Raw genomic sequence first — 576,716 nt, forward strand, 5'->3', positions numbered from 1 at the left:
TTTTAAACATACATATAACAAATTTAAACATATATGTTTAAACACTTAACAAAGGAGCACCCAGATATATAAAGCAAATGTTATTAGAGCTAAAGAGAGAGCTAGGCCCCAATACAATAGTAGTAGGAGACATCAACACTCCACTTTCAGCATTAGACAGATCTTCCAGATAGAAAATCAACAAAGAAACATGAGACTTAATCCGCACTACAGACAAAATAGATCTAACAGGTATTTACAGAACATTTCATCCAAGAGCTGCAGAATCCACATTCTTTTCCTTAGCACATGGGTCATTCTCAAGGACAGACCATATGTTAGGTCACAAAACAAGTCTTAAAACATTTTTAAAAATTGGAATAATATCAAGCATCTTCTCTGAGCACAATGGAATAAAACTAAAAATTAATAATGAGAAATTTTGGAAACTATACAAATATATGGAAATTAAACAATATGTTTCTGAATAACCACTGGTTCAAAAAGAAATTAAGAAGAAAATTTTAAAATTTCTACAGGATCTAGAAAACGATAATGGAAATATAACTTACCAAAACCTATGGGATACAGCAAAAGCAGCACTCAGAGGGAAGTCTAGAGCTATAAGTGCCTACATTTAAAAAGAGGAAAAACTTCAAATAAACAATCTAACAATGCATCTTAAAGAACTAGAAAAGCAAAGCAAACCAAACCCAAAATTAGTAGAAAAAAATAAATAATAAAGATCAGAGCATAAATAAATAACATTAGAGTGTGAAAAATTACAAAGGATCAATAAAACAAAAAGTTAGTGTTTTCTAATGTAAACAAAATTGACAAACCTTTAGCCAGACGAAGAAAAAAGAGAGAAGATCCAAATAAATAAAATGAGAAATGAAAAAAGAGACATTACAACTGATATTGCAGCAATTTGAAGGACCATTAGTGGCTACCATGAGCAACTATATGCCAATAAATTGGAAAATCTAGAAGAAATTGACAAATTTCTAGATATATAAAACCTACCAAGATTGAACCAGGAAGAAATCCAAAACCCAAACAAATCGATAACAAGTAATGAGATCAAAGCTGTAATAAAAAAGTCTCTCGGTAGAGAAAAGCCTGCAAACTGATGGCTTCACTGCTGAATTCTAGCAAACATTTAAAGAATGACTTACACCAATCCTACTCAAACTATTCCAGGAAATAGAGGAAGAAGGAACACTTCCAAACTCTTTCTATGAAGCCAGTATTACCTTGACACAAAAACCAGAAAAAGACACAGAAAAAGAAAATGACAGGCCAATATCTGTGATGAATATTGATGCAAAAATCCGTAACAAAATACTAGCAAACCAATTCAGCAATACATTAGAAAGATCATTCATTATAACTAAGTGGGATTTATCACCCATGGATGGTCCAACATATGCAAATCAATCAGTGTGATACATCATATCAATAGAATAAAGAATAAAAAACATATGATAATTTCAATTGATGCTGAAAAAGTATTTGATAAAATTTAACATCCCTTTATGATAAAACTGAGGCTAGAAGGAACATACCTCAAAGTAATAAAAGTCATATACAACAGACCCACAGCTAGTATCATATTGAATGGGGGAAAAACTTGGAAAGCCTTTCCTCTAAGATCTGGAACATGATGAGGGTGCCCACTGTCACCATTGTTATTCGCCATAGTACTAAAAGTTCTAGCTAGAGCAATCAGACAAGAGAAAGATATAAAGGGCATCCAAATTGAAAAGGAAGAAGTCAAATTATCCTTGTTTAAGGATGATATGATCTTACATTTAGAAAAAACTAAAGACTCCACAAGAAAATTAGTAGAACTGATAAACAAATTCAGCAAAGTTGCAGGATACAAAATCAACATACAAAAATCAGTAGCATTTCAATATGTCAACAGTGAACAATGTGAAAAAAATTAAAGTAATCCTATTTACAATAGCCACATATTAAGCTCTCTATAATGAAAACTATAAAACACTGATGAAAGAAATTGAAAAGGACACCGAACAATGAAAAATATTCCATATTCATGGATTGGAAGACTCAATGTCATTAAAATATCCACACTACCCAAAGCAATCTACAGATTCGATGCAATCCCTATCAAAATACCAATGACATTCTTCACAGAAACAGAAAAAATAATCCTAAAATTTATATGGAACCACAAAAGACCCAGAGTAGCCAAAGCTATCCTAAGCAAAAAGAACAAACCCGGAGGAATCACATTACCTGACTTCAAATTATATTACAGAGCTATAGTAACCAAAACAGCATGGTACTGGCATGAAAACAGACACACAGATCAATGGAACACAATAGAAAATGCAGAAACAAATCCACACACCTACAGTGAACTCATTTTCAACAAAAGTGCCAAGAACATATGCTAAGGAAAAGACAGTCTCTTCAATAAGCAGTACTGGGAAAACTGGGTATCTATATACAAGATAAAGAAAATAGACCCCTACCTCTCGCCATATACAAAAATCAAATTAAAATGAATTAAAGACTTAAATCTAAGATGTTAAGCTATAAAATGACTACAAGAAAATATTGGAAATTTCCAGGACATTGGTCTAGGCAAAAATTTTTTGAGAAATATCCGCAAGCACAGGCAACCAAAGCAAAAACAGACAAATGGGATCACATCAAGTTAAAAGGCTTCTGCACAGCAAAGGAAACAATGAACAAAGTGAAGAGACAACACACAGAATGGGAGAAAATATTTGCAAACGACCCCTCTGACAAGCGATTAGTAACCAGAATATATAAGGAACTCAAACAACTCCATAGAAAAAAATCTAATAATCTTATCAAAAAATGGGCAACAGATTTTAATAGACATTTCTCAAAAGAAGACATACAAATGGAAAACAGGCATATGAAAAGGTGCTCAACATCATTGATCATCAGAGAAATGCAAATCAAAACTACAATGAGATATCATCTCACCCCAGTTAAAATGGCTTTTATCCAAAAGACAGACAAAATCAAATGCTGATGAGGATGTGGAGAAAAGGGAACCATTGTACACTGTTGGTGGGAATATAAATTAGCATAACTACTATGGAGAACTGTTTGGAAGTGCCTCAAAAAACTAAAAATTGAGCTATCATATGATCCAGCAATACCACTTCTAGGTATATACCCAAAAGAAAGGAAATCATTATATCAAAGAGATCTCTGCACTCCTATGTGTGTTGCAGCACTGCTTACCTTAGCTAAGATTTGGAAGCAACCTAAGTGTCTATCAATAGATGAATGGATAAAGAAAATGTGGTACATATACACAATGGAGTACTATTCAGCCATAAAAAGAATGAGATTGTCATTTACAACAACATGGATGGAACTGGAGATCATTAGGTTAAGTGAAATAAGCCAGGCACAGAAAAACAAACGTTGCATGTTCTCACTTATCTGTGGGATCTAAAAATCAAAACAATTGAATTCATGGATATAGAGAGTAGGATAGTTACATAGGCTGGGAAGTGTAGTGGGAGACTGGGAGTAGGGAGGTGAAGATGGCTAATTAATACAAAAAAAATAGAAAGAATGAATAAGACCTACTATGTGATAGCACAACAGGATGACTATAGTCAATAATAACTTAATTGTATATTTTAAAATAAAGAGTGTAATTGGATTGTTTGTAAGTCAATGGGTAAGTCAAAGGATAAATGCTTGAGGAAATGGATACTCCATTCTCCATGATGTGCTTATTTCACATTGCATGCCTATATCAAAACATCTCATGTACTCCATACATATATGCACCTACTGTGTACCCACGCAAATTAAATAATAAAGAAATTAAAAAAGGAAGAGGATTTAAATTCAATATTAACCAAGAAATAATACGTGCTTTTTGTTTTTTTTAAAGGGAAAGCATCAGCTAAATGAATGTGCTAATGGATTACACTTAATGTAATTAAGCTTACTTAATTAAATTAATAATTACTCTGAGCCTCAGTTTTTTCATGTGCGAAATGAACTTGATTTAATCCCAGTCCATTATCAAATTTGCTTATCAAATATTTTCATTTAAGAACTTTAAGGAGCAAAGGAAAATGAGTATTTCCTGGGACAACCAGAAGTACTGTGCATCCAACCTATTTTCTTCTTTTGGGAGGGGGGTACATATGATAATTTAGTACATTCATATAATTTATAAAGAACAAATCAGTGTACCTGGGATATCTAACACCTTAAATATTTGTCTTTTCTTTGTGCTAGAAACATTCCCAACCTATTTTCTGAAATTGCTTGTATTTCACTTCCCACAATTTTCGGGATCTCATAATTCTAGTCCATAAAATGTCAGTGTTTACCTTAAAGGAATAAAACAAAACAAATGTAAACTCCTGGATTTGTTTTAGAACAAAGATACCATCAAATCCTAAAGGGCAGCTAAATTCTATTCTTTGGCAAGTGAATTTTAACAGCTATACAGCATGTCAATCCCTTCTAAAACAAGGATACCTTAAAAACAAACCAAGGTCTAAGGATAGAATTAGGAGATTCAGAACTCCCAAGAAAACAAAAATGTCTTGGGCTCACTAAGGGCATAGAAATGGTAACTTACCCTTTCATCATTACACATCAGCCCCCAACCAGATTCCCAGTGCCTGTCCAGAAAATAAAGGACCCCCAACCTTGGGGAAAAGCTCAGAGTTGGGGACCAAGGGAACCAGGGACCAAGTGTTCTCCTCTGCACTCTTCCCTCACATTGCAAAGCTTCAGACAATTTCATTTGCCAAACATAGCCTCTCATTTGCCTTCCCCACGTAGCTCCCCCACCCACCACCACCACCACCACCACTACCACCGCTCCCCTCCCACCACCCACCACCACAACCAGTTCAGAAGGCTTATTTTTAAACTTGCAATAGCAATGCCAAATGCAAGGAACTCATTACATTTGATTTTCTTTCAAGTCACCTCACAAATATGCTCTTTAAAGCATAAGGAAAACACTCAGAGACATAAATTGCTGCCTAAAACTGTCCGTGATAGCTTTCTATTTTGCCGCAAACACATGGAAAGGATGTCAGAGTGCTGAGTGCTTTTACTCAATAGTCATCGTATGAATTTCAATTGTAAAAGAAGTTCACCAAGTGTTTAAAAATGTGTTTTAATTATATTTTCATGAATTCCAGGAAGAACATCATTGCAATTAATGTTACAAAAAAAAAACAAAGAGGGACATCTGAACATGCAATAAAAAAGTGAATTCACAGTGAAAATAACGCATGTCAGTACTAAAATAGAGTTGCTTGGTTCCCTGAAGGAAAAGGGTTTCTTCTAATTATCTGTTCACTTGGATTTTATTATGAGAAAATATTCTGTGAAAGCTTTGGGGAAGTTTTCAATTTGGGCTACTATTATCATTAGAGTCTGATGGAAGTCCCTCATTCTGAAAGCCGTTGTTCGCAGTCTGTAATTCAATCAGAAAATTCAAAAGTACAACAAGTAGTTTGGCAACTCGCTTCTTGTTACATACAAAGCCATTAGCAAAAATATGTAACAAAATGTATGTAAAACAAACAATTTTGTCCTTATGTACAAAAGACAGCCTTCTTCCTCACACCCTCACGGCCTATTCCAAAAAGTGGGAAGGGCATGGGGAGCAGCTATCCATCCCCTTTCAACTCTCATTATGGGTGGGATAAGAACATCCTAAAAGGCAAGGTAACTGTTTTAAAGTTTTTAAAACTGAGTTATAAAAATGCATCTGGGCTTCTCAACAAAGAGGGAAACATAGGAAAAATAATAACAGATTAAAGTAAGGAATTCATCCCTTTGTCGTTTGCAAAGTCTCTTAATCAACTCAACAGTTAGAGAGTAAAAATGACTACATTTGTGACTGCAATCTGAGGACACAGTAAAGGACATCTTGGTGAAACACACACACATTATAACCCGAGCTGCTGAGGAGTTTCACATCTAGGGCATGCACATATTTCATACTGATACAGTTTACAACAACTCAAGGGAGAAAGATCATAATAGGTACATGGGAAATGTCACCAAATCTATATACAAACGCATTAACAGGGAGAACACATGAAGTCAAAGGGAGACCCAAATACAAGTTTAAAAATACATTTGAAAATCATTCCAAAGCCAAGGAACTTATTTACTGAAAACTCTGACATTCTACAGAATACCTTGAAAACCTTAAGAATGCAGTTTTAAATAATTCACAGTCTCAAAAGAAAATAAATTTCTGGTTTATCATCACTGCTTGGCTCAGTCTGCAAAACAGAATTATCTGAACAAAACTGGTCAACGTGGCCATAGTGAAGAGCCGTGCATGCCCCCTCCGGGATGCCCCGGCCTTCAAGGCCACCCCCTTTCGTGTTCTTCAGGTAGCCTGCGATGTAGGAGCCGGTGGAGTGGCGATTCACTGCAGGGGTGGGTGCTGAGGGTTTGTTTCTAAGAACCACTCCTGCCCCATTGCTGGGGTTTGGAACTTTCTGCTTGTTGGCTTCCTGTTTCTCCTTGGCACGACTAGCAATATTGCGCACTCTGCTCTGACTTCTGGATGACAACTTCCTGACCAGTGCCCGGGGGAGCTGATTGGCATCCTGCTTTGAATATAGCACTTGGCAGTTGTCTTCCTGGTCAAAGGACACAAGCTTCCGCAGCTGCTCAGTCAGGGCATCTATAGGCTCTAATGACTTTGTCTTCACAGTCACGCCCTTCTTGTCTCTAATGCCAGTTGTAACAAAACTCTTACTAATACACTGGTACTTGCTCTCAAAATTGCAGGCAATGTCCTCTGATGTTAAGTCCCCCAGACTTTTGGATTTGCAAGGACTAGGCAGTTTCAGAGCAGGCAAAGGAAGATGTGCCAACTGCTTGGGTACAGGGACATGCATATCTTGAGCACTAGACTGCTGGGGCACACAGGTCTGGAACATTTTTGCATCTGAATCTGAGAAATGATTATGCACAAAGCCAGCACCCTGATAGGCTAGATAAGAAATACTTTGAGTTTTGACATCTTGAATATTGTTGAATATTTCAGGGACATAAGGGCGGAGGGTCTCTTTACAGTAGCCGTTTCTCAAACCTCTTTGAAAGTGTTCTACCACACCCTGACTGTACTTGAGTTTTAAAGGAGAAGCAAGTTGACTTGTGCCCTCTCTCCTATATTCACAGGTTGTTAGAGAAAGATTTTCTGATTCTCCATCAATTTCCACAAGGCTGCTCTCCCCAGAATTGAAACAGAGAGTGGGATCAGCTATTACATCCTCCAGGGTCAAATCAGGGGAAGAGGCAGGGCTGCAGCTCTTCAGTGTTTCCCAGTCTTCTCCCTTGGTAGGACTTTTTGGTAACCAGCCATGAGAAGTATTAGGGGATCCAGGCAGGTTGCTTTCTAAGGCCCCTGTCTTGGCCTTACTAGAAAGGTCATCATCTGGTTTGGTTTTAGAGATGGGAGTGCAGGTAGTTTCATAAGCTGTGTTCGTTGCATGTTTGGTGGTCTCAGAACTCGAGAGTGCTATCGGCTCCGGAGATGAGCACAGGAAGGAAGACTTGGATTTTCCCTTGCAAAAACCATGCTTGATGGGCATTTTTAGGCCCAGGCTAGGCAAGGGACAATGGCCTGACATCACACTGGTATTATGAAGATGAGAAACAACTGTGAGAGCCTGATTGTTGGTCTCATCAAACTGGCCAATCAGGGCTGAGATGGAACTGCCCGGCTCATTCTCATTTGTTAAAGTGACATTGTCAATAAGATGGGAAATTTCACTCTCCTGCAGAATTGCAGTTGAATGTAGGTCAGGCATGTCAGAACAGAGCATGGAGACGTCTGACAAAGAAAAGGATGTTGCAGCTCGGCCCTTACCCCTATTACCTTCCAGGTTCTTAATTTCTAGGTTGCTATGAGAAAGGATGCTTCCTGACAAGATCCTTTTCCCTTCCACAAAGTCCTCAGCATTCCCCTTTTCCTTGATTTTCACACCATGCAGATCTTGTGTGGGGTTAACTACAGGATCGGGAGCCAAATGCTGCTTTGGGGAGAGAGACTTGCTGGGACAGGGGTTTTCCTGGCAATTGCTTGTGGCATTTGATGTGGTTCTCCCACCCCTAGGACTTGACATGCCCAGCTGTTCTCCTGTGACTGACATGTGGGCAGTAGATACAATGGCGTCCCCTTGGCTGGTATCTTTGTGGAGCAGAGCACTGGAGGAGGATGATAACTTTTTGTTGAAATTTAGAAAATGTGGATCTTTTATATTTGCTTTCCCTTTTCTTCTGCCATCTTTATCTTCTGCTGAAGGAGACAAACAATATTTTAGGTGACATCTATCACTTTATGTAGGACCTGCAAACACTCATGTTGTCTTCGGACAGACAAATGGAGAATGTAAATCTGTTACACTGTGACAGAATATAATTATGGATTGCATAGGTTTGCAACAAAGTGTCTGTGTGATGAATAAATGGTAAAATATATTTATAGGAATTTCACTGGAGCTTCCCTTTGAATATCTATTACATCTGCTAAGGATGTAATATTCATTGTCAAAAAAATGTCAATGAGTTACCATACTTTTACAGTGAGGATTACCTTAAGTTGTTTCCTATTCAGATTTGTACTACACAGAAGCATGGCAATAGAAACAGAACAAGACAGCTCTGTTAAACAAAGCATTCTGGTACCTGTAAGCAAGATACTATAAGCTTTCAAAGTTATACATGTATTAGTTAAAACAAAAAAAGAAGAAAAGAAGAAAAACATAATAATATCATTTTCAAAACATTTTGGGAGCATATTTAATTTAATCAATTAATTTCTAAAATAATTGGAAGGTGCAATAAATGCATTAAAATATCAATATCTGTTGAGTTAAAATGTAAAGATAAAAATTGGTCATCAATTCCATGTCATTGCTAATATCTAATTTTTTGTTAATCATATATTTCTTTTTAATACACAAATTTCATATTGCATCCTTCCCTAAAAGTGGCAGTAAGTTGTCAGGCACAGTAAAGGAAAACCATAAAACACAATTCACAGTAATTTGGGATAGCCCATCATGGTTAGTATACTGCTAGGAGAGTATGAGGTATTCAATTCTTCATCAGATTATTTTAATAATTTAATGCTTTCAGTCATGATATATAAGAAAAAGAACTTGTTCAACTTGTTATTAAATAGTTTCCAAACTAAAAATATTCATCATAAAAATTTTGAAAACCTCAAAAAATTATAAAGAAAAAATTAAATACCATATGATGTTACCACTGAGACAGCCACTGTAAGATTTTGCAGAGGAACAGAATAACATATAGAATTTTGTAGTCTGCTTTTTCTGTACTTAATGCAACATAACTATGTATTGTTTTATATTTACCGAAACTTTAATACACATGACTAATTTATATAACTGTTTTTTAAAAGTAGAAAAGAAACATTACCTCAAAATTGCTTTCTAACTCACCTCAATGGTATTAACATCTTAACTGTGGCATTAACAGATAGAACCAATTTCTACTGAATATAGCTTTATTTTTCCCAAAGATGGGGTTTTAAAATACATTTTAAGGCACATATTTTATCTCTTCTCTGACACTGCTCTTAGCAAAATTTCAAGCTTTTAAATGTTCTTTTTCTCCTTCAAATAAACCACTGAAGAATATCTTATAACAAAAATCAATACAAGTAAAATGGTGTTTGTGGGAAAAGAGAGCACTGAAATTAGACCATTTGATAAAAGAATAATTTTGCTAAAGGAAATCAGTACCACATTTTACTTGTCTGATATGATTCTGATTTAATTAAAACATATTTGTTGCAGAGATATCAAATGCACACAGTTTTGGCCCTTAAATTCACCCCCAGATAGGATGGGATGGGAGTCACCAACATCAGTCAAAAGCTCTCTGGCACACTGCAAAGTGGTCTTCACTCTTTATTGAGCTCCTGATATGAGTCAATGATACACTCAAATTAAGGAAAAAGACAGGCAGCACCTGGTCCCTATGCTTGTGGAGCCCACAACCGTGCTGAAGCTGCAGGCACACCTCTATCTCTGTCAGCATCCAAGGATCAGGGAAGTGAGGCCACAGGAAAACACTGCCTGAGCCACATCTTGAGAAAAAAGATTTGCCTGTTTTTGAAAAAGGTGGCTTGTTTTTAACATCTGGCTTTCTTTCTCCATAAACATTTGCAATCATGGAAATGTGTTATATGGTAAGAAAAGTAATACAACTATATTCACCCTCAAAACAAATCAGTAAATATGGCACTCATTTGGAAAATCAATATTTCAAATCCTATTTTGCAAGTTTCATCTTCCTCTCTGTGCCATCACACCTAATGGCTCCCCTATCCCTCACTGTCAATTTCAGATGTTGCTATTATAAAGCTCTTGGTGAGGAGGAAATGGATCTACCTGGCCCCCAAAGTTTAAAATCTTCTGGTCTGGAAGATCACATTACAAAGTATTTATTTTTCGTATATTTTACTTTGACTACAGAATGTCAGCCACTTCATAATGGTAAACAGGGACTGACATGCAGCCTAGAAGGGTTTATTCTCAGAGAAACTTAAAGCATCTTACCTAGAGAGTTTTCTTTTCCTTCAATGTCTTTTGCTGTTTCAGATACAGGCAGCGACAAAGCTCCCAGAAGGTTTCTGTCAACAGGCATAGAGACAGGGCGTGCTTGCAAACTGCGTGTGGTCCTCCTCAGCACGCCATCTTGATCTCTTGTGGCCTCGGACACAGAATCCTTTATCTCCACCATTTCTTGGAAGCCCATTTTGCTCTTTTTCCTGCCTTTGGCTGGGGCGCTAGCTGTGCGTCGCAGAATTCTATCTCCAATGGATCGCTTCCGTACATAATGGGAATTGTTTTCTGAAGAACTGTGCCTAGGATTCTTATTGAACAGTCCCTTCAGACCCTGGAGTTGTCTGTTCTGAAGACACAAAAGAACCAACCACAAGTTAAGCAAATGCCATCACGTCAACAACTTGCCTTGAAAATGACAGCTCCATGAAAAATGAATATAAACCAAAATCGTACAGCCATTGAAATATATTCAAACCAAGAAAGCAGCAGCTCACAGCATGTTTGCACAACTTCATGCACATCTTATCAACCTTACTTTCCAAGGACTTCAGCCTTCCATTCTTACATCAAGCTTTCCCAGAAGTTTCCTACCCAGAGATGACAAAGTGGTAGGAAAAGTCTCCACAGCTCATAGACTGCTATGAACTTCAGGCGCCTTAAAGCAACAGATGCATGTTTCAAAGTGGTAAGCAGGAAAATGGAGTGATATGAAAAAGCATGCTACCATAACCACTTAAAAAGAAATATGCCAGCCAGAACAAAGCACCATGCTGAGAAACTACCTTTGTAGCTCCTAGAAAGTGCAATATAGTATAACTGGGGTTGAGTATTAAAGGGCTCCACTGTAAAGGAAAAAAAACAAAACACAACAAAACACAATTGGGGCTCATTGAAGAGGGTGTCACAAGTAAACACAAAAGAAAAAATGCATACATGTCTATAAACCCTTTCTCTTAGTTTTGGGGATTTTTAGTTTTATGCTCATTTATTGTTCAACCAATATCCACTACACTGTGATGTGTGGATCCCAACCCGAACACATCTTGAAAGGAATAAAGAGTATGACTCATAAATGGACATTTATTTAGCAGAGAAGATGGAGGTGATATAGAACACTTTCAGATTTTAATTTATTTCTGGCTCAAGTTTTAAACAAATTCAGAATGTAATTGTTTCCCTCAATGTGATAAATGCTAGAGATAATCTGTAGTTAACCTGGGATTCCTAGAATTCAAGAATCATTTTTGAATTATTTACATTTGTGTCTACTTAGATGAGAGGCAAGACCCCAACAAGCAGCACAAACAGAAATCCAGGACTAAACACAGGAAGTTATGGTATAAAACTTCACCAGTCTTAGAAATTAGGATCCTTACCCCCACCTCCACGCCCTTGCTGACGGATATGAAAATAAACATTACACTCCCTAATTCATGCTGAAATGGTCCATTCCTTATTAGTTGGGTTGTAGTCATAATAACATTAATATTAGCCAACATTTCTGAGCATTTACTATGTACCAGGCAGCTTTCTAAGGATAAGATATTTATTTATTTATGAGATAGGTATTATTTTTATCCCACATTCACAGATGAGGAAGCTTCCAGCTATACAGATTTTCTGGCAAAGAGCACGGGACATTTCTAGGCCCCATTCAATGCTTTAATAGTCCCTCCAAATCCCGTGTGGTCCTGAAAATTCATACTGGTAACCAAGTCCCCAATTACCTGACATGACCAGAGGACAACCTATTGATTTGTAAACCTCAAATGAGTTCTATAACCAAGACAACAGCATCAGGAAAGAACTAGAATGCATTTACATGGTCGCGTTTTCAGTCCTATAGGTAGCTTTAAAATCCATTCACAATTTTTAGATTTTCAGTTAAAAACATTGGTACCAAATGAATGTAGCCTTCCTAGAAGTGGCTGGGATCACAGCCCAGTTAGTACAGGTAACTCATCAACCATCTGAGACACTGCATTTCCCACTGAGGCCAGTTGAGTCTTTTTAAGGATTAAAATAAAACTCAACATTTAACTATATCTTCATTGTTTTAGCCCAACAGATTACTGCCTGAGAGAATAATAGTTTTCTCAATTCTATTAAGCCCAGAGAGGGCCCCTGTATAGAAGAAATGAGTACACACCTTAAACAGTGAAAAGAGTATAGGTGGATCAGGACATGACTGGAATAGCAGACTGGGCTTGCTGGGCCTCCTTAGAGTTTTTGGTTCAAGAACAGTTTGTCAAAATTTACATTCCTATTATGCAATTAATCAGTAGCATTGTTAAGGACCATATTAATGTATATGACTTTAAATCCTATGATCTTTCTCACCTTTCCATAGATTTCATTGATGGTTATGTGTACAAATATGGATGCTTCTGTCAGTCCTTCCAAATAGACATGCCGGTAGCCTGATAAAAGGAAAGAGAGTCGTTTCTTTTTAGTTGAACTTGCATTTGGCTTTCTCATGGGTGCAACAAAATTAAGTATCTGACTTCACTGTAGTTCTTTTTTTTTTTTTTTTTTTGAGACAGAGTGTTGCTCTGTTGCCCAGGCTGGAATGCAGTGGCATGATCTTGGCTCACTGCAAACCCCGCCTCCTGGGTTCAAGCAATTCTCCTGCCTCAGCTTCCCGAATAGCTGGGATTACAGGCATGCACCACCACACCCAGCTAATTTTTTATTTTTAGTAGGGACGGGGTTTCTCCATGTTGGTCAGGCTGGTCTCGAACTCCTGACCTTAGGTGATCCTCCCGCCTCGGCCTCCCAGAGTGCTGGGATTACAGGTGTGAGCCACTGCACCCAGCCCAACTATACTCCTTTACATTTTACAAAGTTTGTTAAAAGTCACATTTATTACATGACACATATTTTATTTATCACGTATGCTATTATGTAAGTAACATATCATGTATTACATCTTCCAAATAAAAAGGAATGGTCAGTCTAGAGAGAAAAGGCCAGCTCATACCTACCAGGCACTAAGCTGCTGAAGGTCACAGTTCTTTGTCCAACAAAGTCTCGTCCAATGGGATCGTGATCCCACACAAGGAACCGAACCAAAGCTATTTCTGGCATGTGTACTGTAAATGTCAGTGTTTCTTCCCACACAGGGTTAAATCCTCAGAGAAATAGGAAAAGAAAAATCAGAAAAGCAAAGGACTTGGCTGAAAATGAGTTGGCAGCAACATCTGCAAAGCAGACGGTGAAAATTGCTTGCAATGGTTATTAAACTCATGAAGACAACTAAGCCACACTCCAGGATGCCTTACTGGAATAAAGCCTCGAAATTTACCCCCTTGCTAGAAAATAATTGGTAAGAAAATTGCCTGTAAATTATCACATCAAATCTATTAATCTTTGATGCCTAACTGTATTGTAGAGAAGCTCTTTAGTATTCAGAATGCTTCAAAAAGTTAAAAAATTATCTATAGTAGTGATCTAAGAATAATGTTTTAGACAAAACAATAAAGAATGATATCCTCTCCCAACAGAATTATGCTTCTCATGCACCAAAGATCCTGCTGCTGTAATAACTACCAACAACCATTTTATAAGGTGCATTTGCAGGTTCCAACTCCTATTGTACATACATCCTCTTATTTCTTATAGCAATTCTCTAAGTTTTTTTTAGAGGATGTTTAGAGTTTTTAGAGTAGAGCAGGGTTTTGGTTTTTGTTTCTTTCTAATTAAAAAATATATATTACTGACTTTCAAAAATACATTACTTTCAAAAACTATACAAGTAACACTCATCTTTTAAAGTAGGGAATATCAGTATTTATAAGACATTTTGTAGTTGAGAAAATTGATGTTCATAGACAATAATGTGCCCAAGGCCACACAAGGCCTTATAGTTAGTGACAGGGTCAAATTAGACCATGCACTATTGATTCCCAGTAGCTTCTCACGAAGCAAGACCTTACTGCATGAATGATGGCATATTTTCACAGCTACTAAAAAATAAGTTAATAAGGTATATAATTCAACTCAAATACTAAAATGCAAAAATACATTTACTTGGTAAATTCTCTCCAATAAAATAACTATAAAAGTTGTTAAAAATTCAAGTACTCCATAAGTTTCTGTTTTTCTTCCTTTCTAAAAATGAAAATAAGTGTTTAAAAATGTATGCATTTCGGAGGTATCAACCACTTAACCCTATCAAAAAGCCTCGAGCTAATGGAATAATTATGAGCTGAAAAATCACTGAGATACCTCTCTTGAATCAGAGAAGATCTTTTTGTTGACTTAGTGATGACCTCTTAATTATTTCTGAGACTAAAAAAAGAAAGAAGAATCTATTGAACATCGGTGGGAAAACGCAATTTGAGAAGGTTTCTTTCTGTGTACATGTTTTCCCTAAGTTATAGGTTTGCCCTACTCTGAAACTGTAGTGTTCCTTCAGGGACTCCTTGTGAACCCTTAATTTCTCAAATTAATGATTGTGCTTCAAATGTATTTTACAGTATTAATCACAAGAGATTGAGGAAAAATAGGTATACAATAATGTTTGTGAAATGTATGAACAAACAAATTTTAAAAGATTACAAATAAAAAGACATGAGGCTTGGGTAAAGAAAAATTTCTTTATATTATGGCGAAAATATAAGAAGAATGCTGCCCCTCCAATCGTATGTAAATATTCACGAAGTAAACTCGCCAGACTATATTGTGCTTGCCTTTAGAGTTTTACATGCTCCAGAAAAAGTGAGAAATTATCAAGACACATAGGCTTCACAAATGAGAGCTTTGAGAAAACGCATGTCATAAAAATACAATATAAACATATAATGGAGGCATTTCCTCAGTGAATTTTTAACCCAATTCTTTAAAATATCATTTACTCTTTTTACTAGAAAAAAAATTTCCTTTAAAAGCAAAAGTCTAGAGAGCCTAGATTACAATACCATCAAAATAAGCCATGCATCAATTCCACAGTTACTTAGTTTTATGTGTTGAAAAGCTTTTAACATAAACTCAGATGGGAGTTACAGATTTTAGAGATTTCTTGCTCTTCTACATAGACACTTTTTTTAGTGTAAATTCTATTTCTAGACCATCTTCATTAAGAAGTGAACACAGATTACCATCTTACCATTGTCATCTACCACACGGGTTTGATCTTTACAACAATCTACTGGCAATCCAATAATTTCAACTTCAACAAAAGGGTCAATGATCTATTAAGTAAAGAGAAAGTACTATTACAAATAACATATTTCTATACATATGTTAATTAATCTGAGAATATTGGCCAAAATGTCTACATTTCGACAGCGACTGATTTTACAAGGTGCTTAGTAAGAAAAAGAAATGGTACTAGGTGTGGTGGATTCAGATATATGAGACAAGTATAAAAAATATTAAATTACTGTTTGCTAGTATTTATTAATGCCAACAACTTTACCCACTGAAGCTACAACTTTAGTTCAGGGCAAATACCCAACAGAACTGAGATGTTTTGCCCATGCACAAATGCTGAGAGCAGCTGTATCTATAATAGTCAAACACTGGAAACAACCTAAATTTCTATCATGAGTAGGATGGATAATTGTGGAATATACGTTTTTTGTTTTTTGTTATCTTGTTTTTCGAGATAGGGTCTTACTCTGTAGCTCAGGTCGGAGGGCAGTGGCATGATCTTCGCTCACGGCAGCCTCCACCTCCCAGGTTTAAACCATCCTCCCACCTCAGCCTCCCGAGTAGCTGGGACTATAGGATTGTGCACCACACCTGGCTAATTTTGGTATTTTTTGTAGAGATGCAGTTTTGCCATGTTGTCCAGGCTGGTCTCAAACTCCTGAGCTCAGGCAATCTGCCCACCTCAGTCTCTCAAAGTGCTGGGATTATAAATGTGAGCCACCGTGCCTGGTCAGAAGTATGTGTTCAATGAATACTCTCAACAATGAGAAAAGAATAAAGTTCTCCTATATAACATAATGTTGAGCAAGCCAGACATAAAAGAGTACCTACTCTAAGAGTCCATTTATATAAAGTTTAGGAATAGACAAAATTTGTCTGTTGTGATAGGGGTTGGTGTTTGCTATGAGAGGCAGTGGGGAGGGTAGATATTGACTGGGAAGGTGGACAGGAGCCTTCTAGGGATTCTGGATATACTCTGTCTTGATCTGGGTGGCATAATAATTAATCAAGCTATGCATGTTTGATTCTTATACTTTAATTCCCATCCTCTCCTCTAGGGGGAATATCTTGTATTGTTGGTCATCTGTAGACTCTCCTTTCTGGTACCAGTTCTGGGCGATGAACAATGAAGGAATAAAACCCAAAGAATCTAGAAAGAGCTGAGCTAAGAAAGTCTAAAGCAGAGAAAGTAGACTTCTTAAAGCATTTATGGCGGTGCCAAATTGTAGAGCTCTGTGATTTCCTTCCTTAAGATCCAAAAATGATGGTTTAACAGGCAGGAGTGACAAAGAACCTGAAGTAATGGATCAGCTCTGAGAGGAAGGGCATGAGCATAGGAGAAGCTGCTATGTAGGGAGAAAACAGAAGCCAAGAAGGTATAATGGAAACAATGGGCTAAGAGCTCTGGAAAGAAAAAAGACTGTGGCCACAGATGAAGACATTTTAAAATCACGCGACACAGGTACAGCAGATGATAAGAAGAATCAGCACATGGCCAAGGAGCAGGTGGCTGATGTGCAGCAGGGAGGAGCATTGCAGGAGGAGAGGAATGTGAGGTTATATTATTAATGGAACATTGCCTTTCTAGGTTAAGATATACTCTTAGGCAATGTTCTGTTAATAATATAATTGTCTTTGCACTCCAATTTTAGCAATGCTAGTGTCAACCTTAAATTGTGAATTCAATTGTGTGCACTCATGCCTTCAAAATAGATGATGGACAGCAGTACAGCAAGAACTGTGTGACTTACCAATAAATCAGTTAATGTCTGATAAGCTGAGGTCAGTGCTCAGTTATGAACACACATACATCTCTGAAGAATTTCGGATAAAATGTAAATGCACTAAGATAATCACATAATTAACCACTTAGACACGTAGTCATAGGCAACTTACCTCGCCTCGATCTCCAAACATGGAGTCTGGAGGTTTGGGGAGTTGCTGTCCACTGATAACTTTTAGGATGAGCTGCTTTTTGGGGTTGGCAGGAAGAGGGTCACCAGAGAAAGGGTTGAAAGTACCTAGGCCAAGTAAAGTATAAGTTGGTAACATAAGAAGAAATACACACGCATGCACAGCTTAAGCTTGTAAACAAACAAACAAACAAAAACAAATGCTGAATTACATGATCACATAACTATCAGTGTGGCATAGCTGTGGTTTTCATTAGAAACCATGTTGCCAAAGGCCAGTGGAGTGGGCCAACTTAAAGCAAGTGTTTGCAATGCAATGATCAACTGTGGAATGGAGGAAGAGAAGCATTTTATTTGAACACCAACAGTGTAAAAAGAAGAACAATTATGTCAGATTCAAATAATTTTCCAACCTAAACTATCTCAGGTATGAGTGAATATAACAAACAGAAAGAAGACCTGAAATTAAGTAAACAGCAGAGCAAGAAAATGTGCAAAGTGTAAAATCTTGAAGATAATCCTGTCAACAACTTTTTTATCTGAATTGTTATATATGTAATTTGGAAATTTTAAAAATAATTTTAATGAGCAGAACCAAAAGAAAGTGTTGTTTGATCTAACACATTATCCTTTTTTTGCTTTGTTTTGTTTCTTTTGAGATGGAGTCTCACTCTGTCACCCAGGCTGGAGTGCAGTGGTGTGATCTTGGCTCACGGCAACCTCTGCCTCCTGGGTTCCGGCGATTCTCCTACCTCAACTTCCCAAGTAGCTGGGACTACAGGCACGCACCACTATGCCCAGCTAATTCTGATTTTCAGTAGAGACGGCGTTTTACCACGTTGGCCAGGCTGGTCTCAAACTCCTGACCTCAGGTGATCCGCCCACCTTGACCTCACAAAGTGCTGGAATTACAGGTGTCAGCCCCCATGCCGAGCCTATCCTTTCTCTTTTGTTAGCACTGTTTTGTAATTGGACTACACTGAGTAAAAGGGCTTGATAAAATTGTTTCAGGTGGAATTGAAGCTTCCCAGCAGGTCACAGACTCACATTACTTAAGATAGTTTCTGAAAGATTGGGCTCAGACCTTAAAAAGCAGTCCAGCTTATATGGGGCACTGGATTTCAAGTGATAACCCAATGCTATCCATGTCCCTCTTTCACACACGACCTCTCAAGATAACATTCTAAACATCACGGCTAACCAAATATTAAGTAGTGGTGACAAGAATTCTAATTCACATTCAAACACCTTAACCTATCTTTTTGAAAAAAAAATGTTGAAAAACTCTGGGGTATCACACTTTCTAAACAGCTTCCTTAATAAAGGCTGCCTGCATTTAGACTATGAAATTAACACACATCTGCATTTATGACTATGAAATTAATACACACCTTTGCACATTTGCTGGGGTTTGAGGACATAGCCACAACTGCCATTTGCCTTGAATTTGGCTCGGTTTAACTGCATCATTCGTCCTTCAGATTGATAATTCAGTGCCACTGTGCAAGTTGAAAGTTGGAGAGAATTAGGCAAGATGGCGGCATACTGAGAATATACAGAGAACCACTCCTTCCCAAGGAATACACACCTAGCTGGCAGCCTGCGTTCCAGTAGGGGAGAGGGTTGAAGTTACTGGAATCAATGCGGTAGGCAGAGGGGTAAATCCTCGTGAGTTGCTTTTGATTATAAATCATGAACTGCTCTGATTTTTGCTGAACAACCTGATGTGCTCTTGTTTCACTGAATGATAACACATTTCCTGTGGTTCCTGACAGTTTTTAATCGAGAAAAAAAGGAAGTGAGAACTACAGCAAAGAAAACACCACGCATAGAAGACTTTATAATAATGTCAGATTATACCAATAGCAAAAAGCAGAGCACTAGAGAGTGGATTCAACCAGAATAGAGGCAGCTCCTCAACAGAAAAGACCCATAACATTCCATTCATAGGGTTCTTTTGCCATTTTGAGGCCAAATCAGAGCTGTGTGTCTTGCTCAAGTAGCTGTCTATTTCTGGGTCGCCTGTTCTCCCTAAGAATTCAATCATCCCGCTAATTTATGCCTATCTGGCTAGCATGAAAAGAACAGGTAGAAAAAATAACTTAAACAGAATATATTTGCCAAATATATAGACAACCATGGATAAATAAAACTAGATAGCTTCTTCCTGATAACAGGAAGACATTCATTGAAGGCACTCATCTAAAAGGCACACAAGTAAAACATGTGTTAATAGTAACATCCAGGATCCAAGAAAATAAAGGAAAATGAACAATTATAAAAATAAAAAGTTGAGTTTTAAAGTTGCTTTGAATAGAACTATGGAACAAGTCAAAACCTGTTTGGGAGAAAGGAATAATAATGGAGAAAAAGAGGTCAAAAGCATTATAAAGGAATAAAAGTTTTAAGAACAAGGACAGACATTCACCTAGCCACGCATATAAACTATGGAACAAAGTAAAGGGAGGTAAAAGTACATGAAGCCTGTACTAAAGTTTCTGCCAGCACAATCATCAGGAGGGGTCAATCTAGACTCACAGAAGCTGCAAATTTGGGGGTCATAATGGAGTAAAGCTCCAAACATTTAATATTCCACTGTTGTCTCCAATCCCACCTTTGGTACCATATCTACAAAGCCCCCGCTATTTCCACTCCTTCACCAAGAACCCATACCCTATACCCAAAATGGCCACCCATATGTCATTTGAACATGCTGGAAAAGACCAGCCCAGATAAAAAGACCCAAAGTTACCCAGAATCTCATTCTTATTCAGCCCTAATAAGCTGAGTGTGTCTGAGCCCAGACAGAGAGACGTGGTCCATGAAACCAAAGAGTTGAACTATATATGGTCTTGCTTTGCCAGCTGGGCCTGAGTCATATCTAGACTCTGCATGTTTATTAACACACAGTTTCCCAGGGCCCCTGTGGTCCTCAGGGTTGTACACCCTTAGATGTTAGATGCTGCCCAACTGACAATGATACTCCCGAGTTAGAAGAGTCAGGAATACAAATTGTGGCAAAGAAATGAGAGGATTACAGTTTTTAATGTGATGATGTTTCTAGTTTAGACCCTTTCCTTAAAGATACATGTTCATATATTTTTTATTGGCATAACCTATTAACACAGTTTACATATCTCAAGCATACTAATATTGAACTTAATTGCAGATTTTGATGAGGGATGTTTTAAACATTATGGGAGAAAATATCTTTTTGACAAGCCTAATTCAGATAGAATAGGACTATAATCACTACTACTGTTTTGTCTGTCTCTCTACATAAATATGCACATCACAATATCATTGATACGACCTTGCTAATTAGGCACATATCAATTAGTATATTAATAGAGTTGAGTTGTATCACATTAGGATAAGCCATGCATTCATTATCTAGTTTTCATTTTGTGGCTGGCAAAAAAATTAAAAAGACAAAAACAGCTGAAGTTCCAGAGCTAAATAGTACTCAAGATTAATTTCCATTAAGTTAATAGGATTATGTTTTCCAAGCCATTTATTGGAAATTTTTATTCCCTAAACCAAATATACCTTTAACTTAATGCAATCATTCCCTGAGTTTATTTTTGAGCTAAGGGCAATTGTTGTAAGAGTGTGTTGCTCAGTTGCTGAGAATCCTACAGGTTCTCATGCTCTCACATGTGAAATTCATTTATATCTTGTATAATTGTTACCATTTGAAGAAGGAATCAAGGCCAAAGGGAAGAAATCTTTCTGCAAATAGAAAAAGATACATTTGTGGAGGGGGGGCTGGGCAGGGGGAGATGGGAGGGAAGAATCCTGGAGGTTTGTGAGGACACAATGTTGTTTTCCCTTCACTAAAACTTGTTGAGAAATTTGGAGGTCCTGATTTACATTTCGGTTCCACTAAAATTAAAATTAGATGAAAAGCCACATGACAGTAGGTTTTTTTCTGTAAGCATTCAGTAACTAAATGAAATAGAAGATAAAGGAGACAAGAGTAACTAGCAGGAAAGCCAAGGATATGAATAGATGTGACTAGAATTTCTCAGCTCCGTGTGGCAACTGATAGGTAAAAAACAGTGACGGAGAGAATGCTACTGAGATTTCTGCTCTTTTTGTTAAAACTTCAATCTGGATTAAGCTATTTTCACCCAAGTCAAAACTCTCATTGAGAAAATATAGGGCTTTTTGAGGTGTGATTTTAGCCAATTAATTTCTTCTTTTGGTCATTCGCATTTGGAATGGCCATCTGTCACCCGGTCCTCAAGCCGGGCCTGGACTTCACAGTTCAAGTGTTGCAGGAAGATCTTGCCCTGAGGCACTTGTCTTTGTATAGTAATAAAGTCCTCTTCGGCCCTGTGGGAACCTTCTCTGGCCTCTGGTCAATCAGGCAACCACAGTAATCAGTAGAACCCTCCATGTGAACTCAACACTATAGCAGCAGTGAGTCTCCTGACACTCAAATTGGTTTCCACATAGTCCCAAAAATGTGTGTTGATAATGGGATTAACAAAAATTCATTAACAATTGAAAAAGAAAGGTCAAGAATGTTCATTCAGAGCAGAATGAGAAAACTCTCCATCCTTACCGTCATCCACAATGTCCTGAGCGGCCACGGAGTTTGTGTACACAACCAAATCAGAGAGTTCTCGGCAGAGCTTCATGGTTTTCCTTCGGCGACCCAATCTGTGAAGTACCCACATAGGACGCATGACATTTTGGAGTTGAAAGAGGTTTGGGTTCTTGGTTATCCCACTTTCCTTATTTAAGACAATGATTTAATAGGGAATACCTGCCCCAGGTCCTAAGGGAGCCAGGATTGGCACCCAAGTGTGCTTCCTAGTTCAGTGCTCTTTCCACCACAAAATCCTACTACAGTAGTCCCCCCTTATCCTCACTTTCCCTTTCCAGAGTTTCATTTGCCCATAGTCAACCATGATCTAAAAATATTAAGTGGAAATTTCAGAAATAAACAATTCGTGAGATTTTTTTTCTTTTTTTGAGACAGAGTCTCTCTCTGTTGCCCAAGCTGCAGTGCAGTGGCGCATTCTTGGTTCACTGCAACCTCTGCCTCCCAGGTTCAAGTGATTCTCCTGCCTCAGCCTCCCGAGTAGCTTGGACTACAGGTGCGCACCACCACACCAGCTAATTTTTTGTAATTTTAGCAGTGACAGGGTTTCACCATGTTGGCCAGGCTGGTCTCGAATTCCTGACCTCAAGTGATCCACCCGCACTGGCCTCCCAAAATGCTAGGATTACAGACGCAAGCCACAGCACCTGGCCATGAGTTTTAAATTGTGTGCCATTCTTAGTAGCATGATGAAATCTTGTGAGGTCCTGCTCCGTCCCACTCTGGACATGAGTCATCCCTTTGTCCAGCATATCCATGATGTATGTGTCATCTGGCAGACATCTTCTTATGTGACTGACTGTGGAGTGGAGGTTTTGCAGTGCTTATGTTCAAGTAACTCTATTTTACTTAATAATGGCCCTAAAGTGCAGGAGTAGTAATGCTGGCAATTCAGATATGCCAAAGAGATGCTGCAAAGCGCTTCCTTTAAGTGAAAAGGTGAAAATGCTTGACTTAATAAGGAAAGAGAAAAACAACATATATATAGGGTTCACTACCATCTGTGGTTTCAGGCGTCCACTGGAGTCATTTCTCATGATGACGTGGGGACTATTGTAATGTGGTTTTATTCACTGCTCTGCCAGGAATCACAGCCTCTTCTCATGCATTTGTGAGTTCTGCTGTGAAAGGCTGGATTCCCACTGTGACCCAGTTAGGGAGTAACACCAGAGTTCATCAGGGAATTACATGGCCTTTGCAGGGAGAAGACCAGGGCTAAAATGGAACAGAAACACTGCATAGTGGGTAGTGGGCCACAAGAATTATATACCTAAAGGGAAATATGCCAAATTTCCATAGTGATTATTGGAGAGATGTAATTACAAAGGATGTTTACTTTCTTCTTTATACTTTTTCTATATTCTCTAGCTTTCTTAAAACAAACATTCATTACTTTATCTAGTGCTGTTTTTATCTTAGATATTTTAATAGTTTTCTCTCTCCTACAAACCACTCCTAGGATCTCCTCTGCAACCTTACAAATTGTACCACCACTCTCTTCTGCAGTCAAGTCCTCCACAGACCATCACATTCCCCTCACACACACACTCTTCTCTTATGGGAAACAACTACCAAAAACAAACCTAAACTTTAGTGTTCAATTAAACTTTATACTTAAGCTCCAACAGAATATCTATACATAAAATAGTAACTAATTAGGAAGGGCAGGGAGATGTATGTGGTCCGTACTCTAGGGAACAGAAATAACATGTGTTATTGTCTGCCTTTTTGGTTATAAGTATCCTAGTGGGTGTGAAGAGGTATTTCACTGTAGTTTAGATTTATATCTCCCTAATGTCTAACAATGTTGAGCACATTTTCATGTGTTTATTGGCCATTTGTATATCTTCTTTTGTGAGGTTTCTTTTCGATAGTTAGATGTTCCCCTATAGGAGAAAAGTGGGTAAGTGAGGGGAATGTGATGGTCTGCTGAGAACTTTACTGTGGTAAAAATCAATAGAAAAAAGAACGCATGCTCCTTCTTTACCATATAATTAGGAAATTCTATAGCCACTGGTGAAAATCTGATTTTTTGAAGGCTAATGATTATAAATCGGTGTGAAGTCATGCCTAGAAATTATAAGTAAAACTCTAAGACATTCCGTGATATGGAGAAATTCTACAGAAAATTAACTCTTTTTATTCCTCATCCTAGAGATGCATTAGGTTACTGAAGTCCCAAAAGGACATCATCATAGATGCTCAGGCCCTGATATCTATTATGGGAAAATCTATAGTTGACACTAAGCAGCATGCAAAATGATTTCATGTGATAACTGTATTGATGTCTCCTTTGCACACATTAAGATTATTGTAGCTTTCCTCAAACACTGCCTTTTCCCTGGCTATATGTGTCAGAGTTAAGCCTTTCTCAAACTTACATATGACAACAGTCACAGCAGAAGTCTCCCAGAAGGTGATCCTATTATTTTCTCTTTATCCTTTACTGTAACTATATATTCAATTTTCTGTTCCCTACAGTAGGGACCACATACATCTCCTCTGCCCTTCTAATTAGTTACTATTTTATGTATACATATTCTGTTGGAGTTCAAATATAAAGTTTAATTGAATACTAAAGTTTTATTCCTACAGGGCTTCTATGCTTCTAATTTCATATAATTTCATTTTTCAATAAAGGCAAAAGTGTGTATATGTATCCATATCTATCTAATATATATAATTTATATTTCTTTGTGAAAGTTATGGTATAAATAAACTGCCAGGAACTCCTGTAATGAATCATGTGTCACGATTTGGATTCTGAAAATATGGTCATGTTACTCATCATAAATACTACTGGCAATAAAGCAAACAAACAAACAAAAAAGAACTTTTTTTGAATACTTATTTAATTGGGCCAGGGCTTACGGGGCTAATTAGTTTAATTCCTTTAATCCTTACAATGACTCTAAGAGACAGATACAATGAGGAGCCAAACTTGTCCCATGTTAAAGTTGGTAACTGGAGGAACAAGAATTTGAAATCTGGCTGATTTCAGATTCCTGGCTCCTAACATGGGCTTAGCATCCATCTTCTTTAGTCTCTTGTGACGGTCTTTGTATTAGTTCATGTGCTCCCTCCCTCTTCTCTGAAGATACCTTTTACTTGACAACTGCTGCAGCTAACATTTATAAAGAGCTCATTATGTGCCAGGCACAGAGCTGAGTTCCCTACATAAATTATCATTTCATATCCAGCTGTTCTTCACATGTTCGACAGCACAGAATACTTTCCTTGTGATCCAATTCTCTAGACATGTACAAGAAAAATGACTAAGCTGACAAGGATGGAGGGGCCTCAGGAGTGTGAGTAGGAAACATGGAGATGCTTTCTTACCTGTACAGCTGGCCACCCTCCTTGCCAGTATTCTGCTGTGTGTCTTCCTCATCATCAGTACTGTAAGATTTAGACCGTGATTTTGTAGTTTTCTGCCAGAAAAATCAAAACAAACTTAACAAACTCATTGTATCAAGTATATTTACAACATGCAGAGAATGAGCTGGGCTTTAAAATGCACATGTGCACAAACATAACTTGAAGGGAAAAAATGACCAAATATTGCAGCTTGCTTCAGCATTAATAACAAGCCTATCTAAGGCCATAATTATATTAAAATATTAATACAAAACTGAGAGTTTCATGCTCAGAAACTGACTTCGGAGACACATAAAGTTGATGTATTAGAAAGACTTTATTAGTCATGCATTTTGAAGGTTTCTACTAGGGGTAGAGTCAAAGTTGCAGTATCTATGTAAATGATTATAAGGGACAAAATGCCCTTTTGTATAGGAAGCTCACTATTAATAAACTGTAAAAGGCACATTTGGTTTTTTAAGAAAGGACATGTAGTAACTTTTAAAAAAATAAATAACTACCATTTCTGCTTTTGATCAGTATGCACTCAAATGATCATCTAAATCAAACTTCCCTTTTGAGATTTTGACCCATTTTCATTTCTAGCAGCAGGAAAAAAAATTGCTACCCACAGAATACAGGCTGAAAGGCTCCAGGTCTAATCTGGTGTCTTTTGGACAGATTAGCTGTTTCACAATAAAACTTTTTTGGGATGGTATGATTTCATCCCCACCAATTTGGAGATAGCCCCAGTATTTAGGCAACACAGACCTCAACAAAACAAATGATGGGCTGGGCGTGGTGGCTTGCGCCTGTAATCCCAGCACTTTGGGGGGCTGAGGTGGGTGGATCACCTGAGGTCACAAGTTCAAGACCAGCCTGGCCAAAAAATGGTGAAACCTCATCTCTACTAAAAATACAAAAATTAGCTGGGCGTGGTGGCAGGTGCCTATAATCCCAGCTACTTGGGAGGTGGAGGCAGAAGAATCGCTTGAACCCAGGAGGTGGAGGTTGCAGCGAGCCGAGATCCCACCATTGTACTCCAGCCTGGACAACAAGAGCAAAACTCCATCTCTAAATAAATAAATAAACAATACAAATGATGGGGAAGGACCACCCCAATAATTGCCGAAAACCTTGCCATCGAAAATGCAGTGTCTACAAACAAAGGTAAGATGTTTAGACAGAGAACCCTGGACATCAGGAATGTGGCTTAGAAAGGGAAAGGGTCTCCATCCCCAAATTACCATAGGACCATGCCACCTTCTAGATTTTCTCATGCTTCTCCTAAACCCCCCCAAAAATCAAACAAGCTACACTGTTGGCATAAACACACTCAACTTCTCTCTATTTCACTGACAGTAAGGTGCCAGTTTGGTTTGGAAACTTCTCCGGCATTATTTATGCCTTGAGTACCTCAGCTTGCAGGTATGGAAGCCCCACCATTTGATGATCTCATGTTCCGTCTTTCACCAGGCTGGTAAACTAGCTAACCTCACTAGCTTCCTATTGGATCTTTAGAAAGAGTGTGGCAAGAACATCTATTTCAAAGGATTATTGTTGTGATGGTTAAATAAATGGCACAGAAAGTCATTCTGTAATCTATATAACATTACCTTTCCATTTAAAATACTGTCAATATTTATTAAAATAATCTATAAATAGTCTAATGGACAACAATTTATTCTTATAACTTGAGGTATGATAAATTTTAATTAGGTGAAGTACTCCCTAAAACATCTACTTCGAAAGACTATTTTAATTGTAATGACAAGTTGCAATCCAGAAATGAAATATTCTCTAATTCCACATAGTTAGTCATTTGAGTTATACAGTAATAAATGTCTTTTTAAGAATCATTTTTACTATAAAATGCAAAAATTAGAAATAAGAAATGAATCACCAATGACAGATAACATTCAGAGAATGATATATTTTCTGGACATACAGTTTTGACACATCTTTTCATGGTTATCATACCATAGAATCTACTTCTCATCTTACTTTTTCATTTAATGTTTCACAGGTCAAGCTCTTCCGAGGGATCATCTTTTAATGGCTGCATAATTGTCCATTATGTGAATGATTCACGGATTACTTACACAGTCTTTGGAGGTGAACATTTTGGTTGTTTTCAATATTTTGTGATAATGACTAATCTGACTAGCCTACTAAAAAATTATCTCACTGACGGGCAGGAAATTCTAAATATGACATTCCTTAAAGTAGAAGAAATGGCCTTACAGAAACCTCATGTATAATGTAAAGTTCTCCATCTAATAATTGAATTCTTATGTAAGTTTTACTGACAAACAGCTAATCTGTCCAGAAGACACCAGATTAGTGTAACATCTTTTTTCACTATTTTATTGAAGTGTAACATACAGTTGGGACAGTACACTGGTCATAAGTGTGCAGGTTGATGTCTTTCACAAATCAAAACCACACATACGACGAAATAGAATATTATCTGTCTCCCAAAAGCCTTCTGATCCTCCAATTCTGTCATTCCTTTCTCTGTGAAGGTAATAACTATTCTGATGTCTACTCTATAGGGTTTCTTTTGCCTGGTTTTGAATTTAATATCGATGGAATAAAACTGTATGTACTCTCTTGGGTCTGGTTTATTTTGCTCAACATCATGTTTATAAAGATCATATTATTGCATATAGTTGTAATTTTGTCATTTTCTTAGTTGTTAACTATTCTCTTATATGAATACACCACAATTTTTACTCATTCTATTATCAATGGACATTTGTACTTTTTCCTCTTTGTACTATTACCCATCTCAATATAAATATTGTTATTTCTGTCTTTTTTTTTTTTCTGTAGATGGAGTTTCACTCTTGTTGCCCAGGCTGGAGTGCAGTGGTGCAATCTCGCCTCACTGCAACCTCTGCCTCCTGGGTTCAAGCAGTTCTCATGCCTTAGCCTCCTGAGTAGCTGGGATTACAGGCACACACCACCACACCTGGCTAATTTTTGTATTTTTAGTAGAGACAGTGTTTGGCCATGTTGGCCAGGCTGGTTTTGAACACCTGACCTCAGGTGATCCACCCACCAAGGCCTCCCAAAGTGCTGGGATTACAGGTGTGAGCCACCACGCCTGGCCTATTTCTGTCTTTTGACATATACCTAACAATAGAACTGCTAAGTCATAGTACATAGTGCAGCTTTAGCAGATACTGTGAAATAGTGGGCCAAAGTACTTGCACAAATGTGCACAACCATAAGTAGTGTTTGAGAATTCAAGTGCTTCATCCTCACTAACATTTGGTTCTTGCCATCTTTTAATGTTACCTGTTGTGGCGGGCGTATATGGAATCACATAGTCATTTAAAATTGTGTTTCCCAGATGACTGACGGGTGAATCCCTTTTCTTTATTAGCAATTTGGATATCTTCTTTTGTGAACTGCCCGTTTAAGTGTTTTGCCCATCTTTTAGAAATTAAATTGCCTATCTTTTTATTGATTTATAGAAGCTATTTATGTATTCAGGATAGAATATATAATACACATACCAGTTTTAATAACACATACCCATTATGTATTGGATATGTATATTTAAGATGTTAAATACAGTTTTTTGGATATATTATTGGATATATGTATTCAAAATATTCTTTCCCAGTATGCAACTTGCTTTTTGATACTGTTTATGCGTAGAAGTTCTTAACTTTTAAAGTAGTTTAAATATCAATCTTTTCCTTTGCTGACGTGCTGGTTAAGAAATCTTCAGTTATTCCAAGGTCATGATGATATTCTCCTGTTACCTTCCAGAATCTTTAAATTAACTGAAGTATGCATAGTTATTACTCTTAATTCATACCTTATGTTTTCCAAAGTTGGTCATGAGGGATCGTCCATGTGATTTCTTTCCACTTTCCTTTACATCTGGACTCTGAATAAATAAAGGCATAATATAACTATTTATCTTCTTTGCTTTTGTCTTTTTCCTTAGTTCTGGTGGAATAGCAAGGGGGCCCTCTTTTCTCTTCTGTTTGCCTCTAGGTGAGAAACAAGCAGACTCCACTCATTTCCTCCTGCTCCACACTCCACTACCACAAAGGTGGCTCTGCCTGCCTTGGAAAGGGAAATATTGGCATGGAGAGATGGATGCCAGCCAGGACGCAGCAGCTGCCTGCACCTTCCCAAAGCTGAGGTCAAAGGCTCTCAGCAGTGTGCAGGTGTGCTGGCCCTCATGGTGTCTGTTCACCAGACTCTCCACAGCACAGGATGTGTTCTTTTAAATGTTCTGAGTGGGGTTAAGTCATTTTCAGTTAAGTAGGGATTCAGTTTTGGAAAATGACCAAAAGTCATTAGCAGCCAATTCTATTGAATAAAGAAAGTGGATCACATTGACTAAACAGTGCTATGTGGGATTTTAAAACATTATAAATAAATAAAATCCAAGGATATCTATGAGATAATAGATTGTTTTTGTTTGTTTAAAGTAAACCAAGCAAAGTTTATGTGTTCGTTGAAATAATTCCTTTTGTGATGAGCACTGGAAAGAGGTATTGTAGCCTCTGAATTTTTCCTCACATAGGTTAATTTTCCAGTTAGAGATACTGGGCCAACTCTCTTTCCTGGAGCCTGTCTCATTAGGTAACAGAAAGGCCACCTGCTAAGAGAGTTTAAACTCTTATTCATTTGTCATCCTTAAAAATATGTTAGGTGGTTCATTACTAATAACATGGTATAAGGAGAGACCAGTAGGCCCTACCTGACCAAGACTCCAGCTAAACAGAGAAGAAGCAGGTAACCACATAAATGGAATAAATGTGGGTGAGCAAAAACAGTTAAAGCCAAAAGGTTGGGAAGGGGATCTGTATATGCCCATAGATGCTAATCAAAGATGCAAGTAGGGGTAGGAAGAGATTGGGTGGAGTCCAAGAACTGGTTGGGGAAAGAGCAGTTCAAAAAATGCTGGAGGAGTAATGGTGAGGGGTTTACAAGGTGATTGATGTTAGGTAACTGTTAACTGATTCATACATGTTTATTGTTTTTGGAGATCTATTAATGCGGATCATTAACTGTTCAAAAACTGTGGAATTAAGAAGGCAGCTGGATGTGGTCATAGACGTAGCACTGCTCTCCAAGTCAGAAGACCCAGTTCTGCCACCAAGTAGCTACATTTCCTTTAGCAAGCCTCTTCTCTTGGTCCGTTTTTTTTTTTTTTTAATCTGTGAAATGGACCAATTAATCTGTGAGTTCCTCTCTATTTCTAGTAGGGACTATGCCATTTATTATCCAAAACAGGACCTTTTAAGAATAAAATGGGATACTTTTAATAATTATGCTGGGACAACAGGTATAAAGCACGGCTGTCACAGGCAAATTGAGGTATATGGTCACCCTATTTAGTAGGAACCTATTATACCCTAAGGATAATGCTAATTGCATTACATATATTCTCATTTACTATGCATAACCAACCCTGGGAATAAGTATAATTAAATTCCAATTTTACAGAAAAGGAAAGCAGAAATACAGAAAGTTAGATTATATGCCCAAAGTTACAAAGCTTGTTGGTGATAAAACAGGATTCTGTCTAGCTACAAGTCCTCTCTCTGGCTTCCTTCCACTTCTCCAACATTTTCTATCCCATTCTCACTCTCTTTATGTAGGAAATAGATATCTACAAATACCTATCACCAACTTTGACCTCTCCCTGAGCATCGGCACATCTTTCACTGAATTATTGAGTAAGACATTGTCCTAGGAACTTGGCATATACATAACGACAAGAGCAAACAAGAGAGATGCGGACTCTCTCCCTACTGGGCTTGCAGTCTAATCGTAGACACAAAAGATTACAACACACTGTCATAAGACTATAATGGGGAAAGCTTAGGGCACTGTGGGATGGCACAGGGAGACCATCTACCTGGATTTGAGGATTAAGAACTTCCAAGGGGACATGACACAAAAGCTGAAGCCTAAAGGTGAGTACAAGTTATCTATGTGAAATGGGGAAGAGGAAGTGTACTATGACCAAGAAAACAGCCAATATGAAAGCCATGTGGTAAGAGCATGGTACCAGGAAATGAAGAAAGTGGAGGTGTGCACGTGTGGACTCCTACACATGCACACTCTGTGGGTGTCACCGCTAGGAGCCAGAACAGAAAGGAAGGATCTTATGGGCTATTATCTCTGAATTTGAGCTTTATCCTCCAAACTATGAGGAGCCCTGAGATGGTTGAAGACAGGAGAGTGACATGACCAGATGCACATTTCTGAACTATCACTATGGCAGTGGTGTGAATGAGACATTAAGCAGGGCAGCTGAGAGCTTAGGAACTTGTTAAGGTTATTCAGGCAGCAGCAGTTCAGATATAAAGAAAGCAGCAGATTCCAGAACTCTTAAGAACCATTTCCTGTGACTACTAAGTTCTTCCAGCCTGAAGGCAAATTTCATTTTTACTTTTCTTCAGAGCTCCGCAGGAAAAAGACAGGACAAGTAGAAACCAGTCCTGCACTGTTGATTGATGGTCCAGAAAAGTAGAAGCTGGAGTGACGTGCTGCCCAGAGCCATACTCAGCACATTCTCAGCTTTGGATTTAAACCGACATATGTATCTGGCACAGAGGGACTCGTCTCAACAGTAACTTGCCTTTGCTTGCCCAGTGAACCAAAACCATATTTTTAAAACATAGCAGTGTTAAAAACCTCAAAAATAAGTAAAAAGGAGATGAGTTTTGCTACACTACCTCTCAAAAATTTTCGGTTCTCTTACCACTTTACCTGATGGAGAAATTGTCATTAGGATCTCTTCAGTGAAAGCAAAAGATAGAAGGGCTTAATTTGTTTCTTCCAAAATATCCAAGCCTTATGGTTGCATTTCCAATGAGAATAATCTAGGATGGGGCAAAGACTTCTCCAAACGCATAAGGGAAGTAACTGGCCCAGATAAGCCAATGAGAGTTCACCAAGGACAAGAAGCAGAATCAAGATGGGCTAAACAAGTCTGATCTTACAGGCACTTGTGGTGTTGAAAATAAATGGCTGGAGGCGAGGAGGGTGAAAAGATTGTTACTATTCATAGAAATTATTAAGAAAATCCAGAATTACATGGTAAACTATAAGGGCAGTAATGCTGTGATTGACCTTTTGGTTGTCTCCCCAGTATTCCATCTGCCCCTCTAACATGCAGTTTGAGAGGAGCTAACCTTGACAAGAGCTTCAGAGGTAAGTTCTCACTGGCATTAGCAAGCCAATATTATCCTATACTCTGGCCAAGTACTGTTTCAGGAAGGACACTTACCCATGGCCACTATGATTAGCTTGGGGGTAGGCACATGAACTAGGTTAACAAAACTCTCGTTTGTTAGTTGGGGCAAATATGCTGTCTCAATCTCTCTGGATATGGACCAAGAAACATGTAACTCATGGGGCTGTTGGCAGTTATCTCGCAACCATCATGGACAGGAGAACCAGACTTGAGATGACACTGATGGCATGATAGGTAGAGCAAAAAAATAGAGCTACAATGACACCACTGAGCCTTGGGATTAAATCCACCCCATAGGCCATTCTGCAAATAAATTTGCCGCTTACCAACATCTTCTTCATCATTGAAGCCATTTTGTATTAGGATTTCTAAGTTTAGAAACTAAATGGGCCTGAGGAACAGCCTGGCAGTTGGATGGCTAGACTTGTATAGGGTCCAGAGGGCAACCATCAATGCAGAGTGATCACTTAGGATCCAAGGGCGGTCACCCCCATATGATCTTCCTTCTGCCTGAGGAGCCCTCAGCCCTGAAAAACAGGTGGTAAGTAGCAGGGAAGGCAGACATCTAATGAATGTGGAGAGGTGGGAGTGTAAGGGACACAGTGGGCTGAAACTTCTTCCCTCACCTGAGCATGCATTAGGAAGATGAGTCTGGAAACACTGGGCTTCGTCCTGAGGGTCCAAGTGGAGCAGTATTTGAGTCATTTCTACCTCCACCCAATCCACTTTTAACTATTTCTCATATCATTTTGCAATAGGAGATTTTCATTTCTCAAGCAAAATGAGGACAGAAATAGAAGAAGTTGGAGGAGCATTTCACAAATGATTAGAAACAAAGTATGAGATGCTTTTTTTTTTCCCGTTGAAGGATAAGTACAAGAGGGAATCAGATACCTGCTTCAGGTGTGCATTTAAGCCTTCATGCGTGGCCTTCAATAGTGCCCGCACTGTGAAACTATCAGGATCTTCTTTATCTCGAATTTGAGATTCTTTTAACAGTGACTCCAGTTTTTTCCTTATGAAAGATTCCACCTGATGCTCAGTGGTCCCATTACTCTGCAAAAAATTAAGTAATACAAATGACTTCCTTAAGAAACACACCGAATTAGAATATACCCTTTGATCAAGCCACAATTGCTTCTATAATTTCACTTCTCTCAATTACTTGTAAGAAATTAAGCTCAAGTTCATTGTACCATCTCAGTCTTCCCTCCTCCACAAATCCTTTAATAATAAGGATTACTATTTATTAAGAACTAATTCTCTGCCAGCTACTCTTCATATGACTGCATTCAGTCCTCAGGAACCTTATAAGTATTATTATCATTTCCATTTCAGTGATATAGAATCTGATGCTTAGAGAGAAATCAAGTAAGTTGTTCCTGGTTACATAGCTAGCAAATAACTGAAGCAGGATTCAAACTCAGGACTCCAAAGCCCTTCCCCCTATGCTTATGCTATTTGATGCTTTTAACAGATAAAAGGCCAGGGAAAGTTTTTGGAAACTAAGTTTTCTAAACCTACATAAATAAATTAGAACAAAAATATGCTATTAAAATAAAACTACTTTTTTCACTGAGGAGAAAAGAATGCTATGGAAATTTCAGGAGTTGAGGATTATTGTGAGATATATTTCCTTACTATTTCCAATCCCATTGTATAGTTAGGGGGAACCCCAATTATTATCTCAGCCATGATTTGTCATTACAATTACTTTAAGATCACAACAAATTTCAAGGGGTTTGGATATCAGAGCTATGACCTGTCCAGATGATGACTCACAGAATTTTGAGGTGATCATGGGATATAGATTCTCTCAAAGTCCTGCTTAGCACAGCTTTTCGGCCATTTGTTCTGCTTGAAACCAATGGCCCCAGCCTCCATTCATAGCTCTTCTGCTCTTCCAGTGCACCTACCTCTCCCTGTTTCCAATACCTTTCCATAAATTCTTCAACCACTTGCTAAAGACCAACCCACCCAAAGGGAGGAAAGGGATACTCCTTCACAAGAGCAATTCCCACATTCTTCACGAAAAGTTTAAGGCTGTTCTTCCATTTGCAAATCTATTTCTAAGAGGTCATTATATGTGGACTCTGCATAATGGGTAGCTTTCCAATAATGCATTCGTTTTCACAAAATCCTGTAAGAGCAAAGCAATTATAAATGCCCTAAGGAAAAATTTCAAAAATCTATACCAGGATAGGTTATTGAATTTCCCTGTATCACTATCACATGCATTAATATCTTTAACATGCCCAATTAATGAGGCACTCCACTTCCCTGGAGACCTCCAGGTCCAGAAGGAGATGCAAGGATGAAAAAAGAGTTGGCTCTTAACATCAGAAGGGAACACCCTCCTGTCATGCTAGAAAAGGCATGTCCCCAAATATTCTACCCTGGTCATCAGAGATGCCCACAAAAGCACAGACAACCAATACAACAGAGTTTCTGATAAGGAACACGGCATTACTACCTGAGTGACTGAGAAGGCCCCACAAAAGAGGTGGGAAGTGATTGGGGCTCTCATTGTAACTGAGATTTCAACAGTGATGGAAAGAAGGGCTTTCCTGCCAACCACAGTTCTAGCAAAGGATTTACATGAATTAAGAACGTTCTGTAAATGCAAAGAACACATGAGTTTTCCTAGAGTTCATGGAGTAGGGTAGTGGCAGATAAAGAACTTTGGAGGGTGGAGGGACTTGAAAGCAAGAGGTATGGAGCTGCTAAGAGAGTCTTTGAGTGAACAAGTCCTTGGGTAGCAACTCTAGAAACAATATTAATCTGGCAGCGTATGCCAAAAGAGGAAGTGTGTCTGCAGATGAAACATCAGGCACACTGGGCCCCAGTGCAGGTACTAAGTGCCTAGGCTAATGTGCTGGGGGTAGTTAATAAAGTTGAGAGATAGTTTGGGAACAAAACTCATTTTGTATTAAAAAAAAAAAAAACCATGTATTGTGTTTCTGCTGTGCCAGGTGAGAAGTATTAAAGAGGAATACTCCCCACTGTCACAGAGCCCTCAGTGTCATTGAGAAGGCCAACACATCCCTGGATAATTACACAAGCAGGAACAAGTAGAGTGACAGGTGTGAGGGGTAGCATATGCACACAGAGGAGGCGCAACTTGTCCAGCCTTGGGGAATCAGGGGACAATTCCAGGAGCATAAGAAACCTGAGTCAAGCCTTAAAAGATAAGTATATTAGTTTCCTGTGACTTGGCCAGGTGCCATGGCTCATGTCTGTAATCCCAGCACTTTGGGAGGCCAAACTGGGAGGATCGCTTGAGTCCAGGAGTTTGATATCAGCCTGGGCAACATAATGAGACCCTGTCTCTACAAAAATTTACAAAATTAGCTGGGCATGGTGGCACGCACCTGTAGCCCTAGCTACTTGGGAGGCTGAGGTGGAAGAATCCCGTGAGCCCAAGAGTTTGAGGCTGCAGTGAGCTATGATCATGCCACATCACTCCAGCCTGAGCCACAGAGCAAAGCCCTGTCTCTAAAAAATAATAATAAAATAAAGTTTCCTGTGACCAATATAACAAATTGCTACAAACCTGATATCTTAAAACAATAGAAATGTACTTATTTTCTCACACGTCTGGAGGCCAAAAGTATGAAGTCTAGGTGTTGGCAGGGCTACACTCCCTCTGAAAGCTCTAGGGGAGGATCCTTCCTTGCCTCTTCCAGCTTATGGTGGCCCCATGTATTCCTTGGCTTGTGGCAGCATCACTCCAATTTCTGTCTCTGTCTTTATATGGTCTTCTCATGCATGTCTCACCCATCTGTTTGTGTCTTCTCTTCTTATGAGGACACTTGTCATTGGATTTAGGGACCACGTGGTTAACCCAGGATTATATTATCTTGAAGTCCTTAACTTAATTACATCCGCAAAGACCCTTTTTCCAAATAAGCTCACATACATAAGTACCACAGATTAAGACTTGAACCTATCTTTCAGTGGCCACAAATGAACCCACTGTAATGACTAACAGCTGATCATCTGGCATAGGGGGACAGCATTTCAATGTGAGGAAAAGCATGGAGAAAACAAAAAGTATCAAAAGAACCAGTAATCCTATGAGCAAGGAGAAATGAGCCACAGGGAAATACAGAAAAAGCAACTAAGATTGTACACAGTAGTCCCCCTTTATGCATGGGAGATACATCAAAAAATCCTCATTGGATGCTGAAAACCATGGATAGTCCTGACCCCTATGTATGCTGTGTTTTTTCCCATATAGTAATGGGTGGATACACTGGACAAAGGGATGATTCACATCCCACGTGGGGTGGAGTAGACAGTGCAAGATTTCATCACACTTCTCAGAATGGTGCACAATTCACAACTTACAAATTGTTTATTATAGAATTTTTCAATCAATATTTTGGGCCATGATTGACTGCAGGAAGCAAACCCACAAATAAGGGGGAGACTGTATTGTACTAAGGCTCCCAAAGCACTGTCATGTAAAGATACTTCATTTGAGCTGCTGAACCCTGTTTAAGGCAAACACTAGGGCTAGCAATTTTTTCTCATAATGACACAGGCAGAAAGGTTCAGCCACTCAACCAAACACACATGCCTATGAAAATGGCTGAATTGCAGCTTGAACCTCTTAAGACTTCCCATTCAAGACTGTGGCTATTTTTCCATACAATGCAGCAGCCATCCCTCTTATATTGTTACAGAAAAAGAGAAAAGAGAAATTCTTGAGTCAAAGTAACCATGCACAGGTTCATATTTTAAAAAGCCATTATTTCTATCATGGAACCAGGGAAATACATCATCACAATCCCTCTGGGAAAAACAATTTCACTTAAGGTCAGAAGCAAATCCAAGAAAAGAACTCCACGTCTCTAACCCCCAACGCATTTGATCAAGACCCAGGGCCCAATGGAGTGTGCATTTGCTGAGAGGACAAAAAAAAGAAAGCATTTAAGAGCACCTAGGGTATCCAGTGTCACACAGAATGCTCCAAATGAGCATCCATTTCCTTCCCTCACTCAGGGCCTCATAAAGAGGCAGAGACTTCAAGTAAGGAGAAGATCTGTGGCCATGACACCAAGTCACTTTCACTGTCAGCAAGGAAAGGCTCAAAATAGAAAGCCAGAGCCGACCCAGAGCTGGTAAAATAATGAATGCTTAACACAAAAGCTATAATTATTCACTTCACATCCTCCAAATACTGGGAGCTGCTAAAGGAATGATATCTCTGCCTGTTGATCTTTTTCTGCTCTGTGATTTACTGCACAAGAAAATTGGCAGCTGTGAAGAACAAATAAATGTGTGGCTGAGGTTTCATTAATATATTATCATTCAGCCCTGGAATCCAATAGCACTACTGAAAGGAAGCTAAGACAGACACTTGACCTCGAGACCTATCAGGCACCATGCACCTGCAGCAGGGACCACAGCTGAAAGCCATATGTATCTTGCTCTTTTGTTCTCTGGGCCAATGGGTGAGAAAGGACGCTGCAGCTGGAGGCTGGGGGAGAGCAGTCATTTCATATGGTGGGTAGTTTCCACCAGAGAAGTAATCAGGGTTCTCAATTCCCTTTTTTGAAAGGTAAATCTGATCTAGGAATCCCTCTACCACAAGTAAATAAATTAAACATATTCTCATTTTGTCTCCAGCATGAAGCTAAATCATCGCTGAATATGCAGAAGGATGCCCCAAACCACAACCATCATTCCAGACTGGGAAGATCCAGGAAAGGGGAGAAATTGGGTGCTGCTCCTTGAAAGGGACCTTCCAAACAGTGGGCTCTACCTGCACTACACATTGCAATCACCAGCAGAGTGCTCAGAAATCCCAGGCCATGCCCCAGACCCATGTATCAGAATCTCTGGGCCAAGACCCAGACACTGTGGTTTTTGAAAGCTACCCATCATTCCAATATGTGGCCAGAGTTGAGGAACTTTGCATTAAAAAAAAAAAGGCAAAAAAGTTGAGGACCTTTGCTTTAAAAAAAAAAAAAAAAAAAGGCAAAAAACTAAAAACTGAAGTATTTCAACATCCCCCCAATTTTTTTTTCCTTTGACTAAAGTCCAAAGATAGGAAGAATAATATATTGCTGCCCTTTCTGAGTGCCTTACTGCTTTCCAAGCTGTAAGACCTGAAGGTCTTGGCTGAAGAACAGCTGCTTCTCAGCCATTCGAGCCTGTGTGTTTACTCCTGTCCTCTACCATCTCCTGCCTGCTCCTTTAGCTCACTTAACAACATATTCTTCTATTCAAGGACCAGTCATATCCATGTATTAGAAACAACTAGAATCTTCCAGGGAGATTCCAAGTCACCTTTATCATTCTCTACCCCTTGTCGCCAGGATGTACTAGCATGCCCAGCACCTGGGCTTTTTGACTCAATGAATGCTTTCAATAGCAAGACCTTGTAACCTCAAGAGGTAACTCATGCTGTCTTTGAGTGCTGGTATGTTTTAAATGAACAAGATTCAAAATCCTTTTTAGGATAGCTCAAAGCATAAAAGGAATGATAAGAAAAAAGATGAGGGAGGAAAATTATTAAAGTGTTTAGTGAGAGATATACACATGCAGACTGGATAATGGTTTTAGAATATAAGACAAAAATTGCTACATGTCACTGCACCAGGACTCCTTTAGAACTTGCTGGAAGGCTTGGTGTTTATGGGATCAGCTTTGTGTAGGAGATACAGAGCTAATGTTTATGCCCAAGAAGCTGGCAAAACGGATTTAGAGAGCACAAGATAAAAGACACTGCATAACTCAGCAGAAGCAGAAAAAAATTAATGAAGTTAAAATACAGAGGTGGAAAGTGTGTAGAGCACACTGACATTAGAAGACCCATAAAGATGAATAATGGCGACTTCGCCTCACAGAATCAAATCTGTTAGATTACTACTCTGTGGTTGAAAGGAACTTGTCCTCTGTGTCTCTGAGTTGTATGATTCTTGGGTCACTGAACACACTGGCTTTACCTTGTGGCTTACCCATTGTGAGCCAGATTTTCTCTATGGCTGGAGCCACAAAATAATATGTGGTAGAAGCTTAAAAGATTCAGTTAATTCAACAACAGAAGCATTTATTACATAAGAAAAAAACTTAACAGTATGGCTTAAACCGCTTGCTTAAAAGTAACAGGAGTCTTGTCCTCCTGCTCTGCATCTAACTCCAGGGTGGTGCCGGGAGAGCCTCAAATCCCGCTTCTGGCCTTTGCGCTTGGGGTTCTTTCTGCCTGGAACATTCCTCCTCAGGTATCAGCATGGCTAACTCTTCACTTCTTTCAGGCCTTTGTTCAAATGCATCTTCCCTGTGAGGCCTTTCGTTGACATCCCATCTAAAATTTCAATAGATCCCTTACATATACACATGCATAAGTGTGCACACATGCACACAGACACACACACCCTTTTTTCCTTTAGCACTGATCACTGTCTAGTACACTATATATTTTACTTATTTGTCTTATTTCTTGTCTATCCTCCTCTTCTCCCATTGATGTGTAAACTTCACAAAGGCAATGATTTTTGTCTATTTTGTTACTGATATATCCTCCAATACCTACAACAATGATGAGCACATGTCCAACAGGAGGTGTTTAATAAAAGTTTATTGAATGTACAAATGAATCTTACATGACCTCATGAGAGTTGGTGTTCCAGTGTAAATGAATGCAAAGTTAAAATGTGTATTTATTGCAATAATTCAGATATAAATCTAACCACATTCTCTCAACTTAAAACTGAGGTTAAGAGCTTCCTCTAAGATAATTATTGGTTCATATAAACTGTCCAAAGTACACCCTCTTTTGCAGAAATATGATCAGATATTCAGTTTCTCAGGGAATTTATTATGAATTCACCAGTCAGGGCATTTGAGCCCTCTGCCAACAATAGGACTATAAATGGTCTGATTACAAGATAATACTTTGCCTTTCTAAACACGGCATTGCCTTTTCTCAGAAAAGTTCAAAAATAGCAAAAAACAATTTGAAATATTTCTCCAATATTTCTCCAATGTTGATTTACTTCTTTTCTCTTCCAAAATATAACAAAGAGATGCCTATAAACATTTACAGTTAAGGCGCTCTACTTTCACTTAGGGCCAAACCAAAGAATCCAAATGAAAGATCATATCTAACTCCATGGAATCATGTTCTAAACCATCTCCTGATGTGAGTTTCCAGAAATCAGCTACTCTTAGTAAAGAAAAGAGGAATCCAGTTGGATACTCCAATTTGTTCCCATAAGACTACAGCTTACTATTTTTTGCATAACTACATATATTTAACTTAGGAAGTTGGAGAGCTCACTGGCATCAGAAGAAAAATGAAATAGCTGAGTGAATAATGATAGATCTACACTATGGCTGGCAACCAAGAGATCTAGAAAACAAGATGCAAAATGATAAAAAATCAGAGACAAAAATCTGGTTTATAAAGTAATGCTAAAAAAAAGCTAAATTATCCATAATCATAATTAATTATAAAAAATAAATACCTAGAGGAGAAAAAAGCAACTATTTAAAATATTAACTGTATAATGACACCTCAAGCATAGTTTTCAATCATGTAACTCTATTTAGATTTTCTGTAACCATAGCCCTATTAATTAATGGTATTTAATTTTGCTAACATAAACTATTAAAAGGCAAGAGAAGAATACAGATAGTAACTTTTCCTTTTCACTTCAAGCTGAATCTTCTCCATTTGGCCCATTTAAAGGGCATTAAAGCCAAGAAAGAAGTGTCTACTGAGACGTCAGCTCTCATTAAGCTCTTGTCCCCTTTGAAAATAATGCCAGCTCATTTTCACAACTACAGGAAAGCCAACACAGAATTATCTGAGAGTGGACTGTTGTTAACAATGTAATAACTGAATTCAGGGCAATGGTGTAAATTACAAGAATTTATACAAAATTTCTCTCTCTTTTTTTTTTTTTAGAGGGTAGAATCATAGTCCTGATGTCTAGAGGACTAACCTTTTCTGTAGAAATAAAATTCTATACCAAACTATCATCCCTGTGTGCTCCTCTCAGGTTGCTGTGTTACTCTAGCAATCACATGAGTTATAGAGTTACAGAAAGAAGCGATGAGGCATCTTTTTAAGTCTTATATTTCCCTCAGGTTTGTATTTCCCTTGGATCACCTGGCTAAATGATGCTTTTCTTTTTTTGCGGGGGGGGGGGGGTGTGGGGTTGGGGGTGGGGACGGAGTCTCACTCTGTCGCTCACTGCAAGCTCCGCCTCCCAGGTTCACGCCATTTTCCCGCCTCAGCCTCCGGAGTAGCTGGGACTACAGGCGCCCACCACCGCGCCTGGCTAATTTTTTTTGTATTTTTAGTAGAGACGGGGTTTCACCATGTTAGCCAGGATGGTCTCGATCTCCTGACCTCGTGATCTGCCCGCCTCGGCCTCCCAAAGTGCTGGGATTACAGGCGTGAGCCACCGCGCCAGGCCTAAATGATGCTTTTCTACAAAGGAGGCTCCTTCATCTAGAAAAGGGGGCTGACACACCAAGTGAGTAACAAACTATTCCATGCCACTTTATTGAAGACTTGACAAATTAAAGATTTAGCCAAGAGGTCCATGTCTGGAAGGGCTTGGAAATCCCTCTGGTCCAGGGTACATTTTCTTAAAGAGGGCATGGGCATCCCAGAGAAGCAGGTCCACGTGCAGGTGGGGTTCCTCCACCCAGCCTTGACAGGGAGCATGGGGGGTTGCTAGCATGAGGTAGGGAAGGCAATGCTAAAGTAAAGCCAGCTTTTATTATCAAAGACAGTAACATTTCCAACTACAATTTGATTTTTGAATTTGTAATAGGAAATTTATCCCTGGAGAGAGGGTTGAATGAATTAATCACTAAAATTCCTTCCAACACTCAGACACAAGAATCCTTGACTCATTCATTCAACAAACATTTGAATGTCTATGTGCCAGCAAATAAAGTAATTTTCAATGAATATCCTTTCTACACCACAGCCACCGTAATTGTGAGGCCTCCAACACAGTAGCAACTTGGAACTCCATTTTAATACAGCATATCAAGGATAAAAAATATGGTCATGCCTGCAACTTACATAATGGAGCTTGAATTTGCACTCGTCTTCAATTTCATCTGCACTGTCCTCATCGGAAACTTCCCCTTCCTCTGCATCATCCCCAAGGTGATAAGGCAACTTCTTACCCTGAAATGGAACAAAACATCCCATTTAAAAATGAGAATAAATTCACAATAGCCAAAAGGTGGAAGTAACCCAAGCATCCATTGACGGATGAAAGGATAAACAAAACGTGTATGTACATACAATGGAATCTTAGCCTTTAAGAAGAAGGAAATTCTGATACATATTACAAAATGAAGGAACCTTGAAGGTATTATGCTGATTGAAATAAGCTAGACATAAAAGAAAGTGTATTGTATGATTCCATTTATATCAAATTCATAGAGACAGAAAGTAAAATGGTGATGGCAAAGGGCTGAAGGTAGGAGGGTATCGGGAGTTGTTGCTGAATGGATATAGAGTTTCAGTTTTACAAGATGAAGAGTTTTGGAGATTGGCTGCACACAATGGGAATGTATTTAATACTACTGAACACACTTTAAAAAGGGTTTATTGTATACATTTAAAAATAGTTAAGATGTTAGGTAGATTTTAGGTCACATGTATTTTACTACAATTAAAAATCATGTTTGAAAAGTAAAAACTGAAAATAAAATGTTGTATCATTAAGCTAATCATTACTTCAGACTGACTAGAAAGCAGACAGTCTGAATTAGGGGCAAAATAAGGGGGAGTGGAGACTTTCAAAAAAGGGAAGTCTTATTACTTTCAATTAAGTAGAATTAATTAGAGATACTATAGTTTAAAAAATCAAACCAGGCTTCTATTCAAAAATAGATGACTTGGAACCTGGAGCCAGGCCCAGTGGCTCACACCTGTAATCCCAGCACTTTGGGAGGCTGAGATGGGAAGATCACTTGACCCTAGGATTTCAAGACCAGCCTAGGCAACAAAATAAGCCTCTGTCTCTACAAAAAATAAAAAAATTTGCTAGGCATGGTAGCATGTGCCTATGATCCCAGCTACACAGGGGGTTGAGGCAGGAGGATGACTTGAGTCCAGGAGGTTGAGGCTGCAGTGAGTCATGTTTGTACCACTGCACTCCAGCCTGGGTGACAAAGTGAGAATCCCCCTCCACCAAAAAACAAGATGACTTGGCTGGGCATGAAAGCTCATCCCTGTAATCCCAACACTCCAGGAGGCCAAGGCAGGAGGATTGCTTGAGGCTAAGAGTTTGAGAACAGCCTGGGCAACATAGTAAGACCCCATTTCTATTTTTATTAAAAAGTGAAAGAATAGATGACTCTTCACAACAAACTACCATTCCATCCCATTATGTACAACTGCTATGGTGTGAATGCTGGTGTCCCCCAAAATCCATGTATTAGAACCTAATACCTCACCCATATGATAGTATTAAGAGGTGAGGCATTTGGGAAGTGATTAAGTCATGAGGGCTCCAACGAGCTCCCTTGCCCCTTCTGTCATGTGAGGACAAATAGTAGGTACTATCTATGAGAAACAGGCCCTCACCAGACGCCAAATCTGCCATCACCTTAATCTTGGACTTCCCAGCATCTAGATCCACGAGCAATGAATTCTGTTGTTTACAAGTTGCCCAGTCCAAGGTGGTTTTGTTATAGCAGCTCAAAGGAACTAAGACAACAACAAGCATGCTAATATCCCTCAGAGCAGCTTATTCACCTAAGCAGGTTACATGTGTCCTTAACACTTATGCCTCACTTTGCATTTAGCAAGCCCCTCTTTCACGGACAATGCAGTGAGACTCCTGCCCAGCTTGAGCACCTCCTCCAGGACCAGGCCACTCTTTTTTTTTTTTTTTTTTTTTTTTTTGAGACGGAGTCTCGCTCTGTCGCCCAGGCTGGAGTGCAGTGGCGCGATCTCGGCTCACTGCAAGCTCCGCCTCCCGGGTTCACGCCATTTTCCTGCCTCAGCCTCCCGAGTAGCTGGGACTACAGGCGCCCGCTACCACGCCCGGCTAATTTTTTGTATTTTTAGTAGAGACGGGGTTTCACCGTGTTAGCCAGGATGGTCTCGATCTCCTGACCTCGTGATCCGCCCGCCTCGGCCTCCCAAAGTGCTGGGATTACAGGCGTGAGCCACCGCGCCCGGCCGGCCACTCTTGACTTACCTAACAACACACTTTAAAAATGAGGGGCTTTTTGACAGGGAACATTCTTATAAGATATTAAGATAGTTAAGTTATAGAATTATATATATAATATTATCTCAGTGATTAAAAAACAGCAAAAAAGTCTAAAAATAAATATGGTCAATTGTTAAGGGTAATTATCTCTTTATAACAGTACTATGAGGGAAATTTACATTCTCCTTTCCTGCATTTCCCAAATTATATTCAAAAACAGTAAATGTAAACTAAAAAGGACAGCAGGGGGTAAGGCCCAGGGGTCTGAGAAAGGCTTCGAGGGCAGCTATCTGTATTAGCAAGGCTTTTTACTACAAGCAGAAAGGAATATTTATTACCAAAATATTGAATTGCTTCCAGAATCAGAGGGTGGGAGGTGGAACAAAACCAGGCTCTGAGGCTAAGAGGCCAAGGCAACTGCAGTAGGCAGCCTCTAAATAATAGTACCAATGTCTCCTGTCTCAGTATTCACGCCCTTCTGCAATCCCCTCCCTTTGAGCGTGGCCTGGACCTAGTGCCCGACATCTAATGAACTGAGTACAGCAAAAGTGATGGGAGGTCACTTATCAGATCAGGTTATAGAAACACTATACCTTCTTGCTTGCTTGCTTCTCCAAACTTATCTCCTTTCCTGGAGCTCTCTCTCTCTCTCTCTCTCTCCTTTCTCTCTCTCTCCTTTCTCTCTCTCTCTCTTTCTCTCTCTCTCTCTTTCTCTCTCTCTCTTCTCTCTCTCTCTTCTTTCTCTCTCTCTCTCTCTCACACACACACACACACACACACTGGTGTCGTGAGCTGTGCTATGGAGAGACCCACATGGCAGGGAGGTGAGAGAGGCCTCAGTAGCCAACAGCCTGAAAGGAACTGAAATGTGCCAACAACAACCACTAAAGGAATCTTGGAAACAGAGCTTCCCTCAGTTCAGCTGTGAGATGACTGCAGCCCCAGAGGACACCTTAATTACAGCCTCAAGAGAGACCCTGAGCAGAGGACCCAGCTAAGCCACACCCAGGTTCCTGACCTATAGGGACTGTGAGATATTCAATGTTTGTTTTAAGCTGTCAAATGTTGGGGTAATTTGCTATGCAGCAATAGATACCTAACGTAAGCACCAACCAAAATCATGGGGCAGAACAAATCCACTGAAGATACCATTTCCAACACAACTAAGCACAGAGATAGTGGCTTTCACTCCATCATCCACGCAATGGACATCAGGAACTACTGCCAGAAGTGCTGCCATGGGCCCTAAAGGTAGCTGCCAGCATGTCCACCCTACTCCCTCCACCCACCAGGACGGGTTCAACTTGGTCCCACTTTCCTACTGTAGTTTCTGCTTCAATGTCTGGGACAGGTTCACTTGATTGGTGGCTTCTAGATGGCGGGCCCACATCCCAGCTCTAAGAAAGGCTGCAAAAGCAAACTTTGAGCTCCTCTAAGGGGATCTCTTAAAACATAGGGACGGAGACTTCCTTAAACATGGAAGGATGTTCACAAGCCTGACAGCCAAAATAATGATAAATTTCTAAATATCATCCCAGGCTGATCTCTAAACTCAAGCTTCAATGACTTTAAGTATTCCTGCTCTGCACAGCACTATTACCCCTTTCAGAATTCTGGATCCCCCCTTACCCCCTTCCTCCCTCCATAGGGCTACCAGCTTAGTCAGATGTTCGGAGAAATGTCTTTCTCAGTTTTCCTACACCTTCCTTGATACCCAAAGCTCTTGACCTTGAGTCCTTATCACTAGTGACAATTTCAAAGCTGGGTAAATCATTTATATAATGAAAGCATAATCTACATTAAGAATCTAAACAATTGGGATTTAGGCAAATATTTTCTTCAACTTACAGAAGGGAATTTGTAAGATTAAAAAGTTGGGGCCAGCTGGGCATGGTGGCTCACACCTGTAACCCCAGCCCTTTGGGAGGCCGAGGGAGATTGGTGGATCACCTGAGGTCACGAGTTCAAGGCCAGCCTGGGCAACATGGTGAAACCCCGTCTCTACTAAAAATACAAAAATTAGCCAGGCGTGGTGGTAAGCACTTGTAATCCCAGCTACTCGGGAGGCTGAGGCAGGAGAATCGCTTGAACCTGGGAGGCAGAAGTTGCAGTGAGCCAAGATCGTCCCACTGCACTCCAGCCTGGGTGACAGAGTGACATTCCGTTTCAAAAAAAAAAAAAAAAAAGTTGGGGCCAGGCACAGTGGCTCCTGCCTGTAATCCCAGAACTTTGGGAGGCCAAGGAGGACAGATCACCTGACATCAGGAGTTCAAGACCAGTCTGGGCAACATGGTGAAACCTCATCTGTACTAAAAATACAAAAATTAGCCAGGCATGGTGGCAGGCACCTGTAATCCCAGCTATTCAGGAGGCTGAGGCAGGAGAATTGCTTGAACCCAGGAGGCGGAGGTTGCAGTGAGTCGAGGTTGCACCGTTGTACTCCAGCCTGGGTGACAGAGCGAGACTCCGTCTCCCCACCAAAAAAAAAAAAAAGAAAAAAAGTTGGGATCTAATTTGTGTATCATTAATAACAAGGCAGCTCAGAATCAAAGCATTTATTTCTGTATATTATTTTAGGTCCTATTGATATAGAAAGCTCCTAAAAATCAGTTTTTCTATTTTTCTTTATTTTAGGAACATTTGTAGAGTAGTTATAATATGGCAGCACCAGAAATAAGGTACTCAATTAAGAGGTGATCAGACGTACTCAGAAACAAGCTATCAAGATATCAACTTTCTTCACTTATTCAGAATCTGCTTTGTTTTAGGTACCATGGCAGACAGCAAGATGAAACTGTACACAAGACATTTAAAATGTAGTGATAGCAATTCCCTCTTTTGAAACAGCATAAAATAGCATAAAAACCAACATATGTTTTTCAATGTTCTACAGAATAGAAATAAATATGAAAAATAACATCACCAAGAAAAGAATAATAATAATCCTCAACTGATATGCATCACTGATACCACTGACTAGAAAGGAAAGTGTAACTGTGATGAGCAGGTGGTGCTGAGCAAGTAAGGACACAGAACTAAGCTTCAATTCCCCTTCATCTGAGGGTGGCATGAGGTGAGGGAACAAAAAGAAGAAGCTGCCTCTCAGAGTATTCATAAGACAGGTTAATTTTCAGTCCTTTAAAAATCTAATTAAAAGACCTGGCATTATCAGAGCCCTATTTTTGGTCAGCTTTTTCCAGGCTGGCAAATATTTTATACAGGCAGATAGGGAGAAAAACAATGCAAATGAACACTGTTTTTCAAGGCCTCTTTTCTATGGTGTTACTCCAAAGGAAAATTATAAAATAAATTTAGATAGCACTTTATATGGCTTAACTAATTTAACTGTGGTCCAATGTTGATGTAAATGAAGAATGATCCAGGTGTCTTCCAGAGATCCCTTTCTGATCTACATATATTTCATGCAGAAGTTACACTCTAGAATTAATTTGTCTATGGTATATGGAAATATTGCTAAAGACTGGACTGGAAGCATGGTCACTTCTCAGCTTCAAGATATCTGGCTGCACAGCCCCAGGAGAATGCAAACAACTCCGCGATTCACATCTGTAAAAGCAGGAACCTTGGACCACACAGCTAAAGTTATTTCAGCAAAAAGAGTCTATCGAAAATTACTATTTTTTTTCATAAGCAATGTTTTATTTACAGGCATACCTTAGAATTATTATGAGTGTGGTTTCAGATCACTGCAATAAAATGAATATCACAATAAAGAGAGGCACATGGATTTTTTGGTCTCCCAGTGAATATAAAAGTTACAATTGTGCTATACTGTAGCCTATTAAGTGTGCAATAGTATTACATCTAAAAAAAGTACATACGTTAATTTAAAATATTTAATGCTATAAAAAGCTAATGATCATCTGAACCTTTGGCAAATTGTAATCATTTTGCTGGCGGAGGGTCTTGTTTCAATGTGGATAGCTGCTGACTGATCAGGGTGGTGGTTGCTGAAGGTTAGGTGACTGTGGCAATTTGCTTCTTTTTTGTTTTGTTTTGTTTTGTTTTGAGATGCAGTTTTGCTCTTGTTGCCCAGGCTGGAGTGCAATGGCACGACCTCGGCTCACTGCAACCTCCGCCCCCCGGGTTCAAGCGATTCTCCTGCCTCAGCCTCCCAAGTAGCTGGGATTACAGGCATGCACCACCATGCCCAGCTAATTTTGTATTTTTTAGTAGAGATGGGGTTTTACCATGTTGGTCAGGCTGGTCTTGAACTCCTGACCTCAAGTGATCCACCCACCTTGGCCTCCCAAGGCATGAGCCACCACACCTGGCCAGCAATTTCTTAAATAGGACAAAAACTAAGTTTGCTCCATTGATTCACTCTTCCTTTCACAAAAGATTTCTCTGCAGCATGTGATGCCGTTTAACAGCATTTTACCTACAGTAGAACTTCTGGCAAAATTGGAGTAAATGCTCTCAATCCTTCCTAATGCTTTATCAACTAAGGTTTTGTACACCTCAAGAACCCACTTGCTTTGCTTATTCATATAAGTAATTCCTCATCTATTTAAGTTTAATCATGAGATTGCAGCAATCTTCAGGCTCCACTTCTTTTTTTTTTTTTTTTTTTTTTGAGATGGAGTCTCGCTCTGTCGCCCAGGCTGGAGTGCAGTGGTGTGATCTGCAAGCTCCGCCTCCCGGGTTCACACCATTCTCCTGCCTCTGCCTCCTGAGTAGCTGGGACTACAGGTGCCTGCCACCACACCTGGCTAATTTTTTTGTATTTTTAGTAGAGACGGGGTTTCACTGTGTTAGCCAGGCTGGTCTCCATCTCCTGACCTCATGATCTGCCCACCTCAGTCTCCCACAGGCTCCACTTCTAATTCTAGTTCTCTTGTTATTTCTAACACATCTACAGTGACTTTCTCCACTGAAGTCTTGAACCCCTCAAAGTCATCCATCAGGATTGGAATCATCTCCTTCTAAACTCCTGCTAATAATCTGTTGACCTCCTCAAAAAAAATCGCAAATGTTCTTAATGGCATTTAGAATGGTGAATCCTTTCTAGAAGGTTTTCAATTTAGTTTACCCAGACTTATCAAAGGAATCACTATTTATGGCAGTTATAGGCTTACAAAGTATATTTCTTAAATAATAAGACTTGAAAGTCAAAATTATACATAGAACAACGAGCTACAGAATAGATGTTGTGTAGCAGGCATGAAAACAACATTAATCTACTTATACATCTCATTAGAGTTCTTGGGTGACCAGGTGCATTGTCAATGAGCAGTAATATTTTGAAAGGAATCTTTTTTCCTGAGGAGTAGGTCTCAATAGTGGGCTTAAAATATTCAGTAAACCACGCTGTAAAAATATGTGCTGTCATCCAGGCTTTGTTATTCCATTTACACAGTGCAGGCAGAGTAGATTTAGCATAATTCTTAAGAGCCTAGGGGATGAAAAATGAGCACTGGCTTCAACTTAAAGTCATTAGCTGCATTAGTCTCTAACAAGAGACTCAGCCTGTTCTTGACGCTTTGAAGGCAGGCAATGACTCCTCTCCAGCTATTAAAGTCCCAGATGGCATCATCTCCCAATATAAGGCTGTTTTGTTTACACTGAAAATCTGTTGTTTAGGCTGGGCACAGTGGCTCACGCCTGTAATCCCAGCACTTTGGGAGGCCAAGGCAGGCAAATCACCTGAGGCCAGGAGTTCGAGACCAGCCTGGCCAACATGATGAAACCCCATGTCTACTAAAAATACAAAAATTAGCTGGGCGTGGTGGCATGTGCCTGTAATCCCAGCTACTTGGGAAGCTGAGGCAGGAGAATCACTTGAACCCAGGAGGTAGAAGTTGTAGTGACCCAAGATGGCGCCACTGCACTCCAACCTGGGTGACAGAGTGATACTCCATCTCCAAAACCAAAAAGAAATCTGTTGTTTAGTGTAGCCACCTTCATCAATTATCTTAGCTAAACCTTCTAGATCCCTTGCTGCAGCTTCTCCACCAGCACTTGCTGCTTCACCTTGCACTTTTATGTTATGGAGATGGATTCTTGCCTTAAACTTCATATACCAAACTCTGCTAGCTCCAAACTTTTCTTCTGCAGCTTCCTCACCTCTCTCAGCCTTCAGAAAATTGAAGAGAGTTGCTGTGGATTGGGCTTTGGCTTAACGGAATGTTGTAGCTGGTTTGATCATTTATCCAGACCACTCAAACTTTCTCTCTATCAGCAATAAGTTAAGGCTATTTTGCTTTCCTATCATTGTGTGTTTACTGAAGTAGCACTTTTAATTTTCTTCAAGAACTTTTCTTTTGCATTCACAAAATGGCTAACTCTTGGGCACAAGAAGCCCAGCTTTCAGCCTGTCTTGTCTTTTAACACATCTTCCTCACTAAGCTTAATCATTTGTAGTTTTTGATTGAAAGTGAGAGACATGTGGAGATGCCAGAGGAAAATGGCAGCCAGGAGGCAGGACTAACTTGCAGCTCCCACTCGGACAATGGAAGAGCATGTGAAGACTCGCATCGTGAACTTGTGTTACAAGAACTACTGCAGGAACATACCAGGAAAACCAAAAGAATTCACAGACCCTTTGAAGGAAGCAGACTGCTGTTCCAAGCTCTGTGAGACAGCTGAAAAACTGTGAGTGGCCAAAGTGTGAGGAGGGAAGATCCACCCTCGAAAACACATCCTCACTGGGGAACCTGAAAATCTAGATCACAGGTGATATGGTTTGGCTGTGTCCCCACCCAAATTTCATCTTGAACTGTAATCCCCATAATACCCACGTGACTAGGGAGAAATCTGGGGGGAGGTGATTGGACTATGGGGGCAGATACCCCATGCTGTTTATGTGATAGTGAATGAGTTCTCACAGGATCTGATGACTTTATAAAGGGCTCTTCCCACTTCACACTCACTCTTCTCTCTCCTGTCATCTTCTGAAGAAGGTGACCATTTCCTCTTCACCTTCTGCCATGATTGTAAGTTTCATGAAGCCTCCTAGCCATGCTTCCTGCTAAGCCTGAGAAACAGTGAGTCAATTAAACCTCTTTCCTCTATAATTACCCAGTCTCAGGTATTTCTTTATAGCAGTGTGAAAACTGACTAATACAGTAGATTGGTACTGCAGAGAGTCGGGTACTGCTATACAGATACTTGAAATTGTGGAATTGACTTTGGAACTAGGTAACAGACAGAGGTTGGAACAGTTTGGAGGGCTCAGAAGAAGAAAGGAAGATATGGGAAGGTTTGGGGCTTCCTAGAACTTGTTGAATGGTTTTGACCAAAATGCTGATGGTGATGTGAACAAAGAAGTCCAGGTTGAGGTGGTCTCAGATGGAGATGAGGAACTTTTTGGGAACTGGAGCAAAGATCAGTCTTGCTATGCTTTAGCAAAGAGACTGGTGGCGTTTTGCCCCTGCCCTAGAGATCTGTGCAACTTTCAACTTGAGAGAGATGATCTGAAATTGGAACTTATGTTTAAAAGGGAAGCAGAGCATAAAAGTTTGGAAAATTTGCAGCCTGATGATGTGATAGAAAAGAAAAATCCAGCTGGGCATGGTGGCTCATGCCTGTAATCCCAGCACTTTGGGAGGCCAAGGCAGGTGGGTCACCTGGGGTCAGGAGTTTGAGACCAGCCTGACCAGCATGGTGAAACCCCGTCTCTACTAAAAGTACAAAATTAGCCAGGTATGGTGGCACATGCCTGTAATCCCAGCTACTTGGGAGGCTGAGGCAGGAGAATTGCTTGAACTCAGGAGGCGGAGGTTGCAGTAAGCTGAGATCATGCCACTGCATTCCAGCCTGGGCAACAAGAGTGAAACTCCATCTCAAAATAAAAAAGAAAGAAAAGAAAAACCCATTTTCTGGGGAGAAATTCAAGCTAGCTGCAGAAATTTGCATAAGTAAAAAGGAGCTGAATGTTAGTCACCAAGACAATGGGGAAAATGTCTACAGGACATGTCAGTAACCTTCATGGCAGCCCCTCCCATCACAGACCCAGAGGCCTAGGTAGAAAAAATGCTTTCATGGGCCAAGCCCAGGGCCCTGCTACTGCTCTGTGCAGCCTTGGGACTTGGTACCCTACAACCTAGCCATGGCTAAAAGGGGCCAACATTCAGCTCAGGCCATTGCTTCAGAGGGTGTAAGCTCCAAGCCTTGGAAGTTTCCACATGGTGTTGAGCCTGCAGGTGCACAGAAGTCAAGAACTGAGGTTTGGGAACCTCTGCCTAGATTTCAAAGGATGTATGGAAACACCTGGATGCCTAGGCAGAAGTATGCTACAGGGGTGGAGCCCTCAAGGCAGTATGGAAGAGAAATGTGGAGTTGGAGCCCCCACACAAAATCCCCACTGGACCACTGTGTAGTAAAGCTGTGAAAAGAGGGCCACTGTCCTCCAGACCCCAGAATGATAGATCCACTGACAGCTTGCACTGTGTGCCTGGAAAGGATGAAGACACTCAATGCCAGCCTGTGAGAGCAGCTGGGAGGGGTGTTGTACCCTGCAAAGCCACAGGAGTGGAGCCACCCAAGACCATAGGAGCTCACCTCTTGCATCAGCATGACCTGGATCTGAGACATAGAATCAAAGGAGATTATATTGGAGCTTTAAGATTTAATGAGTGCCCTGTTGGATTTTGGACTTGCATGGAGCCTGTAGCTCCTTTGTTTTGGCCGATGTCACCTTTTTGGAATGGGAGCATTTATCCAATGCCTGTACCCCCATTGTATCTTTGAAGTAACAAACTTGCTTTTGATTTTACAGGCTCCTGGGCAGAAGGGACTTCCTTTGTCTCAGATGAGACTTTGGACTTGGACTTTTGGGTTAAGCCTGGAAAGAGTTAAGACTTTGGGGGACTGTTGGAAAGACATGATTGTGTTTTGAAATGTGAGGACATGAGATGTGGGAGCAGCCAGGAGCAGAATGATATGGTTTGGCTGTGTTCCCACCCAAATATCATCTTGAATCATAATCCTCATAATACCCACATTTCTTGGGAGAGACCTGGTGGGAGGTAATTGGATCATGGGGGCAGTTTCCCCATGCTGTTCTCATGATAGTGAGTTCTTATGAGATCTGATGGTTTTATAACAGGCTCTTCTCCCTTCACTGTTCACCCTTCTCTCTCCTGCCACCTTGTGAAGAAGGTGCCTGCTTCCTCTTTGCCCTCTGCCATGATTGTAAGTTTCATGAGGCCTCCTAGACATGCTTCCTGTTAAGCCTGTGGAACTGTGAGTCAATTAAACCTCTTTTTATAATTTCTCTGTGTCAGGTATTTCTTTATAGCAGTATGACAACAGACTAATAAAATGAGAGAAGGATTTGGCCTTACCAAGAGCTGAAACAAATTTAGAGAGCTGAGCAAAATATAAAGGTAGAAGAAACAGCAGGAAGAGCCCTGTGGGCACACCCAGTACCCAGGGAAACCACTTCTGACTGTCTCACAGGGGCCTTTGGGGAGGCTACCAGTAGAACTGGGGAAAGAATACAGGGAGAAGGAAACTTTGAGATGAACTTTGTAATAATTACAACCAAGCATAAACATTTATGGGCAGAATCTGGGGGCAGTGACGGGAGCAAACAGGAAGTGCAGATAGGAGCACAGAGGCCATGGCAGGTGGGGAGAGGTGGGGCCTGAAAGGCCAGCTTGCTTTCTCAGTGGGGAGGCTTGTAGCCTGGGGCAAGATCTCAGCCCTACTCATGAGCTGCCTGGATATAAACTCGGTGCTGGTGGTGGGAATGAGACTGGCCTTGCTGGCTGAGTGGGAACTAGGTGAGGCCTGTCACTGCCAGCTTTCCCCACTTCCCTGGTGACCTGTATGATGCAGCAGAGGCAGCCATAATCCCCCTGGGAACATAACTCCATTGGACTGAGAACCACACTCCCAGCCCCTACAGCAGCGACAGCAAACCCTGCTCAAGAAGAGTCTGAGCTTAGACACGCCTGACCCTGCATCCAACTGATGGTCTTTCTCTACCCACCGTGGTAGCTGAAGACAAAAGACATAATCTCTTGGGAGCTCTATGGCCCTGCCCATTGGCTGAGAAACTCAAATATGTATCCAGGTGACCTTAGGGCAAGCTTGTATCAGCTGATGATCTCTTAAAAGTGCTACCTTCTGGCTGGAGGATAACCAACAACTAGCACAACCAGCATTCGAGAAAACCAGCACACTAAACAAAACAACCAAGGACCCTCACAGAGTCTACTTCACTCCCCTGCTACCTCCACCAGAACAGGTCTCCATGGCTGAGAGACCTGAAGACAGATCACTTAACAGGACTCTTTGCAGATATTCCTGAGTACCAGGCTGGAGCCTGGTAGCTCCGCTGGGTGGCTAGACCCAGACAAGCAATAACAATCACTACAGTCCAGCTATCAGGAAGTCCCATGCCTAGAGGAAGTGGGAGGGCACCACATTAGAAGACCACCCTGTGGGACAAAAGAATCTGAACAGCAGCCTTTGAATACCAGATCTTCCCTCTGACGTAGTCTACCCAAATGAAAAGGAACCAGAAAAACAATTCTGGCAATATGAAAAAGCAAGGTTCTTTAACACCCTCAAAAGATCACAATATCTCACCAAGAAAGGATCCAAACCAAGAAGAAATCCCTGACTTGCCAGCAAAAGCATTCAGAAGGTTGATAATTAAGCTACTCAAGGATGCACCAGAGACAGGTGAAAAACAATTTAAAGAAATTCAAAAGTAATGCAGACTATGGATGAAAAAATATCCAGAGAAATAGACGGCATCAATACAAAACAATCACAACTTCTAAAAATAAAAGATACTCTTAGAGAAATGCAAAATACACTGGAAAGTTTCAACAAAAGAATCAAACAAGTAGAAGAAAGAACTTCAGAGCTTGAAGACAAGGCTTTTGAATTAACCCAATCTGACAAAGACAAAGAAAAAAGAATAAAAAAAAGAACAAAGCCTGGAAGAAGTTTGGGATTATGTTAAATGAACAAACCTAAGAATACTTGGTGTTCCCCAGGAAGAAGAGAAATCTCACAGTGTGGAAAACCTATTTGAGGGAATAATTGAGGAAAATTTCCCTGGCTTTGCTGGAGATCTATACATCCAAATACAAGAAGCTCAAAGAACACCTAGAAAATTCATCACGAAAAGATCATCACCTAGACACATAGTCATCAGGTTATCTAAAGTCAAGATGAAGGAAGAATCTTAACAGCTGTGAGGCAAAAGCATTAGGTAATCTATAAAGAAAAACCTATAAGATTAAAAGCAGATTTCTCAGCCAAAATCCTACAAGCTAGAAAGGAATGGGATCCTATCTTCAGCCTCCTTAAAATAATTATCAGCCAAGAAATCTTGTGTCCAGCAAAACTAGGCTTGATAAATAAGGGAAAGATAAAGTCCTTTTCAGACACACGCAATAATCCAATTTCAGATCATAGGCAACAAAAATGCTGAGAGAATTCGCCACTACCAAGCCAGCACTACAAAAAAAAAAAAAAAAAAAAAAAAACCTAAAAGGAAAGAAACCTAAAAGGAAAAAAAAACCTAAATCTTGAAAGAAAACCTCAAAATACACCGAAATAAAACCTCCATAAAGCATAAGTCCCACAGGGCCTATAAAACAATACAATGAAGAAAAAAAAAGGTATTCAGGCAAAAAAAACTAGCAAAATGAATCTAATAGTACCTTATCTCTCAAAACAAATTTTGAATGTAGATGGTCTAAATGCTCCACTTAAAAGGCACAGAATGGCAGAATGAATAAGAATTCACCAACCAAATATCTGCTGTCTTCAAAAAACTCACATAAGATATAAGGACTCATAAACTTAAAGTAAAGGGGTAGAAGAAGATATTTCATGCAAATGGACAAAAAAAGTGGGCAGGAGCAGCTATCCTTATATCAGACAAAACAAACTTTAAAGCAACAGCAGTTAAAAAAGACAAAGAGGGACACTATACCATGATAAAAGAACTAGTCCAGCAGGAAAATATCACAATCCTAAATATATATTCACCTAACACTGGAGCTCCCAAATTTATAAAACAGTTACTACTAGACCTAAGAAATAATGTAGACAGCAACACAATAATAGTGAGAGAATTCAATACTCCACTAACAGCACTAGACAGGTCATCAAGACAGAAAGTCAACAAAGAAACAATGGACTTAAACTATACCCTAGAACAAATAGACTTAGCAGATATTTACAGAATATTCTACCCAACAACTGCAGAATATACATTCTATTAATTAGGACAGGAAACATTCTCTAAGACAGACCATATGACAGGCCACAAAACAAGTCTCAACGAATTTAAGAAAATCATAATTATAGCAAGTACTCTCTAGGACAACGTGGAATAAAATTGGAAATGGACTCCAAAAGGAACCCCAGAAAATGTGCAAATACATATAAATTAAATAATCTGCTCCTGAATAATTGTTGCGTCAACAATGAAATCAAGACGGAAACTTAAAAATTCCTTGAACTGAACGATAATAGTGACACAACCTTTCAAAATCTCTGGGATACAGCAAAGTGATGCTAAGAGGAAAGTTCATAGCATTAAATGCCTATATCAAAAGTCTGAAAGAGGACAAACAGATAATCTTAGGTCACACCTCAAGGAACTAGAGAAACAAAAACAAGCCAAACCCAAATTCAGCAGAAGAAAAGAAATAACAAAGATCAGAGCAGAACTAAATGAAATTGAAACAACAACAAAAAATACAAAAGATAAATGAAACAAAAACCTGGTTCTTTTAAAAGATAAACAAAATTGATAGACCATTTGCAAGATTAACCAACAAAAGAAGAGAGAAGATCCAAATAAGCTCAATTAGAAACAAAATGAGAGATATTACAACTGATATCACAGAAATACAAAAGTTCATTCAAGGATACTATGAACACCTTTACATGCACAAACTAGAAAACCTAGAGGAGATGGGTAAGTTCCTGGAAATATACAATCCTCGGAGGTTAAACCAGGAAGAAACAGAAACTCTGAACAAACCAACAACAAGCAGTCCGACTGAAATGCTAATAAAAAAAATTGCCAACAACAACAAAAAATGTCCAGGACCAGATGGATTCACGGCTTAATTCTATCAGACATGCAAAGAACTGGTACCAAATCTATTGAAACTATTCCAAAAGACGAGAAAGAAAGAATCCCCCCTAAATCATGCTATGAAGCCAGTATCACCCTAACACCAAAACCAGAAAAGGACATAACAAAAAAAAAGAAAATTACAGACCAATATCGCTAATGAACATAGATGCAAAAATCCTCAACAAAATACTAGCTAACTGAATCCAACAGCATATCAAAAAGATAATCCACCGTGATTGAGTGGGTTTCATACCAAGGATGCAGGGATTGTTTCACATGTACAAGTCAATAAATGTGATATACCACATAAACAGAATCAAAAACAAAAATCACATGATCATCTCAATAGATGCAGAAAAAGCATTTAACAAAATCCAGCATCTCTTTATGATTAAAACCCTCAGCAAAATCAGCATAGAAGGGACATACCTTAAGGTAATAAAAGCCATCTATGACAAACCCACAGCCAACATTATACTGAACAGGGAAAAGCTGAAAGCATTCCCCCTGAGAACTAGAACAAGACAAGGATGCCCACTTTCACCACTTCTGTTCAACATAGTACTGGAAATCCCAGCCAAGGCAATCAGACAAGCGAAAGAAATAAAGGGCTTCCAAATGTGTAAAGGGGAAGTCAAATTGTTGCTGTTCGCTGATGATATGGTTGTATACCTAGAAAACCCTAAAGGCTCATCCAAAAAGCTCCTAGATCTGATAAATGAATTCAGTAAAGTTTCAGGATACAAGATCAACATACACAAATCAATAGCACTGCTATATACCAACAACAACCAAGCTCAACCCCTTTTACAATAGCTGCAAAAAATAAAACAAAATACTTAGGAAGATACCTAAACAAAGAGGTGAAAGATATCTACAAGGAAAACTACAAAACACTGCTGAAAGAAATCATAGATGACACAAACAAATGGAAACACATTCCATGCTCAAGGATGGGTAGAATCAATATTGTGAAAATAACCATACTGCCAAAAGCAATCTATAAATTCTATGTAATCCCTATCAAAATACCATCATCATTCCTCACAAAACTGGAAACAAAATCCTAAAATTCATATGGAACTAAAAGAGGGCCCGCATACCCAAAGCAAGACTAAGCAAAAAGAACAAATTTGGACGCATAACATTACCTGACTTCAAAGTATAATATAAGACCATAGTCACCAAAACAGCATGGTACTGGTATAAAAATAGGCACATAGACCAATGGAACAGAATAGAGAACCCAGAAAGAAAGCCAAATACTTACAGTGAACTGATCTTTGACAAAGCAAACAAAAACATAAAGTGGGGAAAGGACACCATATTCAACAAATAGTACTGGAATATTGGCAAAGCACATGTAGAAGAATGAAACTGGATCCTCATCTCTCACCTTCTACAAAAATCAACTCAAGATGGATCTAAGACTTAAATATAACACCTGAAACCATATACATTCTAAAAGTTAACACTGGAAAAACCCCTTCTAGACATTGGCTGAGGCAAAGACTTCATGACTAAGAACCCAAGAGTGAATGTAACAAAAACAAAGATAAAGAGATGGGACTTAATTAAACTAAAAAGCTTCTGCATAGCAAAAGAAATAATCAGTGGAGTAAACAGACAACTCACAGAGTGGGAGAGAATCTTCACAAACTATGTGTCTGACAAAGGACTAATATCTACAATCTACAAGGAACTCAAACAAATCAGGAAGAAAAAGACAAATAATACCATCAAAAAGTAGGCTAAGGACATGAATAGACAATTCTCAAAAAAAGATATACAAATGGTCAACAAACATATGAAAAAATGCTCAACATCACTAATAATCAGGGAAATGCAAATCAAAACCACAATGCAATACCAACTTACTCCTGCAAGAATGGCCATAAGCAAAAAATTAAAAAATAACAGATGTTGGCATAGATGTGGTGAAAACAGAACACTTTTACACTGCTGGAGGGAATGGAAACTACTACAACCATTATGGAAAACAGTGGAGATTCCTTAAAGAACTAAAAGTAAATATTTTCCTCTTGGTAGATACCACTCCTGCATCTCTACCAAGAGGCAAAGAAGTCATTATATGAGAAAGACACTTGTACACATATTTTTAGCAGCACAAGTCACAATTGCAAAGATATGGAAACAGCCCAAATGCCCATCAATCAACGAGTGGATAAAGAAAATGTGGTATACATATATACACCATGGAATACTACTCAGCCATAAAAAGAATGAAATATGGCATTTGCAGCAACCTAGATGGAGCTGGAGATCATTATTCTAAGTGAAGTAACTCAGGAATGGAAAACAAAACATATGTTCTCACTTATAAGTGGGAGCTAAGCTATGAGGGCACAAAGGCACAAGAATGATATAATAGAATTTGGGGACTCGGGGGAAAGTGTGGGAGGGGGCAAGGGATAAAAGACTGCTCACTGGGTACAGTGTACATTGCTGAGGTGACAGGTGCACCAAAATCTCAGAAATCACCACTAAAAAACTTATGCATGTAACCAAACACTACCTGTTCCCACAAAACCTACTGAAATTAATAAATATTTTTTAAAAAGTAAGAGACATGTGAGTTGCCTTTCACTTGGACACTTGGAGGCCATTGTAGGGTTATCAACTGGCTTAATTTCCATACTGTTATGTCTTAGGAAACAGGGAGAACTGAGGAGTGGGAGAGAGATGGGGAATCAGGTGGTTCATGGAGCAGTTAGTACACACACAACACTTATCAATTAAGTTTGCCATCTTATATAGGCAGGGATTATGGCTCCCCAGAACAATTGCAATAGTAGCATTAAAGATCACCGATCACAGATCACCACAACAGATATAATAATAATGAAAAAGTTTTAAATAGAGCAAGAATTACCAAAATGTGACACAGAGACACAAAGTGAGCCCATACTTTTGGAAAAACAGTGCCGAAAGACTTGCTTGACATAGAGTTGCCACAAACCTTCAATTTGTCACACACACACACAAAATGCAGTGTCTGTGAAATGCAATAAAGTAAAATACAATAAAATGAACTTTGCTGGTGGGGGAGCCAAGATGGCTGAATAGGAACAGCTCTGGGTCTACAGCTCCCAGCATGAGCAACGCAGAAGATGGGTGATTTCTGCACTTCCATCTGAGGTACCGGGTTCATCTCACTAGGGAGTGCCAGACAGTGGGCGCAGGACAGTGGGTGCAGTGCACCATGCGCGAGCCGAAGCAGGGCAAGGCATTGCCTCAATCGGGAAGCGCAAGGGATCAGGGAGTTCCCTTTCCCAGTCAAAGAAAGGGGTGACACACGGCACCTGGATAATCGGGTCACTCCCACCCCAATACTGCGCTTTTCCGACGGGCTTAAAAAACGGCGCACCAGGAGATTATATCCCGCACATGGCTCGGAGGGTCCTACGCCCACGGAGTCTCGCCGATTGCTAGCACAGCAGTCTGAGATCAAACTGCAAGGCAGCAGCGAGGCTGGGGGAGGGGAGCCCGTCATTGCCCAGGCTTGCTTAGGTAAACAAAGCAGCCGGGAAGCTCGAACTGGGTGGAGCCCACCACAGCTTAAGAAGGCCTGCCTGCCTCTGTAGGCTCCACCTCTGGGGGCAGGGCACAGACAAACAAAAAGACAGCAGTAACCTCTGCAGACTTAAATGTCCCTGTCTGACAGCTTTGAAGAGAGCAGTGGTTCTCCCAGCACGCAGCTGGAGATCTGAGAACAGGCAGACTGTCTCCTCAAGTGGGTCCCTGACCCCTGACCCCCAAGCAGCCTAACTGGGAGGCACCCCCCAGTAGGGGCAGACTGACACCTCACACAGCCAGGTACTCCTCTGAGACAAAACTTCCAGAGAAACAACCAGACAGCAGCATTTGTGGTTCACGAAAATCTGCTGTTCTGCAGCCACTGCTGCTGGTACCCAGGCAAAGAGGGTCTGGAGTGGACCTCTAGCAAACTCCAACAGACCTGCAGCTGAGGGTCTTGTCTGTTAGAAGGAAAACTAACAAACAGAAAGGACATCCACACCAAAAACCCATCTGTACATCACCATCATCAAAGACCAAAAGTAGATAAAACCACAAAGATGGGGAAAAAAAAGAGCAGAAAAACTGGAAACTCTAAAAAGCAGAGCACCTCTCCTCCTCCAAAGGAACGCAGCTCCTCACCAGCAACGGAACAAAGCTGGATGGACAATGACTTTGCCGAGTTGAGAGAACAAGGCTTCAGATGATCAAACTACTCCGAGCTACAGGAGGAAATTCAAACCAAAGGCAAAGAAGTTAAAAACTTTGAAAAAAATTTAGACGAATGTATAACTAGAAGAACCAATACAGAGAAGTACTTAAAGGAGCCGATGGAGCTGAAAGCCAAGGCTCAAGAACTACATGAAGAATGCAGAAGCCTCAGGAGCCAATGCAATCAATTGGAAGAAAGGGTATCAGTGACAGAAGATGAAATGAATGAAATGAAGCGAGAAGGGAAGTTTAGAGGAAAAGGAATAAAAAGAAATGAGCAAAGCCTCCAAGAAATATGGGACTATGTGAAAAGACCAAATCTACGTCTGATTGGTGTACCTGAAAGTGACGGGGAGAATGGAACCAAGTTGGAAAACACTCTGCAGGATATTATCCAGGAGAACTTCCCTAGTCTAGCAAGGCAGGCCAACATTCAGATTCAGGAAATACAGAGAACACCATAAAGATACTCCTCGAGAAAAGCAACTCCAAGACACATAATTGTCAGATTCACCAAAGTTGAAATGAAGGAAAATATGTTAAGGGCAGCCAGAGAGAAAGGTCGGGTTACCCACAAAGGGAAGCCCATCAGACTAACAGCAGATCTCTCGGCAGAAACTCTACAAGCCAGAAGAGAGTGGGGGCCAATATTCAACATTCTTAAAGAAAAGAATTTTCAACTCAGAATTTCATATCCAGCCAAACTAAGCTTCATAAGTGAAGGAGAAATAAAATACTTTACAGACAAGCAAATGCTGAGAGATTTTGTCACCACCAGGCCTGCCCTAAAAGAGCTCCTGAAGGAAGCGCTAAACATGGAAAGGAACAACCAGTACCAGCCACTGCAAAATCATGCCAAATTGTAAAGACCATCGAGGCTAGGAAGAAACTGCATCAACTAACGAGCAAATAACCAGCTAACATCATAATGACAGGATCAAATTCACACATAACAATATTAACTTTAAATGTAAATGGACTAAATGCTCCAATTAAAAGACACAGACTGGCAAGGTGGATAAAGAGTCAAGACCCATCAGTGTGCTGTATTCAGGAAACCCATCTCACGTGCAGAGACACACATAGGCTCAAAATAAAAGGATGGAGGAAGATCTACCAAGCAAATGGAAAACAAAAAAAGGCAGAGGTTGCAATCCTAGTGTCTGATAAAACAGATTTTAAACCAACAAAGATCAAAAGAGACAAAGAAGGCCATTACATAATGGTAAAGGGATCAATTCAACAAGAAGAGCTAACTATCCTAAATATATATGCACCCAATACAGGAGCACCCAGATTCATAAAGCAAGTCCTGAGTGACCTACAAAGAGACTTAGACTCCCACACATTAACAATGGGAGACTTTAACACCCCACTGTCAACATTAGACAGATCAACGAGACAGAAAGTTAACAAGGATATCCAGGAATTGAATTCAGCTGTGCACCAAGTGGACCTAATAGACATCTACAGAACTCTCCACCTCAAATCAACAGAATATACATTTTTTTCAGTACCACACCACACCTATTCCAAAATTGACCACATACTTGGAAGTAAAGCTCTCCTCAGCAAATGTAAAAGATCAGAAATTATAACAAACTGTTTCTCAGACCACAGTGCAATCAAACTAGAACTCAGGATTAAGAAACTCACTCAAAACCACTCAACTACATGGAAACTGAACAACCTGCTCCTGAATGACTGCTGGGTACATAACGAAATGAAGGCAGAAATAAAGATGTTCTTTGAAACCAACGAGAATAAAGACACAACATACCAGAATCTCTGGGACACATTCAAAGCAGTGTGTAGAGGGAAATTTATAGCACTAAATGCCCACAAGAGAAAGCAGGAAAGATCCAAAATTGACACCCTAACATCACAATTGAAAGAACTAGAAAAGCAAGAGCAAACACATTCAAAAGCTAGCAGAAGGCAAGAAATAACTAAAATCAGAGCAGAACTGAAGGAAATAGAGACACAAAAAGCCCTTCAAAAAATTAATGAATCCAGGAGCTGGTTTTTTGAAAGGATCAACAAAATTGATAGACCGCTAGCAAGACTAATAAAGAAGAAAAGAGAGAAGAATCACATAGACGCAATAAAAAACGATAAAGGGGATATCACCACTGATCCCACAGAAATACAAACTACCATCAGAGAATACTACAAACACCTCTACGCAAATAAACTAGAAAATCTAGAAGAAATGGATGAATTCCTCGACACATACACCCTCCCAAGACTAAACCAGGAAGAAGTTGACTCTCTGAATAGACCAATAACAGGCTCTGAAATTGTGTCAATAATCAATAGCTTACCAACCAAAAAGAGCCCAGGACCAGATGGATTCACAGCCGAATTCTACCAGAGGTACAAGGAGGAACTGGTACCATTCCTTCTGAAACTATTCCAATCAATAGAAAAAGAGGGAATCCTCCCTAACTCATTTTATGAGGCCAGCATCATCTTGATACCAAAGCTGGGCAGAGACAAAACCAAAAAAGAGAATTTTAGACCAATATCCTTGATGAACATCGATGCAAAAATTCTCAATAAAATACTGGCAAACCGAATCCAGCAGCATATCAAAAAGCTTATCCACCATGATCAAGTGGGCTTCATCCCTGGAATGCAAGGCTGGTTCAATATATGCAAATCAATAAATGTAATCCAGCATATAAACAGAACCAAAGACAAAAACCACATGATTATCTCAATAGATGCAGAAAAGGCCTTTGACAAAATTCAACAAGCTTCATGCTAAAAACTCTCAATAAATTAGGTATTGATGGGACGTATCTCAAAATAATAACAGCTATCTATGACAAACCCACAGCCAATATCATACTGAATGGGCAAAAACTGGAAGCATTCCCTTTGAAAACTGGCACAAGACAGGGATGCCCTCTCTCATCACTCCTATTCGACATAGTGTTGGAAGTTCTGGCCAGGGCAATTAGGCAGAAGAAGGAAATAAAGGGTATTCAATTAGGAAAAGAGGAAGTCAAATGGTCCCTGTTTGCAGATGACATGTTTGTATATCTAGAAAACCCCATCGTCTCAGCCCAAAATCTCCTTAAGCTGATAAGCAACTTCAGCAAAGTCTCAGGATACAAAATCAATGTACAAAAATCACAAGCATTCTTATACACCAATAACAGACAAACAGAGAGCCAAATCATGAGTGACCACCCATTCACGATTGCTTCAAAGAGAATAAAATACCTAGGAATCCAACTTACAAGGGACATGAAAGACCTCTTCAAGGAGAACTACAAACCACTGCTCAAGGAAATTAAAGAGGATACAAACAAATGGAAGAACATTCCATGCTCATGGGTAGGAAGAATCAATTTCATAAAAATGGCCACACTGCCCAAGGTAATTTATAGATTCAATGCCATCCCCATCAAGCTACCAATGACTTTCTTCACAGAATTGGAAAAAACTACTTTAAAGTTCATATGGAACCAAAAAAGAGCCCGCAACGCCAAGTCAATCCTAAGCCAAAAGAACAACGCTGGAGGCATCACGCTGCCTGACTTCAAACTATACTACAAGGCTACAGTAACCAAAACAGCATGGTACTGGTACCAAAACAGAGATATAGATCAATGGAACAGAACAGAGCCCTCAGAAGTAACGCCGCATGTCTACAACTATCTGATCTTTGACAAACCTGAGAAAAACAAGCAATGGGGAAAGGATTCCCCATTTAATAAATGGTGCTGGGAAAACTGGCTAGCCATATGTAGAAAGCTGAAACTGGATCCCTACCTTACACCTTATACAAAAATTAATTCAAGATGGATTAAAGGCTTAAACGTTAGACCTAAAACCATAAAAACCCTAGAAGAAAACCTAGGCATTACCATTCAGGACATAGGCATGGGCAAGGACTTCATGTCTAAAACACCAAAAGCAGTGGCAACAAAAGCCAAAATTGACAAATGGGATCTAATTAAACTAAAGAGCTTCTGCACAGCAAAAGAAACTACCATCAGAGTGAACAGGCAACCTACAACATGGGAGAAAAGTTTTGCAACCTACTCATCTGACAAAGGGCTAATATCCAGAATCTACAATGAACTCAAACAAATTTACAAGAAAAAAACAAACAACCCCATCAAAAAGTGGGCGAAGGACATGAACAGACACTTCTCAAAAGAAGACATTTATGCAGCCAAAAAGCACATGAAAAAATGCTCACCATCACTAGCCATCAGAGAAATGCAAATCAAAACCACAATGAGATACCATCTCACACCAGTTAGAATGGCAATCATTAAAAAGTCAGGAAACAACAGGTGCTGGAGAGGATGTGGAGAAATAGGAACACTTTTACACTGTTGGTGGGACTGTAAACTAGTTCAACCATTGTGGAAGTCAGTGTGGCGATTCCTCAGGGATCTAGAACTAGAAATACCATTTGACCCAGCAATCCCATTACTGGGTATATGCCCAAAGGACTATAAATCATGCTGCTATAAAGACACATGCACACGTATGTTTATTGTGGCATTATTCACAATAGCAAAGACTTAGAACCAACCCAAATGTCCAACAATAATAGACTGGATTAAGAAAATGTGGCACATATACAACATAGAATACTATGCAGCCATAAAAAATGATGAGTTCATGTCCTTTGTAGGGACATGGATGAAATTGGAAATCATCATTCTCAGTAAACTATCGCAAGAACAAAAAACCAAACACCACATATTCTCACTCATAGGTGGGAATTGAACAACGAGAACACATGGACACAGGAAGGGGACATCACACTCTGGGGACTGTTGTGGGGTGGGGGGAGGGGGGAGGGATAGCTTTAGGAGATATACCTAATGCTAAATGACGAGTTAATGGGTGCAGCACACCAGCATGGCACATGTATACATATGTAACTAACCTGCACATTGTGGACATGTACCCTAAAACTTAAAGTATAATAATAATAAAATAAAAATAAATTTAAAAAATGAACTTTGCCTGTATTTTATCAGAAAATTTACACATATATAAATGTGTATGCATGCATGATTGGAACATATGTGTGTAACAGTTGTAATAATAAACAACTTGTCAATCTCCAAAGTGGTAAGTAGCCATAGACATCCTGCCTTTTCAATCAGAGATTGCTCTGATAGTAAAGGAACACAAGAAATCAGTTGCCTTGTTTTTACTTTAAATGGGGTTGCGCTGGTCCGCAGATCCAGGCAGCTCCTTAATGTCTAAACAACATTACTACTAGCAAATGGATCTCAGATGCTCTTGAAATACTTGCAGTTCACATTGTTGCCACCCTTTCCCATGAGTGCCTCAGACTTTCTGCCTCTGATTCATCCTGATGCCATAAGCCCTGGGATATTCTGTGTCAAATAACTCAAAGCCCAGTTATGCAAAGGAGACTCAATTAGTCCACATTAAATATCCACTGTGAGTTCCACTGTCCAAAGGAGAAAGATTTCAATCAAATGAATTTATTCTGCATTTAACATCCTGACTGCTGACTAAAGAATATTTAGGAAGTAGAAACATTTACAAGGTTATAAAGATGACATTTCATTTTCTAACCCACAAATCAATTTTTACTATAAAAGTTTGCTTTAGCAAGACTTGGGCAAATTGGCCTTCATGTTATCTCTTGCATTATGTGGAGCTTTTATTCAAAATACCTTTATGCATATAAATGCCTAGCAACACCTTTTTGATGTATTCAGAATCTATAATTTTATTTAATTGGTAGAAAACAGGTTTTGACCAATTCTAAGAATGAATACGTTCCATCTTTTCCATGTGCTGCTCTCCCTTAAAGCCCCAGTTGAAGTCCTGCCATGAAATTACATTGCCTCCTTGACTTTCCTGCTCCTCCTATATATTTGTTTTTTCATACACACCTCTTTTAAGTAAAATATAACCCAGTTTGAATTTTAATACCCTATTGCTTTCCTTTACATTTTTAATCACAAAATGATGTGGCCACCCAAGGTGGTTTTAGTACAAACACACAAAATTCACTGGAAATAAGTAAAACCACAAAGTCAGTGATCTGAAAACTGAAAGAACTGTCTTTCTGGCTATTCTTTGCATGAATAATATTTATTGTAGTAAGCTTCCTCTCTCAGAAAATCTGTTTATGAAATGTCATTCTGTTCACCTACTGCTCTTTCACACGTACATGAGTCCTGTGGGGCATTATTATGTCTGTGCCTGTGTTCCTCTTTGAAGTGAGCTCTTCTCACTTGCATAACCAAGACTGATCAACCATGAAGCTTTTTGGTTTTTTTGGTTTTTTTGACAGACAGTTATTGGAGCTTGAAATGGGAGAAAAAGTCTGAAAGAACTGCTTTCAGATATGGATACAAGGAGCCTTCTCCTTTCCTGAACCTCACGCTCCTACACACACATTTCTCTCTGGTGTGAACTATTACAGACTAAAATATCAAACATTTGGCTTACAGTATTGATGTTTCCACTTCATAAGTACAAATCTCAGAATATGTGCTCACTCAACAATAAGCTTCTTCTGAAGACACGACTATTAAAAAATTGGAATAAGGCGCATACATAGATCTAGACAATCCTTCATATAGTGATTCTAATTATTATTCTCCCTTGAAACCCATTTTTATTCTTTAAGGCAGGGCAGGCTTAGCTGATAATGAATGTCTTTTATTGCATTACTTGAAGTAATTACCTTCACTAGAATTTTGCCTTTCAAACTTTGAGGGCTTGGAAGCTGCTTGCACTCCCCTGTATCAACAGATGACAGGTCCAGTTTGTCTCCGAATATTCCTTTCAGGTACTGAGCAATCTTCCTTTGCTGCTGGATACTGCAGTGATTCTCGATAGACAATATAACAGGAAACCTGAGAAAAGAGCAACATAGTCCAGAGGCGTCAGGTGCAGGCAACTCACAGGGACTTTTGAAAATGATTCAGTATTCACTGTGTTGTTACAATCCTAGTGACAGTATTTGCGATACTGATGATGGTTAAAATGCTTCTAAAATGAGAAAGATTAGAAATGCATTTTAAAAATTCCTCTGAGCAAATATACTTTGCTAAGCATAATGGATGAACAAAATACCAATCCACATGGGATGGCTTTTCTAATATTTTGCATCAGGAAACAATGGTAGATATATTATGTTTCTTTTAAAAGAAGAGAAAATTTTAAAAGAGATGAGAAGTCTAAAGAAAGTAAACTCATATAATGTAATTTTGTCTTATTTATTCAAAAGTCTAAAAGCTTCTAAGAGACCATTGAATGTCATTAAATGAAGCTATTGACTCTAAAATATATAATTAACCCCCACCTTGAAAATTATGATTGAGGATAAAATAACATAAGGGAATTCTGTGTTTTATAGCATCCTACATCGCACATTTCAAAATCACTTTGATAGAATTATATACTAGTCTTTGTCAAAAAATAAAAATAAAAACCAGCCAAGCATTCATTCTACACCAGCACTCAGGTTTCTGCACAGAAAACATGAGATCCATGTAAATAATTACCTAAAGGAGTTGGTGGCTAAGGCAGAAAGGAGATCAGGGCTGATTACATGATTTTACTCCTCTCTCAACCTTATTTTTTCCTCAGAATAAGAAATTATTTCAAATTCAGGTTCATTGACTTTTTTCTAGTTTTCCGTTACATGTCTTCAGACATAATAGGCAATATATTTAAATCACCTAATATATCAACATATACCAATATTTAAATCACCTAATATATCAATGTGCAGAAAAACTTTTTCCAGGCTTTCGTGACAAGCACAAGTTCCACAATACGGGCTATGACCGCCAGACCTACCTTCTCTCCTCATTAGTAAAACCTGATGCTGTGGGCCATCTTACAGATGAGCCTTTGTGGCTGAGGTAGGTTTCCTTACTCGACTACAATCTGTTTGCTATTCATTTCTTCACATAGGTTTTACCCTAAAGTGCTAGAAGAGGGAAAAGCAACAGCAACAACAAACTGACAACCCTGAGTTGTCCTGCAGTCACATCAGGGAGTTTTAACAAGGAATTTTCACATTGTCAATTCATTTACAAAAAATCTATTAGTGGCAGGGAGTGGTGGCTCATGCCTGTAATCCCAGCACTTTGGGAGGCCGAAGCAGGCAGATCACTTGAGGCCAGGAGTTCGAGACCAGCCTGGGCAATATAGTGAAACACTGTCTCTACTAAAAATACAAAAATGAGCCAGGCATTGTGGCACGTGCCGGTAATCCCAGATACTCAGAGGGCTGAGGCAAGAGAATCGCTTGAACCCGGGAGGCGGAGGTTGCAGTGAGCTGAGATCATGCCACTGCACTCCAGCATGGGCGACAGAGCAAGGCTGCCTCAGAAAAAAAAAAAAGCCTAATTAGTGCTTGATGATGTTTAGTGTAAAGCTGTGCTTCTCAACAGGGAACGAGGCAATTATTCCCCCCAGTACAGGAGACGCTTGTCAATATCTGAAGACATTTTTGGTGGTCACACTTCAGGGGTGCTATTGGCACATAATGAATAGAAGCTGAGGATGTTGCTTTCCACCCTACGCTGCACAGGACAGCTCTCTACCAAAAAAAAAAAAAAAAAAAAAAAAATTATCAGTACACAATGTCAATAGTGCCAAGGTTGAGAAACCCTGATATAAAGATGCAACCAAAGTTAAGAAAGGAGAGGAAAAGGCTGAACTTTTAAAATGTACTAAACAAGTTTATTAACTCTTTTAATTCGAAGTGCTTTTCTTCTAAGAGTTCCCAAACTTGAAGTAAATTGTCAAATCACCAGAGGATCTTCCAAGATACATAGGTGGCAGGCCTTCTCAACACCCTACTTCATACATTGGGAAATAAAGGCAAAATTACTTCACCCATTTGGCTAGGACCTGTAGAAATCAGGGTTGTGAAGACCCATTAGAATGCAGTGTTCAAGATTCTTCCACATGGGAGGCATCATAAACTAAATCTGCTATACAGCAAGTGTGTCTTATTAGAAAAGCATTTTTAACCTCATGTTTAATTAATGAGAAGACCAAATATTGGAAATTTTAAAGGTTACTAACTTCTAAAAAATTAATTTTACACAATTGTAATTTTAATTTGTTTCCTTTAATTCAAAAATCCTTTCTTGAATAGCTGGTATACTGAAGGTACCTGCTAGGCAACAAAGATGAATACAAAATAATAAGAGATTGCTCATATTTTCAGTGAGTTCACAGTCTTACAGATGTAAAAGAAGGCAAGTAACCAACCAATTGCAAGAGGGTGCTATATGATATGACAGAAATATGTGCAGGGTGCTAAATACAGAGAAAATATGGAGAAAAAGAAGATTTAAATCAGCTGGTGGTATTAGTAACTTGTTGGAGGGACAATACTTAAACGGCCTTGTAGAATAAGCAAGAATTAATCAGATAGACTAACGGGGAAGGGTGTTCCAGGCAGAGAGAACAGCATACGTAAGAGTGGGGAGTTGAGAAAGAGCCAGGCTCAATGGGGAAGCTGAAAGACAGTCATTGAAGGCAGAATCCTAAATCTCTGTGGAATAATGGTGGAAGATGATAGTGGAAGACAAGGGAGATGCCAGACCTTAAGGGATATGAAGACATGCCTGTGTATTGAGAGAGCTTCTGACAGGCTTTAAGACAAGAATTGAATCACCATGCTCATATTTCAGAAAGAAAATTATAGCACCAGTGTTGAGGATGAACCAAAGGGGAAATAAAAATGAACAGGAGGCAATGGAATCAAAAGATAACTTGGGAAGTAGAATTGCCAAGAATTGGTTGAGTCTAGAATGACTCCCAGTTTCTGGCTGAGGCCAGTGCTGCCCCTAACTATTAATAAGAGGAAATGGAGCGAGAAGCAAGAGGAAGTTTGGCAGAATGAGATGCTGAGTTCCCCTTGGGGAGTAAGCTCCTTAATGGCAGGATTCTTATCTTCTGCTCACTGTTGTGGCTCCCCACACCTATGGGATACTCAGATGAATATTCACTGAGGATTTTTATTTTTATTTTTATTTTTCTGAGATGGAGTCTCACTCTGTCACCCAGCCTGGAGTGCAGTGGTGCAATCTCAGCTCACTACAACCTCCACCTTCTGGGTTCAAGCAAATCTCATGCCTCAGCCTCCCAAGTAGCTGGGATTACAGATGTGTACCACTACATCCACCTAATACTTGTATTTTTTTAGTAGAGACAGGGCTTCGCCATGTTGACCAGGCTGGTCTCAAACTCCTGGCCTCACGTGATCCACCCTCCTCAGCCTCCCAAAGTGCTACAGGAGCCACCGTGCCCGGCCTCACTGAGTATGTTTCAACATGGGCCTAGAACTTGAGGGGAAAGTTCTGGACATAGAATTTGATAAATATCCAGAAAGTGATCTAGGGCAAAACCTTAGAAAACAGTCAACCATTAGAGGAATGAGGAAATAGATTAACAGAAGACTGCAGTACAAAAAAAAGAGATTGAGAAGCAACGAGAGCAATGGAGGGGAGAATGATATAATGGAAACCAAAAAAGGCAAGTAGTGGGGAGGAAATATTCAACACTGTCAAATGACAAGGAGAGGATCAAGTAACATAAGGACTCCAGACACCTCAGTGTATAGATAAGACATCCATCATGATCAGAACCCACTAATTATGTACACAGTAACCTATGTTTCCAGATTTTATGGACACTCTACACCCTGGATTTAGAAATTTAGAGGTCACTATGGACACTCTACACCCTGGATTTAGAAATTTAGAGGTCACTATTTGCAAGAATGTCTTTAAGGAGGCATATTGAGAAAGAATGGGACAAGGAATAAATGCAGCATGAGAAAGTACAAACGGGAAGGCCACATTATTTGTTCACAATGTTTTGCTGAGAAGGAGGGAGAAAACTAGTCTAGCAAAGAGGGCAGTGTAGAGTCCAAGGAAGAGGATGGGGTTTTGTAGCTACGTTACATCAGGCAATGCTCCATGCGGGAGGCTACCGCTTAGCTCACAGGTGCTGCTTTACTTACTCATTCTTCACAAAGGCATGCTTGTTGATGGTCTCCACAACATCTCTGAAGAGAATTTTTGAAGTGAGAGTGTAACCATGATGTACTACTGGCTCTCCATCCGGGCCATCCCAACAGTCAACTGCCAAAAACAGAACTTTATATCAACAACCCAAAGTCTCTGGTGTTTATTAATATTTCTGGAAATACCAGACACATATTAAGTCCATTATCTGAAATTATACCCATTTCAATCCTGACAAAGACGTGACACAGACACAGAAATCGGTGTTCTGGCATATTTATCAGAACAAAGAATTAAAGAATTGCTTTTCCTCAAGACACAATGATTTGGTTTTGAGTGTGGTTAAAAAGATGTCATATTCTTAAACAGCTCAGAATTCACCAAAAACTCATTAGAACTTATGTAAATCCAGTCAAGTGTGCCCAAGGGTAGGGAGATTTCTTGAAAGGTCATTTACCCAATTTCACTTCTTCTTCTTCTTCTTCAGGTTATGAAGGTCTTTTAGAAAGTCACAGTGTCCTTCCCAAATCAATAATATAGTTTTCATTATTGTTCACTTAAGCTCACAATGTTTTCATTAGATTGATTTTCATTTCATTAATACTACAGTAGTTATAAAATAATATCAACTTCCTAAGTTCAAATCCTCGAGCGCTGCCAAGATTTATGTGAATTTGGGCAAATAACTTAATCATTTGAAGACTTGTTTTCCCCATCTAGAAAAGGAGAGTAATAGCACTTACATCATAAATTTGAGTGACAGTTAAATATATGTAAAGTAGCTTGTAACACTGCATGGCATATAGTAACTATGATTGTTATTGATACTATTAATATTGCTCTCTACCCACACAATCTCATTAGCTCTCAGCTGGAGAAAGACAGTAGGTTTTTCACCATCCCCCTCTGACTAAGAATTTGCTTTCTCTTGTTTTTATATTTTGCCCCCAGGCTAATTCCTCAAAACACTACTTTCACCTCATTGCTCCTTTGCTCAAAAGCCTACTTGGTGCATAGCACAGCATCCAACACAGAGAAGTAAGTAGTCTGTAAATATATGCTAAATGGATTAATAAATATCTTACCTCATACAATAGCTCTTGCGTGCTTACCTCCAACGCCCCCGTTTCTTGTGCTAGAGCCTGGCTAATCATTCACTAACCCTGTTTCTTCTTTTATCGAGGGAACACAGCTGGACTCTATTTCCTAGCCTTCCTTTGCAGGAGGATGTGGCCAGTGAAATGTGAGCAGAAAGTATGTGCACCACTTCCAGGTATGGTTGACAGAAACCTGCTGCCTTACATAATCATTCGTCTTCTTTCCTCTTCTGCTGTGACTTTAGAAGTGGTGAAGATGGCACAGCCACAAGATGGAAAAAGACAAAACTGCTTGAGAGATTCACCCACTAGGAACACCTATTTTGAACTTGACATAATCAAGAAATAAACTTCAGTTGTTTTAAGGCACAGGAAATTTGAAGTTACATTGTTAAAAGGACAGTGTTGCCTTAATTACCATGCTAGCTCCTGTCTGACAATTCAATCTTACTTTCTCCTACACCCAAGCTCACAGGCTTGTTCTGGTTAGGCAAATTTTCTCACACACATTCCCACCTCCATGTGTCTTTTCTTCTTCTTTAAAGTCAACTGACATATCCCCTTCTCATTTTGCTTACCTAAATCCTAATCAAGGCAAAACTAGGATCCCCCACAGAACCTCGCTAGCCCACAGGATCTCTCTTTTCCTTATGGCAAGAGGTCATCATCTCAAACACCACCAAAAGCCTAGCAGTTAATATAAATAAGTGCAGCGGCTCAATGGGAAATGTGTGCCTGAATGAGATAACTACTTACTGTTAATCATTACTAAGTAGGAATGAGAACCTTGGTTGCCAGAACTTCTGAGGAAACTAAAATGTCTAGATTTTATTGCTGTGAATTTTCACAATTTTTAAATACTGGCAATTAATCCATTTTTAAAACTACAATATGGGTCAAACATAAACATTTCTGCAAGCTGAATTTGCATAATGGAATGCTGATTGAAAGTCTGCCTTTAGAGTTCGAGACCAGCCTGGCCAACATGGTGAAACCCCTTCTCCGCTAAAAATACAAAAATTAGCTGTGTGTGGTGGCGGATGCCTGTAATCCCAGCTACTCAGGAGGCTGAGGCAGGAGAATCGCTTGAACCCGGGAGGTGGAGGATGCAGTGAGTCGAGCTCGTGACATTGCACTCCAGCCTGGGCAACAAGAGTGAAACTCCGTCTCAAAATAAAAGAAACTCTGCCTTTAATTAGGACCACACAGTTGTGAACCACATATGTTCTCTATTTTAGTAGCACCTTCCCCTATATGTGTGTTTTGTGTATTACCCCAGGAGATATCTCTGTTTTTCTTTTAAAATATTCAAAATGCTCACCATAATTACAATGTGATTGTAATGGTTAATTTTTCACGTCAATGAGGCTTGGCTATGATGTTCAGTTATTTGGTCAAACACCAGTCTATATGTTCTGTGAAGATATTTTAAAAATAGGATTAACATTTAAATCAGTAGGCTTTGGGTAAAGCCAATTATGCTCCACAATGTGAGTGGGCCTCGCCCAGTCAGCTGAGAGCCTTAAGAGCAAAGACTGAGGTTACCCTTCAAGGATAAATTCTCAACACTGCAACACAGAAACTGCCTGAATTCCAGCCTGCTGGCCAGCTCTACAGATTTCAGATTTGCCAACACCCACAAGCATGAGAGTCAATTCCTTAAAAATCAGACAATGAATCTCAATCTCTTGCTTTCTCTACATATCTTATTGGTTCTGTTTCTCTGCAGAACCCCGACTAATACAGCTATCTATATTAATCCACTAAACATTGGCTGTTCAAATATCCCTATGGGAAAAAAATAGAAAAAATAAAAGAAGAAAAAACATTCACAGTTGATACCACAGGTTTGCTAAAAACAATGTTTAAGGATAAGATGCTGTTAAGAAAACCAAAGGTTCTGAGATACTATCAGAGAGTGTCTACTATTCCTTGGGGCCTGCAAATGAGGTCATATGTATCAACAACATCTTCTCACAAGAGAAGCGTCATCCATATTTTTCCATGTACTTGACAGTCTTTAATTTGTCTCTGGAAATAATTATGGAAAAAAACTTAACAGGTGTTTCAAATAATATATAATTTTAAAAATTTTTACCCTGTTTTGTGGTCCCTTCTTGGAGAAGAAAGAGCATAACAGGATTCTTCATAAAGGAACTAATAGCTTTTCCAAAAGAATGCAAAGGTGACAAAGCAATACCTTGCCCGACTTGCTTATGGTGTCTACATCAAAAATTAAAACTACACGAGTCATGAAAGAAGGCACTCTTTGGCTAGTATTTACAACATAGGCAGAATATTCATAACTGAGGATAGGAGGTTCTCCTAATGTTCAATTTTTATATCTAATTCCATCACTTGTCTGTGAGATGAAGATAACAACATTCCCAAATGGTACTGGCATCTTAATATGTGGCATTCGTGGCCAGGTTCAAATGGCAGTGAAGTTTCCTGTAAGTGCTAATGCTGTAAATGGGAATGTTGGCAAGGTAGAAATCCTCTGTCCAATTCCCCTGCTCATAAAAGAGCCGGGGCCCATTTTTCAATCAGGTTACACACTATGGAACCCCAAAAGCAAAGCAACTCCAACAAAGATTTGGCCATTCTGAAGGCCAAATAGCTAACACGACAGCTTTTCATAATGGAGCTTAAAGACGTTCCACCCTGATAGCACTCCCAGAGATAACTGGAGAAGTCATAAACCGATTACAACAGCAATGCAACATCAGTCCCATAATGAGAATGAAAATCCCCTGGACAGAACATCCATATTTATTAAGCAACTCAGGCTGAAAATCAAGCGAATAAAAGGCCATGTAAAAATGTTATCCATTTGATTTGCTGACAAGCCCACCTCACCAAAAAGACTTATTGCTCTTCCTCAAGACACTGTGTACATATCCTGACTAAGGACATTATTGCAGCTGAACTAATGGATATGGAAAACATAAGATTACCAAAATAGAAGCTTGAAAGTAGAGAGAACCTCCAGGTCACAGTAGTGTGAAAATACTGTAGAATCATTCTTCTCCATCTCTCAAGTGCTACACTTAGCAAAAGCTGCTTCAGAAAACAGCTGTGGGACCTGAAATTTTCAACCCATGACCGGCTACATTCTATAAATTGTGTTCTTTAAATTCTAACTGCAGCTGTTTAAGAATAAAAATACCTTCATCTGGCCACATGGCAGATAAAATGCCACTGGGTATACAGCAGTACCCCTTTATCCTCGGGAGATAAATTCTAAGGCTCCCGGTAGATGCCTGAAACTGCAAAGTACTGAACCTTATACATACACCCTTGTTTTTTTCCTACATATACATACCTATAATAAAGTTTAGTTTATAGATTAGGTCAGTAAGATATTCACAATAACTAATAGTAAAACAGAACAATTATACTGCAATAAAAGTTATGTGAATGTGGTTTCTCTCTCAAGATATTTTACTGTATCACCTTTCCTCTTGTGGTTAAGAAGGGACAGAGTAGGACGGTGTGAGATTTCATCACACTACTTAGAATGGTACACAACTTAAAACTTATATGTTGTTTCTCTCTGGAATTTCTATTTAATATTTTCGGGGTGCAGCTGACCATGGCTAACTGAAACCACGGAAAATGAAACCGCAGATAAGAGGAGACTACTATACACACACTGGTGTCTCTGTGCCCAAGCTTCAAATGTGGACTAAGGTCTTCAAATCACAGGACTGACAGATATTGCTAGGAGGACCACAGAGATCATGTCACCAAATGCTAAGCCTTCAGGAACATCTAAATATTTAGGTGGTAGGCCTAATCACAAATGAAGCAAATTCCTCCTTTTAATGCCAACCTCCCCTCTATGTTGTGCTCCTCACTTTCTCTGGCCATCCTTATATGACCTGACAGCCTCATTCAATTCCTTAGGGCTGGTCATGTCATTCAATGCTTGCTCCTCCAAAAACACACAGACTTTCTGGAGAACAGTGCAATTCAAGAGTCAGACCAACCTGAGTTCAAATCCCAGCTTCCAAGCTTCCTAACCTCGGGAACTTAAGCCATTTATTTAACTATGAGTTGAATCTCTTAAGAAGAGATTATTCCCTCTTTCTTGGTGGTGTTATAAGAATTAAATGAGAATGCACGGAAAACACTTAGCCAGGACCTGGTCCACTAAAGTTGCTAAAATCATAGTAGGTCCTCTTTTCCTTCCTACAATACATTCAAATCCAAGGTGACAACCACTATTTCCAATAAGAAATAGGTCAAACACACAAAAACAAAACGAACAAACAAATAGAAAGAAATAGGTCAAATGCAAAGCTGGCCAAGTCTCTGAGATAAATATAATTATTCTCCTCAAGAAAAACATTCCAGAAATAGTAGTTCAACTTCTATTGTCCAGTTATAGATTATTCTAATAATAAGAACTTTAAGCCAAATACTAGGGAAAGAATTTACTGATGCAAGCTGGTGAGGAAGATATTTGGGAGCATATAAAAAATTGCATATCCTTTAAAATTATACCATAGCTGTGCATAGCCTCGTTTGTACAAGTATCTGGAGAAGGTAATCTTTTGGACATACAGAGCCAAGTAGCTTCTTTATATTACAGCAGCGATTGGAAAACAGGAAGTAAGAAGGTACAAGAGAAGGCTCTTGTTCAATGTCATCTACTGCACACAATTTCCAAAAGCTCCCATTTTAGAATTAAAAGACTACTGGAAAAGCAACAACTAAAAATCATGTGTACTTTATCATGAATTATCTTAATCAGATAACTTTCCTTCTTAATACCTCAAACAAAGCTGGAGGTTTAGAAGTTTTGAGTCGGTATAAGGAATTAATGACAGAAACATGGTTAGGCTTGGGTAGGATACTGATTTTGGACAGGTAAACCAAAAAGAGAAGCCTAGGTATCTGAAAGAACTGAAAAGCAAAAGAAATAGAGCAGAAGAGACAGAATTAACAAAGTTGTAAAATTGTCTAGAGTTGACTGTCACTTCATGGAGTCACTAAAAGTCATTTTCTGTACTTGAACCTCCAAGAAAATGTCACTATTTACAATGATAGGCAACCATCAGTGTGAATCCAATGAGGCTGTGTGCTCAGGGCATCTCTATGCATGCCAGACATGAAAACTTGTTGAGTGCTAAGCAAACGAAGGGCTGAATAATGGCTGAGAGCAGAATGTCACCTTGAGACCTCTTACTGCTTGAAAGGATTTTCTTCCTCTTAATATTTTATAGCATCTTCATTATTCAGTTGTTTAAGATACTCAATTGTTAATCACTATTGCTGGTATGTACTCTCTGCAACTATTGCAAAAATACTATTGAACGACTAAATTTACAGAGCATTCAATTTGTAGTCATCCTAATGTTTCTGTATGCAGGTAGTTTTTAATACCTGCCCATTTTTTAAGCATGTTGATTTACCTTAATAACATTACTGTCACTTTTGTAGCAGAAAATTCAAGCTAGAAACTATCTGACAAAGAAAGGCCCTTCCAGTTAAGCAGTCTTATCTCATTGTCCTACTGCTTTATTCATTGCCCTGCACTTTCCACCATGCCTAGGAAAACCAGTCATCCCACTGCTGACTCCCAGCACATTCCCCACCAAAATCAAAAGACAATTCCCTGTGACTCATGGCATCTCCATTCAATCATAAACCAACTCCCTTTTATCTTCAGACTCCCTTTGGAATTCTCCCCAACCTCCTTACCCTGGCTAAGCACCAGCTTACCTTCGAGGGCACTACTTCCTTTCTCCAAGGATGCTCTTTTGTATAAATCACAGAAGATTTAGATATAAACCAAAAGGCATTATCTATGCCTTTACTGCTACTTTTAAATGATTGTTCTTCTACACTCATTAAAAAATCTCTCCTCTTTTGAAGCTTATTCTATCCAGCTATACCTTTCTGGCATCTTCCAATCACCTTCTCTTTTTTTTTTAATTATTATTTTTTATTATTATTATACTTTAAGTTTTAGGGTACATGTGCACATTGTGCAGGTTAGTTACATATGTATACATGTGCCATGCTGGTGCGCTGCACCCACTAACTCATCATCTAGCATTAGGTATATCTCCCAGTGCTATCCCTCCCCCGCTCCCCCCACCCCACAACAGTCCCCAGAGTGTGATGTTCCCCTTCCTGTGTCCATGTGCTCTCATTGTTCAATTCCCACCTATGAGTGAGAATATGCGGAGTTTGGTTTTTTGTTCTTGCGATAGTTTACTGAGAATGATGATTTCCAATTTCATCCATGTCCCTACAAAGGACATGAACTCATCATTTTTTATGGCTGCATAGTATTCCATGGTGTATATGTGCCACATTTTCTTAATCCAGTCTATCATTATTGGACATTTGGGTTGCTTCCAAGTCTTTGCTATTGTGAATAATGCCGCAATAAACATACGTGTGCATGTGTCTTTATAGCAGCATGATTTATAGTCCTTTGGGCATATACCCAGTAATGGGATGGCTGGGTCAAATAGTATTTCTAGTTCTAGATCCCTGAGGAATCGCCACACTGACTTCCACAATGGTTGAACTAGTTTACAGTCCCACCAACAGTGTAAAAATGTTCCTATTTCTCCACATCCTCTCCAGTACTTTTTTTTTGATGGAATCTCATTCTGTTGCCCAGGCTGGAGTGCAAAGGCATGATCTCGGCTCACTGCAACCTCTGCCTCCTGGGTTCAAGTGATTCTCCTGCCTCAGCCTCCTGAGCAGCTGGGACTACAGGTGCATGCCACCATGCCCGGATAATTCTTGCAGTTTTAGTAGAGATGGGGTTTCACCATGTTGGCCAGGCTGGTCTCAAACTCCTGACCTCAAGCCTCAGCCTGTCTCAGCCTCCTAAAGTGCTGGGATTACAGGCATGAGCCACTGCGCCTGGCCACATTGTTTTTATACTTAAGTGTCTGGTTTATAGTTTTAATCTCCAATCTGCTTCTGTCTGCATACTTTGTAAATTAAAACACCACGTAGCCATCTATTTAATCCCTTAGCACTGACCTCCTCCAGGCCAATAGTCCCTTGCTTCACTCTGTTTCCATGATGCTCACCCATGACACAATCTGGAAATTGTCACCTGTGACTAAATCCCATTGCAATGACAGCTCTGTTCTCATTTTCTTAAAGTGTGATGACAACTTTCCACATTTTTCTATTTATTTGAGTCTTCTAGTCTCTTAATCTTATTTTATGGCCCCCATCCACTTTGCTTCCTTTCCTAGAACCATGGAGCCCCTGTCAGTTACTTATAAGAGCTCTCACCAATACCTTGAAGATATTTAATATGATCTAGAAATCCCGAGACTTGGATCAATTCCATAATCTGTCTTCACTACTTCTCTAAGCAGATGAGTACTGCTGGGGATGGGATCAAAGGGAGTCTAAGCATCCAGATTTTGAATCAGTAAAGACTGTTTTTGAAATCAGCTTGGGCTTCCCTGACTTACCTTGTCAATTCCTTTCCCATTCTCTGATGACTTCTTTAACAATTTGCTGATTTTAAGCCCTGTGGCCAATCTCCACTCACTTTATACTGAGTGGATGATGTTCTCTCCTACTTCTCTGAGAAAACAGGCATGCGCCCTTTAAAAAATCTCTTGTCCCCTTTATTCCACCTGAAAACAAACCTATATTATTTCCCCCACTTCCAAGTCTCAAAGTTGCCCCCCAGCCTATATCATCAAACATTTGGATGCAGAAAAATGCCCAGTCACCAATCGACAGCAGGTAACCAACTGCCCACTAACATATCACCAACCTACATAGCAAAGGCCACCAACAATTCCCTGCTGTCAAATACAACTAAATTGGATACTTAGTTTTATTTTATTTTTCTGTTCCCTGTGGCATTTCTGGCTATTCCTTTCTAACCCTTTCATCCTTTAGATCCAAGTACTCCTGTTCTCTGCACTGGCCTTGCTGGCTCCCCTTGTGCTCCCTACTCCTAATCGTTGTATCGCTGAAGTCCTCAGGCCTCTTTCTCTTTTCCCCTTCTCTCTGTAAGTGATCTTGTACACTTCCATGATTTTAACTACCACATACCAAGTTCAGCATTTTGGAATCCTTATCTTGCCCAGATTCTTCATTAAGTTCAGACATTGTTATCCAAATGACTGATAAAGATGTCCACATACATGTTACAAAATCAATCTAAATTCAGCAGATGGAAAATTGGACTCATTTAGACTCTTGTTCTCAGATTCCCTATAGTATGGAGTGGCACCATCCACCTTCTAGCTCTCCCCTTCATTCCTTTTATTCTTTTCTCTCACCAGTTTCCACTAAGTTTACCTCTTCAGTACTGCATCCTTAACATCATCTCTTTCTCACTTAGTCCAAGATTTTGGAATCCTCCCTTGGATTCACTGTGATAGCCCTCCCACCAACTTCCTGCTTCCAGTTTCACCTCCCTTCTCCCTCCACAAACACACATGTCAAAAAAAAAAAAACTTTTAAAATTATCCTTTCACACTGTTGCCCAAATAATCTTTCTAAACTGCAAATCTGATCATATCACTATAGATATTAAAACCTTTCACTGGCCCCTCATTACCAAAAACTAAAATGAAATTCCTCACCATAGCACTCAAAACCCTTTACAGCTGACCCTCAGCTCCCTTCCTAGCCTAACTGATTTCTCATCACATTTTACCTCGCACTTCATTCTCTATACCACCACTTCTATACCATTGTATATCAACCAACCGGTGAAATTTTCACATTGTTTCTCTCTCTCTGTCTCTCTCTCTCTCTCACAGGTGGGGTCTCACTGTGTTGCTCAAACTGGAATGCAATAGCTATTCACAGGCACAATCACAGCACACTGCAGCTTTGAACTCCTGGTCCCAAGCAATCCTCCCACCTCAGCCTCCCAGGTAGCTAAAACTATAGGTGTACAATACCATGCCTGGTTTATATTATTTTTTTTAAAAAATGTTCATCCCTTCTACTAGACTGTGAACTCCCTGAAGACAGAATTCATATTTTACTTACTTCTGTATACTCACCACCTGGAACCCACTAGAAGTTTAATAAATGTTGACTAATTGATAGACCATGAAGTATCTTAAAAACAAAGAGCTTGGCCAGGCGCGGTGGCTCACACCTGTAATCCCAGCACTTCGGGAGGCTGAGGTGGGTGGATCATGAGGTCAGAGATCGAGGCCATCCTGGCCAACATGGTGAAACCCCATCTCTACTAAAAATACAAAAAAAATTAGCTGGGTGTGGTGGTGTGCACCTGTAATCCCAGCTACTTGGGAGGCTGAGGCAGGAGAATCGCTTGAACCTGGGAGATGGAGATTGCACTGAGCCTAGATCGTGCCACTGCACTCCATCCTGGTGACAGAGCGAGACTCCATCTCAAAAAAAATAAAAAATTAAAAAATTAAAAAATAAAAACAAAGAGCTCTCCTGAACTATTTTTGCAATTGTATAATTAAAAATATCTTTCTAGGAAGACTTTAATTTTCATCATAATTTCTCAGCAACTAACGGTATGCTTCACAACTGCTAACACAGATCTCTTTCTCCCAATTGAACAATAAGGAGCCAGAGAGAATTATGAGTTAAGATTGACTTTACAATGAGCAGAAAAGTAGTACTAATTAGTGTGAGAGTGTGTTTTAGGTCTCCATTCTTTATACTAGACTCGACAGACTGATTAAAGGACAGGGTCACCCATACACATCGGAGCTCAGAAAAAGTGCACGTACCTTCCACACAGCGACAGCCCTCTTGCAGCACCCGTGCATACATATCCACTTTGGACTGAGAAAGGAGCTGGTCTCCAGTCAAGTATGTATTGTGAGAGGAAGCAATGTAGTAGTTGCAGAGGGGCTGATCCATGTCTTGGTACACTTCATGGTGCAATGGGTTAAATATGTCACAGGCAGGACTACGCATGAAGTTCGTGAAGCCTTTGGAAGAAAGAGAGAGTGACTTACTACAGCTTTCAAAGCATATATACTTAATGGCTCTAAGAGGGGCAAAAGGGGTCAAAAAATGTTCATAATGATTATCTTATTTACCCTCAGGATGGCCTTTGTGGGGAAAACTGGAGCAATGAGAGATTTGCTTGAGGTCAACGGTATGGTTTAGATATTTGTTCCACCCAAATCTCATGTTGAAATATAATCCCCTATGTTGGAGGTGGGCCCTGGTGGGAGGTGTATGGATCATAGGGGTGGATCCCTCAAGGCTTGGTACTGTCTTTGCAGTAGCGCATGAGTTCTCCTGAGATCTGTTTGTTTAAAAGTATATGGCTGTCTCCACTCCACTCTCTCTCCTGCTCCAGCTCAAGCCACGTGACCTGTTTCCTCCCACTTCACCTTCTACCATGAGTAAAAGCTCCCTCCAGCCTCCCTAGAGAAGCCAAGCAGATGCTGGCACCATGCTTCTGGTACAACCTGTAGAATGTGAGCCAATTAAAACTCTTCTTTATAAATTACCTAGCCTTGGGTATTTCTTTCTTTCTTTCTTTCTTTTTTTTTTTTTTTTTTTTTTTTGAGATGGAGTCTTGCTTTGTCGCCCAGGATGGAGTGCAATGGCACGATCTTGGCTCACTGCAACCTCCGCCTCCCAGGTTCAAGAGATTCTCCAGCCTCAGCCTTCCGAGTAGCTGGGACTACAGGCATGCGCCACTGCGTGTAGCTAATTTTTTTGCATTTTTAGTAGAGATGGGGTTTCACCATGTTGGCCAGGCTGGTCTCGAACTCCTGACCTCAGGTGATCTGCCCGCCTCGGCTTCCCAAAGCGCTGAGATTACAGGCGTGAGCCACTGTGCCCGGCCAGGTATTTCCTAATGGCAACACAAGAACAGCCTAATACAGTCAAATAGACAGTGTCAAAAAATGAAATGTGACTTTTAGGAATAGCCTTTTAAATATAACCTAATATATATATATACATATATATATGTGTATATATGTAGATATATATATACACACATATATATGTGTGTGTGTATATATATATATATATATGTTGACTTTTTAAGAATTTTGACTAGGTAGAGGAGGGGCCAAGCTGTTTAGTGATGACTGAACTCAAGCTATGCTTATGCAGTGTGACTGATGCCATGTTAAAACCATAGTGATACCAAGAGGTACCCTGAACAACCAGCAATTGATAGGTTATTACGTTCATCTGAAAAACAGTAAAGTCAGTGCCATAGTTAAGGTAGTAAGCCAAAAGTTAAACACTGTCTAAATTCAGGGTGTGATTGACAACCAAATTGGTTTGAAAAAATGCTGCTAATGGCTGGCACATTTTATAACTTTGAAATAGTCCTTTAAGATTATTTAGAAAACCCTATCAGTTTTTTTACAATCTTTCAAAATATAATGCCTGGGTCAAAGAGGTTTTCACTAATATAACAAATAAATACATGGATGACTCACAAGTACCTAAGTAGAATAATTATTAGGGTAAATTATTTCAAGTTTTCAAAAATCATTTGGTATAATTATATTTGTAAATATCCTTAGAGACTTAATTTCTTCATGCCAACTTTTATGTCCATAACTTAGGAAACCATGTTTAATTCCATCTTTTCAGGCCTCACCAAAGAAAAGATTCATTTCTTAGCACAGAAAAGGCCCAAGTTAGTTTATCATCTCTGGTTGTTTTTAAAACAGTTTTTAATGATATAAGATTTTATTTTATTTTATTTTATTTTATTTTATTTTATTTTATTTTATTATTTTATTTTTTGAGACAGAGTCTCACTCTGTCACCCAGGTTGGAATGCAGTGGCATGGTCTCGGCTCACTGCAACCTCCACCTCCCAGGCTCAAGGGACTCTCGTGCCTCAGTTTCCTGAGTAGCTGGGATTACAGGCATGCGCCACCATGTCCAGCTAATTTTTGTATTTTTAGTAGAGATGGGGTTTCACCATGTTGGCCAGGCTGGTCTCAAACTCCTGGCCTCAAGTGATCCCCCTCCCTCAGCCTCCCAAACTGCTGGGATTACAGGTGTGAGCCACTACACCCAGCTAATGATCTAAGATTTTAAATTATTCCTCTTGACTTTAATTACCTACCACCACAGGAAGTAAATAGATGGTATTAAACCCCCCTTGTTCACACTGATCTGGGAGCAGAAGAAATGAGGGAGCCAACGGTCAAAATTGGTGAGATAAACCATGGCTTTGCATGCTCTTATAGGCAGCTGGTCTTTCATTAAAGATCATCTGCTCTGCCTGAAAGATCCTCCTCTTGGGTGGCAGCCTACATAGTATTTCTTTACATATTTTAAATACATATACATACATGTAGCTATATTTCTGCCATATTATTTATGTCTAACATTCCAGGAGCTAGATTCTGGGTATATAACTGTGGGCAAATTATTTAGCTTATTTGAGCCTCACTTCCTCAACTAAAAAATGAAGTCATTGTATTAATGAGATTTGTAGTTCCAACAGCTTCTGCAAAGCTACCAATTAGGAAAAACAGTCAGTTGCTACCATTTTAAAGGAAACATGGCAAGTCACTAGTCTCAGAGATAACTTATTTTAGGACTGAATTTCCCTTCATGAAATTATCAGGCTAATTTCCAAAAATTAGCCAGTTGAGAAAAGCCCAAATATGTCATGGCATCCATCACACGTGGTGGTACCAGGTAGACTTGCTTGAAGTGGAAAATGCTTATGGGCATTGCAAAAGTAAGAGAAATAGCAACATCATGGTCTTTGCTTTGCAGGAAAATATATGTGTGTTGTAGATTTTGTTTGAATTATTTATTAATATAATCCCATGGATATGTCCTGATTTCTTTTCCTAAAAATTTTTGCTGGAATTTAACTTAACAGGCTGAATCAAGAAATGAGAAATAAAGAATATTGGTTATTTTACCTTCTATGCCAAGAACATTTTTCACCTTATTTTCTTCTGAAACTTCAAACTTCTTTATGATGTCAAGACAATAGTCCGTTGTCACATTATTCATCTAAGAAAAACAGAATACTAGTAGAGTACCTGCAATTTCATAAACTATGTTCCTCCACAGTAGAAAGACATTTACTGATTTTGCATTCTTCACACCGTACAAAGTACCTAAATGAGCATTGTTTGGGGTTATTAGTGTCACAGCTATTTTATCTTTGGAGAATGACCATGATCTCAATCTTCCTATGCATTTTTTAGATTGAATCAGTGAAAATAGCCCTTCAACTATTAGACAAATGTTCTCTGTGAAGAAATGAAATAAAATCAGTTATCAATGTGAATCCATTGCCAAAAATACACTCACTATAAGCTAGCAGCTATCTGCAAAAATTAACGTTTCCTACACAAGCACTAAAGTTTGCTGATCATAAATATATGTAGAAAAAGAATGATTCCCTACCAAAACAGAATGTTTCTAAGTAAATGTACCTCTGCGTGTGTGTGTGTGTGTGTGTGTGTGTGTGTGTGTGTGTATCCATAGAACCATCCACTGAGCAGAGCAGTCTGCCATGGTAATTCAGGAACACAAAGGTTAGCAAGAGGAAATAAAAATGAAAAGCTAGGTGAGGTAGCTAGCATAACAACTCTGGAGCTAGACTGCTTGCGTTCAAATCACCTAGTTTATATTATTAATAGTGTGACATTGAAGAGGTTACTTACCTTTTCTGTGGCTACCTGATAGTGGAGTGATAAGGATTAAATGAATCGATATTTGCAAAAACATTGTGTGGCACCAAAAAGGCAGTATATGCTATTTATTAATATTAATATTATTGAGTCAGTCTCAAATTTGCTACATGAACAATATATGCTGAGTGTCACTGGGAAAGGTAAACTCTTCAGAAATAATTTCTTTAATTAAACAGCAACATTAAGAATGTGATATTTTGATCAAAAATCCATTTAGTCCCACAATCTAACATTGACATTTTAAAATATTAATGAATAATTATAGAGGAAGCTAATTTTGTGAGCTAGTATTTCATATTTTAATTATATTTTCTCAAATATTCCATTTTTGTTTAGGTTTAATACTTACATTTTAATAAAATCTAGTTTTTCTAAACAGTCTATTTAAACTGGGGGTGAAGCACTGCTGTATGGCTGTTTTTTGTCAGTTCAAAAGAACACACAATGCTTTCTTTCTTTTCAAACTAGCATGGTGGCTGATGCATCCTTTGAGTAAATTTTATAATTCTTATTCTATTTAGGGGCCCATATTACCAGAAACCACCTGAAAGTATTATAAATAAATGAAACTGCAATACCTCCAAGGAACTCTACTGACCCAGGCAGGCTTTGAGCAGCTCATTAATTTGTCTGCTGTGAGCTAGAGAGATTTGGCACATGCAGTCTAAAGATAAATAATTTTTCACAAAATAAAATGAACCAAATTGATAACAATTTTACATGCCGTGTGAAGACTAAGTTCACTTTGCAATTATTTTGTTTATAAGCCCATTTGTTCAGAAATGTAGAGGTCTTAAACTGGACTCAGGTAGACTACCAGAAGCCCATGAATCTTAACAAAAACAATGAAGAAACAACAAAACAACTAATTCACTGAGATGATGGAGCTAACTGCAGGTGAGCAGTGAATATGTTACTAATTCAGGATACAGTGAAGACTTTTATAACCAAAAACATCATATTTGAAAATATTCATTGAATTAGCAAAAATATTAGTAAGCATTCTGTGAAGTTCACAAATTTCTGGCCACTGTAGAAGGATTAATGGGAAAAAATAATCTACTTTCTACCAAAATTGAGGTATTAAGGATTGACTCTTTGCAAAATACAGTAAAACCCCATAATAATGAGAATTGAAATGTAAGAGTCAATCGACTCCCAATCTTCCCCATCCCCTGATCTCATTTAATTAATCTCCCAACAGCAAAATCCTGCATTTTACGTAATTGAGTTTTTTAAGACTTCATTTAAGTTATAAGTTTATTGTATGACTGAAGGTTCAACATAGGTTAATGCTCTTTACTGTCCTTCTTCACCCTGTTTTGCTTCCTATTTGACAGAGCTGATAGAGAGAAATAGGAATTTCTCCCTACTCTAACCCTGTTTCCTATGGAGTTCACTTGAAAGTTTTGTTTGTCATTGAACATCTGAGTCACTTGCTGTCTCCAATACTGAATATTGTTCTTTCTACAGGCAACTGGTGCTAAAAGAAGAACTTAAGATAAAATGCGATTATTTTAATAATGACTCTACATTTATATAATGCTGTCAATGTGCAGTAAAGAGCTTTTACACACACAATCTTAAATAATTCTTACAATAGTCTTGTAAATTTAGTGTTTTTATCCCTGCCTTATAGATAGAAAAATTAATGTTGAGAGAGGTTAATTAAACATCACCATCAAAGTCACAAAACTGTAAGAGGCAGAACCAAAGATCAAATTTGGACCTTCTTGACTTCAAGTCCAAAGCACTTTCTTGTATAACTATTCTCTGGGCATTTTTCTTTATTTCTATTGAAAAATTAAAATGCTTACTTTTAAAACTGATAGGTGTTTTTAATTGCAATATAACTGAAACTCCTAAATCATTTCTTTACTTCAAATCAATTATTACAATTTAACTTATTTTATTATTCAAGATTAGACTCCATTCTCTTTTCCTTTATTTACTGTAATTCTTTAGTCTCATCCAGAAGAGAAAAGACTCACTGGTCCTCACATTAAAGGACAACTAATTTCAGATAAACAAGTTGTAGAAACTAGTCGTAGATCTATAAAATACCCATATTCTGACACTACCTATTTATCCTCAGACTTCCTGTAAGTTTTTTAGCAAAACTTTCCCTGTGAATGAAAATTTAAAACAAAGTCAGAAGGGGTAAACAATTATATTTCTTATGGCTATGATTCTCAACAACACCAAGTGCAAAATCAATGTATCATTTGCAAAAATTCTAATATTGCTAAACCTTACTAGCTTATTTTTATCAAAGGGTTATATTTGTAACTAAATAAGTCAAAACTAAGATCTTTATAACTAAAACCAGAAGTCCCCCGCCTATACCCAGAATCACTCCCCAAAGTCAATAATGCCAATATTTCTAGATATTTCTTTTGAAATCGGTCTTTATATATATATTTGGAGATGGAGTCTTGCCCTGTCACCCAGGCTGGGGAGCAGGGACCTCACTGCAACCTCTGCTTGCCGCGTTCAAGCAATTCTCCTGCCTCAGCCTCCCATGTAGCTGGGATTACGGGCACACGCCACCATGCCCTGCTAATTTTGTATTTCAGTAGAAACAGGGTTTCACCATGTTGGCCAGGTTGGTCTCGAACTCCTGACCTCAGGTGATATGCCCGCCTCGGCCTCCCAAAGTACTGGGATTACAGGTGTGAGCCACCGCACCCGGCCATCTTTCTATTCCTAATTATTGTATTTATAATGCTATATTGTACACTTTAAAAATTATTGACTTCTTACTGTATTAGATATTGTTAGATCTTTAACATAATAATAAGATCTTCTGGATCTGCAGATCTGCCTCTCTGCCTGTCCTCTCAGTATAATTATATCATCCAGTTTTTATGAAATATATGGTGTTTAAATTATTCCAAGTATGCGAATGTTGAACAATGCTGAATCCGTTGTACACTGTGATTGTGTTTCCTTTCTCACAGAACATTTTTTATAATTACTTGCTGACATTCCTACTCATTTGGTTAACTTTTAATGTACCTATCACAAATTCTTCCCAATGACTCTAATGGTCTCTCAAGTTCCACATAATCAAAGGCAACAGATAATCCATGAATTGTGCTTTTTTTCTCCCTACAAAAGTTCTCCTTCTTTCCTTCTGGTTGGGTTCTGGAACTGTATTCAGCTTTTGCTCTGACTTTACTCTGTCACTCTTGTGAAAGAGCTCTCAGGAAGTAAATTATTTATTTCCCTCATGTGTTTTTGTGTGTGCTCTGGTGTATTTGTCTTTTATTCCACACACACATTTGTTTGACAGTTTTTGGCAGAAAATTCTAGGTTGAATCATTGCTCTCACGATTTTTGGCTTCCAGAACTGCTGTTGAGAAATCTGATGCCATTCTGATTCCAATCCTTTTCACAGGACCAGTTGTTGTTTGCTAATTAGTTTAGTTTAGTTTTCTCTTTTTACAAGCACTCAGGGTTCCACTTTATCCTTGGCACTGTGAAATTTCACTCTGATTTGCCTCTTTGTGGATCTTTATACTGAGGTTGGCCCTCGTTTGGGTTTGTCAGTCTAGAGAATCTTACCTTTCCATGCTAATAAATTTTTTGTATTATTTATTTGATAAGTTTCTCCCTTCTATTTTCTCTTATTTTTTTCTATTTCTTTTTTGTTTGTTCTTCTCATGCTTTTAATTTCCAAGAGATTTTTTTTTCTCTGAATCTTCTTTTCTTGTGGCATCCTTTTATTTCTTAAGAGACAGGTCCTCATTCTGTCACCCAGACTGGAGTGCAGTGGCACAGTCATGGCGCACTGCAGCCTCCAAATCCTGGAATCAAGTGATCCTCCTTCCTCAGCATCCCACGTAGTGGGGACTACAGCCACACACCACTGCACCTGGCTGATTTTTTTATTTTTACTTTTATTCTTATTTTTATTTTGTAGAGACAGGGTGTAGCTATGTTGCCCAGGCTGGTCTCGAACTCCTGGCCTCAAGCAATCTTCCCACCTTGGCCTCCCAATGTGCTGGAATTTTAAGCAAGAGCCACTGTGCCCAATCTGTCATAGCATCTTGCTCTTGCTTTATGGCAACAATATTTGAATCATTCTGATAACATTAACAATAATTTTTAAAGTTTCCTCCTCCTTGCATTACCTCTGTTTCCTCCAAGTTTATTGTCTCTATTTATTTGCTTTAGTAGTCTCTGTTCTTTATAGCAGAGGATTTCCTCAAACATTGGTAAGCCTTGGTTATTTAAAACCAATAACCTGGGAACTGAGTATTGGAAGAGGGCTATGGTTTTCACATCTCAATGCATAGATGGTCACTAACCCTTGCATTCATTCTCTACTTCTGTGAAACAAACCACCCCATAACCTAGAAACTTAAAACAACGACGGTTTATTTGATAACAATTGTGTAGGGTGGCAAGTCAGACTGGGTTCAGTTGGATGGTTATTCTGCTGTTCTCATTTAGAGTTCTTCATGTGACTACAGGCATCTGGTTACTTGCCAGATGGTACAAGATGGCCTCACCCACATGTCTGTGGTTGGTGCTGGCTGTTGGCTGGGCCTCTTTCTCTATGTAGTCTCTCATCCCCAAGGAAACTCACCTGGTTTCCTCACATGATAGTCCCACAGTTCCAACAGGGTGAGGATGAAATCTTCAAGACTCCCTGAGGCCTAGGCTCCAGAACCTGTACATCAGTCCTACCACAATTTATTAATCAAAGCAAGTCATTAAACTGGCACAGATTGAAGACGCAGGAAAATAGAATTCAATTATTGGTGGAAGGAGTGGCAAAGGTGCATTGCAAAGACACATATGTACAGGAATATGGCTGTTATTATAGCCATCTTCATAATCCCCATGTTTTCCATATAGTACCCACACTCAGCCTTGTGTGGCATCACTTAGTCAAATCCTCTTACCTCTTTTTTTTTAGATAGAGTCTCACTCTGTTGCCCAGGCTGGAGTGCAGTGGCACAATCTCAGCCAAATGCAACCTCCACCTCCAGGGTTCAAGCGATTCTCCTGCCTCAGCCTCCCGAGTAGCTGGGACTACAAGCATGCGTCACCACGCCCAGATAATTTTTTGCATTTTTAGTGGAGATGGGGTTTCACCATATTGGCCAGGCTGGTCTCAAACTCCTGACCTCAAGTGATCTGCCTGCCTCGGCCTCCCAAAGTACTGGGATTACAGGAGTAAGCCACCATACCCAGCCCCCCTTACCTCTTACATACAGTTTTATGCCAGGGTAGAGAAGGGACAGTTGCCCTGCTACAAGGTTTGGAGGAGAAGAGCTGAAGCCCTAACCATATCTTAAACAGACTTTCAACCAATGCTTGTTTTCAACCCCTCTTTTCCTCTTTTCAGGAATATCATGTAACTAACATCAATTTTTGAGCTTATCAGGGGCTTCCCCTGGGCAAAAGGAGTTGCTTCGAGGCTTCTCACTCTATGAGATTGAATTTCAGTGCTCTGGGGTCTCCTTTAAATCAGACAAGTTTTAAAATTTCGTTGCTCCTCTCCTGTTCTCTTTGTATCTGTGGTTTTACAGAGGGGGATTGTCTTTACTGTATTTTGGGGTAATTTCAAGAGGGAGTGAAGAAACACCTCTAAATGAATGGTCAGTTCATATTCAACTGAATAAGACAACCACGGTAACTATTAACCTCCTCAAACTAGCTACCTCTAATTCATCCTAAAACGAAACCGCATATTTCACAGCATTTGAATAGACGATTTCACAGAAAACGTTATCTGGGAAATATAGTCAATGCAGCAAAAATATTGCAAGATATAATTACTCTGAGTGATCTCTCAACTGCTTTAATTGTGAATAATTAAGAAAAATCAGCCAGGCATGGTGGCTCATGCCTGTATTCCCAGCACTTTGGGAGGCCAAGGTGGGCGGATCACTTGAGGCCAGGAGTTCGAGGCCAGCCTTGCCAACCTGGTGAAACCCCATCTCTACTAAAAACACAAAAATCAGCCAGGTATGGTGGCGGGCACCTACAATCCCAGCTTCTTGGGAGGCTGAGGCAGGAGAATCGCTTGAACCCAGCAGTCAGAGGTTGCAGTGAGCCAAGACAGCACCACTGCACTCCAGCCTGTGTGACAGAGCAAGACCCCATCTAAAAAAATAAATAAATAAATAAATAAAAAGAAAAATGATACAGAAATTCAGGAAAACACCTCAAAGGAATGCTTTTATATGAGGAAGGTGCAAAAAAGATAAAGATACATTATCACCAGAATGGGATAGTTACAAGCAAAGGAGACTATAATTATTTCTCATGAGAGAGAAGATTAGAATGATTAGAATGACCATAACTCTTACCAAACCATTCTGGATTCAATGAAGGGTAAGGAAGGGAGAGGGCACAGATGATTCCTATAATTGGATCAGAATGATCAAAGAAACATTTTACCAGAAAGAATAAAGGGGCTAAAGGTGCAATTTTCAGAGCTACTACACGGGTAATGTATAGATCTATATCAGATTACAATAAGGAGATGGCCCTGTAGCAGGCAAACAGGAAATCTCTGAAAATCCTCTTGGAATTAACTATCCACATGCATATTTCAGATGAAACATTTATATAAACAGAAACCTACTTTTGACTTACAATAAAGGTAGCCTTTGCTCTTAGATAACAGCTAGCAGAAAATTTTAAATTTTTAAAATTATTTCATTTTAGAGACAGAGTCTTGCTCTGTGGCCCAGGCACAATCATAGCTCACTGCAGCCTGGAACTCCCAGGCTCAAGCAGTCCTCCCACCTCCACCCCGCAAGTAGCTGGGACTAAGGGCAAGCACCACCACACCCAACTAATTTTTGTTTAAGAGAAGGGGTCTCACTATATTGTTCAGACTGATCTTGAACTCCAGGGCTCAAGTGATCCTCCTGCCTGCCCCCGTAGCTGGGATTACAGGGGCAAACCACTGGGCCTGGCTAGGAGGATTTTCCAACTATATAAAGGCGCTTCAATGTTCCTGCCTTCTCTTCCTTCTTCCTCAATCCATAAGAAACAAAAAAATATAAAGAACATAGGGGCTTGCTAAGAAAGGTTGCCAAGGGGATGGGAAAATGAAATCAAATTGTCACTCCAGAACCAAAACACTAAAAAGGATGGAACAAAAAAAACACTCAGCTCCAGTGCCAAGAAATGGATAGGAACTCTGGAGGAGATGTAGGTGGTTGTTTGGCAAATATGAGGTTGGGGTAGGTGGGGAATGAAACAAAGCAAAACAAAACAAAACAAAAACTCTCAATCAACTCTAGTAAATACTTTGGAACACAGATTAGTGGATATCTGTGATCCTTTATCTGTAGATGAAAGGAAGAGAAGAAAGAGAAATCTCAGCCAGGTAATTTCTGGCTATACTGGCACTTCCTCATGGTTATAAAAGATAGTGAGAATTCCCTTGGCACAGCCGTGTTTTAAGAATGAAAGTCCTAATCAAGCAGCAATTGGACCTGTCAAAGGCATAAATTCAATCTTCTGAGAGCTTCAGTAAAATAAAAATCTGACCCACAGGCCAATATTTGATTTCATAAAACCCTTGACAGCATATGTGGCCAGCAGTGATATTTCACTTCACAACTGAGTAAACCTATAAAAGTTGAATATCCTGGTGTCTGCACCAATCTTATGTTATCAGAAGCTAATGAATTACTGTCACACACATCATCAAATTGCCTCAAATTTGTGCCATTGTGAAAATCCAGTTTTGAAACTCAAAACCCCACAAAACTATTGACTAACGACTCTTTCTACACAGTTAGATTGTGTCCAATCTAATAAAATAAATCTCAACACTATTTTAAAGAATGTTGAAATGCACAATTTTATAACAATTTTTAAATACAGAGCTATTTTCTTAGGATGAATTATTAAAGTAAAATGGTTTGGCCAAAGTTTTATAAATTATATTAAATGTTATAGACTGTAAAACTACTCCAGTATCATTCTATAATTTCACCAGAAATAGAAGAGATGGACACTACGTTTGGTGGCATATTTTTTAATCTTTACTAATACGATGGGAAAAAAATAGTCTCCTAGCCTAGATAGCATGGTGAGACCCTGTCTCTAAAACAGATTATTAAAAATTAGCTGGGTGTGATGATACACACCTGTAGTCCCAACTACTCAGGAGGCTGAGGCAGGAAGATTGCTTGAGCTCAGGAGTTGGAGGTTACATGATCCATGATCGCACCCACTGCACTCCAGCCTGGGTGACAGAGACCCTGTCTCTAAGAAATAAATAACTTGGTTTTATTTCAGATTTTTGAATTACTAATAAAGGGTATACATTTTCATAGGTTTATTGACTTTGCATGATTTTGTATAGGTTTCAAGTGTTTTACTCATTTTTCCATTGTTTTTTTTTCCTCAGTGGTCTAGGAAAGTACTTGCCACATTAAGGAAATTCACTATTTCTTTCTTTTGTATGTTACAAATATTTTCCTACTCTGTCCTTTAATTTTGTGGTGCTTAATAAAGTGGACCACATATAAACAAAGTTTCAGTACATTAAAATTTTCCTTTGTGATTTTTACCTCTTGATGTATGATCACTTTTTTTATAATTTTATAGATTTCTTTTGAGTCATGCTCATATGTAAGTAGCTTCAAGCTAATTTAGAAAATTAAACTATATACAGTTAATCATCTGCCAGGAACAAATGTCACAGAATTCTGGCTTCTGTTTTCCCTAACTAAAATTTACTGGCAGAATGTCAACAAAACTAAAAGGAGAGAAGAAACGCATGCCCCTTAGCAAGTGACATCCAGTATTGCTATTCAAATGAACTGGGGTAATTCCACTAGCCTGAATGAATTTGAAGTCAGTAGTTTATACCTTTTAACTTTAATTCCTCACATTGCCACACTTCTGAATATCTTGGGCAAAGGACTTTCCTGTTCATCATTGCAATGTTCAATTTGACACTGTGAGATAGGAAAGGCAGGTATCATTTCCCTCTGCATGGATCAGGAAACCCAGGCTCAGAAACAATCATGACTGATTCTCCAACCACTAAAGCTTGCAGTGTGTGGAATGCAGGTGTTTTGGACTCCTGGTCTAATGTTCTTTCCAGTATACTATGAGAGTTCTGCAAGTAAGGATGGAGAAGTAGTTATATAACAGACTCCACAGAGGAGTAAAGATGTAGAAAGGATGTATCCTCTAAGGGAAAATATAGACATTTCTATTACCCAATTCCCTTTTTCTACCTGTCTTACAGCTAACATTGTTAATAAAGAATCTCTGCCTTTGCCAAACTATCAAACTACTTAAAATAACTAATTTTGACAAAGCATTTTGCTAATAACACTATCTGTTTAATTCTTAAGAAAGCAACAACAAAATTCATAAAAGTGAATCTGTTATTTCTAAAACGTATGTGATTATGATACTAAGGTAAAGTAAAATATTAAGTAGGTATTAGAAAGTTATCTAATCACATGGTTGGTTTTGCTGGCTACCAGCCCCTATCCTGAAACTATCCAGGGGCCCAACAATAGTTACCTCATTAGCATGAACTCAGATATGATGAAAAGGGGTTCATTATAAATAATCAAAGATACTTCTCAGGAAATTCTAAGAGTTTAGGAGCTCTGTGCCAGGAACTGGAACAAAGACCAAATGTATGTTTTATTATATCACACTATGACAGACTTGGAGTGGGAGGGTATAAGAGAAGTAATTTGGAAGAAAATTCTAACCATGTACAGATTTGATGCAGTTTAGTACACGGTACCCTAAAATATTGCACCCTAGCATTTGTGGAAAACAGCAGAAAAGGAAAGGTATCTCTGGCCTTCCCCCCAGCCCTTCCACCCATAAAACCTAGGAAGAATTTTCTGAGCTTCCCCTGAAGCAGACCATATGACCCTCGTTAAAGTGACCGTCAGCACCTTCCCAATACCCAGAGGAAAGGAGCAAAAGACACAGAGGTGCCAAGAAAAGTCTGAACAAACATGCCTTACTAAATTCCCCATTTACTGCCATTAGATCATAACCTTGTCCTCTAAACATATTTCTCCATGACTGTCCACTCTTCATCAAACTAGCATAAGAAATACACAGGTTTGCCTAACTCTCTGGGTCTTCAGTGCCTTATAAAGGCTCCTCTGTGTTATTAAAAACTTATTAGATAAATTTGTATGTTTTTCTCTTGTTAATCGGTCTTTTGTTATAAGTGCCTCTGCCATGCCCTAGCGATGGGTGTGGAAAAGACACTTCCCCTCACCTGTGGAATTTTACAGTCAAGTATATGTGCGGATGCTTGCCCACTAGGAATCTCACATTGCTCCTTGGAAATGGCTAGATCTGTGCAGCTAATAAACTAGGCAATGCACTAGGAAGTTACATCCACATCTCATTTAATTCTCACTCTACTCTTGCAAGGGCAATATTACTACCAAAACCATTTTATAAGTCACAAAGGATGAAAAGTTAATGTGATCAAGTTGCAAGGTAAGCAAGGCTGTGTATCCAGTCCTGCTCACTCCTATTCCACCACACAGTCTAGTAATTTTTAAAACTTCCATGCCAAATGAAGTGTTAATCTGCTTGAAAAGAGGTGATTAGCATTACTGATGAAGACGATAAGAGAAACACATTATCAGAAAACATGTTTAATGCATTTAACTTTGGGAGTTTGAAAGAGACATCAAGAAAGGCATTAAAACTGGTTCCTACTTGGGTATTGCCTGCCACCTCTCAAATAAAAGCTAATAGTGTGGTGCTAGTGGTTGGTTCTTTAGTGGCATTTAAATAGAATAGATATCCACCTGGAATTACTGAGGGAAAACCAGTCTGTCTGCCTGTCAGTCTCTGTCTCTGTCTGTCTGTCTCTGTCTCTGTCTGTCTGTCTCTCTTTCTCTCTCTCTCTCTCTCTCTCTCACACACACACACACAGACACATACACACACATGCAGAGGCAATAAACAACAGAAAAACAGGACAGAATTCATACAGATTTTTCTGTATTTTAAAGAGCCTTTCAAAGTTCAAAAAATACAATTCAAAAACAAACATGGAAAAACATTCATCCCTGCTATCAAAAAATGTTAATCAAACCAACATTAACTTATCATTCTATAGCTACCATATTAGCACTAAAAGTGATCCATTTAATAACTAATCATTTGTTCACTGCTTTGTTAATTATAAACTGAAACAAATCTTTTATATAGCATTATGGAGATATGTTTCAAAAGCCATTAAAATATTTTATCCAATGGCTCAATAATAAGTAAATAATTCAGAAAAAACATATACATGGATTTTGTTCACCAAATACTTTGTACTTTTTTCATTCTTGCTAAAGCAAAACATTGAAGACTCTGATCACCAAATTAATCTCACATTTAAAAAATTCAAATATGGCATTTAAATGCTATAAAATGTTAATATAAATAAGGGTAGATTGTGAATCAGTGAGACTTTTTGCCATTTATGAATCTATAAGCAGCATTTACTAGCTCAAATTATGAATGTCAAATAGTTTTTAGACTACACCAAGAGTAACATAATTTTCCAGGTTATGTAGGAGAAAATTAAAGAAAGTTAAAAGAATTGACTCTCAAATGAAAATCACTTCACAAATTCAATTTTATTCAAATTAGCACTAAAACTAAGTGAGCATGAATTCATGTATATTAACAATGTATTACTAATTAATATTTTTAGTATCTTTACAAAGGTACTTCTTCTAAAGAAGTAACATTTCCAGGAAAAAAAATACGGCACGATAATTGTAATAAATTTTATTCTACCTCAAAAAGGAAAAATCCAGCAAACTTTAAAAAGCATGTTGTTTTACTTCTTCGCATTCTCTTTCCTTTTATCATAGACTCTCAAAATCATAAAGTATCAAAAAAAGGTCTTTATTTTGAGCTTTCTGAGGGTAGGTTTTGTCCACTACCAAAACTTAGCACAATACCTAGGAAATATAGTATCTATTCATACGAGGAAATGAATTAATCTGAAATGTTACTAATCCAAGCACCCACCCATATTTCAATCTCATTAATAGCGTCTCAAATCCTTGTTAACACCTTCAAGGAAGAAAACACAATTGTCAAAGTCATCCAGCACATCTTTGGTCAGCTATACTTCTTAAGAGCTAGTGGAAATTTATCTCTCTGATATTCAGATATTAATCCAATGTTTAATTCACTGGGGTTCTGTGGTAGAAGTTTATCCTGGTTCACATAAAGTCCTTGCAATATCCAGATCCAGACTGAAAGAAGGGATCAAACTAGGTGACCCAACTTTTCCACTCAGATATATATTCAACAGACTTGACAACGTATGTCCACACAAAAACTTGTACATGAATGTTCACAGCAGCGTTATTCGTAATAGCCCCCAAAAAGCAAATGACCCAAATTTCCATCAACTGATGAATATATAAACAAAATGTGGTATAGTCATACAACGATATATTATTTGGCAATAAGAAGAAATGAAACACTGATAATGCTACAACACGAATGAATCTTGAAAACATTACGCCAAATGAAAGAAGCCAGTCACAAAGGTCACATATATGATTCCCTTTATATGAAATGTCCAGAACAGATAAACAGACAAATCAATAGAGACAGAAATATTAGTTGCCACAGCATGTTGGGAAGAGAGAAATGGAGAATAATTGCTAATAGGTTTGGGGTTTCTTCTTGGGGTGCCGAAAATGTTCTGAAATTAGATAGTGGTTATAGTTGCACAACTCTTTTTTCCTTTGTTTTTTTTTTTTTTTTTTTGAGACGGAGTTTCACTTTTGTCGCACAGGCTGCAGTGCAATGACGCTATCTCGGCTCACCACAACCTCCGCCTCTTGGGTTCGTTCAAGCCATTCTCCCGTCTCAGCCTCCCGAATAGCTGGGATTATAGGCATGTGCCACCACACCTGGCTAATTTTGTATTTTCAGTAGAGACCGGGTTTCTCCATGTTGGTCAGGCTGGTCAGAACTCCCGACCACAGGTGATCTGCCCGCCTCAGTCTCCCAAAGTGCTAGGATTACAGGTGTAAGCCACCGTGCCCAGCCCTTTTTTTTTTCTTTTTCTTTTCTTTTTTTTTTTTTTTTTTTTTTTTTGAGATGGAGTCTCGCTCTGCCGCCCAGGCTGGAGTGCAGGGGCTCAATCTCAGCTCACTACAACCTCCATCTCCTGGGTTCAAGCAATTCTCCCTGCCTCAGACTCCCAAGTAGCTGAGATTACAGGGTTCGCCACCACAGCCAGCTAATTTTTGTATTTTTAGTAGAGACTGGGTTTCGCCATGTTGGCTAGGCTTGTCTCAAACTCCTGACCTCAGGTGATCCACCCGCCTCAGCCTCCCAAAGTGCTGGGATTACAAGCATGAGACACTGTGCCTGGCCAATAGTTGCACAACTCTGTTGATACACTAAAAAACACTTAAATGTATACTTTAAAAAGGGTGAATTTTATGGCATGTGAATAATATCTCAATAAAGCTTTTATTAAAAAATTGGAAAGTGTTCAAGCACAAGCTGGCTGATTATTTGTGTGAGTACTGTAGAAAGAATTATTTCTACTGATTATTGTACTATATAGTCCAAATATTTGATGATTTTTTACAATTTCAACAGAGCTAAATGCCGCGGACTTAAAATGAACAAAGGAGTTAAGCAGCTCTTTATATTAAGACAATTGGTCCATTAAGAGAATTAAAAGTAAACCTCATCAACTGCACAAAACCAAAGCCTCCTCTCAAGAAGTCTAATACAAAAGGTTAAAAAATTTGAATAAAACATTCATTTATTCCTCTACTTTAGTGAGAAACAGACTTTGAGGAGATACTTAAAAAGCAGACTGAGAAGTTAGCTTTGCTGACCATAATTCAGCCTATATAATATTAAGATTAAAACATCTTATTTTAAACATATTTAGAGATTCTCTTTGCTAATCAGGACCTAATTTACTCAGCCTTTTCACATGATCAAATGCCAATTTACTATCAGAATTACCAATGACCTACCAGAATAGTAGTTAAGAATTGTGCCATAGTTAAATATCTAGCTATTTTATTAGTATAAATATAAATTTATATTTAAAATAAATAAATTTGACTAAATTTATACCAATATGAATTTATACTAATATATAGTATAAATTTAAACTAATATTATTAATACATCATAGTATTAGTATAAAGAAAGCATTACCATTGTATTAAAATATTAACATTCATTTCTTTGTGGGAAAATAGGCATATCTGTACTCAATACATTTAAGATTAAGAATTATATAACCCAGTGTTCAAGTTATCACTTCCTGTCTTAAAAGCTGCTAGAAACTGTTTTAAATGACTCATAGATAAGATTTTTGTGAACTAGTGATATTTACCACCTTTGAAAAATTCAAAGTATACCTATATTTAACCCCAAAAGAAAGACATATCTTTCATGAGTACTTTTAAGTAAACTTTCATTTTAACAGTCTAATGATACCTTTTGCTCCACCTTCAAAAACTGAGCCAGTTCTTCCACAGTTAGGTGATCTTTCTTGTCACTGTAGCTCAAAAGTAACAAATAAAGGTCTCGTCTCAAAGACATCATTTTGTAAAAAACACAGAACTCTTCAAATGTCAGAGTTCCCTGATTCTCATCTGTGTCGGCTTCCTGAAAAGGGCATAGAGAAAATAAAGTAATATGAAAGTTAGAAATAGGAAATTCAGTACTGGGAAATAATATTTACTATAAAAGAGCTAGTACACAAATCCCAAGAGGTGAGCACACACTCTCTTCGAGCACACATTCTCTTCAAGCACACATGGAACATTATAAAGCAACCACATATTTGGCCAGAAAGTTTCAACAAATTATAAGGAATCAACCTCACACAAACCAATTGTTCTGACCACTGTAAATTTATAAATCAACAAAGAAACCTTAAAAAAAAAAAAAACCTGTGGAAACAATACAATTCTAAATAGGAAATAAAACATATGGAAGTGAAAAATACACTACATATTAAAACTTATAAAATAACATTAGAAACTTGAAGTCTTAAATTACTAGAGAGCAAAGATTTTAAAAAGAAGTTAATAATTCAACTCAAAAGATGTGAAACAAAATTAAGCGAGGAAAATAAATTATAAACAAAAGCAAAAAGTAATAAAATAGAAAACAAACAGCTGTAACATACACATGAGAAAGAAAACCAAAGCCTGATTTCTAAAGAACCAATAAAAATGAGAAATCTTGAAAAAGACTAATCAAGAACAAAAGAAAGAAGATATATTTAACACATGAGAAAAATAACAGTCTCTCATTGGTTTCTGAACTGTAATCCAATCAAATGTAATTTTTACCTATGAGAGAATCTCTCTTAATTCTCCAAAGATAGAGTTGATGCTCTTAAAGCCATGGGCATCCTTGGTAACTCCCTGCTTTCCCTCCGTAGAAAAGTCTCAACAATCCATCTGGATTGATTTCTTGTTAAAATTGTTTCTAGTAATTATTGAGCATGAAGCTTTCATCATATGCCTTACTTATAGGTTGGCTGAATTATTCACAAAACCATAAAACTATTGGGGATAAATAATAAGCAACTGACCCACTTATGTGCTCTTCTTCATTCTAAGTGAACACAATTCTAAGTAAACAAAAACAGACAGGGAATGAATGGCATTTTGAAATGCATAGAATTTGTGAAGTACACTCAACTGTTACATGGTATTAAACAAAGCTTTGAAAGTCAAAGTGGTCATTAAAATCTTTTTAAAATTTTGCTAACCTTGGGTCAATTATGAACAAATGCTTCCAAATTTTACTTTCAATAATTACCCAAGAAATCATGATTTGTATAGGTACAGACTTTGCCCTCCCCTTTAGGATTGGCCTCTTACATTGAATCAGCAGCTACCTCTTCAATGCTGTGATCAGCTCCTGTGCAAATGAACAGACAGGAGATGGGGCTCACAGCAGGGCAAAAGTGAGATGACACGGAATACCAGAAACATGGCAAACCTTCCCGTATGTTTAAAGATAATTCATTTGCCCTCCAAAGTCCCTCACTCCATCTCTCAGGTTCCCTATACAGCAAATCTCATTCCTTCCTCCTCTTCCCATTCTCTCATGCTGTTCTCCAGTGCAATGGGACTCAGTTTCCCACAATGCAAACCATCTCCAACCAAGAACAGGGCCACCCTTAAAGGGTCACAGAACAGAGCCAGCCTCTGTCTTCCATTTATTGTTGCAACACATACCCCATGTTGTCTCTGCTCTTACCACCTCTAAGAACAAGTACAAACATTAAACATCATATTGCCCTCCTATGCTTATTTTTACATGTACAAAGTATCACCTAGAAAATCATTGCAAAACATGGATTATGCACGCAATTATCTTCAAATAATAGCCTGTCACAAATTAATACTCTAGTAATTTCTAATAGCCTAACATTGTCTTTGCCCTGACTTAAACTTAAGAGAGCTCACTTCTGTACTCAGGTAAGGATTAAATGCAGTCTTAGCTGGATGCCACAGAATAAGTCTGGGCCCAAGAATTTTTCTCAATGACTTATCAACAGGGAAAGAGCCTTTCATCTAACCAACAAGGAGTTGAATGAAATTCTGGAGAGCTCCCTAAATGGCAGGAGTGAATTGCCCTCCTAATCCTCATGGATACTAAATCCTGAACTGCTCAGAAACAAAATACAGAGCTCTTGAGGTTTTAGACAAGTGCTATTTTTTGTCATGTTACTTAGTCTTTATTCTGATCCTCACAAGAGCCCTGCGAAGTAGGCAAATGAGGTATTACTGTCCTCTCAAAGGGACTGGAGCAAGTTTCCTCCATTATTTGTCAGGAAAACAGCAACGATAACAAAAAAGCATTTTAGGAAGTGAAATTTTGGACGAATGTTAAATTTATAAAGTCTTTTTACTTGAAACAAAATCATTTCTTCATCAAAGAAAAATAAAACAGTACAGAGCACATATATTAGCTTCCAACAAAACACAATAGCTTTTTAATATACCTAAGTATGTTAATAACCTCTGTGTATTTTATTTAAGGCCAGTGAAATTGTGAAAACTTACCTGAAACATTTGTCTGACTTTTCTTCGGGGCAGATTGACATTCAGTTTATGCATCAGCTGATGTATCTCTTCAATATTCAGCAAGCCGTCACCATTCTTATCAGCTTCCTCAAAGGTCTGCTTCACCCATGTGCAGAAAGGTCAAAGAAAACACCTGTGTTCTCATCAAAATTAAAAACTGCTCTCTCACAGAATACTCGCAAGGACATTTATCAGTAACACAGAACTTGAGAAGAAATTCTTTTGAGGAGCCCCTGCAATCCATAGGCTCTGATGAGCTACTAATAATGATGACAATAACAATGACAACAACAAACCAGGAATGGAAGGGGAACACATAAAGGGGGTAAGGGGGTTCCCGGCTGGGTGCAGTGGCTCATGCCTATAATCTCAACAGTCTGTGAGGGTGAGGCAGGTGGATCACCTGAGGTCAGGAGTTTGAGACCAGCCTGGCCAACATGCTGAAACCCTGTCTCTACTAAAAATACAAAAATTAGCTAGGCATGGTGGCAGGCGCCTGTAATCCCAGCAATTTGTGAAGCTGAGGCAGGAGAATCGCTTGAACCCGGGAGGTGGAGGTTGCAGTGAGCCAAGATTGCTCTCCAGCCTGGGTGACAAGAATGAAACTCCGTCTCAAAAGAAAAAAAGGGGCGGGGGGTGGTTCCCTCCATTGCGAAATGAGAGTTAAACCAAATTATTTTGAGCATCTTTAATTCAAACATTCTTATTCAATCTTATCCAAATTAAATATCAAATCTATTATTGCAAAACACTATATCACTATCCTAAATGGAAGGAGTGAATTACCCTCCTAATCCTCATGGATACTAAAACCTCATGGATACTAAAAGGTACGTTACTGGTTCTAATTTCACTCTAGCAAGAAAATGACACCTTAATTTACACCTCCAATAGCAAACTCCATAAACATAAATATTTCTATATGACTTTAAACGTTATCCCTTTTTGCTTTTCATTTTCTGACCAGTTTTTCTCAGTTATGCTGCCATGTTCATAACACAAATCTTGTGTCCCTATTAGTTCTCATTCACAAGGTTAGAGTTCTCCGTTTATGAGGCATACAGATGGCATGTAGCAGGAATGGCCCAGTATTACATCTCTCTGACACTTTCTGTTTAAGAATCTCTTTATGATGAAACCCCAAATATCATAAATATAGGGCTTATCTTCTCCTATGCCCTTTTACCTACTATCTTTTTACCTTCGCAATACCCCATGGTACACGATATTTTCAATTCTCTTTTCTCTGTCCCACTCAGACATTTAGCAAATGAGACCATCTAATTCAATCTCATCATTGTTCAGATAAGGACATAAAATGAGAGGAGAGAGAGAAACCTGATAAAAATTAGTATGAGAACCAGGTCTCAACCCAGGTCTTTTGTACCTGATTTAGCACACTCTTCTACACATAAGGTCTGTCTCTACACCACGCTTCTCTTCCTATTACTGGCTTTGATGGTTCTCACTTAATTGGCCCAAATTTCTAAATCACGGACAGGTAATGTGAAGTACAAACATAATGTGCTAGGAGGTGCCCTCAAAGCTCAGGTATGAGATTAAGTGACTGAGAATAAGAAGATGAGTTTAGAGGGAGGAGCCAAGATGGCCGAATAGGAACAGCTCCGGTCTACAGCTCCCAGCGTGAGCGACGCAGAAGACGGTGATTTCTGCATTTCCATCTGAGGTACCGGGTTCATCTCACTAGGGAGTGCCAGACAGTGGGCGCAGGACAGTGGGTGCGCATACCGTGCGCGAGCCGAAGCAGGGCGAGGCATTGCCTCACCTGGGAAGCGCAAGGGGTCAGGGAGTTCCCTTTCCGAGTCAAAGAAAAGGGTGACGGACGCACCTGGAAAACTCGGGTCACTCCCACCCGAATATTGCGCGTTTCAGACCGGCTTAAAAAACGGCGCACCACGAGACTATATCCCACACCTGGCTCGGAGGGTCCTACGCCCTCGGAATCTCGCTGATTGCTAGCACAGCAGTCTGAGATCAAACTGCAAGGCGGCAGCGAGGCTGGGGGAGGGGCGCCCGCCATTGCCCAGGCTTGCTTAGGTAAACAAAACAGCCGGGAAGCTCGAACTGGGTGGAGCCCACCACAGCTCAAGGAGGCCTGCCTGCCTCTGTAGGCTCCACCTCTGGGGGCAGGGCACAGACAAACAAAAAGACAGCAGTAACCTCTGCAGACTTAAATGTCCCTGTCTGACAGCTTTGAAGAGAGCAGTGGTTCTCCCAGCACGCAGCTGGAGATCTGAGAACGGGCAGACTGCCTCCTCAAGTGGGTCCCTAACCCCTGACCCCCGAGCAGCCTAACTGGGAGGCACCCCCCAGCAGGGGCACACTGACACCTCACACGGCAGGGTATTCCAACAGACCTGCAGCTGAGGGTCCTGTCTGTTAGAAGGAAAACTAACAAACAGAAAGGACATCCACACCGAAAACCCATCTGTACATCACCATCATCAAAGACCAAAAGTAGATAAAACCACAAAGATGGGGAGAAAACAGAACAGAAAAACAGGAAACTCTAAAATGCAGAGCGCCTCTCCTCCTCCAAAGGAACACAGTTCCTCACCAGCAACGGAGCAAAGCTGGATGGAGAATGATTTTGATGAGCTGAGAGAAGAAGGCTTCAGACGATCAAATTACTCTGAGCTATGAGAGGACATTCAAACCAAAGGCAAAGAAGTTGAAAACTTTGAAAAAAATTTAGAAGAATGTATAACTAGAATAACCAATACAGAGAAGTGCTTAAAGGAGCTGATGGAGCTGAAAACCAAGGCTCGAGAACTACGTGAAGAATGCAGAAGCCTCAGGAGCCGATGCGATCAACTGGAAGAAAGGGTATCAGCAATGGAAGATGAAATGAATGAAACGAAGCGAGAAGGGAAGTCTAGAGAAAAAAGAATAAAAAGAAATGAGCAAAGCCTCCAAGAAATATGGGACTATGTGAAAAGACCAAATCTACGTCTGATTGGTGTACCTGAAAGTGATGCGGAGAATGAAACCAAGTTGGAAAACACTCTGCAGGATATTATCCAGGAGAACTTCCCCAATCTAGCAAGGCAGGCCAACGTTCAGATTCAGGAAATACAGAGAACACCACAAAGATACTCCTCGAGAAGAGCAACTCCAAGACACATAATTGTCAGATTCACCAAAGTTGAAATGAAGGAAAAAATGTTAAGGGCAGCCAGACAGAAAGGTCGGGTTACCCTCAAAGGGAAGCCCATCAGACTAACAGCGGATCTCTCGGCAGAAACCCTACAAGCCAGAAGAGAGTGGGGGCCGATATTCAACATTCTTAAAGAAAAGAATTTTCAACCCAGAATTTCATATCCAGCCAAACTAAGCTTCATAAGTGAAGGAGAAATAAAATACTTTACAGACAAGCAAATGCTGACCGATTTTGTCACCACCAGGCCTGCCCTAAAAGAGCTCCTGAAGGAAGCGCTAAATATGGAAAGGAACAACCGGTACCAGCCGCTGCAAAATCATGCCAAAATGTAAAGACCATCAAGACTAGGAAGAAACTGCATCAACTAATGAGCAAAATCACCAGCTAACATCATAATGACAGGATCAAATTCACACATAACAATATTAACTTTAAATGTAAATGGACTAAATGCTCCAATTAAAAGACACAGACTGGCAAGGTGGATAAAGAGTCAAGACCCATCAGTGTGCTGTATTCAGGAAACCCATCTCACGTGCAGAGACACACATAGGCTCAAAATAAAAGGATGGAGGAAGATCTACCAAGCAAATGGAAAACAAAAAAAGGCAGGGGTTGCAATCCTAGTCTCTGATAAAACAGACTTTAAACCAACAAAGATCAAAAGAGACAAAGAAGGCCATTACATAATGGTAAAGGGATCAATTCAACAAGAGGAGCTAACTATCCTAAATATTTATGCACCCAATACAGGAGCACCCAGATTCATAAAGCAAGTCCTGAGTGACCTACAAAGAGACTTAGACTCCCACACATTAATAATGGGAGACTTTAACACCCCACTGTCAACATTAGACAGATCAACGAGACAGAAAGTCAACAAGGATACCCAGGAATTGAACTCAGCTCTGCACCAAGCGGACCTAATAGACATCTACAGAACTCTCCACCCCAAATCAACAGAATATACATTTTTTTCAGCACCACACCACACCTATTCCAAAATTGACCACATACTTGGAAGTAAAGCTCTCCTCAGCAAATGTAAAAGAACAGAAATTATAACAAACTATCTCTCAGACCACAGTGCAATCAAACTAGAACTCAGGATTAAGAATCTCACTCAAAGCCGCTCAACTACATGGAAACTCAGCAACCTGCTCCTGAATGACTGCTGGGTACATAACGAAATGAAGGCAGAAATAAAGATGTTCTTTGAAACCAATGAGAACAAAGACACAACATACCAGAATCTCTGGGACGCATTCAAAGCAGTGTGCAGAGGGAAATTTATAGCACTAAATGCCCACAAGAGAAAGCAGGAAAGATCCAAAATTGACACCCTAACATCACAATTAAAAGAACTAGAAAAGCAAGAGCAAACACATTCAAAAGCTAGCAGAAGGCAAGAAATAACTAAAATCAGAGCAGAACTGAAGGAAATAGAGACACAAAAAACCCTTCAAAAAATTAATGAATCCAGGAGCTGGTTTTTTGAAAGGATCAACAAAATTGATAGACCGCTAGCAAGACTAATAAAGAAAAAAAGAGAGAAGAATCAAATAGACACAATAAAAAATGATAAAGGGGATATCACCACCGATCCCACAGAAATACAAACTACCATCAGAGAATACTACAAACACCTCTACGCAAATAAACTAGAAAATCTAGAAGAAATGGATACATTCCTCGACACATACACTCTCCCAAGACTAAACCAGGAAGAAGTTGAATCTCTGAATAGACCAATAACAGGAGCTGAAATTGTGGCAATAATCAATAGTTTACCAACCAAAAAGAGTCCAGGACCAGATGGATTCACAGCCGAATTCTACCAGAGGTACAAGGAGGAACTGGTACCATTCCTTCTGAAACTATTCCAATCAATAGAAAAAGAGGGAATCCTCCCTAACTCATTTTATGAGGCCAGCATCATTCTGATACCAAAGCCTGGCAGAGACACAACCAAAAAAGAGAATTTTAGACCAATATCCTTGATGAACATTGATGCAAAAATCCTCAATAAAATACTGGCAAACCGAATCCAGCAGCACATCAAAAAGCTTATCCACCATGATCAAGTGGGCTTCATCCCTGGGATGCAAGGCGGGTTCAACATACGCAAATCAATAAATGTAATCCAGCATATAAACAGAGCCAAAGACAAAAACCACATGATTATCTCAATAGATGCAGAAAAAGCCTTTGACAAAATTCAACAACCCTTCATGCTAAAAACTCTCAATAAATTAGGTATTGATGGGACATATTTCAAAATAATAAGAGCTATCTATGACAAACCCACAGCCAATATCATACTGAATGGGCAAAAACTGGAAGCATTCCCTTTGAAAACTGGCACAAGACAGGGATGCCCTCTCTCACCGCTCCTATTCAACATAGTGTTGGAAGTTCTGGCCAGGGCAATCAGGCAGGAGAAGGAAATAAAGGGTATTCAATTAGGAAAAGAGGAAGTCAAATTGTCCCTGTTTGCAGACGACATGATTGTTTATCTAGAAAACCCCATCGTCTCAGCCCAAAATCTCCTTAAGCTGATAAGCAACTTCAGCAAAGTCTCAGGATACAAAATCAATGTACAAAAATCACAAGCATTCTTATACACCAACAACAGACAAACAGAGAGCCAAATCATGAGTGAACTCCCATTCACAATTGCTTCAAAGAGAATAAAATACCTAGGAATCCAACTTACAAGGGATGTGAAGCACCTCTTCAAGGAGAACTACAAACCACTGCTCAAGGAAATAAAAGAGGATACAAACAAATGGAAGAACATTCCTTGCTCGTGGGAAGGAAGAATCAATATCGTGAAAATGGCCATACTGCCCAAGGTAATTTACAGATTCAATGCCATCCCCATCAAGCTACCAATGACTTTCTTCACAGAATTGGAAAAAACTACTTCAAAGTTCATATGGAACCAAAAGAGAGCCCGCATCGCCAAGTCAATCCTAAGCCAAAAGAACAAAGCTGGAGGCATCACACTACCTGACTTCAAACTATACTACAAGGCTACAGTAACCAAAACAGCATGGTACTGGTACCAAAACAGAAATATAGATCAATGGAACAGAACAGAGCCCTCAGAAATAACGCCACTTACCTACAACTATCTGATCTTTGACAAACCTGAGAAAAACAAGCAATGGGGAAAGGATTCCCTATTTAATAAATGGTGCTGGGAAAACTGGCTAGCCATATGTAGAAAGCTGAAACTGGATCCCTTCCTTACACCTTATACAAAAATCAATTCAAGATGGATTAAAGATTTAAACGTTAGACCTAAAACCATAAAAACCCTAGAAGAAAACCTAGGCATTACCATTCAGGACATAGGCGTGGGCAAGGACTTCATGTCCAAAACACCAAAAGCAATGGCAACAAAAGCCAAAATTGACAAATGGGATCTAATTAAACTAAAGAGCTTCTGCACAGCAAAAGAAACTACCATCAGAGTGAATAGGCAACCTACAACATGGGAGAAAATTTTTGCAACCTACTCATCTGACAAAGGGCTAATATCCAGAATCTACAGTGAACTCAAACAAATTTACAAGAAAAAAACAAACAACCCCATCAAAAAGTGGGCGAAGGACATGAACAGGCACTTCTCAAAAGAAGACATTTATGCAGCCAAAAAACACATGAAAAAATGCTCATCATCACTGGCCATCAGAGAAATGCAAATCAAAACCACTATGAGATATCATCTCACACCAGTTAGAATGGCAATCATTAAAAAGTCAGGAAACAACAGGTGCTGGAGAGGATGTGGAGAAATAGGAACACTTTTACACTGTTGGTGGGACTGTAAACTAGTTCAACCATTGTGGAAGTCAGTGTGGCGATTCCTCAGGGATCTAGAACTAGAAATACCATTTGACCCAGCCATCCCATTACTGGGTATATACCCAAATGACTATAAATCATGCTGCTATAAAGACACATGCACACGTATGTTTATTGTGACATTATTCACAATAGCAAAGACTTGGAACCAACCCAAATGTCCAACAATGATAGACTGGATTAAGAAAATGTGGCACATATACACCATGGAATACTATGCAGCCATAAAAAATGATGAGTTCATATCCTTTGTAGGGACATGGATGAAGTTGGAAACCATCATTCTCAGTAAACTATCGCAAGAACAAAAAACCAAACACCGCATATTCTCACTCATAGGTGGGAATTGAACAATGAGATCACATGGACACAGGAAGGGGAATATCATACTCTGGGGACTGTGGTGGGGAGGGGGGAAGGGGGAGGGATAGCATTGGGAGATATACCTAATGCTAGATGACGAGTTAGTGGGTGCAGCGCACCAGCATGGCACATGTATACATATGTAACTAACCTGCACAATGTGCACATGTACCCTAAAACTTAAAGTATAATAAAAAAAAAAAAAGAAGAAGATGAGTGTAGATACAAAAGGTTTACATCATGTGAACTGAAATTTTAAAAGATCCTCAGTGGGAGGAGCCTTGGGTTGCTTTACATAGTGAGAATGCAGATGAAATGGTAACACAGGAATTGAAAATTCCCAGTTAACTTTTAGCAAAGGATTTTTTCAAATGGATGATTCATAGTTGTTGAGGGATAGGTTACAAAAGGCAAGTACTGCGTGCATATTTAGAAAACCAATTAAACTTCAATATTGAAGGGTAATGGAGAGGAAAAGAATAAGGTGATAGATAGAAAGAAACCAGAGAATCAAAGTAAGCTAAAGGTATAGTTTTAAAAACCAAGAAATGGGAGAATGAATGTATTTCAGAGGAGAGGGTACAGCATATTTCCATTTCTATGTGATTCAAATTATGACTGTAGAAGATTATACCTCAGAAAGTAAAAACAACTAGAAAGGTAAGGTATTATGTCTTCTAAAATTAAGTAGAGGATATTTTCAGATCGCTTTACTTCATATTTTGTAAATACCTTATTTCATATTTTTTCCCTTTAAAACTTTTAAAATAACTAGCCCAGCTCTTTCTAGTTCAATTTTTCCTTACAGACTTGTCAGGACCTCATTTTATATGACCCCTGGAAGTTAAGGGAGGTCCAGATCTGGGGGGAAAATAACCGAAGAACCAAAAGGGTGAAACATTTGGCCCAATCACTAATAAGTGCCTGAGTCTCATTTTCTTCTGTTTTCAAGGCACGCAGCACGCACTTCGGGCTTTCAACTATGGACACTACTCTATGCCCCACAAAGTACATGGCTGGAGTTCAAAGAAGTGACAAAAGGAGTCTGACGGCAGTAATATTTTTATCCTTTTACTCTATAATTCTTTATCAAATATAATTCTTTATGGAAGCCTCTCAAAGTCTTCTCCAGAGAAGAGGCAGGGACAGCCAAACCCTAAGCATGTGTGTATTCCACAGATACAAACATTTAGGATAAGCCTGTGTCTGTCTGCAAAGCCTTTAGCACCAACACGGAAATCGGCCTTGATTATTGGTTTAGGGAACTGGTAAAGTAAAAACAGAGGCAGAATCAAACCAAGAAATGTATAGTAGTCCTAATTCTACTGCTTACTTGGCCTTGTGACAGTGGGTTACTCATATCACCTCCTGGAGCCTCCATTTCTTCACCTACAATATCAAGGAGCACAACTTTTAACCTTGAAATCCCTTCCAACTCTAAGATTCCATAAATGAAAAAACCATTCTTTCCAGTAACGGTCCACATAGTATACAACTCCAGGTAAAAATGTCCTGATATCTTAAAGATGTTCTTCATAATTAAGATATGAGTGTCCAATAAAGCCCTGAATTAATAATTTATAGCCACACTATAATAATTTTAAAAAGAGAAACAGTCATTCCTCAGAGAAAATCTGGGTGAGACTGAATGCGAAGTAATGATCTAGGATTTTCTATCAAGAGACTGTAGGAGCATGCAAAGCATTGAATGATCCTATCTAGTACAGGGGAGGGCAAACTTTTCTGTAAAGGGCCTGATAGTGAATATTTTAAGTTTTGCAGGACATTTGCTCTCAGCTGCAACTATTCCACTCTGTCACTGTTATGAGAAAGCAGCCATACAGATATAAATGAATGAACATGGTTGTGTTCCAATAAACCTTTATTGGAATTTCAGAAATTCCAATAAAACCTTTATTAAAATTTCAGAACCCTGAAATTCTAATTTCAAGTAATTTTCACAGGTCACAAAATGTTTTTCTTTTGATTTTTTTTAACCATTTAAAACCCATTCTTAGCTCAGGAGTCCACGCAAAAATCCTCCTGGATTGGGAGTGGGCCAGATTTGCCCAGTAGTTTGAGGGGGGAAGAATAAGGTCTGGATTTATAACATACATAACAGGTGGCCTAAAGCCTTCTGGAAGTAATAATTTCCCTCATGGGGTCAAGAGATAAGGTGGGGAAAACATGAAGGAGAATGGTCTGATAGAGAAAAATGCTGAGCCTAAGTGCCAGAACCATCATCTTTGCATACAGATCTGCTGAGTATTCAGACTTTCATTTATCTGAATAGGAAAGCTAAAGATTTGCCACTCTTTACCTCTTTTTAGCAATGACAGCAGTACCTATTACTTGTAAAGTGCTTATTAAGTGCTAGGCAGTGTTCTAAGGACTATATATAATCAATTGATCTTAACACACCTCTATATGGCAGACACTATCATTATCATCATCACCATGTTGCAGATAAAAGACTTGAAGGCAAAAGAACATAAGTAATTCATCCAAATTTGCATAGCACAGGCAGAGTGGGGGCTGGACCGCAGGCAGTGCAGCACCAGGGTCTGATCCCTAATGACACTGGATTTCTTCTAGTAAGTATGAGTACTGCATCATGGCCATCACTCAGCATGGCCATACTGCAGAAATAAGTTACGCTCTAGACTGGATGGATTTTCTCATGCAGCCATTTAATTTCATTATTCTCATTTTTCATTCACAGTTGAAATTTTCAGTCCTAAGTGAAAACTAATAATGAACGTCCCAAATCTGTTCTCTTCATTAATGTAGTTAAATGTTTATCAAATTAAGGATGTAATCCCATTATTAAGATACTATCTAGGCCAGGCGCGGTGGCTCACGCCTGTAATCCCAACACTTTGGGAGGCCGAGGCGGGAGGATCACGAGGTCAGGAGATGGAGACCATCCTGGCTAACACGGTGAAACCCCGTCCCTACTAAAAATACAAAAAATTAGCCGGGCGTGGTGGCGGGCGCCTGTAGTCCCAGCTACTCGGGAGCCAGAGGCAGGAGAATGGCGTGAACAGATGAGGGGGAGCTTGCAGTGAGCCGAGATCCTGCCACTGCACTCCAGCCTGGACGACAGAGCCAGACTCCATCTCAAAAAAAAAAAAAAATACAAAAAATACAAAAAATTAGCCGGGCGTGGTGGCGGGCACCTGTAGTCCCAGCTACTCAGGAGCCTGAGGCAGGAGAATGGCGTGAACCCAGGAGGCGGAGCTTGCAGTGAGCCAAGATCACACCACTGCACTCCAGCCTGGGTGACAGAGCGAGACTCCGCCTCAAACAAACAAACAAACAAAAAAATACTATCTAAAACCCTATTAAATTCTGACAAATATGTATGAAAATGATTCCCTGACTCAAAATAACCTTTCTCATTTTTCACTTCAGCTTTCTCTTTACTATTCATCAATTTATTTCCCTTTTATTCCATCACTGACACAAAAATCAACTGCTTCTATATTTCTTATAAAATTGTTTCTCTGTGTAGTGCCACAGTACACCTGCTTTCCGGACAGTATATTTTCAGAATACGGATCCCATAGACTATGAAAACTTTCAAGTGCCAGTAAACGTGGACAATCAGGTTCAAAAAACTTTTAACCAACAAAGCAAAAAGATGATTTATGCCCATCTCTAACTCATCTCTTTCAAGGATTATGAGAGAGACTTCTATAAGTGACTTGCAGCTATGGAATGCTGTGAACTTGTCCTAGTTAACTGGATGAGGCTAGAAGCTTCTGGATTTGGTTGCTTCCCCATGGCCACTGTTCTTCCTTCTTCTTGCTACACAACCTTGATTTTGTTCAGGTACCCAAAAGCCATGTACTTTAATGATGAGTGGGAACTGGATGGGGGCGGGGGTGTAAATCTTGGTTTGATACAACTGTCCTCAAAGTATAGTCCTGGAGGTCCCCATAAACATGAGGTTCCCCCCTTTTCCAACTACATGTCTGTGTGAGGCCAGATTTTCTTCGTGTACTTCAATCAAAACAACGTATCGCAACAGACTGAATGCAGAAGCAGATAAGAGAACCCATGTGTTCTATTGCCAGACATTAAAGAGATTTGTAAAACGGTGAAGCAATACTGTTTTTCTAACATGTTTTGCTTTGAAAAAATACTTGTTATAAAAATATTAACATGCAACAGAGTTTATTATTATAAATAAACACATTTTTATGTCTCACATTTAATCTCTAATATGACAAGTATCAATAAATAGGTCCCACATAAACAAAAGCTCTTTAGAATCTTCAGGGTTTTTTTGTTAGTTTTTTGTTTTTGAGACAGGGTCTTGGTAGCTCACCGCTGCCTCCAACTCCTGGGCTTAGGCAATCTTCCCACCTCAGCCTCCTGAGTAGCCGGCACTACAGGCATGTGTCACCACACCTGGCTAAACTTTTTAGTTGTTTGTAAAGATGGGGTCTCACTATTTTGCCTAGACTGGTCTCAAACTCCTGGCCTCAAGTGATCCTTCCCCCTCAGCCTCCTAAAGTGCTGTGATTCCAGCCAGGAGCCATGCACCCAGCCTAAGTCTTCAGTTTTTAAGAGTGAAAAAAAGACAGAGATCAAAGTTTAATTATGTCAGTTAATTTCTCCTGCAAGAGATTGGTTTAGGAATGAGGCAGCAATAGTAATTTTGGGAAATGATGAGAAGTTGTCTTTTGGGGGATTTCTGGGAAGTTTTTCTTTTCTCTTTTAAAAAAAAAAAAAAGATTCGTGGCCAAGCCTGGTGGCTTAAGCCTGAAATCCCAGCACTTTGGGAGGCCGAGGTGAGCAGATCACGAGGTCAGGAGATCAAGACCATCCTGGCTAACAGGGTGAAATGCTGCTCTACTAAAAATACAAAAAAAAAAAAAAAAATTAGCGGGGCATGGTGGCAGGCACCTGTAATCCCAGCTACTCAGGAGGCTGAGGCAGGAGAATTGCTTGAACCCAGGAGGCAGAGGTTGCAGTGAGCCGAGATTGTGCCACTGCACTCCAGCCTGGACGACAGAGCAAGACTCCATCTCCAAAAAAAAAAAAAAAATTGTGAGAAGAAACTCTACTACCTCTATTTAGGGCTGTGTTTAGAGATACTGCCTAAAGCTGCAGCAGTTCTCTCTGACCAAAGGGCAGTCGGCTGCAAGACGAAGCCAACACGGTGAGAATGGCAGGACCTGGGTCTCTGATGACTTCACTGAACCAGTGAATAGCTGACCCTGGAACTGCCCCATCTCAGGTCTCTTGTTTATGAGAAAATGAATATTCTTTATTGTTTAAGGCACTGTTAGTACGGTTTCTGATACTTGTACCAGAAAACATTCAGTATTTTTGGTTGGTTGTTTTTTACCAAATGTTAAAGAGTTAGAAATCAAACCAACAGATTTAAGCACAGAAAGTTAAATCCTGTTTGTGTTTTGTTCATTTCTAAATCCCAGTTGCCTTTATCTGCATGCTGTGAATATTGATGAAAACATCATGGCTCATCAACTCAGACTTTTCACACTGTCAAGATCCTTTCATAAGCTGAATTATTTCCATTCTTTTCCAGCAATACTCTGGGTGAAGGATTATAGCTAGAGCATCACAAATATATCACCAGCCCCTGGGAAAAAAATTAGGGCACACATTCTAATGATGGCAAGGGAGTAGCACTACTCCCTACCAGGACAGAGACACCTGTATTTTAAGGCCATTCAAAAGGTGAAGAAGGGAATCAAAGGAGTCAACTAGCCTTATACCCTCACTTTACAGATAAGGAAACTGAGGCCAGAAAGGCCTTGCTATATGCCCAGTCAATCCCAGCAAGAAGGATGCCTGCAGACCAACTCCATTAATCATTTATCTTGTCAGCACTGCAGGACCACAAGCATGGGTTTAATCAAGAATGAGACTTAGATTCCAGTTTCTCAAGCAATTAAGAGAGGGTAAATATTAGTAAGTAAAAAATAACTTCCCCTTTGGTATCAATCAGTTCAATTTCCAAACTGTAAGTTAGAAAGAGAAAAAGCAGGAAGGAGCTCAGTGCCCAGTATCTAATCGCAACTCACAAAGTATTTGTCAAACTAAACTGACTTTATAACAAAGTAGGATTTTCTCTAATCCAAATCAGTGTTTTCCCAGTTACAGTTAATGAATACGCCTATGATTTAAAAGAGGCAATGATACTTAATGGGCACTTTCCCTCTCTTAGGAAACTTGAGGCTGTATTTGGAGACCTCTGATTGTGGAGCTAGATTCGGTCTCTTCAAAGAATTTTGCTCCTGAGTTCATACAAGCTTAAGTGTCCATACATTTCATGCATTCATTTATTTGGAGTGAGAGTCAGGAGGGGAGAAGATGGTGTGAGGGGTAAAGAAAGAGAAAGGAAAATTATGGGAAAAATTAAAACATAGTCTAATCCTTACTTCACAAATGCACACACGCATACACAGAGAGCAAGAGAGAGCTGAAAATAAAGTTCTAGAAAGGATATTGGTCATGGGTCCTCTGCCTTTTGGCAAGGGAGTCTTCATCACCGATGCCAGCCATCAGGTACTTGAGGCCTGTGATCCAGGTGCGGGCCTCCTCGGGGTTGGAGGTGATGAGGTCCAGGGACTCCATGTGGTTGCCATGGTAGATGGTGAAGCAGCAGCTGGGGTCGAAGTTCCCCTCAGCTTGTCTGTGGAATATTTCAGACTGCCGGCCCTCAGTCACTTTGTAAATGGAATCAATAAGTACTGTGAGGAAAATGAGATACACACAGTTATACAGCAGGCAAAGATACTTCTTTACATGCACTAAGAAACAAGAAAAGCAAAATCATTTTAAATATAAAAAATAAGTATGAGGCTGGGTGCTCACACTTGTAATCCTAGCAGTTTGGGAGATCAAGGTGGACAGATTGCCTGAGCTCAGGAGTTCGAGACCAGCCTGGGCAACATGGTGAAACCCCGTCTCTGCTAAAATACAAAAAAAATTGGCCGGGCACGGTGGCGGGTGCCTGTAGTCCTAGCTACTCAGGAGGCTGAGGCAGGAGAATTGCTCGAACCTGGGAGGCGGAGGTTGCAGTGAGCCAAGATCGTGCCACTGCACTACAGCCTGGGTGACAGAGCAAGATTCCATCTCCAAAAAAAATAAATAAGTAAGTATGAAAAAATTCATTGCCTGCAAGTTGTGGTTTCAGGTTAAATGTGAAACCCAGGCCCTGTTTTTTCCCACTAGAAACCTTCTCTACATAACACTTGTGCTGCCTGAGCTGTCTTGACAACATTCTCCTAAGGCAATAATTCAGGACGTGTTGAAATTTGTAGTAAAAAAAAAAAATAGATATGTCAATTGAAGCAAAAAGACTGGTAGAAAAGGTGGCAATGACTATGTCAAATTTGTAGTTTACATATTTGTAGAAAATATGCAAAGACCTAGAGTGTACTTTGGTGTTTTGCAACATGCATAAGAAGATAGTTAGAAAACTGAAAGGAAAAAGAATTTCTGACAATCAAATAGCTGAGCTACATGGAACTGGCATTCCTAGAGAAAATGCCATAGGGCTAAGATGGTGAAGGCAGAGCAGAGCTTGGAGAAGTGGAGAGGAACAAGATGACACCTGAGGAGAGGCAGAAACAGATATAGAAAGATAAGGCCCATTCCAGGGATGCTGAGCAGGCCGCTTATGGTGGACTGGAAAGCTCAACAGGGAGAATAATGGGAGATAAAACTGGAAAGGTAGACAATGGCTAGATTGTGGAGTGGCTGGAATCACAGAGATCAGCATTATTTAGTTAGCAGAGCAAATATGAAGGTTTGGATCACTGAAGCACAGGGCAAGAAGGATAATTTCAGACTAATAAATTGTTTTTGGTCTGTGTGCTTGTTTATTTTTCAGTAGGAATCAGAAGTTTGTATAACCTATTGATTATTTATATACACCATCTACCCCTCACTTCTGCCTTAATGGCAGAGTCCCAATTTTCTTCTGGTATCAACTCATTTCCCACATGACTCACAGGGAAATGAGCCTATGCTCAGCCCAAGGTTCTGCCACCTTTGTACTCTGGGACTTGCATCAGTGGCCCCAGGTTCTCAGGCCTTCAACCTTGGACTTGGAATTATACCATCATCTCCCCTGCTTCTCAGGCCTTTGGACTCAAACTGAGCTACACCACCAGCTTCCCTGGTTCTCCAGCTTGCAGATGGCCTATCATGTGACTTCTTGGCCTTCATAACCACATGAGCCAATTCTACTAAGTCCTCCCTCATACATCTATGTATCTATCTATCTATCTATCTATCTATCCTATTGATTGTGTTTCTCTAGGGAAAGCTGACTAACATAGTGTGGGGGAAAGAAGGTCTAAGTAGGAGTCACATCAAAACGACTTTACTTGATAAATTTAAATGGTGTTGTTAATTCATTAATCACTTAATAGTGTTCAGAATATGACAATACATTTTAAAGCCCATTAGCTTTATAATGTCCCTCACCTTTTATAGGAATGTAAAACATCTCAGGCTGTAAAACCATATATTCCAACTAAATATATATATATATATTATATATATATATATCATGTCTCCAACACAGGGGAAGTATTAGCATTTACAGCATTCATGGACAAGAAAACTTTTATGGATTTAAATTCCCCAAAGATGGTCATTATTCTGCCTCTCAATATCCAAAATCAACTATCTCCAAACTTACAAAAGTATAAAACTTCCACAGATCTGAAGCTTCAAGAGCCCACTCAGTATAACCCGTGTGTTACTATGTCCAGCCAAGCAAAGAATTCAAAGATTTGTTTTACTTTTCGCCTTCTCGCTCTTCCTAGAGGGTCGCCATCGGAGGCGTGTCCGGTGCTCATCCAGGTAAAAGAGGCGGACAAGCCCTTTGGTTCCACGTTTCAGCTTGATCATCTGTGTCCCGGACTGCATCACACTCATGCATCTTTCAACTGCAAAAGAAATTAGAGTGTATCCAGCTATCACACAATGCACAGGCATACTGGTGTCCAGGTTTTAGAGTCAAATAAAACCTCTGATTCACCTGCAAAGACTCCAAGGACCAGAACAAATTTGGTAGAGGTAATCTGAAAAGTGAGTTGTTAAGGAATTGATTCAACAGGCTTAAGTCAGTAAAAAGCCTTACTAACAGAAAAAAAAAAAAAAATCTACTTCCAGGTAAATAACGCAATACTTCATAGGGCTATCTTCTGTTCTGTTTTTTGGTATGAGACTTAAGACCATTTGATACTTGGATTTATGTTCTTAAAGTAAGTTCTCAGACATGATAAGTCTTGCGAGTTTTTATAGAACCAATTATAAAAGTATCTTATAATAATTCTTTAAATGCAATAAACAGAAACAAGATTGGCAAAATGCTGACGGTTGTTGAAATGGGATAATGATTACATACGAATTCATGTTACATATTTGTGATGTTTGAAAATAGCTAAATAAATTTTTGTAAATGTAATCAGAAAAAAATCAAGTTTTCACAGTTGAACATAAAACACTTGCTGATGCATTAAACTGCAAAGATAACCCTTCTAGAAGAATAACTTGTTGAATGAATCCAGGTAATATCCAAATCACTTATAGTCCAAGTTAAAGCTATCATTTAAATCCACTCTGCTTTGAGACAAATCTTGCTGGATATAGGAATCTGTTATTTTTGCCTGTTTCCCCTTGTTTGGTAATGGTGCCCCAACTTTTCCTTTAGAAACATTCCTCTACCATTTTGTGTGCCTTTGATGGCCTGCCAATCACCCCAGTGAAAGAGTAGACACACCTGACTTAAGCTTGGAGCAAATCTGACTCCCTCCCAAGAACATAAATCCTGAGCAGATCATTGCTTGAAAACAGAACTGAACCATTCAACAACTGAGATACTCCTAGTTGGCTACTCTAAGATGTGACAGTTGTCACAATTCTTATTCTTCCTAAGACTGACAAATGATCCCATTTTCCCCTTGATTCTGCAAGTTATCCAGTACCCTTCCAAATATTTTTTTATTATATCAACAAGAAATAGCTTTTATTTCACAGATTACCAACTAATATACAGACTTATGTATAAACCATTAGAGCACTCAAAATACCTAGTTCTGAGTACCTACCTTATCAAGCAGTATGCTGTTAGAAACAACAGATAAAAGAAACACAATAAACAAACCTCAGCAACATTAGACTTCTGCTTTTTTGGCTAAATATTTTATCTTTACTAGGAAAGATAATCTCATCCAACACCTTAACATTGTATGCATAGGGTGCCTATTAAAGGTCACTTCAACATAACAAATCTTCACAATTTACTCCATGAAGTCTTTCCTTCCCTCAAAGAAATCAAGGAGGAACTGCAAAAAAATAAGTATAGTTTCAGGATTCAATACTACAAAGAAGATGAAGTATAGGTTGCGTTTACTCATTTTATCTGACATATCAAATTCCCAAATAATAAAATGTTACTTAAGAAGGCCGGGCGCGGTGGCTCATGACTGTAATCCCAGCACTTTGGGAGGCCGAGGCGGGTGGATCACCTGAGGTCAGGAGCTCGAGACCAGCCTGGCCAACATGGTGAAACCCCATCTCTACTAAAAATACAAAAATTAGCCAGGCGTGGTGGCAGGCACCTGTAATCTCAGGTATTTGGGAGGTTAAGGCAGGAGAATTGCTTGAACCCGGGAGAAGGAGGTTGCAGTGAGGTGAGATCATGCCATTGCACTCCAGCCTGGGTGACAGGAGCAAAACTTTGCCTCAAAAAAACAAAAATTACTTAAAATAAACACACAAACTTGAAATGCTCACTTTAAAGCACAGAACAAAAGTTGAGATTGAGTTTGACATAAGTTAATATATTCGGCCACCACTGAGTATCACTCTTTTAGGCAATGAAAGCTACATAGTTGAATTCTTGACAGCCACCTTAACCATCTCACACGAGGAAATAAAGGTTCAAGACAAAACCACCAAATCAAACCAACCAAGCCAAAATTCCCAGAAAAGCCTATTAGAACTTCACTGACCACTGACAATAGATCACATCAATAAACAGATGTTTATAGACAAACTCCCTGTTCCAGGCACAAGACTATTTCATAAGGTGAAGCAAATAACAAGGAGACTTTGTCTTTGACCTTAAAGAGTGTAAATTTTAAGAGAACAAAACATCTATGCAGGATACTTATTAATGGCAATTCAGAGCTGTGGTGAAGAATACAGTCTGTTTCCAGCTTGGGGTAGAATTCCAGATCTGCCACTTACTAACTGTATGACTACATACAGCTAGTAACTCATTACCTTATCTATAAAATGGGAATAATTATCTACTTCCTGAATTGAAGTAAGGATTGAATGAGTTAATTCATGTAAAGTACTGAAAACAGTAGCTGGCACATCCTAAACACCAAAAATGGTAGCTATTTGTAACAGACTGAATGTGTATTGTCCCCAAAGCCCTAACCCTCAGTGTGATAGTATTTGGAGATGGGTCTTTTGAGTGGTAATTAGAAACAGATGAGGTCATGCAAGTGGGGACCCATGATCTCTCTCTCTCTCTCTCTTTCCTTCTCTTTCTCTCTCCAACCTCCCCCCTCCCCATATGAAGATACAGCAAGAAGGTAGCCATCTACCTTTCTCAAGCCAGGAAAAGAGTCCTCACCAGGAAGTGAATCTGTTGGGACTCTGATCTTAGACTTTTCAGCATCCAGCATTGTGAGTAATAAATGTCTGTTGTTTAAGCTACCCAGTCTATAGTATTTTGTTACAGTAATTCAAGCTAAGACACTGCTATAGTTTTATTGTTATTGAAATAGTTAAAAATAAATGCCCAGTCAGAAGTAAATACAGAAATACTATGGGAGGCCAAAGACAAAGAGAATAGAGTAGGCTGGAATGGGGAGAAATGTAGTAATAAGACACCATCAATGAAGACTTGGGTATAGGAAAGGGTATGAGTTAAGAATGATCAGAAGAAAAGAGAAAAGATGAGCCTCTATCTTTGGAAGAGCGACTCAAAAGGGAATTGACAGAATGTATGATTCCATGAGCTAGATAAAACTAGGTTGTGGGGGGACTGGGGATGCTGGTTAAGACTTTGATCCACCAGCAATGAAAGGCTCACTAGATATATCTGTTCAAAGGATTGGCTGGCTAAAAAATATAATTTAGGAAGATGTTTCCTTGGGAAGAGAGAATAAAACAAATTGTTTAAGCCAGAGTGGAAAACTGAGTTAACTATATTATCAGAGATCTAACAGCAAGGACTGCCTATGTATCTGACACAGGAAAACAAATTGTTTAAGCCAGAGTGGAAAACTGAGTTAACTATATTATCAGATATCTAACAGCAAGGACTGCCTATGTATCTGACACAGGGTCCTCTGTTTTGTTCACAATCCCTTGCTTTCCTTTCTCAGCTCCTTTTCCTTTCCCTGAAATGGAACTGCCATGGCTATAACAGCTCAACATTTTAACAGGAACGGTATATCTGCACATTGTTTTAGCATAAAATCATATAAATCATATAATATGATTTCTATGAGACCCTGAGTCTGAAACAATAGGCTTCTTAAATTGTTTATGTAGCTGCTTTATGCTTTCTACCTGATTGCTCCCTATCACACAGAAAAGCCATTTGGATAGAGGTAAATTGAAAAATCAAGTCCACTGAAATCTTGAGAGTCATCTAACTTACTTTTCCCTTTCCCAAACAAGATAGTTGACAATGCCTTGTAATTACAAAGCTAACCAGAGATAACTGGTTAGCACCCTCAATAACTCTTTGCAACTCATTCCAGTGGGCAAAAGTCACCAACAATACATACAAAATATTCTTCCAGTCTCATCTAGATCATTTACGTGTCAGCACAAGCCACTTTCTTCCTATTCTGCCTCCAACAGAAATGATTAACAGCAGTTACCACCCCTAAAAATCATTGTCCACCCATGCTCTATTGGTAGATTCCATAAAAGAGAATAAGAATGGCTTTGCCACAAGTAAACAAGGGAAGAGTTCTAGTGGCTTAGAATGATTTAACTTCATCACATACATTTCCAGTATTGAAGGTTCTCTGAGAAAAGTCTGCAAATGCAGGTTACAAATTCTGGCAGCTGCCAATATGTTCACCATCCCTTTAATTCTACATTCTCCTTTATGGTACGCTTAAGATAGCTAAAAAAAAAAAAAAAAAAAAAACAAGTTTATTTGGATACAATGCAGCAACATCTACCAGCCCATCACATAGCACAAATATTGTTTGTATCTGTTATGCTCTAGACCTTCACACTTGTATAAAAATGTGTTGCACTGGTTGAAATTGTGATATTTAAGCCATTTGGCACTCTGCTTTTTTCATTTGTATTATAACAGCTTTCCATGTTTCTACAGAGTCTTAATAATTATCATTTTAATGGCTGCCTGACAGAGTAGCATAAATATTTAAAGAGCAGAACAGATGAGTCGAAGACTATATTCCTAACTTTATTACATAGCTAGAGTTTTAAAACTCTTAATAGAGTCCCATCGATAAAAGAAAAGGCATAATAATGTGGTCTACAAGGTCTTTTTTTTTAGACGGAGTCTCGCTCTGTAGCCCAGGCTGGAGTGCAGTGGCGTGATCTCGGCTCACTGCAAGCTCCGCCTCCCGGGTTCACGCCAATCTCCTGCCTCAGCCTCCCGAGTAGCTGGGACTACAGGCACACGCCACCACGCCCGGCCAATTTTTTTTGTATTTTTTAGTAGAGACAGGGTTTCACCGTGTTAGCCAGTATGGTCTCGATCTCCTGACCTCGTGATCCACCCGCCTTGGCCTCCCAAAGTGCTGGGATTACAGGCGTGAGCCACCGCACCCGGCCTACAGGGTATTAAAGAATTCAATTTTTTAAAATAATTAAAATCAATCCTTTCTGCCACAAGCAGTTTAATATAAGTAAATTTCCTTAGGGGCTATAAGGTCACTAAATCCCTCAAGCAGAAAATGCTGTAAAAAATACATACTTTGGATTTGAAGTAACATATTAATATCATTTATGTTATATATGTGTATATCGCTTGGCAATATACATATATAATACATATATACATATATATGATTAGTATATGTCATTTGGATATATATACACATATATGATTACTATATATCATTTGGAGGAAGGTTCCCAAGATTTCAACCAAGTATGTATGACATCTAAGAAGGTTTAATTCTTCCAATTATGTTTGAATCAGAAATAATCACATTCTGTTAGGAATGTCATACATGCCACCTGATGCTGATTTTTTTTTACAGTTTTACTGAGGTGTCATTGATATGCAATAAAATTCAACTGTTTTAAATGTACAGTTCACTGACTTCAGTTTATTTACAGAGTTGTGTGACAGTCTAATCATACAACATTTCCATTATCCCTCATGCCCATTTGCAGTCACTCCCCATTTTTACCACAGTCCTGGACAACCACTGACCTACTTTCTATCTCAATAAATGGGCCCTTCCTGGATAGTTCATGTAAATAAAATCATATAATATGCAGTCTTTTGTGCTTGGCCTTTCACTAAGCATAATGTTTTTGAGTTTTCTATGATGACTGTGTTGTTTCTTATCTTTTCCTTCCTCCAGCCCCGCCACATCATGCTAAACTCTTCCACTGGCACTTCGGGTAAAAATTACCCTGAATAGGAGACAGGTTGAGTAAAATAAACAATGGAGTACTATGTAAGTGTAAAAGATAATGAGGAAGATCTCTATGAACTGATATGGAGTAACTTCCAGGAGGTTTCAATAAGACAAAGTATGAATAGGTAAAGATAGTATGATATCTTTTGTGTAAGAAAAGAATGGGAAATGTTTTAAATATACAAATACCTGCTTATCATTACAAAAACGAACCCAAGAAGGATAAATCAGATAACAATGGCCCCGTTACCTATAAGAATGACAGAAAATCGAGTAGAAAGGATAAGAAAGGGAATGACACCACTCTTAGTATCCCACATACTTAAATCAGTAAGAGTAGGAAGGGGAACAAAACAGAAAGTAACATAGTCCTGCACCTCTTAAGGGTGAGGATACATTCTGAGAAATGTGTCATTAGGGGAGTTTGTCATTGTGTGAACATCATAGAGTGTATTTACACAGACCTAGATTGCATAGCCTATTGCACATCTAGGCTGTATGGTATAACCTACTGCTCCTAGGCTACAAACCTGTACAACATGCTACTGTACTGAATACTATAGGCAATTGTAACATAATGGTAAATATTTGTGTATCTAAACACAGAAAAGGTACAATAAAAATATGGTATTATAATCTCACAGGAACCACTGTCATATATGTGGTCCATTATTTACTGAAATGTCAGTATGTGGCACATGACTATAAATATATAAACAGAAAGTAATCTACACACACACACATATATACATATTTGTGCATGTATATTTGCATGTTTGTGTATATGTGTATCTTTTTATATACCTGCATATATTTCCTTGTTCTAGCCTTTGAAAGGACCAACAGGCAAAATCACTTCTAGCAGTAATATGCACACTTGGTGCTCTGATCACTCTTTGCTACAAAAGACACCTTGAGACGGATTTTCACATACAGAATCATGACCATACGCCGAGATTAGGGTCATACAAGAATATCACTTGCACTCTTTTGTGAACACATCTATTCTGGGACACTGATCATTGAACTGTGAATTAGCAGGCACAAAAACAACAACAACAACAAAAAAAGTCCAGGTCCTTTGCAAGACAATCTTTTTAGTAAAAAGGTACATAAAAAATGTGAACTGATTTCCTGCCAGCTTCCACAGATTAGAGTAAATCTGAGTAATTGAAAGAGATTAGCTTCTGAAAACAATTTCATTTCTATGTGGAAAAAGTGCAAAATGATGCAGGTAATGTTTGTCAAAAAGTAAGGAAAGGGAGATTTCCTAAAACCATCAGGGCAGAAGTAAAGGGTATGTTTGTTTAATTCTCAGCACAAACCCAACACCTATTTTGGGACTTGGTACATAGCAGGTGCTGAGAGATCTAGTTTATGGCATGGCAGCTTGATAACAGCATCTGCCCACAGTTTTGTGGGCACAAAGAAGGGAGCAAACAGAGTTCTGGTCTGGGCTCTGTCACTGGCTGTGTGAACTTCAGAAGGTAACTGAATATCCTACTTTCCTCAACCTAAAAAGGCATTTTTCTCTATGTTCTGTGAGTTTATAAAACAGCTGATCTAGCTTTCATAAATGTTATTTTATCTTTCAATGAGAAAAAATTCCAGTTCTTCTGAAAGCTTTTTAGAATAATTTTAAAGAAGGAAACTGATTAACATCTGGGTGTCTTACTACAGACATGATTTTTTTTTAATGATCTCTATATAAAACATAACTGCTTGGCTGGGTGTGGTGGCTGACACCTGTAATCCCAGCACTTTAGAAGGCCAAGGTGAGAGGATCACTTGTGCCCACAAGTTCGAGACCAGCCAGGACCACATAGGGAGACCTGGTCTCTACAAAAAATTTAAAAAATTAACCAGGTCTCGTGGCACAAACCTAGAGTCCCAGCTACTCAGGAGGCTAAGACGAGAGGCTCTCTTGAGCCCAGGAGGTTGAGGCTGCGGTGAGCTGTGATTGCACCATTGCACCCCAGCCTGGGAGATAGAGCAAGACCCTGGACTCAATCAATCAATCAATAAAATATTAAGTGAAGCCATTATCTGTGAAGAGCAGTGTATATAAATAAATATATATAAATATAAACTAATTATTATAGTTTATTCATATAAAACTGCTCTTCACAGCAAATGGCTTCACTTAAAAAGCTATTCCTTGCCAGTAGTAAAGCCTTAAAGTCAAATAATACAAGCTTATGAATAAATGTGCTTACAAACAACCATGGAGTGATTCACTCTTATTAAGTCATGATTCTTCCCAGTAAAGAACAAACAATGTAGAGTTTGTTAATTTTTTTTCATTGCCTAAATCATTCCTGTGGAGAAGACAAGATTATTTAAAAGGCTTTTAAAAACTAATTGGTTAACAGTTTGAAAATTGTTTGCGAACGTTGCATGTACATAGTCAATATGTTTATAAACTTGATAAATACAAATGAGGAGAATTCGGTCAAAGAAAGGGTGAAAGAAATTCATCAGTAATTTGTTAAATGTCAGACCTTTTTCTATTTGTATTAAACCCTTCCACATAACACTTTCTTTTTTAATGATGTCTATTTTATGTGTAACAATTGTGTCTGTTCCATGTTTTCCATACTCATGGAAAACAAAAGGAAATACTAAAAATTCATAACAATATAGTGGCAAGTAGGGTCACCAGAGCCACTCAGAGAAAGGAGACCCTAAACTCTGGCCAGCGAAAGGTAAGAATTTCCTGCTAGCCGGGCTTCTGGCCATTCTCTGTGCAAACTGGTTAAGAGAATGATAAAAATCACTGTTTGCCTCCTCTGCAAGGTTTTAATTAATGAGAAAAAGGATTAGTGTGACAAGTCTTAGATTGTAGCGAATCTGGTGTACTTTGTGCTCTGAATTTGTCTCTCTTTGCCATTCTGTCATGGACGGCATTCCACTGGATAAAACGCAGGTCTAGGTCTCCCGCCATTCAAGCTGGCCCAGCAGACTGGTCAGTTATAAACTTTGCTTTGGGTCCCTGAAACAAAAACTGAATGAGGTTTTCCTCTTGTTTTATGTCCTGGGGAGCATGACCCTGTGACCCTGTAGAGGTACTCTCTCTTTGTCTCCACCACGTGAAGGGTGGGAATTTTCAGGTTCACATCGGTGGCTAGTCTGAAAGGAGTCAGCACACTCTTAGTCCAAATGTGTCAAGCCCTTGGGTGAGTTTTGTCTTAAAAGGTCTCATGCTACCTTAAGCCCATTTCTGAGAGTAAATTCTTGGGGATCATGGAAATGCCTACTCTACCCCCTTTCTAGAAATATTTCTTGCTTGTACGATTTTAAAAAATAAAAAAATAAAAATCTGAAAAATTACCATTTGACTTTAAAGAACTTTTGGATTGAGTTGCTATTAGAACTAAGTACACTATTAAAACAAAAATGACTTTAGCAATCTCTTATTCTCAATAATTTTTTAAAGGCTTAAATTAAAAGAAGGATGCATTATAATGTCATCGTTATATAATGTCATCATTAGCCTTAAAAATCATCTTAAGCAGTTAAAATCCTTTTCAAGCCCGAAAATGCCTGCTCTAGGCTCCTTCTGGGAAAAATAATGGCAATTGCCCCGTGCTACAGCTCGGTAGCGAAGGCTTTGCCCTTTGGCAGTGGCAGCCCGAGTTCAACTGCTGGCTTAGAGAATGAGTTCTTTCTGGTCTGTTGTTTGTGTGACCTTTGCCATTTATTGATTTTTTTTCTCTCCATAAACAACTTCTAACTTCCTGTGTTGAATTTTCCCTTCTCTGAGCTACCTTTGGGGTGATTCCAGATCTTGTAAAAACAACTCGCCCTCCCTTTGGAGATACCTCATGTATCTGTGGCTAAGTCATAACCTAAGTTAAGGCTTACTGGTTTCACTTGGGAAAATATCTTCGTGGGGGGAAAAAAAAAAAGAAGGCTTAAAAGCCAAGGGTGTCAGCTATTTGTCCCAGCTCTAGCTGGTAAAAAGAGATTTTAAAGAATTTTTTTTTAAGAAAAAAGAGCTCTAGAATTAAAAGTCAGCTTAATTAAAAACAGATATCAAAGCTATACATATATTCAAAAGGGCTTTATGCTTTTTTTTCTTCTTGAATCTTGTTTTTTGAGGAAAAAAGTTTTCTTCTCAGTCCATTGAATTGTTTCTCCATTTACTTCTTCTTGCTACCCTTGATGCCCACAAGTGAGGACCTAAGGTAATTTCTGACAGCCTGGGACTCCTTAGGAAAAACAGAGGAGGAGACCCCGTTTTAGGAAAAAACTCTGTTTTCCTCATGGAACCCCAAGAACTGTAAATGGACAGATCTGCTCAAAATCTAAGACTTCGCTCTGTTTTGCATTGCATCACTTGATCTTTTTTACTTTGGGAAACATCAAAAATAACTCTGCATTATGAGGAAACTTTCAGCCTTGGTGTGTAATAGCTAGGTAAGAAATATACTTTTAGAGATATAGTTTATACTTGGTATATAATTAGCTACGTAGGAAATATACTTTTACTATTGCTCTGTAGTAGTAACCATTCACTCTAAGTGGCAGTTGCTTATAGTGAATGGTTATTACCACAGGAAAATACTCCTTTCTTTGCACATTTAGATAAGAAAAGCATGCTCTTGGGCATGAAGAAGGTATTGAATGGGGGAATAGGCTGATAATAGAGTCAGCTGATTGCCATTGGGTTGCCCACCAGCCTTGGAAAAATGCCTTTGCAACAAGATACCCTGTGGAAGCACTGTAATGCCTCATCCCATTGAGTTCCCAACTTTTGGAGAACCTAGGATTCAATATATAAATGGGATCTTTAATCCCTGGTGATCTGTTTTACCTTCCAGTTGTGCCTGCTTATTATGCCCTGGAAACTGACTTCTTCCTCACCCTGTTCCTTAAAAGGCTTCACCCTAAAGCCAATAATACAATTTAAAAATTTACATCTTTAAAGAAATCTCCATGTGTAACAGTGTCTGCTTTTCCTGGCCAAAATGGTGTGAACTTTAAGTCACACCATTTTTTCTTGGTTTAAATAAAATGTAAATCCTCTATCTTGTTTGATCTAAGAGTTGCCCTCTTAAAAATGCAAATTTAGAGTTGCCCAGCTGACCACTGTTTAGGGCAGGAAGCAAGTAATCAAGAGATTGATGGTCTAAAATGCGAAAGAGAAACTTAAAAACTGGCAAATAAAAAATGTATTACTCTAACAGATCTACTTCTGTTTGTCTGTGTATTTATATGCGTTGCCTGTATGATATTTATATAAAAGAGCCCTAATAAATTGGCTTAAAGAAAAATAAGTACTTAAATAATATATTTTGTCAAAAAAATAAAAAAACATGAATGCATTTTAGTTTTTTTATTGTAGTAATCTTTGGTAAATAAATACAATGTTTATTTGTTTTTTTTCTTTTGAGACAGCTTGTCACCCAGGCTGGAGTGCACTGGTTTGATCACGGCTCACTGCAGCCCCAACCTCCCTGGGCTCAGGTGATCCTTCCACCTTAGCCTTCTGAGTGCTGGGAGTAGAGGTGCATGCCACCACACCTGGCTAATTTTTGTATTTTTTCATAAAAACAGGGTTTCACCATGTTGGCCAGGCTGGTCTCAAACTCCTGGGCTCAAGCGATCTGGGAGCCTCAGCCTCCCAGAGTTCTAGGATTACAGGCATAAGCCTCTGTTTTATTTAAAGATTATTAATAAAAAATATCTTCAAAATATAGGCATTTGGGAAGAAAAATGGCAGAGAGAAGTCAGGACTAAGATGCAGCTACCATTTGGATGGACAGGACAGAGTATGGAGACTCACACTGTGAAATTCTGCTCCAAGAACCACTGCAGGAATGTGCCAGGAAGAGAAAGAGTTCACAGATCCTGTGGAAGAAACAGCTCACTCTGCAAATTCCACGAGACAGCAAAAAAACTGAGTTCCCAAAGTATAAGAGGAGAAAACCTTCCTTTGAACTTGAAAACTTTCAGGTTCCCCTGGGGAACCTGAAAATCCAGATTATAGGAGAAGGAATTAACCTTACCTAGAGCTGAAATGGATTTAGGGAGCCAAGCGAAATATTAAAGTAGAAGAAGCAGCAGGAACAGCCCTGTAGGCACTCCCAGTCACCAGCTTCAGACTAGGGAAGCCATTCTTGACTTTATCTAACAGGGGTCCTTGGGGAAGGGATCCCACAGGACTAGGGAGGAGGTCACAAGGTGAAAGAAGCTTCTAGTTGAACTTTGTAATAATTTTGACTGAGCATGAACTTTCTTGAGCAGAATCTGGAGGGACAAACAGAAATTGCTGCAGGAGCCATGGCTGACAGTGTGAGCAGGCAGGGAGGGGTGAGGCCTGAAAGCTGTGCTTGCCTTCTCAACAAGGAGGCTTGAAGCCTGGGGCAAGGTCTGAGCCTGGTGCATAGACTGCCTGCATATAAACTGCATGAAGCTGCATGGGAGCTGAGTGAGGCCTGTCACTGCTAGTTTCCCCCCACTTCCCTAGAAACCAGCTCACTAGCTTCATGGAAGCTGTGTGAGGCCTGTCACTGCCAGCTTTCCCCCACTTCTCTGGAAATCTGTATGCACAGTGAGGCAGCCGTAATTACTCTTGGAACATAATTCCATCGGCCATCCCACACAGCAGCCTCAGCAACTCCCACCCAAGGAGAGTCTGAGCTCAGACCCGCCTGATCCTGCCCCCATCGGATGGTATTTCTGTGCCTGCCCAGGTAGCTGAACACAAAAGACATAAAGTCTTGGAAACTTTATGGCCCTGCCCATCGCCTGAGAAACCAGAATATTTATCCTGGCCAACTTAGAGCAAGCTTATATCCTCTTTCTACTACAGCAGCTCGTGCTCTCTTGAAAGTGCCACCTCCTGACTGGAGGTCAACCAACTCAAGCAATTACAGCAACTCAAGACAGAATAACCCTGCTCCCAGGAAAGGGAAAACAATAGCAAATTCCATCGCATGCAACATACTGGCTAACCAGAGGTCCTGAGTATGTCCACATGACAATTTCACTGCCACCAAAACCAGCATTCAAGAAAATCAGTGCACTAAACAAAACTACAAGCAACAAATCTCACAGAGTCTACTTCATTCCCTTGCCACCTCCACCAAAGCAGGGCTGGTATCCACAGCTAGGAGACATGAAGATGCCTGACATCACAGGACTCTTCGCAGACTTTCCCCAGCACCAGCCCAGAGCCTGATGCCCCACTGGGTGGCTAGACCCAGAAGAGCAATAAGAATCTCTGCAGTCCAACTCTCAGGAAGCCCCATCCCTAGAGGAAGCAGGAGAACACCACATCAAGCAATCGCCCCATGGGAAAAAAGAATCTGGACAGCAGCCCTTGAATTGCAGATCTTTCCAATGAAATAGTCTACCCAAAGGAGAAAGAACCAAAAAAGTAATTCTGGTACTATGACAAAAAAAGGTTCTATAGTACCCTCAAAAGATCACACTAGTTCCCAGCAATGGATCCAAACCAAGAACAAATCTGTGAATTGCCAGAAAAAAATAATTCATAAGGTAGGTCTATTATTAAGCTACTCAAGAAGATACCAGAGAAAGGTGAAAAACAAAGAAATTAAGAAAATAATAAAGGACATGAATGAAAAATTTGCCAGACAAATATATATAATAAAGTAAAAACAATCACAACTTCTGGAAATGAAAGACACTTAGAGAAATACAAAATACACCAGAAAGTTTCAACAATAGACTAGAACAAGTAGAAGAAAAAACTTCAGAGCTCAAAGACAAGGGTTTTAAATTAACACAATCTGACAAAGATAAGGAAAAAAGAATTTTAAAAAAGAACAAAGCTTCCAAGTAATTTGGAATTGTGTTAAATGACTAACCCTAAGAATAATTGGTATTCCTGAGCAAGAAGATAAATCTAAAAGTTTGAAAAACATATTTGAGGGAACAATCATGGAAAACTTCTCTGGCCTCACTAGAGAGCTAGACATCCAAACATAAGAAGCTCAAAGAACACCCAGGAAATTAACTGCAAAAAGACCATCACCACTGGGTGCGGTGGATCACAGCTGTAATCCCAGCACTTTAGGAGGCCAAGGCGGGCGGATCACCTGAGGTCAGGAGATCGAGACCATCCTGGCTAACATGGTGAAACCCCATTTCTAATAAAAATACAAAAAATTGGTCGGGCATGGTTGCACATGCCTATAATCCCAGCTACTCAGGAGACTGAGGCAGGAGAATCACTTGAACCTGGGAGGCAGAGGTTGCGGTGAGCCAAGATTGTGCCATTGCACTCCAGCCTGGGCAACAAGAGCAAAACTGCGTCTGGAAAAAAAAAAAAAAAAAAAACCATCACCTAGGCACATTGTCAACAGATTATCTAAAGCAAAGGTGAAGAAAAGAATCTTAAGAGCTGTGAGGAAAAACCATCAGGTAACCTGCAAAGGAAAACCTATCAGATTAACAGAAGATTTCTCAGCAGAAACCCTATAAGCTAGTAGAAACTAGGACCCTATCTTTGGCCTCCTCAAACAAGATAATTATCAGCCAAGAATATTGTAATCCAGCAAAACTAAGATCCATAAATGAAGGGGAAATAGTCTTTTTCAAACAAATGCTGACAGAATTCACCACTACCACACCAGCACTACAAGAACTGCTAAAAGGAGCTCTAAAACTTGAAACAAAACCTCAAAATACACCAAAACAGAAGCTCCTTAAAGCATAACTCTCACAGGGCCTACAAAAAAAACAACACAATTAAAAAAAAACACAAGGAATTCAGAAAACTAGCATGATGAATATAACAATACATCACTTTCAATACTAATGTTGAATATAAATGGCCTAAATGCTCCACTTGAAAGATACAGGATGGCAGAATGAATAAAAATCCACCAACCAAGTATCTGCTGGTTTTAAGAGACTTACTTAACACATAAGGACACATGTAAACTTAAGGTAGAGGGGTGGAAAAAGGTATGCCATGCAAATGAACACCAAAAGCATGCAGAAGTAGCCATTCTTATATCAGACAAAACAAACTTTAAAGCAAAAACAGTTTAAAAAGACAAAGAGGGCCAGGCACGGCTCACACCTGTAATCCCAGCACTTTGGGAGGCAGATCACCTGAGGTCAGGAGTTCAAGACTAGCCTGGCTAACATGGCAAACCCCCTCTCTATTAAAAATACAAAAATTAGCCAGGCATGGTGGCGGAGTTCTGTAATCCCAGCTACTCAGGAGGCTGAGGCAGGGAGAATTGCTTGAAACTGGGAGGCGGAGGTTGCAGTGAGCCGAGATCAGGCCACTGCACTCCAGCCTGGGTGACAGAGCAAGACTCCATCTCAAAAAAATAAATAAATACAAATAAAAAAACAAAAAGGAATATTAAATAATAATAAAAGGATTAGTCCAACAGAAAAATATCACAATCCTAAATATATATCTTCCTAAAACTGTAGCTCTCAAATTTATTAAACAATTACTACTAGACTTAAGAAACTGATGAACAACAACACAATAATACTGTGGGACTTCAATCCTCCACTGACAGCACTAGACAGGTCATCAAGACAGAAAGTCAACAAAAAAACAATGGACTTAAACTACACCCTAGAACAAATGGAAAAGATATTTACCCAACAACTGCAAAATATGCATTTTTTTCTTCAGCACATGGAACATTCTCCAAGACAGATTATATGATAGGTCATGAAAAAAGTCTCAACAAATTTAACAAAATAAAAATTATACCATGTATCCTTTAAACCATAATGGAATAAAATTGGAAATTAACTCCAAAAGAAACGCTCAAAACTATACAAATACACAGAAATTAAATAATCTGCTCCAGAATGAATTTTGAGTCAACAATAAAATCCAGGTGGAAATTTAAAAATTATTTGAACTGAACAATAGGACTGACACAACCTATCAAAACTGCTGAGATACAGTAAAAGCAGTGTTCAGAGGAAACTTTGGCCAGGCATGGTGGCTCATGCCTGTAATCCCAGTACTTTGGGATGCTGAGGCAGGCAGATCACCTGAGGTCAAGAGTTCATGAACAGCCTGGCCAATGTGGTGAAACTTCGTCTCTACTAAAAAATAAAATAAAATAAAATAAATTAGCCAGGCATAGTGGCAGGTGCCTGTAATCCCAGCCACTCGGGAGGCTGAGGCAAAAGAATCACTTAAACCTGGGAGGTGGAAGTTGCAGTGAGCCAAGATCTTGCCATTGCATTCCAGCCTAGGCAACAAGAGTGAAACTCTGTCTCAAAAAAAAAAAAAAGAAGAAGAGGAAACTTCATAGCATTAAATGCCTACATCAAAAAGTCTGAAAGAGGACAAAAAGACAATCTAAGGTCACACCTCAAGGAACTTGAGAAACAAGAACAAACTAAACCCAAACCCAGCAGAAGAAAAGAAAAAGAAATAACCAAGATCAGAGCAGAACTAAATGAAACTAAAACTAACAAACAACAAAAAAAAAGATAAATGAACAAAAAGCTGGTTTTTGAAATGATAAACAAAATTGATAGACCATTATCAAGATTAACCAAGAAAAAAAGAGAGGGCTGGGCTTGGTGGCTCATGTCTATAATCCCAGTACTTCGGGAGGCCGAGGCAGGCAGATCACCTGAGGTCGGGAGTTCGAGATCAGTGACTAACATGGAGCAAACCCGTATCTACTAAAAATACAAAATTAGCCGGGCGTGGTGGTGCATGCCTGTAATCCCAGCTACTTGGAGGGCTGAGACAGGAGAATCGCTTGAACCTGGGAGGCAGAGGTTGCAGTGAGCCAAGATTGTGCCATTGCACTCTGGCCTGGGCAACAAGAGTGAAATTCTGTATTTAAAAAAAAAAAAAAAAAAAAAGATCCAAATAAGCTCAATTAGAAACAAAACAAGAGATATTACAATCAATAATACAGAAATACAAAAGATCATTCAAGGTTCCCATGAACAACTTAACACACACAAGCTAGAAAACCCAGAGGAGATGGATAAGTTTCTAGAAATATACAACCCTCCTAGATTAAACCAGAAAGAAATGGAAACTCTGAACAGACCAATAACAAGCAGTGAGACTGAAACAGTAATTTAAAAATTGCCAGCAAAAAAATGTCCAGGACCAGATGGATTCACAGCTGAATTCTATCAGACATTCAAAGAAGAACTGGTACCAATCCTATTGACACTATTCCAAAAGACAGAGAAAGAGGGAATCCTCCCTAAATCATGCTATGAAGCCAGTATCACCCAATACCAAAACAAGGAAAGGACATAACAACAACAACAAAAAAAAAACAGACCAATATCTCTGAAGAATATAGATGCAAAAATCCTCACCAAAATACTAGCTAATCGAATCCAACAGCATATCAAAAAGATAATCCACCATGAACAAGTGGGTTTCATACCAGGAATGCAAGGATACTTTAACACACACAAGTCAATAAATATGTTACACCACATGAACAGAACTAAAAACAAAAATCATATGATCATCTCAACAGACACAGAAAAAGTGTTTGACAAAATCCAGCATCCTTTATGATTAAAACCCTCAGCAAAACTGCCGTAGAAGGGACATACCTCAAGGGAATAAAACCTATCTATGACAAATGCACAGACAACGTATACTGAATAAGGAAAACTTGAAAGCATTCTTCCTGAAAACTGGAACGAGACAAGGATGACCACTCCCACCACTTCTGTTCAACATAGTACTACTGAAGTCCTAGCCAGAGCAATCAAACAAGAGAAAAAAATAAAGGGCATCCAAATCCGTAAAGAGGAAGTTGAACTGTCATTGTTCACCAACGATATTTTATCCCTAGAAAACCCTAAAGACACACCCAAAATGCTCCTAGATCTGATAAGTTAATTCGGTAAAGTTTCAGAATACAAAATCAATGTACACAAATCAGTAGCACTGCTATACACCAACAACAACCAAGCTGAGAATCAAATCAATAACTCAACCCCTTTTACAATAGCTGAAAATAAATAGAATACTTAAAAATATACCTAACCAAGGAGGTGAAAGATCTCTACAAGAAAAACTACAAAACACTGCTGAAAGAAATCATAGATGACACAAACAAATGGAAACACATTCCATGCTCATGGACAGGTAGAATCAATATTGTGAAAATGACCATGCTGCCAAAAGCAATCTACAAGTTCAATGCAATGCCCATCAAAATACCATCATTTTTTTCATAGAACTAGAAAAAAAATATCCTAAAACTCATATGGAACCAAAAAAGAGCCCACATAACAAAAGCAAGACTAAGTAGAAAGAACAAATCTGGAGGCATCACATTACCCAACTTCAAACTATACTACAAGGAGATAGTTACCAAAACAGCATAGTACTGATATAAAAACAGGCACACAGGCCAATAGAACAGAATAGAGAACTAAGACTAAGTAAAAAGAACAAATCTGGAGGCATCACATTACCCAACTTCAAACTATACTACAAGACTATAGTTACCAAAACAGCATAGTACTGGCATAAAAATAGGCACATAGACCAATGGAACAGAATAGAGAACCCAGAAAGAAAGCCAAATATTTACAGCCAACTGACCTTCAACTAAGCAAACAAAACCATAAAGTGGAGAAAGGCCACCCTAGTCAACAAATAGTGCTGGGATAATTGGCAAGCCACATGTAGAAGAATGAAACTGGATCCTCATTTCTCATCTTATACAAAAATCAACTCAAGATGGATCTAAGACTTAAATCTAAGACCTGAAACCATAAATATTCTAGAAGATAACATCAGAAAAACCCTTCCAGTCATTGGCTTAAGCAAAGACTTCATGACCAGGAACCCAAAAGCAAATGCAATGAAAACAAAGATAAATAGATGGGACCTAATTAAACTAAAAACAGCAGAAGAAATAGTCAGCAGAGTAAATGGAAAATCCAAAAAGTGGGAGAAAATCTTCACAAACTATGAATCCAACGAAGGACTAATATCCAGAATCTACAAGGAATTCAAACAAATCAGCAAGAAAAAAACAAATAATCCTATCAAAAAGTGGGTAAGGACATGCAAAGGCAATCCTCAAAAGAAGATATACAAATGGACAACAAACATATGAAGAAGTGCTCAACATGACTAATCATCAGAGAAATGCAAATCAAAACCACAATGCGATACCACCTTACTCCTGCAAGAATTGCCATAATCAAAAAATCAAAAAATACTAAGTGTTGGCATGGATGTTGTGAACAGGGAACAGTTCTACCCTGCTGGTTGGAATGTAAACTAGTACAACCACTACAGAAAACAGTGTGGAGATTCCTTAAAGAACAAAAAGTAGATCTACCAGTTGATCCAGCAATCCCACTACTGGATGTCTACCCAGAGAAATAGAAGTCATTATATGAAAAAGACACATGCATACACATGTTTACAGCAGTACAATTCACAATTGCAAAAATATGGAACCAGCCCAAATGCCCATCAAAGAACAAGTGGATAAAGAAAATGTAATACTGCCCAGTCATAAAAGGAAATGAAATAATGGCATTCACAGCAACCTGAATGGAGCTGGAGACCATTATTCTAAGTGAAGTAACTCAGAAATGAAAAACCAAACATTATATGTTCTCACTTACAAGTGGGAGCTAAACTATGAGGACACAAAGGCATAAGAATGATATAATGGACCTTGGGGACTCAGGGGGAGGGTTGGGATGGGGGTGAAGGATAAAAGACTACACATTGGGTACAGTGTATACTGCTTGGGTGACAGACGCACCAAAATCTCAGCAATCACCACTAAAGAACTTACACATGTAACCAAAAACCACCTGTTCCCTAAATATTATTAAAATTTTAAAAATTAGACATTTGGTCTAAATTAGACAGGTAAGATACTACTGTCCTTACTAGATGCTTTAAAGTCATAAACTGCTTCTATGGCTTTTGATAATTGTTCAACTTGTTTGCTTTAGAGCCATTGGATTCTAGGTAAGGCCTAGAGACATTTGGAGTTAGCCATGTCCCCTAGCTATGCTAGAAAGAGTCCGACATTATCTGTGGTTCTGTCCTGTATCCTACACTCTACACCTGATACATAATTAAAATCGCTTACACTAAAAATAAAAATCATGCATTTTTAGTAGAAAGGTATGGAAATTATAGTTTCTTCTAAGAGAAAGTAATTCTGTCTAATTTAGAGGGTTTAAGCATTGTTTTAAGATAGAAAAGAATAAAACTGAAAGATTAAGCAAGGTGTAGGAGGTTTGTAAAAGATTAATCTTACAAAGAAAATTTTGTGTGTGAGCAAGATGACTAAAATTAAAATGGCATTATTTAGTTTTTCCATAAATTAAACATTAGCACTGATGCAGGGCCAGAACCTGAGCCCATGTGTCAGAATAACAGAGTTCTCTTGGAGCACTGATCTGCTCTTTAACAGAAAATTGTAAAAGGTTATAAAAGGTTTATTAAAGTCTTCTTTTATGATTAAACTTGTTAAAATTAGATTTACATATAAAATTTTATTAAAATTAGCTTTAGCATTACTATATTACTGCAAAGAAAAAAGTTTGGTTTACCTTTGATCAAGATTTCTGCTTGCCTACAGGAAAAGGGGAAAGAGAAGAGACAGATTCAGCTGGCCTCAAACTGTCTTTATTGGGTCTTGTTATTTGGAAAGCTGTCTCCTCTCTATAAAATAATAAAGGATTTTTGCTTTTTTGAAATCTTTGAGTTAATCACTTTGGCTAAATAAATAAACTGTGGTCTTAATTTTGTGATATCAAGTGTTTTAAACCTTTGATATGTGACAAACTTTCCAAAATCAAATTCTAAATTAGCTTTTTTTTAACCTGATTAACCCTGTTAGATATTAGTTCCCCTAGAATCCAAAAGAAACATATTCAGTTTAATATAATTAATTTAATTTAAATCACATGGAAAACATTGTCAAGTATAAAATAGTGCTTAATTTTATTTGGGTTATATTCATATAAATGTGTTATTAATATAGTTTCCAAAATTGTAATTCTGTCAATATATTATCAGTAATAATTATTATCACTATGTGCCACTGGCATAACCAAATTTACTTGTCAATTGTGTCTTTAACTGTGGCTGTCCTAAGACTTTTGTCATCCACAGACAATTGTCCTGTTTGATCCTTTTCGGAGGATGGTTTATAATTAGCTATAGGACTCTGACAGGTACTCTTGAATGCAGGCCTCTGATAACTTTGGTGACTGGGCCATTAGAATAGAGAAAAAACCTTCCAAGATTCTCTTGGAGAGCTACTATGTTCAAAAATATCAAGCAGAAAAGGAGTTAATTGCATGGACTGAACCAATACAACATTAAAATAATCCTTCTATGACTTTTTGCTTGAAACATTGCTGATCCTTTGGTTTTTCAGAGTCAAGAAAACTTGTTTTTTCTTTTGAGCTATTTACAGCTTTTAACAATGAAATATACTCCTGTGAGCAAAATTTGGAGAATGTTTCTTTCTCTCTACCTGGTTTCTCCAGAATTTGGAAACTATTTGTGAGTATTCTTAAATTATGGCAATATAGTCATTTGCATAAGTACAATAAGAATCTGTTTTATAGGAGCACAATTGGAGACGCTGGTTACTTTACCAAGGCTTTGACTGAAATGGCATTCTTTTAAATAGAAACAGACTGCTTTAAGGAATCAGAGGTGATTTACAGAGCCAATAAAATCCCTTGAAAAAACTGGTCCTCACATACCTTCTCTACCCAGTCCCTGTACAGGATTCCTAACCTGTGGTAAGTAAAGAATGCCACTTTCTAACAAGCTCAGGAGCCCCAAGTTAACTTTGGACCTCCATAGGAGAGGAATTCATCCAATTCATACAGGTATTTGCAGGCACAAATAAATCCATGGATGGGTTCAAGGCTTTAGAAGGTCTAATCTGAGACTCCTTATGGAAAAAGTTCTAACAATGCCAATTTGAAAGAGAGCTTATATGACAAATAATTATTCTTGTTGCATTTTATATAACTAATCAGGCCAAATATAAGACTAAAACTTATTTTTGCAAACAAATTGGTTCTACCATGATTTGTCTTGGATAAAAATGAGAGAATGGAGAAAGATTATAATACACCTATTGTTAGATTCTAGTCTTGTCTCTTGTTTTTGAGGGTTTTTTTAATATGTATTATTTTCTACAATTTGGACTGAATCTTAAATCTTTTCTGGATTACAAGTCTTCAAACTAACATTTTCAAAATATCACCCATTTTTCTGACTAAAGCTCAATAGAATTGCTACTACCTTTTTCCTGAGGCCCTATAGGCTAAAACGTATTTCTTATGATACAGGCAAGAAGAAAATGTCAAACAGCCACCATCCTCCTCTTCTGTAACTAAGACATTTTGAGTTTAACGTCTGGATAGACTGTTAAAGAATGGAGCTCTCCATTCTTTAACAATGAAATTTCTACCATTAACATTTGTTTTTCTTGTTTCCATAGAAATGCCTCTTACTAAAAGTCTGTTTGCCTTACATTTCAGACAACAGGAGATTCATTTTCCAGCCTATTTACTTAAATTCCAAATGGTATCTGATCTTCTTTTTATTTTTAGACAGGGCTCTGGCTCTGTTGCCCAGGCTAGAGGGCAGTGGCACCATAGGGCTCACTGCAGCCTTTACCTCCTGGGCTCAGGTGATCCTCCCACCTCAGCTTCCTGAGGAGCTTCCTGAGGGGAAGAAGTGCTGAACAATTGCTTTACAGCCTTTTTGCCACAGGCCAGACCACCAAGTGGCCCATTACCCAAGATAACCATTGCAACCAGATAATGCTGACCTGCACACCCTGTCCCTCTTTGATTTGCCCAACTCAGCCTGCATACCCTGCCCCTGATATCAATTCCCATACTTTGCCCAAGAAAAAAGCCCTATTGGCTCTTTTTGGAGAGTCAGTCAGGGAATTTTTTCTCTCTCTTTCTCATGCTGCCTCCCTTATATTTGGGCAAAAGCTCCAATGAAGGCTTGTCTGGGAAAACTCTTTTAGCCTCATGTCAATTTCTACTACACTGAGAGCCCCCAGAACTTATAGTTGGTAACACCTCTATAGGATACTTACACAGTACATTACACATTCTAAACACAGAGTAAGTATTTGTTAAGGTTGTTATTGTCTAATTCATTTCTTAAAGTCACTGTACACTTTATACTCTATAGTGTACAGTACAGGAGTAGTGTACAGGGCAGTGTACAGTACAGGAGTCCATCTACCTCCTTTGTTTAACTGCATTGTAAAAGGGAGTGCCTATTCCATACTCCAACAAATTCATATACCCCCAGTAGCTCCCAGTTCTTATACTTGAGCCATTATTTCCTTCACCAACATACAGCTGATTCTTTTTCAAAACAAAAACAGAAAAAGTAAAAAAAAAAAAAGAAAGAAAGAAAGAAAAAGAAAGCTAATTGATTTCATGCAAATTGTCCTAATTTTATCCAGAGAGTTCCAAATCCCCTGTTGCTTTAAGGTTTTCTAAGGGGCAAGAGTCAAAACAGAAAATGGAAGAAGAGATCACATTTTCCCTGAAAAACAAAGCCATACTCCCTACCCCCATTCAAAGCCTTTGTTGCCCTCAGGCCTAAAGAATCCAAGGGACTAAAAGCTTCAGAGACCACCTGCTATGCTGAAGCAGGCCTGACAACTTCCAACCACAGACAGTTGGAAATCAAGTTGTGTGGCATTTAAAGTAAGCACCTTATTTCTATGGCAGATGTTTTTGTCAAAAAAAAAAAAATCCATCCTATAAACAAAAATAGAACTCTGTGTGGTAAGGAAAATGCCTGGGAGAATCCCCTCAGGTTTACTTTTCAAAAATCATTTGTCCTCATCCAAACCTTTGTCCTAATATCATAAGCTTCCTTTAAAAAAATTAAATAACATAAACATTGCTGAGTAACTAAGTGTTCATCACAGCCTATTTATGGCATTTTGATTGGAGTTGTTATCCCAAATCAGTGTACTACAGATTTCAAAATCGTTTTTAAAAAATAGTAGAAAAATCTAAATATGGAAGATGAAAAACACTGAAAACTTCTTATAATCAAAGTATGCATAGATAATAAGAGCAGATGTGTTACAACATTTTCTAAATAGTCAATCCCAAAAAAGAAAAAAAGGCCAGCATTAAACTATAACCCTCTGCATAAAAGATTTATTAAGTCTGAATTCAGAAATAGTTACACATACTAACGTAGGCACGTACATCTGCCACACACTTCCTGAGCAGCACCAGGTAGACCATACAACAAGAATAAGCAAGGCTGAGATTACCCCATGATTGGTGTGGTTTTTCAAGTAAAGCATGGGAAGTGTACAATAATTGACAAGGAACAGGAAAAAATGTCATGGAGAACAGGGTAGTGTCAGGGATGGATTGAAAGAGAAGAGTAAAAATTGTATCACACAATGGTGGCAGGACATGAAGACACAACTGAAAGCAAAACTTTTGAGGGTAAAGAAGACAGCCATCAAGAAAGAACCAAAGTAAGAAAGAGCTACAACCGTGGGGAAAGTGGGAGTTGTATAAGAAAGATGATGACCCACCGCAGCTCAGCAAGGCCACTGCGGCCAGACTGCCTCTCCAGATTCCTCCTCTCTGGGCAGGCCATCTCTGAAAAAAAGGCAGTAGCCCCAGTCAGGGACTTACAGATAAAAGCCCCATCTCCCTGGGACAGAGCACCTGGGGGAAGGGGCAGCTGTGGGCGCAGCTTCAGCAGACTTAAACGTCCCTGCCTGACAGCCCTGAAGAGAGCAGCAGATCTCCCAGCACAGTGTTTGAACTCTGATAAGGGACAGACTGCCTCCTCAAGTGGGTCCCTGACCCCCATGTATCCTGACTGGAAGACACCTCCCAGTAGGGGCTGACAGACAACTCATACAGGATAGCCCTGGCTCGCATCTGGCGGGTGCCCCTCTGGGACAAAGCTTCCAGAGGAAGGAACAGGCTGCAATCTTTGCTGTTCTGCAGCCTCCACTGGTGATACCCAGGCAAACAGGGTCTGGAGTGGACCTCCAGCAAACTCCAGCAGACCTGCAGCAGAAGGGCCTGACTGTTAGAAGGAAAACTAACAAACAGAAAGGAATAGTATGAACATCAACAAAAAGGACATCCACTCAGAGACCCCATCCGAAGGTCACTAACATCAAAGACTAAAGGTAGATAAATACATGAACAGGGGGAGAAACCAGCGCAAAACGACTGAAAATTCCAAAAACCAAAATGCCTCTTCTCCAAAGGATCACAACTCCTCACCAGCAAGGGAACAAAACTGGATGGAGAATGAGTTTGACGAATTGACAGAAGTAGGCTTCAGAAGGTGAGTAATAACAAACCCCTCCAAGCTAAAGGAGCATGTTCTAAATCAATGCAAGGAAGCTAAGAACCTTGAAAAAAGGTTAGACGAATTGCTAACTAGAATAATCAGTTTAAAGAAGAACACAAATTACCTGACTGAGCTGAAAAACACAGCACAAGAACTTCGTGAAGCATATACAGGTATCAATAGCCGAATCGATAAAGCAGAAGAAAGGATATCAGAGATTGAAGATCAACTCAATGAAATAAAGCAAGAAGACAAGATTAGAGAAAAAAGAGTGAAAAGAAACAAACAAAGCCTCCAAGAAATACGGGACTATGTAAAAAGATCAAATCTATGTTTGATTGGTGTATCTGAAAGTGACGGGGAGAATGGAACCAAGTTGGAAAACAATCCTCAGGATATTATCCAGGAGAACCTCCCCAAACTAGCAAGACAGGCTAGCATTCAAATTCAGGAAATACAGAGAACACCACAAAGATAATCCTCAAGAAGAACAACCCCAAGACACATAATCGTCAGATTCACCAAGGTTGAAATGAAGCAAAAAATGTTAAGGGCAGCCAGAGAGAAAGGTCAGGTTACCCACAAAGGGAAGCCCATCAGACTAACAGCAGATCTCTCTGCAGAAACCCTACAAGACAGAACAGAGTGGGGGCCAATATTCAACATTCCTAAAAAAAGAATTTTCAATCCAGAATTTCCAATCCAGCCAAACTAAGCTTCATAAGCAAAAGAGAAATAAAATCCTTTACAGACAAGCAAATGCTGAGGGATTTTGTCACCACCAGGCCTGTCTTACAAGAGCTCCTGAAGGAAACACTAAACATGGAAAAGAACAACCAGTACCAGCCACTGCAAAAACATACCACATGGTAAACACCATCAACACTATTAAGAAACTGCATCAACTAACGGGCAAAATAAACAGCTAGCATTATGATGACAGGATCAAATTCACACATAACAATATTAACCTTAAATGTAAATGGGCTAAATGCCCCCAGTTAAAGACACAGACTGGCAAATTGGATACTGAGTCAAGACCCATTGGTGTGCTGTATTCAGGAGACCCATCTCACATGCAAAGACACACATAGGCTCAAAATAAAGAAATGGAGGAATATTTTCCAAGCAAATGGAAAGCAAAAAAAAAAAAAAGCAGGGGTTGCAATCCTAGTCTTCAATAAAACAGACTTTAAACCAACAAAGATCAAAGGAGACAAAGAAGGGCATTACATAATGGTAAAGGGATCAATGCAACAAGAAGAGCTATCTATCCTAAATATATATGCACTCAATACAGGAGCACTCAGATTCATAAAGCAAGTTCTTATAGACCTACAAAGAGACTTACACTCCCACAGAATAACAGTGGGAGACTTTAACACCTCACTGTCAATATTAGACAGATCAATGAGACAGAAAATAAACAAGTATATCCAGGGCGTGAACTCAGCTCTGGAACCAGCAGACCTAATAGACATCTACAGAACTCTCCACCCCAAATCAACAGAATATACATTCTTCTCAGGAACACATCGCACTTATTCTAAAATTGACCATATAATTGGAAGTAAAACACTCTTCAGCAAATGCAAAAGAACAGAAATCAAAACAAACAGTCTCTCAGACCACAGTGCAATCAAATTAGAACTCAGGATTAAGAAACTCCCTCAAAACCACACAACTACATGGAAACTGAATCCTGAATGACTACTGGGTAAATAACAACATTAAGGGAAAAATAAATATGTTCTTTGAAACCAATGAGAACAAAGACAAAACATACCAGAATCTCTGGGACACATTTAAAGCAGTGTGTAGAGGGAAATTTACAGCATGAAATGCCTACAAGAGAAAGCAAGAAAGATCTAAAATCGATACCCTAACATCACAATTAAAAGAACTAGAGAAGCAAGAGCAAACAAATTCAAAAGCTAGCAGAAGACAAGAAATAACTAAGATTAGAGCAGAACTGAAGGAGATAGAGACATGAAAAACCCTTCAAAAAAAACCAATGAATCCAGGAGCTGGTTTTTTGAAAAGATGAACACAATAGATAGACCACTAGCCAGACTAATAAAGAAGAAAGAAGAATCAAATAGATGTAATAAAAAATGATAAAGGGGAGATCACCAACAATCCCACAGAAATACAAACTACATCAGAGAATACTATGAACACCTCTATGCAAATAAACTAGAAAATCTAGAAGAAATGGATAAATTCCAGGACACATGCACACCCTCACAAGACTAAACCAGGAAGAAGGCGATTCCCTGAATAGACCACTAACAAGTTCTGAAATTGAGGCAGTAATTAATAGCCTAAAAATATCCGAGGACCAGACAGATTCACAGTCGAATTCTACCAGAGGTACAAAGAGGAGCTGGTACTATTCCTTCTGAAACTATTCCAAACAATAGAAAAAGAGCGAATCCTCCCTAACTCATTTTACGAGGCCAGCATTATCCTGATACCAAAACCTGGCAGAGACACAACAAAAAAAGAAAATTTCAGGCCCATATCCCTGATGAACATTGATGCGAACACCTTCAATAAAATACTGGCAAACCGAATCCAACAGCACATCAAAAAGCTTATCCACTACAATCAAGTCAGCTTCATCCCTGGGATGCAAGGCTGGTTCAACATACGCAAATCAATAAATGTAATCCATCACATAAACAGAACCAATGACAAAAACGACATGATTATCTCAACAGATGCAGAAAAGGCCTTTGACAAAATTCAACAGCACTTCATGCTAAAAACTCTCAATAAACTAGGTATTGATGGGACGTATCTCAAAATAATAAGAGCTACTTATGACAAACCCACAGCTAATATCATACTGAATGGGCAAAAACTGGAAGCATTCCCTTTGAAAACCAGCAAAAGACAAGGATGCCCTCTCTCACCACTCCTATTCAACATAGTATTGGAAGTTCTGGCCAGGGCAATCAGGCAGGAGAAAGAAATAAAGGGTATCAATTAGGAAAAGAGGGAGTCAAATTGTCTCTGTTTGCAGATGACATGATTATATATCTAGAAAACCCCATTGTCTCAAAATCTCCTTAAGCTGATAAACAACTTCAGCAAAGTCTCAGGATAAAAAATCAATGTGCAAAAATCACAAGCATTCCTATACACGAATAACAGACAAACAGAGAGCCAAACCATGAGTGAACTCCCATTCACAATTGCTACAAGGAGAATAAAATACCTAGAAATACAACTTACAAGGGATGTGAAGGACCTCTTCAAGGAGAACTACAAACCACCGCTCAAGGAAATAAGACAGGATACAAACAAATGGAAAAACATTCCATGCTCACAGATAGGAAGAATCAATATCGTGAAAATGGCCATACTGCCCAAAGTAATTTATAGATTCAATGCTATCCCCATCAAGCTACCACTGACTTTCTTCACGGAATTGGAAAAAAACTACCTTAAATTTCATATGGAACAACAAAAGAGCCTGCATAGCTAAGACAATCCTAAAAAAAAGAACAAAGCTGGAGGCATATGGTACCTGACTTCAAACTATACTGCAATCCTACAGTAACCAAAACAGCATGGTACTGGTACCAAAACAGATATATAGACCAATGGAACAGAATAGAGGCCTCAGAAATAACACCGCATATCTACAACCATCTGATCTTTGACAAACCTGACAAAAACAAACAATGGGGAAAGGATTCCCTATTTAATAAATGGTGTTGGGAAAATTGGCTAGCCATATGCAGAAAGCTGAAATTGGATCCCTACCTTACATTTTATACAAAAATTAACTCAAGATGGATTAAAGACTTAAATGTAAGACCTAAAACCATAAAAACGCTAGAAAAAAACCTAGGCAATAACATCCAGGACATAGGCATGGGCAAAGACTTCATGACTAAAACACCAAAAGCAATGACAACAAAAGCCAAAATTGACAAATGAGATCTAATTAAACAAAAGAGCTTCTACAAAGCAAAAGAAACTATCATCAGAATGAACAAGCAACCTAAAGAATGAGAGAAAATTTTTGCAACCTATCCATCTGACAAAGAATCTACAAAGAATTTAAACAAATTTACAAGAAAAAAACAACCCCATCAAAAAGTGGGCAAAGGATATTAACAGACACTTCTCAAAAGAAGACATTTATGCAGCCAAAAAGCATGAAAAAAAGCTCATCATCACTGGTCATTAGAGAAATGCAAATCAAGACCACAATGGGATACCATCTCATGCTAGTTAGAATGGTGATCATTAAAAAACAGATCAGGAAACAACAGATGCTGGAGAGGATGTGGAGAAATAGGAATGCTTTTACACTGTTGGTGGGAGTGTAAATTAGTTCAACCATTGTGGAAGACAGTGTGGTGATTCCTCAAGGATCTAGAACTAGAAATACCATTTGACCCAGCAATTCCATTACTGGGTATATACCCAAAGGATTATAAATCATTCTACTATAGACACATGAACATGTATGTTTACTGCAGCACTTTTCACAATAGCAAAGACTTGGAACCAACCCAAATGCCCATCAGTGATAGACTGGATAAAGAAAATGTGGCACATATACAGCATGGAATACTATGCAGCCATAAAAAGGATGAGTTCATGTTGTTTGCAGGGACATGGATGAAGCTGGAAACCATCATTCTCAGCAAACTAACACAGGAACAGAAAACCAAACACTGCATGTTCTCATTCATAAGTGGGAGCTGAACAATGAGAACACATGGACACAGTGGGGTGGGGGCATCACAAAAAAAAAAAAGAAAGATGATTAATATCTGACAGCCACCTCAGAAGCCCCCAATGTCAGAAACACAGGACACTGGAAGGGTGTCTCATTGACACTGGTAGGTCAATGAAATAAGACATATATTTCAATTTCACTCACTATAGTCTATACAATTTTAAACACATAAGTACTGCCATATAACTAACTCGGTCCTCCTAGAAGCCATTCCAGAGTAGAATTTCACACTTCCTCTAATGTGGGAAAAGACAGAAATCCTAACGGAAAAAGATGGTAAGTGGCTGGGCGCTGTGGCTCATGCCTGTAACCCCAGCCCTTTGGGAGGCCAAGGCTGGTGGTTCACGAGGTCAGGAGATCGAGACCATCCTGGCTAAAACGGTGAGACCCCATCTCTACTAAAAATACAAAAAATTAGCCGGGCATGGTGGTGGGCGCCTGTAGTCCCAGCTACTCAGGAGGCTGAAGCAGGAGAATGGCATGAACCCGGGAGGCAGAGCTTGCAGTGAGCCAAGATCATGCCACTGCACTCCAGCCTGGGCCACAGAGCGAGACTCAGTCTCAAAAAAAAAAAAAAGGAAAAAGATGATAAGTGTAACTACTTGCAAAAATATCTATATAAACCATTCAAAACAATAGGCTAGGAGAACATATCTACAAGAATATGTAATAAATAAAGGTTTAATATCCCATTACATAAAGGGTTCCTGCAAGTCAATAAAAAAGACAATCCAATTAAAAAACAGCCAAAAGGAAATGAAAAGACAATTCACAGAAGTAACCAATAAAAACGAGGAAGAAAATACCCTTACTCATGGTTAAAAACGTAAAAGTCAAAGTAAATAATGTCACATGATATGCAAAATTTTTCATATTAAAAAGCCATTGTGGATGAAGTTAGGAGGCTAATACCAAGATTATGAATTAGCGACGTTATTTGAATCAACTTGGCAATATCTATCTAAATTTAAAACAAACATGCATTTTGACCTTGCAAGCATAATACCAAGGATTTGTCCTGCAGAGATACTGACATAATGAAGCAAAGATATCCACACAGTTAATTACAGATACATAGCTGTTCACTGCCACCCTGTTTGTAATGGTTTAAAAACAAATTGAAGTAGGCCAGGTGTGGTGGCTCATGCCTGTAATCCCAGCATTTTGGGAGGCCGAGGCAGGCCGATCACGAGGTTAGGAGATCGAGACCATCCTGGCTAACATGGTGAAACCCCGTCTCTACTAAAAATACAAAAAAAATTAGCCCGGCGTGGTGGCGGGTGCCTGTAGTACCAAGTACTTGGGAGGCTGAGGTGGGAGAATGGCATGAATCCAGGAGGCAGAGCTTGCAGTGAGCCGAGATTGTGCCACTGCACTTCAGATTGGACGACAGAGCGAGACTCCGTCTCAAAAAAAAAAATAACAAATTGAAAAAAACTAAATGTCCATGGGGCTCAATTAAATAAATGGTGGGTTAACCATATATTATGATGTGATTAAAAAGAATATCATAAATCTAATTTTGCCAAAAAAAGTTATCGGAGATTTTTTTTTTTTTTGAGACAGAATCTCACTCCATCACCCAGGCTGGAGTGCAATGGCACAATCTTGGCTCACTGCAACCTCCACCTCCTGAGTTCAAGTGATTCTCTTGCCTCAGCCTCCAGAGTAGCTGGGATTACAGGCACCCACCACCACGCCTGGCTAATTTTGTAATTTTAGCAGAGGCAGGGTTTCGCCATGTTGGCCAGGTTGGTCTCGAACTCCTGACCTCAAGTGATCCACCCCCTTCGGGCTCCCAAAATGCTGGGATTACAGGTGTGAGCCACCACTCCCGGGCTTAAGACACATTTTTATGTGAACAAAAAAGTTACAAAACTACAGATAGAACATGATTCTATTTTGAGTTATTTCATGTATATACATAAATATACACTATATAAAAAGGGGTTCAGGCATACACTACCCCAAAGTATGGCACATTGACCTTTGAGGAAATATCAGAAGCAGGAATGACTCTCTGACCTCTCCCACCCTTCTCCCCTGAAGCAGGCCATAAAAGAATTACCTGACCTTCCTGTAACATAGGATGTAAGACTTTCATTCCAAAAGTGCCTTCCCTATGCCCAGGGGAAAAAAAAAAAAAAATCCTTATCCTCGAAGACACAGAGACACCAAGAGGAATCTGAGCAAACAAGCCTTGCTAAGTTCCCCTCAGCTTACCAATATTTGATCATATCCTTCTGCCATCCCATCATTCTTCTGCCCAACTGTACATAAAAATACACAGGTTTCCCCATGCTTTGGATCTTCATCTCTTTTTTTTTTTTTTTTCCGAGTTGGGGGAGGGGCTTCTTCATTCTGAAGCCTCCTGTGTCACATAAAACTTACATTAAATAAATTTGTATGCTTTTCTCTTGTTAATTTGTATTTTATTATAGGAGTCTCAGCTATGAACTTAGTGGTGGGTAAGGAAAGATATCTTTTCTCTTCTACAATAGGCTTGGAAATTTCTAGAATTTGTGGAAAGGAAATGGTATTTAAAGAGAAAGGGATGAGAGTAAATCCCACCTTAAAACCTTGTTGAGGCGTTTTCTTGTCTTTGCCATGAGCAAATATTGTTTTGAAAGTTTTAAAACATATATATGGGAGATGTTATATTCACTTTAAAATTCCATATAATTTGCAAGAGCTATCAAAATAAAATAATTGTCATTGCAACTCTGCCAACTGCAAGCCCAATAAAGCAAAAGAACACTGAACAACCTGGATTTAAATCCTGGAGTCACTTCTCAGTCACATTACCTTCTTTTCTACTTACTTAGTTAACTCTGAGCCAGTTTCTTCACATTTTAAGAGAATCGTGGTGAAGATTAAATGAAATAACATGTAAAGAGTGTCTTGCTCAATTTTGCATACACATTAGGCTTTCAACAAATACTAATTTCTTTCCATTTTTTCTGAATGACATCAGAGCTCAGAAAATGCAGCGGCTCAAAGTAGTGGCAGATTCTCAGTTATCCGAAATTCTACAGCAGGACAATAAAACTGTTTCCAAATGTTGAAGGAATTTGCGTTTCTACACCATCCTAAGCAATGTGGCCTAATCCCATGGCATTAATTCCAATCCACACACAGATAACTCCAAATGTAAATCTCAAGCCCCATCCTTTGCCTTCAGTTCCAGACTCGCTCGTATAACTGCTGAAGATGACAAGCATTAATAAGATCTTAAACATCACTTAAATCTTAAACCTGCTTTTCTTCAGCCTCTCCATCTCAGTAAATGGTTCCAGCATCCCCTAATTATTTAAAATCCAAACCAAAGATTCATGATTGTTTCCTTACTCCATCCTTCACAGTCTTGACTCTCCATTTGCAATAATCCACATCTGCCATTTGTCTCCATCAATCTGGTGACCCCCTTTCTCAATGTCACAGCCAATATGGTATTTTTAAATGGTCAATTAGACGTCTCAAATACTCCAGCAACCTCCCACTGGGAGTGTAATTAATCCCAAACTCCTCGCCAGGGGCCTGCATGGTCTCTTTCCAGCCTCTCCCTCCTGCCCTTCTTTCCAAAGATCACTAGACTCTGCACAGTTCCCCAGCACACTTTGCACTCGCTGTACTCGCTGTTTCTTTTCCCTGAAATACTTGCTTCTCAGCTATGTGTATGCCTTACTCCTTTTTTATATTCAGGTGAAGATTAAGTAATTTAAAGGGGCAAGTCCTGTCCACCCAATCTAAAGCAGCCTCCTAGTTAACTACTATTAACAGTCATTTTCTTCATTTCCTGTCACTGTTCACTAAAATGTAAGCTCCGTAAGGACAGAAATATTTTATCATCCCATGATTTTCTGTGCCTAGACGAATGCCTGCCACACAGCAGTAACTACATACATTTTTGTTCACTGGACTAATGAATTGGTGGTTCAACAAACAGATCTAAAGGAGATCCCCAACTCTTGTTGGTTGCCTTTTAAAAAATTAAAGAGTATTTTAAGAATAAAAGCAGAGACTGATTTGTGGTTATCTCAGAGCCAGTGAATTTTAGCATTTAAAGCTAAGATCTGATGAAGAGCCAACACAAATGGTAAAAAATGATAATGGTTAGCTTAGATTTTAATCGATTTGTGTTACTTGTGCTAATACCAAAGAACTTGATTTGAAAGTGTTTTATTAGATCAATCAGAGTATAGTGGAGTCACCCAGCTGGCTGCAAACTTATCCAGTCAAAATATCTTCCAGAACTTCAAGTTTCAAAATAGATAAACTTCCTAAATCAGGTCTTTGGGCTGCCTGCAAGAGTCTGCCATATTTTAGGCTCCTCTAGTTTTCTGAGAATTAACCCTTCCTTTGGCATATACCATCTACATTTTCTTCTTTCTGACTCCGGCACTGTAGTTAATCACACAAAGGTGAGGCTCTTAACACTAAATCTGTATATTTGTTTATATTACGAGAAACAGAGAAAAGACTTTATACAAAAATGGTGGCAACTATGATTGTTTCTGGCTTAGAGGGTTAAGGATAATTCATATTCTTCTTTATTCTCTTCCCTGTTTTCCAATAAACAAGTAACATTTTACAAATAAATACAGTTTTTAAAAACTTCTTAAACTAGTACCTAATATCCTATGTACCCAAAAGGAATAAGAACTAAAAAGGAGACTTGAAAATTAAAAGACAGACACTAAACTGCTTTCATATGATTGAAGAAATTTTTGGAATTTAAGATATTCTTTTATGGCTCACCACAGAAACTACTTCTAATTTTTAATTTTTAGGGAAAAAAATATTATTCTTAAAAGTTGTTTATCTAACCCTAAAATTCTGATCCAAATTTATTATTAAAAATCAAACTGGTCCACATTTAAGTCACCTTTGCCTGACTTACAGCCACAGCAATGCATTAAGGGAACAAAATTCTCGGTATTTTGGTAATTTCACAGGACCACAGCAGTAGACTCAGAGTAGATGCTTGACAAATAATAAAATACAAGCCTTAAATATGAGATGGCACTCTTGCATATTACTGATTATATTATTAATGCTAACATCACTAGGATCCTAGTGTAATGCTAGGATCATTGCCAAGTTTAAGTACACTGTGTTTAAATATGATGCATGCACTTGAAGCAGTAGAACCTCAATTCAACAAAAAGCACTGAGGCAGCATACTTGTCAACATCCGGGAGATGTAGGAGCTTTGCCTGGACTCCGGCTCTCCCAGACGTGGGTCACTACAACATTCAGTACAGGAATGAACAATGTATCGAACTGTTATCCTGTAAGGCTGCTTCCCTGAAGGATTGTTCACAGAGGAAAATTATGTCGCAATCTGCATGCTATTTTGAATTTTCATAACTGATTCAGCATTCCAATTGCTGATAAGTACCGTAATCAGAAATCTTTTTCCTTCCACAGAACAAGAACAATTCAAACATCAGAATTTATCCCCACAATCCAGATCTGAAAAATGAAAAAGCAACAACTAGACCTACATCTTCTTTAAATCTCAAAGAAACATTTGCTCTGTGCAAGACAGTGCTATTCTAATGATAGAGGAAACTTCTGATGAATAATGCAGAAGCACCTGTGGACATTTAGGCACTAGTGGCCATTTAAATGCTCTTTCCCTACGTGAACAAGTGACCACAAGAACTCCTTTTTTTTTTTTTTTTGTCTTGAAGCACTTGACTCAGAAACATAAAAATAGTCAAGATTGGTTTAACTGAAATCACACTTCTGACCTGTATGCATCCTTTCTTTTGTTCCAGAAATGTGAGGATCCAAGGTTTTAAACCTAAGCCAGTCTGGCCAGCTTGACTCATCCAGGACATCTTTCAGTAGTTTCACAGTGGCCATCAGCTCTGCCAGACACCGGACATGGCTTGAAAGGGCCATGTCAGCAAGTGATCATTATTGTGTCTGAAAAGAGCTGTGCTTGATGGCTGAAATATTACAACTACCAAAAAGCTACAAGTGGAAACTCCATAGAATCAGCTCATTTGTAGTCACAGAATACTCTATTCCTACCCACTTTCACACACACTACTCCCTATATCTCCATATCAAGAAAAAAGTCCTGTCTTCTTTAAGTCAATTACCATGCTTTAATCCAGAATTTGGAATTATTCAGGGAAACCAAATCAAGTATCTATTACCTTCTAGAGCCATCATCATATCCATGAACAAATCAGCCGTAAAGCGGTTTATCTTTGGGGATTAAATACTTTCCAGTCCAAAATGCAGTTTTTAAAATGCAATTTTTGCCTTCTCTTCTGTATTGAGATGACTAGGCCTATGTCAATTTAACTGAGTCTCTATAAAGTCATGCAAATGTAGGCACTTTAAAATGACTGCTCACAAAAAAATTGTTAAGAGCTCTGCTTAAAAATCTTGCAAATAAAAAAAACAGTTCCTCATACAATTTTTCTAAATGGTGGTGAGGGAGTGTTCTTAAAGTTATATCCTGATTTATGGAAATCTTCTATTAGTAAACTAAAGAGGATGGTCTGCATATGATCTGTAATATTATTATTATGAATGCTCATGGCAATTACATTAGAGAAGTAATCCTCATTTGAATTTCTGATATTAATAAAAAGCTCATTTCCAACTTGCCAAATTCCTAGGCTATGCTGATCTCCAAAGCCTATCCCACTTAGACACACACACACACACACATCAAAATTCTTTTCTGAAAAAGAAAAATCACTTTCCCTCCTACTACTAACATTGCCAATGAGGTCAGTGGTCGACCATAACTTATTTCCAGATTTTTCCCTTCCCTGAGTGTGAAGAACTCAAGTTTTTCTCTTTTTACCATGATAAATCCTATTGCAGGGGCTGGAGGGGAGACAGTCAGGAGATGTTTTAGATCATGAGAAGGGTCACCCTGGAGGGGAGAAAGGGGGCTACAGCTCCCATTGCTGAGGGCACCAAGATCTACCTACTTGTTAGATCCCCACCTTCTCAAATGTATCATAGTCCAAGCATGGAGATGCTCTAAGAGGCTATGCAGTTTCGAGGTCATAATCTTATTTTGATTATTGTATATCTGCTTCTGCACTGGTAATATGCTCCTTGAAACAGTTTAGTTTTCTTCAAAAAAAAAAAACCTACTCTTTCCTGTTTCCTTCACTGTTTTTTTCAGCACTTATTATATAACATCACACACACACACACAAACATAAACACACCTACTTGCATTATTATTTCCGTCTCTCCTGCTGGAATGTAAGTTCCATGAGGGTAAGAATTTTTATATGCTTTTATTACTGCTATATCTCCCATACCTGCCAGTGTTTGGCAAGAGGTAAATGCTAAGTAGTTGATGAATAAATCAAAAGATAAATTATAGCAGAAACTCCATGGTGGGCCAGGTGTGCTGGCCCACGCCTATAATGCCAACACTTTGGGAGGTTGAGAGGGGGCAGATCACTTGAGGCCGGGAGTTCGAGATCAGCCTGGCCAACATGGCCAACCCCATCTCTACTAAACTACAAAAATTAGCCGGGTATGGTGGTGCATGCCTGTAATCCCAGCTACTCAGGAGGCTGAGGCACGAGAACCACTTGAAGCCAGTAGGCAGAGTTTGCAATGAGCTGCACCACTGCACTCCTCCCTCAGCAACAGAGCGAGACTCTGTCTAAAAAAACAAACAAACAAAACAACTCCATGGTGAAGCATTCCTGACTCCATCTTTTTTTTTTAACTTAAAGGTATTATAGGCTGCAATCCACGTCTCCTCCAAATTCCTTTGAGTTGTTCTAACAGCATCAATAACTAAGCCTAAAGCAGACTCCCTACTGCTTACCATCCACGGGTGCCAAGAAAACTTGCATTTCAATATCAAGTTAATTTAACTGTGAAAATAATTTCATGTATCCTTCCAAAATAATCACCCTAATTTCTTCAAGTCAAAACAACTCAGAAAATAAGATGTTTGTGACCAAAAGAGGGCTGTAAGAGCCTGGCCTTCATAGCCCCTCCAACCAAGAAACAGCAGTGTGTTGCTCTGTTACACCTGTGCCCTTAGAAAAGGTTCAGACTGTGCTTAACTGCGCCGCCTACTGGTAACCATCAAATGAGGAATAAGCATTGCGCAGGGTAGTTTTGGGGGAAAAGCCTCTTTTCCCCCAAATCAATAGCATTACCCTTCCCATTTTCCCAGAGGCCTCACTGTGGTGAGTGGGACTGAAACCATGGGGCTTCAGGTCACCATGACCAACAGAGGGCAATGGAGCTGGTTGCTGAGCACTTACAGGACAGTGAGGACTAAATGAAGACTGAAGGATCCACCCATAAGGGGGCCAGAGGTTCCCTCACTGTCTAGAACGACTGGCTGAAGCCTGGCTCTGGGCTCCAGAGGCTGGAGAAAACTGCTTCTCTCAGAACTGCTGCTTAAGTAAGCAGGGCCCAGGAGGCATGAGAAAGTAAACCCAGCCCCTCTACCAAAAGCCAAACCAAGCCTCATGCCACAAAGCTCACAGAAAGAAAGGGAGAACTGGGGGCAGAGAAAGGTGTTCAGGGACCAGCTATGTTTTTAAAGTTGTATTTCTTTAAATGACAGAGTGGAGGACTGGATACCCGGGTGATTCCTATACTATTCTTTGACTTGTCTATACAGTTGAAATGTTCCATATGGCAAGAGTGGTTCATGGGTAAAAGCGTGAACTATGAAGGCTGTGGGTCTTGGAAAAGATAGTTAACTTCCCTGGACTGGACTCACTTCCTTCATCTGTAACTGGGCATGATAATGTTGTCTGTTTGATGGGACTGTGGTGAGGATTCAATGAATTAATGTAAGAAAAGTGCTGAGGACAATCTCTAACACATAATAATGGCAGACTCAACGTGTCATTCATTTCTTAATTTTAAAAAAAAAAAAAACTAAAATCTCTCGGCTCTATTGCCAGCTACACTCACTCATATGACCTCATTCAGCCCCCATCTCTTTTTCCTTTCCATCTACTTGTCACAAACTCCAGCACCCAAAATGCCTAGTCATAGTTCTTTTTATACTCATAGGTACTTCTCAAGCCCTGCCGCTTGCATCTCCTCCATCTGGACATTTCAGTAAACTTTCAAGGCTGAAAGCAGAGCACTGAGGAATTAAAAAAGACTGTGCAACCCCTCAGTCACAGCCTCCAATGGTTACTGATGATCCATAACCTACAGCCTGCTCTGAGAGGACTATGCACATTGTGCACTTGCCTCAACACTCAAAACAAGATTCAGACTTGATTTAACCTACCCCTGCTGAAGGTTAGAAATATCCCATATCTCAAAACAAAGGCAGTCTTTACAGCTGCAGTACACCTTATTTTTGTGACATATGCTTCTTCTTAAACATTTGGCTCACTGAGCAAATCCTACAGAGATCAGTTCATTCCTTCTAGTAGTCTTTTTGCTTGCAAGTCTAAGAGCTGCCACCTGATGAAAAGCCATGCCTTGCGGTAGAGCATTGCATGGGAAATTGATTCTTAAACATCTAATTAATTACTGATTTTCCTTAAAAATTGAACTCCTTATTAAAATATCATATATGCTTTGAATGATTGCAAATTACTGTTTAGATGCTTTTGGCTGCAAATAAGAGAACGACAAATTGCTTAAAAGATAAAGAATTTTTAAATCCCATATAAGAAATTTGGAAGGCAGTAAAATTAGTTTATTTAGCAATTGAATAATTCATTGAAAATCCAAGTTTCTTCCATGTTTCTACTCTAATCATCATAAACGCATAGGTTGACAGATGGCTGTAGCAGCTCCAGGCATCATAGCCTCAAATCATTTCATTGTATCTTTTTTAAGAGGAAAGAAAACTTTTTCAAAAGTGCCCCAACTTCCCCAACTTCCCTCACATCTCATTGGCCAGCATTGTGTCACTTGTTCCTACCTACTCCAATCATTCAGCAGGAAACTGGAATAACCAATGTGATCAAGATTCACCCAGGACTAGGCAGATAACCTAGACTTCCCTGGAATAGGATTAACCTGTTGAGGCGCTGTTTAAAAAAAAGGGAAAATGTAGTCAATGTTTTGTTGTTGTTGCTGTTGTTGTTGTTTTTATTGTTGCTATTAGGGAAAAAAGTGAATATAGCAAATTTAAATCAAGATATCATTTTGGGAAATTTTTTAAAGGGAAGCTTCTAGGTGCTATTTAACTTTTTCAACTACAACTAAGTAGTTAGATTTTGTAGGCCAGGCGCGGTGGCTCTCGCCTGTAATCCCAGCACTTTGGGAGGCTGAGGCAGGTGGATTACCTGAGGTCAAGAGTTCAAGACCAGCTGGCTAACATGGAGAAACCCCGTTTCTACTAAAAATACAAAAAAATAGCTGGGTGTGGTGGCTCACACCTGTAATCCCAGCTACTCAGGAGGCTGAGGCAGGAGAATCACTTGAACCCGGAGTGGAGGTTGCAGTGAACCGAGATCACGCCATTGCACCCCAGCTTGGGCAACAAGAGTGAAACTCCATCTCAAAAAAAAAAAAAATTAGATTTTGTGTCTCAGCGTGATTCCATGCCAATCTGCAAACTATTTGTGATGAGTACAAAATGAGATAAGTATGCTTATCTCACATAAGTGTAGATATATTGAAAAAAATTAGAAAACTTTTATAACAATTAGATAGTCTAATTTTATATTTGTTAAATCTAATAAAACTTTGGAGCTTATATTTTTTATGTCTCGGTTTTTTACTTTTAGTAATTGATTTTTACTGTAGTCCACAAAATTATCAGTCTGTAATGGACTGGAAATTGGAACAACAACAAAACAGTCATTCACTAGAGATAGATCACCCTATCCAACTTCTCTAATTTTTGTGTAAATTATATACTTTTAGAACAGCTTAAAGCTCAGCAGCTTTTCCCCCCAAACTGATTGGACCGTAAGCCTTTGACAGCTAAAGATACAGTCTGAACATTGTAAACTATACCTGGATGCAGAAATTATATTAAAAAATAAAACTGACTAGGATAAATTAATGAGCCCTCAGTCAGAGGTCCATTTCCCCGTGGACTACTCAGCGCCAGAAGAGGCTAAACCCTTAACTTTGGCCAGCCCCTGGGCACAACATCAAGTAAAAAGGAATTCGAAAGTTCTATATGACTTTGGCCAGGCCAGCATTATTAGAAAAACATGGTAGGTCCTGTCCTAATAAAAGATGAGAAAAGTCCTAAGGATGAGCAAAATAAAATTCCATGTAGATAAGGATCCATATCTGTAGATAAGGAATCGATTCAAAGTTCATATTATTTTTTCCTCGAAGTGGGAAAATATTACCTACGTTCAATTAGCACTTTTGCCCTTTTGCTATGGAAAATGCGTTTTGTGAGTAGTCCCTTATCATTTTTATTTCCTCAGACAGCAAATTAATTCTTATACTTCTCTATAGAGGACAGGACAAACTTGTAGTTAATATTGAAGATTAGGAAATGACCTTAGCCACAATTATCATACATCAATAACACTTTCCAAAAACCCAAGAAAGAACCTCTCACCTACTTTAGTATGTTTACTCAGTGGATTTAAAGTAACCTTTCAAATCACCAACTGCAAAGACAACATTCCACCTCAAAATGTATTCAAAGTGGGCTCTTGAATTGTGCTTTTATGGAATTAACCTACCATCTTCTTATGAAAAAGTCACCTGACATCCCTGGGTGCACTAGCCAGTGCACAAAGGAAGCAAGGGGTTCAACAGTTAGGAAGACAGTTTGCACACGATCTGCACATGTTTATCGTCAAATCAAAGCTTGATGATAAACATCACTCAGCTTTGGCACATCTACTGATGGCATTTGTTGGTGGATTATGCTTTCTTCCCCTTATTTATTTCACAATGGTTATCATGGCACAGCTTTCCAAATGATGTTTTTAAGTGTTCAGTTGTAAGAATGCAAGTTCAAGTATGCTTTCTTCCTCACTACAAGAGAATATGATTTCAAATATTCAACAAATTGGTTTACCTAATGGTCTCTTTGGAGGGGTCTCCCACTATTCTACTACCCACTATCACCCCAATAAATACTCTAGTGATATAACCCCTTCAACAGTTATCATCATTGAACTTTAAAAACATAACACCATATACCTTTAACCATGTACATGTTCCCCACCAGTTTCCACAAAGAGCTAAATTTAAGCCTGCTATAAGAGAGAATCGAAATTTGGTTTGCTTTCTTTTAGACTCTGCTACATAGACTTTAAACATGCAGAAGAGCTGACTTTGCCAACAAAGCTCATCCTTCTTTTTTCTAAAGCAGCCAGCTGTGACTTCATTTTGGATTTAGGCTATGATTTTTCTGATTTTTCTCTTTGCATGTGAATGTTTATTTGTGAAGTCTTGAACTTCAAGCTACTTCCAACTCTAGAAATGATTTGGGCAAGCTGCCATGTTTATAATCTTAGAGCCTCCAGCTTCCCAGATAATACAAACTCTCTTGTTATTTAATTAATGTCAAACTCATAATGTCATGCAACATTGCTGTTAGATTTCTATTTTTCCAACATGTCTATTCTCCTAGTTACTCCTAACTAGAATGAGTAAACCTTCTGAATAAATCAGAGACATCTTTACAGGCAAATGATTAAAGGGTTTGACTGCCTGCCATAATATTGGAACAAGATCTGGGGGAAAATATTAATGAATAAAGGATTATAACCCTAGACAAGCAAGCAAATGCAGCTTAAATATATAACAGTTTCCCCCAAAAAGTAAACTGGACTTTATACTATATATAATTATATTATATTCCATGAATCTCTATATTACAGCACCTTAAACAGTGTAGATAACTAGTAAATATCGGTTAAATAAATGAGTAAATGAAAAAAATTGACAAGATATACCACCTTGTTGGAAAGATAGGTTCTTGGCTGCCTTAAGCTTCCCATAAATAAACCAGGGGCCAGGGGTGGTGCTCACACCTGTAATGTCAGCACTTTGGGAGGCCAACGCGGGAAGATCACTTGAGCCCAGGAGTTCAAGACCAGCCTGGGCAAAATGGTGAAACCTTGTCTCCACAAAAGATAAAAAATACTTAGCCTGGAGTGGTGGTGCAAGCCTATGGTCCCAGCTGCAGAGGAGGCTTAGGCAGGAGGATCACTTGAGCCCAGGAGGTTAAGGCTGCAGTGGGGCACGTTCATGTAACTGCATTCCAGGCTGGGCTACAGAGCAAAACCCTGTCTCAAAAAATAAATAAATAAGCAATGTATATGGCAATCACAGTCCTCGGTACCAAAGACCAAACTCCAAGCCTATATGAAGACATCTGATGTTATAGTCATTGGAAAATGAAAAGGGAAGGAGGGGGCTAAGGGGAGCAACAAAAGGTTGACTGTGTTTTCTTCTGGCAGTCTGCTTTCACAGCCAGTACTATGCCTGTGGCCATCTCCCAGGCTCAGGAGAGCCTATCTTACTCTAGCCCATCAGATTCACTTCCCCGGGAACTGGAAATAGAACCTTGATATGGTTTGCATTTGTGTCCCTGACTAAATCTCATGTCAAATTATAATCCCTAGTGTTGGAGGAGGGGCCTGGTGGGAGGTGACTGAGTCATGGGGGTGGATATCCCCCCCTGCTGTTCTCAGGATAGTGAGTGAGTTCTCACGAGATCTGGTTGTTTAAATATGTGTGGTACCCCCCACTTCTCTTTCTTCCTCCTGCTCCAGCCATGTAAGACATGCTTCCTTCTTCTTTGCCTTCTGTCGTGATTGTAAGTTTTCTGAGGCCTCCTCAGCCATGCTTTCTGTACAGCCTGCAGAACTGTGAGTCTTTATAAATTACCCATTCTCAGGTACTCCTTTATAGCAATGTGAGAACGGACTTATACAAACCTCTATCTCTGCTGATCACTTGCGGGAAAGACATCTAAACAAGGGAGCTACAGGTTGGCCATTTCCAAGCATGCCAAAGCAGAGAAAGTCCACAGAGAAAGAGAATGAGGCAGATGGCAGGGAGAGCCACGGAGGTCAGAGCTGGGCAGGAAGGCCTGCCTGTGCTCCCAGTTCACCTCTTGTGAACCCTGGTCATCCTTGAATTCCTTGAGATGACTCAATATCCAAGATGTCTGGGTGATAAAATGGCAGGGTGGAAGAAAAACTAAAATGAGAGTGAGTGAATGTAATAATTGTTCAGACTTCCTTTGAGGGCTCTGTGAGCCACTGAACGTTTTAAGCAGAGTGACCCACGATGGGATACTCATCTTTACAATCAGCACCCTGGCTGAAAGTAGAGAATGGGTTAGAATGGAGGAAGATTGCAATTAGGAGGCTTTTGTGGTCCTTTAACAGCCTATTGTCCCAGGGAAGTATCTGTTGCTCATGTGTAATGCTGCCTACTAGCATAATTTAAACACATAGGCTATTTCTCTTCAAAAGGGCATATTTTATGTAACATCTCTAAGCATTACATGAAAACTCATTCTTTGTCACCAGCATCAGTTAATTATTGGATTATTGGCCCAAAACCTCCATGATTATATAATATATATTAGGACTAGAAGTTAAGTCACCAGAGAGTTTCCAATATTTAATAGTGCCATATTTCAGAATTGCCCAGGGAGAATATCAGTCCACTACTCCGCTAGCATGGTATCCAACATCTCTTCCTTAATGTTGTAGATCCTTTCCTAAGCCTGTCAAAGTAAATTTCAACAAACGAATTCATAACATAACATTTGTGGTAGCAGATATTTTGCTAATTTCACAAAATCTTTCTAAATCCTTTAAGGTTTGCGACTCACTACACTTCTGATTATAAATGAATATTAAGCTAGCTAAAAAGAAGTAGAGTGCAAATTAGGTACTGAAATGGAGACTATCATGGCTCTGCAATAAGAAAGAATTTAGCTTTCTACAATTACTTGAGCCCTATAGCCTCCGTGTCACCTGGAATACATGTTTAATACTGACTTTCAACGTTAAAAAAAAAAGTCACAAAAACAAACTCCTTTTAACACTGTTTCACTGGCCCTAGTATTTACAATTTTTTTAAATTAAAAATCTTGATAATTCAAGTTTTCCTATAACCTGTCTTTATAGATTTTTTTCTTAGATTTAAATGGTCAGAAGTGTTATACTACCTCATATTTCTCTCTGTATGATAAGCCCAAATATTCCTTAACTGTGTTTGATCTACTTTGTGGTCAAAATTTGGGGAATAGGAGAGAGGTCCTCATCAAAACTCAAGATCAGCAAAAGCTGAGGAATTTTATCAACACCAGACCTGTCATATAAGAAATATTAAAGGGAGTTCTTCAATCTGCAAAAAAAGGATGTTAACAAGCAAGAAGAAATCATCTGAAAATGAGTAGAATTGGAATGTTCCTAACACAAAGAATGACAAATGTTTAAGGTGACAAATATCCAAGTACCCTGATTTGATCATTACACATTGTATGCCTGTATCAAAATATTATATGTACCCCATAAATATGTACAACTGTTATGTATCCAAACAAATAAAAAATTTTTAATTTTTTTTAAACTTTTTAAAATCTCAAGTTTAGGGCACCTGGATCCTATCAATTGAAAACTTATACTAAAACCTCAAAAAAAACCCAAAGGCTTTCCTGGCAGAGAAGTTATTAAACACTAGTCAGAAATTAATCCTGTTTAATCAGTCAAAAACCTAAATAAGACCACTAATGCTAAGATTCACCAGCTGCAGAAGGTTGGCATACTAAAAAATGGATCAAGAGAAATTGTTCCCAGTTGTAAGAAATAGTGAATGCATTAATATAATAATAAAAAAAGAACAGCTAAATCTGCCTAGCATTTAATAGGTACTCACAATGCAGTATTCACAGTGCTTTGCATGCTTGGAGTCATTTAATAATCTAAACAACCCTATGAGGTATGTGCTATTATTATCCCTATTTTACAACAGAAGCTACCAAGGCATAAATAAGCTAAGTAACTTCCCCACGGTCACACAGCCTATAAGTGGTGGAGTAAGATTTCAGCATCCACATTCTGAACTACTTCCCAAGGCCTAGATGTTATTTTAAATTAAAAATCACTACATTCTTTAGTATAATGAAAGTAGAAAGCAAAAACCACTCAGGATAAATTGCAGACTCTCCCACACTGTCTCCACCATCACCTTCATTGAAAGAAGTTTAAGGGGCTCCACTTGTGATTGTTAATTTTATGGGTCAACTTGACTGGGCCACAGGATGCCAAGATATCTGATTAAACATAATTTGTGGGTGTGTCTGTGAGGGTAGTTCCAAAAGAGATTAGCATTTGAATTGGTAGATAGAGTAAAGCAGATTGCGCTCTCCAATGTGTATGGGCATCATCCAATCTGTGGAGGGCCCAAATAGAACAAAAAGGCAGAGGAAGGTTGAACTGGCTCTCTCTGCCTAAATGCTTGAGCCTAAACATCGGCATTCTCCCGCCCTTGGACTGGGATTTACACCATTGATGTGCCTGGTTTTCCAGCCTTTGGGCTTGGACTGGAATTTACCACCAGCTTTCCTGGGGCTCCAGCTTGCAGATGGCAAAGGATGGGACTTTTCAGCCTCCATAATTGTGTGAGCCAATTCTTTAAATCTCTCTCTCTCTCTCTCTCTCTCTCTCTATATATATATATATATATATATATACACACACACACACACACAGTCGTCCCACAGTAACCATGGATGATTGTTTCCAAGACCTCCTGAGGATAATCTTTGAGGATTCTCAAGGCCCTGATATAAAATATTATATAGGATATATAGTATTTACATATAACCTATGTACCAGCCTCCCATATATTTTAAATTATCTCAAGGTCACTTATAAAACCTAATGTAAATAGTTGTTGTACTGTACTGTTTAGGGAATAATGACAAGAAAAAAAATCTGTATATGTATAATACATATGCAATTGTTTAAAGTATTTTCAACCCACAGTTGGTTGAATCCATGGATGTGGAACCCATGGACACAGAGGATTGGCTATATATAAATCTAATTTTTATCTCATATGTATATATACAGATTATACACACACACATACATATGCACACACACAGTCATACATCACTTAACAACAAGGATATATCCTGAGGAATGTAGTGTTATGTGATTTCATCCTTGTATGAACATCATAGAGTGTATGTACACAAACCTAGATGGTATAGCCTGCTCCACACCTAGGCTATATGTATACAAACCAGTACAGCATGTTACTGAACTAAATACTATAGACAACTGTAACACAATGGCATTTGTATACCTAAATATACAAAAGGTACATTAAAAATGCAGTAAAAAAGATTTAAAAAATGTATCTTAAAGTTTTACATATCTTTAAATATGTAAAAAAGATAAAAAATATGTAAAAAATGTATGGGGCACATGCATGAATGCTGCTTGCAGGACTGGAAGTTTCTCTGGGTGAGTCAGTGAGTGAGTGATGAGTGAATGTGAAGGCTTGGAACATTACTGTACACTATGATGGACTTTATAAACACTGTATATTTAGGCTATACTAAACTTTTTTTTTTTTTTTGAGACTGAGTCTCACTCTGTCATCTAGGCTGGAGTGCAAAGGCGCAATTTTGGCTCACTGCAACCTCCGCCTCCAGGGTTCAAGCAATTCTCCTGCCTCAGCCTCCTGAGTAGCTGGGATTACAGGCATGCACAACCACAACCGGCTAATTTTTGTATTTTTGGTAAAGATGGGGTTTCACCATGTTGGTCAGGCTGGTCTCGAACTCCTGACCTTGTGATCCACCCACCTCAGCCTCCCAAAATGCTGGGATTACAGGCGTGAGCGACCACGCTCGGCTACACTACATGTATTTAGAAATATTTTTCTTTCTTCACTACATTAACTTTAGCTTAATGTAACTTTTTACTTCATAAATTTTAAATTTTTTAATTCAACTCTTGTAATAACAAGTTTAAAATATACATTGTACAGCTGCTCAAAAATATTTTATATTTTTGCTCAAAGATATCTTTACATCTTTGTCCTATAAGCTTGTTTCCATTAAAAAAATTTTTAAACATTTTTGTTAAAAACTAAGACATAAACACACATATTATCCTAGGCCTACACAGTGTCAGGATCATCAATATCACTGTTATCCACCTCCACATCTTGTCCTGCTGGAAGGTCTTCCGGGGCAGTAACATGAATGGAGCTGTCATCCCCTGTGATAACAATGCCTTCTTCTGAATACCTGCTGAAGGATCTGCCTGAGGCTGTTTTACAGTTACCAGTTGGTTTGTTTTTTTTAATAAATAGAAGGAGTATAGTCTAAAATAACAATAAGAAGTAGAGTAAATATTAGGCCATTGGAATTTTTCAGCTCTATTAAAATCTTATGGGACCATATATGCAATCCATCACTGACTGAAACATTGTTATGTAGAGTATGACTGCGTGTGTATATGTGTGTAAGAAATTTATTGTAAAGAAATGGCTGTATATCTCCAATTGGTTCTGTTTCTCTGGAGGACCCTGAATAATACATCGTTCTTGTATTAGTCTCTAAACTCTCTCCTGGGAGCCAATTTAAAAAGAGACAAATGTAAAAATAAATGGCATCCTCAAGCTTTCTATGTCAAATGACATTCAACAGAAAGTCAAATGACACAGAGGTCAAGTGCATTTCCCAATTAAGGATCACAAGAACCCACAGAAGTCAGGACAGACTATCAATGCATTAGGAGGCAGAGCAACAGCAGCACCCAGCAATCTCCTGGGTGAGGTACAACCCAGGCTCCTCCAGGAATACTTACCTATTTAACGCTATCATACATGCCAATGACAATTACATGGCAGACAACTGGCCAAAATATTAACAGCAATCAGACAAGTAGGATCTGCTATTTGAGTTTTCCGTAATAATAGTGTTGGCTTCCTTTGTCAACTGTCTATATTCAAGTGGAAACAGATAGCAAAAGTTTAAGAAAAATGCATGAGAGTATCCATCTCCTAACATCAGTTTTTATACAATTTGTGATGTGGAGATTCAGGGAACCTCCATTAATCAAAGTTTAACTATCTAACATTACTTTAGCTCACAGAAGTTCATTTTATGGGATTATGGTTTGAGAATCACCGATCTAATGCTCTCTTTATTCCCCTAAACAAAATGGGTCTCACGAGATCCTAGAAATCATCTCATCAGGGAAATATTCATTCTAGTTTTATTTCATTGTATGTTTTCCTAGAAATAATGGGCACACTATAAAAAGGAATGAAACAATGGCATTCATGGCAACCTGGATAAAATTGGAGACTATTATTCTAAGTGAAGTAACTCAGGAATGGAAAAACCAAACATCATTTGTTCTCACTCATAAGTGGGAGCTAAGCTATGAGGACACAAAGGCATAAGAATAATACGATGGACTTTGGGGACTCCGGGGAAAGGTGGGAGGAGGGTGAGGGATAAAAGACTACACATTGGTACAGTGTAAAATGCTTGGGTGACAGGTGCACCAAAATCTCAGAAATCACCACCAAAGAACTTATTCATGCAACCAAATAGCATCTGTTCCCCCTAAAACCTATTGAAATAAAAAATAACTTTTTAAAAAACGTTTCATTTATTTATTTTTTTTTGAGACAGTCTCGCTCTGTCGTCCCAGAGTGCAGTGGCATGATCTCAGCTCACTGCAACCTCCACCCCCTGGGTTCAAGCAATTCTCCTGCCTCAGCCTCCCTATATAGCTGGGATTACAGGTGTGCACTACCACACCTGGATAATTTTTGTATTTTTAGTAGAGAGGAGGTTTCGTCATGTTGGCCAGGCTGGTCTCGAACTCCTGACCTCAAGAGGCCCTCCCGCCTTGGCCTCCCAAAGTGCTGGGATTACAGGCGTGAGCCACCGTGCCCAACCAAAAAAGAATTTTTTTAAATAAAAAATAAAATTAATTAATTAAAAAAATTAATTGGCCAGGCATGGTGGCTCACGTCTGTAATCCCAGCACTTTGGGAGGCTGAGGCGGGCGGATCACAGGGTCAGGAGATCGAGACCATCCTGGCTAACACGGTGAAACCCTATCTCTACTAAAAATACAAAAACAAAATTAGCCGGGCGTGGTGGCGGGCACCTGTAGTCCCAGCTACTGGGAAGGGAGAATGGCGTGAACCCGGGAGGTGGAGAATGGCGTGAATTCGGGAGGTGGAGCTTGCAGTGAGCCGAGATCACGCCACTGCACTCCAGCCTGGGCAACAGAGCGAGAGTATGTCTCAAAAAAATAAAAATAAAAATAAATAAATAAATAAATCACACACTTTAAATGAGAAATAACTATTTTCTGAAACAAAATAGAGAAGAGTGAAAAAATTTAAAAATATACATAAATATAAATAATGGGCATGCAATCAGAAACTGACATTTGCAGGTGTTGCGTGTTATTGATAAGAAAGGTAGGCTTAGTAGTCCACAATCGATCTACATGAGAAGCAAAAGAACATGAGGTTTTATTTTTACCCAAGACAGACAATGCTCCTTACACCTAGAAAACATGGAGCACGTGTGCCCAGCTTAAAAACACTTCCCACATCCTTTGCATGAGTCATGTGATTCAACTTTGGTTAATGTGAAATAAGTACAAGTTCATAAGTGGGTTTCTGTGAAAGCTATTTCAAAAGGGGGCTGATTCAGTTAAAAGGTGATCTTTTGTCCTCGCCCCTTCCTGTTATCCAAACGTAGATTTGACAGCTGGAGCTGAAGCAACCATCTCATCATCACAAGACTTCCTCGAAAAAGGAAGCTAGTCCTTCCCTTAAGCCACACATCCTTCTGCCTTATGTTACACAGCTTAATAATTACCAGAGTCCTAATAATGGTAGTCCAGAATGATAAATGGAACCCAAAACCTGGAAGGGCACAGAGCTACCATGCTAGTTTTGGACTGCCTACCTCAGGATTATTACATGTAGGAAAATGAGTCTTATCTTGTTTAGGGCACTGTTATCTGGAGTTTCTGTCATATATACTTGAACTTAATCTTGACACAATGCCTGTGGTAGCCAACCTCCAAGAGAGTCGTCCATCTGGCCAGACAATTGAGAAAGCCTTGCTTCCTGATATCCATGTCTTTGGGTAGTGTCCTCCTACATTGAATTAGACAGTCTATGTAACCAATGGAGTATGACAAAAGTGACAGCAGGACTTCCAAAGCTAGGTCATAATGGGCCTTGCAGCTTCCAACTTGTTTTTTGGTTGGTTTTTTGTTTGTTTATTTGTTTTTTGGAAAGGGAGTCTCACTTTGTCACCAGGCTGGAGTGTAGTGGCATGATCTTGGCTCACTGCAACCTCCGCCTCCTGAGTTCAAGCAATTTTCCTGCCTCAGCCTGCTGAGTAGCTGGGATTACAGGCACCTGCCACCATGCCCAACTAATTTTTTTATTTTTAGTAGAGGCGGGGTTTCACCATGTTGGCCAGGCTGGTCTCGAACTCCTGACCTCAAGTGGTCCACCCACCTCGGCCTTCCAAAGTGCTGGGATTACAGACATAAGCCACCAAACCTGGCCCCAACTTGGTTACTTAGATCACTATGCTCTGGGGTTGGCCAGTCACCATGTTGTGTGGACACTCAAGCAGCCCTGTGGAGACATTCACATGAAGAAGAACTGAAGCCTCCTGCCAGCATCAACTTGAAAGTAAGCAGATGGTGCAGTCTCAGCTGATCTGACTATATACTCATGACATACCCTGAGATAGAATCACCTAACCCAAGCATTCTGAATTCCTGACTCACAGAAACTATAAGTGATAACAACCAGTTATTAATTTTAGGGTAATTTGTTGTCAGAAATAGGTAATAAAATTGTCTGTGTGTCTGCTGGCATTGGCATTAACTTTTCAGAGTGCCTTGATATCGTAACATAGTTCCCCTGAAATTCACCTTTAACTGTTCAAAATCATTCCATTAGTTATATTCCACATTTCCATTTCATTGGACCTGCCAGTGTGATGCCTCAGCATGTACGCTCCATGAGAGCAGGGATCATGTCTGGTGTTGCCCATCATTGTATTTCCCAGTGTATCCAACAGTACCTGGCACATGTTCAGTAAATATTTGCTGAATAAATAAACAAATAAACGTATGATTGGAGAATAAAGAATGAGTGGCAACCAAGTGCTTCGGTCTACTTCATTGAGTAATTTTTCTTCTCTTCTTTCTTTCTTAGTCAATCCCATCCAACCAGTGGCATGTTCTACTCCAGAGATCCTGCCCAGTCCCTGATTGTTATGATATGGTGAAATGCAGGCCCAGAAAAGAAAAGCAACTTGAGGTCACATCCTGAATTAATTTCTGTGGCTGGATCACACACTGGAAAAAACAGTCACTGGAATGAAGAGAGCCAATAATATCAACAGACAGGTACACATACAGAGGCAGTACCTTGTAGTGCAGAAAAGGAAAAACCATTACATGGGAAAAATGAAGGAATATGAAGGGTGGTGTTACATTCTCCAACACCCCAGAACCACAGCTCCAACCTCTTTTTGTTTGTAGTCTCTGGAGCTCAGAGCTATTTAATCTCCAATTTGAGAAATTATTGAAGTGAGTATAAGAAGTTTAAAAGTACTGATTCCAGAGGCCGAGTGTGGTGATTCATGCCTGTAATCCCAGAACTTAGGGAGGCCAAGGCAGGCAGATCACTTGAGGTCAGGAGTTCAAGACCAGCCTGGCCTACATGGCGAAACCCCCTCGCTACTAAAAATACAAAAATTAGCCAGGCATAGTGGCAGGTGCCTGTAGTCCCAACTACTCGGGAGGCTAAGGCAGGAGAATCACTTGAACCTGGGAGGCGGAAGTTGCAAAGAGCTGAGGTCGCTTCACTGCACTCCAGCCTAGGCAACAGAACAAGACTCCACCTCAAAAATAAAATAAAATCAATAAAATAAAAATAAAAGTACTAATTCCAAAAAGCATGCAGTTAAACAATTTTTTGAAGGAGAAGGATAAGAATTTCCAAGAAAGGAAATTCAAATATTGATTTTATGCTGTCATGTTTATACTTATAATTACTGTCTCTGAATCCGAACAAGTGAAAAATATTAACATCCTGATATTCTCCTCTTCTGTTGATAAGAACAGGCTCCTTTTTTAAAAATCAAATCTGAGCCACTGTGGCGGCAGTGACATTCAGCCAGTAGAACTCCTGTAAATGTTTGTGTCTGAATAAAGATGGGCATCAAGGGGTTACAGCAAAATTTCTTTTTTACTTATTCTTGGTGAGATATAGCTACTTCATTTACACGGTACTTCCTAATTTTCAAAGCCCCTTCTCATACATGATCTCAACTCACACAATCCTACGAGACAGAATAGAGAGGGAATATTGAGGTATTTCCCCAAAGCCCAAAATCCTGATGTCCAATTGCCCCTAGATATCTCCAGCCAAATATCCCAGTACCCCCAAGATACTCTGAACTCAGTATGTCTAAAACCAAATTCTCCATGACCCTCACCTTTTTTGTTTTTAAAGAAATGGAGTTTTACTATGTTGCCCAGGCTACAGCACTGTGGCTATTCACAGGCACAATCACGGCACACTGCAGTCTCAAACTCCCAGTCTCAATCAATCCTCCTGCCTTAGCCTCCTAAGTAGCTGGGAATACAGGCGTGCACCGCTGATCCTGGCATAGCCTCACCTTTTTATAGGTACCTGGGATTTGTTTTACTCCTAGTATAAGACACATAGTCACAGAAATCACTAGTCATGAAGGAAGGAGTTATTTGTTGTTGCTTTTTGGTTTTTGTTTGGGACAGGGTCTTGCTCTGTTGCCTAGGCTAGAATGCAGTGGCACGATCACAGCTTACTGCAGCCTCAACCTCCCAGGCTCAAGCGATTGATTCTTCCACCTCAGCCTCCCAAATAGCTAGGACTACAGGCACATGCCACCATGCCCAGCTTTTTTCTTTTTTTTCAGTAGTGACCAGGTCTTACTATGTTGTCCAGGCTTGAACTCCAGTCCTCCTGCCTCAGCCTCCCAAAGTGCTGGGAGAAGTTTTTTAAACTCACAGTTCCCTAGAAACAGGAGGGATGGCAAGACAATATGGAGAGCAGGTGGCCACACAGAGAACCACCAAGGCCAGTCAGGAGGTAAAGGGAATGGGATAAGGGCAAAATGCAGGCAAATGTTTTCATTGTTTTCCAAAGCAAACGAGTGAGGCAGGTTAAGCAGACTTGGGATTGACTAGTTTGAATAATTTTAGCAGGATCTGGGGGGAAAGGTGCTATACTTAGATGTCTGGTATCTGGCCCTGGAGTGATTAGGCAGGTGGATGGTGGCCCAGGTTTGAGAGACTGATAAAGGACATGGTGAGGGTATGGACTATAGATTTGTTGGTTTGCATGTGAAAGGTGTGTTTCTGGAGAGCTGTTTACGATCTCTAGAAATCAGCTAACCCTGAGAGAGGCAGTTCCTCCAGGATCAACAAGGCCCCAGATGTGAAAGCATTAGGATACAAAAAAATAAAAAGAAATGGTTATACACCCACCTACATATGAAACCCTCTTGGCTTCAGGCTCATGCCTGGATGACATCACCAACCACCCACTGGCCGAAGCCTCCCCTTCTCCTTCCTGAACATCGCCCCCTCTGTCCTCACTGTTCAGTCCTTCAGCACTCACCTTAGCTGTCACCATAACTTCTGAAATGACATCCGGAACAGCGACCAGCTAGTGTCACAGTTCTGTCTCACCCCACCCTTTCTCAGCACTGCCGACCATAATGTGCAACTCCAGCCTCCTCATTCCCACACTCAAATCCTTTGCAGACTCTTGTTTTATCTTTAAAAAGTATGTGAAATTACACATTCAACTCCATAATGAGAGTTCCCTAAAGTCCTTGAGTAAAACTGCCCTTCTAGGAATAACCTTCTTTTTATCCTGATACTACTCTAAATGACTTAGAGGGTAAAGTCACCACCATTTGGAAAACACAGGCCTAAAGCAGAGAACTGAAACTCCTTTGCCTGGTCTATGAAGCCCTCCTTGAACCTCCTCCCTAACGAGTCAGCTTATTTCCCACACAACCTGCCTCCTGCCCCAAGCTCACGCTCTCTATACTCTGAAAAGATAAACCCATAAACATATCATGCTGGGTTTGGATAAAATAGCTAAATAAAGCAATGAAGCACAAGGAACATTACAATACATACCTGTGGTTGTTTTAAAATATATTCACAAATTCTTGGACACTCCTTTCACTGGGAGATGAAGTCCAGTTCCCCACCCCATGGACACAGCTAGCCTTTGTGACTCCTATCTAACAAATAGAATGCATCAGCAGAACAAACACTGATAGAGAACCTAGACTTGTTGCAGCTGCACAAAATTAACCACCACCTTCCTTTTTGATTTCCAACTCTCTTCTCAGAGAGTGAAACAATTTTGTGTCAATGTCGTATCATGCAGGGCCAACCCACTTGCTTTTCCTATTCAGTAAGCTGAGGATACAAAAGCATAGCTAATGAAAAATGCATGTATTCTTAACCTGAGAGTCAATAAGGAAAGTGAATGTGGTCTTCTACCATAAAAACAAGCATTTGTCCTCTTAACATTTTAAAGAATTCCCTACACACACTTTAATATTCCCAGGATGAAAGACGCTTGACTGCCTCATTCAATAGTAATTTAATAAGAATGTTTCTGGGGACAGCACTATCAAGCAGAAGACACACTTCCTCAACCTCTTTCTCCTAAACTTGCAGAATCTGTTGCACCAAAAGACACAATGAACAGGAAATTGCATTTTCTTTGCAGATCAACAAAGCAGCCAAGTTAGATCAGACAGAAAAAAGATCCACAAAGAGCATTAGGAAAAAATACAGAGTCTGAAGACCCCTGGCAAAGCAATGCCCAGATGACTTTTGATATGAAAAAGGTTTTAACTTATGACTGGAAAATACTTAATTCTGTCCTTCACCCTCACTCTAAAACTTAACAAGACTTTTTCAAAAGTCTTTAAAAATAATAAAATTAATTTTTTTAAACTTCTGAAACAAAAAGAAATGATTGTACAATGGTAAGACAAAGTAAATATCATTCCTTTTATTCACTCAAGTAGCTGTAAGCATCAATAGAATATTCATGCAGCACTCCCTAAGAATTTCTGATCCTAATGCATAGCTAGATTCTTAAATCCTGTGCACTTTACCTGCTTTCTTCCCTTTCCCTGGTATTTACTGCCCCCACTATACGCAGTAGAGGAATTCTGGTAGAGGTCCTGAAAGAAGCAATTTGTGTTTTAACCTGCTGTATTTATCCAAAGGCAATAAAACTGAATTTGTACAAGTTTTCCAATTGAAAACTCAGAAGACTTGAAAATTTAACTTTTGGATCAAACAGGGGAGAAAAGCATAATGTAACTGTAATATAGTCATCTTAAAATCCCCCAGCTCTAGGGGTAGCCAGACTATGCCCACAAGGTCATAGCTCAGGAATTTAAATTCTTCACAGTCCCCAGGGAACAATAGTAGTGTATTGGAGATTTCCTGATGTCCAGCTTCAATCCTCTTACATTCATCAAATCAGGTTGAAGACAAAGAAACAAATAAAAACAGGCAGAAGAACCATCACCACAAGATGTTAGGGCCTTGGGAAGGAAAAGAAGTCCTAAAAGGGCAACTTTACGGACAGATGGGACCATTTATAGCCTCAGTATGTTTACGAGCTTCTGGTCTTGACGTCCTCCCTGGAAAAAAGACTCTTCCCCTTTACAAAGGCCTACTCCCCTGGTGAACATGCAACTTCCATCAAGGAGAAAGGCCGGGTCACATTTAAATTTCCCTACATGCCACAGTTATTCATATGTTCTCTCTTTCAGCAAATAAATCGTGAGCATCTACTGTGTATGAGAAGTATTTCTAGGTACTAAGAATACAATAATGAGTGTGACAGACAGAATGCCTGTCTTCATTAAGCAGGGGTGATGGACATGAAATAACAAATTAGACAACAAAGCATTTCATAATATTTGCCCTAAGTACCATGGTAAGGCACAGCAGGATATAAAGAGAAAGCAAATGACAGAGGACCTGGCACAGGCTTGGCTGTCAGAGAAGGCTTCTCAGTGGAGGTGGCTGATAATCTGAGCTCTGAGGCTGAGCAACCATCAGCCAGGGAAAAGCAGGGGCAGAGCCGGCCATAAGGCAGGACCAGCATTGCCAGAGTGCTGTGACAATGCCCAGGGAGGGGAGGCAGGGCCAACGACATAGGCCTCTCAGGCCATGTTAGCGATCTTGGTTTCCATCCTGAGAGCAACAAAAATCCACTGAAGGCTTTTAAGCAAGGAGGTAACCTGATGAGGCTGGCCTTTTCTAAAGGTTAGCCTGGCTGTGGCTTGGGGGACAGTCTGGAGGGCAAGAGGGGGGCTCAGAGGGCAATTCGAGAAACCCAGGCACACAAGGAGTGACTGAGACCAGGGCAGTACTGAGATATGTAGGCTCATAATTTGGGCCCTGCTCAACCAGTAACCATTAAATAGCTCCTCAACATTGATTTAGACATGCCTGAAGCTGCTAGAGGAACGTGAGGCAAGGAAGCCCTTGAGCATCAACTCCAGACTCGCCTCCACTAACCTATATAATTCTGTTTCGGCCCTAAAATAATAACCTGATCAACGAAACAAACCATGCTACTCAGCAGACCTTGTTCCCTTAGAAGGAGGTCTAGGGACCATCTGACAGGCATGTACCCTTCAGGCAGGGTGTGCACACCCCAAGTAGCACCATGCACAACCTATGCTACACCTCAGAGCAGCCCTGCCATTGCAAGGGAGGGGTCTCACTTCTCCATCTTATATTTCTAGTCATTTCAGTTCCCCCCCATATCACACAGCACCCTGGGACAGGCAGCTGACCCATCTTTAATCTGACTCTGATTTGGACTGTGATGATGGTAGTGGGAATTGGGAAAAAGAGAACCATTCAAAGCCCATTAAGAAGTAGAATTAATGGCCGGGCGCGGTGGCTCACACCTGTAATCCCAGCACTTTGGGAGGCCGAGGTGGGTGGATCATGAGGTCAGAAGATTGAGACCATCCTGGTTAACACTGTGAAACTCTGTCTCTACTAAAAATACAAAAAATTAGCCAGGCGCGGTGATGGGCGCCTGCAGTCCCAGCTGCTGGGGAGGCTGAGGCAGGAGAATGGCATGAACCCGGGAGGCGGAGCTTGCAGTGAGCCGAGATAGCGCCACTGCACTCCAGCCTGGGCGACAGAGTGAGACTCCTTCTCAAAAAAAAAAAGAAGTAGAATTAACAAGACTCGGGGAGTGAGTGCTACAGGCACAGGGAGGCGTGAGGGAGGAGAGGGTCACACTTCTGCAACTTCCAGTGGTCTTCCACAAACAGCCCCCCAAACCCCCAAATAAAACAGTCATGAAACTAATAAAAATGTGTACAGCTTTATAGCTTATGCTATTTTACTCTCATTATATCATGTGACTGTCACAACAGTCCTATGAGATGTGACAGGTATAATCCTTGTTTCAGAAGTAAAATTTCCAGCAATGACACAATTAGTATACACAGGAAAATACCCAAACGAAGAACTTCCAAATCCAAATCCATGCCCTTGCTACTAAAATGCATTATCTGTATATGATACAATAATCTAATAGTGTCATAAACAAGCACCAGCAACTTGTATTACCCCTGAGAACATGCCAGGAGAGATCATTACTGGCAGATCTAGTGGGAATCGCTATGACAAGGGGGCCAGAGGCCTCTCAAAGAAAATGTTACTTGGGAGTCTAGAATTAGCCTCAAGTCACTGAACTGGAATAAGCCTTAAGTCACCTTTAAACCACAGAGAAAATGACAAAACATACCATGAATGAAGTAGGAAATTAAGAGAAAGTAGTTGAATACATTCATAACATATGTGACACACATTATACCTACCTCATATTCAATGAGCTATTATGAATCAAGAAAAAGATAAATCAGTATTAAAATGATTACAGGATATAGACTATGTGTAGAAGAAGAAATTACCAATAAACATGAAAAGATGCTCAACAATGCTAGTGTTTAAAGAAATGTAGATTTATGGGAGGCCGAGGCGGGTGGATTACCTGAGGTCAGGAGTTCGAGACTAGCCTGGCCAACATGGCAAAACCCCATCTCTACTAAAAATATAAAAATTAGCCATGCATGGTGGCAGGTGCCTGCAGTCCCAGCTACTAGGGAGGGTCAGGCAGGAGAATCGCTTGAATCTGGAAGGCGGAGGTTGCAGTGAGTCAAGATCACATCATTGTACTCCAGCCTGGGCGACAGAGCGAGACTCCGTCTCAAAAAAAAAAAAAATGCAGATTTAAACAATAATATTCAACTGTTGGCTGGATTTAAAAGGCTGACATTACCCAGTGTTGGCTAGAGTAAACAGGCTTCCTCATAGACTAGGGGGGAAAATGTAGCACCATTTATCAAAATTTCAAATGTTCTTACTCTGAAAGTCTGCAACTTCAGCTCTTGAAGTTTACACACTGCACAAGGATTCAAAGGCATATGTAAATGAATGCCTGTTATAGCATTATTTGTAGAGCAAAAAACTTAAATGTCCATCAGAACTAATTACTTAAATCATGGTACAGTCATGGTATTATATTAAAAACTATGCAGTTGTTTAAGAGTAAGGCAGATATAAGTTAGGAAAGAAATACACCAAACTGTCAAACTGTCAATTGTAATATCTACAGAGGGGAATAGCAAGTTGGGGGGTTGGAGGGGGTGGCGTGGAGGAGTATGACTCAAAAGAGAACTTTTATATTTTATTTCACATACTTCTATAATATTAAATTTTCCCAAGGTTGGGCATAGATTAATATTACAATTTTTAAAAACTAGTAAGAATGTTGTATTATGAAAAACATAAAACTCTGGAGCTTAATGTTCCTGAGCAAATGAACTGCAATGTAAACATGCTCTACTCTTATTTACTTTGTTTCCAGATAGCTTTCTGTTTCAATATGAAGTTACTTACCACTACCTGATCTCTCATGAAACGTTAATATAGGGGATCCCTAATTCCTTCTTTCAATTTTATTGATAGGCAAATTAGATGTTCCAATTATTTTCTCTGAAGTACTATTTCTAAAATCAGTCCTCAGAGACAGTAAATTCTTACCTAGGATAAACTAAAAGAAAACCTAAATATCAATCAGCTTCCATTTTTCAAGTCCTAACTTCCTAGGCTTTCTTCCATCCAGGAATCTGTAAAACTATGTAAGTTCTGCCTCAGAGTCTTTGGACCCATGCCGTTAGCTATGCAAAGCAAGCTTATTAATTTGACTTTCTTGGCAAATACACTGTTCGAATCATCTGAAATGAGCAAGAGGACACAGCAAAGCCTTTGGCAAAGATTTTAGCATTTATTTGACTTTACACCTAACACTACCTCTCATTTTTCCAAGTATTCCTGGAGAGTTTTGACAGTGGGAAGCCCGTTAACTTTAATCACTCATGCTACTGGACCCCTCAAACAGCTGTTCACATTTTTTTGAGCACCATGTTAAATTCCTAGATCTGATCATTTTGTAGCTTGCACTGTATTTGCACAGTATCATTTATCTAATGGACACGAAGAAGCCAGCATCACATAGACAGCCAGACTAAGATTATTATCCACCAGAGTTCTCTAGAGTCAGTAGGACAAATCTGACTCAATCTGACATCCAGTCACAATAGGTTAGAATCCCCGTTTAGGTTAGCAAAGGAAGAGCTTTCTGTTTTGTTTTTCTGCGTGTGTGTGGGACCTTGTTGAACACATTCGCATTTTATGAGCCCACTTTGAACATAGCACTACATTTTCAAGATCATTTATTCATCAAACACTTAGTACTAGGTTTCATCTACCATTTATAGAATGCTTATTACATGCAGGAAGAGTTTTAAATGCCTCATCTCATTTACTTGTTCTCCTCACTGCTGCTTTCAGACCACTGATTCCTCCTCACACCTATGAACAAAGCACAAGCCATTGGCTCTGACACCTGCTACCTCGCCTCAAAGGAGTCATAACCCACCCTCTCAGGCACTCACCCTCATCCGCTGATGATTTCTGCACCAAGCCCCACTTCTATTCTGCCATCATCCCTGGCAACATGAACTTGAAATTGGCTGATACACTACACTTTGGCAGTTTTATTCCTGGACCACTTCACTTGCAATAATCTGTCCTCCACCTACCTCAGCCTCCCACTTTAATAGTCCCACCCAAGACCTCTAATTATACAATGCCACTAATTGCATAATTCCCAAAATCTCCACTTCCAGATTTCCACTAGACTACAAGACTACTGCCACCTGGGTGGGTGGGTAATTTACATACATTGCTGGAAGATATATAGATACAGATACAGATATAGATATAGATAGATATAGATACATATAGATATAGATATAGATATAGATATAGATATAGATATATAGATATAGATGATGCAGTCTCACTGTGTTGCCCAGGCTGGTCTCAAACTCCTGGCCTCAAGCAATTTTCCAGCCTTGGCCTCCCATGGGCTGGGATTACATGCATTGGCTACTACACCTGACTTGACTACCTAGTTTTTGTTTTGTTTTGTTTTCTTCCCTTCCTCCGGTGTCCCAATTATTTCACCTTATTGGGAGGTCCAAATCATTGGCTTTATTTGAACTGTCCAAATGCCTTCCTTATGGCCCTCTTTACCCAGTGTTGGTTCCACAGTCTCACACATGCACTCAATTCCTTCACCCCGCATTCCCTTACCCATGTTAGTTCCTATTCTCCACATCCTTTATGCCTGCACAAAACAAGGGAACAAAGCTCATTTTAAATATATACCCTCACTTTTCAAATAGGCCCTCATTTCCCTTGTCAGTTCATTTCATCACATCCAAAATGACTTCTACACAACTTTTCTCTTCAAATCTCCAATATCCTTCCCACTCTTCACTGATAACTTTGCTTCTAATTTCACCAATAGAAGAAATAGGTAGAAAAATTCCTCATTCCAACTACCATCTTCACCTATGCCTGTACACTCCACTTCTTCACTCTCTTACATCATCAATTTATTTTTTCTCTGCTGGATTATTCATAAGAATCTTCAAATATGCTGTCAAAACTGCCTTAAAAAATTATGTTCCCTGATCCTATATCCCTCCCTAGTGACCACTCCATGTCTGCATATATCTTTAAGGAAAAACTCAAAAAAAATTGTCTGTCTCCATTTCTTCCCCTTCCTCTCTCTTTTGAATCAATTCCAACCAGGCTTTTGTCTCCACCTCTCCACTGAAACCAGGCTGATCTAGCATGCCCATGACCTCCATGTTGCCAAATCCAATGGTCATTTCTCAGTGCTCATTTTACTCAACTCCGCAGCAGCATTTCACCCAGCTGAACATACCCTTCTCCTTGAAACTCTTCCCTCCCATGGCTCCTGGGACATCATATTCCCTGGTGTTTCTCATGTCATATTGGGCAATCCTCCTTGGTTTACTTTGTTGGATAATCCTCCTTTCCTGAGATAAATCTGGAGGAGCCCAGGACTCAGCCTATGACCTTCTTCTTTCTCTCACTCTTTAGTGATCCTAGCAAGTACCATGATTTTAAATACGTGATGATTCCCTAATGTATATCTACAAAGCTACAACCTCTCTCCTGAGGTCAAGAATTGAATATTCAAACTTCCTGTCAACGTCTCTACCTGTACATCTAATCGATATCTCACTCTTAACATATCAAAAGAAGAACTCTTGTCCCCCACTCATACACACATAAACCATTTTCTTCCTCTCTCGGGCCTCTCCATCTCAGAAATGTTGCCACCATCACCATTTATCCTGCAAGAATCTCTTTCACACTCCACATCTGACCAATCAGGAAGTCACATCAAGTCAACTCTCAAAACATATTCTAAGTCTGACCACTTCTCGTAACTTCCCCAGCTTCTGCTCCAGTCCAGACCACCATCATTTCATGTAATAATATCATGACTGGTCTCCCTGTCTCCTCTCATCTCATAGTAAGTCCATCCTCCATGGTGCAGTCTAAGAGGTCCCTTAAAGAGAATCCTACCATTGCCCCACTTAATATTTTGCAATGGCTTCCAATTACCCTTAGGAAAAACTCTAAATCCCATGGTCTGACCACTGGCTGCTTCTCTGACTCATCTTCTACCATTCCATTCTTTGTATCATCGACTTTGCTTCCACTGCCCTGGCCTCCTTGCTATTACTTAAATACACCATTCCTGACCCTGTCACAGGGCCTTTGCACTTGCTCTGTTCTCTTCCTGAACACTCTGCCTTGAGATGTTATATGGTTCACTCCCTCACTTTATCCAGGCTTCTACTCAAATATCACCTCTTATAAAGGTCTTCTTGGATTCTTCTACCTAAAATATTCCCCAGCTAGGTGTGGTGGCTCATGCCTGTAATCTCAGCACTCTGGGAGGCCAAGTCAGGAGGATCAATTGAGCCTGGGAGTTCAAGACCAGCCTGAGCAATATGGCAAAGCCCCATCTCTACCAAAAATTTAAAAATTAGCCGAGCATGGTGGCACATGCCTGTAGTCCCAGTTACTCGGGAGGTTAGAACGATCATTCAAGCCCAGGAGGTCGAGGCTGCATGATTGCCATGATTGCCCACTGCACTCTGCCCTGGGTAACAGAGCAAGAAACTTGTGAAAAAAAAAAAAAGAAGAAGAAGAAGAGAAAATATTCCCCTTTAGTCGCTATTTGTGTTTCACATCTTTATTTTATTGGATCAGTCTTACACTTTCAGAATTCTCGCAGATAACAGCAGCTGCCTGAATCCAAATCTCTCCATACATTCACCATGGAAGCCCAAATAAAGCCTTCCATCCATAACTAGGGGGTCAGACAATACTACAAACTTCCATGTACATATAAGTGATAAAATAAACAGCATAACCCAGCATAGCCAACCCTAGCATCGGACATCACCTGCATGGAAAAGAGAAGGGGGTAGTGGGGACTTAGGAGTGGTAGAAAACAAAAATCTCTTCCAAAAAGAAAGGGTCCCACCCAAAAAGCTAGTAAACCAAAGAAAGCATTCAGAAAAGAATTAAAGATGAAATTTTAAAAGAAATAAAATTACTAAATACATTTTAAAATGCAAATTCTTTGGAGAAAAATCAATAAAACAGATTACAAAATACTAGCAAAACTACCCAAGGAAGAAAAGAGTGAGAAAGCACAAATAAATAAGAAACTTCAAAAGAGAAAGAACCATTGAAACAGCAGATATGTTTAAAAGATAATCTTCTACTGACTCAACCAAATAAATTTGAAAATCTAAATAAAAGGGATAATTTCCTAAAAAGATAGACTTTCCTCCTACTTCACCCCAAAACAGATAGTAATAGTTCAATTTTCATAGAAGGAATAGAGAAAATTACCCCCCCCCCCAAATAAAAACTACCACCACAAAGAAGCACCAGACCAATGTGATTTAATGGGTGAAATTCTACCAAAGCTTCAAAGGATAGATCATCCTTATGCTGCTTATATTGTTCCAGAGCATAGAAAAAGAAGCATAAACTGCTAAATTATTTTCATGAAGCAGATATAATACTGATATCTAAACTTTATTTCATAAAAGATTATACTCAAAACCATATACAACCCTCACTTATGAATATTTACATACATATAAAACTAACAGCAAATAAAATATTATTTCATTAACCAGTGAAATTTTTTCAGGAATAAGAAAATGTTTCCTTCTTAGACAATTCATTAATGTAATTCACCATTTCACCAGATATAAGAAGAAAAATCATATGATTATCTTCAGAAATACTAAAAGGGCTTTCAAATTCCATGCCACTCCTAACTTCCAAAAGCATTCAATAAAATAGAAATTAGCGGTTATTTCCTTGTGAGTATGTGTGTGCCTGTGTGAATTCCTCAGACACAAAGTCAGCATCTTAATAGAAAAACACCAGAGGCATTCAACTAAGGTCAGGAATAAGGCAAGGATGCCCGCTGTCTCCATCTAACATTGTATTAGAAGAGGCATTAGACAATGTAATCAGATAAGAAAAAAACAATCAAAGGCATGAGAATTGAAAGGGAAATAAAATTATAACTATTTTTAGGTTATGTAACCATATAACCTATAAAACCCAAGATAATCAAAGATAAAAATTTAAAAAATTTAGTAAGGTAGAAAGTTATAAAATTCACATACTAAAATAAATAGCCTGCATGCAATAACACAGTAACCAGCTAGAAAATATAATGGGAGAGAAGATTCTCATATATGAGTAACAACAAGGACAAGTTTAAAAAAAAAAAAGTTTCTGCAGCTAAATAAGCTGATTCTTAAGTTAAAAAAAAATGTAAGAATAGGTCAGAAAAGAGACTTCTGCTTCCAACCAAGATGAGTAACCCACATGAAACAAACAGAATATATGAACAACAGTTTTCAAGGCTTTGGAGTCAAGCAATGAAGAACAGTGATCTCTGAGAGACAGGAACCAAATGAAGTAGGCCTATGGTTGCCTCAGCTTACCGCCTGGAGAGATTTTCCAGACTATAAAACAGAAAAGGGGAACCTAGGAAGAGATCAGTGGTCTCTGTCAGTTGAGAAGACAAGGCTGGGAGTCTAGGGAGGCCAAGACAACTACAGTTCACAGGACAGGTTACTGGAGAGGAAACAGCTGCCTAGAGAAGAGCTCCGGAGATAGACGCGGACTCTAGCATTCGGCTGAGTACTAATTAGTGCATATATGTGAGAAAACCACCCACAGCGAGATTGGGACCACCATAAGGAGGAAACACTAGTCAGAGGTCACAGTTTAACTTTATAATAATAATCTATTATTTCCAAAATATTTATTGAATCAGAAAATCTGAAACTACGCTTATTGAGAAAGAGCTAAGATATTCCCAAACATTCCGCATTATTTACGCTTTAAACTTTACCAATAAAATACAAAGGGATTCATATAGTAAAGAATACCTTGCTTTCTTATCTTGCAAGATGGCAGGTGAAAACTTTAAAAGGCTGGATACTAAGAAGAGACTGGAAGCCAAGAAAGCTGATACTAGTGGCAAAGTGAAAAAGGGTAAGTCAAGGTGAAAAAGGCTAAGTCAAGGCGAAAAAGTCCAAGAAGAGGAAACCCCAGTGCAGCCGAAATCCTGTCCTGATCAGAGGAACTGGCAGATATTCCCTGTCTACTGTGTATTCCAGAAAGGCCAGATACAAGAGGAGGTACTCGCCACTAAATTCAAGATTGAAAAGGAAAAGGAAAAGGTTCATGCAACTGTTACAAAACCGGTTGGTGGTGACAAGGATGGTGGTACCCAGGTGGTTAAACTCTGCAAAATGCATAGATATTATCCTACCGAAGATGTGCCTCGAAAGCTGTTGAGCCACAGCAAAAAACCCTCAGTCAGCACAGAGGAAACTGCGAGGCAACATCACTCCTGGGACCATTCTGATCATCCTCCCTGGGCACCACACAGGCAAGAGGGTGGCTTTCCTGAAGCAGCTGGGCAGTGGCTTGTTACTTGTGACTGGATCTCTAGTTCTCAATCAAGTTCCTCTGTGAGGAGCACACCAGAAATTTGTCATCACCACCTCCACAAAAATTGATATCAGCAATGTGAGAATCCCAAAACATCTCACTGATACCAACCTCAAGAAGCAGCAGCTGCGGAAGCCCAGACACGGGAAGGTGAGATCTCCAACACAGAAAAAGAGAAATACAAGATTACAGAACGGTGCAAGTTTGATTAGAAAGATGTGGACTTGCACATCTTACTAAAATAATCAAAGCTGATCCATGTTTGCCCTGACGAATAGAGTTTATCCCCACAAATTGGTGCTCTAAATTTCTTACCAAAAACCTAATTAAATAACTGATTTTAAAAAAAAAGAATATTCCTTAAAAAATAAAATTTACTTTTAAAAAAGTTTATTTCTCTAGTCAATCTCTATTCACTTTTGATGCAACTACTTCAGTAACTGAAATAGTTGATGACAAGTTAACTCAATGGTCAAATATTCCTACCGACAAGCATGCCTTTCACATTTGGAAAGAAGTAGTCACACATATAATTGTACTCTTTGTCCCTGGCTGCCTGCCAAAAGCAATCACAGTTCAATATTACAGCTTCTCCTTCACAAGTAATTAAGAAGTTAATCTTACTTAGAAAACGTAATTATCCAGCAGACCATAGCACCAACTTAACTGCTTGACATGAGTGAAATCTCAAAGACAAAGGAGCCATACCACATTCAAAGACAAAATCAAAACTGTCTTATTAGCTGCCACATCATCACTGTTTGGAGATGTGTGAAGCCCATCACAACCCATCAGTAACGGGGAACCAAGACATCTCAGCTTCTTTAAAACACCAAGAAGCAATGGGGCTGAAGGACACTGGGCACAGTTAAATTCCTAGTTCGTCAGGACAAGAGATGATGTCTTAATAACTAAGGAGACTTCCCAAGCTCAAAACTTCAGAATATTCTTTCACTGCTCTGACCACAGGCCAGGCGTGAGATGTCTATTCACTTCTTTTTTTTTTTTTTGGGGGGGGGGGTTTCACTCTGTCACCCAGGCTGGAGCACAGTGGCATGATCACGGCTCACTGCCTGAACCTCCTGCATTCAAGCAATCCTCCCTGTTCAGCCTCCAGAGCAGCTCAGAGTACAGACTAATGCCATCAGGTCTGGCTCATTTTTGTTTTTGGTTTTGGTTTTTTGTTTTGAGATAGACTCTCTGTTGCCCAGGCTGGAGTGCAGTAGCATGATCTCGGCTCACTGCAACTCCACCTCCCAGGTTCAAGCGATTCTCCTGCCTCAGCCTCCCAAGTAGCTGGGATGACAGGCGCCCACCACCATGCCCAGCTAATTTTTGTATTTTTAGTAGAGATGGGGTTTCACCATGTTGGCCAGGCTGGTCTTGAACTCCTGACCTCAGGTGATCCAGCCACCTCGGCCTCCCAAAGGACTGGGATTACAAGTGTGAGCCACTGCGCTCAGCTAATTTTTGTAATTTTTTTAGAGATGGAGTCTCACTATGTTGGCCAGGATAGACTCGAACTCCTGGGCTCAAGCAATCCACCACCTTCAGCCTCCAAAAGCGTTGGGATTACAAGCATAAGCCACCACGCCCAGCTGTCTATTCACTTCTAATAATTTCCTAACATCAGTCGATCATTAGAAAAAGAGAAGTTCTGCTTAATTTGACACTGGCATATCAAGTGCCTGCTATGTTATATGTTAACTTGGAAAGAATCATTACCTATATTCATGAGTGGGGGAGCCAGATGTCTTCTAGAATGGATGGATCTCCTGACAAGGCACCCATACCTGAATTATGAACGTGGCTGCCCACTCTCTGTGGCAGTCCTCCGTGCCTAACAGGCTGAACACAATTGAAAGTCGGACTTTTCCTAATACAGCAGAGCCACGGCCTGCCTGGATATAACATCTTTTGGGAAACTATATTCTTTTCAAAAGTCAACAGCCACTTTTACCAACCTATTCTCTCTCCAAGATGGCTCTCAGAGCAAATTCTGAAATTCTTAAGAATACTGCATACACTGAAGGCATTTGAAATTGAGATGGAAGCAGCAGGCCAACTCCAAGGCTATTTCCAGTCAACCCCTGTAGGTCTTACACAATAAAGACTTTTTGGTGGTTAGTATACCTTAGAAACTTGCTGTGTGCACAGTTCCATTCTGGAGAATACAGAGATTGACAAAGGCAGACAGCACCATTTTTGCCCCTGAAAAACATATACTTCATCCTAATATCCTAATTTTAAAGTGATCTAACTACAGCTGCTCCTGAACTTTAGCTGAATAATTTCAATCACTACAGGAGTTGGGGGTAGGGGGTTTGCCCTAAAATAACTTTTCTATCCATCTACCCATATAAGTCTCTAGAGTTTTGCCTCATCTTCTGTGCATTTGGATTTTACATTATCAAAAGAAAATCAACATGCCCCTTTTTTAAAAAAGAAAAATCCCTTGTTGAAAAAGAAATTGACAATTTTCCTTTTCCTATGTATCTCAGGATGAGTGACTCCCCTAGAGTGACTTCATAGGTAATTGAATTTCATATGAAATTTACCAAATAACAAAGGTCTGATATACTCTACAGATCATTCCATATAGCTGAAATACCTATCTGCCTGCCTGAGGCTTTTAAACAAAATGCCACATGAAGAAGTGACATATTTAGAATAGGGAAGTATTGTCCTCTGCCAAATTTGTCAGCATTGCCCATAGCAGAGGTGGACAGGAAACATTTCAAATACCATATATGATACCTTCCCTGGTGGTCTAGTGGTTAGGATTTGGCACTCTCATATACCATATAAGAGGCAAACAATCAACTTTTTCAACAACTTTGTAGTTCACATAGCACAATCTTATTGATTTTTGGCTAAGGCAATGAAGGGGCTCTGTGCTCAGACCAGAGAGATAGAGAGCAGGGAGACAGAGAGAGGTTGAACAGAGCATTGAGTCCAGGGTTACTTACACTGGGTCACAGAGCAACCCTAGCTGGAGGGTAACAAGGCATATTTTGATTAGCCCATCTATAAGCCAGGTTCTGAAGACACACTGAACCCAGGAGGGAGTCTCAAAGGCTACTGGCTCTTTATCAAAGCCAACTCATAGCTCAGATTCTGAGCCTTGGTTCTAATTGCTAGCATCCCATCCCCCCATACCTGAACCTTTCACTTGCCTTACCAAATCCTTCAGTGCCTTCATTTCCTTCTGTCACTCATAAAAAGAACAAGCTTTGAAGCAGAAATGTTTGGGGGAAAAACAGCAACCTGTACCAGCTATAAAATAAACACATCTCCAGACCTCTGAATAAAGAAGGGGGAAAAAAGTGTCTGGCAGGGTCTCTCCCCCTTTCCTCTCTGATACTAGATTTTTATTTCCCACCTCATTCATATAAAAAAGATAACCCACAGAGTTATGCACCAAACTGTGAGCAAAAATGAATACATTTAGGGTTGTGGTCTGCTCTCTGTTCATTTGGTAATTTCCATAAGCAAGCTCAGAGCACTCAGGTAGTTAGTTTTCTTTTCTAAAGCTAAGGAGCTAATCTTAAGCAAATAGGCACTTCCTACTTCTTCAAGCATTTGACTCAACTAGAGACAGTACATAAACACAGTGTTTGGTAATGTTGTAATGGTATCTGATAACACTCTAGAAACACCTCTTAATGAATCAGCAGAATCTACCTGAGTTAGGGCTGTCACCTTCCATATTCTGGTTAGGGGCCCATCACCCACATAGTTCAATGAAAGGCCTTGAAGGTATTGCTTTAACAAGCTCATGATGAGGACACTCACTAGAACTAGAGAAGCTATTGCCATGATCTGAAAACTGTATATGAGCTAGGCACGGTGGCTCTTGCCTATAATCCAACACTTTGGGAGGCCAAGGTGGGAGAATCCTTTGAGGCCAAGAGTTCAAGATCAGCCTTGGCACCAGAGTGAGACCCTGTCTGCACACACACAAAAAAAAATTTAATTAAAAAATTAGCTAGTCATAGTGGTGCACACCCGTAGTTCCAGCTACTTGGGTGGCTGAAGTAGGAGAATAGTTTGAGCCCAGGAGTTGGAGGTGGCAGTGAGCTATAATCGCACCACTGCACTCCAGCCTAGGTGACAGAGTGACACCGTCTCTAAAAAAAAATTAAAAATAAAAATAAAAACTATATATGTATATATACAAGTTTTTTTTTTTAATCTTAAGCCTAAAATAAGAGACTAAAATAAGAGGCCAAAGAGAATGGAGACACATTGCAACCAAATACCCCCAGCCCCAGTGGGATCTCTAAATTTTTCTTAGATTATTATGCCTTTCAGGTTTATGTATTTCTTGTTTTGTTTTGTTTTTTTAGACGGAGTCTCACTCTGTCATCCTGACTGGAGTGCAGTGGCGCAATCTCAACTCACTGCAACCTCCACCTCCCAGGTTCAAGTGATTCTCATCCCTCAGCCTCCAAGTAGCTGGGATTACAGGCGACAACCACCACGCCCGGCTACTTTTTGTATTTTTAGTAGAGATGGGGTTTCGCCATGTTGGCCAGGCTGGTCTTGAACTCCTGACCTCAGGTAATCCGCCCACCTTGGCCTCCCAAAATTCTGGGATTACAGACTGGAGCCACCACGCCCAGTTCAGGTTTATGTATTTCTTACCTTTCTTCTTTTTTGGCTATAATTTAAAAAGGTATTAAATCTTTGCTTCTGATTGAAAAATCTCCAATGTTTTATAAATAAACAATCATGGTGTGCCAGCTCCATCGTAGGACACTAGTGCAGATTATAAGGATGCCAAGTGGAATGAGACACTGTCCCTGTTATGTAAATCTCCTAGGAGAAACACACTCTGATATTTTCAATAGTTAAATTCTAGAAAGGTTTTCTGGCTAAGTTCATATCTTGTGTTTTCTACATCCTCTTAAAATCTTACTATTTAAAATATAAAGACAAAAGAGCAATCTACAAAAATCTATGTATATCTCTTTTGTAACCTGTGATTTAATCAATTTAGACAACTGCCTTTGGTTAGATTTGGGTAACTAAGAATATGCATGGAGAAGCAAATCCTGACCTAATTCTATCACTAACTAACTGCTGAAACCTTTTGCTCTCTTTCCTCCTTTGCTCCTTTCTCCCACTTTCCATAAGCCAGTCAAAGTATTCAAGCTCCACATTATTCTAGCTGTAGAGACTTCTGCTCCAGATATTAATGTCTATAAAAATATTATCTCCCAGCAAAACCTTCCCTGTCTCTCAAAAGTAGGAAGCATTTACCCATTCCTTTTGTATCTTCTCCCACTTAGTTGTGTGTGCCTCACGCAGGGGCTATGGCTTATTTACCCAGCTATCCTTTGCACACAGTATAATGCATGATGCATAACAGCTACTAAGCAGTCAATAAACGTTAGCTCCATGAACTTCCCCTCCAACATTTAGCTTCATATCTCTACATGCTAAATGCTGAATTTGTACTGATTGGCTGATATAAACTCTTAATTTGCCAATCATTAGAGGAAAAGCATTACTATCAAGTTTGCACCACTATTGTTTAGGCTATTATGTCTTCAAACTATTATAGCAAAATTCAGGCTATGCAACAAGCAGAAGCAAACATTAATGAGACAGTGCACTTGTGATACCAAAGCATTCCTCAGCCAACTGTCTTTTACTCTGCCTTTTACTCCCTGCTATAATCATTCAGTTAATATTTGCTAACCAATGAGTTGAATAGTGATGCATCATAAACAGTCTGATGACTGTACCAATTATAAAGATAAGAAAGGACCATGTGTTTATGTTCAGAAAAGAAACTGGCAAAGGCAGCATAGTAGAGGGGATTCAGCTGGGACTGAACTCAGGGTGCCTGATTATCTTGGCTAGTTCGCTATTCCACAAGTGTAAAGAAACCTATGGTGCTCATCCACCCTAGTGGAAAAGCATCTTTCCTACTGAAATTACCTTCCAGCTGCATAATGTCTGAACTATAGGGCTCTAAAAAGAGATTTCAACCCTTCGGTAAAGACTCCCTGAGCACCTGCTGTAACTCAGGTTCTATAATAAACAACAAAAGAATAAGATCTCAGACACTCACAGTCTAGTCTAAATGCTGGCAAACATTTTTTGTATAAAGCCAGATAGTAAATGTTTTAGGCTGTGTGGTCCATACAGCCTCTGTGGCAATCACTTTTGCATGCAGAGCAAAAGCAGCGTTAGAAAATATGTACACTATTAAATATGGCTATGTTTGGGTTGTAGTCTGCTTTATATACAAAATCAGGCAACTGACTGAATTTGGCCAACAGGGCGTAGTTTGCCAACTCTTGGTATTCAGGTACATTTTTTTAAATTGCAAAACAGTGAGCTGTATGTTGATGAAAGCTTCCCCTTGCATTTGCATAACATTTCATAATTTATGAAGCTATTTCATATATATTAGCTCAAAATTTAATCCCTCATACCAACCCTTTAAAATAGGTAGGTCTTATTATCTTCATTTTATAAATAAGAAAACTAAGGCTCAAATAAATTAATTTCCTTAAGTCATCATATAGGTAGAGATGGAGCTAAGATTTGAGCTTCCGCCTTACAGGCGTAGATTACTAAATGCTCACCAAAACTTACTTCCTCTTCCTCCAGTGCACACAGACCAACTGCATTTTCCAGACTCCTTTGCAGTTGGGTGTGACCATGTGATTAGGTTCTGGCCAGTGGAATTTGGGCATTGCCCTTTAAAACTTCCTCATAGAAACTGGCTAACATGATCCTCTGCTTTCTTTTCTCCTTCCATTTGGCCAGAGGAGGTACTCCTAGGGTAATCTTTTGGGTAACATGTTGACAACAGCAGAACCACAAGACAGAAGCAGCCTGGGCCCCTGAATCATCTCTTGGAAGAGAGCCACTCAAGCAGGAACACTTGTATTAGACTGGGAAAGCAGTAAGAAATGTGTATTAAGCCACTGAGATAGCTTTATCTGCATATTACTTTAGCTAATAGAGCCTGTGCCCAGGTCCAATGTTGTTTGCATTCAACTATAGCCAAGATGCAAAGGATGAGTTTACCAGGCCAATGAGACAGAAGAGATCATATTTCAGACAGGGGACATTCAGGCAAAGCAAAGAGTGCTTTCAAGAAAGAAGAAATTGTTCTACATGGTTAAATAGTAAACTAGCAAGGTAGTGGAAGGAGAGGAGGCAAAGATAAGCACTGGGAAAGACCTGTGCCAACACTGCGGTAAAAGGACTTGGAGAGAACAAGAGACAGCAATTAGATCTGCCTCTAGCACACTCAATCTAAGGAAGAAGAGGCTGGAGGCAGGGAGACCACCCCTAGAGCCTGATCAGCCCCGGCCTCACCAGAGCAGAGCTGTGAGCCGACAAAATATTTTCTTTATGTACCCTGATTTTTAAATAAATCTGATTTTTTCCAATTATAAATGTAATATATGATAATTACAAATGTATAAAGAAGTATGAAGAAGAAAATAAATCACAAATAATCTCATACTCAAAGATAGCCAGTATTAATATTTCAGAGCATAAATTTCTGAGCTCATTTTACCTTTCTCTTTAGCAGATATGTTTAGGCATGAAGAAAAATGGAAATGTAAGATAATATTTTCAATTGACTATAACTATCAGCATCTTCTCATATCAATCACCATAGATATTCACATACTACTAGTAGCCTTGTGCACACAGTATAGATGTGCTATCATTTTTTAAAATCAATTGTCTACTAGTATATATTTAGGTTGCTCCCTTTTTCTTGCTATTACAAAAATTATTGCAATAAACTTACTTATACATATATCTTTGTGCAAATGTACAAGCAATTTGACAGGACTAATTTCTGAGCCAAAGAGTTTTTCTACTGTCAAATTGCCCTCCAGAGAGATGGTACTAATTCAGATTCCCACTAGTGGTGTATAAAAGTGCCAATTTTCCCACACTTTTGGTGACATTGAATGTCATCTTTTTTTTCCTTTTAATTCTTTGGCAATCTGGTAAGGCAAAAACATATATCTATCTCATTTTTTTAATTTTTGAAAACACAGTTACTCAAGTTTTTAGTTCTCTTCTTTGTATTTTAAAATATTCTCTCTGGTCTATGGATGATCCTAAACATATATTTATTATCTTTAAAGTTACAGTGTGTTTAATTTATACAACTGGGCTAAGTGAATAGAAGCAGAGTCATTTTTGGATTTGAAAGACTTAGTGTGAAAGAAGTTAACACAAATAATCACATGTTAATTCTCCTCAAGGGGTATCAAGGATGGTGGGTGAATTAGCATTGTCAGAATTGAGTAGATAATCTATTTCTGCATTTATGTGCTCTAAATAACAAGCCATGTACTCATTAAAATTAGCTAAGGATTTGTTTAAGTTATTGCTTCTTTGGTGTTTTTCACACCTTTATCATATGCTTGACTTATCTTTGGTTTTGGTTATATACTAGCTAGGGCAAAGGGTAAATATACAAGGAAGCTTAGAGAAAAAATATAAGTAGAAAACTAATATAGGTTGTCAAACCTGAGAAAAAGGAAATGATGAGACACAGATGAGGTATGTGTGTGTGTGTGCATGTGTGTGTAAGACAGATACTAAAATGAGCAGGCATGTATTATTAGGAGATATATTCCAAGGTAACATTTATTAAAGGCCTATGTACCAAGCACTGGACAAGACTTGTTATCCACATTATTTTATCTGATCCTCACAACTCTTTGAAGTGCACAGAATCCATATTTTTTAAATGAAAATGCCCAAAATCCATATTTTATTTTTAAATTGTGTGCCAGAGAAATTGACCAAGGGATTAGCCAAAAGCTCAGCCACTATTAGAACTTTCGCTTGTCTTTTGCTATAATTTTATTCCAAATTCCATACTCTCCCCCACTGTACACTAAAAAAATCCTGGATTAGAATTTCCAGTGCTCTCCCTGACACCAGTGTTCCTCTTCTCTCATGTAGGGGTACAAAGAAACAAATAAATGATAAAGTATAAAGGGGAATGGGTTGCATGTGAGAATAAGGGATGGTCCCAGCAACTTTAATAAAGGAATAAGAAAATAAATTATCTGTTGAGTATATGAGAAATTAAATTGAAGGGAATGTAATGTCAGAAAAGTCAGGAATAAATAAGTTCAGGATAAAGAAGTAGCACAATAAAATAATGGCATGAAAAAACACACATATTTGTAAAATGAAAATATTTCTAAAATGGAAAATAATAACTAGAAACCACATAATTATAAAACTGACTGGCTCAACTGAGAAATATTATGTCCAGCCCCTTAATCTTAACCTGCTGTTAAGGGAACACTTTCTCTATTGTGTTAATATTCTTAATAATCACATGCCAACTTCCCCACCACTTTTTAAATGCAGTAACCAAAACTGAACCCTTTCATCAAACGAGTCACACTGGCCGAGCGCGATGGCACATGCCTGTAATCCCAGCACTTTGGGAGGCTGAGGGGGGTGGATCACCTGAAGTCAAGAGTTCAAGACCAGCCTGGCCAACATGGCGAAACCCCATCTCTACTAAAAAAAAAAAAAAAAAAAAAAATTAGCCAGGAGTGGTGGCGTGTGCCTGTAATCCCAGCTACTCAGGAGGCTAAGGCAGGATAATTGCTTGAACCCGGGAGGCAGAGCTTGCAATGAGCCAAGTTTGCACCACTGCACTCCAGCCTGGGTGACAGAGCAAGAATCCATCTCAAAAAAAAAAAAAAAAAAAGTCACATCACCCAGCAAATACAAAGAGAATGCTAGTCAGGAACTGCTAACACTATTTGCACTAACAATCAACAAGTTGAGAACTTTCATCTGTTTGTTGCTCTCTGTGAACCTCATCGGGGCTTCTGCCAAGCCTGCCAATATTTGCTTCACTTTGCTTTGTTTCTGTTCTTAATAACACTTACCTGAGCTTAGAACAAGAAAAAGCACTGGACTTAGAAAGATCCCCTAGCCCAACACAAGAGGTAGACAACTGACTCCAAGGTCTGACAGTTAATTCAGGTCAGAGCCAGATACAATCAACCATTGATTCTTATCTTCGTGGGCATGCATGGGGTTTTATAAACCAAATATATTCTAAATTGTATTTCTGTGTAAAAAATAAGACGAATTGAGAAAACTAGGGAAAAGATGTCTAAAAACAGAAAGGACAACTGTGGAGAGATTACAACAAATAGGAGAGGGTGAGGGTTCAGAGGGGAAAATAAGAAACGTGAGCCTAGGCTGGGTGCAGTGGCTCACACCTGTAATCCCAGCACTTTGGGAGGCCAAGGTGGGCGGATCACCTGAGGTCGGGAGTTCAAGACCAGCCTGGCCAACATGGTGAAACCCTGTCTCTACTAAAAATACAAAAATTAGCCAGGTATGGTGGCACACGCCTGTAATCCTGCTACTTAGGAGGCTGAGGCAGGAGAATTGCCTGAGCCCAGGAGACAGAGGTTGCAGTGAGCCAAGATCACGCCACTGCACTCCTGCCTGGACCTCAGAGAGAGACTCAGTCTAAAAGAAAAAGAAAAAGAAAAGCGAGACTAAAGAGTAGAATGGGATGGCTTCATTCTTCATCCATTGTATTCTTCCTTTGTCCCCTTGTGCATAACTGGGGACATAAATGGTGTAACTCCTTTCTGTTTACATGTGTGTGTGCATGTATGTACTACATGTACTGACATCTCTGGAAAAACACAAATCCACATGCCAAAATATCAACCACAGTTATGCCCGAGGAGTGGGCATCACCACTTGCTTTCATCTACTACTTCTTCAGAAAAAAAAAAAGGCATACATTTGTGGTCAAAAACAGTAAGTAGTAATGAGAGAATATGAAATAAGTTGAGAATGACTATACACAAAGATTAAATAGAGAACTGGCTAAGCACATTTTTTAAAATAAAATAAGAAACTTGAAGGCCAGGCACAATGGCTCATGCCTGTAATCCCAGCATTCTGGGAGGCTAATGCAGGAAGATCACTTCAAGCCAGGAGTTCAAAACCAGCATGGACAACATACTGAGACCCCATCTCTAAAAAAATACAAAAATTAGCCAGACATGGTGGCATGCACCTGTAGTCCCAGCTACTCGAGAGGCTAAGGTGAGAGGTTCATTTGAGCCCAGGAGGTCAAGGCTACAGTGAGCCAAGATTGTGCCACTGCACTCTAGCTTGGACAACAAAATTTGTATGTTCTTATTCTCTCATTTTCTTAGTTAATTTTCTGGCCTTTTCATTTTTAAAACCATCAGTGAGAACATAAGAAAATAAGTTAGTAAATAAAAGGAATACAAAGATGAGAAAATAAGGAAGGTATAATATCATTGAAATTAAGATTAAAACCTCAAAATCAGAAAAATACTCATGGTGTGAGAGGCACCTGTTTACTAAGTCCAACTGAAGACCTGTCTCCTGTTCATACTGTTCATATTTCAACAAGTAGAAATAGGAAGATGGAGATATGAAATGGCTCACATGATGTATAGTCTTCGTTCTCTTTTGTTGATCACATAAAAGTTTAATTTCTTTATGAGACCTACATCAATGGCGTAACTCCTTTCTGTTTACATGTGTGTGTGCATGTATGTACTACATGTACCAACACCTCTGGAAAGACGCAAATCCACATGCCAAAATATCAACCATGGTTATGTCCAAGGAGTGGGAAAGGCAAGAAGAAAGTTCATTTTAGCATTTGATATAAATCAAGATTGCTTGTTTTTTTAAAACAGTCCTTGGGTATAACCTTAGACATTCAAAATAAAACAAAGAAAAAAGATTATCAAGGGCAAATGATGAGCTCAGACATAAAGATGAAATGCAAAGAGAAATTATAAAAGAGGAATGAAATTGTCCTTTAAAGCTGCCTTTTATTTCATTTCATCTTTTCTCATTTGATTTTATTTCACCATCTGGGGAAAGAGGGTTGCCTCAGAGCCCTGCTTGTATATTTTCTCAAGTTTTATCTTTATACATCCTCCCTGATAAAACTGAAAATATTCACATGGATTTTAAAGAAAAGCAAGAAGCAAGAGGTCACTGGATTAGATGAAAACCTTATGTAACACACATCTGCAACCATGACTTATTCTTTAAACAGATCGATAGAAATAATCATTCACCTTTCTTCAGAGAGACAGCTGAAGTAACTCTAGCTCACTCATGGTAGCTTCTGTTTTGCTGACAAGTAATTAGAGACAGTTACAGATCATTTGTCAAAACTTCAATGGGTAGGGTTCATGGCCCTGATCTGAACCAATTTCTCAAGCAGATGACAAGACCCTTTCCCTTGGGCTGTGTAATCTATCTTTCATAGCATTTCTAGACTCTTTTTCCCAAAATGCCACTTTTACATCACCCATATACTCCAAAACTTACCATGTTCTCCCCTTGCTCTTTAGATCCAGCACAAACTCCTCAGGGAGATATTAAAAACACAGCTAACCATTCTCACCCCACTGCTTCCCTGTGCCAAACCCTGTGTAACCTACCATACTGTTCCCCTTTCCATCTCACACTCAGGAAGTATATATTTGCAGGCCCATTTATTCCAAGGAATATCAGGCCAACCTGTCGGCTGGGGAAAGGCATATGCACAAAGGAGGAGATGTTAAACGGAGATGTCTTCATAGAGACAGAGAACCTTTTACAAAAACAGGCAATCGATTGCTTCCTGCCTATGTATCTTACCACCTCTAACAAAGTAATAACATTTCTAAGAGAGGGAACAGAGCTGCAAGTCCAGGTTCCAAAGTCAGCCAGCAGGATTCAAATGTCAGCTCTACCAGTTACAGCTGACCTAGAGCAAGTTCTTTTCTCTCTCTGCACCTCAGATTCCTTGCCTCTAAAATGAAGATAACTATATGCACTTCACAGAGTTATGATGAAGATTGCTAGTTGCCAAAATTAGTAGTAGGTACTCGATTTTTTTTCTAATGAATTTGATCCCAATATTTGCTATAGAAAACTATAGAATCTGTCCTTTTCCTCTGATGCTATGTTCTGAAGCAGTAACCCTAATCAAAATAACTTAGGCGGTTACTTTGATGAGCATTTATATAGTCACAATAATGTAAATGTAAGTAATCACAGTAATGTGAACTTTGTTTATTGATATTAAACTTTTAAAGTCAATCTATGATCAAAACATAGGAGGAGTGATTCTGAGTACAGAAAAAGAATGAAAAAATAATTATACTAAGAGAAGTTAGGAGGGATAAAAGAGGCAAAGGTTTGGCAAAGGGAGAGTGATGGTCACTAGGTAGAGTAATCCAGCTGGCAGAGCAGGAAACCGAAATGTAAGTGAATTGTTAAAACTACAGGGATAACCAATACAGTAACCAAAGAGGACATGGGGTAATATAAGTGAGCTATTTCTCATCTATCATAGAAGAAAATCAATAATTAATATCAAAAGTTGAGAAATCAATAAGTGGCAGTGTAAGTGCATCAGTTGGAGATATAAAAGTAACACTAAAACCCTACAAAAAGGAAAGTAAAAAAGTTAAAAGTAATTTATTTGGAAAAAGGCTAAGAAGGCTGAGAAAAAACTGTATTTTTTGTTAATAGTTCTATAATATTGTGTTTAAATTTTTCAACTTTTTAAATTAACAAGGCGTAACAAAAAACTCTATTCACAATACCAACTAAAATCATAAAAATAAACCTACCAGGAAATGTGAACAACCTACATGAAGAAAGCTCTAAATCTTGACTGATATAAGAGAAGGACCTAAGAGAAAACGTAAAATATGACGAATCCTACTGTGTTCCTGAAAGGGGGAATCAATGTCTTAAAGTTGGCAGTTCTCCTGAGTTAATCTATAAATGTAATGTAATTCCAACCAAAACCCCAACTAAGTGACTTCTGGAACTAGACAGGCAGTTCTAAAATTTATCTGGAATACAAAATACATGAAAAGAGCCAAAAATTTCTGACTAAGAACAATAAGGGAGAACTTGCCCTCACAGATAATTCAGAAATAAACTAACAGCTCTGTAGAACAGACTAAAGCACACAACATTACGGGTATCACCTTCTTCATTAAATAGGGAAACAGCCATATTCCACAACGTGAAACACTAAGAAATGGCCACAGACCTTCCTGCCCTAATGTTATATTTGGACTGATTATGCAAGCAATATGACAACATTCAAACCAAATTCCTGCAACCTAGGAAAAGTTGAGGAGGGGTTCTCTAACTTCTTGGAGAAATCATTTTTTGTTTGCCATAAAAGAATAGGATACTCATAATTAGGCACAATTCTGTCTAGTGGACAAGAGGTCACGACCTTACTAAGAACAGAAGTGTTAAATTTCTTATCAGGCAATGACTTTCTTGTAACTAATTTATCCCAAATACAAGGCAGTGACTGAATAACAAGTGTATGCAGAAAAAGCAGCAGTTATGAATTCTACAGCAGCTTTGATCAGGGGCAAAGGACACCAATGTGGACTTGAGAGCCTAATGTTTTCTTATGAAAGATCACCTTAGCTAAGAAACTTGAATAGAGACCATTGTTTCCTCAACTATTTACTGCAACAGCTTTTTGGTCTCCAGTGCTCCAGCCTCACCCGTTCCACCATCGGTCTCCAAACTGTTGTCAGAGAGCTCTTTCTAAAACTCAAATCTGATTATTCTCTCCCCAGCTTAAAACCTTCTGTTGCCTTTTTTTTTTTTTTTTTTTTTTTGGTAATAATGTCTAAATTTCTTAACCTGGATTACCAGGTCTTTATTATAACACCTGGTCCTTGCTACTCCTTCAGCTTCAACCCTTGCTTATACACCTGACATCATCCTCATCATATTTCAAGGCTCAGTTCAAATGTCACCTCCAGAAATCCTTTGCTGACTTCTCCATACTCAGGTACCACTGGAATGTTCCTCTATTACAGTATTACTGTTATTACAGTAATATAAGCATGTTTGTGCACTATACCAGAAGTTACTACAAAAGAGCTAAGTTCTTTTTATTCATCTTCATATCCCCAACAAGCACCTTGTAGATAAAGCACATAGTCTATCTCTATTAATTGTACCCATTAATGATTAGCAGTTGAGAATTCCACAAGAAGCTCTCCATTTTCCTTCCCTAAAAAAAAAACAGCCTGTACAAAGGATTCAAATGACATAGCATGAGCAAAATCACAAATATCTAAATGTAGCAACTTCTAAAAGAAAAAAATCTGTATGACTGAGAAGGGTAGATACAGCTCTCATGATCTGGGAATTGGATGGCTCAATTCCAGCCACAGATTTGTTACACGTCTTCAAGAAAATTATGCAGCCTCCCTATGACTATTTTTTCTTCTTATAAAAGAATGAGATTGCTATGGTTTCTTCCTGCTCAGAAATCTAGGACTCGCTCTTACGTTGACATCTACCCTTCCATCAGGCATTCGTACACAGCATGCACACTGCTGGCATGTAGGCTATACTAGGCCATGGGGGAAATTAGTAGCAGATGGTACCAAAGTTCTAGGTCAAAGTGTATTTACTGTCATCCCAGAACAAATATGATTTCTTTTCATTAAAGTATATGAAATATACATTATCCTTATTTGTACAACTATACCATCTTACATATCTGGGGTCCTTTTCTATCTTTCAAATGCTTTCAGAGACCAGTAATTCTTACAACAACCTTGTGAGGTAAGCAAGAAAGTAGTATTATCTCTTCTTACTAAAAAGGAAATTGAGGTTCAGAGACACAACAAGATGATAAAAACACCTTCCTTACATGCCTCAAGCTTGCTCCTGCTTCTAGTTTTATGTTGCAATTCAGGTCCCTACGTCTTCTCAGTGTTGTTCAGAATCACTGAGATGAGCTTTAGTGCATTACATGAAATTCTAAGGTAAACAACAACAATAAAAATAATTTCCTAATTATATACACAAATACAAAATATAGGAGCAAACATGGGCTTTATACTTCATGGTCTTCCTGCCTCCGAATAAACATTCCTCAACTTTGTACTCCAGTCAATTGAAGCCACTCCACTAATGTTACTGTTTAACAATGCAACTCAGATTTCATGATATTTCAGAATCTATCAATTTCACACACTCAGATATAGAGTTGATCTGCATAATTCAAGATGTTCCTTTTAAAATTGATCTGGAAATCAGAAGAAAGATTTTTTGAAAAATAGTCTTGCTACCAACTGAAATATTTTAATACCAAGATGGCTAGTCAGTAATGAAAATTTTTCATTCAGCAGAATAAAATCACTAAGATAAATAATAGAAAATCTATTAAATAAAATATGAAATATTTGCTCAATGAAAAATCTCTGGTAAGACATCTGTATGTGAAAACATCTACCTTGAAACAAGACACCTTACATTCATCAACTTTGAAAGCTTATATGACTAGGAAAATTATATCAAATTTCCACCATGTTTAAGAATTAAAGCTCTATTTTAAATTTAAAGATCATCTTATGTGGTAAAGGTAATAGAAGTCACTTTCATCATTACTTCCATAATGTGTAAAGCAAGACGACCCTGATAGTATGCTGTGCAGTTCAATTTACTCCTACGTTCTGCATACATAAGAGTTTCCAAACATATTATAAGACAAAACTCTAAATGGAAATCCTTCTGACAAACTGCATGTTAAGTAAGCCAAATCCTTCCCTATTTCTGTATGAAAGCTTCTTCCCAGGCTTAGAAAACTCAGGTATACTCAAGAAAATCTCAACCATGGTACAATTTATGTTTTGAATAAAAAGCAAACATCAATGCTGGTACTGGGAACATGGCACATTAAAGCTGAAACCATAAACTAGCAACAATCTCCAGACAGGCTTTCAGATCAGCATTGATGGGATAAAGTTACATTTGAGTAGACGCATATGAATAATCTGAAATGACAGACAAATTTCAGCTTGAAGGTAACTTAAGAAGACATTTCTTGACACGTCATTTATTCTGTCTGACCAGGAAGGAATAATTCTTATAATTCAAGAACAATCTCCATAGATTTTCAATTTCTGATCTCCTAACTCATACTTTAAGATGTTTTTCTCATGCTCCTGGAGCTGACAGGCTGTAAGAACATGATACATGGATCCTGCCTCCATTTTATCTGTGCTAAATACTTCTGCCATTCTATTTTATAGAGCTAATTATTTTTACTATCCCTGACTAGTTTTAATTGATACAAATTGGGAATCATTCTCTCCAGATTATTGTAGAAAGTTAAAATATAGCTTTATTCATCATTATTCAAACTGAACAAGACTTGACAATGTTTCAGTTAAAACCTACTGTTTATAAATGTCAGACAAATGAAATTTTTAGGCATGTCTGTATCCTGACTTATAACCTAAGAATACAAATTATTTTCTCACTGACCATTTTAATATAATGATATACTTTCAGTTTGCCAGCATGCAAATTCTACTCTTATTAAAGTCTACATTTATACGAAAAAAACACTTCTGCCTAAACAAAAATACTTTGTTACCTCATTTCATACTGAAATATAATAAATATGTTCTGAAGAATTCAAATAAATATTTAACTTAACTAAACATGAAATAAAATAAATGTTTACCATCTTTTACTAGGACTATTACACTTACCTTAAAATTAGTAGTATGAGTCTTACCTTTTTCTGGACTTAAGTTTTTATACACTTCAAGGTCTGCCATTAAATTTAATACTATTACACATTATTGGCAAGAGCAGTAAAATTTCTCTCTAAAGGCAAAGCCTTTTCCTGATACACATTTCCAAAAAGGGTGGGGGAAAAAAAGGCAAAGAAATCCTTAGCAGCCCCCAGAACTTGGCTCATGCTGCCCTTTATGGCATGATGAGATCTTCACAATTCAGGCTTTATAGTGTGGAGAAAATAAATCCATGAGATATGATTATAGAACTTTGTCCCAAAGTGAAAAGCACAGCCAGATAAGCACACTGGAAGCATCTGCTCGGGGCTGCCGCTATTGTGGGAATGCAGGCGCTGTGGCTACTTTGGGTATGAGACATGCATGCTTCGTGCAGCGCGTTAAAGCCCTCAAGGCATTATGCACATTTAATGTCTGGGAAGTGTAGGTCTTTATCCATCAAAGAAACCCTCCTCACCTTCAGAGGTCATTGAGAAACACTGATTACCGTGGGAGTGACGCAGACTGAATACAGAAAATGAACATGCACACACAGAGACACAGAAGCACACACACAGACACACACTCTCAGAAGCAAACATCACTCCATCGGAGGCAAACACAATCCATTAAGAAATAAGCTACGACTGCCCTATAGGCTACTTTTGTGCAAGTCAGGTTAAGTGCATATTCAAAGCGTTGAGGGTTTTCCTTGTTTTTTTGTCCTGATTTTATTCACACACAAACATAGCAATGATCACAGAAAAGACTGGAATGTTTCCAACTTATAAGGAATGAGGTTACAGTTTGAAAACACTTACTCGGTGAAGGCTATTTCTCATGTTTAAAAAAAAAAATCACATGCCTGTGGACGTGGACAAGGTAGACAGCATGAATGAGTCTAAAAAAGTCAGTTTTTAGTGAATGAAACCACACATTATTATAGTGCAATTTTCCCTAAAGTCTATGTAAACATTATTTGCAACTTTATTCAACTTCTTTGAAGAGATAGGTAGACAGACAGACACATAAGCAGATACAGTAGCAATTTACAGTAGTCTTGCATTTAGGCATTGTAACTAAGCCTCTCATCCTGAGTATTAACTCTCTCACTCCAGCATTCCCTTTCTAATATCGACCCTATTGCCATTTTCTTCTCCCAGCTTCAGCTGTCCCTCACCCACCTGTGGCCCTTAGGACTCCCAGCATCTCCCATTCTGCATATACCAGTGTCAGGCCCTTTAGGCAATTCCCACCAGGGCCACCCAGCCTAGATTGCTAACTCATCCCTTGATTCCAAGGTGCAAAGCTCTATCCCAGATCCAATTCACCTGTGTCCCAATTTGCACATCCCCTGCCCCAAATTGCAAACTACACTATTTACTTTCAAATACTCTAGGGAAACTTGGATTTCAAAGGTATATGTGGGCACACACAATTAAATACATGATGAAAATATCCTTCTTGCAAGATTCAATCTAACATACATACATACATCACTATACAAAATAGCCATTAAGAGTTTAGGAGCCTATCTGACTAGGTTCAAAGACTGACTCTGCCACCAACTAGCTGTGAGACTTTGGGCAATTTACTTAAATTCTCTGCTCCTCCATTTCCTTATTTGTACAGTGGGCATAGTAATAGTTTCTACTTCAAAATGTTATTGCAGTAATTAATTTAATACACATAAAGTGCTTAGAATCACAATTATATATTATTATTGTTTTACTATTATTAGTCTTGAAATTCTTTACATCAACCCAGGAAAGGAGTGGACTTCATTGCTTAATCTGAATTAATTAGTGGTCCGAACACAAGATGGCACCCCAAAATGTGACATATCTGAGAAATACCCATTCCTGCTAAATAATCCAAGTATTTAATACTCCCAGATAATTTTATACAAAAAGACAATGGTGTTTTCTTAACACAAAATTGGTAACACCAAGTAACGAATATCTCGTTCCTTTGTCTGCCCAGAACCAAACATGCCCAAAAAGCAAGAGGCATCTTGGGTTTATCTCTTGCTCGGTCCTGAAAAGAGGTGAAGACCAAAGCACTCCCAGCTCCCAAGAAGTTTTGGAAAGGCTTCCTTCCAAAGATCCCCCTCCCCACTCCAATCTGGGGTCAAGAAAGAGGAAGGGGACAAACTTTTTATGTGCTCACTTTACCCACCGGGAGTCTTGCTCATAATAAGTTATTCATCCCTCTCACCTCTTGCTCCTGAAGCCCCAGGCTCCTCCCTGAAAAGGCTGACATGCAGGATTGGATATGGAGCCCAACCACACAAGCACATGGCAGGTTTATTCTGAGTGGCTCTGGGGCACCGTTGAGGGCCAAGCCACTCACCCAGGGGGAGCACGTAGCAGCTTCATAGGGCAGGTGGGCAAGCTTTTAAAAAGCAGCCATGGCCCATAAGTGTCTGTTTGACCACAAAGGAGCACTCACAGATTTTTGAGAGCCTAGAGATATCTACTTATTATTAAATATCCAATTCTTCAGCAGTAGCAAATAACCTCCTATGCAGCCCATTCAAAAGAATCATAAAACTTATAAACACCTATCCTGAAGTTGGCAGAGACACTGAATGAATAACCACATCTCTGAAATCACTCCCCTGTATTCTCCCAACAGAAGGTCATGTACAATGTCAAAACTAGGCCAACAGACTTTGGGAACAATGGTGCTTCCTCTCATGGGTCACCTCAACAACCTTACAGCCTTAGAATCTTTAATTTCTTAACTGGAACCCTCATTTGAAAAGTCTGGGCCTTTTCCAGATTCGTTCTAGCATAGTACTTGGCATACAGTAGGTACCTTATAGACCCTCATCAACTTTCTCCATTTTTAATCATTAGACCTAACATGGAATTACCTTCACCAATCAGGTGAAAAATAAAAAACAATATTTCTGAGTTCAGCTTCTAAATTTACAATCAGTGAAGGACTTTACACCTCATCTGACAGCATTTCCCTCATCTTTCACACCTGAGTTCTACTTCTGATTTCTTAAAGAAACATCATAAAGTGTAATAGGTAAAAGCAATGGTTTCCATGGAAGATGGAGAAAGATGTAAGCCCCAGCCTCTTCCTTGATTCACTGCCTGGCCTTGGGTCAGTTATGGGTAGGGTTGTCATATAAAACAAGACACCCAGTTAAATTCGGATTTCAGAGAAACAACAAATAATTTTCAGTATAAGTATGTCCCATGATATACTGTATTTTTTCTTGCTAAATATTTTCTGTATTTTTTTCCTGTATTTTTACTTGCTGTAATATTCCTGTATTTTTTCTTGCTAAATCTGACAACACAATGGGGGTGGTGGGGAGGGCTGGTGCTCTCTAAACCTGTAAGCCTAAATATCCTCCCCTGGCAATGGCAGTACCTACCTCAGAGGGCACTGCTGAAGAGTAAATGGGTGGTAGAGGCCAAGGGCCTAGCCCCAGTGGCTGGAAAAATAAATACTCCATAAATAGAAGCTAATGCAGTAAGTGAATGGCCACTCCAATCACTGGCTTGATATAACTTCATTTAACCAAGTCTCAATGTTTAAAATGTTCTATACAACCCTCCCCCCACACCCCAACCTCACCAGTCATACAATTCTAAACTGAGATAAACTCGGAGTGAAAACATGGTGCATATCTGCCCTTAGGGCTCTCTAGTCCAATCAGAAAACCTACTGACGCAAACCTAGGAACCATGTTACTTAATGAAACATTATTATAAAAGCTACCATTTACCAGACACCACTATGCAAATATTATCTTCCCTAATCTTCATGAAAATTCTGCAAGGAGATATATTAGTATCCACATTTTAAAGGTAAGAAAACTGAGATTCAAGTCTGAGAAGATGTCCAAGATCGCACGGCTGTGATGAACCAGAATTCAAACCCAAGCTGACTCCAGATTTGGGCCCTTTCCCCTGGCTCTGTGCTTTAGGTCCTGGAAACCATGTCTAAAGTTTTAGGCCTGATATCGAAATTCCTCATGTTTTTTTCCCAGCTAGAAAATATTCCCACACAATGCCAGAAGCTGTTAGTGTCTCTGGCATAGAAACACAGAAATGCTTTAAAAAATAAATAAATAAATAAAAATAGTCGGCTGGGCGCGGTGGCTCATGCCTGTAATCCCAGCACATTGGGAGGCTGAGGAGGGCGGATCACAAGGTCAGGAGTTTGAGACCAGCCTGACCAACATGGTGAAACCCCATCTCTACTAAAAATACAAAAATTAGCCGAGTGTGGTGGCGTGAACCTGTAGTCCCAGCTACTCAGGAGGCTGAGGCAGGAGAATTGCTTGAACCCGGGAGGCAGAGGTTGCAGTGAGCCGAGATCATGCCACTGCACTCCAGCCTGGCTGACAGAGCGAGATTCTGTCTCAAAAAAAAAAGTCAGTAAAGCCATAGTATCACATTAACTTAAAGCATATTCACAGTTTTCATCACAAAATGGAAAGTAGGGGAAAAGCAAGTATAGGGTGCAGCTTCGCCATTGAGAGCCTCCAGTCACACACAGCTACCACTTCCTAAGACCTATCCCACATACAGGTACCTCAATTAAGGGGAGGATCTCACAGGAACTTTCATACTCTGCTGTTAAGTTGTACATTGAGAGCATAAACTGTAACAAACTTAATGAAGTCATCAGGCAAGATGCAGCAAGATTTGTAAAAATGGTTATGCTTATTTTAGTCAATAATCATTGCTGCTAGAAAGCTACCATAAGGAAATCATCAGAAATATAAAAATCTATATAGAAGGAATTATCCTTTCCTTAACATTTGTTATAATAATTAATAACTCTCAACTGTCTAATTGTCTACCAAAAAGGGAATGATTGACTTAAATATACATTCACATTTTGGAACACTGTCTAACTATTAACGATGTCTGTAAGACATTGCAATTACCCGGAGAATGTTTGACATACTAAGTGAAAAAAGGAGGATACAAACTAACTACTAATTAAAGGAAAAAAGGAGATACAAACTAACTACTAATGTTACTTTAAATACGTAAAATACAGAATATAGACATATAGAATAAATCCTATAAAAATATATGAAAAAAATGTTATCAGAGGTTATCCACAGCTATCTCTAGGTGTTTTACTTTCTTCTTTATATGTTACTATATTTTGATTATTTAGAACCAGCATTTATTTCTTTTATACTCAGAAAAAAATAACATTATTTTTTAAAAGTGTAGCCAGTTTAGTAACACTAAACTTAGAAAAAGAATATAATCTCTTCCCACTAATATAATATGGAGAACTTGCTTTGAGGCTTACTAACATTTATGAAGCACTTTACTATGTTCCAGATACTGTTCCTAGCATTGCACATGCCTTATTTAATCCTTACAATGCCCTTTTGAGTAGATTAGGTACAACCATTTCTCTAGTCTCAAATGTGGAACCTGAGGCAAAAAGCACTTAAATAACTTCCCCAAGATGGCACAGCAAGTCTGTGATAGACCTGGGCTTTGAATCTCCACAGAATGTCTCTAGAATCAGTGATCTTCACCAGATAAGGTAATACGGAGATCTTGAGTCACTTATTGCCTTCAGTCTCTCTTTTTTTATCTGAATGTCTCACAGAACAATGAACAGAGCAACCAGAGCTTAATTCCTTTTAGGAAATTTCACTGTGCACTCAACTACAGAGGAAACCCAAAATCATTGCTATAAGTTATATATCAAAATCACCAATGTAGCTATGCAAACACATGAAACCTCAACAAGAATTTTCCAATCTACATGCAACCCCAAAGGGCTAGATGCAGGGAAACTCCCAAGTGGATGGTCCAGGAAGATGTTCCCACGATGAGCAAGCACATTTCCTTTCCATAAAATAGGGGGGTTTTTTACTACCACTGAGGCATTGTCCTGTCTGAACCCCTGCTTAGTCTTAAGCTGTTCCAGAGTACTCTGGAGACAATGGGCACTAATCTTTCATCAAAATCCCTTGACCACTCAGTCTTCCTTACTCAGCTAGCTGTCCTGGGCAATATCTGGTTCTGAAGCAGAGGGTAGCACTGTCCATTATTTGGCCTTTATCACAGAAATAAAAAATGAACTAACTGAAGGGTTAGACTTTAGCCTCTGAGTGTCTGCTAATAATCTATGGGACAAACTGGAAATATGCTTTCAGTTTTTATTTACAATGGACTCAACTCACTAAAGATGTAGTCAATGCAAACTTTGAGTTAAATGAATGAGAGAAGGTAGAGATCATTTATCAATTCAAACAAGCCCAGCATAGTTCATGCCTTTGGCCTATTCATCATCAGTACATTTGAGGAAATTGCTATTATATGAAGCTCAGAAAGCCCCATCAGGATTGCTTCAGAAAATTGCTGCAACTTTTTTTTTTTTTTTGAGACGGAGTCTCGCTCTGTCGCCCAGGCTGGAGTGCAGTGGCGCGATCTCAGCTCACTGCAAGCTCCGCCTCCCGGGTTCACGCCATTCTCCTGCCTCAGCCTCCCGAGTAGCTGGGACTACAGGCGCCCGCTACCACGCCCGGCTAATTTTTTGTATTTTTAGTAGAGACGGGGTTTCACCGTGTTAGCCAGGATGGTCTCGATCTCCTGACCTCGTGATCCGCCCGCCTCGGCCTCCCAAAGTGCTGGGATTACAGGCGTGAGCCACCGCGCCCGGCCTGCAACTTTTATATTAAACCCCAAGGAACAAAATGGAATGCTACTCTGAGTTCATATATAAAGGAAAAGGCACTTCACAAACAAAAGTGTATGCAATGTACCTAAATGCTCAATTAAGGTAGTAATTACAATCTCATCAATCCTATGTGATGCTTTATAAACTCTACACCTTACAAAGTCCTCTAGGAACACATACCCCACATGAGCCTGACAGCAACTACAGGAAGGCAGAGAGGCAGAATTATCATTCTGCATTCGCAAAAGAGGAAGCTGAGCCTCAGCAGCTCCCTATGAATGTGCCCAAGATCACAAAATTAGTCAGTGGAAAAACTGGGCTTTCTAATCCAAACACAGTGCTCTTTCCCCACACCAGGCAAACATGCTTAAAATATTATTGCCAGCAAGAATTGCTAGACAACAGGATAACAGAGTATAACCAAACACTTAAATTGCAAACCCAGTGTATTACAAAAATTTTAGCCGAGAACAGATGAAGACCTGTAGGGGAGCAGGTTTCCATCCAATGCTTGCTAAATAAATGCTGAGAATAGCCTACACAAGTGTTTTACTCAGAGAGCAGGCTTATTGTGAATGTTTATTCATCACTGGAGAGATATAACTCTGTATTCTAATGAGACAGAACATGTCCTATAGATCACACACACTTGTCAAATAAACCAGTTTGGATTTCTCCTGCATTAAAAACCTGACATGCATCAGTGGACAGTAATTGCTACACATTTTTAAGCATCCGAATCTCAAAACAAACTGAGTATAACCCATATTTAATTTTGCTATGTTCCACAGGACAGAGATGAGCCACTCATTAGCCTGACTGCCTCTTTGAACGCTGCCTGCTTGATGACTTATTGATCTCCCCTTCGAGACTCTTGGCTTTAAAATCAAAATTTTTCATTATTTTTTGAAAGACTCGATTGTTTATTGGTCATGTCACTTTAAATTTTATAGGTTAGCATAAAAATTTGTAGGCACATCACTGTCAGCTTGATGAAGATGTCAATATAATTGAAAATAAAATCTCTCATAGACTCAGAACTTGATTTCAACTTGAGCAATCCATGAAAATAACCAAGACCTCGTGGGCAAGATTTTATACACAGGTGCTATAAGAAACCCAGGAGCTTGCAGCCAGGGAACACTAAAGCACACTGAACTATCTTTGGTAATGACTCAGAAAATGTAAAATTCTGATTGACATTTGGGTGCCATGAACTCATATCCAGCTATAAATAAAAGTACCCAGACTTTGTAAATCAGCATCAGCTATTTGAGCAGCTACCATCAGTGCTGATCAGTGTTAATCATAACATTAACAGAGGAGAATTAACTAGAGATAGGTAGTCACACGGGAATCTCTCATGGTTGTTGACAGTGACATATATTAAAACAAATATCTGTCCTGAGGACTGAAGCTTTAATTAAATTCTCAAAACTTACTTAGTCATATATTCAAACTCCCCTACAGCACTTGGGATGCACTTTCCCCTGAACAGAAGCCCCTTTACCTCCTCCCTTGGGAGGTGGAGCTGGATGACTAGAGTGGAAATGTCCAGAATAAATCCTAAGTGCTTGTATTCTCCAGCACTCCAGCTAAAGGAGGACTGTTTGGTTGTATAATAACCACACTTGGACGTACCTGCTATCTTAATTCAGGATATTTTATCATGCCTTAATCTGCCATCTCTGAGTCTAATAAAAGGTAAATGATATTATCTGCCCAGGCATGGCTTGACTTACAGCCAATCAAATAGGGATTACAATACATGCATTCAAATAGGAGATACGCATGGTCATCATAACGCAAACCCCCTACCCTCTTATCCAGCAATACTGAGCCCTGGGACACTACATATACAGACTGGTCCCATAAGGAAAGCAAATATAGAGATAACCATAAATTGGGGGAAGCGGGTAGAGAGGAGAAGATGATTCTAGATTATTGAACACAACAGCCACATCTCTGGGAAGTCTCTTCAGGCCACCCAAACTCAAAGGCCTGACTAAAGAGAGTTCAAACTTCAAGGCTGCCTCAGAACCACCAGGTCACTTCAACCTGAGCAGAATTCAGGGTTGTTTGCTCTGTACAACCAGAGACTCTCCTGAGAACAGGAAACAGGTCTCCAAGGGAGCGGGATGGCCATAAACTCCTGAAGGACTGGAAGGGGAATGCCTCCTCTGAAAATCTAACCCTGTAATGTCTGAGGAAGACATTTTATTAAAAAAAAAGATGACCTTTAGGGAAAGGATGCCCTTAAATGATTGAGGCAGGGAGACCTCACTCCTCTTTCTAAAAGAAAACCAAGGAAAGAGATTGTACTGGCTCCTCTGGTAACAATTTTCAATACGTTACAGCTCACAGTACTATCACAACAGTCTAAATTCCTAAACTAAATTACTCTACAGAAATGAAAAATCAACTCCTTTGTCTCTCCCTTGATGAAAGAGAAAGTAGCTCTTCTCCACAACTTCAGCAGTACAATTTTACACATACTAATAGTTTTTGCAGTGTCTCCTTACCTCTTTAGCCTTTCTTCTCATATTATTTCCTCCTAACAGTACTGATTTATTAATTTTGCATTCTGCCTAAGACAACAGAAAAATAGACACAGAAACAAGAAGGAACATAATGTAAATTCCTTGAGAGCTAGAACAATGAATGTCTTGCTCCCTGATGTATCTCCAGGGCCTAGAACGGACCAGAAGAGTAGTGAGTACCAGGAAGGCCTGAGCACAGGAAGACCCACCCAGACCCAAAGTCAGATTCTGGATAGTTTTCCAATTGTCGGAAGACGGCATAAAGCAAGACTCAGATCCCAAAGGATAACAGAGGGACTCCAAAAGCTGGGAACATGAAGAAAACCAGTTGCTCAATTGTGAGATACGGTAAGGGTAAGTGAGGGGATGATGGCATGTAGCCTTTTCTCTACAAATCAGGGAGAAGGTTAAGGTGGCAGCTACTAATGGACAGTTCCCTTGGATGAAAATTATCAACTTATTAAAATTTTCCAAATGGCCTTCTGGTTAACACTTCAGCCTAGTGATTTAGGAAGAGAGAGAGCAACTGTGGTACCAAGGGAAGGCAGAGCTCCTTAGGAGAAAAAGAGAAAGGACAAGTCAATTCCAAATCCAGAAATAATTTAACTCAGTGGAAGAAGAGTTAAGGGGTATAAAGTAGTTGGAGACGATGTGACAGTCAACAGATAAGCAATCAAAAAGACTTCAATTCAAATCCTGGTTCTACCAGTAACTTAACAATCCAAGCCAAGCTATTTTAAATCCCTCTAAGCCTCAGTTTCCCCATCCTCAGCAATATCTATAATAACAGATGCAAAAGCTCCTAGCCCAGCATATAAGTGCTTTAAGCAGGACGAGCTACATAATCTGCTGGCCCTGTATGAAATGAAAACATGGAGACTTTTCCCCCCCAATTATAAAGAATTTCAAAATGGCAACAGCAAAGCATTAAACCAAGCACAGGGCCCTTCTAAGTCACAAACACACAAGAGGCTTGGCTCTAACCCTAAGAACTTGGTAGGATTTACAAAAATATTTTTCTCCATGTTTTTTACTTTCCTCTCCCAGGTTCATTTCCCTGTAGAGACCAGTTGAAAAAACATCTTTCAGAAACCAAGGACATTAAAGGGACTTACGAATGTTAAATTTACTTAAGTTGATAATTATACCATGGGGCAAAGGGCCATGAGGTATGCAACTTATTCTCAAATTATTCAGAAAAAATAATTGTGTGTGCGTGCATGCATGCATGTGTGTGTGTGTATAGAAAGAGAGTGTACAAGTACACAATGATAAAGCAAACCGGATAAAAGTTAACATAACATAAAGTCCCATGTGTGGTTGAGGGGAAGAAGAGGGAAGGAAGTGCAAAGAGGGGCAAGACTGTAATGTAAGCTCCTTACAGACAGGGGCCATTTGTAGTTTGTCCTCTAGATCCCCAGCATAGAATCTAAGTCAATAAATATTTAAAGCATGAAGGCAAAAAGGGAGCAATATCCCTTGTTCAAACTAGCTTGGGGAATAAGGACCCATGGAAGGGACAAATGATTGATTGTTATGGCAGTGCTTGGGAATCAGCAAGCTGCTCTACTTAGAATGAGACCAAGGAATTTTTGAAGCTGTGGACATGAACACAAGGTGTGGCATGGTAGGTACCTCACAATGCACCCATATTGCTCAGGGACTCAGTTCTCACCACTTTCTAATAGTTAGGTTAGGTTTAGACCCACCTTCGGCCCATCATTGAACCTTTCCCAGCCTCAGCATCCTCACTGATCAAAAGTGAGATGTTACTGATTCGTCAATCAAATACTTACCAGGCATCTCCCATATGCAAGGCTCTAAAGTCACATTCCCTATTCTCTAGAGCTCTCATTCTAGAAGGGGTCTCAGAAACTGGTGGCATTAAATATTTTCTTGAGGTCCTTGAAGTCTTTCCCAGTTCTGAAAATTCTATACAAAAACTTGGGGCTTTCTATTTAAAAAAATGAACATGAACCTTATAGTATAACCACTCTCTAAAATACTCACAGTAAATGTATACTCTCTTAAAGGTGAAAGTGTACTAGAAATGCCCCTTGTTTATTAACTTAAAATAATCTGTACACATAAGGCAATAAAATGCTTGACAGCATATATAATAAAGCCTTCTGTCAATAGTCAAATTAGTTTTGGCTGCCAAAATTCTTGCTCCTTGATAAGTCACTCAAATAGCAAGAATTTCAAAAATGTAGCAAAGCTCTTTTGCTAGAAAAGACATTATGGAAGATAGAAATACTTTAAAAGCAATAAATTTATCAATGAGAGAAATAATGCTGAAGTATAGATTAATGATTAGTATTAAAATAAAAACATCAAAAGTATTTTAATTTTCTGCTTCAATAGTCCTCATTCATAGTCGACTAGCACAAAAATGGTTTCAAAGGCTAATTTTGTTAAAGACCTTGGAAAAAAGAAAAAAGAATTGCTCCTTCATGAATACTAAAGATGATAAAATAGGAAACCAATAACATTTTATCACTTTATATAAATTAATCTAATTTAGAAATAATTTAGTACTATGATTTATGCAGAACTTGTTCTCTAGCTAAGAGAAAATTTTACATTACTAGTATCAGAAACATGGTGCCTACAGTTGCTAGATATTAAATGTCTACACTGATTTATATAATTTAGGAGAAATGGTAAGGGATAAGGAAGCAAAAATATAATCAGAGACCAAAATAGGAGACCTATGAGAATATTATTTCCCAGATGGGTTCTTAGAAGCTCAAGCAAGAGGATATATGTATTAAAAATGGTCTCAACAGGCTGCAAGTTGACATACTGAGACTAAGTATTTGTCTTTAAAAAATAACCATCCTCCTGTCACTGACTGATATAATTCCCAAGGATCGGAACACTATTATTTTTCTGGCAGATACACAGGGCAACTGCTTTAAAGGGTTAGCTTCCACAACTAAAGGTCATTCACCTATGGTTTTGCAGAGCAGCAACTCTAAAACCTTTCTCCTAAGAAATGAAAAATGTCTAAACATCCTTTGGATTCACAGAGTCAACACTACCACCTAGTAAATTACCATATAGTGAAATCCTTACTGGATCTAAATGCTACATGGATTATGTTACATTATTTGTAAAGTTCAGCACCTGGCTCCCCACAGAGAGTTAATAATCATTTTTACCTATGAAGACACAAAAAGAAGTCAGTTGGATGCCACTAGGCAAGGAGAGCCCTGTCTCATAGAGCCCTGCTGCCATCAATGATGGGAAACCAGGACCTCAGCCCTTTAGCAGCTCCAAAGTGAATACTTCCAGACTTACCTGGCCAACACACAGAGGCTCTGAAATGCTTTCACATAAAATTCCTTTTATGTCACAATATTCCAATGCCGTAAATATCTAGCCATTTTTGATAATCAGAAAATGCAGTGATTTACAAGATTTATCCCACAGAAAATCCACTTAGCATTTCATAATACTTAGTTCAGATCATAAAGGCCAGTTGAGATGGAATGACAGAATACTGGCTTTTAGAATTAACCCCCAGGAGCAAGATGGCAGAACAGAAGCCTACACTATTTATCCCCACTGCTGGGACACCAAATTTTAACAGCTATCTGCACACAGAAAAGCACCATCACAGGAACCAAAAATAAGGTAACAGCTCAGCCACAGTGGGGTAGAGCAAAAACCAGGTTCTTAGGGTCCCTGAGGCCAGGCCTAGGCTTTTGGACAGCATTTCCAGACCCGCCCTGGGCCAGAAGGGAGTCCACTGCCTTGAAGGGTGGGTCCCAGGCCTGTCAGCATTCACCACTGCTGATGGAAGAGCCCTTGGACTTTAAGTGAACACAGACAGGGGCGTAGCAGAAAGCCCCCATGGACCAGTGGTAGCGGGTGGCCACAGAGAAAGGCTCCTCTGCCTGTGGAAAGGGGAGGGAAGAGCAGGAAGAACTTTGTATTTGTGGCCTGAGTGCCAGCTTAGCTGCTGTAGAATAGAACATCAGGTAAATTGCTAAAGTTTTTTACTTCAATCCCTGGCTCCCAGACAGCATCGCTGGACATGCCTGGGGCCGGGGGGGAACTTGCCATCCTGAAGGGAAGGGCCTAGGGCAAGGCCCAGTCAGTGCCATGCTGGCTTCAGGTCTCACCCAGCACAGTTCCAGTGGTTGTGATTACAGGGGTGCTTGCATCACCACCCTCCCAGCTCCCCAGTGGCTCAGCAAAGAAAAAGAGAGACTCTATATGTTTGGGAAAAGTAAGGGAAAAAGAACAGGAGTCTGCCTGGTAATCTAGAAAATTCTTCCAGATCTTATCTAAGACCACCAAGGTGATAACTCTACGAGTCTGAAAAAACCCCAGCATTATTGGACTTGGGACCCAAGTCTCTTTTAATACCTGAAAGTCTTTCCAAGAAGAACAGGCACAAACAAGTTTAGACCGTGAAGACTACAATAAACACCTAACTCTTCAATGCCCAAACACCAAAGAACATCTACCAGCATCAGCATCATCCAAGAAAACATGACCTTACCAAATAAACTAAATAAGCCACCAGGGACCAATTCTGGAGAAACAGAGATATATGACCTTTCACATAGAGAATTCAAAATGGCTGTTTTGAGGAAAAGTCAGAGAAATTCAAGATAACACAGAGAAGAAACTCAGAATTCTATCAGATATACTTTAAAAGAAGGTTGAAATAATTAAAAAGAACCAGCAGAAATTCTAGAGTTGAAAAATACAGTTGACATGATGAAGAATCTTTTAATAGCAGAATTGATCAAGCAGAAGAAAGGATTAGTGAGCTTAAAGACAGGCTATTTGAAAACACATAGTCAGAGGAGAAAAACAGAAAAAAGAATAAAAAGCAATGAAGCTCACCTATAGGATCTAAAAAATAGCCTCAAAAGGGCAAATCTAAAAGTTATTGGCCTTAAAGAGGAAGCAGAGAGACAGAAGTAGAAAGTTTATTCAAAGAGATATCAGAGAAATTCCTAAACCTAGGAAAAGATATCAACATTCAAGTACAAGAAGGTTAAGGAACACAAAGCAGATTTAACCCAAATAAGACTATCTCAAAGCATTTAATAATCAAACTCCCAAAGGTCAAGGATGAAGAAAGGATCCTAAAAGCAGCAAGAGAAAAAAAAGAATAAAAAAAAAGAAAAGAAAAGAACATACAATGCAGCGCCAATACGTCTTGCAGCAGACTTTTCAGTGGGAATCTTACAAGCCAGGAGAGAGTAGCATGACATATTTAAAGTGTTGACAGAAAAAACTTTTACCTTAGAATTAACTTTGCCACTAGCTGGTTGCTATCAATATGTACCAGTCACTTACCTTCTCATCTATAAAAGGAGAGTGGTTTTACTCAGAGGTTTATAATTCACAAAAAGGGTAAGGAATAACAGATTATTCTGAAATATAATGAAAGCTAAGGACTTTGTTCAAAGGAAGAGGATGCACAAATGTACATGCATATCTACATAGAGTATCTAGCATAATGTTTGCAAAAATTTCATAAGTGTCCTGAAGCCTGGCTATGGGTTTTGTTCAGAATCCCTTAATCAGAGGGCTCCCCTAGTCCTTGCTATTATAGATCAGGGTATTACGTATATCCTTGACTATATCTTCATATGTTTTAGACACAGAGATTCAAATTTTTAAGCCCATTGTACAAAGAAAATTACCTGCCAATTCATAGCCCTCATGTTTCCTCCTTGGGAATCTGAGTATCAGGATACTGCTGGGGGTCTTGGTCATCAGCTGTGCTCCTTACACACAAGTTTCCAACCTCTCAATGCTTTGTATGATGAAAAACAGTTCTCTTCTCCCTCACACCCATCCTTTTTCCATGTGCTCCTTGGAGAACAGGACAAATTCCTCACTCCAGAGGACTAATACCCAAGCCCAGTGGTCTCCTAAAGCAATGCTGCTCATACTTAATCATCTGAGGACCTTGTTAAAATGCAGATTCTGGCTCAGAAGTTCCCTGGTGGGGCTGAGAGTCTGCATTTTTAACAAGCTCCCAGGGACCACTCCAGTGGACCCCAACTCTTAGCCCTCACCCCTAGTTCCTCAGCCCCCTCCCCACACTCAGCCTAAGGGCAACTCACACTGTGTCTCTAGAAGTTCTCTAGTAGCCTTTGAAGAAAGGGTGTTACAGCTCTTTTAAAACACAAACCCACCCCCTCAGCAGCTTTAAAAGAAACAAGTTTGTGTAATGCATTGCTGTGTCACAATAGTGGAAAAACCCTGGATTTGAGAGTCTGACAAACCTAGGTTTGAACTCCATAATCTAACAATGTGACTTGTGGCAAATTGTGATTTCTGTGAGTTTCATCTGTAAAATAGTCTTGTTGAGAGACTTAAAAGAGGTAATGCTACTCCAATGACAACACTGATTTAGCATCAACCCTAACATTTCCTAATGATCCCTCAAGAATATTCTAACATAGAGTCCACCAATTCCTCCCAACAAGGTCTAAACTCAGTTATAGTAACAACAGTCTCAAATTCCTCTTTGTGTTCCCCTTAAGATCCTATATGCAAAGCCGGAGATATTGTGCAAAACAAGAGCAATCTGAGAAGGCAAGGTTTCTTCTTCACAACTCTGAGACTTCTAGGAATAACACAGAGAACCTGAGCATCAGTTTTCTCACATGTAGCGTAACGGAGGTAGAGCAGATATCTACAGGGACTGACACAGCTTGCCTTCCACAACAAAATGCACAGGGGTCTCTAAGTCTCTGGATACCACTTAGTTTTCCAAAGTAGACAAATAAACACAATTCTAGTTAATATTTAAGGTTGCATCTGATATACTCCAAATGATGGCATTGTTCTCTCAATTCCTGCATTTCATATTTCTTTCTGTACCAATTCTTCAAATTATCCTACTGTGAACTGTGTAGTTCTCATCATAGATTAATCAAAACAAAACACTATTAATATGTTCTTTGTTATCTGTTGTTAAAGACCTTCCCAAAGTATTTCTACTTATCATCAGAAGACCGTGTACAACATTGTGAGGTCAATTAGTGCTCAAAGAATCGCTTGAACCCAGGAGGTGGAGGTTGCAGTGAGCCAAGATTGCACCACTGCACTCCAACCTGGCAACAGAGCGAGACTCCGTCTAAAAAAAAAAAAAAAAATTAGTGCTCAAAGGTATATCTTTGTATCATGATATCATGTATCAATATATCTGTTGATATATTGGTAGTAAAGTTAAGGCAAATCACATTTTAAGGACACTAAAAAAGCCTATTAAAGGAAATATGAAATAAATTTGTTACAAAAAAGGAAAATAACCATATGAAGGTCAGCATATCACTTCCCCCTTCCTCTCTGCAAATAGTCTATAAAGTCAAGATTTTCATGTACCACTTTTGCCCAAACTAGTGTACAATTATATGCTGTATTAAATCAGTAAACTCATACCTGATTTTGTGTACTGATCAAATCAATACTTTAGTCAACCAACAACTTTAATGCAGTGATTTTTATCCCTCCAATGTCATCAAAATCACCTGTAGATAAATATACAGATAAAGAATGAATGAATGGATGGATGGATGGATGGATGGATGGATGGATGGATGGAAACATCTGGGTCCCATGTTCCAGAGATGATTTACCTGGGCTTGGGTTGAGTCCAACCATCATTGTTTTTGTTTGTTTTGTTTTGTTTTAACTTGGTAGCTGGGCACTTACCACAGCAACATCTTGTTCCGTACTGTTGCCTGCTTCTTGGGAATACCTTGCTTTTCCTACTCTCTCCCGTGGCTGCCTGTGGTTATCACAGCAAGGATTCTCTGAGCCTCATTCTCCTCATTAGCGAAATGAGGATAATATTAGTCCCTCCAATCATTAGCAATTTTTTTTTTTTTGAGATGAGTCTCGCTCTGTCGCCCAGGCTAGAGTGCAGTGGCGCCATCTCCGCTCACTGCAAGCTCCGCCTTCCTGGTTCACGCCATTCTCCTGCCTCAGCCTCCTCAGAGTAGCTGGGATCTCCTGCCTCAGAGTAGCTGGGACTACAGGCGCACGCTGCCACGCCCGGCCAAGTTTTTGTATTTTTAGTACAGACGGGGTTTCACCGTGTTAGCCAGGATGGTCTCGATCTCCTGACCTCGTGATCTGCCCGCCTCGGCCTCCCAAAGTGCTGGGATTACAGGCGTGTGCCCGGCCTAATCATCAGCATTTTTTAAAAAGCACCCTAGCAGATTCAAATGTATAACCAGATATGAGAATCACTACTTAGTCAATGGTTTTTAAATCACTTTAAGAAAGCACAGACTTAAAACACATTATTGAGATTACAGACTATTTTTCCCATCTTTACTCTTTTCTATGCTTTCCAAATTTTCTACAGTGAACCTGTGTTGCTATCATCAGAAAAAATAAAGTGAAAAAATATTTTTAAAGAAAAACAGCAGCGGCTGGATGTGGTGGCTCATGCCTGTAATCCCAACATTTTGGGAGGCCAAGGAGGGTGGATCACCTGGGGTCACGAGTTCGAGACCAGCCTGGTCAACATGGTGAAACCCCGTCTCAACTAAAAATACAAAAATTAACCAGGCATGGTGGTGTGCACCTGTAATCCCAGCTCCTTGAGAGGCTGAGGCAGGGGAATCACTTGAACCCGGGAGGCAGAGGTTGCAGTGAGCCAAGATGGGGCCATCGCACTCCAGCCTGGGCCTCAGGAGCGAAACTCTGTCTTAAAAAAAAAAGAAAGAAAGAAAAGAAAAGAAAAACAGCAGCTACAAATTCCCAAGCATAGATGATTCTTCTATATTTTCCTGCTTAATTTATATTCAAATACTGTATTTCTATCCATGTCCTTCTTTTTTAATGCTCCCCCTTCCCTGCCCTTCAAGATTCAGTATAAAATAGACTATCATCACAGAAAATAACCATTATCAAATTCATGAATTCAATAGTTCTGTTGAGAAAATATGTATTGGTCACCCTAAGTTTGGGGTTTTCAACCCACCAAAATCTAATTGGCTGCCCGCTAGAATCACATGAAGAGTTCTAACAATTTCCCCATACCCTGGCCACACCCCAGACCAAAAAATCAGAGCCTCTGAGCTGGGACCCAGGAAATAGTTTGGTTTTATTTTTGTTTTTGTTTTATCCCCAGGTGATTCCAATGCACAGCCAAGGCTGGGAACCATTGATTTAAAGCATTAATTACTTACAAGTCTCCACATCTAGAGATGATAAGCTTCTACTTAGCTTAAAAACACAATACCGTGAAATTCTCACATTGGCACAATTTTAAAGAATGGTCATTTGTAGAAATGCATTGATGTTCAATTTCAGGTTGGCAGGGAGTAAAACTAGGACACTAAACAATAAATGTGTTCCCTGTTCTTCTTTTAATTGAGCATAAGCCACCATCCTTTACATTTCAATAGGAGAAATTCTAAAAACACTTATACATCAGTCACATATGCTGACAAACAGACAAAAACATTTTCACATATTCTATATTTATCCTACCCAGAGAGGTGTTTACTTCTCAGAGTGATCTTGCTACCTATAAGTCAGGAATGGACTCTCATAGTGCCTGAGATTCTTAGAGGAAAGGCCTAGGTGCTGACCATTTTTCTTGTTTGTGAAGCTGAAATAAAAGTGCATCTTCTTAACTTTTAAAGAAGTCCTATACTGTTTGATTATTCTCCTCATGTACCCCAACCCCAGGCCTCCTTTCTTCCTCTCTTACTGAGAAAGCTAGTGCTTTTTTTTTTTTTTTTTTTTTTTTTTTTTTTTTTTTTTTTTAAATGCAGGTCTATTCTGTGCTCTCTGCAGTAAGAATTACCCCACAGACAACACTTACTTCTGGACTGGAGATTTTCAGACACAAGCAGCAGAGAATTTTAATAGTAAGCAAACAACTGCAATTAAACAGCTTTACTAATAGTGCTATTTTAAAGAGAGAAACCTTCAGTTTCAAAGTCAGATAAAATACATATGTATGTATAACCAACATGGAAAGTCTACAATGAACTCAAAAAGCCTTTTGAAATTACTTTAAGAAATTCTTTTAAAGAAATGGTTTTGTCCTTGCCCATTTCAAGGCATTATGCATTTGTAATATACAATCTTTTCTAAGGCACACTTGGATTCTCATTGGTCTTCTTTTCCTTCTTCATCTCAGCAAGGATGGTTTATGAGTATTTTTTTTCTGGGTTTCCTATGGCAAAATTCTGAGTAAAGGCAAGAAGAGAGTTTACAGTCAGAGAACTGATGCATTTCACAGCACAAAGATTAAAAACCAAACTCAACAGAGAGTGCAAAAATAGTGAAACCGCTCTTATCTCCCCTATTAAATAAAATATAGAAATTCATTAAGCAATATTTTATTGAGCACCTACTATATGCAACGCATTGCACTGTGTGCTGCAGATAGAAGTCAGAACAGTCTCTGCTCTCCTGGACCTTGGGTTGGAGAGACAGAAATGAAACTAGTAATCACACAATTAATTGTTTTATTACAGTAATGATAACACAATGAAGCAGCAAAATGAAGCAGCAATGCACAGTGACCGGAGATCATAAAACAGGACCTGACCTGGTCTGAGTAGTCAGAAAAGGCTTCTCCTTTGAGAGGACTTTTACTCTGGGATTGAAAGGATGTGTTCGAAGTTGGCTAAGTGAAGAAGCAGTGAGTTTTGTGGGCAAGGAATGCAAAGGTCAGTGTTTCTGGGGTGCAAAGAGAAGGGAAAGGGTGAGATAAGGTTGGCAAGGCAGATGGGTACCAGGGCAGGAAGGAATTCTGCTCCACACATCTTGAGTCTGAGGACCTGGAGAGCATCTGTGGAGCCATCAGGTAGGCAGATGGACATCTGAGTATTCGGCATAGAGGGAAGGTCAAAGCCATGAACACACTTTTGGAGTTAGCATAGACATGGGAACTGAAGCCGTGGGAGTAGGTGAAGCTGCTCCACACTAGGCTAGAGGCTTTAAATTAAAAATCTGAATATTCCTTTGAAACCAACAATTTACTCTTGAAATAACCCCAAACATATTTGCTGAAAGGAATGAGCCCTAAGAAAATATAAAACATGTCACAGATCTCTATGGGGATGACTTCATCCACGTGGTAAGAAGGGACAAACTGCAGTTTTTCAACTTTCTTTTGATAGATAGGAGATTGGAGGGTTTCATGATTACAAACACAATCACTAATTATTACTGGATCCAAGGAAAAAAATCTAGATCTTTTGCATAACTCAATTAAACAATTATGTTGCCCTAGAAGAACCCTGAATCTACTCATGGAAAGATTTTTCATCCTCCCATGAATTTCTGTGCATACATTAGAAACAGAGTGGGAAAGACAATTGGGAAAATGAGAGAGCAGAGGAAAACTAATTCTAATTATGGAAATGCAGCTTCAAGAACAAAGGCTTAAATTTGTAACACAGGTCTAAGGGGAAATAATTCTCATAAGTAACCACTTAAAACATGAAAAGTCTGCAAATCTGAAGGAAAAAATGACGGTTTATTATACACATTATTTCTTCTTTCTAATTAATTAGAAAATTACCAATTCCAATTGCCAATTAGAAAATTGGTATTCCCAAGCATAAAGGAATAAAACAATCAAGGGCCTTTCTGCCTGGCTGGACTCTCAATGGCCACAGGTTTATGAGAAAGAGTTTGAGAATCTCATGGAAAAAGCCATCCAAGGCTTTCACTTGGCAGCAATAGGCTTGTTTCAGAAAATTGAAAGCTAAAGCTTCAAAGAATGAACACTGTCACTTCTCATCCACCTGGGCTTCCCATACATCCAGATCTCCAATTTGCCATTTAAAGAGCACCTTTTCATCCCCTCCATCGTTGCAGAAGATAAATGACCTTGCATAGAAAGCATGACAGAGAGATCACAGTGGGTTCAGTTACTCAGAAAAATCCCTTCATTGAATTAGATTCCCCATGAGGAATAGAGGCTGATACACCTCAACATGGATTTTTATACATACAGATCATTGCTTGGGTCTGATCAATCCAGCTACATAATGTTGCAAAAAGCAAACAGAATAAAGAACACCAGTAGCTTTAGGGAAATTAAGTCGCCCTAATCTAAAATGTTAGTGAACAAGGACCTGCCTAGGGTGACTCTAGGAGTCCAAGGAGAGCTGTCAGTGGTTGGGGGGCCGGGATTCCATCCATCAAAATCACATTACCTGAGCCGCTGTTAGGTGTATAATATCGTCAATGCCCAGGGTGGCAGAGATGGCACTCTGAGGAGTGAAACTGGAGGAAACACCCCTCACCCCCAGAAAGAAGCAGGGGAAGAGCTACAAAAGAATGACTGAAGAGATTGCTTAAGTTGGTAACATAGGGGAGCAGCCCCTACAGTGTGAGAAGAGACTGTCATCAGCAGGTCTGAGAAGAGCAAGGGGCAACTTCACACCCCATTCCATCTTTCAAGTCCTTGCAGTCTGTAGAGCTCCACATGAAGAAATACAGAGAGAAGAGAAAGGGCAGGAGCCAGACAGTTGCCCCAGTGTCCTCAGGGGCACAGGAAGCTGTGCTCTAGCCAGAGGAAACTGACAGCAGAGAAGGCATGAGGCTGAAGCAAGATGGCAGGTCCTCTCAGGAGGGTCCTTGGTAACAGAGGGAGCCAGGATAAAACTGAGAATCTACAGAAGATGGAAGCAGAGGCAGTCTGGATCACCTCACCGCTGCTGACATACAACAGGGACATGTGAGACAAAAAGCCTTTGCTCTCTCTTCTTTGTACCAAAATCTGTGGAACAGGGCCTTGAATTCTCCTTCAAGGGGAAGGAGTATAGCAGAGACAGAGGAACTCCCACCCTCAACCACCAACAGCCAGGCCAGCGGGTAAGAGGGCTTAATGAATCTGAGATTAAAATTTTAAAATGGACTGGACACTTAATAGCCAAAATTAGCCAGAAAGTAATAGAACCTATCCAAGATGCTACAATGGGACAAAGTATTTTCTGAAGCATTCACTGAAGCATATATGCTACACTAAGTTGAGAATGCTCAATAAACCAGTTACAAATGGAATGCTCATCATAAAGAAAGACCAAAAAAATGAAAGAACTTTAGATTTTAAAATATAAATAAATAGCATTCACTGAGAGGCTTTCATTGAGAATTTTTTGTATCTCCAAGACATCAAAGAAGAGTATATGTTCCCAAAAGGTCATAGAACAAGTATATTTCATACCAGCTCACATTAAAGGTTTTTTCCTTTGTGTTCTAAACTAGACATAAATATCCTCTTTTGTAAGGCCTGAATGGATGGCTATGATTTCCCTCAGACAGGGGAAGAAGAAAAGGAGATAAATCAATGTGGTCAGTTAACTCACAGCAAATTCTCCAATTAGCCTGTGTTTAAAAGTAGGGTGAGTAGGGGAGGTAGACAATCTCACATTTCTTAAAATTTTAGTGCTTAGAAACTTAGAGGTCATTTTCCATAAATGCCAGCATTTTGCTGATATGGAAAACTTAGTCCCAAAGAGAACAACTCACCCAGAGTAACTCAGCCAGTGGGAACCCCTACAAAGTGTCACACCTGGGTCAGGCCATGCTTCCCTCTGTCTAAATCTTCACCACCTGCAAGATGCACCTGAACATCATAGGCCTGAAAGGATACCTGCCCTGATGCTTTCTTTCTGCTTTGGTGGCCATCAATGGGAGGTAGAGAGCCTTTTGGGTGGGGCCAATAAAAGAAATCTACCTGGCAACGCTGCTTCCAGAATTAGTTCTATTATAATTTATAAAACTTAAATGAATGAAATATATTTTCTCCCTTAAGGCCTATCTTCTTTTTTTTTTTTTTTTTTTTTAACTCTTCCTCTCAATTTGTCTTTGAAATTTTTCCCTGGTCCTCTCTAATAATTTAATGATAATATTTTTAATCTTTTATCTTTTTTTTTTTTTGAGACAGTTTTGCTCTTGTTGCCCAGGCTGGAGTGCAATGGCGCCATCTCGGCTCACTGCAACCTCCACCTCCCAGGTTCAAACGACTCTCTTGCCTCAGCCTCCCAAGTAGCTGGGATTACAGGCATCCACCCCTACACCCAGCTAATTTTTTGTATTTTTAATAGAGACAAGGTTTCGCCATGTTGGCCAGGCTGGTCTCAAACTCCTGACCTCAGGTGATCCACCTGCCTCGGCCTCCCAAAGTGCTGGGATTACAGGCGTGAACCACTGCGCCCAGCCTGATACTTTTAATCTTAATGATGTTCATGAAATCTTGATTGTCATTGCAATAATAGGAATTCTATGTGCACAAGTATTTTCTGGACCTAGAAAAGGAGACTTATAAAGTTATGGCTGGAAAAGCTAGGCTTTGATTCAGTAAAGAAATGCTACTCTAACATAAAATCTAGTGATGCCCCACAAACCTAAAGCAGGCAGGCTGCCAAAGTCTAATAAACTGGCTGAAATCAATTGGAACCCTAATTCACTTTTGCATAATTTCATTCTCCTTGCATATTTTCCAGTCAGGATCTGGAATTCTTCTCTTTTCTTCCAGTGCAGATGGAACTCCAGTGAGGGAGAGCTTTTCACTCTTCATTTTTGAATATAATCACATTTGTCCTGAAAGCTTGTGTGTCAGTCCTAGATATTGGTCTCTCCATGGTCAGGAGAAACCTGTGACCATTCACACACACACACACACACACACACACACACACACACCACTACCTGTCTCCCCTAAAGGGAAATGCAGCATTTTGCCAGTGCAACACTAACTACAAAGTTTACAGTCCAAAAAGAAATCTTATCTTCTCTTCAATGCCATCTTGCCAGCCTTTCATTCTCATACCCCCGGCCTGAAGAACACTTCCATCTGTCATACACCTATCTTGATGTTTGACTACACAGAGACCTCACACCTTGCTGCTATAAGGGAACTTTACAATCTGGCAAAATCCTCACCTGAAAGACAGGGAAACTGAGGGCCCCAGAAGTGACATGAGGCTACACAAGTTAGTTGTTAAACTTGGATTAGAACTAGTCTTCAGGATCCCGTTTCAGCCTACTTTCCATTACAAACTAGCAGTCAAGTTTCTACCCTCACATCACCAACTAGGTCTGTGGCCAGGAAGGGGAGGCTGGATAAAAAGTAATCCTTTAATTAATTAACTAAGTCAATTAGTTTTATTAAAATGTAGTTCTGAGGCAAAGTAAAAGTATTAACATATATATAAGGCAACTTCTTGAAAAGGCATACTGCTTAAGTATTTAATAAGAGAATTACCCTTAATTTTATCCCTAGATGGTAAAAGATACTCCTAATTCAGTCCAAAATGTTTCTAGTTTAGATTTGTAATGGTTATTCAGAAATATTCATTTAACAACATGATGGCAACAAAAACAAATTTTCCCATAAGAAGTTGAGATGATACCCTAATAACTTACAGGAAAGCAATTAATACTTTTTCCAATAGTACAATTATAACTAGCAGTATGTGAAGACAAACATTAAGTCACTTAGTAAGGAGCTCAAATGTTTGGAAAGGCTTATGTGCATAAGAAATTGCATGTGCATATTAATTGCAAATACACTCATTATTGGTTAAGAATCAAGACTGCATCCCAGGTCAGAAAAAAAAATACTGCAATTCACTGAAAGCAGGAGAAACAGCTGAAGGTATAGGCAATTTTCAAATCAGGATAAATCATGAAGGTATAAGCCATTAAGGCAGGGTTCATACCGCACCAAACATTCTTTGCTCAAGATTTTTTTCTATTGCAAACATATCAGAAGAATAAAAGTCAAGTAGGGGAAGATCCCAGAGATTAGCTTCTCTGATAGGTGCAAATTCCTTTGGGTTTTTCCTAAAAATCCAGGCAAAAGACAGACAAGAGGGAAATACAAAAATTCATCATTCCTAACAAGGTTTCTCTCATCGCTGGACATAGTAGTCAATTCAACCAGTTCATTTCCGTTAAGCACTATTTCCAAACCTTTCCAGATATTTCACTCCTGCCTCTGAAATGTGAAGATGAAATAGTAGGTAGATAAAAGGCCGGACATAAGCAGACTCTTAACAGTAGGTTTAATAGTCTCTTTCTCTTTGGGTTCTGGGATTGTGGGTAATATTCTAAATTGTTTCCAATGAGAATATACCACCTCTATAATCAGAAAATGAGGCTATGAATATGCTTTATGAACTGTGAAACTACACAAATGTTACATTTTTATTTTTGCTGCTATTGACCATTTTAGAGTTCTCATTTTAACATAGCTCTTTTATCCTGGCAACACTGCTGAAGTTTGTCTGTAGAAAGAGACCCTGGCTGGCATAATTTATACATCCAAGTCTGCTTATTCCAAAAGTCTATTATTCTGCACGGGAAATGGTTCTTTTCCATTTATGGAAGAAGTTTTGTTTCTTTCTGTTTTGGTTGATTTTGTTATGTAAGGAGAGTTATCAACAAAAACAAGGAGAAGCCAAAGTGAATAAGCAAAAGTGTGGTCAGAAAATGTTTAAGAAGCCCAAGAGAAATCTGACATTTTCTACTCAACATGTCCTGTCCCTTTCTTTTCTCAGAAATGTTCTGAAATCCTCTACAAAGACATTACCACTAGAGCTCCCTTGGTTTAAAATATCCCAAGACTTCTCACAATTCTTCCTTAAGTCAAGTAAGTTCCTATGTTAACAGATTCATTTTCAGCAGAGGTAGAAGAAGAGCAAAAGGCATCTTTCTTTCCTGAATTACAATATATCCTGAGGCAAGGAAATCCAAAATGATATTTTACACTATCAGAAATATATAAAGCTATTGCTGTATTATAAATGAATAGAATCATTGTTCTAATCGGAGTTGATTCTTTTAATCTTGGGAGGATTTAATATCTCTAAATCCTTTCGAAAGAGTAATTCTTGAATGTAAGAAGTAACCAATTCATATTTTAAGTGTTATACTGCCCCCTTGTGTATCTTGTGTTTAGTGAAAAGGGAGCTCAGACAATACAGTAATTGTAATTCTCAGAAATACTTCAGTGGAATCTGAGTTTAGAACTAGAAACAGCCTCAAAAATCATTGAGACCAGCATGCTCACTTCACAGAAAAGAGAACTGAGTTCCTGAAAGATTACGTAACTTGTCCAAGACCGTACACTGCTAGTCAATAACAGAGCAAATACTGTTATATAGAACTTAAGCCTCAGAATGTTAATTTTTTTTTAATTAAAACGGAGATGGCAGCCTGAAAGAAGAAAAAACAGTGAGGTGTTGGAATTAGGCAGATCAGGATTTGAATTTTAGGTCACCATTTTACAATCTCCACAAGCTTTAGTTACCCCATTCATAAAATGGGTTGAATAATAGCTATAGCAAAGTCCTTGAAAGGATTCCGTATGACAATGTTAATGGTCATCAAGCCCTTAGCATAAGTATCTGCAATATAGTAATAAACTAATTGGTAATACAACTATAAAAATATATAGAAAAAATTTTAAATGATTATAGCCTTTGAGATCTCTGAATAAAGGCATTCTAAAATAATGAAAATAATAATGAGTTTAAGGCACTTAAATCTAAATTCTTTAAAAACTGGCACAAAATAAAGCTTGAAAAAATAAACCTAGTTCTTCTAACTCCCATGATTTTTCTATTATCATATTTACTATTTTTTAATACGAATAAATTTGCAACAGAACAATACATAAATCAAACACTGCATGAGAGATAAAGCAATGAACAGGACCCTTGGCTGAGGCTAGAGAAAAGCAACGCAGAACCTCAGTGCCACAGGGTCAAGTCGCCATTCCCACGTCTCCTCTGCTAAGGGCACTTCACCACTGGAATGTCAAGAGAACCAACCTGGAAAGGTGGAGGCAGAAATTTTCATGCTGACCTTGCTAATACCTAATTAGTTACATCAACTTGGGCAGTTATTTCATCTCTGTTTCTCTTTCTTCATCTGTAAAATGAAATCACTCTCTACTTTACAAGGGCTTTTAGTGAGGTTGTATAATGAACGTTGAAAATCACTATAAACACTAAAGTGCTTAATAAAGTAAGGTTAAATTTGTTATCTTAAACTTAGTTTAAAGCAATAATAAACATTAAGTCTGTCATCAAATTGGAGAAGACTTCAGAACAATCTTAGAAAGGTGAAAGCAGCTTAGATTATAGGATTCTGTTAAAGAGCACTCCACTCCCCCTGAAATCTCTCTGTTCCCTCTACAATTCCACAGGCCTCTGATAGAGATTACTCCAAAAATTCTGGCACCACATAAGTCTTTGGCTTTTAAATCAGTTTCACCCTAGGGTATCTTGACAGCAGGATTGACAGAGCTTATCCCTGACTGTATACCACAAAACAAACAGATACCAGCAGGGTAAAGGCAATTTGTCTTAGTTTGCCATGAAAATGACTAATATTGATTACTCTCTGATTCACAGCTGCAGTCCTCCACCCTGATAGTAACGGTTTAGTGCTGCAAACTCTTCTGTTCTGTTGTTATATGGGACATAATATATAGATAAGTCTGAAAGCCCTAAAGGACAGCAATAAAAGTGGGTGGACTTCTCTTCAATAAGTGTCTAAAGCAGGTGGCCACAAGCACCCTCTAACATCTCAATTTGGAAGGCCATGCTATGCTGGTAATAAGCATTGACTGGTGATCCACAAATATTAACTGAACAATTATATGGCCCTCACTCAAAATAATTACAAACATCAGAAAGGGATATTACTGGAGTTGACAGTGTGGTAGAAGAGGAAAGGCACTGGTACCAACTACCCTACAAAATAGAAAGAGATAACACTATTATAGTTGTTGAGGTGGGGCCCATTCCTTACGAGTGGAGATAGTAAGTGCAATGGGACTTCTTGGGTAATTATTCATAAACAAGTTAACTCAAGCTCTTGGTTCCATCCAACAATTATACCATATTTGCATCTAGAGTGCTAGAATAAAAATCCTGTCAGAAACAAAATAAAAGATCCAACTACATAAATACAAGAGACAGCTTACCATGAAACACACTGTTGTCCACCAGAAAATGCCTGCGGTACTGCACACAGTTCCTTTTTTCCAAGTTCCAGTAACTCATTGTCAGAAGATTTCTGGCACAGCATCAAAACCAAATTGCCCTGTCAAGGGAAACAGAATGAGACAAAAATGAAGAAAACGGCAGCCACACGCTCACACTGGTAGCATAATGCCATCGGTTGCCCAGCATTACGGGGTAACATATACGGCATACAACTTCTCCACACATGGAGCTGGAATCCCCCAGGCCCTAAGAAATTTCTCACAAGTCTTCCCAGGGTCTAGAATGACATTTAGCATATCAAAACAGTAACTTTTTCAAACCACCTTTCAGGGCTCAATGTTACCCATCTCCAGGGGAAATAAACCTACCATCAGAGAGCAGGTTTCAGGACCAGTATATGTGCTCCCAGCCTCACTCCTAGTAGTCCAAGATCCAAACTAGTCAACACTGGTAACATTTCAGGAAATTTCAGTTGCAGGTGGGGAGGCAACTAACAGGAACGAAGCTATCATTCCCAATTCCTGAATTTTGTGTCAGTACAGCATCCATGTGGCCATGAATGAGCCAAGCACATTAATAAAATGTGCCTCCCTCTTTTTGGTTCATTGCTGGTGTCCATTTAGGACTGCTAGGGCCTGGATCTGCCCAGGCTGAACTCATTGATGTAACTAGAGCTGGGCACAGGCCTCAGCAAGGTAAACTAGCAGTGCCTGCTCCTACATAAGACTTGCTCCATCACAGACACAGAGAAACACAATGCTAGCTAGAGCAACAACTTGAAAAGCAGAGATCTGAGTCGATGAATTAAATTCCTCCAAAAGCTGACGTGCATAACCCTGAACAAGGCCTCCTTTGTTCACAGGATTTGGCTAAAGCAACTTTTCAGAATTCCAACCTCCTTTCTGTTCACAGAATAAAGCCAGGCAAAACCAAGCAAGGCTGGCATGAAGAAAAACCCACAGGTGGAAAACAATTTGTTATCTCTCCTACTAAAACCACCTAGAATTTTGTAAATGTACCCCAGGATAAAATCAGTCACTTAGTGAAAAATATATATATTATTAGAGTGTTGTCTATTCATTAATGGAACAATTGGTGAAGGCTCCTGAAGCTTTTGTCAGAGCTTCTCCTTGGCTCCCTATGGCCCAACCTTAACCCACAACACCAGAGATTTTACCTAATTCCTGCCTATCCTGCCTTTTCTCTGGCTCCATGCTGGACTGGCCACTTCCTCTTGCCTCATACCCACCTGGCTAATCTGACTGCTTATCCTACTCCCTAAGGCTGAGGGAGTCTTACTACTATATGGAACTGACTACAAAATACAATAGAATATAGCTAATTATGAAAACAACCCAACCTCTGCCCTCTCCCCAGCCAATACTATATACTACAAAGTTCTCTTCTTTAAAAAGTATTTTTAGTTATACAAATAATGCAGTTATATATGTTCATTATTTTTAATAATGTGCATTTGTTTATAGTTAGCAAAATATATTCACATACATGATGCTCATTTGTCCCTTATTAATCTTCTGAGGTGAGTACTGTTCTCTCCTTCTACAACATTAAAGAAGATGACAAGGTGTTAGAGATTAACTGATTCACCCAATGCTGCTAGGAAAAAATAGTAATGAGACTTGAAGTCATATCTTCATATTCCAAAGTCAAGCCATAATAGCAACTAGGACTTTATGAAGTGAGGTAGTTTAAAAAATACAATCTGGGCTGCGCGCAGTGGCTCACGCCTGTAATCCGAGCACTTTGGGAGGCCAAGGCGGGTGGATCACGAGGTCCAGAGATCGAGCCCAGCCTGGCCAACATAGTAAAATCCCGTCTCTACTAAAAATACAAAAATTAGTTGGGTATGGTGGCACGCACCTGTAGTCCCAGCTATTCGGGAGGCTGAGGCAGGAGAATCACTTGAACCCAGGAGGCGGAGGTTGCAGTGAGGTGAGACAGCGCCACTGCACTCCAGCCTGGTGACAGAACGAGACTCTATCTCAAAAAAAAAAAAAAAATCTGCTGGCCAGGTGCAGTGGCTCACGCCTGTAATCCCAGCACTTTGGGAGGACAAGGTGGGTGGATCATGAGGTCAGGAGTTTGAAATCAGCCTGGCCAATTGGTGAAACCCTGTCTCTACTAAAAATACAAAAAATTAGGCCAGGTGCAGTGGCTCACACCTGTAATCCCAGCACTTTGGGAGGCCGAGGCGGGCAGATCATGAGGTCAGGAGTTCGAGACCAGCCTGACCAACATGGTGAAACCCCATCTCTACTAAAAATACAAAAATTAGCCAGGCGTGGTGGCACACACCTACAATCCCATCTACTCAGGAGGCTGAGGCAGGAGAATCACTTGAACCCGGGAGGCGGAGGTTGCAGTGAGCTGAGATCCTGCCACTGCACTCCGGCCTGGGCGACAAAGACTCCATCTCAAAAAAAAAAAAAAAAAATCTGCAAATTATTATACATTCCTCCCCTCAAAAGGTAGAATCTAAATTCACCTTCCCTTGAGTATGGGCTGGACTCAGTGACTCGTTTCTAACAATAAAATCAGCTGGAAATGATGCTATGAGTCTTCCAAGATGAGGTCACAAGAAGGATACCACTTCCGCCTGGTTCCCTGTCTCTCAAGATGCTTGCATTGGAACCCAGCTACTACACTGTAAGGAAGCCCAGATTTAAGTGTTCTAGCTCACAGGCCCAGCTAGCCCCTCACCCAACAGCCAGCATCAGCCACAGACATGTGCTATGTTGAATGTTTGTGTTTGCCCCAAATTCCTATGGTGAAATCTAATGCCCCCCAATGTGATAGTATTAGGTGGGACCTTTAGTCTCCACCCTTATGATTAGGATTAGGTCCCTTATAAAAGAGACCCTAGAGAGCTAGCCCTACCCTTCCACCATATGAGAACACAGCAAGAAGTCAGCAGTCTGCAATCCAGGAAAGGGCCCTCACCAGACATCAAATCTGCCAATGCCTTGATCTTAGACTTCCCAGCCTCCAGAATTGTGAGAAATAAATTTCTGTTATTTATAAGCTACCCAGTTTATGGCATTGTTACAGCAGCCCAAAATGAACTAAGACAACATGAGAATAAATGAATCTACAGATGATTCTAACCCCAAGTATTTCAGATGAGGCCACAGATACTGATGAGAAGAAATAAGCCATCCCTCTGTGCCTCACATGTATTTTTGACCTATAGAAACAGCGAAAGACAAGGCCGGGCGCAGTGGCTCACGCCTGTAATCCCAACACTTTGGGGGGCCGAAGTGGGTGGGTCACCTGAGGTCAAGAGTTCGAAACCAGCCTGGCCAACAAGGCAAAACTCGTCTCTACTAAAAATACAAAAATTAGCCAGGCGTGGGGGTGGGCGCCTGTAATCCCAGCTACTCGGGAGGCTGAAGCAGGAGAATCACATGGCCAAGACCATGCCACCGCACTCCAGCCTGGGCAACAAGAACAAAACTCCGTCTCAAAAAAAAACGGTGAAAGGTAATAGATAATTATTATTTTAAGACAGAAGATGTGGGGTAATTTGTTACATAGCAATAGATAATGTAACATATAATACAGGTAACATCCTCTCAGAGGATGATCATCCAATCAGAGTTGAGACCTTCAACAGTTTCAGGACAGAAGCACAAACCTACGGACATGTATGTAATATTCACGTACTTGGACATTAGCTCACATCAATGGCCCAGGCTTTCCAGCTTCCAGATCTTTTTGCTTTTCTTTAAGGGCTGGGTAACATGCCACTGCCTTCATGAAATGCCCCCAGGAATCTCTCCGTCCAGTTTACCTAAAATTCTTTCATGCACTGAACTCCCATAATCCTGTTTCCCAGTTATTGAGAACCTACTATGCATCAGGAACATTGATAAGGCTTTACATCAGTGAGTCTCAACCTTGACTACACATTAGAATCATCTGGGAAGCTTAAGACTCCTGACTCCCAAGTTACACCCAGGCCAATTACATCAGAATCTCTAGGGGTGGGATTCAGGCATCAGCAGGAGACTAATGAAAAGATGCTCTCCCTCCGGCCTTCAGATTTAGAGATAATGGAGGTGGAGATAATAAATAGAGTTAGTAGGCCTGGGGCAAGGGTAGAGAGCTGTGCGATAAGCCTCATTTTAGCTTCCACCAGATTCAGAAGAGCCAGGCCCTAGGGCTCACTAAAGGGATTCAAGTGAAAGGGATGTTAGACTTCAACTAAGACAAACCTCTCATGGTGTAGCCAGAAGGAAACTGAGGCCCAGAAAGGATGTGTGGCTTGCAAGATAACACCTCTAGCTGGAAGATGATAAACTGATGGGAAACCCAGCCTCAGCAGTTCCAAAGCAGATTGAGTCTTTCATGGCCCCGTTTGTGTGAACACAGTAGGTAAAAACAACTACTGAAGTATACTACATTCATTTATTTTTTAGACAATTTATATTACATTAGAGATGTATTTCCCCTGCATCTTGTATCCAATTTGAAGTTGTTTGGTCAATATTCAGGCAAGGATGGTTTTAAATTGATCACCTTTTTTTTCTTTTCAACTTGCTTTTAAGACTTACAAAATATTCCACCTCCTAAGAGATCTAGGTAGTATAATATGTTACACATTCAGAACTCGATAAGCATTTACATCTTATAAATAGAACCTGCAGATTTATACTCTTTATTAAACATACAGATTAATTATGGTACCATACAAAATAGTCTCATTGCCCTAAAGTCTGCTATGCTCTGCATTCTCCCTCCCTCCCCCTTAGCCCCTGAGAAGCACTGATAATTTTTACTGTCTCTATAGTTTTGCCTTTTCCAGGATGTCTTATGGTTGGAATCACACAGTACATAGCCTTTTCCAATTGGCTTCTCTCACTTGGTGATATGCATTTAATGTTCTACGTCTTTTCATGGCTTGAGAGTTCATTTCATCCTAGCACTAAATAATATTCCATTGTCTGGATGTGCCACAGTTTATTTATCCACTGAGCTACTGATGAACATCTTAGTTGCTTCCAAATTTTGAAATTTATAAATACAGATGCTGCAAACATCCATGTGCAAGTTTTTGTGTGGATATAAGTTTTTAACTCATTTGGGTAATACCAAGGAGGGTGACTGCTGGACTGTGTGGTAAGAGTATGTTTAGTTTGTAAGAAACAGCCAAGCTATCTTCTAAAGTATAAGATATTTTGTATCATTCTGCATTGCTGCCAGCAATAAATGATAGTTCCTGTTGTCTACATCTTTGCCAGCATTTGGTGTTACAAGTGCTCTGGATTTTGGCCTTTCTAATAGCTGTGTGGTGGTACTCATTGCTGTTTTAATTTCTACTTTGCTAATGATCTATATGAAGCACCTTTTCATATGCTTGTTTGCCAGTAGTATATCTTCTTCAGTGAGGTGTCATTCATTCATCCATTCATTCATTCATTTATTTATTTTGAGACAGGGTCTCACTCTGTCACTCAGGCCGAAGTACAGTGGCATAATTAAGGCTCAACTGCATCCTCGACCTCCAGGGCTCAAGCAATCCTCCCATCTCAACCTCCTGAGTAGCTGGGACCACCAGCGTGAACCACCATGTCTGGCTAATTTTTTGACTTTTTGCAGAGACAGGGTCCCATTATGTTGCCCAGGCTGGTCTCAAACTTCTGGGTTCAAGGGATCTTCCTGCCTCAGCTTCCCAAAGTACTGGGATTACAGATGCCAGCCATCATTCCTGGCCTTTTTAAAAATTTTAATCAGGTTGTTTACTTATTGTCAAGCTTTAAGAAGTGTTTGGTTGGTTGGTTGGTTGGTTGGTTTCGTTTTTGTTTTGAGACGCAGTCTCACTCCGTCACCCAGGCTGGGGTGCACTAGCGCCATCTTGGCTCACTGCAGCCTCCGTCTCCCAGGTTCAAGCAATTCTTCTGCCTCGGCCTCCCGACTAGCAGGGACTACAGGCACACGCCACCACACCTGGCGAATTTTTGTATTTTTTTAGTAGAGATGGGATTTCACTATGTTGACCAGGCTGGTCTCAAACTCCTGGCCTCAAGGCATCCGCCCACCTCAGCCTCCCAAAGTTCTGGGATTATAGACATGAAGCACTGCACCCGGCCTAAGTTTTAAGAGTTTTAAAAAAATGTATTTTGGACAAGAGTCCTTTATCAGATACATCTCTTGCAAATATCTTCTCCCAGACTGTGACTTGTCACTAACAGTGTCTTTTGTGGAGCAAAAATTTTTAATTTTAATAAAGTCCAGCTTATCAATGAAAAAAATTAGATTCTGAATCCTTACAATGATTCAAAAAATAATTGACAGTGAATAAGGAACACCATATAAGGAAATAACTGATTGTTATTAAAACTAGTTCTATGGCTGGGTGCGGTGGCTCATGCCTGTAATCCCAGCACTTTGGGAGGCCGAGGTGGGCAGATCACTTGAGGTCAGGAGTTTGAGACCAGCCTGGTCAACATGGTGAAACCCCATCTCTACTAAAAATATAAAAATTAGCCAGTCGTGTTAGCATGCACCTGTAATCCCAGCTACTCAGGAGGCTGAGGAAGGAGAATGGCTTGAACCCGGGAGGCAGAGGTTGCAGTGAGCTGAGATCGCGCCACTATACTCCAGCCTGGGCAACAGAGCAAAAAACTCTGTCTCAAAAAAAAAAAAAAAAAAAAAAAAAAAACTAGTTTTAAAATATGGCTCCATGTTTACAAACTTGAAAAGCATAGAAAAAACTAAAAAAAAAAAAATGTTCAATGTGATATTACTTATCCCCTAGAGACAATGACCATGGGCACTGTGGTCTTTTTTTTTTTTAACACAAATTAGATATTATAAGTCTACTTCTTTTGCTTAATAACTACTAATATGTTGCAACCCTCTAGGTATATCAACAAATATACTTCTACAGAACATAAATGTGATTTGAAAAAGAAATTGTAATGGACTCTACTCAGACACCAAACACAAAAAATCCTAATGCAAAAATAATAAACAGAGCCATGTAAGTGTGTAGAGGACTCATGCAGCAAATGGACTAAAAGTATAGCTTAAAAGTTAAAAATGCTCCTAAGCTCATTTTATAAGTGATAAGTAACTTTTGTAATCTTGTAAAATCATGTAAAAATCATGCAAAATTTCTTTATTCCTGACATTTTTAGTTGTAGTTAACACGACCAAAATTGTCAATACCAAACAAGTCATATGTGGCAGTAGGGACACCACCAATGAAGAATATTAGAAATTCAAGGATGGCACTTTTAACTAAGAATAGTGGGAAGTACTTTGAGTAATAATCATTTGTCAATACTTTTAAAACTCGACAATGAAAAAAAAAAATCCTTCACACCCACACCCACTTACTAGAATTAAAGCTCCCTTTAAGAAAACTCCACCACAGTGGACATCTGCTGATTTTTCGCTCTTCTAGAAATAGCACCCCAGTTTTCCTCTGGGAAAATCCTTCTCCCACTCTCTGTTCAAAAGATTCAGGTGCTGTCAGCTTCATCCTCTGATTCAGGTAGGCATGTGGCTTAGGTTGCAAATCAGAGTATTGCATCCACTAGGCCACAGTATAGGAGATCCACACGGGCTGTTTCAGATCACTCAGAGTAAGGCACAGATTTCTGTTTGAACTCTTGGGGAAAAAAAAACTTCCTTTTCAGTTTTACTTGAAGTTGCAAGGTCTGAGCTTCAAGACCTAAAGTTCCTGGCCACCATCCTGTCAATATAGTGGAAAAATTTGTGGAGATTGGATCCAACCCAGAGAAATGGAAACAAACCAAGTCCTGGTAATATCATTTGCCACACCTGAAGCTAGATCTGTCCTTGCACCTTTTAATTAAATAAGCCAGTACATTCTCTTTTTTGTTTTATTTAGTTTTGTGTAAGCCACATTGAGTTGGGTTTTCTGTCACTTGCACCTAGAGTCCCAACTGATGAAATATGTCAGCATAGCAAAATGTAAAGAGGACCCATCTGGCCATCATGAGCTCTCTATTCTGGTTTCAGTTCTAACAACCAACTCACAGGGGACCTTGGGCAAGTTTTTAACAAGTCCTCTCTGAGTTCAAAAATATGACTCAGTATTTTCTTTCTTGGGCTTTCCCTAGGGATGTGATGCATTCAAGCCCTTTGTCCTGGCTGAAAAGGATTCCCCCAGACTATCTGAAGGTGTATTTAAGCAAAGCAAAACACAAAACCTTTTCTTCAGCTTTAGAATTCCTTTAGCTATTTTCAAATGTGACGCAAATCTATATTGCTGCTTTAACCTGAGTTTTATGAAACACTACAGATTTGTTCAAGCCACTTGAATGGCTTAAAAGACAAATTATCCCAGTTCATATATGGAAATCAGAATTATAATACTGTGCTAAAAAGAAAAAAAAAGGTAAATCTTTAAAAGATAACTTTAATTAGCCAGGAGAGGTAGCAGATGCCTGTAATCCCAGCTCCTCGGGAGGCTGAGGCAGGAGAATTTCTTGAACCCAAGAGACAGAGGTAGCAGTAAGCTGAGGTGGCACTATTGCACTCCAGCCTGGGCGGGAGAGCGATACTCTGTCACTAAATAAATAAATAAATAAATAAATAACTTTATGGGAAGAAGGGGCTCTTTTTTTTTTTTTTCTAAGTAGAGGAATTTGTCTATTACACCCTGACTGCCGTCTCCACCTCTTTCTCTCTACTTTATCACCACCAGGGCCCAATCTCCTTCAGTATCCTTTTCCATAAAAACCAATACTCCCTTTACATTCCTTATTAATAATATATTATTTGTAAATCACTTCATGATTTACACAATTTTCTATTTATATCTTGTCTTAAAAACAAACAAAAAAAAGCCCTTACAATAGCCCTGTGAGTTCCACATTATTAACAAATAAGACTAAATGGAAACAGCAGGTTGCAAACCCACATCTCCTGACTCCAAATCCACTGTCCCCAGTCCAGAGCAACACTCCACATCCAGCACCAGTTCCTCCCTGACATTCTGCTTCCCTATAAAAAGAACCTAGAGTTGAATTACTCAGGACAGACAAGACTCTAATTCTTCCCACATCCACCATTCATCCCAACTCTACTATGAACCAAGGAGAAGAGACAGGAGGAGACAACTAAATGAAACATTACTTATTCAAAAAATGCATACCTTGTCCCTCCAGCAGGAGCCTCTGGAGTGTATAGATTAGAGATGATCAGAGCAAAGTGTCACTCCTTTGGGTATAAGATGGTGGATGGCTACTTTGAAATGAAATTTGAGTGAGCTACTTGGACCAAGTTCAGAAACACCAAGACCAAGTTTATTTGCAAGATATCATGGTAAAAACTGTCTGAGAGGTGTGTGTGTTCTCCAAATTGCTAACAGCATTTGGAGAATGTTGGAATGGGAAGAAAATCTGGCCAGAAATTAAAATGTAATGCACATGCCTGCCTCCTTGGTGGAAAAGGAATTACTAGTTCATGGGACATAGTAAGGTATCAAGGGACAATGGACAAACACCTGACTGGAAGTCAAAAACCCAGAGCTGCAGCCCAATCCTGCCTCTTACTAACACTGTGTTTCAGGGTCAATCTCTTCACAACCCTGTGCTTCAGCTGCCTCATCTATGTCACAAAAAGGGATGGCAGTGAATGAGATGTTCTTCAAAGCATTTCCAATTTTAATACTCAATATTCTATTAACAAGGATTATGGAAAACTCCTCCCTAACATCCCAATCCATTCATCTTTTATTATAAATTAAAATAACCCTGAAAAACCACAAAATGAACTGTCAGGTATTAGTTGTGTAGCATTTAACTTATATGGAGAAGTGCTCATTTCCTTCTTCTTAAGCCTTGCTGAGAGATAAAAGGCAAAATTAATAAGCTCTGACAGTAATATTCATAAAACAACAAGCACTTAGGAACAGGAAGGCATAGAAAAACAGGTCTCAAAACTATATCCTGTACTTCGGCCTCTGACATAACGTATGTTTGGGAATTTTGCACCCAGGTATCCCTAAAACTTGAGAATTGAAACTAAATCCAGTTAAAAACTAAGATTTCAAACAAAGTTGCTCCTTTCTCATTTCTCCATTAATTTTAAGACAAAGTAAGAGAATTACACAGGGCAGGGATGGGGTGGGAGGGGCCAGGGATCCTCTTCTCTGGCCCAGCCCCAAACTGACAGCTTCTAAAGCAGTTCAGAAGCCTGGGTCAGGTCCAGAGGGCTCCCATGTCACCCGCCACCCAGCAGATGGCCTTCCCCACCATCGGCCCCTCCCCCACTTCCCGCAGGTTTCTAAGCACCACCAAACTGGTTGTTAAAGGCCTCTGCAAACAGCCTAATTCCACAGCCTAGCCCCCTCCCAGCTATGTACACAAAGGGAAAGAAATAAAAGGGTACTTTGTTCATTTTTTAAGGCTCACAGGAGACACCACTAAATCCCAAGTTCCTGGTGTGTTTTCTTTTCTCTAATGCAATCAGGAGCTGAAAATGCTCTGAGCTAGTTAAGCAATGAGGCGCAATCGACCCTCCAAAGACACCCGGGATGCTGCATTTGAAAGGGCTGGTTTAGAGTATATAATATGTATCCAGAGCTTGAAGGAGTCCTCTTCTGTTTTTTATGCATTACTGGACTTGAATTGCTCATGTTTTATGATTTTTACATGTATGTTCCCAAGCAAGGCTGGCCTATAACTTCCATTTCTCATATTGCTCTCAAAAGGTTTTTATATCGAAGTTATCATAGCTTTACAAAATGAGTTTCTATTTCCTGGAAGAATTAGGTTGCTAGTAAAACCAGTTGAGCCTGAACTTTCCTTTAAGAAGAAATATTTGACTACTGGTTTATTTTATTTATAAATTATAGCATTATTCAGGCTTTCTATTTTTTCTAAGTTAGTTTTGGTAAGTTATATTTGTCTAGATATTTATTCATTTTCTCTAAGCTTTCAAATGTTTTAGCATGAAGTTGTTCATAATATTATTCATATAATTTTAATATCTACAACATCTATTCTCTGAATCCTGATATGGCTTATTTGTGCCTCTCTTATTTTTAAATCAATCTCACCAGGTATTTGTCAATATTGCTAGCTTTTACAGTAATCTCCATTGAATAACATGGAATTATTACTATCATTTCCTTCCATCTGCTTTCTTTTTTTTTTTGAGACAGAGTCTCACTCTGTCATCCAAGCTGGTGGGCAGCGTCACAATCACAGCTCACGGCAACCTCTGCCTCCCAGGGTCAAGCAATGATTGTCCCACCTCAGCCTCCCGAGTAGCTGGGACCACAGGCATGCGCCAACACACCCAACTAATTTTTGTATTTTTTGTAGAGACAGGATTTCGTCAGGTTGCCCAGCCTGGTCTGGAACTCCTGAGCTCAAGTGATCTGCCTGCCTCAGCCTCCCAAAGTGCTATGTTTATAGGAATGAGCCACCACATCCGGCCTCTTTTTTTTTTTTTTTTTTTTCTTTTTTAAGAGACAGAGTAACACTCTGTTGTCCAGGCTGGAGTGCAGTGGCATGATCATGGCTCACTGCAGCCTCAACCTCCTAGGATTAAGGGATCCTCATGCCTCAGCCTTCCAAGTAACTAGAACTACAGGTGTACACCACCATGCCCAGCTAATTTTTTGTGGAAACGGGGTCTCACTGTGTTGCCCAAGCTAGTCTAGAACTCCTGGCCTAAGCAATCCTCCCACCTCAGCTTCCCAAACTGCCAGGATTATAGGCCTGAGCCACTGCACTTAGCCTTCCATTTGTTTTCTTTGGGCCTATTTTGCATCTTTTTCTAACCTTCTAATTTCAACATTTAACTGTTTTCAGGTTTTCATCTTTTTTAATATAAGTAATTAAGGTTAAGTATGTGTTAGCTACTTCCCCAACCCCCAAGTTTTGACTCATAGTATTTTTGTTATCATTCAGTTAAAAATATTTTCTGAATGCTATTACAGCTTCTTTTTAAACCCAAGATTATTTTGAAACACATTTCTACAACTATTCATAGTAATCTTTTGGTTATAGTTTCTAGTTTAATTCCACTGTGGTCAGAGATTTAGTCTGTATGACACTAATCCTTTGATAATTACAACTTGCTTGATGACATAGTTTGAGGTCACTTTTCATAAATGTTCTAGTGTGTTTGAAAAGAGTGTGTATTCTGAAGTTAGGAGGTGTGATCTTCATGTCTATCAGCTCAAACTTATTAGTTACTTCATTCAAATCTTGTGTGTTAGGCCATTCTTGCATTGGCATAAATACCTGAGACTGGCTAATTTATAAGAAAAGAGGTTTGATTAGCTCATGGTTCTGCAGGCTGTACAGGAAGTAAGGCACCAGATCTGCTTCTGGGTAGGCCCCAGGAAGCTTTTACTAATGGTTGAAGATAAAGTGGGAGCAGGCATCTGACATGGCAGGAGCAGGAGCAAGAGAATACGATGGGGGGTGCCACACTTTGCAACAACCAGATCTCACAAGAACTCACTTACTATCGTGAGGACAGCACCAAGGCATGACAGCACCATGTCATCCTTCCCCATGACCCAAACACCTCCCACCAGGCCCCACCTCCAACACTGCAAATTACAAGTGAACATGAGATTTGGCCGGGACATGTATTCAAACTATATCATTCAGCCCTTGGCCCCCCAAATCTCATGTCCTCCTTATATTGCAAAATACAATAATGTCTTCCCAACAGTCTCCCAAAGTCTTAACTCATTCCAGCATGAACCTAGTCAAAAGTCTGAAGTCCAAGGTCTCATCTGGAAATGAGTTCCTTCCACCTAGGAGCCTGTAAAATCAAAGCAAGTTCTCTACTTCCAAGTTACAGGGGTGGTACCAGCATTAAGAAAACATTCTTGTTCCAAAAGGCAGAAATTGACCAAAAGAAAGGGGCCACAGGCCCCATGCAAGCTCAAAACCCAGCAGAGCAGTCATCAAATCTTAAAGCTCCAAAGTAATTTCCTTTGACTCCATGACCCACATTCAGGGAACATTGGTGCAAGAAGTGGGCTCCCAAGACCTTGGGCAGCACTGCCTCTATGGCTTTGCAGTGTTCAGCCTCTGCAGCTGCTGTTACAGGTTGCTGGGAGCCTGTGGCTTTTCCTGGAGCAGTATACAAGCTGCCTGTGGCTTTACCATTCTGGGGTCTGGAAGACAGTTGGCCCCCTTCCCACAGTTCTGCTAGGCAGTGCCCTGGTGGGGACAGTGTGTGGGAGCTCCATCCCCACATTTCCCTTCCATACTGCCCTAGTAGAGGTTCTCTGTGAGGGCTCTGTCCCTGCAGCAGGCTTCTGCCTGGGCATCCAGACTTTCTTGTAAATCCTGTGATATCTAGGGGGAGGCTACCAAGCCTCGTTCACTCTTGCACTCAGCACACCTACAGGCTTAATTCCACATGGAAGCCACCAAAGCTTATGGCTTGAAATCTCTGAAGCAGCAGTCCAAGCTGTATCTGAGGCTCTTTGAGCAGAGGCTAATGCCGGAGCAGCCGGGATGCAGGGGGCAGTGTCCCAAGACTGCACAGAACAGCAGGGCCCTGGACCTGGCCCACAAAACTCTTCAGTCCTACTAGGTCTCAGGGCCTGTGATGAGAGGGGCTGCGGTCTTAGATATCTGATATGCTTCAAGGCTCTTCTACCCTTGTCTTGGCAATTAGCACTTGGCTCCCTTTCAGTTATGAAAATATCTCCAGCAAGGTGTTGCTCCCCAACCTGCTTGAATTCCTCTCCCAAAAAAAGTGTTTTCTTTCTCTACCACAAGGCCAGGCTGTGAATTTTCCACACTCTTAAGCTCTGCTTGCTATTTAAATGTAAATTCCAACTTTAAGTCATTTATTTGCTCCCACTTCTGAGCATAGGCTGTTAGAAGCAGCCAGGTCACAACTTGAACACTACTGCCCAGAAATTCATTCCACCAAATACCCTAGATCATCACTCTGAAGTTAAAGTGTCTATAGATCCCTAGGGCATGAACAGAGTGTAGCCAAATTTTTTTCCTAAGGCATAAAATGCATAACCTTTACTCCAGCTCCCAGTAAGTTCCTCATTTCCATCTGAGACCTCTTTAGCTTGAACTTCACTGTCCATATCACTATTACCATTTTGGTCACAACAATTTAACCAGTCTTTAAGAAGTTCCAAATTTTCCATCATCTTCCTTCCTTCTTCTGAGCCCTCTAAACTCTTTAAACCTCTGCCTGTTACCCAGTTCCTAAGCTGCTTCCACATTTTCAGGTGAAATACCCCATATTGCTATAGCAATACTGCACTCTCAGAACCAATTTTCTGTGTTAGGCCATTCTTGCATTGCTATAAAGAAATACCTCAGATTGGGTAATTTATAAGAGGTTTAATTGGCTATGGTTCTGAAGGATGTACAGGAAGCATGGCACCAGCATCTGCATCTAGGGAGGTCACAAGAAACTCTTACTCATGGTGGAAGGTGAAGCAAAAGCAGGTGTCTCACATGGCAGAAACAGGAGCAAGAGAGTGAGTGCGGGGGGGAGGTGCCACAATTTACAACAACCAGATCTTTCGAGATCTCACTTACTATTGCAAGGACATCACCAAGCTATGAGGGATGACCCAAATACCTCCCACCAGACCTTAACTCTAACATTGGGGATTACAATTCAACATTATATTTGGCAGGAACATATATTCAAGCTATATCATCTTGTATGTTAGCAGATATTTTCCCCATTTTACCAAGTACTGAGGAAGTATATTAAAATCTCACCAGAAATATATGTATTTATCATTGTTCTCTCAATTTTTTGCTGAATGTATTTTGAAGTCATGTTATTTCATGACTATATATTTCAAATATATTTGAAGTCATATTATCCCTAGATGCATGGAAGTTTTTTTTCCAAAAGTTTTTTGGAAAACAAGTGTTGTTTGGTTGCACGAATCAGTTCTTTAGTGGTGATTTCTGAGATTTTGGTGCACCCATCACCTGAGCAGAGTACACTGTACCCAATGTGTAGTGTAGTCTTTTATCCCTCACCCTCCTTCTACCCTTTCCCCTGAGTCCCCAAAGTCCATAGTATCATTCTTATGCTTTTGAATCCTCAAAGCTTAGCTCCCACTATGAGTGAGAACATATGATGTTTGGTTTTCCATTGCTGAATTACTTCACTTAGAATAATGTTCTCCACAATGAGAACACTTGGACACAGGAAGGGGAACATCAAACACCGGGGCCTGTCGTGGGGTTGGGGGAGGGGGAAGGGATAGCATTAGGAGATATACCTAATGTAAATGATGAGTTAATGGGTGCAGCACACCAACATGGCACATGTATACATATGTAACAAACCTGCACGTTGTGCACATGTACCCTAGAACTTAAAGTATAATTAAAAAATTAATTAATTTAAAAAAAGAATAAGCAAATCCAATATATGATAATAAAAACTGGAAGAGAGGTTGCTTGTGAAGTGAATTAGGGGATTTGAACTGTTGTACTTTTTGGTAGACATTATTATGTCATGTGCTTTTTTGAAATATAGCTTGTAGCACTTTTGTTTTAGTAAAAAAAAAAAAAGAATAATGTTCTCCAAATCCATCCAGGTTGCTGTAAATGCCATTATTTCATTCCTCTTTATGGCTGAGTAGTATTCCATGGTATAAATATACTACATTGTCTTCTTTTATTTTTTTTTCCAGACAGACTCTCACTCTGTCTGGAGTGCAGTGGCGCAATCTTGGCTCACTGCAACTTCCGCCTCTTGAGCTCGAGCAATTCTCCTGTCTCAGCTTCCCGAGTAGCTGGGATTACAGGCATGCGCCACCATGCCCAGCTAATTTTTGTATTTTTAGTAGAGATGAGGTTTCACCATATTAGTCAAGCTGGTCTTGAACTCCTGACCTCATGATCCACCCGCCTCAGCTTCCCAAAGTGCTGGGATTACAGGCATGAGCTACCATGCCTGGCCTACATTTTCTTTATCCACTCATTGATTGATGGGCATTTGGGCTGTTTCAATATTTTTGCATTTGTGAATTATGCTGCTATAAACATGTGTGGTCAAGTATCTTTTTCATATAATGAATTCTTTTGCTCTGGGTTCATACCCAGTAGTAGGATTGCTGGATCAAATAGTAGATCTACTTTTGGTTCTTTAAGAAATCTCCACACTATTTTCCACAGTGGTTGTATTAGTTTACATTCCCACCAACAGTGTAAACGTATTCCCTTTTCACCACATCCACACTGACATCTATTTTTTTTATTTTTTTATTATTGCTGTTCTTGCAGGAGTAAGGTGGTATTGCATTGTGGTTCTGATTTGCATTTCCCTGATCATTAGTGACAGTGAGCATTTTTTCATATGTTTGTTGCCCATTTGTATATCTTCTTTTGAGAATTGTCTATTCATGTCCTTAGCCCACTTTTTGATGGGATTATTTGTTTTTTTCTTGATGATTTATTTGAGTTCCTTGTGGATTCTGGATAATTTGTCCTTTGTCAGAGATATAGATTGTGAAGATTTTCTCCCACTCGGTGAGTTGTCTGTTTACCCTGCTGATTATTTCTTTTGCTGTGCAGAAGCTTTTTAGTTTAATTAAGTCCCATCTATTTATATTTCTTTTTGTTGCATTTGCTTTTGGGTTCTTGGTCATGAAGTCTTTGCCTAAGCCAATGTCTAGAAGGGTTTTTCCAATGTTATCTTCCAGAATTTGTAAAGTTTCAGGTCTTAGATTTAAGTCTTTGATCCATCTTCAGTTGATTTTTATATAAGGTGAAAGAGAAGCATCCAGTTTCATTCTTCTACATGTGGTTTGACATTTATTCCAGCACCATTTGGTGAATAGGGTGTCCTTTCCCCATGTTTTGTTTGCTTTGTTGAAGATCAGTTGGCTGTAAATATTTGGCTTTCTTTCTGGGTTCTCTATTCTGCTCCATTGGTCTATGTGCCTATTTTTATACCAGTGCCGTGCTGTTTTGGTGACTATGGCCTTGTAGTATAGCTTGAAGTCAGGTAATAGGATGCCTCCAGATTTGTTCTTTTTGCTAAGTCTTGCTTTGGCTATGTGGGCTTTTTTATGGTTTCATATAAGTTTTAGGATTGTTTTTTCTAGTTCTAAGAATGATGGTGGTATGTTGATGGGAATTGCATTAAATCAGTAGATTGCTTTTGGCAGTATGGTCATTTTCACAGTATTGATTCTACCCATCCATAAGCCTGGGATGTGTTTCCATTTGTTTGTGTTTTCTGTAATTTCTTTCAGCAGTGTTTTGTTATTTTCCTTGCAGAGGTCCTTTACTTCCTTAGTTAGGTATATTCCTAAATTGGTTTTTTTTCCAGCTATTGTAACAGGGGTCGAGTTCTTGATTTGATTCTCAGCTTGGTCGCTGTTCATGTATAGCAGAGCTACTGATTTGTGTACATTAATTTTGTATCCTGAAACTTGGCTGAATTTATCAGTTATAGGAGCTTTTTGGATGAGTATTTAGGATTTTCAAGGTGTACAATCATCATCGGCAAAAAACCACAGTTAGACTTCCTCTTTACCAACATGGATACCCTTTATTTCTTTCTCTTGTCTAATTGCTCTGGCTAGGATTTCCAGTACTATGTTGAATAAAAGTGGTAAAAGTGGGCCGGGCACAGTAGCTGATGCTTGTAATCCCAGCACTTTGGGAAGCCAAGGTGGGCTGATCACCTGAGGTCGGGAGTTCAAGACCAGCCTGGCCAACATGGCGAAACCTCATCTCTACTAAAAATACAAAATTAGCCGGGCATGGTGGCACATGCCTGTAATCTCAGCTACTCGGGAGGCTGAAGCAGGAGAACTGCTTGAACCTGGGAGATGGAGGTTGTACTGAGCCGAGATCGTGGCACTGCCCTGCAGCCTGGGCAAAAGAGTGAGACTCTGTCTCAAAAAAAATAAAGAAGTGGTGAAAGTGGGCATCCTTGTCTTGTTCCCGTTCTCAGAAGGAAGGCTTTTGATTTTTCTCCATTCAGTATAATGGTGGCTGTGGGTTTGTCATAGATGTCTTTTTTTTTTCTTTTTGAGATGGAGTTTCGCTCCTGTTGCCCAGGCTGGAGTGCAATGATGCGATCTCGGCTCACCGCAACCTCTGCCTCCCGGGTTCAAGCAATTCTCCTGCTTTAGCCTCCTGAGTAGCTGGGATTAAGGCACGCACCACCACGCCCAGCTAATTTTGTATTTTCAGTAGAGACGGGATTTCTCCATGTTGGTCAGGCTGGTCTGGAACTCCTGACCTCAGGTGATCCACCCACCCTGGCCTCCCAAAGTGCTGGGATTACAGGCGTGAGCCACTGTGCCTGGCCTAGATGTCCTGTTATTACCTTAATGTATGTCCCTTCTATGGCAATTTTGCTGAGGGTCTTAATCATAAAAGAATGCTGGATTTTGTCAAATGCTTTTTCTGAGTCTATTGAGATAATCATGTGATTTTTGTTTTTAATTCTGTTTATGTGGTGTATCATATTTATTGATTTGCACATGTGAAACCATCCCTGCATCCCTAGTATGAAACCCGCTTGATCATGGTGGATTATCTTTTTGATATGCTGTTGGATTTGGTTAGCTAGTATTTTGTTGAGGAATTTTGCATCTATGTTCATCAAGGATATTGGTCTGTGATTTTCTTTTTTTGGTATGTCTTTTCCTGGTTTGGGTATTAGGGTGATACTGGCTTCATAGAATGATTTAGGGAGGATTCCCTCTTTCTCTATCTTTTGGAATGGTGTCAATAGGATTGGTGCCAATTCTTCTTTGAATGTCTGATAGAATTCAGCTGTGAATCCATCTGGTCCTGGACTTTTCTTGTTGGCAATTTTTTTTACTACCATTTCAATCTTGCTATTTGTTATTGGTCTGTTCAGAGTTTCTATTTCTTCCTAGTTTAATCTAGGAGGATTGTATAGTTCCAGGAATTTATCCATCTTCTCTAGGTTTTCTAGTTTATGCACATAAAGGTGTTCATAGTAGCCTTGAATGATCTTTTGTATTTCTGTGGTATCAGTTGTAATATCTCCCATTTCATCTCTAATTGAGTTTATTTAGATCATCTCCCTCCATAGCAGCCTTGAATGATCTTTTGTATTTCTGTGGTATCAGTTGTAACATCTCCCATTTCATCTCTAATTGAGCTTATTTGAATCATCTCTCTTCTTTTATTGGTTAATCTCACTATTGGTCTATCAATTTTGTTTATCTTTTCAAAGAAACAGCTTTTTGTTTCATTTACCTTTTTTATTGTTTTTTGTTTTGTTTTGTTCTGTTTCCATTTCATTTCCTTCTGCTCTGATCTTCATTATTCCTTTTCTTCTGCTGGGTTTGGGTTGGTTTGTTCCTGTTTCTCTAGCTCCTTGAGGTGTGACCTTAGATTGTCTATTTGTGCTCTTTCAGACTTTTTGATTTAGGTATTTAATGCTATGAACTTTCCTCTTAGCATTGCCTTTGTTGTATCCCAAAGGTTTTGATAGGTTGTGTCATTATTATCATTCAGTTCAAATAATTTTTTAATTGCCATCTTGGACCAAGCATGGTGGCTCATGCTTAAAATCCCAGCATTTTGGGATGCCAAGCCAGGTGGATCACAAGGTCAGGAGTTTGAGACCAGCCTGGCCAACATGGTGAAACCCTGTCTCTACTAAAAACACAAAAATTAGCTGGGCATGGTCACAGGTGCCTGTAATCCCAGCTACTCAGGAGGCTGAGGCAGGAGAATCGCTTGAACCCAGGAGGTGGAGGTTGCAGTGAGCAGAAATTGAGCCACTGCACTCCAGCCTGGGTGACAGAGATAGACTCCATCTCAAAAAAAAAAAAAAAAAAAAAAAAAAAAAAAAAAAAAAATTCCATCTTGATTTCATTGTTGACCCAACAACCATTCAGGTGCAGGTTATTTAATTTCCATGTATTTGCATGGTTTTGAGGCTTGCTTTTGGAGTGGATATCCAATTTTATTCCACTGTGGTCTGAGAGACTACTTGCTATAATTTCAATTTTCTTAAATTTGTTGAGACTTATTTTGTGGCCTATTATATGGTTTATCTTAAAGAATGTCCTATGTGCTGAGTATATTCTCCAGTTATTGGGAAGAATATTCTGTAAATATCTGTTAAGTCTGTTTGTTCTAAGTCCATCTTTTTGTTGTTGACTTTCAGTCTTAATGACCTGTCTAGGTGCTGTCAGTGGAGTATTACAGTCCTCCATTATTATTGTGTTGCCATCTACCTTATTTCTTAGGTCTAGTAGTAATTGTTTTATAAATTTGGGAGCTCCAGTGTTAGGTGCATATATATTTAGAATTGTGACATTTTCCTGTTGGACTAATTCTTTTATCATTGTATAATGTCCCTCTTTGTCTTTTTTAACTGCCGTTGCTTTAAAGTTTGTTTTATCTGATATAACAGTAGCTACTCTTGCTTGCTTTTGGTGTCCATTTGCATGGAATATCTTTTTTCACCCCTTTACCTTAAGTTTATGTGAGTCGTTCTGTGTTAGGTGAGTCTCTTGAAGGCAGGGGATAGTTAGTTTGTGAATTCTTATCATTCTGCCATTCTGTATATTTTAAGTGGAGCATTTAGGCCATTTACATTCAATGTTAGTATTGAGATGTGAGGTACTATTCTATTCATCATGGTATTTGTTGCCTGAATACCTTGGGGGGTTTTGTGTGTGTGTGTGTGTGTGTGTGTGTGTGTAATTGTAATATACGTCCTGTGAGATTTATGCTTTAAGAAGGTTCTGTTTTGCTGTATTTCAAGGATTTGTTTCAAAATTTAGAGCTCCTTTTAGCAGTTCTTACTGTGCGGGCTTAGTAGTTGTGAATTTTCTCAGCATTTGTTTGTCTGAAAAAGACTGTATCTTTCCTTCATTTATGAAGCTTAGTTTTGCTGGATACAAAATTCTTGCCTGATAATTGTTTTGTTTAAGGAGGCTAAAGATAGGACCCCAATCCCTTCTAGCTTATAGGGTTTCTGCTGACAAATCTGCTGTTAATCTGATAGGCTTTGACCCCAATCCCTTCTAGTTTATAGGGTTTCTGCTGAGAAATCTGCTGTTAATCTGATAGGCTTTTCTTTATAGGCTACCTGAAGATGCATATGTAAGTATTTTATCTTTCTGATAAGTTGAGACTTTTTAACCAATTGACCCTCTTTATCTCTAAAAATGCTTTTTGCAATTTAAAGCCTATTTTGTCTTATGTCAAAATTGCCAGCTTCTTTTGGTTTTTAGTCACCTATTTCCCTATTATTTTACTTTTAAACATTCTGTATCCTTATATTTTAGACACTTTTTTTTTTTTTTTTTTTTTGAGACAGAGTCTCACTCTGTCCCCCAGGCTGGAGTGCGATAGTGCGATCTCAGCTCACTGCAACCTCCACCTCCCACGTTCAAGCAATTCTCCTACCTCATCCTCCAGAGTAGCTGGGATTACAGATGCATGCCCGGCTAATTTTTGTATTTTTAGTAGAGACGGGGTTTCACCACGTTGGCCGGGCTGGTCTTGAACTCCTGACCTCAGGTGATCTGCCCGCCTCAGCCTCCCAAAGTACAGGGATTACAGGCATGAGACATCACTCCCAGCCTGGACATTTCTGTTATAAGTAGCATATAGCTGAATTCTTCATCCACTCTAACAATCTTTGGTTCCTTTAGATTATGATTAGTGATACAATGGAATTTATTTCAACATCATATTTTGTGCTTGCTATTTGTCTTGCCTATTCTCTACTTTTTTCTCAGCTCCCTTGATTTCCTTGAGGTTATTTTTCTCATTTAATTTTTCTCCATTAGCTAGGAAGTTATCATTATTTTCCTAATTTTTAGTAGTTGCCCTAGACATTTTAACATGCATACTTTGCTTATCGAAGTCTCAATAATCATTATCTCTAATCTCTTTCCAAACTATACAAGAATTTTAGAGCACATTAACTCCTTTTGCTTCTCCAACTTATGTTACTAGTTCCCACTGAATATATCATTATTACCTTATATAGTCAATACGTGTTTTAACTTAAACTTTCTTTGGTCTTCATTATTTCTTGTTTTTAAGATCCTTTATCTGGAAATAATTTTCTTCTACCTCAAGTGTTACTCTTTTAGTGAAGATCTGCTGGAACAAATTCTTTAGGTTTTTGTGCATCTGAAAGGCCTTTATTGTGTCCCTGTTTTTTAAAGATTGTTTTTTAATGAAAATAGAATCCTAGGGTGACAGTTAATTTCCCACAGTACATGAAAGATAATATTCTATTGTCTTCTGGCTTCTATTGTTACATTGTCAGGATAATTTGTCATGTCTTTGAAGCTAAGCTTAAGATCCTCTCTTTATCTTTTGTGTTCTGCAGTTTAATTATATTTTGTCTATGTGTGGATTTCTTTTTACTTACTCTGTCTGGAATTCATATGACTTCATCAATATGTCGAGTGATGCTTTTTATTGATCCTTGAAAATTCTCAGCCATTATCTCTTTAAATGTTGTCTTTTCCAATTTTCTTTCCTCTCTTCTTTTTCTGTAGCAATAATTAAAATTTTGTTCAGATTCTTTTTTTTTTTTTGAGACGGGGTCTTCACCCTGTTGCCCAGGCTGGAGTGCAGTGGTGTGATCTTGGCTCACTGCAACCTCTGCCTCCCAGGTTCAAGTGATTCTCCTGCCTCAGCCTCCTGAGTAGCTGGGATTACAGGCACGCGCCATCACACCCGGCTAATTTTTCTTCTTTTTTCTTTTTTCTTTTTTTTTTTGTATTTTTAGTAGAGACACGGTTTCACCACGTTGGCCAGGATGGTCTCGAACTCCTGACCTTGTAAGCCACCTGCCTCAGCCTCTCAAAGTGCTGGGAATACAGGCGTGAGCCACTGCGCCCGGCTCAAATTCTTTTGATTAATTTTCTATGCAGCTTGGATTTACCTATTCATAAATTCATTCACTCTCTTATTTTTAATTATTACATTTTTATTTTTTCAAGTTGTATTTGGTTATTTTTTAAATGAGCTTGGAAAAATAAAAATAAAAAAATAAAATGAGCTTGGTTAGTCCTCATAGTTTCTTATCTTCAGCTCGTACCTTGTGTTTAGGGGAGGTTTTTAATTCTGTTTTTGGTTTTACAGACATGCTCATTTGCCTTTTAATTTCATTGGCAGAAATTCTCTGTAGTCTGAGATAAAAAATAGATTTCACCAAAAAAGGAAAAAAAAAATGGGTTCTGCTCAGTACCAGCAACACTTCCAATGTACGAAATCCTTTTTTTTTTTTTTTTGAGATGGAGTCTCATTCTTTTGTCCAGGCTGGAGTGCAGTGGCACAATCTCGGCTCACTGCAACCTCCCCCTCCTGGGCTCAAGCGATTCTCCTGCCTCAGCCTCCTGCGTAGCTGAAATTACAAGTGTGTGCCACCACGCCCAGCTAATTTTTGTATTTTTATTAGAGACAGGGTTTCACCATGTTAGCCAGGCTGGTCTCAAACTCCTGATCTCAAGTGATCTGCCCGCCTCGGCCTCCCAAAGTGCTGGGATCACAGGTGTGAGCCACCGAGCCCGGCCCAATGTATGAAATCTTTAAACCAAATCTGCATCTTGAGGTTTTCCTGACTTCATAGGTATTGTGAATTCCAGATGCATACCTGTATTAGAGCTGGTTTACAATCACAAATTCTCAGGACCAAGAAATCAGGCACCTGCTCTACACCAGTGATAGGTGATCTTCCCTACAGACTTCTTAAGTTAGAAAGAAAATACGGTGATTTTGTTTCTTTTTTTTTTTCTAATTCACACTTACATTAAAGCAGAAGCCTTTTGAAATCCCAGCTTTATAACCAAAAGGCCCCTTCTCAGATGTCTCACTCTCTTGTCCCTTATGCCTTCTGGCAATGAAAACTGAAATTCAAGTTAACCCAGTTTGGCAAATGTCCTCAAGGCAAATCCAGCTTCAGTGCTCAACTGAACCCTCTTCACTGAGCTTTTGGCATGAGTATTCATTACTTTCTTACTGGTTCATTGCATTTAAGAAAACGATTTTTCTATTTTATCCAGAATTTTTAAATGGTATCAGCGGGGGGCGAGGGTGTGTTGCTAAAAAGAGAGCTGACCCCTGGTAATTCATATTCAAAGCCACAGATCCATGCAGTTTGACAGCCAAATCAGGACCTGAGCTAGCCCAAAAAATATTAACTCAGGGCCTGCCACTTTGTAATAACTGCTGATATTTTTTTCGCACTTCCTATGGCCAAGTATCATGATAAGCATTTTGCAAGTATTATTTTATTTAGTCCTTTCGACTATCCAAAGGGCTAGGTATAATTATTATCCCTTTTGTTCTGATAGAGAAACTGAAGCACAGAAAGGTTAAGTAATTACCCAAGGTCCCACAACCATCAAGCAACAGCACTAGGATTTGAACTCAAAAAATCTAACTCTAAAGATTTCCTTCTTAAGATCTGTGTAATTTTGCTTCCTAACAAATCATGAATAAAACAGAGGGAGAGAGAGAGAAAGACAACAAGACAGAGCCCTACTAAGTATGGCAGAGCCAGTAATAGATCCAGACTTCCTAACCTCAGTCCTTTCTACCTCCCTATTCTCATATCAGGATGTGCATACTTCCATTTTTATAGATATATATGCCTTCATTTTAAAAGTGGGCACACAATACTGATTGGAAATTAAGACCATATTAAAAAACATCTAAAGGAATGAATATTTGGTAATTAGATTTCAACTCTCAGTGGCCATCAATCTGGAACTCTAGCCCAATGTTAACATATTTGATTGCATCTGAAGATGTTTCTTGATGACATACAAACAGCAGATTTATTTTACAATTCTTATTTAATCAACTTGTGCATAGGTCTAACATCCAAAAATTCCTTGGCTTATGCTAATTGTCTCTAAACCAGTGATTTCCACACTTTTTAAATAGTGGAAATGGATTTCAGAATATGTCTGCTCACGATTCCTTCATACATAAGGATGTCCAAAATTCAGTCTAAGAAAGGGCATCCCCCAAAGAAGGACAGAGCTGCCAGTCTCCCCAATTCATCTTATCCTCTCTTCTGTCTTCTTCCCCACCCACCAGTGAGTGAAGGGAGCTTATAGCAGGGAATGTGTCCAATTTTCATCTTTGCCTGTCCTCCCTACCCCTTCTACCCAGCAATAAGGAGTGCAGCTCCAAGAGATCTGCCTTGTGATGCCAATCCAAACTCCAAACATCATCTCTCCTCCTTTCAACCACACAGCAGGGTAAGTGGGGGATCTGTGCCCAAAAATACAGAAAAAAGTTCCTGGAGAGTGGGATGTTGCAGCCAGATGTCAAAGGATGAGTAGGTTTAAAAGAGGGAGGAGAATATGGGAGGGTGGCATGGGAAGGACATTTTAGTAGGAAGGAACAGTAGATGCTCAAATCTCTGTTCCTGGTTATAAAAGGAAAATTACTAAAGAATATTATTAATATGCTATCTAAATATAATGTGATATAATAAAGAACATATAAGGAAATTGGGCCAGGCACAGTGGCTCACGCCTGTAATTCCAACACTTTAGGAGGCTGAGGTGGCAGATGGCTTGAGCCCAGCAGTTCAAGACCAGCCTAAGTGACATGGTGAAACCCCATCTCCTCTAGTAAAAATTCAAATGTTATCTGGGCAAGGTGGTGCACACCTTGTAGTTCCAGCTACTCAGGATGGAGTGGGAGGATCACTTGAGCCCAGGAGGCAGAGGTTGCCACTGTACTCCCGCGTGGGTGACACAGCAAGACTCCATCTCAAAAAAAAAAAAAAAAGAATGCTTAACCATAAATTATTCAGAATATAAGTCCTGAGAATGGCCTCTCTTTAGAAGGATAATAGTCATAATAAAAATTACAGTTTTATAAAGATTTTAACCTAAGATACTGGTGGTAAAATTAAGAATTAAAGTTTTATTTCTCTAAAGGCAGCAGAGATGGGTTCTTAATCCTCTAACAGGTCAATAAAGAGCCTCTACTATATGAAGATATAAGAATATCAGAAATTACAAGACAGGAATTCAAAAGGTCCTCAAGGAAATAGAGAAGGAGATGGGATATGAAACCTGATTTGTTCATAAGAATTCTCAAGCTCAAAAGAGCATCAAAAATGATTAGTTTTTTTTTTCTTTTTTGAGACTGTCTTGCTCTTTCACCCAGGCGGGAGTGCAGTGGGGTAACCTTGGCTCACTACAACCTCCGCCTCCTGGGTTTAAGTGATTCTCATGTCTCAGCCTCCCAAGTAGCTGGGACTACAGGCGCCCGCACCACGCCCGGCTAATTTTCGTATTTTTAGTAGAGACAGGGTTTCACCATGTTGGCCAGGCTGGTCTCGAACTCCTGGCATTGGGTGACCCACCCACCTTGGCCTTCCAAAGTGCTGAGATTACAGGTGTGAGCCACCGTGCCCAGCTGCAACCTAATTGTTGATTGATCTGCTTAATTTATAGTATATCCATACAGTGGGAAATATGCAGCCATTAAATAAGTAAACAAATAAAAGAAGAGCGAGATGGCAAAATAAATAACTTCACAAGAGCTAAGGAAACCAGGTAAGAGATCATGAGATCATAGCACCTAAGGGTAGCACAGAAATAAGAAACCACATTGAAAAGGGTAGGAAGGACAGTTTTACATTACCCAGGTCACCCATGCTTTAACCACAGGCAGCACAGTGTGGAGAGATACCCTCTGCTTGGGGGAAGAAGATGGAGGTGAATAATGGACATTGCCTTACACCCTAATGCCAGGCCCAACCCAGTAAAATCCAGAACCAAGAGGGCCTGCACAGTTCCAGACTCCAGACCGGTAACCATGGACTGAGCCTCCAGGCCTACCCTGGCACCATGCCAGATCCCACAGCCCTAGGCTCCAGACCTGCCTGGTGGACTTGTTCTCCAGGTTTGCTCCATTGCCAGGTTTACCTCAAAGGCCACAGACTCCAGGCTAGCCAAGTGGCACCAGGATACAGATTTGCTTCCATCCCAGGCCAGCCTCTACAGACTTAGGCTATAGGCCAACCCTAGGGCCATGCCAGCCCCCATGGACTTAGGCTCCAGGCCCATCCCGTTGGACCTAGGTACCAGACTCATCACAGCAGCTGGCCAGCACCTGCAGACTCAGGCTCAAGGCCTATTCCAGTGACAGGTCTGCCTCTGTGGATCCAGACTCAAGTCCAATTCCCACAAACAACAAACTCCAAGTCTACCCTCATGCACCTAGGCAGCAGGCTAACCCTCATGGACCCAATCAACAGGTCCACGCCAGTGGATCCAAGCTCCTGGCTCAACCCTGAAGATTCAGATGCAACGTGTGCCCACCTACTGACCCAGGCATCAAGCCAGCCTGCCCATGAACCCCAAGAGCAAGACCACCCACACATAACACCAGATGGCCTGCCCAGAATCTTTGGAAGGGCTGACTGATAAAAGGCTTTCCCACACAAAGTCAGTCTACAAAGACTGGAATAAATCCCTACTTCTTCAAAAGCACAGGCACCAACCCACAGCCACAAACATCAAGAACAGTCAGGGCAGCCGGATGCTGTGGCTCATGTCTGTAATCCTAGCACTTTAGAAAGTCAAGGCAAGCATATAACTTGAATTCAGGAGTTCAAGAGCAGCCTGGTCAACATGGCAAAACCCCATCTCTACAGAAAATACAAAAATTAGCCAAGCATGGCGGCACACACCTATAGTCCCAGCTACTTCGAGGGCTGAGGTGGGAGGATCACTTGATCACTTGAGGTTAAGGCTGCAATAAGCCAAGATTGTGCCACTGCACTCTATCCAGCCTGGGTGACAAACAGAGACCCTGTCTCAAAAAAAAAAAAAAAAAAAAAAAAAGTCAGGGAAACATGACACCTCCAACTGAACAAAATAAAACACTACTAACCAACTCTAAAGAAAAAAAAGATGTATGAACTGCCTGACAAAGAATACATTATCATTGTTTATAGGAACCTCAACAAACTTCAAGAAAATACATAGAAATAATTCAAAAAAATCAGGAAAACAATAAATGACCAAAACAAGAAAATTAACAAAAATATTAAAAATCATTTTAAAAGTCAAATTCTGGAGCTGAAGGATGCAATGAACCAAATTTAAAAATGCAAGTGTCAACAGCAGAATTGATCAAGAAGAAGAAAGTATCTGTGAACTTGAAGACAGGTTATTTGAAAATATTATATATAGAAAACCCTAAAGACTATTACTAGATACAATTAGAACTAATAGATGAGGCCGGGTGCAGTGGCTCACGCCTGTAATCCCAGCACTTTGGGAGGCCGAGGTGGGTGGATCACGAGGTCAGGAGATCAAGACCATCCTGGCTAACACAGTGAAACCCAGTCTGGAAGAAAAAAAAAAAAGAACTAATAAACGAATTCAGTAAAGTTGCAGGATACAAAATCAAAACTAAAAAATCAGTTATGGCTGGGTATGGTGGTTCATGACTGTAATCCTAGCACTTTGGGAAGCTGAGGCAGGCGAATCACCTGAGGTCAGGAGTTTGAGACCAGCCTAGCCAAAGTAATGAAACCCCATCTCCACTAAAAATACAAAAGTTATCTGTGCATGGTGGTGCATGCCTGTAGTCCCAGCTACTCAGGAGGCTGAGGCAGGAGAATCACTTGAATTCAGGAGGTGGAGGTTGCAGTGAGCTGAGATTGTACCACTGCACTCCAGCCTGGGTGACAGGGTGAGACTGCATCTCAAAAAAAAAAAAAAAAAAATCAGTTATGTTTCTAAACACAGAATAAATCCTCTGAGGAAAAAAAATCAAGAAAATAATCCCATTTACAATAGCTACAAAAAAAATACGTGGGAATAAATTTAACCAAGGAGGTGAAAAACTTGCATACTGAAAACCACAAAACACTGATGAAATAAATTAAAGAAAACACAAACAAAGGGAAAGATATCCTGTGTTCATAAATTGGAAGAATTAATATTAAAATGTCCATATTACTCAAAGCAATCTACATATTCAATGTAATTCCTATCAAAATTCCAATGACAGTTTTCACAGAAATAGAAAAAAAGAAAAACACCTAAAATTCATATGGAACCACAAAAGATCCTGAATAGAGAAAGCAATCTTGAACAAATAGAACAAAGCTAGAAGCATCATGCTACCTGATTTCAAAATATACCACACAAAGCTATAGTATTCAAAACAGCATGGTCCCAGCATAAAAACAGACACAGAGAACTATGGAACAGAATAGAGAGCCCAGAAATAAACCTACATCCTTGTGGTCAATTGATTTTCAACAAAGGTGCCATGAACACACAATGGGGAAAGAACAGTCTCTTCAATAAATAGGTTGAGGAAAACTGGATATCCACATGCAGAAAAATAAGATTAGACCATTTTCTCTACCACATACAAAATCAACTCAAAATAGATTAAAGATTTAAATGTAAAACTTGAAACTATAAAACTACTAGAAGTAAACAGGAGAAAAGCTCCATGACATTCTCTGAGCAATGATTTTTTGGATATGACCCCAAAAGCACAACAAACAAAAGCAAAAATAGACAAATGAGATTGCTTCAAACTAAAAAAGAGAATGAATAAAGAGACGACCTGTGGAATGGGAAAAATATTTGCAAACCATACATCTGATAAGGGGTTAATATTCAAAATACATAAGGAACTCAAAGAACTCAACAGCCAGAAAACAAATAACCTGATCTGAAGATAGGCAAAGGACCTAGATAGATATTTCTTAAAAGACAACATACAAATGGTCAACAGGTATACATATATATATATATATATGCACTCAACATCACTAGTCATCAGGAAAGTGCAAATTAAAATCACAATGAGATTTCACTTCATATCAGTTAGAATGGCTATTATCAAAAAGACAAAAAGTAAGTGCTGGCAAGGATACGGAAAAAAGGAAATCCTTGTGCACTGCTGGTGAGAATGTAAATTAATACGGCATGGAGGTTCCTCGAAAAATCAAAAATAGGACAGGCACAGTGTCTCATGTTTGTAATCCCAAGACTTCGGGAGGCCAAGGTGGGAGGATCACTTGAGCCCAGGAGTTCAAGATCAGCCCAGGCAACATAGTGAGACCTGGTCTCTATTAAAAATAAAAATAAATAGACAGTCATAGTGGCATGTGCCTGTAGTCCCAGCTACTCAGGAGACTGAGGTGGGAGGATTGCTTGAGCCCATGAGGTCAAGACTGCAGTGAGCCATGATCGCACCATTGTACTCCAGACTGGGCAACAGAGTGAGACCCTATCTCAAAATAAAATTAAATTAAATTTTAAGAAATTAAAAATAGAACTACTATATGATCTAGCAATTTCACTACTGGGTATGTATCCAAAGAAAATGAAATCAGTATGTCAAAGAATTATCTTCACTCACATGTTCACTACAGCATTGTTCAGAATAGCGAAGTTATGGAATCTGACCTAAGTGTCCATCAGTAGATGAAGGGATAAAGAAAATGTGGTGTATATATATATACACAGTAGCATTCTTTTTTTTTTCTTTTTTTTCTTTTTTTGAGACAGAGTCTCGCTCTGTTGCCCAGGCTGGAGTGCAGTGGTGCAATCTCAGCTCACTGCAACCTCCGCCTCCCAGGTTCACGCCATTCTCCTGCCTCAGCCTCCCCAGTAGCTGGGACTACAGGCACCCACCACCACGCCCGGCTAATTTTTTTGTATTTTTAGTAGAGATGGGGTTTCACCATGTTAGCCAGGATGGTCTCGATCTCCTGACCTTGTGATCCTCCCGCCTCGGCCTCCCAAAGTGCTGGGATTACAGGCGTGAGCCACCGCGCCCAGCCTATACACAGTAGCATTCTATTCACCCTTTAAAAAGAAGGAAATCCTATCATTTGCAACATGGATGAACCTGGAGGACATTATGGTAAATGAAGTAAGTCAGACACAGAAAGACAAATACCACATGATCTCATATGTAAAATCTAAAAAAGTTGAACTCATAGAAGGAAAGAGTAGAATGGTAGTTACCAGGGACTGCGATGTGACTGGGTGGCGGGTGGGGAAGATGCTGGTCAAAGGATACAAAATTTTGGTTAGATAGGGGGAAGAAGTTCAAGAGTCTATTGTACAACATGATGACTATCATTAATAACAATGTATTTTATTCTTAAAAAAATGATAAGGAGCTGGGTGCAGTGGCTCACGCCTGTAATCCCAACACTTTGGGAGGCCAAGGCAGGTGGATCACCTGAGGTCAGGAGTTCGAGACCAGCCTGGCCAACATAGTGAAACCCCATCTCTACTAAAAATACAAAAATTAGCCGGGCGTGGTGGCAGGCACCTGTAATCCCAGCTACTTGGGAGGCTGAGGCAGGAGAATCGCTTGAACCCAGGAGGCAGAGGTTGCAGTGAGCCAAGATCGCACCACTGCACTCCAGCCTGGGTGACAGAGCGAGACTCCATCTCAAAAAAAAAAAAAAAAACTGATAAGGGTAGATTTTCAGTGTTCTTACAGCAAAAAAGAAAAAGAAAAAAAAAGTATGTGAGGTATTACATAAATTAGCTCGATTTACCCAATCTGCAATGTATACATATTTCAAAACATGTATATAATTTTTGTCAATTAAAGAAAATAAATAGTTTAAGGAAGCTCTTATATGCTGATATATAATGATACACAAAATATGTTACATCTGAAAAAACACACAAGAAACTAATAACACTTTTCTACGGGAGGAAAAACTGAATGGCTGAGGAACAGAGATGTGGGAGGTAATTTTTCCCTAAACGCCCTTGTAAGCTTCTAAAATGTGTAATCATGAAAATATAAGATCTATCCAGTTATTCTTTCCCAAAGAATAAAATTAATACACTAATGAGAAGAATTCTATGAGAAAACGTACACCTTTAATTTAGTTCACCAGATCGGAAGTGAGGACTTTTCAACAATATGTTGGGAATTGGTCCTGATTCAGGTTTTTGCTTTTGACTGAAACTTGGAAACTAAATAACAGATTTCACATTTCTCTCTTTTGACAAAAGAAAAAGAAGTTAGTAAACAGTTTATGTTCTCTCTCTTCCAAGACTGTATTTTAGTGATTTACCCAGTAAATAGAAAAATACTTTCAATCCAAAACCTATTTAAAAGAAGACAAGTTGTGGTTTAGAGTAGAACATTTGTGTACAAGCCTTTTCTCTTTTTCCATTTAAGAAGAAAAGATTCCTGTGACATTCACATTCAGACAAGGCTCAGGAAAATTCAGGAATAATCACACTACAGTGATTTCTCTTTGGGGAACAAAAGCAATGGGCAAAAAAATAAGAAAAAGAAACTTTCCAGCCTTCACTCCATAAACACACTGCCTGCAAAAGACAGGTTCAGCTGCTCAGTAGTCAGACGAGTCTGATTCCCACCGGTCCCCTGAGCCAGGTTGCAGCCAATAGTGATGCTTTATGAGAGGAAAGAAAACTATTAAAAATTGCAAAACCTCTCTCGCCCTGTTATCGAAATCCAGAAGACCTTAGAGAACACTAGTTTTAAAAATTATAAAATGCAATGAGGCTTATGAAGAAAGTAAGACAGATAATTGCTTTTCTTTTCTTTAAAATTGCTTCCCAGTCTCCTATTTCTACCAGTTAGGAGCTAAGAGACAGTCGTTTATTTATTCATTTATTATTGAAACCCATATATTCTCTTTTTCTTTCTTTTTTTTTATTTTTTCTTTCATTTTATGTATTAAGTTGAAAGCTTCAAAATTCAAAAGGCATAAAAGAGTATACAGGCCGGGCGCAGTGGCTCATGCCTGTAACCTCAGCACTTTGGGAGGCCGAAGCGGCTGGATTGCCTGAGCTCAGGAGTTCGAGACCAGCCTGGGCAACACGGTGAAACCCCGTCTCTACTAAAATACAAAAGAAATTAGCCGGGCGTGGTGGCGCACGTCTGTAGTCCCAGCTACTCCCGAGGCTGAGGCAGGAGAATCGCATGAATCCGGAAAGCGGAGGTTGCAGTGAGCCGAGATGACGCCACTGCACTCCAGCCTGGGTGACAGAGCAAGACTCCGTCTCAAAAAAAAAAAAAAGAGTATATGGTGAATTGTTTACCTCTGACTTCTGTCCCTTAGTAATCAACTTCTTAATTCTTGTGTATCCTTCTGGAGATTTTTTTCTTTTTTCTTTGTTGAGACAGGGTCTCAATCTATCACCCAGGCTGGAGTGCAGTGGCAGGATCACAGCTCACTGCAACATCAACCTCCTGGGTTCAAACAATCCTCCCACCTCGGCCTCCCAAAGTGCAGGGATTACAAGCGTGAGCCACCATGTCCTGCCCTCCTAGAGATATTATGTATGTGTAAAAGAAAAGGTGGTTCCCCCCTCAAATATAAATTAAAAAATCAGAGGGTCTTCACATAACCCTAATTCCTTATATTAACACATTACTGTTCTATGAAGCAATCTCTTCTTTAAAAAATAAATTTTCAATACCTCCTATATCACTCAAAGATAAGAAAGAGCTATTTGGCAAAAAGAAATAGGATGTCTGGAGAACTACATTGCATATGATTTTATAGCAAATCAACTCACTGAATTTCTGGTCCAGGATTCTGACCTGAAAAACCTGTGTAGATCTTCCAAGTTCCCAGCAGGAATAATTCTGCAGAAGTTTTATTAGCACTCCATGCAGATCTAAGGTCCAGAAGCCTCTTCAACTTAATTGAAGAGGGAGAGAAGAGGGAAGTGGGAAGCTGAATTCAAATGTTTGGTTCTTGTGGACTAGCAACAAGGAAGTGAAGACAGATGAAAGAGAAACCTTGAGTGCCTTGGATCAGTTAATCAGTAACTCACTGACGCTGGCACTAAACTAGATCCCGCTGACATCCAGTGGCAATTGACCGGGTAAGGCTAGACAAGTTTGTAAGTCTCTTGCTCAGTGCAAAAGAACCAGCCACAGAGAGAAGAGGCTGCTTGGAGAATAAGCTACAGAAAACAACTAAAGAGCAAAACCCAGAAAGCCCTCCAGGGACCTGTGTGGTGTCTGAGGCAGAGGCTGAATTCCAAGACAGAGTCCAGCACCCACTTTTTTTTGAAACCCTTAGCATTTTCTTCTAGCCTGGAGTCAGGTACTAGGGAAGAAAGAAGACCCAGAAGAAGGGTGTGCTTTTTAAGGTGTGGTGCGCTATTAAGAATGCTGGACTGCCGGGAGTAGTGGCTCGTGCCTGTAATCTCAACACTTTGGGAGGTAGAGGTGGGAGGATTGCTTGAGCACAGGAGTTCGAGACCAGCCTGGAAATATAGTGAGACCCTGTCTCTACAAAATTTCTTTTAAAAATTAGCGGGGCGGGGCGCAGTGGCTCACGCCTGTAATTCCAGCACTGCGGGAGGCCGAGGCAGGCGGGTCACGAGGTCAGGAGATCAAGACCAGCCTGGCTAACACGGTGAAACCCTGTCTCTACTAAAAATACAAAAAAAAAAAAATTAGTTGGGCGTGCTGGCGGGCGCCTATAATGCCAGCTACTAGGGAGGTTGAGGCAGGAGAATCGCTTGAAACCGGGAAGCGGAGGTTGCAGTGAGCCGAGATCCCCCCGCTGCACTCCAGCCTGGACAACAGAGCGAGACTCCACCTCCAAAAAAAAAAAAAAAATAGCAAAGCATGGTGGCACACGCCCGTAGTCCCAGCTACTCAGGAGGCTGAGGGGCAAGGACCTCTTGAGCCCTGGAGGTGGAGGCTGCAGTGAACCAAGATCGTGCCAGTGACAGAGGGAGACCCTGTCTCAAAAAAATATACAAAAATAAAAGAATGCTAGACTTAGGTGTCTTAGGTATCCATCGCAACTCAGCCACCAATTGGCTGTGTGAACGATGACATTCCTGAGCCCAGTTTCTTTATGCTGAAACCAGCTCAAAAATACTGCAAATCTAAAACCAGCTCAGTACAAGCCAGTTGCAACTTCCCAGTACCACAGCAGTTTTAGGAGCACCAAAACTCCAGCTTCTGGAATAACTTAAGACATTTTCAGCAACTGTCCAAGGCAATTCTCATCTCCAGTTTGAAAAACATTGCAAAACACTACCCGGTCCATTCTAGCAGTAAATCTATCAATACTACCTCAAGAAAAATAATCGGGCAACATTTAGATAAAACCAACATCTAAATCTTAGGATGTCAGAAAGCACACATTAAAATCATGAGGAATCCTCTTAGACCCACCACAAGATGGCAACAATCCAGAAGTGGTAAGTGAGCAAGTCGATGTGGAAAAATCTCTACAGCACATAACCTAAACACCACTTCCGAAAACATAGCCCACATCGTTTGTAAACAAAGTCGTGAATGTTTTCTGGAACCAGACCTGAATTTACAACCTCCTAAACTCCATGTAGGGAATGCAGTTTCTTTACTCTCCAGACAGCTTATCAGAAACTCTCTACCTGTCTGTACTTTGCATAAATGGTGAATTTGAAAATAAAAGTAACCCAGCGTTTGTCACAAATTTCCCGCCTATTACCACTGCATTCCTGAGTAGTAATAGGATGTAACAGAACATGGAGGCAGACAGACGTGGGTTCAAATTCCAAGTCTGTTCCACGTTCGTCTGTCCCATGTTACATCTTAGGCAAGAAACTAACCTCTCTGAACCTCATCAGTAACATAGGATAAGAATTCCTGCCTCTCTTGATTATTGTGTATTATAAAAAGACATAAAATAAGTGCCATCACGTTAGGAATACATTAATGTTCACTTCCTCCTTTTCTTCCAGAATCCTTTAAAATATTTACAGAACAATAAATAACCAGAAAAACTATCCCCCCTTATGGTAAATCCCAATCATGCCAAAATTCCTCAGACCAAAATAGATACCAAATGAAAAACAGCTTTTTTGTACTTAGACATAGCGTGTGTACCATATGTGTTCTCATGATACACACATGCTTATAAAAAGATATTGTCAGAAGGTAACCACTGTTGGCTGGGTGCGATGACTCAGGCCTGTAATCCCAGCACTTTGGGAGGCCAAGGCAGGCGGATCATCTGAGGTCAGGAGTTCGAGACCAGTCTGGCCAACATGGCAAAACCCCATCTCTACTAAAAATACAAAAATTAGCCGGGCATGATGGCGGGCGCCTGTAATCCCAGTTACTCAGGAGGCTGAGGCAGGAGAATCACTTGAACCCAGGAGGTAGAGGTTGCAGTGAGCCAAGATCTACTGCACTCTAGCCTGGGTGATAGAGAGAGACTCTGTCTCAAAAAAAAAAAAGAAGAAGAAGAAGGTAACCACTGTTAATTCTACCCAACAATATTAGGTTAAATCATATGACATTGCTGATGTTTGACCACCTTATATTTACAACTATAGCAGTTTCATATAGTTGGAAATAGCAAATCTAGGGCAAGGATTCGAGGCCAGGAGCAGTGGTTCATAACTGTAATCCCAGCACCTTGAGAGGCCGAGGAGGGAGGATCACTTGAGCCCAGGAGTTCAAAACTACCCTGAGCAACATAGTGAGACCTCATGTCTAAAATTAAAAATCGTATTTAAAAAATGAAGCAAGGATTCAATATCTGTCTGCCCTCCCTAGATTTCCTGAAAACAACAAGATCATTAGAAATCAGTAACTCTGCGTTGTCATCCCCGTTCTGCCATTTATTAGCTGTGTGACTTTTAAGAAAATCATTTAGCAACTTTGGGCCCTGGTTTCCAGATTTATACGATACATATGGTAGATTTATCTTTTTCTGCTCTGTAATTTAATGACTATAATAAGGCATAGGCACTTAGGTTAGTGCCACCAAAATACATAGCTGGTAAGAACATTTTAAACTTAGCTATCCACGTTATCTTGGTTGTCCCTTCTGCATCTATCCTGCCCTCTTCCACTACGAAGCACAGAAGACAGAGACCTTGATGATAATAAAATAAAGCTGTGTAAACTTCTTCACAGGCTTCTTAAAATGCACTTCTAATTTGGCACACCCTACCACAGCAGTACTGGATTTCTCCTTAAACAAAAATGGTCACGGGTGTCAAAGAGATGTGAGTGAGTGTCCACTGAACTGTGTCTAAATGATTTTCCTTGTGACCAAAGCCAGCCTGGAATAAGCCCCTGCTAGTGAGAAGAGAGAACATGCTTCCCAGGCCGAGGAGGCATTGTTCAAAGTAATGAGTTCTGCACCACTTGGTCCACAATTCACAGCTGAGTCTGATTTTCCTAGACAAAGAGCAATAACCAAATGGAGGATGCTCTTCAGCAAGCTTCCCTGGGTTTATCATTGTTTTTAGACTCATGAGGTGCTGAAGGAAAGATGAGAGTTTCCCTAACCGTCTATGTCCTAGGAATGACAAGAGGAGATGTTTGTCAACCCTGGTCAACATTATGCCAGGATTTTGTCATGGCTGTAATGGATTTCAAGAGTTTAAATTCACTAAAAATGTCTAGAAATTATTCCATCTCAAAAGTTAAATGTTTAAATACTCTATTGTATTCCTTTTATCCTTTTATCATAATTTTATATCTTCTCTTTTTTTTTTTTTCTTTTTTTTTTTTTTTTTCCTCAGGGAAAAAATAGTTATGATCCTTCAGGCATGCAGACCAACATTCTTAGAAGGAAGCTGCAGAAGGTTCATTATGTCATGAAACACAGAGCCAGAACAAAGGATTACTGAATCACTCACCTTATCTTCATCTAAGAAACCTGAGAATTACAAGGTTTCTGTTTCTTCTAAACTCTGTGCTGCACTTGCCAAGACTACAAGTTTTAGAGTAGAGTTTGTACTTCAAAAATGTAAGCAAATAGGTGCACATAATGCTTCCTATCCTAGATGTAGAGCCTTATCTAAATTACTCAGTTTCAGCATTTGTTTCTGAATCTGCAAGTCTGAGTGATTAGCACCAAATCAATCGTTCTCCTTAAGAGTACCAAAGGTAGTATCTTCACTCTGAACGTCTGAAGTGGTATTAGAATTATTTCAGGACTCACAGCTCTTAGTTCATTCAGAACAGAAATCTGGATTTATTCATCTTGCCTTATATATAATACGTTCTCAATAAACATTTGTTGACTAAGTGAATAAATTAAGTAAAAAACATTTCGTTAAGAATTTTCACAGTATTTTACATTATGGCACCCTAACAAGAAGCACTTTTATCATATTCTATGTTTATAATACTAGCCCTATATCTGGAAGACTGATTTTTAAAATAAATTTAATTGAAGTTGATGATGTGGGAAAATATATCAAACGGAAGCAATAACTTTACACAGATTTTATTGCAAATCTGGTGCCACTATAAATCCTCGCTCTGCCCATCAACCTTCCCTCTCTTTGTCTCCTTCCCATTGCCTCTCCCCAGCCTCCCCCAGGTACTCCCAGTCTCATTATCCCATGATCTGTTAAAACTGCAGTTTACCTCCTGGAACCAGCAGAAACACATGTCACTGAGAATTAGGGAATTGGAGCCAGTTACAAGCCACCAAATAGGGTCACAAAGTATCTGAACCTGAAAATTAAGAGTTTTTCTATTTTGCTAAACACGAGAAAAGGGGAAAAACTCAGTTGGACTTATTTTTAAACATTTGAGCTAGATGGATTGCACAATGTTAAGAATTTATGACAAATGAGATGGGAGACAACTTTAACAGCATGTTACTCGCTAATCATTTGAAAAGTGGTATGTTTGATTTCATTTGCTGATGGTGGGAGGATATTATCTTAAAACATCTACCACAAATAAACACTTGCTATTCTTCAAAACAAATTGCTTGAAACTGGTATGTAGCGAGACAGTACTCACGTATTACTTCATCCAAGGTATTTTATGCCACACTTTATCCCAAGAAGAATAACTCCATTTTAAATTTGTATTAGCATTTATGTTAATTCTAACCAATGTTTAATAGCAACTAGGTACCAATCATGCTGCCAAATATTGATGCAGTTTAAGAAAAATAAGCAAGAAGCTACCGCTCCTTCTACATACCCCTTAAGATGTGTACTTTTGCCAAATGCTAGGCTGTATGTAAACAAACGGATTTTAAAAGAGGGGATAGGGCTGTCAAGATTCACAATTTTATGAAAATGAAAATGATTCTCGTCTGCTGGGCGCGGTGGCTCACGCCTGTGATCCCCACACTTTGGGAGGCAGAGGTGGGTGGATCACCTGAGGTCAGGAGTTCCAGACCAGCCTGGCCAATATGGTGAAACCCCGTCTCTACTAAAAATACAAAAAATAGCTGGGCGTGGTGGCGGGAGCCTGTAATCCCAGATACTCGGGAGGCTGAGGCAAGAGAATAGCTTGAACCCAGGAGGCGGAGGTTGCAGTGAGCCGAGATCGCACCACTGCACTCCAGCCTGGGCGACAGAGCCAGACTCCGTCTCAAAAAAGAAAAAAAGAAAAAGAAAATGACTCTCAACAGACAGCTTGAGAAAACTGGCTTCTGTTAAGGCTTCTTGAAGCATTCTCTGCAGAAGACTTTAACCCCAAAGGTGACCAAAACGCTGAGGCAACTGAAAAAAACTACCGCCTCTTCTGGGAAATCCTTTGTTTCTTTTCACTGGCATTATACTCTGGTCCCTTTTGCAGAGCATCTCCTTGTCATAAACATGCCAATAAACAGGACATGGGTGCTGCTGGGTTGTACAAGCTCTGCTCTTCACCTAGGTTAGGAGGCACAGATTTGTTCTTGTAACGCTCGAGAACAATCACTTCACTGAATTTTCTAACTCCTTACCAGGAAGTAAATGTTTTATTCGTCTCCCCTTTTCGGGACAGAGGGGGATTTCAATTGCTGCCCTAATAACTAATCTCTCACCATTTTCTTCTGTCCGTGATCAAAACGGTAACAAGGGAAGGGAAAAGTTGGGTGTTTTTTTTTTTAATTTAGTTGGTTATTGCTTTAATGCTGAACTCTCAACGTCAAAATGTGATCACAAATTGATTCGCAGAAGGAAACAAATAGAAAAAGCCTCGGGAAGGAGGGGAGAGGGCGTCGCAGACGCTCAACAGGGAACTGGGTTTAGGGGCTCGCGGGGTGGCGTCTCGGACCCGCAGCTCAGTCGCCAAGGAAACGCCGCGCAGGCGCAGAGCGTGCCGCCGCGGGGCCGGCGTTTGCCTCCACCACCCCGCGCCGCTCGGGCGCTCTTGGTTCTTCCCAGGAAAGGGCAATGGAGTATATCCTCCTCGCGCTGAGCACACCTAGTCTCTAAGAGGTCCTGAGCAGGGTCACCGGGCGCAGGAAAAGCTGTGAGACTCCCCAAGTGTAACGGACGCTGCACTCCCCTTGCTGGGAAACGCGGACCTGCTCTCCTGGCGGCGTCTGGCGGTCAGAGAGAGCGTCCCGGGACCCCGCGTGAGGGTGAAGCATCCTGTAGCGAGGCTGGACCTTCCACCGGGCGAAACGCCACCCACCACCACCGCAAGGGACCCGAGAGTTACATTATTTCGCGGACACACACACCGACCCTCATCCTTCTGAATTATGGGACCCTGAAGAGCGGCCGTGGCCAGTTCCCCGCACGGGGCCTTAGGGGATCCCCACGCACAGCACTCACAGTCCTAAACAGGCGTGTCCCGGCTGTGGCTGCCGAGAAAGGAACTCGGGCCACCTGCTCACTCGCTCATCGGACTGGCGTACCAGTTCTCTTTTTCCTGCACACCCCCTTCTCTCCTGGGCCCCTTCTTCCCCCGAAAGCACTGACCTCCTCAGCTTTGAGTGTTCAGTAGCTGAAGGACTCCTCGGAGTCCGTGGCACAAGGAGCCACCTCCGAAGTGCTGGGGTGATGAGTTATTGGCCCCTGTGACTCCAACTCCAAACCCCTGCCAAGGGCCAGAAAAGCCCCCCTAGAAGAGCACTTCTCCCCACTAGCCAGCAGAAGCCCCAGACGAGCGGGGAAGAGCAGGGCGCCGCCGCCACAACCTGCTTTCTCATTCAAATCCTCACGCTCACACAGGAGCCCCCCTCCCTCTCGGCCCCGCAGCTTCCGAGGAAATCAGGAACTGGAGTTGGGGAGAGCGGACTGGAGCGCCCGCTGCCTCCTCTGGCCCGGGCGGGATGGGTGTACGGAACCCTAGGGCTGCACGTGGAACCCCAAGGCTGCACCTGGAACCCTTGGCTTACACTCTCCTGCGGGGCTCCCCGCTTGGCAAGGGCCAGAAGCACTGGGAATGAAGTCCTTTTACTCCCCCGCAAGTTTCAAAAGTTTCCAAACCCAGGGTAACCCCTCGGGGCTGTAGCCAGAGGGCCTCGGTGGTGGGGGGGTAAAGGAGTTGGAGAAACAAAGTTGGAGGTGAAGGGCGCAGGGAATGGGAACTGCGTGCAACTTGCACCAAAGTAAAAAGTGTTCTCAAACGTCCGTCTTACCTCCTTTAAAAAAAAATTTTTTTTTTCTAAGAATATAGCATCTGTCGATGCCGCAAATTAAAGAGATCTACTCTGAGTGAATGGGAACTGCGTGCAACTTGCACCAAAGTAAAAAGTGTTCTCAAACGCCCGTCTTACCTCCTTTAAAAAAAAAAAAATTTCTAAGAATATAGCATCTGTCGATGCCGCAAATTAAAGAGATCTACTCTGAGTGAAGTGCAACTAAAATTGAGAGCGTGTAAATGGTAACACTTTGCTTTTATTTACCCCCAGTCTCTTCATTTGGAAATGCTACTCCTTGGCATTAACAGGCCACTTATTCACTTAGATCCGTTTAGTGGCTGGTTGACTCAAGCGGGCAACCTGCCGGGAGTAAGAAGGCGGCGGTGGCAGAGGAAAGCTTGCACGAAGCAGGCACTCAAGTGTTGATGAAACGATGAAATCTACTGAATGCACTGAAAGGATGAGTGACCAGCTTGGGGCGGATGCTGGAACCGCCGCTGGCCTACACGGCCGCGGTGTGATCCGGCTTCTGGATTCCAGGATTTACATTTATCAGCCTTCATTCAACCTGCCCTATTGTTAGTTCAAAGCCTGGCTGGGAAGGAGTGGGGACGCAGCTCTTCACTCACCTTTCAGTTTAAAATAATCCTCCAATAAGAATGTCCTAGGAAAGCTGGCAGCATGGGGTTGGCAGGGATTTTCTGGGCTTAGTGACAACATAAACTAAAGTCATTTTCTTTTTTCATGCGTGAATTTGCCCAAGAAGTTACAAACGAGTAAGTTACAAATGAGTGCCTGAGATTGGAGCTCGGGGCCTTGGCTGCCTGTCCTCTTTGACAGACAGTGTGGAGGGTGGTAGCACTGTGACCTCTCAGCGCAAGATCTAGGGTTTCACCTTTTCATCCCACTTAGCCGATACCATAGAAACAACCCATTTGTATTATTCAATTCAACAGAGGCAATTACAATGTCACAGCAAAGCACTATGGGCAAGAAGAAACTTTGTCCTGAAAACAATCCTAGACTCTCAGAAAAAAGAAAAAAGCCACCAGAATACCCACTTGAATTTCTTCCTGCCAATAGTACCAGGAAGAAATCAATTTGGAAAAAATGTAGGTAAGGTCTTTTGCCTCTATAGAAAGAAACCTCCCCAAATTTACTTGTTTTTGTTTTTGTTTTTTTGCATGCCCATACACAAGCCTCAATTTATAAGAAATTAAGTCATTAACCCTCTGCCTCCAAACTGCTTTATATTTTGTAAACAAGCTTGTTGGAGATTTGTTTTGCTGGTAACCTCCATGGTGACTAGAAAAGCCAAAAAAAAAAAAAAAAAAAAAACCACCGAGATAATCCCTCAACAGCAGCAGTTCACCCCCTAACCTCCGGTGTTTGTCTTTCTCGAGTCTGAAAAAATGCAGATGCACATGTTGAAATAAACTCAGACACAAAGTTCATAATAAGAGCACTTGTTTGCTATGCATTCTTTATTTTGATAGTTTTAATCAACTCCCATAATTTTGTAAACTTTTAAATTTTTAAATTGTGTGATATTTCAAACCTACCAAAAACAGGATATATACCATGTAATACTCCTGCTCCCCCCAGCCCTTCTTTTTTAAATAAAGCATTACAGATATAGCTAAACCCCACCTCCTGACTCGTTACCCACACCCCTTCCCAAAGGTAATAATTCTGAAGTTGGTATGAGTCATAATTATGCATGTTCTTAAATGTTTAGGACATTTATACATCCATAATCTTTTAATGTAGCTTTTCTCTCCAAGTCGTTTTAACATTATTTATCTGAGAAAAATCACTAAAACAATTAATTAATTAATTAATTGGAGAAAATTACTAAAAACAAGAAAATGTGTTACATTGCTAAGTTTTTAGAAGCAGGACAGAACTATTTTTCCTGCTTGTGACAATCAGAGTATGGAATAATAACAAAGGGATTAGACAGTGGGTAATAAGCAGCCTCTCTAGGTTACACAAACTCTTCCATGGTTACCAAAGAATAAATAGAAAAACAAAACAAATAATACCCTCCTCTTTCACTGGTTAAAGGGGAACTGGAGAAAATGAGATCTGCATTAAAACTTCTTTGGGCAGGTAAGACAAACATCCTACATGGTAGTAAAGTACCTTTTCTAGAGGATCTCTTGGTCATGCAAGCTATGATCTTTTAGTAAGGATTTACCACTTTTCCAAGTATAAAGAACTCCTGCTGGTAGCTCAATACAAGGTTGAAATCCGCCTGGCTGAAAAGTCTGGGGTTGAATTAGCCCTGCCTCTTCAAGCACAGGGACATCCATCTGTACAGTAGTTACAAAAATCTTTTGCTGTGATTCTTTGACTTAATGTCCTCCCAGCATTAAAAGTGCTAAGAAAGCATCAATTTTTCTTAAATGCCATTGAATGGTGAAAGGCATCCTTCCCAACCCCCACCCTCTTCATTTCCTAAGCGATGACTCTCATTAATTATACTGGCACACCACTGCCCAGCCTCCCTTCTAAATAGCTGCCAGATTTCTACATATCATCTCTGCCTTGATACAGAATGTGCACTGACACCAGGATCACAGAAAATCCTGTAAGAGGTGCCTGATACACAGTAAAATGATTGATGTGCCTTGTGGTGAGCCCGCTGTGCTGCGTATCGTAGGGGGTTTCTTAGAAAACTGCACTGGGAATTTCTGTGTTGGAAAAAGATTTTTCTAGCTGTGCAAAAATTGTGCTTCCAGTTGCAAAAAGAGCCATTTATTTAAGGTGTTCAAATTTAAACAGCAACCATCTTGAGTTATATCCACGAGCAAGAGAGGAAAGGAGATAAATGTTCCCTATTTTAATCAATGCACCAAGTTAAGAAAACCATTGACCAAAAAAGCTTATCAAGGAAGAGGCACTCCTCTTTCAACACATATTTCTTTAGTACTTGCCATGTACCAGGCACTGCTCTAGGTGGTAAGCCTTAGCTGGAATATAGATAGCACTCCTGAAGTAGAGCGTAGTACCTGTCTTTATGGCCCTACTCTACAAATTGGTCACGGCTTTTAGGTACAAATAACAAAACCCCTTATCAAACCAGCTTGAGTAAAAAAAGCTGATGTATTGACTCCCACTTTAAGATAGGGGGAAGGATAAGGACTTCAGAAACGGTGGGAGTCTAGCAATTCAGAATCAGCATTTCTCTTGTTAAAGAAAAAATTAGTCAATGTTAAAGCATGGTAAGGAAGGCTTTATCCAGCACCATCGAAATCGGCACAGGGACTACTGCAAGGAGCTCATGCAGAATACAGCATAGGCAGCTTGGAATTTATAGACAAAGAGCAGATGGGGTTGCTGGATGAAAAATCACTAAGAGGAAACATCAGGAATATGAGCGACTCTAGCTAACCCGACATAACTGGACATAACTGGATTCTTGCTGAACACAGGCCAGGGAGATCAGACATGACCTGGGCGATAGTGGAGGATGAGGGATCTGATCAGATATTGAGAGTGATCAGATATGGAGAGTGGGGGTTCTTGCTAAACTGACTTGGCAGAACTCTTTTCTAAAACTGAGTTTTACAAGAAAACGCACATATGGGCCCAGGAGAAGGCTCAGAAGCATGACTAATGTTTGTTTGGCCAAGCAAGGAATTTTTGTCACTCTCACACTTTCACCTTTGCTCCTACTATTTCCCTGTCTCTGCTTTTCTCAGTGTTTTGATCCTATTCTCTCCTATTCCATATGAGCTTTCTGTACAAGCTAGGGGTGGGGAGAGCATGACTAGAGACAGCTCCAGGTTTCAATCGTCTCAGCTAGAGAGGCCTTTTTGCTTTTACCATCTGTAAATAAGATGGTAGGAAAGGATTCGAACTGACCTGACTTAGGTCATGTGTCCATCCATAGGTCAATTACTGTGGACAACAATAAGTAGAGTATATGTGTGGCCAGACCCTGATTATACACACACCCTTATGGCCAGGAAGGCGGGGTATTATAAGTAGCAGCCCATCAGAACTGCTTGGAACCAGGGAGGATTTGTTCCCAAGATGAAAGGGGCTGGTCCTACCAAGTGAAGGCAGGAAGAGACTCTGGCAAATAAAAAGAATAGATATGGGCTGGGCACGGTGGCTCACACCTGTAATACCAGCACTCTGGGAGGCTGGGGCGGGTGGATCACGAGGTCAGGAGTTCGAGACCAGCCTGGCTAACATGGTAAAACCCCGTCTCTACTAAAAATACAAAAATTAGCCAAGCGTGGTGGCAGGCACCTGTAATCCCAGCTACTCGGGAGGCTGCGGCAGAGAATTGCTTGAACCCGGGAGGCAGAGGTTGCAGTGAGCCAAGATCGCGCCACTGCACTCCAGCCTGGGTGACAGAGCGAGACTCCGTCTCAAAAAAAAAAAAAAAAAGAATAGATGTTCCCTAGGCTGCCCGCTCTTAAATCTGCTGCCAAAGAAAGAAACACCTTTATACTGATTCATATGTATATGACTTAATCTACAAAGTAGATCAGAAGAGGAATTTCCTAAATCCATCATGGGAGACTGAGGGGAGAGGAGTAGTAATGGCCAACTGTAAGTTCTACCAATCTTTCCCTCCCCAGCTGAAGAAGCATGTGTCCCCATGTGGGGCCAACTGACAGGAGCTGGAGATGGGGAGGAAGGAACATAACCAGGATAGCTGATCTCTGAACGAGTTGTTTTGTTTTGTGTTTTTGATTTTTTTTATCATGGAAGTGTTTATACATATACGAAAGTAGAATAGTATAATAAAACCCTATGTATTAGTCGCTGTGTTTCAACAATTGTTAATATTTTGACAACTTTATCCAGGAATATGGAGATTCTCTGAAATACTTAAATTCATAAACTAACACATTTTTGCAGTACTATGATGCTGGTTACTGAAAGAAATGCATGCCTCTTATGGTAAATTATATAAGACCAGTGTATGCAAAGCCCTTAGCAAAATGCCTGCTACAAAATGAGCTCTCAAATATGCCAATTATTTTTACTGTTAATATTTGAAACCTATTTAAACTTTTATTTATTTATTTATTTATTTATTTATTTATTTATTTATTTATTATTTTGTGTGTGAGATGGAGTTTTGCTCTTGTTGCCTAGGCTGGAGTGCAATTGTGCGATCTCCACTCACTGCAACCTTCCCCTCACGGGTTAAAGTGATTCTCTTGCCTCAGCCTCCCAAGTAGCTGGGATTACAGGCATGCGCCACCATGCCGGGCTAATTTTGTATTTTTAGTAAAGATGGGGTTTCACCATGTTGGCCAGGTGAACTCCTGACCTCAGGTGATCTGCTCACCTTGGCCTCCCAAAGTCCTGGGATTACAGGCCTGAGCCACAAGTCTACAAATGGAAATGTTTTGGCATACAGAGGAAAATAATGTTGGGGTTTTTTTTGTTTTTTTTTTTTTTTGAGACAGAGTCTTGCTCTGTCACCCAGGCTGGAGTGCAGTGGTGCGATCTCGTTTCACTGCAACCTCTGCCTCCCAGGCTCAAGCAATTCTCCTGCCTCAGCCTTCAGAGTAGCTGGGATTACAGGCGCCCGCCACCGTGCCTGGCTAATTTTTGTGTTTTTTAGTAGAGACGGGGTTTCACCATGTTGGTCAGGCTGGTCTCGAACTCCTGACCTCAGGTGATCCACCCACCTCGGCCTCCCAAAGTACTGGGATCATAGGCATGAGCTACCGCATCCAGCCAAAAATAATGTTTTTTAAGAGATGGGGCTCTCACTATGTTGCCCAGGCTGGACTCTTAACTGCTGGGCTCAAGGAATCCTCCTGCCTCAGCTTCCTGAGTAGCTGAAACTACAGGTGTTCTGCTGGAAAATAACTTTTTAAGGCTAAACTCTGATTTTTCATTTCTTACCAACAGACTATAACTTTTTTTTAATGATTTATTTTTAAATGGCAGCTGTTTACATTTTTTCTATAACAAGCCTATATAGCTGGGCGCGGTGGCTCACACCTATAATCCCAGCACTTTGGGAGGCCAAGGCGGGCGGATCACGAGGTCAGGAGATCGAGACCCTCCTGGCTAACATGGTGAAACCCTGTCTCTACTAAAAATACAAAAAAAAATTAGCCAGGTGTGGTGGCACATGCCTGTAATCCCAGCTACTCGGGAGGCTGAGGCAGGAGAATCGCTTGAACCTGGGAGGCGGAGGTTGCGGTGAGCCAAGATGGTGCCATTGCACTCCAGCCTGGGCAACAAGAGTGAAACTCCATCTCAAAAAAAAAAAAAAAAAGCCTATATAACTGTTTTCCCCTTTTATCTGGAAAGGTCAAAAATATTATAAGCAATAAGCAAATGCACATTTCACCATACAAATAAGGAGAAAACATGAGTTAAATTGTTAAACTGAGGAATGAGCCTGGACTACATATCAGAATTCTAAATCATAGGTCCCCACTTTACTGCCTTGGCAAAATACTTCATCCTGCGAATGCTGGGTGAAGGGAAAATAGCATAGCTGTGCCTAAATTAATTTTATTCAACTAAGATTTTCTTAACTTCAGTTATACTTTTCGGGAGATTTTAGTTCGCAAAATAGGGTGAACACTTTCTAAAAGGCAGTAAGTGTGCTAATTAAAGTGAACTTTCCCCATTTTCTATTTTTCTCCAACTTGTTTGATTGTTTATTTCTCCTGTGGTGGGAAGGGGAATGAAGTAGTTGGAGGAAACAATAGTGTCAGAGAAGGAGAGAGCCCCTTTTCCTCCTTCCTAAGAGCTTCACAACTCAGCTCTGTGCATTTTGTTTCCAGAAAGACCTCCCACAGAGCCAATATCTGCAACTTTCAAGATGGTCAAAGCTTGCTCACCAAGACAGACCTTTAATTGAAGTTTCTTTATTCAGCCTTAGAAGTAATACTGAAACTTTGAGGCTACATATTTCCCTCATGGAATATACTGGGTTCCCCCTCCAATACTATCGTTAAAAAATTCTGTAGAATTCAATAATATAATTAAAAGACTCTGAAGCACCATTTTTATAGACATTGAACAAAAGTTTAGAAAGACAAGCAAACTGAATTGTAGACAGAAAATGAGGAAAGACACTGGTGAAAGAGTTACAGTGCAAATTCTAAAGTTTTGAAAGACGGGGGACATTGTGGGGGAAGGCAATTTACACCACCAGGAAAACTCTTCTATTTCCCTACCAGTTGGAATTCTAATGGGGTGTGCACTCTCTTACTAACACCTGTTTATTTTTAACCAGAAAACAAATGGTTGGATTTTTCTGTACAAACAGAGCAAAAGTTTTTCTGCACCTTAAAATTTGTATTTAGTTTTTGTTTCACTTATTTGCATAATTAAACTAGCTACATATTAAGAGGGCTTGCTTTGTCCAAAATAAATGTCTCCCTTTTTAAACTTGACAAGTTTACAAAATGTTCTCTCAGATCATTTCAGCAAATTAATCTTCATGGTGTAGGCTGATGGGATGCATGGGGGAAATTCTGACCAAAAAAAAGAGGTCCTGGTCAAAATGACAAGGCAGCACTGTGATGGTCCATTCATTTATTCTTTCATTCATTTATTTAACAAATATTTAGAGAGTTCCCTATATGAGCAAGAAACAGGGCTAAATCCTGCTGTGGAAGGAGCAGAAAGGATCCAAAATTCAGTAAGTATGGTTTGAATTATAAAGTCTAATATACCTTGGACTAGAGAGAAGAGACATGTAAATAAATAATTACAATATAATGTAACAAGGGCTAAAATAGATATGTGTACAGTGTTGCAGAACAGAAGAGGGCGCTAATTACTCAATTTCATTGCTAGTTACACAGAAATAAAGTGTTTTGATAACCAAAACAAAGCAGAAAATGGAAGTAATGATCCCAATGCCTGAATTTTTAAAAAACCTCATTTCTGTCTGAATTACTCACTGTCTTCACTTGAGTTCTAGATATCATCAGGCTGGCTGGGCGTGGTTGCTCATGCCTGTCATCCCAGTACTTTGGGAACCTGAAGCAGGCGGATGAGGTCAGGAGTTTGAGACCAGTCGGACCAACATAGTGAAACCCTGTGTCTATTAAAAATTAAAAAATTAGCTGGGTGTGGTGGCCTGCACCTGTGGTTCCAGTTACTAGGAAGGCTGAGGCAAGAGAATGGCTTGAACCCAGGAGACGGAGGTTGCAGTGAGCCGAGATTGCACCACTGCACTCCAGCCTGGGTGACAGAGCAAGATTCTGTCTAAAAAAGTAAAAAAAAAAAAAAAAAAAAAAAAAAGGAAAGAAAAGAAATCATCAGCCTTCTTCCAAAGAGTGTGCTAGAAAATGAGATCTTCTGTACCGACTTTTAGTAACCGATAATGTCATATTTTTGCATTGCAAACCAGTGCATACATTCAAATATATTTATAACAAAAAATTAACAAAACAATACTTATCTTTGCTATGTTCAATGCATTCTGATACATTTTATCCTGTTCTGTTCCTTTATCTTAATTGCTGGTGGCAACCCATTAAATTGATATCACATCTCACTAATAGGCAGAGCCTACAATTGAAAAACAGTGTTTGGGCCGGGTGCAATGGCTCACACCTGCAATCCCAGCACTTTGGGAGGCTGAGGCAGGCAGATCATGAGGACAGGGGTTCAAGACCAGCCTGGCCAATATGTTGAAACCCGGTCTTTACTAAAAATACAAAAAAAAAGTAGCCAGGCCTGGTGGCACGCAGCTGTAGTATCAGCTACTCGGGAGGCTGAGGCAGGAGAATTGCTTGAATCCAGAAGGCGGAGGTTGCAGTGAGCCGAGATTGTGCCACTGCACTCCAGCCTGGGCGACAGAGTGAGACTCTGTCTCAAAAAAAAAAAAAAGAAAGAAAAACAGTGTTTGGTCAGGTGCAGTGGCTCACCTCTGTAATCCCAACATTTTAGGAGGTCAAGGCCAGCAGATCGCTTGAGCCCAGGAATTCAAGACCAGCCTGGACAACATGGCAAAACCTGTGTCTACAAAAAACATAAAAAAATAGCTGGACATGGTGGTGCTGGTGCTGGTGCGCACCTGTACTCAGCTATTCAGGAGGCTGAGGTGGGAGGATCACTTGAGCCCTGGAGGCAGAGGTTGCAGTGCGTTTAGATCATGCCACTGTACTCCAGCTTGGGCAACAGAGCAAGACCCTGCCTCAGAAAAAAAAGGAAAACAATGTTCCAATGTGTTCATTAAAAATGAACAAGAAGCAAAGCAGTAATACTCAGAACAGAACCAAGTGAGATCAGAAGATCCCCAAAGACCTACATCCTGCCCAGTAAATTGGTAAATCTCATAACCATATAAGATTAAGTCTCTGGAAGAATAAAAGTCCTGTGATTCTCAACCCTTTAGCCATCCCTGGGCTTCTCAACCCGTATCAACAGAAAGAGGTGTCCAGATTTCAAAAGGTGGATCTGCTCCAATGGCTATTTTTGAAGAGGCCATGGAGGATAAGGATGATCTTACAGAGAACAGAACTGAGGCACCCAGATGGTATGACCAAGAAACGCACACAACTAGGACCAGGAGCTATCATTATTCCTCTCCAGCAGGATAAGACAGAGCTGTGGACTACTGACATTCTATTTTCCCTTGCACTATATAGTGGATGCACTGACATTTGAACTAAGGCTTCCAGATCATGAGGAGCTACCTCTAGACCTGACCAAAAGGGAATACCTCTCAGAGATCCCAAACAAGTGGATGGGCTTTTTGGATTGTAATTGGGTAATCCCACCCACTTACTTACTAGATAAAGCCTACCTTTTTTCCAGAAGTATAATAATGGACTCAAGTCATCAGTATCTCGTTAAAATACCACCTCATCATAATTTGCAAAATGTTAAAATATCTAGCTAATTAATGATACCTTTCCTGATTTTCCATCATTAATATCATTTTTTAATTTTAATATTTAATAGTTTGATGTAATTTTAATGGGAGGAATGCAAGTTAAAGGAATGAGCTCAAATTGCCACCTTGAAAAAGAAAATATAGTTTGTTCATTTAAAAAGCACTTTATTTTACTGTTAAATTTCTGTTCTTAACCTTTTTTTTTTTCTTTTTGAGACAAAGTCTCGCTCTGTCGCCCAGGCTGGAGTGCAGTGGCACAACAATCTCGGCTCACTGCAACCTACACCTCCTGGGTTCAAGCAATTCTCCTGTCTCAGCCTTGCAAGTAACTGGGATTACAGGTGCCCACCACCATGCCCGGGTAATTTTTGTATTTTTAGTAGAGACAGGGTTTCACCATGTTGGCCAGGCTGGTCTCGAACTCCTGACCTTAGGTGACCCGCCCGCCTCAGCCTCCCAGAGTGCTGGGATTACAGCTGTGAACCACCTCGCCCAGCTTTGTTCTTAACCCATTTTAGTTTTTTGTTTGGTTTGTTTTTAGACAGAGTCTCACTCTTTCACCCAGGCTGGAGTGCAGTGGCATGATTTCGGCTCACTGCAACCTCCACCTCCCCAGTTCAAGTGATTCTCCTGCTTCAGCCTCCCGAGTAGCTGGGATTACAGGTGCCCGCTACCACACCCGGCTAATTTTTATATTTTTAGTACAGACAGAGTTTCACCGTGTTGGCCAGGCTGGTCTCAAATTCCTGACCTCAGGTGATCCACCCACCTTGACCTCCCAAAGTGCTAGGATTACAGGCATGAGCCACTGTGCCCGGCCTTAACCATTTTAATTTTAATCTTGAGGTTTTTTCTTCAGCCTTTTCATATTAATAAATTTGTATTACTTTCTCCCTGTGATTTGCCTTCATAGAAATAGCTGCCTTGGTGGCCGGGCGCAGTCGTTCATGCCTGTAATCCCAGGACTTTGGAAAGCCGAGGTGGGTGGATCACCTGAAGTCAAGAGTTAGAGACCAGCCTGACCAAGATGGAGAAACCCCATCTCTACTAAAAATACAAAATTAGCCAGGCATGGTGGCACATGCCTGTAATCCCAGCTACTCAGGAGGCTGAGGCAGGAGAGTCACTTGAACTCGGGAGGCGGAGGTTGAGGTAAGCCGAGATCGTGCCATTGCACTCCAGCCTGGGCAACAAGAGTGAAACTCCGTCTCAAAAAAAAAAATAGCTGCCTTGGTAGTGACTTTAGAGAAGCTCCATATCATGAAGAAACCATCTCCTAGGAAACCAGCTCCTCCTCAACTATCCCAGCAGTGTAGCCAGTCCCTTAGTATAGCTGTCATTTCTTTTTTCTTTTTTTGAGAAGGAGTCTCCCTCTGTCACCCAGGCTGGAGTGCAGTGGTGCGATCTCAGCTCACTGCAACCTCCGCCTCCTGAATTCAAGCAATTCTCCTGCCTCAGCCTCTGGAGTAGCTGGGACTACAGGCGCCCGCCACCACGCCCAGTTAATTTTTTTATTTTTAGTAGATACGGGGTTTCATCATGTTGGCCAGGCTGGTCTCGAACTCCTGACCTCAAGTGATCTGCCCACCTCGGTCTCCCAAAGTGCTGGGATTACAGGCGTGAGCCGCTATGCCTAGCCTTGTCATCTCTTTTAATGGTGGCTAAGCAATACTGTTCCTGTTGCTGCCCTGAACGTCTGGAACACTGCTGTTTCTTGGCTTCTCGAACCACATAGTCTCTTTATGTCAATGTGTTACCAGGAAGTGTGGGAATCCTCAGTTCTAGTCTAACTTGGAAGAAATAATTCAGCCAAGATACACATAGCAAGGGTTAAGTAGCAGAGTTTATTGAAGGAAATAAAGTACATTCCTACAAAGGAGTGAAAAACAGCTCTAGGTTGCTTCAGCTGGAAAAACAGTAGTAGTAATGTTTAAGTAAAGAGACAGTACATGCTGAAATAAGAAGCCAGCAGCAGGCCGGGTGCAGTGGTTTACACCTGTAATCCCAGCACTTTGGGAGGCTGAGGCAGGTGGACCACTTGAGGTCAGGAGTTCAAGACCAGCCTGGCCAACATGGTGAAACCCTGCTTCTACTAAAAATACAAAAATGTAGCTGGGTGTGGTGGTACGTGCCTGTGGTCCCAGCTACTCGGGAGGCTGACGCAGGAGAATCAGTTGAACCCAGTAGGCAGAGTTTGTAGGGAACTAAAATTGTGCCACTGCACTCCAGCCTGAGCGACAGAGCAAGACTCTGTCTAAAAAACAACAACAACAACAACAACAACAAAAAGCCAGCAGCAGCTAGTGCTGGAGGATTCTCTTTATGAGAATCTTACATGATTATTCACAAAGGGGCATGAAGGGAATGTTACTCGCAAGCATGTTTCAGGAGGTCTCCTTGGGCATGCACGCTCTGTGGTTGTACATGCTGGTACACATGTCGCATGTCTCATTAGCATTTAAAATCTCCACCCAGGGGTGTGTTTTTTACTATTATAATGAACAAAAGGCTACTCTAGGGTGAGTTTTTGGAGGAGTGCACATGCTCATCAGCAGGGAAAGTTTCTACCATGGTTATCTCTGGCTTGGGCCTTATACGTACCCTTTAGGAACGGAGGAGACCACCATAAGGCCAGAAGTAGCCAGTGTAGCCACTGGGTTTTTTTTGTTGTTGTTGTTTTTGTTTTGTTTTTGCTGACTGTGAGTGGGCAGTGCTGATTATGAGTGGGCAGCATCTCCAGGACTTCTTTTCTCAGAGGAGCTCCTTTGCCTGCTCATTTCTGGCTATCTGCCTACTTTAACAAATGGTAGCCAGCACATATAACCACTGGATTTGGGACAAACTGTGTCAACAATATGCCCCTTGACAGCACATACAGTTTAATTACCCAAGGGAGGGTCTTATAGCTCAAAGATGCAGTCCTTACATTGTTGAGGAGCCAAATGATGCTGGAGCAATTCAGAAGAGGATAAAACTCTTGCATAACATTATCTGCCTGCCTCAGGTGCAGTTAATTCTTTTTTCCTTTTTTTTGAGATGGAATCTTGCTCTGTCACCCAGGCTGGAGTGCAATGGCACCATCTTGGCTCATTGCAACCTCCACCTCCCAGGTTCAAGCAGTTCTCTGCCTCAGTCTCCCAAGTAGCTGGGACTACAGGCACCTGCCACCACGCCCGGCTAATTTTTGTATTTTTATTAGAGACAGGGTTTTAGCATGTTGGCAAGGCTGGTCTCGAACTCCTAACCTCAAGTGATCTGCCTGCCTCAGCCTCCCAAAGTGCTGGGATTACAGGCATGAGCCACCATGCCCGGCACAGTTAATTCTCTAAAAGCAGGTTTGCAAGTGTATTAGGTTGGTGTGAGGTACTGACTGGGATCTCTACTAGACTCTAGGAGTTACCAGATATAGCAGGCATAACAGCAGCACTGTTGGGATCCATGGCTCTAATTTTCCTTTGAGCCAAGTTTTAAGAAGACAGTATTTCAGGCAGCAGCATCCTCAGATTTCCCAGTGGCGGGAAAAGTCAAGCTGATTTAGGTTTCACAAGTACCAGCTATGAGAAGAGGTCTGGGAGTAAGGAGGAGTGGAAAAGTTAGAGTCTACAGAGCAGCAAGCATCCCTTCCCTTTCCTGTTCAAATGGGGGAGGAGATTTGACATTAACACTTCCCTTCCATTTTTACAAGGCGAGGGCATTACATATCCCACTATCCTGGGAAATCATGATTGTCTCTCCTGAAATTTGCTAAGCTACTGGACCTGCCAGCACTTCATTTTCCTGAGACAAGAAGAAAGAGGCATCATTTAAGAAGTGAGGCAAGAGAGAGGAAGTGCCTGGGTAAGAGCCGACATTCCCATCACTTAGTGTAAGAGTACATATGTTTCCGGCCAGGCACAGTGGCTCATGCCTGTAATCCCAGCATTTTGGGAGGCTCAGGTGGGCAGATCCCCTGAGGTCAGGAGATCGAGACCATCCTGGCTAACACGGTGAAACCCCGTCTCTACTAAAAATACAAAAAATTAGCCGGGCGTGGTAGCGGGCGCCTGTAGTCCCAGCTACTCGGGAGGCTGAGGCAGGAGAATGGCGTGAACCCGGGAGGCGGAGCTTGCAGTGAGCCGAGATCGCGCCACTGCACTCCAGCCTGGGCGACAGAGCGAGACTCCGTCTCAAAAAAAAAAAAAAAAGAAAAGAAAAAAAGAAAACCCATCTCTACTAAAACTAAAAAAAATTAGCCAGGTGTGGTGGCACGCACCTGTAATCCCAGCTGCTCGGGAGGTTGAGGCAGGAGAAACACTTGAACCCGGGAGGTAGAGGTTGCAGTGAGCCGAGATCGTGCCACTGCACTCCTGCCTGGGTGACAGAGTGAGACTCCACCTCGAGAAAAAAAAAAAGTATGAATGGAAAATGAAAAACCCCAAAAAAGGAAACATAAATTAAAAAGAGACTGAAAAGGACCAAAAAATCCAATCCTTTAGAAATAAAGAACTAAATTCATTTGATAGAAACATATTTTAAAAGCAAGGAAGTCTGGATACCCAAGGTACCAAAAGAAAAGAAGCCCAAAAGGAAAACAAAGTGGCCATGGACCCTGTTGTTTTAAAGACAAGATTGTAGGGGAAAATTGTAATATATTTTCCTCACTCATTGCAAGGTTCATGACTGACATCCCTCATAAAAGACAGATTAACAAGAGAAAAACCTATAAAAAATTTATTTAATATAAATTTTACATGACACAAGAGCCATCAGAAATGAGGACTCAAAAACCCAGGGAAAACTATGTATATTTATGGACGATCATGCAGAGGACAAATGAGTATGACCTAATGGTATTAAACTTCGGGGAGCTGGCTGGGCATGGTGGCTCACACCTGTAATCCTAGCACTTTGGGAGGCAGAGGCAGGCAGATCACCTGAGGTCAGGGGTTCGAGCAGCCTGGCCAACATGGCAAAACCCTGTCTCTACTAAAAACACAAAAATTAGCCAGGCATGGTGGCACATGCCTGTAATCCCAGCTATTTGGGAGGCTGAAGAAGGAGAATCGCTTGAACCCAGGAGGCGGAGGTTGCAGTGAACCAGGATTGCGCCATTGCACTCCAGCCTGGGTGACACAGCAAGATCCCATCTCAAAAATAAAAATACATAAATAAATAAAGTTGGGGGAGCAAGGCTTATTTGTTCAGATTCTTCTTGGCCTCTGGGGATAGAACAGGCTCCCTCTGAAATGACAGTCTTTTGATCTACTTTCAAGAGAGGCAGGTCAGAGAATTCTTTTATGGCCAGCTTCAGGAAAGAAAGGTGGCAGAAGGTCAGAGAGTGACTTTCCTGCTTCTGCAGTGTTCTCAATTTCCTTCAACTTAAAATACTCAGTATGCCAAGGTGCCGCATTTTGGGGTGTCATGTTCTGAGCCCCAATAAGACCAAGAAGTAGTAAATCCTCTATTTAAGAAAGGCAAAGAGCATGGGCTTTGGTCTGATATCCAGCCTAACAGGGACGTTTTACTTTTTCAGATGGCCCTGTTATAACCATCCCAGTGACAAAGATCTAGCTTTTCTAAAATTACCCAGTTCAGCTTGCCCTTGGGTTATCCAACAAGCTGGTCTACAATACTAACCAGAGACAAGCTGAAAAAGTGAATGCTGGCCCAGAAAAAAGCTGCCAACCAATGGAAATTCTCCACCCAAGAATACATGACCTTCACGTAGGTGTTAATACTGCCACCGTCTAAGTGGAGTACAAGAATAGTCAGCAATGGTGACTGCGCATGAGAGGAGACCCCTTGATCTGCATTTCTTATTGCTCATCTTGTCCACAAAATCAGGGTTCCCTACTACATCATCAAGGGAAAAGTTAGATGAAGTTCACAGGATGACCTACATCAGTCTCACTTTTATACGGCTTAACTGGAAAGATAGTAGTATGCTGGCTGAGCTGGTAGAGGCCATCAGAACTAACTACAGTGATAACTATTGTAAGATCCCACATCACTGGAAGACAATTACTTAGGCCCAAATTCTGTAATTCACAATGCCAAGTTGGAAAAGAAAAAGGCTCAAGAGCTTGCCACAAAACTAGTTTAAATATACTCCGTTAACTTCCTTGTAAATAAAAATAAAACATCCCCTTAAAACAAAAAGCTATTGAGGCATAGAAATCAGGAAATAAAAACTAGGATGTGACTTCCTATCCTATCCCAAAGAAAGGTAATGAAATAAAACCATATTCACACAAAAAATCTTTGGAATATTTGGGACCTCACTGAAAATGAATGTTTAATTTCTAAAGGTTGCAGAATCCATTTTCTTATGTTCTAAGAAGGAGTCAGGGCCAGGCGCAGATGCTCATGCCTATAATCCCACCACTTTGGGAGGCCGAGGCAGGCGGATCACGAGGTCAAGAGTATGGAGACCATCCTGGCCAACATGGTGAAACCTCGTCTCTACTAAAAATACAAACATTAGCTAGGCATGGTGGCGTGTGCCTGTAGTCCCAGCTACTTGGGAGGCTGAGGCAGGAGAATTGCTTGAATCTGGGAAGGGAGAGGTTGCAGTGAGACAAGATTGCGACCCTGTACTCCAGCCTGGCAACAGGGCAAGACTCCATCTCAAAAAAAAAAAAAAAAAAAAAAGGAGTCAGGCAGCAGCAGCATTATACTTCTCATTCTGTGCTATTGACTCTAACAGGAGTCAACTATCTGGACTAGATGATAAGTCTGACTTTTCTTAGTATCATAAACCATTAAAAATAACTTGTATAGACTTTGTGGGTGTAAGTGGATTACTGCTGGCCTGGCGAAAGAAGCTTACACCGTCAAGATGATTTTATCAGCAAGTTTGTGTGTGTCAAATCCTAGAGCCAACTTAAATTGGCTTTAAATGTTTTTTTTAATTGCTATCTCAAATAACAAGAAATTGGAAAGCAGGGCAGTTCAAGCATTGGCTACTTCAAGGGCTCAACAATGACAGGCATCTCAGTTTTTTCTATTCTCTGTGCTGCCATCCTCAGTACATTGTTTGTTTGTTTGTTTTGTTTGTTTTTGAGACAGAGACTCACTCTGTCACCCAGGCAGGAGTGCAGTGGCACGATCTTGGCTCACTGCAACCTCCACCTCCCAGATTGAAGCGATTCTCCTGCCTCAGCCTCCCAAGTAGCTGGGATTACAGGTGTGAGCCACCACATCTGGTTAATTTTGTATTTTTAGTAGAGACGGGGTTTCACCATGTTGGCCAGGCTGGTCATTGGTCTCGAACTCCTGACTTCAAGTGATCCACCCGCCTCAGCCTCCCAAAGTGCTGGGATTACAGACTGGAGCCACCATACCCAGCTAGTACATTGTTTTTGTCCTCCGGATTAGCCCCCTCATCTAACAACAGGTAGAAATTAGCCATTCTTTATTACAAGGAATGGTCTAAGAGACCCTGTCCCCAAATTCACAAGCAATTAGAAAGCAATTAGGAGAAAAAAGCTACTTTGGACATAAAGCATAAAGAATTCCTTTATTATAAATAGTGAAAGGTAATAAAACTGGAAACATAAACACATATCTTTTCTAAACAAAAATTCAATATGGCAATACAAAACTTAGCCAGGCTTGGTGGGAGCTCCTGTAATCCCAGGTACTTGGGAGGCTCAGGCAGGAGAATCACTTGAATCCAGGAGGCGGAGGTTGCAGTGAACCAAGATAACGCCACTGTACTCCAGCCTGGGTGACAAGAGCGAAACTCCATGTCAAAACAAAAAAAGCCGGGCTTGGTAGCTCACGCCTGTAATCCCAGCACTTTAGGATGCCAAGGTGGGTAGATCATCTGAAGTCAAGAGTTTGAGACCAGCCTGACCAACATGGAGAAACCCCGTCTCTACTAAAAATGCAAAATTAGCCGGGCGTGGTGGTGCATGCCTGTAATCCCAGCTACTCAGGAGGCTGAGGCAGGAGAATCGCTTGAACCCAGGAAGCAGGAGGTTGCAGTGAGCCAAGATCACGCCATTGCACTCCGGCCTGGGCAACAAGAGCGAAACGCCTTCTCAAAACAAACAAACAAAAAATTCAATATGGCAGCCCAAAATAACTAAAAACAACATAGTGGGTGAAGAGTTAAACTTTCTCTTCACACATTAGCACTATATATGTAAATCATTCAGCCTGGTAACTTCTCATAAAGTGTTTCATCTTTCCTAAAATCATATTACATTAATTATAATTTGTTTAAATTAATTCTGACATTATGCTTATAATAATCATCTTTTTAATATTTAAATACCATTGGACTAACACTTTGATCATTTGGCAAAACTTCCATTTTGATTCAATGAAAAACGTCCATATATTTACATATTTTACTCTTTGGAGAAGGTTACCTCTAGATTTCTTGACCGTTTCACCCTTTTCTACGAAAGTTTATGCGACTTATAAGTTCTCTGAACTTCAGTATTAAGGAGTAGTTGTTCATGTTGTCTTTCCATATTTCATAAGTCCTTTTAAGTTTTTCATAATAACTTTCTTTTTTCAAGCTGAAATCTGATCCTGTTGTTTTTAAAAAACTGTCCTTTTTCCATATTTCTCTCCAGGAATCTTTGAATTTTTCCAAGTAACTTTCTTTTTCAGAGTCTTCCTTCCATATTCCTTCTCCTTTTTTTAAGGCTGTTAATTCAGCTTTAAGTAAGTTTCTGTGAACTGTCCAATAGATTTTAGAATCATATTTAAGCCCTTTAACAAGAACAGTTTTGCCAAGGCCTCTTCTCAAAATTTCTTCATTCAGATTCACGCTGAAATATCCACCCTTGAATTTAAAAATAATACAAACCAATTATTTAAGATAATTGTTGTTATACCCATCACATCTTATTTACCTTAAAAATCAGTCATTCAACAATTTTAGTCCTCCAAAGAAAAGGCAAAAATGGTCCCCAAGGCTCCCCCAAAACAGCTCTTGCGAAATCCAAGGATTTTTATTACTAGAAGAGACCCTTGCTCAAAATCAGTTGATTCTTTTATAACATGGAATTCTCCACAGACTCACTGTTCTCCTAATCCGAAGAGGTGAGGAAGCAATAAAGTATGAAAAATGTGTTTTTGGTCTGTTGGTGGTTCTGTGGAGGGGAAGTGGGACACCCAAGATAGGCAGAGTGACAGTAGGACCAGCAAAAGAAACTAAGAGACGAAGAGAAACTAAACTACAAGTAGCCAAATGCGAAATGAACTGAATCATCACTGAACTGTTCAATTAGGTTCAGAATTCCAGTGTTTTGGACAGCACTGGCAAGTAAATACATTTTTAAAAGACTTCCCTCAAAATAATTAACATAAAAATAGTCTTGGCCATTGAGTCTCCATCCTACAGGAAATTTTATTCATGGAATACCTCACCTCCTAATGAAACTGGATAAATGGGATTTTTTTTTTCATTAATTTACGGTATAAAGGAGATCCTGGCGGGGCGCGGTGGCTCATGCCTGTAATCCTAACACTTTGGGAGGCCGAGGCGGGCAGATCACAAGGTCAGGAGTTCGAGACCAGCCTGGCCAACATGGTGAAACACCGCCTCTGCTGAAAAAAAATACAAAAATTAGCCGGGTGTGATGGCAGGCGCCTGTAATCCCAGCCACTCAGAAGGCTGAGGCAGGAGAATTGCTTGAACCCAGGAGGCGGAGGTTGCAGTGAGCCAAGATCACACCACTGCACTCCAGCCTGGGTGACAGAGCAAGACTCCATCTCGGGAAAATAAATAAATAAATAAAAGGAGATCCTGCCTAGATATTTCTACAATCCTTGTGGGATTTTAATCTTAACAAAGTGTTAATAAAATTTTGTTCCTTCAAATTGAGAAATTTTTAGTACATGATAACAGTTATAAAGCAATTATCATATTTTTCTAAATCTTTCAAATCTTATAAGCTCATTCCCTTGAACCAAACTCAGTATAATTAAAATTCCACCTCACACGTTAGCAAAATTCAAACAGGAGAAGTAAATTATCACTCTATGTGTATAGCATAGTTTGGTCACCCAGGAAGCAAGATAAAATAAAGATATGCTTATAAGATGAAGTAAGTGTAGGCTCAGGAGCCAGGAAGAGTTGGGTTTGGATACAGGCTTTTCTTCCAGGTTACCCTGACCAAGACAATCAGTTTCCCTAAAAGTCCTACCTGAAAGTGGGAATAAAAGCAACAACCTGTAGAGTGGTTCTGAAGATAAGTGACATAATATAAGCATGGCACCTTAACTCAGTGTCTGACACATGTTGACCCTCAAAATATACATAATTGATTGCTACCTTTATCATCGTCATAATCATCTCCTTTTTTTTGGTAATTATACTCTTTAACTTAAAAGCTAATATTTTTGTAAGGCCTTTAGGATGTTTTATACAACTTTGTATTATTAACTTACTTTTTTTGTTTTGTATTGTTTTGTTTTGTTTTTTTGAAGCGGAGTCTCACTCTGTCACCCAGGCTGGAGTGCAGTGGCACGATCTTGGCTTACTGTAACCTCCGCCTCCAGGGTTCAAGTGATTCTCTTGCCTCAACCTCCTGAGTAGCTGGGATTCCAGGCACCCGGCACCATGCCCAGCTTATTTTTGTATTTTTAGTAGTGATGGGGTTTCACCAAATTGGCCAGGCTGGTCTCAAACTCCTCACCTCAAGTGAACTGCTGGCCTCGGCCTCCCAAAGTGCTGGGATTACAGGCATGAGCCACTATGCCCAGCCTTTATTAACTTACTTTTAAACTTACTTTTAAAATACAAGATACTTCAATCAATTAGTTTTAGATAATTCTTATTTTGAAAGTACTGAATATCATCTGGACATGCAAAAATTAATGAATTTCATTAAGCTTTCTATTAATATTTCAAAAAGCTTTTAAGAATTAAAATGGTTAAAATTCTAATCATCTTATTTTATTTACAAGAAGGGGTCTCTCTCTATCGCCCAGGTTGGAGTACATTGGTGCGATCATAGCTCATTGCAGTCTCGACTGCGTAGGCTGAAGCATTCCTCCCACCTCAGCCTCCTGAGTTGCTGGGATTACAGGCACAAGCGACTGTACCCTCATAATTATAATTTTAAAAGCTGAATATCATAGTAGTGATCAAGGTATGAAAACCTATCTGATGGCCCACCAAAAAAATCTGGAGTAAGGCACATCCACATCCTGGGATGCAGGACAGTGATTCAGCAACAAAGATGAAACTGTCATTTCCAGTTATACAATGGCTATGGCCAATCATAAAGGTAAGAAAACTCTGAGGCAACATCTTTAGATGACTCATCACTGATCAGAACTAGTACTTAAGAATGTTCAACTTTACAGTTCAAAGATTTATACACTTAGACCTATCAACAACACATTGGACCAGACTAAGCAAACCGTCAGAAAACACCCTGGCTGTTTGTAGTTTCCAGCTAACAAGCCTCACTTAACAAGTGGTTTATAGTAACAAGCATGATGTAATATACCCATACATAAATAAACATATAATGATACTGCCTAAATTAGCAATGCCCAGAGTCATTAGTAATTTGAAGTTTATGGCCACAGTGGCTCATGCCTGTAATGCCAGCACTTTGGGAGGCTGAGGCAGGTGGATCACCTGAGGTCAGGAGTTCAAGACCTGCCTGGCCAACATGGCAAAACCTCATCTCTACTAAAAATACAAAAAATTAGCCAGGTGTGGTGGTGTGCACCTGTAGTCCCAGCTACTTGGGAGGCTGAAGCAGGAGAATTGCTTAAACCTGGGAGGCAGAGATTGCAGTGAGCCAAGATCATGCCGCTGCACTCCAGCCTGGGCAACAGAGTGAGACTCTGTTTCAAAAAATAATAATCATAAACAATAGGCCAGGCGCAGTGGCTCATGCCTGAATCCCAGCACTTTGGGAGGCCAAGGTGGGCAGATCACAAGGTCAAGAGATCGAGACCATCCTGGCCAACATGGTGAAACCCCATCTCTACTAAAAATACAAAAATTAGCTGGGTGTGGTGGCGCCCATGTGTAGTCCCAGCTACTCAGGAGGCTGAGGCAGAAGAATCACTTGAACCCGAGAGGCAGAGGTTGCGGTAGCCGAGATCGTGCTACTGCACTCCAGCCTGGCAACAGAGAGAGACTCCATCTAAAAAATAATAATAATAAATAATAATTTGAAGTTTTTCTTTTTTCTTAATTTTATTTTTTTCTATATTAAACATATATTACATATGTAACTAAAATAAAATTTGTATACAAGACACCTATGCATAATCACTATCAGTAGCAGTTTAAAAGGCAAAAAAAAGTCAGTCCCATTATATATCCAAAGTTCTAATTAAATAAGTGTTTACATATAAGTAATAAGAAGAATAAGATATTGCTAGTTATTTCTTCACATTGCTTACCTTATTCACCAGAAGATAGCAAAAGAGTGCTGAATTCTCCTTTCCAAGAAGTTGGAACCATAGTAATTGGGAAGGTTTTAGCTCTTTTTGTAACCATGCCTTCCCAGTTTCAGCGAGTTCTACTCCAGCCAACTTAACCAGCAAAGCACCACGTGGCTCCTCTAAAAAGGTTAGGTAGAAAAGAGTTTAGCTTTAACAGCATGTTGTAAAAGCAAATTCCAGTCAGTTGGCCTCCAACAAACAAACAAATATATGTTTATTTATAAATACCCAGTCTCTCTAACTGTAGACCCATTTATTTCTATATTCAAGTTTTCTTTTAAAACAATACAAGTATATATAACACAGTAATTTCAAAAACTCATTTTTTTTTCTTTTTTCTTTTTGAAACAGGGTCTCACTCTGTCACCTAGGCTGGAGTACAGTGGCGCAATCTCAGTTCACTGCAATCTCTGCCTCCCAGGTTCAAGTGATTCTCGTGCCTCAACCTCCTGAGTAGCTGGGATTACAGGCATGCACCATCATGCCCAGCTGATTGTTGCATTTTTAGTAGAGACAGGGTCTCGTTATGTTGGCCAAGCTAGTCTCGAACCCCTAGTCTCAAGTGATCCACCCACCTCGGCCTCCCAAAGTGCTGGGATTACAGGCGTGAGTCACCACGCCCAGCCTTCAAAAACCCATTTCAGTAAGCTTCAGAACAAGTAGTGAGATTTAACCAATTTAACCTTCTTTTTTCAACTTCCCATGCTTATTTTTACACATACACACATAAAGCTATAGGCCTTCAGTTTAATAATATGGGCTATTACCACCAAAAGAACACAGAAACTGCTTTTTCACTTAACTTATTGAAGATATCTTCCAATCTCAACAAATATTGATCTACATCAACACTGTTATGCTTATACATTTTGCAAAACTGACTTCTAGACAGGATTTTATCAACTGATATTCTAAGTAGCATAATATGAAGAAGACCTGTTTACCCAAACCCTTGATAGAATTTTAACCAATGTAATTTTAATAACAAGATTTTACTTTAGATAAAGTTTATAACTTTCCAAAAAGGGATAACAGCTGACAAAAAAAAACTTAATGTCTTTAAAAAAATGATACACTTAACATACATTAAGCTCTTACATAATGGTTGAAAATATAAAGTTAAATCCATCTATTCTCCAGGAAAGAAATAATACTTTAGTTCAAGAAGATATCCTAGAACACTGTTACATTATTTGATAAAAAAATAAATTTTATTAGGATATGGGCTTCTTAAAACCTGTCCTAGAATTTTAGTTTGAGAAGCACCAAAAGCTATAAGCAATTGTACTACTGCACTCCAGCCTAGGCTACAGGGCAAGAACTTACCTCAAAATAAAGAAGGTCAGGTGCAGTGCCTCACGCCTGTAATCTCAGCACTTTGGGAGGCCGAGGTGGGTGGATCACCTGAGGTCAGGAGTTCAAGATCAGTCTGGCCAACATGGTGAAACCCTATCTCTACTAAAAATACAAAAATTAAGGCCAGACGTGGTGGCTCACGCCTGTAATCCCAGCACTTTGGGAGGCTGAGGCAGGTAGATCACCTGAGGTTAGGAATTCGAGACAACCCTGACCAACATGGCGAAACCCTGTCTCTACTAAAAATAAGAAATTAGCCAGGCATGGTGGCACATGCCTGTAATCTCAGCTACTTTGGAGGCTGAGGCAGGAGAATTGCTTGAATTTGGGAAGCGGAAGTTGCGGTGAGCCAAGATCGTGCCATTGCACTCCAGCCTGGGCAACAAGAGCAAAACTCCCTCTCAAAAACAAAAACAAAAAATACAAAAATTAGCTGGGCATGGTGGTGCATGCCTGTAATCCCAGCTACTCAGGAGGCTGAGGCACGAGAATCACTTCAATCTAGGAGGCAGAGGCTGAAGTGAGCCAAGATCGCACCACTGCACTCCAGCCTGGGCAATAGAGTGAGACTGTTTCAAAAAAAAAAGAAGAAGAAGAAGAAAAAGGTATTTGTAGAATGATCATACTTTTACAAAAACTTTGTGTTACAATAATACACAAATTAGATTAAGGCAGTATATCCAACAAAGATTAAATTATGTCAAATCATTAGTACATAATGAGTTACAGAAAGCCTGAAAATTCTGAGGTCCCTCTCCAATACTGTAATGTTGCCAACACCACCAATCCTCTTCCAGTAAGACATGCTGATAGCAGCAGGAGGCAGTCAAATTCCCAGGAAAATAGGGGCAGGTGCCCGGTGAAACCTGACCTTCAAACCAAAGACAGTTTAAAGCCTAAAAACCAAGCTACAAGTCTCAGATAAATCCATGGAGTGGATAGAGAGCCTCTCTTCTTATTTGGTGCTCTTTCCTCTGATTGATCCCCACCCTCCACCTATTTTACATATAGCTACCCTTCCCTAATTGGTTTTTGCACTGTCATGCCCATCTTTTAGTGGTGCACATTTTTAGCCTTTTTTGCATACTCACAAACCAATCAGCGTGCACTCACCCATTCTGAGCCTAAAAAGCCCCAAACTCAACCACACTTTGAAACTGACCGTCTTTGGGCAGGGGACTACCTGACTTCAGGTGGTGGGGGTTGGGTTGCACAACTCAGGTTCCCTCTCTGCTGAGAGCTGTTTTATCACTCAACAAAACTCTTTGCCTTGCTCACCCACCAGTGAGCAGCTAACCTCATTCTTCTTGGATGTGGGACAAGAATTGAGACCCACTGAACAGCAAGTGCAAATGAGCACGGGGTCCAGACCAGGGTGCAAGTCAAGTGCAGCCCACCAGGCCAAGTGGGCAGAATACCTCCTGTAGCAAGCCCGGGGCCAAGCAAGGTCCAGGCAGGGGCATCACCAGCTGTGGATATCTCTGGCGAAGCAGAGCCAAAAAAAATCCTGTGTCAACCCCATAGTCTTTGAGACCAAAGCTTTTGGGACCAAAAACTTGAAGTGGATGGTCCATTAATCTAATGAAACACTATCAACCTAAATATTAATATCCTAATTATTTACTTGACAAAGGTCATTGCATTCCTTTAAATTAGCAAATTCCCCATTGAGTATTTAAAATATAATATGATCAACAAGAATTTAAAAATAAATCTTCCAGAAACAAATTGATTTTTTGAAAAAGCAAGTGTTACCTTTATTTTTTATCTTTTTGAGATGCAATTTCTTTCTTGTCACCCAGGCTGAAGTGCAATGGTGCAATCTTGGCTCACTACAACCTCTGCCTCAAGTGATTCTCCTGCCTCAGCCTCCTGAGTAGCTGGAATTACAAGCGCATGCCACCACACTCCCGCCACCACACACAGCTAATTTTGTATTTTTAGTAGAAAGGGGGTTTTGCCATATTTGCCAGGCTGGTCTTGAACTCCTGACCTCAAGTTATCTGCCCACCTCGGTCTCCCAAAGTGCTGGGATTACAGGCATGAACCACTGTGTGTGTGTGTGTTGAGACATAGTTTTGCTCTGCCACTGTGTGTGTGTGTGTGTGTGTGTGTGTGTGTGTGTGTGTGTGTGTGTTGAGACATAGTTTTGCTCTGCCACCCAGGCTGGAGGACAGTGTGTGTGTGTGTGTGTGTGTGTGTGCGCGCACGTGTGTGTGTATGTGTGTGTATGTAGTGTGTGGAGACATGGTTTTGCTCTGCCACCCAGGCTGGAGTGCAGTGGCATGATCATGGCTCACTGTAGCCTCAACCTCCCAGGCTCAAGCGATCCTCCCATATCAGCCTCGCAAGTAACCAGGGCAACAGGCACACGCCATCGGGCCCAGCTAATTTTGTTGTTTATTTGTTTGTTTTTTGAAATCAGCTCTCACTTCTGTCACCAAGGCTGGAGTGCAGTGGCACAATCTTGACTCACTGCAACCTCTGCTTCCTGGGCTTAAGCAATGCTCTCGCCTCAGCCTCCCAAGTATCTGGGACTACAGGCCTGCACCACCACACTCAGCTAATCTTTGTATTTTTTGTAGAGACAGGTTTTCACCATGTAGGCCAGGCTGGACTCAAGCGATCCACCTGCTTCATCCTCCCAAAGTGCTGGATTACAGGTATGAGCCATTGCTAATTTAAATTTTTTGTGTGTGGAGACAGGGTTTCACAATGTTGCCAGGGCTGGTCTCAAATTCTTGGGCTCAAGGGATCCTCCTGCTACAGCCTCTCAAAGTGCTGGAAATACAGGCATGAGCCGCCACACCTGGTCTTTGATTTCTAATCTATGAATTTTTTAGTTTTGTGTTACTGTGACGTGAATCCCTCTATCTTCTGAGCCCTTCAATAAATCTTTTATACAAACATCAAAAATAAATAAGTAAATAAAACCCAATTCATAATAGATGGGATGACACAGTACATGCTGGTTAGGTGGGGAGAACAACTTAGGCTCCAGTGGAGTAGGCCAAGAGTACTCTATCAAAAAGGTAGAACTTGGCCAGGTACAGTGGCTCAGCCTGTAATCCCAGCACTTTGGAAGGTAGAGGTGGGCCGATGTCTTAAACCCAGAAGTTCAAGAAGGGCAAGGGCAACACAGCAAGACCCCCTTTCTACAAAAAAAAAACTTAAAAATTAGTGGACATGATGGTACACTTCTGTAGTCCTAACTGCTTAGGAGGCTGAGGCAAGAGGATAGCTTCAGCTTGAAAGGAGGAGGCTGCAATGAACCATGATCGCACCACTGCACTCCAGCCTGGGTGACAGAGCAAGACCCAGTCTCAAAATCAATCAATAAATATAAAGTGGGACTTGGATGTTTCAAATAAACAGAGAAGCAGAAGGCAGTAGAGAGTGACTATGTCAAGTAAGGGAAGGATCATGATTATCTAGAAAAACTACAGACATGAGACGAAAACTGAAGCAAACCCCAACTAGGGAGTCTGTTATATTTCTGCCCCATGAGATGGGTGGGAAACTCTGTGGCTAAATATTTTTGAGGTTTTTAGAGAGATAGGATATAATACAAAAACTGATTTTTTTGTAAACAACTCTAGATCTACAAAATACTATCAGTGGATTCATGACAATGTACAACTTCATGAGACACATGAAGCTGTATGACAGCAGAATCATCTACACCTGTGTCAAAAACTTTTTTTTTTTTTTTTTACCATCAGGGATAAGAGAAGCTTTGAATAATTTCCTCACTAGGCTGAAGGTTTTATGACTACCGTAGGCATGTGCCCATTTTCTTTGCTGCTGTACTGAGACAGTAGCAATAGCGCAGGCATTCAGTAATAATTGGAGGAATGAAGTATTCTAAATGTTTCAGTTCACAAAATTTTTAGGCTCTGTGTGTGTGTGTGTGTGTGTGTGTGTGTGTGTGTGCCTCCTCATTCATACATACCAAAAATAAGATAGCAGAAGGGATAGGTGGCACAGAATTGTCATTAGGAAGGAGTCTTAGAAATCATAACTTTCTTGTTTGATGGTGGTGGGAACCACAGACCAAAAGTAGAAACAGAACACAGCTCCACACACCAATCTGTGTTCTACTACACCATGCAGGCTCTACTACTATGTTGAGTCATTTGAACCAAACCTTCTTAGTAAGAGTGACCTCCATTTTTAGGACCTGGATCTTAGCCCTCCTCAGAAATAGAATAAACATCTATTTCTATTACATAATCCAAGAAGTAAAAATAGTGAGAGGAACACAGGAGCTTTTAATTAACTATTTTAAAATGAAGACTATGCTCTAGCAACTTATTGTAACATTCAAAATGGTGTTTGGATAGCAACTTTCTAGCTCTAAAACAATTTTACAGGTAAATAGGTTCCATGTCTGAAAGTGCAAAATGATCTTTTTCACATAAGCAGTTTATGTTAGTCATAAAACAGACATTAGCACTATCATGACATTTGTAGTGGTTAATATCTGTTGAGAGGTATAAGACATTTAATATCTGTTTCTTTAACTTCTACATGTCTATAGAACATGCAGTTCTGAACTAAGTGATGGAAAATCTGTTTTCTAGCTTTGATTTCATCATTATTAGCTAGATGGCATTTAATCTCTATAGAAAATATTAAAATAACTGGAGGAGAAAAGTGGGAATTTAAGGACTTCTAAGGCTCCCTTAGGCTCTAAAATTCAGATTCTATGTACCAAATTACATAAATATTATTTGTGTGAGATCCCTTAATATAAAAATCATACATGGCAATTACAGTGCTGTGGCATTGCATGATTTCAGGAGGCAGATTTCTATGGAATATCACCCCTGTAGACATGCAATGCATAGCCTGGACAACCACAGGTGATGATCTGGCTGGCTAAGCTCTAACGAGTCATTACTATCAGATAGGAGAGATTTAAATTATTACAGCAACTGAGAAGCTAAAGGACCTGTGAAGTGTAAATCCTGCTTAGAGCTGAGATGCCCAAAGAAGGCCATCCTTGGTAATCTCTCTTCAGGGAGCAACACTCATTAAAACTGTATAAGTTCTCTTTGGTTTATTAAAAGAATTAATGGTATCAAGTATGTTTGGGAGGAAAAAATCAATCTTGTTCCTTTACAGTTGTACGTTATTGAACAGAGTGATATTCGTTCAACTTGGGATTTTAAAAAAGCAAGAACTCCTTTCTTCATAAAATCAGAATATTAAGAAGGGCCATAAATAGAATTAATTCATTTGACAAATTTTACCAAGTCTCTATTGGCTAATAAGTCTTTTTCTAGGGACTTTGAATACCAAAATAAAAAGGAAAAACTCCTTGCCCATCAGGGGCTCACAGTTCAGTAAGGGATATAAACCTAAATACATAATAATAGCAGAAAAAGGTGAATAAGTACTATAATTGCAGTGTATTATAAATTGTTGTGGGGTATAATAAAGAAAGAGGCTAATTCAGCTTGGCAGTTAAGGAGGCTTCACAGAAGAGCTGACAGTTGAGCCGGATTCTGAAGAATCAATTGATGTTCAAAAGAGGCCAAGATACTCCAAGCAAAGAACCAGGCCCAGGGTTATGAGAATGCATATAAGCAGCAGGAAGGTCTGTGTGTCTGGGGGCTTTGATGTGAAGCAAGGAGAAATGGGAATTGCAGCAGGCAAGTGGCATCTTACACCAAACTTGTCCAGTCTGCAGCCTGTGGGCCACATGCAGCCCAGGACGGCTTTGAATATGTCCCAACACAAATTTGTAAACTTTCTTAAAACGTTATGATATTGTTTTGCTTTTTTTTTTTTTTTTTAGCTCATCAGCTATCATTAGTGTATTTAATGTGTGGCCCAAGAAAATTTTTCTTCTTCCAATGTGGCCCAGGGAAGCCAAAAGATTGGATACCCCTGTCTTACACCCTTCCTCCCTGTGCCTCAATCACAGGAGTCTTGGTATGTCTTGTCAAAAGCATCATGCTCTTTCTCACCTATCCTCTTTCTAGCTAGCCTCCTTTTAATTCTTCAGGTCCCTGATTAAATAACAACTCCTCAATGAGGCCTTCTCTGACTACTCTATATGTATAGATTCCATACTGCCATCCCCAAGACCACCCAGAATTATCATAGTATCCTGCTCCTTTTCTTCATAGCTCTTAGGACAACTTTTCATTTGTTTGTTGTCTATCTCCCACCTAGACTATAAGCTTCAAGGGTTAAAGGAGCTTTGTTTTACCCAACATTGTACCATTAGCTTAGGTCCTAGACCATAATAGGTGCTCAACATTTGTGAAATGAATGAATGATTGAATAGTTCAATTTAAAAAGCAGTGAAGGGGCAGGGTGTGGTGGCTCAGGCCTGTAATCCCAGCACTTTTGGAGGCCGAGGTGGGCGGATCACCTGAAGTCAGAAGTCCCAGACCAGCCTGACCAACATGGAGAAACCCCGTCTCTACTAAAAATACAAAATTAGCTGGGTGTGGTGGCGCATGACTATAATCCCAGCTACTCAGGAGGCTGAGGCAGGAGAATTGCTTGAACCTGGGAGGCGGAGGTTGCGGTGAGCAGAAATTGCACCATTGCACTCCAGCCTGGCAACAAAAGTGAAACTCCGTCTCAAAAAAAAAAAAAAAGGAGCAAAAGAAGAAAGGAAATCTGAGCCAAATTAAGCACCTCCCACCTCCTTATATATAAAGCCAAGAATTGAGACTTTCTCATGGACAATGGAGAGTTATTAGGAATTAAAATGACTTTTTTTTGCTATTTTATAAATAACTTCTAATAAAAGAAGACCACAATAGTTAGTTTCATTAATCTTGTACCTTACTTACTTCTCAATGAAGCTATAATAGGTAAAGTAATAGGTATATGTTCAATTTCTAAACCATTCTCAGTTATTCGGCGTAATCGTCCACGTAGTTTAACATTTCTTCTTATAAATTCTACTGGAATATCCGAAGAGCTTGTAAATTTTGATGTCTATTGATTTACAGGGAGAAAAATATAACCACTTATTATTATTGTCATCTCAAAATTTAAAATGTCAAATTATCAAAACATTTCACAAGAGTACATAACCATGAACATTTTAAAATTTAGTTCCTAATTTTATATTACTTTAATATGATTTAATCAAAAGTGTTTATGGAAACATTATTTACAAATCATTATTCACCATTTTCAAGCCAACCACATAAAGACATTAAACAGACTCCTAACTTCTAAAAGCTTATAACCTCAAAATATGACACAATTCATCAAAAGACATTGAGTATCTATCTATGCCTGGCACCACACAAATCTGGTTAAACAGTCTCTAGCTTGTTCCACATAAGTACAATCTATTCATGCATATACTGACGGAAAAACTTAAACAAAGCTCAGTCAAATTAAGTTAGAACCTTAACCAACCAGGTTTTTTTACTATCATTTTTTTTATCTTGTAGGAGAAAAGGCACATTTAAAAAAGAAAAACGAAAAAAAGGCCAACATTAGGACTGTACTACAATCCCTAACACTTAGGTGATATCCTGGAATCAATCAACACTTTATGCCTATTTTTTCCACGTTAACAATACCATAAGCTTTGTTCATAATTATGGCTAGTTAAGAGGCTCACATAACAGAAGGAAAAGCCAGGCACGATGGCTTATGCCTATAATCCCAGCACTTTGGGAGACAGGTTGGAGGGTTACTTGAGGCCAGAAGTTTGAGACCAGCCTGGGCAACAATAGCAAGATACCATCTCCACAAAAAAATGTAAAAATCAGCTGGGCATGGTAACACAGAACAGGAGGGTCACTTGAGCCCAGGAGTTTAAGGTTACAGTGAGCCATAATAGCACCACTACACTCCAGCCTGGGTGACAGAGCGAGAACCTGACTCTGTCAAAAAAAAAAAAAAAAAAAGAAAAGAAAGAATAAATTAGTACCCAACTTCCTATGACATAAGGTTGAACTGGAGATTTTTATAACCAAGAATAATGTAGGAGACAAACCCAGAATGTGGAATATACTATAGAATAAATCACTTTGTTTTCCCAACAAATCAATGGCATTGGAAAAAAAGGGTGGCAAGATACTATAAAATAAATGAGATTTAAGAAATAAATAAAATATATAGACTATTTGAATAGATCATCTATTTTTAAAAATCATAGTGACAATTGGCCGGGCATGGTGGCTCACGCCTGTAATCCTAGCACTTTGGGAGGCCGAGGCGGGAGGATCACCTGAGGTCAGGAGTTCGAGACCAGCCTCAACATGGAGAAACCTTATCTCTACTAAAAATACAAAATTAGTCGGGCGTGGTGGCGCATGCCTGTAATCCCAGCTACTTGGGAGGCTGAGGCAGGAGAACTGCTTGAACCTGGGAGGCGGAGGTTGCAGTGAGCCAAGATCGCACCATTGCACTCCAGCCTGGGCAACAAGAGCGAAACTCTGTCTAAAAAAAAATTTTTTTTAAAATCATAGTGACAATCAAGATCTGAATACAGACTGGGTATTAGATGATTCTAAGAGATTATTGTTAATTTTATTAGCTGTGATAATATTAAAGGACAAACTAACATTACAGATCTTTTTTTTTTTTAGACAGGGTCTCGCTCTGTGGCCCAGGCTGCAGCTCAGTGGCATAATCCTGGCTCACTGTAGCCTCGACCTCCTGGGCTCAAGTAATCCTCCGGCCTCAGCCCCCCAAGTAGGACTACAGGTGTGCACCACTACACCTGGTTAATTTTTAAATTTTTTGTATAGATGGGGTCTTTATTTGTCACCCAGGCTGATCTCAAATTCCTGGGCTCAAACAATCCTCCTGCCTCATGAATTTTGATGTCATAAACTAGGAAGTACATATCATCACCTTCTTGCCAAAATGCTTAGGCTGAATCTCACAAGGCAAGAAACAAATTCAGATTATAGAACATATTACAAGACAACTGGCTTGGACTCTAAAAATGTCAGCATCATGAAAGAAAAAAATTGTTTTTAAGTAGGGGTAATGGCCAGATGCGATGGTTCATACCTGTAATCCCAGCATTTTGGGAGGCCGAGGAGGACAGATCACGAGGTCAATAGATGGAGACCATCCTGGCCAACATGGTGAAACTCCATCTCTACTAAAAATACAAAAATTAGCTGGGCATGGTGGTGCGTACTTGTAGTCCCAGCTACTCAGGAGGCTCAGGCAGGAGAATCGCTTGAACCTGGGAGGTGGAGGTTGCAGTGAGCTGAGATTGTGCCACTGCACTCCAGCCTGAGTGAAACTCCATTTCAAAAAAAAAAAAAAAAAAAAACAAGTAGGGATAATATTCTTGATTAAAGGAGTCTAATGAGACATAACAAGTAAATATAATGCATGATCCTTGTTTGAATGCTGGATTGGGAAAAAAACAATAAAGGACCTTTTTTAGAAAATACATCTGAATATGAACTTTATTTTATGTAAGATTGGTGCAGAAATGTTAAATTTATTAGATGTGCTAATATTAATGTGGGTATGTAGGAAAAATCCTTGCTCTTAGGAAGTACACTATGAAGTATTTATGGATGATGTCTCATGATGTCTGCAACTTGCTTTGAATTGGTTTCACAAAGGGATAGAGAATACAACTGTAGCAAAATGTTAACAACTGGTGAATCTAGGTGAAAGGAAAATGAATGTGACAAAATTTTTTAGGAGAAAAAGTTGGGAGGAAAAAGATTCTGGATCTACTGTCAATATTCATTCAAGAATGTGAAATATGCAGAATATAAATGAAAGAGAGGAGAAATGCTAAATCAAACCACAAAGAATTTGAATCACAGGACAAAGTTGCTTATGACAAGTTTATGGGAAAAACAGAGAAATACAGATTAAATATCCACATAGTCAGATGGTTCCCAACATGGTTTACTGAAAACACTAAGGGAATACCAATGAATTAATCAATGTCAATGGAAAGTGGTACTCTAGGGGTAATCTATGGAACTCTGACCTCCAGTTTAATATGATCATGAATGACTTGAATGATAGCATGAGGAACAAACATCAGGATGGCTGGTTGTTTGGAAGGATATGACTGCTGGAGGTCAGGATAAGTACTCAAAAAGATTCTGACAACCAGAATAATGAACTAAATTGTAAAGACTCCTCCTGTACTCCCCAAAACTAATGAAGGATGGCAGAGAACAAATTAATACCTATAGTGCTTATATGGGTGATATTTAGAGATTTTAGGGAACTGTGAACTCAAAATGAGTAAAAGTATAACATTGCTGCTAAAAACACACACACAAAAACAGAAAAAGTGCAACCTGGTCTCCTCACCACCAAAAAAAGAAGTTCAACCTAAGGTAATGTTTTTAGGAACAAAATCTAGAGGAAGAGAAGTGAGAGACAGATTGTCCTAAAGCAGGACCTAAGGAGAATATATTGCACTACTCTGGGATCTTTTTTCTTTTTTTGTGAGACAGAGTCTCGCTCTGTTGCCCAGGCTGGAGTGCAGTGGCGTGATCTCGGCTCACTACAATCTCTGCCTCCCGGGTTCAGGCAATTCTCCTGCTGCAGCCTCCTGAGTAGCTGGGATTACAGGCATGTGTCACCACACCCAGCTAATTTTTATATTTTAAGTAGAGACAAGGTTTCGCCATGTTGGCCAGGCTGGTCTCAAACTCCTGACCTCATGTGATCCGCCTGCCTCAGCCTCCCAAAGCACTGGGATTACAGGCGTGAGCCACCGTGCCCAGCCATGAGATCGTATTTCATAAAAGGCTTTAACAAACTGGAACAAAGCCAGAAGAAGGGCAAAAAAAAAATAGGCACCTGGAAACCATATCACCCAGGAGAACTGACAGTACTTTGCCCAGGGAAAGAAAGAGTTAAAAGAAGTAGAATGGCCAATAAAGATGTCTTCAACTACTAAAAGTGTATCCTTTTTAATTCTGGTGTGTTTTCTTACAATATATGCAAGAAGGTCAAAGAGTGCCTTAATGTTTGGAGTTTTATAAATTATTAAGAAGCTGAAGGAGGAAATCAAAGGAGCACCAATGTTCCTGCTCTCAAGGAGCTCCCAGTGTATGTGAGAAAGATTCCATTGCATCCATTTATTTTATATCCCACAACAACACAAAGCTCAAAGCTGTGCTTCTGTAACACAGCAGGGACTATTTGGAAGATGAACAAAAAATATACATGAAACAACCAGAATATAACTGTAGAGCAATACATGAATAGGTTTAAAATAAATTATATATCAAAGGGGACAAAAACGGATAGATCCAAAGGATAAGAACAGATAAGGAGGCTGTCTTTACAGGAAGTAAATCCCGAGCTTGTGACAAACACAACCTACTCTCTAGGAGAGGCAGAAAGATGATGCTGCTACAAGGATGCTGTGTCTAAGCTTCAGACGGTGAAGAAGATGTCCTAAAGGCAAAAAAATAAATGCTGGAAGCATCCTGGTAAAGACAAAGAAAATAAGGGTTTCAAATTCAAGACATAAATTTGAAATCCAGCTCTGCCATTTACTAGCTGGATGATCTTGTGAAAATTGTTTACCTCCTTTAAGTATCTACTTCGTCATCTATAAAAATCAACCTTGATCAAAAGATTATTATAAGCATTAAATGAAATTATGTTTATAAAGTGCTGGCACAATGCCAAACTCAATAATCTTTTTTTATTTTTTAAATATAAAATTTGCAATTATCAACCAGTAACTGAAGGAATATAAGAACTTGATAAATAAACTCTCAGAGGGAAGAAAATCAGCAATACAAAAAGAACACTGAAGCATGACTAACACAATATCCATTGCTAAATCCCTTCTTCTTTGCCACCATGCATTTTAAGGATGGGAAAGCTAAATGGTCACTCTCCCTGCATCCTTTCCAGGTAGAGGTGGCTATGTGACAGAGGATGTAAACAAAATTCTGCTGAAGGCTTCTGCGAAAAACGCTTTCCTGACAAAGGAAAAGTTGTGGTTGGTACTGTCCTTTTCCTCCATTTCCTGCCTTGATCATGAATATGGTATTTGGAGCTACAAAAGGCATCCTATGCAATAAGAAAAGGCCAAAAAACTACATAGACTTAAGCCCTTATGTCACTGAGGCAAGGAACCACTGCCAGCAGCCTACCTCTAGACTTCTTATGACTTGAGAAAAATGAACCCCTTACATGGTGAAGCTGCTGTTACTTGGGGTTTCTCTTACTCGCAGCCAAACTCATCTGTAACACAACAAACATTTTTGTTTGCTTGTTTTTGTTTTAATCACTTCATGTTTCAATGTTCTCTTCCTAGCACCTAGCTTGCCCTTCTCATCACTAGTAAGTCACTATTACTTAAAAATAGTGGGCCAGGGCTGGGCGCAGTGGCTCACACCTGTAATCCCAGCACTTTGGGAGGCCAAGGCAGGCAGATCACGAGATCAGGAGATCGAGACCATCCTGGCTAACACGGTGAAACCCCATCTCTACTAAAAATACAAAAAATTAGCCGGGTGTGGTGGCACATGCCTGTAGTCCCAGCTACTTGGGAGGCTGAGGCAGGAGAATTGTTTGAACCCAGGAGCCAGAGTTTGCAGTGAGCCAAAATCGCACCACTGCACTCCAGCCTGGGCGACAGAGTGAGACTCTATCTCAAAAAAAAAAAAAAAAAATAGTGGGCCGGGTGCGGTGGCTCATGCCTGTAATCCCAGCACTTTGGGAGGCTGAGACAGGCAGATCACCAGGTCAGGGATCAAGACCATCCTGGCTAACACGGTGAAACCCCGTCTCTACTAAAAATACAAAAAATTAGCCGGGTGTGGTGGCATGTGCTTGTAGTCCCAGCTACTCAGGAGGCTGAGGCAGGAGAACTGCTTGAACCCAGGAGCCAGAGGTTGCAGTGAGCCAACATGGCGAAACCCCATCTCTACTAAAAATACAAAATTAGCCAGTGTGGTGGTGGACTCATGTAATCCCAGCTACTCAGCAGGCTGAGCCGAGATCATGCCAATGCACTCCAGCCTGGGCGACAAAGCAAGACTCCGTCTAAAAAAAAAAAAAAAGATAAATTATTGAGTCTGCGGAACAGAAAGAAAAAAAAAGATTGAAGAAAAGGGAACAGGGCCTAAGGAATCTATGGAACACCATTAAATGAACCAACATATGCACTAGAGGAGTCCCAGAAGAAAAAGAGAAACAAGCAGGAGAGAGACTATTTGAAAAAAAAACCATGACTGAAAACTTCCCAAGTTTGATGAAACAGACAAATATAAACATCCAAAAAGCTCAACAAACTCCAAGTAGGATGCACTCAAAAAGACTCAGGCCAAGATATTAGCAAACTGAATAAAGACAAAGAAAAAACTTTGAAAGCAGCAAGAAAGAAGCAATTTGTCACATAAAAGGATCCTTAATAAGATTATCTGCAGATCTCTCATCAGAAACTTTGGAGGCTATAAGGTAGTGGACTGATATATTCAAAGTGCTAAAAGCAAGAAAACTATAAACCAAGAATATTATATCCAGCAAAACTGACCTTCAGAAGTGAAGAATTCAAGACATTTCCGGATAAATACAAGCTGAGAAAGTTTGTTACCACAGACTTGCCCTGCAAGAAATGCTAAAACTAGTGCTACAGGTTGCAATGAAAGGACACTAGACAGTAACTTGAAGCCATATGAAGAGATAAAGATCTTGGTAAAAGTAAATACATGAGCAATTATAAACACTAATATTATTGTAACAACAGTTTGTAACTCCACTTTTTGTTTTCTACATAATTTAAGAGACTACAGGTTGAGCATCCCTAAACCACAAATCTGAAATCTGAACTGCTCCAAAATCTGAAACTTTTTGAGTGCCAACCTGACACCAAAAGTGGAAAATTCCACACCAGAAAAATAAAAAAAATCTGCCATTATTTGTTATTGTTCTTGTTTAACAGCCAATACTGGTATCCTGATGATGCTACTGTTCTGCTCAGTTAAATGCTTTTGGTCGCAAGCATCTTGGATAAGGGATACTCAACCCATTCTACATTTTTTTTTTTTTTCTTGAGATGGAGTCTCATTCTGTCACCCAGGCTGGAGTGCAGTGGCACAATCTCGGCTCACTGCAACCTCCGTCTCCTGGGTTCAAGCAGTTCTCCTGACTCAGCCTCCCGAGTAGCTGGGATTACAGGCGTGTGCCACCACACTCAGCTACTTTTTGTATTTTTAGTAGAGACACGTTTTCGCCATGTTGGCCAGGCTGATCTTGAACTCCTGACCTCAGGTGATCCACCCACCTCATCCACCCAAAGGGTTGGGATTACAGGCATGAGCCACCGCACCCAGCAAACCTGTACTACCTTTTTTTTTTTTTTTTTTTTTTTTTTTTGGAGACGGAGTCTCGCTCTGTCGCCCAGGCTGGAGTGCAGTGGCACGATCTTGGCTCACTGAAATTTCTGCTTCCCAGGTTCAAGGGGTTCTCCTGCCTCAGCCTACCAAGTAGCTGGGACTACAGGCACACGCTGCCACGCCTGGCTAAGTTTTTGTATTGTAGTAGAGACAGGGTTTCACTGTGTTGCCCAGGCAGGTCTCACACTCCTGAGCTCAGGCAATCTGCCCGCTTTGGCCTCCCAAAGTGCTAGCATTACAGGCATAAGCCACCTCACCAGGCCTGTACTACATTTTTAAAAGAGACAATAATTAGTTTAAAACTTAGTATTATTGTAACTTTGGTTTTTAAGTCCATATTTTGTTTTCTACATAATTTTAAAGACTCAGATATTTTAAAAATTATTAGTTTATGGGTTTTTTTGTTTTGTTTTGTTTTGTTTGGGGTTTTTTTTTGTTTTGTTTTTTTTGAGACAGAGTTTCGCTCTTGTTGCCCAGGCTGGAGTGCAATGGCACAGTCTTGGCTCACCACAACCTCCGCCTCCTGGGTTCAACCAATTCTCCTGCCTCAGCCTCCCAAGTAGCTGGGATTACAGGCATGTGCCACCAGGCCCAGCTAATTTTGTATTTTTAGTAGAGATGGGTTTCTCCTTGTTGGTCAAGCTGGTCAAGAACTCCCAACCTCAGGTGATCCTCCTGCCTCGGCCTCCCAAAGTGCTGGGATTACAGGTGTGAGCCACCGCGCCCAGCCTAGTTTATGCTTTTTTTATATCCACAATGTACAAAAATGCGATTCTGTGATATCAAGAACTGAAAGGAGTGGGGATGATGTTCAAAAGGAGTAGTTTTTGTATTTTATTGAGGTTAAGTTGGTATGAATTTAAATTAGAGTGTTATAACTTTAGGATGTTAATGGTAACCTAGAACAAATAGTTATGCAATACACAGAAAAGGAAATAATATAAAATTAAAACACTTCAGCTGGGCGTGGTGGCTCATGTCTGTAATCCCAGCACTTTGGCAGGCCAAGGCAGGTGGATCACTTGAGGCCAGGAGTTCGAGACCAGCCTGGCCAACATGGTGAAACCCTGTCTCTACAAATCAAACAAAAATTAGCTAGGTGTGGCAGTGAGTACCTGTAATCCCAGGTACTTCGGAGGCTGAGGCAGGAGAATCACCTGAATCCGGGAGGTGCCTAGATGGCACCACTGCACTCCAGCCTGGGTGAGAGAGTAAGACTCTGTCTCAAAAAAAATAAAATAAAACAAAATAATTAATTAAATAAATAAAATAAAAAATTATACAAAATACAAAAACACAGTAATGCAGGAAATGATGGACAAAAAAACCTATAAGGCATATGGAAAACAGATGGCAAAATGACAGAAGTCCCTCCTTATCATTAATTACTTTAAATGGTAATGAGTTAAAGTCTCCAATAGAAAGAGAGAGATCAGCCTAATTTATTTAAAAATTATCATTCAACCATATGCAATCTACAAGGGATACACTTTAAATCCAAACAAATAGGTTGAAAGTGAAAGGATGGAAAAAAATATTCCATGCAAATAATAACCAAACAAGAGCAGGGGTACCTAAACCAATATCAGAAAAACTAGACTTTAAATCAAAAAAAGTTACAACAGAAAAAAAAAGGACATTATATATTAATAAAATATTCAAAAAAAGCAAGAAGCCATAATAATTATAAATATTTATGTACCAAATAACAGACCAGCAAAAATGGTGAGAGTTGAAGGGAGAAATAGATAATTTTGCAATAACAGAGACAACACCCCACTCTCATAATGAATAGAATAGCCAGACAGAAGATAAGTAAGGAAAAAGAGGACTTAAATAATAAAATAAATCGCTTAGATCTAACAAACATATACAGAATACTCTACCCAATGACAACAGAATATATATTATTCTCAAATGTACATGGAACAGTCTCCAAGATAGACCATTTGTTAGGCCACAAATTAAGTCTTAGTAAATTATGAAAGACAGATGTCATACAAAGTATCTTCTCTGAACACAACAGGATGAAGTTATAAATAAATAACAGAAGAAAAAATTTGCAAATCTGTGGCAATTAAATGCACTCAAACAGCCAATATATCAAAAAACAATCACAAGGAAAATTTAAAAGTACTTAGAGACCAATAAAAATTAAAACACACCATGCCAAAACTGACAGAATATAGTGAAAGCAGTGCTAAGGGAGAAATGTGTAACTGTAAATGCTTAACTAAGAAAGAAGAAAAAGAAAAATAGTCCAGATGCAGTGGCTCATGCCTGTAATCCCAGCACTTTGGGAGGCCTAGGTGGGCAGATCACTTGAGCTCAGGAGTTTGAGACAATTCTGGGCAACATGCCAAAACCCTGTCTACTAAAAAAATACAAAACATTAGCCAGGTGTGGTGGCACACACCTGTAGTCCTAGCTGCTCAGGAGCCTGAGGTGAGAGAATCACCTGAGACAGAGAAGTCAAGACTGCAGTGAGCCATGGTAGTGCCACTGCACTCCAGCCTGTCTCAGAAAGGAAAAGGGAAAGGAAAGGAAAAAGGAAAAGGAAAGGAAAAAGGGAAAGAAAGGAAAAAGGGAAGGAAAGGAAAAAGGGAAGGGGAAATGGGAAAGGAGAAAGGGAAGGGGAGGGAGAAGGGAAGGGAAAGAAAAGAAGAAGGAAAGATTGATCTCAAATCAAAAACCTAACTTTATAACTTAAGGAAATGGGGGGAAAAGGCCACACTAAACCCAAAGCTAGCAGAAGAAAGGAAATACTAAATATGAGAGCGCAGACAGGAAGGAGAAAAACAATAGAGAAAAATTAATGAAACTAAAAGTTGGTTCTTCAAAAAACAATAAAGCTGACAAATCTTTAGCTAAATGGGCTAAAAAAAAGAGAGAAAGGACTAAAATTCCTAAGTCAGAAATAAAAGTGGGGACATTACTACAAATTCTACAGAAATGAAAAGAACTATAAAAGAGTACTATGAACCACTGTACGCTAACAAATTGGATAACATAGATGAAATGGATAAATTTATAGAAACAAAAAACCAGGCCAGGCACAGTGGCTCACGTCTGTAATCCCAGCACTTTGGGAGGCCGAGGCAGGTGGATCATCTGAGGTCAGGAGTTTGAGACCAACCTGGCCAACGTGGCGAAACCCCATCTCTACTAAAAATACAAAAAAAAATTAGCTGAGCATGGTGGCAAGTGCCTGTAATCCCAGCTACTCAGGAGGCTGAGGCAGAAGAATCATTTGAACCTGGGAGGCAGAGGTTGCAGTGAGCTGAGATTGTGCCACTGCACTCCAGCCTGGGCAACAGTGCAAGACTCTGTCTCAAAAAAATAAATAAATAAATAACCTTCCAGGATGGAATCATGAAGAAAGTAAAAATCCAAATCCAAGTAGACCTAAAACTGTTAAGGAAGTTAAATCATTAATCAAAAATCTCCCAACAAAAGGAAGCCCTGGATCTGACAGCATCACTGGTCAATTCTACCATGGATTTAAAAGGGGACTAACACCAATCCTTCTCAAACTTTTCCCAAAAATTAAAGAGAAGAGAATACTTCCTAACTCAGTCTATGAGGCCAGCATTACCCTGATACCAAAGCCAGATAAAGACACTGCAAGAAAACTATAGACCAATATCTGTCATAAACATTGACGAAGAAATTCTCTACTAAATCATAGAAAACCAGATTCAGCCACTCTTTTCTTTGTTGAAACAGGGTCTCACTCTGTTACCCAGACTGGAGTGCGGTGGCTTGATCATGGCTCACTGTAGCCTTGACCTGCTGGGCTCAATCGATCCTCCCACCTCAGCCTCCTGAGCAGCTGAGACCACAGGTATGCTTTTTTTTTTTTTTTTTGGAGACAGAGTCTTGCTCTGTCACCGAGGCTGGAGTGCAGTGGCATGATCTCGGCTCACTGTGCAACCTCTGCCTCCCGGGTTCAAGCAATTCTCCTGCCTCAGCCTCCCCAGTAGCTGGGACTACAGGTGCAGGCTGCCATGCCCAGCTAAGTTTTTGTATTTTAGTAGAGACGGGGTTTCACTGTGTTGCCCAGGCTGGTCTCAAACTCCTGAGCTCAGGCAATCCGTCTGCCTCAGCCTCCCAAAGTGCTATAATTACAGGCGTGAGCCACTGTGCCCAGCCGTATGCCCAGCTAATTTGTTTTATCTATTTATTATTTTTTTTTTTTGTAGAGATGGGGTCTCTCTATGTTGCCCAAGCTGGCCTTGAACTCCTGGGTTCAAGAGATCCTCCCACCTCAGCCTCCCAAAGTGCTGGGATTACAAGTTTAAGCCACCACACCCAGTCTTTCAGCCACATATTTAAAGGATTATACATTATAACCTAGTGGGATTTATTCCTGAAATGCAAGAATGATCCAACATATAAAAATCAACCAGTATAGGCCGGGTGCGGTGGCTCACGCCTGTAATCCCAGCACTTTGGGAGGCCGAGGCAGGCGGATCATGAGGTCAGCAGATCAAGACCATCCTGGTTAACACGGTGAAACCCCGTCTCTACTAAAAATACAAAAAATTAGCCGGGCGTGGTGGCGGGCGCCTGTAGTCCCAGCTACTGGGGAGGCTGAGCCAGGAGAATGGCGTGAACCTGGGAGGCGGAGCTTGCAGTGAGCCGAGATTGTGCCACTGCACTCCAGCCTGGGCGACAGAGCGAGACTCCGTCTCAAAAAAAAAAAGATAAAATAAAAATAAAAATAAAAAGATCAACCAGTATAATACACTGCATTAATAGAATAAATTAAAAAAACACATGGTTACCTCAACTGATATAGAAAAAAACCTTTGACAAAATTCAATATTCCTTCATGATAACACTTAACAAACTAAGAATAGAAGGCAACTACTTCAACATACTAAGGTCACATATGAAAAAACCATATTCGGCCAGGCGCAGTGGCTCACGCCTGTAATCCTAGCACTTTGGGAGGCTGAGGCAGGTGGATCACGAGGTCAAGAGATCGAGACCATCCTGGCCAACATAGTGAAACCCTGTCTCTACTAAAAATACAAAAATTAGCTGGCCGTGGTGGCACAGCCTGTAATCCCAGCTACTCAGGAGGCTGAGGCAGGAGAATTGCTTGAACCTGGGATACAGAGGTTGCGGTGAGCCGAAATCGCAGCCACTACACTCCAGTCTGGGCAACAGTGAGACTCCATCAAAAAAAAAAAGAAAAAAGAAAAAACCATAGTGAACATTATACTTAATGATGAAAAACTGAAAGCTTTTCCTCTAAGATCAGGAACAAGTCAAGGATGTCCATTCTCACCACTTCTATTCAACAGAGTACTACTGGATGTCTTAGCCAGAGCACCAGAGCACATAGACAAGAGAGAAAAAAGGCATCTAAAATAGAATAGAAGAATTTAAATACCTCTGTTCACAGATTATAGGATCTTATATGTAGAAAACTCTAGAAAAACTATTAGAACTAACACACAAATTCAACCAAGTAAAAGAATACAAAGTTAACACACAAAAATCAGTTGCGTTTCTAACATTAACAACAAACAATCTGAAAAGGACATTATGAAAGCAATTCCATTGGCCAGGTGTGGTGGCTCACGCCTGTAATCCCAGCACTTTGGGAGGCCAAGGTGGGTGGATCACGAGGTCAAGAGTTTGAGACCAGCCTGACCAACATGGTGAAACCCCGTCTCTACTAAAAATACAAAAATTAGCCAGGCGTGGTGGCATGCGCCTGTAATCCTAGCTACTCAGGAGGCTGAGGCAGGAGAACTGCTTGAATCCAGGAGGTGGAGGTTGCAGTGAGCCAAGATTGCGCCATGGCACTCCAGCCTGGGCAACAGAGCGAGACTCTGTCAAAAAAAAAAAAAAAAAAAAAAAAGCAATTCCATTTATAATAACATCACAAAGAATAAAATAATTAGGAATTAACCAGGACATTGAAAGACGCATACAATAAAACTACAAAACATTGCTAAAAGAAATTAGAGAAGACGTATATGAAAAGACATCCCATGTTTATGGACTGGAAAATTTAATATTGTTTAAATGTCAATATTACACAAAGTTATCTATAGATTCAATACAATCCCTATCAAAATCCCAATGACTTTTTTTTTTTCAGAAATAGGAAAATCCATCCTCAAATTCATGTGGAATCACAAGGGATCTCAAATACCCAAAATAATTTTGAGAAAGAAGAACAAAATTAGAAGACTCACACTTCCTGATTTCAAAACATATTTAGAAGCTACAGTAATCAAAACAGGGTAGTACCGGCATAAAGATAGACATACAGATCAATGGAACAGAGAGGCCAGGAATAAATGCTCACATATACAATTAAATGATTTTCAACAAGGGTGCCAACACCACTCAATGGGGAAAAGACAGGCTTTTCAAAAATGGTGCTGGGAGGCTGGGCCTGTAATCCCAGCACTTTGGGAGGCCAAGGTGGGTGGATAACTTGAGACCAGGAGTTCGAGACCAGCCTGGCCAACACAGTGAAACCCCATCTGTACCAAAAAATACAAAAATTAGCCGGATGTAGGGGCGCATGCCTGTAGTCCCAGCTACTGGGGAGGCTGAGGCATGAGAATCACTTGAACCCGGGAGGCAGAAGTTGCAGTGAGCCGAGATCATACAACTGCACTCCAGTCTGGGTGACAGAGTGAAACTGTCTCAAAAAAAAAAAAAAAAAAAAAATTGGTGCTGAGAAAACTGAATATTCACATGCAAAAAAAAAAAAAAGTCGGGCCCTTATCTAACACTATATAAAAAAATTAACTTGATAGAGCAAAGACCCAAACTCAAGAGCTAAAACTATAAAACTCCTTAAAAAAAAATATACGGCAAAAGCTTCATGACAGTGGATTTGCCCATGATTTCTTAGATGTGACACCAAAGGCACAGGCAACAATTAAAAAAGAAAAAAGAAAAACAGGGCAGAGAAAAATGGCTGAATCATGGATCATCCTCCCCACAGGAATACCAATTGAACAACTATCCACACAAGAAAGTACCTTCATAAGAACCAAAAATCAGGTGAGCAATCGTTTCTTAACACTGAATAGAACAGAAAAGACAGTCTTCAACTGCTGATGCAACCCCTCCCCCATCCCTTTGCAGCAGCTGCGTGGCATGGAGGGAGAATCTATGCACTTGGATGGGGGAGAGTACATTGATTATGGGATTTTGCATTAGAACTCAGTGCTGCCTGTTACAGCAGAAAGCAACATCAGATAAAACTGAGCCGGGGCCCATAGAGGAAGTATTTAGACCAGCCCTAGCCAGAAGGGAATCATTCATGCCAGCAGTCACAACCTGAGGTCCTTCAAGCCTCACCACCACGGGATAATGTATTCTGGGGTCCTAAATAAACTTGAAAGGCAGTCTAGACCACAAGGCCTGCAATTCCTAGGCAAATCCTGGTGCCGTGTTGGCTCAAAGCCAGAGAACTTGGGGAATACATGACCCAGTGAGACATCAATGAGGGTGGCCAAGTGAATACTTGTGCCCCACCTCTCTCCTAACCCCAGGTAGCATGGCTCACAGCCCCAGGAGAGATTCCTTCCTTCTACCTGAGGAGAGGAAAAGGAAGAGTAAACAGAATTCTGTCTTGCAACTTGGAAACCAGCTCAGCTACAGTAGGATAAGGCACTAGGCAGAGGACGAAGACTCCCATTTCAGGCCCTAGCTCATAGATGACATTTCTAGATACACCCTGGGCCACAAAGCAACCCACTACCTTGAAGAGAAGAACCCAGTCCTGGCAGGATTCATCACTTGCTGACTCAAGAGCCCTTGGGTCTTGAATAACCAACAGCAATACTCACGCAATACCCGCTGTGGGCCTTGGGTAAGATTGAGAGATGTGCTGACTTCAGGTGTGACTCAGCACATTACCAGCTGTGATGGCTATGGTGAGGGACTCCTTCTACTTGAGAAGAGGAGGAGGAAGACTAAGGGGACATTGTTATGCAGCTTAGGTATCAGCTTTGCCACAATGGGGTAAAGCACCACATGGCCTCTTGGGGTCCCCAAGTCCAGGCTTAGGCTCTTGGACACCATTTCTGGATCTGCCCTGGGCCAGTGGGGAGCCCACTTCCCTGATGGGAGAGTCCCAGGACTGGCAGCATTCACTACAAGCTGACTGAAGAACCCTCAGGCCTTGAATGAATATCAGTGGTAGCCAGGCAGTATTTGCCGCAGGCCTGGGATGGTGGTGGCCCCAGGGAGAGACTCTTCTGCTTGTGGAAAGGGGAGGGAAGAGTGGAAAGGACTGTCTTGTGGCTTAGGTCCCAGCTCAGCCACAGTAGCATATAGCAGCACCAGGTAGATTTTGAAGATTCACTACTCCAGGCCCTGGCTCCCGGATGACATCTCTGGACCTATCTGAGACTGGGAGAAGTCACCACCCAGAAGAGAAGGACACAAGCCTGGTTGGCTTCACCACCTACTGATTCTGGAGCCCTAGGGTCTTCAGCAAACACAGGTAGTGACAAGGCAGCGGTTACCACGGGCCCTGGGAGAGACGCAGTGCTGTGTTGGCTTCAGGTCTGACCAAGTACAATCCCAGTGTTGGCCACAGGGGTGATTATGTCACCCCTCCTCCAGCTCCAGGCACCTTGACACAGACAGAGAGACTCTACTTTTCTGGGAGAAAGAAAGGGGAAGAACAAGAGTCTCTGCCTGGTAATCCAGAGAATTTTTGCAGATCTTATCCAAGACGGTACATCTATTAGACTGTAAGAGCCACAGCGTTACTGGGCTTGGGATGCCCCCTAATACAAATATGGCTGCAGTGACCAAAAACTTAGATGACAACACCCAAGTGCATTCAAATACCTGGAAATCCTTCCAGAGAAGGACAGGTCCACACAAATCCAGACTATGAAGACTATAATAAATACCGAAATCTTCAATGTCCAGACCTCAATATCCACAAGCATCAAGAATATACATGAAAACATGACCTCACCAAAAAAAACTAAATAAGGTACCAGTCACCAATCCTGCAGAGACAGAGATATGTGACCTTTTGAAGAGAATATTCGAAATGGCTGTTTTGAGGAAACCTAATAAAATTCAAGACAACACAGTGAAAGAACTCAGAATCCTACCAGATAAACTTAACAAAGAGAGAAACAGTTAAAAAGAATCAACCAGAAACTCTGGAGCTGAAAAATGCAATTGACATATTGAAGAATGCATCAGAGTCTCTAAACAGCAGAACTGATCAAGCAGAAGAAAGAATTAGCAAGTCTGAAGACAGGCTATTTGAAAATACACAGTCAGAGGAGAAAAAAATAAAAAAGAATCAAACACTCTTACAGGATCTAGAAAATAGCCTCAAAGGGGCTAATCTAAGAGTTATTGGCCTTGAAAAAGAGGCAGAGAGATAGGGGTAGAAAGTTTATTCAAAGGGATAATAACAGAGAACGTACAAAACTTAGAGAAAGATACTGATATTCAAGTACAAGAAGGTTATAGAACACCAAGCAGATTTAACTGAAAGACGATCACCACAACACAGTTAATAATCAAACTCCTAAAGGTCAAGGATAAAAAGAATCCTATAAGCAGCAAGAGACAAGAAACAAATAGCATACAATGGCGCTCCAATACATCTGGCCGCAGACTTTTCAGTGAAATCCTTACAAGCCAGGCGAGAGTGACATGGCATAAAGTGCTGAAGAAAAGAAAATATATATGTGGCAAAAAAAAAAAAAAACTGTAATTACTTTTGCACCAACCTAACAAAATAGTATAGCCAGTCAAACACGAAGGAGAAATAAAGACTCTCCTAGACAAACAAAAGCTGAGGGACTTCCTCAACACCAGACATGTCCTGCAAGAAATGCTAAAGTGAGTGCTTCAATCTGATTTAAAAAAAGGATGTTAATGAGCAATAAGAAATCATCTGAAGGTACAAAACTCACTGGTAACAGAAAGTACAAAGAAAAACATGGGATATTATAACACTGTAATTGTGGTATGTAAACTACTGTATCTTGAGTAGAAAGGCCAGGCGCAGTGACTCACACCTGTAATCTCAGCACTTTGGGAGGCCGAGGAGGGCAGATAGCTGAAGGTTAGGGGTCCAAGACCAGTCTGGCCAACATAGTGAAACCTCGTCTCTACTAAAAATACAAAAATTAGAGGCATGGTGATGCCTGCCTGTAGTCCCAGCTACTCGGGAGGCTAAGGCAGGAGAATCTCTTGAACCCGAGAGGCAGAGTTTGCAGTGAGCCGAGATCGCACCACTGCACTCCACCCTGGGAGACAGAGTGAGACTCTGACTCAAAAAAAAAAAAAAAAAAACTAAAAAAACTAAAACAGCTTTTCTAGACATAGACAGTATAATAAGATATAAATAGAGACATAAAGTTTAAAAGTCAGAGACAAAGTATAGAGTTTTTTTATTAATTTCGTCTTTGCTTCAGTGTTAGTTTGCTTGGTGGTGTTTTGTTTTTTTGTTTTTTTTGAGACAGAGTCTCACTCAGTCTGGCCCAGGCTGGAGTGCAGTGGTGCAACCTCAGCTCACTGCAGCAGCTGCCTCCTGGGTTCAAGTGATTCTCCTGTTAGCCTCCCAAGTAGCTGGGATTACAGGTGTGCCCCATCACACCTAGCTAATTTTGTATTTTTAGTAGAAACAGAGTTTCACCATGTTGGCCAGGCTGGTCTCAAACTCCTGACCTCAGGTGATCCACCTGCCTCGGCCTCCCAAAGTGCTGGGATTATAGGTGTGAGCCACTGCACCCGGCCTAGTTTGCTTGTTTATGCAATCAATGTTGTCATCGGTTTAAAATAACAGGTGATAAGATATTTGCAAGCCTCATGGTAACCTCCAATCAAAGAACATATAACTGATATACAAAAAATAAAAAGCAAAAAACTGAAACATCACAAGAGAAAATCATCTTTAGTAAGAGGAAGATAGGAAGGATGGAAAAAAGGAAGAGAAGACCACAAAACTAACAGAAAAAAAATTTTTTTTAATGACAGGAGTAAGTCATTACTTATCAATAATAACATTGTAAATGAACTAAACTCTCCAAAAGACATAGAGTAGCTGAATGGATTAAAAAAACAAGATCCAACAATCTTTTGCCTACAGGAAACATACTTCTCTTAATAAAGATACACATAGATTGAAAATAAAGAAATAGAAAAAGATACTCCATGCAAACAGAAACTGCAGAAGAGCAGCAGTAGCTATATTTATGGCAGATTTACAGACAAAATAGATTTTAAGATAAAATAGATTTCAAGACAAAAATTATAAAAAGAGACAAAGAAGGTCATTATATAATGATAAAGGGGTCAATTCAGCAAGAGGATACAACAATTATAAATATATATGCAGCCAACACTGCAGCACCAAGATACACAGAGCAATTAATATTAGAGCTAGAGCTAAAGAGATAGGTCCCAATATAATAATAGCTGGAGACGTGAACACCCCACTTTCATCTTCCAGATAGAAAATCAACAAAGAAACATCAAACTTAATCTGCACGATAGACCAAATGGACGTAGGATATTCATAGAACATTTCATCCAATGGCTGAAGAATATACATTCTTCTCCTTAGCACATGGATCATTCTCAAGGATAGACTATATGTTAGGTCAAAAAACAAGTCTTAAAAAATTTCAAGCTGTGTGCGGTGGCTCACGCCTGTAATCCCAGCACTTTGGGAGGCTGAGGTGGATAGACCACCTGAGTTCGGGAATTCAAGACCAGGTTGGCCAACATGGCAAAACCCTGTCTCTACTAAAAATACAAAAATTAGCCAGACGTGGTAGTGCATGCCTGTAATCCCAGCTAATCAGGAAGCTGAGGCAGGAAAATTGCTTGAACCCAGGAGGCGGAGGTTGGAGTGAGCCGAGAGCGCGCCACTGCACTCCAGCCTGGGTAACAGAGCAAGACTTCATCTCAAAAATAAATAATTAAAAATAAAAATTTCAAAAAAATCAAAATTATATCAAATATCTTCTCTGACTACGATGGAATACAACTAGAAATCTATAACAAGAGGAATCTTGGAAACTATACAAACACATGGAAATTAAACAATGTGCTCCTGAATGACCACTGAGTCAACAAAAAGATTAAGAAAGAAATTTAAAAATTTCTTGAATCAAATGGTAATGAAGGCTGGGAGCGGTGGCTTACACCTGTAATTCCAGCACTTTAGGAGGCCAAGGCGGGCAGATCACCTGAGGTCAGGAATTCAAGACCAGCCTGGCCAACACAGTGAAACCCTGTCTCTACTAAAAATACAAAAATTAGCCAGATGTGGTGGTGCATGCCTGTAATCCCAGCTAATCAGGAGGCTGAGGCAGAAGAATTGCTTGAACCCAGGAAGCAAAGGTTGCAGTGAGCCAAGATCATGCCACTGCGCTCCAGCCTGGGCAACAAAGCAAGACTCCATCTAAAAAAATAATAATAATAATAATGAAAACACAACATATCAACACCCATGGGATACAGCAAAAGCAATATTAAAAGGAAATTTTATAGCTATAAGCACCTACATCAAAAAAGTAGAAAAGCAAACAGGAATCCATTTAAAAGAATTAGAAAAGCAAGAGCAAACTAAACCCAAAATTAGTAGAAGAAAAAAATAATAAAGATTGGAGCAAAAATAAATGAAATTGCAGTGAAGGAATACAAAAGATTAGGGATATGAAAAGTTGATTTTTTGAAAAGATAAACAAAGCCAACAAACCTTTAGCCAGACTAAGAAAAGAAGAGAGGAGACTCAAATAAATAAAATCAGAAATGAAAAAGGAGACATTACAACCAATACCACAAAAATTCAAAAGATTATTAGAGGCTACTATGAACAACTATATGCCAATAAGTTGGAAAACCTAGAGAAATAGATAATTCCTAGACATGTACAACCTACCAATATTGTAACATGAAGAAATCCAAAACCTGAACAGATCAACAACAAGTAATGAAAACAAAGCCATAATAAAAAGTAATGATATCAAAGCTGTAATAAAAACTCTGCCAGCAATGAACAGCCCAGGACTCAATGACTTCATTGCTGAATTTTACCAAACGTTTAAGAGAAAAATAAATACCAATCCTACTCAAACGATTCAAAAAATAGAGGAAGAGGGAATACTTCCAAACTCATTCTACAAGGCTAGTATTACCCTGATACCAAAACCAGACAAAGACACATCAAAAAAGAAAACTACAAGTCAATATCCCTGATGAACATTAATGCAAAAATCCTCAAAGAAATACCTACAAATCAAATTCAACAACATATTAAAAAGATCTTTGACTAAGTGGGATTTATCCCAGGGATGCAAGGATGGTTCAACATACATAAATCAATCGATGTGATACATCATATCAACAAAATGAAGGACAGGCCTGGCATGGTGGCTCATGACTGTAATCCCAGTACTTTGGGAGGCCAAGGCAGGCAGATCACCTGAAGTCAGGAGTTCGAGACTAGCCTGGTCAACATGGCAAAACCCCGCCTCTACTAAAAATACAAAAATTAGCCAGGCGTGGTGGTGGGTGCCTGTAATTCCAGCTACTTGGGAGGCTGAAGAGAATTGCTTGAACCTGGAGGTGGAGGTTGCAGTAGCCGAGGTCACACCACTGCACTCTAGCCTGGGTGACAGAGAGAGACTCCATCTCAAAGAAAAGACAAAAACCATACAAACATGAACATTTCAATAGATGCTGAAAAAGCATTGGATAAAATCAACATTCCTTCATGATAAAACCCTCACAAAATGCTACAGAAGGAACATACGTCAACACAATAAAAGCCATACACAACAGACCCGCAGCCCTAGTATCACACTGAATGGGGAAAAACTGAAAGCCTTTCCTCTATGATCTAGACTATGACAAGGATGCCCACTTTCACCACTGTTATTCAGTATAGTATTAGAAGTCCTAGCTAGAGCACTCAGACAAAAGAAAGAAATAAAGAGTATCTGAACTGCAAAAAAAGAAGTTAAATTTTTCTTGTTTGCAGATGATATGATCCTGTATTTGAAAAAACCTAAAGACTCCACCAAAAGACTATTGGAACTGATAAATAAATTCAGTACAGTTGCAGGATACAATATCAATATATAAAAATCAGTGGCATTTCTACATGCCAACAGTGAACAATCTGAAAAAGAAATCAAGAAAGTAATCCCGTTTACAATATCTGGAAATAAAATTAAATACCTAGGAATTAATTTACCCAAAGAAGTGAAAGATTTCTACAACGAAAACTATAATACACTGGCTGGGCACAGTGGCTCATGCCTGTAATCCCAGCACTTTGGGAGGCCGAGGTGGGCAGATCACTTGAGACCAGGAGTTCAAGACCAGCCTGGCCAATATAGTGAAACCCTGTCTCTACTAAAAATACAAAAATTAGCCGGGCATGGTGGCACATGCCTGTAATCCCAGCTACTTGGGAGGCTGAGGCATGAGAATTGCTTGAACCTAGGAGGTGGAGGTTTCAGTGAGCCAAGATTGTACCACTGCACTCCAGCTTGAGTGACAGGGCAAGTGTCTGTCTCAAAGAAAAAAAAAAAAAGGCTATAAAACACTAATGAAATAAATTGAAAAGGGTACAAACAATGAGAAAATTTTCCATGTTCATGGGTGGATTGGAAGAATCAATATTGTTAACATGCCAATATTGCCCAAAGCAATCTACAGATTCAATGCAATCCCTATCAAAATACCAATGGCATTCTTCACAGAAACAGAAAAAACAATCCTCAAATTTATATGGAGCCATAAAAGACCCAGAATAGCCAAAGTTATCCTGAGTATAATGAACAAAACTGGAACAATCACATTACTTGACTTCAAATTATAAGAGCTATAGTAACTAAAATGGCATGGTACTGGCATAAAAACAGACACATAGACCAATGGAACAGAATAGAGAACCCACAAACAAATCCATACATCTACAGTGAACTCATTTTCAACAAAGGTGCCAAGAACATAAATTGGAGAAAGGGCAGTCTTTTTGATAACTGATGCTGGGAATACTGGATATCCATACGCAAAAGAATGAAGCTAGACCTCTCTCTCTCATCATATACAAAAATAAAATCAAAATGCATTAAAGACTTAAATATAAGACCTCAAACTATAACTCTCCTACAAGAAAACATTGGGGAAACTCTCCAGGACATTGGACTGAGCAAAGATTTCTTGAAAAATACCCCATAAGCACAGGCAACCAAAGAAAAAATAGACAAACAGGATCATATCAAGTTAAAAAGCTTCTGCACCACAAAGGAAACAATCACCAAAGTGAAGAGACAACCCACAGAACAGGAGAAAATATGTGCAAACCATCCATCTGACAAGGAATTAATAACCAGATTATATAAAGAGCTCAAGCAACTCTACAGGAAAAAAAATCTAACGATCTCATTTAAAAACGGTCACGAGATGTCAATAGGCATTTCTCAAAAGAAGACATACAAATGGCAAACAGGTACATGAAAAGGTGCTCAACATCACTGATCATCAGAGAAATGCAAATCAAAACTACAATAGGACATCATCTCATCCCAATTAAAATGGCTTTTATCCAAAAGATAGGCAATAACAAACGCTGGCAAGGATGAAAAGGAAACCTTCGTACACTGTTGGTGAAAAATGTAAATTATTACAACCGTTATGGAGAACAGTTTGGAGGCCCCACAAAAAACTAAAAATAGAAGTACCATATGATCCAGCAATTCCACTATTAGATATATACCAAAAGAAAGGAAATCCGTATATCAAAGAGATACCTTTAATCCCATGCTTATCACAGCACTATTCACAATAGCCATGATTTGGAAGCAACCTAAGTGTCCATCAACAGATGAATGGATAAAGAAAATGTGGGCTGGGTGCAGTGGACCATGTCTGTAATCCCAGCACTTTGGGAGGCCAAGGCAGGCAGATCACTTGAGCCCAGGAGCTGGAGATCAGCCTGGGTAACATGGCAAAACCCTGTCTCTCCAAAAAGTACAAAAATTAGCTGGGCATGGTGGCTCACCCCTGTGGTCCCAGCTACTCAGGAGGCTGACATGAGAGGATCGCTTGAGCCCGCAAGACCAAGGCTGCAGTGAGTCATGATCACACCACTGCACTCAACCTGGGTGACAGAGTGAGACCTTGTCTCAAAAAAGAAAAAAGAAAATATGGTACATATACATGGTAGAATACTATTCAGCCTTAAACAGAACTGTTGTTTCCAACACCATGGATGGAATGGAGGTCATTATGTTAAGTGAAGTAAGCCAAGCAGAGAGAGACAAACTTTGCATGTTCTCACTTATTTGAGGGAACTAAAAAATTTAAAAATTGAATTCATGGAGACAGAGAGTAGAATAATGGTTGCCAGAACTTGGGAAGGGTAGCTGGGGATGAGCAAGAAGTGGGGTTGGTTAATGGGTATGAAAATATAATTAAATAGAATGAATAAGATCTAGTATTTGGTAGCACAACAGGGTGACTACAGTCAACAATAATTTATTGTACATTTTAAAATAACTAAAGGAGCATAATTGGATTGTTTGCAACACGAAAAAAGAAATGCTTGAGGTGATGAATACCCTATTTACTCTGATGTGATTATTATGGACTGTATGCCTGTATCAAAATATCTCATGTACCCCATGAATATATACACCTAGTATGTACTCACAAAAATTAAAATGAAAAAAGGAAAACATAGACAAATTGGACTTCATAAAAATTTAAAACTTGCACATCAATGAGCACTCTCAACAGAGATTAGAAAAAGTAAACACATAGGTGGGGTGCAGTGGCTCATGTCTGTAATCCCAGCACTCTGGGAGGCTAAGATGGGAGAACTGCTTGAGGACAAGAGTTCAAGACCAGCCTGGGCAGCACAAAGAGGCGCCATTGCTACAGAAAAATTAAAAATTAGCCAGGCATGGTGGCAGGTGCCTTTAGTCCTAACTACTCAGGAAGCTGAGACATGAGGATCACTTGAGGCTAAGAGGTTGAGGCTGCAATGAGCCATGATCATGCCAGTGCACTCTAGCCTGGTCAACAGAGTGAGACCTTATCTCCAAAAAAAAAAAAAAAAAGGCAACATACAGAATGGATGTGAGAAAATATTTGCAAATCATTTATCTAATCAGGGACTCAGAATGTAGAGAACTCCTAAAATTCAACAACAAAAAAACAAACAACCCCATTCAAAAAGGGGCAAAAGAGCTGAACAGATATTTATACAAAAGCATATATGAAGGGCCAATAACCACATGAAAAGATGCTCAACATCACTAATCATTAGAAAAATGCAAATCAAAACCACAATAAGATACTACCTCAAACTCATTAGGATGACTACTAACAAAAAACCAGAAAATAATAACTGTTAGTAAGGATGTGCTGAAATTGAAACTCTTGTGCATTGTTAGTGGTAACATAAAATAGTACAGCCACTGTAAAAAACAGTATGGCAGTTACTCAAAAAATTAAAAATAGGCCGGGTGTTGTTATCCCAGCACTTTGGAAGACCAAGGCCGGTGTATCACTTGAGGTCAAGAGTTCGAGACCAGCCTGACCAACATGGTAAAACCCTGTCTCTACCAAAAATACAAAACAATTAGGTGTGGTGGCAGGCGCCTGTAATCTCAGCTACTCGGGAGGCTGAGGCAGGAGAATTGCTTGAACCCGGGAGGTGGAAGTTACAGTGATCCAAGATCACACCACTTCACTCCTTCCTGGGCGACAGAGTGAGACTCTGTCCAAAAAAAAAAAATTAAAAACACAATGACCATCTAATCCACTTCTGGGTATATAACTGAAACTCAAAATAACTGAAAGCAGGATCTCAAAGAGATATTTGTATATGCATGTTCATAGCAGCATTATTCACGACAGCTAAAACATGGAAGCAACCCAAGTGTCCATCAACAAATGAACAGAAAAGCAAAATGTGATATACACTTACAATGGAATATTGTCAGTCTTAAAAAGGACAAAAATTATGATATATGCAACAACATGGATGAATCTTAGTAATACCAGGCTAAGTGAAAAAAGCCAGTCACAAAAAAATACCATATAATGCCACTTACATGAGATATCTAGAATGGTCAAAATCATAGAGACAGAAAATGGAACGATGGATGCCAGGGGATGAGGGGAAAGGGAAGTTGGAGTTATTGTTTTTTTGTTTTGTTTTGTTTTGTTGTTTGAGACAGAGTTTCACTCTTGTTGCCCAGGCTGGAATGCAGTGACACGGTTTCAGCTCACTGCAACCTCTGCCTCCCAGGTTCAAGTGATTCTCGTGCCTCAGCCTCCTGAGTAGCTGGGATTACAGGTGCCTGCCACCACACCTGGCTAATTGTTTGTATTTTTAGTAGAGACAGGGTTTCATCATGTTGGCCAGGCTGGTCTCAAACTCCTGACCTCAGGTGATCCACTCGCCTCAGCCTCCTGAAGTGCTGGGATTACAGGCATAAGCCACCGCCCCGCCCCCTGGAGTTGTTTAATGGGCATAGAAAAAATATTATGTCTTATGCTACCAATAAAACATTATTGAAAGAAATAAGAAAATGTGCTAACTGGAAGCATAAATTATTGAGTGCTAAGGGACATAATTCAACTGTGGTCTAAATCAAAAAGCACCACAAGAAAACACTTTAAGATATTCTACAGTGTTTGAAATGCAAATTTAGTGATTATAACATTCTAGCAAACTAAATCCTTTTCAGATTCCTTTTTAAGCATGAAAAAAAGTGATTATGGAAGTATAAACCACGCAATTACTTTCTGTAAAATCCTGTGGATGTGTTACATTTAAACCAAGACCTTAAAATATGTTCATTGTTCTAAAATACTATTTAAAAGCTACCAATACGAGTAACAATATGATACACTGTTTGAGATAAAAATTGTCTGAAATGGGAATAAACGACCTACAGCTTGTTGTAATGTCTTTTTCATTTTTTAACTTACCAGTCGAATGCTTCTCAAAAGTAACATTATTCCAGCTATGGCCATTCCAGTGCTGATGTTCTACAGAAAGAGATTTAAGGGTTAACCCTCACTAATTATTAGTCACAATAATGAAAGCACTAATTAGAAGGTGGAAAAAAAGAAGACTGTCCTCTCTATATCTAATGTGTATAAACAATGTATGTCTTTCAAATAAAGGCCCACTTCTTCAAAAACTGTCCACTCGTTCATTATGATGAATTATTTTAACTTTTATAGTACTCAAATTCTTTCCCAATCTGGCACACAGAGACATTTATATATATATTTAAACATATATACATACATGTATATGTAAACATATACACACACATATACACACCCACCCACCCCAATACACAGATACATATATGTATATAGTATTGGATTGTTCTCTACTGATCGTATTATTTAACTATCAGTTCCATCAATATATGAACTGGTCTAGTACTTCCTATACAGTACCCATAGTAATTAGTATAACCTTGCATCCATAGTAGGAATTTAAGTATTTAGTAGAAAATTTTATCACTAAACCTTAATATACAGCACTTGGCAGATGTGGGTAAATGGCTAGGGAATATTAAGTGATGTTTTTAAAGTGTTTCATTTAAACTGGGGTAGGCCTAAAGGAGTTAATGAAAAATTAAGAATCCTGCAACTCTCTCAAAAAGAGTAATAATCTAACACACTTTCCTTCCATCAATACAACTAGGCATATAAGAAATGAGATTGGCTGGGCATGGTGGCTCACGCCTGTAATCCCAACACTTTGGGAGGCCGAGGCAGGTGGATCACAAGGCCAGGAGATCGAGACCATCCTGACTAAAACGGTGAAACCTCGTCTCTACTAAAAATACAAAAAATTAGCCGGGCATGGTGGTGGGCACCTGTAGTCCCAGCTACTCAGGAGGCTAAGGCAGGAGAATCGTTTGAATCGGGGAGGCAGAGGTTGCAGTGAGCCGAGATCGTGCCACTGCACTCCAGCCTGGGTAACAGAGTGAGACTCAGTCTCAAAAAAAAAAAAAAAAAAAAAAAAGAAATGAGATTGAGGCCAGGTGTGGTGCCTCACGCCTGTAATCTCAGCACTTGGGGAGGCCGAGGTGGGTGGATCACTTGAGGTCAGGAGTTTGAGACCAGCCTGGCCAACATGGTGAAACCTCGTCTCTACTAAAAATACAAAAAACTAGCTGGACGTGGTAGCACACATCTGTAATTCCAGCCACTCAGGAGGCTGAGGCACGAGAATCGCTAGAACCCAGGAGGTGGAGGTTGCAGTGAGCCGAGATTGTGCCACTGCACTCCAGCCTGGGCGACAGAGTGAGACTCTGTCTCAAAGGAAAAAAGAGGCCGGGCGCAGTGGCTCATGCCTGTAATTCCAGCACTTTCGGAGGCCAAGGCGGGCAGATCACCTGAGGTCAGGAGTTCGAGACCAGCCTGGCCAACATCGTGAAACCCCATCTCTACTAAAAATACAAAAATTAGCCAGGCTTGGTGGCAGGCACCTGTAATCCCAGCTACTCAGGAGGGTGAGGCAGGACAATCACTTGAACCTGGGAGGCAGAGGTTGCAGTGAGCCGAGATCACACCATTGCACTCCAGCCTGGGGGACAAGTGCAAGACTTCGTCTAAAAAAAAAGAAAAAGGAAATGAGATTGAAAATATGCACAAAGGTACATACTCTGGGTTCTGTGATTGGATTATTTGTAATATTATAACTATGTTCTAATTTACACAACTTCCTCCCATAATCCTTCTGAAGTCATTTTTTAATTTGAAATAACCCATGCATCTATTACTGCTTAACTGGAAGAAATGAGTTTTCACCAATTAACACATATATTATTTACCATTCAATGATGCTACAAATATTTATCTAGCACTTACTAAGTAGCAGGCATTACTCTAAGAACTGGGGCTACAATGGTGAGTGAAAACAGGCATGGCTTTGGACTTTGTGCTGCTTGGCTGTAGAGCATTTGCAAAGTTATCTTACTCAACTTTCCAGTATTATTTTTTAAAGTTAATGATCCCTTCTGAAAACATTTTCTTCACTTGGCTTCTAGAACACCTGGCTGTCTTGACTTTTTTACTACCTGTCTGCTTCTTCTTAGTCTTTGCTGACCTCCTCTTTACTCCCCAAATTCTCAATGTTATAATCCCCCAAATTCTAGGGCTTCTTCAGTAGCTTTTCTCACTTGCTCTGAGATGTTATTCAAGCCCACGGCTTTAAATGCTACTTAAGGTTTATGCAGGTCATTCCCAATGTTCTATGTCAGGTTCTGATCTCCCTTCAACACCGGACCCCATATCCAGTTGCCAAGAACAGCATCTACAATTCTGCTTAGAAGTCTAACAATGATCTTCAAATTTGCACATCTCCATGTACGTGTCCAAAAAGTTCTCTAGATTTTCCCCAATAAATCATTTATTCCAACTCCTTCTCCTTATCAGCAACTATTACCAGCCTCCTTGGACCTCTTTCTTTGTACCTCACACCCAAACAATTCATATCACCACAATTCTGTGTCTTAGCCACAACCCTCTCTTGCCTGGTGGCCTAACATGTCCCTCTCTTGCTTCAACTCCAGAGGCTTAGTGCTTCACTTAAAAAAAAAAAAAAAAAGGCAGGGCACCAGTGGCTGATGCCTACAATCCCAGTGCTTTGGGAGGCCGAAGCGGGCAGATCTCTTGAGACCAGGAGTTCAAGGCCAGCCTGGGCAACACAGGAAGACCTTGCCTCTACAAACAAAAAACAAATTAGCCTGGTGTGGTGACAAGTGCCTTGTAGCCCCAAGCTACTCGGGAGCCTGAGGTGGGAGGATTGCTTAAGCCCAGGAAGTGGAGACTGCAATGAGACATAATGGTGCTACTGCACTCCAGGCGTGACAGAGGGAGACCCTGTCTCAAAAAAAAGAAATCTATTCGGGAGGCTGAGGTGGGAGATCACTTGAGGCCAGGAGTTGGAAGACAGCCTGGACAACATAGCAAGACTCCCAGTCTCTAACTCTAAAAGAAAGTAGTCGATGGGGTAGCGCAACCTGTGGTTCCAGCTACTCGGGAGGCTGAAGCGGGAGGATCTTTTCGGCCGAAGTGGGTGGAGCAGCAGCAGTGAGCTATGATCGTGCCACTGCACTCCAGCTTGGGCCAGAGAGGAATACCCTGTCCCTAAAAAATAAAATTAAAAATAAATAAAAATTAGAAATGCTCTCTCCCAAGGAGTACAGGACTTCCCTGCTCTTCCTCCGTCTCCTCTCTGGGCCCTCCCCAAATGCTCTAATGGACCGGGTGGCATCCCCGAGCTGGGCTGCGTCTCACCCTTTGAGGTGCCCCCCACAGCCCAGCAAGGATCCAGCACAGTCCTTGTAATAATGAGGCCGAACTGGCCCCCTGGCCCGCCCCCGGCCCTCTGCAGCCCCGCACACACGACACTCGTGATGTCGCCCTCTCGAGCTCATTCCCCCGCAGTTTTCTGTCGCTCCCCGGCCCCGGCGGGATCCACGCCTGAGGCCTCACGTTGTTCTCAGGGTCGCTCTGTGCCGCCCCGCGCCCACCACCCGCCCAGACTGCGTGGCCCCAGTACCCGGACTAGGCGCAGGTGGTCGTCTGCCCACTGCGAGATCCGAGCCACGACGTTGGGCTCCATTCCGTCCTTGTCGGCAGACGGCGAGCCGGTGGCCGCGGGCTGCCCCGCCATGTTCCCGGCCTCCTGCGAGCGGGCCCTGAGCTCCTCCGGCTGGCGGCAGGGGGCGCCGCTCACCTCGGGAAGGCGGCGGGGTCCCCTTCCCCGCGGACCGGGGTGGCCCCGCGACCTGCAGTCGCCAGTGGGCGGGCCCCAGATATCAGACGTCTTAACAGTGCCCCAACCGCTTTTATGCAGGGTGATTCCACGATGCAGGCGATCTCTGAGCAGCACTGCGGGGGCTGAAGCATTCCCTATCAAGCTAGTTAGTAGGATGATTATCAGCTGGTGACTTCAATTCACCCAGCTGCAACGTGGTTTTCGCAGGTGCCACACAAGGAAGGAAATTGAAGTAATTCATTCCTTCCACCTGCTCCCAAGGAACAGCATATGCATATTTTTTAACCAAATACGACCTGTCCTTGAAACCTATGCATATTTCTTATATTCAAATTGTGCTTTAAAGTTTTAAGAGCTGCTCTGAAAGCCTAATATCACATGCTCTAAATCTTTGAGCTGTTAGAAAACAGTAGTTAATACATTTTAAATAAAACAAAAATTAGATACAGAGCAGTGCAAATAATATGGTAACATTTATGTAATAAAAATATATATTGAGGCCGGGTGTGGTGGCTCCTGCCTGTAATACCAACACTTTGGGAGGCCGAGGCGGGCGGATTACTTGAGGTCAGGGGTTCGAGACCAGCCTGGCCCATATGGCGAAATTCCGTCTCTACTGAAAATACAAAAATTAGCTGAACCTGGTGGTATGCGCCTATAATCCCAGCTACTCAAGAGGCTGAGGCAGGAGAATCGCTTGAACCTGGGAAGCGGAGGTTGCAGTGAGCCAAGATCGTGCCACTACACTCCAGCCTGGGTAACAGAGCAAGACTCCATCTAAAAAAATAAATAAATACTAAATACTATACAAGAAACTAGTAACAGTGACTACCCCGGGAAACGGAAGGTAGGAAAGGGCAAGAGGTTTCACAATCTGCCACCTCTAATAAGTATTTTTCAGTGATAGAAATGTCCTGTAGCTTCATGTGGGTATTGCCTGCATGAAATGTGGCTACTGAAATCAAGGAACTGAATTTTTAACTTTATTAATTTTAATTAATTTAGTCACATATGGCTAGTGGCTATTATATTGGAGAGTGGAATTATACTACTGGAGTTTTTTTTTTTTTTTCCTTTATGCAAATATTACCTTTAAAAGTCAAAACAGACTCTGTTGTATTCCTAACAATACATATTATGAGTGGTGGCTTCAAGGAGTGTATTGTCTCTGTGTTATAGCCAATAGAAAGTAAATAACGGCCGGGCGTGGTGGCTTACGCCTGTAATCCCAGCACTTTGGGAGGCTGAGGAGGTTGAATCATGAGATCAGGAGATCGAGACCATCCTGGCTAACACAGTGAAACCCCATCTCTACTAAAAATACAAAAAATTAGCCAGGCATGGTGGCACACGCCTGTAGTCCCAGCTACTCAGGAGACTGAGGCAGAAGAATCGCTTGAACCCAGGAGGCAGAGGTTGCAGTGAACCAAGATCGCACCACTGCACTCCAGCCTGGGCCACAGAGCAAGACTCTTGTCTCAATAAAAAGAAAAGACAAGAAAGTAAGTAAATAACAATCGTTGACACTTGGGTCTTGCTTGCTATGCGCCAGGTATTGTTCTAGGTGCTTCTCAGACATTAACTCCCTTCATCCTCCCAGCAACTCATGAGGTAGGCACTATTATTAATCCCAGTTTTACAGAGCAAGTATGCACAGAATGATTAAGGCAGTAGCTAAGGTCACCTAGCCAAGAAATGATAAACTGGGATGTTGTGCAGGCATTCAACTCAGCCAATTGGCTCACTCTGTGCAGTTAACCACAACACTGTCTCTTATACAGGCAATTGGCCAAATCACAAAAATACCTACAAATTTCCATCAAGGGTGGAACACAAATGATATTGGGGAAAATCCATCTACAAAGATACATATTAATCCATAATCACCATTTCAAATAAAAATATCTCTGTGTTACTAGATTTAAAATAAATTTAGTTAATAAAAGGAAAGGAAGTGTGGATTTCTTAGGCAATCATTTGCCTAACATTACTCCTTTTGGTTTTCCAATGTCCCATACCTCTTCTCTCCTATCTGCTAGCATTTTCAGTGTCCTAGTTGAAGACAGGTTAGTCCATTCTGCCTACTTTCCATCCCAAAGTCTTTCTTAATATTTCAGATGTCAGCCACCTGGACATCTCTAAGTCCTCTAAATGTCTTTAAGTCTCCTTCAATAATGTTTCAGCATCACTTCACTATGCATTGATGTGAGAAATCTAGTGCTTGTTCCAGGACTTCTGCAGATTAATCAGAGACTTATGCTCCTGAGTTAGATCCACCAAGGAACACTGTTCCTTTTCCTGCTGGTAATTTCTGAAAACTCACTGAATAAGATGATTACATGACCTCAACAGAGAGATATACATGAAAAGCCACACTTAGATTCACTGCCCCATCCCTTAATTTCCTACAATACCATGAACATATCTGTAATAGACTCTTACTGAATGTTTGAAATTAATGAGGTGGAATTATCATTTAAAAAATTGATTGGAGGGCTGGGCATGGTGGCTCATGCCTGTAATCCCAGCACGTTAGGAGGCCAAGGCTGGCAGATCACCTGAGGTCAGGAGTTCAAGACCAGCCTGACCAATATGGAGAAATCCCATCTCTACTAAAAAATACAAAAAAATTAGCCAAGCGTGGTGGCGCATGCCTGTAATCCCAGCTACTCAGGAGGCTGTGGCAGGATAATTGCTTGAACCCGGGAGTCAGAGGTTGCAGTGAGCTGAGATCGCACCATTACATTCCAGCCTGGGCAACAAGAACGAAACTCCGTCTCAAAAAAAAAAAAAAAAATTGATTGGATACTAATGTAAGTGTTCCCAGAGACCAAAGAAAAAGAAAAAAGTTGAATATTTCATGAGAATCTCACCCCAGTTTCTAGCCTTGGTTCCCAGTTTCAAAGTCAACCATTCTATTTTTCTTACACAACATACCTCAGGATCAGATGAGGTCATGATTTCCTTGCTCTTCAAACTATTATCACTTTTTCATCCTCTTCAGGATTTCATTGGGGCTGTGATCTTGTGATTTCCTATGACTCCCTCTTATTCACTGAAGATTTTACATCTGACTTAAAGACTTTATCTTCATCTGAATTCCTCTCATTGCTCTGATCTCTTAGTTGTTTGACTGTCATGCCCAGTGACCTTTTCTTCTTCCCCACTTCAGCCATCCACTTCTATAGTCACACCTTGGAACTTTTCTTCACTAGAAATTACCATATCCACAATCACAGTGCTAACACCTCACTCTCCTGAAACAACTTTCAGTTCTTCTGGCTCACTTGTAAAAATACCCATTACAAATAATCCTTTGAGTTAATTGAGATGCCAGTCCACTGAACCACCATGATCTATTCATCACCTCCCTCTAGAATTCAGTTGCTGTATTACCCAGCTTAGACTCAATAGTTTATCCTTACAATTACTCCCTTGAAAGTTTTCTGACCTCCCATCTTCCTCTGCCTCTTTTGCACTTGCCTGGCAAAACCCCAACATGGGACTATACCCAACTTCTACCAGTTAGAGTAAGATATGGTGAGATCTTCAGCTTTTTAAAAGAGAAGCTGGGGCTGGGAGCGCTGGCTCACGCCTGTAATCCCAGCAATTTGGGAGGCCGAGGAGGGCAGATCACCTGAGGTCAGGAGTTAGAGACCAGCCTGACCAACATGGAGAAACCCCACCTCTACTAAAAATACAAAAATTAGCTGGGTATGGTGTGGGGTGCCTATAATCCCGGCTACTTGCGAGGCTGAGGCAGGAGAATCCCTTGCACCTGGGAGGCAGAGGTTGCGGTGAGCCGAGATCGCACCATTGCACTCCAGCCTGGGCAACAAGAGCAAAACTCCGTCTCAAAAAAAAAAAAAGAAAAGAAAAGCTGGAAATCTAGATTTTTATATGAAATCTCGCAGTTTTAAAACTAAAATTAAGGGTTGGCACCATACTGCACTAAGTATGGATATGCCCTGAGGCAGAAACTACATTCTTTTAGTCTGTTACCTCTGCTTTAAGGGTACTCCATTGCTCAAGACCGGCCTGACCAACATGGTGAAACCCCATCTCTACTAAAAATACAAAATTATCAGGGCATGGTGGCAAACGCCTGTAGTCCCAGCTACTCAGGAAGCTGAGGCAGGAGAATCGCTTGAACCTGGGAGGCAGAGGTTACAGTGAGCCAAGATGCGCCATTGCACTCCAGCCTGGGCAACAACAGCAAGACTCCGTCTCAAAATAAATAAATAAATAAATAAAAGTCGGGGGGTACTCCATTGTTCTTTAGGTAAAATCAAAAGTCCTCAGGTTCACACGCAAGGCCTTGCATGATCTAAACCCTGCCTGTCTCTTCAAGCTCATCTTTCCTACTCCCTACTTCATTCATTGTGCCTCAAACATACTGACCTTTTCTCTGTTCTTCACAATGCTAGATTCACCCCTGTCTGAAAGCCTTTACACTCACTGGTCCCTCAGCCTAGAATACCCTGATCCTTCTACCTTTATGTTTTCCCACAGCCCCTCACCACCACAACCATCACCAAGCTGCCTCATTATCCTTCATATCTCATTTTAAACATCATATCCACAAGAGGTGTTTTCTAGCACTCTCTCAAGTAAGTCTGCACCATCCATAACACAAATTTATAATTTTAGGATTGATTTATGCTTTTTTCCCCCCTTTCTCCCCCACTATTGAACAGGGACTGTGTCTTTTTACTATGTCTCTCTGTCTATGACTTAAGACCCAATGTTGAGCATAGTTCCTGATATATAGGAGACTCTAAGTATTAGCCGAATGAAAGAGATATTTTCAATTATCTAAACTGCAAAGTGTCTACCATCCTTCCTTCTCTTCTAAGATAAGTCTATTTCTGTCTTCATCCTCTTCCCTTCCATTCATTTCCATTCTCTACAGCCATTAGAGAGAGCAGAGGTAATAACTTGAATCCACACTAAGAATTAAAGAGTACCAGTAAAGGTAACTAAACAGATAAATATAAAATACAGTATAAATGTTTTTGTTTATAGTTCTTTCCTTTTCCTATATGATCTAAAGGGCAACTGGAATAAAACCATAATCATAAAACTGTGTAGATGGGCTTATAATAAAGATATAATTTGAATGGCAATAATAGCTCAAAGGATTGGGGGAGGGAACAGCTATATTGGAGCAAAGTTTTTGTATCTATTAAAATTAAGTTGATATTAATCTGAACTAGATTATTTTAAGACAAGATGTTAATTGCAAACATTAGAGTAACCACTAAGAAAATAACTCACTCTATAATTACCAGAGTAACCACTAAGGAAATAACTCACAAAATTGTCATCACTAGAGCAACCACTAAGAAAACAACTCACAAAACCACTAAGAAAAGGAAAAGAAGGCCGGGCTCGGTGGCTCACGCCTGTAATACCAGCACTTTGGGAGGCCAAGGCAGATGGATCACGAGGTCAGGAGTTCAAGACCAGCCTGGCCAAGATAGTGAAACCCCATCTCTACTAAAAATACAAAAATTAGCCAGGCCTGGTGGTGGGCACCTGTAATCCCAGCTACTCAGGAGGCTGAGGCAGAGAATTGCTTGAACATGGGAGGAAGAGGTTGCAGTAAGCGTAGATGGCACCACTGCACTCCAGCCTGGGCAGCAGAGTGAGACTCTGTCTCAATAAAAAAAAAAGGAAAAGAAATAGAAAGGTAATTAATTTGGCCTATTAGAAAATATCTTTTAACACAAAGGAAGGCAATAAGCCACAAACACTGTCCCCCTTGTCAGGGAGCAGAAGTTTATGATCCCTACGAATACTACCATTAACCTATCTTCAGCAACTCTATTTTTGCCTCACTGGGTATTTCTTATTCTCCTTCCTCTACTAACACATACATGGTATCTCTCCCATACAACCTTCTAAAAAACTACTGTAAAAATTGATTATATGGATTGGAATAACTTCTGTCACACTCAACTAAATCAGAATCAAGGGACCAGGGGTAAAAAGCCCCAAGGCACAAAGCAGTTCCTCTAGGAAGTGTCTGGCAGCCTCTCCTTAGCTTCTGAAATGGCATATTATAACCTTAAGACTAGTTTTACCTAATAGCTGCCAAAACAACCTGAGACTAAGTAATTGCAGTTTTTGACATTACTTTCAATGGCAATTACTTTTACCTACCGCCCTCACTCACCCACCAGAGCTTGCCAGCTCCCAAAAGACTTTGCCAGCACCAGTTAACTCTTTCAAAACATTTTATGTTACATTTCTCTTTCCCAATAAAACCTCAACATATTCCTTTTTTTTTTTTTTTTTTGACATTCTGAAGACCATTCTGGTCTGTTCTTATGCCCCAAATTGCAATTCTATTTTTATCTATATTCCCAAACCAAATCTTTTGCTTAGAGATTCATTTCTATATTTTATTTTATGTTGACACTATAATTGGTCTAGTCATTGTCATCCCTATCAAGCAAAATTATCATGCCAGACCACCTAATGGACTGCTAGCTGATCTATAAACTGGCTATCGTCTGTCAGGGGCTCACCCCTCCAGCACAATCAGCTTGGATCACTATGACAAGGCTAAGTGGCCAAGAACATGGCCACTTAATCTTTTTTTTTTTTTTTTAGACCGCGTTTCGCTCTTGTTGCCCAAGCTGGAATGCAATGGCGCGATCTCAGCTCACTGCAACCTCCGCCTCCTGGGTTCAAGCGATTCTCTTGCCTCAGCCTCCTGAGTAGCTAAGATTACAGGCACGCCCCACCACGCCCAGCTAATTTTTTGTATTTTTAGTAGAAACAGGGTTTCACCATGTTAACCAGTTAGCCAGGTTGGTCTTGAACTCCGGACCTCAGATGATCCGCCTGCCTTGGCCTCCCAAAGTGCTGGGATTACAGGTATGAGCCACCAGTCCAGGCCAATCTTAAGAAAAGATTAATCTTAATCTTAATCTTAATCTTCAGAAAAGATTAATCTTAATCTTGATCTTAAGAAAAGATTAATCTTAATCTTGATCTTTAAAAAAGATTAATCTTAATGTTGATCTTAATAAAAGATTAATCTTAATCTTAATCTTAAGAAAAAGTTAATCTTAAGAAAAAGTTAGAGTTGCTTTGCTCAGCCTGGGGCTCTCAGCATGTCATTTGTCCTCAGAAGTGAGTGTAACACATATATAGAAGATACAACCTCCTTTCCAAGGCATTCTAGACAAAATTAATCAGTCTCCTTAGTTCTCTCATTGCCCTTTCTTTGCTCAGCAAATTATGAACCTCTAAAGGGCGAAGATATGTGAAGGAATTTATGTTCTTTGTACAATGTGCACTTTACAGAAAAGATAGTCAATAAATGTGTTGAATCAAAGTAAGATACAAAGATCTTCCCACCATGGCTTCACAGTGTGTTGAGATTATAGGTGTGAGCCACCATGCCCAGCCTCTATTTCTTTTTTTTTTTTTTTTTCGAGACGGAGTCTCGCTCTGTTGCCCAGGCTGGAGTGCAGTGGCGCGATCTCGGCTCACTGCAAGCTCCGCCTCCGGGTTCACGCCATTCTCCTGCCCCAGCCTCCCAAGTAGCTGGGACTACAGGCGCCCGCCACCACGCCCGGCTAATTTTTCGTGCTTTTAGTAGAGACGGGGTTTCACCGTGTTAGCCAGGATGGTCTCGATCTCCTGACCTCGTGATCCGCCCGCCTCGGCCTCCCAAAGTGCTGGGATTACAGGCGTGAGCCACCGCGCCCGGCCTCTATTTCTTTAAGAGATAAATTGCCCCGGGCGTGGTGGCTCACGCCTATAATCCCAGCACTTTGGGAGGCCGAGGCGGGCAGATCACAAGGTCAGGAGATCGAGACCATCCTGGCTAACATGGTGAAACCCCGTCTCTACTGAAAATACAAAAAATTAGCCAGGCGTGGTGGCAGGCACCTGTAGTCCCAGCTACTTGGGAGGCTGGGGCAGGAGAATGGCGTGAACCCAGGAGGCGGAGGTTGCAGTGAGCGGAGATCGCACCACCGGACTCCAGCCTGGGTGACAGAGTGAGACTCCATCCCAAAAAAAAAAAAAAAAAAGAGATAAATTGCAAGAAAAATAAAAACGATAACGAGAGTACCTATAGATTATAAAACTCTTAGCACCAACCAAAACATATGAATCATGATGCAAACAATGTGTTAATATACATGCATAAATCATGAGGAGACATCCAACAAACCAAATTGAGGGACATTTTTCAGGTTTCTTTTTTTTTTTTTTTTGAGATGGAGTCTTGCTCTGTCGCCCAGGCTGGAGTGCAGTGGCATGATCTCGGCTCATTGCAGGCTCCGCCCCCTGGGGTTCACGCCATTCTCCTGCCTCAGCCTCCCGAGTAGCTGGGACTACAGGCGCCCGCCACCTCGCCCGGCTAATTTTTTGTATTTTTAGTAGAGCCGGGGTTTCAGCGTGTTAGCCAGGATGGTCTTGATCTCCTGACCTGGTGATCTGCCCGCCTTGGCCTCCCAAAGTGCTGGGATTACAGGCATGAGCCACAGCGCCCGGCCTCATTTTTCAGGTTTCAATAGCATCAAATACAAAGAATGACTGGGAAATTCCAGATTAAGGAAAACTAAAGAAACATAAAAACTAAATATAATTTGTAATCTTAGATTAGATTCTATACTTAGCAAGAATCTAATTGGGTCTATCATCAAAATTTGAATGGGGTTTGTAAATTAAATGATAAAAATGTGTGAATACGAATTTCCTAAATCTGGGGGTTGTACTGTAGTTACATAGGAGAGTGTTCTTGTTTTTTGAAAATGCACGGAGTATTAAGGGATAATTAAGAGATTACAGGAGCTTCATTGGTGCAATGTATTCTGAATAATTGTGAAAAATAGTTCTGAAAAAATTATGTGTTTATATGTATGGCTACATAGATAAAGACAAAAAGAGGATAAGGAATACGGGGTAAAATACAAAAATTAGGATATCCACATGTAGTCTTGATACTATTTTTGCCATTTTATTATTTTTCTAAATTTTTGTTTGTTTGTTTGGAGACAGGGTCTCGCTCTGTCGGTCGGGCTGGAGTGCAGCGGTGCCATCACAGCTCACTGTAGTCGACCTCCTGGGTTCAAGTGATCCTCCCGCCTCCATTTCTTCAGTAGCTGGGACTACAGGGGTGTGCCACCAAACCCGGCTAATTTTTTAATATTTTGTACAGACAATGTCCTGCCATGTTGCTCAGGCTAGTCTCAAATTCTTGGGCTCAAGGAATCTTCCCACATCAGCCTCCCAAAATGCTGGCATTATAGGCGTGAGCCATAGCACCTGGCCTCCACATATTTTTAATGGAAAACAATATGGAACGGGAAGGTGGTTGGAGATATACTTGTTATTGAAGCTGAGTAATGGGTTATATAATATAGATTTTAAGTCAGGGCTGGCCTTTGCTCTTTCTTTGCCCCTGGTAATCTCTAAACCCTCAGCATATCCTACCTGATAAGAATGTCCTTTATCTTGGGAATTTGGATCACACAAACTCATTTATAGTGGAGGCTTTGAGTCTTGGGATATCAGTTTGACCTCCAGAGGAGCTAGAGACTGAGGTCAGCTATGTAGTCAGTCAAGCATGATGTCCCAATAAAAACTGTGGACACCAAAGCTTGGGGGAGCTTTCCTGGTTGGCACTGCTCCATGTGTCTTGTCACACATCATTGCTGTGAGGGGTCAATGTTGTCCATGACTCTACAGGGAGAGGACAACTGGAATCTCCACCTTTAGAACCCTTCTGGCCTCTGCCCTATGCATAGATCAACTCTCCAAATCAGTGCTAGATCCTTTGCAGATTTTCATCTGTATCCTTTCCCTGTAACCCACCATTACCATGAGTATAACAGCTTTAAGTGAGTTCTGAGTCGTTTTAACAAATTATCACACCTGAGGGTGGCTCCCCTGAACTCTGCAGTTTGTGTCAGAAGTATTGGCGGTCTTGCGGACTGTTCTATTTAACTCTTCATGGGCCCATTGTTACCCTACTTTTATATGTTCAAATTTTTCCATAATAAAGTGTTAACAGGCCGGGCACAGTGGCTCACGCCTGTAATCCCAGCACTTTGGGAGGCCGAGGCAGGCAGATCACCTTAGATCAGGAGTTCAAAACCAGCCTGGCCAACATGGTGAAACCCCCGCCTTCACTAAAAATACAAAAATTAGCTGAGTGTGCTGGCAAGTGCCTGTAATCCCTGCTACTCAGCAGGCTGAGGCAGGAGAATCGCTTGAACCTGGGAGGCGGAGGTTGCAGTGAGCCAAGATCACGCCATTGCGCTCCAGCCTGGGCAACAAGAGTGAAACTCTGTCTCAGAAAAAAAAAAAAAAAAAAAAAAAGTTGGGCCGGGCGCGGTGGCTCACGCCTGTAATCCCAGCACTTTGGGAGGCCGAGGCGGGCGGATCACGAGGTCAGGAGATCAAGACCGTCCTGGCTAACACGGTGAAACCCCGTCTCTACTAAAAATACAAAAAATTAGCTGGGCGAGGTGGCGGGCGCCTCTAGTCCCAGCTACTCGGGAGGCTGAGGCAGGAGAATGGCGTGAACCCCAGGGGGCGGAGCCTGCAGTGAGCCGAGATCATGCCACTGCACTCCAGCCTGGGCGACAGTGAGACTCCGTCTCAAAAAAAAAAAAAAAAGTTAACAAATAATTTTTAAAAAATATTCCTTATCCTACAGAAGTCGATTCAAAACACAATATTGTAGCTCAGTGGTATTCTTACTGATATGAATGAGATTGGTGTATTAGACTCACTTGTGAAGTTTAATTTTGTTCTCCAAAATTACACGTCCAAATAATGTGCATATGTGCGTGGATGCGCACATGCATATACGTGTGTTAAGGGCATCAAATACAAAGGACGACTTGGAAACTGTTCCAGAGAGAAGTTATCTGAAGTAACTCTTATAACCTAATATGTTTTCTTGAGTGGTAAACAGACAGTGAAACAGCTAGTCCTTCAGGGATTACAAATAATTAGGTATGCTTTCAGGAGTGAATGTCTTATCTTGTCTCATCACCACAGAAATACCTTTGAGATCAATTGTTCTAGAATCTCTTGCTCCCATACTCCTGGCCTTAAGTGATCCACCCACCTTGGCTTCCCAAAGTGCTGGGATTATAGGCATGAGCCATCTCGCCCAGCCCCCTTGTGCTATATCTAGAGGGCCAAGTACCATGGCTAAATCTTTCTAACACTAAGACTTCCCTCTTAGAAATTCTTTTTTTTTTTTTTTTTTTTTTTGATATGGAGTTTCATGGTTGTTGCCCAGGCTAGAGTGCAATGGTGCGATCTCGACTCACTGCAATCTCCGCCTCCTGGGTTCAAGCGATTCTCCTGCCTCAGCTTCCTGAGTAGCTGGGATTACAGGCATGCACCAACATGTCCAGCTAATTTTTTTGTATTTTTAGTAGAGATGGGGTTTCTCCATGTTGGTCAGGCTGATCTCGAACTTCTGACCTCAGGTGATCTGCCCACCTGGCCTCCCGAAGTGCTGGGATTACAGGCGTGAGCCACCACGCCCAGCCCCCTCTTGAAAATTCTAAGAATTGCTGGAAAAGTCAGAAAACTAGGCTGACTAGTTCACCTACAGATCTCCAGATTATACTACCTAAACTCTAAACTCAGGCTTGATTCATTTCCAGTTGATTCCTTCCCACTTATCCGTATCTCAAACCTCTTCTGTCCTTTCAGTTGAATCTTAACCCTCAGTTTCTTTCTGACCTTATACTTACTTATATCAAAATACCTACCCAATTTTTTTTTTTTTTTTTTTTTTTTAGATGAAGTCTTGCTCTGTCGCCAGGCTGGAGTACAGTGGCACAATCTCGGCTCACAGCAACCTCTGCCTCCTGGATTCAAGCAATTCTGCTTCAGCCTCCTGAGTAGCTGGGATTACAGGTGCACACCACCACACCCAGCTAATTTTTTGTATTTTTAAACAAGATTTTGTCATGTTGGCCAGGCTGGTCTCAAACTCCTAACCTCAGGTGATCCACCTGCCTCGGCCGCCCAAAGTGCTGGGATTACAAATGTGAGCCACTGTGCCCCTCCCCTACCCCAAATTAATTTCAACCTCTTTCCCCTCTCCATCAACATTTTCTTACACGTCCTCTCATGTTCTCCCCATCTCCAGGTTCAGAGGATATGTCTCATTTGGTTAAAATTCTTATCCTAGACAAGCAATTATATTCAATAAAAGGCTACTTTTAAAAGTATTTCAGCTAGGCACAGTGTAATCCTAGCACGTTGGGAGCTGAGACGGGTGGATCACCTGAGGTCAGGAGTTAGAGACAAGTCTGGCCAACATGGTAAAACCCTGTCTCTAGTAAAAATACAAAAATTAGCCAAAAATCGCTTGAACCCGGGAGGCAGAGGTTGCAGCAAGCCGAGATTATGCCACTGCACTCCAGAATGGGCAACAGAGCGAGACTCTGTCACAAAAAAAAAAAAAGTATTTCAAGCATAGGATGCGCCATGAACCAAGGGATATAAACAGGAAACTGGAGTATTAGTCCAAGAATTAGAGCTCCAACTATCCCATAAGGAACTGTCATTATTTGAGAATTTTAATTGCACAAATGGTTCAGAATAGAATAATGTTGAGCTATGAGGTGTAATGAGTGAGATGGTTATGGGAGCACAGCATTAGTGATTTAGTGGTATAAGTGTGAACCTTAGTTGGAATCGGATTCTGTTAAGCAGTCTGACCTTGAACAAATCACATACTTTCTCCACCTTACCTCCAATTTCATTTTATTAGAAATTGGCAGAGGAAGAAGTCATCATTAAGAATCAATGCTTATAAACCGAAAAATTTACAAGCATTTGTAAAATGCAAAATTTACAAGCTTTTGCATACTTTGGCAATATATAGATGATGACCCATGGACCAATTTCTCAGTGCAAGGCAGTATTTGATCAGCAATTATAAAAAATTGAGTTAGAACTAGAAATAAATGAATTTAAGAAGTAAAAATCTGACTTTTTCTTTGATCTTAAGTTAATAACTTAATTAAAATGTTCAAAAAACTGTAAAAGTGTTAATTTGAAATAGTTTCATTTCATTAAAAAAAAAAAACCACCACCAACCCAGAGTGTTTCTTTCTGCTTTTGTAATAATTTACATTTCCTGACTTGCAGGGTGTGATTTCTTCCAATTTTTGCATTAACTCACAGATTGCTACTAAAATAAAATTTTCTCTACTCATAGAAGTGGACTTTTTAAAAATTATCACCTTAACTTGAATTATTTGGATAATTTGCCCCATTTAGACTAGGAGAAAGCATCCAAGTTTTTAATATCACAGGCCTCTTGACCATAATGTAATGAAAAAGTATGAGTTAACTAGAATACAACTCCAATAAACATCAGATAAAATGTCTATATTTGTATTGTGCTGAAAGTAGACACAAAGTCTCTGGAGCAGGAACAGACTTAATTATTACTTAAATTCTCTTTGGGAAGGATCTTACACTTTGGAATATAAATGTATATCTCTAAGGAGAAGACTAGTGTCTCCATAATTACAGCAACCAGAGATGTCTTCACGGTCCCAGGTCTCATCGCCCCTTGAAATGAGCGTACTGGAGAAATAAATATCTCTGTGTAATGGAATGAACTGTGCTCCTCAAAATTTATATGTTAAAGCCCTAAACATCCAATTACTGTATTTGGAATTAGGATCTTTCAGGGGATAATCAAGGCTAAGTGAGCTCATAAGGGTAGGCCCCTAAGCCCACAGGACTGGAGGAAATATCAAAGATGAATGCACACAGTGGAAGGGTTATGTGAGGACACAGCGAGAAAGTGGCTGTTTCCAAATGAAGAAGAGAGGCTTCAGGCTGGGTGCAGTGGCTCATGCCTGTAATCCTAGCACTTTGGGAGGCCAAGACAGGAGGATCATTTGAAGTCAGGAGTTCAAGCCCAGCCTGGCCAACATGGTGAAACCCTGTCTCTACTAAAAATACAAAATTAGCTGGATGTGGTGGCCGGCACCTATAATCCCAGCTACTTGGGAGGCTGAGGAAGGAGAATTGCTTGAACTTGGGAGGCAGAGGTTACAGTGAGCCGAGATCAAGCCATTGCACTCCAGCTTGGGCAACAGAGTGAGACTGTGTCTCAAAAAAAAAAAAAAAGAAAAGAAATTCTTCAAAATTGTTAACAGCAAAGAAGCCCATACCCAAACACAACTGCTTTAAAACTAACAGATTTTGTAATAAAAGTTCCCAGTAAAATTCCTTTTTTTTTTTTTTGAGATGGAGTTTAACTTTTGATGCCCAGGCTGGAGTGCAGCGGCGTAATCTCAGCTCACTGCAACCTCCACCTCCCGGATTCAAACGATTCTCCTGCCTCAGCCTCCCAAGTAGCAGGGATTACAGGTGCCTGCCAAAACTCCTAGCTAATTTTTATATTTTTAGTAGAGACAGGGTTTCACCATGTTGACTAGGCTCATCTCAAACTCCTGACCTCAGGTGATCCACCCGCCTTGACCTCCCACAGTACTGGGATTACAGGCGTGAGCCACTGCACCTGGCCGAAATTCTTAATAATTCCAAATAAAGAAATAGCGCCATGCTTCTACCTGCTCTCCTCTTTGTCCAGACATTTTTTTTTTTTTTTTGAGAAGAGGTTTCACCACGTTGGTCAGGTTGGTCTCAAACTCCTGATCTCGTGATCCACCCGCCTTGGCCTCCCAAAGTGCTGGGATTACAGGCATGAGCCACCGCGCCCGGCCCCTTGTCTTTTATTAATAGTCTGGGTGGTGGCTCATGCCTGTAATCCCCTGAACTTTGGGAGGCTGAGGCAGGTGGATCACCTGAAGTCAGGAGTTGGAGACCAGCCTGGCCAACATGATGAAACCCCATCTCTACTAAAAGTACAAAAAATTAGCTGGGCGTGGTGGCGCGCACCTGCAATCCCAGCTACTCCGGAGGCTGGGGCAGGAGAATCACTTGAACACGGGAGCCGGAGGTTGCAGTGAGCCGAGATCGTGCCATTGCACTCCAGCCTGAGTGACAGAGTGACTGTCTCAAAAAAAAAAAAAAAAAAGATAAAAAACAATTAACTGAAAAAATAATTGAGGATGGCTTCATAAATAAAGAAAACAAAAGATTTGTTAGTAAGTGTAAGTTACTTGAAATTACTGCAGTTGGTTCTAATTGTGCCAATCTACTGTAATTTTAACATGACTAATTTGAAAGTAAATTTAGCTACTACTTAATAAAAATGAAAACAAGATATTTCATTAATGTTTTATTTTTTAGAGAATCACTTTGAGCAATTAAATAACCATTTATCTAAAACACTGGATAATTTATTTCAAATATATTCCAAATACTTAAACACTGCATAAATATTAAGGTTTAACACACATCTTTTAATAAATTAACCAAATATAACTAACAGTTCAGATATACTCAAAACACACCATACAAAACTATCAAGGCTAATGATAGATATTCCAAAAGTGGTAACAGAAATTATTGTGTGCTGTGTATCTCTAATTCAAACCTGGACATGGGCACAATAATTTCATAAAGATCTCAACGACAGCTTTCAACATTGAGTATTTTTTCCAATTTTACACTAATTCTTGCAAAGGCAATATCTGGGGACAACAATAGATATAGACTCACCAATATAATTTGACAGTGGTAATTTATCAATTTACCAAATATGCCACTTCCTTTTTTTTGAGACAGAGTTTCGCTGTTGCACCCAGGCTGGAGTGCGATGGTGCGATCTCGGCTCACCGCAACCCCTGCCTCCCGAGTTCAAGCGATTCTCCTGCCTCAGCCTCCCGAGTAGATGGGATTACAGACATGGGCCACCACACCTGGCTAATTTTGTATTTTTAGTAGAGATGGGGTTTCTCCGTGTGGGTCAGGCCGGTCTTCAACTCCTGACCTCAGGTGATCCGCCTGCCTTGGCCTCCCAAATTGCTGGGATTACAGACGTGAGCCACCGGGCCCGGCCGCATTTTTTTTTTTTTTGAGACTGAGTCTCACTCTATTGCCCAGGCTGGAGAATAGTAGCACAATCTCGGCTCACTGCAACTTCCCTCTCTCAGGTTCAACCGATTCTCCTGCCTCAGCCTCCCAAGTAGCTGGGATTACAGGTGCCCACCACCATGCCCGGCTAATTTCTGTATTTGCAGTAGAGACAGGGTTTCACCATGTTGACCAGGCTGGTCTCAAACTCCTGACCTCAAGTGATTCTCCTGCCTAAGCCTCCCAAACTAATGGGACTACAGGTGTAAGCCAACACGCCTGGTTCAAATATGCCACTTTCTTAAATATCAAATTTTTTTCCAATCTTATATTTCTCTAATTTTATAGGGGCAGGTGATAAAAAAATTTCAATTTCACTAACTCTGACTATAAAATTAAACTTTTCCAACATTTAAGATCATTTCAAGGAAAATAAGAATAGGCTTTAATATTTACATTAGTGACTGATTAATTGTAGCTGACTAGGGTATTCAATTTTAGAAATTTAAGATAATTCCCGCCAGGTGCAGTGGCTCACACCTGCAATCCCAGCACTTTGGGAGGCCGAGGCAGGCAGATCACGAGGTCAGGAATTTGAGACCAGCCTGACCAACATGGTGAAACCCCGTCTATACTATACAAAAAAATTAGCCAGGTGTGGTGGAAGGCACCTGTAATCCCAGCTAATGGAGAAGCTGAGGAAGGAGAATCACTTGAACCCAGCAGGCGGAGGGTGCAGGGAGTCATGCCACTGCACTCCAGCCTGGGCGACAGAACAAGACTCCATCTCAAAAAAAAAAAAAAAAAAGAAATTTAAGATAACTCCCTAAGGATTGTACCTGTACCTTGTGCATTTCAGTCATGCCATTTAATCATTATTCTTCACATAAAATTGTTATAAAGTTATATTGTCTATATTGACAATAAAAAACTATTAAACTGTAGCAACCTTTTTCTAAATGAGTCAAGACTTCTTATGAGCTATGCAAATTAATATTGCTGATATTTAAATATGATCTCTTTCATTACACATTTGGGCAAAATTTTTTTAGAGTAAGGTGATTAGTCATAGAACTTTCTTTCTTTTTCTTTCCTTTTTAATTAAAAATAGAGATGCAGTCTCCCTGGTCTCGATCTCCTGAGCTCAAGCAATACTCCTACCTTGGCATCCCAAAGTGTTGGGATTAAAGGTATGAGCCACTACACCCAGCCCATAGACTTTTCATTTACTATATAAAGTCTTTTTCTCCTACAAAATATCCATTCTCCTTCCCCAAAATAAACAAGGCTCCTTAAAGGCAATCTTTATAATCCATAGTCAAATAAAAGTTTTTATTCACTTAAGCAGGAGGGAATGAGTTCAGCACATTAATCAGTCTGCCCTGCTATAAGACCTGCCTCTTCCAAAACAGAATTCCAGTAAGGAAAATAAGCTATCCATGCTGATTCTACCTTGCTAGCAAATTGGGGGAGTAACATGAAGACTCTAATAGTGGTTTGACTGGTAGAAAATGAAAGAGCTCTCAGTCCCAAACCAAATGGTGATTACATAAAAAATTTGGCATTGTTAAATCAGGCAGATACAACCTAAAGTAAAAAGAGCCAGCAGCGGTGGCTCACGCCTGTAATCCCAGCACTTTAGGAGGCCAAGGCGGGAAGATCACCTAAGGTCAGGAGTTTGAGATCAGCCTGGCCAACGTGGCAAAACCCCATCTCGACCAAAAATACAAAAATAAGCTGGGCGTAGTAGTGCACATCTGTAGTCCCAGCTACTTGGGAGGCTGAGGCAGGAGAATCGCTTGAACCCGGGAGGCGGAGGTTGCAGTGAGCAGCTTGGGCAACACAGCCAGACTCCACCTCAAAAAAATAATAAAATAAAATAAAGTAAAAAGAACATGGTCTGCAGTAGGTGTTTTTGTTTTGTTTTTGAGATGGAGTCTCGCTCTGTCGCCCAGGCTGAAGTGTAGTGGCACAAACTCAACTCACTGCAAGCTCTGCCTCCCAGGCTCAAGCAATTCTCCTGCCTCAGCCTCCCTAGTAGCTGGGATTACAGTCGTGTGCCACCCTACGCCTGGCTAATTTTTGTATTTTTAGTAGAGACGGCGTTTCACCATGTTGGCCAGGCTGGTCTCAAACTCCTGACCTCAAGTGATCCACCCACCTCGGCCTCCCAAAGGGTTGGGATTACAGGCGTGAGCCACCATGCCCAGCCTGCAATAGGTATTCAAAATCCTCCCTAAGAGAAAATAATTGTGCCTCGCTATCTACCAAAGACATTGGTTAAAAAAAAGTCTCAGCAGTTACAATGTACAGTATCACCTTCCCTTCTGTAACCAAAATACTTCTTATTAAATATATGAATGCTAGTTATCAGATTATTTTAAAAGTTTATTTTCTTTCTCTAATAATAAGGTAAAATACATTTTGGAAATCTGCATGGAATGTTCCCAACAAGTTATTTCATTTTAGCAGGGTCTATGACATACAGCTTTAGTCATTCTTTCAATTACGTGGAACCACAAAATTCTCCAAAATACAAAAATAAAATTTTCAGCTTTTATATCAAATAATGGTCTCAACCATTTAATACAAAGCAACATACTTTCTCAGGTTTCTGTTAATAAGGCAAAATAAAAGTCACTCAGAAAAAAAAAGGTTAAATCATGAAGATTTCTCTTTTGTAGGATATAATTTACCCCTGTGGTTTCTCTTCTACCATTAATGTCTTATCTACTCTAATTCCTTCAAAGTTTCAAGTTCAATACAGTGTAACATATGCAGAGATTTTATAGTTTTTATCATAGATTTTTTTTTCAACATTGTTTTCAGGATGCTTTAAACACTTTCACAACTATTACCTCAGATTTGTGATTATGGCTTATAGTACAGTCCACTTTCAGAACCATGATTTTTGGATCATGGCCCATCCAAGATTTTACTCCGTTCAGAAAAAGAAAAAAAATTACATATCCAGAGTTTCACAAGCAATTCAGGGGTTTTTCCCACAGACATCAAAAACCTTGCAATAAAGGGGTGAAATCCAACAATTACTTTCGATTTCAAAGGTTTAATATTTTTAAAAAATTGAGAAATCTATTTAAGGTGTTGAATAAACTTTTTATGACTTATCAGACAAAATTAAAATATTTATCATGGGCAGGGCACGGTGGCTTACACCTGTAATCCCAGCATTTTGAGAGGTCAAGGCTGGACAACTGCTTGAAGCTATGAGATTGGGACTAGCCTGGAAAATATAGCGGACCCCACCTCTACAAAAAATTATTATTTTTTATTAGCTGGGCATAGTGGTGTGTGCCTGTAGTCCTAGCTACCAGAGAGGCTGAGGTGGAAAGATCCTTTTTTGTTGTTGAGACAGGGTCTCACTCTGTCACCCAGACAGGACTGTAGTAGCACAATCACTGCTTACTGAAGCCTTGACCTCCTGGGTTCAAGTAACCCTCCCGCCTAAGCTTCCCAAGTAGCTGGGACTACTGGTGTGTACCACCATGCCTGGATAATTTAAAAAAAAAGAAGTCATAAAGACAGGTTCTTATTATATAGACCAGGTTGGTCTTGAACTCTTGACCTCAAGTGATCCTCCTGCCTCGGCCTCCTAAAGTGTTGTGATTACAGGTGTGAGCCACAGCACCCAGCCTAAGGAAGATCCCTTGAGCCTAGGAGTTTGAGGCTTCAGTGAGCTATGATTGCATCACTGTACTCCAGCTTGGGCAAAAGTGAGACCATGTCTCTAAAAAATAATAATAAAATAAAATAAAGTATTTACAATGGAAGGAATCTGTGGTGTTACTTTTAGGTAATCTCAGAAGAACTTTTCAAACTCAGATGTATATATGCGGCAACCAATGTGCATATGGAGATACTGACACAGAGAGAAAAATGTTCAATCTAATATTAGCCAGTAAACATATGATGCATTAACTGGAGGAGTTAAAAGTCCATACTTGAAGGTACTGTTTAATTTATCAGGATCAATCAATCAAGAAAAACACCCACACATAAAAACAGGGTGGTATATTTTAGTACTACTGATTTATAATAAACAGATCCTCAGATTTAGGCAGATCATTTTTAAATGCCATTAGTGATCAATGTATGCAACGCAGTTGCACATAGCTATTAACAAGTTATTTTGGCATGCATTACATACATGTATTCAAATTAACTATAATTTTTTGTGCTTATTTCTAGAGCAAATTAATTAAATGGCTTTCACCTTAAAGGCTTAAAATGTTTTAAAACTTCAAGTCATTAAAGATGTACTGACATTAAAACTATGTTTGAAGGCTGGGCGCAGTGGCTCATGCCTGTAATCCCAGCACTTTGGGAGGCCGAGGCGGGTGGATCACTTGAGGTCAGGAGTTCAAGACCAGCCTGGCCAACATGGTGAAACCCCATCTCTACTAAAAATACAAAAATTAGCCGGGTGTGGTGGTGTACGCCTGTAGTCCCAGCTACTCAGGGGACTGGGGCAGGAGAATCACTTGAACCCAGGAGGCGGAGGTTGCAGTGAGCTGAGATTGCACCACTGTACTCCAGCCTGGGCGACAAAGCGAGACTCTGTCTCAATTAAAAAAAAAAAAAAACTATGTTTGAAAGTATATATAATTTGTAATAATATACACGGGAAGAAATAAAAGGTTATCATGGCAATCTGAGTTTCTTAATCCAAAAATTAAAAATCAAAACACATTTCATATGTAAGAGTTAAGTGGTTTTTTTTCTTTATTCAAGTAATCATTTAGACTCTAATACATGATAATGGACAACCATGTGACAAAGTACTGTAGTGTATGGTTTGGTGTAGCCTCCTTGCCTCTAGGATGGGATTTTTTCCAGGTGATTCTTCAGGATCTGACATCGATGCCCAACACAGGCTTTCCAATGGCAATGCATGAGTTCTAGAGGTCACTGCCCCATCTTCCTTCAGGTGCTGTGTGCCATTTTCTCCCACCCATTTTATCCTCCATTACTTATAAAAACCCCACTCTAAAATTCAACCTATGTTATAAAATTAACAAAATCAGGAGTTAGTACACATTTTTCCACAATGATAAAATTAAGACTCATAATGTACTATCTTGTTTCGTCTAACTTTTGGAGGATTTATATAATCTCTAAAGAGTCAGAGTAATACATAACACAAAACATGCAAAGAACCTTATCACTGGGTGTATGTAATATGCTGGGAATTGCTAAAGTACTCAAAAGCTTAATTTTCTTGGAATAGCAACTGTCCACTGAAAACTATAGTATTCAAACAAAAGGTTATGTGTTAATACATGAAAATATAGTACCTGATTTGGCATAAATTGTGAGATCTTTTTCACTAGTAAAGTGCTTAATTAAGAAACATTTTTCTACTATTAGATTTAATTTGTCAAAGGCACAAAATATCTTTGTCTCTCTCTTTAAAGTATTAGTTTTTTAAATGATGGTACTGCCCATTTAAATTTTACTTAATCAGAAAGCTTTACTGTTTTTTTTCTCTCAGCAATTAAAAAAAAACTACTTGAAGAAAAACATTTAATTTTTATTTTCAAAACGTTGCCATAAACATACATACAACACTGAATTTGATCCCCTCCATTGGCTGTCTGTGTGCCATGAAGCACTTGTGACAGAAAACATATATAAGCTTAGGGTAAAAGTTTATAAGGAATCAAAATATCTTCCAAAAAGAGGGGGTAGGGGCAAGAGGAATCAATAAGTTTAAAAATCATAACTTTCATTTTATAAAAAATAGTTTGAATAATTTTCTTATAAATCTTTAATGCTTACAAAAGCAGGAAATACATTTAAAATAGTCTTTTTAACACAGATTCATTTGTACAATGTGGTCATAAGAAAAATAACTAAAATGACATTTCAGTAGTCTATATTCTTTTCTCAGCAAATTCCACATAAAATTTAACTAATTTACAATTCAAAATAAGATTTTAACTGCCAACAATGTCAGACTAGTTGTGGTTAGTACCTGAATATCAAGCTCTTCTCCATTTTATATATTGTACCAAAATTTTAAATACAGCTCAGCAGTGATAGGTACTAATAACAATACCTGACTACATGGTTACCACCCGTGACGACTGCATTGCAGCTTAAAACATGCTTTGGTCAGTAAATTTAAAAGATACACATCAAATAACAAGGCCAGAAAAGTTGTTTTAGAATTTCCTGACCTTAAGTAAACTTTAAATACATTGACAAGGCAAAAAAAAAAAAATATGATCAAATATACAGAAAGGTTTCTATTTTTTCAACCATTTGGCATTTTATATTATTAATTTCGCTGTTTAAAATAATATTTTATACTCCTGTGCACTGATTATCATTGCTCTCCGAATTAAAACTAAACTACAATTACCTTGCTAGAATGTCCAGTAGCATATATATTAATTGCTCCTTTTGCATTTCCATGAAGATGATCCTTCATCCTGTAACTTTTTAAATTTTGGACCAAGAAAGAACCACCAACCAAATCCAATGAAAACACAAATAATGGACTCCACATAATAACCATCCAGGGCTGTAACACATGAGCCACCCAGTTTTTTGCAAAGCTGTAAAAATAAAACTATAATAAATACTCCACAATTTCAAAATGAAAGTATTTAGCAATTAACATGCTTCTACTTTATAAAGAATAAAAATATATTTTTCTTAAAACATTTCAGTATTTCACTGAATTCCAATGACAAAATATGTTAATGTATCTTAATCTCTCTAATGCTACTAACAGGATTAAAAACAATTTTCAGTTCTTGCTGTAAACAATACTCATTTTCTTTTTTGAGACACGGTCTCACTTGTGGCCCCGGCTGAAATGCAGTGGTGTGATAATGGCTCACTGCAGTCTCTGGCTCCTGGGCTCAAGCAATCCTCCCACCTCAGCCTTGTGAGTAGCTAAGACCACAGGCGTGCACCACCATGCCCCATTAATTTCTGTATTTTTTGTAGAGATGGTGCTTCACCATGTGGCCCAGGGTGGTCTTGAACTCCTGGGCTCAAGCAATCTGCCTGCTTCAGCCTCTCAAAATGCTGGAATTACGGGTGTGAGCCACCATACCCAGCCGAATATGTTTTTTTTTTTTTTTTTTTTTTTAGAGACGGAGTCTTGTTCTGTTGCCCAGGCTGGAGTACAGGGGCGCGATCTCAGCTCACTGCAACCTCCGCCTCCCAGTTCTAGCAATTCTCCTGTCTCAGCCTCCTGAGTAGTTGGGACTACAGGCACACACCACCCCGCCCGGCTAATTTTTTGTATTTTAGTAGAGATGGGGTTTCACCGTGTTGCCCAGGCTGGTGTCAAACTCCTGAGCTCAGGCAATCCACCCGCCTTAGCCTCCCAAAGTGTTAAGAATACAGGCGTGAGCCACTGCACCTGGCCCGATTATCTATTTTCACGATGCAGCTTTCACATTCGGAAATGTGAAGAAATTTCCAGTCCATCTACTCTAGAAGTAGACTAATGTCACTTTGAAAGAATTTATCAACAAACCACTCACTATACAGGTTTAGTTATAACTATTATAGGAATAGCCAATGGACATTCCCTTTTTCTATCACTACAAAACTTAAGCTATTAATTATGCATTTATAAGTGCCTGCTGTGTAGGACAGTGATTGTCAAGGTGGGGGAAAGAGAGATCGCCTCTCCTTTACTTGAGAAACGCCTTTAAGGGAACTAGTCTTGCTGATTTGAATAATTATAACCCTCAGCCTTGATGTGAAAGAAAATATATATGTAGATTTCTAAACCAGAACCTATGGACAGATATGATTTTTAAAAAAGATATAGTACTTCTAGAGACAAAACAAAGATATTAATATCTTAGTATTAGCTTAATGTTATCTAAAATTAAAACATACTTACCTCAACAGCATCAGGTGTTCGACAATTCTGGTTTGATGCTCCTACACACTCTTTTACTGTGAGGGGATCTACAAGCCAAAGAGCTACTGTAGAAGGCCAGTTTCCTCCCAGATTGGACACGGTATTTAAAAGGGTCATGTATGTTCCTCCAATAAGTGGATCACTAACCTTTGCATTGAAAGCCATTATAGAAACATACATGCTGTACACTGTAACCTACGGAAAAATGTAAAACATCTTTAGTATGATTATAAAGCTTATAAAGCTACAGTCTAAATTAAGAACATCAAAATCATAAACCTGAAATTAATTTTCATGGTATTTATTGAACTCAATTCAACAAATACTTATCAAGCACCTACTATAGGCCAGGCTTTAAGATCACAGCAATACAGGCCGGGCGCAGTGGCTCATGCCTGTAATTCCAGCACTTTGGGAGGCCAAGGCGGGCGGATCACGAGGTCAGGAGATCGAGACCATCCTGGCTAACACGGTGAACACCCCCCCCACCCCCCTGTCTCTACTAAAAAATACAAAAAAAAAAAAAAAAAAAATAGCCGGATGTGGTGGCAGGCGCCTGTAGTCCCAGCAAAAGGAGGCTGAGGCAGGAGAATGGCGTGAACCCGGGAGGCGGAGCTTGCAGTGAGCCGAGATCGCACCACTGCACTCCAGCCTGGGCGACAGAGGGAGACTCAGTCTCAAAAAAAATAAATAAATAAAAATAAAAAAATAAAAAAAAAGATCCCAGCAATACAAAGATGTGACCTTGGTCCTTCTGTGACATTGAAGAATTTATTCTAGGCTGGAAAATGGGGAATAAATAATTACAAATACAGGAAGTACTGTAAATAGAAGTGCACACATTGTGTTACTGGGGCATAAATATAAATGAGAGATTAATTCTACCACAAGTAGTCAAGAAAGACTCCACAGAGAAAATGTTAGATGAGGTGGCATTAAAGGATACATAATGCATACAGCAAAATGCAAAACCTCATATTTGTACTGTACCTAAATATGTATCATATATTGCATGTGTATATATACATATTTATATGTATGCATTTATTACATGTATAAATACTCAAATATTTAAAGAAATAGGAATATATATATTTTTCTCCTACATATACACAAGAAAAGTATTTCAAAATTTATGTGACAAACTGGAGAAAAACATCCTTAAGAGGCAAAAAGTACTTAAAAGGCAAGAATTAACCTTTAATTTAGAAAGATGGAAACAAACTGTGTTTCAATAATGGTATTCCTTTGAATAGTGTTTTTGGGGGTGTTCACAGAAAAAGGAGTTCCAAAGTCAAATAAGACTGAAAGACACTAACTTACACAAAATTGAAAAGGTTCCTTTCATTGTATGCCTTTTGAAATATTTACAACATAAACTCCTTGAGGGCAGGGATTTTGGCATGATTTATTAAGTTACATTTCAGTACTCAGAATGGTTTCTGGCAGGGAGGTGTTCACTTAATATTTGTTGAAGAAGCTGGGTGCGGTGGCTCACGCCTATAATCCCAGCACTTTGGAAGGCCGAGGCGGGCGGATCACCTGAGGTCAGGAGTTCAAGACCAGCCTGGCCAATGTGGTAAAACCCGTCTCTACTAAAAATACAAAAATCAGCTGGGTGAGGTGGTGCTCATCTGTAATCCCAGCTACTTGGGAGGCTGAGGCAGGAGAATCACTTGAACCTGGGAGGTGGAGGTATCACAGTGAGCCGAGATTGTGCCACTGCACTCCAGCCTGGGCAACAGAGTGAGACTCTGTCTCAAAAAAAAAAAAAAAAAAAAAAAAAAATTTGTTGAAGGAATCATTAAGGCACTACTTACAGAAGGCTTATGTCATACATCATTTCTCGAATTTACTTGGCCTTGTACCTTTTTTCCCCCATAAAGCATCTGGTTATCTGAGTTTCAGTGACTACACTTCAGGAAATTCTCAAATGAAATCCAAAGCTAAATAAATACTTTTTTTGGGCTATAACATACTGACAGAAATACTGAAGCATTGACTAGTTAAAGTACTTCTTTAACCTTCTATTACATATCTAGCCTTAACTAAGCATGTGCAAAACAGAAAAAAAAATTATATTTGACAGTTTGGCCTCAATAATTTTATAAGCATAGAATTTAGTCTGACAGGATCCACTACAGATTTCTCCTGAATGATTTACTGTATGCACAAAACTACTGAGATTACCTGATAGTCATATTTTTAGGTTTCAGTTAAAAATTAATTCATACATTAGCAAATATAACTTTCAAAGGACATAAGCTAGAAAAATCCAAAGTGACTCAGAAATACGCATTAGCAATAACTGCCGTTAAGTCCCAAAGGTTACTTCTGGGCCTTTGCCATTTACTTGAATCACTTGCATCCAGAACAAAAAAATCTCATTCTGGGCCAGGCGTGGTGGCTCATGCCTGTAATCCCAGCACTCTGGGAGGCTGAGGCGGGTGGATCACCTGAGGTTGGGAGTTCTAGACCAGCCTAACCAACATGGAGAAACCCCGTCTCTACCAAAAAAATACAAAATGAGCCAGGCATGGTGGTGCACACCTGTAATCCTAGCTACTTGGAGGCTGAGGCAGGAGAAGTGCTTGAACCCTGGAGGCGGAGGTTGCAGTGACCCGAGATCGTGCTATTGCACTCCAGCCTGGGCAACAAGAACGAAACTCTGTCTCAAAAAAAAAAAATCTCATTCTGCAACAGCAGCTTAGGCTAGAGCAAAGTGGGGATTCCTTCTTTTAAGGATTACAAACATATTTAACAAAGAAAGAAAAAGCAGCTTGACACAGCTTTCAAAATCATAAAGAATAAGTCAAAACTTTCAATATAGAAGCTAAGCCAGGGCCGGGCATGGTGGCTCATGCCTGTAATCCCAGCACTTCGGGAGGCCGAGGTGGGCGGATCACTTGAGGTCAGGAATTCAAGACCAGCCTGGCCAATATGGTGAAACTCTGTCTCTACTAAAAATACAGATAATTAGCCAGGTGTGGGCAGTGGGCAAGCAAGCCAGACTCTGTCTCAAAAAAAAAAAAAAAAAAAAAAAAAAAAAAAAAAAAAAAAAAAAAAAGCAGCAGCAGAAGCTAAGCCAGAAACTAAGACCACTACTATTTCTCAATACTTTCAGAAAGAAAAGATATTAGGAATTCAAGAAAGAATGAACTGAAACCTAGGGATAACTGAGAAATATTTAGCAAGAGTAGAATTTGCTGGCTTTGGAATCAATTCTAAAATGTAACAAATACTTGTTGAATAATTTTTTTTTTAATGAATGAATGAATAAGAAAGTCTCTTTCAGCCGGGCGCAGTGGCTTGCACCTGCATTCCCAGCACTTTGGGAGGCTGAGACAGGTGGATCACAAAGTCAGGAGTCAAGACCAGCCTGGCCAATATAGTGGAACCCTATCTCCACTAAAAATACAAAAATTAGCCAGGCGTGGTGGCACGTGCCTGTAATCCTAGCTACTCAGGAGGCTGAGGCAGGAGAAATGCTTGAACCTGGGAGGTGGAAGTTGCAGTGAGCCGAGACTGCACCACTGCACTCCAGCCTGGGTGACAGAGCAAGACTTCATCTTGGGAAAAAAAAAAAAAAAAGAAAGTCTCTTTCTATGAACAGCAGAACTCATTAAGTGAAAAGTCATAAAGTTTAAAGCCCACCATCAATAATTTCTTCAGTGTCAGATTCATGCTTAAAATTTATTATCGTTATTTTAAGACAACTGTAGAAAGCTGTCTTCTTTATTTTACACAGAACAGTTTATTTCCTGAGAAAACCACTGCAAGCTTACCTGATGTAAAGCATAACTCAGCAGGACTACGACATAGTAATATATAGGGAATCCCCCTTGATGTTCTACTTTAGGAGTCCACCAAACCAGTAGGGCATATTCTAACCCAAGCAATAATCTATAGAGAAAGAAACATTGAGTTGACTTCCATTTTAGCTTAAATAACAACAACAACAAAAACAGAAATCCGTGTGCCTACCATATGAAAGAAGCTGTATCTAAACCTGTTAGGAGGTTAAAAAGATAAAAGTGCATATAAATAATATTGAAAAAAAGATGCTTTTCAAATCTTTTTCCATATATATAATTCTACGCTCAGATATTAGTGGTATTGATGAATGTTCCTCATTTTACCCTTTCTTATTTAGTAAGGTTTTATTTCATTTTTACCTGTAGGGCATGGCTTTGTAAAATGTGTTTAATGGCTGGGGACCTGCAGTGTATTTGCTGATAATCAGAGGCAGTATTATCTGCAAAGGAACCATTGGAACTGCCAATAAGGCTAAATGTTCTTTGGGTACTCCCTCTTCTACCAATTTCAGTCCTGTTACAGCATCTGCTGCTGAAAAACCAATCTGCAATATAAAAACAAAAAAGTATTTTAATTCGTGACTTATGAAATATTTTCCTCCATGCATATGTAAGTTCTTCAAGAACCTCAATTTTATTACTGACCCATGACAGTTACAAGTGAGCATCATATTATTATACCTGGTACAACAGTCAAGTTATACGAGGTACATTTTGCCTTATGGTTTTCTAATAATATTAAGTGAAAACAACTGAAAATTCAGTACTGGTAGGGATGGTAGATGGCTATAAATACAACTAAATTTCCACTTCAAAAAGTCCAATGTGTTATAGTAAACGGGGTCAAAAATCCAAATTTACCGATTTGAAAGTTTTAGGTTTAAAAGAACTTAAGCCTTTAATTGACCCAAATCAATCTGGTTAAAATGAAGCATAACTGTCAATATATATATACATTTTTAGTGATTTCTGACTGACCATAATAAAATTTCCTAAGTTCATCTAATGTTTCAAAAGTAATTCTGGGAAAACGTATCTGAGAGATTGAATAAAATGAAAGGGATAAAGTATAGTTAGATTAATTCTTAAAAACAGCACAAAAAAGAGTAAGAATTAAATTAAGATTATTTAGATAGCTTCAAAGTATCTCCCCATGAGTCAGTTTTTAATTACAAAAGAAAAAATAGTACTTTTACAATAGATTAGCAAAGCAATTAAAGTTAAAAACAGCAGTTAAAGGGATAAAGAGACATGATATGGCTTTCAGTATAATTCCCTGCAGACATCAAAACATTACTTCTTTGATCTTCCTGTCTTATATACCTGAAAAACCTCAACCCAAACAAGAAGAAACATGAGAGAAATGTAACTAGAAGCCCATTCTACAGCATAATTGGCCTGTATTCTTCAAAAATGTCAAGGATATTAAGGACAATGAAAGGTCATACCAACTGAATGCAATGTGTGATCCTAGATTAGATCCCCAACAAGAAAAAAATTAAAGTTATAAGGACTGTTATTGTGTAAAATTTGGATATGGACTATAATTAGATAGTAATATTATATCAATTTAAAATTTCCCAATATTGAGTTGTGGTTTTGTAAGCAGAAAACTTGTTCTTAGGAAATACATACTTAAGGTACTTATGGATAAAAGTGCATAATGTGTACAAATTGCTCTAAAGTATTTCAGAAGACATATGTAATGGATATACATAGAAAGGGAAAATCTACAGAATAAGGAAAGTGTAGCTAAATGTTAATAATTAGATAATCTGGATAAAGGATATAAAGGAGTTCTACTAATACATTTTCAAAAAGTGTGAAGTTATATCGATACAGTAGGCAGAAAGAAATTATTTAGGCAGATAGTGAGGGCAAAAGAGACCTCGGCAGAGCTTCCCTTCTAACAAAAAGCGGCCCCCAAAATCATTTCTTTTCTAACAAAGAGCAGCCTGAAAAACTTGAGTTGCAAACATAGATAAGCAAGTTGGAAGCTTGCACGGGGGAATGCCAGCACCTGAACCAACAGAAAAGGGCTACCTGGGAGCCAGGCATGTCCACCATGAAAGCTCCACCTTCTTTTTTGTTAGCATGTGTACAGTAAAAAAATGGGCAACATGGTGCAGCTCAGGCAGAGAACCTGCCTGCATGATAAAAAATTAGGGTGGGGGCTGCCAGAAATTCATGCCCTATATAAATGGTGCACCTGGACCTTACTGGTTTTTCATGCCCTATTTAAATCAGACACTGCCTCCCCACTAGCTCTTGCATTTCACCCCTTGCATTTCACCACAGATCTGGCAACACATTTTTCCAGGACACCTCTCTGTAGCACAGAGCTATTCTCTCTCTCACCTACTAAACTTCTGCTGTTAACCTCACTCTTTGTGTGTCCACGTCCTTGATCTCTGTGGCTGTGAGACAGCAAATCTCAGGTACTACCCTAGACCACGAGGCCACTTCAATATCACACAAATTTTTTTTTTTAAAAAGAAATTATAAGGCCAGACGCGGTGGCTCATGCCTGTAATTCCAGCACTTTGGGAGGCCAAGGTGGGCGGATCACGAGGTCAGGAGATTTGAGACCATCCTGGCCAATATGGTGAAACCCCATCTCTACTAAAAATACAAAAACTAGCCAGGTGTGGTGGTATATGCCTGTAGTCCCAGCTACTCAGGAGGCTGAGGCAGCAGAATCGCTTGAACCTGGGAGGTGGAAGTTGCAGTGAGCCAAGATCGCGCCACTGCACTCCAGCCTGGTGACAGAGTGAGACTCTGTCAAAAAAAAAAAAAAAAAAAAAAAAAGGAAAGAAAGAAAGAAAGAAAGAAAAATTATAAATAGTATACACGGTAACTTCTTGGAATAGAGCCAAAGAAAATTTCACCATAAAAAAAATTAAAGGTAACATATATTTCACTTAAGTCCAGAAAATAATTTCACTTACATTTTACTCATTCCCTTTGTAAAACTAAGATATACAAACTGACTTTAATGTTTAATCTTAAAATGTTAAAAAAGTCTTAAAAGTTATATAGTAGGAGATATTTGTAATACACATATCTAATAAAAGACTCAAATTCAAAATATATTTTAAAAAGTTTGGTCTGGTACAGTGGCTCATGCCTGTAAGCACAGCACTTTGGGAGGATGAGGCCGGAGGATTGCTTCAGCCCAGAAGCTCAAGACCAGTCTGGGCATCATAGTAAGAACTCTTTTCTACAAAATATTTTTTTTAATTTACTGGACGTGGTGGTGGCACATGCCTGTACTTGGGCGACTGAGGTTGGAGAATCACTTGAGCCCAGGAGGTCAGGGCTGCAATGAGCTGTGATGGTGCCACTGCACTCCAGCCTAGGTGACAGAGACCTCATCTCAAACAACGAAATCTAAACAGAAACAACAACTTTACAAATTTAAAGAAAAGGGCAACTTTGGATATTCCAATGGTCAATAATCGCATGAAAAGATGCTCAATTTCTTTTGTCATTAGGGAAATTCAAATTATGGCAATAACAAGATGCCATTACACAACCACCAGAAAGGCTAAAATTAAAAAGATGATATACACCAGGTGCAGTGGCTCATGCCTGTAATCCTAGCACTTTGGGAGGCCAAGGCAGGTGGATCACAAGGTCAGGAGATCGAGACCATCCTGGCTAGGTGAAACCCCGTCTCTACTAAAAATACACAAAATTAGCTGGGCGTGGTGGTGGGCGCCTATAGTCCCAGCTACTTGGGAGGCTGAGGCAGGAGAATGGTGTGAACCCAGGAGGCAGAGCTTGCAGTGAGCCGAGATCGCGCCACTGCACTCCAGCCTGGGGGACAGAGCGAGACTCCATCTCAAAAAAAAAAAAAAAAAAAAAGATAATATATGTGTTTTCAAGGATGTGAAACTCCTTAAAATCAGAACTCTCTTACACTGCTGGTGGTAGGGAAAATTGGAACAACCACTTTGGAAAACTATTTGGCAGTACAAAATACTATGTGTCTTCTATGAACCAGCAATTCTATTCCTATATATTTACCAATCAGAAATGTGCACCTATCTTCACCAAAAGTCATGTATGTGAATGTTTGTAGAAACACTACACATAATAGCTCTAAAAATCTGTTGATAGAATGGATAAATCGTGGCATATCCATACAATGGAATACTATACAGTAATGAGATAAACAAACTATTGCTATAAATAAAAATATGGATAAATTCCACAAATATAATATTGAGCAAAAGAACATATGCATCAAACATAAAAATATATATTGTATAGTCCATTAATATATAATTCAAAAGGAAAGAAAATTAATCTGTAGTATTAAAAGTTAGGAGAGATGTTATTGGGGGGAAGTTTAAAAGAAGAAAACAGTATTATAGACTTTGTATTTGAAGTACCTCCTTATATATTGCTGGAGACAGTATAAATTAGTATAACCTTTTGAAAAGCAATTCAGCAATCATATTACATTCATTGACCCACTAATTGCCTGCTTAATAATCTATTGGCCGGCCAGGTGCAGTGGCTCACACCTGTAATCCCAGCACTTTGGGAAGGCCGAGGTGGGCGGATCACCTGAGGTCGGGAGTTCGAGACTAGCCTGACAAACATGGAGAAACCCTGTCCCTACTAAAAATACAAAATTAGCCGGGCATGGTGGTGCATGCCTGTAATCCCAGCTACTTGGGAGGCTGAGGCAGGAGAATCTCTTGAACCCCGGGAGCAGAGGTTGTGGTGAGCTGAGATCATGCCATTGCACTCCAGCCTGGGCAACAAGAGCAAAAATCCATCTCAAAAAAAAAATCTTTAAAAAAAAAATCTATTGGCCAGCCTGTATAGCAAAATGAGACCCCCATCTCTACAGAAAATTTAAAAATTAGCTGGGTGGGTCAGGCGTGGTGGCTCACGCCTATAATCCCAGCACTTTGGGAGGCAAAGGCGGGCAGATTGCCTGAGCTCAGGAGTTCGAGACCAGCCTGACCAAAATGGTAAAACCCTGTCTCTACCAAAAATACAAAAATTAGCCGGGTGTGGTGGTGCACACCTGTAATCCCAGCTACTCCGGAGGCTGAGGCAGGAGAATTGTTTGAACCTGGGAGGAGGAGGTTGCAGTGAGCAGAGATCCCACCACTGCACTCCAGCTTGGGCAACAGAGAGAGACTCTGTCTCAAAAAAAAAAAAAAAAAAAAAAAAAAATTAGCTGGGTGAGGTGGCAAGCAGCTATAGTTCTAACTACTTGAGAGGCTGAGGTGGGAGTCTGGCTTAAGCACCGGAGTTTGAGATTACACTGAGTTATGACCATGCCACAGCACTCCAGCCTAGACGACAGAGCAAGACCTCATCTTAAAAAAAATAAAAAATAGGCCGGGCGCGGTGGCTCACGCCTGTAATCCTAGCACTTTGGGAGGCTGAGGTGAACAGATCACCTGAGATCAGTAGTTCAAGACCAGCCTGGCCAACATGGTGAAACTCTGTCTCTACTAAAAATACAAAAATTAGGCCAGGCGCAGTGGCTCACACCTGTAATCCCAGCACTTTGGGAGGCCGAGACGGGCAGATCACCTGAAGTCGGGAGTTTGACACCAGCCTGATCAACATGGAGAAACCCCATCTCTACTAAAAATAAAAATGAAAATAAAAATAATTAGCCAGGCATGGTGGTGCATGCCTGTAGTCCCAGCTACTCAGGAGGCTGAGGCAGGAGAATTGCTTGAATCCAGGAGGCAGAGGATACAGTGAGCCAAGATCATGCCATTGCACTCCAGCCTGGGAAACAAGTGAAACTCCGCCTCAAAAAAAAAAAAAAATTAACCATTTCACTCCAGCCTGGGCAACAAAGTGAGACTGTGTCTCAAAAAAAAAAAAAAAAAAAAAAAAAGTCTACTGGAAGGAAATATCCAGAAAATCACAGACTTATGCACAAAAATATTTGCTAGTGCATTTTTATAATTTAAAAACATAAGCAAAATAGACAACAGAAAAATGAGATTATGGAAAATTTAAATTTACACACTAACTATATCATGTAGCTACTAACAAGTATGTTTTCAAATATGTAATGCTATAGAAATGTTTGGTATAAGACAAAGAGAAGATAAAAAATTATATATGATTCAATTTCACTTTTAAAGTAAATAAATAAATAGGCCGGGCATGGTGGCTCACACCTGTAATCCCAGCACTTCGGGAGTCTAGGCAGGTGGATCACTTGAGGTCAGGAGTTTGAGACCAGCCTGGCCGACATAGTGAAACTCCGTCTCTTCTAAGAATACAAAACTTAGCTGGGTATGATGGTGTGTGCCTGTAATCCCAGCTACTCGGGAGGCTGAGGCAGAATTGTTTGAACAAGGGAGGCAGAGGTTGCAGTGAGCAGAGATCGTGCCACTGTACTCCAGCCTAGGCAACAGAGTGAGACTCAGTCTCAAAATAAAATAAAATAAAGTATATGAGTAAATAAATATATGAAGTATACGTATACACACATACATGCACACACATATATATAGGGAAAAAAGGGAGGTTCAAAGGAAATATACCAAGAAGGTCAATACTGTTTTTTTTTAATTAATTAATTTATTTATTTTGGGGATGGAGTCTCACTCTGTCACCCAGGCTGGAGTGCAGTGTGCGATCTCGGCTTACTGCAACCTCCGCCTCCCGGGTTCCAGCGATTCTCCTGCCTCATCCTCCCGAGTAGCTGGGCTTACAGGCGCCTGGCACCACACCCAGCTAATTTTTGTATTTTTAGTAAAGACGGGGTTTCACCATATTGGCCAGGCTGGTCTCGAACTCCTGGTCTCAAGTGATCAGCCCACCTTGGCCTCCCAAAGTGCTGGGATTAAAGGCGTGAGCCACCACATCCAGCAAATACTGTTTATCTTAAATGAAAAATTATTAAATCATATAATTAGATAATATTGTTTGGCCAGGTGGGTGGATCACCTGAGGTCAGGAGTTCAAGAACGGCCTGGTCAACAGGGTGAAACCCTGTCTTCATTAAAAATACAAAAAAATTGCCAGGCGCGGTGGCTCATGCCTGTAATCCCAGCACTTTGGGAGGCCAAGGGCAGATCACCTGAGGTCAGGAGTTCAAGACCAGCCTGACCTACATGGAGAAACCCCATCTCTACTAAAAATACAAAATTAGCTGGGCCTGGTGGCATGTGCCTGTAATCCCAGCTACTTGGGAGGCTGAGGCAGGAGAACCGCTTGAACCCAGGAGGTGGAGGTTGCGGTAAGCCGAGATAGGGCCATTGCACTCCAGCCTGGGCAATAAGAGTGAAACTCCATCTCAAAATAAACAAATACAAAAAAATTAGCTGGGCATGGTGGCGCACACTGTGGTCCCAGCTGCCCGGGAGACTGAGGCAGGAGAATCGCTTGAACCCAGGAGGCAGAGGTTGCAGTGAGCTGAGATTGTGCCACTGCTCCCAGCCTGGGCGACAGAGCGAGACTTTGTCTCAAAAAATATATATATATATATTGTTATGCTCCTTGAACTTTTCATATTTTCTGAACTTTCCATTCTTTTTTTTTTTTTCTTGAGACCCCTGTCTCAAGAGAAAAACAGACCCCTGGCTCTGTTGCCCAGGCTGGAGTGCAGAGGCATAGCCATGGCTCACTGCAAACTCCACCTCCCAGGCTCAAGCTGTCTTCCTACTTCAGCTTCCCAAGTAGCTAGCACTCCAGGCACATGCCACCATACCCAGATAGTGTTTTTATTTTTTGTTTTGCCATATTCAGGCTGGTCTTGAACTCCTGAGCTCAAGAGATCCTCCTGCCTTGGCTTCCCAAAGTGCTGGGATCACAGGCATGAGCCAGCACATCTGGCCTTCTTTCTATCATTAAGAGGAAAAAACACTCACTATTTAAAATGAAAACAATGAGGCTAATGGTTCCTTCAAAACTGTCAAAAGATAGGTGCAAAGTGTTTATATACATAGATTTAAGTATATAAAATGAAAATCCTATAAGATTGCAGATTTCAGAAATATTAACTCCAACACTAGCAATAGTTCACTGTTAACAAAATATACTTACCTTATTCTAGCCTAACATGTTAAAAATATTTTTAGAACTATAAAATTGAGACACCTTAATATAGAATAAAAGTCACCAGTAATCCCCGTTTCTCTTATAATTTTCCTTTCAGTACTTAAATAACTCAATGGATTTTTTAAAAATTGACTTCTAATACTCATATACTTCTATATCTTTTTATTTATTTATTTATTTATTATTTTGAGACAGAGTCTCGCTCTGTCACTCCAGCTAGAGTGCCGTGGTGCTATCTCGGCTCACTGCAACCTCTACGTCCTGGGTTCAAGTGATTCTCCTGCCTCAGTCTCCCAAGTAGCTGGGACTAAAGGCACGTGCCACCATGCCCGGCTGATTCTTGTATTTTTAGTAGAGACAAGGTTTCACCATGTTAGCCAGGCTGGTCTTGAACTCCTGACCTCAGGTAATCCACCTGCCTCGGCCTCCCAAAGTGCTGGGATTACAGGCGTGAGCCACCACACCTGGCCCTATATCTTTTTACGTCACACTCTAAGTAAATAATTGTATTACTACAACATTAAATGTATACTCATTATAAGAAGACAGAGCTATTGATTTTTAAAGATATTAATCTCCATTCCAAGCATTAATATCATTAAGGTTCACATTTACTAACAGTTCTCCAACGGACATAATTCTTTACAATACTCCAAGACATTTAGCTTACTTTAAAATTAAAGTTGATATCATTATATCTTTTCAAATACATTTAATAAACAGAAAATAATGTTTTTCATTGTTAAATTCTAATGGTAGTGGAAAGGGACCTGTGATATGAAAAAGGCATTGTAAGTATTCCATGATATTGATACTTATAAGAAAATGATAAATTTGATTTATAAATCTCTTACCTTTGCAGTTAGAATCAGAAGGCAAAATGTCAGAACTGCTGGCATTTTTATAATTGCAAAAAGCAGCTTGTAAGTATCTGTGATCCCTTGTGTTTCTTCTTTTACTACTGATACTTCGTTTTCTTTTTTCAGAAGGGCAACCAATGTTGTTGTTATTAAGAATACAGTTCCCCAGAAAAAAAGGAAATCTGAAAATGTTTTAAATCTATAATTAATTTTTTAAATTACATAATTTCATTGATACTAAATAATTCTATATACAATAACTTTCAATTAAAATGTTATTTAAAAAATTAGCCAAGTACAGGTGCTCATGCCTGTAATCCTAGCACTTTGGGAGGCCAAGGTGGGAGGATTACTTGAACTCAGAAATTCAAGACCAACCTGGGCAACATAGTGGGACCCTATCCCTACAAAAAATAAGAAATTAGCCAGGCTTGGTGGTGCACATCTGTAGTCCCAGCCACCTGGGAGGCTGAGGACTACCTGAGCCCAGGAAGTGGAGGCTGCAGTGAGCTGTGATTGTACCACTGCACTCTGGCATGGCCAATAGAGTGAGACCTTGTCTAAAAAAAAAAAAAAAAAAAAAAAAAAAAGTCAACATTTAGGTACCTCTTTATTATATTCAAGGCATTGTACCAGGCACAGCAAATGAACAAAACAGTCCTGACTCTTAAACGTAGAGACCCAAAATAGGTGACAACAACAACCAAAAAGGCAGGGGGTGGTGAGACATTACATTTAGTGTACAACTGAGTTGAATGAACTAAAGCCTATCATGTCACTTTATTCAAGGAAAGTGCTAGGGGTGGGAAATGATTTTCATATCCCCTAAGATCCATCAGTTACATTTCTTATATACCCAAGCCTTTTCAGTTCTTTATTAAATTTGACAACAGGTGATTATTTACATCAGATTTTCTACCTTATGTTTTTAAACTTTCTAATGCTTTCAATCTGTTTAAGAATAACCTTCTCATCTCAATACTATGATATAAAAGGCATTTGCTCACACTCGTAGGTGCAGAATGAGGACCCATGAAGAGTACTGTCTGGGTTGTTTCAGTGAAAGATAGTTGAGCCATTAGCTATCACCTTGAACAAATTTAGTGGAGGGAGTAAATAATGGTCTGGAAGATTCTGCTAAACAGCTAAAAATAATAGTAATAATGGAGGTATCATTTATTGAGTGCATACAACGTGACAAAAATATGCTAAGCATTTTACATGTATCAACTCCTTTACTTCAACAGCCCAATAGGTCCTTTACTTCACCAGCCCAAATTTACAGGTGAACAAACTAAGGCTTAGGGAAGTCAAGCTGTCCAAGTTACATTCTAAGTCAGTGGTAAAATTGTGATTTCACACCTTATAAGTACAACTAATTTCAAAACTTGTATCTCATTAACCACCCTGAGAATTGCATTTCAGTTTGCCACTAGAAAACTTATTAGATAACCCTGTCTCAGTTTCTTCATCTGTAAAAGAAGATTTGGCTAGAAAATCCTTGCATTATAGCTCAAACATTCTAGACTTGTGCTCCATTTTAGATGCTTTTACTTTTTATTTTATGGTGTATGTGGCACAACTGATCAAGGACCCTAAGTCACCTCTTCTCAAAAACAATTAGAATATTCTTCAGTCAGGGTTTTTCCTTAGATTGAATCTTGCTCTTGCTGCTGTGCTCACTGAAGGTGATCACTACAGTTTGAACCTCACTTACGAGGCAGAAAGACAGCATTATTTGTTTAGATCAGTTTCGCCTTGGTATTTAAATATTCCTTTCTTATATGTTATCTCATTTGATTCTCATAGCAAACAGGATAGGCTAAGCCTGTGTTATTATTAAATACAGATGAGGAAAAGAAACTCAGAATACTTAAATCTTTACCAAAGGTAAAAATCACTAAGAGGCAGAGGCAGAGGCAGAACTTGAATCTCAACCTCCTGAAGTTGAGTCTTACATTCTTTTCATAATTTTACACTGCCTACATAAAGGTATATATATATATATATATATATATATATATTTTTTTTTTTTTTTTTTTTTTGAGACGGAGTCTCACTCTTGTCAGGCTGGTGTGCAGTGGTGCAATCTCAGCTTACTGCAACCTCCACCTCTCGGGTTCAAGTGATTCTCCTGCCTCGGCCTCTGTAGTAGCTGAGATTACAGGCGTGTGTGCCACTATACCCAGCTAATTTTTGTATTTTCAGTAGAGACGGGGTTTCACCATGTTAGCCAGGCTGGTCTCGAACTCCTGACCTCAAATGATCTGTCTGCCTTGGCTTCCCAAAGAGCCAGGATCACAGGTGTGAGCCACCACGCCCAGTATAAAATAACATCTTAACATAATTTCTAGCATTTTGGAATCTGGTTCGAAAGGAATGAACAAGAATGTATTAATAACATTATCCTTATAAGTGAGGGTAATGTCCACTTTTTTTTAAGTAATAAATGTTTAATCAAATAATTTTACATATTATTAACAGCATTCACTTGGCATGTCCACTATTTTTGCATTCTTAATTCCATCTGCAAAATGAGATGAATAATGACTTCTTTAGAGTTTCATGTACAATACTATTCTCATTGAGCAGGTTTTGGTCATCATCTGTTTTAAAACAGTTGTTTAACAAGCCCTGAAAAAAAAATAATTTTCACTGTCACCAAAATTCCAATTAATGTTAAGCGAAAAGTAAAAGTTTTCCAGTTATATAAGACTTAAGTAGTTCCATTTTTCTAGGCAAAAGAATTGTAAATTTGTTTAGCATAGTCTACCAATTTTAATAAACACAGTCCATCTAAAATTTAAATTCCTTGATACCAATACCAAGAGAAAAAAGAAGAAGAAACTAAACAGGTTTCAGCAATGTTTGCAGATAAGATTATTTCTTTTTTTCTTTTTTTGAGACAGGGTCTCACTCTGTCACCCAAGCTGCAGTGCAGTGGTGCAAACTTGGCTCACTGCAGCCTTGACCTCCTAGGCTCAAGTGATCCTTTTGCCTCAGCCTCCCAAAATGTTGAGATTACAGGTGTGAGCTACGGTACCCAGACAAGGATATTTCTAATTTCTTTGTGCTTTGAGGAGAATATACATAAAAAGAAGGAAGTAGTGACAATGGGTCAGTCACAAAGCCCTAATTCAAAGGGTTTCCATCTCTCGCACATGCAGAAGAATGAAAAAGCCAATAGTTCAGAGAGGCCAGGAAATATATTAAGAAGTTTTATGAACACAATTATCACAAATCAGACCAATGTTGATAGATGATAGCCAGTAGTCTTATTAGACTTATTAACATTGCTTTGATGCTAGAGACATCCATAGCCTGTTATGCCAACAACCATAAAGAAACATTACTACCAAAAACATGGAAATATTTCATTATTAACATTTTGGTTAATTTTGATTTATGTATTTTATCATTATTACCAAAAATATGGAAATATTTCATTATTAATATTTTGGTTAATTTTGATTTGTGTATTTTATAAACTTAAGCATACATGGTATATAAATGTATGATCAAGATATCAAAGCTGATGTTCAAGTTTCATAAACATGATTTCCGAGTAAAGACCTAAAAAACAGACTAAATATTCTGAAGTGGCTGCAAGATCTTGTCCAGTGCTTTCACGAATGCAGAAATTAAGAGCATGTAACAATCCATTAGTAACCAATAAAGGTACAATAGCTCGCACCTGAGTGTCTATTATAAGATCTGGGAAAAAACAGAGGACATCTCATTTAAATCCCAAAATCACTTTCCAAGATAGGCATTATTACTCCTACTTTATATACAAGGAAACAGAATCACAAGCCAGAAAGTGCCAGAAATGGCATTCAAACTCCGGTCTAGTTCTAAAGCAAGAAATGTTTTCCATTATGTCATCCAGATACTCAGATACACCCACAGCAAGTAAGCTCTCTTTTCTATCAACTGGACACCGCTGAGAAAAAAGGTTCATATTTTAGCTCCAACCATGAGGTCTGGAACATAGATATTTTCCCACACTTCCTTTTTTTTTTTTTTTTTTTTTTTTTTTTTTTTTTTTTGAGACTGAGTTTCGCTCTTTTTGCCCAGGCTGGAGTGCAACGGCACAATCTCAGCTCACCGCAACCTCCACCTCCCAGGTTCAAGTGATTCTCCTGCCTCAGCCTCCGAAGTAGCTGGGATTATAGGCATGCACCACTACCCCAGCTAATTTTTGTATTTTTAGTAGAGACGGGGTTTCTCCATGTTGGTCAGGCTGGTCTTGAACTCCTGACCTCAGGTGATCCACCCACCTCGGCCTCCCAAAGTGCTGGGATTACAGGCATGAGCCACCGCGCCTGGCTCCCTCACTTCTTTAAACTGACTACTTGTATTCCCCCTTCTCACCTCTGTCTCCCCATATGGTGATATGCCAAAGGAAATTCAAATGCACAGGATAAACAAACTTGGCGTGTCTTCCTAAAGAATTCATTTTATTCAATAAATTATAGGGAGATTACTTTAATGAGAATAGATAGGCTGGGCGTGGTGGCTCATGCCTGTAATCCCAGCACTTTGGAAGTCAGAGGCAGGTGGATCACTTGAGGTCAGGAGTTCAAGACCAGCCTTGCCAACATGGTGAAACCCTGTCTCTACTAAAAATACAAAAAGTAACCAGGCATGGTGGCACATGCCTGTAATCCCAGCTACTTGGGAATCTGAGGCATGAGAATCGCTTGAATCCAGGAGGTAGAGGTTGCAGCGAGCCGAGATTGTGCCACTACACTCCAGCCTGGATGACATGGCAAGACGCTGTCTCAAAAAAATAAAAAAGGAATACAGTTTGTTTTTCTGAGAATGTAGGGTAACATTTTAAGCCTAGACATGAATGCTAAAGAATGTATTATAGCTTATATAAGAATACCTGGTCTATCTAGAAATGGGTCAATTAGTCTTTTCCAAATTCTAACAGGCATTTTGAGTCATATAAATTATGTGTTCTGAAAGCAGGACAAAGAAATTTGTCATCAGGTAGGAATTAATAGTCCTGCTTTCTAATTTAAAGCATCAATGTCGCTGGGCACAGTGGCTCACGCTTGTAATCCCAGCACTTTGGGAAGCTGAGGTGGGCGGATCACCTGAGGTCAGGAGTTTGAGACCAGCCTGACCAACATGGTGAAACCCCATCTCTACTAAAAATACAAAAAAAAGTAGCTGGGCATTGTGGCGTGTGCCTGTAATCCCAGCTACTTGGGAGGCTGAGGCAGGAGAATCGCTTGAACCTGGGAGGCGGAAGTTGCAGTGAGCCGAGATCACGCCACTGCACTCCAGCCTGGGCGACAAGTGCAAAACTCCGTCTCAAAAAATAAATAAATAAATAAATAAATAAAGCATCAATGTCTTACAAATACTGTTTTTATTGTCATCAGTTTGGTTAGATTCATACTTATAGCATCAACTTTTTCAAAGCAACACTTTCTCTCATTTATTCCTGTATGTGCGTGCCTATTTATAAACAAACTGATTTATAAACTCTAATATCTTTAGCTTCCTTCTCTGTCATTAAACCGTCTTGCTCCCTGCTCCTAAACCCAAATACGCTGCTCCCTATTCCAATCACTTCTAATTGTTACTACTGCTGCTAGAGGAGAGGGCCTCAATTACCAGTTTACAGGCTAGATCTGGCCTGAAGACATAGATTAGATAGATGACAGATAGATAGATGATAGATTAGACAGATTTTTTTAAAGATGGGTCTTGCTATGTTGCCCAGGCTGCAGTGCAGTGGTTATTCACAGACACTATTATAATGCATTGCAGCCTCGAACTCCTGTCCTCAAATGATCTTCCCATCTCAGCCTGTCAAGTGGCAGGAACTACAGATGCGTGCCACTGTGCTCAGCTAAAGACATGTTTTTATATGAGCCTAAGAAGTGTTTGTAAAATTAGGAAATAAAAAAGGAATTTCTAGTTTCTCTTGAATATGCCTAAAATCTAGCAATCTTGCCGGGCATGGTGGCTCCCACCCGTAATCCAAGCACTTTGGGAGGCCGAGGCAGGCAGATCACAAGGTCAGGGGATTGAGACCATCCTGGCTAACATGGTGCAACCCTGTCTCTACTAAAAATACAAAAAATTAGCAGGGCATGGTGGCGGGCGCCTGTAGTCCCAGCTACTCGGGAGGCTGAGGCAGGAGAATGGTGTGAACCCTGGAGGTGGAGCTTGCAGTGAGCAGAGATCGCACCACTGCATTCCAGCCTGGGCAACAAAGCGAGACTCCGTCTCAACAAAAAAAAAAAAAAAGAAGATCTAGCAATCTTGGGATCCTATTGTCACAAAACTACAACTTACTAGAGTTGATGCTCCTCACCTTTAGAGGGGCATGGATTTCTCAAATTATCTCTGTCCCCTCCAACTCAGATGACTCATTTACATTATCTATCTACCCAATATATTCCATCTCCACTTATCTGTAACAATCAAAACTGTTAATTACAGATAGTATTTATTTTTTATTTATTTATATTTTTGGAGATGCAGTCTTGCTCTGTCACCCAGGCTGGAGTGCAGTGGTGTGATCTCGGCTTACTGCAGCCTCCACCTCCCCAGTTCAAGTGATTCTAGTGCCTTAGCCTCCCTGAGTAGCTGGGATCACAGGTATGCGCCACCACACCCGGCTCATTTTTTGTATTTTTAGTAGAGCTGGGGTTTCGCCATGTTGCCCAGAGTGGTCTTGAACTTCTGAGCTCCAGCAATCTGCCCGCCTCAGCCTCCCAAAGTGCTAGGATTACAGGTGTGAGCCGCTGCACCTGGCCAGAACATATTTTAGAATTAAAAAAAAAAAACAATTATGCTTCCTTTTAATACTCGGATTTTCTAAACATTGCCTCGGTGTTTAGTTCCTCTTTAATCACCTAAGCAATTATATTTCCATCATATAATTCTTCCTGTGCTATATAACTTTTTCAAAACCACTGGTTTTTCTTATCCTATTAATAAGTTCCAGAAAGAACAATGTTATAAATGTGGTATGTTCAGTCATAAAAAGGAGAATGAAACTATAGGAATTCTAACTTTCAACTAAAATGTTTGAACCAGAAACAGCAGTCCACTACAGATATAAACAGTTGAATTAAAAAGTAAGCTAGTTTTAGAATCTACTGCAGAACAAAGTTCAAATTCCACAGGAAAAAAAAAAAAAGGGGGGGCAATTCAAAATAACAAGTGACAGCCGGGCACAGTGGCTCACACTTGTAATCCCAGCACTTTGGGAAGCCGAGGTGAGCAGATCACTTGAGGTCAGGAGTTCAAGACCAGCCTGGCCAACATGGCGAAACCCCATCTCTACCAAAAATACAAAAATTAGCCAGGCATGGTGGCACACACTTATAATCCCAGCTACTAGGGAGGCTGAGGCAGCAGAATAGCTTGAGCCCTGGAGGGGGAAGTTGCAGTGAGCTGAGATCATACCACTGCACTCTAGCCTGGGCGACAGAGCAAGACTCCATCTCAGAATAATAATAATAATAATAATTCACTGCCTAGAAATACTCTGTGAATGCATACTGTCTGTTATCAGTTTGTTGCTTTTTTCTTTTTTGAGATGGAGTCTTTCTCTGTCGCCCAGGCTGGAGTGCAGTGGCGCGATCTCAGCTCACTGCAACCTCCGCCTCCCAGGTTGAAGCGATTCCCCTGCCTCAGCCTCCTGAGTAGCTGGGACTACAGGTGCATGCCATCACACCGGGCTAATTTTTGTATTTTTAGTAGAGACAAGGTTTCACCATGTTGGCCAGGATGGTCTTGATCTCCTGACCTTGTGATCCTCCTGCCTTGGCCTCCCAAAGTGTTGGGATTACAGGCGTGAGCCAACGCGCCCAGCCAGTTTGTTGCTTTTTATGTGTCTGCTTTTCATTTTGTCCTGGGACTGCTGTTTATATCACCACAGAGGATTAAGGAGATGATGTTACTTAAGATGAGAAAGCCTCAGTGAAATCAAGGTTTAAGAGGCCATGGAAACTAAATTGCTAATTAGCTAAATTGGAACTTTCTCTTAATGTAAGAGTGATTGGTAAAACATCATTCCAGAGAATAATGTTATGAGTTCAAGAGTTATTATATTTATACTCCCTTAGCCACAACTGTTCCCTAATGGATCAAAATTATGCCACTGGATTTTAATTTACGCTGACTTATTCTTTTTTTTTTTTTGAGATGGAGCCTTGCTCTGCCGCCTAGACTGGAATGCAATGGTGCGATCTCGGTTCACTGCAACCTCTGCTTCCTGGGTTCAAGCGATTCTCCCCACCCAGCCTCCTGAGTAGCTGGGATTACAAGTGAATGCCACAACTTCCACCTAATTTTTGTATTTTTAATAGAGAAGGGGTTTTGCCATGTTGGCCAGGTTGGTCTCAAACTCCTGATCTCAGGTGATCCGTCCACCTCAGCCTCCCAAAGTGCTGGGATTACAGGCGTGAGCCACTGTACCAGCCTTGACTTCTTTATTTTAATTTTATTTTTAATTAATTTATTTATTTTGGCTGGGCGCAGTGGCTTACGCCTGTAATCCCAACACTTTGGGAGGCCGAGGTGGGCGGATCACAAGATCAGGAGATCGAGACCATCCTGGCCAACACAGTGAAACCTTGTCTGTACTAAAAATACAAAAATTAGCTGGGTGTGGTGGCACATGCCTGTAATCCCACTACTCAGGAGGCTGAGGCAGGAGGCTTGAACTAGAGAAGTGGAAATCGCAGTGAGCCGAGGTCGTGCCACTGCACTCCAGTCTAGTGTCAGAGGGAGACTCCATATAAAAAATACATATATATAATTTTAAGACAGGGTTGCACTCTGTTGACCAGGCTGGGGTGCAATGATTGGATCATAGCTCACTGAAGCCACAATCTCCCGGGCTGAAGCAATCCTCCTGCCTCAGCCTCCTGAGTAGCTAGGGTTACAGGCCTTCGCAAAACACCCAGCTATTTTTTTTTTTTTAATTTTTAGTAGAGATGAGGTCTTGCTGTATTGCCCAAGCTGGCTCTACCTCCTCAGCTCAAGCAGTCCTCCCACCTCAGACTCCCAAAGTGCTGGGATTACAGGTGTGAACCACTGTGCCCAGTCGTGACTTATTTTTTATTTTATTTATTTATTTATTTTTGAGACAGAGTCTCAAAAATGGGGTTTCGCCATGCTGGCCAGGCTGGTCTCGAACTCCTGACCTCAAGTGATCCTCCCACCTCAGCCTCCCAAAGTGCTGGGATTACAGGTGTGAGCCACTGTGCCCGGCCAGCAGTGAATTATTCGTAAAGCAGGAGCGGAACCCCAGAACACTGAGACAAATCTACCTGGGTGCAAAGCAATTATCTCTCAACCAAACAACTGAGGAAAAAGTACTATCACCATCATTTCACCAGTAATAGTGGCTCACTCACTAGCAGTTTGAGGAGGTGTACATAAGGTTAGATGTCTGTGAGAATAAGATTGCAGGAAAATAGTGTAGTTGTGACACCTCCTACCACCACCACATACCTGGACATTTACTCTACTGGGAATTTCCAAGGTAGCACAGAAGCTGAGAAGTTCAGTTGCTTAAATTTCAAAACAGAATCCCCTAAATTCATCATCACTGACAGAATGAAGAATTTCACTATATTCCTGACATTGTTATTCCTGATATTGGTCATTTTACTTGTTTTCTAGTTGTTACAAAAGTTAAAAACAAACAAACAAACAAAAAAGCTTAGGCCAGGTGGGGTGGTTCACACTTGTAATTCCCAGTACTTTGGGAGGCCAAGGAGGGGGAGAATCACCTGAGGCCAGGAGTTCAAGACCAGCCTGGCCAACATAGTGAGACAGCCCCCCCCCACCCCCAACTATCTCAATTTAAAAAAGGAAGAAAAAAGAAAAAAGAGAAAAACTTACATGTGTTTTACTCATGCAGAGAAACGGGGAAATTTTTTAGAACTTACCCTCCATTACTTACAGGACAAACTTTAAACTCTTTTCCCATAGTAATTAAAGAAAATCTGACTAATTTAGTCACAGCCTTTCTCAGCACGATTTCCCAAACCCAGTTCCACAATTTAGGCAATGTCCTGTACTTTTTTGTACTTTCCTGCCTCAGTGCACTTTTACTTTGTGTTGTGCATTCTGGTGTGCCATTTCCTGGCCTCGTGGAATCTTATTCAAGAACAAAGTCAAATGTTATCTGCAATGTGAAGCCTGACTGCCAAAGGCAGTTACTAACTGGCAACTCTGAACTCTCCTAAAATGTTCATCTTCCTTATTTCTTGAGTGCAGAACTCTGCCTTATTCATTAGAGGCCTTAGAATCCCGTCCCTTAGCTGGTTCAATAATGTTTGAACGAATAAACCCTGTTCCATTCACTAGAAGGCTGGATTCTGGGTACAACGGTAGGGGTAGAAATGGATTAGAAAGTATAGAGCTAGAAACCTAAAACCAACAAGACAAAAGGAAAAATGTGAATCATATGAGCCACACTTTTTAAAAGTGTGCATTTGTGTATTAAGCAAGTGGCATGAATCCCTGGACTCGGTTGTGTTATTTGATGGGTTGCCTCTCCCTGTTAACCGCATAGTGATCATTTGATTGCTCTAATATCATTCATTTTGGCTTTAATATTTCAAAGAAGCTCATTTGGACGAAACAGAAAACTTACCTTGAGTTATCTCCCATACAATGATTTCCAGCAAATTAATGAGCTTCCCTCCAACGTCACACACTCTTTCAAAAGGATAAATAAACCTAACACCATAATAGCTTAAATACACTACCTGAAAGAGTAACGATTCCTCTGGGTTGAGGCTGAAACCGCAAATATTTGTTACAAAAGTCGGCAGATTCAAGGGCCAAAAACAAAACATTGCCCAAAAAGTAACCCGCTGTTTGGCCCACCGAATTGCAAGTAGAAGCATAACCCACATTTTCCCTGGATAACATAGTTAACGCCCAACCATCGACGGCAATGTCCTGAGTGGCGGCCAAGAATTCAAACAAAAAGAACGCCACAGTGAGAGCAATCACGTCGGGTGTTCTGCCATCGGTATTCCCAAGCAAACGGTCCACCTGAGTGGATAAATAGATCATGAAGAGTCCTAGTATATACTGTGTCGGGACAAGCCAAGATTTGCGACGACCGAAGTTCTTAACGTAGACCGCATCAACCAACGGGGCCCAGAGTAATTTGAGACTGAAGGGCCAAAAGACAAAACTGAAGAAAGCTTGGTCTGTATAGCTAACATTTTTGCTTTGCAAAATGAGTGGGATGCTTCCCGCCAAGCCCAGGGGAATACCCTGAAGCACGTAAAGAAAGAGTAGCAGCAAAATGCTGCTTAGTTCGGCCCGGAAGCTCTGTGGGGCTTTTAAGAAGTCGCCAGTGCCGGTATCCCCCAGAAGAGCTTCTCTGTCCCCTTCCCGGCCCGCTGAGTCCAAATGACTGTCATCCCAACCGCCTGGCGGCAGGGGACCGCTCTTCATATCCAGAGAGTGACTGAAATTCCCTGGCCGCCGTTGCCGGCTGCTGTCCTTGTGGGAGATGGTGGGTGACATATCAGAGACGATGCAGAGCCCCGTCTGTGGGGGGCCGAGGCTGAGCGTTTTGGATCCGTCCAGTCCCAGGTCCAAGGCTGTCGCGCTGGACCAGGGTTTCGGTGGTTCACGGGATGGTGGCAGGGCTCAGAGCGATAAGGGCACTTCTTACTGCAGCCCGGAGTGCTGAAGCCGGGAGCCAGTCCTCTGGCTAGAGGCCCAGAGGATGCCTGGATAGGTGCCCCCTGGAACGGCGTCAAAGAGCCTGAAGGAGACCCCCGGGCAGCAGCGCCGGGCTCGAGGCTGGAGGTGTGTGCCGTGGTGCCAGGATGGAAACCAGCTCCTACCTGCGGCGGGATCGAACGGCTGGTCTCCCGACCCAACACCTCCAGCTCTCGCTGCTATCAATGCGGCAGAGAGCACTTTCTCTACAGGACTCCAGAAAAAGCATATAACTTCCTGCCTCGCGCTTCAGGAAGTGGTCCCAGTCTCTAACAGGTCCCTTCCCAGCCTCCAGAGCAAGCCAATCAGGGACACGCTCTCGTGGCCCAGTTCGGAAACAATGCTTGGTGGGAACCTGCAATCTTGGCTGCCGGAACCTTCGGGGAGAATTAACGCCGGCGCACCGTGCGGCCGGGGCGGGGCGCCGCCCAAACTCAGGCCCTGTGACAGCGACTGTGGCGGTCTGGAAAGCGTGGGCCTCGGTCATTGGGCACGAGCGGTCACGTGACAGCGGGTTCCTCCAGGCCAGCGCTGGTGGTTGAGTGATGTAATCACGTGGGGTCTGAAGTCTTCGTGGGTGTAGGTTTCTTCGTTATGCTGATGACAGGCAGTGCCCGAACTCTAGGCTGGGAGTTGTGCCATGCTGCTGCTTTCGTGGGCTGACCAGAAAAGGGTAGAAGGATTGACGTTTACGAAGTTTTTGAATCAGGAGGCAAGGTCGCCTTGTGCCCCCAAAAGGGTAGAAAAAGGCCTGGCAAACTGGAGAATCGCGTCCTTACGGTGCCTACATATTTATAGTACGAATTAAACTGCTCAAGGGGTGCTAGGTTTGTCTGCAGTCCGTTTCTCCCTCATGGTGGAAGACGCGTGGGGAAACTTGGTAACCAACTCTAATTACATTGGTGATTGGATGACTCGTTACATCCTGTTTTTATGTTGCAATAAAACGTCTTGTGGCCGGGCGCGGTGGCTCACGCCTGTAATCCCAGCACTTTGGAAGGCCGAGGCGGGCGGATCACCTGAGATTGGGAGTTCAAGATCAGCCTGACCAACAAGGAGAAACCCTTCTCTACTAAGAGACGTACAGGAATTTGAGAATCTGATTAATTTTTTTTCTGCTCTCTCACCTCTGGCAGAAAGATTATTATTATTTTTTCTTTTGAGAGGAATCTCACACTGTCGCCTGGGCTGGTGTTCAGTAGGGCGATCTCGGCTCGCTGCAGCCTCCACCTCCCGGGTTCAAGTGATTCTCCTGCCTCAGCCTCCCGAGTAGCTGGGACTACAGGCACGCGCCACCACGCCCGGCTAATTTTTGTATTTTTAGTAGAGGCGAGGTTTCACTATGTTGGCCAGGCTGGTCTCGAACTCCTGACCTCGTGATCCGCCTGCCTCGGCCTCCCAAAGTGCTGGGATTACAAACGTAATGGCAGGCTAGGCACAGTGGCTCACGCCTATATCCCAGCACTTTGGGAGGCCGAGGCGGGTGGATCACGAGGTCAAGAGATTGAGACCATCCTGGCCAACACGGTGAAACCCCGTCTCTACTAAAAATACAAAAAATTAGCTCGGCCTGGTGGCGCGCGCCTGTAGCCCCAGCTACTTGGGAGGCTGAGACAGGAGACTCGCTTGAACCTGGGAGGCGGAGGTTGCAGTGAACCGGGATCGTGCCACTGCAATCCAACCTGGCGACAGAGTGAGACTCCGTCTGAAAAAAAAAAAAAAAAGGCAACTGTAAAGTCCTCTAATCTTTGTTAAGTAGAAGAATAGATTGCAGAAAAGAACAGTGTTGGCCGGGCGCGGTGGCTCACACCTGTAATCCCAACACTTTGAGAGGCTGAGGCGGGCAGATCACTTGAGGTCAGGGGTTCAAGACAAGCCTGGCCAATATGGTGAAACCCTGTCTCTACTAAAAATACAAAAATCAGCTGGGTGTGGTGGCTCATGCCTGTAGTCCCAGATACTCGGGAGGCTGGGGCTGGAGAATCGTTTGAACCCGGGAGGCGGAGGTTGCAGTGAGCCGAGATCATGCCATTGCACTCCAGTCTGGGTGTTAAAGAAAAGAACGGTGTCATTTAAGTCCAATCAAGATTCAACCAAAACAACTATGAGTGGGATTTATATTGTGCTGGATTCAAACCCTGGCTCTAACAGTAGTTGTGCCTTGGACAGATTACTTAACCTAAGCCTCCATTTTGATGAAAATAAAATAGAGTTCATAACATCTATTTCAGAGTGTTGTGGGAGTTAAAGGAAGCAGCCAATAAAGCCATTCACAATCAGTAGGTGTTTTTTTCCAAAAAAAAAAGGAAATATTTGATGAGTTTGTATGTCTTGTGTTTGATTTTTTCCCCTTCTTTAATTTGAAATAATTATAGATTCACAGGAAATTGCAAATATAGCAGAGTCCCATATACCCTTCACCCACCTTCCTCTGATCATAGCCTCTTACGTGATTATAGTACAATATTAAAACCAGGAAACCGACATCTGTAAAATATTGTTAACCAGACCACAGGCTTTATTCCAATTTCACCAGTTTTTACATGCACTAGCTTGTGTGTGTGTGTGTGTGTGTGTGTGTGTGTGTGTGTGTCCTGTGTTACCCTTTCATAGTGCTATCCCTTATAGTACTACATATTAATAGTTGCACCAGTCCACTGTCCTCCTCCCTGTTCTTTGGCAATCACTAATTTGTTCTCCACGGCTATACTTACGTCCTTTCAAGAATATTATAAAAGTGGAATCATATAGTATGCAACTTTGGGGATCAACTTTTTTTTTTCATCCACCAAAATGTCCTTGAGATCCATTTAAGATGGTAATATATCAGTATCAATGTATGTCCGTCTTTCTTTTAAATCACAGAGTATTAGTCCATTGTATAGATACCAAATCAGTTTTGAGTTTTTTTCATTTTTTTTTTTTTCTTTTTTGAGATGGAGTTTCGCTCTGTCGCCCAGGCTGGAGTGCAACAGTGTGATCTCGGCTCACTGCAACCTCCACCTCCCGGGTTCAAGTGATTCTCCTGCCTCAGCCTCCTGAGTAGCTGGGACTACAGGTGTGTGCTACCGTGTCCCGCCACATCAGTTTTTAAATAAGGCATCTTCTTGGAAATAATTGATTTCTCCCTACATATAAGAATGATTCCCCTTTAGTGGTTCAATTATCTTCCTATCAAATGTTAAATCTTTAGATCTATGCAGGCAAGAGTTACAAACAATAGGAAAAATGACTGGAGGCAAATATCAGGAAAAGTGTTTTTCATGTTACCCCAATTCAATGTGTATGCATTATTAAAGTGATAAGGTGGGCCAGGGGCAATGGCTTATGCCTGTAATCTCAACACTTTGGGAGGCCAAGGCAGGTGGATCACTTGAGGTCAGGAGTTCAAGACCAGTGTGGCCAAGATGGTAAAACCCTGTCTCTACTAAAAATACAAAAATTATCTGGGTGTGGTGGTGAATGCCTGTAATCCCACCTACTTGGGAGGCTGAGGTAGGAGAATCGCTTGAACCTGGGAGGTGGTGGTTGCAGTGAGCCAAGACTGTGCCACTGCACTCCAGTCTGGGCAACACAGTGAGAAGAGAATCCTCCAGCCCCAAGGTGAGCCACCCCTGCTAATGCTAAATAAAGAGTAGAGACAAGTATTCGTTGCTAAGCCATGCCCAAATTGCTGTTGTCTTCTTAGAAGACTTAGTGGTAGTATCTTTCCAACACAAACTAAGACATTTCTCTACAAACCTGGGAACACCACCCCCACCAGGCCCTCAGTGTCCCTCAGCAAATGTGGAACAAATGTCACTATCACTATGAAAACAAAACTGATACTGCATGGGACCTTCAGCCCATACTGTCATGAATAGCTGTTTTTGTTTTTTGTTTTTTGTTTATTTGCATTTTCAACTCCCCTAACTCACTTCAGTTAATATCATTTCCCCTTTCTTTTGGAATACTGGTGTTCCCTGATTGATGTGTTTTGGGGAAGCTGGTGAAACTGCCAAATACAAAACCCTTCTGGTGGTCGCCATGATCCTTTCTTGCTTTTTTTTTTTTTTCCTTGTCCCTTTATAGGTATCCTGTGTTTTCCAGTTGAAAGCTTGTGAAAATTCGCTTTATCCTTGAAGTTCAGAATTTTCACCAGGATGTATGAAGGTATGTATTGTATAATACATATATGTTTTTCTATTAATCTTGTTCAACATTAGGTCTTTTTTAACAAAGTTTCAAATCTTTCTTGATTTTAGAGAAATTTTCCTTAATAATATCTTTGCTTTTTCATTTTTTCCTCTTCATTAATTCCCCCTAAAAGCCCTAGTAAACTTATATTTTGTTTACTGGAATTACCCCTTAGGCTTTTTCTCATAACTTTCCTTTTTCTTTTTACTCTATGTTCTTAGAAACTTCCAAACTAGGTCCTTCAAAAACAAATTGAAATTGCACAGTTAAAATTTCTGCATTTCAAAATACATAAGAGTTTTATCTCAAAAAACAAACAAACAACTATAAAAAAACTATTTGCATGGGGATTGGTGGTCATGGAGGCTTGAATTTAAAATGGTAGATTATCAAAGACTATTGAAGCTTGGTGATAGGTACACTAAGGGTTCATATGAGACCATTCTGTTTATTTTGTACATATTTAAAATTCTCCATAAAGGAAAATGAGAACAAAAACAACAACAAAAACCTCAAAACAGGCCGGGCATGGTGGCTCACGCCCGTAATCCCAGCATTTTGGGAGGGTGAGGTGGGTGGATCACCTGAGGTCAGGAGTTCGAGACCAGCCTGGCTAACATGGTGAAACCCCATCTCTACTAAAAATACAAAATTAGCTGGGCATGGTGGTGCATGCCTGTAAACTCAGATACTTAGGAGGCTGAGGCAGGAGAATTATTTTTATTTTTATTTTTTTGAGTTGGGGTCTTGCTCTGTCACCCAGGCTGGAGTACAGTGGCGTGATCTTGGCTCACTGCACCTCCTCCGCCTTCTGGGTTCAAGCGATTCTCCTGCCTCAGCCTCCTGAGTAGCTGGGATTACAGGTGCGTGCCACCACACCCGGCTAATATTTGTATTTGTAGTAGAGATGAGGTTTTATCATGTTGGCCAGGCTGGTCTCGAACTCCTGACCTCAGGTGATCCACCCACCTTGGCCTCCCAAAGTGCTGAGATTACAGGCATGAGCCACCATGTCCGGCCGGCAGGAGAATTATTGAACTCAGGAGACGGAGGTTGCAGTGAGCCGAGATCACGCCGTTGCACTCCAGCCTGGGCAACAAGAGCAATACTCCATCTCAAAAAACAAACAAACAAATTGGTTAACCACCGCTATTAATGCTGCTATTCAGTCTGTTTCAGAAACAAAACAAAACTGAAAGAGAGAATTTTACTGGAAGGATATTGATGGCCTCCCAGAATCAGTGGAAGGCCAGGACACCTGGCTCAGCAAAAACACAAAAATCAAGGTGACAATATATTAGGAATTACAGCAATAATCTTCAAGAACATTTTTCAAAAAACTACTCCACTGCCACGCCTGTGATGTCTTTGCTTCGTTTTTCTAGGCTCTGTTACAAAAATTAATACCACCATCTAGTGGACCCTTCATTCTCCTCTGGTTTTCCAGTCATTTCACTAAGATCTGAACTGTATCTTCTGTATATTCCTGAGAATTTTAAAATTGTTTATTTTTGAGGTGGGAATCAGGTTTATTGAGGTATAATTTATATCCAGTAAAATTGGCCCTTTTTAGTGTACAGTTCTATGAGTTTGTTTTTTGTGTGTTTTTTGTTTTGTTTTGTTTTTGAGACAGAGTCTTGCTCTGTCACCCAGGTTGGAGTACAGTGGCGTGATCTTGGCTCACTGCAATTTTCACCTCCTGGGTTCAGGTGATTCTCCTGCCTCAGCCTCTTGAGTATCTGGGATTATAGGCGCCTGCCACCACACCTGACAAATTTTGTATTTTTGGTAGAGACTGGATTTCACCATGTTAGCCAGACTGGTCTTGAACTCCTGACCTCAGGTGATCCACCCACCTTGGCCTCCCAAATTGCTGGCATTACAGGTGTGACCCACGGCACCTGGCCTTTTGTTTTCTTTTGAGACAGAGTCTCGCTGTGTTGCCCAGGCTGGAGTACAGTGATGCAATCTTGGCTCACTGCAACTTCTGTCTCCCAGGTTCAAGCGAGTCTCCTGCCCCAATCTTCTGAGTAGCTGAGACCACAGGTGCATGACACCACACCTGGCTAATTTTTGTATTTTTAGTGGATATGGGGTTTCGCCATGTTGGCTAGGCTAGTCTTGAACTCCTGACCTCAAGTGATCTGCCTGCCTTGGCCTCCCAAAGTGCTGGGATTACAGACGTGAGCGACCATGCCCGGCCCTATGAGGTTTTTGGGTGTTTTGTTTTGTTTTTTTAATTTCCATAGGTTTAGGCTAGGCATGGTGGCTCACGCCTGTAATCCCAGCACTTTGGGAGGCCGAGGCGTGTAGATCACTTGAGATCAGGAGTTCTAGACCAGCCTGGCCAACATGACGAAACCCCATCTCTACTAAAAATATAAACATTAGCCAAGCACGGTGGTGCACACCTGTAATCCCAGCTACTTGAGAGGCTTAGGCGGGAGGATTGCTTGAACCCGGGAGATGGAGGTTATAGTGAGCCAAGATCGCACCACTACACTCACAGCCTGGGCTACAGAGCAGGACTCAGTCTCAAAAAATATATATTTTTTTATAGGTTTTTGGGGGAATGAGTGGTGTTTGGTTACATGAATAAGATCTTTAGTGATAATTTCTGAGATTTTGGCGTACCCATCACCCGGTTCTATGAGTTTTAACAAATAGATAGTTATAGAACCACCACCACAATCAAGATATGGAATAGGTCCGTCAACTCCAAAAAGTACATACCCTTGTGCCCATCTGAAGTCAACCTCTCCACCCATTCCCCAACCTCTGGTAACCACCAATCTATTTTCTCTCCCTATAGCTTTGCTTTTTCCAAAATATCATGTAAATGGAATCACACAAAATGTAGCTTTTGAGTGTGTCTTCTTTCAGTCAGCATAATGCATTGAGATTCATTGATATCATTGTCCCGCATCCCCACCTCCTTCTTTTTTTCTCCCCAGTAATATTCCATTGTATGGATGTGCCAGAGTGTATTTATCTACTGACCAGTTGAAGAACATTTGGATTGTTTCCCATTTTTTTGTATGAGTAATGTCACTATAAACATTTGCATACAGGTTTTTGTGTAAACATATCTTTTCATCTCTCTTGGGCAAATACCTAGGAATAGGATTGTTAGGTCTTATTGATACCAGTGGGTTAGGGAGGTCCCCAAATGCCAGTGGGGCCTCAACCCCAACCAGTGTCCAGGCTCTTGACACCTTCCCAAGAAGCAATTCAAGGATTAGTTGGAAGATAATGAAAGTGAAACCATCAGTGCAAGATTATAACTGAGACAGAGAAAGAGATCTGACCTGACCAACTCCATCTTGCCTCTGACCATCAAGCTGTCCTAGTTCATTCCTAGGCATGGGACAAACTAGCTTTAGGAGGAACTTAGTTTATAGTTTGAGGCACAGATGATAACAGCCTTTTCCCAAAACAAATCCCTTTCTTGCCTGGGGACTAGACTGCCTTTGTAGGACTAACATATTAGTCAAAAGATTATAAATTATGGTTTAGGAGTCATGCAGCTGGAGGCTACAAGATTCTGACACTCCCTAAATCGCTCCTGGGGATAAAAATCACTATTATAGGCTGGTGCGATGGCTCATGCCTGTAATCTCAGCACTTTTGGAGGCCGAGGTGGGCAAATCACCTGAGGTTGGGAGTTTGAGACCAGCCTGACCAACATGGAGAAACCCTGTCTCTACTAAAAATACAAAATTAGCCAAGTGTGGTGGCACATGCCTGTAACCCCAGCTACTTGAGAGGCTGAGGCAGGAGAATCACTTGAACCCAGAAGGCTGAGGTTGCGGTGAGCCGAGATGGCGCCACTGCACTCCAGCCTGGGCAACAAGAGCGAAAGTCCGTCTCAAAAAAAAAAAAAAGAAAGAAAGAAAGAGAGAAAAGAAAGAAATCACTATTATAAAACCTAAGACCAGTGCTTGGGATATTTTGTAGACCCTGTCCTCGATGGATCAGCTGGCACCACCCAGATGGATAAACTGGCTCATCTGATCTTGTGGCCCCCATCCAGGAAGTGACTCAGTGTAAGAAGACAGCTTCAACTCCCTATGATTTCATCTCTGACCAATCAGCACTCTCGGCTCACTGGCTTCCCCCAACCCACCAATTTGTTCTTTTTTTTTTTTGAGACCAAGTCTCACCTGTCGCCCAGGCTGGAGTGCAGTGGCATGATCTCTGCTCACAGCAACCTCCGCCTCCTAGGTTCAAGCAATTCTCCTGCCCCAGCCTCCCGAGTAGCTGGGATTACAGGTGTGCGACTCCATGCCCGGCTAATTTTTGCATTTTTAGTAGAGACAGGGTTTCACCATGTTGGTCAGGCTGGTCTCAAACTTCTGACCTCGTGACCCACCCGCCTCGGCCTCCCAAAGTGCTGGGATTACAGGCATGGGCCACTGCGCCCAGCCAATTTGTTCTTAAAAACTCTGATCCCTGAATGCTTAGGGAGACTGATTTGAGCAGTAATAAAACTCTGGTCTCCCACACAGCCGGCTCTGTGTGAATTACTCTCTCTCTATGGCAATTCCCATCTTGATAGATTCGCTCTGTCTAGGCAGCGGGCAAGGTGAACCCATTGGGCGGTTATAAAAGTATGGAGGTTTATTGCAAAGAGAAAATTACATATTCAAGAAAGGGGAGTGTGAACATACTCGAGAGTGACACAGCCCGATTTGAGGTTTTTATCTTTACGGATTTCTTTAACCAAGGAATGGAATATTCATGAAGAATCCTGGAAAAAGGTGGAGATTTCTCAGAAATGTGGTGCCATCCATTTTTTAACCAAATATGGGACTGTCATGGCACTGGTGGGTGTGTGATTTAGTACGTTAATAAGCGTATAATTAGGTCCTAGGTGAAACCTAGGTCAAATCCAGCGCCATGTTGTGTCCTGTCAGCCTTAGCGAGTTTGGCCCACACCCTGGTTTTTAGAATCTTATCAGCCTCTACCTTATGCAGCTATTTTAACAGATTTTTTCCTTGTTAGTTACGTGAAACTGCTGCCTGGAATTATTAAATTTTTCTGCAACCACGTTGTATTATTCCTGTCTCATTTTCCCCTCTCAGAGATGACTACCTTTTATTTTTCAGGATTGATGAGGGAGGAGGTCAATCTTATGTATTTACTTTCTGTTGAATGGGGCATTGGCCCTGCCTATCGAGGGTATGGAAATCTCTGGCTGCTTGGTCTGAGGGTCCCAAGGGTGGATCATCAGGAGAGTCTGAATATGAGGCAGGGATTGGCTGCAATCTTTGTATGACCATTATTTAGGCATTGAACTGCGGCAACCTAGAAGACACAGACTACAAGGAGGTTAAACAAGCAAGGACCAAAAATTAGTAGTAACAAGATAGTTATTAAAGATCCTAGGAAAGGTAGGAACTATGTCACACTTGGTAGGTATCCTTTAATGAAGTCCCAGATGGTTCGAGTAGTGGAGCTATTGAAATTATGCAGCCAGGTAGCCTGTTGGTAAATATTTTGAATTTGTAGTTTAACTAATACTAGTTTAACTAGTTTAATATTAGTTTAATTAATTTGTAGTTTAACTAATTGAGTTGTTAATATAAGAACAATAGGTGTGGTTTATTATTGTGCAAACCTCTCCTTGTTCAGATAAAACCTCTTTTTTTTTTTTTTTTTTTTTTTGAGATGGAATCTCACTCTGTCCCCAAGCCTGGAGTGCAATGGTGTGATCTCAGCTCACTGCAACCTCCGCCTCCTGGGTTCAAGCAATTCCCCTGCCTCAGCCTCCCAAGTAGCTGGGACTACAGGCGCGTGCCACCACGCCCGGCTAATTTTTTGTATTTTAGTAGAGACGGGGTTTCACCATGTTGGTCGTGGCTGGTCTCGAACTCCTGATCTTGTGATCTGCCCGCCTCAGCCTTCCAAAGTGCTGGGATTGCAGGCATGAGCCACTGCGCCCGACCCAAAACCTCTTGTTTTTTTGACCATTTAAGTGGTTTATGCTCTGGCCTTTTTAGGGCTTTATACAACTGCTTAGGAATGAGCCCAAATCCTGGGATCCAAATTCTGTAAAATCCTGCCATATTCAGGAAAGTTCTGAGTTTTTTTTGTTTGCTCGTTAAAGTTCTGTTTTTTAAGATAGTCTCTTTTTTGCCTGATGGACAAGGTTCAATATCCTGGGCTTAGGAGGTACTCCAGATATTTTACTTTCAGTTTAGAAATCTGGGCCTTGAGGCTGGGCGCAGTCGCCCACACCTGTAATCCCAGCACTTTGGGAGGCCGAGGCCTGCGGCTCACCTGAGGTCAGGAGTTTGAGACCAGCATGGCCAACATGGTGAAACCCTGTCTCTACTAAAAATACAAAAAATTAGCCAGGCATGATGGTGGGTGCCTGTAATCCCAGCTGCCTGGGAGGCTGAGGCAGGAGAATTGCTTGAGCCCAAGAGTTGGAGGTTGCAGTGAGCTGAGATCGTGCCACTGTACTCCAGCCTGGACGACAGAGTGAGACTCCGTCCAAAAAAAAAAGAAAAGAAAAAGAAAATTTTCCCAGTGATGCTTGTGCCTTTTGAGATTGGTTAAGTATACTTGGAATGTTTAACAAACAATATAAAGGCTAGAACCAGTTAGCTTGGTTTGAATCTCAGTTCTGTGGTTTACTACCTATGTGGGCTCAGGCCTCAGGCTAGTTAATTTCTCTGTTTTCTCAATCAGAAAAGGGTGACAAGAGTATAGTAATATCTAGGCCAGGCACGGTGGCTCAGGCCTGTAATCCCAGCACTTTGGGAGGTTGAGGAAGTTGGCTCGCCCGAGGTCAGGAGTTCGAGACTAGCTTGGCCAACATGGTGAAACCCTATCTCTACCACAAATACAAAATTAGCCAGGCATGGTGATGCATGCCTGTAGTCCCATCTATTTGGGAGGCTGAGGCAGGAGAATTGCTTGAACCCTGGAGGTGGAGGTGGCAGTGAGTCGAGATTGCGCCACTGCATTCCAGCCTGGGCAACAGAGCGAGACTCCATCTCAAAAACAAAACAAAACAAAAACAAAAACAAAAAAAGTAGAAGGTGGCAAGTATTAATGAAGAGGAAAGGGTTATGGGATCACAAGAGGAGGAGACATATAACCCAAGACTTCAGAGTTGTGGGGAGGGAATCAGAAATACTCCACACAGAAGATATTTATGTATAAAAGGCCCACGTCAAGACAGAACATGTCATGTTTATGGAGTTGAAGCAGTTTAATATGGCTAGAGAGTAGAGTGATGGGGGCAGTGGTAAGAGAGCAGGCTGCAAGGTAAACAAGGGCTAGCCAAACTTCCAAGTGCCTAATAAGAAATGCTAGAAGTTTGGAGTTTTTCCTGAGAGCTGTGGGGAGCCATAAAATGATCACATTTGTATTTTAGAATGGTTGTCTTCAATTAAAAAAAAGTTTTTGCTGGGCACAGTGGCTCATGCCTGTAATCCCAACACTTTGGGAGGCCAAGGCAGGTGGATCACTTGAGGTCAGGAGTTTGAGACCAGGTTGGCCAACATGGCAAAGCCCCATCTTCACTAAAAATACAAAAAAATTAGCCAGACATAGCGGTGCACAGGTGTAATCCCAGCTACACAGGAGGCTGAGGCAGGAGAATCAGTTGAACCCAGGAGGTGGAGGGTGCGGTGAGCCAAGTTCGCACCATTGCACTCCAGCCTGGGTGGCAAGAGCGAGACTCTGTCTCAAAAATAAAAAAAAAAAATTAGCCAGGCATGGTGGTGCGCACCTGTAATCCCAGCTACTTGGGAGGCTGAGGCAGAAGAATGGCTTGTACCCAGGACGCCGAGGTTGCAGTGAGCCGAGATTGTGCCACTGCACTCTAGCCTAGGCAACAGAGTGAGATTCTGTCCCCCCACTCCAAAAAAAAAAAAAAAACCAAAAACTCCCATACTCACATACTGCCCTAAAAGAATTTTGCAAAACTGTGTACTTCCTTCCACATCTTAACAACTAATATTTCTCATAAGTTTAAAAGCTAATTTTTTGTTAATGGGAGGTTGAAAATATTAAACATTTTGAAAGATGAAATAAGGTAACCATGTATTATTCCTGAAATACATATTTTATGACATGATACATACCAAATCTGAAACATTGTATGAAATTTCTATCTGTGGGTTTTAGCAACTGTATTTTGAAAAAATGTATTGGTCCTAGAAATCATACAATTGCATTTAAAGGACTCAACATCACTGTTCTATGCTGCCTAAGTTTTTTGAATTCAAGGCAACTTTGTCCCTTAACAAAAATATTTATATGACAGGTAAAGAAGGAAGACCTTGTAGGTTTAAGCTGCCTCAATGTATCATTAAAAGAGACTTCCATTCAGCAGGCATGGATCTACAGGAACAACAACAACAAAAAAAGATTTCCAGACTTTTGCTTCTGTCAAAGAGGAGGTAACAGGGATTGGATTTACCCTCCTGCCTGAAACAAACAAAAAAACTCAGACAAAATATATGAAACAGGGCCGGGCACGGTGGCTCATGCCTGTAATCCCAGCACTTTGGGAGGCTGAGGCGGGAAGATCACTTGAGGTCAGAGTTCGAGACCAGCCTGGCCAACATGGTGAAACGCGGTCTCTACTAGTAATACAAAAATTAGCTGGGTGTGGTGGCACACACCTGTAATCCCAGCTACTCGGGAGGCTGAGGCAGGAGAATTGCTTGAGCCCAGGAGGTAGAGATTGCAGTAAGCCAAGATTGCACCATTGCACTTCAGCCTAGGTGACAAGAGTGAAACTCCATCTCAAAACAAATAAACAAAAAAAGCAATCACTGTAATTTAACACATTCAAAAACTGAAAAAAGAAAAACTATATAGTCATTTGAATAGCCACAGAGAAAGCATTTGACAGCATCCATTCTTGACCAAAACTCTCAGCAAAATAGGAACAGAAGGAAACTTCCTCAACTTGATAAAGGGCATCTATGAAAACCTACAGGTTATTGGTGAGAGACTGAATGTTTTCTCCCTAATAAGTGTCAGTGAGTAGCCAGGCATGATGGTGGGGGTGGCCTGTAATCCCAGCTACTCGGGAGGCTGAGGCAGGAGAATTGCTTGAACCCAGGAGGTGGAGGTTGCAGTGAGCCGAGATTGTGCCACTGCACTCCAGCCTGGGCAACAAGAGCGAAACTCCATCTAAAAAAAAAAAAGAAAAATAAAAAGTAAGTGTCAATAAGAAGTTTGGGAAAGAAGTTTTGTTTCGAACTTGTTGAGTTTGGGGCCTAATATGACACTGACAATTGAACTGAGGATGAATATAGTTATCTGGGTCTGGAGCACAGAACAGAGTTGTTAAAACATAGAGCATATTAAGGGTATTTTAACAAGTCCATATTTTATTTATTTATTTATTTATTTATTTGTTTATTTATTTTGAGGTGGAGTTTCACTCTTGTTGCCCAGGCTGGAATGCAGTGGCACGATCTTGGCTCACTGCAACCTCCACCTCCCAGGTTCAAGAATTCTCCTGCCTCAGCCTCCCGAGTAGCTGGATTACAGGTGTCCACCACCACACCTGGCTAATTTTTTGTATTTTTAAGTAGAGACAGGGTTTCACCATGTTGGCCAAGCTGGTCTCGAACTCCTGACCTCAGGTGATCCACCCGCCTTGGCCTGTCAAAGTGCTGGGATTACAGGTGTGAGCCACTGCACCTGGCCAACAAGTCTGTATTTTTAAACAAGTGCTCCAAGGAAGAGTAAGATGAGAAAAGGATTAGGAATAGAAATACTGAAGAAATCCAACACTTAAAGCTCCTGAAGGCCAGACATAGGAAAAGGAGCTAGCAAAGGCAACCAAGAGCAATCACAGAGATAAAAAGACAACTTTTTGGTGCATTTTAAGGAAAATCCAGTTTCAACAAAGAGGGATGGGTCAATAGAGTCAGAAGCTAAAGAAGAAAGAATATCAGGATCCTATATTGTGTGCATGCCAACATTCTTAGCCATTAAGCACAGGTGACCACTAGAATTTATTTATTTATTTATTTATTTTGAGATGGAGTTTCGCTGTTGTCACCCAGGCTGGCGTGCAATGGCATGATCTTGGCTCACTGCAACCTCCACCTCCCGGGTTCAAGCGATTCTCCTGCCTCAGCCTCCCGAGTAGCTGGGATTATAGGCACATGCCACCACGCCTGGCTAATTTTTGTATTTTTAGTAGAGACGGGGTTTCATGATGTTGGCCAGCCTGGTCTGGAACTCTGACCTCAGGTAATCCACCCGCCTAGGCCTCCCAAAGTGCTGGGATTACAGGTGTGAGCCACCACGCCCAGCCTAGAATATATTTAAACTAAGCATTGTTTAAGATAGATGGGACTTAGCCAATCCTTAATGCCAGTATATCACATCACATTCCATTCCATTAGGGGTGGATGTTTATGTAAGTTGAGGTTCTCCTATTGGTTACTGCACTCTTCTTTAGATTGTGCATACAGACCTACCCAGAGAAGCCAGTATCCATGGCTTTGGAGAGTTCAAATATTCAATTTTCCGTTCAAAAAAGGTAAGCGAAATACTTAAGTCTCAGGCCCACTAGGACCTTAAGCCTTTCGTTTTTGTAAATATTTCACTAATAAACTGTCTACACTTTCCCAGATTGGGCAGGCCTTACATTCTATACTGAGAGGCACATTATCTCACTAAGCCTCAATTTCCTCATTTGTAAAAAGGATAAGAACATCAATCCTACCTTACTACTTTCACGGGATTGGTTAAAGTTAGCTTTTAAAGTATTTTCTCACTCTGGCTCCTTAATACCCTAACTACAGTCTGACACAAGAATGACTGCAGCAAAATGTTGGCTGTATTATAATAAAAATATTTGTGGAAAGGCTTTGTTAGCTGGAAGCCATCTCAAGTATTATTCTTTATACCCCAATCTCGATTTAGGCCTCTAGGTAACCAAATTCAAAGTAACACCTCATCATGATGGTTGCCAAGGGGTAGGTGGAGGGACTGCAGCCCCTTCCCCACAAACAATTCCAATAAAAACACTGTTGTGCAAACAGAGCTTCACGACCAGTTCCCTGGGCCAGCTGCTCACCAGATTACCACTCCCAAACTCCCTTTTCTTTGGAAATACTGCACCTGCTGTATTTGTGGGGAGCTGTATAACTTTTGAAGTATCTAAGTGATCAGTTCCTACAATGACATCCTTGAGATATGGCCACGGAACTTTCCAAAGCAGCCTTGGCCTCCTTCATGTCCAGCAACCTGAGATAAGGCCACGCCACCGGCTAAGAGTTCCGCCAGGGGCCCAGCTCTCAGGAGGCCTCTTCGGTGTCGCCAGCCTCCCGAAGTCGTCCAAGGTAGCAGGCAAATCCGGCAGCAGCAAACTAGCTCGGATTCGGCTTCGGTTTTCCTCCTGGCCGGCGCCACAGGCCCCTCCTCCCGGGGCGGGCTCCTCGGTGCGAGGGCAGGAGGGGCGGAGCCGGTGGATGCCGCGGGCTCCTCCTCCCAAGGGCGGGCCGCGGGAGACCCGGCCGGCTTTGCCGGCGGGGACCGGGCTGGGGGCGGGGCCGGGCGCCGCGAGCCCCTCCTCTCGAGGGCCGGCCGGTTTGGCGGCGGCTGCGGAGGGTATCTGAGGCTCGGCTGCCAAGCCGAACGGGCTCTGGCTCCTCCCAGTGGCCGGCCGGGGCGGAAGCAGGAGGCGGGGGCAGCGTGCGCGCTGCTGGTCTTCTCTCCCGCGGCGCTGGGGCCCGCGCTCCGCTGCTGTTGCTCCATTCGGCGCTTTTCTGGCGGCTGGCTCCTCTCTGCTGCCGGCTGCTCCTCGACCAGGCCTCCTTCTCAACCTCGGCCCGCGGCGCCGACCCTTCTGGCACCCTCCCGCCCCGTCTCGTACTGTCGCCGTCACCGCCGCGGCCCCGGCCCTGGCCCCGATGGCTCTATGCAACGGAGACTCCAAGGTCAGCGTGGGGGTCCCTGCAGCACCGCATCCCGGCGGAGGCGAGGCTCCCGGACCGGGGAGCCACCCCGCGGGGCCCTTCCCCACCCCCTTCCCCCAGCCCGTCCGCGCAGCCCTGCGGCCCGGGCAGCCACGCGTCGTAGAGTCCCTGGTCGGGGCCTGTGGCATGTTTTATCTCGGGAGCGGCGATGCTTTGTTGATCTTGTCTGCGTGTCGAGGTCCGGGCGTCGGGGAGGGCATCAGCTCCCCGCGGCCGCGTCGCTGGCCCCCGCCTCCCCCGCGCCGCTGTGGGGCGCAGAGCCCGCGAGCGCGGCGCGAGGGTGGGGGTAGGGCGGCGAGCGGGCTTGTGTGTCTGCGTGTCGGGGTGGGGGCTTCCTCGGCTCCCACCTCGTCCCTCTGGGAGGCTGGGGCCCGTTGTGGCGATCCCGGGGCCCGCCGAAGGCAGGGCAGGGTCGGGGCCTCCTGTGCGGCGTTGGAGCTGGGCCGGCCTCTGGTCTTCCCGCCACCCCGTTTCCCGCCTGCCCTCGGCGAGGCCCGCTCCATTCCCCCCGCCAGCCTTGGGCTCCGCGGCGGTTAGGCCGGTTCTGGACGAACCCCTCGGAGCTGCACTGTCTTCCCCCTCCCCCAACGCCCCTGCAGGCCCGCGTGAGGGCTGGTGGCCCCAGGGTCGCGCACTCCGTTCTCCCTCCCCGCTTCCTTCTCAGAGAGGAAAGGGTGTGTGTCCAGGTCCCCCCCCCGTCCAGCTTGCTCCCTGTCGAGCTTGCTGGTTTGCGGGGTAACCCGCTTCCCCGCCTTTGGGGTCCCTCCCCGGGACGCGAGCCGTGCCAGCTCGCCCGAGGCCTGGGCAGTCCGGAGTTCCGGAGTGCTGGAAAAGTTGCCGCCTTGACGTACCCGGCGGGGAGAGCACGTTTGACCGCTGCTGCTCATCTCGCCTCCAACTCACTTTTTTCTTAGACCGTTCCTCTTACTTTCGTCCCGCTTTTGAATTGGGCACCTTCGCTTTCACCTCTGTATTAAAATTTTCATTGGCCTGGAGTTCTTTCCGACCTTCACTAAGTCAGTTTTGCCAGCGGGAAACCGTGCAGTTTTGAATTGCGATTTACTTCATTAAGATACACCCTTCTGTACGCTGTTGAGAGCCTAGCTTTAGGAAAAAACTTAATTAAATTTCATTCGGGGGGTGGGATTGTATACTTCGAGGTGGATTTGATGCTCTACGTCAGATAGTAGTGCCTTGTTCAGGCAGAATTTTAACATTCTTTTTAAAAGGTGCTGCTCAAGGGTCACATCTTAGGAGGTCCTCTTGAATGGTTGCTTAGCACCCGGTAATCATTCAAAAAGTATTTGTCGAACAATGAGTAAAAGATTATAAGGTAGCTGATTTTAACTCTTTTAAACCAAGGCACCAGTGGTGCTTAGGTCCAGGGAGCTGTTAAGACACACAAACCTTTAGTTTCTGACCTAAGGAGCAAATGTAAACCCCATTGTCCAGCTCTTTCCCGATTACTAGTCGACTTGCAAAGCATTTTTCTGCCTAGTTTTGAGCCTTACAACTCATTGGAAAGATTCATCTTTATGCTGATAGATGAAATAACTGGTGTTAGAAGGACTGAAATTTAATTTATGGGCTTTGAAAAATATATAGTGCATTTGAGAGGAGTATTTTCACAAAACTAAGTGACAGAAAAGTATAAGATTTGTTTCCAGAGTATATAAGAGGATTTTTCTTTTTCCTAACTGGTATTTTTTCTTTGTTTTGCTCGAGTTGGAATGACAAAGATAATCTTATCAGTTTGCTATATTTGAGCCTAGGGTGAATTAATTTTATTTCAAGGTTCTTTATGTTTTATAGCATAATTAAACATTTTAAAAACTATGTTAACAATTAGTTGTGGACTGAATTGGAAGCATTTTCAAGAGGAACATCTGGAGAATTAATATATTTCATCAAATCTATGATTATTGTATGTACCCCTGAGGAAGAAAGTCCTGACAAACCATAACATGCCATTGATCATAAACATTTTAAGTAAAGAGATATTAAATATGGGGAAATACCTTATATCACCTACTTTATTATGCATATTTCTAAGAGGCCCACCTGGAAATAAGTAGGAGTCTTATTTTCCATAGCCTACCACTGAACCACCTTTCCCTTGGGAGGAAAGGCTTACTTTGTACATTGATTGGGCCTTGGCTGTGTGTATCTTAGTTCATAAATTAAAAGTTGGGCAAGAGCTGGTTTTGATTCCTGTTTCTGGTACATTTCAGTTATCAGGATTTTCTAAAACGGCGTTTTTGCATGATAGAAACTGGAGAGGGGCCTAAAAGCATGAAAGCATTTGGGTTATTTTAATTATTTTTTATACACAATATTTTATTTAATTTTTAATTTATATTATTTTTTTGAGACAGGATCTTGCTCTGTCACCCAAGCTGGAGTGCAGTGGTGTGATCACAGCTCACTGCTGCCTTGACTTCTTTAGCCTCCTGAGTAGCTGGAAGTACAGGCGTGGATCACCCCGCCCTGCTAATTTTTATTTTTTGTAGAGACAGTTCTCGCTGTGTTGCTCAGGCTGGTCTGGAACTCCTGGGCTCAAGCTATCCTCCCACTTTAGCGTCCCAAAGTGCTGGGATTACAGTAGTGAGCCACTGTGCCTGGCCAGCATTTTATTTATTTAAATTTTTTATTTCCGTATGTTATTGGGGAACAGGTGTCGTTAGGTTACATGAGTAAGTTCTTTTTTTTTTTTTTTTTTTTGAGATGGAGTCTAGCTCTGTCGCCCAGGCTGGAGTGCAGTGGTGCGATCTCGGCTCACTGCAAGCTCTGCCTCCTAGGTTCACGCAGTTCTCCTGCCTCAGCCTCCCAAGTAGCTGGAACTACAGGCGCCCGCCACCATGCCCAGCTAATTTTTTTGTATTTTTAGTAGAGACAGGGTTTCACTGTGTTAGCCAGGATGGTCTTGATCTCCTGGCCTCGTGATCCACCTGCCTCAGCCTCCCAAAGTGCTGGGATTACAGGCGTGAGCCACCATGCCCAGCCATGAGCAAATTCTTTAGTGGTGATTTGTGAGATTTTGGTGCACCCATCACCCGAACGGTATACACAACACCCAGTATGTAGTCTTTTATCCCTCACCCGCTTCCCACCCTTTCCCCCTGAGTCTCCAAAGTCCATTGTGTCATTCTTATGCCTTTGCATCCTCACAGCATAGGTGATCAGCTTTTCTTTAAAAACTTTTTATTATGGCAAGGGTGTATTTGACATAGTAACTTGAGTTTTATTAAGGCAGCATTATCAGAGTAATGCTTTGGGTGACTTGTCAAGTTTCCTACTCTTTTCCCCTGTCTAAGGGTGAAACTCTTGGTTGGAGTAAAGGTGGTACCTGTCCTATCATTGAGAGGTTATGACTAGGTTATATCATACTTGGATGAAAGATGTTTTATAAACTCTCCCTTAGTGATTGCATGTGATACAGAATCTTTAATGGCATTTAATAATGTTAATTTTAAGTTTGGAATTTCCAAATTTAAGATTTTGAATGGAATGGGAATATAACTTGGGATTTTTATCTGGGGTGTACTGAGAATTAAACAACTATATCACCTTTTGTCACAACTTAGTAAATTTTTTTCTTAGATAAAAGTTAGATTTTTCAGATTTTATTCCGTTAGGATATTCATTTAGAGTGGAAGAACTGCTGCAGACAAAAGGAATGGTTTTTAGTGTAGTGTGTTCTTAGACCTGAAAGGTTTTGAAATTCCTCCAGGAATCTCGGATGACATTGCCTTTAGCGTGGGCCAACTTGTCACTTAAGGACAATAATTCAGTCTTTTAAGAATTTTTACAAAAAGTATAGACTTGTCTTATACTTGTACAAATGTATTTGATACTTTTTTAAGGTTAATGAATTACATTCCAAAGGATGTTGTTTGAAGTAATGAATAATTATTTGCTACCCAGAATAATCAAATTTTGCTGTTGTGGTACATTCTTAAACTTTGTTTTCTTTTTTTTTTTTTTTTTTTGAGACAGAGTCTGGCTCTGTTGCCCAGGCTGGAGTACAGTGGCATGATCTCGGCTCACTGCAATGTCCGCCTCCCTGGTTCAAGTGATCCTTGTGTGATCCTTGTACCTCAGCCACCCGAGTAGCTGGGATTACAGGCGTGTGCCACCACATCCGGCTAATTTTATATTTTTAGTAGAGACAGGGTTTCACCATGTTGGCCAGGCTGGTCTCTAACCCTTGACCTCAAGTGAGTCGCTCACCTTGGCCTCCCAAAGTCGTGGGATTACAAGTGTGAACCACTGTGCCTGGCCTTAAACCCTGTGTTTTGTTTTGTTTGTTTTTGAGACAAAGTCTTGCTCTGTCACCCAGGCTGGAGTGCAGTGGCATGATCTCCCCTCATTGCAACCTCCGCCTCCCAGGCTCAAGGAATTCTCCTGACTCAGCCTCCTGAGTAGCTGGGACTAAATGTGCATGCCGCCGTGCCTGGCTAACTTTTGTATTTTTAGTAGAGATGGGGTTTCACCATGTTGCCCAGGCTGGTCTCGAACTCCTGGGCTCAGGTGATCCACTGGCCTCACCTCCCAAAGTGCTAAGATTATAGGCGTGAGCCATTGTGTCCGGCCCTGGCCTTAAACTTTGTTTTTATGCCTCTTTCTAACCTAAACCATATTTAGATGCTGAAAATGAATGAAAGTGTCAGGGTTAATGCATAATTCTGAAGCACTTTGTGAATCAACAGAAAAATAATTGTTTCATAGAATTTTAAATCTTTATGTGGCATATACAATTCTGGGTTGCATAGAATATTATTTTTTTCATGCTTATTGTGGAATAGAGATGCTTCTGTATTTGCTCAAGAAGGATGGTGGTTTAAAAAATTGCTTTATTATAGTAAAAACATAACAGTCAATTGGTTTTCTTGTTGGTGGACCCTTGCTATGGCTTCAGGTTCGTGGTTTTGAGGACCTAGGAGATTATATAGTTAAGTCTATACACTCATTAAGATTGTTATAATGTGAAAGGGAATAAGATCTCTAAACTGGGGCACATGAGCATAAAAAAAGAAGGTGTGGAAAATTTAAATTTATAATAATTGCTGCAAAATAAAATATTACATACAAAAAAATTGTAGATTTACACAATACAATTAGTAAGTAAATGGCAAAACTCCTGTAGCAAGAGTGTTCAGATTACTGTCTTCTGTACATTATACACAGGGACATATAACGTCTCTTTCCTGCGTGTGTTACACAAATACCCCATATTTCCCAGTGACCCAGCTTATAATGGCCTCGAGGCTCCTGTGCATCTTGCAAGGTGAGGAGTGGCTGTAACACAACTGGGAGGTACACTGAGTAGCCGGCAGGAATAGCAACTTCAGATATTTCTCCTGTCATCACCCAAGACTAGATAGAGTTAGCTATCCTTAATTGCCTGTGTCCAAGAGTACTTGATTTTATTAGAAAAGAGTAAGGAAGGATGTGTTACCAGTATTTGGCATTCAGACTGAACGAGAAGTTAAAAATGAGAACTCTGTTTACTATGCTTGCAACCCACACAACACTAGACAAAGCCATAGCCGAAGGTGGTATTAGATATAAGGTGAAAGTTTAACAAACCCGTCCTATTTTACTTTAAGGCAGTTATTCATAGTATGTTGTTAAAAAGAAAAATCTGAGACAAATGTTAAGCTGGGTGGGATATCGGAATAACAGATGTACATCAGGAGAGTCCTGGGCAGACTGGACCATATGGTCACTCCATTTATAGAGCACATATTGTTCTGAGTTTGGCTCTGATTTCTCCCCAGTGATGTGTATTTAAAATTTGGCTAAAATTTAAGTCTAGTGTGTATACATTAGCATTATTTTTCTGAGTTAATTATATAATAAGAGTATTATTCTAAAATTCTTGAAAACTGAGTGTCATTAATTACCTGTGTTTTAAAAGTGGTGTGAGCCAGCAGTACTGAACCTGACCCTAAGGTAAAATAATCTTCTCTAGTCTGCCATAACACTTACAAGGGATGTTTCCCAAACCTTTAAAGCTGCCTGGACATGTGAAGTTTTCTGTTTAGTTACTCCCGTTTGTCACTGGAAAAACAGTAACCTTTTAATCTCAAAACTCACAGCGGTCCATGTAAATTTAATTTCTACCTCATTTGCAGTTTGGAGAACGAGTCTCAGTAATTCTTCTGAATCCTATTATGAATGTAAATTTAGGACTCCAGATTTCTAAAATTCTGCTTTGGACAAATTTTGGATCAACGATCTCTGATTAATTTGGGAAATTTTAGATGAACAAAAGTACCTGTAGATATATCATTATTTTGATGTTATTGGTAGCAGTAGAACTTTATTATACTTATTATTTGGCAAGCAAATTAAAAGAAATTTTAGTCAACATCCATGTCCTCAATCTGGATTCCACCATTTACTTTTCCTAAAAAAATTTTTATAACAGCTTTATTGAGATATAATTGACATACCATGTACTCTGCTTATTTAAAGTATCCAACCCCATAGTTCTTAGTGTATTCACAGATTTGTACAACCATCACCCCCCATTTGTACAGTCAAAAAAACATTCTCATCCCTCCTCCCAAAAAAAAACCTCTACCCTTCAGCAAGGGTCCCCATTTTCCTGCAACCACCGCTCCCTCCCAATCCTAGTCAACCACAAATTCATTTTCTGTCTGTAGATTTGCCAATTGTCTTAGTCTGTTGGGGCCGCTAAAACAAAATACCAGAAACTGAGTGGCTTATGAACAACAAAAATTTCTCACAATTCTGAACGCTGAGAAGTTCAAAATCAAGGGACGGGCAGATTCAGTGCCTGGTGAGGGCCCACTTCCTGGGTCATAGAAGTGCTTGATGCTGTGTCCTCACCTTGGGGCCTTTTTTTTTTTTTTTTTTTTTTGAGACAGAGTCTCGCTAGTACAGTGGCGCGATCTCAGCTCACTGCAACCTCCACCTCCTGGATTCAAGCCATTCTTCTTCTTCAGCCTCCCGAGTAGCTGGGCATGCGCCACCATGCCCAGCTAATTTTTGTATTTTTAGTAGCAATGGGGTTTTGCTATGTTGACCAGGCTGGTCACGAGCTCCTGACCTCAGGTGATCCATCTGCCTTGGCCTCCCAAAGTGTTAGAATTACAGGCATGAGCCACCGTGCCCGGCCCCTAGGGCCTCTTTTATAAGGGTACTAATCCTATCCGTGTGGGCTCTGCCCTCATGCTCTAACCTCCCAAAGACCTCACCTCTTAATATTATCACATTGGTGATTAGGTTTCAACATATGAATTTCAGGGGGACACAAACATTCAGACCGTAGCACCTATTTTGGACATTTTGTGACTGGAATCTTAAAATATATGGTGTTTTGTGGCTTTCACTTAGCATAATGCTTTCAAGGTTCATCTTGTAGCATGTATAAGTACTTTATTCCTTTTTATTACCTGCTAACATTCCATTGTATGTATACCACCTTATATTTATCCACTCATCAGTTGATGAACATTGGGTTGTTTTCACTCTGAATATTATGAATAATGCTGCCATGGACATTTCTGTATAAGTTTTTATCTAGACAAAAGTTTTCATGCTCTTGAGTATAAACCTAGGAGTGGAATTTCTGGGTCATATAGTGACTCCGTTTAACCTTTTAGTGAACCGTCAGACTGTTTTCCAAAGCAGCTGCAACATTTTATATTTTTGTCTGCTGTGTAGCAGTTTATGTCAGGATTCTCCAGAAAAACAGTAGGCTATAGATAGAGAAATAGATAATAGATATATATATAGAGAGATATATGAGAGGAAATTTGTTAGGGGAATTGGCTGACGCGATTATGGAGGCTGAGAAGTCCCACGATAGACTGTCTGCAGGCTGGAGAACCTACCAAGCTGGTAGCATTACTTAGTGTAAGTCCAAAGACCTGAGAATCGTGAGTCCATGGTGTAATTCTCAGTGTGAGTCTGAAGGCCTGAGAACCTTGGTGGGAGAGGGATGGGGGGAGGGTGATGGGAGAGTGGCTGCTGGTGCAAGTCCTGGAATCCGAAGGCCATATCCTGAAATTCTTATATACAAGGGCAGAAGGTGTCCTAGCTCCAGAAGGGAGATAATTTGACTTTCCCCTGCCTTGACTTTGTTCTGCCCTAGCCTCAGCTATTGGATAATGCCTGCTCTCATTGGATGAGGGTGGATCTTCCTTTCTGTGTCTACTGATTCAAATGCCAGTCTCTCCTGGAAACACCCTCAGAGACATACCCAGAAATAATCCTTTACAAGCTATCTGGGTATTATTAGTCTGGTCAAGTTCTTACCTGAAATTAGCCATCACAATTTCTCCACATCCTTTTCTGCACTTGTCTTTTTTTTTTTTTCCTGAGACAGAGTCTCTGTCGCCCAGGCTGGACTGCAGTGGTGCTATCTCGGCTCACTGCAACCTCCACCTCCCCAGTTCAAACGATTCTCCCACCTCAGCCTCCCAAGTAGCTGGGATTACAGGCATGCGCCACCACACTGGCTAATTTTTGTACTTTTAGTAGAGTTGAAGTTTTCCCACGTTGGTCAGGCTGGCCTCGAACTCCTGATCTCAGGTGATCCGCCTGCCTTGGCCTCTCAAAGTGCTGGGATTACAGGCATGAGCTACCACGCCTGACCCACTTGTCTTTTTGATTATAGCCATCAGAGTAGCTGTGAAGTGGGATCTCATTTTGGCTATGATTCGCATTTCCCTAATTACTGGTTATGTGCATTTTTTCATGTGCTTATTGGCCATTTCTGTATTTTCTTTGGAGAAATGTCTGTTCAGGTCTTTTTTGCCCCCCCCTTTTTTTTTTTTTTTGAGGCGGAGTCTCGCACTGTTCCCCGGGCTGGAGTGCAGTGGTGTGATCTCAGCTCACTGCAGCCTCCACCTCCTGGGTTCAAGCAATTCTCCTGCCTCAGCCTCCCGAGTAGCTGGGATTTCAGGCGCCTGCCACCACGCCCAGCTAATTCTTTTGCCCATTTTAAAATTGGATTATTTTTCTTTTTTATTGAGTTTTAAGAGTTTTTTTTTTAAGTCTAGAGATGTTTCTTATCAATATGATTTGTGATTATTTTCTGCCATTCTGTAGATTATCTTTTTACACTTTCTTAATGGTGTTCTTTGAAGCACCAAAACCTTTAATTTTGAGGCTTAATTTATTTCTTCTTTTGTCACTTTTGTTTTTGGTGTCATCTAAAAAACTGTTGGCCTCATTCAATACATATCACAAAGATTTGTGTAATTACCTATGTTTTCTTATAAAAGTTTTGTAGTTTTTGCTCTTATTTATGTCTTTGTTTCATTTTGAGATAATTTTTGTATCTTTTCTAAGGTGGGTTTAATCTGACTTAGGGTTTTTTAACAGACTGGCTCTTAGATTTGGATGATTGTTGGCCTTGTTATTGACCATGGCAGAGCTTGACCATGAGTGCCCCTGAAGGCTGAGGGTAACAGTTGCTCATTGTGGTAGTATCTTTTTGTATCAGTTTTGTATCTTTAGTGTCAGTTTGTGGAGAGAGGTGGTAGTTTAAAAAACTCACTAATAGGTATTTCGTTTTGCTTGTTTTTATTGTGGTAAAATGCACATGCAGTGAAGTGCATAGATCTTTAAGTATGTAGTTGAGTTTTGACATATATATGTACTCATGTAACCATCACCCCAATCAAGATATAGAACATTTCTGTCACTCACAACATTCCCTTGAACAATAAATAGAATCAGAAGCACTCTGGATTTAACAAAGTTGTTTTTAAAAAATGCAAACTTGGTATTGGTGCAGTATTTTTAAGTTAAAACTTTTTTCAGTTATTAAGAAAATCTCTATCGGTTTGTCTGTTAGGCATATTATCTTGCCTAAGGTGGTATATCTTGGGTTAACCACGTCTGGCTCTCTAGAGGTTAATAGTGCTTCTCAGTGGTTTCTTTTCTCTGATGTCTTTCCTTCATTAGTTACCCTCTTATTAAAAAGAAAAAATAAGTGTGCATTTGTATTTTAATGTCTAAAGCCAAAGAATCAGTGTAATGTTTATCATAAAGACAAAGTCACCGAGAGATGACCATAATTATAGACATTTGGTACAGTTTTACTTACATTCTTATGTATTTCTGTTAGCAAAGGCAGAATCAAAATATGTTATTAATATTTATTGTATATATTTATGGGGTACAATGTAATGTTTTGACAAAGTATGTTAATAATTAAGAGCCTGCTATGGATGCTTTGATATTAGTTTTTTTTTTTTTTTTTTTTTTGAGACGGAGTTTTGCTATTGTTGCCCAGGGCGGAATGCAATGGCATGATCTCGGCTCACCACAACCTCTGCATCCCGGGTTCAAGCGATTCTCCTGTTTCAGCCTCCCAAGTAGCTGGGATTACAGGCGTGTGCCACCATGCCTGGCTAATTTTGTATTTTTAGTAGAGACAGGGTTTCTCCATGTTGGTCAGGCTGGTCTCAAACTCCCAACCTTAGGTGATCTGCCCTCCTTGGCTTCCCAAAGTGCTGGGGTTACAGGCGTGAGCCACTGCTCCTGGCTTGATATTAGTTTTTTAAATGTTACTTAAGCTGGTGGTAGAAACATCTTCACAAAGGCATATGATGATACTAATTTTTAAAATTGTACTGTGGCATTTCAGTTAGCTATTGCCACGGTAATGGTAATTAACAATCACAAAATGTAAGTGGCATACAGACATAAGCACTTACTTTTTGCTTGTGAGTTTGTGGGTCAGCTGACATTGCTCAGCTCCACTTGATCTTGTCCTTTTCCTGAGACTAGTACACTCATGATGTTCTCATGGTGGCAGAAGTCTAAGAGGCAAGTAGAAACATTAAGACTGCTTAAAGCAGCAGGGCCTGGTGGCTCACACCTGCAATCCCAGCACTTTGGGAGGCTGAGGTGGGCGTATCACTTGAGCTCAGGAGTTTAGAACAGCCTGGGCAACATGAGGAAATCCTGTCTCTACTAAAAATACAGAACATTAGCCAGGCATGGTGGTGCATGCATGGGTGGTCCCAGCCACCTGGGAGACTGAGCTGGGAGGATTGCTTGAGCCTGGGAAGCAGAGGTTGCAGTGAGCTGAGGTCGCACCACTGCACTCCAACCTGGGTGACAGAGTGAGACCCTGTCTCAAAAAAAATAAAAATAAATGAAGACTGATTAAGACTTGGTGTACTATGACTTCTGCCCTCATTATATTGGCCAAAGCAAGTCTTGTGCTTGAGCCCAGTGACAAAGGTGAGGAAGTATGTTCTATCTATAATAGGACAAGCTGCAGACTTAAGTGATAAAATCATGGATACAGGGAATGATGAAGAATTAGGGCCAACGATGTTATATATGGAAAATTGAAAACATTTGCATAAGTACAGTGAAGAGTATAATGATCCCTCAGGTCCCTATCCAGTTCAGCAGTTATCAACATGTGACCAGTCTTTCATTCATGTTTATGTAGTGCATCACGGTAAGAGAGTTACATATGTCTGGTTGTCTGTTTTTGTATGTTAAGCTGCATTAGTTGATTCAGATGTTACCAGCTTATCCATCATTAGCAGGTTTCTCATTAACCTTTTACTTAATGGTTTTAATAGCCACCGTTCAGTGCTTCTCAAACATCTGCAATGAAGACCATTTAAAAAACATTTCCAGTACTGAGGACTGCTACTTTTGTAAAATACAATAAATTTCTAGACAAATGAAAATTTAAAATCCAATATATTTTAAAAGCCCCCAATTTTTATTATAGATGCAACAGAAATAAAATTACTTTGTCAACTTGTTATGCAAATTTATGGATGCTTATATAAAACTTATGGATTCTTTTTTTGTCATGAACTGGTAACAGTTTGCTTAAAAACGTTCCTTCACTAACTGTGGTTACCCTGGTAAAGTCAGAATACATGCTTGATTCATTCTCATTATTAATACTATTTTACCAATTTTGTAAATAGTTTTTTCAGATTTTATTCATTATTTCCAAAGGTGCAATTAATGTATGCTGTATAATAGAAAGGGTCGTATGTAGAAAAGAGACTGGGTTTATGAAGTACAGAAACATCTTGAAAAATAGACCACATACTACCACATACTAAATACTTGTGAAATTGTGACACTCTATTACTTGAAGTTTAATTTTTTTTCTTTTTCTGTTTGAGACAGAGTCTCACTCTGTCGCCCAGGCTGGAGTGCAGTGGCACTATCTCAGCTCACTGCAGCTTCTGCCTCCTGGGTTCAAGCCATTCTCATGCCTCAGGCTCCCGAGTAACTAAAACTGTAGGTGTGCGCCACCAGGCCTAGCTAATTTTTTTTGTATTTTTAGTAGAGATGGGGTTTCACCATGTTGCCCAGGCTGGTCTCAAACTCCTGAGCTCAAGTGATCCACTCGCCTCAGTCTTCCAAAGTGCTAGGATTACAGGCATGAGCCGCTGTGCCTAGCCTAATTTATTTCTTAAGGAAAAAAAATGTATAAATGTGTTAATATTTTAGGAATAGTGATCACATGATAATCAAAATTGAGAGTGTTCACAAATTCAGTATATTTAGAAAAATACAGCCCTTTGATTATCTTTCATCTCTTCATAAAAACTGTCTTGTATTTTAAGATCATCTTTATTAGTACATTGATAGTATGGGGAGACAAACTGAAGAGAACGAGTCAGAGTTTGGGTATCCATCTGTATTGTTTTCATTTCTTCGCTTCTTTGCAAGATGCCTTTGGTTCTTCATGCAAACAGGCTACACATGTGCACATACTTGAAATCACCTTCAAAAGTAATTTTTGTTAAAATACTAGATCTCAGTCTCCTCAGGAATGCAGAGTGAGTCAAGACAACTAAAGGTGAATGTAAGAAAAAACCCAAGGAGTTTAACAGAACAACTCATCAGACTGAACATAGTTCAGAACTTTTCCTTCTAATATTTTGATAGTTTGACAACAGTTTTTACTGAATGTTTACCCTTTTCAAAATTGTGTATGTTGCCAGCTTTAGGAAACAAGCAGGTTGATTCGGGCTGATTGATACTGGTTTAAACCTACGCAAAGATAACCTTGTTCCTCAGTTGGCTAATGCTTGTTATTGAATAGAAAAACTAGCTATAATAAAGATTTTAATCTTTATTATATTAATAATATATTAATATTAAAAGGATTTAAATATCATGAGGCAGGCTGGGCATGGTGGTTAACACCTGTAATCCCAGCACTTTGGGAGGCTGAGGCGGGTGGATCACCTGAGGTCAGGAGTTCAAGACCAACCTGGCCAACATGGTGAAACCCCGTCTCTACTAAAAATACAAAAATTAGCTGGGCATGGTGGTGCACTCCTGTAATCCCAGCTACTTGGGAGGTTGAGGCAGGAGAATCACTTGAACCTGGGAGGTGGAGGTTGCAGTGAGCCAAGATCGCACCACTGCACTCCAGCCTGGGCAACAGAGCGAGACTCTGCCTCCAGAAAAAGAAAAAAAAAGAAAAAAAAATCACGAGGCAAAGAACAGTATACTTTCATTTTAGTCAACAGTGCCAACTTTTCGTAGTTATTTGAGAACTGGTCACATACGTATATTGTGTCAACAAAATAGTATTGCCTTAACTTTCTGGAAAGACAAGTCTTAGGATAATTGAAACTCAAGGGGAAAATAGGCGTTGATTTCAAAGGTTAAAAAATCAGATTAGAAATTGTGGCCCTGGACCAACTTTAAATTTCCCCTCAAATTAGAAGAAAAAGATAATAGAGAATTGTTCTATTTTCTTACCCCTAGTGTTCATAATGTGCAGATTACATACAGTAGAACTGTATTCAGTTTACCTGAGAAGATAGAATTCATCAACCCAATTCCATGATTAGGGTATGTGTATGGGGTTCTGGCTGTCTTTAGGTGGGTGCTAGAACTGGTAACTAAGTTGAAGCTAAATTGCTTTTTAGTTCATTGATTTAGATAGTACATTCAGCTGTTCATTATATTCTGGGAAGGTGCCCACATGAACTTGAAAGGAGCTATTGGCCCCTTGTAGATAGGGTAGAAGAGAGTCTGGACTACTTTGAAAAACTAAGAGATGTGTTTGGTTAGCAAAAGAAGATGAAGCTGCAGTCAGAGGTACAAACTGGTTCAGTTAAGGAGGAAAAATAATTGAATTTGAAACAATATACGTAACACGTAGAAACTAAATAGTCTTTAATGAATACCTACTAGCTTGAAATCTCATTAGGGAAAAGAGTTTTCTCAATGTATGAAGTTATTAACCAAGAGCAGTGAAAAGCTGACATAACATATGTCAGTAGAGACTTGTATTTCCCAAATCTATCGAACATTGAAAACTTTTAAACATAGTAATTTATTGAAGGCATTCCCATAGAATCCTATCTGTTGTGTACTCAGATTAAAGGAGGTAGTGAAAATGAACTCAGATGAATTAAGTGATTGAAATTTTTGTTTATATTTAATATCTACACATTTGTTAATATAAGACTAATGGAACAAAAGTTAGTGATCATAATTTAGGCAACATGAAACAGTTGGTAATTGGTAAGCATTGTTTATATGACCAAATGTAGATCTAATATTGTACATTATTGCATCAGGCTATGTCTTGTGACTTCCAGAATTTTCTCAGGTATAAACACAGTTTTCTAAAGGCATTTTATACATTTGTTACCTAAAATGAACAACTGTGTAACTGTCAGCTATACCTAGAATTTTTTATCAGAAGTATTTTAGATTTTGGATTTTGGAGTATTTGTATTATACTTACTGTTTGAGTGCCACTAATCCAAAAATCCAAAATGTTTCAGATTTTTGGATTAAGGATGTTTAACCTGTATATAGAAAGAGACTTATTTAGACAAACTTGAAAGACTCATGTACTACTTACACATAGGGTTTTGTTTTGTTTTGTTCTATGTTTTGAGAGAATCTCGCTCTGTCACAGCCCAGGCTGGAGTGCAGTGGCATGATCTTGGCTCACTGCAGCTTCCGCCTCATGGGTTCAAGTGATTCTAGTGCCTCAGCCTCCGGTGTGGCTGGGATTACAGACATGTGCTACCATGCCTGGCTAGTTTTTGTATTTTTAGTAGAGATGAGGTTTTGCCACGTTGCCCAGGCTGGTCTCAAACTCCTGGCCTCAAGTGATCCTCCCATCTCAGCCTCCCAAAGTGCTGGGGTTACAGGTGTGAGCTATGGCGCTCAGCCTTCAGTTGGTTTTTAAATGTTTTGCTGACTAAAATATTAAGGGATTGCACTTGTCCATTCATAATTGTAGGAATAATAAGTTGCTACACTTTTCTAGGGATCTTACTCAACTGTTCACAGAATACATAGAGAAATGGCAAACTTGGTGAGTTATATAAAAATCTAGCATGTCTGGCTGAGTGCGGTAGCTCATGCCTGTAATCCCAGCACTTTGGGAGGCCGAGGCGGGTGGATCACGAGGTCAGGTGTGAGACCAGCCCAGCCAACATAGTGAAACCCCATCTCTACTAAAAATATGAAAAATTAGCCGGGCGTGGTGGCAGGTGCCTGTAATCCCAGCTCATCGGAAGGCTGAGGCAAGAGAATTGCTTGAACCTGGAAGGTGGAGGTTGCAGTGAGCTGAGATCGCGCCACTGCACTCTAGCCCGGGCTACAGTACAAGAGTCCATCTCAAAAAAAAAAAAAAAGAAAAGAAAAATCTAGCATGTCTATTCCTGATGACTTTTTTTTTTTTTTTTTTTTGACACAGAGTCTTGCTCTGTCACCCAGGCTGGAGTGCAGTGATGTGATCTCTGCTCACTGGGTTTCATCATGTTAGCCAGGTTGGTCTTGATCTCCTGACCTTGTGATCCGCCCGCCTCAGCCTCCCAAAGTGCTGGGATTACAGGCGTGAGCCACCGTGCCCGGCCTTCTGATGACTTAGCTGGGCTCACCTCTGTTTCTTCCCTTGAAGCCTTGGGATGTCTTCCTGTTCTATGAGAAATTCCTTGAGACACACTGGGAATCCCTTTCCCTTAAGGAAAAGCTTTTCTGCAACTTTATGTGACTCAATATGAGTTAACATAATATTAACAATGGCAATGATAGTTGTGTCATTGGACTAGTGGAATTTTAAGATATTAATATTTAAGATATATTGTAATTTCAGAGATGCGTGGCTTCTTTCACTTGGCAAGTTTGAAATGATTCATTTATGTTTTGGGGATTTTTCAGCCAGAAAGGACAGCATACCACTCTGGAGCAATAGACAATTTTAAAAGAGCAGTTTGGCTAAAGAGTAGGCCAGGTTCTTATAGGTCTTGGGAAATATTTTGAGCTTTATTGAACAGTCTAAGGGGAAGTCACTGTAAGGTTTTGAGCAAAGGAAGATTTGAATCTGATTTTTTTTTCTTTCTTTTAAGCACACTGGCATGTTATCCAAACTCAGTATCACCAGTAATGGAACAAAATGACATTGTGTCTTTGCCATTGTATCATATCAAGAGGAGGCATGATAACATTACCAATGTAAATTTCTTGTCAAATGTTTATCTAGAATCTGATCATGATACAACAAAGAGATCCAGTGTGGGACATTCTACAAAAAGCTGGTCTGATCTTTAAAAAAGGTCAATGCCATAAAAGACTATAAAAAGGTGAGGAGGTGAATAGTTGAAGGAGACAATGTATGACAATGTGTGTACTGTGTGTGTGGTCCTTGATAGATTATGGAATTTTTTAAAAACCATAAACACCTTGTTTTTGACAATTGGGGAAACTTATATGTAGATAATTATCAATGTTAACTTTCTTGGATGTGATAATGATATTGTAGTTACATAGGAGATTGTCCCTGTTTGTAGGAGATGCATGCTGAAAAGGTTTTGGGGGAGTGAAAGGTATACAGTTTAAGTCATTCAGGTGGAAAAAAAGTATATGTAGATGGAAATAAAGCAAATACAGCAAAATGTTACTGATCATTGATATAGATGAAGAGTGGTGTTTATTGTACCAAACTTTCAAGTTTTCTTTAGGTTAAAAAATTTAAAAATAAAAAGGGATAGGGTAGAACAACAGAACTACAGAGTCTTACTTTTTGATTTAACACTTTAGTTTAGGTTCCAACTTCATTCAGTGTTATGTGAGATGATGGCCTCTTATGAAAAACCTCAGTAAAATTGACCAAAATTCCTTTATTTTAATTATTAAAAAATTTTTTTAAGAGATAGGGTCTTGCTGCATTGCCCAGACTAGTCTCCAATTCCTGGGCTCAAGTAATCCCCCCTCCTTAGCCTAAAAAATTATGTGTGCTTTTAATCTAAAATACCCAAAGGCTTTTTTTTTAAATTTAAATCCAGTAATTTTGTTGGAGTATGTTTTAGGGTTGGTCGTTCTGAGTTCATAGACTAATTTTGATTCATGTTCTCTCTTGCCTTGTGTAATTTTAAAAGTATCTTTTAGCTACTATAGAAATAGTACATTCTAGTTTTGAGCTGAGGATGTCTTTCTTGCTTATTCTCATAGAGACATCATTCTGTTCTATATTCCCTCTATTTTTTATTTTTATTTTTTTGAGACAGGATCTCGCTCTGTCACCCAGGCTGGAGTGCAGTGGCATGATTATGACTCACTGTGGCCTCAACCTCCTGGGCTCCTCTCACCTCTGCCTCCCGAGTAGCTAGGACCACAGGCACGTGCACCCACTCCCAGCTAATTTTTTTTTTTTTTTTTTGAGATGGAGTTTCACTCTTATTCAGGCTGGGGTGCAATGGTGTGATCTCAGCTCGCTGCAACCTTCACCTTCAAGGTTTGAGCAATTCTCCTGCCTCAGCCTCCCAAGTAGCTGGGATCACAGGCATGCACCACCACACCTAGATAATTTTGTATTTTTAGTAGAAATGGGGTTTTACCGTGTTGGCCAGGCTGGTCTCGAACTCCTGACCTCAGATGCTTCACCCTCTTTGGCCTCCCAAAGTGCTGGGATTACAGGTGTGAGCCACGGCACCTGGCCTAATTTTTGTATTTTTTTGTAGAGACAGGATTTCTTTATGTTACCCAGGCTGGTCTCGAACTCATGGGCTCAAGCAATCTGCCTCCCTCCACTACCACCTCCCAAAGTGCTGGTATTACAGGCTCTAGTCACAGGGACCTGGCCTCCCTTTTTTTTACTTTTAGTAACTTTGTGTGGGATTTAACTTCTATACTTTGTTTCCTTTTTATGTGAATTTAGTTTTCCTCAACTTTTAGAAGGAAGCTAGTCAAGATAACGTTTCTAACTTCATACAACTTCCTCTTCTGTTAAAAAATTATGGCACTTGTTTCCTAAGAATTCCTGGCTCTGTCCCTGTGCCCCATGTTAGTCTGTTCCTTCTCTGTTCCTTCTCCCTTTTTCCTGTCCTGTTAGTTTTGGTCATCTCTCAGCAGTGGCTCTTCATAGCAGGCCCTCTCCTGGAAAGGATCTCTGACCGGTTAGTGTCAAGGGTTCATGGGGGTTAAACTCTCCTGGCCCCTTTATGTCTTACCTTGGGTTCCCTGCCACTTGTGTACTATTGGTGTGGGCAAACCTCCTCCTAGCGCGCTGCGGTTCTCTAATTGGGTGCTGTGCCTTCTGGGTCGTACCTCTTGGGTGTTGGGAATTCTCCTGTTTTCAGGTCCTTTAATAAGGCTGGATTGCTTCCCACGTAGGTGCTGTAGCACTAGGGTTTGTGGCTGTGGTAGTTTGTCACCACCAACTTGTATTTTGGGGTTCTTGTAAATGTCTTTGCTATCTAGTTGTTCAGTAATTATGTGGGATCCAAGAAAATCACAAAACATTTCCATAAACATTTCCATCTCCACTTTTCCAGAATCTGCTAGATCTTCTTACCCTATTCTTAAAGAGTTTGCTGTATATGGTTTAATTTTTTCCTTAATATTTTTTCTTGATATCTTAAAATATATCTATGAATATTGCTTATTTTATTATGATGCACTCAGGGCAGTGAGGGATATTCACCTTAAGTCTTTAGGCATTTGTCTTTTTAATAGCTTTATGTAAATAGATATGGTAGATTTTTCTATCTTGTGATGCTGAATTTTATTTGTCTCTGCATTGATGTGACTAAGTTTCTTTTTTCTCATTAGGATGGTTTTTCTAATATCTCAAATCTAATTATCAAACTTTACAACTGTGTGTGAAGTGGGAGCAAATAAATTCCAGGTTTTGAGGGAGAGGAACTTTGCTTTTACTAGTGGGAGCCTTTTTGTTTTCTCCTGAATTGTCAAAGCTGTGACAGTTGCTGCATAGGCAAGGTCATACCCACAGTAGAAGGAAATAGGGCAAGGATTCAGTTTCTTCAGTAACCTCTTGTGTCACAGAATTGAACATTTATTGCTAAGGAAACAGGAAAATTCTTTTAAAATACATTTTTTGAGTAAAGATTAGTTTACTTAAATAAATACAGGCAGTCCTTGCTATGCAGAATAAGTAAAACAGCTAAAAATAATAATGCAAGCTGAAACCATGCAAAGCAATTTTAATAGTCAGTGGGAAAATTACAATTGTTTTGTGATCTTTAAAAATTTTTGTTAAATCACTAAAAACTTTTGTCAATTACAAAAGTGTAGGGAAATAAAAAAATAGTAAAACTACTGTTTTCTACAGTATAACTTAAAATACTAGGAACATTGAGAATTAAAGTATTTTATTTCTTTGTAAAAAGCTTATCAATAGTAGTTTAAACAGCACTTCTCTGTGTCTTTTCTGTGCCTTGGTTGCTTCCAACATTTTATCCTTTGCAGTTTTAATGTCATGAAATATCTCCTAGAGTTGCTTTAATGTGAAGTATTTTCCTGGAGTCACTTCCTTTGGGACGTTGCCATTCTTTCCATCACAACCAGTTTCCTCACTGATGTTGGTAAGTTCTGTGGCTGTATATCTAGAGGCTCTCAAACCCTGTCAGCCTTGACACAGTCAGCATTTTCTTCTGTAACTCCATATATTCAAATTTCACTCCAGCATTATCACTTTTCATTTCTTTGCTGCATTTTCATCTTTGTTGGCCAGCCCCGTTTGGATTATCTGTATTTGTAAAAAGTCCTTTGGGGTTTATCAGTGTAAGACAGGCAACACACTGCACTCTGGCTGTTTGTTGTCCATTGACCAATCACCAATAGAATGAAAGAAGGGAGGTGATTGGTCACTGATCCTGATGTTCATCTGTTATTTACATGGTGGTTTGTGGACTGAAGAGCTGGCAATGAAGTTTGTCCTTTATATAATTACTCACAGTAATGTATGATAACTGAAATTTGAGCCATGTTGTTGGGGACTGGTAATTAACTAAACCTTGGTATAAACCATGGTAATTGAAATTTGTGCATATTAGGATTATGCAAGGCAAGAACTCTGCCTGTAATGTAAAAAAGCATACTTAGATTTGGTAAAAATGGTAAAGATAATAATGGGACTGAGTCTGAGAAATTTATGCAATAATGTAGTGTTTAAAAATATTTTTTAAAAAGTTAAGATTAAGGAATTATAGAGAAAATCCATGAAGGGGTGTGTGTATGTGTATACATTAATACTAAGGGTAAAGGTCTGAAAGGACAAAGTTGTAGTTTGTTCTGTGATTTCACTTTTCTACGGTGTTGAATATTCATATGACCAAAACCTTCATTTCTATGACCTGAGTAATTTCTTCTGGCACCGGATTGGCTCCCTCTCACAAATCCTCCTCTGTAGATGACTGATTTGTTTGTTACTTTTTTTTTTTGAGATGGAGTTTTGCTCTTGTTGCCCAGGCTGAAGTGCAATGGCGCGATCTTGGCTCACGGCAACTTCCGCCTCCTGCGTTCAAGTGATTCTCCTGCCTCAGCCTCCCGAGTAGCTGGGATTATAGGTGCCCACCACAATGCCTGGCTAATTTTGTGTTTTTAGTAGAGGCAGGGTTTTTCCATGTTGGTCAGGCTGGTCTTGAACTCCTGACCTCAGGTGATCCACCTGCCTCGGCCTCCCAAAGTGCTGCGATTACAGCTGTGAGCCACCATGCCTGAACGCTTGTTCGTTTTTGCAGCAGAGGGAATAGTGGTGTTGTAGGTTAGGCCTGCATTTATTTTTTGCAGATAAATGGAGAAGGGAGGAATGGTGGAAAAGATTACACAAGTGGCTAAAGGACTGACTTAAGGTTTTTATCTGCAAATTTTACAACTAGAGGGAGAAAACCTCCCTAAATATGTTTATTGTAAACATTTAGGACATATTGAAGAGTATAAAGAAATAAAAATATAAAATCACTTATAGTTCCATTACTTAGATGAACTACTTCATCACATATTTTGGTGTATGGCCAGCCATACTCTTCCTTTTTTATACATGCATACAGACTTTTGCACTTTTATATAAGACACATTGAAGTGGCATTACACTGTACATGCTTCCTATAAGTGGATTTCCAGGGTACACACAAACTTTTAAAGCGTTTCTTTATGTGAAATTTAAAATATACAAACAAACAAAAAAGCAAACAAAAAAAACCCCCAGGATAGAAACCAGACGAGTACAATGAACTTAATGTACCTATCACCCAACTTCAGTGATTTCAGTACACGGGCAATCTTGTTTCATCCATAGCCACCTACTTTTGCATTATTTTGAAGTATCTTCCAGGTAAGTATTTTGGTATATTTCAGTTAAAAACTTGACATTTTGCCAAATTAACCTTTCAGAAAAGTGTTATCCATGTATACCTGACAGCAATCAGATTTAAAAAGTCTTTTTATTTTTATTTATTTTTGAGACAGAATTTTGCTCTTGTTGCCCAGGCTGGAGTGCAATGGCATGATATCAGCTCACTGCAACTTCCGCCTCCGGGGTTCAAGCGATTCTCCTGCCTCAGCCTCCCCAGTAGCTGGGATTACAGTGCCCGCCACCACGCCCAACTAATTTTTTGTATTTTTAGTAGAGACAGGATTTCACCATGTTGGCCAGGCTGGTCTTGAACTCGTGACCTCAGGTAATCCACCTGCCTTGGCCTCCCAAAGTGCTGGGATTACAGGCGTGAGCCACCGCGCCCGGCCTAAAAAGCCTTTTAAAAATCTTGGTGTTATGAGTTAGATGCATATATATCATTTTCCTCAGATAATACAAAAAAAATCCTAACAGTGAATTTGGCCATGCTTATACTCTAGCGTCAAACTTCTAGTTTCCCCATCAGTATATATCCCTCATAAAAATGTTGTGCCTATTGATAGGGTGACCAAATAACTTATTGTCCAAACTGGGACACTTTGAGATTGAAAGGATGCACTGTTAATAATAATGCCTATGTAATAAACATAAACCAGGACTATATTTTGGCGCAGCTGGATTGTGTGCTCATCCTACCATTAGATCATGCATGTAAGATATATATACACACGATCACTATATTACATAGTCAATAAGTGGTAAGATTTATTAAGTTTAAGTGTTTAATATATGCCCATGCATGGATATATATTAAAATCTTCCCTTTAAAAGGGGTATTTTGAATTGGTAACTCAGAAAGTCCTAAGTTTTCATTCCTATGTGTTTTTGGAGCTGACAGTGATCATTAATTTTTTTTTAAGTACTGTAGCTTTAATTTTCATAATTAAGACTTTGTATTTGTATTGATATTTGCAGCTGGAGAATGCTGGAGGAGACCTTAAGGATGGCCATCACCACTATGAAGGAGCTGTTGTCATTCTGGATGCTGGTGCTCAGTACGGGAAAGTCATAGACCGAAGAGTGAGGGAACTGTTCGTGCAGTCTGAAATTTTCCCCTTGGAAACACCAGCATTTGCTATAAAGGAACAAGGATTCCGGTAGACTTTTCACTAATCTTTTCATGAGGAGATTGAACTTAGATTGTGGAATATTTTATTATTAATTTGCTTGAGCACTGAATTTTTCTACGAAAATAAGATATGGAATGGTTTTATGAGAAATTTCCCATGGCTCTGATTTGGGGAGAAAAAGGAAAAATTTAAGCTTTCAGTTTAAAAAGATTAATTTTAATTGTACAGTTAAAAGAACTTATTATCATTTGAGTATTTTATGTTTTATAGGATTTGTGGGTCAGAGTTAAATGTAGCTGTTGTGGCCATTCATTCATTTACTTAAAAGCATTTCATCAAAGGAAAGTAGGAAGTTGGCTAGAATACTCCAAAGAGAAGAAATCTGTGTACAATAAGTGTTTTTGCTTCCTATCCCAATAGACTAGTTTCTAAAGTATGGAGATTTCTTAAATCTAATATATGGGCTAATTTTGACAGCTTGTACCCTTAGAACTAGTCAAAATAACAGCCAGCTTATGTAGTTTCTTCCTTTAACAAGTATTTTTGGTTAATGTCATGCTTTCTTTTTTTTTTGAGGTGGAGTCTCACTTGGTTACCCAGGCTGAAGTGCAGCGGCACGATTTTGGCTCACTGCAACCTCCACCTCCCAGGTTCAGGTGATGCTCCTGCCTCAGACTCTCGAGTAGCTGGAACTACAGGCGGATGCCACCACACCTGGCTAATTTTTGTATTTTTAGTACAGAACGGGTTTCACCATGTTGTCCAGGCTGGTCTCGAACTCCTGACTTCAGGTGATCCGCCTACCTAGGTCTCCCATAGTGCTGGGATTACCGGCGTGAGCCACCGTGCCCGGCCAGTGTCATGCTTTTTAATGCTTTTTTTTTATTGTTGTTTTTTCTTAGATTAAGACTGTTACGTAGAAGCAAGCAACTGTAGTTTATGTCCTTAATTGGCTCTTAAACTCTAATATTAGATGTACTATGCTTCTCCCAAAATTTAAAATTTTATTTTTCTTAAAAGAATTGTCTTTCCAGTGTGAAAGTGGTTAAAAGAACTTTTAAAGACTTCACAGACATGTGTGCATTATCCTGTGTTTTGTTGGTTCTGAAGTAGAGTGAATTAGAAATTATAAAAGGCGGGTTTAAATTTAACTCTGCTCTAGTGTTAGGATACAGATAACAAATGACTCTTTTAAACTATGGAATTTTAGAGTAATAAGGGACCCTTGAGTTTATCTAATTCAGCTGACTTTATTTACCAGCAAGAACTAGTTTTTTAGAGGGATCAAAAAACTCTGTGATAAATCTGAATGCCTCTCTGTCAAATCAGAGCTCCATCATTCCCCTCACCCAAAACAAACAAAAAATCCCCAGCAAACTAACAGACTAAACAGATACTAGAATAGGATAGCTGAATACTTGGCAAGAGAAATCTAATGGTGTTTCATGTCACTTGATCATAAACAGTGTCTAGGTTCAGCTTGTACCTAGAATTTCCCTTATGTAGTAGGAGAATAGAAACTATACTGCTGTGGCTTTTATTACTGTAATCCTTTCTGTAGAAATAACTATTTGACCACCCCTTTTCTAGAACATTTTGTGACATGAGAGACATCTTAACCTACCTATTTTTATTTTTTTTTATTATTTTTTTGAGATGGAGTCTCACTCTGTCACTCAGGCTGGAATGCAGTGGTGCGATCTTGGCTCACTGCAGCCTCTGCCTCGCAGGTTCAACCTGGCAGATTCTCCTGCCTCAGCCTCCGGAGTAGCTGGGATTACAGGCATGTGCTGCCATGCCTGGTTAATTTTTTTATTTTTAGGAGAGATGGGGTTTTGCCATGTTGGCCAGGCTGGTCTTGAACTCCTGAGCTAAGGTAATCTGCCCGTTTCAGCCTCCCAAAGTGCTGGGATTACAGGCTTGAGCCACCCCTCGCGGCCCACCTATTTTTAGAAGCTTGATCTGCCTGATACATAAAATTGGTATTTGGAATGAATTACGGCTTATTGGGCCTTGTGATTGCAAGTTACTTTCAGAATAGCAGGATAGAAATGGAAGGCTCAAAGAGTGATTAGCTTTTAAAGATTTGTTGAAATAAGACTTTCTTAACTGGTTTAAGTACTACTTGAGTTTTATCCTTAACTAAGTCCATGACTTTTTTGTTTTTTTAATAGCACTAAGAATCTTATATCCTAGAGTTCTTTAGCAGATTAAGGGGTACTGGGCAGTCCCATGGTGGTTATCCTTTGTGAAACTAAATATAATAGAATCTAGAGGTCTTGATTATTAAGTATGTGTTTTATAGAATTTTAGCTTCTGTTTTTTTTGTTTTTGTTGTTTTTTTTTTTTTTTTTTGAGACGGAGTCTCGCTCTGTCACCCAGGCTGGAGTGCAGTGGTGTGATCTCTGCTCACTGCAAGCTCCGCCTCCCAGGTTCACACCATTCTCCTGCCTCAGCCTCCTAAGTGGCTGGGACTACAGGCGCCCGCCACCATGCCCGGCTAATTTTTTGTATTTTTAGTAGAGACAGGGTTTTGCCATGTTAGCCAGGATGGTCTCGATCTCCTGACCTCGTGATCCACGCACCTCGGCCTCCCAAAGTGCTGGGATTACAGGTGTGAGCCACCATGCCTGGCGTTAGCTTCTGTATTTTTAAGGAGTTAGGTTATAGATCTACCCTTAGGGGTAACCCCATCCCCCTTTAGAATTGTTATCTTAAATATCTCATATTTATCATCTGAGTAGCTTGTCTTCCATCTCTCTTTTGCAGGACACACACTAACAAATGTTTACCACATCTCAGGTTGCCCATACAAAGTTCAAAAGGTGCTTTTGAGCTCATTGAAGTTGCTGTTTTTTTAAAAAATGATCTAGCTTGCTGACTATTTTTTTTTTTCTCTCACTGTTTTGGTTTTTATTTTTTAAAATTTTTTGTAGACATGGGGTTTTGCCACATTGCCCAGGCTGGTCTCGAGCTCCTGGGCTCAAGCAATCTGCCCGTCTCTGTTTCCCAAAGTGCTGTGATTACAGGTTTGAGCCTCCATGCCCGGCCTTACTGAGATTTTTTTTTAAATAAATTTGACTTATGTTGTATTGTTCTTCTGGATGTATTATAAATCTAGCAATATACTTTGTATATTTTTATATGACAGGGAATCACTATTTAAAAAGTGTGTTGCAGTCCAAATTTGTAAGTAAGTTTTGATTAGATTTTACAATGCCTTTTTCTTTGAAATACAGATAAATCAGATTTATCTGCAAACTCAAAGTGAGTTAGAGAGTATCTTAAATTGAATAAAGGGCCTAAGTATACCTTCATTGTGTGAGTGGGCATGTGTGGCAAACTGGAGAGCATGTGCAGCTTGAAGGTGCAAGCCTCTTTATGATTCCAGTTGGTTGTAGTTATGCAGGAGTGAAGGCCCAGTGTTTCCAGATTTTTTTTTCCCTGAAGAAATTCCAGAAATCTGAATTTTTGTGAAATTCTTGATATTAAAATGTTTAAGTTTTTTTGAGTGAATACTCATGGCCAGTGTAGATGTATTAGTGGCCAGGAGAGGAACATAGGCCTCAGTTTGCAGTTTTCCCTTATTATAGTAGTTTGACTCCCAAGTTAACCCATGCTCTGCAAATTATAAGATAGCTAAATTATACTACTGACCTGATTTCTGAGAGCAGGGCATGTGGGGGCAGAAGTGTTACTAGCTCCCTTTCCTGGGCTCAGGGAAAATTGTTGGGGATGGTGGATGCTGTAAACAGGCAAAGTTGGGTAATGTATACTTTCTATTCTGCTGTCTTTTGTTGTAGAGTATTTTGCTCTGAGCCATCCAGGGCCTTCATAATACCTTCAGTTGTTGTTCTTTGACCTGCTAGGCTCTGAGAAGACCTGTATTTTCACCATCTCTAGAGTTCTTACGTACTTCTTCCATTGATAAGGAAACAAGTAAAGCAAATCCATGCTAAGTATCACAGATAGAAACATTGGTATTATCTATTTGGAAGTTTGTGCTTATTAACAAGTAAATGCTGAATTGATAGACTTCTAAACATTGCAGTAAAGTACAGTAAAAATAATTAAACCGTGTAGGATGACAATTCGCTGTGATATAATTAGAATTTGCTACATTCTACCAAAAACAACGCAATTTCTGGATCTGTGTTGTTTCCCTCAGTGGTACAAGGGAGAGAGGGCATAGACCTTGTATAAAAATTAACAGAGATTCTTCACTGATTGTTCCTTAAACCACAGTGCTATTATCATCTCTGGAGGACCTAATTCTGTGTATGCTGAAGATGCTCCATGGTTTGATCCAGCAATATTCACTATTGGCAAGCCTGTTCTTGGAATTTGCTATGGCATGCAGGTATGTCAGCAAATTTGTTTTGAAAGCTTACTTATATTTTATTCTGTTTGTGAGTCATACTGTATTAGTATTTTCTCTCTTTAGGATATTTAGGATACTTAGTTGGATGAGATAACTTGTGCATGTTACAACTATGTGAATTGCCACACTAGTATGGCAGAGCTGGCCTGATAGGGAATCTATTTTCAAAGTAGTAAGTACACTGTTTCATGTAACAAAACACTATCCATTTAAAAAAACCTTGGACATGCAAATTTACATAAAATTTTCAGAAATAGTACACAGAGCTCCTGTATACCTTTACCCAGTACTCCAGTTGTTGACATTTTTGAACCGTTTGAAAGTTGCACACGTGATGCCCTGTTACTTATATTTCCTAAATATTAGGACACTCTTACTGCATAACCACAGTACAACTATCCAGGTCAGAAAAGTTAACATTTACTCATTGTTAGAATCTAATCCACAGACTCCTTCACATTTCACAGTTTGTCTCATTAATATCCCTTATAGGCCACAGATCAGTCAGGACTATGTGTTGTTTTTAGTTGTTGTTTCTTTAGACTCTTTCAGTCTGAAATAGTTTCTCAGTGTTTCCTTCTCTTTCATGAGCTTGAAAGTATTTTTAAAAAGTACGTGTTAATTATTTTGTAGAACATTTCCCAACTTTGGTTTCTGTGATGATTCCTCATTGTTAGATTCAGGTTATGAACTTTTGGCAGGAGTATCACAGAATTGGTGCTGTGCTTTTCAGAGCATCTTATCAGGAGGCACACGGTGTGGATTTGTGGCATGACAGGTGATGTTAACTTGGATTATTTGGGTAAGATGGTGTCTGTCGGGTGTCTCCATTGTAACATTAATTAATAAGTATATGTGCCTTGGTTTTATATCAAAAGTAAGAATAGGCCAGGCGTGGTAGCTCATGTCTGTAATCTTAGCACTTTGGGAGGCCGAGGCGGGTGGATCACCTGAAGTCAGGAGTTCGAGACCAGCCTGACCAACATGGGGAAACCCTGTCTCTATTAAAAATACAAAAGTTTGGCCAGGCGCAGTGGCTCACGCCTGTGATCCCAGCACTTTGGGAGGCCGAGGCGGGTGGATCACCTGAGGTCGGGAGTTCGAGACCAGCCTGACCAACATGGAGAAACCCCCGTCTCTACTAAAAATACAAAATTAGCTGGGTGTGGTGGCGCATGACTGTAATCCCAGCTCCTTGGGAGGCTGAGGCAGGAGAATCGCTTAAACCTGGGAGGCGGAGGTTGCGGTGAATGGAGATCATGCCGTTGCACTCCAGCCTGAGTGACAAGAGCAAAACTCCTTCTCAAAAAAAAAAAGTAAGAATAAGTAGGGACTTACTGAGATCTTGAGATAAGATACTCTTCTTTTTTTTTTTTTCAATTACTTTGTTTTTAGAGGGGTTTTAGGTTCACAGCAAAATTAAGAAGGTATAGAAATATCTTATATACCTCCAACCTCTACACATGCATAGCTTCTTCCATTATCAACATCCCACACCAGAGTGATACATTTGATATAACTGATGAACCTACATCAACACATCATTATTCCCAAAGTCCTTAGTTTAGATTAGTGTTCATTCTTGATTTTTGTACATTCTATTGTTTTGGACAAATGTATAATGACATATATCTACCATTGTAGTATTATACATTTTCGACTGCCCAATCCTTTGTGCTTTACCTGTTCATCCCCCAAATCCTGGCAACCACTGATATTTTTTTATCGTCTTTATAGTTTTGCCTTTTTCAGCATGTCATGTAGTTGGAATCATACAGTATGTAGCCTTTTCAGATTGGCTTCTTTCACTTAGTAATGTGCATTTAAAGTTCTTCCATGTCTTTTCAGTCTGGGTAGCTAATTTCTTTTTAGCACTGAATAATATTCCATTGTATGGAGGTATCACAGTTCATTCACTCACTCATTCAGTAAGTGACAGTTTACTTACTCATCTACTAACGTCTTGGTGACTTCCAAGTTTTGGTAATTATGAATAAAGGTGCTATGAACATCCATGTACAGGTTTTTGTGTGGACATAAATGTTCAACTTTTTCAGTATATTCTAAGGAGAGTGATTACTAAGTTGTTAAGAGTATGTTTAGTTTTGTAAGAAACTGCCAAAACTGTGTTCCAAAGTGGGTGTATAATTTTGCATTTTACAGTAAAAGCCTCTTCTTTCCTTTCAAAGTTCTTTGAAAAGTGTTTGATTATGAGTTTGACTTGGCAAAAAGAAAGATTTTTTTCCATCTAGTAGTCTTAGAAGAGCCTGCACCCTGATTGAGTTGAATATTGGATATTGGCTGGCTTCTTTTTTTTTTTTGTCCCAAGGTGTAATATATTTATATAATTTATTGATTTTCTTTGTCAGAGTACTCAGTGTTAATCATATAGCACAACTTATATTAAATGGTTGTTAGTATATTGAGAGGCTTTGTAACATTTCCTAAGGAAGAATCTCACAAGATATATTTTTAAGGCCTCCTTATAGTGAAATAAGTCTGAAAAATGCTCCTTTAATTTAAGAGATAATGACTTAGTGTTTCCCCATTATGTCAGTTTCCTGATATAATTATAAGGCCAAATTGTTCTGTCATTCACTAGGATGTTTTATAGCCAAAGCCAGGCCTGCTGATGTTAAATGCATAACAATTTTTGCCTTTATTATCATCTGAACTTTTGTAGTAAGATAATGGGATATGCCGATCTTGGTTATTTGGGCAGAATTTGTCCTTCCATAAAATAATGATATAGATGATGCCGTCTAGCTAACGTGTTGTTTGTAAAGGACTGCCACTTAGTGACTAGGTTGGGTAATTTTAGGACCTAAGTGTATACCTTTGCCCCCCATGACATTCTGAAATTTGAGCAATTTCAGTGTCTTATATACCATCTTTTCCCATTAACTGGACTCTCCTGTCAGAGGCTTTCTAATTGCTTCCTGGTGATTCTTTGCTTTAGAAGAAAAATGTCTATACTGCTCCCTTTATATCCCTTAACTGATTTACATCCCCCAGCCTAAAAAATAGAATATTGGTAGAGCTTTTGAAACTTTGTATGTCTCCATTCACATTCTTCTCTTCCTATCAGAGGTGACCAACTTTCCTGAATTTTGTTATTCATTCCCTTTCTTTTTTTTATAGCTTTATGCATATGTTTATATTCCTAAATAATATATTAGTTTTGCCGATTGACCTATATATAAGTGAAGTCATACTACCTGTATTTTCAACTTTGGTTTTGAGATTCATTCATGTTAGTACATTTTATTGTAAATTATTCATTTTCACTATTGAATTTGTTTGAATATAGCATGTTACTTTTACATTCCAGTGTTCATAATGTTGGCTTTCTAGTTTCTTTCTATTATAGACAATATTGCCATGAATATTTTTTTACTTGTTTTCTGGTGTTATACATACACAGAATTTTCTCTAGGGTAACTGGCAGTAGGAATGCTGGGTCATAATGTACATTTTCAGCTTCACTAGGTAAATGATATTTTTTCCCTCAGTTTATGTTCCCACAGCAATATATAAAAAATCTTCTGCTCTATATCCCTGCCAACCCTTGACATGATTAGATTTTTTTTTTTTGTATTTTCTTATCTGCAAAGGTATTAAATGGGGGTCACGTTGTAGTTTTATTTATTTATTTATTTATTTATTTTTATTTTTATTTTTTTTTCTTTTTTATTGATCATTCTTGGGTGCTTCTCGCAGAGGGGGATTTGGCAGGGTCACAGGACAATAGTGGAGGGAAGGTCAGCAGATAAACAAGTGAACAAAGTTCTCTGGTTTTCCTAGGCAGAGGACCCTGCGGCCTTCCGCCGTGTTTGTGTCCCTGGGTACTTGAGATTAGGGAGTGGTGATGACTCTTAACGAACATGCTGCCTTCAAGCATCTGTTTAACAAAGCACATCTTGCACCGCCCTTAATCCATTCAACCCTGAGTGGATACAGCACATGTTTCAGAGAGCACAGGGTTGGGGGTAAGGTCACAGATCAACAGGATCCCAAGGCAGAAGAATTTTTCTTAGTACAGAACAAAATGAAAAGTCTCCCATGTCTACCTCTCCCTACACAGACACGGCAACCATCCGATTTCTCAGTCTTTTCCCCACCTTTCCCCCCTTTCTATTCCACAAAACCACCATTGTCTTCATGGCCCGTTCTCAATGAGCTGTTGAGTACACCTCCCAGATGGGGTGGTGGCCGGGCAGAGGAGCTCCTCACTTCCCAGTAGGGGCGGCCGGGCAGAAGCGCCCCTCACCTCCCGGACGGGGCGGCTGGCCGGGCGGGGGGCTGACCCCCCCCACCTCCCTCCCGGACGGGGCGGCTGGCCGGGCGGGGGGCTGACCCCCCACCTCCCTCCCGGACAGGGCGGCTGGCCGGGCAGAGGGGCTCCTCACTTCCCAGTAGGGGCGGCCGGGCAGAGGCGCCCCTCACCTCCCGGACGGGACGGCTGGCCGGGCGGGGGGCTGACCCCCCCACCTCCCTCCCGGACGAGGAGGGAGGACGCTCCTCACTTCTCAGACGGGGTGGCTGCCGGGCGGAGGGGCTCCTCACTTCTCAGACGGGGCGGTTGCCAGGCAGAGGGTCTCCTCACTTCTCAGACAGGGCGGCCGGGCAGAGACACTCCTCACATCCCGGACGGGGCGGCAGGGCAGAGGTGCTCCCCACATCTCAGACGATGGGCGGCCGGGCAGAGATGCTCCTCACTTCCCAGATGTGATGGCGGCCGGGAAGAGGAGCTCCTCACTTCCTAGATGGGATGGCGGCCGGGCAGAGACGCTCCTCACTTTCCAGACTGGGCAGCCAGGCAGAGGGGCTCCTCACATCCCAGACGATGGGCGGTCAGGCGGAGACGCTCCTCACTTCCCAGACGGGGTGGCTGCCAGGCAGAGGCTGCAATCTCGGCACTTAGGGAGGCCAAGGCAGGCGGCTGCGAGGTGGTTGTAGCGAGCCGAGATCACGCCACTGCACTCCAGCCTGGGCGCCATTGAGCACTGAGTTAACGAGACTCCGTCTGCAATCCCGGCACCTCGGGAGGCCGAGGCTGGCGGATCACTCGCGGTTAGGAGCTGGAGACCAGCCCAGCCGACACATCGAAACCCCGTCTCCACCAAAAAAATACGAAAACCAGTCAGGCGTGGCGGCACGTGCCTGCAATCGCAGGCACTCGGCAGGCTGAGGCAGGAGAATCGGGCAGGGAGGTTGCAGTGAGCTGAGATGGCAGCAGTACCGTCCAGCTTCGGCTCGGCATCAGAGGGAGACCGTGGAAAGAGGGGAGAGGGGAGAGGGGGGAGGGGGGAGGGGAGAGGGGAGAGGGAGCTCTATCTACCACACAGTCTTCTGTAGCATTGTTTGACGTTGTAGTCTTAAAGTTAATTTTCCTTGTTATTGTAAGATTCATATGTTTATTTGCCATTTGTGTTTACTATAGACACTTGTTCATTTTTATATTAAATTGTCTTTGTTATTGTGTTGTGGGAGCCTTTATATATTCTGGATACTAAACTTTTCCCAACTATATATATTGCAGATACCTTCTGGATTGTGACTCGTCTCTTCACTCTTTATGGTTTCACTTGGCTTCTTTATATACTCCCACAAGATTTTGTCAAATTATTTTTATTGGGCAGAATTTCCTTCCCTTTCTCCCTTCCCAATCTAAAACTTATAAAACTTTGACATATAAGAAAGATAAGAGGAGATGATCTGATTAGGTGGTGGACCTGGACCTGGAGTACTATATGGCTTTCTTTGAGGCAGTTAGAACCTTGGGGTTTATCCAGGAATCCATACTGGCCACATACTTTGCTAGGGCCCTTGGGCTGTGAAGAGACCTGAAGACATGGAGGAGAGAACATAGTCTATTTTGATAATCACTTTAGTTTGAATGGACTGGAGTAGGAAATGAGGGGGAAGGTGAATCCAAAAATTAGACAAGGGCCAAGTAAGGAAGTCTTGTGTTTAATATAAGGAACTTGGATTTTATCCTGTAGACCAGGCATCAGTAAGCTATGGCCTATAGACCAAATCTGGCCTACCACCTGTTTTTGCATGACCTGCAAGCAAAGAATGATTTTTTACATTGTTAAATGATTGGGAAATTGAATAAAAATTATATTTTGTGATGTGTGAAAAATAAAATTCAAGTCTGTGTCCATGATAAGGTTTTATTGCAACAGTCACACCCATTTCTTTGTAAGTACTGTCTATGGATGCTTTTGAGCTGCAGTGGCAAGAGCTAAATAGTTGCTACAGACACAGTAGGGCCTGCAGAGGCCAATATTTTTCTCTGGCCCTTTAAGAAAATTTACCAACCCTTGCTGTAGATGCTAGAGGGCTAATGAAGAATTTAATCATAGACTAACACAATCATCTTTGTATTGTAGTAGCTAACATTGGTAGGTCTCTAGAATATTGCTGGAAGATGGGCAAGACTAGAGTCAAGGGAAATGATTAGACTGTAGCAATGTTTCTTAAATTGCATATTAGTTAATGTGCTACAGAACAGAGTTTTGTTTTTGAGTCTTTAGTTTGACAAATACTGTGTTAAACAAGTGCTAGCAGGTGTCTTTACTGCTGGAGTGAGTTCAAACCTTTATTGTGGGACAGTTTACTGTGAATGCCTAAGAGGATAATGTAGAGGGCACCATTTGCTAATGGTTTTGAAGAATATGCTACTCTGAGTTATAAGAATGAACATTTATTTAAGTCATCTGTCTTATTTTCTGTCAGGGGATGGGTCAACCTGCATTACACATTGTTAAGGCAGATATCTTCTGATATCTGTTGTGGAACAGATGCACTAAGATGAGTGGGAGTGTTTATATCACTGCAGATTTAATGTTTGCAAAAATCTTCTGTATATTTATCTGATATGGGAAGTTTGGAGCATGTAAATGATAAATAAGAAAAGAAGATTGATTAACAGTGGAGGTGCTGAATTGAAGAGACCATTTGAAATCAGTTGATAAGCGTATGGGACTTGAACAGATGAGCTTAACTGAAAGGCCAGATTTTCTTGCTTATCCCATCTCTATAGCACAGCCTTCGGCAGGCTTTCAGACTGTTCCTTTGGAGCCAAAGACTAAATAGCTTGGAAAAATTTATTGTCTAATTCTTGTTCTGGTACAAGGTTCTTGTTGTCTGCTGTATCTTTTTCTAAACTCAGAATACCTTTTAAAATGCTTTTAAATCAAACTCAGGTGTAAGTAATTAAGATATCTCTATTTTTAAGCAGATGAATTCATTAAAGTACACTAAGTGGAAAATCTGCCAGTGTTTGACAGAAATTAACTGCAGGTCAAATTTTGAATCCAATTTTGTTTTGTAACAATGCTTGTTAATAACTGTATAGTTATATATAACAATACCAAATGGTCTACATTTATTAAACTCCTTTTATTTTGGGGATACAGGTATATCAGGTATTCTGAAAAGAAATAATATAAATTATTAAATCAGTATAACAAAATGGGTATTTTTCTTTTGATTTCTATTAACATTAATTTTTTTCTTTGAACAGATGATGAATAAGGTATTTGGAGGTACTGTGCACAAAAAAAGTGTCAGAGAAGATGGAGTTTTCAACATTAGTGTGGATAATACATGTTCATTATTCAGGTATTACATTTTTAGATGAATAAGAACAATAGTAATTAACTAAAGTTGATACTATTATTTTTAACAATTGGAGATTCTATAATTCATAAACAAAATTAAGGGTATAGTAGTGACCACAAGTGTAATTGTCATATTTGCCTTCCAGTTGAGTGTCAAGACAATGTGGGTTGGTGGTGATGTTAATAGGGAATAAGGAAGGTATTTAAGAAATTTGAAAACGCCCGTGCAGTTGTGGAACCCTACTTGGAATCGTATATTGTGATACCAACATTTGTATTTTCCCTTTTCACTCTTTGATCTGTTTTTAAAGATTATTATTTTTCTTTTTCTTTTTTTTTTCGAGACGGAGTGTCCCTCTGCCACCCGGGCTGGAGTGCAGTGGCACCATCTCAGCTCACTGCAACGTCCGCCTCCTGGGTTCAAGTGATTCTTCTGCCTCAGCCTCCCGAGTAGCTGGGACTACAGGCATGAACCACCACGCCCGGCTAATTTTTGTATTTTTAGTAGAGACAGGGTGTCACTATATTGGCCAGATTAGTCTCAAACTCCTAGACCTCGTGATCTGTCCACCTCGGCCTCCCAAAGTGCTGGGATTACAGGTGTGAGCCACTGCACCCTGCCGAAGATTATTATTTTTCAAAGGAAGATTAATAAAAAAGCCAAGGTTGCTCAAAATAATTTTTTAAACTGAAGTTACTCATTGTCAAAATGAGTTTGAAATCCAGTGCTTGTTCAGCTTCATAATGGAGAGGTGTTGACACTTACATTCATCCTTATTTCATGTGACTCATCTTGAGAAACATTTCAGGAATCTTGTATGTGATATACCAGAAGAAGCTTTAAACATAAAGATTTGGTTAAGATTTGACATTTTTCTGTCTTTCTAGTTCTAAAATTCTGGGACTCTATCACAACCTATACTATTCCTAAACAACAATGTCAACAACAAACCCCAAAATATCTTTTTGGCATTAATGTACTTTATCTTCTTGCTTTATTTTTAATTTACATTTTTATTCCTTAGTATTATTTATTATTTATTTTGTAATTTAATTTAATTTTTTTTTTTGAGACGGAGTCTCACTCTGTCGCACGCCCAGGCTGGAGTGCAGTGGCAAGATCTCGATTCACTGCAACCTCCACCTCCCGGGTTCAAGTGATTCTCCCACCTCAGTCTCCCAAGTAAGTGGGATTACAGGCAAAATTTTTTGTGTTTTTAGTAGAGATGGAGTTTCACCATATTGGCCAGGCTGGTCTTGAACTCCCGATCTCAGGTGATCTGCCTCGGCCTCCCAAAGTGCTGGGATTACAGGCATGAGCCACCGCGCCTGGCCGTTCCTTATTATTATTTAATATCGAGTTCTTAGTCAGATTTTCCATAACGTAAACAGTATATTTTTATGGTTGATTTGTTTGAATCAGGGTCCAGAGAAAGTGTACACATTACATTTGATTAATGTTACTTAAGTCTCGTAAGTAACACTTACTTAACTAAGTATCATTAATTTGTTTGGCACTAGAGGTCCACATTGGTACTGGGTTGTAATTGTTTCTAGGACTTTCAGATAACAGAGTTGGGCAGTACCTAGTCTTTTAGAATTGGGAAACAGAATCATTAGTGTATACTTATTTCCAGTTAAAATGAAAGATTATAGGGTTTTTACCTAACTCTTTTGATTTTGTATCTCCCTACTCTTAAGCTGAAAATGTTGATTGCTAATTATATTATTTGTTTTAACCTACAGTATGCCTGTATCTATACTGTACTTACAGTTACAGGATAACAGTTTCAGTACTAAGTCCTATTACTACTTACATAAGACTACCGAATGAAGTGTTAAGGTCTTTGAAATACCTCTGTTCTTAACATAAATCTCAACAGATATATAATGTTGAAATTATTGTTCTGTAATCTCTTGAAATTATTCCTGTGTGTCTGGTTATACTACCAACTTCATATATTTATTTGTTCTAGTTTCCTTCCAATTTTTATGGATTGCCTTTTTTAAGGTTTAAGGTTTTTTATTGGCTTTATTTGTAATGGACATAATATTTGAATTCTAGCAGTATTCCATTGTCACTTTTTTTTTTCTGTTTTTCTAATCATGTATGGCAAGCTTGTGTTTCTAAAACAAAAGAACCCATGAATCATGTTTTTAATTAAGATATTTGTGTGTTTTATTTTTTGTACGTTTAGGGGCCTTCAGAAGGAAGAAGTTGTTTTGCTTACACATGGAGATAGTGTAGACAAAGTAGCTGATGGATTCAAGGTTGTGGCACGTTCTGGAAACATAGTAGCAGGTGAAAATTCTAAAAATTTTGCAGAGTTCATTTAAAAAACTTTATCTGAAGAGTAAGCATATGCTTCTGTATGAGGTACTCTTTGATTTTTCCTTTTTCTTCTGATTTTTCTTCTCTTTTTTTAAAGATAATAATGAATGTAGGATTAACTGTTACGAAGGGAATTTAATAATAGGAGGATTATCCAGAAGTCTCTCACTTACTGGTTTACTGGTTTGCTTTGAAATACGTTGAAAAATGTTCATCCTAATATAAGCTTTTCAAACATAAAACACTGTACTTTTGTAACTCAGGAAAAATTTGAGAACTCGCTGTTTTCATACTATACTATATTCAGAGTTACTTGTCTTTTATTCCTTTCTTAGGTATACATAGCCCATAGCACCCAAATAAGTACTCAAGACATTTCCCTGAACCAGGGTTGGCAAACTGTGACTTGTGGGTCAAATCTAGTCTTTTGCCTTTTTTTAATGTCCAGGAGCTAAGAATGATTTTTACATTATTAAAGGGTTATAATAAAATACAGGGACTGTGTATGTTGCACAGAACCTAAACTATTTACTCTCTAGTCCTTTGCAGAAAGTTTGCTGACCCATGCTCTTAAACCATTTTGTTCTCTAATTTTTTGAGGAAGGGGAATTGACTTTCTGGCTGTTTGGGGTTTTGACTTGCTTGCCTGAATAATGTAAATGGTCACTAATATTCCTGGAAGTTAGTAAAAGAAAAAGGTGGGTTTATCACTAAAGTTCTCTTTGAGATACCACACCTAAATAATAAGTTGAAAAAAAGATTTGTCATGGACATGCTGAATTTAGTAATCTGCCTGCCGTTACTTAACAGACATTAGCATAATGTATGCTAATATGTTAGCATAGGAATGCCCAAGAATGGTTTTATACTAAAAGTTTTTTACTTCATAAAAAAAGATCAACAGTGGTAGATAAGCTTGTGTATTTTTATTCATCCAACAAACATTCGAGTACCTATTATGTGTCATGCACAGTTCTAGGTGTCAAGGATTTAGCAATGAATAAAATAGGCCAGGTGCGGTGGCTCTCACCTATAATTCCAGCACCTTGGGAGACTGGAAGGTGGATAGCTTGAGGCCAGGAGTTCAATCCAGCCTGGGCACCATAGTGAGACCCCATCTCTACATAAAAATAATTTTAAAAAAATTAGCCAGGTGTGGTGATGCACATTTGCAGTCCTAGCTACTCAGGAGGCTGAGGTGGGAGAATCATTTGGCCCTAAGAGATCATGACTGCAGTGAGCTGTGGTTGTGCCCCTACACTCCATCCTGGGCAACAGAGCAAGACCCTCTCTCCTAAGAAGAAAACAAAACCCAAAACCAATATAGCAACAATGCTTGTTTAACACTGGAAAAAGGGAAAGTAAACAATAAAGAAATACAGAATATGTCAGAATCAGATAGTGTTTACATTGAAAAAATGGGGGAAGAGGGTATTCTGGAATATGTGTGATTAGGGTTGTTGCAATTTTATAGGCTATTCAGGGAAGGCATTCCTATAAGATGACATTGGACATGAAGAAAATAAGTGCTAACCTTTTTGGATATTTGGGGAAAGAGGAAACAGCAGTACAGAGATCCTGGGTGGGGACCATATTTGAGGAGCAGCAGGAATCCATGTGGTTGGAGCAGAGTAAGCATGGTGGGGAGAGTGAAAGAAGGTGAAGTTAGAGAGGTAGTTGGATGCCAGAACACAGGACCTTTGGGCCACTGCAATACTTTGGCTTTACTCATAGTGAGGTGGGGTTTTAAGTGAAGGAGAGATGTGATCTAATTTAAGGATTAAGCTGTGATGAGGAGAAAAGATACAGGGTGAAAGAGAAGCAAGAAGACAAGCTAGGAATTTATTGTAGTAATCAGGAGAGAGACAGTGTTGTCAGGATCAGGATAGTAGTGATGGATGCAGGAGGAAGATAAAGGGGAGGGTACCTGGAGAATCTCCCACCAGCCTGCCTACTGGGAGAACAGGGTGGGGCCACAGGAAGTTCTCACCCTTTGCAGGAGGGAGGAGCCTGGCCTTTCCTGTTCCTGTGTGGTGACCTCGGATTCAATCTGTGAGATGGGGGCCTGTTAACAGGAAGCCTTCTCACTTTGCTGAGAGTTTTTTTCCCTTTTTCTCAATAAATTCCATTCCCCCTTACCCTTCAAAGTGTCTGCGTGCCTGACTTTTCCTGGTCATGTGAAAAGAACCCGGTTTTTTCTACAGCAGTAGAAGAGGAAGTTGTTAGGACCAGGGTGGCAGAGATGGAAGTTGTCAGGACTAGGGTGATAGAGGTAGACATTGTTAGGAGTGATTGGATTCCACTGTTTTGAAGGCAGAGACAGAGGATTTGCTGTTAGATTGAATATGGAGTGGGGAAGAAAAAGTAGAATCAAGTTTTAGTTCCCAAGTTTTTTTGCCTGAGGAACCAAAAGGAAGATGTTTCTATTTACCTGATTGGAAAGACCTCAGGAGTTTGAGTTTGCATGTTAAATTCAAGATGGTTTATTAAACATCAAAACAAAGGTGCTGAGTAGGCAGTTGTATATATGAGCCTGGACTTTAGAGGAGAAAACTGGGCTGGAGGTATAAATTTGGGGGTGTACCAGCATACAGACAGAATTTTAAGGTGATGAGAGTATGAGATCTCTTAGAATATTTAGAAAAGAGATTTAAGGGCTGAGGACTGAGTAACTTCCATGTGTAGAGGTGGGCAAGATGAAGAGGAACCAGCAAAGAGATTCAGAAGGAATAGACAGTAAAATAAGTGAACCAAGAGAGTGGTATGCTGAGAGCCAAATAAAGTGTGAAGTACTGTGGTATAGTAGAATGAGTATGAGTTTGGGAGCCTGTCAGGCCTGATTTAGTTACTTAATTACCTGAGAGTTCATACAAGTTTCTTGATATCTCAGAGCCATAAAATAGGAGTAACACATGCACGTGTAAAATACCTAGCCTAACATCTATTGCCCCATAGGTAATATTTGCCAGAAACACATTTGTCAAGTAGTTGAATATATTTTTGTGGTTAATAGTAGTCAAGAAAGAAACAGTATATTCTGACAAGTCTAATATATGAGATTCTTTTAATATAAGAACTTGGTAGCTGTACAATGCATTTGAAAGCCATGTGCAACTGAGAACCAAAATTGAATTATCAATGCACTAGATAGACAAGGCAACTGAAGTAACTTGGGTGGAGAGGTGAGAATACTGTGAAACAATCTCTATGTGGGACTTAATGTACGTCCTATACCTCATTAATTGCTGTGTCAAGAAAGACCTTTATAAAGAAAGGTTATAGCAATGTAGTTTTTGTCTTTGTTATGTATTTCCTGTTCCTATAGCTAAAAATCCACTGAGACATACCAGTTTTAACATTTATAGAGGAAGAAGGCTGGGTGCAGTGGCACACACCTGTAATCCCAGCACTTTGGGAGGCCGAGGCAGGAGGATTACTTGAGCCCAGGAGTTCAACAGGCAACAAGATAAAACCCCATCTCTTCAAAATATTTAAAAATTAGCTGAGTGTGGTGGCATGCACCTGTTGTTCCAGCTACTCAGGAGGCTGAGGTGGAAGGATCACTTGAGCCCAGGAGATCGAGACTATAGTGAGCTATGATTACACCTCTGCACTCCAGCCTGGGTGACAGAGCAGTAAATACCCTGTCTAAAAAATAAAATAAAATAGGCCGGGCGCAGTGGCTCACGCCTGTAATCCCAGCACTTTGGGAGGCTGAGATGGGCGGATTACAAGGTCAGGAGATCAAGACCAGCCTGGCCAATATGGTGAAACCCTGTCTCTACTAAAAATATAAAAGAAATAAGCCGAGCGTGGTGGCACGCACCTGTTGTTCCAGCTACTCGGGAGGCTGAGGCAGAAGAATAGTTTGGACATGGGAGGCAGAGGTGACAAGTGAGCCAAGATCGCACCGCTGCACTCCAGCCTGGGCAACAGAGCGAGACTCCGTCTCAAAACAAAACAAAACAAAACAAAAAACAAACAAACAAATAAAATTGGCTGGGAGCAGTGGCTCATGCCTGTAATCCTAGCACTTTGGGAGGCTGAGGCAGGTGAATCACTTGAGGCCAGGAGTTTGAGGCCACCTGGCCAACATAGTGAAACCCTATCTCTACTAGAAATACAAAAAATCAGCTTGGCGTGGTGGCACACGCCTGTAATGCCAGCTACTTGGGAGCCTGAGGCATGAGAATTGCTTGAACCCAGGAGGCAGAGGTTGCAGTGAGCCGAGATCATGCCACTGTACTCCAGCCTGGGCGACAGAGCGAGACTCTGTCTCAAAAAAAAAAAAAAAAAAATGAAACCATAGAGGCAGAGATTGTGAGAAATTAATTGTGGTTATTGCTTGAGTCTTTTCAGCATGAAAAAATTTTAATTTGTGACTATTTTCTCTATAAAGGCATAGCAAATGAATCTAAAAAGTTATATGGAGCACAGTTCCACCCTGAAGTTGGCCTTACAGAAAATGGAAAAGTAATACTGAAGAATTTCCTTTATGATATAGCTGGATGCAGTGGAACCTTCACCGTGCAGAACAGAGAACTTGAGTGTATTCGAGAGATCAAAGAGAGAGTAGGCACGTCAAAAGTTTTGGTAAGCAAATTATTATCTGGAAGTCTACAAATTTATATCAATAATATTGGAATCCAGGAGTTAGAGTCCTCAACACAGCCCTTAAATGTTCTACAGTTTTAGAGTGCTTTTCCAGTTACCATACATATCTTTGGTATAAATAGCACTTTTAGGTAAAGATTTAAGCCAATAGTGTTTATTTTCTTTTTGCTTGTTTTGCTCAGTTTGATTTTTCATTTTACCCTGTAGGTTTTACTCAGTGGTGGAGTAGACTCAACAGTTTGTACAGCTTTGCTAAATCGTGCTTTGAACCAAGAACAAGTCATTGCTGTGCACATTGATAATGGCTTTATGAGAAAACGAGAAAGCCAGTCTGTTGAAGAGGCCCTCAAAAAGCTTGGAATTCAGGTCAAAGGTATTGAAGAACCTCAGAAAAGTTAACTTACATGTTAGGACTTGTTTAATCAAATCTAGTCTTATGGTTTAAATGAGCACAATTACAGTTTTCTCAGTATGCTCAAGGTTGAAAATGTTTTTTATTTTTACAATTACCTCTGGTGTAAGAGAGGTCTCAGTATAAATTTTTAAACTATTGATTCTGCTAATTTAATACATAGATTGATAAATTAACATTTTCTAGCTACTGTTCAGTTCTCTTCTAGTCGTTCACTTTTAAAATTATCTTTTCCTGGCCAGGCGCGGTGGCTCACGCCTATAATCCCAGCACTTAGGGAGATCAAGGTGGGTGGATCACCTGAGGTCAGGAGTTTTGAGATCAGCCTGGCCAACATGATGAAACCCCATCTCTACTAAAAATACAAAAAATTAGCCAGTCTTGGTGGTGGGCGCCTGTGATCCCAGCTACTCGAGAGGCTGAGGCAGAAGAATCACTTGAACCTGGGAGGTGGAGGCTGCAGTGAGCAGAGATCATGTCACTGCACTCCAGCCTGGGCAACAAGAGCGAAACTCCATCTCAAAAAAAAAAAAAAAAAAAAAAGAAATTATCTTTTCCCACTCTATTTAATGATATTTATGTACGAGGCTACCCAAGCCCTCTTCAGGTATGGGTATACAGATTATTTTGCAAACAGAAAAGCTTATTGTGGGAGAGGTAAAGATTCTATACTTTTTTTTTTTTTTAAAGGGCCACTAGTGAACTTCTTAGTCCTTAATAACATTTACTTTTGTAGATACCTTTTATACTTTTTAAAAACAAGGTGCAATTGATAGTTATAATGAAATGAGGTCAGTAGTTTAATGATACAAGTTATTGTACATATTATGGAATTAATTGGAATTGATACCAAAAGGCTGAATAAAATGAAGACTTGTAGGTAAGTATGATGTGAACATGAGTCTATTTCTTTGAAACTTCTGTAAAATAACAGTAAAAGCATAAAACAGTGTAATACCATAAGGATGTGGGTTAGAGGAGATGACAGAAGACAGATGGTTTCAATAAAATGTTGGAAAGTGGAAAGCAGATGGGTAGAGGTGGATTTTCTCTGTTTAAGCTAGGGGGGTCTCTCCCAACATCCTGGGAAGGTCCCCAATGGTATCTTCACATGGTGATAGGTTTTTGTGAAATTTGCAAGATATTTTGATAATTTGTAGTTGTTTATTTTCTTTCAACTCTGACTTGTTTTCTGTTAGGTGGTGCTGGAATGGCTGTGGGCATTTTGAGATCAGGCTAAGACAAAGATGAGCTGGGGATGTGCTTAGTATGGGTTTAGTGGTATATATGTGATTTGCAATTATTTCTGTGTATAGTTAAGTACTTGTTAGCCATCCCAGTATAACTTAAGATTTTTAGTATCTTATTTGTTATTCTGTTTCTTGAAGGAGTCCTTCAAATTGTAAAACTTGGATCTGTCCCTGGTAACTGACATAGCAGAATGGAGGAATTCACAACCTTGGGGTGGGGTGGGAAGGAAGCCAATAAAAAGCAAGCTGATTTGTGCTGTAGACTTCTGGGGAGGCTCAGGAATTTGAAGCATTGGGTTCTTTTTGGGACATTGGTCTCTGGGTTAGCCTAAAACAGGGATTAGTTAAAAATCTGAGAAGCAGATCCTTTTCCTTAGCACAGGAGCAAACTGTGCTCTCCTTCCCCATCAGAACACTGTGGATGTATTCTCTAGAGGGGCTAAACGAGAGGTTCTGGGCTTGAGCCTACTAATACCAGGCATAGTTGAGGGTGGAGGTAAGACTCTACATTAAGAACAGGATTAAGTAAAAGTCTCTATGCTGAATGGTGATTCCCTCTTCCTACCACTTCCTCTGTTTAACTGCCAGAATGCCAATAGGCAGGAGAGTAGATATGTCTTCTCTGGGTAGTTGACCAGGTACAGGAAAGACCTACAAATTCACTGGCTTTTCCACAATGAAATAGCCAGCTGCCTTGTCATCTTACGGTGAAGGCCTCCAGTAGCTAAGTTTTATTAGCAAATAGAGATCTTAGTTTTTAGTTTCTTGTCATTAAATAAAAAGCCAAGGATTGTTAAATGTATGTTCATAAATATTAGTTTTACAAGACACTAGGGTGTGATTCCAACAACTTTGACTCCGTTTAGGAGCCGGTGCTTTTGACTTCTTTGGGGCTAAGCTTCTTGCTGTGGCTTCTGCTTGTTGCTCTGGTGAAGCACTGAAGAGAGGGAAAACAATCAGCATAAATTTTTTTTTTTTTTTTGAGACAGAGTCTTGTTCTGTTGCCCAGGGCAGAATGCAGTGGCACAACCTCGGCTCACTGCAACCTCTGCCTCCCAGGTTTAAGCAATTCTCTTGCCTCAGCCTCTGAGTAGCTGGGATTGCAGACATGTGCCACTACGCCCCGCTAATTTTTGTGTTTTTAGTAGAGATGTGGTTTTGCCATTTTGGCCAGGCTGGTCTCACACTGCTGACCTCAAGTGATCCACCCAACTTGGCCTCCCAAAGTGCTGGTATTACAGGTGTGAGCCACCGCGCCGGCCCTAATCAGCATAATTTGTGATGTCATGGCCCTAGATCTAAATGCCAGGAGATTCTCACAGAAACAAAATTTAATGAGTGCCTGTATCTGAATTCTGTTACTCAGGATTTATTGATAGTTCTTTTTCTTTTCTTTTTTTTTTTTTTTTTGAGATGGAGTCTCTCTCTGTCACCCAGGCTGGAGTGCAGTGGCACAATCTCTGCTCACTGCAAGCTCCGCCTCCCGGGTTCACACCATTCTCCTGCCTCGGCTTCCCAAGTAGCTGGGACTACAGGCACCCGTCACCACACCCAGCTAATTTTTTGTATTTTTAGTAGTGATGGGATTTCACCATGTTAGCCAGGATGGTCTTGATCTCCTGACCTCGTGATCCGCCTGTCTCGGCCTCCCAAAGTGCTGGGATTATAGGCATGAGCCACCGGGCCCGGCCAGTAATTCTTGAATATTGATAGTTTATTGAAATTTGTAGGCAGATTTAGGGGAGATCAAAGGACTGCTCTTCAGCCTGGGAAAGAAATAGCTTTTCTTTCTGTATTTTGACTTGTTATTTTTGATTAAAAAACATGTTATACCAATTTAAAACGCTTCTCCCCTTTCCTCCAGTGATAAATGCTGCTCATTCTTTCTACAATGGAACAACAACCCTACCAATATCAGATGAAGATAGAACCCCACGGAAAAGAATTAGCAAAACGTTAAATATGACCACAAGTCCTGAAGAGAAAAGAAAAATCATTGGGGATACTTTTGTTAAGGTACCTTTGTTTTTAATATCCTCAACATGTACTATTTTTGATGTGAATCTTAGTATTTGTTTTTCCTTGTCACTATATCAAATAACCAAATTTGCTAATTTTAATCCTTTTTCTTATGTGGCTGAGAGTTTTATTGTATATTGTCATTATATTGACCAGTAGAAACTGTTTTATGTTTTTTTGTTGTTGTTTGTTTTTTTTGTTTGTTTTTTTTTTTGTTTTTGTTTTTTTGAGACAGAGTCTTGCTGTGTCACCAGGCTGGGGTGGAGTGCAGTGGCACGATCTCGGCTCGCTGCAACCTCTGCCTTCTGGGTTCAAGTGATTCTCCTGCCTCAGCCTCCTGAGTAGCTGGGACTACAGGGGTGCACCATCATGCCCAGCTAATTTTTGTACTTTTAGTAGAGACGGGGGTTTCACCATGTTGGCCAGGTTGGTCCGGATCTCCTGACCTCATGATCCGCCCGCCTCAGCCTCCCGAACTTCTGGGATTACAGGTGTGAGCCACTATGCCCAGCCAACTGTTTTATGTTTTAATAAACATGTTTGCTTACATTGCCAGGCTATTATTTTAAGAATAGATGTCTTTAAGAGTAGATGTATTCAGCTTATCATAGACTTTAATTCATTGATTATCTCAATGGCTAATTTCAAGCTCTTGAATGGAATGTTCACATACCTTTGTTTTTTTTTTTTTTTTTTTTTGGAGGCGGAGTTTTGTTCTTGTCACCCAGGCTGGAGTACAATGGAGCGATCTCGGCTCACGGCAACTTTCGCCTGCTGGGTTCAAGCGATTCTCCTGCCTCAGCCTCCCGAGTAGCTGGGATTACAGGCATGCACCACCATGCTCAGCTAATTTTTTTCTTTTTTTGAGATGGAGTCTCACTCTGCCGCCCAGGCTGGAGTGCAGTGGTGCAATCTTGGCTCACTGCAAACTTTGCCTCCAGGGTTCAAGCGATTCTCCTGCCTCAACTTCCTGAGTAGCTGGGATTACAGGCGTGTGCCACCATGCCCGGCTAGTTTTTGTATTTTTAGTAGAGACAGGGTTTCACCATGTTGGTCAGGCTGGTCTCAAACTCCTGACCTTGTGATCTGCCTGCCTTGCCTCCCAAAGTGCTGGGATTACAGGCGTGAGCCACCACACCTGGCCACTAATTTTGTATATTTAGTAGAGATGGTGTTTCATCATGTTGGCCAGGCTGGTCTCGAACTCCTGGCCTCAAGTGATCCGCCCCACTCAGCCTCCCAAAGTGCTGGGATTACAGGCGTGAGCCACTGTGTTTGGCCTCATGTACCTTTTTGAATCGTGTTAGAGGACATGTTCATTAAGGAGTTTATTTTGGAGATTGGTGGATTTTATTTTCTGATCAGTATTTCTAAAGGACTCTAAGAGATTTAGCTGAAAGTATAAACTTTTGCTTTTAAAAAAAGTTATCTCTTACAAGGCTGTTTTACTCCTGTTGATTATAGATTGCCAATGAAGTAATTGGAGAAATGAACTTGAAACCAGAGGAGGTTTTCCTTGCCCAAGGTACTTTACGGCCTGATCTAATTGAAAGTGCATCCCTTGTTGCAAGTGGCAAAGCTGAACTCATCAAAACCCATCACAATGACACAGAGCTCATCAGAAAGTTGAGAGAGGAGGTAAAAGTTTATGAAAACTTTTTCATAAAGTAGATACATGGAAAGTCTTCCATTCTTCCCTCCTCTTCCCTCCTAATATTCACAGAATTGCATAACCATCACCACATCTAATTTTAGAACATTTTCCTTACCCTAAAAAGGAACCTTATACCCATTAGCAGTCACTCCTCATTCTACCTGTTGTTGTCATTGTCATCCTGCCCCCACCCCCCAGCTCCTCCTTTCCTCCTTTCTTGCCAGCCCTAGGCAATTACCAACCACTAATTTATTTTCTGTCTCTATAGATTTGCTTATTTTGGGCATTTTATATAAATGGAATGGTACAATATGTGGTCTTTTATGACTGGCTTCTTTTACTTACCGTAATGTTTTCAAGGTTCATCCATGTTGCTGCATGTATCAGAACTTTATTCCTATTTATTGCCAGATAATATTCCATCTTATGGGTATAATGCATTGTATTTATCCTTTGATCAGCTGATGGGCTTTTGGGTTATTTCCACTTTTTGGCTGTTATAAGTAATGCCGCCATGAATATTGGTCATAAGTTTTTGTGGATATGTGTTTTTATTTCTTTTGGTATATGCCTGGGAGTAGAATTGCTAGGTCTTAAGGTTTAACATTTTGATGAATTGCCAAACTATTATTTAAAATGATGATACAATTTTACATTCCCACTAGCAATCTATGAGATTCAAATTTTTCCACATCCTCACCAAGACTTGTTGTTATCTCTTTTCTTATTGTAAAAAACACATAACATAAAGTTTACCATCTTAACTCTGATTTTTCTTTTTTTTTTGAGACAGAGTCTCACTCTATTGCCCAGGCTGGAGAGCAGTCATGCGAACTCGGCTCACTGCAACCTCTGCCTCCCGGTTCAAGAGATTCTGCTGCCTCAGCCTCTCAAGTAGCTGGGATTACAGGCATGCGCCACGAGGCCTGGCTAATTTTGTATTTTTAGTAGAGATGGGGTTTCACTATGTTGGCCAGGCTGGTCTTCAACTCCTGACCTCAGGTGATCCGCCTGCCTCTGCCTCCCAAAGTGCTGGGATTACAGGTGTGAGCCACTGCATCCAACCTCATCTTAACTATTTTTAAGTATATAGTTCAGTAGTGTTAGGTGTATTCACATTGTTGTAAAACAGATCTTCAGAACTTTTCATCTTGCAAAACAAACTCTATACCCGTTAAAAAACAACTCTCCCTTTTTTCTGGCCCCCACCCTCTGGTAACCACCATTCTGCTTTCTGTTTCTATGTTTCACTACTTTAAATACCTCATATAGGTGGAATCATACAGTATTGCCTTTTTGTGACTTGCTTATTTCACTTAGCATAATGTCCTTAAGGTTCATTCATGTTGTAGCATGTGACAGAATTTCCTTCTTTTTTAAGACTGAAAAATGGGCCAGGCACAGTGGCTCATGCCTAGCGCTTTGGGAGGCTGAGGCGGGTGGATCACCTGGGGTCAGGAGTTTGAGACCAGCCTGGTCAACATGATGAAACCCCGTCTTTACTAAGAATACAAAAATTAGCCAGGCGTGATGGCGGGCATCTATAATGCCAGCTCCTTGGGAGGCTGAGGCAGGAGAATGGCTTGAACCCTGGAGGTGGAGGTTGCAATGAGCCAAGACTGCCATTGCACTCTAGCCTGGGCAACAAGAGTGAAACTCCGTCTCAAAAAAACAAACAAACAAAAAGACTGAGTAATGTACTACTGTATGTATATACCACATTTTGCTTATCCATTTTTGTTTATCTTTTGGATATATGCCCAGAATTGGGATTGCTGGATCATATGGTAGTTCTCTTTTTAATTTTTTTGAGGAACTTATTGTCCCTAGCAATTGCACCATTTTACAATGTAACCAAAAGTACATAATGACTCCAATTTTTCCAAATGCTTACAATTTGTTATTTTCTATTTTTTTATGGTTGTGTTATCTGACTTTTAAAAATTTTAGTCATCTGGCTCAGCACAGTGACTCATGCCTATAATCCCAGCACTTTGGGAGGCTGAGGCAGGTGGATCACTTGAAGCCAGGAATTTGAGACCAGCCTGGCCAACATGGTGAAACCCTGTATCTACTAAAAATACAAAAAAATTAGCCAGGTTTGGTGGTGCATGCCTGTAGTCCCAGCTACTCTGGAGGCTGAGGCAGGAGAATTGCTTGAACCTGGGAGGCAGAGGTTGCAGTGAGCCAAGATTATGCCACTGCACTCCCGCCTGAGCGACAGAGCGAGACTCTGTCTTAAAAAAAAGTAAATAAAAATGTTAGTCATCCTAGTGTATATGAAGTGGTATATCTCATTTTGATTTGCATTTCCCTAATAGCTAATGATGTTGAGCATTTTTTCATGTTCTTGCTTATTGGCCATTTGTGTATCTTGGAGAAATGTCTATTCGTATCCTTTGCTCCTTTTTTTAAAAAATAATTTTAAGTTTGAGGATATAAGTGTAGGTTTGTTACATAGGTAAACTTGTGTCATAGGGGTTTGTTATACAGATTATTTCATCACCCAGGTATTAGGCCTAGTACCCATTAGCTTTGCTTATTTTTTAATTGACTTATTTATTTTTTTATTATTGAGTTGTAAATGTTCTTTATATATTCTGGTTACAAGTCTTTTATCAGATATACGATTTGCAAATGTCTTCTCTAGTTCTGTGAGTTGTCTTCATTTTCTCAATGATAACATTTGGAGAATTATAATTTTGGAACACTAGTATATTTTCTAATTGCTTTGTATTCTAATGAGAATTAGATCAGAGATGATGGATTGGTTTACCCTGATTTATTTATATTTAAAAAGCTTATGTTTAAAATGTGCTTCAAAGAGAAATAATACCCATAAAATATTCGTCTAATTCCTTATAGGCACTTAGGAGCAAATACTTTAAAAGATGCATTTTTAATAATAATCTGTTAGTCTAAGAAAAGTGGTAACAGGAAAAGCCAATAATTTATTACGCTTTGTTTTCCATGTCATCTTGGTTACTAGTTTATATTGGTTGGCTTCTTTCCTCCCTGTAGGGAAAAGTAATAGAACCTCTGAAAGATTTTCATAAAGATGAAGTGAGAATTTTGGGCAGAGAACTTGGACTTCCAGAAGAGTTAGTTTCCAGGCATCCATTTCCAGGTAAAAATTAGAACTGAATTTTGTTTGATTCATCTTTAGACCTTCATGTTGAAGAAAAATCAATTCAGACAATTCTGAAATAATCTGTCATCTCAGGGAATATGTAACATGAGAGAAAGGAAAGGATGGTTAGGGAATAATTGAAATCTTTTGAGTATCTACTGTATTTACTTCATTTTATTAAATACTCATTTTCCATTGTATCTGCATTTAAGTGTTACATTATCCTTGGGAGTCTGGCATCTGATGTTGCCATCAGATGAGAAAACCAAGACATAAAGATATTTTAATAATATTGCCACACAGTCCTAGTAGTAGAGCTAGGATTTGTTATATTATTTGTACCATACCGCAGTGTGTTCCATGGAAGATGTGAGGATTTAAATTTAGCTCTTTAAAATCCTTGTCCTATGTCTGACTTGTTTGAATGGATGAACCACTTATTCTGTGCAGAGAATTCTTGGCACAATGTAACTTATTCCTGAACAAATAATACTTCATTTGCTGTCATATAGAAAAAAATTAGAGGTGATACTTGTTTAAAGTTAGGACTGCAAGTCTTAACCTGTTTTTGTTACTAGTTCTTGAGAGGTTGGGCAAGTCTGTACATCAGGTTCTAGCTCACTGTAGTAGTGATTAGGGGATGATTTGGGAGAATGACCTAATTGAATTGAAAAGCATAATAATAGCCAACATTTCTTAAGTACTTTCTATGTGCTAGGCACTCTGCTAAATACATTTTATTGTCTTATTTAATCTTCACAGTGGAAACTACTATTATCCTGTTTTACAGATGAAGAAACTTAGGGACAGCGACTAATTTGCCAAAAGTTACTCAGATTGAAAGGAGTGGAGCCAGAATGATATCCCCAATAATTTTTATCTCAGAGTTTATACTCTTAATGATCATATTGGCTCCATAAACAGCTTTACACATGTATAACCTATGTGGTGATTAGCACTTGTTCTCAAATCTAGTAATCAGATTGAGATCTTTAGTCCCTAACCTGCATGCCGGCAAAGAATGGTCTGTGGACTGGCGTGGTGGCTCATGCCTGTAACCCTGAGTCTACTAAAAATAGAAAAATTAGCCAGGTGTGGTGGCAGGTGCCTGTAATTCTAGCTACTCGGGAGGCTGAGGCAGGAGAATCGCTTGAACCGGGGAGGCAGAGGTTGCGGTGAGACAAGATTACACCACAGCACTCCAACCTGGGCAACAGAGCATGACTCCATCTTAAAAAAAAAGAAAAAAAGAAAAAAAAAAGAAAAGAATGATCTGTGAATGTAATGGAGGGAAGCCAAGTGTTCTATGTCCTTGGTCATTATTTCATCTAGACTCACTTGATGTTTTAAAAATCTATTTTGTATGTTGAGTTTTCTATTATGTAAGATTTCATTGGCAAAAATGGTTTTACTGCTTTAAAAACTATCTTAAATATGCTGTTTATTCTAAAGGTAAAGAATGGACTAGGGAATTAATTGGACATAGCTGAGGTTTTGCCTATAACTAGGCATCTCAAGTGATGCCTTTTCTGTTGTAGTAAAGCAGCAGGATCCAGTTTTCCATAGATCTATGCACACCTTGTGTTTTTACCAACTTTTAAGTATTTGGTAAAATAGAGGTTGGGTACAGTGGCTCATGCCTGTAATTCCAGCACTTTGGGAGGCCTAGGCAGGCAGATCACTTGAGGTCAGGAGTTCCAGACCAGCCTGGCCAACGCGGTGAAACCCAATCTCTACTAAAAATACAAAAAATTAGCTGGGCATGGTGGTGCATGCCTGTACTAGGTACACTGGTGGCTGCTAGGGGAGGGTAAGGCAGGAGAATCTCTTGAACCCGGGAGGTGGAAGTTGCAGTGAGCTGAGATCGTGCCACTGCCCTCCAGCCTGGGTGACAGAATGAGAGTCTGTCAAAATAAAATAGAAATACCAGTTCACATTTTTTGGTATTAAAAACTCACATTATTTATTAGATTATGTGTATATTTTAACAGTATAATACCATTCCTAAAATTAGATTGATAGTTGAAGTTGGATGATAAGTAAGGTAGTTAATTATACTGTCCTCTTTATGTATATGTTGGAAAATTCCCTTATTAAAAACTTTGGATGGGCACATATGTTATAAACTAAAAATATTTACTGGATAATTTTGTGATGCTTAACACATGGACTGTAAAAATAGGATAGGCCAAGTGCAGTCAGTGGCTCGTGCCTGTAATTTCAGCATTTCCAGAAGCCGAGCTTCTGGAGTTCAAGACCAGCCTGAACAGCATAGTGAAACCCCTATCTTTACTGAAAAAATTAGCCAGGCATGGCTGCCTGTGCTTGTAATCCAAGCTATTTAGGAGGCTGAGGTGGGAAGACTGCTTGAGCTCAGGAATTTGAGGCTGCAGTGAGCAATAATTGCACCACTGCACTCTAGCCTTGGTGACAGAGCAAGACTCTATCTCTTAAAAAAAGGGAGATAGGAATGATAGGGAGAGAATTAAACATACTGTCTTATTTGAGCCTCACAATGGAAACTATGATAGTATTACCCTGTTTTATAGATGAAGAAACTTAGGGACAGAGATTAATATGCCAAAAAGTTATGCAGACTAAAAAGTATGCATAATTTAAATGTTGCAGCATTCTAAATGTTACAACATTTTTAGAATGTTGAAGCATTCTAAAAAATGCTGAGTTGAATGGGAAACTAATAGCTGCATTTGGATACTTATGATGGGCAGATGGATTTTAATTTTGGAAAGGTTTTATATTTTGAAAATAGTGGCATTTTTATATTAGATTTTTATATTAGAAATATAACATTAATGTTAAATACTATTGTTACTCCTACCTTTAGGTCCTGGCCTGGCAATCAGAGTAATATGTGCTGAAGAACCTTATATTTGTAAGGACTTTCCTGAAACCAACAATATTTTGAAAATAGTAGCTGATTTTTCCGCAAGTGTTAAAAAGGTAATATTTGATACAGCTAATCATTACAAGAAATTGAATGGATTCTTATTATATACCAGCATTTATAATGAATTTTTTAGGGTTTTATTATTTGAAAATTTGCTGTAATATAACCTTTGAAATGACTGTGGAGAAAATATTCCACAGATATTCTTATATGCACATTTTTCTTTCCAGCCAAACAAGACTGGATATCCTGAGTCTCTAAAAATGTCAGATAAAGTATTTTAAAGCACTCTTTTATGTGTATTTCAAGATAGTAAGGGAAATCCTTTGAGTCAGGAATTTATTGGGAGCATCATTTCAAGAAACCAAAGCTGTCTGCTCCTCTGAGGACAGCTACTAATCCTTTGTGGTCTAGGATTTGGGTTTTTACAATTTCATTCATGTACAGGTGTCTGAGTATGAGACTGGGTCCAAGAAGGGCCAGAGATTGGATCAGATATCTTCACACTATGCAACCCTTTAGCTCCAAATTGAAGATGAATGGAAAAATTCCCCAGTCTACTTTATTCTACAGATTTGGGGTTTTAATTTATGTAATGTGTGTGGTCTGAAAATTGCAACGAAAGAATTTTAAAGTGGATCTGGGTTGGTAGTGCTTATGGGAGTTAGGCAAGGAAAAATGCAGATTCTCTTTAGAATATCTTCACCTAGGTCCCAAAGGATTCTCATAGATAGATTTCCAACAAATATGAGGTTATAATAAAAAATACAAATCACATATAGAAATATGGCACCATGAATGAGAAAGGAAAAAACTGTCAGAACAAGACCCTCAAGACTTTACTGGAATTAACAAGCAATATGTAAAGTAAATAGAAATAAGCTATTCATAATAAGAATAATGTATAAGAGACTACTAAAAATAACTGGGCAGATTTGAAAATAATTAAGTTCTGGGAATGAAAATAATAACTGAAAAACAGCTGAAAGAGAGAATTAATGAACTAAAAGAAAGTTGTTTAGAGATTATCCAGAAATTAGGACAAATCGTCATAAAGAAAATATGGGTAGAAAAGGTTAAGATGGAAGGATAAGGCAAGTGCTAACATATGTCCAGAAGGAAATAATAGAAAAAAATGTATTAATTCCTCCACACTGGTAAAAGACATGATGGCTCAGATTCAGGAAATGTAACACATCTCAAGCAGAATAAAGGGAAAGAATTTGACACCTAGTAAGCACATCTTAGAGAAATTAAAGACTGCCAAAGACAGAGCAGCTGCGGAGAACAGATCAATTACCTACCCAGGAAATTATACTGAAACAGTAAAGGCAAGACTTCAAAATACCAAGAGAAAATAATTAACTGTAGTGAACAGCTAAACTGTCTTTTAAAAATAAGGGCAAAATAAAGTTATTTCGAGATTAAATAGAATTTACTACCAACAGTCCCTTACTTAAGAAACTAAAGGCAATGATTTTCAACCCTGGCTGTATGTTAGAATCATCTGGGGAAGCTTTTGAAGTATACTATTCTTGACATATAGCCCTAGAATTTAATTGGTCTGAGATGGGACCTGGGCATTCCAAGTAATTTGTGCAGTTAGGGTTGAGAACCATTGTTTTTTTTGTTTGTTTTGTTTTGTTTTTTTGAGATGGAGTTTTGCTCTTGTTGCCCAGGCTGGAGTGCAATGGCACGATCTTGGCTCACTGCAACCTCCGCCTCCCAGGTTTAAGCGATTCTCCTGCCTCAGCCTCCTGAGTAGCTGGGATTACAGGCATGTGCCATCACGCTTGGCTAATTTTGTATTTTTAGTTGAGACGGGGTTTCTCCATGTTGGTCAGGCTAGTCTCAAACTCCCGACCTCAGGTGATCACCTGCCTCGGCCTCCCAAAGTGCTGGGATTACAGGTGTGAGCCACTGGGCCCGCCTGAGAACCATTGTTTTAAAGAATTGACTTGAGGAGAAGCAGCAGGATGCGAGGAGAAAGTCATGAGATACAAGAAGGAATGCTAAGCAAGGAAAATGGTAAATGACTAAAACTGAAACAAACATGGACTGTATAAAATGATAAAAATGATTATAAAATCGAGAGTAGAGGTAAAAATGATATCTACTTGTTCTTGTTTATTAGAAAATGTGTAACAATGTTTAGCTGAAGTAACATGTAAGCCACAAAGGGATTGATTTGAGCTAAGGAATTCAAAGATGTCTGTGTTATTTGCCAGAAGGACAGAAGATTGATTATCTTTTAAGTATCCTTGTTAACACTTAAGGGCAACTACTGCAAGAATAGAAATAGAGGATTTAACTTCAAAACCGGTAAAGAGGAAATAAATGAGCTGGGAGAAATCACCAGTTCAAAAGACAGCAAGAAAGGAGTAAGAGTAAAAAATGGGTTAAATAGATAATTACAGAAAAAGATTGTAGAATGAAATTCAACTATATTGATAACCTATAATTAATTAAAAGGACTAACATCCCTAGTTAAGACATAGACAGTCAAACTAGATTGAAAACTAAAATCTGCTTAGTATAGAATAGTAGATATGAAAAGTATAGTCTATTCACAACAGGCATTACTAATACCTAGGGATAGTAGGAGTGAAAATTAAAGAATGGAAAAACATATACCAGGTAAATAAAAAAAAGAAATGGCTAAAGCTATATTAATTTCAGACAAAACTGACTTTATGGCAAAAAGCATTAGAGATAATATTTGACTCAGATAAGGTGCATCACTTGCTGGTGACAGGGTGCTAAAGCCTGAATGTATGTAAATATAATCTGCATTTCTTATCCTAAGACTTCTTCATAGTCCTAGCCCTCAGGTGTGAATTTCTGGCATAGTGCATAGCACACACAACTCAAGGAGATACCAAATACAATCCACTGCTAAAAACCAGTAAAATACATAAGATAGTAGTAGATAATAAAAGAGTGAATACCTTATTTCTTAAAACTGAAAAAATGCCTCTTTGGTTTTTCTCAGCCACATACCCTATTACAGAGAGTCAAAGCCTGCTCAACAGAAGAGGATCAGGAGAAGCTGATGCAAATTACCAGTCTGCATTCACTGAATGCCTTCTTGCTGCCAATTAAAACTGTAGGTGTGCAGGTGAGTTGTGTGAATTCATTCACCAGTGATACACTTTTTTTTTTTCTTTTCTTGAGACGGAGTCTCACTGTGTTGCCCAGGCTGGAGTGCAGTGGCGTGATCTCAGCTCATTGCAACCTCCACCTCCTGGGTTCAAGCACTCTTTCTACTAATCTTGAAATAAGGATTACTTAGGAAAATGAAATATGTAAGTATATATACCAAGTTTAGAGAAATAAGGTAATTTTTTATAGAATGTTTAGGGAGTGAATAGTTAATGGAACTAAATAGTCAGGCTGAGATTTTGTAGTTTTGGAACATCTATGAACTCTAACCAAAGGTAAATATTGAAAGCAACCCTTTCCTATAGGGTTGGCATGCTTACTTCTGCCTTGTAGGGCAGGGATCAAGAGGTCATTTATCCTAGGTGTGAAATATACTGTGGTTTTAGAAGTCTTTAACTGCAGGAAGGCCTCCAGATGAGTAAGTTACACCATTTAGGTGTTGTTCTCAGCTTGTGTATTCCCTGTACTAGGGAACACATTCTACTGATGTTGTGTTTATTCTGCCTTTCTAGTTGTAAAAGAACATGAGAATAATATAGTTCTCAATTATAAAATGCTACTTGCAAAATGACTAATAACTAATAAGATAGTATGTTAATTTCTCCTCTTTTTTCTGGAGACAGGGTCTTGCCCTGTCGCCCAGGCTGGAGTGCAGTGATGTGATCATGGCGTACTGTAGCCCTGAATTCCTGGGTTCAAGCGACCCTACTACCTCAGCTTCCCAAGTAGCTGGGACTACAGGCAAGCACCATCATGCCTGGCTAATTTTTAAATTTTTTTGTAGAGATAGGGTCTCCCTGTGTTGCTCAGGCTGGCTTTGAAATTCTGGCCTCAAGTGATCCTTCACTTTGGCCTCCCAAAGTGTTAGGATTGGAAGCGTGAGACACTGTGCCCGGCCTTCTTTATATGATCCTCAAATGAGTTTTTGGGGAGCAAAAGTGTGGGAGGGTAGGGAAGAGAAAGGTTATTTTCTTCTATTTCAAGTTTGTGGTTAAATGGAGACACTAGAAGAGGTGTCAGTAGTTCAACTCGAAAATGGTATAAGTGCCAGTTATTGGGTTAATGTGTTTATAATGTCCTCTTACAGTAAAATTATGTGTAGAATATACATATGTAACTAACCTGCACATTGTGCACATGTACCCTAAAACTTAAAGTATAATAATAATAAAATAAAAAATAAAAAAAAGAAATTCTACTGTTTCAGAGATTATTCTTCTAAAACCTAATAAGCATTTTTTCTAAATATATGAATCTGTCAGTTTAAATTCCCCTTTGCTCTGAATTCATGCAGTTCTGCCTGTAAATAAAACAAGATAAAAATTGATTGTTGCCAGGCGCAGTGGTTCATGCCTGTAATCCCAGCACTTTGGGAGGCTGAGGCGGGCGGATCACCTGAGGTTGGAAGTTCAAGACCAGCCTGACCAACATGCAGAAACCCCATCTCTACTAATTAGCCGGGTGTGGTGGTGCATGCCTGTAATCCCAGCTACTCGGGAGGCTGAGGCAGGAGAATTGCTTGAACCCAGGAGGCGGAGGTTGCGGTGGGCCAAGATTGCGCCATTGCACTCCAGCCTGGGCAACAAGAGTGAAACTCCTTCTTAAAAAAAAAAAATTGATTGTTATTTTTAAAGTAAACTAAAATATTTTATTTCATGAAAGTGATAGAGCCAGCTATTGGGTTAAGGAACTCTTGCCTTCTTTTTAAAGGCCAAATGTTGTAAGCTGCTTATGTTGTTTTAAAATCACTATTGAAATAACCTTACTTGGAGTTACTGATACTTTCTTTCAGTGGTTTATGGATTATCTCATTCATACATAAATTTATTTTGAAATTTGCAATGATACTTACAGGCAGTATTACCCTAATATATAAAAATAGAATTGTGGACAGGTTATTTAATTCTTAAAAGTTTCTCAGTTTTAAGTAGATTTGTTATAGAGAACTTCAACGTCTGTGTGCTAACTGCTGCTACAAAGGGAGTTGAAATAGTTCCCCACTCTTCTTTTTAGAGAAGTGTTACAAAAAATAGATACTTGAGATAATTTGATGAATGAGTGATTTCTTTCTTGAAAATGAAACTTATTCAGGCTCTACTACTTTTCCCACCAAAATAAAATTTTCTTTTGTTATTGGATAACTGACTTTAGTCTCTTACCCTTTGAAGCTTAGACCCTTGCAAGCCCAGATAAAAATGATGGTTCATAGTTAGTATAACAATGCATTTTATTTTCTAAATACCAAAGTAAACCGTATTTGTAAAAAATGAAAATGCATTAAAAAAAATTCTTTGTATTTCTACTCTCCAGTTAAGTTTTGTATGTGTCTTTCCAGAAACACTTTAAAAAGAAAATAAAAGAGGGGATTTGGGGTACACATTGTCAACTTTTTTCTTTTAACTGAACATCATGAACTTACCTTTCTGTGCCTTTCCAAGTAGATGGTTCTTAACTGTTCCCTCATATTCTATGCATACCATCATTTATTTAACTATTCTTCTAACCAATGGGCATTTAAACTGTTCTGTTTTTTATTATTATAGGCATCCCATCAGTTATCCATGTATTTATGTAGGATCATTTTATGTGCGTGTGCATTTTACACTTTTTTTTTTTTTTTTTTTTTTTGAGATGGAGTCTTGCTCTGTTACCCAGGCTGGAGCACAGTGGCTTGATCTCAGCTCATGGCAACCTCCACCTCCCAGGTTCAAACGATTCTCCTGTTGCAGCCTCCTGTGTAGCTGGGGTTACAGGCACACGCCGCCATACCTGGATAATTTTTTGTATTTTAGTAGAGACGGGGTTTCACCACGTTGCCCAGGTTGGTCTCGAACTCCTGAGCTCAGGCAATCCACCCGCCTCGGCCTCCCAAAGTGCTAGGATTACAGGCATGAGCTACCACGCCCAGCCCATTTTACACTTTTATAGATGCTATCACATTAGCATTCACATATGTTGAATTTTCACATTCTTAGTACCTGCCACTTTGGGCATTAGGTACTTCTCTAATCTGTTACTTTTTAAAATTGCTTTTCATAAAAAAAGCAAATTACTTGGATTAAACAGGACACAGGAAAAGAGAATAAATTATCAGTTTTATTTACTTATTTTAAAATTAACTTTTTTTTTTTATTATACTTTAAGTTTTAGGGTACATGTGCACATTGTGCAGGTTAGTTACATATGTATACATGTGCCATGCTGGTGCGCCGCACCCACTAACTCGTCATCTAGCATTAGGTATATCTCCCAATGCTATCCCTCCCCCCTCCCCCCACCCCACCACAGTCCCCAGAGTGTGATATTCCCCTTCCTGTGTCCATGTGATCTCATTGTTCAATTCCCACCTATGAGTGAGAATATGTAGTGTTTGGTTTTTTGTTCTTGCGATAGTTTACTGAGAATGATGATTTCCAATTTCATCCATGTCCCTACAAAGGACATGAACTCACCATTTTTTATGGCTGCATAGTATTCCATGGTGTATATGTGCCACATTTTCTTAATCCAGTCTATCATTGTTGGACATTTGGGTTGGTTCAAAGTCTTTGCTATTGTGAATAATGCCGCAATAAACATACGTGTGCATGTGTCTTTATAGCAGCATGATTTATAATCCTTTGGGTATATACCCAGTAATGGGATGGCTGGGTCAAATGGTATTTCTAGCTCTAGATCCCTAAGGAATCACCACACTGACTTCCACAATGGTTGAACTAGTTTACAGTCCCACCAACAGTGTAAAAGTGTTCCTATTTCTCCACATCCTCTCCAGCACCTGTTGTTTCCTGACTTTTGAATGATTGCCATTCTAACTGGTGTGAGATGGTATCTCATAGTGGTTTTGATTTGCATTTCTCTGATGGCCAGTGATGATGAGCATTTTTTCATGTGTTTTTTGGCTGCATAAATGTCTTCTTTTGAGAAGTATTGATGGGACGTATCTCAAAATAATAAGAGCTATCTATGACAAACCCACAGCCAATATCATACTGAATGGGCAAAACCTGGAAGCATTCCCTTTGAAAACTGGCACAAGACAGGGATGCCCTCTCTCACCACTCCTATTCAACATAGTGTTGGAAGTTCTGGCCAGGGTAATTAGGCAGGAGAAGGAAATAAAGGGTATTCAATTAGGAAAAGAGGAAGTCAAATTGTCCCTGTTTGCAGACGACATGATTGTATATCTAGAAAACCCCATTGTCTCAGCCCAAAATCTCCTTAAGCTGATAAGCAACTTCAGCAAAGTCTCAGGATACAAAATCAATGTACAAAAATCACAAGCATTCTTATACACCAACAACAGACAAACAGAGAGCCAAATCATGAGTGAACTCCCATTCACAATTGCTTCAAAGAGAATAAAATACCTAGGAATCCAACTTAAAAGGGATGTGAAGGACCTCTTCAAGGAGAACTACAAACCACTGCTCAATGAAATAAAAGAGGATACAAACAAATGGAAGAACATTCCATGCTCATGGGTAGGAAGAATCAATATCGTGAAAATGGCCATACTGCCCAAGGTAATTTACAGATTCAATGCCATCCCCATCAAGCTACCAATGACTTTCTTCACAGAATTGGAAAAAACTACTTTAAAGTTCATATGGAACCAAAAAAGAGCCCGCATCGCCAAGTCAACCCTAAGCCAAAAGAACAAAGCTGGAGGCATCACACTACCTGACTTCAAACTATACTACAACGCTACAGTAACCAAAACAACATGGTACTGGTACCAAAACAGAGATATAGATCAATGGAACAGAACAGAGCCCTCAGAAATAATGCCGCCTACCTACAACTATCTGATCTTTGACAAACCTGAGAAAAACAAGCAATGGGGAAAGGATTCCCTATTGAATAAATGGTGCTGGGAAAACTGGCTAGCCATATGTAGAAAGCTGAAACTGGATCCCTTCCTTACACCTTATACAAAAATCAATTCAAGATGGATTAAAGATTTAAACGTTAGACCTAAAACCATAAAAACCCTAGAAGAAAACCTAGGCATTACCATTCAGGACATAGGCACGGGCAAGGACTTCATGTCCAAAACACCAAAAGCAATGGCAACAAAAGCCAAAATTGACAAATGGGATCTAATTAAACTAAAGAGCTTCTGCACAGCAAAAGAAACTACCATCAGAGTGAACAGGCAACCTACAAAATGGAAGAAAATTTTCTCAACCTACTCATCTGACAAAGGGCTAATATCCAGAATCTACAATGAACTCAAACAAATTTACAAGAAAAAAACAAACAACCCCATAAAATTAACTTTTAAGCTGATACTTAAACACGTTGATAAGTAAATGTTTATGAATTGTTTTTGTCTCCCACTTAAGAATTCTTTATCCACTCAAAAAACACGGGCAGATCTTGTCTGCCAAATTATAATTTTTCATAATTTTATTTTATTTTTTTGAGATGGGGTCTTACTCTGTTGCCCAGGCTAGAGTACAGTGGCATGATCACTGCTCACTATAGCCTCGACCTCGTTGGGCTCAGGTGATCCTCCTATCTCAGCTTCCTGAGTAGCAGGGACTACAGGTGCATGCCACCATACTGCCCAGCTAATTTTTGTATATTTTGTAGAGACAGGGTGTTGCCATGTTGTCCAGGCTGGTCTCAAACTTCTGGGCTCAACTGACCCACCCACCTCGGCCTCCCAAAGTGCTAGGATTATAGGTGTGAGCTTCTGTACCTGGCCTTGTCTGCCAAATTAAATATGCTGGTTATCCACAGTTATGCAGGTAATGGGAATGTTGAATACTTTTTTTTTTTTTGAGACAGAGTTTCCCTCTGTCACCCAGGCTGGAGTGCAGTGATACGATCTCTCAGCTCACTGCAACCTCCACCTCCCAGGATCAAGCAATTCTCCTGCCTCAGCCTCCCAAGTAGCTGGGACTACAGGTTCATGCCACCATGCCTGGCTAATTTTTGTATTTTTAGTAGAGATGGGGTTTCATCATGTTGGCCAGGCTGGTCTTGAACTCATGACCTCAGGTGATCTGCCCACCTCGGCCTCCCAAAGTGCTGGGATTACAGGCATGAACCACTGTGCCCAGCCTAAATTCTTGATATTGCCTTGATACTTTATGTATGTCTTAGCTGATTCAGGTAGGATTTAATATGGGATTTTAATTTGGAATTTATTTATACCATTAAAGAAGCATTTAGTATATACTTTCATTCAAAATTTCCAAAAATCTATTAATAATGTCACCATGCATAAGATATTTTTCAATGCATTTTTTCTTTTTTTTTTAAAAAAAAAACAGCTTTGTCAAGTTAAACTGGTGTATCTTTTGACTATTAAAATTTATTGATTATCTTTTTATTTTCAGGGTGACTGTCGTTCCTACAGTTACGTGTGTGGAATCTCCAGTAAAGATGAACCTGACTGGGAATCACTTATTTTTCTGGCTAGGCTTATACCTCGCATGTGTCACAACGTTAACAGGTGTGTTTCACAGGAGCTAGGGTGGGGGCTTGTGTAATGGAAGGATGTATTTCTTAAGGGCTTTCAATTAATGGAAGACCAAAAGGCTCAAATGTAGATATAGGTAGGTCATGTAGATAAGAGTAAATGGCTGTGTTTGTGATTCAAATATGCACATAGGTTGCAGTTAAGTAGATATTTAATATTATCTTGTGTTTTGCCTCTTCATCACAATGTAGTCATCTGTTAAAAATTATTTAAAGGAGAAAGATTTTTATTTGAGTGTAAAATATTAAAGGCAGCTGTAAAACATCTTCTAAATTAGTGGCTTATATTAGCTGTTGGTTTTATGGTAACATGTTTTATTCCAGAAGGATTGAAAAAAGTATGTCCAGGTTACAGAATTACAAATAAAGTAACACACACACACACACACACACCCCCCTACAAAACAACCCCCACTCCAAACAAAAATGGAGACTTGGTTAATTTAGTAGTAACCCCAAGGAAAAAAATCAAAGAAAAGAAATAGGCATGTGCCAGATAGCATTAAAATAGTTACATTTAAATATATAATTTACATTTAGATTAATTTTCCTTTAATTTGCATATTAACTTCTTACATTGGATATATCAACAGCTGATTTATAATCTATTTCTAATCCTCAATTTCATCGTACCATATATAGTTCAAAAATTCACTTATTTTGTACTAGATTGCTAATTAAATGTTCTTACTTCACAGTTATTCTCTCTGTTCAGTTTTCTTCATGGGTGTTAGGCAGTTAACAACCAAAAAGAATTACTTGAGGTTTCATTTTACTCAAATTGCTGCAGAAATCAGAAGCTTACCTTTTAATGTTAACCTAGCAGAGTCTGTATAGTTCGAGATAAGGAGTTACAGGGAAGCCATGTTTTTACCGATGGGAACATGCTCATTCAAAGGCTTACTCAAATGAACTGAAAACCGTCAAATACAGAAGCATCTTTAAAATGCTGAAAAATAGAATTGTTACTATCTTCAATAATGGGGGCCAGGCATGGTGGCTCACGCCTGTAATCCCACCACTTTGAGAGGCCAAGGCGAGTGGATCACTTGAGCCCAGGAGTTTGAGACCAGCCTGGGCAACATGGTGAAACTCCATCTCTACAAAAAATACAAAAATTAGCCAGGCATGGTGGTGTGTGCTTGTAGTCCCAGCTACTCGGGAGGCTGAGGCAGAAGAATGGTGTGAACCCGGGAGGCAGAGCTTGCAGTGAGCTGAGATTGCACCACTGCACTCAAACCTGGGCGACAGAGCGAGACTTCGTCTCAAAAAAAGGAAAAAAAAAAGAATCTTGGTGAACTTTAGATTTATTTGCTGGGGTCTTTTTGATGAATTGGAGTTTAAAAATATTCTTCCATGTTTGCCGGTTTTTTTCCTAATTTGGATAAGGGAATCTTTGTACAGGGAGGGACTGTTCCAGTTTTAACTGTCATATATAGTGTGGGTAAATACCTGTCCCAGTACACTCTAGTGATTACTTTTGTTTGTAAGAAATGAGAAGGTGAAAAGAGCAGGTTCATGGCATTCTCTTAACTTTCTCCTGTAAAGATCTTTTATGAGCTTTAGGAACTGTATTGTTTAGAAAAATTATAACTTACTGTCTATACGTGGGACAAAAACCTTGCTTCTGTTGTAGTATGTTTGGAAGGAGACAATAAAGTAGTTGGTGATACCGGTGGTTTTGTGCTAATACGGTTTTCTATTGTGTATTTTACCTAAGTACATATTAAGAAAAGAAGAAAAAACATTAAACTTTACCATGATAGTTTCCGGGGAGATTTATTTTCTTTGCTAAAAACAGGACTAACGAAAAGTGACAATTGTCTACTTGCTGGAGTAGGGAGAACTAGCTAAGTGGCACTCAATATCTCTACCCTGATTCCCTCTTGTTTTCTGGGTGAAGATTGTGAAACAGATCCCTTCAAACCAGTGGCCAGCTACACTGCAAGTTGTTAAAATTGTCTGATTCTAATTTCCTCAAGTTATGTTCCAAACTGTACTCTCATTAACTCAAGATATTTGTGGTGTATCTTCATGTCTTTCAAACAGACATTTATATAAAACAGTAATGAATCATTTTTTTGGAAGGAAGTAGTAGGATACTAAGTCCTATTTCAATGGCCTTTTTAATGAAGTGCAAATGAGAATCTCTCTAGAATGATTGTTTCTCAAGTAGAGAAAAAAAGATGAGTTTACTAATTTTGGGAAATTCACTGTAGTTTCCTCTTGGAGATTTCCAGTGCATGTTAGCATAGTATATTAATAGTTTCTGAAGTCTTGTCATAAAGACACCTATTTTTAAATTTTAATTGTGTATTTGTTTCCTAGGACTACCCATAACAAATTACCACAAACTAGGAGGCTTAAAACAACAGACATTTATTCTCTCACAGTTTAGGAGGCCAGAAGTCTGAATTCAGTGTTGGCAGGGTCATATTCTCTCTGAAGACTCTAGGGGAGGATCCTTCCTTGCTTCTTCCTACTATCGAGTGGTGGCAGCATAATCCAGTCTGTCTTTGTGTTCACATGACCCTCATTCCCCTGTGGGTATCTGTGTATCCAAATTTCCCAGCACTTGGAAGGATACCAGTCATTGGATTAGAGCCCATCCTAATCCAGTATTACTTCATTTTAACTTGATTACATTTGCAAAGACCCTTTTTCTCCCCAGAGATTCTGGGTGGGCATGAAGTTTTGGGGATACTCTTCGACCTAGTACATTAAGTGAAAAGAGAGTTGTAATAATCACTTATATCTTTGCACATTCTGAGATACAGAATATTCCAGAGAACACACTTTGAGGAAAACACGTAGAACACAGACCTTCCTATAACCTTATATCTTGTCCTATCCATCTGGGGAGTTGAAGTGGGCAGGAGAAGGGCCTGAAACTAAGTGGGAAATGGAAAGAATGTTACTGTTCTAAGTGCCTTGCTTCTCATACTAAAATGTAATTTCTACATTTAAAATGTAATTGCTGTATTATTTTTACCTCTTTGTTTCCAGAGTTGTTTATATATTTGGCCCACCAGTTAAAGAACCTCCTACAGATGTTACTCCCACTTTCTTGACAACAGGGGTGCTCAGTACTTTACGCCAAGCTGATTTTGAGGCCCATAACATTCTCAGGGAGTCTGGTAAGTTGCTCATGTTTTTGATTACTACCCTCTGAAACTAGTTTTTGGAAGCTTGATATTAAGAGTAGGAGGATGTGGCTTTTGCTTTTTAGATGCTTTTGTTTTTATTATTTAAATCTTTGAATGTTCTATGATGTTGCTTTTTTTTCTTGAGACGGAGTCTGTCTTGCTCTGTCGCCCAGGCTGGAGTGCGGTGGCACAATCTTGGTTCACTTCAGCCTCTGCCTCTTGTTACAAGTGATTCTCCTGCCTCAGCCTCCCGAGTAGCTGGGATTACAGGCACCCGCCACCACACCTGGCTAGTTTTTTGTATTTTTAGTAGAGATAGGGTTTTGCCATTTTGGCCAGCTGATCTCGAACTCCTAACCTCATGTGATCAGGTCAGGAGTCAGGTCAGGCCAGCCTTGGCCTCCCAGAGTGTTGGGATTACAGGCGTGAGCCACACTGCACCTGGCCTATAATGTTGCTTCTAAATAAAATATATTCCCCTTTGTGGCCATTTGTGGACATGCACAGAGCAGCAGAAAATTTGAATTTCCAGACTTAGATGTTCCCAGCTGAGTTTGAACAAGGTGACGCTATGCCTTCTTGTTTTCAGCTGTCATAATGTGAACAAGTCTTTTTCATGGTCTCCTTGATGCTATATGTTTTGCATTTTTATGTCTTTTGTTGGTGATTTTGCTGTTTAAAATGGATCTCAACTATAGTGTTCAAGTGCTGTCTGGGTTCCTAAGCACAGGAATGCTGTGATGTACCTTACAGAGAAAATCTGTGTGTTAGATAAACTTCATTCAGGCATGAGTTAAAGAGCTACTGATTGTCAGTTCAGTGTTAATGAATCTATAATAAATATTAAATACAGAGTCTTAAATCAGAAACACATAAAACAAGGTTATATATTAATCAGTTGATGAAAATATTACAACCAGAGGCTTGCAGGAACCTAACCCTCCATTTCCCCTGGGAGAAATGGTTCAGTATTTGCTAATTCGTTGTTTGCAGTGTAGAATATAACTATACTGCAAATTATAATAGAGAATAATGAGACTGGACTGTTTCTGTTTACAGCACATCAGTGAAACATCACTGATGTGATCAAATTCTGTTTTTTGCATTTGTGATTAAGTCCATTTAAAATGCTCTGCGAGTAGCTGAAATCAATGCATGATGACAGTCTTAACTACGCTGTGTGTGTATATGTGATTTCAGATACTGCCTGGGAGGATTTAATTGAACTGAGTTAGAGTGCTTTTCTATGGTGTGGTGATTGGTTCTACATATACCTTTCTCTAGGGTATGCTGGGAAAATCAGCCAGATGCCAGTGATTTTGACACCATTACATTTTGATCGGGACCCACTTCAAAAGCAGCCTTCATGCCAGAGATCTGTGGTTATTCGAACCTTTATTACTAGTGACTTCATGACTGGTATACCTGCAACACCTGGCAATGAGATCCCTGTAGAGGTAATTTATATATTTTTTTCTAATGCACGTTCTCAGTACCTCTTACGTTTTATAATATGGTGAATGGAATAGGCTATGCCAGTGCTGTATTTCTTATGTTGGTTTTCTGTTCATAAGATAGGCTTTTTTTTTTTAATTTTCACATATTTGATTAATACACTGGGGCACAAAAAGGCCTTAAATTATATATGCTCTCCAAATGTGTGATTACTATATAAAAAATAATTGATTATAATAATTTTATCTAATCCTGCCAATTTCTACTTTACAAATAGTATTCCCCAAATAAAAAAGAAAACTCTAGGAGTGAAGAAGAGTTTGTTAGAAATAAGGATGCAATTTGATAGCTTTATGGCCAGACACCCAAGAACTGCCTAAATGTTCTCCCTACTACCAATTCCAACTCAATTTTTGATCCTTCTTTGTCTTCACCAGAACATTCCAAAGGAGCTACTTGCATAATAGCAAGTGAAAATCAAAGTGAGACTCTATTAGTTGGGCCACTGCCTCCAGTGCACTAACACGAGGCTGTCGTGATAGCTAGGTAGATGGGTTGGTTCGGAACGTGGCTTAGAGTCATTTTTCTCTTAGGCTCAAATTTGTCAAATTTGACAAGTGAGCAGGCTATCCTCTCCTCCTGTATACTTGATAATGATTATTAGAGTGTACTCTGTGCCACCTTGGTGGCCCTTAGAGTTGTATGTTTAAGCTGCAGATAATTTGCAGAGCATTGGCTGAAACACATAAAATCACATGCTTGGATGCCACAGCAATGTCAAATCGCTATATGTTCTTAAGCACTTGTGGCTCAGTCACAAACACAACTTGCAGACTAGCACCTGTTTGTGGATCACACTTTGAGTAGTACTGAGTTTAAGTCACTAATATTTTAAACCTTAATAACTTAAACCTATCCGTGCAGAGGGGAATAGGTTCATTATATAAGATTAATCAGAAACCATCCCATATACATGGAGGACAATAGTGAAAATAGTCAAATTTTAATTTCAAATTACAAATGTAAGCCCTCTAGGACTGCTGGACATGCAGTGGATGCTGACTTTTCTCTATAATTTTTTTTAATAGGTGGTATTAAAGATGGTCACTGAGATTAAGAAGATTCCTGGTATTTCTCGAATTATGTATGACTTAACATCAAAGCCCCCAGGAACTACTGAGTGGGAGTAATAAACTTCTTGTTCTATTAAAGTACCGTGTGCAGTTTAAATTGATTAGAAATCATTCCCATTATTGACATGCAGTACTGTGAAAAGAGTTACTGGAGCAGCTACATCACATCTGAGTTCTCCACAGCAAAAATCTACGGCTTAAGAGCTGAGTTGGGGATAACCAAAAGGGACTGAAGAGTTTGTACGGGTAAATAATCAAAGCACCATTGCCTACACTCAGACAGATTGATACTGCTTTTGCCTTTGCCTCACTTATTCTTTATGTATAAATTCACTGTTGATGTCTCTGTGAATATGTATGAAGGTGGGTGAGTTTGGGGGTAATTATGGGCTTCTGTCTCCTTACCAGTTTCTAAGAACTGTTAAAACACCCATTATTTACCAGTGTTACTTACTACGTATATATACTTTTTGGAGAATCAGTTTTCTTATAAGTAATCTTATTTCTCCAAAGGGTGAAAAAGAGATGAACATATCAGATAAAGGTATAGGTGGGCTATTCCAGCCACTTTTGAAGGACACTGAGGGTATAAAATGTAAGCTACCATAAGATGGAAAAGCACCAGGAATTTGTTGATGTACTTTTGAATTTTATTTCACAGCCTTGGGAGGAAGAAACTATGAGTGGTCTCAGATGTCTATGAATGGTCTTAAAATGTTTTCAAACCATGTTCCACATAGATGCCATGTTATTCAATGTCAGCTTGTTTATTAGTAAGGAGCTTTATCCTCCTAGCCTTATATTACCAGCCCCCAACAGCCTTGCATAGAAAGTTTCTGTTATCTCCTTAGAAGAAACTGGCTCAATGACGTTTCTGGTGTAGTGCAGATAGAGGTCAAGAGGAGCATTTTCATCTCTTCCTTTGCTGGTCAGAGAAACAGTTCTGAGATCACGAAGCCATGATGCATACCTACAGCTTACAAAAGGGAGAGGAAAAATGTTTATATCATCTAGTAAACAGTTGTAAAATGAGCTCTTAAATCTAATCTATAGACATATTATTCATTGCTCAGACACCTGTGAACAGTCTTGATACATGCAAGATGTTTGCCAAACTTTGTAATCCTTTCTACTAGCTATAAGAGGGGATTTAAGAACTGGTGCAGGACTTGTTGCCATCACCACCAGTTTCTAACAGATCTTTTATAACATTCACATAAGTACTGTAGACAGTAGTAGACTTAAACTCTCCGTTTCTCTCAGTATTTTAGCTAAGAATGTTACCATATTTTTCTCTTAACAATTCCATCTCAGGTTGCTGCTGCTTTTCTAGTTTAAAAGGTCAGATCTATTAATCAGGTATGAAATTTTATTTGGGATTCAGTGTTAGACAAACAACAAAATGATGCGTGGCAGAAGTCATCTTTTTATTCTGGCTGGTCCAGGGAACAAGAAAACTGCTGCTGGACCAGCAAGGGAAGAGTTTCTGTCTGTCTTAACAGAAATCTGTCCCCAAGACAAAGGGGTACTTGACTCCTACAAAACTTAAAGGGTACATTCTCTATCTGATGAGGAGGTACTCATTATGGCCTTCTGGAAAGAGGCTATGTTAGTGATCTGGTCTTTACAGATTTAGAGTCATGTTATTTGAAAGCTAGAATAGACAACCTATAAAATGCTTACCAACATGTGTCAGTACACGTTTATGTTTATATGAAAAAAAATTTCTAGCCACAGTGTCTTATGATTTTGTGTTGAAGCAAACAGTAGGAATTTTGGAAAAATAGATAGTAAGAATGTGTGTTCTATGGAACACTGCTCCACTGAGAAGGTCCATGTAAAAAGGATTAGGTGGTCATATAAGTTTGGGGAACATAAGCTCACTTGTCCTTTCCTGGAGATTCATGGTATATAATATTCAAAGCTCTGAGAAATTCTGAAGTTAAAAACAATTGTTAAATTCTGCTTAAATTAGTGTTTTCCTGATATTTGTTTTTTGAACACCTTTTATATAATCCCTCCTAATATATACTTAGTATATACTTAATATAATATTGGGAAAATTGTTACTCCAAAGCACATCTTGACATGACATAGTTTCTTAAAAATCTAAATTTTCTGGAACTCAGCAATTTCCTAATATTTAGCAGACTATCTTCTTTTGCACAGCACTTTTTGCTTTGTGCCATATAGCATTACTCTGTACCTTCACAGTATTTCATCTGAGCCACTGAGGAAAGTTAAAGGTTGCACTTCATTTTACAGTTAAGAAAACAAGCTCACCTTAGGCATGGTTACTTAATTAATTTCAGAATTAAATTTCAGGTTTCCTTAGTCCAGATTGTCCTTATGTGTATTCTGACACCTAAAATTATATAAACATTTATGGGATGCTTATTTTACTAAGACTAGAATGGTGGCTACCTGGCTAATAACATTCATCATTGGTTATTCTGGGCATATAATGACTTTATTCCCGTTGCTTACCATCTACCTGGGACACATCTCTCTTTGATTAAATATATTCTTTTTCTTTGTACTTTTTAGGTAGACAGAGAATGTAGATCATTGAAAGCATTATTCCTAAGATTGGCAGGCACAGAATCATTTTTAAGAACCAAATACCCAGTCCTGCCTTAAAGGCCGCATCTATGATCATCAGCTCTGTTAGAAATAACAGCCTGGCATAATTCCTAAATACAAGTCTGTAGATATATCCAGGAGATAGGGTTACACTGTTTTCCAACCTTTTTTAAATCCCTTAATCTTGAAGTAAACTGCATGCATTTAGTCAAACAAGCATCATAAAAGTTTGTTTCCTCACTGTTTGGGCTTAACCTCCTGATAGCCTGTTTTACTGAATAACTTGACCCTAACCTGTAGAGAATAAGAGCATTCAAATTAGGAAGGCAGGACTATCCATCTTTAGTGCTTTTCCTGCCGTTAAACAACAATGTGAACTTGGTCAAGTCATTTCTGTTCTTTATCTGTGACATGAGGTAACTATATTAAATTTTCAGCATCAAATCCAGCTATAAATTTGTATTTTATAAACAAGAGAAAGTAAAGCAGGAGACAGAATGGGGAAGCTGGATAGTGTTTTTTTTTTTTTTTTTTTAAGGTTCTTTTATCATCAGATATGACACAAAGGGAAACATCAAAATGCACCGTAAAGTTAAATCCTAGTTACCTTTTTTTGAAGCTGTTGGCAAGGTTTGACCACTTGGGGCATCTTCTGCTGTGAGATGACACTTGAAAAACACCCATCAAAGTTTTCCTGGTAGGAATCTCTCTTTACTGCGTGTTTTTTTGAAAAGCTGACAGAGAATATGCTTTGGCTTTGACACTAATGAAGTCACCCATCATCAATTACATACAGCTAATTGTTGGGAGCTAGAGCTAGAATCCAAGCTTTCTGATTCTCTGCATGGAAGAGGTAATGCTCTAGGGCCCTTCAGGGCAAATCTTAAAAGGAAGTTCTTGGCCGGGCGCGGTGGCTCATGCCTGTAATCCCAGCACTTTGGGAGGCCGAGGTGGGTGGATCACGAGATCAGGAGATCGAGACCATCCTGGCTAACACGGTGAAACCCCATCTCTACTAAAAATACAACAACTTAGCTGGGCGCGGTGGTGGGCGCCTGTAGTCCCAGCTACTCGGGAGGCTGAGGCAGGAGAATGGCCTGAACCCAGGAGGCAGAGCTTGCAGTGAGCTGAGATAGTGCCACTGCACTCCGGCCTGGTGAAAGAGCGAGACTCCGTCTCAAAAAAAAACAAAACAAAACAAAGGAAGTTCTTAGTGTGTAATTGACCATCAGGGATAAATGGGCTTCAAAAGTGTTAATTGTCTCCTTACTTACAGTGAGTTTCTAGAGATAGCCCTGTCTTTCAGAAATTCTCTGACATCTGCTTGCGCAATGTTATAACCACTTTCCCACACTACTCCCCTCCAGAAATCTCATTGATATGTGGCGAGGACACGCCTTAGCTATCACCCCAATGGATGCTTCTTTCATTGACCCAAATCCAGAATGTAATGGGGAACTGAATACAAGTTGGATGTCTCCACCCTTGGAAAGCACATCTTTTGTTCTTACTGAAGTAGTTTAACACCACCAGATGATCAAGGGATCAGGGTATCTTTCTGGTATCTTTTTAATCACTGAAGGACTTTGACAGCAGTAATGGTGGCATTGTTGACTCTTAAATTTCTGAACGTTTCACTTAATGGCAAGTGAAGAGATATAGAATCCCCCAAAGAGTGTCAAGATGCTAACTTCCAACCCTGTTTTTATGTACTGAAGAGGCCTCAGTGTCTCACTGAACTCTAACCTTTTTGTCAGTGTTCCTCAACACTGGATGCGTATTATTACATAACCTGAGGAGTTAAAAAATACAATAACCAGATGTCCAATTAAATAAAATTAGAATCTGGAGGAGGTAGAACTCAAGCATTTACAGTTTTGTTTTGTTTGTTTTTTAAGACAGAGTCTCGCTCTGTCCCCAAGTGCAGTGGCACAATCTCGGCTCACTGCAAGCTCCACTTCCCGGGTTCACGCCATTCTCCTGCCTCAGTCTCCCGAGTAGCTGGGACTACAGGTGCCCGCCACTACGCCCGGCTAATTTTTTTGTACTTTTTAGTAGAGACAGGGTTTCACTGTGTTATACAGGATGGTCTCGATCTCCCGACCTCATGATCCGCCCGCCTCGGCCTCTCAGAGTGCTGGGATTACAGGCGTGAGCCACCACGCCCAGCAAGCATTTACAGTTTTAAATCTCCCAGTCAGAATAAATTCTTATTGAGGGCCATACCTAGCCTGTCTTCATCAAACTTATAGGTGAATCTTTGTCAAACCTATAGGAGAGAGATGCAGGCCATAGAGATGGTCTTGCTGAAGGTCTTATAGCTAAATTAGTTCAGATCCAGGAAACAGATTCTGGAACTGATTGCACCTATATTATGTTGTGTGTCAGACACTCCCAGGACCTGTTTGGTAATAATTAGGACAGCTGACATACTTGTTGCTAATTTTGAGATCTGGGCAACAACTGTGTAGGCTGTTCTTTCAACCTCTTTCTTCTTACTTCTTTACTTTTCCTTCAGAGAGGAGAAAGCCACCCCTGTGCTATAGCCACCGCTCCAATTCTGACTCTAGCTAGGTCATGAAACAGACTGAGCTATTATTGCATCAACACATAAATCCTGTCATTTGGGTATTATTCTTTAGAGAACTAGAGATTACCTAGCTGCAACCTAAGTTTCCTGAATTAGAATCATTTGAGCAGCACCATCTTAATTGGCTCATTAACATATTTGTGACCAGGCACAGTGGCACATGCCTGTAATCCCAGCACTTTGGGAGGCCAAGGCGGGCGGATCTCTTGAGGTCAGGAGTTTGAGACCAGCGTGGCCAACATGGTGAAACCCCATTTCTACTAAAAATGTAAAAATTAGCTGGGCTTGGTGGCGCGCGCCTGTAATTCCAGCTACTCGGAAGGCTGAGGTGTGAGAATCACTTAAACCCGGGAGATGGAGGTTGCAGTGAGCAGAGATTGTGCCACTGCACTCCAGCCTAGGTGACAAGAATGAGACTCCGTCTTAAAACAAAAACAACATATTTGTTCACTTTTGAACCCTGTGGTGTCTTTTAACTTTGTTAAGGGCCCTTGGTTAGCAAAATTATGAAAGTTTAGGAAATTTGGCTATTGAGTATATTAAGTACAACTACAAAATCCTCTGAGTTCTCCAGGAAGCCTAAACCTTGAGCAGTATCTTATTCAAGTGGAGTATATATCTTCAAGAATACAGATTTTTAAGGTAAGTAGTTTTTTGTCTTTGCATCTCCTAAGACCATTGTTACAACCTTGATATTAAACGAAGAAGTGAATGTAAACCTCCTTTTGAACATATTTTTTATAAAGAAATATTTTGTTAATTGGAGTAAGTAGTATTGTTATGAAATCACTGTGTAATTGTTAATTGTAAACTGCAATGTCTATTTTGTGTTGTAACAATGTTGCCATAAAATAGCTTTGCTAAATGTGAAATGACTTTAATCCCTTTTGTCTTCAATATACTTCATAAAGGAGGAAATGATGATTTACACAATTTGTCATGAAGCTTCCGTGTTTATGAGAAAGTCCAAGAAGTAAGAGCCAAGAGGACAGATATTATCAGAATATGGGACATAAGAAATTGCATATAGTGTCAAGGGTTTCTATATAACAACTTAATTTATTTCCCTTGCATATATAGTAGGGGTTAACATTTTGCTCAATGTTAACGGGGGACATAATGGACATAAAACATTGGATAGCTTTTTATTTAAATGAGCTGAAGGTGTGCGTATACACATGCACTTATAAAATTAAAGTCATATATGTATATACACACAGACTTATGTGACTTATTGCATATTCATTTACGTTTGACCAAATCTTTTGTCAATTTCTCAAGAACAAATTAACCTTTATTTAATACATAAATCAGGTCCTTTTAATTGTTTGGAACTATGTTATCAGAGTTGATTAAACCCATCAAAGTAAATGTACTAATGAGTCATCAATATGAAGATTAGAAGAAGTAATCACTTTGAGAAACTGAATTCCATAGTTACTTTCAGGCAGTCATATTACTGTGGTTTGTTTCCCTTCAAGTCAGTGCCCTTGCCTGGCCTTCTGCTATCTGAGAAGAGTGTATTTGAGACAACTATATTTTGAAAATTTTTTTACCGTTTTAGCATAATTCATAACAAAAGTATTAGGTTTCTAATCTCGAACTCCTATATTTCAAAACTGACATTCTGTCTCTTAATACTCCTTTTATCAAAAGCTATATTAAACACCACACAGCTGTTTTTGTTTTTGCTTTTTGTTTTTTTGGTAGATTATTAGTGAGTTATTCTAATGAATTTATATAGATTATAAGAAAAGCAGCTAGGAATCTTATGTTAACCTCACTTTTCAAGTAGTGTGTCAAATTCTAACCATTAAATCCTTTTTTTATATTTCAGAATGCCATTCCATATGTATATATTACTGTTCTTTTAGGCAATATGAAACCTGCCAAAACATTCTTTTTTAAAAAATAACATTATTAGAGAAAACTTTTTAAAATTCCCACTTAATTTGGCTACATAAATGGTGTGGAAAACATGAACCTTTTGTCAAGATGTCTTTATCTAATTGCATTAGGATGATTGATACTCTGAATAAGAAGAAAGTGTCAGTGGACTAAAAATGTATCTGGCTAAGTAAGAAAATCTCATCTTTTGATTCTTTTGGAAAACAACTTCTATTTTATCATGAGTAGTAGTGAGGATATAATAGATTGAACTGCTTATTTATAGTGCTTATTTTGTTTATGGGAGAGTACCAAGAATTATGTATATCATTACTATTAGGTGTTCAACGACCTTTTTAAAATTATTGTGAAAATGCTCAAGCAGGCTGGGCAAGGTGGCTCACACCTGTAATCCCAGCACTTTGGGAGGCCGAGGCGGGTGGATCACGAGGTCAGGAGATCGAGACCATCCTGGCTAACCTGGTGAAACTCTGTCTCTACTAAAAATACAAAATATTAGCCGGGCGTGGTGGCGGGCGCCTGTAGTCCCAGCTACTTGGGAGGCTGAGGCAGGAGAATGGCGTGAACCCGGGAGGCGGAGCTTGCAGTGAGCCAAGATTGTGCCACTGCACTCCAGCCTGGGCGACAGAGCGAGACTCCATCTTAAAAAAAAAAAAAAGAAAATGCTCAAGCATACACAAAAGTAGAATAATGCAATTAGCACACCCCAATATTCCTATTACTCAGACTCAAGAATTAGAATAACATGATTTCTTAGTGACTGAATTCGCCATATAGCACACGGTTGAGATTTCCGAAAAGTTGGCAATAAGTACCCAGGGATTTTTTGTTTTTTTCAGATGGAGTCTTGCTCTGTTGCCCAGGCTGGAGTGCAGTGGTGTGATCCTGGCTCACTGCAGCCTCCACCTCCCAGGTTCAAGCGATTCTCCTGCCTCAGTCTCCCAAGTAGCTGGAACTACAGGTGCACGCCACCACTCCTGGCTAATTTTTGTATTTTTGGTAGAGATGGGGTTTCGCCATGTTGGCCAAGCTGGTCTCAAACTCCTGGTCTCAAGTGATCTACCTGTCTCAGCCTTCCAAAGTGCTGGGATTACAGGCATGAGCCACTGTGCCTGGCCAGTACCCAGAGATTTTTTAAAGAAATGAGATGGCTTAGATAATTCATTTACTTAATTTAATGCTTATGCTGCTGTCCTGGCCTATTTTCTGTTAGATTTTGCTTAAAGAGAAACTTAAAGATTCATCATTGAATAAGATACATTTTGAATGGCATTTTTTACTTGTGTTTTCTTTTTCTGGTCAGGCTGCTAGAGTACCTGATGTGAATTTAGTATAGAGGTTCCCAAACTTTCTCCTTTGACAGTTCCCTTAGTAATTTTAGTAGTGTCCCTAGGCCAAAATAAATAACAGTTCCATTTATTAATAGTTATGAAACAACTTAAAAATGTGCTAACAACATAGCCATTTGAAAAAATATATGTAAATGAAAAAATTCATTCTTTTCATTCTTAAACTATGAATGGGATATATGCATCTGTTGAGCACTGTATAGCTTATCAAATCACTGCCATCTTTGTTTTGTTTCATGCTGATTTTTGCACCATACATGTTTTTAATCACCACAGCCACTGAAAACCCAGCCAGCTTTGTAAACATGACATCATTAAATGGAATGTAGCATGATGCTGTGTTGAAAACTGACCACAAGCTAATAGTTCACTTTGTGTCTATGTGAGTTTGTTACAGTGGCTTGGAGTTGCCTTGGTGCACGGTTTGAGAACCGTGGTGTCTGATTATTGTGATTTTTTTTCTTTTCTCAATTTTTCTTAACTTTAAAGGATATATCTTAAAATATATATGTGTCCTTGGCTGGCTGCAGTGGCTCATGCCTACTGTAGTCCCAGCGCTTTGGGAGGCTAAGGCAGGTAGATCGTTTGAGCACAGGAATTCAAGACCAGCCTGGGCAACATGGCGAAACCCCATCTCTACAAAAAAACACAAATATTAGCCAGGTGTGCACCTCTAGTCCCAGCTACTTGGGAGACCGAGGCGGGAGAATCACTTGAGCCCAGGATGTCACGGCTGCAGTGAGCTGTGATCACGTCAACTGCACTCCAGCCCGGGTGAGAGAACGAGACCTTGTCTCAAAAAAAAATATATATATATATATATTTTAAGGAGATATATATATATAAAATATATATCTCCTTAATACTGAAAGTGTTGTCTTTTCTGTTTTGACATTTAAGAGTTGGAATATTTTACAAAAATATAGATACTTAATAATCTTATTGCATCTTCCTGGCGTAGAGGTACAGACATCCCATATATTTCTTAAAGTAGACATGTATAGAATGTCCCTAGATCCACATTTAAAGCCTACTTAAATTCACTTTGGAGCTAGCTTTGTCAGGTAACTGGTATTACTACAGAGATTTAAAACTATCTCATACCTTTTAGACCATTATGATAGAAGTGAATATTCTAATATACTGGATTTAGAAAAGGCCAGATATGCTATTTACAGTTGTGTTACTATATTGGTTTCCCTTTGTAAAGTAAGGGGAAATGGTCACCACATGTATTTTTAAATTTTTCATGTTAAGTAAACAATAATGGCCATCCTTTGGATATGTTTAAGTTTAGAGATGTCGTTCAGTAAGGCAGAGAGGGAATCAGCATTGCTCACATTAGTTTGGAAATAAGTTGAACTTCAAAAGCTTACTAAAGAAGTGTAACTATCTTTATATTTTCATCTTTGTGTGATTTCTTTACCCTGAATTTCAGAAGACCATTATAGAAAATGTAAAAATTTTATCTCTGAGAAATAGGAATGAGGCATCTTCAGAGTATCAGTGACATAAAAGTAAGATTCCTAGTTGAGTTAGGTATAATCTTGGGAATCTATTTTATCTAATATTTGTTCTAGTGTGTTGGAATATTCACTCATAACATATAGGTCTAAATCTGTTGGTAAAACATTGGCCTAAAATCCAGTATCTTATTTCTGACTGACTCCATGTAGCCTTGTAACCCTGGGTAAGGCAACAATCTCCTTGGCACCATATCACTCATGTAATGTAGGAATAATACTGCCTCTGTGGGTCAAGTGAAAGAATGTATAAGGAATTGATTTACCAGTACATTAAGTATAAAAATATGTATGAGAATATGCTTTATGTATAAAATAAGCGTAATCTCATTTAAAACATGGCAGTGCAGATGAAACGAGTGCTGTAGGATTAATAATCTCATTGTGCTCAATTAGTTGGGGCAAATCCGATAAATTTAGACTATGACAGAGTCCCAGAATTTGAAGATGGTGTGGGGTCACTTGCTTTGAACTATATGGGGCTTATACTTGCATCATTATGAAATGTATGCCACATGATATTAACCCTAACAGAACAGTACACAGACTCCTGTCTCCTAATCTCCAACCTTGCATGCTATTCTCCATGCTATCATATTTTAATTTACAATTCAAACAGAATCTGCCAAGGCACAGATTGTCTATGTAGAGTTCTGAAAACAAACAAACAAAATAGCATTGCACTTAGGGCTGTAACAGAAAAGGCTGAAGCTATACATAGGGAAAAAATATAAGTGGGTTTCCTTTTTGGTGATGTGAAGTGTGAAGCCAAGGATGCAGGCTAAGTCCTGCCCACGTTCAGCTTCTTCACTTAGGTGTCTAATACTTGGAATTCTACTATTAGACATTTATTCCTTTGATATAAACCTTGCCCTCTTCTTGCAGGTCTCTTTTAAAAAGCAGAAACTGCCAGGTGCAGTGGCTCATGCCTGTAATCCTAGCACTTTGGGAGGCTGAGGCGGACGGATTGCCTGAGTTCAGGAGATGGAGACCAGCCTGAGCAACATGAGGAAACCCTATCTCTACTAAAAATATAAAAAATTAGCCAGGCATGGTGGCGTGTGCCTGTAATCCCAGCTACTCGGGAAGCTGAGGCATTAGAATTGCTTGAACCTGGGAGGCAGAGGTTGCAATGAGCTGGGATTGTGCCACAGCACTCCAGCCTGGGTGACTCTCAAAAAAAAAAAATAAATAAATAAAAAATAAAAAATACATAAAAATAAAAAGCAGAAACTCCTTAAAGAGATCATAGATTTGATCACTAATACCTCACTGTAAATAAGGTTGTTCATTTATTCAGTTTTTACATTTTATGAACCAGGCTCTGAGAGTTCAAAGACAAGTAAATTACTGACCTTGACTTGAAAAATGTTTAGTTTAGTTTAGCTTGGGCTTGGCATAGTGGCTGACATCTGTTATCCCAGCACTTTGTAAGGTCGAGACGGAAGGATTGCTTGGGGCCAGGAATTCGAGACCAACCTGGACAACATAGTGAGTCCTTTTGTGTGTACAAAAATTAAAATATCCAGGCATGGTTAGGCACACCTGTGGTCCCAGCTACTTCGGAGGCTGAGGTGGAAGGATCACTTAAGCCTGGGAGATTGAGGCTACAGTAAGCCTGTTCACACCACTATACTCCAGCCTGGGCAACAGCAAGACCCTGTCTTAAAAAATAAATAAAAATAAACTAGGGGATTCTGAAACACTGAGTTATATAGGGGCATGAGTACTAAAAAAATCAGAGTGAGTCTTGAGAGGCCGTGTTGGCACTGTGCAAGGTGCGGTTATGAGTAAGCAGGGTAAGGTGGTCAAGTGAGAGCAGAAGAGATACATAGGAAGGGGCAAGGGATTCCGGGAGGAAGGGGATGGTGGTGGGAGAAAGATTTCTTGCCACCAGAAGACATCGTGGTAATGTGGGCTTTGTTGTTCTTACCTCTCCTAGGGCTGTGACAGTCTAGTGTTAACTGGTGTGCTTCTCCAGACAGGGTATTACTGCGAAATTGTCTGCAATGCAATTCCCGGATCCACTTGCCCCAGGACTCAGTCCTGTCAGCATTGGAGAGGAGTGGCAAGAGCAATATTTGTTCTTTCTGGGAGGCTCACATGTAATCACTTGGGGCACCAGAGTACAGGGTGCTGGGCTGGTGGATTCCAATCACGATTCCTGTGATGGGTAGGAACTTGGCATTATTATCCAAAAGAACCAAGCCAGAGAGCAAAGGATCCACAGATGAAGGAATGTAAGTTGACGTTAAATGAGGCTGCAAGTGTTGAAAATGTGGGTGACAGAAGGAAAAAATCTGAGTTCAGTTTTGGAGTTTAGGATAATCAAACTCATCATCCTGGTTTAATAGTTAAGAAATAATGTTAAGGTTTACCTGAGTTCTCTTAGCACAAGAGTTAAACACCTCCCAAATCTCCACCTCCTCCAGTGCACCCCTCCCCCACACCCTCCCCGACCCCCTTGCTCTAGTGAGGCACAAAACCTTACCTGCTTTATTTCTGATTCTACCTGGGAAGGAGTTTCTATTTTAATTGGTTCCTTTTCTTCATCTTTTAGTAAAAAGCCAGCCTGCCTCCATTTAAAATAAATTTGCAGCACCAATATCTGGGGGAAAATAAGTGAAGTCAGGTTTCGTGTTTTTGTTTTCTTTCTTTCTTTCTTTCTTTCTTTTTTTTTTTTTTTTTTGTATTCTTTTAGATCTTTGTGGTTTCCTAGGAAAAACAAAAATAGGGTATATGAATTGGTGAAGTGCAAGCTGTTGAAGCTAGCATAGTATGACTTAGTCCAATTATAAGTTTAAAGTGCGTTTTGGTATCTATCCATCTGAAAGCTATGCAGGCCTAATTATGACCCGTGCCCTCTGTCTTCTTACTGCCTAGCTATTGAACTACTCCTTTGTCACTGAGAAGGAAAGGCATGAAAACACAAGCTATAGTTGATTCTTGAACAGCATGGGTGTGAACTGCGTGGGTTCACATATCCCCGGATTTTTTTCAACCAAATGTGGATGGAGAAACAGCATTTTCAGGATATGAAACCTATGGAGGGAGGATTGGCTTTTCATATACCCAGATTCTTCAGGGCTTACTGGAGGACCTGAGTATGCGTGGATTTTGGAATACACGGGAGTCCTGGAACCTTACATACACAACGGTTGACTATAGTTTTATTTCCTTTTTCTTTTTTTTTTTTTTTTTTTGGAGACGGAGTCTCGCTCCGTCGTCCAGGCTGGAGTGCAGTGGCGCGATCTCGGCTCACTGCAAGCTCCGCCTCCCGGGTTCACGCCATTCGCCTGCCTCAGCCACCCGAGTAGGTGGGACTACAGGCGCCCGCCACTGCCCCCGGCTAATTTTTTGTATTTTTGGTAGAGGCGGGGTTTCACCGTCTACCTCGTGATCCGCCCGCCTTGGCCTCGCAAAGTGCTGGGATTACAGGCGTGAGCCACCGCGCCCGGCCTAGTTTTATTTCTTGATAACTTCAGCCCAGACATAGTGTGAGTGGGGGAGGAAATACACTATCGGCCTCAAGGTTATTTGAGGCTTATCTCTAGTTCTTTCAGATTTCTAAAACATGGGAATGGGTAAAGACCCAGGAAAAGCGTTTAGTTTTATCCCATAGGGCAACTAAGTTTCCAGCAGTGGAAAGATTGCACTCTGGTTAAAGCTGGAGCTGCAAAGAAAACTCCCGTCTTGGGACTCCTGCCTGGGAGCACTTACCACCATATTAGACTGCCTGCTGGCCTGCCCTGAGGATCCTAATGGTCAGGGTAGACTTCCCCCAGCCCCCTCCTAGCACATTTGAGAGCAAATACCTTTTTCCATTGGTCAGTCTTGTCTATGTCTTGGGTCATTGCTATATTGTTTATATGCCTTTGCTTCTCCTTCCCCCCATCAAGTTCACTTTAAAAATAAACTTATTCTGCTTCTTTCTTAGAAAGACCAGTGTCCTTTTAGCAGACAAACATCACCTGAAAAAGTTTTTCTTCCCCCTTCAAGCTAATCTGTATCAGATCATAGGGACTGATTTTTCAAACTTAGAGGTCTTTTAGAAAGCAGAGTTCTAAAAAGAGTTTTAGAACTTTTAAAGTGTTCTTATTCTAACTTTTTAAGTGTTTGAAGAAAAGAGCAATTTAATGCCTTCAGAAGCTAATTCATTTACTTATTTAACCAACATTTGAATTCCCACTCCGTGCTTCAGTCACCTCATTATACTGAAACAGAAGAGAGTCATAATGAGGTTCTCAGATACTTTGATTCTGCTTTAGACAGAGCTATGGAGGAAGTGATGTTTCCTTTATTAACTCATGCAGCTTTTTGATGAGGCCTCCTGGGATCTCAGTAGCGGGCCTGGATGAGACAGAGATAAGCCTCCAACATGAGGGCAGGCTCAGCTTCCATAATTAGGGTTATAGAGAGGCAGTGTGCTTTGGTGGCTAAAAGAACGAACTGTAGAGTCAGACAGGCCTGGGTGCATTACTGTGTGGTACATTTATAACAGTTAAGGAACTCATATTTGTGCATTAGTAACCAGGCACATTTTATTAATAGTTCACTAGATTTTTCCTAATGTCCTTTTTCTGTTCTAGGATCCCATCCAGGACACTACATTACATTTAATTTTCATGTCTCTTCAGTCTCCCCTTGTCTGTAACAATTTCTAAGACTTGTTTATAATGACCTTGACAGTTTTGTTTAGTACTGAAGTGGCGTGGACATCATTTGTCTGGGGAAATACCTGAGGTTGGTTGTCTCATGCCAAGGAAATTGAAGACTTAGACACACAAGGAGTGGTTTTAGGAGCAGAGGTTCAATAGGCAAAAGTAAGAGAAAGGAGTATAGCTCTCCCTCCTGCAGAGAGGGGGGTGCCTGAGTGGGACTTCTGGTCCACAGCTGAGTGCACAAGATTTTATAGACTGGCTTGAGGACACAGTGTCTATAGGACCCAAAGATTGGTTGGACCAGGTGTGATGTTTACATAGCACACAAAGAAGCTGTCCATCCACCCTAATCTTTTTAGTATGCAAATGTGTTTTCTACCTGGCTGGCGCCATGTTGTCTGCTCCTTACTGTACACATGGTTGGCAAAGAAGAGGGAAGATGGAGCTGCCATGTTGAACATGCCTAACCCCCACATAGCCTTTTCCTATTGGTACAGCTGCCAGCATTCACCCATGCAAGCTTCCAGCTTGCTTATCTGTGTCTGCAGCTTGATTTTTACAGGCTATTCTTTGTTTTGTGGCAGCTTTTCATTAAAAGGAAAACCTTACCGAGGACTTCCTTACCCTCACTATCTACCTAAGTAATTTCTTTTTACTTCCTATATCAGTACTGGTCAGGTACTTTGTTGAATGCGCCTTGTTTTGTTTTCTTTTTAATAATTTTATTGCGATAGAATTTACATAACAGAATTCACCCATTTAAGGTGTACAATTCAATGGTTTTAAGTATATTCACAGAGCTGTGCAACCATTGCCACCATCAATTGTAGAACATTTTCTTTTTTAAAAGATATATCACAATTTGTTTATTCACCAACTGATCGACATCTGGGTTGCTTCTAGTTAGGGGCTGTGATGAAAAGAGTTGCTATTGTAATTGCCCATTGGGTTTACCTTGCCTGCTGCCTACACAGAGCCAATTTATCAAGACAGGGGAATTGCAATAGAGAAAGAGTAATTTACACAGAGCCAGCTGTGCAGGAGACCAGAGTTTTTTTATTACTCAAATCAGTCTCCCAGAGCATTTGGGGGTCAGAGTTTTTAAGGATTATTTGGTGGGTAGGGGGACCAGCGAGTTGGGAGTACTAATTGGTTGGTTCAGAGATGAAATCATAGGGAGTTGAAGCTGTCTTCTTGGGTTGAGTCAATTTTTGTGTGGGGGCTACAAGATCAGATGAGCCAGTTGATGTATCTGGGTGGTGCCAGCTGATACATCAAGTGCAGGGTGTGCAAAATATCTCTTGGGAGCAGTTTAGAGAGGTCAGAATCCTGTAGCCTCCAGCTGTGTGACTCCTAAACCATAATTTCTAATCTTTTGGATAATTTGTTAGTCCTACAAAGGCAATCTAGTCCCTAGGCAAGAAGGAGGTCTCCTTATTTTATTTATTTATTTATTTATTTTTTGAGACAGAGTCTTGTTCTGTTGCCCAGGCTGGAGTACAGTGGCGCGATCTTGGCTCTGCAAGCTCCACCTCCCAGGTTCACGCCATTTTTCCTGCCTCAGCCTGCCAAGTAGCTGGGACTACAGGCGCCTGCCATCACATCTGGCTAATTTTTTTTTTTTGTATTTTTAGTAGAGACGGGGTTTCACCATATTAGCCAGGATGGTCTCGATCTCCTGACCTCGTGATCCGCCCGCCTCGGCCTCCCAAAGTGCTGGGATTACATCATCTTTGTTTTAAACTCTAAATTAAGTTCCTCGCAAAGTTAGTTTGCCCTATGCCCAGGAATGAACAAGGACAGCTTGGAGGTTAGAAGCAAGATGGAGTTGGTTAGGTCAGATCTCTTTCGCTGTCACAGTTATAATTTTGCAATGGTAGTTTCACTATGACGTTGTAGAAGCTTTCATGGATATATTCATTCATTTATCTTGGGCACATTCTTAGGAGTGAAATTGCTGTGATATATGTTTAACTTTTTAAACGTTATCCAGTATAATTCTTATTTTATTTATTTTTTTCTTTCTAAATTTTATTTTAGGTTTGGGGGTACATGTGCAGGTTTGTTACATGGGTAAATTACGTGCTGTGGGGGTTTGGTGTACAGATTATTTTGTCACCCAGGTAATAAGCATGGTACCTGATACATAGTTTTTTGATTCTCTCTCTTCCCACCCTCTACCCTCAAGTAGGCCCTGGTGTCTGTTGTTTCCTTCTTAGTGTCCATGTGTACTCAGTGTTTAGCTCCCACTTATAAGTGAGAACCTGCAGTATTTGATTTTCTGCTCCTGCCTTAATTCAGTTAGGATAATGGCCTCCAGCTCCATTCATGTTACTTCTGGGGACATGATTTCATTCTTATTTATGGCTGTGTAGTATTCCATGGTGTACATGTACCACATTTTCATTATCCAGTTCATGGGCATTTAGGTTGATTCTGTGTCTTTGCTACTGTAAATAGTGCTGTGATGAACATATGCATGCATGTGTCTTTATGGTAGAACAATTTATATTTCTTTGGGTGTATACCCAGTAATGGGATTGCTGGGTCAAATTGTAATTCTGTTTTAAGTTCTTTGAGAAATCTCCAAACTGCTTTCCACAGACGCTGAACTAATTTACACTCCCATCAGCATAAGTATTCTCTTTACTCCATAACCTTGCTACTATCTGTTATTTTTTGGACTTTTTAGTAATAGCCATCCTGATGGTGTGAGATGGTATCTCATTGTGGCTTTTTTTTTTTTTTTTTTTTTTTTTTTGAGACGGAGTCTTGCTCTGTCACCCAGGCTGGAGTTCAGTGGCACGATCTCGGCTCACTGCAACCTCTGCCTCCTGGGTTCGATGCCATTCTTCTGCCTCAGCCTCCTGAGTAGCTGGTACTACAGGTGCCTGCCACCATGCCCGGCTAATTTTTTTGTATTTTTAGTAAAGACGGGTTTCACTGTGTTAGCCAGGATGGTCTCGATCTCCTGACCTCATGATCTGCCCACCTTGGCCTCCCAAAGTGCTGGGATTACAGGCGTGAGCCACTGTGCCCAGCCTCATTGTGGTTTTGATATGCATTTTACTAATGATTAGTAAGCTGTTGAGTATTTTTTCATGTGCTTCTTGGCCATGTGTATATCTTCTTTTGAAGTGTCTGTTCATGTCCTTTGCCTGTTTTTTAATGGGGTTATTTGTTTTTTGCTTGTTGACTTAAGTTCCTTATAGATTTTGGATATTAGACCTTTGTTGGATGTATATTGCAAATATGTTCTCCCATTCTGTAGGTGTCTGTTTTCTCTGTTAATAATTTCTTTTGCTGTGCAGGGGCTCTTTAGTTTCATTAAGTCCCATTTGTCAATTTTTGTTTTTGTTGCAATTGCTTTTGGAGTCTTCATCATGAAATTTTTCCCAGGGCCTATGTCCAGAAAGGCATTTCCTAGGTTTTCTTTTAGGGTTTTTTTTTTTTTTTTTTGAGACAGGGTCTCACTCTGTCCCCCAGGATGGAGTGCAGTGGTGCAATCTCGGCTCACTGCAGCCTCTACCTCCTGGGTTCAAGCAATTCTCATGCCTCAGCCTCCCGAATAGCTGGGATTACAGGCATGCGCCACTATGCCTGGCTATTTTTTGTATTTTTAGTAGAGATGGTGTTTCCCTATGTTGGTCAGGCTGGTCTCGAACTCCTGGCCTTAAGTGATTTGTCTGCCTCGGCCTCCCAAAGTTCTAGGATTACAGGTGTGAGCCACTGCGCCCAGCCTAATTTTTTATATGATGAAAAGAAGGGGTCCACTTTCAATCTTCTGCATATGGCTAGCCAGTTATCCCAGCACCATTTATTGAATAAGGAGTCCATTTTCCATTGCTTGTTTTTGTCAACTTTGTCAAAGATCAAATGGCACGTGTACAGCTTTATCTCTAGGTTCTTTATTCTGTTCCATTGGTCTGTGGGTCTGTTTTTGTACCGATACCATGCTGTTTTCGTTATTGTAGTCTTGTAGTATAGTTTGAAGTTGGGTAGTATGATGCCTGCTTTTATTCTTTTTGCTTAGGATTACTTTGGCTATTCAGGCTCTTTCTTGGTTCTATATGAATTTTAGAATAGTTTTTTTCTAATTCTGTGAAAAATGTCATTGGTAATTTGATAGAAATAGCACTGAATCTATAAATTGCTTTGGGCACTGTGGCCATTTTAACAATATTGATTTTTCCTATCAATGAGCATGGAATATTTTTCCATTTGATTGTGTCATCTCTGATATCTTTTGGCAATATTTTGTAATTCTCATTATAGAGATAATTGTACAACAGTTTTATCACCGCTAAAAAAAAAACTTCAGTAATAAGACTGACCACTTGAAAAAAATAAAAATAAATAAATAAAAAGAAACTCCCTACCCATTAGTAGTTATTCTCAGTTTCCCCTCAAACTTCCCTGCCCTAGGCAACCACGAATCTACTTTCTGTCTCTATGGTTTTTAGGGCCAGGGCAGAAGATTGTCTATTCTGGACATTTCATACACACGCAATGAGATATTATGTAGTCTTTTGTGACTGCTTTCACTGAGCATGCTTTCATTGTTTATCCACATTATAGATTGTACCAGTATTTCATTTACTTTTATTGCCAAATAGTATTTCCTCAATTTTGGTTTGCATGATATTTCTTTCAGAATGAAGTTATGGATTTTGTGAGGAAAACCACAGAGGTGAAGTGCCTTCATGATGTCATTTCAGGAGGAACATGCTATCTCTATGACTTGGCACTGGTGATGTTAACCTTGACTACCAGGCCAAGGTAGTGTTGGCCAGGTTCCTTCACTGTAAATTTACTTATTCTTTCCTTTCTATACTCTACTCTTTGGAAGCAATTGGGGGAAGAGAGTGGAAGGTGGGAGTATCTACATGAAGTAGAGTTCTGTACAGGAGATTTGGCTCTTTTCTCCCATTCAGTCATTTGTTTAGACCAGTATGTACTCATGGATATTTATTTTATTATACTTTGGGACTATGTTATTTATTTTGCTGTTGAAAGTGTTCCGGCTTTGGCCACTGGGAGCTCTTTTAGGTTGGCACCTTTGTCGCTTTGACATGTCTGATCTTTTTTTCTTTTTGTAAAGCCTTTCTTTCTGTCATATTCTAGGTTCACCTGATATATTCCCTGCCCCAGCCCTAAAATCAGCCACTTCTTCAAAGAGCTCTGGTTTCTTTTGGAGAATGGTATAGAAACCAAGATCTAGCAGCTTGTTGCTACTGGGGTGTGTGTTACTGCCTCCAGGCCCTCTCAGTGGACAAGCTAGGAAATATGAGTGTATATTAGCCCATGTGTATACACATGGTTCTAATTGTTTTGATATCTATTTAACTGTGTCTATCTTAAGGTAAACATGGCTTTGAAGTAACGTCACTTTTAAATAAACACATTGTGAGATGGGCAGACACCTCAAGAGAGGTTTAGTGTTTAAACGTTGTGGCCTCTTAACACAGGATAGGACTGTTCGTTCCATAAATGGAAACACAGTTCCAAAGAATCCTCCACCTGATATAACCTATGCATTTCACACTCAGCTGTAAAGGCACTGTGATTCTCCTCATTGGGAGAGAACTCCCATCACACCATGGGCTCCTGTTCTCAGGGTCTCCAGTGGGGTGTCTCTTCTAGGTGCAAATTCTCAGAGTCCAATAACCTGAGACAGCAGCATATTGGTTAAATGAATTAAAGTACATCCATGTAATAGATTATGAAAATTGATGTGATAGAAAATTGTAATCGCAAGAAGATACTTTTGGTATATGAAACATTATGTAGTAGTTAAGCTTATTTCTACAAAAATATGCATATGAAAAAATTTTAAGGATGTTCATTAAAATGTTTTTGGTGAGTTACCACAGGATAATGAAATTAGAGAATATTCCAATTTTCCCCCCTTTTTGGTTTGAATTTTCTAAATTCCCCACAACACATGCTACTTTCATAGGAGAAAAAAAAATATTCCCCAAGTGATACTCCTCTATCATTTTTATTTTTATTTTTTTTTGAGATAGAGCCTTTCTCTGTCGCCCAGGCTGGAATGCAGTGGCGCAATCTCGGCCCACTGCAACCTCCACCTCCTGGTTCAAGCAATCCTCCCACCTCAGCTTCCCTAGTAGCTGGGATTACAGGTACATGCCACTATACCTGGCTAATTTTTTTGTGTTTTTTAGTAGAGATGGGGTTTTACCATGTTGGCCAGGCTGGTCTCAAACTCCTGACTTCAAGTCATCCACCTGCCTCAGCCTCCCAAAGTGCTGGGATAACAGGTGTGAGCCACTGTGCTCGGCCAACTAACAGCACTTTAAACGCTAATTTTGTTTAACCAGTACCTGAAGAAACCAGGAATAGGACTTTTAGATAAAATTAATGGTTTAAAAGTGATTTGCAGAGCCTTGGGGACATGTGAAAGGGAAGTCTTGATAAAAGCAAAAGATTTTGGTACTTGGCAAGGGAGCATAAGTTCTTGAAAGCCCAAGAAAAAGTGAAAACACTACAGAAAAGCAGTTGCCTACCAGGAAACCCCAATCTTGTGGTTTGACTTAATGACCTTGTTGGACCAGGTGTTTTGAACTAAATAGTTCTCGGGAAGCTGGGCACCTTGTAAGGTGAAACGAGCTCCATGTTACCTAACTTGTATAAGTAAATCCACAACTAGAAGTCACGCCACTAGGGACCTGCATTAGAGAGGGGAAAACTATGAGTTATCTGCCTGCAGGAGAGACAGCTCAGGCCTCCAGGAGACTTGAACATGCATTCTGTAGCAGGTAAACAGTGACTCTTGAAAGGTGCACATAATTGGAAATGGATGTGTTTGTGAGGGGGTGGGGAGCGATGGTGTACACCTAACGATATACTACAACACTAATTGTTTTATCTTTGGTTAGTTTGTTTCTTGACTTTTAATATTGGGTCACTGTCAATAATTAACATGTGATTAATAGTTACCCTAACCAGAGAAATTTATTTAGAAAAACACAAACTGGTTTACATTGATCTAAATTCATTGTAAGCTTCAGCAAACTTTCTTTCCCAGATATCAAAATTTGTTGTCACATGAGAGTTAAAGGGAAAAAGCTTTCATAGTTTCTCAAGCTATTTTAAAAATTCCATAGTTTTTGCTTCTGGCTCTCCTAACTTTTTTAGGTTTTGTTTTCATGATAACATTTTATTCAAGATTTAAATATTATTAGCCAGGCATGGTGGCAGGCACCTGTAGTCCCAGCTAGTCAGGAGGCTGAGGCAGGAGAATCGCTTGAACCTGGGAGGCGAAGGTTGCAGTGAGCCGAGATCATACCACTACACTCTATCCTGGGCAACAAGAGTGAAACTCTGTCTCAAAAAAAAAAAAAAAGATTTAAATATTAAATTTCTTAAATCATAAATTTCAACTGAGCACTCAAGAACAAGTGCTAGAAAACTTGGAGACTAGTAAAGATGGGATTGGATAGATCTTCTAGGTCCCATCTAATCTCCATTATAGTGAACTGGAGGACTGAATGAACCAGTGGTTAAGGGAAACAGAAAAGGTTGAACCCAAAGAAGATGAAGCATGGCTAAATGACTCTACCACGCAGTAGGTACGGCCTCAGACAAACTTACTTAACCTCATATAACCTCACAGCTCTGTCAAGTAGGTGTTATTATTTTCATCCCCAGTTTGCAGATGACAAACAGGCAATGAGGGCAAAGCCTTTAGAATACAGCTTGGGCTATAGAAAGTTCTACATAAGTGTCGTTTAAATAAATGCACACAAAAAGGTAATTGGTAGAAAAATTTAATGAGCCAATTGAGACCATACTGTGTCTGTGACCTTGTCTGTGCCTCAAAACTCTGCTTGTGAATCTTACAGCCTCTAAGGAGCAAAGATGGTTGATGTCAAGTTATTTTCCAGACTGATAAATTTAGATCCTCAGCTGCTTCTTGATGACTGGATACTGCACATTTTTATAAACGTAGGCTTAAAGGAATTCCAAGTTTGGCAACTAGTGCTGCAGGAGATGAGAAGAGAGGATAAACTATCCCTCATATGTGATATCTACCCTGGCTTCATATAAGCTGGCTCACGTATATAGACAAAAATGTAATGTACTTTCCAAAGTATTTTGTAACAACATTTGGCTGGGCGTAGTGGCTCACGCCTGTAATCCCAGTACTTTGGGAGGCCGAGGTGGGCGGATCGCTTGAAGTCAGAAGTTCGAGACCAGCCTGGCCAAGATGATGAAACCCCATCTCTACTAAAAATACAAAAATTAGCTGGGTGTAGTGGTGTGTGCCTGTAATCCCAGCTACTCTGGAGGCTGAAGCAGGAGAATAGCTTGAACCCGGGAGGCAGAGATTGCAGTGAGCATAGATCACACCACTGCACTCCAGCCTGGGCAACAGAGGGAGACTCCATCACAAACAAACACACAAAAAGTATTTTGTAACAATATTCTAGAAGCTAGGGGATTGCAGGACAAGGGTATTGTTCTATGAAATTTAACTCCTGGTTTGTAAAATCTAAAAAGCCATTTTCTCTAGTCCACAGTGTGTGTATATATATTTAACTGAAAATTCGGAAAATAGGGAATTTGAGGAAAGTTTCTGCTGCTATATTTTAATATGTATTTTATATATATATTAATAAGTATATTTAAAATATACTTATTATACTTTCAGTTCTGGGATACATGTGTAGAACGTGCAGGTTTGTTACATAGGTATATATGTCCCATGGTGGTTTGCTGCACCCATCAACCTGTCATCTACATTAGATATTTCTCCTAATGCTATCCCTCCCCTAGCCCCTGACCCTGTGACAGGCTCCGGTGTGTGATGTTCCCCTCCCTGTGTCCATGTGTTCTCATTGTTCAACTCCCACTTATGAGTAAGAACATGCAGTGTTTGGTTTTCTGTTCTTGTATTAGTTTGCTGAGAATGATGGTTTCCAGCTTCATCCATGTTCCTGTAAAGGACATGACCTCATCCTTTTTTATGGCTGCATAGTATTCTATGGTGTATATGTGCCACGTTTTCTTTGTCCAATCTGTCATCGATGGGCATTTGGGTTGGTTCCAAGTTTTTGCTATTGTGAATAGTGCCGCAATAAACATACGTGTGCATGTGTTTTATAGTAGAATGATTTATAATCCTTTGGGTGTATACCCAGTAATGGGATTGCTGGGTCAAATGGTATTTCCAGTTCTAGATCCTTGAGGAATCGCCACACTGCCTTCCACAGTGGTTGAACTAATTTACACTCCCAACAGTGTAAAAGCGTTCCTATTTCTCCACATCCTTCGGCACCTGTTGTTTCCTGACTTTTTAATGATTGCCATTCTAACTGGCGTGAGATGGTATCTCATTGTGGTTTTGATTTGCATTTCACTAATGACCAGTGATGATGAGCTTTTTTTCTTTTTTTTTTTAATTTTTTTTATTTATTTAATTTATTTTTTATTTTTTATTGATCATTCTTGGGTGTTTCTCGCAGAGGGGGATTTGGCAGGGTCATAGGACAATAGCGGAAGGAAGGTCAGCAGATAAACAAGTGAACAAAGGTCTCTGGTTTTCCTAGGCAGAGGACCCTGCGGCCTTCCGGCCTTCCGCAGTGTTTGTGTCCCTGGGTACTTGAGATTAGGGAGTGGTGATGACTCTTAACGAGCATGCTGCCTTCAAGCATCTGTTTAACAAAGCACATCTTGCACTGCCCTTAATCCATTTAACCCTGAGTGGACACAGCACATGTTTCAGAGAGCACCGGGTTGGGGGTAAGGTCATAGATCAACAGCATCCCAAGGCAGAAGAATTTTTCTTAGTACAGAACAAAATGGAGTCTCCTATGTCTACTTCTTTCTACACAGACACAGCAACAATCTGATTTCTCTATCTTTTCCGCACATTTCCCCCTTTTCTATTCGACAAAACCGCCATCGTCATCATGGCCCGTTCTCAATGAGCTGTTGGGTACACCTCCCAGACGGGGTGGCGGCCGGGCAGAGGGGCTCCTCACTTCCCAGAAGGGGTGGCTGGGCAGAGGCGCCCCCCCACCTCCCGGAAGGGGCGGCGGCCGGGTGGAGGCTGCCCCCCGCCTCCCTCCCGGATGGGGCGGATGAGCTTTTTTTCATATGTTTGTTGGTCACATAAATGTAAACTTGGCAAATTTACTCATATTTTTGGACTTTTGAAAGCTGAGCTGTTTTATTTCAGAAAATGTATTTCGAAATGAATTATCAATACTGTGTCCATTGAGCTTCTGAAAGTGTAAACATTTTATGTCTCTTCCTTTATCCCTCACTATTTCTCCCTGTTTCTCACTCTTTTGACTGTCTTCCCTATGCATTCCAGAGAAATAATGTCTGTTTTGACAGTACTTTAATATATTTATTGATAAGTGTGTTTCTTGGTCTTAATTCTATCTTAATTCTATTAGTGTACATTTCACAATTCTCTTTATAAAAGAAAACTGTTCAGTTGACCTTAATTCTACATTTCCATAAGTTTCCATAATGATTCATAGACATGCAGATCCTTGATTTAGATAATGATGATTATGAAGGAATGTTCTTAAAGAAAACAGGGTAGGAAAAAAAAATCTCATTGTCCACAGAAAAATGGCCAAATACAGTAGGGTTCATTTATAATCAAGTATACATGTAGCTGTTTAAAGTAATACAAATTTCCATGGGCTGATGTAAAAATGTATAACAATCATATTTATATTTGAAAAAATATGTAAATGCCTAGGAAAAAACCATAAACTTTATAAAGTAGTTATCTTTGGGGTGGATGAGTAGAAGAGATAAGGAAATTGGGGCTTTAACATTTTACTTTGTATTCTATATGATAGAACCTTTAAGAGAATAAATTAATATGTTATTTCTATTTCTGTATTACTTTTAAAGTCCACAGTAGTAATACAATGTTTCTGGCTTTTTGTGTAGACGGATAGAATATGGCACAATGGAAGAAAAGTTTGTCTTCCACTTGAAATTCTTTTTCCCACCCCTTTTTCTGAGCACATGTGTCACTTTTCTCCACTGGCCTGTAGCTTCTGCAGATCTTCTATTGTGATGTGAATACTTCAGATTTATTGCTTCATTTTCTACCATCAAAATTTTACCTGCCCATGTCTCTTTCTCCTGAAGCTTTCCTCCCATTAAATGAAAATGGGAACTTAGTATCAACAAAAAGCTACCTCAAAAGCCTTTTGGAAACAGAGTGTCAATCAATAATATATTAAAGAATATCTTTGTATGTTTCCTGGTAATGCTAAAAATTATGAACTTTCCTCAACCCATTTAAAAATTTCATGTAACATGAATGCCTGCTTTAGGCTGCACCAGGTTGGTATTTTGTGATGCTCCAGCTGGCTCAGCTACACCCACAACTTAAGTACAGATAGAGAATCTCCTCTCTGACCCCACACCCTGCAGTGTTTTAAAAATGGAGATGCAGGAAGAGAAAAGAAAAATATGATAACGATTCATGGTATTGAAAATGGAATGAGAAAGGGCAAGAAGCCAAGAGAAAAACACTGTGTCAGACATGGAAGACAGCTGAAGAAACAAAAATACATTTCCAGGTCCTTACCCAGTGTGGGCACTAACACACTGATTCTCTTGAACTTCCCTGTGTGTAAAGGCTTCCTGGTGTAACCACACCACCACTAGATGTGGGATGGTGTGAGTCATTTGCACTTATAATGCCTGGGAGCTGGGTGGCAGGTCTCTGAGCATAGGCAATTCAACATTTTTACTCCAGGAATGGCAACCTCTGGTAAGTTGACCTCGAAATGTGGGGTGGGAATCAAATCTGTGGCCCTTCAGAGACTCTAGGCTGTGGGAAGTGGCTCTCACAGCTGCCCTCCTACCCTGCTCTCCTTGGCCTTTCTCCATAGCAGACTCACTTCCCCAACTTCAGGGATGAGATCCCTGGTAGTTAAATCTTTGGTTATCTGATCCTTCCTCACTCTGCCATTCCTTCTTAATTCCTCTTAAAAGCTTGATGTCCATCTTACTAGCGGTTTACTACTGTACTCTCCCAAGTGTTAGTCCCAAGCAATGACCCACAGAGCAGAGGGAGAGTCTTACTTACGTTTTATAGCCAGTACTTACCTTGACATATAGTGAACACTCCATGATTGTTAAAAGAAGGAAGAAAAAAAAAAAAAAAAAAAGGAAGGCAGGAGTGGAGGAGAGAGAGAAATTTATTTTTGTTTCTTTGGCTCTCTTCCATGTCTGACTGACACAGTGTTTTTCTCTTGCCTCCTTGCCCTTTCTCATTCCATTTTCAATACCACTAATCTTTACCATATTTTTCTTTTCTCTCTCTGTATCTCCATTTTTCTTTTTATTCTCAGTGTTTACTTCAACTCCATTTGTTTGAAGCTGCTTCTTTCTGTGCAATAAACCCTTGCTATGTCTCACCCTATTACCTTAAAACAAATTGTTTTTAAGCTATAAGAATCAGACCACATGGAAAATATCATTTGACCAACCACAGGGGCAGGGCCCACAGCAACTCAATAGGTTGAAGAAACTAGTTCTTTCCTAACCTTGTTCTTTTGAATCTAATTGGCCATATAGGTTTTGTCCTTACCCAATTTCTCTTTAGGCTTCTCTCTAGTCACCCTAAAGCTTTTCCAACTACCATCAACAAAGAAACTAACATTTTAGGGTACCAGATCCTTACCCACTGTGGGCACTAACTAGCTGGTCCCTATAAATAATTGGTCATCCAAGTTTGGCCTACTATTTGATTCCAGTCTCATTAGTTATCCTAAAGCTCTTCCAATTACCATCAACAAAGAGACCAACATTTTCCGGTACCCTGTTCCTCATTCAATGTGGACATAACCAGGCTTATCCCTATGGATAAAAATTTATCAAGTTTTGTCTTATCAAATATTTTGTAAGACAATGAAGATTGCCAGTTTCCCCAATTCAACAGTAACCTTAAAACATTTCCAGTTATCATCCACAAAGGAACTAACATTTTCTAGCTCATCCCTATTAACTAAGATTGGTTACTGAAGTTTTGTACTGCCACAATTTCATTCCACATACCTCAATAGTCTCTTTTACACTCCTGCAATTAACAGTAATAGGTGAGCCAACATTTTCTAGGGTCCAGTCCTCAATAATGTGGGCCCCACCTGGCTCTCTGGATTCAAGTATGCCATTTTAAATAGGCAACCTCAGGCACAGTTCTTAGTCCAGTTAAGATCCTAGTTCTCTACAAGGACTTCCTGCCCAACACCATGGCTTCATTATATTCCTTATATTCCTATTCATGCTCAGAAATCAACCCACCAATGTTGACACTTGTCAGTCCAGTGTTTCTGGACCTAGTTTGGATGATTCCAATCTTCTGGGCATCCTCCCAATTGTCCCAGAGGTGATACTCAATAAGGGGTAAAACTAGGACCCTTGTTAGGTACCCATCATCTGGCAGTTTCTCTTTCTCTTTGTTACCCCATTGTTTTCTTATCTCACTGCTTTCTTAGCTCATTGTTTTTGACACTCTTGTAACTTTCCCTCCCTTTGCCTTCATAGGTTTCAGAAGTGACACCAGAGAATCTCTCCCATTACAGTGAAAAGAATGCCAGTTTCCCTAATTCAACAGAACAGTTCCTGATGTTCTGATCCCAGACTTAGAAGGAAGTAGCCATCTCTCCACAAGTTAGTCTGGGACTACTTCATGCTTTAGCTGTTCTTATGGTTCTCTAACAGCCATATGTCTTATTCTATCCTTCTCCACCATCCCCTTTGTCTTCTGTTTATCATGAGTAAAGGCAAAATTCAGACACTTCATCTATCTTTCCTGGCCCAGCCTACTGCTGCTGAGTCCACAATTATCCTATGGCCCTTCCTTTCCGCAAAGCTATCTCAGATGCCTGGGAAGCTCTGCCTTCTTAAAGGGGGGAGGGGGACCCTAAGATTCTGGAGCACCAGCCCCCATGTCCTAAGGCTGGCAACACTTTTCCTCCTGGGGAGAGGGGAGCTCCTTAACCACATTATGTGTGCTGTCTCTCTCTCTCGCTTTTTTTTTTTTTTTTTTTTTTAATGTCTCAATACCCAGCTCAGGCCTCAGAATTTTTCTTCCCTGCTTAGAGAAGAGACACCTAGTGCTATGGTTTACATCTGTGTCTCCACCCAAATCTCAGTTGAAATGTAATCCCTAATGTTAGAAGTGAGGCCTGGTGGGAGGTGACTGGATCATGGGGGTGGATCCTTCATGAATGGGTGAGCACCACCCCTTTGGTGCTGTTCTCATGAAAGAGTTCTCATAAGATCTGGTTGTTTAAAAATATGTGGCACCTTTCCCCTCTCTCTCTTCCTGCTGCTCCAGCCATGTAAGATGTGCCAGCTTCCCCTTTGCCTTCTGCCATGATTGTAAGTTTCCTGAGGCCTCCTCCATAGAAGTTGCTATGCTTCCTGTACAGCCTGCAGAACCATGAGCCAAATAAACCTCTTTTCTTTATAAATTACCCAGTCTTGGGTATGTCTTTATAGCAATGCAAAAATGGACAAATAAATACCTAGGAATCTCAGATCTCACAGGTAACGTTCTTCTACATCAGTCAGAGCTAAAGCAGCTTGGGTATGGAACTGACCATTAATATACCTACACCCAGATGGTGAAGTGAATTGAGATTAGAGTATTTTGAAATGAATTCACTCTTTTCCATGAATCTCCTTCCTCTGGAACAGTTTTAATTGCAGTCTGTGGGTCTTGGCCAGCCACACTCCATCTAGTTCCAACCACCTTCATCAGCCCAAACCTTATAACATTTCTTAGTTGGATATGCTGCTCCCTCATAAACTGTTGATTAAAAAGAAATCAATCTCTGCCTCTTCTGTTGTTCCAATAGGAAAGATGGGAAGGACACTCACTAGAGGTATTGAGACCTGAGATACTTCCATTCCAAAGCCTGTAGTGTCAAGTGCAGTCCCGGAAGATGATTATAGGATAGGCTTACAGTACCCTCTGAGATGACTCTCTCCTGGAAAAGTTGGTTTTCCACACATGGGTCAGTTTTCAGTTTCCAGGGTGAAGCACTTTTCTGGCTGCGAGGTTCCAGCAGAACCCACAGCTCTGTATCCACCTCTACACTCGCATGGCTGGGGCAATTCCTGACAGGTTCCACAGCAGTGGTCCTCATCTAAGGTCCCTCAGAGAGTGTGTTCAGGCTCTTCCTGATTGGTGTTAGGGACCAGACATCTTTTAAATTTTCCTTTAAGCACTCCTTTTGCTGTTCTCTGAGCCAGTAAATTAAAAAATTTAAAAGATGACTGGTCTCCAGATTATCCTTGCCTCTATGGAACTCTCCTATCCCCAGAGATATGCTCCAGATTCCATAGGATACAGCTCAAGAAAACAATTATGGAATACTAGAGTCTACAGTGGCCTCCAAGGTGTGAGAATTTGGAGGTCATTCAGCCAATCACCAACTCTACTCAGTTCTACCCTCTTGGTCTATTTACTTTTCCATCCCTCTTTTTTTTCATAATGGGTGTAGAATCCCACAGGCAACCACCCAAAATGAGTGGTTCCTTTGAACGCATACATTTTTTACTCAAAGTTATTCTTCATTATGCTGTGTAATTTTGTAATAGTGTGAAAAGAAGGTTCTTATATAGTATTAAATGAAAAAACCCAATATTATATTCACCCTATCATCATGTCTGTATAAAAATGTGGATGCTGTTGGAGCAGATCTAGAAAGAAATACAAAACTGAACCAGGTGGTATGTTAGGAAAGTGGGTTTGTGAGTGATTGTATAATAGTACAAACTGATTATGCTTTTCTTTTTTGATTATGATTTCTTTTCTTTTTCTTTTTCCTTTTCTTTTCAAGACAGGGCCTTGCTTTGTTGTTCAGGTTAGAATGCAGTGTCATGATTATAGCTCACTGCCGCCTTGAACTCCTGGGCTTAAGTGATCCTCCCGCCTCAGCCTCCTGAGTAACTAGAACTATAAGCATGTACCACCTGGCTAATTCTTTAATTTTTTTCTAGAGACAGGGTCTTGCTTTGTTGCCCAGGCTGGTATTGAAATCCTGAACTCAAGTGATCCTCCTGTCTCAGTCCCCCAAAGTGCTGGGATTAAAGACGTGAGCCACCAATCCTGGCCTGATACAAAATCATATACAGCATAATCAGAAAATAAAATGGAAATAAGGGGAGAAGAAATTGGAACAAAAGGAGAAGGAGGTTGGAACTGTTGGCTAAGGTCTTGTAATTACTGCAGCTCTACAGATCCAGTGAACGACGGTAGAGCCATGAAGTAGAAAGAGCACAGGACCTGGCATCAGAAGATAGGAATCTGAGCCCCAGCTAAGTGAGAAACAAGAAGGCAGCTCCTGACAGCTGTCAGCTGGGAGCTGGCCTGGCATGGGGTACTCTTGTTGAATGTAAACAATTTCACACAACACCAATATCTGATAAGGTCATTGTGTGTCCACAACAATGGGAGACAAAGGACCACACTTATAATCATGCCTGGGTGCTGACAAAAATAGAACATTGTACAAAATGCAAAAATACTAAACATCCCCTCACCTGGCTCACATGAGTGACCACTGCTTCTCTACCCATTACAGTATTAGCCCTGGCCTGCTAAATAAGAATTATCCAGATATCCAAGTATAGAATTGCTCCCATTATGTGAGAGCACCCAATCCAGAAAAAACAAAACACAATGTGCTTCATCAATACAAGCCCAAATCACAAAATAAGCACTTGCTAAGAAAGTTTTATAAAAGGTCCCATGGCTTTCCATTCTTACAAGTATATCATTAAACCCAGTTTTCTTCAGTTACAGGTGTGTTCTTGGCCATCTTTGGCTGCATTTTACTTGCTGTAGGTTCTTTTTTCTTTTTCTTTTTTTTAGACAGAGTCACTTTGTTGCCTAGGCTGGAGTGCAATGGCGTGATCATGGTTCACTGCAGCCTTGACCTCCTGGGCTCAAGCAATCATCCTCAGCCCCCTGAGTAGCTGGGACTATAGGCATGTGCCACCACACCCAGCTAATTTTTAAATTTTTTGCAGAAGTGGGGTCTCACTTTGTTGCCCAGGCTGGTCTTGAAATTCTTGTTTCAAGCTCTCCTCCTTCCTTGGCCTCTCAAAGTGGTGGGATTACAGAAGTGAGCCACTTCAGCTGGCCTGCGCTGGGTTCTTGAGCAAAGCATTCAAACTTGCCATTCTTTGCTTTGATCTAGTCAGTGGAAAAGAAGATAATCTCTGGAAGAGAAAATAAGAAATTGCATGTGTAGTACACTGTACACCCTACAATGTTACCTACCCTTTACTTCCAGTTCTCTGAAAGCATAATGTTCTCTCAATTGCCTGGCTCTGCACATGCTGCCACTGCTCCCTCTGCTTGGAAAAACATTCCCTCAGCTGCCTATAAAACTGCTACTCATACTTTGGCTGTAGGTGCTGGGAATATTAGTGTATTAATTTCCTATTGCTATTGTAACAAGTTGCTACAAATTTAGTGCCTTAAAGTAATGCAAATTTACTATCTTACAATCGTGGAGGTCAGAAGTCTGAAATGAGTTTCAATGGGCTAAAATGAAGGTGTTAATAGGGCTGTATGCCTTCTGGAGGCCCTAGGGGAGATCCATTCCCTTCCTATTCTAGCTTCTGGAGGTTGCCCGCATTCCTTGGCTTGTTGCCCCTTTATTTTCCAAGCCAGCAGCAGCCAGTTTAATCTTTCTCACATGTTGCTGAGGGTGCTATTTTTTTTTTACTGGGTGGCCATATAAGTCCTCTCTGATTGGGTGGTATGTGAACCAGGACCTGAGTGAAGTGAGGAAAGAGAGCTGCATGCATATCTTGGGAGGAAAGGTTTCTGGCATGGAGGATGGGGAGAGCTGCAGGAGCCACGTCAGGCAAGTAGCTGAGTAGGCCACATGCAAGCATGCTACTTATTTCTGAGTGCTTACCAGCAAGCTGACTGGAGGTTAATTTCTCAGGATCAGTTTCCTTGGTGCACTCTCCTAGTAAAGCAAAGCCTCACACTTCTCTGGAATCTATTCCACCAACCCCCAGCCAGGCTGTAAACCCCCAGAAGTGGGACTGTTTTGTTTACTGTTGCATTTCAAAAGGTCAGCATGGTGCCTAGGCTCTCCATACATGTCTGTTGTACAAATGGGAGACTATACTGATTCAATTTAATGTAACCAGGCTTGAGGCAGAAATGGAACTGCTCTGGATGGGTTTGGATTTGAAATAGGCATGTGCCTCCTGATGTCTGTGAGACAGGTGGGAAGGGCTCCCTGGCAAAACTCCAGTTGCCTGTGCACAGGGAGGAGTGCACACTGGGGTGGAACACAGAAGTTCATGCCCTTTGCAGCAAGAGGAGGAGCCTGGCCCCTCCTCTTCCTGGGTGGAACCTGGAATTCAAACTGTGAGGTCGGAAGTGCACCAGCAGGGACTGGCTTTGCAGAGGGTCCCTGTTTACCTTTTTTTCCCTTTTCACCCAGTAAAACTCTGCTTTACTCACCTTTCAGATTGTCTGCGAGTCTAAATTTTCATGGCCATGTGACAAAGACCGTCTTTAGCTGAACTAAGGAAAAGTCCCGCAACATTTGGAGGATCAACTTTGATCTGTCTGGATGAGGAGAAGGGCCCTAGGACTTAGGTAGAAGACAGTGGGTGGGCCTGAGGGGTGCTGTGGCCAGAAGCCGTGCTAAGGAACTGCCAGTCTCACTGGTGCCTGAGGTGGTAGCACAATAGCAGCAACATTGGTTAAGAGAGGAGCAGGAATGGCTGCAGCCACAAAAATGGCAGCCACCTCGTGGTGGGGAGGCAGCCCTGTTAGCCATGGTGGCAGGGCTGGCAGCCAGAGGCACCATCCCAGACTCCATTCCAAAAACATAAGAGATGGTCACAGATAAAGAGGGCTGAGGCGACAAGTGGTGAGAGTCCCCCATTATGGAACAGAAGAGCCAATGGGTAGACTCCTGCATTCAGGCTGGTGGGGGTCAGCAAAAAGCTATAGACTTTGTCATTTTGTCTTAATTGCACCTTGAGATTACTGGTGGTGAGAAAGAACTCATTACATGAATAAGATGTGTCACAACCAGACTCAACAATGGGATCCTCCCTGTGACAGCCTAAAAATTCCCCAGGCGTCATTGCTGGGAGAGGTCACTTGGTGAAAGCATATCTTATTATTCTAGTCTCTGCCCCCCACAACCCCTTCCCTCCCTCCTGTCCTTCCTTCTTTCCTTCCTTTTTTTCTTTCCCTCTTTCACTCAACCCACTGGCATGCTGAAGCTGGCTCTCGCAGCTGGCAAGAGCCGACTGTGCACATCTTTCTCCAACCCTATGCTCAGTGATGTCATATTGGTAGCTGGAAATTGGCTACCAATTGGTAGAGCTGTAAGGGGGAAAATGCAGTATTAGTATGGCCCCAGAACCAGGTTACCTCCATTTGAATCCTGGTTTTGCCACTGCTAGCTTTGGTATGTCAGTGAAGTTACTTCTTCTGTGCCTCAACTTCTTCAGCAGTTTAGTAGGGATAATAATAATATCTGTTTTGGGGCAAGTTTTGGTGAGTAAATGAGTTAATATGTGTAAAGTGCTTGGAATAGGGCATGGCACGTAGAAAGCACAGATACTGTTCCAGGTGCTGTGAGAGCTAGTGTTTGCTAGTGGTCATTTCATATTTTCACCTTATAATGAATACATTTCAGAATTTCAGCTGCTGGAAGCCTACTCCCAACAATGGTTGGAGATGACGGGCTCTGCTTGCATATGTGAATTCCTGGTCCCTGTACACAACATATGTGTCTCTTGTCCCTTCTTGACACATTTCTTTCCCCAACATTGAGGAAGATGCATGGCATGGGCATTTTTTGAGCCCTGCCACTGGTCGGCACATCCTGTAATTGCCCTGGCACCCCCAAGGCACCCTTGGCCTTCAGAGCTCTTAGAATGGGGCAGATGGCTGCCAACATCTGTACGAATATCTGCTGAACATTTGCTTCCTGCTTTCCATACAACAGGCTAAGATATACTTAGAATGACCTTCTTTTAAAAGAAGGGAGCCTGTACTCTGTTTAGAAGGGTAAGTCCAATATCCAGGTCAGTCTTGTTTTATTGTGGAACCCAAATTATTTTATTATGAAATTATAGGGAGTAAATGGTATACAGGAAAAAGCACTGAACTAAAAGTCAGCTTAATCCTGAAAGTTTAATTCTTGAGTCCTGGTTCTGTCATTCCTTGTGTATTTGATCAGAATTTGACCAGAATGTAAGTATTTGGTAGTTGAATTAACCCAGATTATCTTAAAGGGCTCTTTCCCTTAGGACATGTTTTTAGGAAAATCACATAAGTGGAATATTCTCATTCCTTCAGTCAGACTCATTTAAATTCAGGATGCAAAACAATTTACAACAAAAATAAGAAATATTTCTTGTAAGGAAGCCTTAGATGGTAGCCCATTATTTATGCAGCGACTGAGTTATGAAGATTTGAAGCTATCGTGGAGTGATAAAGGTTAGTCTCTTAGTCCCTGAGTCTGGAGGGAAGGGACACACTTGCTGGGAGTATTGGGTTTGATCATTCTGGGCAAAGCCTAGTGACAGTGGTCAGAAGATCATTTGATAAAAGAGGAATTGAGCTGAAACGTCTCTCCCTTGAAGAAATTCTGGTACAGAATAGGTGCAAAAACCTGATCTTTAAACATTCAAATTATACAGTCAGTGGGTCCCAATTGGGGGACAGTTCTTACAGAGACATTGATTGTGACCCATGGTCCGGAGCCCTTGGAAGCTTAAAAGAGGCAGTGGGCAATATTCTGTGAGCTTTCTCTTTCGTTAATGCAAACGATTTCCTTCTCAGGTTTTTCTTCTTTCACTTCTGGAGTCCAAGTCATTATGTCTGTATTGTTTCTCCTTTCCCTCCACTTTTTCCTTCCCTCTCCTCTCTATCCCCTCTCTGCCTGCAGTTACTCATTATTGTTAATATGGTGCTAGTTTCTTTGAGTTATTTGGTGACCTGAGTTAGTAACAGTTGGCCTTTGTACAATTAGTATCTTTGTTAGTTTGCTAGAGCTGCTGTACCAAAATGCCTCAGGCTGGGTGGCTTAAACAACAGAAATTTATTGCCTTACAGCTCTGGAGGTCAGAAGTCCAGGGTCAAGTGTAGGCAGGGTTGGTTCCTTTTGAGGGCTGTGGGGAAGAATCTGTTCCATGCTGCTCCTCTAGTTTCTGGTGCTTTGCTGGTACTTTTCAGCATTCCTGGTCTTGTGGATGCATCACCTCAATCTCTGCCTTCATCTGCACATGGCATTCTCTCTGTGTGCATGTTTATCTCTGTGTTCAAATTTCCCCTTTTTATGAGGACACAGTGATATTGGATAAGGGCCCACCCCAATGATCTAATTTTAACTTAATTACCTCTGTAAAGATCACATTTTCAAATAAAGTCACATTTTGTGGTACTGGGGAGGGATGAAGACTTCAACATGTCTTTCTGCAGGGAGACACAATTCAACCCATAACAGCATCTAAGGGAATATCTGTGCAGCAAATAGATGTCTAAATTGTTCAATAAAGTAATTACAAATGTTACTGAGCATTTCCTATGGGCTGTGTAAATGTATGAGATATATATGTTATCTCATTTACTTGTTAAAAAAATGAGATAGATACTACTGTGAACTTCGTTTTACAGATGAAGGGTGTGAGGCCTTGAATAAGTGATTTGCCCAAGGCAACACATGTGTTACCTATCAATACCATGTTTCAAGCTTAGAACTGTCTAATTCCAGCATCTGAACTTGTAGGCACATGCATAGTGCTTCCAGAATAGACCACTGAGCCTGTCAAAGAAAAATGTCCCATGCTCCTTATTTAATTTTTAAAAAGTAAAATCTATTTTTCCCTCTCTCCATTTCTGCTAGTAAAGTTGAGACCTGCTTTCCCCTCCATTATTTTGTTTATTAAGTTTTTTTTTTTTTGAGACAGAGTCTCGTTATTGTCACCCAGGCTGGAGTGCAGTGGTGTGATCTCGGCTCACTGCAACCTCCATCTCCCGGGTTCAAGTGATTCTCTTGCTGCAGCCTCCTGAGTAGCTGAGATTACAGGCATGCAGCACCACACCTGGCTAATTTTGTATTTTTAGTAGAGATGGGGTTTCGCCGTGTTGGCCAGGCTGGTCTCGAACTCTTGACCTCAGGTGATCCCCTCCTAGGCCTCCCAAAGTGCTGGGATTACGGGCGTGAGCCACTGCACCCATCCTAAGGTATTCTTTTGATGGATTTTGGTAACTGTACAAAATCATGTAGCCACCACCATAACCTAGACACAGAAGAGGTTCCTTATCCTAAAAAGTTTCCTCCTGGCCCTTTACAATTGAAGCTTGCCCACCACTACCCCTAGACCCAGACTACCAATCAGTGTTTTGTCTTTATAGTTTCCTATAAGCTGTTTTGCTTTATAATGATAAAGTCCTAAAAAGAGCAAGTCTTTGTTAGTAACCAAAAGAGTCTGAGAAAGAGATGAAGAAGAAGTCTTCTCTTGGCCGGGCGCGGTGGCTCACGCCTGTAATCCCAGCACTTTGGGAGGCCGAGGCGGGCGGATCACGAGGTCAGGAGATCGAGACCATCCTGGCTAACACGGTGAAACCCCGTCTCTACTAAAAATACAAAAAAATTAGCCGGGCGTGGTAGCGGGCGCCTGTAGTCCCAGCTACTCCGGAGGCTGAGGCAGGAGAATGGCGTGAACCCGGGAGGCGGAGCTTGCAGTGAGCAGAGATCGCGCCACTGCACTCCAGCCTGGGCGACAGAGCGAGACTCCGTCTCAAAAAAAAAAAAAAAAAAAAAAAAAAAAGAAGTCTTCTCTTACAGTTCCGATGGGAGGAATAACTTTCGTGCATTAAAACTCGTTAAAATAATCTGATACAATAAGAGTTAATTTGCTAACATTCACGATATTATTAATTTTTCTTTTCTAATGTAAAATGGAGACTTGTAAGAACAGTCGTTATTGCTCATTTTTCTAACCTTAGTGCTTAAACACAATGTCAACACAGGACAGACGCTCAATAATTATTAATTCCATTAATGAATGAATGGGAATTAATGTTGAAGATCTTCCTATCTTTAAAGGAGCCAGATAGGAATCACTAGATTCTCTAAGGCTTTTTCTCTTTTTTGCCCCTGAAGAACTGGGAGTTTATAAGGAGTAAGAAAGTTCAGTTTATCATGCAAGTCATTTGCCTGGAAATTGAAAATACATACTTTGTTTTACATCAGAGGCTCTTAAACTTTTTTGGTCTCAGGACCAATTTATGCTCTTTTTTAAAAAAATTATTTTATTTTAAGTTCTAGGATACATGTGCAGGACATGCAGTTTTGTTACGTAGGTAAACATGTGTCATGGTGGTTTGCCGCACCTATCAACCCATCACCTAGGTATTAAGCCCCGCATGCATTAGTTATTTATCCTGATGCTCTCCCTCCCCTTACCCCTCCAACAGGCCCCAGTGTGCGTTGTTCCCCTCCCTGTGTCCATGTGTTCTCATTGTTCAGCTCCCATTTATAAATGAGAACATGTGGTGTTTGGTTTTCCATTCCTTTGTTTAGTCTGCTTCCAGCTCCATCCATGTCCCTGTGAAGGATGTGATCTCATTCCTTTTTATGGGTGCATAGTATTCTATGGTGTATATGTACCATATTTTCTTTATCCAGTCTATCATTGATGGGCATTTGGGTTGATTTCATGTCTTTGCTATTGTGAATTGTGCTGCAATGAACATACACGTGCATTTATCTTCACACTCTTAAAAGTAATTGAGAGCTCCAAAGACATTTTGTTTATGTGGGTTACATCCAGCAATATTTACTCTCTTAGAAATTAAATGAGTAGTTATAAAACTGTTTAGCTGTTAATTCACTTTAAAAAGCAATAAAGCCATTACATATTAACATAAATAATAGTTTTTCATTAAAAATAATGATTTTCGCAAATAAAAATAAATTCACCAACAAGGGAGTTACTGTTATACATTTTTACAAATCATGAGGTATTAGAAAACAGATTCTCACCTCTTCTGAATTCAGTTTATTGTGATGTGTTGTTTTGGTTCAAATATATGAAGAAAATGCAACCTAACAGAAATATGGAGGTGGAGGAGGCTGAGGCAGGAGAATCCCGGGAGGGAGGAGAACCCGGGAGGGAGGAGAACCCGGGAGATGGAGGCTGCAGCAAGCTAAGATCACACTACTGCACTCTAGCCTGGGCGACAGAGCGAGACTTAGTCTCGAAAACAGAAAAGAAATATGGAGGTGAAAAAATGAGGGTTATTTTAGTGGCCTTTTCAATTAATTGTGGATATTCTTTTTTGATACTATATCAAAGCTTGGCAAAGCTTGGTAGTTTCTTAAATGTTGGTTGTGATGTAGAATTTGAAATCGTATCATTGGCCTTTTCCTACTCTGTTACTTTAAAATTAATTGGTCTATTTTGCAGTTTGAATTGACGTTTTAACATCATGCATTGGTCATTTGGAAAATATTGGTTTGCTGAGTTATACAGATCATCTAAATGTGGCATGGTTCATTTTACAACATAAGAAAATTATATTTGTTAGGCAGGCCACGGGTGGCTCACGCCTGTAATCCCGGCACTTTGGGAGGCTGAGGTGGGTGGATCACAAGATCGGGAGATCGAGACCATCCTGGCTAACACGGTGAAACCCCGTCTCTACTAAAAATACAAAAAAAAAAAAATTACCCGGGTGTGGTGGCGGGCGCCTGTAGTCCCAGCTACTCGGGAGGCTGAGGCAGGACAACTGCGTGAACCCGGGAGGCAGAGCTTGCAGTGAGCTGAGATCGCGTCACTGCACTCCAGCCTGGGTGACAGAGCGAGACTCCGTCTCAAAAAAAAAAAAAAAAAAAAAAGAAAATTACATTTGTTAATATCAGCACTGATCTCATCAGAGAAGCCTTTGAGTATTGGGAAACTTTTCAAGTTCCTGGTAGCAGTTACAAGTTCTAAAAAATTCTAATTTCAACTTTAAATTTTGAATTGTATGATTAGGAACAAACACTGTCAGTTGTTTTCCTTGAAGTGATGGGCTCACTTAGTTCATTTTTGAGAGAATGTCTACCAAATACCCAAATCTAAATGGCCTAGTTTATCTGTCAGCTATTCTTTCAAATAAAAATAGTATTCCATGGGAAAAGCAGTTCAGCTTGCAAAGCAAACAATCGCACAAGTACTTTTCCTCGAGATAACTATCAAAGTTGGATATGAAGCTGAAGGCTTCCATGTGTAGTTCTCATTTCATCCCACAGAATATTAAAAAGACATGGACTAAACGGGTGAGATACAATAAAATGTGATAGTTTTTACTGCTTCATCAAAGACATTTGTAAGTGAAACTGGCTCCTAGGCCTCATGCCTCACTCCCTGCTAGTGCATGCTGGTGAAGAGTGCAGCAGCTACTGGCATAGTTTGCTCCTACACTGATTTGTGCCAAGCCACCAATAGTTTCATCCACCATTGCTGTTACACCACCAGTGCAAATGTCAACACAATTAAAAATGCGAATAATGTTTTAGTGTTATTGTGGACATAGTTTTGACCTCACAAAATTTCTGAAAGGGTCTTGGAGCCTCCTAGGAATCTGAAAACCACATTTTAAGAACTACTCATCCAATGAAAACAGCAAAAACCAGAGTGAGCCTCTAATCAAACAATATGTTCTCAAGCCAGTAACACACGTGATATATGCACATGCTTACTTGTACAAGATAATGTCATAGGTGATGGGCTACAGCATTATATAAAGAAGACATATTAAAATTCTCAGAAAACAGAGAAGAGTCACCTTATAACCATAAAAAATGTGATCAATTGAAGAAGAATTTTCAAAGGAAAAACAAGAACTTCTTACTTTATCAGTGGTTCTTAAAACTCTCAGCAATAAAAATTCAGGTTACAAGTAACAATGATATGTTTCAAGAGTCAGGCCAGGCGTGGTGGCTTACGCCTGTAATCCCAGCACTTCGGGAGGCCGAGGTGGGTGGATCACCTGAGAGGTCAGGAGTTCATGACCAGCCTGGCCAACATGGTGAAACCCCATCTCTACTAAAAATACAAATTAGCCAGGCATGGTGGTGGGCACCTGTAATCCCAGCTACTCAAGAGGCTGAGGCAGGAGAATTGCTTGAACCTGGGAGGTGGAGGTTGCAGTGAGCCGAGATCATGCCACTGCACTCCAGCCTGGGCAAAATGAGTGAAACTCCATCTCAAAAATAAATAAATAAATAAATAAATTAATTAATTAATTAAATAAAAATAAAGAGTCTTATATAGTGAAAGATTGAGGAGTTGCCATTCTTCATGAGGATCTTTCAGAACTCAACTTCAGCTTGAATTTTCTCAGGTCCAGGCTATTGTCAATCAGAAGTCAATCTGATATTTGATTATATACAAACATAGCATAGATATAAGTTACATGACATAAAAATAAAATAAACACTGATAAACCCACCATCTAGTTTAGAGCTGGAACTTGGGCAGTGCCCCTTAACCCATCCATATTCTTCTCTCCCATTCTGTCCCTCTGCCTTCCCCACCAGAGGGAGACATTATCCTAAATTTTGGATTATTATCCTTTTGCTTTAAAAAAATAGTTATATCACGTATATATTTGTCATTAAATCATATTTCATTGGCTTTTGTGATTTATAAATGGTTTTTGTACTGTATGTAGTTTTGTAAAACATGTTTTTTCAATTCACTGTATATTTCTATGATTTATCCATGTTGTTGCATATAGCTGTGATCCACTCATTTGCATTGCTGTACAGTATTTCATTGTATGAATATACCACAATGTACTTATCTGTTCTCCTGTCAGTGGTCATTTGAGTGTTCCCAGTTCCTTGCTATCATAAACAACGGTGATGTAAAAATAATTGCACATGTCTCTTGGTACATATGTGTGAGAGTTTCTGTTGGGTATATAGAAGGGGTAAAATTGCTGGGTTGTAAGATACACACATACTTACCTGTACATGATAATCTCAAATTATCTTCTAAAGTTTTTGTACTAACTTTAGTTCCATGTAGGAATGTATAGGAGTACAGCGATTTCCACTGGTCTACTTCCTTCCCGATACTTGCTACTGTCATTTAATCTAGTTGGTGTAGAATGGTGTCTTGATGTGATTTCACTTTTTATTTTCTGGGGAAGGTTAAACGTCTTTCTACATGTATATTCACCATTCTTGCTCCTCTTCCTTGAAATACCTATTCATATCTTTTGCACATCTTCCTATTTAACATTTTTCTTATTAATTTGTAGTTCTTTGTGCATTCTTGGTATTGATTATTTGTCTGATATCGTCATGTGTTGCTTAACAATGAGGATATGTTCTGAGAGATGCATTGTTAGGTGATGTTGTATTTATATGAAGATCATAGAGTGTATTTACACAAACCTAGATGGCATAGCCTGACTATACTTATACCCAGGCTATGTGGTAAACTTTCTTCTTGGCTACAAATCTATACAGCATTTTACTGTACTGAATACTGTAGGCAATTGTAACACAATGGTAAGCATTTGTGTATCTAAGCATATCTAAATATAGAAAAAAATAAAGATAAAAGATAACAAATGGTACACCTGTGTAGGGCACTTAGCATGAATGGAGCTTGCAGGACTAGAAGTAGCTGTGGCTGAGTGAGTGAGTAAGTGAGTAGTGAATGAATGAGAAGGTCTAGGACATTACTGTATACTACTGTAGACTTTAGCAACACTGTACACTTAAACATTTTTGTTAAAAACTGAGACACAAACACACACATTAGCCTAGGCCTACACAGGGTCAGGATCATTCCTATCACTGTTTTCCACCTCTATATCTTTTCCCACTGGAAGGTCTTCAGGAGCAACAATATGCATGGAGCTGTCATCTCTTATGATAACAATGCCTTCTTCTGTAATACCTCCTGAAGGCCCTGCTGGAGGCTCTTCTTGAGGAAGTGTTACTCTTTTCCAAAATATGTCTATGGTGATTTGCTTGGTTTGTTTCTTTTATTCGTCATAGATTTGCTTGTAAGCAGATAATGCACCATGAACGTTCTTCTCTATTAATGAAAACCTTTTCGTTTGATGTCCATGTTTTCAGACTTTTTAAAGAGCTTATTGAGGTCTGCAAAAGCTCCTGCTAAGCCCTATACTGTGAGTTTTCTCTTTTTTTCTTTTTCTTTTTTTTTCTTCTACAGTTCCCTTTTCTCTTGGCTCTTCTTCAGCTATGTATTCCTAGGTGATAAGAATTTTTCAGCTTCATTATAATCATATAGCATCATTATCATATATGCGGTTCATCGTTGACCAAAAAGCCATTATGTGGTACATGACTGTATATGTGTTGCTAATGTATTTTCCCAGTTTGTGGCTTGTTTGTTCACTTTTAAAGTTATCAATGTTTGGTTTTATGGACAGGACTATTTTTTTGTTATTGTTGACAGTCTTTATCCTGAGGTCATAATGTGTTCTCCTTTTAATCATCTGGCTGAGGTCTGCCATACAGAGTTGAACTGAAGCAATGGTTGAGGATATAGTAGCTGCTGTGTTATTATAGCTTGGGCTGCCATAACAAAACACCACAGACTGTGTGGCTTAAGCAACAGAAGGGTTTTTTTTGTTATTGTTGTTTGTTTGTTTTTGAGATGGAGTTTCTCTCTTGATGCCCAGGCTAGAGTGCAGTGGCATGATCTTGACTCACTGCAACCTCCACCTTCCAGGTTCAAGCAATTCTCCTGCCTCAGCCTCCTGAGTAGCTGAGACTACAGGCACACACCACCACACCTGGCTGATTTTTATATATTTAGCAGAGATGGGGTTTCACCATGTTGGCCAGGCTGGTCTTGAACTCCTGACCTCAGGTGATCCACCCGTCTTGGCCTCCCAGAGTGTTGGGATTACAGGTGTGAGCCACCATGCCTGGCCCAGAAATTTATTTTCTAACACATCTGTAGGCTACAAGTCTCAATTTGAAGTGCTGGCAAATTCAGTTTCTGATAAGGATTCTCTTCCTTACTTGCAGACAGCCACCTTCTTGCTGTGTCCTTATCTGGCCTCTTCTTAGTGTGCACAGAGGGAGAGTGAACTCTGGGGTTTCTTCCTATTCTTAGAAGGATGTCAGTTTTATAGGATTAAGGCCCCACTCTATGACCTCACTAATCTTTATTACCTTCTTATAGGTCCTATCTCTGAATACAATCACATTGGGAGTTAGGGCTTCAAAATGTGAGTTTGTGGCAGGGGTCGGGGGCGGGAGGGGTGTAAACAATTCAGTCCATAACAGATTCTATCTTTATTTGTTCTTTGAAGAGAATCCTTTTATCACTAAGAATTAAGTTTGTGCTTGATATCTTTTATCAATGCAAGCAAGTTCTCTTTCCTAGTTTATTTTAGGAATAAGTCATGTCTGCATGTTTAATTTTGTCAAATGCTTTTTCTGCATCTATTTAAATGAGTATATGTAAGTTTTCTCTCCTTTAATCTGTGAACATGAAAAATACATTTGTAGATTTTCTAGGGTTAAACTACCCCTGAATTTCTGTTATAAACCAAACTTGGTCAAGATATGTCATTGTTTTTGTGCCCTACTGGATGTGTTGTGTCAATATTTTGTTTAGGAGTTTTTCATTTATGTTTATAAGTGAGATTGGCTTGTAATACTTCTTTCTCATATTGTACTTGTCTTTTTTCATGTTGAGTTTATACTTACCTGATAGAATACATTAGGGGAGTATGCTCTCTTTTTTTCTTTTCTGGAAGAGGCCTTATGGTACAGTGATAAGGAGCATGAATTCCTAAGGTGCAAGAATGTGTGCTGATGGGTCATATAGCTGTAATTCCAAGGTACGGTGAGAGTAACTTGGGATGAGGCCAGTGGGCTTATGTTACCCAAACTTAAATTCTTTTACAGAAATACCTGTATGATGATGTCATCAAGTTAAAAGCTAGAAAAAATAATGTGTTCTTAAGCCCTTAAATAGTCAAGTTCTATTCACTGTTGAAGGATACTACTGGCTACGATCCCAATGGCCTAAATTTTCTCAATATTTCCATTTTTATCACGAATGTGGACTATTATAAACCTTAGAAATGTCACTGTAAAAATGTAAACATGATCTAGTATCCATATAAAATGGCTATAGAATGTAAAAATACTTACTCTAATAACTGGATTCCCACAGAATACCCTCACTCCTCAGGAGGCCAGATGGGAAATAAAGGAGAATTTTCAGAAATGCAAATTCAAGAAAAAACCTCACAGATATTTAACTTCACTTGCATGAGATTTCCCTTGTGTTACCCTGTGTTTCTCTGGCTGTCTAAGAGAAACCAAAATTGTGTTTGTTGGCAAAATTGTCCTGAGCTTTAGGACTAAGTAGATGTTGGGGGTAGTATTGTAAGTTGCTTTACTAGTGTTTCCGGGCTTCACTTTCACTGTGTCTCTTGCTCCTTTACTTTAGAGGGTGACAAATGCAACAAGGGGAAACTTTACTCTCTGTTGTCAGGAACAGATGTTGGAGTAGTCAGAGCTGTAATTGGCTATGTTTTTTTTCCCCCCAGATTTCTTCCATCTTATAATTTTGAATGAAGCTCAAAGGGAAGCTGCACTATAAAGCTAAAACTTTGAAACTCAAAGATTCCAAAGGGAGATGTTTCAGACTTGTGTATATTTTTACACTTAAAAACCCCATGCTGGGCATGGTGGCTCACACTTGTAATCCCAGCACTTTGGGAGGCTGAGGCAGGTGGATCACGAGGTCAGGAGTTCGAGACCAGCCTGACCAACATGGTGAAACCCTGTCTCAACTAAAAAATACAAAAATTAGCCAGGCATGGTGGCATGTGCCTGCCTGTAGTCCCAGCTACTTGAGGGCTGAGGCAGAAGAATCACTTGAACCCGGGAGGCGGAGGTTGCAGTGAGCCGAGATCGCTCCACTGCACTCCAACCTGGGCAACAGAGCGAGACTCCATCTCAAAAGAAAAAAAAAACCCAAATAACAGGACTCTTGCCATGTTCTCAAACTCAGAGATTCTTTCCTCAGTTGTGCCTAATCTACAAATGAACCCATATAAGGCATTCTTTCTTTCCATTACAGTGTTTTTGATCTCTAACAATTTTTAAATTTTTTCTTAAAATTTCTCTCTCTCTGCCTTCATTACCTAGCTGTTCTTACATGTTGCCTTCTTTTCCATTAGAACTCTTTGCTTATTAATACAGTTGTTTAATTTTTATTTATCTATTTTTTTGAGATGGAGTTTCATTCTTGTTGTCCAAGCTGGAGTGCAACGGTGCTGTCTCAGCTCACTGCAACCTCTGTCTCCCAGGTTCAAGTGATTCTCCTGCCTCAGCCTCCCGAGTAGCTGGGATTACAGGTGCCTGCCACCATGCCCAGCTGATTTTTTTTTTTTTTTTTTTTTTTTTTTTTGCATTTTTAGTAGAGACGGGGTTTAACCATGTTGGCCAGGCTAGTCTCAAACTCCTGGCTTCAGGTGATCCACCTGCCTCGGCCTCCCAAAATGCTGGGATTACAGGTGTGAACCACCACACCCAGCCAATCACAGTTGCTTTAAATTCACAGTCTGATAATTCCAATATCCCTGCCACATGTGAGTCTGCTTTAGATGCTTGCTCTCTCTTCAAACTGTGTTTTTTGCCTCTTAGTATGCCTTGTAATTTTTTTTTGAAAGCCAGACATGATGGACTGGGTGAAAGTAGCTCTGGTAAATAGTCCTTTAGTGATGTGGTGATAAGGTGTGGGGAAAAAGGAGGCATTCTGTAGTTCTATGATTGGGTTTCAGTCTTTTAGTGAGCCTTTAACTTTAAACTGTGAACTTCGCATATGTTTCTCATTTCCCCCAGAGCCACCATCTTAGGTGGGCTATGATGGCTAGAAGGAGCTGGAGTTGGATATATTCCTTCCCCTAGGTGGGTTTCACTCTGATAAAACTCCAGTAGGTTAGGCTGTGATAAAATAGTTTCTCCTGAGGGCAGTTCTTGTTAAGAAGAACAGAATGCTGTGGCATATTTCAAGGTTATCTTTCCCCGCCCCCTATTGGAAGCACAAGGGGATTTTCCCTTGATATTCACTGTAAGAACCTGGTGGAGCTCCAGGAGTGAACACTGACAAAAGTGTGAGGCCTTTCTAAAGTTTTAAACCTCAGTCTTATCTATTCTGAGCCTCTAGCATTTCCTCAATTATAATTCAGGTTTCCCTACCTTGGCACTGGTTCCTGAAGAGGTTTCTGCTCTGTTAAGTTGCAATTCTCTGTACCTGTTACTCTCTCCAAATTTTGAGGAAGTGGTTTGCTCTGGAACTTCTTTTCTCTGATGGATCTAAGAAGAGTTGTTGATTTTTCCATTTGTTCAGTTTTTTTACTTGTTGTTAGGATGGAATGGTGACTTCCAAGTTTCTTACATGCTGGACTGAAAACCAGAAGTTAGTTCTTCACAGAGGTCTTTAAAGTAAAGAACCTTAAGGTTAACTCACTCCTAAGTTCTCAAAACACTTTTCAGATTTTAAAAATAGTGTTCTTAGTAGTCTGGTGGAGAGACTCCTTGGTATTTGGAGGCAGAGAGGCAATACAATAGTAATTGTATTTATTAAAATAGATAATGTCAAAGCCAAACCAAATCGAACCATTGACTGCATTTGAGAGAATTAGCCAGAGAACATAAAGCACTATGCATTGTTTGGAAGAAAATTTATGTGTCCAAAATATAAAGTATTATGGATTTGTTGCAGTAAATTTCATCGGTCAGTTTAGGCTAAGTTATGTTGTGGTGACAAACAGCCTTAAGATCTCAATAGCTTGTGACAACCAAGGTGTATTTTTCACTCATGCTCCATATTGATTGCAAGTCAGTGGAGGCTTTGCTCCCTGTCATCTTTATTATGCAACTCAGCTTGAAGAAGTGGGCTCCCCTGAGACATGCCAGTCAAAGGAAAAGAGAAGCTTTTGTTCCAAAGAGGAACACAGCACCTCTACTCACATTTCTTGTCCCAAAGCATGCCATCTGCATTCAATGGAGTGGGGATGAATACACAACAGGAAAGGGAAGTAGAAGTCACATGGCCAAGCATGACATCAGTGTGGTGGAAAGTATAGTCTTCCCACCAAAAGGGGTATCAGATATTTTGAATATTAATACAATTTGCCATGTAGTGTCTACCAAGTTCCTCCCTAGTTTATTGTAAATTGGCTATTTAGAATTTTCTTAACCAAGACTTTCCAGGACTGTGATCACTACTGTGAGAAGTTTTTTTTTTGTTTTTTTGAGATAGAGTTCCACTCTGTCACCCAGGCTGGGGTGCACTGGCACTATCTTGGCTCACTGCTACTTCCGCCCCCCAGGTTCAAGCGATTCTCCTGCCTCAGCCTCCCAAGTAGCTGGAATTACAGGCGCCCGCCACTGCGCCTGGCTAATTTCTGTGTTTTTAGTGGAGACGGGGTTTCACCATGTTGGCCGGGCTGGTCTTGAAATCCTGACCTCAAGTAATCCACCCGCCTTGGCCTCCCAAAGTGCTGGGATTACAGGCATGAGCCACAGCGCCCAGCCTGTGCGAAGTTTTTATTGGCCACGTCCATACCTACTTTGATGTTGAGTTCTCTTACATTCATTTTTCTGGAGGATAAGGGGACAAAGGAACTTCTCAGATAAATGTTTTTGTGAGGAGCTCTTGGGCCTTTGATGCAATTGAAGACACAGCAGTTACTCTCAAGGTACTCACAGCCTCATTTTCTAAACAATGCCTCTCCAGGAAGTCCTTGGTGTAAGCATATGTTCCTGGAGTCTGCATTGTGAGACAGATGGCAGAAAAATGACTCCTCTTTTATTCCCATTGATTTTGGTTCTTGAGAAACATGTGGTTACCCCTGTTGCCATGAGGTAGTATTATTGTAATAATAAATGTGCTGATAGAATTATGGTCCATTATTTAACCTGTGTGAAGATGGGGATAAAACTGCTAAATGGGCAGGATTAGGAACAAGTTAGGTATAGATAAGCCATATTAAATAAATGTAGAAACAATATAAAGCAGTGAAAGCAAAAACCCTTGTTTAATAACTAGACTACAAGGCATCAAAAGTCAGGTCAACATATGAAAGAAAAATCTTGCAACTCAAAGGAAAAAAGCTGGCAGCTCACAGGACGAGTCTGGGTCACATTATGTTTTGTTTGAACAGCACCATGTTTTAAATATCAGGAGATGTTACATACAAAAGAATTCAACTTCTGGCTTCTCTTGAAAAATTTGTCATTGTTTACTAATATTCCTAACTGATTTACTTTTCTCTCCCATCCTCCCTCCCTTCCTCCCTCCCTCTCTCCCTCCCTCCCTTCCTTCCTTCCTTGCTTTCTTGCTTTCGTCTTGCTTTGTTGCCCAGGGTGGAGTTTAGTGGCATGATCCCAGCCTACTGCAACCTCCACCTCCCGCGTTCAAGTGATTCTCCTGCCTCAGCCTCCCGAGTAGCTGGGATTACAGGTGCTTGCCACCTCACCTGGATAATTTTTGTATTTTTAGGAGAGATGGGGTTTCACCATTTTGGTCAGGCTGGTCTTGAACTCCTGACCTCAAGTGATCTGCCCACCTCAGCCTCCCAAAGTGCTGGGATTACAGGCATGAGCCACTGTGCCCAGCCTACTCTTGTTTCTTTGAGAGGTAGCATGAATCTCCAATTCTCCACATAACATGTAGGTGGATTAAAAACTTTAATATGAAAAGTAAAACTTTATAGTTTATGGAAGAAAATACAGGATGCTGTCTGAGGACAGTCTAATTACACAAGACTCGAAGTAGTAGATACTATAAATTAAAAATTTATTTTCATCAAAATTAAGAATTCTTATTTAACAAAGTTCATCATAGACAAACAACCTACAGGGAAACAGATTGGAAAAGCTATTTTCAATGTATAAAACCAACAAACTATTTAGAATATTCAGGGAATTCTAGCATACAATTCTAACTTGCAGCAAGAAAAAGTCAGAAAACACAGAATATTAATAAGTAGTTAACAGAAAGGGAAACTTATGTAAGCATTATATCTCTTAAGTGAATGTAATACGAAAAATGAATTTAGAATAAATTAACTCAATTTTCTCAGAATCCGGTTGACAAAAATGAAGTCAGGTAATGTCAAATACTGGCCAAAGATGTGAGGACATGAGAATCCTCATCTGTGGCTGGTGGAAGTATAAACAGTCATTACAGTGAGCCATTTTAGCAGTGCAAAGTTAAATTAAGAATACATAGTGTTCAGCCTGCTTCCGGACGAGCGAGGAGACTCGTGGTCTGGTTCTGGGACTTCCCTAACAGCATGGCCCCTAAACGCCAGTCTCCACTCCCGCCTCAAAAGAAGAAACCAAGACCACCTCCTGCTCTGGGACCGGAAGAGACATCGGCCTCTGCAGGCTTGCCGAAGAAGGGAGAAAAAGAACAGCAAGAAGCAATTGAACACATTGATGAAGTACAAAATGAAACAGACAGACTTAATGAACAAGCCAGTGAGGAGATTTTGAAAGTAGAACAGAAATATAACAAACTCCGCCAACCATTTTTTCAGAAGAGGTCAGAATTGATCGCCAAAATCCCAAATTTTTGGGTAACAACATTTGTCAACCATCCACAGGTGTCTGCACTGCTTGGGGAGGAAGACGAAGAGGCACTGCATTATTTGACCAGAGTTGAAGTGACAGAATTTGAAGATATTAAATCAGGTTACAGAATAGATTTTTATTTTGATGAAAATCCTTACTTTGAAAATAAAGTTATCTCCAAAGAATTTCATCTGAATGAGAGTGGTGATCCATCTTCGAAGTCCACCGAAATCAAATGGAAATCTGGAAAGGATTTGACGAAACGTTCAAGTCAAACAGAATAAAGTCAGCAGGAAGAGGCAGCATGAGGAACCAGAGAGCTTCTTTACCTGGTTTACTGACCATTCTGATGCAGGTGCTGATGAGTTAGGAGAGGTCATCAAAGATGATATCTGGCCAAACCCATTACAGTACTACTTGGTTCCCGATATGGATGATGATGAAGGAGAAGGAGAAGAAGATGATGATGATGATGATGAAGAGGAGGAAGGATTAGAAGATATTGATGAAGAAGCGGATGAGGATGAAGGTGAAGAAGATGAAGATGATGATGAAGGGGAGGAAGGAGAGGAGGATGGAGGAGAAGATGACTAAATAGAACACTGATGGATTCCAACCTTCCTTTTTTTAAATTTTCTCCAGTCCCTGGGAGCAAGTTGCAGTCTTTTTTTTTTTTTTTTTTTCCCTCTTGTGCTCAGTCACCCTGTTCTTGAGGTCTCTTTTCTCTGCTCCATGGTTCTCAACTTATTTGGGGGGAAATACCTTGAGCAGAATACAATGGGAAAAGAGTCTCTACCCCTTTCTGTTCGAAGTTCGTTTTTATCCCTTCCTGTCTGAACAAAAACTGTATGGAATCAACACCACCGAGCTCTGTGGGAAAAAAGAAAAACCTGCTCCCTTCGCTCTGCTAGAAGCTGGAGGGTGCTAGGCCCCTGTGTAGTAGTGCATAGAATTCTAGCTTTTTTCCTCCTTTCTCTGTATATTGGGCTCAGAGAGTACACTGTGTCTCTATGTGAATATGGACAGTTAGCATTTACCAACATGTATGTGTCTACTTTCTCTTGTTTAAAAAAAGAAAAAAAAAACTTAAAAAAATGGGGTTATAGAAGGTCAGCAAAGGGTGGGTTTGAGATGTTTGGGTGGGTTAAGTGGGCATTTTGACAACATGGCTTCTCCTTTGGCATGTTTAATTGTGATATTTGACAGACATCCTTGCAGTTTAAGATGACACTTTTAAAATAAATTGTCTCCTAATGATGACTTGAGCCCTGCCACTCAATGGGAGAATCAGCAGAACCTGTAGGATCTTATTTGGAATTGACATTCTCTATTGTAATTTTGTTCCTGTTTATTTTTAAATTTTCTTTTTGTTTCACTGGAAAGGAAAGATGATGCTCAGTTTTAAACGTTAAAAGTATACAAGTTGCTTTGTTAAAATAAAACTAAATGTGTACACACACACAAAAAAAAGAATACATAAATACCATGCCTAGAAATTCTATGCCTGGAGAAATTTCAACATCTGGAGAATCATTCGCATAGAGTTTTACAAAAAGATGTCCTCAAACAGACACATGATAATGTTCATAGCAGTATGACTTGAACTAGCAAAGATCTGAAATTACACAGGTGTCCATCTCTAGAGAAATGTACAAATAAAACACGGTACATATATTTAAAGGAATATTATGCAGCAGACAGATGCTCCATATAAATAAGATTTATATATTGCAATGTAAATATATGCATCAAAATAAATATGCATGAAAGATGGTTTGAAAATCAAAGTTTAAATATAGTAGAGTGGGTGTCTATACCTGGAAAGAGATTGGGATTGGAAGGAGGAATAAAGAAAATTAACATAAAACAAATTGAAATAGAATACAATAGCCTTGCAGGGGCCACCAATGATCGCATACTGTGAATTCAGGAATATTATACATTCAGTTCTGTAAACCTAAAGTTATAAAAGACTTCAACAAAAAAAAAAAAAAAAAAAAAGAGCCACTACACTAGTCTCCTGTTACCTGCAGGGGATATGTTCCAAGTCTCCCAGCAGATGCCTGAAACCTTGGATAGTACTAAACCCTGTATATACAGTCATACCTTGCTTTACAATGGGGATACATTCAGAGAAATGCATCATTAAGCAATTGCATAATTGCATGAACATAACAGAGTGTACTTACACAATCTTAGATGTCAGAGCCCACTACACACCTAGGCTATATGGTATAGCCCATAGCTCCTAGATTACAAAACTGTATAGCATGTTACTGTACTGAATACTGTAGGCAATTTTAGCACAATGGTAAGTATTTGTGTGTCTAAACATTTCTAAACATAGAAAAGATCCAGTAAAAAATATGGTATATATTCTTATGGGACCAGCATAGTATGTTTGGTCTGTCATTGACTGAAACATCTTTATGGGGTGCATAACTGTACTATGCTTTTTCCTATACATACATACTTATGATAAACTTTAATTTATAAATTAGGCACAGAAAGAGATTAACATCAGTAACTAATAATAAAATGGAACAATTATAACAATATATTGTAATAAAAGTTATGTGAATGTGGTCTGTCTCTCAAAATACCTTGTAATGTACTTATCCTTCTTCTTTTTTGTTTTTTTTAGACAGAGTCTTGCTCTGTCACCAGCGCAGTGACACAATCTGGGCTCACTACAACCTCTGCCTCCTGGGTTCAAGCGATTCTCCTCCGTCAGCCTCCCCAGTAGCTGGGATTACAGGCACAAGCCACCATGCCCAGCTAATTTTTGTATTTTTAGTAGAGACAGGGTTTTGCCAGGTTGGCCAGGCTGGCCTCAAACTCCGGGCCTCAAGCGATCCACCTGCCTTATCCTCCCAAGGTGTTGGGATTACAGGCATGAGCCACCATGCCTGGCCTTATCCTTCTTATTGTGATGAAGAGGGAACAGAGTGGAATGACATGAGATTTTATCATGGTACTCAGAACGGTATACAATTTAAAACTGTGAATTGTTTATTTCTTGAGTTTTTCATTTAATATTTTCAGACTGTGGCTCACCACAGGTAACTAAAACTAAAGAAAGCAAAATCATAGGTAAGTCAGGGATTACTATATTTCTTTACATTTTGGCCAAAGACAACTCCTCTAGTTATTTTTTTCAAACTTGTGAAGATGGAATAAATCCCATTGTTAGGCCTGATCTGAGCTCTCCAATGCCAAACACTAATCTAGTTGTTGCAGTTTCCTGTTACCCAGGGACATATTTGTGGTCTTCCTATTTTGTTGTTTTCAGTGTGTTAATCATCTCCACTCAAAATCCTCCTGAATGAAACTGTTGGATGACCTACACCACCTTTGCCTAAAAAGTGTGTTTCTGGAAAGCCAGAGGGAAAACTCCTGCAAATGAGCCACCCTAGTGCTGCTGGATTTGAAGAGGCAGATGGTGGTTGGATTTTACAAGGCCCCTTTGTTCTCTTTCTTCATTTTCTGCCTGTTTTTACATGAATTGACTTTGTGCAGATCTAGCCAAGTGTGTGAAGCACCTTCAAGGAGGTGCGTTAATGATAAGCTGAAATCTGGGTCACTAAAGAGTTTTACCGCCTTTCATTTGCAGAGTCTGAGAAGCCCCTTCTGGCCTTTACTATATGAAAGTTTTACAGCAACTGTAATATTTAGAGAAAACACACACAAAGGATGGGAATGGAAGCCTCGGCAGTCTTCTCAGCAGAGGGCCTCCCAGCAGACTGGATTTATTGGACTTTTCATTTTCCCTCACCATTTGGATTTTCAAAGACTTTTTATTAGTTCAGCCTTTAAAGCAGAAAAAATCAGCCAATTTGTTACAAACCACTGCAGCTTCAGTCCCCTGAAGCCAAGAACAACCGCTCAGCTCTTCCAACTTGGCTGCAAAGCAACATCTGTTAAGTCTCCTGTGCTCACCTCCCCAGCCAAAGAGACATCACACCTGCAGTGCTGGGATTTTGTGAAAAAAATGGAAATAGCGTATTGTATACATCTTTTTTTCCAATATCTTTTGCTTTATGTTAATGCTTCTAGTTCAGGAGTGTCTGAAGTATTTCACAATGCTTAACAGAGCAAGGTTTGTCCCTTAGTTTTGGGTCATTTGTTAATTCTGTAAGTATTTGCTGAGCATATGTGTAAGACACGTGGCTCTAATTCCCACCAGGTAGTTGTTAGGTTGGCCTCTTCCTTTTGTGATGAGATCTTGTGTTTGTATTTTTTCTTTGGACTGCTCTGATCATGGTTCTATCAGATAAACAAATGCTGGAAATTAGTTGCCAGTCTGGTCAATTTGTTAGATGGCTTTTCAAATTGTTACACAGGGAGTTGATGTTCTTGGAAACAGAAGGAAGAAGTATGGGTGCCTTATGAACCATTAGGTTTCAGTAAATAGCACCTGCTTTTCACACCACGCTGGGGTAAGGCATAGAATGAGGCATAGCATAGATATGGTATAGCATACCTGGTGGTGTAGGTCATCCAGCAGTTATGTGCAGGAGGATTTTGAGTGGAGATGATCAGTACACTGAAAACAACAAAATAGGAAGACCACAAACGTGTCTCTGGGTAATAATATACTATAGTATAGTGGGTGGATCTTAGATTCACCTGAAATCTTAAGCATCAACTGCATTTTCTAGCCTTGGGATCATGGGTGTCTCAAATTTCTGAGCTCGAGTTTACTGAAAGTAATAGGAACGTTTGTGCTTGCAGTTGCTGAAAAAAAATTAAGTGAGCTACTGTAGGTGCTCATTAAATGTTGGCCTTTGCTTATGGCCACCTAAGAGGAAAATAAAGGAAGTAGAAAGCTCAGTTCTAGTACTCAGAAGCTGGCAGTTCAGTTAGGGAGATGAGACACAGACTCTACATAAAACCACCAGAGTAAATGCCTCTGAGACAAAACTGAAATGGCATGAGTTAACATATTCTGTCCCCTCATCACCGCCAGTTCTGGAAATGAAAGACTGACTTTTCTTTAAAAAATATGTTTATGGGCCAGGCGCAGTGGCTTACGCATGTAATCCTAGCACTTTGAGAGGCTGAGGTGGGCAGATCATGAGGTCAAGAGTTCGAGACAAGCCTGGCCAACATGGTGAAACCCTGACTCTACTAAAAATGCAAAAATTAGCGAGGCATGGTGGCGTGTGCCTGTAGTCCCAGCTACTTGGGAGGCTGAGGCCAAGAATCTCTTGAACCCGGGAGGTGGAGGTTTCAGTGAGCCGAGATCGTGCCTGGGTGAGAGAGCAAGACTCTATCTCAAAAAAAAAAAAAAAAAAATGTGTTTATGCTTTTTTTTTTTTTTTTTTTTTTTTTTGAGACAGGGTCTCGCTGTCTCACCCAGACTGGAGTGCTGTGGCACAATCATGGCTCACTGCAGCCTCAAACTTGGGGGCTGAAGCAATTCTCCCACCTCAGCCTCTGGAGTTGCTGGGACCACAGGTGCACGCCACCATGCCTGGCTAATTTTTAAAATTTTTTTTGTAGAGATGGGATCTCCCTATGTTTCCCAGGCTGATCTTGAACTCCTGGGCTCAACTGATCCTCCTGCCTCGGCCTCCCAAAAAGCTGGGATTACAGGCATGAGCCACTGTGCCCAGCTGTGTGTTTACGCTTGATGTCCAGAAAGCTTTTTATAAAGCAAAAACCCTTCTCTTTAGAGGAAATCAAATGCTTGGGTTTTAAATTAGGCTCAAACATACATCCTCACAAATGTGCACACAAATATTATAGTGACTTTAAGGCTCCATTAGGATGTTCAGCTGAGAGTTGTGCAAATGTTTGATCCATCTGGTGACAGCTCATAGAATGTGTTATTTCCAATGTTTGCAAATAACAATCTAAATAGAAATATGCTTGAAGAGATTCTGTTAATGTGTATGCACTGAAAAGCAATTTCCTTTCCATATTATATATTAAAAGAATTGAAACCCTCCCTTGTATTTGCAATTGTATAAATGTCTTTATGCTATTTAAGGTGCAGGTCATGGCAGGAGAGCGTGAACGTGTCATTTGATAGTTCTTGGTCAATGCGGGTATAGTCTCTAGCAGTGGTCTTTTTTTGAAGTATTTCAAATTTTCATTGGTTTTATGCCAGCGAGTGGAAAAAGTAAGGGCTTTGCAGCTAGTGAGACTTAGGTTCTAATACATATCCTTTGGAACAAGGTGTTCAAAATTTGCTGGGATAATGATGGTGACATTTGCATAGGAGACATGGAATCTTCTGCTATCAAGGATTGAGACCTTTTCCTTCGCATGTTAACTGCTATTAAAACATCTCTGGGGGGCCGGGCGTGGTGGCTCACGCCTGTAATCCCAGCACTTTGGGAGGCTGAGGCGGGTGGATCACGAGGTCAGGAGATCGAGACCATCCTGGCTAACATGGTGAAACCCCGTCTTTACTAAAACTACAAAAAATTAGCCGGGCGTGGTGGCGGGCGCCCGTAGTCCCAGCTGCTAGGGAGGCTGAGGCAAGAGAATGGCATGAACCCGGGAGGCGGAGCTTGCAGTGAGCCAAGATTGTGCCACTGCACTCCAGCCTGGGTGACAGAGCGACACTCTGTCTCAAAAACAAAGCAAAACAAAACAAAAAAAAAACTCTGATGATTGAAACTGTTATTAAATGGAAAGCAGTGTAAAAAAGGCCACTTGAGACCTCCCCGGGGGGGATTTACTAGAAAGGCAAACCCCAGTGCCATGCCAGTGCCTCGGATATCTTGGGCGAAGGAGACAGCTTTGGATGCAGCTTATGTCTGAAGCTGGAATCTGAAAGCTTATTCTTAGGCAGTGAGCTTAGCAATGTTTTGGAGGAAGTCTTAATGACCAACTGGGGTGTCTGTTGACTCTACATCTCACAAAGTTTCTGGTCTCATACATGGGGTAGTGTAGCTGCAGGTTGTTAGGTTAATTAGTTTCTAGGGGCCGTTGTGCTATTCTGAAGCCTCGAGGTGGTGCTCATGAGCTTTATTCCATTTGTGAAATTGGGGGAGGGATGTGGAGGTTGGAGGGTGAAGGGCTGGGAATAAGGTGAATCCTGGTGTGGTGCTAGCTAAAGAAGGGGACTGATGGAGTGTTAAAGGAGTCAGGGATTGGAGATGTCTGATCCCTCATCTTCTTGGAGAAGCAATTAAATTAATTAATAGCATTGTTGGAACTTGTTCTGTCATGAGTTCTGATTTTCTCTATAGTCTTGAACTCCTGGGCTCAACTGATCCTCCTGCCTCGGCCTCCCAAAGAGCTGGGATTACACTTTCTCCTAGGTTCATACATGCATCTCATTAAATGTACATACCTCTCATTCATCATCTCATTAAAAATGAGATGATGTATGTATGAACCTAGGAGAAAGAAAAAGGAGTAAGTTATTTGACTAGCCTTCCACTTAATGTGGAACTGCCCATTGCTCAGGTGTCAGTGGCCACTATTCCTGAACCCATGTGCATTCCAATCGAGCTGCCCCTCTGGGAGCTCCTGCATCACTCAGTGTATTTTTTGAGGAGATAAATGTGAACTTTTGGCCTTTTCATTGATCACTTTCCCTGTGTTAGATTGTTCTCAGGGGTAGAGAATTCAGAACTCTACATGGCGTTGCTCACAACTTTCTGAATGAACTCAGGCAAATCTCAACCTTAGAGAATGTTGAGGGCAAAAACATTAATTTTACCTGCTTTAGATGTTTGATGCTAAATTAAAGTGAGAAAATGCATATGAAAGTGCATTGCAATATGACTCTTTATTAGACATGGAAGGACACAGAACATGCAGATGGAAGCATTTTTAAGCATTACTAGAAGACCAGAATCAAATTTAATATCCCCTTAAAGTAAATAAGTATTTATACATTAAAGCCCACCAATGAAGGACCATCAGGAACACATTTATTGTAGTACAAAGAAATTACACGTATTTTTCTTGCTGTTGCAAGACTGAAAGCACCTTAAATAAATGATGAGGAGTTGGAAGAAGCTTGTCATAGTATGTGAGTGTGTGCTGGATGATTCAAGGGAGGATTGAGGAGGTGGGGAGCAATTCTGAATTGGATGTTTCAGGAAGCAGGAGCAATTTTGTGACTGAATATCGTAATGATTTTTATCTATAAGATAGAAGGACGACAGTGGTTTTCCTTGGTGAGGTAAAGGAGAAGCAGTCACTCATGTTAGACAGAAGAGGGGGCTGTTTTACTATTTTTGTGATTTCAGAGTGGCCTTATCTGTGTCTCATTCCAAATACGGGCTTGGAATGGACTTGTTTAGACATTGTTTCTATTCTGTGATTGTGGTTTATATGCAATTGGAAATATCATGGCCTAGTTGCCAGCAGGTCTGCTTTTCATTTTCTTACCTGGTTTCAGGTATGAATATTTGCTTTATCCCCTTTTCTGGAAGGCAAAGAAAGAAGTCATATTCTAGAAGGGGGCCAAGCCTGAGCACTAAGATAGAGGGTCTCCACCTGGGCTTTGGAGATTAGTAAAGGATAAGAATTAAGTTACAAGAGCAAAATGGTAAACGAGTAACGGTAAATGCTCAAGGAGTGAAGCATACCAGAGAAGGTGCATGGGAGATGGCCCTGAAGAGGCTGAGTGTAGCTCCTCCTGCAGGTGTGTTTTTACACAGGTATGCATAAGGAGCACATAGGTTCTTATGAGAACCACACAGATACATATAAGGAGCCCACGAGTATGTACAGGGAGCACACAGGTATGAATAAGGAGGCCACAGGCACTTCTAAGGAACACATGGGTACACGTAAGGAGGCCATAAAAGGTGAATAGAATTTTTGTTTTCTGACTTCAAATGTAACAACTAGACTCCCACCCCAATGCCAAAGTTTTAATTTTACCTCCTTATTATCTTCCTGTGATTCCTTACTTATAGTTTTTACCTATATATGTAATGTTCATTTTAATCTTTAACATTGGTTACTTTTGGGAAGTGATACCAAAGTGTTTAGGGAGGCGTCATCACTCTGCTTTATATACTTATACATTGTTTAAACTTTATGGGCTAATTTATTTATAATTAAATTAGTACATTAAAAACAAAAAAGAAACAATTTAATAGTGGTGGTGGTGGAGGATCATGTGATTGTTTTTTGGTGATGTTCTCTGAAGGATGATTTTCTAATTAATCTGTTTTTTTTGAAGGGAAATTCAAAATTCCCTCTTATGAAGGGGGTGGTGTAGGTATCTTGGATCTGTTGAAAAGACAGTTTTGAGGAGAATTATGATTATGATTATGATAAAATTATGATTCTAATACAAGTGTAAAATGAAAAATGTAATGAATTTTATTTAATTCGTTAATTAATGGGAACCAGTAATATGTACAAACAATCCAGGAGAATTCAAAGTTCAGACACATATATTGGCAATGAGGAATGCTGAAATGAATTTGCTTAATAAATGCAAAACTGGCTTCTTGGAAAAAAATGGATGTCATTTTGCACTTCTCCCTGGCAAAATTCATTTGCAGTCTGTGAACAGGAGTCATTTGCATTGCTTGCAGTGACCTATGTTTACAGAGTTGTCTGGTTGCAAGATGCACCACTGGACAAGACACCCAGTAATCTTATTTGCCCATTTCAAAGTTTTCAACACTTTTTCCTGCCAGCTCAGAATAACATTTGTTAAAATTCAGTCATTCCTCACCGGGCGCAGTGGCTCACGCCTGTAATCCCAGCACTTTGGAAGGCTGAGGTGGGCAGATGACTTGAGGTCAGGAGTTGAGGCCACCCTGGCCAACATGGCGAAAGCCTGTCTCTACTAAAAATACAAAAATTAGCTGAGCGTGGTGGTGGGCGCCTGTAGTCCCTGCTAGTTGGGAGGTTGAGGTGGGAGAATTGCTTGAACCCAGGAAGCAGAGGCTGTAGTAAGCCAAGATCGTGCCACTGCACTCCAGCCTGGGTGACAGAGTGAGACTTCCTCTCAAAAAAAAAAAATAATAATTCAGTAAGTCCTGCCTAATACCTGTACTTAAGATTACATACATAAAAAGAGAAAATGGGCCAAGTGCGGTGGCTCACGCCTGTAATCCCAACACTTCGGGAGGCCAAGGTGGGCGGATCATGAGGTCAGGAGTTCAAGACCAGCCTGGCCAACATGGTAAAACCCCATCTCTACTAAAAATACAAAAAATTAGCCGGGCATGGTGGCACGCGCCTGTAGTCCCAGCTACTCGGGAGGCTGAGGCAGGAGAATGGTGTGAACCTGGGAGGTGGAGCTTGCAGTGAGCTGAGATCACGCCACTGCACTCCAGCCTGGGTGACAATTGAAGACTCCATCTCAAAAAAAAAAAAAAAAAGAAAAGAAAATGGAGAATATTAAATGAAATAATAAATTGATTATTTGTTATGATTTTATTCTGATGTTTATTTCTGTTGATAAGTGACCAATCCAAAATGATTGTAAAAGAAAAATTTCACTGACTTCAAGGATGTTAATGACATAATTATCAGCAAATAGTTTTAAATTTGCTTGTATTTTCTCTTTTTATACTTTAAGTTCTGGGATACATGTGCAGAACGTGCAGGTTTGTTACATAGGTATACACGTGCCATGGTGGTTTGCTGCACCCATCAACCCATCATCTACATTAGGTATTTCTATAACGCTATCCCTTACCTAACTGTTCAATCCCCAACGGGCCCTGGAGTTCCACTCCATGTGTCCATGTGTTCTCATTGTTCAACTCCCATTTATGAATGAGATCGTGCCATGTTTGGTTTTCTGTTTTTGTGTTAGTTTGCTGAGAATGATGGCTTCCAGCTTCATCCATGTCCCTGGAAAGGACATGAACTCATCCTTTTTTATGGCTGCATAGTATTCTATGGTGTAAATGTGCCACATTTTCTTTATCCGGTCTGTCATTGATGAGCATTTGGGTTGGTTCTAAGTCTTTGCTATTGTGAACAGTGCTGCAATGAACATATGTGTGCATGTGTCTTTGTAGTAGAATGATTTATAATCCTTTGGGTATATGCTCAGCAATGAGATTGCTGGGCCAAATGGTATTACTGGTTCTACATCCTTGAGGAATTGCCACACTGCCTTCTGCAATGGTTGAACTAATTTACACTCCCACCAACAGTGCAAAGGCATTCCTATTTTTCCACATCCTCTCCAGCATCTGTTGTTTCGTGACTTTTTAATGATCACCATTCTAACTGGCATGAGATGGTATCTCATTGTGGTTTTGATTTGCGTTTCTCTAGTGACCAGTGATGATGAGCTTTTTTTCATATGTTTGCGGGCTGCATAAATGTCTTCTTTTGAGAAGTGTCTGTTCATATCCTTCACCCACTTTTTGATGGGGCTGTTTTTTTCTTGTACATTTGTTTAAGTTCCTTGTAGATTCTGGATGTTAGACCTTTGTCAGATGGCAAAAACTTTCTCCCATTCTGTAGGTTGCCTGTTCACTCTGATGATAATTTCTTCTGCTGTGCAGAAGCTCTTTAGTTTAATTAGATCCCATTAGTCAATTTTGGCTTTTGTTGCCATTGCTTTTGGTGTCTTAGTCATGAAGTCTTTGCCCGTGCCTATGTCCTGAATGGTATTGCCTAGATTTTCTTCTAGGGTTTTTATGGTTTTAGGTCATATGTTTAGGTCTTTAATCCATCTTGAGTTAATTTTTGTATAAGGTGTAAGGAAGAGGTCCAGTTTCAGTTTTCTGCATATGGCTAGCCAGTTTTCCAAACACCATTTATTAAATAGAGAGTGGTTTCCCCATTGCTTGTTTTTGTCAGGTTTGTCAAAGATCAGATGGTTGTAGATGTGTGGCATTATATCTGAGGCCTCTGTTCTGTTACATTGGTTTATGTATCTGTTTTGGTACCAGTACCATGCTGTTTTGGTTATTGTAGCCTTGTAATATAGTTTGAAGTCAGGTAGTGTGATGCCTCCAGCTTTGTTCTTTTGGCTTAGGATTGTCTTGGCTATATGGGCTCTTTTTTGTTTCCATATGAAATTTAAAGTAGTTTTTTTCTAATTCTGTGAAGAAAGTCAATGGTAGCTTGATGAGGATAGCATTGAATCTACAAATTACTTTGGGCAGTATGGCCATTTTCATGATATTGATTCTTCCTATTTATGAGCATGGAATCTTCTTCCATTTGTTTGTGTCCTCCTTTATTTCCTTGAGCAGTGGTTTGTAGTTCTCCTTGAAGAGATCCTTCACATCCCTTGTAAGTTGGATTCCTAGGTATTTTATTCTCTTTGTAGCAACTGTGAATGGGAATTCACTCATGATTTGGCTGTTTGTCTATTATTGGTGTATAGGAATGCTTGTGATTTTTGCACATTGATTTTGTATCCTGAGACTTTGCTGAAGTTGCTTATCAGCTTAAGGAGATTTTGGGCTGAGATGATGGGGTTTTCTAAATATACGATCATGTCATCTGCAAACAGAGACAATTTCACTTCCTCTCTTCCTATTTGAATACCCTTTATTTCTTTCTCTTGCCTGATTGCCCTGGCCAGAACTTCCAATACTATGTTGAATAGGAGTGGTGTGAGAGAGCATCCTTGTCTTGTGCTAGTTTTCAAAGGGAATGCATCCAGCTTTTGCCCATTCAGTATGATATTGATTGTAGGTTTTCCATAAATAGCTCTTATTATTTTGAGATATGTTCCATCAGTATGTAGTTTATTGAGAGTTTTTAGCATGAAAGGGCTTTGAATTTTATCGAAGGCCTTTTCTGCCTCTGTTGAGATAATCATGTGGTTTTTGTCATTGGTTCTGTTTATGTGATGGATTACATTTATTGATTTGCGTGTGTTGAACCCACCTTACATCCCAGGGATGAAGCTGATTGATCATGGTGGATAAGCTTTTTAATGTGCAGCTGGATTTGGTTTGCTGGTATTTTTTGGAGGATTTTTGCATCGATGTTCATTAGGGATATTGGCCTGAAATTTTCTTTTTTTGTTGTGCCTCTGCCAGGTTTTGGTATCAGGAGATGCTGGCCTCATAAAATGCGTTAGGGAGGAGTCTCTCTTTCTCTATTGTTTGGAATAGTTTCGGAAGGAATGGTACCAGCGCCTCTTTGTACCTCTGGTAGAATTAGGCTGTGAATCTGTCTGGTCCCGGGATTTTTTTGGTTGGTAGCCTATTAACTACTGCCTCAATTTCAGAACTTGTTATTGGTTTATTCAGGGATTCGACTTCTTCTTGGTTTAGTCTTGGGAGGGTGTATGTGCCCAGGAATTTATCCATTTCTTCTAGGTTTTCTAGTTTATTTGTGTAGAGGTGTTTACAGTATTCTCTGACAGTAGTTTGTATTTCTGTGGGATTAGTGGTGATCTCCCCTTTATCCTTTTTTATTGTGTCTATTTGATTCTTCTCTCTTTTCTTCTTTATTAGTCTGGCTAGCAGTCTATCTATTTTGTTAATCTTTTCAAAAAATCAGCTCCTGGATTCATTGATTTTTTGAAGGGTTTTTCATTTCTCTATCTCCTCCAGTTCTGCTCTGTTCTTAGTTATTTGTTGTCTTCTGCTACCTTTTGAATTTGTTTGCTCCTGCTTCTCTAGTTCTTTTAATTGTGATGTTAGGGTGTTGATTTTAGGTCTTTCCTGCTTTCTCCTGTGGGCATTTAGTGCTATAAATTTCCCGCTAAACACTGGTTTAGCTGTGTCCCAGAGATTCTGGTACGTCGTGTCTTTGTTCTCACTGGTTTCAAATAATGTATTTATTTCTACCTTAATTTTGTTATTTACCCAGTGGTCATTCAGGAGCAGGTTGTTCAGTTTCCATGTAGTTGTGCAGTTTTGAGTGAGTTTCCTAATCTTGAGTTTTAATTTGATGGCACTGTGGTCTGACAGACTGTTTGTTATGATTTCCATTCTTTTGCATTTGCTGAGGAGTGTTTTACTTCCAATTATATGGTTGATTTTAGAATAAGTGATATGTGGTGGTAAGAAGAATGTATATTCTGTTGATTTGAAGTAAAGAGTTCGGTAGATGTCCTTTAGGTCTGCTTGGTCCAGAGCTGAGTTCAAGTCCTGAATATATTTGTTGATTTTCTGTCTTCTTGATCTAATATTAACAATGGGGTGTTAAAGTCTCCCACTATTATTGTGTGGGAGACTAAGTCTCTTTGTAGGTCTCTAAGAACTTGCTTTATAAATCTAGGTGTTCCTGTATTGGGTGCATATATATTTAGTATAGTTAGCCCTTCTTGTTGCATTGATCCCTTTACCATTATGTAATGCCCTTCTTGGTCTTTTTTAATCTTTTCTGGTTTAAATTCTGTTTTATCAGAGACTAGGATTGCAAACCCTGCTTTTTCTTTCTTTCTTTTTTTTTTTTTTTTGCTTTCCATTTGCTTGGTAAATTTATCTTCCACCATCCCTTTAATTTGAGCCTATGCATGTCTTGGCACGTGAGATGGGTCTTCTGAATACAGCACACCAATGGGTCTTGACTCTTTATCCAGTTTGCCACTCTGTGCCTTTTAATTGGGGCATTTAGCCCGTTTACATTTAAGGTTACTATTATTATGTGTGAGTTTGATCCTGTCATTATGATGCTAGCTGGTTATTTTGGCCATTAGTTGATGCAGTTTCTTCATAGTTTCGATGGTCCTTACATTTTGGTTTGTTTTTGCAGTGGCTGGTACTGGCTTTTCCTTTCCATATTTAGTGCTTCCTTCAGGAGCTCTTGTCAGTCAGGCCTGATGGTGACAAAATCCCTCAGCATTTGCTTGTCTGGAAAGGATTGCATTTCTCCTTCGCGTATGAAGCTTAGTTTGGCTGGATATGAGATTCTGGGTTGAAAATTATTTTCTTTAAAATGTTGAATATTGGCCCCCACTCTTCTGGTGTGTAGGGTTTCTGCAGAGCAATCTACTGTTAGTCTGATGAGCTTCCCTTTGTGGGTAACTCAACCATTCTCTCTGGCTGCCCTTAACATTTTTTCCTTCATTTCAACCTTGGTGAATCTGACGATTATGTGTCTTGGAGTGCCTCTTTGCAAGGAGTATCTTAGTGGTGTTCTCTGTATTTCCTGAATTTGAATGTTAGCCTGTCTTGCTAGGTTGAGGAAGTTCTCCTGGATAACATCCTGAAGTGTGTTTTCCAACTTGGTTCCATTCTCCCCATCACTGTCAGGTACACCAGTCAAATGTAGGTTTGGTCTTTTCACATCGTCCCATATTTCTTGGAAGCTGTGTTCATTCCTTTTCATCCTTCTTTCTCTAATCTTGTCTTCACGCTTTATTTCATCAATTTGATATTGAATCTCTGATATCCTTTCTTCCACTTGATTGATTCAACTATTGATACTTGTGTATTCTTCACGAAGTTCTTGTGCTGTGTTTTTCAGCTCCATCAGGTCATTTATTTTCTTCTCCAACTGGTTATTCTAGTTAGCAATTCCTCTAACCTTTTTTCAAGGTTCTTAGCTTCTTTGCAATGGGTTAGAATATGTTCCTTTAGCTTGGAGGAGTTTGTTATTACCCATCTTCTGAAGCCTACTTCTGTCAATTCTTCAAACTCATTCTCCGTGCAGTGTTGTCCCCTTCCTGGTAAGGAGTTGTGATTTTTTTTGAGTAGAAGAGGCATTCTGGTTTTTGGAATTTTCAGCCTTTTTGCACTGGTTTTTCCTCATCTTCATAGATTTATCTACCTTTGGTTTTTGATGTCCGTGACCTTTGGATGGGGTTTTTGTGTGGATGTCTTTTTTGTTGATGTTGATGCTATTGCTTTCTGTTTGTTAGTTTTCCTTCTAACAGTCAGGACCTTCTGCTGGAGGTCTGCTGGAGTTTGCTGGGGTTCCACTCCAGACACTGTTTGCCTGGGTCTCACCTGTGGAGGCTGCAGAACAGCAAAGATTGCTGCCTGCTCCTTCCTCTGGAAGCTTCATCCCAGAGAGGCACCCACCAGATGCCAGTGGCAGCTCTGCTGTATAAGGTGTCTGTCGACCCCTGCTGGGAGGTGTCTCCCAGTCAGGAGGCATGGGAGTCAGGGACCCACTTGAGGAGGCAGTCTGTCCTTTAGCAGAGCTGTCCTTTAGCAGCTGCTTGATCCACTGCTCTCTTTAGCGCCGGCAGGCAGGAACGTTTAAGTCTGCTGAAGCTGCACACACTGCCCCTTCCCTCAGGTGCTCTGTTCCAGGGAGATGGGAGTTTTATCTATAAGCCCCTGACTGGGGCTGCTAACTTTTTTTCAGAGATGCTCTGCCCAGAGAAGAGGAATCTAGAGAGGCAGTCTGGCTAGAGCGGCTTTGCTGAGCTGTGGTGGGCTCTGCCCAGTTCGAACTTCCCAGTGGCCTTGTTTACACTGTGAGGGGAAAACTGCCTACTCAAGCCTCAGTAATGGTGGACGCCCCTCCCCCCACCAAGCTCAGCCATCTAGGTCGACTTCACAATACTGTGCTGGCAGCGAGAATTTCTAGCCAGTGGATCTTAGCTTGCTGGGATCTATGGGGGTGGGATCTGCTGAGCTAGACCACTTAGCTCCCTGGCTTTAGCCCCCTTTCCAGGGGAGTGAATGGTTCTTTCTCCCTGGCATTCCAGGTGCAACGAGGGTATGAAAAAAACTTCTGCAGCTCACTTGGTGTCTGCCTAAATGGCTGCCCAGTTTTGTGCTTGAAACCCAGGGCCCTGTTGGTGTAGGCACCTGAAGGAATCTCCTGGTTTGAGGGTTGCAAACACCGTGGGAAAAGTGTAGTATCTGGACCAGAATGCCCTATTCCTCACAGCACAGTCCCTCATGGCTTCCCTTGGCTAGAGGAGGGAGTTCCCCAACCCCGTGTGCTTCCTGGGTGAGGCGATGCCCCACCCTGCTTCAGCTTGCCCTCCGTGGGCTGCACCCACTGTCTAACCAGTCCCAATGAGATAAGCTGGGTACCCCAGTTGGAAATGCAGAAATCACCCACCTTCTGCATTGATCTCGCTGGGAGCCGCAGACTGGAGCTGTTCCTATTCGGCCATCTTGCCAGCCACCCTAAATTTGCTTATGTTTTCTTTCTTTTCTTCTCATTTCCTTTCCTTTCCTTTCTTTCCTTCTCATTTCCTTTCCTTTCTTTCCTTTCCTATCCTTTCCTTTTTTTCTCTTTTCTTTTCTTTCTTTTCTTTTTGAGACAGAATCTCGCTCTGTCACCCAGACTGGAGTGCAGTGGTGTGATCTTGGCTTACCGCAACCTCTGCCTCCTGGGTTCAAGCGATTCTTCTGCCTCAGCCTCCCAAGTAGGTGGGACTACAGACACGCACCACCATGCCCATCTAATTTTTGCATTTTTAGTAGAGATGAGGTTTTACCATATTGACCAGGCTGGTGTCGAACTCCTGACCTTGTGATCTGCCTACCTCAGCCTCCCAAAGTGCTGGGATTACAGGTGTGAGCCACCACACCCAGCCCTATTTGCTTGCATTTTCTATTTTATTTTTTGGGATAGGCAGAGAATATCTATTATGATAAACAGGATAATATACAAAAAAACTGCTCAACTTCTTTTTAATGATGACTTCCTCCTTTATTGAATTGGGCCTGTTTTTCAGGGAAAAGTGGATATACTACCCATTAAAATAAATGAACATTCTTATCTCACCTTATTCACTTAACCAGAAGAATTTCATTCCTTCCCTAGATCTGAAGATTATCCACATATATTTGCTTGGGTCTTTTTTAAGTTAGCGCACACACACGCATACACAAATCATTCTCCTAATGGAAGAAACTTTAGAATTTTTTATCCAATTGCAACCCGAGGGGTAAGCTGTGGGGTGGGAAGTCAAGCTGTTGAGGAGAGGTGAGTAGGGAGGGAGTCATAAAACAACACTTGTGCCCAGCTGATCACTTTGAAAAAAATATCAAGAGATCCGATTTGTCACCTTTGCTTTTCCTGTTCCTTCCTTGTTATTTATTTGCTATTTTTTTATGTCACTGCAAGGCATGCATATTGGGTGCTCTAATGTTTGTGTCTATAGTAAAAAATTAGTGAAATCTTATTTGGAAAAGAAAAATTATAAATTTGGGAAAGGGATGAGAGAAAATGGGTAGAAGAGAGATTTCATAATTTCTTCAGAGAGGAGCACTAGCCACTCTTCCCCCACTCCAAACCAAACCAAATAAATGTATTACCAAAGCACATTGCCGAAAGAAATCTCTGCATTCCCCCTGATTATGGAAATTTGAAATAAAGTATAAAAGACATATTTGAGTTAGTATCAGTTAGATTCTTCCCTTTGTTTATTGGCTGCACGGAGACAGTACCCCTATGTCCCAGCATTGGGTGGTGGGGTGGGGGCAGGGAGGAGCAGTGAAGTGTTTTTTTTCAAGTCCTGTCTTTGAAAGCATTTACTTAGCTTTGAAAGAGTCCAAAGTTTCAGAAAGCTTTTGTTTGTTAGATGGGATTTTGTTCCCGCTTCCTCAAATGTAGATTTTGCTAAACCAAAACAGGCAGTGTTAATTCTGAAGACAGAGACCCTCCAGGGAATAGCTCTGCCTCTGGTTCTAAATGCTATGAAGTCTCACTAATTTGAGCTCCACACATTCTTAATTGCATAGAGACTAGTCTGACGTTTGCTCTGCAAACTCTTTTTTCGTAGAAGGTGAAGGTTAACGCTATAGATAAGACTCTGGTAATATCTGGGGTGGTAGTGCCTTATATTTATAAAAGCAACTATATTCCAAGCATCTTAGAAGTATCATTTAGATATTTAGTTAAATTAAACACAGATGTATTATTTAGACAGGCTCTGAGAGGAAAAGGGAAATTTTTGCATTCTGGTGTGGGTCATTGGAGTTGCAAATCCGGCTTATTTTGAATATCTCTCTCAACAGTAGTTTAAATGAATGAACCAGTGAAGAAAGGAATATTGCAGCACAATTTGAATTCCTATATGTATCTCACTAAATTTAATAAAATTTATTTTATGACCAAAATCTCTCCATAATGGTAGTTTCTAAAGAGTTATAGTTATTTCAAGGTATAGTTGTGTGATAGCATTTTGTTTTTCAGCAAGCGTTTATTGAGAGGGTAGGACTATAAACCAGGTAAGTGTTTTAGCTTGTTTTGCTGAACTGTGTTTGAACAACCAGATAAATTACATTAACCAGGTTTCAAAGTGCTTCTGATTCATTCAGAAGTGACTATTAAGCCACAGTAATCAGCTGTTACTAAACACTTGACAGTTGTATATAGAAAACTACGTACTGACAATGGCACTTACTGAAGTATTAAAAGACATTTTCAATGTTAATAAGACATTTAGTATTAAATAGACCATTTAAAATGTGAAAATAGCTTTTTAGATATATTTTCTGGTTGATTTGAAGAGATTGTGGGCCAAGTGCGGTGGCTTATGCCTATAATCCCAGCATTTTGGGAGGCCGAGGTGGGTGGATCACCTGAGGTGAGGTCAGGAGTTCAAGATCAGCCTGGCCAACCTAGCAAAACCCTGCCTCTACTAAAAATGCAAAAATTAGCCAGGTATGGTGGCTTGCACCTGTAGTCTCACCTACTTGGGAGGCTGAGGCAGGAGAATTGCTTGAACCTGGGAGGCGGAGGCTGCAATGAGCCGAGATTGTGCCACTGCACTTCAGCCTGAGCGACAGAGTGAGATTTGATTTCAAAAAAAAAAAAAAAAGGGAGAGATTGTGTACATGTGTGTATGTGACAGACCCTAAATTTTCTCCTAACATTTGATTAAGTTGATTTAACTATGCCCTTTTTCAGAAAGGAAGAATCCACTCTCCAGGGTCTTAATGAAGCCTGCCCAGTGCAACATTGCCATCCAGTGTTAGGCATCTCAGCAATGATCTTCTGCAAGGGGATCTAAAAAGCTGGAGGCAGAATTTTGTGGTTTTGTAACAAAATAAAATAATGGGCATCCTTTCTTTGTTTAGTGCTCTTTTTTTGCACATGAAATTTAATAATTTAAATGAATGACTACCTTAGTAGCTAAGGGACAAAGAAACACCACTAATTTCTAATGTTAGCTAGGCACTTCATTGTATACTAGCAACTATGTTGAGTGCTACACCTGCTTTATCTTATTTAAGCATCATAACAAGCTCACTGTTATCTATTTTTTTCCACATAAGAGGATACTCAAGTGTACAATAGTTAAGTGACATATCTAAGGCTGGACAGTTAGTGAGTGGTAGAGCCATGCTTCAGACCCTAGAGAGAGAGCCTAACACTTAATTACTGCTATTATTAGAAACTGATATTCTTGAAATAATTACTAATATATTTGCCCCTTGGTAATTAAAAACAAAAAAACATCTGTAGTCCTTCTAGCATAAGGGCCAGATTATGAAGGCTTTAGTGCTAAGGAAGGGAAAAGATATCTACATGGAGCAAAGACACTCATGGAGTTGGTAAGAAAGAGGCTATTACATAGGAAAGTTGCTTACAGAAGGAAAGGGAAAGTAAACAGAAAGTCCTGGTGCTGGGAAAAGGGGGGAAGTTGAGAAAGAGAGGAGGGCCAGGTAAGAATTTCCTAGTTCTCCATGTCCTTAGGGTTGAGCATGTGGCAAGTGTGGTTAAACATCCAAACAGGTTTGGGGCTGTCAGAGACTCTCCACGCTGGAGAGATTGCAACAAGTTGAGGGAAGCCATAGGTTTTTTGTGGCACCTTATTGAACATGGTGCCATCCTATGGGCTCGGTTCAGAAGTGATGTTGGAGAGAGGTGTTTCTGTAGATGGGCCTAAACTAGTTCCCCTATTCCCCATGGCCTGAACCATGGTGCAGTGGAGACTCACAAGTACTTGCAGGCTGTGTGTGATTAGAAAGGAACACGGAAACTGAGAGGACTGGTAGGCTAGAAGAAGCCTGCAGCCATGGAAAAAGGAGGTCACAGAGTGAAGGGGCCTTGTACATGAAGTCATGACTAGAGATCTACAATCTTTTTTGGGGGGGGGGTTCTATTATTTTACTTTTTTATAAAAGTAAATTATTTTAATTTCATAAAAGTAAATTATTTTAATTTTAATTTATTATTATTATACTGTAAGTTCTGGGGTATGTGTGCACAACATGTGGTTTGTTACATAGGTATACATGTGCCATGTTGGTTTGCTGCACCCATCAACTCGTCATTTACATTAGGTATTTCTCCTAATGCTATCCCTTCCCCAGCCCCCTACCCCCTGACAGGCCCTGGTATGGGATGTTCCCCTCCTTGTGTCCATGTGTTCTCATTGTTCAACTCTCACTTATGAGTGAATAGGAGTGGCGAGAGAGGGGATGCTTGTCTTCGGTGCTCTATACATTCAGAGAAACTTCTCTAGTAACAAACTATAGAAATGATCCCTGAAAGTATAGTCTAGATATCTACAGTCTTGTCAATGTCTATCAACATGGTAGCTGTGACAATGACCAAATGAATTGAGGCCAGCAAGGACACAGAATGTGGCACATGGACCACAGGCTCTTCCCCACATTGTAATAAGCTTTCCATGGGACTCAGAGGAAGGGAGAATTGGACGGGGAAGTTCCTTAAGAGGAGAGAAACCACTGTTATGAAGAGTATAAATCTGAATTACATTGACTCTTTATCTGAAGACAGTATTTAGAAAGAGATGCTGTTACCCTTCTTTAGCAGAATCAAAGGTTCCTCCTTGATATGGTTTGGCTCTGTGTCCCCACTCAAATCTCATCTCCAACTATGCCCCACGTGTCAAGGGAGGTAGGTGATTGGATCATGGGGGCGGTTTCCCGTATGCTGTTCTCATGATAGTGAGTAGGAGCTCTCATGAGATCTGATGGTTTTATAAGTGGCAGTTTCCCCTGTTCTTCTCTCTTCTGCCATCTTGTGAAGAAGGTGCTTGCTTCCCCTTAGCATTCCCCCATGGTTGTGTTAGTAAGTTTCCTGAGGCCTTCACAGCCATGTGGAACTGTGAGTCAATTAAGCCTCTTTATAAATTACCCAGTCTCAGGTATTTCTTTATAGCAGTGTGAAAACAGACAAATACACTCCCCAACACCATTTCAACTGTACTTTGATGACCATCAGCAGGACTGTAGTCAGAGCCAGCTGGAGCAAGATGGGGACAATTGTAGAAAATAAAGTTGCATTTAGTGCACTTTGGAATTATTACAAATTCTCATTCTGCCACATCATAATAGTGTTTAACACAAATATTGTAAGTCACTTCTGGCAAGTTGAGCAGTAACCTACCTTTTTTTTTTTGAGACAGAGTTTCACTCTGTTGCCCATGCTGGAGTGCAATGGCACGATCTCAGCTCATGCAACCTCTGCCTCCTGGATTCAAGTTGTGAGCAACCCATCGCACCCAACCTGGTTTTCTTAATGCATTAAATAAAGATCTGAGAGGCTATAAGTGGATAGGACAATCAGTATTCTTTATGCTATTCTTTTTATTTGTTTATTTCATCTTCAGTGAGCCAAAGGCTTCATTGTTTTTGTAATAATAAAGGAGAAAGATCAATAAAAGAAACTTGAGCAATGAAAGGAACGATAAGAAAATACAAGGAAAGGATCTGGAGTTTTTAAGAGCCTGAGTGGATTCTATGATTTCTTAATTTCTAATTTATATGCATCCAGCTTCTCCTGTACTATTTGTTCCACAATGTTTTTGAGAACATTTCCATCTTGTAAATTGGTTAAAAATGAGTATTTCTAATCACTGGTTCCCATTTTTATAGCTTTTGTATGTACTATAAATACTATATAATAACCTCTACTACTATATTTATGTGCCATAAGACAAAGTTCTTGCCTAGAAATTATCATTTAGATGGTGAGAATCAGTAAAACTAAGTAAAATAATTGGAAAATGAGGCAATCTGCAATAAAATGTTCAGTTACACATCTTGGATTTTAAGGGAATGATATGTGGTGGTTCATAAAACCATAAACATAGCTTTCCATGTGCTTAGATTATTTATCCACATCAGCATCTCCAACTGTGAGTTCAAAATATACCAATTAACAGTAACATTACTAGCAATGATAACAGTACTATTAGAATAAAAGTATCTTATATTCCACAGTATAACTGTCTCATTGTTCAGCAACCCTTACAAAAACCATGTGCAGTAAAAATACTTCACTATTATTTATACTTTACACATGAAGAAGCTGGAGCTCAGAAAAGTTTAGCAATATGATCAAGGTCACAAATCTCCTTAGTGACTTAGATGACTTTTCTATTTAGTGACCTGCCCATGGGAGGTACAGATATCCCAGATCCCCATCTATCTCTAAGAATCAAAGATAAAGAGAATCACCAGTAGCTCCCCTACTCCATTGGGGATTTCCAGTGAAGAGGAAAATGTGGCAAGAAATTTCTGAGTGACACCTGCTCAAAGCTCAAGGAAATTTCTTGCTGAGTTCATTGCTGTGATGCCTGACACTGGATGGCAGTGTTGCACTGGACAGAATTCACTAAGTGCCTAAGGGTCATGCAGGTCCATTTGTTTTTTGTTTTGTTTTGCTTTTAATTGTATATATTTAAGGTGCACAATTTTTTTTTTATATCAGTCCATTTGTTTTTAGAAGTAGGTTACTGTTGGCCAGGTGCTGTGGCTCATGCCTGTAATCCCAGCACTTTGGGAAGCCAAGCCAGGAGGATCGCTTGAGGTCAAGAGTTCAAGACCAGCCTGGCCAACATGGTGAAACCCTGTCTCTAATAAAAATACAAAAATTAGTTGGGCGTGGTGGCACATGCCTGTAATTCCAGCTACTCAGGAGGCTGAGGCACGAGAATCACTTGAACCCGAGAGATGGAGGTTGCAGTGAGCCTAGATTGTGGCACTGCATTCCAGCCTGGGTGATGAAGAAAACCAAACCACACCTATTCGTCTGAAACTTATCAGAATCTATATAACCAGTTTCTTCCTGTGGGCATATAGGTTGTTTCCTACTGGCATGTTATTGGATATCCAAGTTGATTCCAACTAGCCCCTTTTGTTGGATGTTAGGTTATTTACAAGTCATTACTATTGTATTACCTTTAGCTGCTGTAACAGATTACCACAAATTTATTGGCTTAAAGCAACACAAATTTATTCTTTTACAGCTCTGGAGATCAGTTTCTGAAATCAGTTTCATTTGGCTAAAGTCAAGATGTCAGTAAAACTAGTTTCGTATGGAGGCTATGAGGGGAGAATCCAACTACGTGCCTTTTCCAGTTTGGAGAGGCTGCCAACATCCCAGACTCTGCTTTCCTCACATTTTCTTCTCTTCTCTGTAGTATCTCTCTCTGTTTCCCTTCTATAAGGACACTTGTGATTTCATCTTCGAGCCCACTTGTATAATCCTGGTTAATCTCCTCATTTTAAAGTCTTTAACTTAATTACATCTGTAGATTTTCTTTTTGCCACAGAATATAACATATTCCCAGGTTTCAGAGATGAAGACATGGACACCTTGAGGGGCCATTATTCAAACTGCAACAACCATTATAAACAGGTCCAATAGGTGTGAACAGGTACAGCCGATTGGAGGAAAATACTAGAAAAAAAGGAAGGAAAATATTTTCTCCAAATCCTGAACATTTTGTAAAGAGTTATAAAAATGTTTAAAGACACAAGAATAGTTGTAAAACTGCCCAAATTTCTAATACTGCCTAAAATAGGGACTAGTGATATTCATTTCAATCAAGACATTTCAACCAATTCGAAGTCTTGAACGATGTTTTCCATCAAATAAACTAAAGTCCACCATGAAAGAATAAAGGCAGGCAAATCATGTAGGCCATGGGGAGCTGCATATCTCAGGATGTGAGTCTCAGAGAAAGTGAAAAGGGACCTGAGACGTGAAGGAAAAGAAGTGAATCAGGGATGGGGCACAAGGGAGAAAGCCCCTGACACAGAGAATGTGCAGTGTATGGGGGTGAGGACAGACCTGGAGATAAAAGAGAGCATCACATATTTAAAGAACCAAAGGCAGGTTTATGGCGGATAGTGTATTTTGTGGTGGCAATGGGAGGGGGTGCTGCCAAAGAGGCAACTGGTTACTTAACTAGGGGCTGGATCAAGATGGACCTTTTAAGACCTATTGTGGGTGGATTTGACCTAAGGCAGTTGAAGAGCCTTTGCAAATGATCTGAGTCTTCTGATATATAAACTTAATATTAAGATGGCAACACTTCCAAAACTTGTGTTGATCAACTTGTGTAGATCAACTTGTGTTGATCTACAGATTCAACACAATCTCTGTCAGACTCCTAAGCTGGCTGAGGATTTCCAGAAATTGACAAGTTGATCCTGAAATGCACATGGAAATGGAAAAGACCTGGAATTGTTTAAACACTTTTGAAAAAGAATAAAATTGGAGGACTTACATTTCCTGATTTCAAAAATCACAACAAAACTACAGTAATGAAGGCAGCACAACACTGGCAAAAGGATAGACATATAGACCAGTGGAATAGAATTGAGATTATAAATCCTTACATTGGCAGTCAATTTATTTTTGTCAGGGATGCCACAATAATTCAATTCAATGTTGAAAATAATAGTTTTTCCAACCAATGGTGCAGAGACAGTTGGTTATTTATCAGAAAAGGAAAAAAAGGGAAAAAAGAAGTTAGGCTTTACCTTATGTCACACACAAAAATTAACTCAAAATAGATCATAATCCTAGATGTGAGAATTAAAATTTGAAAACATCTAGAAGAAAGCATATAGCGGCCGGGCGCAGTGGCTCACGCCTGTAATCCCAGCACTTTGGGAGGCCGAGGTGGGCGGATCACGAGGTCAGGAGATCGAGACCATCCTGGGTAACATAGTGAAACCCTGTCTCTACTAAAAAAAAAACCAAAAAACAAAAAACAAAAAAAACAAAAATTAGCTGGGTGTGGTAGCACATGCCTGTAATCCCAGCTACTCGGGAGGCTGAGGCAGGAGAATCGCTTGAACCCAGGAGGCGGAGGTTGCAGTGAGCTGAGATTGTGTTACTGCACTCCAGCCTGGCAACAAACCTAGACTCCATCTCAAAAAAAAAAAAAAAATCAGAAAGTATATAGCTTTCTCGGAGTCATTAGCTGTAAGGGAGGTGCCAATCAAGACCACAATGAGATACCACTTTATAAGCACTAGAAGGGTTATAATAAAACAGGAGAATAACAAGTGGTGGTAAGGATGTAGAGAAATTGGAACCCTCATACGTTACTAATGGGAATGTAAAATAGTGGAGCCACTTTAGGAAACACTTTGGCAGTTTCTCAAAATGTTAAACATAGAGTTACCATGTGACTTACCAATTTTACTCCTGAATGTGGGAGAATATATGTTTATATGAAAATCAAAATGTTGAAAACATATGTTTACACAAATACATGTATAAGAATGTTCATAGCAACATTGTTCATAACAGCCAAAGAGTGAAAACAATCCAAATCTTCATTAACAGATAAATGGATAAATAAAATCTGGTGTATCCATACAATGGAATATTATTTGGCAATAAAAAGAAATCAATAAAAAGGAAGAAGGTACCGATACGTACTAAAACATGAACAAACTTTGAAAATGCCATGTTAAATGAGATAAGCCAGTATAATGACCACATATTTTATAATTTCATTTATATAAATGTCCAGAATAGGAAATCTTTACCAACAGAAAAGTAGATTAGTGGTTATCTAGGGCTGGGGGTGGTAGTGGACAGAAAGGGGAATGATTCTCTATTCCAAAATTAGTCCATGGTGATAGTTGCAACTCTTTAAGTATACTAAAACCCATTAAATTGTACTTTTCAATTGGGTAAATTTTATGGTGTATAAATTATATCTCAATAAAGATTTTTTGAAATGAAGTACTAATATATACTACAACATGAATAAACTTTAAACTATTATGCTGTATCAATAAACCAGACACAAAACTCCCATATATTGTGTAATTCCATTTAAATAAAATGTCCAGAATGGACAAAACTACCAAGACAGAAAGTAGAGTAAGTGGTTTCCTAAGGCTTGGAGTGAGGGACAAATGGGACATAATTTTCCTTTTCATGATGATGAAAGTGTTCTAAAATTAGATTGCAGCAATGATTGCATAACTCTGTAAATATACTAAAACAATATTGAATTGCACATCCTAAATGGGTCTGGTGTGTGGTATGTAAATTATATCTCAATAAACTGTAAAAAATGTAAAAAGTGGTCTGGAGATTGATGTGGTCACTTTCTTTCAGTGTTGGAATACATTAAAAGGGAAGATTGGAGGCAGGCAGGCATACTTAATTTTTTAAGTGAGAATTACAGCTGGCCAGTTTTCTTTATTTCAAATTTTTTAAACAATAGATGTTTATTCTCTACAAGGCTGTGATTATAACAGTTTTCCAGCTTTAGTCAATTGCTTACCATCTTCACTATTTTTGTTGCAGCCGCAGCACACTATAGTTCTGTAACATGTAATGCTTCCAGGGAGAAAGAGGATGCTGTAGGTTCTGTATGGTAAGAGTTGCTGTTTTTGAGTCAGCTGATATTGAGGTAGGAGATTAATCAGGCTGTCAAATTGTTTTCCTGAAAATAGATGCAGCAGACGAGGTAGTAACCTGTGGCTTTCTCAATTCAGCAAGGTAGCTGTTTAAAGATTTTTATGCCTGCAGTGTCTGAGTGTCTTTCTCCTTTGCTATAATTGAGGGCTTTCTCTGTTTAGACACACAGGGGCTCTTCTGTAACAAGTGATTAGTACTGATGTGTTAAAAAATCCAAAAGCCTACTTTTTACACACCCCGAGGCCTCTCATGAATAACTTGAATATCATAATAACAACGCACTTATGAAAGTTGATTTATTTTTAGTCTTTTTTCCTTCTCGCAATAAAGATACAGGCAAGCCATAATGTCATAATGTCACAAAATTCATATTATAGGTAAACATTTTTTAGCTGTTGGAGACATACATCTAAAAAACCACAGTTGACTCTTGAACAACATGGGGGTTGGGGTGTTGACCCCCTCCCTGTGCAGTTGGGAATTTGTGTATAACTTTTGACTCCCCCAAAACTTAACTACTAATAGCCTACTGTTGACTGGAAGCCTAACCGATAACATGAACACTCAATGAACACATATTTAGTATACATATTAGATAGTGTATTCTTACAATAAAGTAAGCTAGAGAAAAGAAAATGTTACTAAGAAAATCATAAGGAAGAAAAAATATGTTTACTATGTATTAAGTTGAAGTGAATCATTATAAAGGTCTTCATCCTTGTCATTGTCACACTGAGTAGGCTGAGGAGGAGGAGGAAGAGGAGGTCTTGCTGTCTTGGGGTGACAGAGGCAGAAGAAAATCCACGTGAAAGTGGATCCATGCAGTTCAAACCCATGTTGTTTAAGGGTCAGCTGTAATATACAGTTTGCCAAGTAAAAACAGCAATTTAAATACATGTAACTAGGTGTTATGTTCATTTCTTGACTGGGTAGGATGGCTCTGCATAGGAAATAAAACAAAGTAGACTAGTGTGTTTATTCATCTGCTGGTATGGCATGAGCATTACCTAGGATTCCAAGTAACATAGAGAAATATAAAAGTCAAATGACATCTGACAAACTGTGCCTGACCAAATGACTGTGACCCAGCTGTAAGTGCACTGGGATGGCTGTAATGCCCCAGTTTCTCAGAAGCACTCAGCAGTGTTTATCTGCAGTAGATTTGGGGCTTGAGCTTTTCCTGGAAACCGTATAACAGCCTTTAAATATTCTTAGCCTTCGTTAATAATATGGATCCAGAGTCTTTAGGAGCTCAGGTGTTTTCTTTTGCTTGAAGGTGAAGACAAGTCTGGACAGAATGTGTTATTGTTCCTGGAAGGAAGCCTAACTTTCACCAGGGTCCTTGGAGAACCACAAGGATCAAACGTGTCTAGGGGAGTGAGGTAAAAACATACAGCTCGTAGTCTCAGGCCTAGGAGTCTTGGAGTGGACACATGGGATTAAACACCCATGGCCTTTTGCACCGACATTCATCTGGTGTTTTTTGCCTTGATCAGGGGTCCTTGAAGTCAGAGTCATGTGAAAATGGTAATTAGGTTCAAAGTATTATTGAGAAAACCATTTCACCTTGACAGTCAATGAAACAATTTGCTGCTGCTTGCTCTGGCAGCACACTATTAAGCTATCATTGAATCTGAGCCTTGGAATGGCTCACTCAGAACCATAACATTGCTGACTCTGTTAGGACCCTTAAGAAAAAAAGCTGTTTAGTCTGAAGCTCCCTACTTGGTGATGAGGGGCCTGAGGTCCAAGAGATGGAGAGAGGATCACACAATAAAAAAGCCACACCTCTAATTCCTGCTCCTGGACTTGGCCATGTCCTTTCTGTCTACCCCTAGGCCTCTGAAAGGATATGAGCTTTGGTGTCTGCACTTTAACATATGCTGCATCCGTGAGCTCATGATTCTTCATTTGTAAAGTGAACAAAACAAAACCAGCCACAGAGTGTGACGAGGTGTGAATTATCCATCACTGTGCATGCAATAAAGACCTTCTGCCTAAGAGCATGCGTGTTATTTTTCCTATGCTTTGTCTCATCTCTGATGAGTCCTACTACATTTGGAAGATGTAATCACCATGGCCCTGGTAAAATATACTATCATCCCGGGAATTACAAAAGCACTGGACACCAGATGCTGCTGCCCAAACCAGAAACCTCATCAACACTGAATTTAGTTCCTGACCTACAGGAATAATAAAGTATGTGAAAACAATTTGTAAAATGTAAAATGCAGTAAAAATGCTAGCTTTTTGTTCTTATTAATATAACATAAAATCATCTATTTTAATGATTTTTTTATAGGCCTGAGCACAGTTTTTCTTTTTTTACTAGAGGATTAAGACAAATCAGCTTTGGTGATAAACATACTTTGTGCAAGGGTAGCCCTTGACAACAAGAGAGAATTGCTCAGAAACAGCTGCCTTCTGGTAAGAAAGAGAGATCACAAATGAGGGAGGAATAGTTCCAAATAGGTCTGAGAAAAGCCATGGACTAAACCCTTACAGCTCAAGAGAGGGATTCTCAGGCTGTTAAGGAGGTGTATGTAGTCTATCACCCAGAGTGTCCTTTTATTTGGATGTAACCAAATTCTGAAGAGATTCCCCTGGGAATCAGTCTTTCCTTTAAGACTTGTCAGCATCATTTTGAAAGCCTGAGGGTGGAACCTGTGGAGCATCCACACTTTAGAAAACTGAGACTTGTGAGACATTTGACAGACTGTGATGTCACTCAGTCAGGGCCCAGGGCTATGTCATCTGCTAGCTCACTTGTGAAGGCAGATGGCTATGGGAAGACTGAAGCATGGGCCTAGGATTTCACCAGCAACTAGTAATGGGAGACCCTTTTTTGGGATTTCTCAGGTCAGGTGGAGATTACACTTAGACAACAAATAGGAAATCCTTCAGTGAGGATAAGGTGAAGGAGATGACCTTCCTGTGGAAGGGGAGGTGGGTCCCAGCTGACTGGTAATGTTAATAATATCAGCGTGGTGAATATGTGGGGAGTATAATTGTGTTGTAGAACAGATGGGGAATGTAGAAAAGAGTAAAGATGAAAAATTAAAATCACATAATATAGCACTGAAAAGCAATGCATGACTGTCATTTTGAACTGGAAATGAACACAGAAACATGAAAATGATTGGTTTGTTAAGGTACTGGGAAAGGTAATTTTTTTCCTTTCTTTTGACATCTGGTTTGCAGTGGTTTCTTTTAGTTCTTTTAATGGAAACGTATAGGTGAAAGACAGCTATAAAATATTGCTAAATTTTAGAAATGTAGAATGCCATTTTGTTTGTTGCTTTTAAAATTGGTTATCCTCACTTAAAGCATATTGTGAACTTTTCCCTAATTCATAAACATTTGTCCAAAATATGATTTAAATGGCTCCTTTGCATTACATCACGTGAATAAATCATAATTGATTTAAAAATTCCCCATTGTGTACATTTAGTTTGCTGCCTTTTTACTATTATAAATCAAACTGTAGTCGATATCCTTATACATCATGTTTGTGTGGATCTTAATTGCTTCCTTGAGATAAATACTTTGAGGTAAAATCACATGATCAAAGGGTATACAGATTTTTCATATATTGGTGGATTGTATTCTGAAAATATTTCTGTGAATTTATACTCTGAGGGGAAATGTTTGAGAGGGGCAAAGAGCAAGACGAGGGACCAGGAATCCATGGTGAGTTGACCTGGAGAAAGACTGGGGGACACCTCTAGGAGAGGCCTGGCAAGAAAGGGAGGAGAAGGAGCTCTCAGGAAGAAACCCAGGGACATAAGCCTCACCAGTGACAAACGCAGCAATGTGAGCTGAGGGCAACACTTCGCCTTAAAGTGTAGATTAAAGAAAATGATGCATACAAAAAATGTTCATTGACCTCTTACGGGCTTTACAAAAGTTTCTAAGGTAGTTTATTATCCCCTAGTCACAGAGGCAGGAAGGGAGGCACAGAAATTAAGTAAGTTTCCCACCACCACGCTAATGAAAGTGGCAGAACACAGACAAAAAATGATGTATGCCATTCCAAATCTCATGGTTTTCCACTCAACTTTTTCTATACTCTGAAGGAGAGAGGTTGGCCTGATGTCACCTTTTTTATACTCTGTGATGAAGCAGGATGCCCTTCCTCACCTTTGGGGCAAGAGAAGCTCCCACAAGAGAGGCTGAAGTGAGAATGATTGAAGCTGACATATGTTAAACAAGAAAGGAACAATTTCTAGAAAATGAAATGACTCTTTTAAATGCAAAACCCACTATTATATTATTATATATTATTTCTAGGTATAAAAGAGGCTTTTATGAGTCTCTTTTCAAAAGGATTGCTTAGCTCCTAGTCCAGATCCATAAATTGCAAGCGAGTGCGAGGTTCTCTGATTGATTGAGACATGACAATTATGTAGCAAATAGCAGCAAGTGGAGTCCCCTGGGATGAGGCACAGTCACTGTAAAGCTCTATCAAGGTGCCTCATTAAAACTTGTATAATTTCAACACTGGGCACTTCCCCCAAACTCACCTTATTAAAATGGTCACCAGAGGAAATGCTTGGTTCTAGAATTTCTTGCATTTTTATGGGCTGAATTGGGCTCTGAAGCCAAAGAAGAGAAAGAAGAAGAACGGACCTGCCGGTTGCTGGGCAAGTGTGTAGATGCCGAAAACCATTCCCTTGTTATTGGAGGACTGTTTCCTATTGACTCCAGGACCATCCCAGCAAATGAGTCTATTTTGGAGCCAGCATCAGCAAAATGTGAAGGGTAAGCCATTCTTTTAGCCTTCTTTTTACATCAGTTGCAGGTGGTGGGTGTAGGGGGTTAGAGTCTGGAACTGGCACCCGTGATACTAGCCTGGACCCCGACCCTATCTCTTTGATGCAGGATAGGTACTTCCTGTTACTAGGCCTCAGTTTCCCTTAGGTGGACATTCTAGGATTATTTAGAAACTGGAAAAGCTTGGTCTCAAGTGGGTCATTTTCCACTTCTGTATCTGAGACAGAAAAAAAGTGGATTTTATATGATGCAGAACATTGCTCCTCAGAGGGTGGTCTGTGGGCCAGCAGCATCAGTTTCACCCAAGACTGTTAGAAATGTAAAATCTCAGGCTACATTCCCAGACCTGTTGAATCAGAATCTGCATTTGAACAAGACCTCCTGGTGATTCATGTACACATTAAGATCTGAGAAGCCCTAATGCAGAGTTGCAGTGTTGCAGGTTTATTATTCATTGTTATAGACTAAACTCTCATCAAGTGAAAATACACAGTGTGGGAACACTAACTTATTTCTGAGCTACTGTTAATGGCAAGATTCTTTCAGCTGCTGTGAGGGTTCTGCCCTGCACTCCCCTAACTCCAAGTTGTCATGTAAAGAAATGGGATCCATGACTGATAATCAGAATTTGCTAGTAATCCATTATAATAAAGGCAAACATGTGTTAGATCACCCTCCAACTTCAGCTATAAAAAGAACACTAGAAATTAAAAATAAAACATTTATCCACCATTCTATGCGCATAACAAAGCAGATCTTTTCATTTTCCTATATGCTTTCTCAGCCCTTTATAAAAATGCATCCATAATTTGTGCATAGTTGTGACCACAGCACAGACACAATTTTATATTTAGCATTTTATATTGTGTAGGAAGCATTTCTATGATGCTGCATGGCTATTAAAATTGTAAATGCATATTGTAAAAAAATTTAAATAATTTCTTACACATTAAATCTTTGCTAATTACAGCTACTGTCCTTTGATTATATTTTATGCCCCATATTTGAGATACCATTAGTGGATGGAACAACCATAATGTTGTTGGCAGAAAGGATTGTAATCAGTCTCTACTTATCTTTTTCCTAGATCTTTTAATTCTTTTCTTACTGTGAAGCCAAAAGAAGAAAGATGAGAAAGGCTTTTGTTTACAGCTACATTATGGTAGACTCAGTTCATTATTTATCATAGTTTTTCTCTTCTTCAATCCTTAATAACATAAAATGAAAATGTAAAGTTTGGCAAAATATATGCCCTAATATTTCATAAACAGAATCATTTAATTTGTTGTCTGTTCTGCATTGGAACTTCTGAAGGTTATTTTCCTAGAAGGTTAAATGGAAAAGCCAATATACATGTTTTAAAATTAAACTCCACTCCTCCTCATTAAAAATAATTTGACATATACATTGTGGTTGCAATAGTGATGAGAAGTAACTACATCCCATTTTGAAAATAATTCACTTATCAGGAATATTTTGGGATTTGCATAATCAATACCATCAGGATTTGAGTGGCTACTGCTTGGCTTTACAATATGCATTTGATATATGTGTACATGAAAGAAAATACAATGTGCTTTTAATAAGTTAATAAGTGATATAAGACAAACCTACCCAATACAGGTATGTAAAACAAATAGTAGTTGCAGGAGTTAGGAACTGTGAAAACAGGCAAAGTACCAAATTTCTAAGCTGTGACTTCTTGTTTATTGTCAGGAAGAAGTGGAGAGTAAGATACAAGAGAGCACTAAGAGCACCACAGCCTTTAAGTTGGCTTTTAGTCCTAAAAATTCTACAGTTTATTGGCAAGTGACAGGGGCAGACAGTGACTATTAGTTATTCACCCAAAAGGATGAGTTATTTTTCAGTTGGTCCTTCTTGCTATAAGGGAATGGAAATGTGGGGAAGGTAGACAGAGAGAGGAGGACAGGACATTTTTGAAGAGAATTTAGGGAGAGAGCTTGCCTGATGAACTACCATAGTGGAAGATCAGAAGAGTCAGAGAATAGTACAAGAGGCAGAGGCATTTGGAATGACAAACAAGAAAGTGGTAAGTGCTAAGAGTTGAGAAAGAGAAAGATAAAAATGTATTGTATGGAAACAATAAGATTTACCTTCTTCAGAAAGTTGTAAGGAGTTGGCTCTGTTTTCTCTCATATTTTGAGAGATCACATATAAAGTTTTTCTCTAGAAAATATAACAAGTAAGGAAATGGAAGAAAGCCAGTTTGTCCCATAGGATGGAGGCCAGCAATGGGTACAGCTTCAATATTCACCCAGAAGGGGATATCTGGGAGCAGGAAACAGAAAAGGCCGACACTGAGGCCAGAGAGTCAGCAGGGCCTGTGGAGATGAGGGCCTGAGCTCAGAACCTGCCTCAGAGAGGTATCAGTAAGCTGATTTTAACCTCTTCATAAAATTGTGAGAAAATAAGCAATAGCATTTATTCACTTCATGTATTTGTTATTTGATTTTCTTGACACTCTGGACATTAAGAAAATTTTAAAAAAATTTGGATCTGGGCCTGTTTTTCTGGGATGAAGCTCTTGGGAAGAGAATGTTTCTTCAGTGCTAACTCATTCTTAGGTACAGAAGACATCCCATTTAATCTTAAAAACAGCTGGTTGTAGGGACATGGATGAAGATGGAAACCATCATTCTCAGCAAACTATCGCAAGGACAAAAAACCAAACACCGCATGTTCTCACTCATAGGTGGGAATTGAACAATGAGAACACTTGGACACAGGAAGGGGAACATCACACACTGGGGCCTGTTTTGGGGTTGGGGGAGGGGGGAGGGATAGCATTAGGAGATATATCTAATGCAAATGATGAGTTAATGGGTGCAGCACACCAACATGGCACATGTATACCTCTGTAACAAACCTGCACGTTGTGCACATGTACCCTAGAACTTAAAGTATAATAAAAAATGTATATATATATATAAACAGCTGGTTGAAGATGTTATGTCCACATTTCAGATGAGGAAACTAAGGCTCAAGAAAGTTAAATGGCTTACACAGGTCACATGGAAAGCATAGGGCAGAGTTGTGGGTTTATTTCAGGCTCTCAGAATCAGCCAAGTGTTTTGCATGTCCACCTTAAGAATATTTTCCAAATGGATAAATGCTCCTTGAAAAAAGGATTCTGGGTTCGGATAAAATTGGGTAACTACCAAGACATCATAAAACATTTAGGATACGACAAGCATTGTGAATGTCTAAGAAAGGGCTAAGCATGCAGCACTTTCCAAATTTATTTGATATCATAACTCTTCATTTGGGGAACTCTGCACTGCCTCACATTGCCTCACGTGTAGAAAGTTGGTTTAGTTGGTGCATGTGCAAGTGCAATGAGCTGTACAGAGGAGGTAGGTAGTAGAAGCAGTAAAGCAAGTTGTCTCTACAATAGACAGGAGTTCTGGGGTATATCAGAGCTCTTTGGGACACAAAGAGCACCTGCCATCAGGATTCCATCACAATAGAAGAGAAGGAGTGGAAGATGAGTTAGTGGTTGGGGTCTGCAGGGCAGATTTCACAAAAGGATGAACTAAGCTGGGTGGTCTCCCATTTCTAAAATTTCTATTTCTTTCCATTTCTAAAATAGCTTCTATTTCTTTGCTGAGACTTGTATTTTTACATTTGCTTTAAGAGGGTTTTCCCTCACCTTATGGAACAGTGTTGTAATAGCTGCTTCAAAATCTACGTCTGATCATTTGGCAGCCCAGTCATCTCAGGGTTGGTGTCTACTGATTGCCTCTTCTCTTAAAAGTGGTTGCATGTGGTCCGGGCAATCTAAAAAGCCAGTTCCTGGTTCTCAATGTGGATCCGTTTTGTAAGGGTGCAAGGCATTGTGTGTATTCTGCTTGTCTCCAAGCTTGATTTGTCTGAAACCCAAATTGCTCATCTTTGTGTTATAAGACTCAAATGTTCTTCAGCATTTTAATGAATCCATCCTAAATATATGTTATGAATATCAGAAACATTTCATGTCTTAAAAGTTTTTGATATAGTTCTTCAAAATTAGAGCCTATATAATTCATTTTCACGTATAGGAGTCAACTGTTTCCTCCCATCTCTACCTCAGTGTTTTCCGAGCCTCTCTACTCCTCCACGAGACGCAACTTCTCCAGTGGGAGAGTTCTCACAGGAGGCCTGGCCTACAAGGTACTTAGCAGCCAGGCTGAGCCTAAGCTGGATAATTTCACTTTGGCATTGTTAACCTTCACCTATAACTGATATAGAAATTCAAGTTGGAGTTTGGAGAAATTTCATTCTGAAACCCACAATTTTAACAATAGGCTAATTTTGGCCGGCCATCAGTTAAAGTATGGCCAGACTTTAACTATGACTTTAACTGATCTTAAATATGGCCAGAGAGGAAGATTTGCTATTATTTGGAAAATGTTGCTTAGAAAAGAGAAAGGCAGCAAAATGGAAGGAGGAAGGGAGTATTTTAATTTTGTTTTCATTAATCTAAACAAAGGTAGGACATAGAGAAATTTCCTGAGGAAAAAATGTATGCATTGTATAATAATACTGTGAATATCATAATGGAAATCAATGAATCAAAAAAAATCACCCCAAATTCCACCTTTCCAGTAATTATCTTGTGCTCATTTAAAAAAATTTCCCTGTTAATCCTTATCCAAATGTTAGTATAATTTATACATGTAGTTTTAATTATAGTATGGAAACAACTTTGCATACTGCACGTTTCACAATATTATACATATACTGCTGTGTAATTTCTCTAATAGTTTTAAAATAACAAAAAACATTTCCATCATGTAAGTTCTTTCCAGTTTTTCAATATTATAAATAATTCTGTAATGAACAATTGGGGCATATTGCTTTTTCCTTTGGGAAAAACAGTTTGTTCAAATAAATTTTCATGGATGGAGGAATTACAGCCAGTGCATATTTTTCTAGTTCTTGAAATGTATTGCTATTCTAGTTTAAAAATGATATTGCTATATTTATTTCAAAAATATATATTGCCATTAGTGTAAATTTGGAAACTAAGTATCTTAGGATGATAAAGCCCTTCATGTTCTGGCACCTTCTGGTTTTCCAGTTTCCCCTTTCATTGTGCCACAGCCACTCCCACACTGTCTCTTCCAAACATACTGGTCTTTGCATTCCTTGAATGTGACATGTTCTCTTGTTGTAACGCCGTCGGGCATGCTGTTTGCAGCACTCTTCCCCTGTTCTTCTGTCGTCCTTTAAGCCTCAGCTTGGCTGTTAATTCCTTCAGAGCTGGGTGCCCCTTCTTTGTATTTCATAGCTCCCAGGCTTAACCCATCACTGTTTTTATCATTTTGTGCTGAAATTGCATGGCTACTTTTCTATTTCTTTGCTTAGACAATGCTGTGTTTATCTTGTTCCCGACTGTATTTACAGTATCTATCACCAGAGGAACTCAATAACTACATATTAAATGAAAAACAAAACAAAACTAAAAACCCAATTAAAGAAACATGGAGAAAAATTCCACCCTGCCAACAGGGCTATTTGCTATCACATATTAAATTTAAAAAATACTTATTGAATAGAAGACATAGAGTTAGATACTATAGCTACAGAAGATAGTAAGGAAAGAAGGTCTTGGGGAAATTGCTCTCAAATAGGTTAAGATTTGGTTAACACTGGGAAGATAGAGTTTGCAATTAAATGTTAAATGTTTTTCTTAATGGAGAAGGAATTAAAAAGCAAATGTGGTGATGGACTGCAAGAGAAATACATTCCCCTTTTAGTGGCTAGGAAATGGAAAGGGGGAGGTATTTTATTTATGGTTATATCTAGGAGTGGTAGGAAAAAGACATCTTCAGTTAAAAACCTCTTAACGTTAACAATGAAATTACGGACGGAAAAATTATTGTAATTGGAGTCATAGTATATATAAATTTTATGTACTGCTTTTAGGTGCTCCTAGCATAAGTATTTCCTTGTATTTACATAACTTTTATAATTATAATTAATGTCCAGAAAAAAGCAAAAGAAGGTAAGTTGGAGAGAGAGGAGACTCATACGACACCAGGGACTTCCAATTAATGGGGAAAATGTATTGAGGGATTATTGGAGGCCCTGTTTGGTGGATAGAATTATGAATATAAGAATATTTTTGTGAAAAGATATAGGAGTTTAAGGAGATTATAGCATATGAAAGATATACAGAGTGAGAAAACATCCAAAAATTGTACTTTTCAGCCCAAATCAATCAACGATGAATATGATTCATACTTGAATCTTTCAAGTTTGTAATATCATTTAAGAAAAACTAACATACTCAGAAAAGTGAGGTGCCCGCTGATGTTCTGGCAAAATGCTTTAAAAGCTGCTTTTCCCCTCAAAGATCCACCTAATCACCTACAAAGTCTATTTCTTTTTCAGGTTTAACTTTCAGAGATTCCGCTGGAGGTAAGCCATGATCCACATGATCAAGGAGATTAATAAGAGGAAGGATATTTTGCCCAACATCACTTTGGGCTATCAGATCTTTGATACTTGTTTTACCATCTCCAAATCAGTGGAAGCAGTCTTGGTATTTCTTACAGGGCAGGAAGAAAACAGGCCCAATTTTAGAAACAGCACTGGAGCATTTCCGGCAGGAATTGTTGGAGCAGGTGGATCATTCTTATCAGTTCCTGCTTCAAGAATTCTAGGGTTATATTATTTGCCTCAGGTATCTCCGATTATTGTGCTGGGTACTAACTTAAAAAACAACAACAACACAAACCATGCTTGTGGAAATTGCAGCAGATAGCAAGGTGCTCAGGTGAGGCTGAGTTAAGTTGCAGAGACAAACAGGGATGGTGGTGATGCTGCTATCCCTAATTACTATGTTCAGTCAGGCCTTAGCAAGTGTGAATTGATGTCTACTTAGAGGCGACTTGAGACTCTTCTACATCCCTTGGCATGCTACTTTAATTTTTGGCTTGAGATTGTGACCCAGTGATTTGTTTGTTGACAACTCACTAGTCATAATACTCTATAGCACTGTGTGGAGCACAGTGTAGGTGATCAATAAATATGTGTTGGTTGGTCAATGGATGGTATAAGAAACTCACTTTGTTTCTTGCCTATATTAATGCTTATTATTCATGACCGTTTTGATTCATGCACTAACATGCTGAAGCGGGCCTGGGAATTATGCAAGATGGCTAGGGTTTTGAGGATGCTAACTTTACAGGTTATTTTAAATTCGGAGACAATGACACATTTCAACATAAGAAGAGATTATTTTAGGAAAAATTGATTATTAAGGAAATATAAATATAGCTCTATCATTATTTCTAATGATGGATCATTATAGTATCAGTTGTCATGACTTATTAATGTGAATGATGATAAGCTTATTTGTGTTGCTGAAGTAATGAAAGAATTTGAAATAATTGTATAAAGTAGCATTTCCAGAGTATTTCTTATAAAGCTGCACATACGGATGTAGAGGGAAGAGGAAAGTACTGAGAAATAGAACCAAGAAGAGAGGTTGGGTGACACAACTGACACCTTAGGTGTGGGCTTCGTGCAGCTCAAACTGCTGCTGCTGTGAGCTCTGTCTTCCAGGTACTGGCTGGAAACCTCTAGATAGATTTTCTCATTAAATGCTTGTAGTAAATATCCAGCAAAGGTAAAAGAAATCTGTATGATGAACATTTTCACATTTGTTATCTCATTGAATATATTGAGCAATCTTAAAATGTAGATATCATTACCCTGATTTCACTTATAGGGAATCTGAGGTTCAGAAGGTTTAAGTAACTTCTCTAAGATCTTACAGTGATAAAATATATATCCAGAATTAGATATCACGTGTCTCTGCTTCTTAAATAAGATTATTTCCTACATAGGGCTTCCAATGTTGCTGCTTGCATGGTTCCAAAGAAGAATGTAAACTTTAGCCATTGGAGTGAAAATAGGACATGGGGTAGAAGAAACAGGAAACAAGAATATTCTGGCACTCATGAAGAAATTGACAATCTTGAGCTATGGAATTATAATATGGGCGATCCTATTGAAGGTGGTGTGTTAATATTATATCATGAGATGGGAATGTGATGGGATAGGGAAAAATGTGTCCATATGTTCTTAACTGTAGGGTCAGTGAGGTTGAGGGTAAGCTACAGTGGAAATGCATATAAAGTGGTGAGGAATTCATGATCATTTGACCTCTATTCTTAAGTTCCCACTATTGGAAAATACATACAGAGATCACTGGCAAAATGGGAAAAAGTGTCTCTTCATTTATCTAGACAAATGCCTATAAAATTAGGGCTTCTATCTCTGTTGGATGACAGGGCTTAGATGCGAGGCTAAAGTGGTGCTTTCTACCACCTTTCTCAAGTTAAGTCTTGGGATCTACATACTCATAAGTTTTTCTCCTGGCAGAGAAAAACAAGGAAAGAAAAGTGGTGATAGGAGGGAGGGAAGGGAGGTGGAAGATGAGGGGTGGAGGGAGAGAGAGAGAGAGAGAAGAATTGGGCTTGTCAAATGGATTGTGGGTCTACTCACTCCATCATCCATGTGGATGAGAAGTAAAAGCTGAGGAAGAGCCTGGATGGCTTGATTCACTCCCCTTGTCTGTGGGGTGCATAGAAGAAAAAGCAAATGGCCTCCTTTTCACTGCTGTGATCCCACTTGTGAAAAGTAGGGCATTGAATGTCGTATTAATAATCAGCTCCTCCGATTTCCTTGGGGTATGGGGAAGTGGATTTGAAAGAGTCCATAGGGAGGCCCAAAGTGTTCCCTCCAACACTCTACCCTCCCATCCACTGAGCAAGGAAAGGACCAGAAATCCTTTTGTCTAAAGAAAGATATGAAAATAAAGGGAGAAGAACTGTTAAGTTCCCTCCCTCCCCAATAAAAATATTCTGAAAATGTGTAATTTGAGATTTGGCTATTGCTTTCTAATAGCTGCATGAATATTTTCAATAGTAGGTGGGCTATGCCTCTACCTGTGTGATTCTTAGTGACAAATACCAGTTTCCATCTTGTCTTCGTGTAATAGCCAGCGATAAGATCCAGTCGAAGGCTATGGTAAAACGTATCCGACACTTTCACTTTCTCACTCTGTCGCCCAGGCTGGAGTGCAGTGGTGCCATCCTGGCTCATGGCAACCTCCGCCTCCCAGGTTCAAACAATCCTCCTACCTCAGCCTCCTGAGTAGCTGGGATTACAGGTGTGTGCCACCATGCCAGACTAATTTTTGTATTTTTAGTAGAGACAGGGTTTCGCCATGTTGCCCAGGCTGGTCTCGAATTCCTGGCCTCAAATTATCTGACCACTTCGGCCTCCCAAAGTGCTGGGATTACAGGTGTGAGCCACTGTGCCTGGCCCAGTACTATAGAGCTTTGGATAATCCAGTTCCATGTTTACTTCCGGATGAACTGTAGAGTTACAGTAAATCGATAGGGTAGTGAAAAAGAATTGGCAATTTCATTTTCCATGTGAATCTCAGAATGGAAGAACCAGGAAAAGTGAGAGAGATGAAAGTGATGTCAGCATAGCCAGAGAATGCTTTTTGTTTGCTGACACAGGACTTTCTTTTGGAGGAAAGGGTGTCTTTTTTCATCCTGTTTATTTTTCACGTATCTTCCCTCTTGAGCTCAGATCTGAGATCCCCAAACAGTCTTCCAAATCATGCTGGGAAAGCATCTAAAAATAAGTGAAAAAAAGCCTCAAGATTTCTGAGTTCCTATGCTGTACCAGACACCTATGAGATCTTTGTCTGTCAGACTATTCCTCTCTGCTTTCTATGTGTAGCAATAAACATCTATAGACTTATACATGCTCACAAAAGAATACAGATATGCACACATACACAGTAGTTTATTGGTCTATCTTTAAGCAGCATTTGAATATATTTTGGGTAGATGTAAAAATAGCCACTTGTCAGTGTTTACCACTGTAGGGGCCAGAGCTCTCTGCAGCATTTTATGCCTTTGATCTAGAACCTGCTCTGCCCAATACAGTAGGGCTTAACCACAGATAGGTTGTTTTTGTTTGTTTGTTTGTTTGTTTTTTTTAGACGGAGTCTCGCTCTGTCGCCATGCTGGAGTATAGTGGTGAGATCTCGGCTCACTGCCACCTCTGCCTCCTGGGTTCAAGCAATTCTCCTGCCTCAGCCCCCCTAGTAGCTGGGACTACAGGCGCACACCACCATGCTCAGCTAATTTTTGTATTTTTAGTAGAGACGGGTTTTCACCATGTTAGCCAGGATGGTCTTGATCTCTCAATCTCGTGATCCACCTGCCTCAGCCTCCCAAAGTGCTGGGATTACAGGTGTGAACCACCACGCCCGGCCACAGATGGCTTTAAAATGCAAATTAATTAAAATAAAATAAAAGGAAAATTCAGCTCTTAGTCACATTAACTACATTTCAAGTGTTCAATATCCACATGTAGCTAGGAGCTACCATATAGAACAACAGAGATATGTAACACTTCTGTCATTGCAGAAAGGACAGAGCTGCCCTAAGTCTAGGCTATAAGCCATCTTATGTGGCCCAGAGCTCTCTCCGAATGGTGAGCTACTTGATGAATGGGCTTGAGACTTCACTTTTGTATTCTTTTTGGTAGGTATATAGTAGGTCCCCAATATACCGTTTTACATGAAAAGGAAGATGTTATTCTTTGCATATACATGGTTCAAAGAATGCTTGCTCTACTGAAAATTGACAGAAAAATAGTAAAATCTAATAATAGATTTTTCTTTTAATAATCTTCATTAGGGTACAGTAATTTATTTTTCTTATCTTTTACTGTAAAATTGGGATTGTTTGTATAATGAAATTGCTTCAAATGTAATTCAATACAAATTTACTAAGCATCTACTATAAATCCAACTCTGGGTTAAACATTGCAAAAATAAGGCCACTGCCCCTAATTAACTGAGCAAATATTTGTTGAGAACAGTAGCATATGTGCATAGGAACTGAGGATACGTCAGTGTGCAAAACAGAACAAATCCCGGCCTAATGGGATTAACATTTCAGTGGAAGGAAGTAGGCAACAAACAAGACAAATAGAGACATTATACTGTATCTTAAAGGATGTTAATGTCAGGGAGAAACAAATAGCAGGACTGAGATAGGGAGTGCTGTGGGAGTGTTGCACTGAAATTCCATATAGTGTAGTCAGGGAAGGCCTCGCTAGAGCGACATTTGAACAGAAATTCAAATGAAAGTGTGTTCATGCATTATCTAGGGGAAGAATATTTCCAGCACAGGGAACAGCACCTTCTAAACCCTGAGGCACGTGTGGTTGGCACTTTGGAGGAACAGAAAAGAAGTCAATGTGGCTGGAAAGAGTGAAAGAGAGGGAGAGCAGGAAAGGAGGTGAGAGAGGTTAGAGAGGGACAGATCATGCAGGGCCCTGTTGGCTTTTGAAGGACTTTGGTTTTTACACTGAGTGAGAAGGGAAACCCTGAAAATCTTGACAGAGGAGGGCCATGATTTGACTCAGGTATCATTCTGTTTGCCATACTGCAAATCAGTGGAAGGAGTGGGGTGGAGGGGCAAGAACAGAACCAAGGAGACTGTTAAAAGACCATAAAATCATCCAAAATAATGAAGGTAGCTTGGCCCAGGATAGATGTGATGGAGGTGGCAAAAAGTCATTAGATTCTGGATATCTTATGGATATCTTATAGGTAGAAGACATCAAATTTGCTGACGGATTGGACCTGGAAGTGTTACATGAAACAATTAGAGGACAATACAAATAATGATTTAAGTCATAATGGTAAACTGAGTCTGGTGGTTGGTGAGAAGGTGGACTTGAGTGGAAGAGAGGGTCCATACAGGCAAGTAATATCAGGTTGGAGATGATGGATAGGAAAGGTGGTGTTGGTGACAGAAATGAGGAATAGGGCTTATGGGATAGTTCTGTACGTGTTGAACTTGAGGTGATGGTGGAATCTTAATGTAGGAACATATGGGAAGTTTAGAATATGGAATTAAATAGAGATCAGGTGGGAAAGGTTGGTGTTAGAGATCAAAATTTGGGAGTACTTCTATAGAGATACTGGTTGAAGACAAGAGAATGAAGGACCTGCTTTACAGTAAGAGAGAAAACCAGAGGACCAAGGACCAAACCCAGGACCCAAGGGAAGCCAAGGTAGCTTGCATTTCAAGGAGGGGCTGATCAAAAGTGTCAAGTATTGAAGAAAGCTGAAGGAAAATGTGGCCAGAGGAAAATCTCTCAGACGTGGCAAGAAGAGTTTTAGTGAGGTGAGTGAGTTGGCAGCTAGATCACAGAGGTTGAGAAGGGAAGGAATACTGAGAAATGGAACAAAAAGGTATCAGCTCATTGTTAATGATACTAATAGGCCAGGTGCGGTGGCTCACTCCTGTAATCCCAGCACTTTGGGAGGCCGAGGCAGGCGGATCACAAGGTCAGAAATTCGAGACCATCTTGGCTAACACGGTGAAACCCCGTTTCTACTAAAAATACAAAAAATTAGCTTGGTGTGGTGGCGGGCACCTGTAGTCTCAGCTACTCGGGAGGCTGAGGCAGGAGAATGGCATGAACCCGGGAGGCGGAGCTTGCAGTGAGCCGAGATGGTGCCACTGCACTCCAGCCTGGGCAACAGAGGAAAAAAAATGATAATAATAATCATAAGGGAATATCAAGAGCTCTTTCCAGAAGACTGGATCAGGGCAAGGAATTCTAGTTCATTCTGTGATGATTTTATTGTTCATCTTTCAGAATTTGAGAATGCCTTGCTATCACTCCTTCCTGTAATAGCTACTCCTTAAGGTGCATTTAAAATATGATTTTACAGATATATATGTATAAAACATATAAGAAGCTTATCTATTGTGTATACATACTTCTGTAATGTTATGTACCATAACCTAGCTCAGAGATTGGTAATATTTTCTATGTTATTTAATTCAGATTTACTCTGGAAAACTCAACATATGAAAATTCTGATTTCTAAAATAAATATAAGTGTAATCATGCATCTTCCAAAATGATTCTTTGCTTAATGGAAAAGCATTTTGTTTCTTAAACAGGAAACTCCCTAATGGATTAAGAAACAAACTATTTACAAACCTTGCATTTATTCTGGGTTTCAAGGTACACATCCATGTAGAATGTAAAAGGAGGCCTGGGTTTACTACTGAGATTTTGAAATTCGTTTAGCAAGAAAATATTTCAATGCTATGCCTTGTCTGCTTTTCCTTTTGCCCTCCCCATTTTTCTGATAAAGCAGATCTTTCACTGTTCTTTTCTACTGACCCTTCATGACACAGCTTTGATTTTAAGACTATTTTGGGATGATCTTGCAGAGGGAAAATATTTTTTAGGCTTTCAAGATGATTCTTGGAATCATAGGTCCTTCACAAGCAGGAACAGACCTGTCAAATGATCTCATCCCCAGAGTCCTGTAGGCATGGAGCCTGGTCTGGATCCCCAAGGTTAGAAAGAAGAGGCTTAGAATTAGCTTTGCATTTCTAGACTCAACACCGAGACTCTCCTTTAGCAAAATTCTTCTCTACGTTCTCCATGTTATTATTTTCTTTGTTCATTATCTTCACTCAGGCATCCTGGGTTTCCCAGGAAATCGCAAAGCTTCCATGGAAATTCAAATGGAAACTTTCTCAGCCTCATGAGTACTAGAGACAAAGGGCTTTGTTAATACATCATGTTTGTCTTTGCTAGCTTCCCCATTCAGTGTGTACTGATGTGTGTCCTCCTGGGACTCGGAAGGGGATTCGTTCAGGGGGAACCAATATGCTGCTTTGACTCCATCCCATGTGCTGATGGACACGTGTCACGGAAACCAGGTTGAGATGGTAATTTCTTCATTGATATGAGGATGCTATTAGATCAAACATGTTTTTGCAAAGAAGGCCTAAGGAGCCTTCTTTATAAATAGGTGTGAATAACTTATAACAAAAATAATTAAAATCCATCAAATTATTGGATGTTTTGTGCACTGTGAAAAAAAGCATAGTATTGTGTTTCAGTTCTAAAGCTGCTACAGTTGGGAAAATACCTACAACCTTGAAGTTAATAGAGGAAAATGCAAAATAAAATATATGAAATGTGAAATATGAGTAGGATTCATAAAAAATATTTAAAATTATTTGTTTCTGAAATAAATTAAATGCTAGTTATATTCATAATTGGAAGACAGGGGACTTATAGTACTATGTTTTATTGAATTAGCTCTAATTTGGAGTTATAAGATCTAAAATTTCATCTCTAAAGGCAATTGGCTTAAGGTCATAAGTACTCAAAATTTGTAGGACATATGATTTCTGTAACTACTGCTCTATGAATTCTTCACTATGGCCTGCCAAATTGCTGCTCTTTATGACCAGAATTTTAATTGGGTTTAGTGTGCTCGGTCTTGTGAAACATGTCGGAGCAGGTTTATTTTTATCTCTACCTTCTGTTAAAGATAACACAAAGTGTACTTGTCTTTTGTCAAATGGCCCTCAATAGCAATTCTTTATAAAAGAATTTTGAGGGCCAGGCGCAGTGGCTCACGCCTGTAATCCCAGCACTTTAGGAGGCCGAGGAGGGCGGACACGAGGTCAGGAGATCGAGACCATCCTGGCTAACACGGTGAAACCCCGTTCTCTACTAAAAAAATACAAAAAATTACCGGGCGCGGTGGCAGGCGCCTGTGTCCCAGTTACTCGGGAGGCTGAGACAGAAGAATGGTGTGAACTCGAGAGGCGGAGCTTGCATTGAGCTGAGATGGCGCCACTGCACTCCAGCTTGAGCTACAGAGCGAGACTCCGTCTCGGAGAAAAAAAAAAAAAAAAAATTGAGAATATATCATTTTCCCAAAATGGAAAACAAGAACTATGTAACCTGAACAACTCCTTGGACCCTACACAGCCCAGTCTCTGCATAGAGTTACATCCAGGGAAGTCCAGTACAGCAGTTAAAAGTGATTAAACAGGAATTGCAATCTTTCCTGCATCTTTCAAAGAACATTAAAGAGATCAATTTCACAGTCTACTATAAACTCATATCAAATAGCCTTTTCTTATGTTCTGACATTCTCCCTTAGGGCCTCCACCCAGCTAAATGCTCTAAACCTTCTCAGTAAGCACCATGTAGGTTCTTTTCCTTCTCCTTCCCCTTACCCATCTTCTTCTCTTTCTCCTTTTGTCTTTCTCCTCCTCCTCCCCCTCCTCCTCCTTCTTCTCCCCCTCCTCCTCTTCTTCCCTTCCTCCTTTTTCCTCCTCCTCCCCCTCCTCCCCTTCCTCCTCCCTCCTCCTCCTCCTCCTTCTTCTTCTTCCTCTCCTTCTTGTCTTCCTCCTCCTCCTTCTTCTTCCTTCTTCTTTCTTCTTCTCCTCCTGCTCTTTCTTCTTCTTCCTTGTCCTCCTCCTCCTTCCTCTTCCTCCCCCCTCCTTCTTCTTCTCTTTCTTCCTCCTTCCTCCTCCTCCCCCCTCCTGCTTCCTCCTCCTCCTTCTTCTTATTCTTCCTTCTTCTCTTTCTTCTTCTCCTCCTCCTTCTTCTGCTTCTTCCTTGTTTTCTTCTTCTTCCTCCTCCTCTTTCTCCCCCTCCTCCTCCACTGCTGCCCCTTCCCTTCCCTTCCCTTCCCTTCCCCTCCCCTCCCCTCCCCTCCCCTCCCCTTCCCTCTGAGTCGGAGTCTTGCACAGTCGCCCAGGCTGGAGTGCAGTGGCACCATCTTGGCTCACTGCAAACTCAGCCTCCTGGGCTCAAGTAATCCTCCCACCTCAGCCTCCCAAGTAACTGGGACTACAGGCACACACTATCACTCCCGGCTGATTTTTTGTATTATTTGGCAGAGACAAGGTTTTGCCATGTTGCCCAGGCTGGTCTCGAACTCCTGGGCTCAAGTGATCCACCCACCTCAGCCTCCCAAAGTGCTGGGATTACAGGTCTGGGCCACTGTACCTAGCCTTGTTTTCCTTCTTATCCTCAGTTACTCTCTACCTATTCCTTCAAATCTGCATCTGGGGGGTGAAGAGGGGAAAAGCTCTGAGTAAGCAAAGACAAAATTCTCTTTCATAAGGGTGATATTGAATGAAAGACAGAAAACATTTGTATTTTAATCAACCTTATTCCTGTTACAATTCTCTCAATTGTTTTGCCTCAGTAGCTTTAATTTTTTTTTTTAACTTTTTTTTTCATTTGTGGATTGTTTTTGGGTTTACGAGGATACATACCACTCTTCTCAATTAGCTAACTGGAGTAGTAAGAAAGAAGCTTGTTACTGGAAAAGGCCAATGCAGAAAAGCCTGAAACTGAGAAGCGAGACTGACTTTCCAAAACTGAAAATAATTCTCAATCTGTAACATTATCTGTACACTCTAAGGTCATTTTATCACTATTTCTGTTGAGATATTATATATTCTATACAAAGGGGTTTTCAAGAAGTCCCCACTCTAGAACTATGAGGGCTCTGGGGTATTCACAGTGGAAGGGGACAATTGGATTTCTTTACAGTCAATTCTCTGTTCTTCATTCAATAGGTGAAAGGGAGTGTGAACAATGTGGTGAAGACTATTGGTCAAATGTACAAAAGAGCGAGTGTGTGCTGAAAGACGTGGAATACCTTGCTTATGATGAGGCCCTGGGATTCACACTTGTCATTCTTTCTGTCTTTGGGGCATTTGTGGTCTTGGCAGTCACAGCTGTGTATGTGATACACAGGCACACTCCCCTGGTGAACGCCAATGACTGGCAGCTGGGCTTTCTCATTCAGGTTTCTCTGATCATCATGCTGCTGTCGTCCATGCTTTTCATTGACAAGCCACACAACTGGTCCTGCATGGCTGGCCAGGTCACTCTGGCACTGGGCTTTTCTCTTTGCCTGTCTTGCCTTCTTGGAAAGACTAGTTCACTGTTTTTAGCCTACAGAATTTCCAAATCCAAAACTCAACTTACATCCATGCACCCCCTTTATCGGAAAATCATTGTGCTAATCTCTGTTCTAGCGGAGATTGGCATATGTACAGCCTACTTGATATTGGAACCTCCCATGGTATACAAGAACATGGAACCTCAAAATACAAAGATCATTCTGCGATGCAATGAAATTTCCATAGAGTTTTTGTACTCGATGTTTGGAATTGATGCCTTCCTAGCCTTGCTATGCTTTCTTACAACTTTTGTGGCTCGCCAGTTACCAGATAATTACTATGAAGGAAAATGCATCACCTTTGGGATGCTTGTCTTTTTCATCATTTGGATCTCTTTTGTCCCTGTTTATTTGAGCACCAAAGGCAAGTTCAAAGTGGCTGTGGAAATATTTGCAATCTTGGCATCCAGCTATGGCTTGTTGGGTTGTATATTTGCTCCTAAGTGCCTCATTATTTTGCTGAGGCCAGAGAGGAACACCAATGAAATTGTTTGTGGAAGAGTCTCCACCACAGATAATTGCATCCAACTGACCTCAGCTTTTGTGAGCAGTGAGCTTAACAATACCACAGTGTCAACTGTTCTGGATGACAGAGTTTTGATTTACATGTGTCCTTTGAAGCTGCAATGATGATGTGGTTCAACATTCCCTTTCAGGATGCTCCTACAGCAGCTGCCTAATACTCTCAGGTAACATTGAGGATTTGGGTTCTGGTGGTGTAGTCTTAGCATGGTATATCAAATCTTGTACTGTAAGATAGCATTTAGCATGAATCAGAATGCCTTTTACTATTGAAATTAAAAACTATTTTATTCAAGCATTTCAAAATACTTTGGTGTAAGGACTGTGTAGTAGAGGATATGGTAGGAGCCAGTTATCTAAAATGATAGATAAGTCTGGGTGTGTTGGCTCACGCCTGTAATCCCACCACTTTGGGACACCAAGGTGGATGAATCACTTGAGGTCAGGAGTTCAAGACCAGCCTGGGCAACATGGTGAAACCCTGTCTCTACTAAAAATACAAAAATTAGCAAGGAGTGGCAGTGCATCCCCGTAGTCCCAGATACTTAGGAGGCTGAGGTGAGAGGATCACTTAAACCTGGGAGGTGGAAGTTGCAGTGAGCCGAGATCGCACTACTGCACTCCAGCCTGGGTGACAGAGAGAGAGACACCATCTCAATTTAAAAAAAAAAAGACAAAAATTTAGCTCTTGAATGTTCTCGTTCTTATATCATGGATGTCTGATCTAGAAATTTACCTAAAACAAAATCACTTAGTGGGGACCAAGAGAGACATTTTGTTCTACATTCTGTTAATGTATCTCTGAAATACACAGCTTTTCTCTGATTGAGGTAAGAATTATAGCCCATGGAGCAGGGGGTTTGGAAGATAATTCATGTTTCAAAGGACTCTGTGACATACAGAGAATATTGAAGGAATTGCGATGTCAACAAAACTCAGTTTTTTTCTTGAACACATATGGAAGTAAAGTTTCTCCCAGAGAGAAGGCAAGTCTACAAATCTATCTGCTACAGATTTTCCTGGGGGAGAATATGTGGTAAAGTACCTGAGTTTTAAAACATCCTTCTGCTTGAAAAAAGAAAAACAAAGGGAATTAAGAGTTGGCAAAGCAGTTATTAAGTAGATTATACAGCGAAGACATGAATAGCAAAAAAACAGATGTTTACCTAGAGCAGTATTACAATGAAAGATTTTTTTAGGATAAATTGAGTGATAGATACTTGCCCTCTGATTATGTAGAGTTACCTGGAATTTAATTTCCATGTGAAAATGTTATAAAATATTTTCAATCTTTTTCTAGATATGAAACTTTGAAAATGACCTATATACATTTATGTGTATATGAACATGTGTGGAAAAATAAAATTTATAGAAATGCCGATAAATAAAAAATGCATGTGTATATTTAACTCTAGAAGTCTGACAGGATCAGAAAGAACTCTCTCTTCAAGATAACATGATGCTTGTGAATTTCAGTTAAGAAAGCTGGGCAGAGATTCCTGGAGGCTCATGGGAGCAGAAAGTGAAAGTGTGATGACTAGTTTAGCAGGACAAGTCTGTTGGGAACTTATTTACTGATTTTTTTTAAAAGAATGATCATTCTAGACCAGACAAACGGAATGAGCTTCCTGTAATTTAAATAGTGAGTTTACCTCAAGGTTCAGCAAAGCTTAAAATGATCCCTTTATTGAAGAGCCAGTGGTAGTCCCAGGACTTTCTGGGCAAGCATCTATTCACACATCCATCTCCCAGCACTTCTACAGCCCTTAGAATTGTTAGAGGAGAGCCTATATCACAGCATGAAGAATGGGGAAACTGCTTTCTTTGGCCCTTCATTTGATCCAAGGAGGAACACCGGAAAAGAAAGAGTGCTTTGTCAAAGTATGGAGCAATAGGAAAATGAGAATCCGTGAGTTAATATCTTATTCAGATATACATTCAGCTTGAGTATTCTCAATGATTTACCTTGAGATTATAAACAAAAGCTAAAAGATGGCTCGTGTCTAGTGACTTGGTTTACTCTTATCTTCAAAATATTTTAATATCAGGGTAATCCTCTTCTTTTCTGAGTTGTTGATTATTGAACATATAGTCTCTAAAAAGATAATTCCAGAAGTCCATTTGGGTAATATCAAAGACTCCATTATCTCCTTTCATTTAGCATGGCTTAGTAATACTGTCTTGTCAGACTTGTGTTCTTTGGATTTTTTTTTTTTTGATCAGCAATAGGTTTGGGAAATTAGAGAAAATAAATGTCATTGAAAACAAAATATCAACTGAACTTGCATGTTTAACGTTAATATTTACTTATACAACTTTATAATTTTAAGATACAATTTTCATCAAAATAGCTTGAAGTTATCACTTGTCGATTTGGTACTCATGTATTGTTATAGAAACTGGCTTATGGCAGTTAAAATGAATAATATATGATTGTCAAAGGATGATGGTCTAATTTGTAGTATTGTTTTATTCTTCGTAATTAATTACTTAACTATTAAAATATTTCCCATAAATGGAAAAATATTTTCTCTTTGGATGAATGCATCATGTAAAAGTCATTTCTAGTGAACAAACAACGACTGAAATCTCTACTGGCACATGTTGCTTTGTAAGAGAATCTCATTTAGAAGTTGTTAGTGACACTCCCTGCTGTGGATGAGCACTTGCTGGTAACTACATACTGGGCCTTGGGGAGCAGCTCAGAATTAGTTTCAGGTGTTGCATCAAAATTATGTAGTTGCTGGCTTGGGGAGTAGTATAAAGATTAACTGCTTGAAAAAAAAAAGGATACTTTATTCAGGGCTGACATACACACATGCAGGATTGAGCTCTTTTGGTAAACAAGATGTTTACCAGGGCTGCTCAAACCCACTCCATGAGATTAATTCTTTGCATTAAGGCAAAGATATTTCCTGATAGAAAGTGAATATACTTTCAAAAAGGATAAGATATTCCCACTGCCAGGTTAATTTCCTTAAAACTCTGCTCTGATCTCATCTCTTCCCTGCTCATCAACTCCCAGTGGTTTTCCACTATCTACAGCATGAGTTTAACTGTCATAGTCTGACATTCAAAACTCTCAAAACACTTTTCCATTTTCTATGTTCAACAGTTGTCACCTGCCACCTTCCTGCCCATATCCTTTTAACACAATTCAACAGCACTCCTGCAATTTCTGAAACTCACCTCTTATTTTTTAGATTTCACACTAGTCACATGGTTCCCTTTATCCTCGAATGCTCTAATAGCACTTCATCCCTTCCTGCCTCTCTCCCTCCCTCATTCCTTTCCCTCTCTGCTTTCTCCCTTCCCTCCTTAAGGGCTTGATGTACACCAGACTCAAAGTTAGACATAGAAGATACACAAAGATGAGACATTGTTCCCCATCTCCCGGTGCTTGCCATCTTTTGGGGTGATAGGTAATAAACCAATTACACTATGATGTGATAAAGCTGTGATCGTGGCAGCATAGAGGAAAGGCAGGGCGAGTTAAGATCAAGGAAGGCTTCCTGGGTGAGGTGTCACTTGAACAAATTCCAGAAGGACAAGAAAGAACTAGCCATATTGAGAGGTGACAGCATGCTGGCAGCCCTGCAGCCCTCGCTCGCTCTCGGCGCCTCCTCGGCCTTGGCACCCACTCTGGCCGTGCTTGAGAAGCCCTTCAGCCCACCACTGCACTGTGGGAGCCCCTTTCTGGGCTGGCCAAGGCCGGAGCCTGCTCCCACAGCTTGCGGGGAGGTGTGGAGGAAGAGGCGCGGGCAGGAACCGGGGCCGCGCGCGGGAACCCGGCCGCGCGCGGAGCTTGCGGGCCAGCGCGAGTTCCGGGTGGGCGTGGGCTCGGCGGGCCCGGCACTCGGAGCGGCCAGCCGGCCTGCAAGCCCCGGGGGAAGTGAGGGGCTTAGCACCTGGGCCAGCAGCTGCTGTGCTTGATTTCTCGCCAGGCCTTAGCTGCCTCCCCGCGGGGCAGGGCTGGGGACCTGCAGCCCACCATGCCTGAGCCTCCCCAACCCCACTGTGGGCTCCTGCATGGCCCGAGCCTCCCCGACAAGTGCTGCCCCCTGCTCCAAGGCGCCCAGTCCCATCGACCACCCAAGGGCTGAGGAGTGCCGGCGCACAGCAGGCAGCTCCACCTGTGGCCCCGGTGGGAGATCCACTGAGTGAAGCCAGCTGGGCGCCTGAGTCTGGTGGGGACTTGGAGAACCTTTATGTCTAGCTAAGGGATTGTAAATACAACAATCGGCACTCTGTGTCTAGCTCAAGGTTTGTGAATGCACCAATCAGCACCCTGTGTCTAGCTCAGGGTTTGTGAATGCACCAACTGACACTCTGTATCTAGCTACTCTGGTGGGGACTTGGAGAACCTTTGTGTCCACACTCTGTAACTAGCTAATCTATTGGGGATGTGGAGAACTTTTGTGTCTAGCTCAGTGATTGTAAGCGCACCAATCAGCACCCTGTCAAAACGGACCAATCAGCTCTGTGTGAAACAGACCAATCGGCTTTCTGTAAAATGGACCAATCAGCAAGATGTGGGTGGGGCCAGATAAGAGAATAAAAGCAGGCTGCCTGAGCCAGCAGCGGCAATGTGTTGGGGTCACTTTCTACACTGTGGACGCTTTGCTCGTTTGCTCTTTGTGATGAATCTTGCTACTGCTCACTCTTTGGGTCAACACTGCCTTTTTGAGCTGTAACAGCCACTGCAAAGATCTGCAGCTTCACTCCTGAAGCCAGCGAGACCGCAAACCTACTGGGAGGAACGAACAACTCCAGACGTGCTGCCTTAAGAGCCCGTAACACTCACCGCTACGGTCTGCAGCTTCACTCCTGAGCCAGCGAGACCACGAACCCACCAGAAGGAATAAACTCTGAACACATCCGAATGTCAGGAGGAATAAACTCCAGACACGCCGCCTTTAAGAACTGTAACACTCACTGCGAGGGTCCGCGGCTTCATTCTTGAAGTCAGTGAGACCAAGAACCCACCAATTCGGGACACAATATGAAAGGAAGACTAACTAACGTTTGCACTCCACCTAACCTACTACTTGGAGCATGGTAAGTGTCAGCTTCCCATCCTCTTTTGTTTGTTTTGGGATTGTTTTTGTTTGTTTTTTGTTTCCCGCTTCCTTTTTTAAAAAATGAAGCATTGTAGGACTTTATCTGTGACTCTTTCATGTCACTGACCATTTTCTGCCGCATACTAGGCTTATTTACTTTCCTCTCCTGGGTCTACCTCTACATTATAAATTATTTCATGAAGGGAACTTGAAATCTATTTAGGTATGCATCTATCTGTCATCTATCCATCTTTCTTTGTGGCCTTTTCATATAGAATATAACTTGCACTTAATTGGCACCTAATCTTTTTATATGAAATTTTTAAAAACTTTTAGGTTCGGGGCATGCGTGCAGGTTTGTTATATAGGTAAACTCATGTTGCAGGGGCTTGTTGTACAGATTGTTTCATCACCCAGGTACTAAGCCTAGTACACAACAGTTACTTTTTCTGCTCTTCTCCCCCTCCTTTCACCCTCCACCTTCAAGGAGGCCCCAGTGTCTGTTGTTCCCTTATTTTTGTCCATGAGTTCTCATCATTTAGCTCCCACTTGTAAGTAAGAGCATGCAGTATTTGGTTTTCTGTTCCTGTGTTAATTTGCTAAGGTTAATGGCCTCCAACTCCATCCATGTTCCTGCAAAAGACATGATGTAGTCCTTTTTTACGGCCACATAGTAGTCAGTGGCATATATGTACCACATTTTCTTTATACAGTCTATCATTGATGGGCATTTAGGTTGATTCCATGTCTTTGCTATTGTGAGTAGTGATGCAGTAAACATACGCATGCACGTGTCTTTGTTATGGAATGATTTATATTCCTGTGGGTATATACCCAGTAATGGGATTGCTGAGTTGAATGGTAGTCCTCTTTTTAGCTCTTCAAGGAATTGCTACACTGCTTTCTGCAATGGTTAAACTAACTTATATTCCCACCAACAGTATATAAGTGTTTCCTTTTCTCTGCAACTTTGCCAGCATCTGTTATTTTATTTTATTAAATTTTAAGTTCAGGGGTACATGTGTAGGTTTGTTATATAGGTAAACTTGTGTCATGGGGGTTTGTTGTACAGATTATTTTGTCACCCAGGTATTAAACCTAATACCCATTAGTTATTTTTCCTGATCCTCTCACTCCTCCTACCCTTCACTCTCCAACAGGCCCTAGTGTGTGTTGTTCCGCTCTATATGTCCGTGTATTCTCATCATTTACTCCCACTTATAAGCGAGAACATATATTACTTGGTTTTCTGTTCTTGTTTCAGTTTGCTGAGGATAATGGCCTCCAGCTCCATTCATGTTCCTGCAAAAGACATGATCTTGTTCTTTTTTAGGTCTGCATACTATTCCACAGTGTGTATGTACCACTTTTTTTTTTTTTTTTTTTTTCTTTTCCCCGGGTCACAGAACCAATTCATTCACCCGGCGGCACCACTGCCGTCATTTCAGCTTTTGGCCACTGGGAGGCGCTGCTCGAAAGGGTTTGCCCTGAGACTCCGAGAAGAAGCTGCGGGAAGGACAGCAGGGTTCCTGGGGTTTTAGTCTCTGGCCCAGGATTTATGTGTCCATAACCAAAGGAAGCACAGTCTGCACCCAGCTCTCATCCCATCGGAGCTGCTGCGACTCCCGCAGGTTCTTCCGGAACTGGTTTAGCTTGCCCTTAGGATCAGGAAAGTTTGAGAAAAGCATCTGCAGCTGAGCTGCCAGTTCCTCTGAGTCCTCAAAGACCAAGCTGTTTTCTTCATGTTTCACCAGCTCATGTAAACACTTGAAGTTCACAGCACACACAGGCAAACAACACCCGAACATGTCCACCACCTTCATGGGCAGGTCCAGGCCACTGGAGGACGTGTGCAGACAGACACCCAAGTCCACCGACCCTAGAAGCAGGGGGTAGTCCTCGGCCTCCAGCCAGGGGGTGCAGACCTGGATGTGCTGGAAATGCTTCTAGTGGATGAGGCGGCTGTAATACTCCCTCAGAGGCCATTTGCCTGTTATCACACAGACGAGAGAAGGAAGGTTGTGTCCGTCAAGAGTCAGTTGCTCAAACTTTTCTAAAGCTGCCAGCAGGATGGAGAAGTCTTCGTCCTCTCAAGTGTTCCATGGGTCGTGCAGACCTGTCCAGCCTGTGCTGCTGACCAGCAGGGCTGGCCGCTCGTGGAGACGCATCACCAGCCCGCTCCCAGCATCCCGCTTCATGAAGGCCGACCACTCCTGGCTGGGTCCTCAGGTTCTGAGCGGGCCCTGAATGGAGAGTGCGTGCTGCCCAGCTTCATGAAGAGTCGGTGCTGCAGGTCCAGAGGTGTCTCTTGAAAGAAAGATGCCGGCTTGTCATAGACGGTCACAGCCTCAGGATAGCTGGGTTCTTGGCCATTCTTCCAGTGGTTTTCAAGGGTGAAAAAAGGAGTTTCAGCAAGACAGCTAACGTCTGGAGGAGTGAGCCAGGAAGTGTCTGTAGCCTTCCTCTAGAGAGCACTCTGGGCTGGTGGGCGTGAGGACTCCAGTTTTCATGTGCGTCCGTGTGAAGAGACCACCAAACAGGCTTTGTGTGAGCAATAAAGCTGTTTCTTTCACATGGGTGCAGGCCGGCTGAGTCAGATTTAAAATTGGTGAGATGTTCCTTGGGCTGGTGGGTCTGAGGACCTGAGGTTGTAAGTGGATCGTTTTCATGGAGCAAAGAACAGGAGGACATGGGATTGATCTCCCAAGGGAGGTCCCCTGATCCGAGTCATGGCACCAAATTTCATGCGTGTCTGTGTGAAGAGACCACCAAACAGGCTTTGTGTGAGCAACATGGCCGTTCATTTCACCTGGGTGCAGGCGGGCTGAGTCTGAAAAGAGAGTCAGCCTGTACCACTTTTTTTTAATCCAATCTATCATTGATGGACTTTTAGGTTAATTCCATGTCTTTGCTATTGTAAATAGTGTGTAATTAACACATGAATAC

At 40.1% G+C, this 576,716-nt stretch overlaps 5 protein-coding genes, 1 long non-coding RNA gene and 3 pseudogenes across 35 annotated transcripts; 4 read left to right on the plus strand and 5 right to left on the minus strand.

The window, feature by feature from the left end:
- Nucleotides 1-5,133: 5,133 nt before the first annotated feature.
- PLCH1 (phospholipase C eta 1) lies at nt 5,134-274,681 on the minus strand. 14 transcript variants are annotated; one of them, XM_063807279.1, is made up of 25 exons: nt 274,439-274,681; nt 256,162-256,285; nt 233,772-233,890; nt 121,476-121,622; nt 119,166-119,411; nt 105,246-105,373; nt 102,655-102,825; nt 87,397-87,490; nt 84,256-84,459; nt 73,427-73,547; nt 69,119-69,290; nt 42,932-43,039; nt 33,772-33,933; nt 29,473-29,544; nt 25,623-25,714; nt 22,242-22,339; nt 19,260-19,439; nt 19,063-19,170; nt 17,655-17,779; nt 15,712-15,796; nt 13,589-13,735; nt 12,945-13,024; nt 11,387-11,446; nt 10,596-10,950; nt 5,134-8,302 (listed from the first exon to the last, which is right to left on the minus strand). In XM_063807279.1, the coding sequence occupies exons 3-25, from the start codon at nt 233,848-233,850 to the stop codon at nt 6,219-6,221; spliced, it is 5,118 nt and encodes a 1,705-aa protein (XP_063663349.1). In that variant the 5' UTR covers nt 233,851-233,890; nt 256,162-256,285; nt 274,439-274,681; the 3' UTR covers nt 5,134-6,218. The 14 variants fall into 14 exon arrangements, with proteins under 14 accessions (XP_063663349.1, XP_063663348.1, XP_063663350.1 ...); XM_063807278.1 differs by lacking the exon at nt 256,162-256,285 and having other exon boundaries at nt 274,439-274,668; XM_063807280.1 differs by lacking the exons at nt 256,162-256,285; nt 274,439-274,681 and adding an exon at nt 234,162-234,281.
- On the plus strand, nt 10,803-12,038 carry LOC107970818 (uncharacterized). Its single transcript, XR_001713750.4, has 2 exons — nt 10,803-11,289; nt 11,878-12,038. It is a non-coding gene; the product is annotated as an uncharacterized LOC107970818 (long non-coding RNA).
- Nucleotides 274,682-292,432: 17,751 nt separating the features above from the next.
- C3H3orf33 (chromosome 3 C3orf33 homolog) lies at nt 292,433-335,989 on the minus strand. 5 transcript variants are annotated; one of them, XM_024355776.3, is made up of 6 exons: nt 335,654-335,989; nt 333,624-333,698; nt 332,053-332,112; nt 305,536-305,683; nt 297,323-297,483; nt 292,433-293,732 (listed from the first exon to the last, which is right to left on the minus strand). In XM_024355776.3, the coding sequence occupies exons 3-6, from the start codon at nt 332,095-332,097 to the stop codon at nt 293,331-293,333; spliced, it is 756 nt and encodes a 251-aa protein (XP_024211544.1). In that variant the 5' UTR covers nt 332,098-332,112; nt 333,624-333,698; nt 335,654-335,989; the 3' UTR covers nt 292,433-293,330. The 5 variants fall into 5 exon arrangements, with proteins under 5 accessions (XP_024211544.1, XP_063663363.1, XP_001149374.1 ...); XM_063807293.1 differs by having other exon boundaries at nt 333,576-333,698; nt 335,654-335,833; XM_001149374.6 differs by lacking the exon at nt 333,624-333,698 and having other exon boundaries at nt 335,654-335,828.
- A 20,604-nt stretch (nt 335,990-356,593) lies between these two features.
- On the minus strand, nt 356,594-385,157 carry SLC33A1 (solute carrier family 33 member 1). Of its 6 annotated transcripts, XM_009446726.5 has the most exons (7): nt 383,274-385,157; nt 372,511-372,698; nt 363,962-364,146; nt 363,572-363,689; nt 359,766-359,981; nt 358,260-358,455; nt 356,594-356,893 (listed from the first exon to the last, which is right to left on the minus strand). In XM_009446726.5, the coding sequence occupies exons 1-6, from the start codon at nt 384,046-384,048 to the stop codon at nt 358,288-358,290; spliced, it is 1,650 nt and encodes a 549-aa protein (XP_009445001.1). In that variant the 5' UTR covers nt 384,049-385,157; the 3' UTR covers nt 356,594-356,893; nt 358,260-358,287. The 6 variants fall into 6 exon arrangements, with proteins under 6 accessions (XP_009445001.1, XP_516831.2, XP_054537178.1 ...); XM_516831.9 differs by having other exon boundaries at nt 356,594-358,455; nt 383,274-385,118; XM_054681203.2 differs by lacking the exons at nt 363,572-363,689; nt 372,511-372,698 and having other exon boundaries at nt 383,274-385,141.
- Nucleotides 385,158-398,853: 13,696 nt separating this feature from the next.
- GMPS (guanine monophosphate synthase) lies at nt 398,854-468,926 on the plus strand. Of its 8 annotated transcripts, none has more exons than XM_054681206.2 (18): nt 398,854-398,951; nt 416,888-416,987; nt 420,112-420,227; nt 422,975-423,156; nt 427,375-427,489; nt 435,045-435,142; nt 437,340-437,443; nt 441,873-442,066; nt 442,295-442,460; nt 445,614-445,765; nt 447,233-447,406; nt 450,444-450,549; nt 453,398-453,513; nt 456,453-456,578; nt 462,973-463,088; nt 466,121-466,251; nt 467,545-467,717; nt 468,804-468,926. In XM_054681206.2, the coding sequence occupies exons 3-18, from the start codon at nt 420,222-420,224 to the stop codon at nt 468,903-468,905; spliced, it is 2,061 nt and encodes a 686-aa protein (XP_054537181.1). In that variant the 5' UTR covers nt 398,854-398,951; nt 416,888-416,987; nt 420,112-420,221; the 3' UTR covers nt 468,906-468,926. The 8 variants fall into 8 exon arrangements, with proteins under 8 accessions (XP_054537181.1, XP_024211546.1, XP_024211545.1 ...); XM_024355778.3 differs by having other exon boundaries at nt 398,874-398,951; nt 420,138-420,227; XM_063807296.1 differs by lacking the exon at nt 398,854-398,951 and adding an exon at nt 399,942-400,353 and having other exon boundaries at nt 420,138-420,227.
- Nucleotides 468,927-518,781: 49,855 nt separating this feature from the next.
- On the plus strand, nt 518,782-520,458 carry LOC100612442 (protein SET-like). Its single transcript, XM_054681207.2, is given in 2 exon segments — nt 518,782-519,396; nt 519,398-520,458. Coding segments are annotated over 2 exon segments (873 nt in total). The 5' UTR covers nt 518,782-518,842; the 3' UTR covers nt 519,717-520,458.
- A 19,872-nt stretch (nt 520,459-540,330) lies between these two features.
- On the minus strand, nt 540,331-540,410 carry LOC112208903 (small nucleolar RNA U3; annotated as a pseudogene).
- A 3,395-nt stretch (nt 540,411-543,805) lies between these two features.
- VN2R1P (vomeronasal 2 receptor 1 pseudogene) lies at nt 543,806-568,818 on the plus strand (annotated as a pseudogene).
- A 6,430-nt stretch (nt 568,819-575,248) lies between these two features.
- Nucleotides 575,249-576,716, minus strand: part of LOC740099 (chitobiosyldiphosphodolichol beta-mannosyltransferase-like) — a 2,054-nt pseudogene continuing 586 nt past the window's right edge.

This window comes from Pan troglodytes, chromosome 2 (assembly GCF_028858775.2).
Source record: "Pan troglodytes isolate AG18354 chromosome 2, NHGRI_mPanTro3-v2.0_pri, whole genome shotgun sequence".
Classification (NCBI taxonomy): domain Eukaryota; kingdom Metazoa; phylum Chordata; class Mammalia; order Primates; family Hominidae; genus Pan; species Pan troglodytes.

What these genes read in the sequence shown, in the direction of transcription:
- SLC33A1 (XM_009446726.5), bottom strand. Translation starts at nt 384,048, where the DNA reads ATGTCACCCACCATCTCCCACAAGGACAGCAGCCGGCAACGGCGGCCA. An exon ending in TGAGTTATGCTTTACATCAG is followed by an intron (nt 359,982 to 363,571) that starts GTAAGCTTGCAG and finishes ATTTTTCCGTAG; the next exon opens with GTTACAGTGTACAGCATGTA. An exon ending in GAACACCTGATGCTGTTGAG is followed by an intron (nt 358,456 to 359,765) that starts GTAAGTATGTTT and finishes TTATTTTTACAG; the next exon opens with CTTTGCAAAAAACTGGGTGG.
- GMPS (XM_024355777.3), top strand. Translation starts at nt 400,327, where the DNA reads ATGGCTCTATGCAACGGAGACTCCAAG. An exon ending in ATAAAGGAACAAGGATTCCG is followed by an intron (nt 423,157 to 427,374) that starts GTAGACTTTTCA and finishes CTTAAACCACAG; the next exon opens with TGCTATTATCATCTCTGGAG. An exon ending in TTCTGGAAACATAGTAGCAG is followed by an intron (nt 437,444 to 441,872) that starts GTGAAAATTCTA and finishes TTCTCTATAAAG; the next exon opens with GCATAGCAAATGAATCTAAA.
- C3H3orf33 (XM_001149374.6), bottom strand. Translation starts at nt 335,767, where the DNA reads ATGGCGGGGCAGCCCGCGGCCACCGGCTCGCCGTCTGCCGACAAGGAC. An exon ending in TTTTGAGAAGCATTCGACTG is followed by an intron (nt 305,684 to 332,052) that starts GTAAGTTAAAAA and finishes GTAAATCAATAG; the next exon opens with ACATCAAAATTTACAAGCTC. An exon ending in GCTATCTTCTGGTGAATAAG is followed by an intron (nt 293,733 to 297,322) that starts GTAAGCAATGTG and finishes TTTAAATTCAAG; the next exon opens with GGTGGATATTTCAGCGTGAA.
- PLCH1 (XM_063807277.1), bottom strand. Translation starts at nt 206,185, where the DNA reads ATGTTTGCTTCTGAGAGTGTGTGTCTGTGTGTGTGCTTCTGTGTCTCT. An exon ending in TTTTGAAGGTGGAGCAAAAG is followed by an intron (nt 87,491 to 102,654) that starts GTATCATTAGAC and finishes TGTTTTTCTTAG; the next exon opens with ATGAATAATGTGACAACGGA. An exon ending in CCAACTTTGGAAAACATAAG is followed by an intron (nt 25,715 to 29,472) that starts GTATGAATTAAG and finishes TTTTTCTGGCAG; the next exon opens with AAAACTACAAAATCACGGTC.